At 43.5% G+C, this 576,716-nt stretch overlaps 1 protein-coding gene and 3 pseudogenes across 1 annotated transcript; 3 read left to right on the plus strand and 1 right to left on the minus strand.

Moving 5' to 3' along the window:
- Window positions 1–21,869: 21,869 nt before the first annotated feature.
- Window positions 21,870–391,633, minus strand: LOC124613308. The gene is made up of 6 exons (XM_047142004.1): window positions 391,608–391,633; window positions 390,832–391,493; window positions 304,332–304,523; window positions 148,442–148,515; window positions 54,729–54,941; window positions 21,870–28,059 (listed from the first exon to the last, which is right to left on the minus strand). The coding sequence occupies exons 1-6, from the start codon at window positions 391,631–391,633 to the stop codon at window positions 27,949–27,951; spliced, it is 1,278 nt and encodes a 425-aa protein (XP_046997960.1). The 3' UTR covers window positions 21,870–27,948.
- LOC124614198 lies at window positions 88,271–88,388 on the plus strand (annotated as a pseudogene).
- On the plus strand, window positions 320,065–320,182 carry LOC124614250 (annotated as a pseudogene).
- A 140,317-nt stretch (window positions 391,634–531,950) lies between the features above and the next one.
- Window positions 531,951–532,068, plus strand: LOC124614192 (annotated as a pseudogene).
- Window positions 532,069–576,716: the final 44,648 nt, after the last annotated feature.

The following is a 576,716-nucleotide window of genomic DNA, read 5'->3' on the forward strand; positions in this document are numbered from 1 at the left end:
CGAAAAAACTTCTTACCATCTATCTGGACTTCTTCTTCTTTCACTGGTTTGTCATCTTGCACGTGCAAAAACATTTCTGAAAAACTTACTGAAGAATAACGAGAGACTGGAAGCTGAAAGATAACGAGAAATTGGTAGATATTGTGGGGATAATATATGCAACGGAATGTATGTATACAACATCTTAATAATGTTATTTAAATATATAAAGCATGGATAACATTAAAAGAACATATTTTTAAATGAAATAAGTTTCATACCTCCCCGTGGCCTGGGCATCTGCAGCTGTGGTAGTACATTTTATAACAAGAACTCCCCAAATAGTTGTATTTGGAACCAATTTTATTAATGCACAACAAAGTAAGACTGGAGCCGTAAGCACCTAATTATGAGAATAGATTGTGCTGACTTGCTGGTAAGTCGTCTGCTTCTTGCCTAGACGCTGTGTTTCTTTTGGTCTAGTTTCCCACTTTCGCTCTTTGGTTATAGACTCGTCCTTGTTCCATGCCATTAGATGTTTCCCATCGCCCAACTTTTTATTCATCGACTACCCGTTCTACGGACATTATGGTTTTAATTAAGAAGCCTTCTGTATTCTTCACCGTGTTGTTTACCATGTTTGTAAGTACATTTGTGTTTTTATCTATACTCACAATTAGGTACTTATGGCTTTGGTGTTTCTTTGATGTATAGGGGTTCAATCACTATCATTGTTTATTTCTTGCTGTTTAGACATGCATCTGCTGATGTGGCACAAGCCACAAAACCGGTAGTGCCTTCATAAAACTAGTATAAAGTACTGCTGTTTCGAAGTTCTTGCCATTTTTTTAAAAAAAGAGTTTCTGGTTCTCAAATACAACTGTTTGCAGAATTCTGCTTTCTTTTTTTTTTAAAGGACTTTTTGTTTCTTTATTTTGGAAGGTCTCTCATCTGTAAATGCGTAAATGGTAACGAGCAGTTTTTCCGGGTTGCAACATTTCGTTACAAAAGATATCTTTCCTCTGAAAGGCTTTAGGAGCTCGAATCAACCAAGTCTTACGACCTTTGGGGAGCCAATGACGACTTGTTATAATATCTCAGGATTTCAGATACAATGACTGATCAGTTGTTAGCACACAAGCTTTCTGGTGCAGTACTTCAGTATCTTTCACCACTTACATAAAAGCGTGAAACGGTGTCGTAGTTACCAGAAGGATTGTACATAAATTGCTGGCAACGTACGTAAATTGATGAACCAAACCATTGTAACAGATTAATAGAGTGCTGGACCACCGTTAGGGAGTAATACGGAAGTGATTCTGCGTGTCATGGATTTGACAAGTCCTTGGTATGTTTGAAGAGGTATGCGGCATCAGATGTCCACTGCTGCACTGTTGCCGGCCAGAGTGGCCGAGCGGTTCTAGGCGCTTCAGTCTGGAACCGCGCGACCGCTACGGTCGCAGGTTAGAATCCTGCTTCGGGCATGGATGTGTGTGATGTCCTTAGGTTAGTTAGGTTTAAGTAGTTCTAAGTTCTAGGGGACTGATGACCTCAGATGTTAAGTCCCATAGTGCTCAGAGCAATTTGAATCATTTTTGCTGCACTGTTCAAGCCACCGTAGCACGATTTTGGCCTTGTAACATGGGTAGTTATCCTCATGGAAGATGTCACCCACGTCGGAGAAGACATCAAATGTGAAGGGACGATGCAAGGTGGTCTACAAACAATGTCACCGTTGTCAAGATGTGCTATGGCGCCTTCTATGACTATCATACGTCCTATGGAAGCATAGGTGAGTGCCCCCTGTAGTTAATATGACCGGCGTCAATGTCGCAGTGCATATTTCGACCAGCCATTCGTGTGGATAGCGGCTTATCGTGAAACGACCATCGAGCTGGTACAAGAAGAAACGTGGTTCATTCCGTTTACAGAGTACGACGTTATGTGTAGTTGTCATCTGGAGGTAATCAAGGTTACTTAACCTGAAAAGGTAATTATAATTGTTTCGCACAGAAAAAAATCACTTTAAGTGATTCAGAAAATCAGGTGACACGCTAGCATTAATCCACGGTCCAGTCACGATCATCCAGTGATCACTACAATCGTAAATCATATTATCATGGGAACATGTAGTGGTCGTCTGCTGCGGAGGCACATGGTCAACAATGTGCATCGAACAGTGTACTACGAAACACTTGCGTCTGTACCAGTGTTGTCCTTTGTGGCCAGATTTGTCACAGTACGTAGCCTATCTTCCCTTACAGACGGCTCAAGCCTCCTATCTCCAATTTCTGTGACGAGGCATGGACGTCCACTACCTTCTCCCCTACTGGTCGTTTCGCTGTTTTTCAAACACTTCCCACATATGCGAACAGCTGACCTGCTTCGACGTTTACGAGACGCTTGTTTCGAGGTGATGGGCCACAACAACTGCCCTATGTCAAGGCCGCTGACATCATTGGATTTCCCGGTCTGCTAACGGTACCGTCGCTAGAATGGTTACCCATTCGTTTCTATTCCGCTTATACGGGCTGGTCAGGAAGTAAGTATGTTACAGGTTAGGTTGAAACTTCTTTATTAAAATTCTTTTCTGCTTCTATTGCTGAATGAAATGGGAAGTTGAAGCTTCTGCGTTATTTAATTCTGAAACAGCTGAGTAAAACTGAACGTACTGAGCGTATTTTCTCTTTACTTATTTTTATCACGTCAACACTGACCCACAATATTCTAGCACAACGCAATCTGACTGCTCAAAGAAGGATAGCGTGACTTCAAATAATTAATTCAAAGGAATGGCCCTGACCCAAAAGAAATCCTAACAATAACCTATAAGTTCATTAAGCACTTACCTCACAAAAATCTTCATTACTGCAATACAGCGAGCGTCAATCCCGCCAGCTAAATAAAGGATTCTAACTACTAAAGCCACTAACTACTAATAGGCATGTGGTTAGCAAATGAAAGATTTTGTTGCAAACCAAATAATGTATTTTTTACCTTAATAATGTGACATCCAGTTCAGATACCAATATAAATGGTCACTGACATCTAGTAAAAAGTTATATAATCATGAATAATATTCAATCTCCAAGTCGAACATGTACAGATCGTTAGCCTGCGCTAACACTTCAGATCTCTACCTTCCATCAATGCTAACTTCTCACATCTAACATCCATCACTACTGGCTGTTCACCTCCAACTGCCCAACAGTACTTCCATCACTGCTGGTGACTAACTTCCAACAGCCCAACACTACTGGCGATTAACTTCCACCAACCAGTCAAACCAGCCACACAGTCTCTTACAAAGAAAGCGTAGTCAGAGATCCAATGCAAACCGCTACACGGCGCTGCCAACACAGAAGCAGCCCACTTACGAGGTTGTGCTGAGAAATCATTGTTAATAATAAAATTACGGTACTCTGCGCCTTGGCAATTTAATTAGCACTGAATTTAGCCAGCAGGTCGTTGCACACACAGATTCAAGTTTTCCGCCACATACAATTAGATCAGTTCTTCTAATACTTTAGATGACAGCAAAGACACTGCTCCGCCTTGGGCTCGGTTTCGATCCTTACTACCGTCACATGTCCAATTTTTGTCTCGCTCTCTTGTTCGGTTTTAGGAAACCTAGCGAAGAACACGTTCGGCAAGACCGCCTTGGCAGGCCGATTGAATATGCGCACGAAAAGAACTGACTTCCTAACTTCAATGATAATTAAATCAGAAAAGGCGCAACGCATCGGATTTTTTTCTTAGCATAACCTACCCTGCAACACCATTACAAGCTTTTCAGACTGTGTCTGACCAACCTATATACCTTTCTAACGAGCCAGCAAAGCCACCAGGAGGCATCGATTCTCGCGGTGGGCAGTGGTCACAATGTTTTGACTCATCAAAAAATGTTCAGTTGTGTGTGAAATCTTATGGGACTTAACTGCTAAGGTCATCAGTCCCTAAGCTTACACACTACTTAACCTAAATTATACTAAGGACAAACACACACACCCATGCCCGAGCGAGGACTCGAACCTCCGCCGGGACCAGCCGCACAGTCCATGACTGCAGCGCCTTAAACCGCTCGGCTAATCCCGCGTGGCTTTCACTCATCGGTGTGGGCTATTTGGAGACCTTAGGCGACTTGCACCAAGAATCCATTTCACCCTGAAACATCCGCTAAGGTCTTGCTTTCACTGGAATGCCACAGTAAGTCAGATACGCAAAAAAGAAAGAGCCTCTGCAAATGGATAAATGTTAAATATGTCTTTCATCTGAATCGCAGGTAACCCTGTAGCATTATAGCGCTGAAAAACTAATAGCTCTACAAGTGGCCCTAACTTACGCTGTTGGTGCCTTTTTTAATGTGTTATTTTGATCTGAAAAGAACATACACCATGTGCAAAGTGTTGTGTGTATTGATTGTCCGATCAAGTAATACATGTAAGTCAGTGAATAAAGAGAAGAATACGTGTCGATTAGCTTCAATACCCTGCGTTGCCCGGCCATGTATTTATTTCTGTTCTAATAGTCTATCTCCTCCATCACCCTTTCTTGGTGCATCTCCTCTGCTCCTCTCTCTGTCCATCCCCTTCTCCCTCTTCTCTACGTACTCCCTCCTCTCTGTCCGTCTCCTCTCTCCCCCCTCTCTATCTGTCCCCTTTTTTGTTACTATCTGCATCTCTTCTTCCCTTCTCTCCTTGCCCATCTCCTCCTCTCAGCTTTCTCTGTCCATCTCCCCCTCTCCCTCTCTCTGTGCCGTACAATGACACAAACTTTGCAGGTATATTCAGTGGCACATATGGACACTGTCTGCAAGATGTGTCGCAAATAAAGTTAGCAGTAAAGAAGTAATAAATTACAATACATACCCGATACGAAAATGAAGAGCGAAAAAGTAGGAAGCGATTAACCTTTTTCCTTTCACCATTGTGTGTGGGGTGTCAGCGAGAAGACGTTTCTTAAAGGTTTGAAATTACGTGTAAAGTTTGTAGCAAGTCACTAAGTGCTCTCATTCTGAAATGAATAACATCTGGGTGAAACTTCCTGGCAGATTAAAACTGTGTGCGGGACCGAGACTCGAACTCGGGACATTTGCCTTTTGCGGGCAAGTGCTCTACCAACTTTTTTTTTTAAATCTCATTTTGTTCGCTTTCGTTTGTTGTATTTACTTGTGGCGGACGTCGTACGACATCCCTTTAAGTTCGTTGTTGATCGATTAACTCAGTTTTTTTTATTACAGAGTGCAGCTAAGCCTCTGACCGAACACGCTGAGCTACCGTGCCGGCATACCAGCTGAGCTAACCAAGCACGACTCATGCCCCGTCCTCACAGCTTTACTTCTGCCAGTACCTCGTCTCCTCTCCACATCCTCTCGACCTCGTCCCCACTCGCTGCAGAGCGAAAATCTCATCCTGGAAACCTCTGGGTATTCGCTCGTCATTGCCTACACTTCTTATAGACCTCCACAACTCCCTCTTTGATAGATGGGTTGTTATTACATCCACAGCCATTCTTTCCAGACAGTATGTGATATGTGTACCGCATATGGTTGAAATCGGACCAGTGTTTTCGGAGGAGATGTTGAACATACATACACTGACGCGAGAGTCACAACACCAAGGAGTTGTGAGTCGTAAACTAAAGTTGATAGCCGTGGTTCTACATCTGAAAGAACACAATGCATGAACCCGCTGTAATGCGATTCATGAATGGCAGCATAAAGAACTTGCACGCGAAAGAACTTGCCCCCCTTCTAACAGCCGTGTTCCGCAAGTCTCTAGAGGAACGGAAGGTTCCAAATGATTGGAAAAGAGCACAGGTAGTCCCAGTCTTCAAGAAGGGTCGTCGAACAGATGCGCAAAACTATAGACCTATATCTCTGACGTCGATCTGTTGTAGAATTTTAGAACATGTTTTTTGCTCGAGTATCATGTCGTTTTTGGAAACCCAGAATCTACTCTGTACGAATCAACATGGATTCCGGAAACAGCGATCGTGTGAGACCCAACTCGCTTTATTTGTTCATGAGACCCAGAAAATATTAGATACAGGCTCCCAGGTAGATGCTATTTTTCTTGACTTCCGGAAGGCGTTCGATACAGTTCCGCACTGTCGCCTGATAAACAAAGTAAGAGCCTACGGAATATCAGACCAGCTGTGTGGCTCGATTGAAGAGTTTTTAGCAAACAGAACACAGCATGTTGTTCTCAATGGAGAGACGTCTACAGACGTTAAAGTAACCTCTGGCGTGCCACAGGGGAGTGTTATGGGACCATTGCTTTTCACAATATATATAAATGACGTAGTAGATAGTGTCGGAAGTCCCATGCGGCTTTTCGCGGATGATGCTGTAGTATACAGAGAAGTTGCAGCATTAGAAAATTGTAGCGAAATGCAGGAAGATCTGCAGCGGATAGACACTTGGTGCAGGGAGTGGCAACTGACCCTTAACATAGACAAATGTAATGTGTTGCGAATACATAGAAAGAAGGATCCTTTATTGTATGATTATATGATAGCGGAACAAACACTGGTAGCAGTTACTTCTGTAAAATATCTGGGAGTATGCGTGCGGAACGATTTGAAGTGGAATGATCATATAAAATTAATTGTTGATAAGGCGGGTACCAGGTTGAGATTCATTGGGAGAGTCCTTAGAAAACGTAGTCCATCAAGAAAGGAGATGGCTTACAAAACACTCGTTCGACCTATACTTGAGTATTGCTCATCAGTGTGGGATCCGTACCAGATCGGGTTGACGGAGGAGATAGAGAAGATCCAAAGAAGAGCGGCGAGTTTCGTCACAGGGTTATTTGGTAACCGTGATAGCGTTACGGAGATGTTTAACAAACTCAAATGGCAGACTCTGCAAGAGAGGCGCTCTGCATCGCGGTGTAGCTTGCTCGCCAGGTTTCGAGAGGGTGCGTTTCTGGATGAGGTACCGAATATATTGCTTGCCCCTACTTATACCTCCCGGGGAGATCACGAATGTAAAATTAGAGAGATTAGAGCTCGCACGGAGGCTTTCAGACAGTCGTTCTTCCCGCGAACCATACGCGACTGGAACAGGAAAGGGAGGTAATGACATTGGCACGTAAAGTGCCCTCCGCCACACACCGTTGGGTGGCTTGCGGAGTATAAATGTAGATGTAGATGTAGATGTAGAACAGGTCGAATCACCAGATGACGTACAGTTTTGAAGTTGGGGTTCATGGGATAACCAAGAGAGTGCTCCTACTGTCGTACGAAATCACACACTCCAGGAGTAGGTTTAGTGTGTCTAGCACGCAGACAGGCTAGGTGCAGCTCCTTCCTCTAACCAATACACGGCCATTACTGGCACCGAGTCAGAAACACGGTTCAGCAGAAAACGCACCAGAACTGCACCCTGCCCTCCAATGAGCTCTCTCTAGACACCTCTGAAGTCGCAAGTGGCGGCGGTTTGGGGTCAGTGGGATGCACGCTACAGGGCGTCTGGCTCGGAGCTGACGTTGAAGTAGCCGATTTGTGACAGTTCGTTGTGTCACTGTGGTGTCAACTGCTGCTCAAATTGCTGCTGCACGTGCATGATGCTCTGGAGCTGTACGCCGAACACGATGGTCCCCTCTCTCTCTAGTGCCATGTCGCCGTCCGGAGCCCGGTGTTCTTGCGACCGTACATTCCCCTGACCACCGCTACCAGCAGTCATGTACCTGCCAAGTCTTTCTACAGTATCTCAGAAGAACATCCAGTTTCTCCTAGCCGTATTATACGACCTTCTTCAAACTCATTGAGGTGTCGATAATGGCGTCTTTGTTGCCTTAAAGTGCGGCTGGTCCCGGCGGAGGTTCGACTCCTCCCTGGGGCATGGGTGTGTGTGGTATGTCCTTAGGATAATTTAGGTTAAGTAGTGTGTAAGCTTAGGGACTGATGATGTTAGTAGTGAAGTCCCATCAAATTTCGCAGACGTTTGAACATTTTTTTGTCTTGACTAACATCAACTGACCACGACCAATCATATTTGTAATAGCCTATCTCACGCTTACAATAACCTGTGATCTTGCAATATAAATCATTTACAAAAAAAATGTTCAAATGTGTGTGAAATCTTATGGGACTTAACTGCTAAGGTCATCAGTCCCTAAGTTTACACACTACTTAGCCTAAATTATCCTAAGGACAAACACACACACCCATGCCTGAGGGGCACTCGAACCTCCGCCGGGACCAGCCGCATAGTAAATATGTTACATAGAAATATTTATTCCCGAATTTCATTCCTCTCATTAACTGTTTTTTGGTGCTGCGATTTTTTCCCATTAGCATACATACATTCATTTTGCTAATCTTTTTTTCCTTAGCCAAGTTTGATGATTTATACGGTGATGCAAGCTAGGCTGAACTTACCTGCGAAAACCCCATGAAAATTCGTATAGTAGTTTTGGAGATTAGTGTATTCAAACACAGACAGACAGACACAATAAAAAAAACGGCTCTAGGCACCATGGTACTTAACATTTGAGGTGATCAGTCCCCTAGAACTTAGAACTACTTAAACCTAACTAACCTAAGGACATCACACACATCCATGCCCGAGGCAGGACTCGAACTTGCGACCATAGCAGCAGCACGGTTCTGGACTGAAGTGCCTAGAGCCGCTCGGCCACAACGGCCGGCACAGATACGACGGTTTACAGATTCATTATTAGTACAGACAAATCACTGTGTGGCAAAGACTTGGTACTATAAAATTACAACCAAAAAAGCTACTAAAGTACATCATCTATTTAAAATCATTTCTTTTTCCTGAGCTCACATCGCTTGTTTCATTTTGGGAGTCTCTCCCTTCTCTCTCTCGGCACTCGACTATTCGGCCATACGTGTCGTGTAAGGTACTTTGTGTTAGTAATAACTGTACTTTAAATGAAACGTGGTTACAGAGATTTATTTAGAAACTCATTTCCATTGCAATATTACAGATATCTATTCAATAGATTTGAAATTGACGGCCGTGTAAAAGGCTGGGACCGGGTTGTTTAGTGGTTAAATCGATCTTGCGCCAGCCGCGCACTATCGTTAATCATTTTCATACTTTTCACAAAGAACGTTGTTCTGATGCAAAACTGTCTGATTGTATTTCAATTAGCATTTCATTGCACGAGATTTTAAAAGACCTATAATATCAAACGCCATGAAGCAATGACGGGAACCGGCATTACACATTAGCCTGATTCGAAAAAGAATTTGCAATGGGAACATTTCTGAAAAGTCATTTTAAAGTTATTAATGCATATTTGTATTAATTTTCAGTTACATGACTTTTGAAGTATACCTACTCTATGCGACAATTTACAGCTACGATAATTTTAGGTAAATTTTTTGCTCTTTGCTGTCGCACACTTTAGACACCAATTCTGAAGTTACTAAAAAATATGAGCGAGAAGGTACGCTTCAACTCATATCCGCATTGTCATTAAAAATCGAGAAGAGAATTACCCGCGAACGTCAGACGAACATGGATGATGACTGATATATTAGAACGTAAGGTTTCTTGTCCAGTAGAACAAAATGCGAGGGACGACAATACATCACTTCCTGGCGCCATATCTTTTGTAGATGTATAATGTTTATCTGCAATGACGAACAAAAGGAATTTGGCATCACATCACGCATAATATTGTGTTAATTACTCCCGTTCGGCTAAGATTTTCTGTTATGCTGCACTTATGCCTTATATTTTGAGGAATATCAGAAACTGCTTTCCGTCACAAAACGTAATACTAGCCGAGTTGACAGTAAAATAAAAATCTTTGAGTAGTAACAGAATTTCACTGATGCATATTGAATGTTTAGTCACTCTTCAAGGAGAAGTTAATCCAAGTGAACTAAAAAAATGAGAGCTTCTGTTGCTAGAAACTTAGTGGGCCATTCTGTGGTACTTTACAGTTCTCTGCATTAGCAGGCCATATTTCAAAGGAAGAGCTAACAACATGTTGGTTCGTAAATAATGATGGTAAATCATACGAGACATGATTTAACGGAATAATGTGGAGTCTCTTTGAAGCAACATACAGTCAAGACGATGCAGTTCAGACAAATGTTGGAACCATGGCAACATTGAGTTTCAGTGGTAAGAAACAGTAGAACCCACCAAGACAAACTGGACTTCAGCTTTCATCTATAACTGCTCTAGATTTATTTCAGTACATTTCCTCCAAACAGTTAATTGACTGTCTCCTAATGAGTAGATTGTCAACAGTGTGTGCTGAAAATTTCTTTTCGCAAGTTAGAGAAACAGAAGACGTTTGTCATACGTATTGTATCAATTCATTCCCCACAACCTCCAGACAATCTTTCTCGTGAGTGGGCTACAGCAGTAAGTGAAGGTGTACTGATGCATCCAACAGAGGGTACCTTATTCTATACACCACACTGAAGAGGTCTTACAGAAATCCAGTTATCAATTCCTGAAGCGTGAGAAAGTACTGCTTCATTTGTTGAACACGTGTGTTAGTTGCGCTGAATGTGTGAGAAGTTCTTTTCATCTAGATTATGAGGTTGTGGAACTACTTTTGAAATTTTTTTCATCTGAGAGACTGCAAACATTTGCAAAGGATTTATACGGTATGTACGTTGTAATAATAATAAAACAAAAGTGTAAGTGGGTATAATTTCGTATATAAGGGTTAGTGCTGATATCCAAAAATAAATACTGTAATTTGGTCACAAAAATTGTTGCTTGTACTGCAGAAATTCGTCACGCTTTTGATGAAGGATGCACTTCAGACACTTATTTGTGGCCACCTCATTACTGTTTGGTTTATGTTATATTTGATGAATATATTAATAAATGGTCAACTACAAACTGTTAGGCTCTGTGGAGTAGTAAGATGAAATTCAACTGTGCTTACTACACGTTAAAATATTGCTATTACATGGTTATACAAAAACTAGTTCAATACTATTTTTATTTGTTATAGCTCACCTAGTCTCTTTTCTTGTGCTACAAAGATCATCAACTCATTTTATACACGCTATGCGGTCGAGAGTAGCCATTATGACACGTAATTGTCGTACAATTATAAGGTTTATAATTTCAAACAGCAACCAGCCAAAAGTGTGGTTAGAAATGTTTGTGTAAGTCAAACGTTACGGGTTAGATTTATTACAAATCCACTTTTCCGCATTTAACATTTGACGATGCCACTATGGCTGCAGTACTTTAGGACTTTGTTTATATGCAACAAATCTGATGATGGTCATTAAAGACCGAAACCGGTAATCTGTTAACAAAAAGTTTGTGACCATAGACGTAAATTAAAGGAAACTTATCACTTTCAGAACGTTCTTATAGATTTCCTTCCTTTCCTGCTGGGGACTCGACTTCTAGTCGTTATTGGCTTTGTGAGTAGCATATACAAAAAGGTTCTTCTTCCAAAATTCAGTAAACTTGCTAGAGATTTTTTCCATTCCGACCTCCACATTTACGTACATTATATAGGTTTAAAGTTAGTAAAACATAAAACGTGGTAAAAGTTACGCGATGTGTATTTCTGTGTGAGATATTCATCTTGAATTTGTGTTAAATATTTTATTTTGGCACAGACGCAATATGAGTGCTATCACATTCTTGGATAACTGGTTGAACACACACTGTATAAATGTTCATGTGTTTGAATTGCTAAGGGACCAAACTGCAGAGGTCATCGGTCCCTAGACTTACACACTACTTATAATAAATTAATCTAACTTACGATAAGGACAACACACACACCCATGCCCGAGGGAGGACTCGAACCTCCGGCGAAGTGGTCACGCAACCTGTGACATGGCGCCTCAAACAGCGCGGCCACTCTGCTCGGCCCACACTGTATATTCCAAAAACATCGACTACACACCGACCAGAGCAGCGCTGCGAAACGACATCAAGAAGACACTGACTCGCAACAGTGGAATGAACAGGCAGTGCCACACCTCAGGGAAACCAGATTTCAGCGCCACCTGTCAACATTGACGTAACCAGCCACCCATCGCTGGTCGACCCAGTTCGGTCGCAGACTTCGAGAGCATCAGTACGTAGTAACAGGAAGACGTTACTTAGGCCGGTATTACACTATCAAATTTCTTTGTCAAATATCTTTGTCCAGTATCTTTGTCAAAGATATTTAATGGTGTAATAGGGAACTTTGTCAAATGTCGTCCAATATTTGATCAAATCTAGGGCCTCGCTGTAGATTTGATCAAAGAAGTCGCTTGTCTTCTGTTCACTGCAATGTGACATGTTACCACATGGAGCGCTAGCATCGCTGCAGCATTCTGTCGTATGTAGTGTTTTTATAAACATTGCCGGTAAATACAATTGGTGTGTGCTGACAACTACAAAATTAATAGAGATGTATGAAGCTGATGAGGCGCTTTACAACGTGAAGTACGATGAATACAAAAATAGATTAAGGAGATTGGAGACGAGACGAGACCTGACCTGACCTGACCTAACCTAACCTAACCCAACCCTCTCCTATAGTAAGGAATCGGAGTGTTACAGTGAGACTGTCTTCTGCAGATCTAGCAGTTCTTAAGTGAATATTGTGCTTTGTGATATGAGGATACACTTCAGTGAGCACATACAGAAATGTATGCTCATCCATTCTTAAGTAATTGATGTACGACTTGGCGTCCTCCACCATAAGCTCATGTAAAAAGTTTTGTTGAATGCTTTTATCGTGTCGTCGTAAAACCCACGGCTTCACCCAGGTATGTTTCCCTTTTTCCCCCGCTTCTCTTCCGCATGTGCACACAGTACAATTGTGGTTCATGCAACTGCTGTGGTTAATAACAAGTTGTTGTTGTCAGCCACCTTGAACTTTGACGAAAAATATGATGACAGCGCTACGTCAAAGATCTTTGCCAAATATATTTGACTGAATATTTGATCACATCTTTGATCAAATATTTGACAGCCGGCCGCGGTGCCCGAGCGGTTCTAGGCGCTTCAGTCCGGAACCGCGCTGCTGCTACGGTCGCAGGTTCGAATCCTGCCTCGGACATGGATGTGTGTGATGTCCTTAGGTTAGTTAGGTTTAAGTAGTTCTAAGTCTAGGGGACTGATGACCTCAGATGTTAAGTCCCATAGTGCTTAGAGCCAAATATTTGACAAAGGAATTTGATAGTGTAATACCGGCCTTAGCCTACGTTCTGTGAGCAGTAATAGGGGCACAAAAGCACAGGATTTAAGAGACGATAAGTTTATTTTCTTTTCAGAAATAAAGAGTTACATTACTCTTGAAGTGTGTTGTACAGATGATTTGGAGCCTTGCAACCGACCATTGCAGCTTCTCTCTTTCCTTTTCTGTGTCAGTGGTGACTCCCACAGCAGCCGACACAACACACACCATCCTGTATGTTATGGCAGCACACCTGCTCAATATTTACAAAACGAGGCCGGCTTCATGTGAGTAACAAAAACGTTACTTTCAAACACGTTGGCGTAGTCAAGATGTTAAGTTACAGTCTAAAGCATACGAGGTATAAAGATGCGATATTTTTTAAAAGTATTTTGATCTTGCTGTCAAAGCAAAGTGTATGAGTGTAAATATAAGATAAAAATGCACATTGTTCGAAAGCCATCAGACCGATCACGTATCGCGTCTTGCTGTTTAAACGTTTCGTGTCAAATAGAAACTGCATCTTTTTAACACGAAGTCAGAATCACTATTAACACCTGTAATTAAGGCGGAAATTAAGGAAACACTTTTCGGGGTCAGTTCAGGTATCAAAAAATGGCACGTACAGCAACATCTGCGGCCTGATACATCCATCAATGAGACAAGCGGTGTCTATTTTATTTTTCTGGAAGGCAAGTCAGTAATTAAGAGAATAATTAAATATTTGATGCATGGATTCAAATTAATTACACCATGCCATCGCTTTTGTGATGTATCCTTTAGATGGCAAATCTTTACTTATGCACTGCATACTCTCGAACGGATTCAATTATCTTAATCATTTTTGTTTGCGCTTTGGTACCACGCAAAGGACACATTACAAGACAGAGGGGGAGTAAATTACGTATTTTGGGGGGCAATGAAATTAATTTATAAGTCAGGAATTTAGAAACTGAACTGTTATAACTGTCTTAAATTCTACGTTTTCGGAACAGGTAGAAGTTTTGTAACCGCCATTAAGGAACAACTTGACGTCTTATAAATAAATAAATCAGCTTCTGCCAACCATCTTGCAGAAAAGAATGGTACAGCAGATAAAATAGAAAACAAGCTGAAGATTTTATACCCTACAGATAGGGGTGGCACAACGAATATTCCAAAGGAGATTGATATCCATAAACATCTTCGGTGTTGTTTCATTTAAATTTTTACCTATTTTGTATGAAGACAATATAAATTACCTAACTCTTAGTGTAATATTAACTTTTATGATAGTCATTGTTAGATATATAAAATATTACAGCTTATTTGCAACTTAAAATCGGCAAACCAGTAAAATATATCATAATCGTATTTATAATGTAGAATACAACTTCAGATTCAACGTTCAAATTATCAATTTATCATTGTAACAAACGACATAGCTTGTTATTTTCTTATACTGCATACGTCGCAATCATCGAATTCTTATGTTCAATTCTGGTTCTATTTCAAGCAGGAACAATACAGCTTATTTCTCACGTTATAATTGGCTAATCAGTAAAATGTATCGAAACACTATTTGCAATGTAGAATACGACTTTAAATTTAGTTTTCAAACTCAACTTTATCAGCGTAGCAAAATAAAAAAATAAATAAAATTAAAATAGACAATATTTTCTTCTACTCATCCACTGCACACGCAGTGTCAGTCATATAGTGTCCATTATCAATGTAGAGGCTAATCAATAAAGAAATAGTTTATCTGATCACAATGTAACATACATAAGATCTGATTAAATATTTCCCACCTACAAACCTTTCATTGTATATACTTGTTATTGCGTATTGTTTATTGTACATGTTATTGTATTGTATGTGTTACTGTGGATATCTCGTTCCTTCCACTCAGACACTTGTAGAACAGATGTTTCAGGAAGGGTAATGTACGTTGTTCGAGAGGCATCAAACCGATCACGTATCATGCCTTGCTGTTTAAGCATTTCATGTCATATATATGCTATTTCGTGACTGTCGCTGTGAAGGTCAAAAAGAAAAAAAAATCTTTCGTAAGCTTACTGATTTTTGAAAGAAAAACCTTTTTGCTCACCTTGCTGCACAAAAAAACCATTACCAAACGAGATTCCAGCAGGAAAGCAGGGAAATCTGTTAGAACCGTCTGCAAATGGATTCTATTAATTATGAACCAGTAATGGTTTGATTTAATTAACTTTTTCAAACCATGTTGGTGGCTGGCTACTGTTTTAAACTGTACATTATCATTTGATATAAAGAATTCCTGATGTCTAAAACTGTTCTGTGCTTGGCGCTTGTTTTATCTTTTGTCTGTTTTTTTTCTTTCTTTTTGTTATCAGTGTAATTTCTCAACATGTTCTGGTATTTTAGTGTTTTGGGAATAAGTATTATCTTTGTCTGTCGCACTTTACTGTAGCATATTGACTTGCTTTTTTTAATGTTGATGTTTCTAGCTTTTTGTGACAAATATTTCCTTCAACTTCTTTGCGAATTATGTCACAAAGTATGGCACAGCACATTGGACCTCACCTGCTTCCAAGCGAACCAAGTCGTAATAACAAAGTGATAAACTGCTGTCTTGTTGCTTACTGTTAAAATGATAATAAATAAATGTCTTGTGACGAGGGCCTCCCGTGGGGTAGACCGTTCGCCGTGTGCAAGTCCTTCAATTTGACGCCACTTAGGCGGCTTGTGTGTCGATGGGGATGAAATGATGATGATTAGGACAACACAACAGCCAGTCTCTGAGCGGAGAAAATCTCTGACCCAGCCGGGAATCGAACGCGGCCCCTCAGGATTGACAGTCTGTCGCGCTGACCACTCAGCTACCACTGGCGGACAAAATGATAATTAGACTCTTTCATATCTATTAAAAAGCTCTGTTAAATGTTTTTATGTTATTTCGTACGTTTTGTTTGTAAATCTACAAATACAGTTGTTCTAAAAACAATACGCAGTGGAATGAAAATTTGTACCACTATATGTTTCCTCTGTCCGTTCCAAGTGACTGATTTATGTAAGTTGTCTGCTGTTTACAGAAATACCGTAGTGAGCTTTCACCCAGCGCAATGCCAGCTTCTGATTCTTAATTGCGAGCTCTAGTATCGGATTCATGACATCGAATGCCACTAGATGATTGCGTTGCCCACTGTAGAAGTACCTTAGTAATTCAAAGGCTGATCTGAAATCAAGAGAATAGGTATCTGATCTTTGCAACGCTTTTCGGCTTCTCGTAGAGCCGTAAATTGAGCTTTCATAATCGCCATTTCCTTACGCAGCTTGAACTGCTTAACACTGTAACCAAAATTATGTACTGTTCTGTAATCCGGATTTGTATCGTCATGCACCTAACTTTTGGTATACAGTAATTTGCAATGACACCCACATTATTGTTTCATTATTCACTGACGGTAGTGCTTTATTATAGGGTTTAGATACGTTTATGTAAACACCGCCAGAAATGCATGTTCGATCACAAATACGGTGAGTATCCAGGCCCGCGGGTTGCGCTGCTGTATTTGACCGCGGACGGCCCCTGTGAAATGTCGTTAATACTTTGCAAGTGTCGGTCGTGATGAGAACAGTGTTCTGTGCAGCTGCGAGTGCATTACGTCGGAGCTAAGTTGCCAAATTGTTGATGTTCGTATGCTGAGTGCTTCCGTAAACAACATAGCCGAAGTATTTGGTGTTCCAAGGGGCAACGTATCGAACATTTATACCGCATACAATTTGGCTTTCGGAAAAGTAAAGGGACGAGAGAGGCAATTCTGACGTTACGGCTAATAATGGAAGCAAGGTTAAAGAAAAATCAAGACACTTTCATGGGATTTGTCGACCTGGAAAAAGCGTTCGACAATATAAAATGGTGCAAGCTGTTCGAGATTCTGAAAAAAGTAGGGGTCAGCTATAGGGAGAGACGGGTCATATACAATATGTACAACAATCAAGAGGGAATAATAAGAGTGGACGATCAAGAACGAAGTGCTCGTATTAAGAAGGGTGTAAGACAAGGCTGTAGCCTTTCGCCCCTGCTCTTCAATCTGTACATCGAGGAAGCAATGATGGAAATAAAAGAAAGGTTCAGGAGTGGAATTAAAATACAAGGTGAAAGGATATCAATGGTACGATTCGCTGATGACATTGCTATCCTGAGTGAAAGTGCAGAAGAATTAAATGATCTGCTGAACGGAATGAACAGTCTAATGAGTACACAGTATGGTTTGAGAGGAAATCGGAGAAAGACGAAGGTAATGAGAAGTAGTAGAAATGAGAACAGCGAGAAACTTAACATCAGGATTGATGGTCAATGAAGTTAAGGAATTCTGCTACCTAGGCAGTAAAATAACCAATGACGGACGGAGCAAGGAGGACATCAAAAGCAGACTCGCTATGGCAAAAAAGGCATTTCTGGCCAAGAGAAGTCTACTAATATCAAATACCGGCCTTAATTTGAGGAAGAAATTTCTGAGGATGTACGTCTGGAGTACAGCATTGTGTGGTAGTGAAACATGGACTGTGGGAAAACCGGAACAGAAGAGAATCGAAGCATTTGAGATGTGGTGCTACAGACGAATGTTGAAAATTAGGTGGACTGATAAGGTAAGGAATGAAGAGGTTCTACACAGAATCGGAGAGGAAAGGAATATGTGGAAAACACTGATAAGGAGACGGGACAGGATGATAGGACATCTGCTAAGACATGAGGGAATGACTTCCATGGTACTAGAGGGAGCTGTAGAGGGCAAAAACTGTAGAGGAAGACAGAGATTGGAATACGTGAAGCAAATAATTGAGGACGTAGGTTGCAAGTGCTACTCTGAGATGAAGAGGTTAGCACAGGAAAGGAATTCGTGGCGGGCCGCATCAAACCAGTCAGTAGACTGATGACACAAAAAAAAAAAAAAAAAAAAAAAAAAACCAGGGAAAGCGGAAAAATACTATCCGCTAAGTCGCAACGTGGACGAATACGTGTAGTGAGTGATCGTGACACTCGTCTGGTATGAGACGTTCCCGGGTGGATCCACTGCGGGCCGAACCGCACAATAACCCTGAGTTCGGTGTGGGCGGCGGTGGGGTGGGTGGACTGCTGTGACTTGTTGTGGGGTTGTGAACCACTGAGGGCTACGGCGGGACGAAACCTCTCCTTCGTTTATAGGTCCCCAGTTTAATACACACGTATACATATATGAATTACGTTAAAATTCACACTAACTGCTTCTTGTTTGTAACTGCCCCAGCAGTCGCGTACATTCATACATCAAGTTCCGATGCAGAAACGCCTGCATTACAGCGGGAAGTTCGACTATGCCATGCGCACGGCGATAGAACAATTTATCTTGAGGAATGAAACTGCGCCGGCGGGGTGGCTGAGCGGTTCTACGCGCTACAATTTGGAACCGCGCGACCGCTGCGGTCGCAGGTTCGAATCCTGCCTCAGGCATGGATGTGTGTGATGTCCTTAGGTTACTTATGTTTAACTAGTTCCAAGTTCTAGGGGACTGATGACCTCAGAAGTTAAGTCCTATAGTGCTCAGAGCCATTTTGTTTTCTTGCCATGCAAAAGTTTGCCATTTCATTACGGGTAGAAATTGTTGCCTTGAAAGGATAATGTTGTAAAAGTTCGCAAGTCCTACCTGGCGAGCGTGTGTATTTGCCGTAAGTTAACTGGCAGAAATTTGTAAAGTTTGTTTTTTATATATTTTGGAAATGTTAATGTTATTAACTGTGAGTGTCCCCCCGAGTGCATGACTCATGGGTTTTGGTTTTTCTATTGTGAGAACTTTTGTAAACAGGATTGTCATTATATGTTTCTGCGCCATTTAATGAATGGAGTAAAATTTACCTGTAATTTAGCTGAGCCTGAAATATTATACATCGTCGCGTTGTATACGTTAAATTGCTTGCCTGTACTTGCCTTTTACTGGCGTGAAATTTTTTATAATAATTTAATAATTTAAAAGTCCTTTCCTATCGTAAATTGTGACATTTGTTAAATGATTGGTGTTTTTTTTTGAATATCGTAAAGTCTTGCACCAAATTTCAGTAAAGAATGTTACTGAAAATTGTGTGAAATTTCAGCAGTTATTCCTTGGCACCTACTTCCACTTTACATTTTGTGTATTGATTGAGATTAATAACCTTTCGTGAACCAGGAGTAATTTTACGGTTCAGAAACGATGTCAGATTAATATCTTTAATGTTGCACTAACAGAATTTCCTCAGTTTGTTCAACCCAGTTGACAGCAGTCTACCAGATTAATGGAACTCGCTGTTCTCAGCTAACTCCAAGTACACTCTAAGAGAGAGAGAGAGAGAAAAAAAAACCGACGCACCACGAAGGAATTATCTGAATGGGACGGAGATTGGTAGATGTTATGTACGTGTGCAGGCAAAACAATGGTTACAGTTTCACAAAAACTGGATGATTTATTTAAGAGGAAGAGCTTCACAATTGACAATGTCAATAACGCGTTGGTCCACATCTGGCCTACTGTCTCACTGTCTTCAGTGATAAAACCCGCTTTGAACTGAGCCGTGATGACCAGCGAAGACGTCTCTGGAGAAGCCCTTGACAGCGGTCGGATACCAACATGACTGTCGTCCACCAGATGGGCCGACAACCAGGAATGGTGGTCAGGGGTGCCATTTCTTTTTAAAGTAGGCCCTTTGGTTTTCATCAGCGGCACCCTTTCAGCAGAATGGTACGTCGACGATATTCTACGACTCATTTTGTTGCCCTTCAAGGGAAGCTACCCTGGACATACATTTCAGCAAGATAATACCCGCCCGCACACGACTAGCTTCGTGCTCGCCAAACCTGGCTTGCATAAAGGCCAGAGGTGGACTAACGCGTTATTGACTCACTCAATTTCTGAATCGCTTTCTGTTGAAAAAATTATCCAATTTTTCTGAAATGTGGTAATTTTTTTAACAACGAATTTTTTGAACAGACGGACGGAGTCGCCATGGGTAGTCCCTTATCCCCTCTGATGGCCACTTTATTTATGGAAGACTTCGAGGAGAAGGCGCTTGAATCTGCTGAATTGAAACCCACGGTATTCTGGAGGTATGTTGATGATACCTTTGTAGTTTGACCCCATGGTGAAGATAACTTGCAAGACTTCTTAAGACATCTGAACTCCCTCCACGATCAAATAAAGTTCACAATGGAAATTGTAAAGGAGGGATACCTTCCATTCTTGGATGTTCTGGTTCGGCGCAGAGAGGATGGCAATTTGGGGCATGAAGTGTACCGGAAGCCGACGCACACGGATCTGTATTTACGTGCAAATAGCTGCCACCATCCTGCCCAGACAATGAGTGTTCTCCGAACTTTGACCCATAGAGCGCATATTATTTCTGACGAAAGCAGTCTGCAAGGTGAAGTTTCCCACTTACAAACAGTGTTTGAAGAGAATGGGTACGCCCCAAAGCAAATACAGAAGGCACTGAGAATGAAACCGAAAGAGGCCACAAAGAAAGCAGAAGAAGACGAAGAAACCTTTAAATCGAATGCCTTCCTGCCATATGTGGGTAGTCTCTCATCAAAAATAGGACGGATTCTCAGCAGACACAAAGTAAAAGTGATTTTTCGTCCTCCGCCCAAGACAGCTGCACTCGTGGGCTCCGTCAAAGATGATTTGCTGCTCCGAAAATCTGGAGTTTACAAAATTCCATGTGAATGTGGCCTTTCTTACATTGGACAAACAACTCGAACTGTCCAAGAAAGATGTACAGAACACCGGAGGTACACACGACTTTTACAACCTAACAAGTCGGCAGAGGCAGAGCACTGTATTGACACTGGTCACTGTATGTTGTATGACAACGTAGAAATTTTGGCAACTACATAATCTTTTTGGGACTCGATGGTGAAGGAGGCAATTGAGATTCGCTTGACGACCAATTTAATTAATAGAGATAGTGGTTTCAACCTTGATAAATCATGGAATCCGGCACTTGGTGTAAAAAACTCACAAAGACATCGTCACAGTGCAGCTCACAATGATATATCGACATGCTAACGCAGACCGACTGCGAAGTCACAGATGTAACTCGCGCATTATGCACGTCTCTGCCGCCGACCAACGTCTCTGGCGCATTTGCATTTGTGGCCGCATGCGCAGTTGCGCGGTACAACAGTATAAAGGGACGAAGCGAGCACTGGACCGGCAGTCTTGCGACTCACTCTGAAGATGGCTGAACGTTATACAGTCGAAATATTTGAAGAAGAAGGAGAATTTTTGCGGCTTCACACCCGAAACTTAATGGAACAAGTGGTAATTCGTGTGTCTGCGCATGTACATCACGATTATCTATTTCAGTCCCATTATGACAATTCCTTCGTGGCGCGTCGTCTTGTTTTCTGTCTTAGTGTGTATTGCACTACGGTATTACCAAAGTTAAGACTGCTTTCGGTTGGATCATTACTGAAACTTTTCGTCCATTTAGCGACCAAAATACTTCTTTTAATCGAGACAGCCCTATGAAATTCTGATGTGATAATTTTACATATTACGAGTGAAAGAAAAGCAGTGATACCTCTGTAAATATTGGTCTGCATGGGAAATGGTACATAAAGTTTCGATTCCTGTTAGGATAGGGTGTAGGTTGTTTGGTTTTCTGTATACATCGACAAGTCAACCTATTTAGATCTTATTAATAACGTAAGGTGCCAACCGTGATGTTTTGTCGATACTTTTTATTAATTTTGCTTTACAACAATATAGCTAATTTCCCATGTATACATATATATATGCAATAAATTAATTTTCCACATTCATATATTTTAGTTACAACGTCAGTATGTTATGAATTTTCAACGACAATATATTGCCCTTTCGTATCTAAATGTATAATAAATATATTGTAAACTTACCTTCAGAAACAACACTATCTCATCCAGTAAATATATGAATAACACCAACAGATATATAACAGTTTAAATGTGAAGTATTTTATGTTCCGAAAGATTTGTGTTGCTCTTCATTTTTGAATCAGACTTCTATGTGTCGCCATATCACGCTCGGTGTGGCTTGAGTGAGGTGAAAACACGAACACTGTTAATGTACTGCTCAACACACTCACTTCTGATTTATGATTGTCCTCCGTAAACAAACACAATGTACACATGTTTGAGAGTGGTCCACATATGAACTGCACACAAAACTGGTAATACGTATCTCCTACGAAGAACACAGATAATCGTACACGTAAGACATTTAACACTTGTATGGGTATCTAGATTAACTTGGCAAGTAGCTTCTGAGTAGGTGCGAAGGTCCTTGAAGAGATGAAGTGACACAAACCAGTTTATTAATTGGTTAAGACCTTCGTACGGTAGGTTCACAGGGGATGTATGATCGGTGTTCTAGGAATGAGTGACACTGATTTTTAACTTGCAGAAGGAATTTGAATCAGTTCTATACGTGTCTCACAATGAAAAGTTCTTTTGGATATGTTGTGTACAGTGACCTATATCTGCTTTTCCTCCCTCAGGACTAGCTCCGGGACGCCAGAAGTTGCAGAGTGGTTGTCGTTCTGTGGGAAGTTAATTATTATTGGTTTACAGTGATTAAAGGACAAAGCCAACGCAGTAAAAGGTCAATGCCTACTACTGACATATTAACGGTATCCAGCCATGAATGTGTATATCGATGAAACTGAGGTGCATTAGGTTTCATTGGTTCTTCCATTGAAGATACAGCTGAGTGTGTACCGTTTTCCGACTGCCACAGACAATTCCTCTCATCAATTCACTTCACACTGCCATCTGCGCATACAGAGATCCTAGCATTCTAAATCCACATTGTTGCAGTATGTGGACATAATAAACGATTATTGAAGGAGTTTGGTGTGAAAGTAAAGCTGGTTTATTTCTAATTGTATTGACTTGCTCGATCCGCTACAATTTGTAACGATGGACGATGTTCGTAAATTTCTTGTTTAATGCTGTATGTGTGTGGTTCATGCACACGCCACCAGAAGCGCTGTTGCTCTTCTTTACAGAATGGTCGCCTTGAAGCAAGATAGGTGGGTTACATAAAAGAATTAGAATCACTCACATTGTCTATACAACGTTTGCCACCTACTCAAGCCAGTTCCAGCAAAATTCTGCATGCAGCACATCAGCAGCAGGATGATTGTAGACACCTCTCTAAAGTGAGTAACAGGTTTGGATCATTTTGTATTCCTCAGGGCCTGCAGCGTAGTAAATATCTTGTAAAGACATTTTATGTATATTACACCAGGACGTTGCTTTTTTTCTTATAGAATTAGACGATAAACTTATTTCGGTTGCATTGCCATTTTCAAGCGATCTGCAATTATATAGCGCTGTTAGTGTACATAATCTTTACGTTATCTATCTCAATGGTATTTAATCTCATATTTCATCGTTGACGTTCTAGCTGTCAAATATTTCTGAGTATTATATTTGTAGCGTAGATTGAGTTGTTTTTCTTTACATATATTTTTTCTCAACAGTAGATATTATCGTTGAGTAATTTTTGTTGAAAGTTTCTTTTTCTATAAATATGGCAGCTTTACTTGACAAAAGTCAACGATGTTATATGGTTACATACTTATCTTTTCCATCCATGGAATTGTGTTGAGGTTGTAGATTCATTGTGTAGCTTTGTGTCAGTAGTATTTGCTTATCGTGTTATCTGTTACCATGTTCTAAAATTTCGATGAAATTTTTAATAATTTTTTTATGCTTAAGTTCAGAATCCACTCCATAGATGAATACGATAAATGTGTAACCATAGAACTTCATTGAAGTCTTCTACATAAGGCTATTATATTTATAGAAAATGAGATTTTCAGCATGTATTACTTAACGACTACTGCCGAGAAAAAATATCTATAAACAAAAACAACTCAATCTACGCTACAAATACAACACGTAGAAATACTTGATAGCTACAACGTCAACAATGAGATATGGAAGAAAATACTGGATATACTGTTACAAAACCAATATTTATAGAAGTATTTGTAGAAATATTGTTACAAAACCAATATTTATAGAAAATGAGATTTTCAACATGTATTACTTAACGACTACTGCCGAGAAAAAATATCTATAAACAAAAACAACTCAATCTACTCTACAAATACAGCACGCAGAAATACTTGACAGCTACAACGTCAACAACGAGATATGGAAGTAAATACTGGACACACTGTTACAAAACCAATTAGATATTTAACGTAAAAACTGTATATACTAATAGCGCTATATAACTGCATATCGTTTGAAAACGACAATGTAGCCGAATTAAGCTTATCGCCTATTGTACAACTATTGAATAAAGCTTCAAAAATAGCAGCGTCCTGGTACAAATACATAAAATGGCTTTACAAGGTTTGTATCAAATCAAACTTCAAGAACAGAAGGGTGCTGAGAGTCCCTAGAGGTGGTAATACGTCAGAAAATCAGATGTGTGTAATTTTTGTTTCAGCTTAAATTTTATTGGAAAGTATCTTTAAAATAAATTCATTGATTGTTGCAGATGCCGAAGAAAATACGCATCTTCACCAGAGGCTGGCGGTCTCTTGAACAACAAAATGTGAGAGTGACGTACTAGTTGTGTATGGGTCAACATCTGTAGTAACATCATGCGTATGCAGAATATACTTCTTTTCCTTCATAACGTAATTTTTTCAGTGAATAATTACTGATTATGGCGTAACAGCACTGTAAAATACAGTTTACACTAATTCTGTTTTTTTAGAGTCTGAAGTTGCTGGTCTTGTTCACCTGTGCGTTTTTTACCCGTTATCTTGTATCTAGCTGGCCTATTTGGTGAACTGCATCACTCTTGCAGTGGGATGGATAACCGAATATGTATTGTGAAGCGACTTGGATGAATACACTGACGTCTAAACATCTGTGGTGTCACCTTTGGGTTCCCATGGAACCCACAACGTCAACCACATATACACTTGAAATCTGAAGAAAGCGAAATTATGAAATTGCTCTTCACTGCATAGGTTAGTGGATACCGTGTCATTCCGTAAAAGAATAAATCTTCTTTACTTTCACACGTTCATTTGTACATAATCCTGCATTATAATACCTTTTGGAAAATGAATGGCAAAAGAATCTCCGAAAACATTTGGAAAGAGAAATAGTTGAATCCCTAGCTGTAGCCATGACTTCAGTCCTATTATAACCCAGCAGTATGTCACAAGTCTTAGCCTGTGGCATCATATGACTGTATCTAAATACTCAGATTTGTAACGAAGTACCTCCTGCTTGTCTCATGGTGATAACTAGTTTAAGACGACACTACTAGTTTCGAGCGGCGACCACGTTCAGGTACAGTAAAAAACACAGGAGTTGTAGTTTCTGAATAGGTGGTTATTTTCTATAGGACCTGTCCGAGATTACTTTATAGTTTTATACCACTGAAAACTCTAATTTCTCTCCAAATTAACGCACCAAAAGAAACTCTTCACGAACAGTACTTTCATACCACCAATAAAAGTAAAAGATTACTAGTATTATAAGTAGCCTACCTTGTAATTTAAAATTTAATTTATTTTTTAAATCACTTAAATCAGTAACGCCCTTTCAGAAACTGTCTGAGAAGAAAAAACTGTCTCGCTGGTTTTCCGATAACCTATGAACATTACAAATAATTAGCAAATTAATAAAACCTTGAACATTATAATTTAATCGTAAAGAAATCACAAACTGTAATGTCTATCCATAATATTTATGATGTACTTGAAGCTGCATTGTCTCTCATGACGGCAGAGACTGGCGAAGATATTTATCTTTAAATTGAACTCTTAGAAAAAAAGTTTTAAGTCAGATTTCTGTTGAGCTCCGTTACTTTGGGGCCACAGAGACAAACGAAGTTTGACACTTTGTTACGTGTTATGCCGTTAAGTGATTAGCAACAAGTGCTTGTTATCTGTACTTCATTAAATTCTACATCAAAAACATATCGAGTATGTACGTAAATTAGTGTTATACTGGCTCTGCCTGGTGGCCCCTTAAAAATGATGCTTCGATGATAAAAATGCACATGACGAGATCTCAACAAACAAATCCCGTAGAACCTGTAGGAACATGGGTGCTCTTTGAATAAATTATTTATACCTTAATTGTGGCTGTTTGGTGTTTCTCGCGACATATTTACTGCAACCACGTTTTTACATGGCGTTAAAATTTGAAATTTATTGCAACTGTCTAGCTGCAGTTTGCGTACGTAACTTAATCTGCAAACTGAAAAATAGTGGTGTAGTGTTAAACTAGTTATCACTAATTCACCGGCAGCAGGTCGTATTCTACAAATCTGAACAGACAAATCCAAGACCCAGGTGACGGTCAGATGTGTCGGGTAGTAAACTCACTCGCATTTAGTGGGGTCATTCTAGTTATTCATCTGTTGGCTACCGCACGCCTGCTACGCTCCTCTGGGATGCCAATTACGATATGTGGTACTGCAATACAAAAATATATTTACTTCCTCGGAGCAGTGCTACTTCCTACTTGACTCTCGAGTAATTTAACAAATCTACTTAGGAAAATACGCAGTAGTTTTTACACGTCAGTGGTCGAAAAATAATGTATGTCATGTGCTGACCGACTCTTTGTATGATACGAAGAGAGGAATTCAAACCTCCAGTTACTGGTTTGATACAAGCACAAAAGGAGCGATTCGTTCGTGAGGTGTCTTTCTACTATGAAACTGTATAACCATAACACTCTACTTTGACGGACATTCGGCAAAAAGTAACACGAAATTCAAAATGATTACTCCATTTGCAGTTTCCGAGCATTTCAAATTCCCCCGAGAGAAATAAACATTCTTTAAAAATGCGTTTTGTTTGCTGACAGATGGCACCCTCGGCTTAATAAGAAGCCTTGGCGCTATTCCTTGTGCACCGTAGAACATAAAGCTGTTAAATGATTTTTGTGACGCCATAAAATCTCGATGAATTCATAAAGAATGTTGGGAAAGTACGACGATAACTGCGGACTAATGATGTACTAACGGGCAGATCCGTTTAACTACAAAAGTACAACTGTCGTTGTCCACCACACTGACCGTCCTAATACTGTGAGAAGAACATCAGATGCACATCGATCCTTGTTCTGGAGTTTCATACGCCGCACGTTGTACATTGGGAAACCAGATTGGGTGTGCGGGGCTTCGAAACCATCCTAAAGCTAAGTAACACTGAAATAGATTTCTTCCTAGAACTGTTTCATGGGACCAAATCTACCTGGGAAAATTAAGATCCGGGTGCATTTCTTCTCTGGCCACAAGCAAAAATAATTTTTTGCCATGAAATAAAAAATTTGGTGGAACAGTTAGACAAATGTATTGAATATGAGGATGTCTGCGTCACGAAATGACATATTTTTATCGTTTATAATCTAAATACGTATCTCAGGAGAGTTCAGTTTGGTACTTTCAAGTTACACAAAAGCAGGATAAACTTAGAGTTCAGAGGAGCAATTTTGCAAAATAAAAGAATACTGTAATTTGGTACACCAAGTACGAACAACATAAAAGTGAGCGATAATCAGAAAAAAAGTAATCAGCAGGTCCGAATTACGACAACTGCTTGGTGCAAGTGAGATTGTCGCTCCCATCGTGCCTGTAGAATACGTCAAAGAAAATATATCCCCGTCTCGTTCAAAAAGTGACGTTCCATTCCGAATCTATGGGGCTGCTATATTTTTGAACAGAGGTGCCTCTCAGATCCAAAAGAAAAAGCCGGTTCTTCGGAGTTCGGGATGAGGTGCTGCAGCCGCGGTGGCTGCGAAACTCGCTGCCGGCGGTGGCGATCAGAAGGCCGAATCGAAGACCGCCATCGAGCGTGAGATGTCCTCGTCTCGCGAGCAGCAGTCCAGGAACTCCTCCAGCGTCACCACGCCGTCCTTGTTGGCGTCCATCTTCTGCAACAGCAGAAATGTTGACAGAGCAGACGATTATTACCGAGGGAAAACATCGTTAATGGAGTTCTGTGGGGTACAATATTAGATCTGTAGTTCTTCCTTATACAGAACGTCTTAGGAGAAACGGTCAGGAAACGGGAAGATGGCAGTACTGCTCGCGTTTATGACTGGAGAAACATTAATGGAGTTCCACGACGAGCTATCTTAGGTCCATAGTTTTCTTTTTACACAGGATGCTCTAGGAAAAATGAAAAGAAATCAAGAAGCTGGAAATAATGTTCACTTTTATGACAGTGAGGAAATCATTAGCCGAATTCCATGAGGTACGATGTAATGTCAGTAGCTTTTTTTATATAGGCTGTATAAAATCGCAAATTAGAAAGCTGTCAGTGATATTCACTTCATGAGAGTAGGAAAATCATTACTTCACTAAGGTACAGATTCAGGTCACAGTTGTTTCCTGTACAGGATGCCCTAGGAGGAAAGGTCAGGACGCTTGCAGCAATGTTTACTTCTTTGACTCCAAACAAATTATTTAAAGAATTGCATGGAGTACTTTCCTAGCTACTTGCATGGCTGGGAGAATAGACATTGTTGAAAATCCACAGCTCTACGAAATATTTAGGCATATAGTAGTCTGTGACATATGGTGATCTGCGTCGGTCCGGGGAGCGCACGCTGGTAGATGAAGTCGTTAACGCGACGCCACGCGATAAGCTGGAAATACGGGTTCGACTCCCGGCCTGACACAAATTTTCGTATATCACTAACGTGTAGTGAATCTATACCTAACACAGCAGTAAAATCTTGGTTTAACAGTGTTTTCCTTTTATTTTAAATACAGGACGTGCAAGGACGTCAAGAGTCAGTAAGTTGGCGGGAATGTTAACATAAAAAAAATATCAAAAACATATATGCTCCATTGTGGATCATTCGCAACGCAAACGCTGGTAAAAGTATATTTTAATTACGATGTGATACTATTTTGCTGTCTGTTTTGTGTTATTTATTATCGTGTACTATACTATAGGCCGGCCGGAGTGGCCGAGCGGTTCTAGGCGCTCCAGTCTGGAACCGCGCGACCGCTACGGTCGCAGGTTTGAATCCTGCCTCGGGCATGGATGTGTGTGATGTCCTTAGGTTGGTTAGGTTTAAGTAGTTCTAAGTTCTAGGGGACTGATGACCTCAGCAGTTAAGTCCCATAGTGCTCAGAGCCATTTGAACCATTTTTACTATACTATACAGGTTACCACTCTACAACATTTTACGTTTCCTTCTTGACTATAAAAATCAAAATATAATTGTTCGTTTGTTGCAAATCGCAAATCTCCGAAAGTTCTCCACCAATTGATTTGAAATTTTGTCACAACTTTGCCTTCGAATACGCACATGTCTCTCGATATCTACTGGAGCGTCGGAAATGCTGTTACAAAAATTCTCACAAAGTTCATGGCCGATTTGCTTCAAATTTTCGCACGTTGCTCTAATGAACTTTCGAATGGACAATATTGTATAGCACGGAAACGTTGTTAGCATAAATCTCGAAACGTTTTTGACCAATTTATTTCAGATTTTTATAGGAGACTCTAATAAAGATTTATGTGGGCATTTGCTATGTATATGTTTTTTAAACAACAATCTGCAGTTTTTCTGTTAAAACCGACTGCTAGATAGAGAATACTGTGCTTTGTTCTGCTGTGAGTATGTGTAGTTTTGTTTTCTTTCTCGCAATCTGGCTTAACAACGATAGTAGCGTATTTAAACTACACATATTCTTTCTCATTATAAACATTTTTAAACAAAAATTATATTGTTTGCTTCCCCCAGTCGGCATTCACAGAAAATAGAAAAGTTGTATTTCTAGCTTATTAGCTATGATTTGAATATTGCTATGGAATCTGAATTTTCAATAGAAATAAACAAAGCTCAATGTCAGGGGGAGGGAGAAAAGAAGATGGACAAAGAGATTGGGGAGGAGATGGACAGAGACAGAGACAGAGACAGAGAGAGAGAGAGAGAGAGAGAGAGAGAGAGAGATGATGGTGGTGGAGGTGGTAAGTTCCTGTGGGACCAAACTGCTGAGGTCATCGGTCCCTAGGCTTACACACAACTTAATCTAATTTAAACTAGCTTACGCTAAAGACAACACACAAATCCATGCCCGACGGAGGACGCAAACCTCCGACGGCGGGGAGCCGCACGAACCGTGGCAAGGCGTCCCAGACCGCGCGGCTGCCCCGCACGGCCGAGAGAGAGAGAGAGAGAGAGGAGGAGGAGGTGATGGACAGACAGAGAGAGCGAGAGGATGAGGACATGTACAGAGAAGGAGGAGCGCAAATGGGACATACAGAAGGATATGGAAGAGATGGACAGACAGAGAGGGAGAAGGAGACGGAGACACATGGTTGGTGGAGGACAAAGCGAGGGGGGAGAACGAGATTATAACATACATCCTTTTTCCATACAGACTTAGCAATTGGGAAGCATTATCAGGTTTGCTAGTTTCATAATAAAAATGCAAAAACTGAATGCTTTATATCTGGTTACGAAAGTTGGCTACTAAGAGCTGGGAGAGGGCCAATTAATTATGAGGTTCATTCAAATGAAACCTGGTCAGTGCGTCTACCGTTGCCTTACACGTAATGCGGCAACACGTAACTGCGGGTATGGTGGCGCCATCCATTGGTAGAGAGACTGACGCATGAGCACTGTTTGATGTTGCATAGCGCCAGTGAGGTTTCACGCCGAAGAGATGGTGGTCAGACAAGTTATCGTCCACTACCGAACCACAAGGGTCCCACTGCTTGTCGAGTTTCTGGAACGGGAAACCACCATCAATGCCCAGCGTTATCAAGCCAATTTACACAACCTTAGAGGAGCCAACAAGTCGAAACGCCGAGGCATGTTGTCCAATGGCGTTATCCTCCTGCGTGATAATGCCGCCCACACACGACCAATGCGGTGTAGACGACATTGCAGCAGTTCCGGTGGGAAACGCTGGAACATCCACTGTATAGTCCCGACCTTTCAACGTTTGACTTTCATGTGTTTGGACCTCTAAAACAAGCTATTAACGGACTTCGATTCGCAACGGACGACGAAGTGTGTGACTGGATCCAGGCCTGGATCCGACAGCAGCCCACTAGCTTCTTCAAGGGTGGAATCGACCGGCTAGGGTCGCAATGGGATAAATGTGCCAACAGTTTTTGTGACTATTTTTGAGTATGTGTACTGTGTATAACTGCGTTTTTGAGTTAGTAAAATCGTTACCGTTACTTGACACTAGTGGCCGGGTTTCTTTTGAATGCCCCATATATATTTTGTTAGTGTCGATTAAGGGGCACATCCTGGGTACATCCCAGTGGCGTATCCAGAAGTTCATGCCACGCAGATGATACTACCCATGAGATAAAAATTTTGATAGATCACTTTATGGAGAACCGATACGGATTGACTGCTCACCAGCTGGATTTGCAGAACAGTGGCGCCTACTGTCTTGAACATAAATGTATTATGAGTTACACTTAGGCTGAAAACTGACAATATTGACAAGACAAGTGTTCTGGAAAGTGGAACGGTTGTGTTGATAACAGGCTTTGACATTTACACTGCCTGACAAAAAAAAAAAAAAAAAAATCAAGCTCCCAGAAGACATGGTCAATTAACTTCGTCCATGTACACACCATTGACGGATACGTAAATGATTAGACTTGCAGTTTTCTGTGATAAGTAATACGGCCACCAGAGGGTGCTAGCGTTGTTCGTAGTTACTGTAGTTACTAGGCCTGGTTGGGTACATAAGGGACGCGAACAGTGTCAGATGTTCAATGACCACTGTGAAAGACATAGAGAGGTCGCGTACTCATGTGAGGCAATGTTATCAGCACCTGACAGGTTGAAAGGGTCTCCATTTGGGCAGCTAATCGAATCGTGCGTTATCCAGATTTGTGGGGCATTCGAATGTGACAGCGGCCCGTGTTGGACGGCATGGGAATGTGAGGGCAGGCATTCCCGTCGCCAAAGTGCAGATCGGCCACGTCTCACCACGACAAGGGAGGATCGCTGTATTGTGCTCCAAGCACATCGTAACCCCTTCATATTTTCGACTGGCACCGAGAAACATCTCCCTTTAACATACTGTGTCATTCCGCACCATTGTTCAGAAACTGGCAGCAGCCGGAGTAGCGCATTACCGTGCCATGAGTAGGTTGTGGGTTACATCTGGAGTGGTGACGTCTCCGCGAAACATGGAATGCTGATCAATGGATTCACAATGTGTTGAGCGATGAATCGCGTAATACTACAGAACTGAACTTCTTATTAGTGTTAACAACTGATTTCGGTGTTTTGAGGCCATCCTCAGGTTATCTGTATCAAAAAAAGAAAGTGTTGCAAAATATGCGCTCAGTGACTGTTACTGCAGATTTTGATGAAACTGAGTCCCAATCGTTCTCAAAATCCACGCCGGACAATGTTATAATTCATAATACTGATCTGTTTTGTAATTTCGCTCTCGACGTTCTTGTTGCCAGTTGTGCTAATACCACATTTATAGCTTTGTTATCCCTTAACTTGACTGAAATTCAGTATTTCTTCTATGAGGAATTTTGGAGCATGTTTTAGGCTCGCATATGATGGCATTTCTTCAGAGTGAAAATCCCCTCTGTAGGAATCAACGTGGACTCCGAGAGCAACGATCTTGTGAAACCCACCTCGATCTGTTCGTCTAGAAAGCTGGATGCCATGTTCCTTGACTTCTAAAACGCTTCCGACACAGTTCCGCTCCGCAGTCTAATGAACAATATACGAGGGTGAAGACTGTCAGATTATCTGTTGAATAGGATTCACGAGTTTCTAGCAAACAGAACATCGTTCGAAACGTAGAGGAATCTACAGATGTAAAAGTAACTTCGGGCGGTGTTGTAGGAGCAATATTTTTTACAATACGTGTGAATGACCTTGTGGGTAGCGTCGGAAGTTCCATCTAACTTTTCGTGGATGATGCTGTTGTATACAGAGAAATCTCAACGCTAGAAAATTGTAGCCAAAATGCAGAAAAACCTGCAGAGTATCGACGCTTGATGGAAGAATTGGCAACTGTCCCTTGATATAAAAAATGTAACAAATTCTGCTTAAGTAAGCAGGAAGATTCATTATTAAACCATTACACTACTGCAGAACAGTCACTGGAAGCAGTTGTGGACGGAGCCATTTTAAGTGACTCGACCACATGATACGAAACGCAGTTAGATCGCAGGCTGAGATTCATTGAAGGATCCCCAGGAAGCTTACAAAACCACAATTAGACCAGTACCTGAATACCGTTCGTCAGTCTAGAATCCGAAGCAGACAGGGTTGATAGAGATCCGAAGAAGAGCAGCGCGTTTCGTTACAGTTTCAGACAGTGTCACGGAGATGCTAAGCCAACTCAAGCGGCAGACGCTGCAAGAGAGAGAACTCTGCATCGTGGTATGATCTACTGTTAACGTTCTGAGAACGTACGTTCTTAGAAGAATCAAACAATATATTGCTTCCTCTGCGTTCACCTCGCGAAACGATGATGAAAGAAAGAGAGATTCGAGACCAAACAGAGGCTTATCAGCAATCGCTCTTCCCGCGAACCTTTCGTGACTGGAACAGGAAAAATGGGGGAAGTGACAATGGTACACACAATAGCGTCCGCCGCACACCGTAAGATGCCTTGCGGAGGGCAGATGAAGATCATACATTTGGTGAAAATTTTACTGAATATCTTGTACATTAGGAAGAGGAAATTGATTGGTGTATAATTTTATTCGTACCCTTCTTTTTGTACCAGAACAATCACGAAATTCTTCCAGTTTTTTGGGAACTGTCTTCCTCCACAGGCATTCTGCAAATAAATTTGCAACTTACTCAGATATACCTTTGCACGCAACTTTAACCGTGTCTAATTAAATTCCATCATCACAAGTCGCTTTTCTTTTCTGCATTCCTCTAATGATTCCATGCATCTAACTCGAAATTATTTGTGAAATGTCACGGGAATAAAACTGACATTAGGGTGGTAGAACATAACACGTAAAGTATATCCACTCTTGTTCTGGACGGTTAAGCCTTCACTAGTTAATTGTTATCACTGTTTGGTTACTTTTCGGCAATACGAGGGTTTAATTAGTAGCAGAACTCACATTCGCTGGCCATATTCGTTTCTACCAACGGTCACGTGTCCCTGACCAATTTGACAACGCTTTGAGTCATTATTATGTGTACTATTAATGACTGAGAAACGACTGAATGATAACAGTTAAAGCTTCAAGACACTTTTGGAATTGATTATCAAGTACACTATGTGATCAAAAGTATCCAGACACCCCAAAAATATACGTTCATCATATTAGGTGCATTGTGCTGCCACCTACTGCCAGGTACTCCATAACAGCGACCTCAGTAGTCATTAGACATCGTGAGAGCGCACAATGGGGCGCTCCGCCGGAACTGACGGACTTCGAACGTGGTGAGGTGATTGGGTGTCACTTGTGTCATACGTCTGTACGCGACATTTCCACACTCCTAAACATCCCTAGGTCCACTGTTTCCGATGTGATAGCGAAGTGGAAACGTGAAGGGACACGTACAGCACAAAAGCGTACAGGCCGACCTCGTCTGTTGACTGACAGAGACTGCCGACAGTTGAAGAGGGTCGTAATGCGTAATAGGCAGACATCTATCCAGACCATCACACAGGAATTCCAGACTGCATCAGAATCCACTGCAAGTACTATGACAGTTAGGCGGGAGGTGAGAAAACTTGGATTTCACGGTCGAGCGGCTGCTCATCACTCCGGTAAATGCCAGACGACGCCTCGCTTGGTGCAAGGAGCGTAAACATTGCACGATTGAACAGTGGAAAAGCGTTGTGTGGAGTGACGAATCATGGTACACCATATGGCAATTCGATGACAGGGTGTGGATATGGCGAATGCCCGGTGAACTTTATCTGTCAGCGTGTATAATGACAAAGTAAAATTCGGAGGAGATGGTGTTATGGTGTGGTCGTGTTTTTCATGGAGGGGGCTTGCACCCCTTGTTGTTTTGCGTGGCACTATCACAGCACAGGCCTACATTGATGTTTTAAGCATCTTCTTGCTTCACACTGTTGAAAGCAATTCGAGGATGGCGATTCCATCTTTAAAGGCGATCGAGCACCTATTCATAATTCACGACCTGTGGCGCAGTGGTCACACGACAATAACATCCCTGTAATGGACTGTCCTGCACAGAGTCCTGACCTGAATCCTATGCAACACCTTTGGGATATTTTGGAACCCCGACCTCGTGCCAGGTCTCAACGACCGACATCGATACCTCTCCTCAGTGAAGAACTCTATAAAGAATGAGCTGCCATTCCCCAAGAAACTTTCCAGCACCTGATTGAACGTATGCCTGCGAGAGTGTAAGCAGTCATCAAGGCAAAGGGATGGCCAGCACGACATTGAATTCCAGCATTATCGATGAAGAGCGCCACGATCGTGTAAGTCATTTTCAGCCAGGTATCCGGATATTTTTGATCACATAGCGTATGTATACACTGCTGAAACAAAAAGTCTACGTTTCATACAGGTAAGTCCATTACCAGTAATAATTCGTCCAGTTATTTTTAATTATCAGTGTAAGATACATTCTGCGTAAATCATTCACCATATCACTTCGTGTCTCCCCTGCTATCTAGCTGCATTATATCCACTACGAGTTTCTCTGCCTCGTGATGACTGGGTGTTGTGTGATGTCCTTAGGTTAGTTAGGTTTAAGTAGTTCTAAGTTCTAGGGAACTGATGACCATAGCTGTTAAGTCCCATAGTGCTCAGAGCCACTTTTTTCCACTACGAGCTCTATGGTAACACGATTCAAAATGGTCCAAATGGCTCTAAGCACTATGGGACTTATCATCTGAGGTCGTCAGTCCCATAGACTTAGAACTAATTAAACCTAAGTAACCTAAGGACATCACACACATCCATGCCCCAGGCAGGATTTGAACCTGCGACCGTAGCGGTCGCTCGGTTCCAGACTGTAGCGCCTAGAACCACACGGCCACTCCGGCCGGCAAAGCTTCAAGCAGAGAAGAAGATTTTTATGAAAGATAACCAACACATTAGTCACACGCAACAAGACGTGTGCGCTGCTTTTGTTTGTGCTGACCCTAGCTGTATGATAAATACTGCCAACTCAGGATCCACACGACAAAACAGAGTCGAGAAAAGGCAGAGGGAGGCAATAATTTTTCAAATATGGTAGGCACCGTTTCCACAGCCATCCTTAAGTCGACGAACCGGACGTCAGTCTTTGGTGAACAACCCTAATAACTGTGGCAAACACTGGGAAATTTTTGAGAGTGGGAGAGGGCGCGTATGCGGTAAAATCAACTCGGCGTGTAGCCTCTCGTGGGACACCCGTGAACTGGTCTCCAGGATACGAAGAGCAGAAAGATTTAATGAACGGAAAATACCGATTATAACATACGCATAGTTCAGTTAAGAGTGGTGACCCGGAAGTCATTCACGAGGGATCTGCACACCAATACGCCAGGAATAGCTCTGTTGTGCCTCTCCAAACATCGGAAGAATGACACCTCTCTTCAGGTCGCCGCCATAAGCGCCAGCGATGGTCAGCCGTGGTGGGGCAGATCGGCTACCACGAAATACAGATGCTTCTGACAGAGTGCACTGCACGCGCGAAACACACGAGGCACTTGCCGCCTGGGGCAGACAGTCGACTGTGTTGGGCGCAACAGTTTCTCGGGGACTGCCAACCGCCCGGAACGCTTGCTGTGCGGTCCTGGACAGCGGGCGGCGGGGGAATTGACTGGCGCGCGTGTGCCCAGACTGCGGTCTGACCTCCTGGGAGGTGAGGCGAGGTGTCTGCTGGTCCAGACAGCGCCGGGCGCAGCAGCTGCGCCCCCAAACTGCCACTCACTCGGCGACCGCGGCCAAGCTGGTGGCTCCCGCTGGAGAGGCTGAGCCGTTTCCCAGTCGTGGGCAGTGTAGCGCCCGGAACAACGCAAACGTGGCCGTAAAGTATTTGTGAACGTAACTCGTTCACATTGCCCGTATTAGGAGTATCCGTATCTCTCTTCCTGAAAACAAATTTTCCAGATGTTGGTGATTTCCCTTTGTTACGTGGTGCTTTATGGACAAATTGTCACACGACGTATTTTGTATTGTAATGTGCACATTCTAATAGTCATGTTAGTCGATTTGTTAACGCTGCATCACAGCTGCAGATAATGTATACCTCTGCTAATGACAGGCACAACTAATTACACTACTGGCCATTAAAATTGCTACACCAAAAAGAAATGCAGATAATAAACAGGTATTCATTGGACAAATATATTATACTAGAACTGAAATGTGATTACATTTTCACGCAATTTGGGTGCATAGATCCTGAGAAATCAGTACCCAGAACAACCACCTCTGGCCGTAATAACGGCCTTGATACGCCTGGGTATTGAGTCAAACAGAGCTTGGATGGCGTTTACAGGTACAGCTGTGCGTGCAGCTTCAACACTATACCACAGTTCATCAAGAGTAGTGACTGGCGTATAGTGACGATCCAGTTACTCGGCCACCATTGACCTGACGTTTTCAATTGCTGAGAGATCTGGTGAATGTGCCGGCCAGGGCAGCAGTCGAACATTTTCCGTATTCAGAAAGGCCCGTACAGGACCTACAACATGCGGTCGTGCATTATCCTGCTGAAATGTAGGGTTCAGCAGGGATCGAATGAAGGGTAGAGCCGCGGGTCGTAACACATATGAAATGTAACGTCCACTGTTCGAAGTGCCGTCAATGCGAAGAAGAGGTGACCGACACGTGTAACCAATGGCACCCCATACCATCACGCCGGGTGATACGCCAGTATGACGATGACGAATACACACTTCCAATGTGCGGATGCGACCATCATGATGCTGTAAACAGGACCTCGATTCATCCGAAAAATTAAGTTTTGCCATTCGTGCACCCATGTTCGTCGTTGAGTACACAATCGCAGGCGTTCGTGTGATGCAGCGTCAAGAGTAACCGCTGCCGTGGTCTCCGAGCTGATAGTCCATGCTGCTGCAAACGTCGTCGAACTGTTCGTGCAGATGGTTGTTGTCTTGCAATCGTCCCCATCTGTTGACTCAGGGATCGAGACGTGGCTGCACGATCCGTTACAGCCATGCGGTTCAGATGCCTGTCATCTCGACTGCTAGTAATACGAGGCCGTTGGGATCCAGCACGACGTTCCGTAGTACCCTCCTGAACCCACCGATTTCATATTCTGCTAACAGTCATTGGATCTCGACCAACGCGACCAGCAATGTCGCGATACCATAAACCGAAATCGCCATAGGCTACAATCCGATCTTTATCAAAGTCGGAAACGTGATGGTACGCATTTCTCCTCCCTACACGAGGCATCATAACAACGTTTCACCAGGCAACGTGGGTCAACTGATGTTTGTGTATGAGAAATCGGTTGGAAACTTTCCTCATGTCAGCACGTTGTAGGTGTCGCCACCGGCGCCAACCTTGTGTGAATGATCTGAAAAGGTAATCATTTGCATATCACAGCATCTTCTTCCTGTCGGTTAAATTTCGCGTCTGTAGCACGTCATCTCGGTGTTGTAGCAATTTTAATGGCTAGTATTGTACTTCAATTTTCCTTTATTACGAGAAGCGTTCAGTAAGTAATGCAACACACTTTTTCTCGGCCAAATGCGGAATTTGTTGTGGAATATCGTGGAATATTCCCTCTTCGGCGGCGCTACATGTAGCCTCAAAATGCCGTTTGTAACTGAGAAGCATTCCAAGCAGACAGCTGTCATTGAGCTTCATATGACGGAAAACCAGTCTATCACAGATAGTCAGAAGCGCTGGCACAACGTTACAGGAGACCTGCCAGTGAACAAAAGCACGGTGAGTCGTTGGGCGTGGCGTCTGTCATCATCGCAACAAAGTCGCGCCAACCTGTCCGATCTCCCGCCTGCGCGCCGGCCGACCACATCTGCGACTGCCGTTCAAAATTAAATTTTCGTGTATTCTGTTTCCCTGCACTGAGATTTGCGTATTCTGATATCAAAGTAAGTTTTATGCATTTCTCAGATACCAACCAGATATAAACACGAGTTTAGAAGTTTAACATGAGAAATTTAAAGTTGTGATTCGAATCCTGGAGTTCATCCTTCTTAATCTGCAGCAAACTGTCTCTAGTGGCTGGTATGCTTATCGTTAACTTTATTCGTATTTTGTGTCCTTCCAACTCTTTATACCCTGGTCCACAGCAAGCAGTCCGGAATAGTGGACTGGCTAGTTAGCATCTATTTCAATGTGTTTCCGAGACTATATCTACTTTTCTATTAGCTGTCTGACACTACTTTGTAGTCTCCCACAGTTCTCTTTATTGACCAGTTAAATTCAATCAGCAATCGATGTCCTCGCAGTTCGTGAAGAAGAATCCGACGCCATCACGATCCAGAGAGCAGCAGGTCATCAGGTGAGGTACTTCTAGTCTGATAGTAGGGAAGACAGTGCCAGGCCGAACTTATTTATATCTTTCATTTCGATGCCTCCGAAGCCAAATGAAACGATCAAGTTTCAAGTTCCACTGCCTCCGTGGAACATTTTACCTACGGTTAATGAGAATGGGGTAAGATAAGGGTCTCAGGGAGACATACAGACTCTTTTCTGTCGTTCTGTAGACACAATAGAGAAGCGAGAGGCTTATAACGGTGAACAGCATTCTCCGGATGTGCTGTACAGAGGCTGGGACCCTGGTTCCTGTCATCTAGTCTAGTTCCTGTCATACGTCTTTATCATACACACATCAAAAAAAAGATTTGCATCACCCCGGTTTCCAGAACACCTGAAGATAGACGTTGACTGTGGATATTGTATCACAGACACAGTTCCTTTGACTGTTCAGAGATGTCACTAAACCTGCCCAAGGACGTAAACAACGATGTATGAGCAGTTCCTATTAGACGGAGTGGTCCGACAGCCCATCAGTTCCAGTCATTCCATCAGGAGGGAGGTACACGGCTCGTGTTGTCTGTAGTTCAACATTGCCTAGACGGTCAACGCCGCGGTTCGATCGCGTCCGCATTGTTACTTTTTGCCATGAAGGGGTCAGAACAAGGGAAGTGTCCAGGCGTCTCGGAGTGAACCAAAGTGATGTTGTTCGGACATGGACGAGATATAGAGAGACAGGAACTGTCGATGACATGCCTCGCTCAGGCCGCCCAAGGGCTACTACTGCAGTGGATGACCGCTACCTACGGATTATGGCTCGGAGGAACTCTGAAAGCAACGTTACCATGTTGAATAATGCGTTTCGTGCAGCCACAGGACGACGTGTTACTACTCCAACTGTGCGCAATAGGCTGCAAATGCGCAACTTCTCTCCCGACGTCCATGGTGAAGTCCATCTTCGCAACCACGACACCATGCAGCACGGTACAGATTGGCGGCCCAACAACATGCCGAATGGTCTGCTCACGACTGGCATAACATTCTCTTCACCGATGAGTGTCGCGTTTGCCTTCAACCAGACAATCGTCGAAGACGTGTTTGGAGGCAACCCGGCCAGGCTTAACGCCTTAGACACACTGTCCAGCGAGTGCAGCAAGGTGGAGGTTTCCTGATATTTTGGGGTGGCATTATGTGGGGCCGACGTACGCCGCTGGTGGTCATGGAAGGCGCCGTAACGGCTGTACGATAAGTGAATGCCACCCTCCGACCGATAGTGCAACCATATCGACAGCGAGATATTCGTCTTCACGGACGACAATTCGTGCCCTCATCGTGCACACCTTGGGGAATGACTTCCTTCAGGATAACGACATCGCTCTGAGGGATCTACGCCGAATCGCCGTTGAGGACAATCTGGACCAACAGTGCCTTGATGAACTTGTCAGTAATACGCTACGACGAATACAGGCATGCGTTAATGCAAGAGGACGTGCTACTGGGTATTAGAGGTACCGGTGTGTACAGCAATCTCGACCACCACTTCTGAAGGTCTCGCTGTATGGCGGTACAACACGCTATTTCTTGTTTTCATGAGCAATAAAAAGGGCGGAAATGATGTTTATGTTGACCTCTATTCCAATGTTCTGTATAGATTCCAGAACTCTCGGAACCGAGGTGATGCAAAACTTTTTTTGGTGTGTGCAGATTAGCCAAAGCAGTTCGTGAAACTTCAGTCATATGCTTTGTACACTTTTTTATGCTTCTTTACGTGTAAATTCAGCAATACGAAGTTTATGGTAGCTGTTCCTACTGAGTGGAATGTGTGGTTCTCCGACTTCACTACACTGGAGTATTTTGTACGAGATTAGTTTCACAAGACGCAAATGCGACGGGAAAAAATAGGTTACACGGTATTGATATTGCATATTACAAGATGTAGACAAGAAAATTAAATTCATCGATGTATAAACTGAGACTACATGTGAAATGACTTGAGCTACATAGGTAAATGAAAACAACAGTTGTTATGACACGATAGAAGACCACAGGTGCTGGAGGGCTGGGTTTTCACAGATGTTTTCAGCTACTTCAGCAGATGGCACCAGATCCATCTGCTAAAGTAAGCGAAAAAAGCAGTGAATACCCAGCTGTCCAGTAAATATGTTTCTCAATAGCACCAAAATAGCTGGACAAGGCTTTAACCACCTCAGAATACATTTCTAAAGTGGCTTACAAGTCACATCTTCCTGTGCAATCTTCCAGTGGAAATTATTAGGTTAAACTAGGTTGAATAAGTGACTAAATATGAAGTCTGGTTGTTGGACTAGGTGGCTGTTACACTGAGATCAATATCTTCGGCTGTCAGAGGGGGAAGGACAGAGTTATTTGAGTAGACTGGGCTGCAGACTATTCAGGTATTCTTGAGAGAGATTTGGTTTTACATGTGCCGAAATACGGAGGATGCCCTTCATTGCAGGCGTTACACTTGAGAGTGAATTTCAGATTGGGGCTGTCTCTGTGATAACGGGACCTTCAATGAGCTTAGTTCCGTGGGATTGTGCATGCAAGCGTTTTGTTGTCATTGTATTGGAGGGAGTAAAGATATCACGTGGCTTGTTAGGATCTGGAGGGTTCGCTCGAAATAAATAAAAGCTCTGTTGTCAATGAGATGGTCGACGTCAGAAGAACATTCGGTCAACCGGCGGCCAAACAAGGTGGGAGTATGGCTAAGGCGGATACTGATGGCACCGCCGATCTCCAAATCACGGTCGAATTGTACCTCTCCCACTACAACCTCCAAACCACGGTTGAATATTAAATCACCCACAGAAATCTCTTCATGATCTCACTCTCTTGATCACGGGAGTGAGGGTCGATAAGCGTCGGGTGGAAGATGGTTATCTGGAAATGATGAGGGCTGTAAGTGTAGTGTGGGTTGCAAATCGAGGCCGTCGGCTGGGTGAATGAGTGCGGAAGTCGAGAACTTCATCTACATCTGCACTCCGCAAGCAGCCTTGGAATATGTGGGGGACGGTATATTGCGGACCACTGTTACTCCCCCCCCCCCCCTCCCCCCATTTTCTATAGTTTCGCATGAAAAGTAGTTACTGGGCTCGAGAATCTCTCTGATTTTTTCTTCATGATCTTTTCACGAGATATACCTGGGACGAATCAGTATATTGGTTCACTCTAATAGGACCGTACGCTCTCGGAATTTTAAGAATTAACCAAATCGTGATGCAAAAACGCCTCTCTTTAAGCGTCTGCTATTGGAGATAGGCAGCATCTCCTTCTTTAAGTACTACGTGAACGAAACGCGTTGCTCTTCCTTGGATCTTCTCTGTTTCCTCTAGCAATTATGTCTGGTACGCACCCCAGACTGACTAGCAATATTCAAGTGTTTGTCGAATGAGAGTTTTGCAAACTGCTTCCTTTGTTGATGAACTACATTACCTGAGGATTCCTTCAATGAATCTCGGTCTGCCATCTGGCTGTCAGCGATTACCTTTACTTGGAGAAGTGCATAGTAAACACTGCGCTGTCTTACAAAATATGTATTCACAACCGGTTTCGATCATTGATCGTTTTCACAGTGCTGCCAGAAAAATGGAAACAAAATGAAAACTGTGAATATCAACACAAAACACATTTTCACTCAGACTTAGTAATCGGAAAAATTAAGTGTACGCACGAAAAATAGAGTGTACGATATGTGAAATTGTCACAATATTTTTCGTAAGCACACTTAATTTTTCCGACTAATAAGTCTCATGAAAAGTTAATTCGGGTTGATATTCACAGTCGTCACCTTATTTCCATTCTTTCGCCAGCACTGTGAAGATCATCAATGATCGAAACCGTTTGTGAACAAATATACTGTAAGACAGCATAGTGTTTACCATGCATTTCTTCAAGTTTATCGGTTCTGTTGACAGTCGGCTGAAAAAGAAAATTTTCAATTTGCTTTACGTCGTCGCTCCTCTTTAAATCGCTCCGTACAATACTGCTACGTATTTTACAGAAGTAACTGCTTCCAGTGATTGTTATATGATCGTGTAAACACGCAGTAATGGTTCTTTCTGTTTATGCGTACGCAAAACATTACATTTCTTTACGATGAGGATCAGTTCCCGAATCTGCACCAAGCTTCCATCCTCTGTAGGTCTTCCTGAATTCCGCCTAAATTTTCTAGCGTTGCTGCTTCTGTATATACAGTAACATCATCCCTGAAAAGCCTCATGGAACTTCAGACCTTACCCATCTGGCATTATATATATACTACTGGCCATTAAAATTGCTACACCACGAAGATGACGTGCTACAGACGCGAAATTTAACCGACAGGCAGAAGATGCTGTGATATGCAAAATGATTAGCTTTTCAGAGCATTCACACAAGGTCGGCGCCGGTGGCGACACCTACAACATGAAGACATGAGGAAAGTTTCCAACCGATTTCTCATACACAAACAGCAGTTGACCGGCGTTGCCTGGTGAAACGTTTTTGTGATGCCTCGTGTAAGGAGGAAAAATGCGTACCATCACATTTCCGACATTGATAAAGGTCCGATTGTAGCCTGTCGCGATTTCGGTTTATCGTATCGCGACATTGCTGCTCGAATTGCTCGAGATCTAATGACTGTTGGCAGAATATGGAATCGGTGCGTTCAGGAGCGTAATACGGAACGCCGTGCTGGATCCCAATGGCCTCGTATCACTAGCAGTCGAGATGACAGGATTCATATCCTCATGGCTGTTACGGATCGTGCAGCCACGTCTCGATCCCTGAATCAACAGAAGGGGACGTTTGCAAGACAAAAACCATCTACACGAACAGTTCGACGACGTTTGCAGCAGCATGGACTATCAGCTCGGAGACCATGGCTGCGGTTACCCTGGACACAGCATCACAGATAGGAGCGTCTGCGATGGTGTACTCAACGACGAACATGGGTGCACGAATGGCAAAACGTCATTTTTTCGGATGAATCCAGGCTCCGTTTACAGCATCACGATGGTTGCATCCGTGTTTGGCGACATCGCGGTGAACACACATCTGAAGCGAGTATTCGTCATCGCCATACTGGCGTACCACCCGGCGTGATGGTATGGGGTGCCATTGGTTACACGTCTCGGTCACCTCTTGTTCGCACTGACGGCACTTTGAACAGTGGACGTTACATTTCAGAAGTGTTACGACCCGTGGCTCTACCGTTCATTCGATCCCTGTGAAACGCTACATTTCAGCAGGATAATGCACGACCGCGTGTTGCAGGTCCTGTACGGCCCTTTCTGGATACAGAAAATGTTGTACTGCCGCCCTGGCGAGCACATTCTCTGGATCTCTCAGCAACTGAAAACGTCTGGTGAATGGTGGCCGAGCAACTCGCGCGTCACAATACGCCAGTCACTATTGTTGATGAACTGTGGTATCGTGTTGAAGCTGCATGGGCAGCTGCACCTGTACACGCCGTCCAAGATCTGTTTGACTCAATGCCCAGGCTTATCAAGGCAGTTATTACGGCCAGAGGTGGTTGTTCTGGGTACTGATTTCTCAGGATCTATGCACCCAAATTGCGTGAAAATACGAGGGATATCCACAAAGTACATTACGTTTTGGAATTAAAAATAAATAAAGTATTGGAAATTTTTTTATTATATACAGATGAAAGCCACACTTAAATACTACTTTTCTACATAGTTGCCATTTAAATTAAGGCACTTATCGTAGCGATGGACGAGCTTGGAAATTCCTTCGTCGTAAAATTCGGCCGCCTGCGCCTTCAACCACGTGGTTTATCAGTAACCCGGTAGAAATACGATTTTTGTGGATTTCCTGGAAAGGGGCACTACAATAAACTCTCAAAGGTATTTCCAAACTCTGCACAACCTCAGAAGAGCAATACAAAACAAGAGCAGGGGAAAGTTGGGCTCAAAGACCTTGCTGATTCACGGCAGCACCGGGCCCACACGGCAAATGCCACTCGTGAAGTTCTCGAATCTTTTAAGTGGGAGTTGTTTCCTCATCCGCCGTACAGTCCCGATCTGGCACCGAGTGACTTCCACTTATTCCTAGCAATGAAGAAGTGGTTGGCTATGCAGCGTTTTGATGACGACGCACAGCTTCAAGAAGAGGTAACCACGTGGTTGAAGGCGCAGGCGGCCGAATTTTACGACGAAGGAATTTCCAAGCTTGTCCATCGCTACGATAAGTGCCTTAATTTAAATGGCAACTATGTAGAAAAGTAGTATTGAAGTGTGGCTTTCATCTGTACATAACTAAAAAAAATTCCAATACTTTATTTATTTTTAATTCCAACACGTAATGTACTTTGTGGATAGCCCTCGTATAATCACATGTCAGTTCTAGTATAATATATTACCCGTTAATATATTACCCGTTTATCATCTGCATTTCTCCTTGGTGTAGCATTTTATAATGTCCAGTAATTATGTGTTACAAAAAGGTACGGCCAAACTTTCAGGAAACATTCCCCACACACAAAGAAAGAAATTATGTTATATGGACATGTGTCCGGAAACGCTTACTTTCCACGTTAGAGCTCATTTTATTACTTCTCTTCAAATCACATTAATCATGGAATGGAAACACACAGCAACAGAACTTACCAGCGTGACTTCAAACACTTTGTTACAGGAAATGTTCAAAATGTCCTCCGTTAGCGAGGATACATGCATCCACCCTCCGTCGCATGGAATCCCTGAAGCGCTGATCCAGCCCTGGAGAATGGCGTATTGTATCACAGCCGTCCACAATACGAGCACGAAGAGTCTCTACATTTGGTACGGGGGTTGCGTAGACAAGAGCTTTCAAATGCCCCCATAAATGAAAGTCAAGAGGGTTGAGGCCAGGAGAGCGTGAAGGCCATGGAATTGGTCTGCCTCTACCAATCCATCGGTCACCGAATCTGTTGTTGAGAAGCGTACGAACACTTCGACTGAAATGTGCAGGAGCTCCATCGTTCATGCACCACATGTTGTGTCGTACTTGTAAAGGCACATGTTCTAGCAGCACAGGTAGAGTATCCCGTATGAAATCATGATAACGTGCTCCATTGAGCGTCGGTGGAAGAACATGGGGCCCAATCAAGACATTACCAACAATGCCTGCCCAAACGTTCACAGAAAATCTGTGTTGATGACGTGATTGCACAATTGCGTGCGGATTCTCGGCAGCCCACACATGTTGATTGTGAAAATTTTCAATTTGATCACGTTGGAATGAAGCCTTATCCGTAAAGAGAACATTTGCACTGAAATGAGGATTGACACATTGTTGGATGAACCATTCGCAGAAGTGTACCCGTGGAGGCCAATCAGCTGCTGATAGTGCCTGCACACGCTGTACATGGTACGGAAACAACTGGTTCTCCCGTAGCACTCTCCATACAGTGACGTGGGCAACGTTACCGTGTACAGCAGCAACTTCTCTGACGCTGACATTAGGGTTATCGTCAATTGCACGAAGAATTGCCTCGTCCATTGCAGGTGTCCTCGTCGTTCTAGGTCTTCCCCAGTCGTGAGTCATAGGCTGGAATGTTCCGTGCTCCCTAAGACGCCGACCAATTGCTTCGAACGTCTTCCTGTCGGGACACCTTCGTTCTGGAAATCTGTCTCGATACAAACGTACCGCGCCACGGCTATTGCCCCGTGCTAATCCCCACATCAAATGGGCATCTGCCAACTCCGCATTTGTAAACATTGCACTGACTGCAAAACCACGTTCGTGATGAACAATAACCTGTTGATGCTACGTAGTGATGTTCTTGATGCTCGTACTGTAGAGCAATGAGTCGCATGTCAACACAAGCACCGAAGTCAACATTACCTTCCTTCAATTGGGCCAACTGGCGGTAAATCGAGGAAGTACAGTACATACTGACGAAACTAAAATGAGCTCTAACATGTATCAATGTAGGGCTGGGGCCCATGAATGTACATATTTGGAAACATTCTAAAACGAAAGCATATGTGTTTTTTAACACAAACTTATGTTTTTTCAAATGGACCTCCTATATTTTTTCTTCAGCAATCCATGGCATGACAAAGCACATACACAATGGTGTTGATTGCATCGCAATATTCCCATTACATCCCGAGATATTGAGACGCGAAGTTGACGCTTGAAACATCCGACATGCGCTGCTAGCGCACGTCCTGAGGCTCAGGCGTGAACCCCATGCTGCCCGTAATCGCGATGTGATTGACATGTGTAATCACACCTCCGTACTTATCAAGAGGTCCGAAACGAATAATACGGTCTGCTGCCATCAACTCTCATAAGCACATAATGGTTTCCCTCTTGCACGTTTTACGTATCTACGTACACAATATGAACCAGTACCGATCGGTGTACACCCGTCAGGTTGTCTTATTCATCCTGTACACCCAAAATAGGTTTATCTAATGCGTTATATGACCCATTGTGCCTGTCGCGCAGGGCCTGGCTCTACCTAGTCAAGTGTCCAACGTAGTTCCTACTACTGCCACAGTTACCACTTCGCCTTGTTTATGATTTGCGACCCATGCAAACTACTGTACTCCACCACCCTCCGAGCATCCCATTTGTGGTTCTTTGGCGTGCAGTACACCGCTTGCCAGTGTAGTCGTGCATCGGAGTAATCTAGTGACGGCACGGAGGTAGTACACATTGTGAACAAGCGTTGTGTTATGGAACTTATACTGTACAGTATAATGTACACACATGAAGATATGGTAGAAATGCTTCTGATCTATGGAGAATGTACGTTGACGGGAAATACGTTATGAGATTGCTTGTTTGTTGATAGTACTGTTAGCGAACATTATGATTATTAAGTTAATATGCTGTTTTCTACCCTACTCTACATACCTGTATTGTACCCTGTTGTAAGTGGACGAAATGCTGTGCAGGCAGAACGACTGTACAGAAGACGATTCCCTGACAAGCCATCGCCTTCGCGCCGGATGTTTGGTCGTCTCACATCTCGTCTACGTGAAACGGGAAGCTTAAATCCAAGACCTCGACATCGTCCTAGAACACGCACAGATGGACGTGCTGAAGTTGCTGTGCTCGCTACCATAGCTGTGAATCCTCAAATCAGCACACGTCAAATTGAACGTGAAGTTGGTGTGTCGAAATCAAGTGCGCGGCGTATTCTTAAACGTCATAAATTTCATCTTTACCATGTTCATTTACACCAGGATCTTCATGGAATTGACTTCCGCAATAGGGTAACATTTTGTCGGAGGGCTCAGCAAAAACTTCTGACTAATGCAAATTTTTTTGCAGTTGTGCTCTTTACCGACGAGGCATCATTCTCCAACAAAGGAATTGTCAATATGAGGAATATGCATTATTGGTCCGCAGACAATCCAAAATGGCTCCGTCAGGTAGAGCATCAACGTCCGTGGAAAGTTAATGTTTGGTGTGGGACTATTGGAGATACCATTATCGGACCTTTCTTTATAAATGGCATCCAAAATGGCAGACAATACTCCAGATTTATACGACACAATCTTCCTGTTCTCTTGGACACCGTACCTCTGAACCGGAGAATGGTCATGTGGTATCAGCATGACGGATGCCCTGCACATAACGCCTTACGAGCACGACGACTTCTGAACCGTAAGTTCCCTGGTAGGTGGATTGGACGAGGTGGCCCAGTTAGGTGGCCTGCCCGATCTCCGGACCTTACACCGCTGGATTATTTTCTTTGGGGAGCAGTGAAGAATGCTGTTTACCAACATGAACCAACAACACCAGAGGACATGAAGCAACGCATTATTGATGCTTGTACAACCATCAAAGAGGAAACAGTAGCACGAAGTAGGGCATCCTTCATCCGCAGAGTGACCCTATGTATGCAAGCCAATGGGCATCACTTTGAGTATGAGATGTGAACGCTATGTTTAGTATGTAGTGCTGGTATCACAGTGGAAGTTTCTACAAAGGACCATTTTACCCATTGATGTTAAGAAACATTTGCTTGCAACAATTTGTCATTTAACGCATTAGATAAACATAACATTGATTATTATGTGATAATAAAACTAATTGGTTAAACATGTTTACATTCATCTTCTATGTCCTACCTGAACTTCCCAAATCAAAACATTTTTACCTAAACAACGGTAAAACTTTTAGTCCACTTGCTCGTTTCACTAAAACCATCAACACGAATTGTACTATTACGAGTGAATGATTAACTGTCACTTGCGCTAGATCTACAGTAAAGTAAAGTTTCAACGTTGAACGGCATTACCTTTTTAGTAACGGATTAACGATAAGCGAAGCTAACTTTGTGACTAACGTTGCGGTACACAGATATGTTACAAAACCGCATCACCCCTAGCCTATGGGATAAATACCTGCTGGAATGTACGACGTTAATGCAGGATGGCAGCAGACCGTATTACTCGTTTCGGACCTCTTGATAAGTATGGAAGTGTGATTACGCATGTCAAACACATCGCGATTATGGGCAGCATGGGTTCACGCCTGAACCTCAGGACGTGCGATAGCAGCGCATGTCGGGTGTTTCAAGCGTCAACTTCGCGTCTTAATATCTCGGGATGTAATGGGAATATTGCGATGCAATCAACGCCATTGTGTGTGTGCTTTCTCGTGCTATGGATTGCTGAAGAAAAAATATAGGAGGTCCATTTAAAAAACATAAGTTTGTGTTAAAAAACACATATGCTTTCGTTTTAGAATGTTTCCAAATATGTACATTCATGGGCCCCAGCCCTACATTGATACCGGTGAAAGTCGTTTTCCAATAGCTGTTATTGTTCCAGAGATATTTTGGGTGGACAAGATAGCTGGGACACCCTGTATATATATACCAGGTGATCAAAAAGTCAGTATAAATTTGAAAACTGAATAAATCACGGAATAATGTAGATAGAGAGGTACAAATTGACACACATGCTTGGAATGACATGGGGTGTTATTAGAACAAAAAAAAATACAAACGTTCAAAAAATGTCCGTCAGATGGCGCTTCATATGATCAGAATAGCGATATTTAGCATAACAAAGTAAGACAAAGCACAAAGATGATGTTCTTTATAGGAAATCCTCAATATGTCCACCATCATTCCTCAACAATAGCTGTAGTCGAGGAATTATGTTGTGAACAGCACTGTAAAGCATGTCCGGAGTTATGGCGAGGCATTGGCGTCGGATGTTGTCTTTCAGCATTCCTAGAGATGTCGGTCGATCACGATACACTTTCATGACGAAAGTGGCGGCTGAGCACACGATCATCGCCAAACGACGCGCGCAAGAGATCTTTCACGTGTCTAGCAATACTTTTTTTTTTGTTCTAATAAAACTATAAAACTCCTCTGGGACAAGCCCGAAGTTACTTTTACGTCCGAGGATTTGTCTCCTTCCAAAAAGACATGCTGTGTTCTGTTTGCTAGAAACTCTTCAGTCCAATTAAAGAGCTGGTCTGATATTCCGCACGCTCGTGTCTTGTTCATCAGGGGCAGTGCGTAACTGTGTCGAACGGCCTCCGAGATCGAAGAACACGACATCAACCCATCTACTGATTTTTGGGTCTCGTGGAGCTGTGTTGCATACGATTTTTGTTTTCGCAACCAAATGTTGATTTCTACAGAGGACGTTTTCCGTCTCCCAAAACAACACAATAAGCGAGCGTGATCCATGGTCAAAAATTATACAAAAGACTGACGTCAGAGATATAGGCCTATAGTTTCATGCGTCTACGGGATGACCCTTCACGAAAAAGGGAATGGCCATCCCTACTTTGCAATCATTAGAAGCGGTTCGGTCGTCCAAAGACTTACGGTGCACCGCTGCTAGAAAAGGAGCAAGTTCTTGGGCGTATCGGTATCCTGTCAATTTCAGCGGCCTTTTCTCTGTTGAAAATTACATCTGCTTTTCTATCCAACGCCGACTCATTTCGATATTGTTCGTTTTCTAGAAAAAACGTTTAGTATTTCGGCCTTTTTTGTGTCATCCTCCATTTTAGCGTCGTTGTGATCACAGAGTGTCTGAAGGAATAGCTTCGATCCGCTTACTTATTTAATATTAGACCAAAACTCAAAATTTTCTGTCAAGATCTAGAATGAATTGTGGGTTTAAAAACTTGTAACTATCTCAAAAATAGCACAGAAATGAGACTCCATTGCAGGTTCACATACGTCAAAATCAAGCTGCGTTCTTCTCATATGGTATTTCCCGTGTTGTGTGCTGCGCCTAGTGTGAGGTCATCCACATGAGTGCTAAAAGGAACTCGTTAAACGTCGGTTACACGATAAATCAGTCTAATCTAAAAGCCATAAACAGAAATAAATACCTAGGCATTACAATTACGAACAACTTAACCCTTTGTTGCCTGACGGTACTTAAAAGTACCAGTAAGTTTTGACTCTAATTATTTTCTCGTGGTGCAGTTTCGTGATCTGAGAGCCTGTCGGTACGTAACAGTAACTCTGCTCTACTGTTTCATAGATGTTATTGTGCAATACATAGACCTCTCTGGCGGTCAGAGCTTGAAATTGTTTTTCGCGCGCTGCTGTGAAAACAGAAGATCGTATGTGCTTGTTTCCATGGTGTTGCCTGAATTTGTGCGCAATTTATTGAAACTTCCGTTGAGTTTTCCATTGTAAGTACTTACCTTCTTTGTTTTTTTATAACTGTTTGAAGCATTACGTTACAAGTGAGTGAGATAAAGTGGACAATATAAGGCGGACTTATTAGTACCGTCAGGTTGTGCGAACACTTTATTGTAGCAACAGTGCGTTACCTCTCAATAGTTGTTCTGTCCACTTTTTCTCACACAGAAATCGGTAAATACATATGCCTGTGGAACAATTAGAACAAACAGGAAAGGTTTGCCAGGGAATTTACCTAAAGAAAAATGTCTAAATCAAATCACAGAGAGTCATCTTTAGACCTAACCGTATTTCAATGGAAGGAAAATAAAGTAGTATATTTTGCGTCAAACTTCCATGGCATTGAACAGAGCGTAGTGACAAGAAAACAGAAAGATGGAACTAGTATGACTATACCATGTCCAGTTATTGTATGTGATTACAATAAAAACATGGGTGGTGTGGATCATGCAGACAGATTACATTCAACTTATGGTCTTGACAAGCGATCAAAGAAATGGTGGTACCGTCTCATCTGGGGAGCAATAGAAATTGCTTCTGTCAATGCTTACGTCATTTTCAGTTATCTAAGTTATCTACATGGGGCACTGCCACTGCTGGAATTCAGGTGTGCTGTGGCACTAGGGCTAATGAATGAACAGCAAGTGCCAAATCTCAAAAAGAGAAACTCTGGTAAAGATGAAATAACTCTCCCAAAGAGAAGGAAGGATAACTTTTCTGTTCCGAAGGCTGTGCGTCTTGGCAACCGAGGAAACCATTTTGTAGTGTTCAGTTGTAAAAGAGGACGATGCGAAATGTGTGCGAAAAATAAAATTCAGTCGAGACCACATTCAGAATGTAGTACATGTAAAGTGTATTTGTGCTGCAATGAGAAAAAGAACTGTTTCCTACTATTTCATGAGGTATCAGTAAATATGTGATATGTATATACTGTCAAAAATGTGTAGCTAAGTTACTATGTATTGTGAAGTTGCTCTAGAATAAATTTATGCCAAATTAAAAAAAAAATTCAGAAATATCATATTTCGGTTAATTAATTTTCTAATGTAAAAATATTTAATATTTATGTGGAATAAGGTACAAGTTATAAAAATTGGAGCATTTTTCTGCGCATGTTGTGATTCTGTACATGGAGTCTGACGGTACTTCTAAGTACCAGGAGAGAAAAAAGTTGTGAAAAATAAAATAAAATTTTACAAAAAATCCTACCGTCATTTGAGGCCACAATAGCATAAATTCTGCAAAGAAAATGTTAAAAAGTAAATTTTTTCTTATGTCAGGAAACAAAGGGTTAAATTGGAAGGAACACATAGAAAATATTGTGGGGAAGGCTAACCAAAGACTGCGTTTTATTGGCAGGACACTTAGAAACTGTAACAGACCTACTAAGAAGACTGCCTACACTACGCTTGTCCGTCCTCTTTTAGAATACTGCTGCGCGATGTGGGGTCCTTACCAGATAGTACGGACGGAGTACATCGAAAAAGTTCAAAGAAAGGCAGCACGTTTTGTATTATCGCGAAATATGAGAGTGTCACAGAAATGATACAGGATTTGGGCTGGACATCATTAAAAGAAAGGCGTTTTTCGTTCCGACGTTATCTTCTCACGAAATTCCAATCACCAACTTTCTCCTCCGAATGCGAAAATACGAGGCCTGTTCAGAAAGTAAGCTCCGATTGATTGCCAAATTGAAACCACAGTGAACATCAGAAATGTTTTACTTCTAACAATTAGCTACACCTTTCAGCTACTTCTCTACGTAGTCGCCGTTCTGACTTAGACTTTTGTCATAGCGTTGTACCAACTTTTCAATAGCCTCATCATAGAAGGCAGCCGCCACTGCTTTCCGCCAATTCTCCACGCTGGCCTACACCTCGTTGTCTGTGTCAAAATGTTGTCTTCAAAGACAGCGGTTCATGTGACCAGAGATGAAACTCAGGGAGAGACAATTGCGGACTGTATTGTGGGTAATCTCACATTTCCATTTGAAAACGATGCAGGAGCATCTTCATTGCCCCTGCAGAATGCGGCTGAGAATTGTCTTGAAGAAGAAACAGCACGACAGTTATGTAATGTTAGCTGCATAGCTTCAGGCGAAATTTCTCACCAGGCCCTCGTACTTGGCGGCAGACACTATTTTCTAGACATCTTTACGCACTCACTGCGAGCTCAGAAATGAGAAGAGCGACGTGATGCTAACTGGGGTTATACTAGAGACACTACCCAACACATCTGTGCAAAGCTTTATCGGATTTTCATAGTCGTTTCCATTTCGCGACCGATCGGAGCTTACTTTCTGAACGCCCCTCGTATTTTGTTGACACCTACCTATATAGGGAGGAACGATCACCACGATAAAATAAGGGAAAGATTTAGATGTTCATTCTTTCCGCGAGCTATACCGGATTGTAATAATACAGAAATGTGAAGGTGGTTCGATGAACCCTCTGCCAGGCACGTGAACGTGATTTGCAGAGTATCCATTTAGATGAAGATGTAGATATGGTTGGCCCAATACGCACCTGGAAGATGCGCTCGACCTTGTCGTTGACGGTGGCGTCGTCAGCCGAGGGCTCGACCAGGCGCCCCGTCAGCTCGTAGATGGCGGTGACGATGTCGGTCATCTCGTCGCGCGTGATGCAGCCGTCGCCGTTGATGTCGTACAGCGAGAACGTCCAGCGCAGCTTCTCGTCCAGCGTGCCGCGCGACAGAATGCTCAGCCCCACCACGAAGTCCTGCAGCCAGCAAACAGCGGAGTCACGCGTCTCGCACACACTGGCAATAGGCGAAAATAAAAGCGTGAAACTCAAAAATTTTGAAAGAAACGGTCAAATGTTTTGCGAAATGATTTGTCTAAAAGCACGAAATAAAATAAATTAGACAACATTTGACGCATCTCATTTGCTGTACATGATTACCACCATCTTTCAAAGGTACGTCAAATGTTTCTCTTATCTATTCTACTAACTACTTTTATACAAATCATTTCACAAAACATCGGACAGATTTTTTTTTATTTTTCGTTTCTTTCCAAGTTTTGTTCAGAACGCATGATCTAACTGATACTCCCTTAGTTTCCTAGCGTCTTCTCGAAATCCTAAATTTAGTGCTCGATTTCAAATAAACTATTTTGACAGTCAAACCAATGCAGATTTTTATGCACAATATAACTAGGCTTTGGAAAGAGAAACTTTTTTACACCTCATTTGTTTTCCCAGTGTCTGCTGTTCTCTAGATGTCCTAAATTTAATACGTGATTCGAAGGCTGCCATTTTAAAAATCAAGTATTTCACGTATTCAACTTTCTTTACGCAAAATAGATACATACTTGGAAAAATGTGTCGCATTGAAGGGTAAATCTGTAAACGAGGATTCAAATTGTCACAAAGCTTTTTGGATAGCATGACTACTTCGATGTGATAATTGAAATTTCAAGACCTTCCTCCGCACGCGGCAGTAAGTAACATGTTGGCTTACATGGGAACTGTCATTCTCGGATATATTAATAGTATGCCTCTCCACGAAGAAAGGCGACTCTCTTCTGTCACCTGTCACTAAAGTTGATAACATTTCACGACTCTCTGGCGCTGATTAAAAGACCCTGTCACGAAACGAGAAATCCTTCAGAAATGGCTCTGAGCACTATGGGACTTAACTTCTGAGGTCATCAGTCCCCTAGAACTTAGAACTACTTAAACCTAACTGACCTAAAGAAATTACACACATCCGTTCCCGAGGCACGGTTCGAACCTGCGACCGTAGCGGTCGCACGGTTCCAAACTGTAGGGCCTAGAACCGCTCGGCCACTCCGTCCGGCAGAAACCCTTCTCTCAACTTTTTCTTTATTGGATGTTTTTGGTTTGATGTACCTGTCACTGTTTCTTCGCCTGCATCGATCTCTTCATCCTAACGTACCAAACACACAAAACGTCCTCACTTACTTGTTGCGTTATCCCAGTCTCTGAGTCCGCAGCTCATGGTCGTACGGTAGCGTTCCCGCTTCCCGCGCCCGGGTTCCCGGGTTCGATTCCCGGCGGGGTCAGGGATTTTCTCTGCCTCGTGATGACTGGGTGTTGTGTGCTGTCCTTCGGTTAGTTAGGTTTAAGGAGTTCTAAGCTCTAGGGGACTGATGACCATAGATGTTAAGTCCCATAGTGCTCAGAGCCATTTGAACCCAGTCTCTGGCTTTCAGTACATTTTATGCGCTCTACGGCTCCATCCATAACTATTCTGTGCAACATAAATAAACCATCGCCTTTTTGAAGCCCTGTATATGTCAAATATGTCTTCTGTTCCGACGCATATGTTTGAAATTTGACTGAATGGTTCCTCCAGGGTTTTTCCCCCCCTCTGCGATGGTGCAAAGGCATGCGGCGTTCGCTTTAGCCTCAGCGATGCTGCCAGCAGCCAGGTGTCGACACATGCGAAAGAAAAGCTGGGGCTCAGAATCTCTTATGAGGTGCGAGATGGGTTAACGATGTCCCATTGGCACCAAATTTCACTACAATTCTGTCCAACACCACCGTGGACGTCTCGACCATGGGGAGGTCGCACCGCCGCTCAAATGTGTGTGAAATCTTATGGGACTTAACTGCTAAGGTCATCAGTCCCTAAGCTTACACATTACTTAACCTAAATTATCCTAAGGAGAAACACACACACCCATGCCCGAGGGAGGACTCGAACCTCCGCAGGGACAAGCCACACAGTCCATGACTGCAGCGCCCAAGACCGCTCGGGTAATCCCGCGCGGTGCACTGCCGCTCAGAATCGACAAGAAAGACCTCAGGAGGTGGCATAAACGGCGTCAATAAACCCACCCCTTCACCTAGGGCGTTGAAGCTCACTCATTTCGAGGTCGAAAGCAGGGATTGCAGTGCGATGAGCAATAGTACGACGTTGTTGACGACATTGTTGACACCACCCGCATGATTCAGCTCTTCTCTTAGGACACCGTGAGCCTGTAACGCCTCTGGTCGCACCCCTTTGGAGTGTAGAGCGGCCACAGTTATTGCTCTGGTGAACAGAGTGGAACCACTATGGACTGTACAAACCCATTCGACGAAAAATGAAATTGAGCCGTAGCAGCATAGTGTTTTATGCTTTCTCAGACCTCCTATTTCGCGCCCTTCTACGTGTTTAATGGGTAGAGGGGGAAGTGGGTGCGCCATTGACACACTCGTTAATGAAAGGGCAACGGCCATACCCTCGATGCCATCTGCACTCCTTTTTTTAGCACTTTAAAAATTGTTCCTGTACAGAGACAGCCACTGACTGATTCGTAGGCGCCACTGTGACAGGTATTACTTTCGACACCCCTTAGGTTCTACATGGGTCCAACAGGCCTTTGTTATACCACCCCCTGACGTCTCCCCTAGTCGATTCTAAGCGGTGGTATGTGTGCAATATTCTCCTAAGTCACTCATGAGAAAACCTCGTTATTTCAATGCTGGGCGTCACGGTTCCGACCTCCGTCGCAGAGGAGTCAAGAGAAGGGACGAAATGTTGGTAAGAAGGGATGTGACGACCTTTTCAGCGTTTGAGATGTCTTTGATAGCGTTGGGCAGAATTGTGGTGAAATTGGGTGCCAATGTGACATCACTGACCCACATGACAGCTCACGTGAACTTCTGAGCTGTGGTCTTCCTTTCGCATGCGTCGACACCTCGCTGACCCAAGCGTCGTCGAGTCCAACTATGACGTCAAGAGGCGCCACCCTTTTGCACCGTTATTGAGAAATACTATATTGCAGTGCCTGATTGCGTGCAAAGTGGATTGGACATGCATGTCCAAAGGAACAGGCACTGCGGCGACCATAGCAGTTACGAAACACACCAAATGCATTCACAATTACGGATAAGAACTACCATCAGCTGCAGAATGGAATGACGACAACGAAAATTTGTGTCGGACCGGGACTCGCACCAGGATTTCGCACTTATCGCGAGCGGTCGTCTTACCATTTGGCTATCCCTGTAGGACTTATGGCCAGACTCAAACTTCCATATGTCGTCAACCGTGCTCCTGCGACCTGTACCCGTACGTCCATTATGTATATTCCCGTACAGGTTAGGCCTTGTATTTGAAAGTTCCTTGCCCGGTATCGGAGGATCAATACGATACTGCAGTGCCTGTATAACACATCTTATTACGATGCAAAGTTCTTTGGACATCGGTGTCATTCCATTCTACGGCTGATGATAAGTCTTTATTCGCAATTGTGAATTCATTTCATGTATTATTGAGAAAGGTTGTAGGCACGTTTGGTCAACGGCCTTGCCGCTGTGGTTAACGATACCTGTCAGATCATCGAAGATAACCGCTGTCGGGCACCGGTCACCAAAACGGCCAGCAGAGCGGTGGGCTGACCACGTGCCCCTCCGTATCCGCATCCGATGGTGCCTAAGATCTGAGGATGGCACGGCGGCCGGTCAATACCGTTGGGCCTTCAGGGCCTGTTGTAATAATTCTGGCTTAGTCAGCCATCGTATTGGGCTCCAAGAAGCTGTTCCCAGAGCAGTGGAGGTGCAAGAAGTATATACGAGGGCTATCCACAAAGTACATTACGTTTTGGAATTAAAAATAAATAAAGTATTGAGAATTTTTTTATTATACACAGATGAAAGCCACACTTAAATACTACTTTTCTACATAGTTGCCATTTCAATTAAGGCACTTATCGTAGCGATGGACGAGCTTGGAAATTCCTTCGTCGTAAAATTCGGCCGCCTGCGCCTTCAACCACGTGACTCAGCATACAGGAAAGTCAAAACAACCTCTGGTGACGTTAAAAGCAACGGTGATAATATTAAGAGTACAACGGGAATTCCACTGTTAAATGCAGAGGAGAGAGCAGATAGGTGGAAAGAATACATTGAAAGCCTCTATGAGGGTGAAGATTTGTCTGATGTGATAGAAGAAGAAATAGGAGTCGATTTAGAAGAGATAGGGGATCCAGTATTAGAATCGGAATTTAAAAGAGCTTTGGAGGGCTTATGGTCAAATAAGGCAGAAGGGATAGATAACATTCCATCAGAATTTCTAAAATCATTAGGGGAAGTGGCAACAAAACGACTATTCACGTTGGTGTGTAGAATATATGAGTCTGGCGACATACCATCTGACTTTCGGAAAAGCATCATCCACACAATTCCGAAGACGACAAGAGCTGACAAGTGCGAGAATTATCGCACAATCAGCTTAACAACTCATGCATCGAAGCTGCTTACAAGAATAATATACAGAAGAATGGAAGAGAAAATTGAGAATGCGCTAGGTGACGATCAGTTTGGCTTTAGGAAAAGTAAAGGGACGAGAGAGGCAATTCTGACGTTACGGCTAATAATGGAAGCAAGGCTAAAGAAAAATCAAGACATTTTCATAGGATTTGTCGACATGGAAAAAGCGTTCGACAATATAAAATGGTGCAAGCTGTTCAAGATTCTGAAAAAGGTAGGGGTAAGCTATAGGGAGAGACGGGTCATATACAATATGTACAACAACCAAGTGGGAATAATAAGAGTGGGCGATCAAGAACGAAGTGCTCGTATTAAGAAGGGTGTAAGACAAGGCTGTAGCCTTTCGCCCCTACTCTTCAATCTGTACATCGAGGAAGCAATGATGGAAATAAAAGAAAGGTTCAGGAGTGGAATTAAAATACAAAGTGAAAGGATATCAGTGATACGATTCGCTGATGACATTGCTATCCTGAGTGAAAGTGAAGAAGAATTAAATGATCTGCTGAACGGAATGAACAGTCTAATGAGTACACAGTATGGTTTCAGAATAAATCGGAGAAAAACGAAGGTAATGAGAAGTAGTAGAAATGTGAACAGCGAGAAACTTAATATCAGGATTGATGGTCAATGAAGTTAAGGAATTCTGCTACCTAGGCAGTAAAATAACCAATGACGGACGGAGCAAGGAGGACATCAAAAGCAGACTCGCTATAGCAAAAAAGGCATTTCTGGCCAAGAGAAGTCTACTAATATCAAATACCGGCCTTAATTTGAGGAAGAAATTTCTGAGGATGTACGTCTGGAGTACAGCATTGTATGGTAGTGAAACATGGACTGTGGGAAAACCGGAACAGAAGAGAATCGAAGCATTTGAGATGTGGTGCTATAGACGAATGTTGAAAATTAGGAATGAGGAGATTCTACGCAGAATCGGAGATGAAAGGAATATGTGGAAAACACTGATAAGGAGAACGGACAGGATGATAGGACATCTGCTAAGACATGAGGGAATGACTTCCATGGTACTAGAGGGAGCTGTAGAGGGCAAAAACTGTAGAGGAAGACAGAGATTGGAATGTTGTTGTTGTTGTGGTCTTCAGTCCTGAGACTGGTTTGATGCAGCTCTCCATGCTACTCTATCCTGTGGAAGCTTCTTCATCTCCCAGTACCTACTGCAACCTACATCCTTCTGAATCTGCTTAGTGTATTGATCTCTTGGTCTCCCTCTACGATTTTTACCCTCCACGCTGCCCTCCAATGCTAAATTTGTGATCCCTTGATGCCTCAAAACATGTCCTACCAACCGATCCCTTCTTCTAGTCAAGTTGTGTCACAAACTTCTCTTCTCCCCAATCCTATTCAATACCTCCTCATTAGTTACGTGATCTACCCACCTTATCTTCAGCATTCTTCTGTAGCACCACATTTCGAAAGCTTCTATTATCTTCTTGTCCAAACTGGTTATCGTCCATGTTTCACTTCCATACATGGGTACACTCCATACAAATGCTTTCAGAAACGACTTCCTGACACTTAAATCTATACTCGATGTTAACAAATTTCTCTTCTTCAGAAACGATTTCCTTGCCATTGCCAGTCTACATTTTATATCCTCTCTACTTCGACCATCATCAGTTATTTTACCCCATAAATAGCAAAACTCCTTTACTACTTTAAGCGTCTCATTTCCTAATCTAATCCCCTCAGCATCACCCGATTTAATTTGACTACATTCCATTATCCTCGTTTTGCTTTTGTTGATGTTCATCTTATATCAGTTTAATAAGTCACAGCTGCAAAATACTAACGCGAATTCTTTACAGACGAATGGAAAAACTGGTAGAAGCGGACCTCGGGGAGGATCAGTTTGGATTCCGTAGAAATGTTGGAACACGTGAGGCAATACTAACCTTACGACTTATCTTAGAAGAAAGATTAAGAAAAGGCAAACCTACGTTTCTAGCATTTGTAGACTTAGAGAAAGCTTTTGACAACGTTAACTGGAATACTCTCTTTCAAATTCTGAAGATGGCAGGGGTAAAATACAGGGAGCGAAAGGCTATTTACAATTTGTACAGAAACCAGATGGCAGTTATAAGAGTCGAGGGGCATGAAAGGGAAGCAGTGGTTGGGAAAGGAGTGAGACAGGGTTGTAGCCTCTGCCTGATGTTATTCAATCTGTATATTGAGCAAGCAGTAAAGGAAACAAAAGAAAAATTCGGAGTAGGTATTAAAATTCATGGAGAAGTAAAAACTTTGAAGTTTGCCGATGACATTGTAATTCTGTAAGAGACAGCAAAGGACATGGAAGAGATTGGAATACGTCAAGCAAATAATTGAGGACGTAGGTTGCAAGTGTTACTCTGAGATGAAGAGGTTAGCACAGGAAAGGAATTCGTGGCGGGCCGCATCAAACCAGTCAGTAGACTGATGAAAAAAAAAAAAAAAAGTACATCAAGATAATGCATTGTTCGTGAATCAAAGGAAAGAATACATTGACCGTTGTAGGCGCTGGAAGCAAAATTATGTTCCTAAAACATTTCGATTTTCCCTCAAATAACAAAGTTTTTCTTAATTACCCTCATAACTTTCAAGTATTTGAACATGTTTTGCAAAACCAGACGTCACACAGGTCAATTTCATATTCCAGTTGTCCAAATTCAACTATTCGTTTGCCTATGAAAATTCGAACAAAAATTCATTGTTTAATTTCTAGTGAGTCACATATCGCGCCGCTCAAATGTTTGACAGAAAAAATATAAAACAAAATGCGGTGTTCATCCCCGAGTACGCCGAAGATACAGTCTCGGTAGATGTATGCTAATGTTTCCAGTAGACCCAACGATCCCTTCAACTCCATCTCAAATAGATTACTTCCTGATGTAGCCAGTGACTCCCCAAAACCATGCTTCGAAGACACGGAAAATAAATGCAGGACGAACCATACGCAACTTACGACATCTACGTAAGTAGGGACACGGAAAGTTTCCATATTTCTTGCTCTCGGCTACTTCCTTCTCGATAGCGACACTTATTTACTCGATCCATTTCATCTGATACTTTTACTCATGGTAGGTACCTCATCGAAAAACACTAGTAATGATGTGTCACAATTTTATTCTGTACCCAACGTCTAAAAAGTGAGATTGACAGAAAGTATAAAACGGCTAAGTAAGAATGGCTAGAGGATAAATGGAAGGATTTACAAGCATAGATAACTTGGAAAAAGATAGATGCCGCCTGCAGGAAAGTTGGAGAGACCTTTGGAGGAAATGGAACCATCTGTATGAATATAAAGAGCTCAGATGGAAAACCAGTCCTAAACAAAGAAGGGAAAACAGAAAGGTGGAGGAAGTATATAGAGGGTCTACACAGGAGAGATGCACTTTAGGGCAATACTATGGAAATCGAATTGGAGGTAAATGAAGATGAGATAGGAGATACGGTACTGCGTGAAGCATTTGAGAGAGCACTTCAAGACCCAAGTTGAAACAAGGCCCCGAGAGTAGACCACATTCCGTTAGCACTACTGATAGTCTTGGGGGGACAGCCATGACAGAGCTCTCCCATCTGGTGAGCACAATGTATGAGACAGGCGAAATACCCTCATTCTTCAAGAAGAATATAACAATTCCAATTCCACTGAAAGCAGGTGCTGACAGGTGCGAGATTTACCTAACTATCAGTTTAATAAGTCACGATGGCAAAACACTAACACGAATTCCTTACAGAAGAATGGAAAAACTTGTAGAAGCCAACCTCGGGGAAGCTCACTTTGGATTCCGGAGAAATGTAGGAACATGCGAGGCAATACTGACCCTACGACTGACCTTGTAAGATAGTTTAAGGAAAGGCAAACCTCTGTTTACAGCATTTGTAGACTTAGAGAAAGCTTTTGAGAATGTTGACTGGAATACTCTCTTTCTATTTCTAATTCTAGAGGTGGCAGGGGTAAAATACGGTAAGCTATTTATAATTTTTAGAGAGTCAGATAGCACTTATAAGAATCGAGGGGCGTGTAAGGGAAGCAGTGGTTGAGGAGCGAGTAGACATGGTTGAAACCTATATCGGATGTTATCCAATCTGCACATTGAAGAAGCAGTACAGAAAACCGAAGAAAAATTTGGAGTAGGAATTAGAGTTCGGCGAAAAGAAATAGAAACTTTGAGATTTACTGATGACATTGTAATGCTTTCAGAGACAGCGAATGACCTGGAAGAGCAGTTGAACGGAATTGTCAATGTCTTGAAAGGAGAACATAAGATGAAAATCAACAAAACCTAAACGAGGATAGTGGAATGTAGTCGAATTAAATCAGGCGATGCTAAGGGAATCAGATTAGGAAACGAAACACTTAAAGCAGTAGATGAGTTTTGCTATTTGGGCAGCAAAATAACAGATGATGGTCGAAGTAGAGAGGATATAACATGTAGACTGGTAATGGCAAGAAAAGCGTTTCTGAAGAAGAGAAATTTGTTAATATCGAGTACAGATTTACGTATCAGGAAATCTTTTCCGAAAGTATTTGTATGGAGCGAGGCCATGTATGGAAGCGAAGCTTTTGAAATGTAGCGCTACAGGAGAATGCTGGAGATTGGATCGGTAGATCACGTAATTAATGAGCACATACTCAAGATAATTTGGAAGAAGGGACATTTGTGGCACATTCTGATTAGAAGAATGGATCGGTTGGTAGGACAAATTCTGAGACATCAAGGGCTCACCAATTCAGTACTGAAAGGAAGCGTGGGAGGTAAGCATCACAGAGGGAGACCAAGACATGAATACCGTAAGCAGGTGCAGAAGGATGTAGGTTGCACTAGTTACTCGGAGATGAAGAAGCTTGCACAGGATACAGTAGCGTGGAGAGCTGCACGAAACGAGTGTTCGTTCTGAAGACCACAACAACAATCCAACATTTTGGCAGACAACTCAGTTCTAGCACTTAACGGTTGAACACACGCGAGCACCCAGGGGTCAACAATGGAACAAGAGGTGTGCGTGCGAGCGATAGAGAGAGAGAGTAAACGAAAACGTTTGGACGCTTCGACAACCTTGCCAATGTTTCGCCTGCAGCACGTTAATTCGGAAACCTCTTGTTGTCACGTTTCGATTTACATCTTTGTTTTTGTATTGTTGCATAACCCGTTTAAATGCCGGAATTACTGAATCAGCAGGTAGAATGGCGCCTACCAAAAGCGAAACTTGGCATCATTGCTAAAATCGCAGAACATATTGTGTGTTTTACGTGGAGAAATGACTCCTCAAAGTGAAATAGCAGGAAGTGACGTAACAAAACTCGTAGAGCGGCACGTCAACGTTACAAATCTCGTCCCGTGTGCCGACGGCTCCAACATCGTTTAGCTCCAGAATTATTGAGCCTTTTCTAAGTTCGATTGTAATAGGTTTCCTTGAGATAAAAGGCTTCTGCATGGCGGCAGCAGTCAGTGCTTGCTAGGGTGGTGCTGTCATTGATGTAGTACTGGTATTTCGGAAGATATCTACAGTTTCGGTTTTGCGAAGTGTGGCTGGAGTCAGCCCAAACAAATACTGCCCGTCACGTCCTTCATGCAACGCCCAACATCGACGAAAATCGTCGAATTGTTTTCCATTACATATAAAATTATTTTTAAATAGGAATTTTACGTGCTCGTTCCACAGAGGTGCTAAAGTAAACCAGTGTGATACTAGTTTAATCGACATTAAAACACAGGATGGTCCACTTAAACGTTTCAGTGCAAATATCTCTGGAACAAAAATAGATATTGAAAAACAACCTTTGCGGTTCTAGGCGCTTCAGTCTGGAACCGCGTGACCGCTACGGTTGCAGGTTCGAATCCTGCCTCGGGCATGGATGTGTGTGATGTCCTTAGGTTAGTTAGGTTTAAGTAGTTCTAAGTTCTAGGGGACTGATAACCACAGATGTTAAGTCCCATAGTGCTCAGAGCCATTTGAACCATTTTTTTGAAAAACAACTTTCACGTGTATGAGTGTAAGGCAGGGGCTCATAAAATTAAATGCTATGAGGCATTCTAAAACGTAAGCAAATAGAAGATTCAGCAAAAACGTACGTTTTATTAAGCAGACGTCCCGTATTATTTCTTATGCACTCACTAACATGAGAAATCATAAAAAAATGGCGTTGATGGCGTCGCAATACCTCAATTATATCACAAGAAGTTGCAAAGAGAAGTTGATGCTTGAAATAAACGAAACGCGCTGCTATTGCAATCCAGAGATGCAAGCGGAATCCCCATACGAGTATTCCAATGTTTGCGACAAGAAACTCTATTATTATTTTCGGCCCTCGTGACAACAGTGAAAGTAAGGTTAGTGCGCCAATCACATCGCGATTATGAGCAACGTGGGATTCAGGGTTGCCTCTCGAGACATGCAATAGCAGCACTTTTCGTTTATTTCAAGCGTCAGCTTCGCACTGCGATTTCTCGGGATGCAACCAACGCCACTCTTTTTATGATATTTCCTGTTATTGACTGCGTAAAGAGTGAGACGGAGTGTCCATTTAAAAAACGTAAGTTAGCGTTGAAACTAATATTTGGTTACGTTTTAGAATGTCGGATCGTATTTATTTTCACGAGTCCCTGTCTTACATTCTCACCAGTGAAAGTCGTTTTTAAATATTTATTTTTACGGGATGTTTCGCAGTCTTTACGATAAACGTCAAAGACTGATACAGCCTCATGGCGCACAACTTTTATTAGAGACAAAATGTTCATTGATGATTTCTCGTGACGCTAGACGTTCTTTGGCATTGGACGGCCGTCGAACAATGAGATTTTAGCGGACTAGCTTTGTCTACTAATCTGACGTACAGCATACCACCTACCCCAATAAATTGACAGAATAATTTCCTACAAGAAAACCTTAAAAATAAGTGTCGCTTAGCGGAGTAATATATTTCAGAAGCGAATCAGGCACTTCCAATTTTGCATACCATACTGTCTTCCAAGTGGAGGAGATGGCTGGATCATAGGTAACACGTATTACATATGAACACTGCAGAGTTCCACCCAAGCCATGCCACCTCTCAGGGGCATAACCAGTCTTAAACGACGCCTAGCATCACTCTTAAGTGTCAGACAACTTTTTTCTGTAACATAAGTTGTTCCCCATAACATGATCTATCTCTCCTAACGTTCGTTGCAAAGACTTTGAAAAACCCTGTGTACATATGGGGTGCAACGGGAGTAAGTACAGATGCTTTTATATGTGTTACCTTAACATGTGCACATCATCCACTCTGCATCGAATAGTCTTCCCACAAACACGTCAGAAACTATACCATCTGATGTTTTCTGCACAGCTGTAACTGTACCACTATGTGGACTACGCCTGTCGGTATAGACTAACCACATCCCCTCCATACTCACATAACTGCCCTGCTGTCCAGGGGAAAATAAGGATTGCCGCGTGCACTTGGTACTTGGAGGTACTAACCAACCCAAAAACATACGACTCGAAATAGTTATAATTATTACTATCCAAATGGCTTAAGTATTAATGTAATGTTGTCCTCTACACCATCCTCTGTCACCAGGTGATCAAAAAGTCAGTATAAATTTGAAAACTGAATAAATCACGGAATAATGTAGATAGAGAGGCACAAATTGACACACATGCTTAGAATGACACGGGGTTTTATTAGAACTTAAAAAATACAAAACTTCCAAAACTTTCCGACAGATGGCGCTTCATCTGATCAGATTAGCAATAATTAGCATAACGAAGTAAGACAAAGCAAAGATGATGTTCTTTACAGGAAATGCTCAATATGTCCACCATCATTCCTCAACAATAGCTGTAGTCGAGGAATAATGTTGTGAACAGCACTGTAAAGCATGTCCGGAGTAATGGTGAGGCATTGGCGTCGGATGTTGTCTTTCAGCATCACGATACACTTGCAACTTCAGGTAACCCGAAAGCCAATAATCGCACGGACTGAGGTCTGGGGACCTGGGAGGCCAAGCATGACGAAAGTGGCGGCTGAGCACACGATCATCACCAAACGACGCGCGGAAGAGATGTTTCACGCGTCTAGCGATATGGGGTGGTTCTAATAAAACCCCATGTCATTCCAAGCATGTGTGTCAATTTGTACCTCTCTATCTACATTATTCCGTGGTTTATTAAGTTTTCAAATTTATACTGACTTTTTGATCATCCGGTATTTGCACATTCACCAATTACAGCCTGTATATACAGGTGTAAGGTAGCAGAATAAATGGTCAATTTCACACCTTACATAAGAGTTTTATACATCATAACGGGAAGGTGAATATGACACCTAATTTACTTCAGCAGTAATGAGCGTATTTGCCTACAAGTATGTAATGCAAAAGGGATTACACTCAATCGACAGTATTAACAAACTGCTCCTATATAATGCATGTCAATGAGCAGAAGGTGAAACAAGCAGCGAGAGGAAACGTTTTGTGTGGAAGCAGGCGTGGGCAGAAGCAGAGGCCGCACCGAGGGAGTCACCATGAAAAGCTCTTAGAGGGCGTCCCACGGCGGGAGTCAATGACCGGACAGGTGACGCATACTGGAGAGCAAGTAACAGGCCACCAGAAGTAGGACAGAAAGAAGCTTTACAAAACTGTGCTTCGGAGTTCCAAATGGATACGAACAAAACCAGTGACGGAGTTGATCACGTAAACAGCGAGTGGTACACATGTGGTGTATGCTTGTAAGTTTAAGGCGTCTGGAGTGGGTAGAAAACGTCCGATTGGCAGAAACGAACTAGGAAGGAGTAAAGCGCCGATATTTCGATGCAGCTTAATGGTAGGACCCTCGCGATTGGCAGAAAGAGTTTCCAAAAAGTAAGAGAAAAACTGTGATGTGGAGAAAGAGAGATCCCAGGTGGGGAGACAGTTCGGCTATGAGAAAGACAAGAGCGAAATTTTCGAGGACTGTTCTCTGAACTAATGTCAAGTGCAGAGTAGGGCGCATAACGCTGAGTACGACGCAGAGGAGAAATTTGTGTGAACACTGTGTTCACAGCGGCTGACATTCACCTAGATATTAGCTGTAGCGTCGTTTTGCTCGAACTGTGGAGAAACAAACCAGCCAGTAAATTAATTATTCTTGCGAGGACTGAGAGAGCATTTTAATATGCACGCTGCTCCAGCCGTGCACGTGCATATCGCCATATTCCAAGACTAGGGATTAGTACATGTTTTCTCGCATAACGTGAAACATAGGGAGAGTTTCTGCTGGAAAAATCAGCAAAGGCTTAACCAGTTTTTGTAGGAATTTCAGAGGGCGAGAGCAGCCATGCAGACGACAGTTCATCACAGCTAAGGTAAATACAGCGAGCAGAGGCGTAAACATGTTGAATCATCAGCTTGTGTCCACTGTAAACTCGAGCGATCTTGGGTAATCTTTTGCTCGACTTGTCACAAAACTAACCATCCTCTGTAGACTTGATTGTCATCCTAAATAGTACCGAACTTTGAACCGGAATCGGATGACTTATCGTAGTACTGGCCAACATCATGACGTAGTCGTAAAAATAATTTTGTAAAGAAACTTCTAGTTAAAATTTACCGTGTTATGTTATGTTATGTTAACCGGGGACCTAGAAATGACGAAGAGGCTCCGTCCCCACCGCAGCCGCAGTGGTCCGCAACCCCACGACGACTACCGCAGTCCACTTCACCCGTCCACCACCCCACACCGAACCCAGGGTTATTGTGCTGTTCGGCCCCCGGTGGACCCCCCAGGGAACGTCTCACAGCAGACGAGTGTAGCCCCTATTTTTGTGTGGTAGAGTAATGGTGGTGTAGTGTACGTGGAGAACTTGGTTGTGCAGCAGTCGCCGACATATTGTAGCTGAGGCGGAATAAGGGGAGCAAGCCCGCATTCGCCGAGGCAGATGGAAAACCGCCTAAAAACCACCCACAGACTGGCTGGCTCACCGGACCTCGATGCAAATCCGCCGGGCGGATTCGTGCCAGGGACCGGCAAATTTACCGATGTTGTGGTTAGGATTATTTCTCTTTTTGAGGACGAGATGCTTTCGTTTGACAACTGTTGTAAAATTGTCGCATTGTAAACTGTGTAAATGCGTGTATTTTTGTGATAAGATTGCAACATTGAACCAAAAATATTTACAGCTTACACAGTTGTTGTTATGTCCTCAAAACCGTACACACAGTGTCCCATAAGTGTTGCAAAACGAGTTGAAGGTGGTATCTTGAGAAACAAATCTAGGGTAGGAACCTGAGTCCAGTCACATCGATTAACGACGCTACAGAGCGCGAAAGTTATAGGTGCCGGCGCTTTGCCACTATGCCACCCCTTCGGCAGAGAATGTGACTTTGTACGTTGACGTACCATTGGTGGAACGTCTCGCAATGCTTGTTATTCAGTTTTCGCGAGTGATTGCCGCGATCGGCAGCGGAGAAGACGGAATAGTTGCTGCGTAGAAAGACGTTGTCTCCTATCATTGCGATGCTCCGTTGCATTGTTGAAGGACAAGTTTCCACCTGCAGTTTATTTTTTCTCCCGATCACCGAAAAACACTGGAGATTTTAGAGGGTTCTAGGAGAAAAATCAGTTGCGGGCGAAAACTCGTGTTCAGTACCGGCATCAACAGAGGCAACAGAGCTTTTCATTCGCAGGTGAGAAGGCGTTTCTACGCAGCATATAGCTCCACCTTCTCTACTGGCGATCGTGGCAAACAGTTGCAGTCACTGAATAACAAACGACACGTGTCACCTGTAGTCGGCCAGCGCACAAAGTCACATTTTCTGCCGAAGGGATGGCAAAGCGGCAGGCCCTGATGCCTGCATCCTAGACGCCCTGTACCGTCGTTGGATGATTTTTCCAGACACAGGTTCCTATCCTCTATTTGTTCCTCAAGACACTCTCTACGACCCCTCGACATTTGTCGCAACACGACACCTTGTATATATCATAAGGCTGTCTGTATCAAGAGTCGTGACGTGCATTTTCTCTGGTGCTTCGGCAGATATTTGCAATTTCGTTTTTGCAATGTGTAGCTGGAGACAGCACACACACACACACACACACACACACACACACTGCTCATCAAGCCTTTCATGCGACGCCAATCGTCAACGGAAAGCGGCAGTTTGTTTCCCGTTAGAAACAAAATAGTTTTTAAAGCAGAAATTTACGTACAGTTCGATAGAGCGTTCCCAAATTAACCTAGTGCGATATTCGTTTTGTCGATATGTATTAACAGGGACAGTAAAACACCAAGAATAACCAGTCAGCTGCGACAGAATCGCGTTGGTCCACATTGACTGCAACCGCTATGCAGCGAGGCTGCTCAGCCGCTGCTGCAGTATTGATTATTCTTTGTGTTTTACTATCCATGTTAATACACAGCGATCAGACGAATATCATGCTAGACTAATTTGGGACCACTCTATCGAATGCGCACCTAAAATACCTATTTAAAAACCAGTTTGTTTTTATTTACTAATTCCCAGGATTCTGGAAGGCATGACGTCAGCATTTGCATCGTTTAACAAATTATCCAACAACTTGCAAAAAATCGTCGAAGTGCAATATTAATTTTCTTTATTGATGACTAGTTTCTCGCCCTAAGCTCGTCATCAAATCATCTACTAAGCTATGGAATACCACCCATTGCGAGAGCCACATGACTGTTCATTTTAGTTAAACATATTATTGTAAAGTAAAGCGGGACTGAACTCCACTCACCTAATTTGTTTATAACGGGAAACCAACAGACACTTTCCATCAACAATGCGCGTCGCGTGAAGGACGTGATCCGCAGCATTTATTTATATGGGCTGACTCTGCGTACACATTGTAAAAACGAAATTGTAAATGTCTGCCCTACGCCTGACGACTCTTAGGACAGACACCCTGTATGTATTGGGAGTTACAGGGATTGTGTATTGAGGTAGACACTGAGGTTGAGACACCAGTTTGCTTTTCGGTGGAGCCGGCCGGGGTGGCCGAGCGGTTCTAGCCGCTACAGTCTGGAACCGCGCGGCCGCTACGGTCGCAGGTTCGAATCCTGCCTCGGGCATGGATGTGTATGATGTCCTTAGGTTAGTTAGGTTTAACTAGTTCGAAGTTCTAGGGGACTAATGACCTCAGCAGTTGAGTCCCATAGTGCTCAGAGCCATTTGAACCAATTTTTTTTTCGGTGGAAGGGGACGTTAAAGAACAGCGAGTGTTTACGGGAAATGCACGCACACGGTCCGGTATCTGAGCATTACAAACTACTACCACCAATCACAGAAAAATTCTCTTCTGGTGCATCGAGCCTTTTCAGATCCTGAAAACCTTCCGAATCAACTGAGCGACTTATGAAAAGTATTCTAGGAAAACGGCTACAACAGTCGACAAATTTCGTAAGCCATTTCACCGAAGACACGCAAGCAGAAGGCTGCAACCTTTAATCCCCAGCTGAGTCTCTGAGAAGGTGAAGATGTGGAGCGCCATTTTGCTTTGGATCCTCCAGTGCCGTACTACGATACCAGGACTGCAGACTTGTCTCTGCAAATATACAAAAATTTAATTAGGTAACTTTATTTCTTTTAGGTGTTATTTAAAACTTTACGAATACCTCTCATAGACGACGGAGTGCCGTAGGTAGCCTTCGCAAAACAGACCACTCAGAGGAGAGTGCGGCAGTAGTACACTGGCGTGACAGAAGTCATCAGACAGCAACACACACGTATACAGATGGCAGTAGTATCGCATACACAAGGTATAAAAGGGCAGTGCATTGGCGGAGCTGTCATTTGTACTCAGGTGATTCATGTGAGACGTTGAACGCGGAATGGTAGTTGGAGCTAGTTGGATGGGACATTCTGGCGCGTCGCAAAAGTCGTCAATCGCCGACGCCACGCGGCAACAAACTGCCTTCCGGTTGGTTGACAGCTCAGCCCGTGGGACTGCACGATGTTCCGACTCTATCTTCTGCAGCGCGACATGCACAGGGCCTTCGCGTTCGCCGGACCGTAGTACAGAAGGCGTGTAAATCAGCAGGAGAGGTCGCTCCTGCCACGAAACGTTTGCTGCATCCGCCCATGTCACGGGTAGCCAATCAGGAGGAAGTGGACATCCAAAGTGGTTGGTATTTAGGACTGCGTCCAAGACGATTGTGGCAGCTACGGCGCAGCCATCCAAGAGACTGTTCTGGATCCAGCAGCGCCAACCGTACGCCGCCAAAGGACCTCCGAACCGGCTCCCAAACCTATTGGCAGGACTTTAGAAACTGAACTCGTACACACTATAACTTACGAAGTAATCTGTTCCAATGTGCTCCAATCAAGGAGAGAGAGGACTTACACATTTGATAGCAAACTACACTCATGTTCATAAATTAAGGATAATTGCAGAATGTGGTGCCACGTGGCACTACACAAAACTGGCGCTAATAGCATAGGCACATAGGGAACACACACGACACAGATCTGTAAGTTCACGGTATTGGTGACAAGTTGAGAAAATCGTCCCGAAACACATGTGCTACAAAACGCCACTGTTTCCTGCGCATGTACCCCGACATCAGTATGGGATATGATCACCATGCACACGTACACAGGTCGCACAACGGGTTTGCGTACTCTGGGTCAGATGGTAGAGCAGCTGCTGGGTTATAGCCTCCCATTCTTGCACCAGTGCCTGTCGGAGCTCCTGAAGTGTCGTAGGGGTTTGAAGACGTGCAGCGATACGTCGACCGAGAGCATCCCAGACGTGTTGATGGGGTTTATGTTTCGAGAACAGGCAGGCCACTCCATTCGCCTGATATGTTCCGATTCAAGGTACTACTTCATGGTGGGGTCGTGCGTTATCATGCATCAGGAAGATGGTGGGACCCACTGCACCCCTGAAAAGGCGGACATACTGGTGATAAATGACGTCCCGATACACCCAACCTGTTACAGTTCCTCTATCAAAGACATACAGGGGAGAACGTGCACCAATCATAATACCTCCCCGCACCATCAAGCCACGACCTCCATACAGGTCCCTTTCAAGGACATTAAGGGTTTGATACCTGGCTCCTGGTTCACGCCAGATGAAAACTCAGGGAGAATCGCTGTTCAGACTATACCTGGACTCGTCCGTGAACATAACCTGGGACCACCGTTCCAATGACCATGTACTGTGTTCTTGACACCAGGCTTTACGAGCTCTCCTGTGACCAGGGGTCAGTGGAATGCACCTTGCAGGTCTCCGGGCGAATAAACCATGTCTGTTCAGTCGTCTGTAGACTATGTGTCTCGAGACAACTGTTCCAGTGGCTGCAGTAAGGTCCCGAGCAAGGCTACCTGCAGTACTCCGTGGCCGTCTGCGGGCACTGATGGTGAGATATCGGTCTTCTTGTGGTGTTGTACACTGTCGACGTCCCGTACTGTAGCGCCTAGACACGTTTTCTGCTGCTGAAACCGTTGCCATAATCTTCAGATCACACTTTGTGGCACACGGAGGGCCCGTGCTACGACCTGCTGTGTTTGACCAGCCTCCAGTCGTCCTAGTATTCTACCCCTCATAACGTCATCAATACGTGTTCTTCGAGCCATTTTCAACACACAGTCACCATTAGCAAGTCTGAAAACATCTGCACACTTATTCGCTGCGCTGTACTCTGACACGCACCAACACACCTCTGTGTATGTGGACTGCTGCCAGCGCCACCGTGCAACGACCGCAGGTCAAATGCACCACATGGGCATACCCCGAGGTGATTTAAACCTGCAAACCTCCCACCAGAGCGTTGTATCACCATGTATCAGCATTATCCTTAATTTATGAGCATGAGTGTAGTAGAGAACGAACTTTCACTGTGCAAACCTTCCTTTTGTTGTTCTATGTACTTGTGTTTAGTTGTGAACTTACTCCCTTTTAGGAAAGAGGTACAAAGTTGATTGGGTGTTCTTTTGACGGTCAACGAAGACCATTTGTATTGAATTGATGATGTTATTAAATACAGAGGATGAACTTCATGCTCGGGTGTTTCTTGTAGAAGTGTTGAAAGTCAGGATACTTCAAGTTCCATTTCGGAAATCGTTAGGGAATTCAATATTACGAGATCCACGGTGTGAAGAGTGTGCATTACCTCTCACTAGGGACGACCGAGAGCAGCGGATTTTGCGAAAAGGTGTCAGTCCTAACAGAGAAGCAACACTGCGTGAAATAGCCGCTTAAGTCAATGTGGGACGTACCACGAACGTATCCGTTAGGACAGTGCGCCGAAATATGGAGTTAATTGGCAACAGACGATCGACGCGAGTGCCTTTACTAACAGCACGACATCGCCTGTAGCACCTCTCCTGGGCTCGTGACCACATCGGCGGGACCCTAGACGACTGGGAAACCATGGCCTGGTCAGATGAGTCCCGATTTCTGTTGGTAAGAGCTGATGGTAGGGTTCGCGTGTGGCGCAGACCTAATTCTTCTTCTTCTTCCGTGTCCGGATGCACCAATTATATCTTCCCTTCCCAGTAATTAGCAACGTAGATTGCTTTGACTTTCAAAATATCATCTTTAGTGCATGTTATAGGCATATATGGGCAGATCAGTAGGTGGTCCAAGTCCTGTATTGCTCCGTATTCACACCTATCGCTATCACTGTAACCCCATTTAAATACACTCCTGGAAATGGAAAAAAGAACACATTGACACCGGTGTGTCAGACCCACCATACTTGCTCCGGACACTGCGAGAGGGGTGTACAAGCAATGATCACACGCACGGCACAGCGGACACACCAGGAACCGCGGTGTTGGCCGTCGAATGGCGCTAGCTGCGCAGCATTTGTGCACCGCCGCCGTCAGTGTCAGGCAGTTTGCCGTGGCATACGGAGCTCCATCGCAGTCTTTAACACTGGTAGCATGCCGCGACAGCGTGGACGTGAACCGTATGTGCAGTTGACGGACTTTGAGCGAGGGCGTATAGTGGGCATGCGGGAGGCCGGGTGGACGTACCGCCGAATTGCTCAACACGTGGGGCGTGAGGTCTCCACAGTACATCGATGTTGTCGCCAGTGGTCGGCGGAAGGTGCACGTGCCCGTCGACCTGGGACCGGACCGCAGCGACGCACGGATGCACGCCAAGACCGTAGGATCCTACGCAGTGCCGTAGGGGACCGCACCGCCACTTCCCAGCAAATTAGGGACACTGTTGCTCCTGGGGTATCGGCGAGGACCATTCGCAACCGTCTCCATGAAGCTGGGCTACGGTCCCGCACACCGTTAGGCCGTCTTCCGCTCACGCCCCAACATCGTGCAGCCCGCCTCCAGTGGTGCCGCGACAGGCGTGAATGGAGGGACGAATGGAGACGTGTCGTCTTCAGCGATGAGAGTCGCTTCTGCCTTGGTGCCAATGATGGTCGTATGCGTGTTTGGCGCCGTGCAGGTGAGCGCCACAATCAGGACTGCATACGACCAAGGCACACAGGGCCAACACCCGGCATCATGGTGTGGGGAGCGATCTCCTACACTGGCCGTACAACACTGGTGATCGTCGAGGGGACACTGAATAGTGCACGGTACATCCAAACCGTCATCGAACCCATCGTTCTACCATTCCTAGACCGGCAAGGGAACTTGCTGTTCCAACAGGACAATGCACGTCCGCATGTATCCCGTGCCACCCAACGTGCTCTAGAAGGTGTAAGTCAACTACCCTGGCCAGCAAGATCTCCGGATCTGTCCCCCATTGAGCATGTTTGGGACTGGATGAAGCGTCGTCTCACGCGGTCTGCACGTCCAGCACGAACGCTGGTCCAACTGAGGCGCCAGGTGGAAATGGCATGGCAAGCCGTTCCACAGGACTACATCCAGCATCTCTACGATCGTCTCCATGGGAGAATAGCAGCCTGCATTGCTGCGAAAGGTGGATATACACTGTACTAGTGCCGACATTGTGCATGCTCTGTTGCCTGTGTCTATGTGCCTGTGGTTCTGTCAGTGTGATCATGTGATGTATCTGACCCCAGGAATGTGTCAATAAAGTTTCCCCTTCCTGGGGCAATGAATTCACGGTGTTCTTATTTCAATTTCCAGGAGTGTAGGTTTGATTTGCACCCAGTTACTCCAGTGCGCAGCCGGTTTAATGACCTCCAAGTTGTAAAAGGTAGTTGAAATCCTGCAGATCCCTCCTCAAGTAGTTCCATTGTGGAGTGTGGCACCATTTCTTCCCAGAGAGATAGCCGCCTTGCGACGGGCTTGGTGGCGAGCTCTTCAGTAGTTTCCATGAAACTCCTGCGGGATTTCAGCCGGACACGTTGTTTTCGGTGCATATACATCGGGTGTCGAGGATCATTCTTTTGTTTTGATCTTTCGATCTCGGCGGCTACTTGTCTGCGGATAGTGGGTGGTGCTATGCCTATGATGGGGTAAATGATGTCTGTGGGAGTTGGTTTGAGGCATACTGTGGCAATACGTACAGTTTCGTTTACGGCGACGTCAACTTGCTTAGCGTGGGCAGAGTTCCTCCAAACTGGCGCCGCATATTCCGCAGCTGGGATACTCAGCACCAGACCTGTGGTGCGCAAAACATGTGGTTGAGCTCCCCACGATGAACCTGTTAGCTTCCGCAGTATGTTGTTCCTGGCACAGACCTTTTTTTTTAGTGCTGCTTAAAAGTAAGTGCTCTGTCCAATGTTACTCCCAGGTATTTTGGGCTGTTTGTATGTTTCAGCTCTTCCCCTTGCCACATGACTCGGAGTTTCCGTTTGGCTTGTTTGCTCCTAAGATGGAAGCCGGATACTTGAGATTTACTGGGGTTTGGTTTGAGATTATTGCCGTCGTAATAGGTAGCAAGTTCTGTTAAGGCTCCTGTGAGATTCTCCTCCACTTGTTCAATCTTCAATCTTGACAGACCTAATGAAGCCATGGACCCATGTTGTCAACAGGGCACTGTGCAAGCTGGTGGTGGATCCCTGATGGTGAAGGCTGTGTTTACCAACTGGGTCCTCCGTTATGTTCTGCTGCCTCTAGATCTCTTGCAAGCATTCATGGACTTCACGTTCTCATACAATGATGGAACTTCTGTGGATGACAATGCGCCATGTCACAGAGTCACAATAGATCACGATTGGTTTGAAGAACATTCTGGACAATTGGAGCGAATAGTTTGGCCGCCCAGATCGACCGACATGAATCGCATCGAATATTTGTGGGACACAATCGAGAAATCAGTTCGTGGACAAAACACTGCACCGGCAGTACTTTCGCAATTGTAGAGAGCTATAGGGGCACCGTGGATAAATATTGCAGGGGACTTCCTACGAAGGAGTCCATGTCACGTCGAATTGTTGCACTACACCGGGAAAAAGGACGTCCGACACGATATTAGGAGGTACCCCATGATTTCTGTCATCTCATTCTAAGTTACCCTGACGAGAAGAAGATTTGAACGTATCCCGCGTTCTTTATCAGGTGGGGGACTACTATTCTTCCTCGCTCCTTAGGTTTACCGTGAGACAACGTGAAAATGCTGAAAGTATGAATACAACAACCGACTCCACAACTTCGATGCGGTCCCCGAAAGGTACACAAAAAAGGGTGTTCCGTCGGCATCATGAATTCGAGCCTTAGTGCCGGCCGCGCAACACGTGGCCACAGCAACAGGTGGTCCCGTGGATCTCTGCAGGCACGATACCAGAAATCAAGCACAGTCCGCGTACGTCTTAAAAGCAGTAGCGTCCTTTCAAGATCCCATATTCACGAGTTTTTTTGTACATTGATTCACCGTTCACTAGAGAGTTCTGCTCCAAGAAATCCTCTCTGTCCTTGAACAGGGTTTTGGAACATAAATTTTAAAACTCGTTCCCTCGCTGGTTAGCAAGGACGCACTTTCCGCGTGATGGAAATTACTGTCAACAGATATTCGGGACGGAAGTATGCTCGACTCTTATCACATATGGTGGCGAACCTCGTTAGAGAGGAAACTGACGTCGCACTGCGTACTTCACAACGAAGGCGCGCTGAAAAGTAATGCGTCCAAATTTTTTATGCGAATGCTAATAAAGTTAAGTCCTCGGAGGTGTTTTTTAAGTTTTGGTAACAGACATAAATCGGATTGGGCCAAGTTGCGGACTGTATGGAGCACAAGTGATGACAATGGACCGAAGGCGTCGGATTGTTGCAGATGTCGCAGCGTTCGTGTGTGGCCTGCATTGTAGAAGAGGATGCTCCACGCGTGGACGAGATCTTCTGAGGTCAGAAACTCATTACAGCACGCTGTTTCTTACGCACCGACATTGTTACATGCAGAGCGGGCAGAGGGCTGCAAACATGTAGACACGAAGAATAATGACGTAGAATGTTAATAATATTTGTTTTATTTAAAAAGCTGTAGGAGTTTTCACACAAAAATTCTGAGATATTACCTTTCAGCAAAGCATAGTATTTCTCCACCTGAGAAACTGAGAAACTATTTATTACAACAAGCTAAGTTGGTGAAAGAGTATGAAGCATGTTACAAATCTGCGATGAAACGTTTATTTTTCTAAACTACCTAGTATGGTAGTTTATTCAGTCATATACTGTATACAGAGTGTATCAAAAAGGATGGTGCGAACTTACACGGCTGAAAGTACACGATAATAGAAGCATAAATGTCAAGTAAACATGGGCTCTGAAACGCATACCTTAAGAGCTATGAGATGTTCTTGATTTTCAATATTATGAAACAAATCTCTTCTACTGCATGCTCTTTGCTTTCCATATTCTTGGAAGTGGCAGTATGGACCAAAACAAGAAAAAAATTCCAGTAAACATGTATTCTAAAATGACCTTAAAACTTATGAGCACTTGTTCATTAGAAGAGTTGTACTGCAAAGTGCCAAAGATGAACAAGTGCTCATAGCTGTTACGGTATGCATTTTAGAGCACATGTTTACTAGACATTTTCTTCTTGTTTGGGTCCATACTACCACTTCCAAGAATATGGAAAGCAAAGAGATTTGTTTCACAATATTGAAAATCAAGAACATCTCATAGCTCTTAAGGCATGCGTTTTAGATGGTTCAAATGGCTCTGAGCACTATGGGACTTAACTTCTGAGGTCATCAGTCCCCTAGAACTTAAAACTACTTAAACCTAACTAACATAAGGACATCACACACATCCATGCCCGAGGCAGGATTCGAACCTGCGACCGTAGGGGTTGCGCGGTTCCAGACTGTAGCGCCTAGAACCGCTCGGCCACTCCGGACGGCATGTGTTTTAGAGCCCATGTTTAGTTGACATTTGTGCTTCTATTATCGTGTAGTTTCAGCAGTGTCAGTTTGCGCCATCCTTTTTGATTCACCCTGGATATAACTGTTAAAGATTACTAAAGCTGTGATAATATTTCTGCAACTGTTCAGTTTCAGAGTGAGGAGTATTCAGAGGAAAAACTGCTGCATGTGAAGTGAGATCAGTTACCATCAATGATGTGCCAATGATCAATGTATTTGAAGAGAGAGAAGAAGATCGTGATAAAATCCGGACGTGTCCTCCTTGGTTTAGTAGTCCAGCCGCTTATTCAGAAGTAAGAGGAATTTAACTTTCAGTTCTCTTTTATCCCTGTTACAAAGTTTCCCGGAACCAGGAAACTTTGAAAGAAGAAAAAAATCCATTCTGCACCATTAGCTGATGACTCGCTGTGTCTTTTCCTTTCAGTAAGTTTTTCACTTCGATCCTGGGCCTGTAACGGCAGCAAACGAAAACGGCGAACAAAAGGCAGCTCTGTACTCAGTACATAGCAGACGGCAATAGCGTAGCGTTCGGCGCGTAGTTGCCAGCCTCCTAACGGACGAGTTCCAATATATCTCACGAATTTTCTCCATAGTGGGAAAATGCATCGCTCTCCTCAACGTAAAAAACAATTGCGATATGTTAGGAATATTTGGAGCGCAGCAACACATAACCTAAAACGCACCAAACGTAAGCTGGCCAGTGACTACATTGTTCATTGCAAACTTTTCAAAATTTTTGGCAGTTTTTTACTTCGCAACAAAGTATCTCAGCAACTATAGGCATTTATGAAAAGAAAACCAGTTCATTATCAAACTGTGATATCAGGCTATAACATGCGGAAAAATCTATTTTTTTTTTCACAGTGGTTGCCTCAAAAGTGAACGAGAACACTGCATAGAGGAGGACACAGGCAACTCCCAAACAGTGATTTTTAATGTTTTACGCGAAAAGTAAAAGTTGTACTGACAAAATAAAATCAGAGTCGAATGTGACTGTGCTTCATCTACATAAAACCATCTTTTTAGGCAGATCGGATGACTTAAAATTTCCCTTCCCTGTGGATAGTACGGCCCTAGTTGCGTGGAGCGACTAGCACTCCGTGACGCGCCGGGCGATACGACGGAGATGCGAGTACGTGCCGGTGTTGTACCGCTGTCGTCCCAGCGTGAACCAGTTTCTGTGCTCTGTGGATGTGCATCGTATTAACAGCGACATTATATTACGACTGGCCTGGTACGTAGACTGAAAACCGCATGTGACAATGGCAACCTACAGACGCAGGTGGATTGTTTGCTGCTCGATGAAGTCTTCTGGGATTACCAGCCGAGTAACTGCTTCGTTCTGCGGCAACGTTTCAACAAGTTTCCTACTTGTCATCTTCGGGTTCGGGTCCGGTTCGCTGGCGCTGCCGTTCCATTGGCAAGCTTTTCTTGCTTGGCATGTTGAGCAGTAAAAACTAAACTCCTCCCGAACAGGCCGTGAAGGCCTAAAGGTACCAACCGGCCGCCGTGTCATCCTCAGATCATAGGTGTCACTGGATGCGGATATGGATAGGCATGTGATCAGCATACCGCTCTCCAAGCCGTATGTCAGTTTACGAGACGGCAGCCGCTACTTCTCAATCAAGTAGCTCCTCAGTTTGCCTCACAAGGGCTTACTAACAGCGCCCAGGCCACGGACGAGCCTGTTGCTGGATGGTCCCGCCTTCTCATAGAAGGAATTCGCGACTCCCCCCTCCCCACAGGCCGCAACATCTCTTCCGGAAGCGTGTGACTGGCGCTGCCGACGCAGACGAGACAGAGGAGCCTGCGGTCCAATTGCTATAAAGAACCAGACAGGACACGAACACGACACTTCGCCTGAAGATGACAAGTAGGAAACGTGTTAAAATGTTGCCGCAGGACAACGCCTTGACTCAGCTGATAACCCGAGAAGACTTCATCATCGAGATTCGCCGAGAAAATCTAAATTCACATGCTTGTTGCTTCTCTGAAAACGCCTGCAGGAAGGTACACACTAAGAAGGTGCTTAGAGCATTTAGTAATTATGGCGGAAGTAAGGAAAGAGAAGATTACGTCCATATTATGTGCTGAAGCAGGCCCCGTAGGAATACACTGAAGTTTAGCCATGAAAAGAATCTAGTCCATCTAATGAAAAGTTGCAAAAATAAGAAAAAAATTTAAAAAAATTTTGCCTTTGTGAAAGGTAACAAAGAGTTTCACACACCTAATGTCTCTCGCATTTATTGCGAATGTGGAAAATCATACACAGGATAAACTATACGCTGGACAAATTATATACAACCTAAATTATTAAAGATATAGAGAATATGTAGGGAGTGAGAAATCAGAAAATATACACTAAAACGCCAAAGAAACTGATATGCGCATGCGTATTCAAATACAGAGCTATGTAAACAGGCAGAATACAGCTCTGCGCCGGCAAAGACTATATAAGACTACAAGTGTCTGGTGCAGTTGTTAGAGCGGTTACTGCTGCTACGACGGCAGGTTATCAAGGTTTAAGTGAGTTTGAACGTGTTTTATAGTCGGCGGACGAGGGATGGGGCACAGCATCTCCGAGGTACCGATGAAGTAGGCATTTTTCCGTACGACCGTTACACGAGTGTGCCGTGAATATCAGGAATCCGATAAAACATCAAATATCGTACAGTGCTACGATGGGAAAAAGATCCTGCAAGAACGGGACCAACGGCCACTGAAGAGCCTCGTTCAACGTGACAGAAGTGCAACCCTTCCACATATTGCTGCAGATTTCAATGTTGGATCATCAAAAAGTGTTGGGGGGGGGGGGGGGTAAATGATTTCATATTGATTCTCGTTTCATATAAAACAATAGCTGGTTTCGTGGCACGGTATTCTGTGGATTCTTGTCCATTTTTACTGCTTAGGAATCCACGTACGGTTTGCTCGATTTAAACTCATGGTAAGCATTGTGCGTTATATTTGTTCCCATCCGTTATTCGTACTATTGCGTTTAATGGATGCCACACATAGCTTCATTGACTTCTGACAAAATGTGCTGTTACTAACGTACGAAAACTTTTTCGCAAGTACTGCTGCATTTTTAGAATTTGCAAGAAAGAATGCGCTAGTCACTAAAACTACGAAATATACAGGTCTATATCTACATCCGTACTCTGCAACCCACTGTGAAATGCATCGCACTCAGTGGCAAGAATCAACAGCGTTCAAAGCAGAATTACATACTCATTCCGTGACAAGACGTACTAAAGATGAATATCGATATTGTCAAAACCTGCTGACATGTAGTTCTCAATTAAACGGGAGAAAGTACAGAAAACGGATGCAAACAAAAATAAAATAGAATAAACGCAATATGCTTACAATGTATTTAAATCGAGCAATTTGCAGACAGATTCGTAAGCAATAACAAAGACGCATAAGTCCACAGAACACCAGGAACGAAGGCAGCTTCTTTTTTATATGAAACGTGTATATACAATCATTTACCCCTCCAAATATAGCAGAATGAAATTGAAAGAGTGAAATACACACAATACGTCGTACTCAGAAGCACAATGTGGAGAAAGCAACTTCTGTAGCTCAGGACAATTTTAATGATATGAAGAAAGTGCTATTATCTTAATCAGGACTCATAAACAATCAAGATAAAATCACGATCCCCAACCTTAGCCCCGATCTGCAACATGTGGCCTTCAAGGCTCATGCATTTGTGATAAGAAGAGGCGAATGGAGCGGGAAAATAAGCAGTTGCGTTCAGCCCAATGCACGGACGTGATCAATTTAGGTGTGCTGCTACATACCACATCCTATGGAAGTAGTAAAAGTCCAACTTTTCTCCTTGACACACAGATGGTGTTACTTGGCGGGTTAAAGTACAGGACGGGGCAAACAGAAGTGACCCGGAGAACAGAGTTCTGGGGTACAAAAAAAAAACATAGCATAGGAAAAGAAATACAGTACTAACTTGACTATAGCAGATGCTGAAAGTGACCACCATTCATCTCTTCGCACTTTTGGGCACTGGTCAGCAAGATGCTGAAATGGATCGAAGCTGGACGGCTGGAATTGCTACAATCTCATCCGAATTGTTCTGCAGCAGTTCTTGAAGACTAGGAGGGTTGTTATGATACTCCTTAGACCTGAGGGCTCCCCACACAAAGTAGTCGCACACTGACAGGTCAGGTGACCTGGGTGGCCAGCTAGGGCCGCAACCAGACTGGCCTCTTCTAACATCTCTGTCAGGCGTGAAGATTGTGTAAATATGCTCCAAGGTTCGGCCGGCTATATGGGCAGTTGCTCCAGCCTTTTAGAAGTAGCTGTAGGTCTTTTCCTACTCCGTTAATGCTACCTGAGCAGTGCGTAGCTCATGTCCCCGCCATCATGTATTTTACACCCTGTTTTTAAGGTACTTCCACCTCACTACGTTAATTTAAATTACTGGTGTCTTCAACTTTTGTGGTCTTGTCCTCCTCAGTTGCGCGTAATACTACGGTATATTGATAATTTTCACTTATGGACCGTCTGACAGCAACTGAATAAAACACAATTTTAGTGCCATACGCGTTTCGCCTTTATTTTCTGCAAGGCATCATCAGTGGCAGGTTGCGTAGACAGTTTCTTACATATTACGCTCCTGTTGCATTTTTGGTGTTGTTCTTCTTCCTATGAGCGCCAATTTGCTGTGGCGCTCATAGGAAGAAGAACAACACCAAAAATGCAACAGGAGCGTACTATGTAAGAAATTGTCTACGCCACCTGCCACTGATGATGCCTTGCAGAAAATAAAGGCGAAACGCGTATGGCACTAAAATTGTGTTTTATTCAGTTGCTGTCAGACAGTCCATAAGTGAAAATTATCAATATACCGTAGTAAATTACTGGTGTCACTGTGTTGCTACTTTGCCTGACCGTGAGCAGCGCTAGCAGCGCGTATCAATATATCCCCTCTCGTAGTATCTTTGCTCGACTGCTATCACTTCCCGGTCGTTGTCTATCGTAAGCGAGTTCGGGTCGCAAGTTTGGGTCTGCCAGTCAGTTGGAACACGTCTGGAGCGCAGTCCGGACCCGACAGTCAGGGAGTTATAATGCGGCAATAGTGCAGGCGGGTTGGAGCAGCAGTGAGGTCTGCGTCGACATGGCTCGCCCGACCATTGACGCCACGCATCACTTGAGCCGGGCCACGGTCTTGGTCGATCGTCGGTCGGTCGTCCAACCGCACGTCGCGTTTTTTCTCGCCGATCGTTCGAGTCGGCTGTGTGTGTGTGTGTGTGTGTGTGTGTGTGTGTGTGTGTGTGTACATCGACTCCCGATTTGTCTTCGTGTGTGCTTAGTTACTGTTTGGTATCGTTCAGGTCTTCGTGCAAGTGTTTGTCAGGTTGTCTGTGTAGTTGGTATTATTTCCACTGAAGACGATTTTAGATGTTGTCGGCATTCTGCGGCTAATCGGTCGGTTCCTGCGGACCAGGGAAGTTATCTCCGCGCGGTGCAGTCGGCTGTGTCCGCTGGCGGTCCCTGCGCATTGTCGGAGCTTGTGTGGAGCTGTCCGATCGCTACGAGCTTCATGGTTCACCGACCCAGGACGTCAAAGTTGAGTGGTGTTTTAAGTACGCAAGCCACGTCCATTCATGTTGTGTGGCTCGTTTCGGTGGTTCGCTGTTGGAGAGATTTCCCTGTGAGCAACACCGAGTGTTTGTATTGCTGAAATTTAGGCGCCATGCGGTGGAATTAACTTTATTGGTTGACTACAATTCAAGTGCACCAGCGGGATTTTCTGCCTTGTGGCCGTTAGTGTTCCGGTTACCTGCCCTGGCCACTAACGTAATTTCAGGCAGTGTCCTTTCCTCACCTGTTGTCGCTGTCCTACACGGTGTGCAGTTTTGACAGTTTAATACATATGCATATTTGATTGTGGATAATCACGCCCGTAACATTCTGTGTTTGACTTCTCATGTGCAGATTGGTGGCAAGCAAGTCGTCTGTCGGTCGGTCTGTGGCCGTCCCTCGGTTAGGTTCCGACGGATCAAGTGTAGTTGGGCTCACCACCTGTTTCACCAAGTGAACGACGGCAGATCGACCACCTGGAGGCTTCTGAGTGCTGTTGTCTCTTCGTCTTTCTCACCGGTGTCTGTCTGTTTATAATCTATCAGAGCCAATGATAAAAGAAAAATCCTTGGTTTTATTGTGTTTTATGCAAGTTTAGCCGGCCGGTGTGGCCGAGCGGTTATGGGCGCTTTAGTCTGGAACCACGCGACCGCTACGGTCGCAGGTTCGAATCCTGCCTAGGGCATGGATGTGTCTGACGTCCTTAGGTTGGTTAGGTTTAAGTAGTTCTATGTTCTAGGGGACTTATGACCTCAGAAGTTAAGTCCCATAGTGCTCAGAGCCATTTGAACCATATTTGCAAGTAAGTTTGAATTCCGGCAAGTGGATATTTACTGAAAGGTTATTGCCGTAGTGTTGTCTTTCTTTTAGTCCGGTGTCATCTACTAAAAACTTAAGGTTTATGGTTATATATTTTTTTTTAATTTTGGAAAATTAATTTGGGCCTTCAGCCTTGGAACCTTATTCTTAAAATCACCTTTCAAGCTTAAACATTGCGGCCTTCTGACTTTGAAAGGTTATGGTAATTTATTTTAAAATCTTGAAAATTTTATTGTGGGCCTTCAACCGTCTGTATTGCATCTTGTTTATGTTTGTTTATCCACCCTTGCCTTGAGGTTTTCAAACTAGCTGATATATATAATTTCATTTGTAATTGTAACTGCCTGTTTTCAGTCACTTCAAATTTACGTTGTTGATTTTTAATATTTCTTGTTTGGAGGCCTTCAGCCGTGAAAGCTTTGCAGTTTGAAACTCGTAGTTGTAAAAGTTCAGCAATGTGCCGCTTTGGTTGTAAATGTGTTACTAAATTACAAGAAATTACAATTTTAAGATGAAACTGATTCCAACCTTATTTGGTGGGTTGGGTTGTTTGGGGAAGGAGACCAGACAGCGAGGTCATCGGTTTCATAACATTAAGGAGAGATGGGGAACGAAGTCGGCCGTGCCCTTTGAAAGGAACCATCCCGGAATTTGCCTGGAGCGATTTAGGGAAATCACGGAAAACCTAAATCAGGATGGCCGGACGCGGGATTGAACCGTCGTCCTCCCGCATGCGAGTCCAACCTTATTTGGTCCTTTCCACAATCCTAATCACTTGTTCTGCCCAGCGGGTTCAGCGGGCGTTTCACTACAGATCGTATCCACTCGTCCGGGCTTCTTTTATTTGCCCCACCCTGTATGTGATCTCCAAGTGGCGACCACGAGAGCTAATGGGTTAATAGCTACGAAAAGGTAACAGCATTATTTTAATAGTTACGTTAGATATCACCCATCCCCAAGATACAAGCACATGAATGTAAGGGTAATTAAGAACAGACAAAGTGAGCAGAAAATTAGATCTAATCTTGCTGCTAAATGACCATCTCCTTATTCAGCACCCTCAGCGAGATGAAGATTGGATTTTTCATCGGAGAAAGAGAAGGGAGGCTGAAACTTAGTGAGCCAGTGCTAGCGAGGCCAGGCAACGGCAAAGGGAGACACGGCTGTTGTCCCGGGGCAGATAGACCACGCCGGGAGCGGCCGTTCTTGGACCTCGCTCCCTCCCACCGCCCTGTCCACTTGGCCACGCCAGCAGCCGTGCATTATCTCTGGTGGCGGAGGGCGCGCGTTCTGCTCGCTTCGCTACGTCTCTACTCCTGAAAGGAGACACCTTGCAGCGCACGTAGGCGCTTGCAAACGGCCACTGGTTCGGCTGTTCTCAATGGGCAGAAAACGTCACACTTGGAGATGGCTTCGTGCGCGCCTAGACAGGCGCTCAGCGGCCAACGCGGCACTATGTTTTCGATTTTTTAAAAATTGTTGCATCCTTGAGCCCCCGTTCACCAGATGTACGTCTAGCGATTGGCGGCTGACGCTACAGATCAGACTTTATTAGTAATTATAGTACAGGGTTACATCACCAGTTACAGTTATGTATATAGTAATATGCCTTTTACATTGTATACCCGCTCCTGTCGTAAAGTTAGTAATGATGAAAATATACATGTATGGATGAAAGGACTTGGTGTACTTGCTGAGAATGTAACTGTAACTGGTGATGTAATTCTGTACTATAATTACTAATAAAGTCTGATCTGTAGCGTCAGCCGCCAATCGCCAGACGTACATCTGATAGACAGGGTTTATCATAAGTATTAGCGAAAACTGACACTGGTGAAAGCACAAGATAATACAAGTAAAAACGTTATAGGAGACATGGGTCTGCAAACGAACAGTTTTCGAAATAATCCACAATATGTGGTTAACAGCTGCCACTGGTAGGACTATGAGCTATAGTTCTAGTTAATATAATTGTTCTTGATTCTTGAAGTCACTCGGAACGATAGCTATCTTCTTACGTAGTACAAAAACCGTTAGTCTAGATACAAACTAGTGCTTAGTATTCTGGTAACTAGTTTCAGTCAGATAAGAAGGTCTTCCGACCATTAACTATGAAATTAACTCAGTGGGTCAAGAATGGTACAAACATTTATGCAGTGTAGTTACAAGATAGGGCAACGGCCTTGCCGCGGTGGATACACCGGTTCCCGTGAGATCACCGAAGTTAAGCGGTGTCGGGCGTGGTCGGCACTTGGATGGGAGACCATCCGGGAAGCCATGCGCTGTTGCCATTTTTCGGGGTGCACTCAGCCTCGTGATGCCAATTGAGGAGCTACTCGACCGAATGAATAGTAGTGGCTTCGGTGTACTGACCCCACGTCCCTCCTATCCGCATCCTCAACTGAGGATGACACGGCGGTCGGATGATCACGGTATGCCACTCGTGGCCTGAAGACGGAGTGTAGTTAGAAGATAAAATGCATATATACCCTTGGTAACCTGTGGCGCTGGAAAAGGAAGCTGCTACACGTAGCAAAAAGTATCAGTCGACGACTGCTGCAGTCATATAGATGCTAGGTGTCATAAGGGGAAAGCTCCCTCCACCGTTCCACATGTAGCTAGTAGAGTAAAACAATGAGCTAAAAAATTACCAAAAAAGGAAGTGTGTCCCGTCGTTCTGCTGGATAGCCGCAGGGGCGTGTTGTCGCTGGGACGTCAGGAGAAGCAGGTGTGCGTCCCTATGGCAACCGTGTGTCCTACTTTACCTATCTATGCTTCGAAATAAATGCGCTAAATGCGAACAACCTGGCTTTAGCTGTGTTAGGTATAAATGTACTACTTGTTGATGACATGTGAAAATTTATATCGGAACTCCAGCCTGGATTTCCCGCTTATCGCATGCAGTGGCCTTATCCGTGTACGCCATCCGAGCCCTTCATATGTCACCAGCAGGTAGTATATGTATACCAAACACAGGTGAAGACAAGTTATGTGCATTCAGCGAATTTATTTCGTAGTAATTACGGACGGCTGCCTATCTTCATCCAGACATGCAAGTAAATACTATGTATCTCTTCTTGGCTGTTTGTATCTCCTATGTTAGACTCTTTGGCAAGATGTACAGATGTAGTGTTCTGTGTAATGCACACAGAGGGCACATCCCTTACATTCGAGCCGCTACTACCGGTCTTTAAAGTTTTTAATGTTCTTTTAAATATTTCAAACGTGCTTCTATATCATAATCAACACTGTAGTACATTTGCAAATGTAACGTGTTTTTTCCTATAGTACAAAAGCGTTTTTGGTAAGTTTTTCTCTCATTGGCTTACTCTATCGGTCACGTGTGGAACGGTGGGTGGGTCTTTCCCCTTATAACCCACAGCATCCACATGCTCGTCAGCAGTTGTTGACTGGTACCTACAGCACCTCCGTGTTCCAGCGCCACATGTCATTGAGGGTACACACACATTTTATCTTGTAGCTACAATGTGTGAAAGAAAATGCAACAACCTCGCTTTATCTTGTAAGTAAAATCTGGGAAACAAAATGCAACACCCCAAGGACAAGGTCATTTTCAAAATGGTTCAAATGGCTCTGAGCACTATGGGACTTAACATCAGAGGTCATCAGTCCCCTAGAACTTAGAACTACTTAAACCAAACTAACCTAAGGACATCACACACATCCATGCCCGAGGCAGGATTCGAACCTGCGACCGTAGCGGTCGCGCGGTTCCAGACTGACGCGCCTAGAACCGCTTGGCCACACCGGCCGGCAAGGTCATTTTATTGACAAATGAGCTGACAAGTACTTAATCATTGTATAAATATATGATAAACACAGACCAAATTAAACACACATGTCACAGTAAAGGATGCTAACTAAAAGAGGCGCGTCATTACATATTGTACTCCTCTCAGATGGCAATGCAGCCGCGTATCCTCGCATGCAAACGATCGTAGAGATACATCTTATGGCATGCTGCAACTGATTGTCCCAAGCAACTTTTGCGCTTTTTGTTGCAATTAGACCGTGGTTCTCACAGGCCCAGGAGAATGAGTAAGTTCTCGCTTCATCATGTACCACGCGTGAACAGAGCAGTTGTTGGCGTCTCTCGGCTTCGCCTTCGATGCCGCCAACCCGCAACGCATCTGTACTGAGCGGGTTATCGTATCGGCTCAGCCTACAGAGGGCCTGCCAGCAACCAGCCAGAGGACGCAGAAGATAGAAGCAGAGGTCTCTCCAGAGATGCACCTCTTGCTGCATCCGCCGCAACTTCGGTAGCCAGTAGGAAAATGGTAACTTTCCGCCACGCGAGCATTTCTGGCCGCGCAGAGCCGGCTAGAGCCAGTTCCGCCATCGGTAGCCAGCGTCTGATGTACCATCACCGTTTGGATCGCACGTCGTCTTCGCCACCCGGACGGCTGCGCTCCTGCGACAGGTGCTCCGAACCTTGGTGTTACGCGCCATGGACAAGTCGTGCACTCGTGAGATAGGACTTTCAGTACGTACTTTGGTTTGAAGATAGACTTTTCGTAGGTCAAGAGAACGTAATCTACGCTCTCATAAACCTGTTATCGTTTCGTTGAAGAACAACTTCTTGTGACGTACTTTTCCTTCCTGTTACTGAGAAGGATTTCTGGAGAACGCTTGTTTTCTTTTGTTTTACTGCATCAGGAATATCTGACTGTTCTCTTAAGAAGTTTACTTGTTCAAATAATTAAAGTTTAATTGCGTCTACTTGCGATCTTGTGAAAGTACTCCGAGTGAGGAATACTTCAGTTGTATACCAGGAAGAGCAGCAGCGGTATGTGGATGAGCACTGTCCTGCTGAAAAAGCACACAACCTTCCCGTCGAAGAAATGCCAGTAGCAAGAGGATAACAGCCCGTGCAGAGTAGTGAGTACTGGTTACTTGGCCCTTCAGAAATACCAAATCTGACAGCGAGCTGTTACTGATGGTCTTCCAACAACGAAGCCTGGGAAGGAAGAAAGCACTCTAGAACAAGGAGCTCACCAGGTCTACCTCAATCTCGTGTACGTCCATCACTGGCATATACCCGGACCATACGGAACCTATTCTCATCACCAAAGTAAGAAAACGCCATTCCAATTTCCAGTCGCCGGCCGTAGTGGCCGAGCGGTTCTAGGCGCTACAGTCTGGAACCGCGCGACCGCTACGGTCGCAGGTTCGAATGCTGCCTCGGGCATGGATGTGTGTGATGTCCTTAGGATAGTTAGGCGACTGGTGACCTCAGATGTTAAGTCGCATAGTGCTCAGAGCCATTTGAACCATTTGAAGCCAATTTCCAGTCAACTCTTTAGAGACAGCAGAGTGGCCATGATTGGCGGTGTCGTGGTGTCAATGGTAGCCTGGCCAGATTCACGTGTGTTGTTAGTCCTGCTGCGAGCAGACGGTTCCATTGTCCCTGATAACACAGCAGCTGCAGCATATGTACAGATTTCGTCGCTGGATGACGTTCGGTCAGCCACCGCTGCTCGCACAAAGCATAAAAAGACAGTGCTTTGGTGGAACTGCCATTTGTACGCAGGTGATTCATGTGAAAAGGTTTCCGACGTGATTATGGACGTAGGTTGGGCATTAACAGACTTTGAATGCGGAATGGTAATTGAACCTAGACCCTTGGGACATTCCAGTTTGGGAATTGTTAGGGAATTCAACATTCAGAGGTCTACAGTATCACGAGTGCGCCGAGAATACCAAATTTCAGAAACTACCTCTCACCACGGACAACGCATTAGCCGATGGGCTCCACTTAGCGACTGAGAGCAACTAGGTTTGGGTAGTTGTCAGTTCTAACAGACAAGCAACGCCTCGTGAAATAACCGCAAAAATCAATGTGGAACATACGACGAACATATCCTTTAGAACAGTGTGGCGAAATTTGGTGTTAATGAACTATGTCAGCAGACGACCGACACGAGTGCATTTGATAACAGCACGATAATGCCTTCAGCGTCTTCCTGGGATTGAAACATTAGCGGTTGGACCCAAGACGACTGAAAAACCGTGGCCTACTCAGACGAGTCCCGATTTCAGGTGGTAAGAGCTGATGGTAGCGTTCGAGTGAAGCGCACACCACACGAAACCATAGACCCAAGTTGTTAATTAGGCACAGTGCAAGATGGTGGTAGCTCCATAAAGGTGTGGGCTGTGGTTACGTGGAGTGAACTGGGTCATCTGGTCCAACTTAACCAATCATTGACCGAAAAATGATTATGTTCGGCATTATGGAGACCATTTGCAGCATGGAATTTTTTTGATGACAACGCGCCATGTCACCGGACTACAATCCGCCGCCACTAGTTTGAAAAACATTCTGGCCAATTCGAGCGAATGATATGGCCACCAGTCGAACATTCACGGGACATAATCGAGAGGCCAATTCATGCACACAATCCTGCACCGGCAACACTTCCTCACTTATAGACGGCTATACAGGCAGCATAGCTCAGTATTTCTACAAAGGCCTTCCAACGACTTGTTGAGTCCATGCCGTGTCGAGTTGCGGCACTACGCCGGGCTAAACGAGGTCCGACACGACATTAGAGGGTATCGCATGACTTTTTTGACCGGAGTGTATAATTTGTATGACGGTTAGTTACACTACTGGCCATTAAAATTACTACACCACGAAGATGACGTGCTACAGACGCGAAATTTAACCGACAGCAAGAAGATGCTGTGATATGCAAATGATTAGCTTTTCAGAGCATTCACACAAGGTTCGCGCCGGTGGCGACACTCACAACGTGCTAACATGAGGAAAGTTTCCAACCGATTTCTCATACACAAACAACAGTTGCCTGGTGAAACGTTGTTGTGATGTCTCCTGTAAAGAGCAGAAATGCGTACCATCGCGTTTCCGACTTTGATAAAGGTCGGATTGTAGCCTATCGCGATTGCGGTTTATCGTATCGCGACATTGCTGCTCGAGTTGGTCGAGATCCAATGACTGTTAGGAGAATATGGAATCGGTGGGTTCAGGAGGGTAATACGGAACGCCGTGATGGATCCCAACGGCCTCGTATCACTAACAGTCGAGATGACAGGCATCTTATCCGCATGGCTGTAACGGATCGTGCAGCCACGTCTCGATCCCTCAGTCAACAGATGGGGACGTTTGCAAGACAACAACCATCTGCACGAACAGTTCGACGACGTTTGCAGAAGCATGGGCTATCAGCTCGGAGACCGTGGCTGCGGTTACCCTTGACGCTGCATAACAGACAGGAGCACCTGCGATGATGTACTCAACGACGAACCTGGGTACACGAATGGCAAAACGTCATTTTTTCGGATGAATCCAGTTTCTGTTTACAATATCATGATGGTCGCATCCGTGTTTGGTGACATCGCGGGTAACGCACACTGGAAGCGTGTATTCGACATCGCCATACTGGCGTATCACCCGGCGTGATGGTACGGGGTGCCATCGGTTACACGTCTCGGTCACCTCTTGTTCGCATTGACGGCAATTTGAACAGTGGACGTTACATTTCAGATGTGTTACGACCTGTGGCTCTACCCTTCATTCGATCCCTGCTAAACCCTACATTCCAGCAGGATAATGCACGACCGCATGTTGCAGGTCCTGTACGGGCCTTTTGGATACAGAAAATGTTCGACTGCTGCCCTGGCCAGCACATTCTCCAGATCTCTCACAAACTGAAAACGTCTGCTCAATGGTGGCCTAGCAAGTGGCTCGTCGCAATACGCCAGTCACTACTCTTGATAAACTGTGGTATCGTGTTGAAGCCGCATGCCCAGCTGTACCTGTAAAGCTCCATCCAAACACTGTTTGACTCAATACCCAGAGCGTATCAAGGCCGTTATTACGGCCGGATGTGGTTGTTCTGGGTACTGATTTCTCAGGATCTATGCACCCAAATTGCATGAAAATGTAATCACATGTCAGTTCTGGTATAATATATTTGTTCAATGAAAACCCGTTTATCATCTGCATTTCTTCTTGGTGTAGCAATTTTAATGGCCATTAGTGTATATCATACTTGACCCATTTCATTAGAGTTAGTGGTGTAAAGATGGCCATGTTTTACCGAAAGCAGTTACCAGAATAAATAAATATTAGCTGAGAGCCAGTCTCTTTCGGTTTTGTTAAATGTAAACTTTTCGATTAATTCCCGCTCTGTCTGGCCTCAGATTTCACCTGTGGTCCTTGGCTGGGAAATGTGGCATGTATATAGACACAGACACACTTTGCTGGTGATATAAGAGAACTGAGAGCCACTATCATCCAGGAAGGAAAAGACGGACGGTAAGTTAGCTTGTCAAGATCACCTCAATCCTCTGAAGTTTTCTATGTGCCCTCATCTCAAAAGAGAACTGTACAATACCTCATGCTGGTCACATATGGTAAAGTGAGGTCCAGATTTACAGTGATCCCGCGTCAGTGGTGTTGTGGTAGTAGTGAAAGACAGTTGTGGTGTTCATGTGTCGAGGTCCACCGTTCTTCGACGTGGTACATCGCAGAGCGTATTGCAACGTTGCAGCAACTTCTGTGTTTATTCACGTTTGAAATGTGATACAGTGGTCGCCCACTTGAACAGAAAAAAGATTGAAGTTTTCTTTTGATGGAAACCGTGCCTGATCCGAGCCACATGAAATTGAACATTGGTTAGACCAAGAAGTAAAACTTGAATTTGAGAACTTCATTGGAATTCGCTTTTCGACAGTGCAAAATTTGTTTTTATCATACTGAAGAACGTTGACTTAATGCGGAAAAGTAGTTGAGTCTTGCGGTGGAGTTATGAAGATTAAGCGATCTGACGGAAACGTAGGCTAAGTTACCGTTGCTCATGCAGGGTTTGAAATACGGTTGCTCAGGATATTCGAACCATCATTCGAAGTACGAGAGAAAGAGAAAAATGCAGTCACTGAACCGGACGGAAGTATTATCAGCAACTTTGCGGAATGGTTGTCTAATCCACGTAAAGGTCAATTGTTAAATGGAGAGAGACAATTAAAAGTCCATTTGCACAGGCACGTTTAACAGTGTTTCTGGTCATCTAAAGGTCGTTAAACAGTGTGAACAGGAACTTCACCCACAAACTTTCAGAGGTGGTAGTATGCACAAAAGTAAGGAAAAAAATTCTAATAAACAGTGCATACCTTATGAGTTATACGCTCTAGTTCATCTTTGCTAATGTGAATCCATCTCTTCATCGAATTACGGCTCATAGCTCTTAAGGTATGCACTTTACAGCCCAAGATCACTGGAACTTGTTCCTTGCCTTGGTCCATAGTACTTTCTCCAAAAACATGGAAAGCAAAGAACTTGCAGCAGAAGAGATGTGTTTTACAATATTGAATATGTGCGGTGTGCACTTCTCCCGGCTACTACAGCGCAGAGTATTTACGGAGGAGAGACCCCATGCTGTGGCTAAGCTGCTAGCTACCTACGCTGCAGCCGCCTGCGGACAACAAATCCCAGTCCAAAGCTGCAACACGAATGCGGACAACCAAACCAACCACGAAGAAGTACAAATAGCCAACACAAGACAAATGAGGCTACCTGAACCTATTGCCGTCAATAAACGGGACATGCATTCGATCGTCCACGTTGACAGCGCCGACTTTCTGACGTCATAGCGCACGGAAAAACCACGTGGGGAGTATTTCTGAACTTTTAGAGCAACATCAAGCATGGCAGAGATTGTGAACGCGCGTTTGAACGTAGATGAATCAGATGGAAGAACGCCATCTACGTCACATGTACGCTATCTCTTTTCAGTACGGAGTCGGGAGACGCCATACTGACATTCAATTGGAACTCGTATTTCGTAGGTTTTATAGTATAACTTATAGCCTATGAAGTTTTTGCTTTTCAGAGCACAAGAAGATTAATCTTTCAAAAACCTGTCGTTTATTGGTGTGTTTTGTTTTGATAAAATGACGGGAAAAGCCATATTGGTGGTTAAAGAATTTTCGGATTGTCTATTTCGTTTTTTTTAAAAGTATGCCGTTTCAAATCAAAACCACTTTGAAGATCCAAGAAAAGCACAGTTCCCTTGGTATGACTTGTTATGATTCAATATCAGTTAACAATATATCTGAGATTAAAGCGTCTAGAAAATAATAACATACACAACAAGGTGACATGTTATGCAAGTAGAGTATAGTGTAATAAAAAGAGATGCGGAATTATGAAGTGATGCGTGATGTATAAATTGGTTTCACTGAAACCAATTTTTTTACTCACCTTCTCGTTTTCTTATACCTTCTGAGACTTTTTTATTAGTTTAATACAAGTATATTCTATAAGACTCGATGTTATGTACGAGAGATGTTCAGTAAATAATGCAGCACATTTATTTCTGAAAGCAGGTTGGTTTTACTTAGCATTGCAATACACCATATTATTCTCCACTCTTTTGGCTAGAAAATCCTGTTTTCAACGAAATCTCCGTTCAGTGCGACGGCCGTACACCAACTTACTGGGAGGGCCTGTATGCCCGCATGGTACCAGTCTACTGCTCGATATCGGAGCCAACGTCTTCCTGGATCAGTAAACTCCCCATCAACCACGTACTCCTTCCCACAGAATGCATCCTTCGTTAATGAGAGTGTCCGCACGTTCCAACGTATTAGGTGTCAAAGCCCTGTGCGGCCGGTCCGCACGCCGGTAGATCGGACAAGTTTGCGCGATCTTGTTGCGATGATGACAGCCGCCTCTTCCAGCGACTCACCGTGCTTTTGTTCGCTGCCAGGCCTCCGCAGACGTTCTGCAAGTGCCTATGAATATCTGCGATGCTTTTTTTTTTTTGTCAAAGGAAACTCAATGACAGCTCGGTGCTCAGAGAACGCATCTCCATTACAGACGCCATTTTGAAAGCTATGGACAGTACCGCCACCTATAGGAGCTTCATGAAACTATAGGGGCTGTTCCATAACAAATTGCGCATTTCTTCAACCGAAATTGGCCAAGAAAGAAGTGTTGCATTACTTATTAAACACCCGTCGTAAATATAAGGGCGCTCTCTCTCAGGAATGTTCGTGTTCGATTGGCTTTACTTACAAGGGAAGTTACACTACTTGCAGTGACATCTTTTGTACGTTATTGCTTAGTCTTGTTTCTCAAACGATCTAAACTTTCTGCTACTGTATAGAAACAGCGACCAAATAAGAGTGATCTTAGGGTTTTACTGAAAAATGAGAAGATTAAATATTTTTTATATGGAAGAAAATTGGAAATTTGTGATAACGTCTTATGGCACCAAACTGCTGAGTTCATCGGTTCCTAAGCCTGCACACTATTTAATCTAACTGAAACTAACTTACGCTATGGACAACACACACACCAATGCCCGAGGAAGGACTCGAACCTCCGATGGGGGGAGCCGCACGGACCGTCACAAGACGCCCGAAACAGCGCGGTCTTATATGGAAGACTATTGTAAATTTGTATTGAACTGATTGTAATGGAAATCCTATAAAACGATCTCCTTACTGACTGTACACGGAACTTTCCTTTTTGCCTTGTAACATATTAGTGGATGTTGACTTTTTATTTACAAACAGAACAATTTGACTGGCTTAAGGACAAGCGAGGAAATGATCGTTTAATAGAGGCCATGTAGGAAACTTTCACTCATCTATTTCGTAAACAAACTTACGACATGCGAGCCATTTACTGCCGACAACTGCCGCTGGAGCGCGTTGCGATGGCGTATATAACATCGAGGCGCACGTGGTCTATGCAGAAGCCGCATTGTTTACGAACGCTCAGCGCCACGACGAACTTGTCACGCTCCACGTTGACTTTCGAATGCACGGTCCGTACACTGACGGCTTAAGGAAATCGTGATAGCCGTCACGGTTCCAGCAAAACAGTTGTCGAAAGACGACGACAAACTGGCCCAGTCTTCCGCTGATGAGACTAATGCTATGCACGAACCAACTCTGAATGAGCAACCTAAAAGAGAACCGACTTCTCTCATGCAAAAAACCTCCAGTCAAATCGAGAATGAAAACTCTATTCGAAATTACACTCTTTTACTAGAACTGTAGAATACCGAAAAAGACACCAACAGGACCAGCCATTGAAACCTAAACGGCAAACAGCTAAACACAGTCCTCAAGAGATTCAAGAACTAGAGTGTACACTCTCACGTATCAAGAAAATTCTCATAAAAAATCGAAGCGAAAGACGTGAAGTGTTAGACGCCGGAAAGAGAGACATCCAGAACCGGAATGAGGATGTACAAATGAACATAGATAAGCAACTGCCCTCCCGACTCAAAGAACCAATGGAAACAGGGGACATCCACGCTCCTGGCAAGGGGAATGCGTTGTCTGAAGACACTGAGTGTGATTAGTAGTTCCATTGAATGATGTAGACGTATCAAATTGCCAGGTCATTGTGAAAAGAATTGTTACATCGTTTAAAGGATTGCTGGAATGCTGCCGACAACGACAAAGCAAGAATACAAGACGTAGTTACGACGAAAATAGTTGACGCGTTCGGCTATGAGGCAGTCTCGAACAAAGGAGGTGACTGCGAGAAGCAGTATTGTTCAAACAAGGAATACCATGTGAAGCACATGCTATACTTGACTCCATTAGAGGAATAACCGCGACAATATACGGTTCGCTTCTTGTAAAAGTATATGCTCCTAACGAATCCAGCGGGAAATGTGAGAGAAGTGACCTGTTAGTAATGAACCTGTCAAGTTAATACTGGATGTTCATTTGAATAGCATTTCAGGTGGTTATTTTAATTGAGTATCACGTCATGAAGATCAGTTTTCGAAAGTTAAATATTGCGAGGATCTGTTGTTGTTAACTAATGGATTGATGTAAATGATGCTATCTCCATCCGCACACTCGAATATACACAATTTTATCCAGTTGATCAGCATGTATACTAGACAGGATACATGTAACGTACGGCTTTATACATTATGTAACTGACTTTGAAATTTGCCCCATTAACTTCTATTGTCATTGCTCGGTGCATGCACCTCCTCAGCGTACTACCATTCATCGGGAGGTGTGTGTGGCAATTAAACGTGTCACTTTTGGAGGACGATGAATTGCAGCAGGTGACTAAAGATACATTGCAACGATGCTGACGGTTACACTCCAGATATCCAACACGTATAGTTGCAGGGGGGTGGGATGGGAGGGGTGGCTATAGATTGCAAAGCAGCAGATAAAAAAACGTATCTTGCAACATGACTGCATGGAAGCGAATTGAAAACAATGTACGAACATTAGTAGAGTTTCTACGGCTCCACAATCTGTAGAATGACCACATGGGATTAATAGGAAGCACACTAAAGCAAAAAACAAACCATTAGTGCAAGAATCTCTATAGGGGTAAAAAGTTCGACCGCGTTCTCTGATTGAAATCGTACAGTAATATTCATCAGTATACCAAGTAATCAAGGAAGCTAAGAGAGGCAAAGAAAAATTACTCCACACTCCTAAAGACGAATGGAGACACTAATACGATCGCCGAGCTGCAACATTATACGGATTTTTACGCCGAGTCGGCAAATGATGCGACTGCCGGAGGGACCCTTTTATCATCTATTCAACACGGTCAATCTAAATGACAACTCCGACCTTGTAGCCACCATTACCCTCGAACAAATATATACGACGATTAAAGAATCACCTAGAAAGAAATCGGCTGATATAGATGGCCTCTGAATGGAATTTTATTCTTGCTTTTGGAATGCCGTAGGAACGAAGCCAACCTAAATGCACAATGAATGACTGGATGATGCGCAGCAAGCACCTCAGTTTACAGAAGGATTGGTTATCCTGATCCCGAAAAAGGGCACAGTACAAGACTGAAGATTTCCGACAAATAACTCTTCTCAACTCAACTCTCAACCCGAATTGTGTATAATACAGGGTGTATCAAAAAGAATCATCCGATTTAAAAGAATCATAACTATTAATGTCATTTGAGACATTTGCGCGAACGACATACTGCTGGAAAGAGCAAACTCTCGAGTTGTACACGGTTTCCGCAAGGTAGCAGCTGTGTGCGTGCACTTCAGTTCTAGTTCGGGACAACAGAAAGCGTTTCCTGTTCTACGTTTTGCACAGTGCGGGTCAATAATAACTGTTCAGCGTGACTTTCGTACTAGGTATGGTGAGGTTCCTCCTACAGCACAGAGCATCAGACGATGGCATGAACAATTCCGAGAAACAGGTTGTTTGTGTAAGGGCAAATCCCCTAATGTGTGACAAAGACGTCGAATGCATCCGCTGTAGTTTCACAAGGATTCCGCAGAGATCCGTTCACCGTGTAGCTTGACAGTTCAGCGTGACCCCGATGTCCGTCTGGCGTGGTTTGCTTCGACGTTTACACATGAGGGCATACAACATTCAGTTGCTGCAAACTCTTCGTGAAGTTGACAAACAACAACGTGTGGAGTTCTGTAATTTCGTTCTTGGCAAGATGGAGGATGACAGTTTTTCCTCTCTTGGTATTTAGTGACGAGGCAACATTCCATTTAAATGGAAAAGTGATCCGTCATAATGGGAGAATATGGGGTACGTAACAACCACATGAAGTTGTACAACATGAGAGGGACTCTCCAAAATTTAATGTGTTTTGAGCAGTTTCACGGGAAAAGGTGTGTGGTCCAGTTTTCTTTGCCGAAAACACTGTTACAGGAAGCACATATCTCGATATGCTTGAGAACTTTCTTTTTCCACAGTTGGAGACCGATTCAAACTACTTCATTTACCAACAGGATGGGCCACCGCCACACTGGCATCTGGAATTGCGGGGATTTTTAAATCAAAGGACTGCTGAATGGTGAATCGGTCGCACTGGACCAAATGATTCACCTTGCATTATTGGCCTCCAAGGTCATCGGACCTGACTGTATGTGATTATTTCTTGTGGGGGTTTATAAAAGACTCTGTTTATGTGCCTTCGTTAGCAACAACAATGAATGAACTACGACATCGCGTAACAGCAGCTGTGGAAGCTGTAACTCAAGACATAGTCGCTGCAGTGTGGGAACAATTTGAATACCGCAGTGAAATATGCGGTGCATCTCAAGGAGGGCATACTGAATATCTAAGAAAAGGTATGAAAAATAAAACTTTTTGAGTTTCCCGTTCATCAAAAAACAAAATTCATTGCACATCTTTATTAATTTCAGAAATGTAGTAGTGTGAAATCGGATGACTCTTTTTGATACACTGTGTAGAATGAAGTTAATACTTACTGAAGTAACTGGACGTTATGAAATGAGTGCTGTGCCAAGAAGATCTATGACAACTACCTTATGTGAATTCAGGGGTACTGTACATTTATTGTGGTTATGTAAATCAGTGTTGCTCTGATATCTTTCGACTTTGAAAATGAATTTGACTGCATAAACAGCCAAATTCTACCAACCGTAACGTGAAGAATGGGGTTCATTGGTCATTTTCTACTGCTGATGGTTAAATGTATTGTTGGAGCTTACAATGGAATAAAAATTCATGGCCAGCAAAGTTCACCCGTCCCGATTAAACAAGCTGTGAGACAGAATTGCCCCCTTTCTATTACACTATACGCAATCGCCAGGGAACCATTACTGTTCTATCTTCATCAAAGCGTGCAAAATGTACAGATATTCGTTACAAAAACTGTGTGTCATGCTTACGCTGATGACGTCTGCGTAGTAGTTAACGCAAAATCTGAAACTGAAACAGCGTAAAAGACAACCCATGCTTTCATCACTGCTTCTGGTCTGAAGCTCAGTGGATACAGATTGAACGTTTTACTCGCAGGACACCAAAATGCTGACATGAAAATTAGATGGCTATAAACAAGAGACAATACGAACCAGTTAAAAACGAATTTAATATCCAGTCCATGATAAATGAACACGGACCATAAACGTAGTATATTCAAAACTACATTCCACGGGCATGAAAACAGGACATTAAACCAGAGCGCTCTATTGATTAACAGTTACGCCCTCAGCAAAACGTATCACATCGCAGCAAAGCTACCAGTCCACAAGAGTACAGCGCACAAGATTATCACTGCAGCGAATTGGTTCGTATGCAGAGGTTATCTTTAATGTCACATTCCAACTATAATAATAACCCGAATTGATGGAGGTTTGGCTTTCGAAAATTTCCAGGAACAATGCACCATAAAATACTGCAGTCAATTCCTTCAACATTCACAAAAATTCTATTCAACAGCTTAGCCCCTACGAGCAAGACGACTACATTCGACATTGAACGCATAAACGCATCAACGGTCAACTCGAATACATCCAAAATTACTACATAGAAATGAGCTATATTAAAGCCATTCTACAGCAACTTAACAATATTTATTGTCATCTACACTATGTGATCAAAAGAATCCGGACACCGGGCTGAAAATAAGTTCGTGGTGCCCTCTGTCATTAATGCTGGAATTCAATATGATGTTGGCCCACCCTTAGTCTTGATGACAGGTTCCACTCTCGCAGGCATATGTTCAGTCTGGTGCTAGAAGGTTTCTTGGGGAATGACAGCCCATTCTTCACGGAGAGCTGCATGAGGAGAGGTATCGATGTCGGTCGGTGAGGCTGGGATCAAGTCGGCGTTCCAAAACATCCCAAAGGTGTTCTATAGGATTCAGGTCAGGACTCTGTGCAGGCCAGTCCATTACAGGGATGTTATTGTCTTGTAACTACTCCGCCACACGCCGTGCATTACGAACAGGTGCTCAATTGTGTTGAAAGATGGAATAGTCATCCTCGTACTGCTCTTCAACTGTGGGAAGCAAGTAGGTACTTAAAACATCAATGTAGGCCTGTGCTGTGATAGTGCCACGCAAAAAAAACAAGGGGTGCAAGACCCCTCCATGAAAAACACGACCATGCCGCCTACGAAGTTTACTGTTGGCATTATACACGCTGATGACGTTCACTGGGCATTCGCCATACCCACACCATGCCATCCGATCGCCACACTGTGTACCATCATTCGTCACTCCACACAAGTTTTTCCACTGTTCAATCGCCTAGTGCTTATGCTCCTTACATCAAGCGAGGCGTCGTTTGGTATTTATCGGCGCGAAGTGTGGCTTATGATCAGCCGCTCGACCACGAAATCGAAGTTTTCTCACCCCCCGCCTAACTGTCGTAGTGTTTGCAGCGTATTCTGATGCAGTTTGTAATTTCTGTTTGATGGTCTGGACAGATGTCTGCTTATTACACATTACGACCCTCTTCAACTGTCGGCGGTGTCTGTCAGTCAACAGACGAGGTCGGCCTGTACGCTTTTGAGCTGTAAGTGGCCCTTCACTTTTCCACTTCACTATCACATCGGATACAGTGGACCTAGGGACGGAAATCGCGCGTACAGATGTATGACACAAGTGACATCCTTCATCTGACCACATTCGAAGTCCGTGAGTTTCGCGGAGCGCTCCATTCTGCTCTCTCAAGATGTCTGATTATTGAGGTCGCTAATATGGAGTACGTAGCAGTAGGTGGCAGCACAATGCACCTGATGCGTATATTTTTGTGCGTGTCCGGATACTTTTGATCACATAGTGTATGCTGTTGTATCGTGCCTAGTCGTCAAAAAGGGGGTCTAGGAAACCTGTTTTCTCGGATCATTAGACAACAGTTCAAACAAATCGTATTAATGAGTCTTATAGCAAAAACGTGACTGACAATTCTTAACTCTGAAAAATACATAGTTGTGTCGTAAGCAAAGGGCGACATAAACAGTACGCAAGTTTCGACAGTATAGACAATGCTACATCGTACAAGCGAAATGACTAGTCTTGAAGCTATTCTTAAACTGGGCTGCTTCCAGTCGGGCGCGCCTCTTATATTCTCTTCGCATAGAGGGCGCTGTTGCCGCGTTGTCGTCTTGGAAGGGGTCGGTCAGCGTGCAGTTGGCTGACATCTTCTTCAACAGCCCTCCCTGGTCTCTCGTTCCCGACTGGCGGTCCGGTGCTTGACTTCACGCCGTAACATATGCAAACACATTTACGGCACCATACACCAAATTAAAAATAATATCTGCCTAGTATGACGTTGTAAACCGAAAGGTCTCCACGGACGAAAAAATGTCCACGCCTTGCTTTGGAAAGGAGGATTTGGAGGCACTTGGAAAAGTAAACGTACTTTGCTCTCATCAAATGGCGCAAGCCTTGCGTGCATGTCATGCCAAGTGTGTAGAGTTGTCTGTGAACAATAATTACATCAATACTGTCTGCAGAAAGTCCAAGGAATAATAGATTAAACCCAGCAATCCAGAGGCTTGCCGCTAAGAACCGGTCAAACAAGGTAAGAGAATTGCGAGCTCATAGGGAAGCATGTAGACAGTAAGTTTCCCATCGCTCCATTTGCCAGTGGAACAGGAAAGGCAAGGGCACAAGATATCCTCCGCCATGCTCTGTACGGTGGTTTGTGGGGTACAGTTGTAGATGTAGATGTGAAAACTACGCAGTCCTGCTACGCGATTCAATTACCTTACAGTATGGAAGGGATACATTTGACCACCGTATCCGAATCAACTTCGGTCACTAAAGTTAATGTGTCTCACTCCATCCGCCCATGGTGACGGTAAGCTAAGTTCTGTAGAGAGATATTTGGTACGAGACAACACATGTTTGGGGCTGCAGGAAATTTCAGCAGCTGTTGTTGTTGTTGTGGTCTTCAGTCCTGAGACTGGTTTGATGCAGCTCTCCATGCTACTCTATCCTGTGCAAGCTTTTTCATCTCCCAGTACCTACTGCAACCTACATCCTTCTGAATCTGCTTAGTGTATTTATCTCTTGGTCTCCCTCTACGATTTTTACCCTCCACGCTGCCCTCCAATACTAAATTGGTGATCCCTTGATGCCTCAGAACATGTCCTACCAACCGATCGCTTCTTCTGGTCAAGTTGTGCCACAAACTTCTCTTCTCCCCAATCCTATTCAATACTTCCTCATTAGTTATGTGATCTACCCATCTAATCTTCAGCATTCTTCTGTAGCACCACATTTCGAAAGCTTCTATTCTCTTCTTGTCCAAACTATTTATCGTCCATGTTTCACTTCCATACATGGCTACACTCCATACGAATACTTTCAGAAATGACTTCCTGACATTTAAATCAATACTGGATGTTAACAAATTTCTCTTCTTCAGAAACGCTTTCCTTGCCATTGCCAGCCTACATTTTATATCCTCTCTACTTCGACCATCATCAGTTATTTTGCTCCCCAAATAGCAAAACTCCTTTACTACTTTAAGTGCCTCATTTCCTAATCTAATTCCCTCAGCATCACCCGACTTAATTAGACTACATTCCATTATCCTTGTTTTGCTTTTGTTGATGTTCATCTTATATCCTCCTTTCAAGACACTGTCCATTCCATTCAACTGCTCTTCCAAGTCCTTTGCTGTCTCTGACAGAATTACAATGTCATCGGCGAACCTCAAAGTTTTTATTTCTTCTCCATGAATTTTAATACCTACTCCGAATTTTTCTTTTGTTTCCTTTACTGCTTGCTCAATATACGGATTGAACAACATCGGGGAGAGGCTACAACCCTGTCTTACTCCCTTCCCAACCACTGCTTCCCTTTCATGTCCCTCGACTCTTATAACTGCCATCTGCTTTCTGTACAAATTGTAAATAGCCTTTCGCTCCCTGTATTTTACCCCTGCCACCTTTAGAATTTGAAAGAGAGTATTCCAGTCAACATTGTCAAAAGCTTTCTCTAAGTCTACAAATGCTAGAAACGTAGGTTTGCCTTTCCTTAATCTTTCTTCTAAGATAAGTCGTAAGGTCAGTATTGCCTCACGTGTTCCAGTGTTTCTACGGAATCCAAACTGATCTTCCCCGAGGTTGGCTTCTACTAGTTTTTCCATTCGTCTGTAAAGAATTCGTGTTAGTATTTTGCAGCTGTGACTTATTAAGCTGATAGTTCGGTAATTTTCACATCTGTCAACACCTGCTTTCTTTGGGATTGGAATTATTATATTCTTCTTGAAGTCTGAGGGTATTTCGCCTGTTTCAGCAGCTGAATGCAACTTAATTTCCCTTTAGGAAACAGAGATACTAATAATACATTTATTGGATCTGAGGTTTCGGACCGTTCGCTGTGGGGCCGAGAGGTTCTAGGCGCTTCAGTCCGGAACCGCGCAGCTGCTACGGTCGCAGGTTCGAATCCTGCGTTGGCCATGGATGTGTGTGATGTCCTTAGGTTAGTTAGGTTTAGGCAGTTCTAAGTCTAGGGGACTGATGACCTCAGATGTTAAGTCCCACAGTGCTTAGAGCCATTTGAACCATTTTTTTCTGCTCTTGTCATGCCGATGAAAGACGCTGAACCAACGATGCTAGCACCCAGCGAATTGATACGGCGACAAGATGAGGCGGTTGCCGAATCATTGGATTTGTGTGTTTGCTAATTTAAAAGCCAGACCTGCTGATATTCTGACACACCTACATGTAAACCTACCCAAGGCTTACGACATACACTTCCATCTTGATCTACTTTGAGTATGTTGTAGTGTAGAGCAAAATAAGAAACATATATAATTTGTTTTTAATTTGGACATTTGACTAACAGCAAAACGTATAGTATTGTTAATACCAAATCAACCATATATGATGAAGCGTAACTAAGAACGACTCTTGTCATGAAACTGCAATTGTCCCATTTTTCCATTTAATGAGACGTGTGAAGTTTTCTATTTTTGAACAACTGTTTAATGTCAGGCTTGACAGAAAAGAGCCGCAGACGCAAGTCAGATTCAGCATCCAGTCTACTGCTGTACTTTGTCTTTGTAGCCGTTCATGCTGAGAATCCCGTTTCACGCAAGTACGTTGTTTGCATCAGGAGAAGATCAGCCAGAGGTTGTGTGGCAAGCTGTGGATTTCTTCACGAACTCTGCGCCAAAAATGTTCAAACTGAAGTTTTCTTGATCCATGATTCCATGTTCCAAACCGGTGTCATTTCTAAAATGAATATCGGTGTCATTTCTAAAATGAATTCATAGGGTTCATTTGACATTTTATGACTTCCGCAAATTCGGTACAAAAGGGTTCTGAACCCACGAACTCCTTTTCAGGCTCGTATTCTGCTCTTCGGGAAAATGTAACTCAAAAGATGCGTGCATGTCATGGAGACGTTGGACCAATTCCTCAAATATTTCATTTGATAGTTCTTCTGTCTCGCCAACGAACACTTTCAGTGTAAAAAAGCTTTCTTGTTCTGTCTTGCTAATACAGTCTAAAAAAATCAAAATTTTAAAGGCGATTATTTTGTTATTAGTATTGAAAATCGTTGTCTCTTTTCCTTGTAAATATAGAGTTAATTCATTAACTTTTCCAAATATATTTGCCAAAAAAGCTAGTCTGAACCACCAGGTCACATCCCGCAAACGACCTAATCTCGGGGTTGAGCAGTAGTGTTTTATGTCTGTTCTCATAATCTTCACACTATATCGAAAAAACTGACACTGGAGAGGAGGTGATTTAATGTAATTGATGATTTTAGATTTAGAGGCATCTTCTTTACTGTGAGTGCTTGTCTGTGCGGGATACAATTGCTTGAACTTAAGTTTGGTTTTTTACTTTTTACTAGTGATCTCGCTCCTGCTGTTTTACCAGTCATTTCCTTGGCCTCAAGCACACAAATATCGATACAGTCGTACCAATCTAGATGATGTATTTAGAAAAAAATGTTAATAGTGTTAAATTTCTTTTCCAGTGGTGTTGGTTAGAAGCGATTGGCACATAAGGAAGTGTCCTTCGAGTGAATGAATTATCAGCAAGGTGGCCCGGTCAGTACCATCAGCCGACTCATCCATTTGCTAGAAGAATTTGTTGTGTTGTAGGCGACCAGCTAGTTCTTGTTTGATATAGCCTCCGAGATCGTTAATTTGAAGCAAAACAGTGTTATTCGAAAGCGGAACTGTAGAAAGATTCTTTGTACATTTTTCGTCGAACATACATCGTGATATGTCTAGCACACAAGATTTTGTTAAATTTTCAGCAGTAGTGTGCATTTCGCCCTCTTGTGCACTGAAACAGCTGACAAAATACGATTGGCCCATGGCTTTTTCGTTGACAATGGTTCGCATACTTAATTGTTTTTTGATTTCTTTATCTTAGGTACAGAAACTGCTTCATTCTTGCCTTTGCAGTCAGGGTGTGCAGCTTCTAAATGTCAGCGCATCTTGGTAGATACCATGTAAACTACTCCGAAGTAGCTTACGTAACATGCAGAGATTCGAGCCGTTAGAATCAACAAATCTGAGATATATGTAAGATTCGTCACACTTTCTTTTTTCCCCCTTTAGTGAGTCGTTAGATATCTTCTTAAATCTCATAGTATTGATCGGAAATCTTTGAGGTTGATACCGCGTCTTCTGGGATTAAAATTAACAGTTTAATTTTACAATATTACAAACAAAGTACGGTGAGAGGAATAATGTTCCTATCGAAGCACTAACAATGTGAATATGTTCTAGTTTATTTAAAAGACTCTGACACAAAAGCGGGCTACCAACTGCCTCATTCTGCCTTTATCAACACCTTTAATTATTTTCTCATAAATTTTTGGCCGGCCGAAGTGGCCGTGCGGTTAAAGGCGCTGCAGTCTGGAACCGCACGACCGCTACGGTCGCAGGTTCGAATCCTGCCTCGGGCATGGATGTTTGTGATGTCCTTAGGTTAGTTGGTTTTAACTAGTTCTAAATTCTAGGGGACTAATGACCTCAGCAGTTGAGTCCCATAGTGCTCAGAGCCATTTGAACCATTTTGAAAAATTTTTGCATTGGAATATAATCACGCTTATTTTGACACGCAACTCACTTCAAACTCCCACAGGCTCCCCTTACTGTAACTCACTTACACTCCTTTGTTGTATGTCGCCCATACCCATTCACTGTCAGCTGCCGTTTCTCACTCACTCATTCAGTCAACTCACAGTCATTATCTCTTTGTGTGTCTCTGTGTCCTGTGTCACATCCGCAGTCCCCTCCGTTCTGTCCTACTACTACTGTCTCCTCTCATTGTCACTCCCTCCCACTTGCTATCTCTTGCTGCTAATATCTCATTTCTTCCTACCTACACCTGCTGTCTCTTCTCACTATCTCTCTGCCTCGTTGTCATTGTCATATACTCTCTTACTCATTATCCCTGGCTCTCATCCACTTCTACATTCTCTTTACTCTTTATTTCCCACCCCCGTCCGACCCCCACCCACAGTACCTGGCACTGTCTCCTTCACTTTTTTCCAAGTAATTTTTTGTCGCTGTCAGCTATCTTCTACTCCCATTTTGTCCTCTTTCTCTCATACATCCATCGCCTCCTTTGCTCTGTCTATAACACAATCACTGTCTACTATCTTCCAGTATTTATTACTTTTGCAACTCCTTTCCACTGCCACTATCTATTTCTTTTTCAGCATAAAAAAGAACGAGTATGTTTGCAGGCCAAAATTTTTAAAGATGCTGAGAAAAGTAGAATGAGGCAGCTTGAACGCTGCAGCAGGATATGTAACACATACGAATATATATATATATATATATATATATATATATATATATATATATATATATATATATGCTCTGGTGTGAATGGAAGACAGGCTAGAGCTGTGTGTGCCCGTAGTCCTGCTGCTAATAAACGGTTCGCAACAGTTCGTGTTGACCCTTCTGGGCTGGGCTCACACGCCGTCTTATCTGTGCTGTAGTAGCTCTACGATCTGCCACTGCTGCCCTAACAATACGACGATCCTGATGGGCGTGTATATAAGGCTCGCCGGCCATTTGACCATCTTCTTCTGTGCGGATGCACAAACAGTGCCCGAACTCTTTCGGAAATCGGCAAAAAGCCGTGAGTAACGAGTATAATGGACTGGGGCACTATGAATATAGTGCGGGACAGTAAGTTGGGAATATCTGCGTTCTCTGTGGCTCAGATGGATAGAGCGTCTGGCATGTAATCAGGAGATCCCGGTCGGGGCACAAATTTTCAACTGGCCCCGTTGACTTATATCAACGCCTGTATGCAGACAGGCATTTCATTGTAAAATTTAGATAGTTTACTTATGTGAAATTGGAACAACACAGAACAAATTTTACACTCAAAACGGGATTTTACGGCAAAAGATTCTGTATGTTCTGCAGTACTACAGCATGGTGTTTCCGGATGATAACGGAGACCTCAAACGGAAAGATATAAGCCTTCGTTTTTCGGTTGACCGCGATTGCTACGGTCGCAGGTTGGAATCCTACCTCGGGCATGGATGTGTGTTATGTCCTTAGGTTATTTAGGTTTAAGTAGTTCTAACGTCTAGGGAACTAATGACCTCAGATGCTAAGTCCCATAGTGCTCAGAGCCATTTTTTTTCGGTTGACCTCTTAGAATGTGGAGTGGTTCGAGACGCCTTTCCCGGGCACTTAACTATGAGTTGTGGAGCAACCATGTAGGTGTAGATGTAGGTATGGTTTTAAGTACATAACATGTAGATCACGTATTTGTTATTCACTTAACGACGCTGGTAATTTGTCGTCAGACTCGAAACCAGAGAACAGCTACGGGTGAACCTTTCTGCGTCGACGATTCAGGGGCTTTAGCTGTGGGCTGTACCGTTTGCCACTCAGTTTGACACAGTTGTAGATTTGACTGATGTTGCTTTGATATCCTCACTTCACCTCAGACAAATCCACCTGTTTACGATGCCGCCAAGGGGAGGTGCCTACACTCGAAATGGTTCGAAATGTGTCCTTGTCCAACGCTATTAACGGCACAGGAAGTGTCACTGCAGAGTCACTCTACTGAGAAACCTAAACGGGTATAAAATGCGACCTAGAATTAGAAATTCCCCTGAGGCAATTATCTAATCCTGAAAGGGGTGTATCTTGAGGCTCGGAAACGATATAGTGGAATGTGGTAACAATGACGCCTTGGTGACACGAGCATAAGAAAAGAACGAGAGGGGCGTAAATGTTGAAGGAAAGATGAGGGATGTGAAAAGAGGTTGGAAGGAGTTGGAGACTGTATCCTGTGTCGGTGGAGCGGGCAGCCGTGTTCCAGCAGCGCAGCGAGCTTTACTGCTGGTGGTTCGGGGAGAGGCAACGTAAGGGGGGCGGGCATAAACGGTACGAAGCGCCCGCGCCGTCTGGGGATGGTTACCGCGAGACACGGGGGCGGTGGGGGCGGAACGTAATTGCAGCACCAGAGATGCAGTAAATTCGCTCATAACCCTCCGCCTAACGATCATGCATACATAATTTACGAGTCCCGGACCCGTGCACCGGGAGATTTAATAAACGCGCGCGACGAATTTATAGCGCCTTGCTGGCTGGCGCTCGTGTCCTCGTCTGGGATGTGCGCTCCGCCCGGTCGCAGGATTAGGGCGCGTCTCGGGCGCAGCGCTCCGTCTGGAGCACAGCCGGCGGCGGCAGCGGTGTGGAGCGGACAGCGGCGCGTGGCCCGAGCAAGGCGCTGCAGTGGCGCCACCGAGGGCGGCGAGGCGGGCGTGGCACAGTAGCGCGGCAAACCGCAGGGTGACAATTATTGAATTGTATGAAATAAAATCGTTGTAACTTCTGAACGGTTTGCGTTGGGGCCTACATCTACATCTACATTTATATTCCGCAAGCCACCCAACGGTGTGTGACGGAGGGCACTTTACGTGCCACTGTCATTACCTCCCTTTCCTGTTCCAGTCGCTTATGGTTCGCGGGAAGAACGACTGCCGGAAATCCTCCGTGCGCGCTCGAGTGTCTCTAATTTTACATTCGTGATCTCCTCGGAAGGTGTAACTAGGGGGAAGCAACATATATGATACCTCATCCAGGAACGCACCCGCAAGAAACCTGGACAGGAAGCTACACCGCGAGGCAGAGCGCCTCTCTTGCAGACTCTGCCACTTGAGTTTGCTTAACATCTCCGTAACGCTATCACGCTTATCAAATAACTCTGTGACGAAAAGCGCCGCTCTTCTTTGGATCTTTTCTATCTCCTCTGTCAACCCGACCTGGTATGGATCCTACACTGATGAGCAATACTCAACTTTACAGTTGGCCGCGAGGCATGATGGAAATTAATATGGTTTGGTTTAGCGACGAAGCCCATTTTCATATGGATGGGTCCGCCAATAAGCGAAATTGGCGCATTTCGGGGACTGAGAGTCCGCATTTCGCGATCGAGAAGTCTCCTCACCATCAGTGGGTGACTGTGTGGTGTGCAGTGTCCAGTCACTGAATAATCAGTGCGATATTCCTTGATGGCACGGTGACTATCGAACGGAATATGAAGTTTTTGGAACATGATATCCATCTCCATTATCCAAAGTGACCGTTTCTTTTTTTAAAGTGAACATGAACAGTCGAGATCGGAATAATATTCGTTTGTTAACCGACTTCGGGTTATGTACAAGCCATCTTCAGAATTTTTGGTACTGCAATGGTAGGAACAGCAAAGTTGCAAACTGTACTAATACACTACTGGCCATTAAAATTGCTACACCAAGACGAAATGCAGATGATAAACGGGTATTCATTGGACAAATATATTTTACTAGAACTGACATGTGATTACATTTTCACGCAATTTGGGTGCATAGATCCTGAGAAATCAGTACCCAGAACAACCACTCCTGGCCGTAATAACGGCCTTGATACGCCTGCGCCTTCATTCAAACAGAGCTTGGATGGCGTGTAGATGTACAGCTGCCCATGCAGCTTCAACACGATACCACAGTTTATCAAGAGTAGTGACTGGCGTATTGTGACGAGCCAGTTGCTCGGCCACCATTCACCAGACGTTTTCAATTGGTGAGAGATCTGGAGAATGTGCTGGCCAGGGCAGCAGTCGAACATTTTCTGTATCCAGAAAGGACCGTACAGGACCTGCAACATGCGGTCCTGCTGAAATGTATAGTTTCGCAGGGATCGAATGAAGGATAGAGCCACGGGTAGTAACACATCTGAAATGTAACGTCCGCTGTTCAAAGTGCCGTCAATGCAAACAAGAGGTGACCTACACGTGTAACCGAAGGCACCCCATACCATTAAGCCGGGTGATACGTCAGTATGGCGATGACGAATACACGCTTCCAATGTGCGTTCACCGCAATGTCGCCAAACACGGATGCGACCATCATGATGCTATAAACAGACCCTGGATTCATCCGAAATAATGACGTTTTGCCATTCGTGCACCCAGGTTCATCGTTGAGTATACCATCGCAGGCGCTCATGTCTGTGATGCAGCGTCAAGGGTAACCGCAGCCGTGGTCTCCGAGCTGCTGCTGCAAACGTCGTCCAACTGTTCGTACAGATGGTTGTTGTCTTGCAAACGTCCCCATCTGTTGACTCGGGGATCGAGACGTGGCTGCACGATCCGTTACAGGCATGCGGATAAGATGCCTGTCATCTCGACTGCTAGTGATACGAGGCCGTTGGGATCCATCACGGCGTTCCGTGCTACCATCCTGAACCTACCGATTCCATACTCTGCTAAAAGTCATTGGATCTCGACCAACGCGACCAGCAATGTCGCGATACGATAAACCGCAATCGCGATAGTCTACAATCCGACCTTTATCAAAGTCGGAAACGTTATGGTACACATTTCTCCTCCTTACACGAGGCATCACAACAACGTTTCACCAGGCAACGCCGGTCAACTGCTGTTTGTGTATGAGAAATCGGTTGGAAACTTTCCTCATGTCAGCACGTTGTTGGTGTCGCCACCGGCGCCAACCTTGTGTGAATGCTCTGAAAAGCTAATCATTTGCATATCACTGCATCTTCTTACTGTCGGTTAAATTTCGCGTCTGTAGTACGTCATCCTCGTGTTGTAGCAATTTTAATGGCTAGAAGTGTACACATGGCCTTAAAATAAGATACAGAAAAGCTGTAGTAAAAGTTACAGACAGTGTTAATGTGTATGGCGTTAAAAAACTAGAGAAAGGTTATAACGTTTACCCCTGTGGCTTGTGATGGCGGCTCCTCGGATTTCTCGTGATACAACGATCGCCGACTATGGCTTGCGTCATCACCAGCCAATGCCAAACGCTTCACGAGAGCTGTATGCAATTTGCGCAGTAAGTTCACGTAGCCCACGTGCTAGTACGTAAGATGTTAAAAAATTATCGCCGCGAGGAGTCGCCGCGAGGTTAGAGGCGCCATGTCACAGATTTCGAGGTCCCTCCCGCTGGAGGTTCGAGCCATCCCTCGGGCATGGGTGTAGGTGTCGTTCTTAGCATAAGTTAGTTTAAGTAGTGTGTAAGTCTAGGGACCGATGACCTCAGCAGTTTGGTCCCTTAGGAATTCATACACATGTGAGCATTTAAAACATTGTCAACCATGAGGCAAGTAGTCATTTATGTTAAAATAAAATAAACAATCTTACAAAAGAAGAGAAGGAGCACTGTAATCTATTGACACTGGCGTCAAAGACAAACACATCATTCTTACTAATATTTTGTCGATAAATGAATAAACAAGAGAGTGGTAATTACATGCACATAGATATTACATAGAGAGGTAATGAGATGTAAAAAGACATTAAAAGATACAGCCATTAAAATATATTCAAGCCATGTTTATTTACCCTGGTAGGATTTTAAAATGACGCCGTTGCCTAGACAACGTGAAGGTTAAGATGGCCTCCGTGATACAGAAGTATGTACTGAAAAAGGACGCCGTTGTCATGGTAACGCAACGGCGAAGTGTCACTTGAGAAACCAAAGAAGTACGCCTGGGGACGCCGACTACAATCAAACTATCGATTCAGGTCGATATCATCAAAGACGTTTTTGCCGACGACTCACAAATAAACGCTGTAGGAAAGTTACTTAGTACTTTCCAGCAGCCGGCTGTTGTGGCCGAGCGGTTGTAGGCGCTTCAGTCCTGAACCACACTGCTACTAGGGCCGCAGGTACGAATCGTACCTCGGGCATGGACGTGTGTGATGTCCTTAGGATAGTTAGGTTTAAGTAGTTCTAAATCTAGGGGATTGATGAACTCTGATGTTAAGTCAGAGCCATTTGAAGCAATTGAACTTTCGAGCACCATTATTGAGACCATATTTGGTCACCTATCAACCACGAGGGCAGCTGCTGTTGTCAAGGTGCCATATTTGGTCTCACTAATGACGTTGGAAGATACTAAGTAACTTTGACTGCCACTTCGGCCGTTACGTTACCATGCCGACGGCGTCCTTTTATAGTACACACGTGTATGATATCATTGAAGTGTTGGCAGAAGAGCCAACACCGTGTTGCTAGAGGAGGCCGAAATGCACGCTTTTAAGCTCACGTAGATTGGCGTGAGGTCTGGAACAAGGTAAAGTAATTATCCTATAAAGAAAAGAACGTAGTTCTTGGAATACTTAACTTTAACCCACAATTGGAGAACATCGCTCTTGTTTAGACATTATTACAATCTTAACTGGTAATGGCGCCTTGCTAGGTCGTAGCAAATGACGTAGCTGAAGGCTAAGCTAACTACCGTCTCGGCAAATGAGAGCGTATGTGTCAGTGTAGCATCGCTAGCAAAGTCTGCTGTACAACTGGGGCGAGTGCTAGGAAGTCTCTCTAGACCTGCCGTGTGGTGGCGCTCGGTCTGCAATCACTGACAGTGGCGACACGCGGGTCCGACGTATACTAGCGGACCGCGGCCGATTTAAAGGCTACCACCTAGCAAGTGTGGTGTCTGGCGGTGACACCACAATCATGGTGGCCATCTTAACCTTCACGTTGTCTAGGCAACGGAGTCATTTTATTTCCTACCAAATGGAACTGTCTAGTAAATTTGCACGGCGTGTATATATTTTAATGGTTGTGTCGTTTAATGTATTTTTACCTCTCATTATCTCTTTATATAATAATCTGTGTGCATATAGTTACGACTCTCTTGTTTATTAGTTTATCCCAAAAACATTAATAAGTAACTTTGACTGCCACTTCGGCCGTTACGTTACCATGCCGACGGCGTCCTTTTATAGTATACACGTGTATGATATCCCAGAAGTGTTGGCAGAAGAGCCAACACCGTGTTGCTAGAGGAGGCCGAAATGTTTGTTTTTCCCACCAGTGTCAATAGATTACACTGCTTCTCCTCTTGTTTTGTAAGTTCGTTTATTTTATTTTAATTTAAATGACTATGTGCCTTATGCTTGATAATGTTTTAACATGTTATGCACTCGTATGTGTGCTACGCGCCCTTACTGTGCAAATTACATACAGCTCTTGTGAAGCGTTTGCCATTGGCTGCTGGTGACGCAAGCCATAGTCGGCGCGCGAATTGCACACTATTTAGCCCGTGGCTCCACAGCCCTCAGTCGATGTACGACCGTGGTATGACGGGAAATCCGAGGAGCCGCCAGCACCAGCAATACGGCTAAACGCTATAACCTTTCTCCATTTTAACGCCATACATATTAATACTGTCTGTAATTTTTACTACATCTTTTCTGCATCTTATTTTAAGGCCATATGTATTAGTATAGTTTGTAAATTTGTTGTTCCTACCCTTGCAGGGCCAAAATTCTCAAGATGTCTTGTACATAAGCCGAAAACGGTTAGTAAACAAATATTATTACGATCTCCACTGTTCAATTTAACTTAAATATAACACCAGGTTGTCCGCAGCTCGTGGTCGTGCGGTAGCGTTCTCGCTTCCCACGCCCGGGTTCCAGGGTTCGATCCCCGGCGGGGTCAGGGATTTTCTCTGTCTCGTGATGACTGGGTGTTGTGTGCTGTCCTTAGGTTAATTAGGTTTAAGTAGTTCTAAGTTCTAGGGGACTGATGACCACACATGTTAAGTCCCATAGAGCTCAAAGCCATTTGAACACCAGGTTGTTGTCAAAATTTATGGACAGACTGCCCTGATTTCGACAGGAAGTCGTTCATGCAAGACGGAGCTCGACACCATCGAAGCAGGAGAGTGTTTGATGTCCTGGAGGAGCACTTGGTAGACCGCATGCTGGCTCTGAGGTGCCCAGAGGTCACTGACATGGGCCTCGATCGGCTGCCATATTCTCCGAATCTGAACACATACGACTCCTTTTTGTGGGGCTATATTAAAGACAAGGTATACAGCAGTAACGACAAACCATTCCTAAACTGAAAATAACCATTCGGGAGGTCATCGACAACATCGATGTTCCAACACTTCAGCGGGTCATGCAGAATCTCGCTGTTCGTCTGCGCCACTTCATAGTCAATAGTGGCAGCCATATCGATCATGTCATAACCTAAATCTGAACATATGTAGCGACGTTTACATTTGAATGAAGTATGTGCACGTTGTAGTTTGTAACTAATTTATCTTTTTTTTCATGTAGTTCAATAATTGTCACCCTGTATCCCGGTTTCACCACATTAAGGCGCGATTCTCGCCGAAGCAAAGCACAATAATCATCTTGTGAATGTTGCAGTTGTTATTTCCGTGCTTGCTAAGAAAACTGGAGAGAAATTAAGCCTTATGCAAGACATCCTTTTAACTTTTTCACGGAGACATGATTCAGCACGTTTTGTGCTATCTTCATTGCGTTTCTTTGCTTATATTCCATCTGCAAAATTATTCTTACACGTTAACCTTTAAAGAAACTTTTGGTTACAGTTACGATTACATAGCTGGGTATTACAAAGGCCGTTCAAAAAGTTTTGCACAGTTGTCTCTAATATTTTTATTTTTTGCAGGAGGAGAATGAAATTTTTTATGAACGTGTTTGGAACATTTATCTATAAGGTGGTATATAAAAGTATTTTCTTTTGTTTACAGGTGAGCCATAATGGAGCGTGAAGTAGATGTCAGGTTGCTACAACGGTCGGTGGTGGAGTTCCTCTTCAAGACCGGCGGTGACTCTGCCACATCGATTCACAAGAAGTTGCTCCCTGTTTATGGGGAGGACAAAGTGGATCGTAGCAGTATCAAGCGGTGACTGTAGAGGTTTAAAGAAGGTGATCTCTCTCTACTGGATCCACGATGCGGTAGACCATCGACGGCACTGAGTGATGTGAATAAGGAGACCACTGATCAAATCATCCAAAATACAGATGTGTGACGACACGACAGCTTGCTGAAATGACTCGTTTGTCATTGGGTAGTGTGGTATCACTGGTACAGTCACTAGGGTACAGAAAAATCCGTGCACTTTGGGCGCTTAGATTATTGAGAAGAGAAATGAAAACGATGAGGAAGAATGTGTGCGTGGGTCTGATGAAGACCTTTACTGAAGAGTAGAAACAGTGTTTTGAAGGCGTCGTTACCCAGGATGGAACATGGTTGTTTTTGTCCGAACCTGAGAGCAAAACCCAATCCATGGAGTGGCGTCATCCGGATTCCCGTCGGAAGAACAAACCAAGACTTTCACGAACAGCAGGCCGAAAGGTGATGGCCTCCTTCTTCTTGGATCAGTGTGGTGTCATTTTCATAGACTTTTTGGAACCTGGCTCCACAATTAACCGCAACCGTTACTGATTGTCACTGGACAAGCTGCGACGTTGTAATGGTACTTTTGACTTCCGCGCCTCCGCCAATACAAAGATATAATTTACGATCGCGCACGCAGAAGAGCGCTGCGCCAGCGACCGATTTTTATAAATAATTTTGTTCGTCTTTTTAGTTTTGCGTAGGTTTTTGTTTTTAACAAATAATTGATGACACTCTCTCTCTTGTCTTCATACGAAAGACGTGTATTTTTCGGCGATGTGTTGAATGTGCTTTTGGGTGGAAATTAAAATTACATTACAAAGCGAGGTTGTTTCAATAGTGATTCGAGGTGGTTATCATCAAATTTGTAAACTGATCATGACAGTGGCAACTTGAAGAAGTTTTCAACAGACGGAGAAAAGTGAAAAACGGGTCGTCCTACAAGAGAAATTACGAGGACAGCCATGAAGACTACATTGTAATTAATAATGCGTATCTAACAAGATTATAAGGTAAGTTTCAATTAGTTTCTGATGCTATTTCCGTACAGTCGTTTTTTGTAGTGTTGCCGACCCGGCCTGCCATGCACGGTCAAATTACAGCACGATCTCAATCAATAATACGAAGTCCGCCTTATCCGTAACTGAAACCACCAAGATTCCAAACCCAATCAGATTTTTTATTTTATATTTTTCACGGCAGAACCCCGAGGAGAAGGGAACACTACAATTGGCGTCATGGTGACAGGACTTGCAATCTTCGGATTTGATACAAGTGCAATAATTATGAATTTTGGACATTTTATCTAATGTTAATCACTTAATAGCATCAGAAAATGAATTTGGACTAAGTCTCATTCATTTCAATTGTAATGTTACGTGCATGAAATTTACAACAATATTGTTTTCCCTGTTATTAATTCGTGTTAATTTTCATTTTCATGCTGAGGAAATTAATTTGTTAAAAAAAACGGAAAAGGATAACGTTCCATAAAATAATTTGCACGGACGCGAAAGAAAAATTTTGGATTCAAAACTGTATATCTGACGCTACATTTGCAACATAAGACTGAAAAAAAGAATTGTGAGTACAGAAATCTACATTTTTTCCAGTTTCAAGCAGCCATCTGTACTTCCTTTATTCCGATCCATTTATTTCGAAATTATTTTTTCAAATTGTAGTTAAAATTGATTTACTACTATTATTGCAAATGATAAGTGAAGAGCATATTCACAGTCATTTATTTGTGAGAGGGAAATTTCAGTACCAGTTTAATAATTCAATTTCTAATTAGAAATCATATAGAAATATCCATTTCCATAAGAGAAATTTCAGATTTCAACATATCATATTTAAAAAAAATTTTTTTTACCATTGGAAAATTTTATTTGCAATTACGAAAATCGCAAGATGGACGCTAGACGCGTAGAAATTGTTTCCGCGGACGAGCTTAGTGAAAGTGACACATTGCAAAACATGTCCGACAGTCAAATGAAAATTGAACTTAATTGTGAGGATGTTCAAGACATAATTTTACCGGATCGATTAAGACAACAACCCCTATATTTTAACAGATATACAGGCGAATGGAAAGTGAGTACTACGCGACAAAAAGTGACATTGACAACGTCAACTTCAAAACCAGACATCAATCAGACACGAAAAATGACGAAACTAAGACACAGGACTCTGACATGCTCAACCAGATTCTGAAGTTACTTGGTGACCAAAACAGAAAATTTGACACTTTAGACAAAAGATTTGACGCTTTAGACGACAATTTAAAACGTGACATTGGGAAATTTGACACTAAATTCGATGAACTGACACGGGACATAAAACAAAATTTTGAAAAACAATCGAGACAAATTGCCGACTTGACAGAAACCACCAGTAGTATTGGAAGGAAATTTACTGACTTATCAGACAAGGTTACGAGACAAGAAAAGGTATTTGTGGAATTCAGTGACGAGACAAAAACTGACTTAAAACGATGTAATGAGAAATTGTTAACAGTAGTTTTTGAATAACAGAAAACCAGTACCCAAGCTGACGAATTACGACAGTCACACAATTCCGTAAAAACAAACCAAGAACACTTAGACCTGACGATTACAGACCTCTCAGACGGATTAAATGATGTAACATTGGAGCAGAAATTCTTACAGGAAAAGTTAGAAAAACTTGAAGACAAAGCAGATGTAGCATCTTTAAAGAATGACACAACTCTAGCAGAGAAACTTGTACATGAATGCAAATTATGTGATGATTATTTAGATGAGAAGTTTGAGACAATGACACAGATCATTTTAGATAAGACAAAGGAACAAGTAAAGGCAGAAACAGATAATATTCAGAAAGAGGTACGTAGACTTAAAGAAAATGTAATACCAAGTTTGTCAGTGATACCAAAACCCATAATAGGCAACCAAAACACAAATGAGAATCCGAATAATGCTAGACCCAGCACACAGCAGAAAATAGAATTACCAATGAGTGATACAAATCCCAATGAACCATTTTCAATGCTACCACAAGATCAAAATTACTATCAGACATCACCACATACTATGCACAGTTTGACACAAAATGCAGGACCCATAATACCATCGGGAGTAGCTGATGAAACATTAGTACGACATGGATACTTTCAGACATTTTCATGTGATGAGAAAGACAAAGTGCATCCGATTGTTTTCATCCGCTCTTTTGATGGTATTTTCCCGAGACATTGGTTAGAAGCCGATAAAATTCGATATGTTACAAATTTGTTAGGTGGAAGAGCAGCTAAGTGAGGAGCAGCAATGAAAAAACGATGTTTAACATTTGAACAGTTTGAACAAGCATTTCTTGAGGAATTCTGGTCGATCACACAACAGCAAAGTTTAAAACGAGAAGTATACAATCCAGAAATTTACAACCCGAAGAAAGAGACTTTACGTCAATACTTTGAACGCTACCTAGACAAAACATTATATGGGACAAAACCAGCAGATTTACCAGACGTAATTAGAACACTTAAAAGCCACTTACCATTTCCTTACCGTGATAAATTAATAGGAGTGTCCGAGGACAACATAAAGAATTTTTTCAGTTATGTTGATGAGATAAATGTTGTTTACAGAGATGAGATCAGGAATTGCAATCAATTGTATCCGATCCATCCAAGCAATTCGCGTACGCACAACAGAAATGACAGAGGCTATTGGAATCCGCCTCCGACACTACTACAAAACTCTCAAAGAAACAATTCGCACTACACTGGGACAAATCCATACAATATTAGGAGAAACAACTCGCAGCATTGGCAAGGAAACAGTAATTATTACTATAATGGTTATCCGAACAGTAATTACAATCAGAACAATAACAGTTATATGCAAAATAACAACAACAGAAGAAGGAACCGAAATCATAGAGATCAAAGAAGAGAGGATAACAGGTACCATCCAGGATATTTTCAGAGAAACAACATCCAAACACGTGTTGCATGGAATAACAGTAATGGCAATACCAGTTACAGTCATGGGCGAAATAATGTATGGGGAAATCACAATGGACCACCGCCACGACACATGCAATACAGCAACCCTCAATTCCTACCTAACGGAACTCCCAATGCGACGCGAGGTAATGTCAACAAACAAACAGCTGATACTTGGGTGACGCGCGACAGAAATGTAAATATTATTGAGTTGGGAAATGAACCCAACCAGCAGCAACAACCGAATTTGCCGGAAAACGAACGACGACTGAGCTAAGCGCTCGAGTTACGGTCGATAGGGAGCAGAGCGCAACGGAACCGACGATTTGTTTTCTCCGATATGATGACAGTAAGAATATAGAAAAAGAATTGTATCAGGATGTAGATTTTAATAATACCAGTAAAACAAAGAAGATTATTCAGGCTATAACACGAGTTATGATTGGTAGTTATGAAGTGGAGGTAATGTTAGATACAGGAGCAGCAGCAAGTGTCATTTCAATGTCCTTATATAATGAACTCAAACAAATAATGAACATACAAACATTGCCAGTACAGAATTGTCACATTATAAGTGCCACCGGTAACATATCAAAGAACGTGAAATTTCAAGTGCTAATTAACTTCACACTTTCAAATATACCACTCAATTACAGTTTTCTGGTAGTAGACAAATTAGTTATGCATTGCATATTAGGAATTGACTTTTTGAATGAATATCAAGCAATCATAGATTTAGGAAAAGGGAAATGTCATTTAACCATAAACCAACAACAACTGACAATAGAGTTAACACAGGGTAAAAACTTAAACAGTAAACAAGGTAAATTTGAACAGTTACATTTTGTGTATCCACCAGCAACAAACATATGTGATTTAACTTTTAATGAAGCTGTATCTCAGGGAATTAAACCTAATGATTTATATGAGAAATGCACAGAATCTGAATATCTGACAAAGGAACAAAAACTTGAATTACTTGAAGTTTTGCAGCAATTTGCTGAGGTATTTGTGGAGAAACCTGGGATTATTAGAGGGAATACTTATGAGATGGATGTTAAACCACAAAAAGCATACTGTAGAACATATTATAATATTCCTTGGTCAAAGAAACCCGCAGTTTTGAAAGAGATTGAAAAAATGCAAGCTTGGGGTATCATTGAAAGGTCACATTCACCATATTGCAGTCCGATACTAGCAGTTAATAAAGAGGATGGTAGTGTAAGGTTAGTGCTGGACGCACGAGAAATTAACAAAGTTATAATCCCAATCAACACACGACCTATTAATTTGGAAGAACAACTTTTAAAATTTCATAATGTACAGTATTTAACCAAAATCGACCTCCGCTCATAATTTTGGCAGGTGAACCTCCATAAAAACAGTCGTAAATACACTGCATTTCTATGTGAGGGACGTAGTTATCAATTTTGTGTTCTACCCTTTGGTCTACGAGTGAGTGCTGGAGTATTTATTGAAGCCTTAGATGCTGTTCTTGGACCACAATTGTTATCGCAAATCACAGTTTATGTTGACGACATTGTCATTGCCACCACTACTTGGGAAGAACATGTAAATCTTTCGAAGCAACTTCTGACTAAGTTTTCTGACGCAGGTGTCACTATCAATTTATCAAAGACGAAATTAGGGTGGAGAGAAATCAAATTCCTTGGTCACATCATATCAACTGAAGGCATTTATCCAGACTCAAGAAAAATTGATACAATAAAGAATTTTCCATCCCCACAGAATCGTAAACAACTCAAAGCTTTTCTTGGTCTATCTTCATTCTTCAGGAAATTTGTACCCTACCACCTTCTTAACAGTCCACATCTTCTATCTTTACTCAAAAGAAATAATATTTGGAAATGGACAGAGTTCTGTCAGACAGATTTTGAAGCGATTAAGAATGCTTTAGTTAATGCACCGTTGTTTTGTCATCCTGACATGACGTCAGACTTTTGCCTAGTAACAGATGCAAGTTCCCATGGGCTCGGAGCATTTTTATTCCAAATTCATGTAGAAGATGAACAAACAGTCATCAAACCTATCAGTTTTGCTAGCCGCACGCTCACTGAATGCGAAAAGTCATATTCAGTGACCGAGCGCGAAACACTTGCCATAGTATGGGCATTTCGCAAGTTTCGCTACTTTCTATGGGGAAAACGTACTAAGCTTTATACTGATCATCAAGCTCTTTCTTTCCTGCTATCATGCAAGTTATTACATTCACGTCTTGCACGCTGGTGTGCATCACTACAAGAATATGATTTTGATATTATATATATATAAAAGGAGAATCCAATATTATAGCCGATGCTCTATCTCGTTTGCCACAAGGCCTACAAGAATTTTCAGTTGTGACAGAACAAACATCAGATTTCAAAATTTTACTCATGTATGATGGTACATTTGCACCTTACTACAAAAACATGTGCAGGAAGTTAGCCATATTGCAGGACAATGATCCCAGGTGGATCCAGATAAAGAATAAATTACGTGCAGGAACAGACCCACATCTTGAAAAATATTACACATTACACAAAGAAGTATTATTTCACCGACGAAACCCTGAATCACAGCATTGGTGTGTTTGCTTACCTTAAGCTCATGTTAATGATTTTATTTTATTTACACACAGAACTTGGGGACACTATGGTGTAACCAAATGTACAGATAAGATTATACAATATTGCTATTTTCAAATTTAAGGCGAAGAGTATTGAGTAATATTAGGAAATGCATCATATGTCAGAAAGCCAAATATTCTAATCGCACAAGCATGAATGAATTGCACCCAATCATACCTAAGAGGCCATTACAGCTAATTCCTTTAGATATTGCAGGACCCTATCCACAAGCACGTGGAGGAATGAAATACATCCTTGCTGTGTTAGATGTTTTCACAAAGTATTTAAAATTATATGCTTTACGTTCAGTTTCTACCACTGCTATTACCAGACGTTTATTGACAGATTATTTTGTAAGAATAGGAAAACCTGAAGTTATGATCACGGATAATGCAGCATATTTTACCAGTTTAAAATGGAAGACTTTTATTGAAGAACAGAATGTTAAACATATTTTAATTTCAAGATTTCACGCAGCAGGAAACCCAGTAGAAAGAACATTTCGAGAATTTGGACAGTTTATGAGAACACACACACCAGAGAAGCACACAAAATGGGTAGAATACCTAGCACCATTTGAACAAATAGTGAACAATTTAACTCACATTTCTACTGGATACACACCAACTGAATTAATTATGGATAAAACAGAAAGAAATCAATGGACAGACCCTCTACCTAAATTTACAGCAACAACAAATCATGTTAGTTTAGAAGAAAAGGTAAGACAAGCTTACACAACATTATGTGACAAAGCTAAGGAAAGAAAGCAGAAATATGACAGAGGTGTCAGGAAAGCACAAACATTTCAAGTTGATGAGTTAGTTTTACTAAGAACACATCCTAAACCCACAAAACTGAAACATGTAAACAGGAAATGGCAGATCTTATACTCTGGACCATACCGAATTGCAAATATTCCACACCCTGGCTGTTATTCATTAGAATATCCATTAACACATAAACCCAGAGGTCTACATCCACACAGACATTTGAAAAAATACATACAGTGAAATGTTAGCTAATGAGGAGAAGATAATTAATATGATATACAGTTATGATGAGCCAACATTTAAGTTATACAGATACTTAAAATCTAATGAATGCAGGTAAGTCTAGAAAGCAATGTGAACCATCCAATAGCTAATAAGATATTTGGTTATAAGAGGAGTTGCTATTGAGGCATATACACATTAGAGGTGGCATATACACATTAGAGGAGTCAGAGAACTGAACAGAATTATTTTCTTTAGGAGGCATGTGATAATACTAATGTTGATACGAGTGATGTGAGTGACTGAATGAGATGAGTGAATGTAATTGTAGTTTAATAAGAGGATAAATAGTAATATGGAAAGAGGTAAATGGCATATAAGATGAGAAAAGGGTATTATTATTATTATTATTATTATTATTATTGAAGTAAAAAAGTAAATGATGATGAATAAGAGGAAAATATATATATAATGCTGAGGAATAAGTATATGTTATTTTGTGAAGAATGAATAATGGATAGGTGAGAATGTTATGAGTAATTGAGAATATGTTGAGAGGAGAGAAACTTGATTTGAACGCTATATCACATGTACTCATGGAATACAGAATAAAGGTAGTGGAAAGAATATTATTTATTGAAAGATTGGTATGGCTGAGATAATAACTTATGTGATGTCTTATATATTCTTATAAGTAAAGGTGAAAGTATAGATTTATGTGGAAAGAATTATTTACAGCAGCCACTGTTGGAAATATACCAGAAGATTTAAATCTATAACACTTTACCACTAATCTAATGGGAACTTGTAATGAAATTTTTGGAGTTATGTAGGCTTGACACTTCAGATTGGAAGAATTATTTAAGAGAACATATTTAGCAGTCATTTAATGACATAATTAAAGCTCATCTACTGAACTGAACTAATGCACCATTAAATGGAAAGGAGAATAAGGAGAAAACAAAACGTCAGTCCTCTGTTGCGGCTCATACTCTCATCCCTCCCTTAGAAAAATTTATACATGTTGATGAAATATTTGACATTATATAATTCGTGATTATCTGACAGTATGGAGAGACATACACAAATATTTATTTATGAATAGAATTTTACGGGTACCACAAGGTAAATACAGAATGGATATACAGCATGGAACGCAGCAGCAATTATCTAAGAAGATTTATTTATTTATTAAGTAAAACATTTATTTATATTGCTCGATACTCATGAAAGAAAGGAGGTGAACTACACAAACTCTATAGGAACTTGATTGACTTGAACTATATATATATATATATATATATATACACACACTTACCACACTGATATACATACTTGTAGGATCCTAAGATATTTAGAGGGGCACCGCTCTTAGAAACGGCAATAGTGGGCACACCACACATAGAAACGGTATTAGGTATAGGAACTTTTACATTATATTAAGTTAACATGTATTTTATTTATCATATTTTATTTTGTGTAGTCCACTGTAGGAGATGACTTTACTAGTATTTATGAAGTAGTTAGCAACCATCCCATGAACCTATCCTCCTACAGAGGGCTGCCTTGAAGCTTGAAATATTTGTAAATTTTATTCCAGGAAGCAAGATGAATTTTAAGTTGAATATCTCAGCGAGTTGCCACAGTTATCTTCAAATGCTGCAAGTGTAACGAAAGGGAAAGGGAAAAAAAGGAAAGAAAAGAAAAAAAGAATGAGCTAACAAATAAAATAAATAAAATGTATATTTCAATCTGAATGTAATGTAATTCACATGTCAGCACAATGATATTGAATGTAATGTAAAAATTTACTATATTTTTTTCATTTAATTCTGTATATGTGCTATATGACAACAATGTAACTATCTCATGTAATGATTAATTGTAAATATTTGTATATTTATGTACTTACTATATCAAGAAATGTATTTTAAGGAGATGTTAATGAGCTGCAAAGGACTTGTGCATGTAGCACATGATTCATATAAATGGAACTGAAAATGCAAAGAAGAAACCAACGTGATGGAACACTGGTCAAGAAATATTTACGTAGTGTCAATATGCCTTGAAGTGTATGGTGTAGTGGAAGCCGGCAGATCTTCAGGTTGGTGTAAAAGACAAGCTCATCATCTGTCGTAGGCAGTGAGGTGTTTCCTGTGCCCTCATTGACCATTTATACCCCGGTAGACGCCACCAAAATTCGACTGCTGGAAATCACAATTTCGTGTTGACACATTGAACAAACTTTGGATTTTCTTCAAGTCACACGCAAGAGATCCAGGCAGTACACACACACTCTAGAATCCGATACTACGTTTAAAGACATTGGAGCAATATAATAGAAACATTTATTGTTCGAATTAATTCCATTGTAAACACGAATCATGTGAACTGAATTCAAACGCTGTGCTAAGCAACGATAATACGCTGCAATTCAAAGACATTAATGTTACGACTACTAAAGAAGATACACACCGAAAAGACTGTATACAAAGACTGATATGCAAAGAACATTGTGCTCAGAAATATTTTTTGTAATATGTAAATTTCTTATTTTCGAATATATATATGTATGTATTCAATGTAAATTTTCTATACTGCCACGCTCGCTTGCGGAGCGTGTCAGTAGAGGAAGCATTGTAATGGTACTTTGACTTCCGCGCCTCCGCCAATACAAAGATATAATTTACGATCGCGCACGCAGAAGAGCGCTGCGCCAGCTACCGATTTTTATAAATAATTTTGATCGTCTTTTTAGTTTTGCGTAGGTTTTTGTTTTTAACAACTAATTGATGACACTCTCTCTCATGTCTTCATACGAAAGACGTGTATTTTTCGGCGATGTGTTGAATGTGCTTTTGGGTGGAAATTAAAACTACATTACAAAGCGAGGTTGTTTCAATAGTGATTCGAGGTGGTTATCATCAAATTTGTAAACTGATCATGACAGTGGCAACTTGAAGAAGTTTTCAACAGACGGAGAAAAGTGAAAGACGGGTCGTCCTACAAGAGAAATTACGAGGACAGCCATGAAGACTACATTGTAATTAATAATGCGTATCTTACAAGATTATAAGATAAATTTCAATTAGTTTCTGATGCTATTTCCGTACAGTCGTTTTTTGTAGTGTTGCCGACCCGGTCTGCCATGCACGGTCAAATTACAGCACGATCTCAATCAATAATACGAAGTCCGCCTTATCCGTAACTGAAACCACCAAGATTCCAAACCCAATCAGATTTTTTATTTTATATTTTTCACGGCAGAACCCCGAGGAGAAGGGAACACTACAACGTGCCATCAAGACTCACAGACCACCGCTTCAGAGTCAGCTCATCAGATACACCATGACAATGCCAAACCCCACACAGCCCTTATCACGCAGGAGAAAGTCAGAAAAAATGGGTTGTAAAATTGTTCCTCGTCCTCCCTACAGTCCGTACTTGGGTCCGGCTGATTTTTATCTGTTTGGTCGTCTGAAGGCCCACCTGCGCTATAAAACATTTGATAGTGAGAAAGACCTTCTTTCCTGTGTCAAGTGATGGTGTAAAAATCAATCCCCAGAATTTTACCAAAGTGCATTTAAATCATGAAGAGAACGTAGGGCCAGATACGTCACAGCTGATGGAGGCTACATTGAGTAGGCTCAATGTATGGCTACATGTTCATAGTATGTTCACAAAAAATTTCATTCTCCCCCTGCAAAAAATAAGAAAATGAAGACGACTGTGCACAACTTTTTGAACGCCCTTTGTATTTTATAGACTAAAGGTAGCACAAAATGTGCTGAAACATGTATGGGTGAAAACTGCAAAGATGTCTTGCTTAAGGCGAAATTTCTCTCCAATTTTCCTAGCAGGTACGGAAATAAGAACTGCGACATTCACAGGATGATTATTTATTCGCCAAGGCAGGTGCAGGATCCAGAACACAACCATAAAACTTCAGAAAACGACACTTTACATAGAACTCGAAAAAGTATGTTTAGTCTATAAAATAATACCCAGCTATTTAATCTCTGCAACCAAAAGTTTATTTAAAGGTAAGCGTGTAAGAACAATTTTGCAGGAGGAAAATAAACAAATAAACCCAGTGAAGATAGCGCAAAAAGTGCTGAAACGTGTCTGGGTGAAAACAAAACTGCAAAGGTTTCTTGCATAATGCGGATTTGTTCTGCAGTATACGATGCGATGAGCGATGCATCTCGTGGTACGACGCAGTAGCCACCCGCATTGGTGGAGCGCATAGAAAAGTAGCTGAATTGACTTGAATAGTACACACTGGGACGACAGCGATACAACAAGGTCACGTTCCGCTATCGTGACTGCTGACACGACAGGGAACTACTTGTTACTCCACGTAACTTTGGCATATGATACAAATTTCGAGTCATCAGCTGTGCCTCGAAAAAAATTGTTCTTATCAATGGAGATGCAACGTCCCATCGCTCGTGCGCCGACTATAACACCACCCTCAAACGCGCTTAAATCTTGATAACCTGTCATTGTAGCAACAGTTACCAACCTAACAAGTGCGCCAGACACTTGTTGTCTTACAAAGTACAGGCATTCACGACCACAGCGCCGTATTGTTCAGATGGTTCAAATGGCTCTAAGCACTATGGGACCTAACATACGAAGTCATCAGTCTCCTAGAACTTAGAACTACTTAAACCTAACTGACCTAAGGACATCACACATCCATGCCCGAGGCAGGATTCGAACCTGCGAACGTAGCGGCCCGCGGTTCCAGACTGAAGCGCCTAGAACCGCTCGGCCACACCGGCCGGCTCTTATGAATGAAGTGAAGCTACATCCGTCTCTTAAAGAGTCGTCAAACTACCATAGGTTACTTTACGCTGTCACAAGTAAGCAAGACTACGGTAGATTTCCTAATATCTTTTGTCAATTAACATCGTAACCGCATTACCTACATGTTAGGTATGTTGCATACGTATTGGACGTTACCTCATTTTGATCGTTTTATTTGTGTACGCGATCAGTGTCTTAATAGTCCTCTAAAGACTCGAAAAGGTGAACTGTCTAGAAACTAAGCCAGGATATACAAAGGGCCGCATATGGAACATTTTTGGTCAACCTAGTTATCCTATCTTAAAAATAAACCTTAATTATAGCAAAACTGAAACTGTCAATGTTTAATTCAGGTTTTATTCGAAAATTGTTGATTGGTAACATGAAACAGAGGGATGTTGTAGTAGAAATAAAAAACAATACAGATATATCATGTGTCGCTAGAACACGCAATTTTTTCAAAAGAAAGGTAAAAATAACCGCAAAAGAAACACCTATCAAACATCGCTTTAATACTTCGTCGAGCTTATACAAATCATTCGCCGGCCGCGGTGGTCTCGCGGTTCTAGGCGCGCAGTCCGGAACCGTGCGACTGCTGCGGTCGCAGGTTCGAATCCTGCCTCGGACATGGATGTGTGTGATGTCCTTAGGTTAGTTACGTTTAAGTAGTTCTAAGTTCTAGGGGACTGATGACCACAGCAGTTGAGTCCCATAGTGCTCAGAGCCATTTGAACCATTTGAACAAATCATTCATAAACAACTTCAGCACTTATCAATAATAACTGGAAACTCTTCCCTTTGATCGTGACGACGAACGTTCTATTGCGTACAAAAAACAATAACAATAATATGAATTTTGTTCTGGCGTATCGACGAGCGCCGGCACGAAGATGGAGAACACAAGAGCAGAGAAGACTGTGAGACGACGTCAGCCAGTAGTACGCTGACTAGGACCAAACCACGACAGGAGCGACTCCTATACGAAGAGAATATAAGCGCCGCTCCTGCCAGCCTCAGCCAGGCAATTATTGTAGGCAAAACCACCCCTTCCTTCCGCCTCCTTGACTTTTATCTCACCATCTATGGCCGTCCTATTAATCTCACCCCCACCATCAAGTACCTTGGTGTCAACCTTGACCGTCGCCTTTCCTGGATCCCCTATGTCCAGACGATCCAAGCCAAGGCACACTTCGGACTCCGCCTCCTCAAACTCCTCTCTGGCCGCAACTGGGGTCTGCACCCCTCCACCATCCTCCACACATATAAATCCCTCATCCACCCCATCCTATGTTCTGCCCACCTGTTATGCCCACGTGGATCTCCACCCCTCCTACCTTCTACAAGTCCTTCAAATCCCGGAACGCCATGCGCTCCGCCTCGCCTATCGCATCCACCTTCCATCCCCATGAGGATCCTCTACGACTTAATTCCTTTCCCCCACCTCCTACTCTTCCTTGAATGGATTCGGATCCTTTACACCTCCCATAAACTTGATCCCCCTCACCTGCATGTCTCTCCAATCCTTTCCCAACCCCGTCTCCTGCCATGCCTGTACTACTGCATCCCATCCGCTCTCCATCTTACCACGGTCCATACGCTTGCCCAAGGTGGCTTCCGCCAACTCCCCCTCCCTGATGATGCCCTCGTCCCCTCCATCTACCCCTCCTACCAGCTTTGATCCTCCCCTTCTTCCTCCTGTGTTTTTCCCCCAGGGGTCCCTCTTTTCCTCTCACTCCCTCCTCGCTTCCTCTCCTCTCTCTCTCTCCTCGCCCCCTTCCCAGGCTTCCACACCCCCCATACCCTCTCCCCTCCCTCTCCCTTCTTCTCTCCCACTGGCGTCCCCTCCTCCCTCCTACCCTCCCCTCCTCCCTATGGCAGGCCCCCGACTTTTTCGTGCAAACTGTATGTTTTCGTGCACCGAAGTTCTTCGCCACTGTGTTAGTGTTTCTCTTCATCAGTGTCTCTCCTTCAGTGCTCTTACGTTCACGTGTGCAACTTTGTGTCTCCGTTTGTGTATAGTGCTGAACTTTTTTATACAACCAATGCGTCCATGTACGCCTTCCTTTATGTTTATGTGTATGTCTCCTGTTTTTATCCTCCATGTATGGTTGTTTTTAGGTCTTCCTGTTTAATGTATGTTTTTCTATGGCCGAAGAGCGTGTAGATAGGCTGCTGCCGACCTACCTTATGTAAAGGTTTGAAAATGATAAAGGAAAAAAAAAAAACAGTCTCAGCTGCACAGTAGTCCATGTCGCCCATCGCTTGCGACACCGTTGTAAATTCAAAGTACTGTCAGTCTTCTTTCTTGTAATAACAACTATTAATGTGACTTGCTTGAATTATTGTGTAGCACTCCGAGAACGCAGCATCCTTTAGGCACCATATACGAGAGGAGTGGACAGGACCCCAGAAATTTTTCATGTTTGTGCATGTAAACTCTACTTGCATCAAAAGAAATTGCTTTGCTTACATAAAAGCGCGGAAGTTACGCTGTCAACTAACTTTTATTGCTTATGAAAAGCAACTTATGTACAGAATGCACAATGGACGGGTACTGAACGATGTGCGGTTTTATTTGTGTGCAAGATAAACAAACAAGCAAAAAACATAGAGAAGTCGGCGATTCCGTTTCTCCTTCACACATATTCATTTACGTTTCTTTCCCTACCAGTGCTACCAATACTACCAGTAATCCTACCATATTCCTCGTCACTTACATGTTGTACTAACACGAGTGAACCGTAGTTTTGGTAGAACGCAGCTAAAGTCTCCCACTTAGTTTCAAACAACAGCTTTCGGTTTTTGAGTAAAAAAATGAAAAACCGCTGTTTTTAGATTCGCATGTGTTGTCCACTATGCAGTCTTCCTCATTCGATTCCGAGACAACCAGCGGGCAAAAAAAAAAAAAATTTTTTTCGCATCTTATAGTCCCATATCGCAGCTGGATTCCGAATGGTATTCTTTTCTCTACTCGCCATAGTTATTTTGATACTTGGAAAATAAGTAAAACACCGGGTAGAATTAGAAAAGTTTGCAGTGAAGAATGTCAACACCAGCTAGTCAAAGTTTGGTGCATTTTATGCAATACATTGCTGTATGCGAAATATAGCTAACATGTCAAAATTGTTTTCAACCCTGGAAGGACAGCGATAACTCTTTCCTTTGTCGAGAAAATACGTGAGATGTATTGGAATTTGTGTCCGATGAGATTGGTACTTATGTGCTGACTACTGCTCGGAGTGCGTGTTCCTCTTTTATGTATACTGCTCATAAAAGCAAAGCTGGAAATGAATAATCTTACTGGAACAAAAATACACCGGGAGTCAGCAGCTGATGACGCTGACTGGCTCTTCTTTTTTAGTCTGTGCTTCTTGATTTCAGTAAACTTTGCGAACAGGGCTAAAAGAGGTCTGAAGGCAAAATTGAATGAGCAGCTGGACAAAACCGAGAAGGATATGTTGGGATTGTCTTTATGATCATGGGCTTCCTCCATTTTCGCAGGCGTTGTCTACCGCTACACAGTGTTCAACACCCACTGCTACACCACCAATGGTGACTGATCTCACTTCAAATTAAGCAACATTTCTTCTGAATACTCTTCAAGCTGAATCATATGCTACTTCGCTAAAGTCAACAGTTGTAAAAATACTATGCTAGCTTTATTAATCTGTAAACATTATTTATATATGTGCCAAAATGAATAAAATACTGTACCAGGTGTTTTTATCAAAAATAAACTTTTTGTAGTGATGGTTTTAACGTCGCTAAAACATGCACCATTTTACTGGAGCCACGGCGGCTTCCTTTCACCTTTTCCTCCCCCTTCATTTGCTGGCGTCACGCTAGTTGGCATGAATTACCCCTAGCTTCCTGCGTATTATCACTGGTGCGCAATCTTGAAAACACGCCGGAGCGTGTGGAGTTGGGAGTATCTGGGTACGTGGCGAGAGGGGAAACACGAAAAGTGGTCGACCCATCGGCTGTGTGGGCCGTTGGCTCTATTTGTGCAGAGGCTGGTTAGCTGCAAGTGTACCGCTAGTGGCTGCATCGAAGTTTTCACCACGCCCTTCAGTGTGCCTCAACTGAATTGCCTTCCCCTGTGCCCATGCTGTGCTATTTTGGACGCTGGCGTTTTGCACTGAGCTGAAATTATAGCATAACGACTTCTTGGTGTAGCAATGACCGTTCTGAAATCTAAGTGCCATGGAAGAGAACCTTACTTGTAAGTGCTAGCAGTTAAGTACCATCTCCTAGAGCTGTTAGTTTTACGAGTTGCAGGTATTCTGTTTGGGGCGGCGCTTGGCCGCGGGGGAGCTGTAGCTGTTACACACCAGCGTGGTGGTTTCCGGGAGTGTTTGTGGCTGCCCGGCATACCTCAGTGGAATTTCTGGCGCTAACAGCGTATTTCTTAAGTGTGTTTAACCTACGCTCTTATTTATAATCTCTTATGTTAATATTTTCCGCCAAATGTTTTGCATCTCTCCTGAAGTGGATATTATTATTCGATTTATGGTTAACCTTCAGATTTTCCAAATCAGATTATAGCAGCCTGTACTAATTGTGCTAACATTTGGAAACTTTGAGCTTACTTTCTCTAGTTGTCAATGTCTGAGATGTTTTTCTAATGATGTCACAATCATTTCCGTATTGTATTCATTCAATGCATGTAAAGAACTATCTTGTCGGATAGTAACTGTTGGCAGTTAACATTCATGGTTAGTCTGCTCTGAAGACTTCTGATTTAGTAATCACCGCTGCAGATACCTCTTTCAATGGCTAGTCTGGTTAATACAGAAATTAATTTAAATTTCCTTTTTTAAAACCCTTTTATTAGCCAAAAGCGGTGATTTGTTCTTGAAGTTTTGGCAAAGTAATTCCTTTAATTTTTCTAAGACAAAATTGCTTTAATTAGGAAATGTGTTACCTTATTATCTTACAATTTCGTATTTATTGCTGATTTCTTGATTGTGGCTTGAAGCCTTTGGTCAGTGGCTTGTAAAATATAAAATGGAACAAAAACAAAATAAAATAGTCCTGTTCCTCATTAAATAAGAGGTGGAGCCCTTCCACATCCACACCGGCATGATGGCCACCTCAAAAGGTCTACTGCCATCTCTGCATAAGGGTTAGTTTTCACTAAAGTAGCTGTCGCAGGATGTCGGTACTGCGATGTTTGCGTACGTCTGGTTAAGGTTAACCATTAATACGCGCTCATCTGGAGATAGATTGGGTCGAAAGTGGAACGAAGGGTAGCTGGTTGAAGGTACTGTTGCTCATTCTTTGACACTGTATTCTATTTATTAGTGTAATGTGATCTTTAAATAAATGTGAAATATCGAAGGACTGCCCTTCCATGTGTCGTTTTCCTTTCCCATCTTATGTAAGGAGTTTCCTTATTGTAGTGAAAAGCTACTCAGTAGGGGAAACGGTAAGTCGAAAGTTTGTGTCCCGTTTTCTCAGAGTAGCTGATACCAGTAGCTCCAAAAACTGTCCGGACGTGTTCGGTAGAATACATGAAATCTGCGTTCATGTTGAGAGCTCACGAGAAACCGCAGCTGAACTATGTTTGATATTGCAGCAGTGTAATATTGTTTGATATTGTAGCTTTTTTCGGATCCACCGAATACTTCCTTTTCTTTTTCAGTTTTCTGAGCTTTAAATAATGATGAGCCACAATAGCGTCTTCTTCAGAAGAGGGTTCCCCATTGCAACTGAGGCAGAAACGTGATTTGTGCTGTCTTGTTGCTCGTTTTATTGCCCCAGTAAATAGACAACCGTTGCTTCGACAAGCGTCATGTCGGGCGAATTTTATTGCATCGTGTCTTGTCCCATATCGTATGGTCTCAAAGCGAACAGTGCATAAGAGACTGATGCACCGTACAGGGTGTCTCTAAAGTCACTATTCATTTCCATGAAAATGCAAATTTGTTTTTCTTTTCTCTGCAGATACTGGTACCTTCGTGCAGAAGAACGGGATGCCATTGTTTGTGCACGGGTACACGGATTGTCATATGAAGACGCCAGAGCCGTAAATTCCACAAACCAGCCCAATCAAGAACACACATTTGTCGGCTTGTGAACAAATTTAAGAGCCCCGGCTCTGTGGCCGGCCGTGGTGGCAGAGCGGTTCTAGGCGCTTCAGTCCTGAACTGCGCAACTGCTACGGTCGCAGGTTCGAATCCTGCCTGGGGCATGGACGTGTGTGATGTCCTTAGGTTAGTTATGTTTAAGTAGTTCTAAGTTCTAGGGGACTGATGACCTCAGATGTTAAGTCCCATAGTGCTCAGAGCCATTTGAACCATTTGAACTGGTTGTGTGTGTGGTGAGGCACGTCATGGACGACTGCAGCAGGTTGAAACTGCCAATGATGGGAGTCCTAATGCACCAACTCGACGCCTCAGTAGGGAACTAAATGTCCCTCGCAACACACTGTAGAAAATCCTACGTTTCACTCTACGAAAACGTCCTCATCACATTCAGGTACTGCACCATCTTGAGGACGATGATTTCGTCTGTTATCAGGAAATGTGCTACGACCTCATGCAATCTACAGAGAACGAGAATTTAATGGACAACATTTTATTCTCAGATGGAGCCACTTCCACCTTTCTGGGAAAGTGCATAGACACAACAGCTCAATATGGGCATATGAAGGACCACATGACATAACGGAGTAGGAACATGATATACCGATGGTCAATGTTTAGCAAAAGCTAAACTGTATGGCCCATTATTCTTTGCCGATAGGGGACTGCCAAGGGGGAGGTTACCATGAGAAAAAGACTGAATAATCAACGAAAGGATAACGTTCTACGAGTCGGGGCGTGGAATGTCAGAAGCTTGAACGTGGTAGGGAAACTAGAAAATCTGAAAAGGGAAATGCAAAGGCTCAATCTAGATATAATAGGGGTCAGTGAAGTGAAGTGGAAGGAAGACAAGGATTTCTGGTCAGATGAGTATCGGGTAATATCAACAACAGCAGAAAATATTATAACAGGTGTAGGATTCGTTATGAATAGGAAGGTAGGGTAGAGGGTGTGTTACTGTAAACAGTTCAGTGACCGGGTTGTTCTAATCAGAATCGACAGCAGACCAACACTGACAACGATAGTTCAGGTATACATGCCGACGTCGCAAGCTGAAGATGAACAGATAGAGAAAGCGTATGAGGATATTGAAAGGGTAATGCAGTATGTAAAGGGGGACGAAAATCTAATAGTCATGGGCGACTGGAATGCAGTTGTAGGGGAAGGAGTAGAAGAAAAGGTTACAGGAGAATATGGGCATGGGACGAGGAATGAAAGAGGAGAAAGACTAATTGAGTTCTCTAACAAGTTTCAGCTAGTAATAGCGAATACCCTGTTCAAGAATCACAAGAGGAGGAGGTAGACTTGGAAAAGGCCGGGAGATACGGGAAGATTTCAATTAGATTACATCATGGTCAGACAGAGATTCCGAAATCAGATACTGGATTGTAAGGCGTACCCAGGAGCAGATATAGACTCAGATCACAATATAGTAGTGATGAAGAGTAGGCTGAAGTTCAAGATATTAGTCAGGAAAAATCAATACGCAAAGAAGTGGGATACGGAAGTACTAAGGAATGACGAGATACGTTTGAAGTTCTCTAACGCTATAGATACAGCAATAAGGAATAGCGCAGTAGGCAGTACAGTTGAAGAGGAATGGACATCTCTAAAAAGGGCCATCACAGAAGTTGGGAAGGAAAACACAGGTAGAAAGAAGGTAGCTGCGAAGAAACCACGGGTAACAGAAGAAATACTTCAGTTGATTGATGAAAGGAGGAAGTACAAACATGTTCCGGGAAAATCAGGAATACAGAAACACAAGTCGCTGAGGAATGAAATAAATAGGAGGTGCAGGGAAGCTAAGACGAAATGGATGCAGGAAAAATGTGAAGACATCGAAAAAGATATGATTGTCAGAAGGACAGACTCAGCATACAGGAAAGTCAAAACAACCTTTGGTGACATTAAAAGCAACGGTGGTAACATTAAGAGTGCAACGGGAATTCCACTGTTAAATGCAGAGGAGAGAGAAGATAGGTGGAAAGAATACATTGAAAGCCTCTATGAGGGTGAAGATTTGTCTGGTGTGATAGAAGAAGAAACAGGAGTCGATTTAGAAGAGATAGGGGATCCAGTATTAGAATCGGAATTTAAAAGAGCTTTGGAGGACTTACGGTCAAATAAGGCAGAAGGGATAGATAACATTCCATCAGAATTTCTAAAATCATTAGGGGAAGTGGCAACAAAACGACTATTCACGTTGGTGTGTAGAATATATGAGTCTGGCGACATACCATCTGACTTTCGGAAAAGCATCATCCACACAATTCCGAAGACGGCAAGAGCTGACAAGTGCGAGAATTATCGCACAATCAGCTTAACAGCTCATGCATCGAAGCTGCTTACAAGAATAATATACAGAAGAATGGAAAAGAAAATTGAGAATGCGCTAGGTGACGATCAGTTTGGCTTTAGGAAAAGTAAAGGGACGAGAGAGGCAATTCTGACGTTACGGCTAATAATGGAAGCAAGGCTAAAGAAAAATCAAGACACTTTCATAGGATTTGTCGACCTGGAAAAAGCGTTCGACAATATAAAATGGTGCAAGCTGTTCGGGATTCTGAAAAAAGTAGGGGTAAGCTATAGGGAGAGACGGGTCATATACAATATGTACAACAACCAAGAGGGAATAATAAGAGTGGACGATCAAGAACGAAGTGCTCGTATTAAGAAGGGTGTAAGACAAGGCTGTAGCCTTTCGCCCCTACTCTTCAATCTGTACATCGAGGAAGCAATTATGGAAATAAAAGAAAGGATCAGGAGTGGAATTAAAATACAAGGTGAAAGGATATCAATGATACGATTTGCTGATGACATTGCTATCCTGAGTGAAAGTGAAGATGAATTAAATGATCTGCTGAACGGAATGAACAGTCTAATGAGTACACAGTAGGGTTTGAGAGTAAATCGGAGAAAGACGAAGGTAATGAGAAGTAGTAGAAATGAGAACAGCGAGAAACTTAACATCAGGATTGATGGTCACGAAGCCAATGAAGTTAAGGAATTCTGCTACCTAGGCAGTAAAATAACTAATGACGGACGGAGCAAGGAGGACATCAAAAGCAGACTCGCTATGGCTAAAAAGGCATTTCTGGCCAAGAGAAGTCTACTAATATCAAATACCGGCCTTAATTTGAGGAAGAAATTTCTGAGGATGTACGTCTGGAGTACACCATTGTATGGTAGTGAAACATGGACTGTGGGAAAACCGGAACAGAAGAGAATCGAAGCATTTGAGATGTGGTGGTATAGACGAATGTTGAAAATTAGGTGGACTGGTAAGGTAAGGAATGAGGAGGTTCTACGCAGAATCGGAGAGGAAAGAAATATGTGGAAAACACTGATAAGGAGAAGGGACAGGATGATAGGACATCTGCTAAGACATGAGGGAATGACTTCCATGGTACTAGAGGGAGCCGTAGAGGGCAAAGACTGTAGAGGAAGACAGAGATTGGAATACGTCAAGCAAATAATTGAGGACGTAGGTTGCAAGTGCTACTCTGAGATGAAGAGGTTAGCACAGGAAAGGAATTCGTGGCGGGCCGCATCAAACCAGTCAGTAGACTGAGTAGACTGATGACCAAAAAAAAAAAAGAAAAGAAAGGTCAATAACAGGTAACAGCTACCTCGACATGTTTCTTGAACCGCAGCTTTAGGATAATGGCACACGTGATACAGCTGTGTTTCAGCAAGATGATGCACCTCCACATTTGGCACACATCATCCGTGATTACCTGGACAGAATCTTTCCATGAAGGTGGATAGGCAGAGGGTCACCTCAGCTGTGGGCTCCCCACTCACCGGACCTTACTCCTTTAGACTTTTTTGCGTGGGGGTACATCAAGTCCAAAGTGTACACTAGCAAACGGAATAGTCAACCTGATCTGTGGTATCGTGTAAGGGAAGCAGCAGGCCATATTACGGTTGAAATGTTAAGGTCTACATTTCGTTCCCCTACTGAAAAATGGAGGGTGCGTTTCGACCAAGATGGCGGTCATGTAGAAGGGTAGTAGAATATGTGTAAAACTTCACAATAAATTCATTTTTCAATCATTGTTTTCCTTCATTGAAACGGATGGTGATTTTGGAGACACACTATATGTTGCAAAACTCGTAAATGTGCAGCAGCGAAGAAAAATTAAAGTGAATCCCTTGGCATTATGAGAGATCGGCTTGCGGAGGGAGAGGCAGTGATGAGTGTTCTGACAGATTGTGTCGGATAGCCGGCGAGCGAGGGCTGCGATGAATGCAGGCAACTCAGCATCGGATACTGGCTTTCCTCGAGGCCGTAGCGCGCTCGCTCGGCTGAAAAGGTGGAGACGACTCAATGGCGGCCAAGGTGATTGAAACGAAAGACGAATATTATACTTTCAGCAAATATACGTTTCAGACCCTACAAAAATGATACAGGGATACCAAGTTCACCAGAATAATCTTGGTCATGAGACTAGGTCATTGCAACTTCAAGCATAATTCTAGAACAAATATTAATAAAGGCGAAATTGTTTTAACTAAGATAAATTATAAAATTAATAACAACTGAAGCACTGGAGCAATATTATCATCTGATGCGTCATATGAAAGTTGACGACGTCATTAAACATCAAAACAAGGTACTTATCCAGTTGGGCATGTGTGTAAAGAAAATCAGACTCTTTTATGAAAAGTTGATATGCAAATCTTCCAATACTATAAACGCACTTGGTATGAAGGCATCACGAGCTTCCCAGATCATGACCTGATATTCCTAGTGGATGGGTAACCATAATTTACTCTCTAATACTTGTTTGTAATTTTACGTAAATTTTGTCACGTTGTAAAACTGGATGAAGACATGCTTCACGGACTCTGTTAACAACACGTTCAACACTGAATTGTTAATCTCAATAAGAGGTCGCAAAATGCCTGCAATGATTTTCCCTACTTTCTACTATCATACATATTAGCTTTAAATTTTAAAGTTGATCATTATTTAAGTGTCTAACTTGGATTCAGTAATGTGTGACAGTCACAGAAAACATTTAAGGACGAGCGGTCTAGCGCACGTATTCATTTGTCTGTAGTCTTTCTTGTCCGCGTCTTCGTGCGTTTGTTGTTAACTGGCGAGTTTGTCGCTCAGGCAGCTGGGTGGGATAAATACTTTCATTGGATTTAGATTATATGACTGTGTTTTCAGTCACTAATTTTACACGACTACACAATCTATAATTTGTGTGTGTGTAGAATCTGGGGCTCCTGTGAACTGTAATTATTTGTTGTAATTGATGTTTCAATTCCTTGTAGTCAAGATAACGAACTTTATTTTACATCACGTTTGACACAGGGGAACTCCACTTTCTGACTTTGAATGTTTGCTGTTGATTTCCGAGAATTAAATGCATTTCACTCATTCAGGCTTCTATATTCTATGCTCTGTTCACATTACATACATTACTTACTATTTAATAGTGCTTGTGTAGCTCAGTCGGTAGAGCAATTACCCGTGAAAGGCGAAGTTACGAGTTCGAGGCTTGGTCCTGTTTTAATCTGCCAGGAAGTTTCATACTATTTAACAGCTTTTTCTTTGGAATCTACGGTTTGAGTGTGGCCATCATGCACATATGTGGGAGAATTATTTAATAAACATTTATTTAGTTTAATCTATAAGACTCTGGTTCTGTCAACATTATTAATCCTACGGAATTTCTTCAATCACTTTACCTATTTTCGTAGTATTCTCTAACTCGTCCCGTTATTAGAAAAGGGTTTGAAGACTAGTTCCGTACTAGCCTTTTTCTGTGGCTTCGACCACACAAGTGTACAGTACATATAATGCTCAAATTCTCCTCCCGCTCTCTCTGTCCATCTCCTCCTGCTCCCCCTGTCTTTCCTTCTTCTCACGTCCCTCTGTCACTCCCTCCTCCTCACATCTCTTTCCATCTTCTTCTCTGTCCTGTCTCTGCCCTCTCCTCCTCGCCACTCTCTCTGTCCATCTCCCCTGTCTCTCTATCCATCTCCTCCTCCTCCCCTCTCTGTTCATCTCCTTTCTCTTTCCATCTCATGGTCCATCATCTCTATGTCCATCTCCTCTCCCACCTGTCTCTGACCGCTTCCTCCTTCCCCTGTCTCTGTCCCTATCCTTTTTTCCCTTTCTTTGTCCATCTCCTCTTCCCACTCTCTCCCTCCCTCTCCTCCTCCCACTCTCTTCTCTATATCTCTTCCTCAACTCTTTTTGTCCATCCTCTCCTGCCACTTCTCTCTGCCCATATTGTCGCCCCATCTCCTCCTTCTACTCTCTCCACTTTCTCATCCCCATCTCTGTTCTTCTCCTTCTCCCACTCTCTCTACCTCTTCCTCAACCTTCTCTGTCCACCTCCTTGCCCCCCCCCCCCGACCGCCACCCCTCTATCCACTGCATCCACTCACCTCTATCAGTCCATCTCCTGCTCCCATCTTTCTCCCCATCTCCTCTTTCCCTCTTCTCTCTCCATTCTATCATCCCACCTCTCACTCATCCTTCCCACAACCATGTCTACATTCCATCTTCTACACCCATATCTGTGGCAATCTCCTCCTCACACCTCTCTCTGTCCGTCTAATCCTCCTCCCTCTCAATATTCATCTCCTTCTGCACCCTTTCTCTGCCCATCCGCACGTTAGCTCTTGCAATGTGTGCCAATACCATGTGCACACTGCATCTGTTGTGAAGGACATCTTAGATATCAGGGGTTGAAAACACTTTTCACCCGTATCTCCGCTCCTATGGATCGCAGGTAGTTCTAATTGTGACGGTGTTATGGTGTTCTGATGGAAGTTGGAAAGTAAAGATGCCCTATAGAAGTGTTGTAGAGCCTATAACAAGATATGAATGGGAGTTCTGGGACCTTACTGGAAAAAATAATAACATATCGAGAGTTGTAGTAATGGACTGTCTCAGATAGCGAGACCACGTAAAATATGCAGCGATTAGGGAAATGACCAGACTCACAGATAGAACATCAGCTCGTGTGGTATGGGCATTCAATTAGAACGACAGATGACCAAAGAAGATCAACCTCAGGGAAGAAGGAGAAGACAGAAAGTTGCTTGATGAGATTGGGTAAAGGAGTCCACGAGAAAAAGAGGAATAGAAGAAGACAGGGAAGCATGAGAAGACAGAAACCGAGATATGTGGATTATGGCGACAGCTGTAGGAGCCCCACAGGAGAGACAGGATATAGTATTGGTTAAAAACAGTCTTGGTTGCAATTTCAGTTTTCAATGACGCGTTTCGCCTTATTTAGGCATCTTCAGGTTATCTTTTTCAGATGGACGCGAGAGGTACCAAGATCTGCATAACGCGTTCCCGTTCACAGGAGCGAGTAACAGAAAAGATAACCTGAAGGTGCCTAAATAAGGCGAAATGAGTCGTTGAAAAAAAAACTAAAATTGCAACCAAGACTGTTTTAAACCAATACTGTTAAGCACTGGTTTGCTGTATGCCACATATGGATTGTATGCCACTTAAAAATGACGTGGTGTGTTTTTGGTAGAATGAACTTTGCTTTCGAAACTAAGCTTCCGACATCTGTGGAATAGAAACTTCACAATCTACATTGCTGATCTACACTTACGGCAGAAAGACAAGGATAGTTCATGGGAAACTCATTAAAAAAAAAACTGAGTGACTCTCAGGTAATAATAATGGAGTGTGACGAGGGCCTCCAGTCGGGTAGACCGCTCGCCTGGTGCAAGTCTTTCGATTTGACGCCACTTCGGCGACTTGCGCGTCGATGGGGATGAAATGATGATGATTAGGACAACACAACACCCAGTCCCTGAGCTGAGAAAAGCTCCCACACAGCCGGGAATCGAACCCGGGCCCTTAGGACTGACAGTCCGTCGCGCTGACCACTCAGCTACCGGGGGCGGACAGTGAATCTCAGAGAGCAATGTAGAGATGCATGTCGGGAGGTTTTAGATGAGAAGGGGAAACAAACAAATGATCAGGGAAAAAGAGTTCTAGTGGAAGACGTTTTCATGTATGTAACTGGAATGAAGCTGAGGCGAAAGTGACGTGTATCAGGTGAACGGATGGCAGATGGTCTAAGCAAGTTCTTTGCTGGATTGGAAGAAATAAGAAAATACGCAGACGACAACCTATTGGAAAATGGGTAATTTACATTAGGAAAAATGCAGAACCAACATGGATGTATACAGCTAAAAAAATTGGAGAGGCCATCATCCGGCAGTGGTTGTGGAATCTCTGTTTACTTGCCTTACTACCCTTATGGCTTGAAAGGAGTTTTCAAATACAACAAATTTAATATACAGTCCAGAAACTTCCACCAGTTGTGAGATGTTTTTCTTCTTTACATAGATTGTCTAACAGTTTCCATAGCTGCACATTTTCTGTACTTTCGTAAACTGAAATGAAATGTCGTGTGGTGATTGTCTCCCGGTGGGTCGACCTGATCGCCTGGTGCAAGTCTTTTGAGGTGATGCCACTTCGGCGATTTGCGCGTCGATGAGGATGGAACGATGATGATGAAGATGACACAAACACCTAGTCCCTGAGCGGAGAAAATCCCCAACCCAGCCGGGAATCGAACCCAGGTCCCCCGGCATGACAAGGCGACGCGCTGTCCACTCAGCTACATTCGTAAATTGACACCCCGCCACAGTTTCACACGTGTAACACTAAGTATCTATGGCTGGATGACTTAGAAAATTACAAATATAAAACTTACTCTGGACAAGTTTGTCTGTTAATGAAAACCGTCCCAAAATACTTACAGTAGTCTTCACATACAGAGAAATATGGCCAGAGATCTTAATTTATAGTATTTAGTGGAGCTTGTGCATGTCGTTCTTTTTTCTTTCGGTATGATGTACACGAATGTTTGAGTTGTTCTGGATCTCATATACGTAGTTTGTCGAGAAAAAATTGTTTTTAGTTAATATTGCAAAATACTTAAACAGATGATTACAAGATTTGCGTCTATGAACAACACATATAATAATAAATTCCATCTTTTACGCTATGTATACACTTTGCTTAAGTGAGGAATTGCCCACAATACTATTTTGAAGTATATCATTAACAAAAATATAAAAATATGCTGTTTCTGGTTAATATGTCTCCTAAACGGAGTGTTTTTCACATGGCAAATACAACTGAAACTAAACGTTTTGGAAGGTCTATTATATGTTTTTTTTCCAGCTCAAGTTCTCATCAATATGCACAAACAAGAATTTTCTTAACTCCCGGTTATTTCTATTGGTACAGGGCAAGACCAGAGCAGTTGATTTGAACAAAGCTGTCAGCATATTTTAAAGGCATCATAAACTACTTTCTCCGTTGATGTTTACTTTCTAGGTTTGGCAACTTTACACGTATTATATGGAGAGTAAAGCAAGTCTTCTCGCTCGGGTTTGGGTTTGACCAGTTGGTAACGAGATTTCTTTATCCCGAGCACAACACCCTTAAGTGGGATGTTGCAACAATGCTGTTCAGTATACCCTTACCTCTGATTGTGTAGTCCGATAACGTGGTAAAATGTCTTATTATATAATGTTCTCCTGTATTATATGGCTATTGCTTTTAATTATAGCTAGCTTGAGTTTAATTTCATTGAATAATAAGTCAAAGGACTACCTTTTTACCATTGTGTGATCTGATGTGTGTTTGGTCACTAAATCTACGTTTGTCCACGTTGAGGGTTGTACTTTGTAAGTCCTCTTTTTATTCTTTCTAATACGGAACCAACGTTTGTTACATATTTTATGTTTTAACTATGTATCACAAATATTTATTTGAGACAAATATTTGAAAATGGAAATTTAAACAGTGAATTGATTCCACCAGGTTGTTAGGTCAAACGGGTACTACATTAAATGAAATCCTTAAGGAAATTACAAGAAACGTTTAACTTCAATTCAATGCCGTTAAAACAGAAATTACCTGATGATTAAGAATCTACATGAATCTCTGTTCCAATAGCAATATCTCGTTAATTTTTTAAAAATGATTTCTGTACTGTCATTTTTAACATCAAATTGTCACAGTCTCTCTCACGTAATACGAGGGGCGTTCAGAAAGTAAGCTCCGATCGGTCGCGAAATGGAAACGACTATGAAAATCCGATAAAGCTTTGCACAGATGTGTTGGGTAGTGTCTCTAGTATAACCCCAGTTAGCATCACGTCGCTCTTCTCATTTCTGAGCTCGCAGTGAGTGCGTAAAGATGTCTAGAAAATAGTGTCTGCCGCCAAGTACGAGGGCCTGGTGAGAAATTGCGCCTGAAGCTATGCAGCTAACATTACATAACTGTTGTGCTGTTTCGTCTTCACGACAATTCTCAGCCGCATTCTGCAGGGGCAATGAAGATGCTCCTACATCGTTTTCAAATGGAAATGTTAGATTACCCACAATACAGTCCGCAATTGTCTCCCCCTGAGTTTCATCTCTGGTCACATGAACCGCTGTCTTTGAAGACAACATTTTGACACAGACAACGAGGTGTAGGCCAGCGTGGAGAATTGGCGGAAAGCACTGGCGGCTGCCTTCTATGATGAGGCTATTGAAAAGTTGGTACAACGCTATGACAAAAGTCTAAGTCAGAACGGTGACTACGTAGAGAAGTAGCTGAAAGGTGTAGCTAATTGTTACAAGTAAAAAATTTCTGATGTTCACTGTGGTTTCAATTTGGCAATCAATCGGAGCTTACTTTCTAAACAGGCCTCGTATATTTCGTCGACCAAAGTCAGAGATACGACAGGAAGATATTCTGAGGACACAACACCAGGAAAGACTCATCAATAGTTAACTCGAAACAAGCCTTGTTTTGAGCGCCATTTTGTTTTTACTGCGCAGTAGAATTTATTGTGATGTGTTTTAAATGTCCAGTTTGCAAGTTTGTGAACGGTTAACATGATCAAAGGAGCGACAGCAATGGAAGTAACCGAACACACCAGGAGAGGACAGTCATTTCATGTGAAGAACGTGAACAGTTATTTAGAAATTTTTATCTGAACAGCAGACCAACAAACGAAGTGAATATTTTCTCACATTAAGTTTTCCTTCTGTTCCTCCGGGGGATGACCACAGCAGATGCCAAGACTGTAGAACAAATAAACGAGGAAACATCGTCTGAACAGGCCTTGCCCCATCGGTACCGACCGGCCGTCGTGTCATCCTCAGCCCTTAGGTGTCACCAGATGTGGGTACGGGGTACGGAAGAACATGTTGTCAGCACACTGCTCCCCCGGCAGTTATCAGTTTTCATGAAGTTTTCATATTGTCATTGTAGAGTGAATATGATATTTGTAACTCGAAACATGTCGCTTCATTGAATAATTTAAGTAAGGCAGCAAATTTTTTTATTGGTAGCGGTCTTTGAAAAACAATTTCATACATTAAGCTAGTTTTGAGCGTGTGTTCATCTGAGGTGAACAATGTGTGTGTGTGTGTGTGTGCAGACATTGGTGGACAAATCATTGAGATCTGTGTGCTCGTAAGGTTGCACGGCATGTGATTTCTGGTTGGTTGTGTCAGTATCTGTGCATTTGAGAATGAAGATAAGCTCGAAATTAGCTAGTAGTGAGCAATAAAGAACGCATTTGATCTAACAGCCTGGTGGAGTCCATGTCGTTCTCTAAATTTCTCGATGCTACGATGCCCACCCAGACGAAGTCCGTGGATATTCTAAACCATCGAGCGGTAGCCTGTGAGACATAAAGTTAGCATCCAGACACGGAGAGGTCTTACAGGATCGATGAAACTAGTTACATCAAAAGTGTTTGTATATCAGCACTACATCGCTACGTCACTGAAATGTTGCTGTAATCCGCTAAGAGTGAGGTAAATTTCACTGAGTAAGCAGTAGCAATAAATGTACATAGTAGTGCGAATCTGAGAAGTTCCCAGCTAGTCAGAATCGGCTTCGTGGCGCGCCTGGACTCACCTCGAAGCTGAGCAGGCCGCTGTGGTCCTGGTCCAGCGTGTTGAACACGTAGTGGGCGTAGTGGCCGGCGTTCGCTGCAACAGCACAGAAATCAGCGTCAGCAGGCGTCGTGCAAAGCGCCGCTATCAGCCGCGTTCTCACACAACTCACTGGAAAATGAACGCCTTCAACGGCCTCAGCTAAAAGGACTATATCTGCACATGATTAAAATTCTCTGTACGTTCATATTCAGCTCTCACAAAGGAACCCTTCGGAATGGCTGTGTACTGTTTCTCCTGGGTGGACTTGGGTTTAAAAAAATGTAAACTGGATATTACGATAAATTTTATAAATAATCGACAAGTACGCCAAAGAAGAAGAGACAGAACTACAATGGACTCGTTAGTCCATGGACTCTTGCGCTTCTATGCGTGAACTATCTTTCCTTTGTCTTTCATTTATCTTATCTGCTTGGATTCGGACCTAAAAGGACGTTCTTGTGAAAAGCTCATCTTGCTGTACCAGCTGACAATGTAAGTTGTACTTAAAACCCGAAAAATATAATGGTTATTTTGTCAAAAGAATTTGTGTATGTGGTCAATCTATTGTTAGTCTGATACCTGTATTCCCTTAAGTAGGTATGGGCCTTAACAAAGAATTTTCATTGTTAGGCGCCATCTTAGAAAAATCTTTAAAATTTTTCTTTTAGCTCATCTACGAGACGTGCCCTCGGTTACGACAATTAACTTTATTTCAGATACCACGAGAACCGAGGCAGCTACTAATAATTTAACAACTTTATTTACAGATTTTCTTTATATAACGAGATAACATCCGAGGCAGAAAAGGTCTGGTCACAGGATTCCAGTTCCATTATAGGATTTCATTTTTAGATGCTACTCTCGTTATGTTATAGTGGGGAATCGAGACGAAACCACGATTTTAAGTTACGTATTACAGTAGCGTACATCGAACAGACTTGGCAAATATTCTCTGGTGCAATAAGCACACGACTTCTCACGAGCCTGGAATAATATCTGTAGTGGTGGGTAAATAAGAAAAGGACAATTAATTATCGACGATTACATAACTACCCTGAGAAATGAGCTAGTTTACTGAGTGCTTATACACGTCAGGCTAAATTAAACAACATATTACACTGTTAATAATATTCCTACATTAGTTATTTCTCTTTTATGTTGAGCCATTGCATTAATGTGTGTTTCTTTTTTGTATAAGTCACGGCTCATATTCATTCTATTACATTACACTGATAGCAAAGAAAAGGAGTCACAAATAAAACAAAATTTATTTTATTACATTACAGCTGGCTGCAAATTTTCTTCATATTTGTAGTATATTTAACGAAAAATAGCAAAAAAAATCTGTCTTAAGGTAAAGTGGAATATTATCTGGAGCAAATTACACAGTAACGTTCTACCATTCAACATCAACGTCAACGAAAACATGGCAACCAACGAAAAATTACGCAACATTCACCTCAGCACACGTTTCATATTTGAAACATGTTGGCTCGTTGATACGTTACTTCACAGCGTTTCAAATGCGGAACCGAATCTGAGATATGGTCATACATCAGAAGGAGGCTGTGATAATAAATTCCATGATGTCATACTGTATCGGCATAAGGAAAAAGATAAGGCTGCAAAAGATGGGATACCTACGACCCAATAACAACGCAGGAATTTGAATGAGTCGGCATAAGGCCAGTTACATAATTCACAATCGACCAGCCGTATTGAACGATTATTACTTACACGTACAAAAAGAAAACCAAACAATAAATTTCCACAAGAAATAATGCTTTTATATAAATTGCACGTTTATGAACAAATGGAAACGTTAAATGACAAATATCTATTCATGATTTTTTAAATAAAAATGAGACTTTATTTTGAATTTATTGCACGTATGACAACAAATTAATATTTTATAAAGAAATAGGAAGTATTTCTTCGTTAAACTAAAAAAAAAAATTACCCCTCAGTAATGCTGTAAGGTTCAATATTTGTTAATTAACTTTTCTAACTATCGTTTAAGATGGAATTTAAATAAAAAGCAGTTGTTAGTAGCAAGATTCGAACCAGTGATTTCACAGCTGTACTCTTAGCACTCGCATGAAGACGAGTTCTTAAATAACAGAGTATAAAATTGCGCCTTACTGCTTTAGCAAACTACGTTCCGGGCACTGACTTTCATATGTTATAACTATGAAAAGATTCAAAGAGCCCCACTAGCTAATATCTCTTGAAACTTCCTGGCAGATTAAAACTGTGTGCCGGATCGAGACTCGCACTCGGGACCTTTGCCTTTCGCGGGCAAGTGCTCTACCAACTGAGCTACCCATGCACGACTCACGCCCCGTACTCACAGCTTTACTTCTGCCAGTACCTCGTCTCCTACCTTCCAAACTTTACAGAAGCTCTCCTGCGAAACTTGCAGAACTAGCACTCCTGAAAGAAAGGATATTGCGGAGATATGGCTTAGCCACAGCCTAGCGGATGTTTCCAGAATGAGATTTTCACTCTGCACCGGAGTGTGCGCTGATATAAAACTTCCTGGCAGATTAAAACTGTGTGCCGGACTGAGACTCGAACTCGGGACCTTTGGAAGGTAGGAGACGAGGTACTAGCAGAAGTAAAGCTGTGACGACGGGGCGTGAGTCGTGCTTGGGAAGCTCAGTTGGTAGAGCACTTGCCCGCGAAAGGCAAAGGTCCCGATTTCGAGTCTCGGACCGGCACACAGTTTTAATCTGCCAGGAAGTTTCATATCAGCGCACACTCCGCTGCAGAGTGAAAATCTCATTCAATATACCCTTGTTAGTTGTACTCGAGAAAGGTTTAAGTCACTACGTTATAGCTTCTTCTAAAAATCCTTATATATGACGCGTTTCAGTCATCGGCATCTTCAGGTTGGTGACATAAGCAAATGACATATTTCAGCCGCATGACGCTTTTCAGTCATCAGCATCTTCAGATTCGTGGCATAAACAAGTGACGTATTTCAGCCACCTACACAGTTTAACGTGAAATCAAGCAATTTAAATCAATACACGAGTTAATAAGGTATCTGCAGGCATAAAGTAGACAAATAACAGAAAGTCCAACAGCCAAATTCTTGGATTCGTGACCACTATGGAAACAGACTGGCAACTGACACGAGTATGATGGAAAGCACAAAGAAAAGAAAAGAAAAGTGTTTGACACTTGATGATGGAAGATTTACGTCTGAAGATGTTTTACACAAGTTGTGCGTTTACGAGATAAAGCTATTGTATGAAAGATTTTATGCCAAAGAAGAGTCAAAATAATATTTAATAACACCGTTGTCGAATGCATTTAAACAACTTACATTTTGTATTTTTACATGAAACAGAGCTTATAATACTCTTACTTCTTTTTTACTTAACAAAAAATTTCCATAAGAGTTTTTGTTCTTAAGTGTACCTGCAATTTTATTCAGACTTTCATATAACACGAGGAGGTTCTGCGCAGAAACGGCAGGGTGAGAAACGTGTGCAAAACGTTGACAGGAAGGAGGGGCAGGGAGATAGGACTTGTGTTAAGCATCAGGGAGTATCATCCATGGAGTTAGAGGAAGTTGTTGAGGGTAAAAATTGTGTGGAAAGAAACATATGCAACGAATAACTGAGGACGTAGGGTGCACGCGCTACTCTGAGATGAAGAGGTTGGCATAGGACAGTAAATCGTGACAAGTCGCAAACCAGTCAGAAGATTAATCAACCCAAAACAATATTAAGAGTTCTTGTATGGGGCGTACATAATCTCGTTTCTCAAACTAATTCTCTAGTGCCGAAAGAAATGCAGTTCAGCTTTCTTTTACATAAGAAAATATTGTGAAAATACGTTTAACTGCTCTTTCTTTTACGTCTCGGTCAAATAATATGATTACTTTGTTAAGGGAAGTATCTACATATCTGATAGCAATCTCTTTTCCTTTAAGATGTCGCAGGTTCGAATCCTGCCTCGGGCATGGATGTGTGTGATGTCCTTAGGTTAGTTAGGTTTAAGTAGTTCTAAGTTCTAAGGGACTGATGACCACAGCTGTTAAGTCCCATAGTGCTCAGAGCCATTTGAACCTTTAAGATGTCGGTCTGTCATTACAACCTGTAAGTAGGCTGTTTATGTTTTCTTATTGGCAACGTTACATAGTGCTCTGTGTGAGAATCACTGGCTGTGCTGTGTGCAGTCTGTGGCTGGTTTGCATTGTTGTCTGCCATTGTAGTGTTGGGCAGCGGCAGCTGGATGTGAACAGCGCGTAGCGTTGCGCAGTTGGAGGTGAGCCGCCAGCAGTGGTGGATGTGGGGAGAGAGATGGCGGAGATTTGTAATTTGTCATGAACTGCTATATTTATATATGATGATATCAAGGTAAATACATTGTTTGTTCTCTACTAATATCTTTCATTTGCTAACTATCCCTATCAGTAGTTAGTGCCTTCCATAGTTTGAATCTTTTATTTAGCTGGCAGTAGTGGCGCTCGCTGTATTGCAGTAGCTTGAGCGGCGAAGATTTTTGTAAGGTAAGTGATTTGTGAAAGGTATAGTTTAATGTTAGTCAGGGCCATTCTTTTGTAGGGATTTTTGAAAGTCAGATTGCGTTGCGCTAAAAATATTGTGTGTCAGTTTAAGCACAGTCCTGTATAAATTGTTCAAAGGGGACGTTTCATATGTCGACCCTTAGCCGAGGATACCTCACTGGAATCTTCTGATTTTTTCCTTGTAGTTTGTGTAATTAGTGTAGCTATTGTTTATTGCTAGCGCGTAATTGTAGAGAGAATCTCCTTTATAGTTGCAGCCTTTCATTGTTGTACAGTAAAATAGTTGTGGCATGCATGTAGATTTGCACCAAGTATTTCGCTATTGCGCTTGCAATTAGCTACATATTATTTTCAGTGCTATGTTAATGCGTTCTCTTATTTTTGCTCTTCAAATTGTGCTTTTCTGTGTTATCGTGTGAAAAATTGTGACAATAATGGCGTGTGAAAAACGTAACACTAGGCTCCAAAGTAAACTGAGAAATAATAGTGACGACGAGTGTAGCTTACCAGCACCGCTGTGTAATGAATTAACAGACATTCAAAGTAGTAATTTGGTAATTGTGCATAGGGAAATGGAGCGGGCGTCAGATAATGGTGTAGACAGTGAAACAGGTAGTGAACAGGGAAGCATTATCGTTCGATCGGTCGGCAACAGCTCGCCTCAGGAATCGGGAATGAAAGAACACAATATTGCAAATACTGTAGACTCAGTTTTTGGGTTCTCACCGTTTTCTCAAATGGGTCAAGAAACATTTTCTGCTTGTCAAAATGTGAATGTTGCCAGTGCAACTTCACTGCCGAAAAGCACTGAGGAACATGTTTCAGACACCAGTGCATTGTTATTACAGTTGATGCAACAAATGGGACAAAGGCTACAAAAATTAGACACAATGGAACAAAATCTTCAAAAGTTAGACACAATGGAAAAAAATCTTCAAAAGTTAGACACAATGGAACAAAATCAGAGACAAACACAGCAACAGTTAGACACAATGGAACAAAATCAGAGAGAAACACAGCAACAGCTTCAAAAGTTAGACTCATTGGAACAAACTCTTGAACAAACACGTGAAGATTTAACTACTGAGTTACATAACATTGAATCGAAATGTCAAAAAGTCTGTAATGACGTAAAAACTCAAATTTGTGAGCATTTTCAACCTATTTTTTCGCGGCATGAAAATGCATTACAGAATCACGAAGCAGCCATAAAAGAACTGCAAACTACTGTTCATGAAAATCATGAGACCTTGCAAGCTAAATTTGACTCAGTTGCATCTACCGATTCGGTTACGCAACTTGCAAAAACTCAGGAAAACTTAAAGGACACAGTAGAAAGACACATGGAGGAAATTAGTACTTTATCAGAGAAAGTAGTAGAACTTTCAGATCAGCTAAATAATTTATCTACGAAGGTAGATGATAATCTGAATGACACAAAACCGGTAGTCTTTAATGACACAGAAGAGTGCGAACAAATTAGGAAATTCAAACAAAATCAGAATCAAATTAATACGCAACACCAAACAGAAATCCGCGAAGTACAAGATCAGCTGACACAGGTAGTACAAGAATTACGTATTTCAGAGGACACTCGCACCCCAATACGGGAAGAGGGACATAGAAATACGGAACAGCCACAAAATAATAACACAGCGCATTTCGGAAATTATGAAAGAAATTGGCAAGGTGCACCGAATTTTGAAATGGAACCGACGAAACGACGTAACAATGACCGATATGCGACTCGCCGACATGATGATTTTAACTATAAGCTGTTCATTACTACACGTAAATTCAAAACATTTAAGAATTCTGGCAACGACATTCGTCCACAAGCATGGCTCCATCAATTCTCTCATTGTTTTCCTCCCAACTGGTCGTTAGAGCACAGATTAGAATTTATGTGTGGCTATTTAGAGAATGAACCAGCTGTAAGAATGCGATCAGTCATTCACGATTGCCACAGTGAAGGAGAATTTTACCATGCCTTCCTCTCAGCATATTGGTCTCAAGCCACACAAGACCGAGTAAAACATGGCATCATAATGATGAAACATTGCGAACAATCTGAATTCTCCAGTCTTGTGAAATATTTTGAAGGCATGTTGCACAAGAATCAGTACCTGTCAAACCCATACAGCCCCTCAGAACTCATCCGCATTTGCTTAATCAAACTGCCTGAACATTTACGACATATTATTTTAGCAGGACATTGCAAAGACGACATTGAAGCTTCTCAGGGACTGTTACAAGAACCGGAAATTGACACTGACAATCGCGGAACGCGAAAACAGGAGTACAACAATTACAGGTCACATCTGTCACAATTCCGCGATGACAGAAATAATAAATGGACACGACAAGGCTATTCTTACAACGTAAATCGTGACCAAAACAGACACCACCCGTATGACAACCGTTGGCAGAGTAGTAATAATTACAGGGAAAGATCACCTCTCCGCGGTAATGACTATCACAGAGACAATCAGAGAAACAGACAATATGGGAACCAAACTAATTATTATCAAGGGAGACAGAATAACTTTAGACGCAACGGTCCAGCGCGCAGTTACGACTCAGGGAGAAATTCTCCACCATGTGACCGACAATAAAGAAACTATGGAATCTACCGACATGACGACAGACGGTGTGATCGTAACGACAGACCTGAACTGCATCAGAACTGGCGGGATTTAAACAGGGCAGGGCCCTCTCGTCACGGTGAATTTGTAGAAGTTAGGTCTCCAAATCCCAATAACGACGCGCGCCAACAAAGAGACAATAGGCAATGACTTACACCGCTGGCAGCCACAAAAGGTACTTATGAAACTGACGACGCAGCTGCCGTAGCTAGTAATTACGTAAAAATGGAAGACATTAGGGACATCTTACTCCAGGAACACGACGTAAAACTTAACAACATTGCATATCCTGTGATTCACATTACTGTAAATGACGTAAAATTTACGACAGTACTTGACTCTGGCAGTCCCATTTCAGTAATTAGTGAAACAGCTTTTAGCAAGTGCAACAAATCGAACGATTGCCCCACACTTCCGTTACGTAAGATTAAATTACAAGGTGCAATCTTTGGAAAAAGTGCAGATGTACGCCAACAAACCAATTTAGAATTCTTTTGCTAAAGCCACAGCTTCTCTATGAACTTTCTTATTGTTCCATTATTGTCGACGGAAATTATATTGGGAGTAGACTTTTTGAATGAATACAAAGCAATCTTAAACTTTCAAGATGCTGAAATAAGTTTAGAGAATGAAGGTAAGTCAATAGCTTTGAAATTTGAAGATTGGCTCTCAAACCATGACGAAGAAATTAATCGGCTCTACCTTCTGTTGGACAACAGTTCGGAATTTTCTACGGAACTAGACACTAACAATCACTCTGCAAGTACTGACAGGGATGATATCGACGGAATATTTGAAATTAATGAGTTAATTCAGAATAAAATTCAAACAATTGAGAATTGTAATGACACTGATAGGCAGGACCTCTTTGAGATTTTACAAGAACATTCCACAGTTTTTACTCACAAAACAGGAACAATCAAGGGATTTCAATACCAATTTCGTGTTCGTGAGCATACTAAATTTTGTGTTAGACAATACGTAATTCCAGCACATTATAGGGACCGTGTTAGAACAGAAATACAATCTATGCTTGACGAGGGCATTATTGAGCCTGCAGTAAGCTCATACAACAATCCATTACATGTTGTTGAGAAGAAGAATGGATCGATCAGGCTTGTCTTAGATTCGAGACAAATCAATACTATCATTATTCCTGAAACAGACAGGCCGCAAACGTTGGAAGAACTTCTTCAAAATTTTAATGGTGTAAAAGTGTTGTCTTCCATTGATCTCAGATCCAGCTTTTATCAGATCGAACTTCATCCAGAATGTAGAAAATACACAGCTTTCCTTTGTTTCGGCGTTTGTTATCAGTTTCGGAAACTTCCTTTTGGTTTGAACATTGCTTCGGCAGCATTCATTCGCGGGCTAAATTCCATATTACCTGAGTTCTTAAAACGTCACATCACCTTATATGTGGACGATATTCTAATAGCAGAAGCTTCATGGGATCAACATAATCGCATCCTCAACAGTTTGTTACGTATTTTTGCAGAATCTGGAATTACAGTTAACTTGGAAAAGTCTGAATTCGGTAGGTCAAAGGTGAGGTTTTTGGGACATATTATTTCTTCTGAAGGTATTCAGCCGGATCCTGAAAAGTTAGAAGCAATCAGAGCCATTCCAGTTCCATCCACAAAAAGACAAGTCCGCAGTTTTCTAGGTCTCGTAAATTTTTACCGTCATTTTCTGATCATGCAAATTCTTGTTACACCAAAACTTTGTTCTCTCACTGGAAAAAATACTATTTGGAACTGGGACGAACAAGCACAGTTGGAATTCAATTCTTTGAAAGAATCGCTACTTAACGCGCCAATACTAGCTCATCCAGATCTGTAACAAGATTTCTGCCTTATCACGGATTCTTCTAAAGTCTTTCTTGGTGACCATTTATTTCAAGGAGCCATAGAAAATTACACTACCGTTCAGATAACCATTGCTTTTGCTAGCCGATTGCTAACAAAATCTGAAAAAAATTATTCCGTTACTGAATTAGAAGCTTTAGCTATCGTTTGGGCATTTAACAAGTTCCGTTACTTTCTTTCTGGTAAGCACGTAAAAGTATACAGTGATCATCGTGCATTACAATTTCTTATGTCTTCAAAATTAAATCATGACAGGTTAAAACGTTGGGCATTGTTTCTGCAAGAATTCCACTTCACAATAGTCTACATTCCCGGCAAGGAGAACATTGTTGCGGACGCACTGTCACGCGCACCGGCTGGGCTTGAGAAAAGTAACACAGAAGGCAACCTCGAGAAAAATTTCAGTATTCTTTACATTCAGAAAGTCGCCTTTGAAAACTTCATCACCACATCTTTAAAGGACATTGCTCATGAACAAGATAAAGATCCGATTTGGAAAGACATCAAAAGTAAATGGCATGAAAAGACACACACACAGATTCGGCATTATTATCTGGTTAGAAACAACATACTGTTCAAACGCTGCACTGTCGATGACAAGCTATGGGTACTTTGCATTCCTGACGATTTTGTTAATAAGCTCATTTGGTACATTCATTTCAGCTATGCACATTTTGGCCCACGAAAATGATATCATATTCTTCGAACGACTTGTTATTTTAACAATATGGAAAAGAGAATTCGAAGAGTCTTGTCTATTTGTAAACTTTGTCAAAAGGCGAAACCATCTACTATCTCCCATCGTGCTCCGCTGTTTCCTATCATTCCTTCTAAATTAAAAGAATTTGCTGCTGTTGATCTCTTGGGACCGCTTGTCAGAACATCTAATGGATTTTCGTACGTTCTAGTCGCTGTTGAACTTACTTCAAAATTTGTTTGTTTCACTCCATTACGTAAAGCCACTGGACGGTCTGTATCCAACGCCTTTGTTAAAAATTTCTTACGTGAAGTTGGACACGTTAGCAAAGTCATTTCAGATAACGGACCTCAATTCAGATCTGCTGTTTGGTCACGCATGCTTCGGAATCATAAAATCAAACCTGTTTTTATTTCATTGTACTCACCACATTGTAACCCGTCTGAACGGATTACGAAAGAAATCAATAATCTTTGCAGACTTTATTGTCACAGAAAGCATCAGCATTGGAACAGATATTTACACTTATTTCAAAATGTGCTGAATGAAATGCCTCATGATTCCACTGCTTTACCACCTACTCTTGTACTAAAGAATGAAGAACCACCGAACAGAATCAGAGAGCTTGTACCTTTCCCGAATACACGTAAACTTCGACACAAAGACATAATTGATTTGGCTCTTAAAAATATAAAATTTGCAGCAGACAAAAGGAGAAAACTACACGGTAAAGCAAATGCAAAGAAATTATATATTGGTCAGAAAGTTCTCATTAAAGCTCATTCATTGTCACATAAGAAGAAACACTTGAGTCACAAATTCTTTCTAGTTTACAATGGACCTTACAGAATCCGACGTATACCACATGATAATTGCGTTGAAGTTGAAACTCTGCGTACTAGGAAGAGTAAAGGATTGCACCACATTTCACATGTAAAACCGTTTATTGAAAGATAATCTGCTTTTTAACTTAGTCTTTGCCACAAAATTTTTCACTTTACATTACTAGTATGCTTTGTCAGACTTAGAATCTGTTAAATATCCAGTCAAGAACCAAGAGAACTTATTTAAACAGAAATTACGAATGCATTGTTATTGAGAACAGACGACACAGTGTTATTATGTGTGTACATTCTTGCTTGTTAGTTACACAATTACGTAACGACTATAAGACTTACATGCTTAGAACATATACTGGTACTGCTAATGAGATTTTTATGCAACATTTTTGTTTACTTGAAAATACATTCTGGATTTAAAGTACTTTATGTGAGATACCAGATGACACAGTGATTAGTTTATGTAACAGCTACACGATTTTATCACGATGCTACTAATGAGTGACAATTTACAATGTTGCTTTTGCGGTGTTTCTGTTTTATGTCTGCACAGTTTTATGTATTATTCTGGAAAGTAAAACATGTTTTAGTAGTAACTTTTGTGGTATAGCTACAATGAGACAGCCTGTTCTGTAGCACAACAATACGTTACATTATAGTACTTTCTTGATTACGGTCAGGTACGTAATAACTACGATATCTATACGCAAAGATTTTCACTTTCGTTTATGATGAGGTAAGTACATTGACTTCTGCAGAACTTAGCTTTCGGAGGACGATAACTACGACACTTCCACACAGATTATATTACAACAAGACGCACAGTTTAGCGCTACAGTACACGAATTTGAGTGATTAATTTTGTACTTAAAACATTTATTTTTTAAAGATATTTGAAGTACAATGATACAAAAGTTTTCTGTGACACATTTTATTCCATTGCAATAATCTGTAACACCTGAGGGTATAATTACATTAATCCTCAGGGGGGTACACGCTTACTTTGTGTACCATGTGTTTGGCAAGCACAAGGAGCCCTAGGTAATATGGTACTTGCTTATACAACTTTACACATCGGTACCATATTTCTCTAACACAGAATTACACAGCTATCTGATTATTTGACAGAGAAACAAACATAATTTTTACTACGTCAGTGACAGATGTTTATGCAATTACACAGTTGGATAACTTCACACTTATGAAACAGTATTTTGTCTGTACTTTGTAAACTGTTCATATTTTTTTGGAACCATTGTGATACTATGAGAGCTTTGAGATATTTGGTATGGGATCATGATTTTTAGAGTGCGTTTGAGGCAGATGACACTTTTGACATGAGCAGAGAATTTTTTTAGGTTTTGAAATTATTGGAAGAAGCTACGACGATTTTGAGATTGGACTGAGGTGTTATGATGTTATTTTTATGACGACGATGTGTATTATGCTGTTGAGGTATGTTTATGATCAATAAGCTGATGCTATATGAGGAATTTGATTATGCTATGTATTTATTATGATGAAATATTGAAGTGTTGTCACAAGATTGACGTGTCGACGAATATACATATGTGTAATAAGGTAAGGAGTAATGAATAGTGATTAGGGACTCTGACTTATGGAAAAGGATGTTGGAAACCAAGAATCATACTTTAGAATTATGAAATGTGTGTACATGTGTGAATCATGTGTGAATGTATCACAATGCCACTGAAAATTTTTTGGACACTGTTATATTCATAGGATTTTGTTTCTACACATTTGCAACGCAAATTCTTGACCTGTGAAATATTTTTATATGAGACTGTCACTGTAGCAGAAACTGGTGTCGTAAATATTTCGGTAAGAAAGTTAAGTGACCACCTGCACGTAATGCGTCGTGGGCACCCAGCTGGGTGACAGTAGCCTGGAAAAAAAAAGCCATTAGCGTGAGCCTTTCAGAGGTACAGGTGGAAAAACAAAGGGGAGGCCATTATCCTCGCTATTGACATTCCTTTGTAGAAAGCATCGCAAATACGACACGCTCATAACTTGGAAACATTCTTACATCTGCACACCTGATTAGGACAAGTGTCTATCTACGAGAATTGAGAGAATTTCTACTAACTTATGAAATGCCTCATGACTACTGAATGATTATTTTATGCTTTACTTTGTACATAGTTGCTTATTTCATTTGATATCTGGTTTCCAGCTGTCTTGCAGCATTGGTTTCATAAAATAAAATTAAATGCATTTGCTAATGTGAACACTTTCTGTCAACAGATCTATTAAATAATTATTTTATGACCCACATTCTTCGAAAAAGGAGCTCTTGGAATGGAAAGAACAATAAGAAGGGACTAATAACAGTAACTGCATATATCATTTTCTTTTCAAGTACTTGGTAATTTCTTTTGTAGAAATAGTTGTGGTGCACCACTTTAATTACATAGACATTAAGATGTGAATATACATTTCCCTTGTCTGCATTGTTGTCTTTAGTGTAATATTTTTTTCTGCTTGAGCTTTGTCATGTTTAGATATAATTTATTACCTTTGCTTCTGCTGTTTGCCAGGCATAGTGCTACTGAATTTTAATTTGTGTTACTCTGCTAAGCCAGTTTACTACTGATTTATTTTTCTTGTTTGCTGCTCATTGCCTTATATTAGTTGTAATTTATGCTGCTTGCTTCGCCATTTGTATTTTTGATCATTGCTGTTTGTGTTAATTGTTTTGTGCTGCTGCATTGCCTCGTCCCTTAGTTTAGCATCTGAGCTCAGTAGATTTAAGTTAGCTTAAGAGGGGTAGACTATATAAAAAACTGACTATGGAGAATAGTCCTTTCCTTGTGTTATCCCACTATGTGTTTGTGTACCCTTGCGTATTTGTCTTTTTCCTGTCTTTATGTGTTTAGCTGATGAGAGCTATGTTGTAGAATTTTTCTAATACTATGTTATTTACTTTGTAAAGATGTTGAGACATTATTTATTCTGTTTTGTCGCTCATATGTGAAGGTGATGTTTCAAAAGTTATTCTGATCTTTATGTACGTACTTAAGTCATAATTTTTGCAACACTGATGTATATGTCTATTTCTATTCTTTTGTAAAGCCTGTTTACTACAAATGTTATCTGTATTGTTATGTTCTTTAATGATGTATTTTGTACCTTTGTTATTGTATTCTCATGTTATAAAATTGAAATTGACACCAGTTCATCAAATTAAGCAACTTGTAAGTTACATTTCACTGCACACGTTTCTGTTGGTCATAGTATATGGACAATATGTGAGAAGAAGGGACTGTTAGTGTTTGCACGTGTGTTAATAATTCAGCAAGAGACTGGATAACAGCATTGCTGGTTCTAAGGACATTACAAACAAATTTTTTGTGAGTGGACATGTGGTGGTTTATGGACTTGCTATATTCTCCGCAAGACTCTTCGATGGTGATTGTGCACCTGCACATTTGCAACAGATGGCTGCTGGCCGTCTCTACAAGGACTGCAGTGGGTCTGCGCCTCTGGTGGCCCACTAATATCGTAATCTCTACCAGGACTACAGTGGGTCTGCTCTGTGATGACCTACCAATACTCTTCAAAACTTCGATTGACTCTGCTGTGGGTTTGCTCTGTTGTGGCCCATTACTTGTCTGCATGTCAAGAGTCAGCACTGTCTTTCCATTGGAAGGACAACACTACTTCTTCAAGACTGCATGGAAATCCACTACGTCTGTGTGCGTTTTATTTTACTGCTGAGACTTTGAGAAAAACACTGGAATTTTACTGTGATGAAAAATCTGGACTGTCTTTATGGACTGTGAGAAGATTTTAGCTTTTGACCAACATTGTATGAATAAGTGTGTGCATTTGATATCTTTGTTATTGTAATTATGAAAAATTTTATCAAATCATTGTTGGCCACTGCCCAAAACAATTTGTAAAATTTTTTGTGGGGAGCATGGGGGCTATGTAAGTAGGCTGTTTATGTTTTCTTATTGGCAACGTTACATAGCGCTCTGTGTGAGAATCACTGGCTGTGCTGTGTGCAGTCTGTGGCTGGTTTGCATTGTTGTCTGCCATTGTAGTGTTGGGCAGCGGCAGCTGGATGTGAACAGCGCGTAGTGTTGCGCAGTTGGAGGTGAGCCGCCAGCAGTGGTGGATGTGGGGAGAGAGATGGCGGAATTTTGTAATTTGTCATGAACTGCTATATATATTATGACTATTAAGGTAAATACATTGTTTGTTCTCTATTAATATCTTTCATTTGCTAACTATCCCTATCAGTAGTTAGTGCCTTCTGTAGTTTGAATCTTTTATTTAGCTGGCAGTAGTGGCGCTCGCTGTATTGCAGTAGTTCGAGTAATGAAGATTTTTGTGAGGTAAGTGATTTCTGAAAGGTATAGTTTAATGTTACTCAGGGCCATTCTTTTGCAGGGATCTTTGATAGTCAGATTGCGTTGCGCTAAAAATATTGTGTGTCAGTTTAAGCACAGTCTTGTATAATTGTTCAAAGGGGACGTTTCAAACCTTACTCTTGGTATCATGAAACATTAATTTTGCTGTAATTTTGTGTATATGATTTGCCATTATTTGGTTTTACGTGGGCTTTATTTTGTACACAGTACTCGTACTACTGAGGTATCATGATACTACAAAGTACCTTTGGACGTTATACTTCGGCCATCTCGTGACAAGTAATTTTTTCTGTACGTTTCCCAATATTTGGAACAGTTGCCACTGTCTTCACGTAGCTCACATATTCAACAGTTCTCGTTTCTTCACTATTTTGAGCTGATACCCTTTCTGCAAGTAGTTATTGATTTGGATATTTTGTTGATTTTTGTATTCATTTATAACCTGACTTTATTTTACTACTGGTGTTTCACGCCAGTTAGCTTGAAAGTGTGAAAACTACACAGCAAAAAAGATCGCGACGTCTGAATGTGTCGGATGCTTTATAAGTGAAGTGACTGTGCGATCTCTGACCTATGGCCACACGAGAGAGCGAGGTGGCGCTGTGGTAAGCACACCGGACACCCATTCGGGAGGACCACGGTTCAAACCCGCGTCCGGCCATACTGATTCCCAACCGTGATTACCCTAAATCGATTCGGGTAAACACCAGAATGGTTCCTTTGAAACGACGCGGTCGATTTCCTTCCCCATCCTTCCCTAATCCGGTTCAAATGGCTCTGAGCACTATGGGACTTAACATCTAAGGTCATCAGTCCCCTAGAACTTAGAACTACTTAAACCTAACTAACCTAAGGACAGCACACAACACCCAGTCATCACGAGGCAGAGAAAATCCCTGACCCCGCCGGGAATCGAACCCTAATCCGGTGGGACCGACGAACTAACTGTTCGGTTTGTTCTTCCAAATCAACCAACCAACCAACCAGAATAGAGATAAGCAGATTTAGGCCGGAAAAATGAATAACAGCAACCAGAAACTTATCTACGTAAAATTACTACGTGAACCGTTTTATAATCTATAAGTATCGCGAGTAAAAATAAAAATGTATTCATCTAGGTTAAATTCACTGACGATGCTGTAATGTAAATGGCGAACCACATCTGCAACACAAATAAACATTCTGCAGAAAAAAAGGCATTTGTATACTTGTTTTGCATAATGTTCACGAATACAAAAATGTCTTATTTTATGCCCACGATCCCTAATCGAGACAGGTGTTCGAGGCAGTAGAGCTATAGTACAGTACATTTCCAATATCGGACCTCCACATTTACCAAAAATGCTTCTAGTAGAACAACGCTACCTCACCTTTCTTCCAACAGTTTCTATTCCCTGTACATCTGTGCGACACATTCACACAGGCTACACAAACTTCTAAAGGTGGCAGGGGTAAAATACAGGGAGCGAAAGGCTATTTACAATTTGTACAGAAACCAGATAGCAGTTATAAGAGTCAAGGGACATGAAAGGGAAGCAGTGGTTGGGAAGGGAGTGAGACGGGGTTGTAGCCTCTCCCCAATGTTATTCAATCTGTATATTGAGCAAGCAATAAAGGAAACAAAAGAAAAATTCGGAGTAGGTATTACAATCCATGGAGAAGAAATAAAAACTTTGAGATTCGCCGATGACATTGTAATTCTGTCAGAGACAGCAAAGGACTTGGAAGAGCAGTTGAATGGAATGGACAGTGTCTTGAAAGGAGGATACAAGATGAACATCAACAAAAGCAAAACGAGGATAATGGAATGTAGTCGAATTAAGTCGGGTGATGCTGAGGGAATTAGATTAGGAAATGAGACACTTAAAGTAGTAAAGGAGTTTTGCTATTTGGGGAGCAAAATAACTGATGATGGTCGAAGTAGAGAGGATATAAAATGTAGATTGGCAATGGCAAGGAAAGCGTTTCTGAAGAGGAGAAATTTGTTAACATCGAGTATAGATTTAAGTGTCAGGAAGTCGTTTCTGAAAGTATTTGTATGGAGTGTAGCCATGTATGGAAGTGAAACATGGACGATAAATAATTTAGACAAGAAGATAATAGAAGCTTTCGAAATGTGGTGCTACAGAAGAATGCTGAAGATTAGATGGGTAGATCACATAACTAATGAGAAGGTATTGAATAGAACTGGGGAGAAGAGAAGTTTGTGGCACAACTTGACAAGAAGAAGAGACCGGTTGGTAGGACATGTTCTGAGGCATCAGGGGATCACAAATTTAACATTGGAGGGCAGTGTGGAGGGTAAAAATCATAGAGGGAGACCAAGAGATGAATACACTAAGCAGATTCGTAAGGACGTAGGTTGCAGTAAGTACTGGGAGATGAAGAAGCTTGCACAGGATAGAATAGCATGGAGAGCTGCATCAAACCAGTCTCAGGACTGAAGACCACAACAACAACAACAACACAAACTCCAGGTCCTCCATGAAACTCATTTTAGAACGATTCTTTTAGAGTCGTTTCTAGAAAAGGACGCACTGGCATCATCAGTATGCTTCATAAACAGGCTACATTTCCTTTGAGCCAATCTACACCTCATCTTCGCCTTCCATACTGATGATTTCTCCTGTTCGTTCCCTTTTACATGACTTGGTACATATGTAGACGACTTGACAGGCTCCAGACGTCTATCATTAATGCCACACTCTAACGGCTCTTCTATATGCACATTATTTTAGTGCATTTATTCACATTTAAAGATTGTTGACATTCAGAATACAAAGAGAAAAAATTGTGAAAGCTGATCTATATTATTAGAGTTAGGTACTGCAGTTCCCTACGGACAACTGTGTCGTTAGCAAACAGCTTGACAGTAGTGCTGACCTGTCTGATAACTCTATTACATGCGATGCACAAATGAAAAAATGTGGCGGCATTGATGCATTAGCTAAATTTCTTGAAAGGAGGAAGGATTAGATGATATATCCTCTGAAATAATTACACATTGCTTTCGGAACATAGTGTCACTATTACAAAGGTCAATGTAGAAAACAAAAACTCCAGCTTGTCTAAGAACAAGGGTAGGATGTTTGGTGTACAGAAAAACATAATAAATTATTGCATGCCAACTACACAGCCTTTAATGCTACATACATGCACTAAGAGCCGTGAACTAAAATAGAAACAATATAATCAGATTATGCTGACGACAACGCTTGCCAAGCTGTTTTATAATTATGTATAGTTAGCTGAGTGCCTGGCGTTGCCCGGAAACGTATTTATTCCTGTTTTCTATTCGTCCATCTCATCCTTCCCCCTCTCTTTGTCCATCTCCTGCACCCCCTCTCTCTGTCCACCTAGTCGACCCTCCCCCCACCCTTTGTCCATCTCCTCCTATCCCCTCTTACTGTCCATTCCCCGCTCCCACTGTCTTCATCTCCTCCTCCCCTCCTATCTTTGTCCTTCTCCATCACCTCCATCCCCATCGCTGTCTGTCTATGTCTATTTATTCCGCTCCACGTTATGACGCTCATCCCAATAGAAGGCTCGTTGTTCTTACCCCTAAAGTATTTCTTTCCAGGTCGTAACTAATTTGCATATCAAATTTGGTTGAAGTCGTCACAATGTTTTAGAATGAGCTTTTTACCTGTGGCTTAGGCTGCGTACGCCCATGTCAAAAATATTTCACACACATTTAACATACTTCATACGTATTTGTACCCATATTTCACCTGTACGCAGCTCAATGATTATGATGTCGGATCTCCGTAACTATGAGCCGCACACTTGCAGTTACATTCAGTAGTCTTATCGCAAAATAGGGGAGATATCCGGCCGCGGTGGCCGAGCGGTTCTAGGCGCTACAGTCTGGAACCGCGCGACCGCTACGGTCGCAGGTTCGAATCCTGCCCCGGGCATGGATGTGTGTGATGTTCTTAGGTTAGTTAGGTTTAAGTAGTTATAAGTTCTAGGGGACTGATGACCTCAGAAGTTAAGTCCCATAGTGCTCAGAGACATTTGAACCATAGTGTCACAGACATGATACGTGAATTGCAGTGGCGATCATTAAAACAAGGGCGTCTTTTGTTGCGACGGGATCTTCTCATGAAATTTCAATCACCAGTTTTCTCCTCCGATTGCGAAGACATTCTGTTGGCACCCATCTACATAGGAATAAGTGATCATCACGATAAAATAAGAGAAATCAGTTCTTGCACAGAAAAACTTAAGTGCTCGTTTTTCCCGCGTGCCGTTCGAGAGTGGAACGGTAGAGAGACAACATGAAGGTGGTTCAATGAACCCTCTGCCAGGTACTTTATTGTGAATAGCAGAGTAATCACGTAGATGTAGATGAACTCTCTGAGAAACGTGTAGTGAATCGAGTTAGCAGTAATAAAAAAGTACTACATTGACACGTTATGCATAATGCGACAATTCTTCACGCATCTCTGTGTTCATGACGTCTTCTCCTGAACTATGTGTCGTACAGTGCTGCATTTTTGTATGTACATTCAGCGACATATGTAGATACTGGGATGAGATTTTCACTGTGAAGTGGAGTGTGCGGTGATATGAAACTTCCTGGCAGGTTAAAAGTGTGTGCCGAACCGAGACTCGAACTCGGGACCTTTGCCTTTCGTAGGCAAGTGCTCTACCAACTGAGCTACCAAAGCACGACTCGCGACCCGCCCTCACAGCTTCAATTCCTCATTCTGAAAACATCCCCCAGGCTTTGGCAAAGCCACGTCTCTGCAATATCCTTTCCTCTAGGAGTGCTAGTTCTGCAATTTTCGCAGAAGAGCTTCTGTGAAGTCTGGAAGGTAGGAGACGAGGTTCTGGCAGAATAGATGCTGTGAGGGCGGGTCCTGAGTCGTACTTGGGTAGCTCAGTTGGTAGAGCACTTTCCCACGAAAGGCAAAAGTCCCGAGTTCGAGTCTCCGCCCGGCACACAGTTTTAATCTGCCAGGAAGTTTCATACGTGGATACTGTCTGCGAAAAGCGATGCTAGTAGAGCTAGTAACAGTGACGTAATAAATTTAAACGTCTAGTATGACGTGGCAGTTTCTCGCATATCTCAGTGTTGACGACATCATATATGTTGAACTATGTGCCGTACAATGGTGTTTTGTTGTTGGTACCTTCAGTGGTATATGTGAATACTGTCTGAAAAATGTGGTGCGAATACAGTTGGTAGTAAAGAAGTAATGAATTGAAACGTCGTGCACCATATGGCAATTTTACTACATGAACGGCGAAAAACATCTTTCCTGTCATCATTTTGTGGGGGTTGTCAGTGAGAAAAAGTGTCTTAAAGATTTTAAGCTATGTGTCACGTTTGTTGCAAATCTCAAAGTGCTCTCACTCTCAACTACTACCCCTACTTCGTTTGATAGATAGGGGGCTACACTGCTGTTTCTCTCCCACAGGTGGCTCCTAACTCCACAGCGATTCTTTCCAGACAGCAAGTGATATGTTTATCAAGTTTGGTTCAAATCGATCAAGTGATCTAGGAAGAGATAAGGGACATACATACATGTATATATACGTAAACATATCTGTACATACATTTTTATAATGTGTGTGAATACAGAGGACAGGGTGATTTTAATGAATTTAATGTTATGAAGCCACACCACATGTTTCAGTGCAGACGTATTACTACGAACGCCACTGTAAAGGACAAATTTGATTTACTGAAATGTTCTGAATGTCGCTCACAGTGACTGCTGATACTTCGGTTTCCATTTTCCACTTGTAACAATTATGCTTAATCTTTCCACACTAGGGTTCGTTATCTAGTGGCTCTGTTACTAACTTCCATGAGCTGTGTTTCAAATGATGAAAAAGTGAACCAATAATTTTAGACATAATTGCTGTGGAACTACTACGATTGCTATCGTTTTTTACAATCAACACTGTGGACTATTGGTTTAACATGCGCATGCTAAGTAGAAAAGGACGACTGTAAATACACTCCAGGAAATGGAAAAAAGAACACATTGACACCGGTGTGTCAGACCCACCATACTTGATCCGGACACTGCGAGAGGGCTGTACAAGCAGTGATCACACGCACGGCACAGCGGACACACCAGGAACCGCGGTGTTGGCCGTCGAATGGCGCTAGCTGCGCAGCATTTGTGCACCGCCGCCGTCAGTGTCAGCCAGTTTGCCGTGGCATACGGAGCTCCATCGCAGTCTTTAACACTGGTAGCATGCCGCGACAGCGTGGACGTGAACCGTATGTGCAGTTGACGGACTTTGAGCGAGGGCGTATAGTGGGCATGCGAGAGGCCGGGTGGACGTACCGCCGAATTGCTCAACACGTGGGGCGTGAGGTCTCCACAGTACATCAATGTTGTCGCCAGTGGTCGGCGGAAGGTGCACGTGCCCGTCGACCTGGGACCGGACCGCAGCGACGCACGGATGCACGCCAAGACCGTAGGATCCTACGCAGTGCCGTAGGGGACCGCACCGCCACTTCCCAGCAAATTAGGGACACTGTTGCTCCTGGGGTATCGGCGAGGACCATTCGCAACCGTCTCCATGAAGCTGGGCTACGGTGCCGCACACCGTTAGGCCGTCTTCCGCTCACGCCCCAACATCATGCAGCCCGCCTCCACTGGTGTCGCGACAGGCGTGAATGGAGGGACGAATGGAGACGTGTCGTCTTCAGCGATGAGAGTCGCTTCTGGCCTGGTGCCAATGATGGTCGTATGCGTGTTTGGCGCCGTGCAGGTGAGCGCCACAATCAGGACTGCATACGACCGAGGCACACAGGGCCAACACCCGGCATCATGGTGTGGGGAGCGATCTCCTACACTGGCCGTACACCACTGGTGATCGTCGAGGGGACACTGAATAGTGCACGGTACATCCAAACCGTCATCGAACCCATCGTTCTACCATTCCTAGATCGGCAAGGGAACTTGCTGTTCCAACAGGACAATGCACGTCCGCATGTATCCCGTGCCACCCAACGTGCTCTAGAAGGTGTAAGTCAACTACCCTGGCCAGCAAGATCTCCGGATCTGTCCCCCATTGAGCATGTTTGGGACTGGATGAAGCGTCGTCTCACGCGGTCTGCACGTCCAGCACGAACGCTGGTCCAACTGAGGCGCCAGGTGGAAATGGCATGGCAAGCCGTTCCACAGGACTACATCCAGCATCTCTACGATCGTCTCCATGGGAGAATAGCAGCCTGCATTGCTGCGAAAGGTGGATATATACTGTACTAGTGCCGACATTGTGCATGCTCTGTTGCCTGTGTCTATGTGCCTGTGGTTCTGTCAGTGTGATCATGTGATGTATCTGAGCCCAGGAATGTTTCAATAAAGTTTCCCCTTCCTGGGACAATGAATTCACGGTGTTCTTATTTCAATTTCCAGGAGTGTATTCAAGTTGAAGGAACGCAACTTCTCAGCCAAAATTTCATTTTTAAAATCTTAATTTACAATGACCGCTTTCGGTAAGACCGAGTTACCATCATCTGATCTCTGAAAAGTGTACATAAAGTACACTTCTATCAATCACTGACGTGTAATATGGGACGGTCGCACTTGGCGAAACATATTGGAAATACTGGTTTTTAAGTCTGACATGCCAATGGATCTTATGTAAACAATCCAGCTAATTAATATATGGAGTACATTTGTAGCCCTAATTGGGTACTTGCATTAACCTTTACCAAAGTACGTTTAATAATAATTCACTCTATGTATTATATTTATGATATGGTGCACTATTTCTCATGATTTAATTTTTCTTTTTTTTTTTTTTTACAGTATAGGTTTCAAAAATGCGATCTTGGCTGAGAACTTGTGTTCCTTCAAGTTGCTGTGGACTATTTTTACACACTTTCATCTTGTTTTCGTGTTATCGGGAGAAAACGAGACTATCAACAAAAAACATTTTTGTGATGTGACTAGAAGCAAGCGAATTATGGGAATGCGAAGATGAAGCATTACATTGAGACAGATGCAAAGAAGACACAAAGTTTTCCAATTACCGTCAAAACCTTGATTCAAAGCTTTTTTTTCCTTTTTTTCTTTGTAAGAACACCTGAAGAGCTGCCGACACTGGCTAGCGGGGCGCAAGGGCTTAATTAAGCGCGCGTCCCACCAAAGCAACAACTTTATCCCCTGTAATATGCGCTAATAGGGGCCAGAAGGAGTTGCAGCAGGGAGCTGAAGAGTCTTCCGACGGTGTAGGCATTAAGGAGTTTCAGCCCGCGGCAACAACTTTCAGTTTGTGCACTCACTGTGTACATCACTTAGCTTAGTACTGTTCTTACGTGCTTCAGAGCATAAGTGGATAGGAACTGTTTATTTATCAATTTTTGGGAGTGATATTTATTTTGTTGTAGGACTAGCGTATTTTTCGATCTTTTCTGTAGAGCGAGTTAAGTTCGTAGTGTAGTTTTCCGTCACAGTAGTCGCTAGTGGCGCTTTATTTACATGATGTCGGGAACTGTGAGGTGAGTTCAATAACTAATACGATACATGTTGTGTTGGCAGAAGAGCCAACGTCGTGTTACTAGAGGAGGCCGAAATGCACGCGTTTTAGCTCACGCAGGCTGGCGTGAGTAGGGAAGAACTATACTGACGTGATGTCTGGAACATGACAAGGAATTAGAATTCAGAAAGCGGACGTAATTAGTTTGATACTTAACTTTAATCCATTAATGATGAACGTCGCTCTTGACGGTACATGATTCACAATATTATCTGTTCAGAATATATCCTTGAAGTAATTTTAGTAACTGAATATAGCGCCTTGCTAGGTCGTAGCAAATGACGTAGCTGAAGGCTATGCTAAACTGTCATCTCGGCAAATGAGAGCGTATGTAGACAGTGAACCATCGCTAGCAAAGTCGGCTGTACAAGTGGGACGAGTGCTAGGGAGTCTCTCTAGACTAGACCTGCCGTGTGGCGGCGCTAGGTCTGCAATCACATAGTGGCGACACGCGGGTCCGACGTATACTAACGGACCGCGGCCGATTTAAAGGCTACGACCTAGCAAGTGTGGTGTCTGGCGGTGACACCACACTAGTCACTAGTGGCGCTTTATTTACAAGATACCGGGAACTGCGAGGGGAGTTCAATAAGTAATGTTGTTGTTGTGGTCTTCAGTCCTGTGACTGGTTTGATGCAGCTCTCCGTGCTACTCTATCCTGTGCCAGCTTCTTCATCTCCCAGTACCTACTGCAGCCTACATCCTTCTGAATCTGCTTAGTGTATTCATCTCTTGGTCTCCCTCTACGATTTTTACCCTCCACGCTGCCCTTCAATACTATATTGGTGATTCCTCGATGTCTCAGAACATGTCCTACCAACCGATCCCTTCTTCTAGTCTTGCCACAAGCTCCTCTTCTCCCCAATTCTATTCAATACCTCCTCATTAGTTATGTGATCTACCCATCTAACCTTCAGCATTCTTCTGTAGCACCACATTTCGAAAGCTTCTATTCTCTTTTTGTCTAAACTATTTATCGTCCACGTTTCACTTCCATGCATGGCTACACTACATACAAATACTTTCAGATACGACTTCCTGACATTTAAATCTATACTCGATGTTAACAAATTTTTCTTCTTCTGAAATACGATGCATTTTCTTCTGACAGCAGGTTGGTTTTGTTCAGGAGTACAAAGTACCATATTATTCCCCACTGTTTTGGCTACAAAACCCCGTTGATCAATGTAATCCCCGTTCAATGCGACGACCTTACGCCCCCTTACTGGGAGGGTCTGTGTGCCCGCATGGTACCACTCTACTAGCCGATGTCGGAGCCAGCGTCTTCCTGCATCGGTAACCTCCCAATCATCCAAGTGCAGCTTCCTGTGGAGTGCATCCTTCGTTGAACCAAACAGATGGAAGTCGGAAGGTGCGAGATCCGGGCTGCAGGGTGGACGAGGATGAATAGGACGCCAATTGGTGGACAAGTGTGTCAGCACTAACAACAGATCCATCCAATTGAGCAGCGAGGTGTTCCATTGTGATCCGTCGATCACCTCGAATGAGAGTTTCCGCACATTATGACATTACAATAGCAACACCTATGCCGGCCGGCACGCGGGACGTTGCTGTGATGATGGCAGACGCCTCGCCCAACGATTCACCGTGCTTTTGTTCACTGCCAGGACTCCGTAGACATTCTGCAAGCGCCTATGAATACCTGAGACTCTCTAGTTTTCCGCCAAAAGGAATTAAATGACAGCTATCTGCCTGGAAATCACTCCGCAACAGATGCCATTTTGAAGGCTTGATATAGCACCTATGGAATCTTCAAGAAACTATAGGGGCCGAAGTGGAATAGTCCATAATCTCCCACAACAAATTCCGCATTTTTTCAACCGTATTTGAACACCTCTCGTATTTGTCTTTCCTTGACTGTTAGCGAGCAGTGACTTAGTGTCAGCGACAGACTCAGTGACTTCTAACAGATTGAGTTTGTGTTTGAAACAAGTTTGGTAGTGCAACTACTTGTGTAAAAGACATCAGGGCTAGTTTTTATTAACTTTTTTCTTATTGTTTTCACCTGAATTTCAGTATTGGGGTAGTCAGGGAGTCTGCTTGCTGTGTGCGGATCCAGGAGGAGCTGGCTGCAGTTCGTAAACAGCTGAAGATTTGTCAGCCGTCTGCATGCTGCTAGCTCGGGGGTGTAGCACCGGCGGAGAAATCGGAGAGTTGCGTCGGATACACAAGGTGTCCTCTGCTACCGAGGCACCTTGCTGTGGGTCCAACGCGGCGATTCCGACACCACAGTAGAGTGAGTGGCGGATTGTAACACGTTCGCGTTGCTCGAGGCGGGAATTTAATGTGGGAAATGGCCGTCTGGCCTCCGTCATGCAGCCTGTGAGAGGACAAGTGCACATTCCTTTAGCAGGTCCGAGCATGCACACGGGGGGTGGGATTTGCTAGTTATCGGGAGCTGAAATGTTAGGTGCGTTATGGAGCTCATTGGGGAAACAGTGTACAGGGCTGTAAAGAAGCCCAATGCGCACTCAGTATGTCTCCAAGGAGTCCTAGTCCAAGATTAGAGAAGCCCATGCCTGCAGCTATCAACGATGCAGAGTGCACTCATTTTGTGGCTCAGTTGGCACCAGTGACGCGTGTCGGTTGCGTCCTGAGGCCATTCTCAGTTTGTATAGGTGGCTTAAGGAAGAGGCAAAGACTGCTGGCCTCATTCGGGAGTGAAAGCAGAGCTTACACTTGGCGGTGTCGTACCGAGAATTGATCGGGATTCTTTGATCTGGAACCTAGTGTAGGGTCTCAAACAGGGGCTCTGTCGATTCTGTGAGGTTCTTGGCTGCAGATATCTGGACCCGTGTCATGGGGTGGACAACTGTATGATTCCCATTGGTAAGTCAGTAGTGCATTATACAGAGGAAGCAGCTACCGGGGTAGTAGAATACTTGTGGAGTGTACATGTTCCTTCTTGCTTCTTTTTTTTTTTTTAGGTTTAGGCTTTTGAGGCTTGAGGTACCTACTCTGATGAACGCTGAACGATCGCCAGTCGATACGCAGAGAGTGAAATCTAATCGTATAGACACTTCGAATGTCAAAATTTTAACAGTAAATTGCCGAAACATTCGTAACTAAGTCTCTGATTTAGTGACCTCCTAGGAAACTGCCATGTTGAAAATGCACGCGGAACCAAGAGCTGGATGAAACTGGAAGTAGAAAGGGCCGAAGTATTTAAAATGGAACGTTTTCGAAAAAGACAGGTTAGGCACCACAGGTAAGGGAGTGGTCAATGCAATCGACAAAAATATAGTGTATATCGTGGTCGAAAGTGAGTCTGCGAAGTTATCTGGATACGAGTAATCGGCTTGAGTCAAGTTAATCGCCGGATGTTTTTATCGGCCAACCTATTCATCCGTGACAGTTCTAGAGTCCGTCAAAGAAAGTCTGCGCTCAGTACCGCTGAACACAGATCATGCAGTATTCGAGGCGACTTTAACCTACCGAGTATAGACTGGCCGTCTATGAATTCACTGTAGGTGGTACGGACAGACAGTCTTGTCAAGCAGGTGTGAACACATTTTCCGAAAACTGTCTTGAGCAGCTAGTTCAACAAAATACACGCAATGGAAATATTTCTGCCTTGTAGCTACAGACAAGTCTCAAGTTGTCTGTAGTGTCAGTACAGAGACAATTACTGATCGTGCTATTATAGCGACGATGATAAGTTAATAAATCTGTAAAGAAGGCTAGGAGAGTTTTTATGCTGGAAAGAGTAGAGAAGCAGCTGTTAGCACCCTACTTAGACAATTAACATTATTTAGTTCCAGTGGGAGAGGCGTAGAGGAATTATGGGCAAAGTTTAAATTATTGTAAATCGCGCCTTGGTAAAGTATGTGCCGAGTAAGTGGCTAAAGGAATGAAAAGACACCCAGTGCAAAATTCGAAAAATTCCGAGGAAACAGAGATTATTGTATTCTCCGTCCAAAGACAAACGTGAAAGTGTCGGCAGGCGTATCTTAGTAGAAATTTGTGCATGTATAAACAGATCGAGGCGCAAAGCACATGACGAGTGTGAAGGACCTTTCAGAGAACCCGAGAAAATTCTACTCCTACGTAAACTACTAAGCGGGCGAAGGCTTCTATTCAGTCAGCGTCGACAAGTCCGGTGTGGCAATAGAGGACAGTAATAACGTCTCTTAGAATCAACCGGAAGAGTTGAAGACAAATAAGTCACCAGGTGCAGATACAATCCTAATTCGAAACAAGCCCCTTACTTGGCTTGAAGCCGATATGTTTACCATGGGCTTGCTACAGTATTCTTGAGTATATTCTAAATTCGAACACAATAATTTTACTTGAGACAGAAAAGATTTCGTTCATAAATGTGTACGGACTTAGAAAGCATCACACATGTGAATTTCAGTTTGCCCTTTTCTCGCACGATATTCTGCGAACCGCAGAGGAAGGCAAGAGGCAGACTGTATATTTCTCGACTTCCGGAAACCGTTTAATTTAGTGCCTCACGGCAGAATGCTAACGCTGGTACGAGCTTATGGAAAAGGTTCCCAGACATGGGATTGGTCGAAGAATTGTTAAGTCCTGGATGATGAGTGTTCACCAGGGACAAGGATACCGTCAGGGCTGATCCGTGGAAGTTTGACAGGGCCGCTCTTGTTGCATATGCAGGGTAGCCCAGGAAGAACGGTCATTATTCAGGAATATGAAAGCAATGAACATTTGTAGCAAAAAGCTTCATATGTACATATGTGCTATTCAGAATGGTTCCCGGAAAAGAACACATTTAATCTACATTGTTAATTTTTTTCTATATTACATATTGCCAGGTTTACGCAAGCACAAAATGTTCAAGTGTGTGTGAATTCCTAAGGGAACAAACTGCTAAGGTCATTGGTCCCTAGACTTACACACTACTTAAACTAACTTATGCCAGGAACAAAACACACACACACACACACACACACACACACACACACACACACACACACACAGACACCCATGCCAGAGGGAGGGGCAACCCAATCCGTGACATGGCGCCCCTAAGCTAGTTAGAGAAAAGTAGGTATTTCTAGCGTATCCACCTCTAAGCATTATCGTGCACGTCACATTACAGCTGTTCTACAGTTCACGACAAATGTTCATATATTCCACAGTCAACTTTAGTGCATTTGTGCATGCTTGTTTGAGTGCCTCTGCTCGTTCCCTAACGAGGTCAGCAGCGTCCATTTAATCTCGCGCATTCACCTTTCGTTTGTACACCTCAAACTTCATGCAACCCCCTAATCAAAAACCTAATAACGTAAGGTCTGGTGATCTTGGTGGCCACTACTGTGACCAGTCCTGCAGTTAGGCTAAGTGCGGTTGAGATGTTCCCTCACACGTCTGGTAAAACGTGGAGAGGCTCCGTCATGCTGGATGTACATTCCCGTCTGCGGGGCCAAAACAACGCCCTCACTGTGTTCAACAAACGAATTTTCCAAAAAATGCACGTAGCTGAGTGGCTAAATAACATATCTGTGTGGCTCCATGTACATTAAATATATTCTACGTTGGGAAACATTCAGAATAGGCCAAATGTCAATATGAAATTTTTTGATTTATATGATCGTTCGAATCCTGCCTCGGACATGGATGTGTATGATGCCCTTAGGTTAGTTAGGTTAAAGTACTTCTAAGTTCTAGGAGACTGATGACCTCAGATGTTAAGTCCCATACTGCTCAGAGCCATTTGAACCATATGATTGTTCCTGTCACATCCCTGTATACTGACCATTCCTCCTCGAACCCTCTATACATACAAATTAGTCACATGGTGCATAGCGATCTCCACAAGAGGGCGCCATCAAGCAGACAATACTCAGTTTCGATCTGTCGCCGCCAAGATAGCGCTCATAAACGGGAACCAGTTTATGCTTCCGCCGCGATACCTTCAAATTGGTGGCTCCATCCGGTTACAGTAACGTCAGATGCCACAGACGGCGCTAATCGCTCCCGCAAAATGGAGCACAGCTGGCCAACACTGCGCGCTGGTCGTGGATAGAGAGTCACCACACACAGCCGAGCAGTTGCTGTTGCGGTCAGGCAGTTGCGGACAGCTGGCAGCTACAGTTTTAGTCTACAGCTACCGCCAGCTGACGCAAAGTATCAGCTGCCGCTGTTAAAATCAACCTGTATTAACGAGGGATCATCGGACAATAAATGCAGTGTATCTACGCCATATTCGAATTACAGTCAGGCTTATGAACAGTTAGACACAGGAATTCATACTGAAGTTCTATACAGGGTGAGTCACCTAACGTTACCGCTGGATATATTTCGTAAACCACATCAAATACTGACGAACCGATTCCACAGACCGAACGTGAGGAGAGGAGCTAGTGTAACTGGTTAATACAAACCATACAAAAATGCACGGAAGTATGTTTTTTAACATAAACCTACGTTTTTTTTAAATGGAACCACGATAGTTTTGTCAGCACATCTGAACATATAAACAAATACGTAATCAGTGCCGTTTGTTGCATTGTAAAATGTTAATTACATCCGGAGATATTGTAACCTAAAGTTGACGCTTGAAACCCCCGACGTTCAGTTGCGTGTTGTAACAAACACGGGCCACGGTCGGCGAGCAGCATCTGCAGGGACATGTTTACGATGACGACCGTGTTTACGAGTGTGGCTGTAGTGCACTGTTGTGGTTTGGTCTAGCTGTCGTAGTGTCCGCATGTAGCGCTTGCTGCTGTTGTTATTCTGCATTCGTCTCCGGGCGCAGACCAACTGTAGTAGACCGTGTTACCAGACGTCTGTGATAGTGTAGTGTTGTAGGAACTGTGACCATGGTGTATTCGAACTCTGAAAAGGCGGAGATGATACTCATCTATGGTGAGTGTCGACGAAATGCAGCTGAAGCCTGCAGGGTGTATGCAGAACGGTAACCGGACAGAGAGCATCCAACGTGCCGCACATTGCAAAACATCTACCGCCAACTGTATGCAACAGGTATGGTCGTAGCACGCAAACGGGTCCGTAACAGGCCCGTCACAGGAGAAGCGGGTGCAGTTGGTGTGTTAGCTGCTGTTGCCATGACCCCAAACATGAGTACACGGGACATTGCGAGAGCCGGTAGTGTCATGCGCATACTGCATCGTCACCGCTTTCACCCGTTTCGTGTGTCGCTACATCAGCAATTACATGGTGATGACTTTAATCATCGAGTGCAATTCTGTCAATGGGCATTAACAGAGAATGCGTTGCAGTTCTACCTGTTTACCGATGAAGCGGGTTTCACAAACCACGTGGCAGTGAATCTACGGGACATGCATTACTGGTCCGTGGACAATCCTCGCTGGCTCAGACAGGTAGAGCGACAGCGACCGTGGACTGTAAATGTATGGTGCGGAATCATTGGCGACCACCTCATTGGTCCTCACTTCATTGCAGGGGCCCGAACAGCTGCAACATACATCGCTTTTCTGCAGAATGATCTGCCAACGTTGCTCGAAATGTCCCACTGGAAACGCGTCGACGTATGTGGTATCAGCATGATGGTGCACCTGCACATTCCTCAATTAACACTAGGCTGACCCTTGACAGTATGATCGACGGGCGTTTCATAGGACGTGGAGGACGCATAAATTGGCCAGCCCGTTCTCCTGATCTTACGCCTCTGGACTTCTTTCTGTGGGGTACGTTAAAGGAGAATGTGTACCGTGATGTGCCTACAACCCCAGAGGATATGAAACAACGTATTGTGGCAGCCTGCGGCGACATTACACCAGATGTACTGCGGCGTGTACGACATTCATTACGTCAGAGATTGAAATTGTGTGCAGCAAATGATGGCCACCACATTGAACATCTATTGGCCTGACATGTCGGGACACACTCTATTCCACTCCGTAATTGATAACGGAAACCACGTGTGTACGTGTACCGCACCCCTCATGGTAATGTACATGTGCATCAGTGAAAAAGACCAATAAAAAGGTGTTAGCATGTGGACGCAATGTGCTGTTCCAGTCTCTTCTGTACCTGAGGTCCATCACCGTTCCCTTTGGATCCTTACGTAATTCGGTGCTCTCCGATACACACGATCGAACAGCGGAGGAGTGGTACTTAAGCGTCAACTTTAGGTTACAATATCTCCGGATGTAATTAACATTTTACAATGCAACAAACGGCACTGATTACGTATTTGTTTATATGTTCAGCTGTGCTAACAAAACTAACGGGGTTCCATTTTAAAAAAAACGTAGGTTTGTGTTAAAAAACATACTTCCGTGCATTTTTTTATGGTTTGTATTAACCAATTACACTAGCCCCTCTCCTCACGTTCGGTCTGTAGAAGTGATTCGTCAGTATTTGATGTGGTTTACGAAATATATCCAGCGGTAATGTTAGGTGACTCACCCTGTATATACTTCTGTTTCAGTGTGTTAGGATACAGTACTACAGGACACAGGATACACTACTACAGGATACAGTAATACGTGCTATGAAGGATTCCGGGGCCCGGTATCCATTCATATTTGCAGGTTGTGTGTCTAACGACTTCTAGGGAAAACAAAAATTTGATTTTCAGTGTTTCGCATAATGATTGGCTGAGTTGAAGAAGTTAAAATGTTGTCGTAATCTACTCATCAAGAGGTATAATCTTTTGTTAAAAATTATCACAATAAGAGAAGTGTTCGAGTTAGAAGCTATGTTTACGTCTCAAGACGATGTAACTGACGGCCCTCCGATGACTGTACTTTATTCTACATCTACATAGTTACTCTGCAGTTCACACAAGTGCTTGGCAGAGGGTTCCTCGAACCATTTTCATACTACTTCTCTACTATTCCACTCTCGAATGGCGCGTGGGAAAAAGGAACACCTAAATATTTTTGTTCGACCTCTGATTTCCCTAATTGTATTATGAGGATCATTCCTCCCTATGCAGGTGGGTGTCAACAAAATATTTTCGCGTTCCAGTATTCGAGAATGAGACCACATAGCGATTGTCAACAAACTTTACACTTCATTTCATACCTTTTCTAAACCATTTCTCGTTTACAACTCCCCCACCCCCCAATAGATGATGAAAGGAAAAAACTTTATCGCGTGCTACATTTCCGCTGTTCATGCATTTAGATGCAGGGAAGACTAGTTTCAGCTTAAAATGGCGCGCAATAGAACTCTAACATCAGACACGACGTTTTAATTTATTGATTCTTTGCAACTAACTCTATTTGCAACATGTTTTGCATACAGTACCCCCGCAATACCACTGAATGTACCTGCAAAATTATATTATTGTACTGTTTGTACAATGTTTATGAAGTCATCATAAACATTTAGATGCTTGAAAAAGAAGCGTTTGCTTGAAATGGTGCATACTAAAACTTCAACAACACACATAGCGTTTTAGTTTATCTCTTCTTTAGTATCAGCTCCACTGGTAACACATTTTGGAGACAGTATATAAATATACCACTGAATGTCTATGCATTGGTTTGGTTAAAATTGAGCGTAAATTATCCAGTTTATAGTATTGGTTAGAAACATTCTTTGTTGCAATTTTAGTTTTTTTATTTTTCATTGACGCGTTTCGCCTTGTTTAGGCATCTTCAGGTTATCTTTTCTAGATGGACGCGAGAGGCACCAATGATCTGCATAACACGTTCCCGTTAATAGGAGCGAGTAACAAACTGGCACACAACGCTGTGGCGCATTATGCTTACTACCTGAGCCCCCATCTTACTGTTACTCGCTCCTGTGAACGGGAACGTGTTAAGCAGATCTTGGAGCCTCTAGCGCCCATCTAGAAAAGATAACCTGAAGATGCCTAAATAAGGCGAAACGCATCGTTGGCAAATAAAAAAAACTAAAATTGCAACCAAGACTGTTTTTAACCAATACTGTTAAGCACTGGTTTGCTGTTATGCCACATATGGACTGGAAGAATTTTTATCCAGTTTATATTCATCCGCCGTTCCATAATGAGAGCACTTAGTGACTTCCAAATAACTTTAAGCATAATTTCAAACCTTCCTTAATTTTTTTCTCTCTTATATGCTTTAACGAAAACACTTATCACTTTCGGCCATTTGCAAAGTAATCAGACGTTTGAAGTTATTTTTACATGGAAATTGGTTTTCTAAAGAACATGGGGTTTACTGATTCAACACTAAAAGCTGATTATTCTGTATGAATTCTTTTTATAAGTATACTTATCATTCTGTGTTGCCTGTACTACTTGTTTTGGGTCACATCTGTTGCTAACGTGCAAGCTCCCAATCTTGTACACCAACAATTTTTCTGCGGTAGGGGCTTCCCTTACCTTGGATCTTGGGTATCAGACTATGTTAATGTACATAACAGTGCACGATCTTAAGGATATGGCAAGTAGCAGTCTCCGGTTATTGATGCTGTACTGTACGGAAAAGTGTCTTCATTGAGTGACTGTAGGAGAATACAGGATGACTTAGACAGAATTTCTGTTTCGTATGACCAAGGGCTCTTGCTCCAAACCCGGAAAAATGTGAGTTGATGTAGAGGAGTAGAAAATCAACCCTGTAATGTTGATATATAGTATTACAGTCACGTCGATTAAACACCTAGACGTAATGTTGCAAAGCGATATGAAATGGAACGAACACGTAGGGTCGGAAGGAAGGAGGATGAATAGTCGACTTCCATTTTATTGGGAGATTTCTAGGAACATGCAGCTTATGTGATATAAAGGAGACCGCGCACACGCCACTAGGGAAACCCCTTGTTGAGATTTCCGCCAAGTCGGATTAACCTTCAACTAACATGTGTAATATTTATGACGTAACGAATCTGCTGCTGTCCTTCAGACATTGGGAGTTTATTTTAATTAAATGCGAGCTGTCTTTGGAGAAAACAATTTTAACGCCAAAAATGGTTATTGTCGAGATTTAAATAATACTCACTGAGGAAGAACGGACACTTTAAGCTATACATTGAAGTCTGTCACTGTCCGAATAGAAACGCTCTTATTTTCGTTTCAAATCACATTTTACTCATTTTTCGTTCACATTCAAGACATACTGCACCTGCACATTCTTAACAAAGATAGTCTTCCGCTTCAGTTTCGGAAGTTACAGGTTTTTCTTTTTTCAAAAGTCTCCGCAAGAGACTGAAGTTGTGGATGTTCTTCATCTGTTATCTGCAGTGCAAGTCTGATTGAAACAGTTAGTATCCTTGGAAGACTTTTCATGTACAGTCGCCGTGTCGTAAGGAGATATGTTAGTGCCTTCGTGCTAGCTTGTGGAGTGCGGCCTTCCACTGCCTAAATTTTTTACTATCAGTTGTACATAAAAACTGAAATATATATAAGGAAACAGGGTTTATTAATGTTAATTGAGAAGACATCGCCTACTGTAAAAGCGAGGTGTTGAAATGAAACGTTTGTCGATAAGAAACATTGTGATCCGTGTGTCGCCACTGGCATCGAACGATATGGAACAACGTATGGGTAAGAACTCATCCTCTGTGCAATTTTCTGTACCTCACGACGTTCATTTGTTACAAAACTTAATTACTTAAAACTCGCCGTCCGCAGTTGCCGAGCGGTTCTAGGCACATCAGTCCGGAACCACGGGGCTGCTATGGTCGCAGGTTCGAATCCTGCCTCGGGCATGGATGTGTGTCATGTCCTTAGGTTAGTTAGGTTTAAGTAGTTCTAAGTCTAGGGGACTAACGACCTCAGATGTTAAGTCCCATAGTGCTTAGAGCCATTTGAAACATTTTGAACTTGAAACGCAAGTTGTTGACTGGAATTGAAAACTGACGTGAGTAGTGTTCAAGAGTTCAGACAGTGGCATAGTATTTGCGATGAGGCAACTGTAGTGCACCACGGGCCATAGATGACAAGGGCGAATGACGGCTGCGGAGATGCGCACGGGGAATTAAATGTGCAGCAGTTGAGCAACTGACCACCCACGTGAACCAAGGGGCTACCAACAGTTTCTTCTCAACGACCATTCAGCAAACGTTGCTGCGTATGGGCCTCACAGCAGGCGCCCGGTTCATGCACCCATTGTACATTTCATCGGCGACGATGGCTGGAATTTGCACCCCAGTACCACTACTGGACGTCCACTGACCGGTAACAGGCGGCCCTTTCAAATAAATCGCGTTTTATGCCCTGTCGAACAGACGGCCGTTGGCGTGCACGGTGTGAAGCGTCTGAAAGCAAACACTCTACAACAATCGTCGGAAGGGTTCAAGCTGGAGGGTATTCCGTGGGTGATCACGTCATTCTGGAAGGCACAATAGACCAACACAGATATGCATCTATCCTTTGAGACCATGTCCACCCCTACATGCAGCTTATTTTTCTTAGGCACGCTGGCATCTACCAGCAGGACAATGCAACGTGTCACACAGCTCGCAGTGTACATGAGCACCAGGATGCGTTTACCTTATTCCACTGGCCACCAGACTTACCGGATTTAAACCCAATCGAGAATCTGTGGGACACCGCCATTGGGCTGTTCGAGTCACGGATCCTCAAGCGAGAAACCTAGTTCAGTTGGCCACGGCATCGGAGTCGGCGTGGCTCCACATCCCTGTCGGTTATCTCCCAGGAACACACTGACTCTCTCCCTGAACGTCTAGCAGAGGTTTGCGCTGCAAAAGCTGGTGATTCAGCGTTGTGATAGGTGGTAATGTTAACGTGACTGGACAGTTTAGTAAATATTGAGCAGTAATTACATAAAATAAACTACAGTACGTATTACAGAATTCTATCTACGCATGCGCTCTTGTCCAGCATTGTGCGCGGGGTTGGCGTGGTTAATTCGGATTTGGCACGTTAATGTGAAGGGGTGGCAGGATTTTTGTATACTATTTGTCGTCCTTGCATTATTACATAAGGGCTGACGACGTAAACAGTCTTCGCAACTCACTAACAGATAGGTAATTAAAAGAGTGAACTTTATTTTATCTCACAGGGTAAAGAGAAAGTGAATAAAGAAATGCACTGGCAGAAATGTAAAATGTTGCACCAACCATATGTTTATAAACCATATGTAGATATGAAACCTCCTGGCAGATTAAAACTGTGTGCCGGACCGAGACTCGAACTCGGGACCTTTGCCTTTCGCGGGCAAGTACTCTACCAACTGAGCTACCCAATCACGACACACGCCCCGTCCTCACAGCTTTACTTCTGCCAGTACCTCGTCTCCTACCTTCCAAACTTTACAGAAGCTCTCCTGCGAAACTTGCATACTGGCATATGTAGATAATCATAAAACAGTGGGTATTAAATGATTAGACTTTCACTCCATTAGGAACTGATATCCATTTTTAGCATTCTTGGATCCGTTGCGTCACGAAATCAGGCAGCCTCCGAATGTTATTTCAAGAAACTTTTGCCATGCTTGAAACGCATGGAGTGTCAATACATGAAAAATACTGTCTGGAGGCTGGTATGAAAGCATACGTCTCCCCATCTCATCTCAGACGTACTCTGTGCAGGACAAATCAGAGACCAGGTAGACCAGTAAGGAACCCGAACCTTCTTCAAGGCCTTTGTGTTATGTAATTTCCGCACAGCTTAGAAGTCTATGCCGAATCAGGAGTCGAACCTGGGATCCTTTCCTTCCACGGGCAAGTGCTCTATCGTGTCTCCGCACTATCGCTTCTTCGAGGACTGCTACTCCTGCAAGGTAGGCGGAGAACTTGTCTGAAGTTTGGAAGGTAGGATAAGAGGAACTGGAGGAGATGTGGCTGTGAGGCGGGTCGTCAGTAGGACCTGGTTAGCTCAGCGGTGGAATACTTGATCGCGAAAGGTCAAGATCCCAGGTTCAAGACCCAGTCCGGCACCGAGGTTTATTCCGTCAGGAAGTTTCAAATCAACACACACACAGTTGCAGAGTGAAAATTCATTCTGTAGTATGGAGCCTTCGCTCTATACTGCTGGAATATGCCATTCCTTACCCTGGACATTACGAAGGAAGGAAGGAAGATTAGGGTTTAACGTCTCGTCAGCATCAAGATCATTAGAGACAGAACACAAGCTTGGAACATTTCAAAGATGGGGAAGAGAATCATCCATTCCGTTTCAAAGGAAGCAGCCAGCCCCTTCCCCGGAGGGATTAGACAAATCATGGTAAACCTAAATCTGCATGGCCAGACGCGGATTCGAACCTTCGTCCTCCCGAATGCAAGTCTAGTGTGGTAACTAGTGCGGCACCTCGCTCGGTTGTGCATTACTGGTCTCACAGAAGGGTTTATTATTCTCGACGTACTTTGTCGAGCATTCAGCCTCTTCCAGCAATTACCAAATCAGTTATGTTGTCACCAGCGGAAAAATTCTCCTACTCAAGCATAAAAGGACGAATATGTTTCTACACTCCTGGAAATGGAAAAAAGAACACATTGACACCGGTGTGTCAGACCCACCATACTTGCTCCGGACACTGCGAGAGGGCTGTACAAGCAATGATCACACGCACGGCACAGCGGACACACCAGGAACCGCGGTGTTGGCCGTCGAATGGCGCTAGCTGCGCAGCATTTGTGCACCGCCGCCGTCAGTGTCAGCCAGTTTGCCGGGGCATACAGAGCTCCATCGCAGTCTTTAACACTGATAGCATGCCGCGACATCGTGGACGTGAACCGTATGTGCAGTTGACGGACTTTGAGCGAGGGCGTATAGTGGGCATGCGGGAGGCCGGGTGGACGTACCGCCGAATTGCTCAACACGTGGGGCGTGAGGTCTCCACAGTACATCGATGTTGTCGCCATTGGTCGGCGGAAGGTGCACGTGCCCGTCGACCTGGGACCGGACCGCAGCGACGCACGGATGCACGCCAAGACCGTAGGATCCTACGCAGTGCCGTAGGGGACCGCACCGCCACTTTCCAGCAAATTAGGGACACTGTTCCTCCTGGGGTATCGGCGAGGACCATTCGCAACCGTCTCCATGAAGCTGGGCTACGGTCCCGCACAACGTTAGGCCGTCTTCCGCTCACGCCCCAACATCGTGCAGCCCGCCTCCAGTGGTGTCGCGACAGGCGTGAATGGAGGGACGAATGGAGACGTGTCGTCTTCAGCGATGAGAGTCGCTTCTGCCTTGGTGCCAATGATGGTCGTATGCGTGTTTGGCGCCGTGCAGGTGAGCGCCACAATCAGGACTGCATACGACCGAGGCACACAGGGCCAACACCCGGCATCATGGTGTGGGGAGCGATCTCCTACACTGGCCGTACACCACTGGTGATCGTCGAGGGGACACTGAATAGTGCACGGTACATCCAAACCGTCATCGAACCCATCGTTCTACCATTCCCAGACCGGCAAGGAACTTGCTGATCCAACAGGACAATGCACGTCCGCATGTATCCCGTGCCACCCAACGTGGTCTAGAAGGTGTAAGTCAACTACCCTGGCCAGCAAGATCTCCGGATCTGTCCCCCATTGAACATGTCTGGGACTGGATGAAGCGTCGTCTCACGCGGTCTGCACGTCCAGCACGAACGCTGGTCCAACTGAGGCGCCAGGTGGAAATGGCATGGCAAGCCGTTCCACAGGACTACATCCAGCATCTCTACGATCGTCTCCATGGGAGAATAGCAGCCTGCATTGCTGCGAAAGGTGGATATACACTGTACTAGTGCCGAAATTGTGCATGCTCTGTCGCCTGTGTCTATGTGCCTGTGGTTCTGTCAGTGTGATCATGTGATGTATCTGACCCCAGGAATGTGCCAATAAAGTTTCCCCTTCCTGGGACAATGAATTCACGGTGTTCTTATTTCATTTTCCAGGAGTGTATTTAAAAGACTCTGACTGAAAAGTGGGGCACCAGCTGGCTCATTCTACCTTTCCTAGCACCTAAGTTTTCCGAATAATTCTGGCATGCGAACATATTCGCGCTTTTTTTAACACGCAGCTCACAGCCGGAAGCTCACCCAGCTGTAAGTCGTTCACACCCACCAGTCCATCGCTGTAAGCCGCTCATACCCATCCACTCCCGCTTGCCCGTTCTCACTCAGTCATTCAGCCCACCTCAATGACATCATCTCTTTGTGTCCGTCTCGAACTGTCAGTGTTTTCTGTCTCACAACTACAGTTTCCTTCACTCTGTCCTACTTCGACTGTGTCATGTCAGTGTCAGTCTCTCCCTCTTTCTCTCTTTGACTGCCACTGTTTCATTCTTTCTTTCTCACCGCTGTTGTCTATTTTCACTCTCACTATCTCTCTCTTCCTCATTGCCATTATCATAGACTCTGGCTCTCACACACTTACACTTACACTTCTCCTTCTCTTTATTCCTCTCTCTCTCTAGTACTCTCTCCTTCATTCTTTTCCTGGCACTGTTCTGTCACTATCAACTACTTTCCTGTGCCACTGTGACCCTCTCTTTCTCTCACACTGCCATTGTCCTATCTTCTAGTATTTATTACTTTTCCCTCTGCCACAGTATCCTTCTCTCTCGGCATGAAAAAGCCCGATTATGTCTGCATGCCAAAATGTTTAGTAAAACTTTTAAAGGTGCTCAGGAAGAAAGAATGAGACAGGTGGAACCCTACTTTTCACTGGAAGTCTTTTAAATAAACAGGAATATACTCACAAAAAAATGGTTCAAATGGCTCTGAGCACTATGGGACTTAACATCTATGGTCATCAGTCCCCCAGAACTTAGAACTACTTAAACCCAACTAACCTAAGGACAGCACACAACACCCAGCCATCACGAGGCAGAGAAAATCCCTAACCCCGCCGGGAATCGAACCCGGGAACCCGGGCGTTGGAAGCGAGAACGCTACCGCACGACCACAAGATGCGGGCAATATACTCACATCTTTTGTGTTCCGATAGCAGCATTTTTCCATTTGTTTCCTTCTTTTCCGTGCTTCAGCAGGCCATGTTGCTCATATGAAAAGAAATGTATTGGTGACTAAGATTTAAACAGATTACTTACGTGAAACTAAAATAACGTAAAACTAATTTTATACCTCATGATTTTTACGCGCAAAAAAAAAAAAAAAAAAAAAAAAAACTGTGTTTCAGTACCACAACACGAGGTTCCCATATGATAACGAAGACACTTCACAGCGTATGTATCTGTATTACATCACTTTACAAGCTACGTTTTCGCCTCACACCGGATTTTATTTGCGTATTTTATGTGTACAAGTAGGATAACTTTGAACCTCTGTATCTCGGAGCAGGGGAAAGATATGAAGAAAACAAGATTGTTCGAGACCGGTATCTTAGGGATATGTCGTAAAAATTGCAGCCATTTCCGTGTATAGCTGTCTTGAAATCCTCGAATCGGTTTCAGTCCACTGGTAACGGCGAAAATATAGTAAAAAAACCTCTCCCGTGGCCTTTTCCGAGGAACCGCGCGTGAATTAATGATGCACCCATAATTTCCATCAGTCCCACCGTACACCACCTCAAATGCAAAAAGAACCAACCGATTGTCAATATTCATACTTTGATCCTGTGCTATAGGATAGTGACACTTAGACGATCCTTCTGCTGGGGATAGAAAGGATCTCTAGCTCAAGGGCTAACCGAGACACTTGATCACCAGTAGAACCCGAGGTATGAATACAGGAATATCCCGTTTTTTTGCACGGCGTTTTGGAAAATATTGGTAAGAATGCTGTCGCATGCATAGCGATAAAATATAATAACCTGAAAGTAATTGATATATTCCATGATGGTATGTTTCTGCAAGTACGGTAACCCAAAAAAAATTTTTCACGTCTAATATACCTCCACATGCGCACCATTAGTGATGCTACAGACATATAATCTGTACTGCACTTCTCTCCAAGTGTTTTGTAGCCTTGCTGGAGTAACATTTGCGATAGCTACACGAATATGATGGCGCACGTATGGTAGATCGTGAACTAGTGTCTAGTGTATTTGATTCTTGATAAACCTCTAAAGCAAAAAATCAAGTGGTGTAAGGTCTCCGCTTCCAGAGGGCCAAGAAATCGATACCTACCGCTCCCAGTCCAGCGATGTGGGAACTCGTGATCCAAGAAATCCCTTAGAATTTTCGCCAAATGGCATGGTGCGCCATCTTGTTGAAAGATCACGTCACGAGGAAGCTGTGGCACAGCATGAGAGCTCAAACATGTCCGCGTGCGTTGTTGCATTAACTGTAGCCTCCGCGAAGAAGAATGGACTTGTGACCCTGTTCTTCAACAGTCCACAGCACACATTCACTTTCGGAGAGTCACGTTCGTACTCTATCACTATCTTTGGCGTGGTTAGTTCCCCATAAGTTGCAATTTGCCTGTTTACTTTGGCGGAAGCGTGGAATTTAGCGACGTCCGAGGAGCAGGCGAAATCTACGAATGCCTTGCTTTCAACTATTTTTGCCAGAATTGTCTCCGCGAATGTCTTCCATCCTTGCCTGTTCTTGGGCTTGATTTTGTGACGAAGCTACAGTTTTGTACGCCAGTAGATACAGCGTTTTATGGACGACATCGTATACTATAGGAGGAGGTAACTGTAACTGCCTACTTGCTTGTCGGATTAACTTACGTCGGCTCCGATGGAAGAACGTACGGATTAATTAAACAGTAGCCACTGGAACTGCGTGCATGGCGTAGTGGCCCGACATCGAAAGCAAACTCCCAGTTTACCGACGTCTCTTGTCCCATTCCGTGACTAATACGTAAGCGGATCAGTTTGTCGCAGTCCGTACTCACGCAGAAAACAAAGTTGTACCAGTGTAACAGTCTTTAGCTTCGCGTGAGAAGGCACACAGAACACCTTCTTCTTTGGAGTCCGCATATCTACTGACGCGCATTTACGCGAACAAAGCAGTTAGACGCATGCACACGCGGTACCAACTGCCGCAAGCAAACACAGAAAACAGTTTGAGTTACTATACTTATGAAGGAAACCGCCAATACATGTCTCAATTACGTCTGAAGTTATAGCATTTTATATTATGATGTCTTTAACTCTGACACCGAGTATCTAAAATATACTATTAATTAAGAACTGATTATTTAGATTTGAATGAATCTTTATTTCTACTTTTCTTTTAGCAGTTTTGATATTTTGATTGGTTGCTACGTAGCTCTGATGTTACAGTTTGCACTTGATTGTACAGTTAACGGTTAGTGCGAATAAATTTTGAAATTGTCAGTAGTAATGACTGAAACAGACGCATCACCGAACTGCTTGTTCCATGGTTCCCAACCTAAAACTGCCAATATCCATCATAACACATAAAGAGCCTTTGAGGGGAAAAAACAGATAATCTTCCAATATGAGAATAACTGCTCGAACACGTAAGCAGAGGTTTAAGTCTTACTCTATGATGGAGACCTTTATTAGTATTTTCCCCAATAATCCACAAATATCGCTACAGTATTAGTAACAGGCAAATTGGCGATTTCAGTGCCGTAATTAGGTACACGTCTCGCCTCTCGATCAAACCACAGCAGAGTACATCACATTTCATTCACTAATCAGATAATGGGATCCGACCAAACGACGGGCAGCAGAGAGAACAATACGCGTTGAGCAGAAAAGACCTCTACCGCGCAGACAATACCTACTCTGGTGAATAGAACACTTGTAACACAAACACGATATACTATGACGAGCAAGCCCTCTGGGCATTCTGCGTTGCGATCAAGGGACGTTAGACGCAACCATAGCGACCATACACTGACACTAGCTATTACCTGAAAAAGAGGATATTTTCGTCTACCAAAAGTATTGAAAATAAGCTCGGGTCATGATGAAATTATGACAAACATGTCCTACAGACATCGGGATACTGGAGTATCACGGTGGTAGTGTTCAGCAAAAGTGTGCTGTTGGAACGCTTTCCACTTACGTCAGTGTATAACGACGTAAAAATCTAGGTTCGATAATCCCAGAAGATAACAGGACAGCAGCAGAAATTCAAGGACAGCAAGTGGAAATAGATGCTAATATACTTGCAAAATACAAGAGGCGATCAAAAACTTTCCCTTCGAAGGCCCTACAGTACAATCAGGCGAACTCACTGTGAGCATTGAGGCAATGCTTTCACCGATGCACCAAGTTGATGATACCAATTTAGTAAGACACCGTGTCCTGCTGCATGAAGAAGTCCATAACTGACTGCCGCACACTCTAGTCCGACAGGAACTGTCGACCCTTCAAGGCTTTCCGTAAGGGACCGAAGGCGTGAGAATCGCGTTGGGAGAGACCAGCACTAGGGACGGGTGCTCAACTGTCTCCCACTTGGGTAGTAATGGTTGAGGCGGGCTTGCCAGATCGATCAGCGTCTTGTGTCGAACCGCGACCAGCACGGAACTTGGCGCACAATTCCACAACCTTGACAGAGATGCTGCCCCACAAACATTCTTCATTTTCCCAGGAATATCCACCCGTTTTCGTCCCTCGACAGCCAAGAAATGAATAACACCACTTGGTCCTGCTCTGACGCATTTGGCCATATCTTCGTCATAGTTCACGTTTCCCTATACACGTCAGGAAGACACAAATGTCAGACTAATTCCTTGCATACATGTCGGAGGTTATACACCCCCATCAAAGTAGCGCTAATTGCATATAAATTGCAGCAATCCCTTCAAAGGGAAACCTTTTGATCACCGCTTATATATCCCACCCCATAAATGTTAGTAGGAATACAAAAATCCAAATCTATATGACAACATTAAGATCGCCCGCCCAGTTCGCCGTGCGGTCTAATGCACTGCTTTCCGGGCGGGAAGTCTTGTCAGTCCCCAGCACGAATCCGACTGGCAGATTAGTGTCGAAGTCCAGTGTGCCTGCCAGTCTGTGGATGGTTTTAAAGGCGGTTTTCCATCTGCCTCGGCGAATGCGGGCTGGTTCCCCTTATTCCGCCTCAGTGAAGTCGGCGATTGCTGCGCAAACACTTTCTCCTCTTACGCGTACACCATAATTACTCTACCACCAAAACTGGGGTTACACTTGTCTAGTGTGAGACGGCCGGGGGGGGGGGGGGGGCACTGGGGGCCGAACCGTACAATAATCCTGGGTTCGGTGTGGGGCGGCGATGGGTTGGGTCGATTGCTGTGGCCTGTTGTGGAGTTGTGTACCACTGTGGGCTACGGCGGGGACGAAGCCTCTTTGTCGTTTCTAGGTCTCCAGTTCCATACAATACAATATATTAAGATATATAGTAGTGAATGGATTAGAAGGCTGGATGATGACCACAAAGGAAGAAGGCTGGCTGCTGAGAACGCAAAGGAAGATTTTGGGAAAGATATCTGGGGAAGTCAGAGAGAAAAAAAGATGGAGAACACGGAAAAACGCAGAAGTAAAAATACTTCTTGGATAGGTGAACGTTGTTGTGAAAATCACGCAAGGGAGAATAAGCTGGTCATGTACAAAGAATGCCAGAAACTCGAAGGAAGTGTTTGTAGTGAAGCCTGAGGGGAACAAGAGAAGACGAAGATACGAGAAAAGGTGGCTTGAAGATATGGTAAAGGATCTCAAAGCAATGGGAAACAGTAACTGGAGCGGCAAAGCAATACACAGAGAAGTTTGGAGGCAGATGACAAAAGAAGCCGAAGTTTTACGAGGACCATGCCATGCCATAACCTCTTAACGTTTGGCGAAACTTAAATTCTCCATCACGACCATTTACAGGGACACAAAATCACCGTATGCAGTAAATTATAAGAGGAGTTTTAAATTCTGACATCCAGACTGATTGTAGAGTGAACATCAACGATGTAGTATTACAGTCGAACCACTTGAATCCACTGATTTTCGAGTGTCATGCTAGTTCACAATATTCGTCACTAATAAGTATCGAAACCGGGAATCACATATGGAGTTGGCAGCATCGTAATTACCGTTGCGCAGACTGGACCCATAGTGGGTAGTCCTGCACTAGTACTGCCTGCATTTCCTGTGGAAGGCATGGCTGCCGCCCCTGTTCAAAGAGAACTCTCCACACATCAGCGTAAGATGTGGCGGAAGCTTGCATCATTAGACATGTGCAGGCGGACGACTGATCTTAGAAATATTCGAAAACATTCCCGCCAAGTAAGGACTCCCGGCATTCGGTTTTGGCACTTAATACTGAACAGAAATTAAGGCAAGTCGAAATCAGAGAGTTGGGGATAAGTGAGAGAAAGTGATATATACGTGCGTATGATAGACCCCTTCCCTCAAAACATTTCTCCTCTTCATACCTCCTCTTTGTTACCACAGATGACGTGTCACTGATCTCATTGTACTAAGATTGCAGCACACGCGTGGTGCCTATTTGCTTCTACCGCCCAGAGCGGGATGCATAAGTTCTAATAAATGTTCACCAACCTGCAGTCTTCTATAGTTTTGTGCCCTGAGCAGAAAGGAGCGCGTAGATCGTGAATCCGTAACATGAGGTTGTAAGAAACTCTAAACGAGGAACTGTTATTTTAGAAATGATTAATTTCCAATCAGTTTGTTTCTATGGGATGTCACTCGCTTTTTATTAGCGGAACACCAGAAACTGCACAATTACATTCCTTTTTTGAGTAACAAATGATTTCTATTCTTCAACAAATTAATGACCTGCATATTTCCGTAATTAGCATCACACATCTTACAGCCGAACCGCTTAGCCCACCATCCAAGTAAGGCCCGATCCGAAGATCACCGAAGTGCTTCGTCTGCTTTTTGGTTTTGCGGTTGTTTATTATTCTGCCTGTTATTAATACTTGTGAAATAATGGAATCATAGGTCGCTTTTGAGAGACGCTTTAAATATGAAACGCAAGTAAAACTGTTTAGTTTGTCTAATATTAATAATAGAAGATTATCATTTTGGCGCAAAACTTCCGAATGCAGCAGCCAATCGCGGGGAAGGCCTACAATTTAGGCGGTCTTTCTCACGATACCCGTACGTATCAAACCATCTGTCATCGGGTAACTCACACCACTTTACGTCATCTTGCAACTACTGCCTTCCCAGCTGCTCTAAAGAGAGCGTCTTGTAGCCGAATATGATGGCTGCGAAGCCAGAAATATTACAAAATTATGAATAACTGATACGGCATTCACAAGGGGTATTCACATTTGGCATCGTGCTCTGGTACGAAAATACTTGATTGTTAATATGGTCGACGCAACAAAGGTACGGTGTTATGTAACTGGTTAAAATCATCTGGATATATCTGACTGGTTGGATGCGGCCCGCCACGAATTCGTCTCCTGTGCTAATCTCTTCATCTCAGAGTAGCACTTGCAACCTACCTCCTCAATTATTTGCTAGATGTATTCCAGTCTCTGTCTTCCCCTACAGCTCCCTCTAGTGCGATGGAAGTCATTCCCTCCTGTCAACCTGTCCCTTCTCCTTGTAGTTGTTTTCCACATATTCCTTTCCTCTCCGATTCTGCGCAGAACCTCTTCATTCTTCACCTTATCAGTCCACCTAATTTTCAACTTTCGTCTGTAGCACCACATCACAAATTCTTCTATTCTCTTCTGTTCCAGTTTTCCCACAGTCCGTGTTTCACTACCATACCAGAAGTACAGTCTGAGACATTTCTTCCTCTAATTAAGGCCGATATTTGATATTAGTAGACTTCTCTTGAGCAGGAATCCCCTTTTTGCCACTGCTAGTCTGCTTTTGATGTTCTCCTTGCTCCGTCCGTCATTGGTTATTTTACTGCCTAGGTAGCAGAATTCCTTAACTTCATCTACTTCGTGACCATCAATCCTGATGTTAAGTTTCTCGCTGTTCTCATTTCTACTACTTCTCATTACCTTCGACTTTCCTCGATTTACTCTCAACCCATACTCTGTACTCATTAGACTGTTCAGTCCGTTTGGCAGATCATGTAATTCTTCTTCACTTTCACTCAGGATAGCAAGGTCATCAGCGAATCGTATCATTGATATCCTTTTACCTTGGATTTTAATTCCATTCCTGAACCTATTTCCATCATTGATTCCTCGATGTACATATAACAGTATTGGCGAAAGGTAACATTCTTGTCTTACACCCCTTTTAATACGAGCACTTCTTTCTTGATCGTCCACTCTTATTATTCCCTCTTTGCTGTTGTACATATTGTATATAACCCGTCTCTCCCTTTAGTTTACCCCTACCTTTTTAAAAATTTCGAACATCTCGCACCATTTTACATTGTCGAAAGCTTTTTTTCTTTAGCCTTGCTTCCATTATTACCCGCAACGTCAGAATTGCCTCCCTCGTGCCTTTACATTTCCTAAAGCCAAACTGATCGTCATCTAGCGCATCCTCAATTTTTTTCCATTCTTCTGTATATTATTCTTGTAATGCATGAGGTGTTAAGCTGATTGTGCGATAATTCGCGAACTTGTCAGCTCTTTCCGTCTTCGGAATTGCTTGGATGATGCTTTTCCGAAAGTTATATGGTATGTCGCCAGACTCATACAATCTACACACCAACGTGAATAGTCATTTTGATACCAATTCTCCCAATGAATTTAGAAATTCTGATGGAATGTTATCTATCCCTTCTGCCTTTCTTAAGTCCTCCAAAGCTGTTCTAAATTCTGGTTCTAATACTGGATCCCCTATCTCTTCTAAATCGATTCCTGTTTCTTCTTCTGTCACATCAGGCAAATATTCCCGCTCACAGAGGCTTTCACTGTATTCTTTCCACCTATCCGCTCTCTCCTCTGCATTTAACAGTGGAATTCCCGTTACGCTCTTAATGTTATCACCCTTGGTTTTTGTTTGACATATATTAGTGGACACTACTATGGGGTGTGTCCACCCTTCCCATTTATGACGACTTGAACTCTGGTGGTGACAATGTTTAATGAAGTGTCTGAATGTCTGCTGAGGCTGGCAGACCATCCTTCCTCAAGAGCCGAAACCAGAGCAGAAAGTGACGCAGCAAGCCAGAACGCTGAGATCTGCAGTGAAGTCGACGTTCTAACTCATACCAATGGTGTTCCGTTGGATTCAGATCGGAAATGTGAGCAGGCCAGTCCATTTCAGGAATGTTATTGCCCACAAATCATTGTCTCACAGATGCTGCTTCATTAAAAAGTGCATTATTATGCCGAAACAGTCATTATCTCCGAAATGTTCCTCTACTGTACTCAGTTCAAAATGTTGTAACATCTTTTTATATCTTTTAGCATTTAGCAGTTTCTCAGGTAGAATAAGAATGTAGCGTTCTCCAGGCATTCGCTAAACCCTGAAGACTTCCATCGGATTGTCACGAGGTATAACATTCATCTCTCCAAATCACTCGTTTACAGTCACGTAGCGTCCAGTAGCATCGCTGTTTACACCCCTCAAGCGTCGCTAGACACAGACTACGGGAATGCGTGCCTCATGAGGAGCTTCTCGACCCAACGTTGTGTAACATTCTTTTTAACTTCTCGATTGGTTGGTTGATTTGGGGGAGGGAACTAAACAGCGATGTCATCGGTCCCATTTTTAACTCCTTACGCGTAGATACTGTGCCAGCTGCACTTTGGATCTCAAGAGCAATTCCTTCGGTTGTTTCCACGCGATGTTTTGCAGTCACACGCCGCACTATTCTACGGTCCCTGCCCGTCAGTATATGAGAGTTGCCTGGTCTTGGTGTAGGTGTGGTCGTTCCTTCGCGTCTCCATTTCACAGTCATATCGCTACCAATCGGCTTGGGCAGCTTTAGAAGGTTCGAAATGTCGCTGATGAATTTGTAACTCGGTGACATCCAAGGGCCAACCCACGTTCGAAGCCATTGAGCTCTGCTGGCCGACCCATTTAGTCCAGTAGGGTTAAACCTAAAACTTGGACAAACCGGAAATAATTGCTACAAAAGGTTTTATTATTTTCGTGGCTTCATTTGTGGCCCAGTATGACTATCCTAGGTTTTCCCCCTCGGCGGAGTTGTGGAAAAGTGGTGGGGGGCAAAAATGTACCCGAAAAAGGGGTATTTTTTCGGTTTTGTGATTATATCTCGTAAATGACTCATAATATCGAAAACATAGTACAAATACAAATTGTAGGGCATGAAATTCTGCATTGAATGAGACCATCCGCATATTTTTTGGACCACCCGTTTCCATGCTAGTGCTCTTCAAAATTGGACCAATTTTATGTGTTCCTGACAAATTTTCGTTTTAACTTCCGTTTTTTGGTAATAACGTTGAAACTAACCCATCTATAAATAGAGTGGTTCGTACAAACGATATAGAGAATAAATTCTGCGTCTGATGAGACCAAAATTGAAATGGACCACCCGTTTCTGGACGGCTAAGTTTGTACTTTCGTTGCTACGCATGTAGGTCTCTAGCTCAGTTTTATGCAGAGAACTCAAAAACAAAATTATCATGAGTAAAGATTGAAAAAAAATTAAAAAACTTTTTAAAGTCAGGGGTAAATTCCGTGACAAGAAATTTAAGGTCAACTTTGGCAGTCCGAAAGAAAAGGGTGATGACTATACAGGGATTTAAATCTAAGCTCACCATTCATGAAACCTGAAACCATATTCCACCAGATAGCACTTCTCAAGAAATCTGACGAACAGCTTAAAGAATTCTTCCGATATGATCTGGCACCCTATCCTCTCTCTCTTCGATGCATCTGGAATGAGGAAGACTCTCAAGTCAGTGTTATATGACTTGTTCACACCACTCAATGATGTAAACCTGGAAGAAGCAGCATTTGTCATCGATGGTGGATTTCTTCTCCACCGGGTTGTATGGAAGAATGGTGAAACATTCCAGTTGATGCTAACCAAATACGTTGAATATTTAAAAAGACACCACAGCGGACATGCGACAAGTGTGGTGTTTGATGGCTACCCAGAAGACCTGCCCACCAAGAGCTCCTCCGCCGAAGCAAAAGACACACTACTCCTGAGATCATCATTACCCGAGTTAATGATGGTGACCATGACTCCGGAGCAATTCCTATCCAATGACAGAAATAAAGCCCGTCTCATTGGCTTGCTTATTTTGAGACTTGAAGATGAAGGCTTCTCAGTAAAGCAAGCTAATGGAGACGCAGACCACCTAATTGTTGCCACAGCGCTTGAGGTATCACAGGAACATGAGAAGGCTGTGGTTGTTGGCGAGGATACGGAGCTTCTCATCATGCTCAATGCCCTAGCCACACTATCAGCAAATATATATTTCTTGAAAACTGGAAGAGGAAAACATCAAAAGTATTTGGTTCCAGCAGTTTCAAACTGGCAAACATCCGAAGGTCAATCATATTTCTCTGCGCCATAAGTGGATACGCCATTAGTGGATGTGACACAACTTCAGCACTCTTCGGTGCAGTTATAATTGACATAGTTTTCTTTAAGTAACGTAAGTCGCGAAACATGTGGTGTCTTCTGGCAGAGAAAATATCCAAGCACGAAAGCAACATTTGGAGAGCTATTCTTAAAATATAGAACGAAACATAAAACCAGTACCAATTCAGCATAAGAAATGTTATATATTAGTACGTCTGCATCCAATATATACTGTGCCTAATTGTTTAAAGCAGTGGTTACAATTTCCCGGTACATTAAAGACAGAATAATTCGAAGATGGCGAACGTCTAAGGATGTACCAAATACTTGTGCCCTACATACAGTCAGTGAAGTTCTCGTGAATGATCAGTATTATCAAATTAGTAACACAACGGTAGTGAACCGCCAAATTGTCAGAAAATGTTATCTGTAATCTATTAAGTCTGTTACGGACTACTAGAAATAAAAGTATGCCCAGAGTTAAAAGATTTCAGAGACTTTTCAAGTCACACGTGCGCATCTCGAGTAGTTGCGCAAGTGCAGTTATGGGTTTTAAGCCCTGTATTTTTCGATAAGTACAAATGAAACCGTGGTAAGAATGAAAACAGTAAAACACGTGATTCGCTTGTGTATCTTCCACCCTCTCTCCTAGTTACGTAAAATGTAGCATCATAATGCTCGATTATATACCAACAAATCTCATCCGTCACATGTGCCGAATTATTATTTGACTTTCCTTTACCATGCTTGAGTACAATCCAGTACAACATCGACGCTGTGAAATACAGTTCCACAAACTTTTCTACGACAAATAGGCCTTCAGATTCTTCACGGAGTCTTTTTTCCTAGTGAATTTGTACAAACGGTAAAAAAATAGAAACATTTACCTTTGAACTCGGCACCTCCAAGTTACCATTCCATTCTTCTATCCATTGCGTCAAAAGGAACGGATTTGACAGCAGTCTGACTGCATGACTCCATATGAAATTTTGTGACTTTATTCTTCGTTCTAAAACGTGATAATTTATAATTTCAAGTCGCAAAAGACGAATATGAGCGGCTTTAAAAATAAAAATGTCTTATTATTAAAAGTTCGTTTTGCACTCGCAGTTAACCTGCGCCCATATAAGCACTTCCTTAGACGTTTTATAGCCTCTGTGCTGTATATTTACTGGCACCAAGGTTCTTTCCCAGTCAGACAGGTCTACAACAGGCGTAAAATAAGTGAGCCTTAGCTCATGGCTAATAGATGTATACAGAATGAGCGTAGAACATCTCGCATTTACTGAATCAATGGCCCGCTTAGTCTCTGCGGTGACGCTGTGGACCAGGTTTAATCTGCTATTGCTAAATCATCCGATTTTTCTGCCGTTTTGTCTATAATGACTGATTCTTTTTGCTGTTGAGTGTTCATCCTACTCGGTAAAGCAAACTGCGCTCCTGACTGCTAACTTGGTCGCGTGACTGGACGCATTTGTATCCCGGTTAGAAATGGCGTATGTCTTTGTCTCGTAATGTTGGAGGGAAAGTGATAGCTTAAAATATCTTCGCAGTCAGGCGCGACAGCATGCTGTTAACGTTATTAAATGTACTGAGGTCGAGAAAGAGCAAAGAGTGACTCCGCCGACGTAGGAGACGGAAAGTGCGTCAACGATGTAAAAGGCTAGCAAGACGATGGCTAGCAAACTGTGCGATTTGGGGGAGGTGACTATTTCGATTCTCTGTCCAGAGAGGAAGAGACTAAGTACTCCCAAAAAGCATTCCTTTGAAGATAGGGGATGGTACGCAGCAGTTCTTAAATACTTCGAATAACATCAGAGAACTATAATTCTGCAAGAACTTAACAGTTCTTATCGGATAGAAGGGGACTTCGAAGATAGTGAAGAAACCCGCAGGAGCATTATTCGTTGTTCGGTAAACGCCAGTATAAAACAGGGATTGTGTGGCAATGACAAGAGGGAGTTGTACGAAGGTCACAGTGCATTAGGTTTTTGCGAGAAAATAGGAAATCAAAATTCACCTGGGACGAGATTATTTGAAACAGGCGAGGAATCCTGCATATGGCACAAGGAATAAAATATGGCGGTAAAGTGGCAGAGTATTAGATGTACTGCGAACAAATTGGCGATTGGCGTGCGTTAATTGTCACGCATGCTGGCGGGATATAGGTTTGTTTTAAAGTTCATTGCTCACACGAGACTCAACAGCCACAACACTGGATTCTTATTCCCGAAGGGACAGTAAGAAATTTTTAAAATAGTCTGTAGAGTCCCGGCTGTATTTTAAGATGTCCTGCAAGTACAAACATTGAAAACTCTGTTTGTTTAAATGATAAAAAGAGGAAGGAAATGAGTTTATTATGCTGCAATACTGTCCAGAACTAAATTCCAAAGAACAGATTGAAAGTGTTGCAAGGAGTAATACTCACAGTCATAATACGTCTAGCATCTTACTGCACGAACTGATAAAAAACTGGTACTCTTGTCGGTGTGACGTTATAAGGCTGGAGAAAATCTATGTGTCACGTGAAAAAATTTGTTGGGTAGTTGTTGAAGAAGAAATACTTTGATGGATGAGTAACTGAAACTACAATGACATCGGTAGTCACAGATTCAAGTAAAGTGTCACTAATGTTTGTGACTACAGCAGCAAACGATAATACCACAGACACAGCTGACAAAGCAGTTAGGTGCGTGGATAGTTCCACATAACAGCCGACGGCCGCTAAGGTCAGATAAACCAAGCCCTTTTATTGTTTTGTGCTATAATCGGACTACCAACCCAACGTGACTTCGGCGACTGTAGCTTAGGGAATTTGAATACCAAATTGAATAATACGCTACTGGCCATTAAAATTGCTACACCAAGAAGAAATGTAGATGATAAACCGGCATTCATTGGACAAATATATTATACTAGAACTGCGATTACATTTTCACACAATTTGGGTGCATAGATCCTGTGAAATCAGTACCCAGAACAACCGACCCTGGCCGTAATAACAGCCTTGATATGCCTGGGCATTGAGTCAAACAGAGATTGGATGGCGTGTACAGGTACAGCTGCCTATGCAGCTTCAACACAATACCACAGTTCATCCAGAGTAATGACTGGCGTATTGTGACGAGTCAGTAGCTCGTCCACCATTGACCAGACGTTTTCAATTGGTGAGAGATCTAGAGAAAGTGATGGCCAGGGCAGCAGTCGAACATTTTCTGTATCCAGAAAGGCCCGTACCGGACCTGAAACATGCGGTCGTGCATTATCCTACTGAAATGTAGTGTTTCGCAGAGCTCGAATGAAGGGTAGAGTCACGCGTCGTAACACATCTGAAATGTAACGTCCACTGTTCTAAGTGCCATCAATGCGAACAAGAGGTGACTGAGACGTGTAACAAATGGCACCCCACACCATCACGCCGGGTGATATGCCAGTATGGCGATGACGAATACATGCTTCCAATCTGCGCTCACCGCGATGACCCAAACACGGATGCGACCATCATGATGCTGTAAACAGAACCTGCATTCATCCGAAAAACCGACGGTTTGCCATTCGTGCTCCCAGGTTCGTCGTTGAGTACACCATCGCAGGCGCTCCTGTCTGTGATGCAGCGTCAAGGGTAACCACAGTCATGGTCTCCAAGCTGATAGTCCATGCTACTGCAAACGCCGTCTAACTGTTCGTGCAGATGGTTGTTGTCTTGCAGACGTCCCCGTCTTTGACTCAGAGATCGAGATGTGGCTGCACGATCCGTTACAGCCATGCGGATAAGATGCCTGTTATCTCGACTGCTAGTGATACGAGGCCGTTGGGATCCAGCACGGCGTTCCGTATTACCCTCCTGCACTCACCGATTCATATTCTGCTAACAGTCATTGTATCTCGACCAACCGCGAGCAACAATGTCTCGAAACGATAAACCGCAATCGCGATAGGCTACAATCCGTCCTTTATCAAAGTCGAAAACGTGATAGTACGCTTTTCTCCTCCTTACACGAGGCATCACAACAACGTTTCACCAGGCAACGCCGATCAACTGCTGTTTGTGTATGAGATATTGGTTGGAAATTTTCGCATGTCAGCACGTTGCAGGTGTCGCCACCGGCGCCAACCTTGTGTGAATGCTCTGAAAAGATAATCATTTGCATATCATGGCATCTTCTTCCAGTCGGTTAAATTTCACGTCTGTAGCACGTCATCTTCGTGGTGTAGCAATTTTAATGGCCAGTAGTGTAAAAGCAGTCCGAGGTGATGAGATTGTACCCGGTGCATATTTCGATGGTCTCTTCAACGACGATGTCCCAGTACTTCGAAATTTGTGATAAAATCTTGGTACGTTCGTATTCCATCGGATGAGTCGCGGACTAACACAGTTCTGCAACCGTCGATTAAGGTTCAAATAGCTCCAAGTATTATGGGACTTAACATCGGAAGTCATCTGTCCCCTAGACTTAGAACTACTTAAACCTAAGTAAGCTAAGGACTTCACACACATCCATGCGCGAGGCAGGATTCGAACCTGCGACCGTAGTAGCAGCGCGGTTCCGGATTGAAGTGCCAAGAACCGCTCGGCCATGCCGATTAAGGCGCGCTATTGTTCTTCTCTCCCACGAGGAGTACACTGAGAAAATGCAGAGCCTGCTATATAGGGAAATGCCCGCATCACTTTCACGATTCTGCAGATTTTGTGATGCACCTCAGCACTTCATGTTGAAGGACTCGAATATTATGATGAGATTTGATGTCATTTCCCTTTTCACCAGGCTGCCTCTACGGGAGTCACTTGGAGTCAGAGGCCAGCAATTTGGTTGGAAGACCATCGACCTTGCCAGGCGTGTCCTGTCCCCCATTTTGTGTCTATTCAATGTAAAGTACTATGAACAAACAGAGGGAGCCGCGATGGGCTGCCTGCTCCCGCCTGTGGTTGCGATTTTGTATATGGAGGACTTCGAAGAGAAAGGCCTGAAGTTATCCAAAATGAAACCCACTTGATTTTTCCGTTACGTGAACTATACGGTCGTCATATGGCCCCGTGAAAGGGAAAAACTACATTATTCCCCCACACATGTGAGCTCTGTTCGTTCCACATTAGATTCACTATGGAGACCGAGACAGAAGCAAGACCAGTACACAAGACACAAGAAAATGACGGGCATAAGCTGCTAGTGGACATTGATTTAAATCAATGGGGAAAGTTGAAACATTTTTGCCGGACTAGGATCTGAACCCAGGTGTCGTACTTACTAGGCACATAGGCTGACCACTGCGTCATCCAGAGACAATGGTCATCGTAACTGCACGGACTACCCAGCATGCCTACCGTCAGGCCCAAATCCTCAACCTGTCCACACACTACTGATGTACTGTCCCTTGTCCATTGTTGTCATAACTCGCGGCATCGCATTTCCCGTAAGATGTGGTGTGCATCTGCACTGAAGCAATCAGTTGATCGTCATCACTTTAATTATATATGTGGTGTCTTTTCTTTCGGACGTTCCGAAAGAAAAGACGCCACATATGCAAGACTACCATAACTTGTTGTCATGGTCAAGAGAAGAGCTGATGGCACCTTATGTCACTGTGTGTATTCGAAGAAACGGCAAGTAACCTGTCCTTGCACGCAGACACCTGCCACCACCCTGCACAGAGGAACGGGGTACTGAAACACTAGTACTCCGGGCACGCTCCATCTCAGATGCAGAGAGTCTTCCCTGGGAAATGGAACACCTCAGAACTGCGTTCCTAAAAATGGTTATCCAGAATCTCCGTCTACATATATACTCCGCTAGCCACCAGGCGGTGTGTGGCGGAGGGCACAATTCGTGCCAAAGTCATATTCCCCCCCCTCTGTTCCACTCGCGGATCGCAAGAGGGAAAAACGACTGAACGCCTCAGTACGAGCTCTAATTTCCCTTATCTTTGAATGGTGATCATTGCGCGATTTGAAAGTTAGTCGTAATAATATATGCTCTACATCCTCGGTGAAGATCGGATTTCGGAATTTAGTGCGCAGCCCCTTCCGTTTAGCGCGTCGTCTATCTCGAAGTGTATCCATTTCAAACTTTCTGTTAGATTTGTAACGTTCTCGCGATGGCTAAATGTGCAAGTCACGAATCTTGCTGCTCTTCTTTGGACCTTCTCAATCTCTTGAATCAGACCCAACTGGTAAGGGACTCACACAGACGAACAATACTCTAAAACTGGACGAACTAACGTCTTGTACGCAATTTCCTTTTGTTGAAGGACTGCTTCTACCAATAAGCCGCAATCTAGAGTTCGCCTTGCCCGTTACTTGTGTAACCTGACCATTTCATTTGAGATCATTTCGAACAGACACACCCAGATACTTGACGAATGTTACCGCTTCCAAAGACTGGGCATTTATTTTGTACTCGTACATTATGGGGATTTTCGCCTTGTTATACGCAGTAGGTTAGACTTATTAATATTGAGAGATAACTGCCAGTCATTACACCACGCTTTATTTTCTGTAAATCCTCATTGATTTGTTCACAACTTTCGTGTGATACTACTTTCCTGTAGGCTACAGCATCATCGGCAAACAGTCTAAGGCCGCTGACAATACCATCAACCAGATCGTTTATATAAATCGTAAAAAGCAGCGGACCTATTACGCTGCACTGGGGCACACCTGATGTAATGATTGTTTCTGTTGAAGTCTCCTCATTGAGGACGACATACTGCTTTCTGCCTATTAGAAAACTTTCTATCCAACCGCATATGTAATCGGATAGACCATATGCGCGCACTTCTTGTAGCAAGCGACAGTGCGGAACTGAGTCGAACGACTTTCGAAAGTCGAGAAATATGGCATCAACCTGGGAGCCGGTATCTAGAGCCTGTTGTATATCATGCACAAAGAGGGCCAGCTGTGTCTCGCATGACCGCTGTTTCCTAAAACCGAGCTGGTTTCTGCAGATGAGCTTCTCAGAGTCTAGAAAGGTCATTACGTCTGAACACAAAATATTTTACATGATTCTACAACAAATCGATGTCAGTGAAATTTGCTGGTGCTTATGTGCATCCGATTTTCTACCCTTTTTATAGATTGCTATGACCTGGGCCTTCTTCCAGTCCCGTGGAACTTTCCGCTGTTCCAGTGATCTCTGATAGATGATGGATGAGAATGGTGCTATATTTGTAGCATAGTCAACTTATTATCTTACGGGGATACCGTCTGGGCCAGATGCCTTCCTGGAGTTTAAGGATCTTAAGTGTTTTACAATTCCAGATACACTAAACACTATGTTAGCCATCCTTGCGTTTCTTCGATTGTTCGATAATTGAGAGGGGGAATTGTGCTGCAGTATTCTACCGTAAACGAGTTTTTGAAAGCAGAATGGTGGATGAGGCGAGCCCTGCACCTCTCTACTGCCGGCCGGTGTGGCCGAGCGGTTCTAGGCGCTATAGTCTGGAACCGCGCGACCGCTACGGTCGCAGGTTCGAATCCTGCCTCGGGCATGGATGTGTGTAATGCTCTTAGCTTAGTTACGTTTAAGTAGTTCTAAGTTCTAGGCGACTGATGACCTCAGATGTTAAGTCCCATAGTGCTCAGAGCCATTTGAACCACCTCTCTACCACAGTACAACCTGTGGGGACGGTCGAAGTCACGTAGAAAAAGATGCCACTGCCGTTATACCATATACCGGCATGCTATCACGAAAAATCGGGTGCGCACTGGAAGATCACCGTGTAAGAAGTGTCTCTTGTCCGCCCATTTAAACGTAGGCATTATATGGGAGCGTCAAAGATAACCTCAGTCTACTGAAAGCCGATACAGTGTCACTATCGAAGACTGCCGCCGAGAACACAACGGCACTCTCGACTATAGTGTACCTCAACAAGTCGGCGGTCTCAAGGCACTGTTTGTCCGAGTCTCGTGCGATGGAATACGAACGTACCAGGATTTTCGCACAGACTTTGAAGTACTGGGACAGTGTCGTTAGAGTAGCCACTGAAATGTGCACCAGGGAAAATCTCATGAACTGAGACTGCGGTTGTAATCTTAAGAAGGCTCGAGAACCAGCGCTGGGTCTAATTAAGAAGACACTCAGTAAACACAGCGTGCTGGCGCCCAGGGCGGACGGAGTAACTACACCCACGCTTCCGCAAACAGTGCGCAGCGCCGGGCGTCGGCCATAGACGCCGACGCAGCCGCCCCCACGGCCGCTGATGTGCCCTCGGCCGCTGACCGTGTACAGAGTGGCTGGCAGTGGGAGGAGGTATAGATAGGTTGGCCGTGCACCCCCAGAGGGACAGTTCGTCATCGTACTTGACGATGCCGACACGTTTGATCGTCGAAGTATTGTGAACGTCTGATTCATGCTGCTGCTATTTTCAGAAACATAACTGACTACCTACGACACATACTGGATAAAGCTGTTAGCCTAGAGTACTACCAATAATTTCTGACCCATCTGTGTTCTCAAAATTGTTGTAACAGTATTCTTAATTCATTTTACTGTTCCTTGGGTCTTTACTTCAGCAGAAAGTGGATGACCGCGTCATCTTTATCGGGTCTCTGTGGTAACAATGCGTGTATGTTACAGGAAGAAATAGCGTTGTTCGAACAGGGCTCGTTGAACTGCTCTAGGAAATGTCATCACAGAATACAAACCCCTACAGTTTTATCATCACTAGTGATACATAAGGAGTTCTTTCACGTCTAACTGTTGGTAATAGCCCATGATCTAAGACACTAGAAAGCTTCATGCTAGTTTCTAAACAATTCTACGGTTTATACTTACAATGGCAATAGTACATTACAGTGTTGTACGTTGTTTCAATTTGACAATTAATACAGTGCTATTTCTTAGTATATCTTAGTCGCGAGATCTCGACGATGAACTGGTAACGCAGGACTGGCGCCAAGTTAAAGTTCTAGTTTCCATGCGTATGGTAAAATTTATCCCTGGTTCCTATCTTGATTCGAGTAGGAACTGTATTCGTGTGAATTCGGACGTATCTTTCTTCAACGCCCTGTCTCAGTACGACAGGAAGAGGTTGCCCATTTGCTAAGATACTGGTCTCGCATTGCGGGACCGGTGGTTCACGTACTCCATTCACCCATATAAATTTAGGCTTTCGGTGGCTGTTCCAAATAGCAGAAAGAAAATTCCGGGATATATGTTGAGTAATGACGTAGCCATTACACTCTATCTGATGATAAGGATCGAGACACTTGCATGTAATCCGGAATTGACACGAGATGTCACGAGAGGTGGACCCGGCAGTACAAGAGGAGGGAGGGAGTATTTAGCGGTCGGCAGAGAAGCAGTAACAATAGAAATGCTAGGTCAGGAGAGCTCAGTGACTTCGGACGTGGTTAGTCATTGAATGTTATCTGAGTAACCAATCCGTTAGAGATATTTCAGCCATTCTGAAGCTACCCAAGTGGACTGATCGTGATTTAACTGTGATGTGCGGCCATGAAGGAAAAACCACAACTAAACCAAGACCAGGCAACCCTCTTGTGCCGACGAACAGTAATGTTCGATAACTGCGGAGGGTAGTTGTAAAAAATTGCATGAAATCAGTGGATGAAACTACTCGTGAGATACCAAGTGCTACCGGCAGTCCAGCTATTCTAATGATTGTGCGTAGGAAATCAAAGACAGTGGGGTCAAATGGTCGAGCACGTTCTCTTAAGTCGCACATTTCTGTAGTCAATGCTGCTTGACGCTTGCGGTGGCGTGAAGAGTGACGACAGTGAACAGTTGATGACTGGAAACAAATGTTAAGGAGTCGTGAACCACGGTATACTCCGATGGAAGGGTTTGAGTTTGGCAAATGTCTGGATAGGATAAGCGGCAGTACATCCGTGGACTGTTCCATTCACAATTACAGCGAGAGAAACTGAAGAACCTCTTTACAACATCTGATCCCAACAATAGAGTTGCGTAACAAACAGAGGTCAATAACGAGAGATATGTATTCATGAATTTAACATTGTTATCCTCTTCTAAAAATGTGCGCAGCTCCTGGTCTAGTGGCTAGCGTTGCGGTCTCTGGATCACGGGGTGCCGGGTTCGGTTCCCGGCCGGGTTGGGGATTTTCTCTGCCCGGAGACTGGGTGTTTGAGTTGTATTCATCTTTTCATCATCATCATCATTGGTGGCAGTGAATAGATTGGTCTGTGTAAGAAACAGGACTGTGAAAAAATTGGGGCTTTGTCTGGGCGCTGAGGAAGGCGCAGTTGAGCGCCCCACAAACCAACCATCATGATCATCGTTTAAAAATGTAAAGGAAATGAGAAATGCTTCTTGTTGACAGTAGTGCTATCTGTTAAATCATTACTGCTGTATTTCTGCATTTATATTGTCAGAAATAAAATGTAGCGCCTGTGTAGTCATGGCACTTAGAACAAAAACTTTCTTCTGTAAACTGAGAACCAGTCAATTTTCTGGTATGGCACTTAAGAACGTGCTTAATAAATTATTTCTGAACCACGGGCCTTGCCGTCGGGGGGAGGAGGGAGGGGGGGGGGCGCTTGCGTGCTTCAGCGATACAGATAGCCGTACTGTAGCTGCACCAACAACTGAAGGGTAACTGTTGAAAGGACAGACAAAAGTGTGTTTCCTAAAGAGGAACAGCAGCCTTTTCGGTAACTGCAGGGGCAACTATCTGGATGACTGACTGATCTGGCCTTGTAACACCATCCAAACCGGCTTTGCTATGTTGCTATTGTAAACGGCTGAAAGCAGGGGAAATTACAGCCTAGTTTTTTTCCGACGGCATGCAGCTCTACTATATGGTTAAATGGTGATGGCATCCTTTTGGGAAAATATTCCGAAGGTAAAATAATCCCCCACTGCGACCTTCTCAGGATGATGTCACCACCAGGACAAACAGAACTGGCGATCTGCGGATCGGAGAGTGGAATATTAGATCCTTTAACCGGGCACGTGGGTTAGAAAATTTGAAATGGGAAATGGATAGATTGAAGTTAGTGCCGGCCGTTGTGACCTAGCGGTTCTAGGCGCTTCAGTCTTGAACCGCGTTGCTGCTACGGTCGCAGGTTGGAATCCTGCCTCGGGCATGGATGTGTGTGATGTCCTAAGGTTAGTTAGGTTTAAGTAGTTCTAAGTTCTAGGGGACTGATGAGCTCTGATGTTAAATCCCATAGTGCTCAGAGCCATTTGAACCAATTATGAAGTTATAGTGCAAATTAGTGAAGTTAGGTGGCAAAATCAAATAGAGGTAATGAGGAGTGGGTTTATTACTGAATAAGAAAGTAGGAATGCGGGTAAGCTGCTACTACTATCATAATGAATGCCTTACAGTAGCCACAATAGGCACAAATCTCACACCTACCAACGTAGTACAAGTTTAAATAGCTCTGCAAATGATTAAGAGATTAAAGAAACGTTTGATGAGCTAAAAGAAATTCTTCAGATAGTTAAGGGAGACGAAAATTTAATTGTGATAGGGGACTGGAATTCCATAGCAGGCAAAGGGAGAGGAGGAAAAATATCAGGTGAATACGGACTAAGGGAAGGGGTGAAAGGGGAAGCGCCAGACAGAATTTTGCACAGTGCACGCTTTAATCATCGTTGACACTTGATTTAAGAATCATGAAAGAAGGTGGCATACGTGGAAGAGACCTCGAGACACTGCAAGTTTCAGATTGATTATACAGTGCTCAGACAGAGATTTCGGAACCAAATTTTAGACTGTAACACATTTCCAGGGGCAGATATGGACTCTGACCACATTCTATTGGTTATGAACAGTAGATTAAACTGAAGAAACTGCAGCAGGATTCTGGAACATATATATATTGTGTTAGAACGTAACGAATTACCTCGAAGAAAACAGTCTATTGCCACACAGTCAACATGTGTTTAGAAAGCGTCGTTCTTCTGAAACATAACTAGCCCTTTATTCGCATGAAGTGTTGAGTGCTATTGACAAGGGATTTCAGATCTATTCCGTATTTCTGGATCTCCGGAAGGCTTTTGACACTGTACCTCATAAGCGGCTCGTAGTGAAGTTGCGTGCTTGTGGAATATCGTCACACTTATGTGACTGGATTTGTGATTTTCTGTCAGAGAGGTCGCAGTTCGTAGTAATTGACGGAAAATCATCGAGTAAAACAGAAGTGATTTCTGGCGTTCCCCAAGGTAGTGTTATAGGCCCTTTGCTGTCCCTTATCTATACAAACGATTTGGGAGACAATCTGAGCAGCCGTCTTCGGTTGTTTGCAGACGACGCTGTCATTTATTGACTAATAAAGTCATCGGAAGATCAAAACAAATTGCAAAACGATTTAGAAAAGATATCTGAATGGTGCGAAAATTGGAAGTTGACCCTAAATAGCGAAAAATGAGAGGTCATTCATATGAGTGCAAAAAAAATCCGTTAGACTTCTGTTACATGATAAATCAGTCGGATCTAAACGCCGTAAATTCAACTAAATACCTAGGAATAACGCCGGCCGCGGTGGCCGTGCGGTTCTGGCGCTGCAGTCCGGAACCGCGGGACTGCTACGGTCGCAGGTTCGAATCCTGCCTCGGGCATGGGTGTGTGTGATGTCCTTAGGTTAGTTAGGTTTAAGTAGTTCTACGTTCTAGGGGACTTATGACCTAAGATGTTGAGTCCCATAGTGCTCAGAGCCATTTTTGAACCTAGGAATAACAATTACGAACAACTTAAACTGGAAGGAACACATAGAAAATGTTGTGGGGAAGGTTAACCAAAGACTGCGTTTTATTAGCAGTGAGAAAATGTGACAGATCAACTAAGAAGACTGCCTACACTACGCTTGTCCGTCCTCTTTTAGAATACTGCTGCGCGGTGTAGGATCCTTACCATATAGGACTGACGGAGTACATCGAAAAAGTTCAAAGAAGGACAGCACGTTTTGTATTATTGCGAAATATGAGAGAGAGTGCTCTGAAATGATACAGGATTTGCGCTGGACATCATTAAAAAAAGGCGTTTTTCGTTGTGACGAACTCTTGTCACGAAATTCCAATCACGAACTTTCTCCTCCGAATGCAAAAGTATTTTGTTGACACCGACCTACATAGGGAGAAACGATTACTACTATAAAATAAGGGAAATCAGTGCTCGTACGGAAAGATATAGGTGTTTATTCTTTCCGCGCGCTATACGAGATTGGAATAATAGAGAATTGTGAAGGTGGTTCGGTGAATCCTCTGTCAGGCACTTAAATGTAATTTGCGGAGTATCCGTGCAGATGTGAATGTAGAAGGTAGGATATTAAACAGATGGGATCTGGATACGTGGAAAGAAAGAGTTTATTGAGAGTGTCAGAGGAAGTTTTAGGCAACAATTGACGAGAAAAGGGGAAAGGAATAGAGTGGAATATGAATGGGTAGCTTCAAGAAATGAAGTAGTTAAGACAGCAGAGGATCAAATAGCCCTTGGATAACATAAGAGACACAGAGCGAGGTGGCGCGGTGGTTAGGACACTGGTCGGTGGACGACGATTCAATCCCGCGTCCGGCTATCCTGATTTAGATTTTCCGCGATTTCCCTTAATTTCTTCAGGCAAATGCTGGGATGGTTGCTCTGAAAGGGCACGGCCGATTTTCTTCCCCATACTTCCTTAACCCGAGCTTGTGCTTCGTCTCTAATGATCTCGTTGTCGACAGAACGTTGAACACTAATTTCTTTCCTGATTCTCCTCCAACATAGATGTCGAATTTAACAGATGAAAGGTGAAAATATAAAAATACGGCAAATGAATAAGACTAAAGCGAATACAAACGTTTAAAAAATGAGACTGGAAGCAAGTGAAAAATGGCTAAGCAGGAATGGCTTGGGGACATGCGTAAGGATTTAGAAGCTTATTTCACTAGAAGAAAGATAGATACCGCATACAGAAAAATCAAAGAGGCCTGTGGAGTAAAGAGAAGCATCTATATGAATATCAAGAGCTCAGGTGGAAAACTAGTCCCAAGCAAAAAGGGGAAGCTGAAAGGAGGAAGGAGTATATAGAGGCTCTATACAAGGGAGATGAACTTGAATGCAATATTGTAGAAATGGTTCAAATGGCTCTAATTACTATGGGACTTAACCTCTGGGGTCATCAGTCCCCTAGACTTAGAACTACTTAAACCTAACTAACCTAAGGACATCACACACATCCATGCCCGAGGCAGAATTCCAACCTGCGACCGTAGCAGCAGCGTGTAGAAATAGAAAAGGACGTATATGAAGATGAGACGGGGAATTTGGTATTGCGAGATGAATTTGACAGATCGCTGAAAGAGGTAAGTCAGAAAAAGGTCCCAGGGGTAGAAGGCATTCCGTCGGAGCTACTGATAACCACGGGAGAGCCAGCCATGACAGAGCTCTTGCATCTGTTGTGGAAAATGTACGAGACAGGCGAAATACACTTAGACTTCGAACACAATGTAATAATTCTAATTCCAAATAAAGCAGTTGTTGACATGTGTGAAAATTACCGAATTACCAGTTTAATAACTCATGGTTACAAAATGCTAAAGCGAATTCTTCACAGAAGAATGGGAAAACTTGTAGAAGATTAGTTCTCATTGTGCAGAAATGTAGAAGGCAATACTGACCCTATGACTTATCTTAGAAGATAGGTTAAAGAAAGGAAAGCCTACGTTTCTAGCGTTTGTAGACTTAGAGAAAGTTTTCGACAATGTTGACTGGAATACTCTTTTTCAAATTCTGAAGGAGACAGGGGTAAAGTACAGGGAGCGAAAGGCTATTTACAATTTGTACAGAAACCATATGGCAGTTATAAGAGTCGAGAGGAATGAAAGGGAAGCAGTAGTTGAGAAGGGACTGAGACAGGGTTTCAGCCTATTCCCTACGTTATTCAATCTGTATATTGGCCAAGCAATAAAGGAAACAAAAGAAAAATTCGGAGTACGAATTAAAATCCATGGAGAAGAAATAAAAACTTTCCGGTTTGCCAACGACACTGTAATTCTGTCAAAGACGGCAAAGAATCTGGAAGAGCAGCTATGGACAGTGTCTTGATAGGTGGATATAAGATGAACATCAAAAAAGCAAAACAAGGATAATGGAATGTAGTCGAATTACATCAGGTGATGCTGAGGGTATTAGATTAGGAAATGAGACACTTAAAGTAGTAATTGAGTTTTGCTATTTGGGGAACAAAATAAATGATTCCTGGTCGAAGTAGAAAGGATATAAAATGTAGACTGGCTATGGAAAGGTAAGCGTTTCTGAAGAAGATAAATTTGTTAACATCGAATATAGACTCATGAAAGTCTTTTCTGAAGATATCTGTCTGGAACGTAGCCATGTATGGAAGTGAGACATGGAAGGTAAATAGTTTAGACAAGAGGAGAATAGCAGCTTTTGAAATGTGGTGCTGCAGAAGAATGCCGAAGATTAGATAGGCAGATCATGTAACCAATGAGGAGCTGCTGAATAAAACTGGGGAGACAAGAAATTTGTGGCACAACTTTACTAGAAGAAGAGATCGACTGATAGAACACATTCTGAGACGTCAAGGGATGAACAATTTACCAATCGAGGGAAGTATGTGTGTGGGGGGGCGCCAAAATCTTAGAGACCAAGAGTCGAGCACAGTAAGCAGATTCAGAAGGATGTAGGTTGCAGTAGTTATTTGGAGATGAAGAGGCTTCCACAGGATTGAGTAACGTCAGACCTGCATCAAGCCAGTATCGAACTCAAGGCCAATACAAGGAGAACAATTTGGCACATTAATTGTTTTAGTGATGAGGTGGCCACCCTCTCAATTTTTTTGGATACAAGTAAGTTATTTACAGAAAGAGATGTATTGTTCTTTGATCCCGCTGATAACTCTGAGATCTGCATTTGAATGTTTTCCTTTTCCACTGTTCGACCCTGACATAAATTTGATCTCACCCATACGTGGCACTATTATATTATATCATAACCAGCTCTTCTAAAAGACTAGCCGGCCGGTGTGGCCGTGCGGTTAAAGGCGCTTCAGTCTGGAACCGCGTGACCGCTACGGTCGCAGGTTCGAATCCTGCCTCGGGCATGGATGTGTGTGATGTCCTTAGGTTAGTTAGGTTTAATTAGTTCTAAGTTCTAGGCGACTGATGACCTCAGCAGTTGAGTCGCATAGTGCTCAGAGCCATTTGAACCATCTAAAAGACTAGAGTGCTCATTTGGCATACAAGTTAAAACTTCGCTATTTTTGTATGAACCAACTCGAGGATAAAATCAATGTTCCGACCTCTGTTTGAAATGACTGTGCACATACTTAATATTACAGGTACTGATAGAACTAGCATATACCTTTTACTACTGCACTCGTGTTCCAAAATTTTTCAGATCTCATCGAGGTGGACAGATTGAAGGAAAATTAGGGTTTAACGTCCCTTCAACATAATCGGATCACCAGTTCTGTTGGAGAAAAACAGCGTATGGAAGGAAATGTTGCACGCTCTATGTGCCACCATGAGTTACTTCTGTACTGATAGATCGAGGTTTGGACACCGATTCTCAAGAATACTAACTGTAAATCGTAACTGACTGTAAATGTATTGTCGGTCTGGGATTCGAACCCGGAACCTTGGGAGGCCGCAGCTATAGCTAGACTGTGGCTAAGTCATTTCTCCGCGATACCCTTTCGTCCTAAAGTATCGGCCCAGATCGACACGCATGAAATCTTCAGAGAAGTTTGTATAGTAACAGGGAGGTACTGGCAGAATTCAACTTGTAACGGTAGGTTATGAACCGTGACTGGACAGGCTCACTCGAAGAGGCATTTCTCGTGAAAAAAATATCCAAGCTGAAGTCCAGGGAAGATTGTTGTTGTTGTTGTTGTTGTTGCTGCTGCTGCTGTTGTGGTCTTTAGTCCGATGACTGGTTTAATCCAGTTCTTCACGTTTGCCTAACCTGTGCAAGCCTCTTCACTTCTACATAACTACTGCAACATGCATCCACCAGAATCTGTTTACTGTATTCAAACTTTGATATCCCTCTATAATGTTTACTCCGCACGGCTAACTCCATATTTCCTGCAGTCACCAAACTGACAGATCCTAGATACCTCAGAATGTGTCCTATCAACCGAGAACTGTTTTTTATCCATAAGTTTCTTTTGTCCCCAATTAGATTCATTACCTCGTCATGTGCCATTCTGTCTACACAGTTGATCTTCGGAATTCTTCTGTAGCACCAAATTTCGAAAGCTTCTGTTTTCTTCTTGTTTGAACTGATTATCGTCTGTGTTTCAATTCCATACAAGGCTACACTGCAAACAAACACAATCAGAAAAGACTTCCTTTTCAATAAAGTTTTTCTTGCTACTGCCGTTTCGCATTGCATGTCTCTGCTTAGACTATCGTAATCTATTTTTCTGCCCAAATAGCAAAACTCATCTACCACTTTCAGTGTCTCATCTCCTAATGTAACTCCCTTAGCACCCCTGATTTAATTCGGCTGCATTTCATTACATCTGTTTTACTCTTCGTTATGTTTATCTTTCAGTCTCTTTCAAAGACACAATACATCCCGATTAACTGCAATTCCAGTCCTTTGCCGTCTCTAACAGAATTACAATCTCATCGACAAACGTCATTTTTATCTTTTTTTTCTCCTCGTACTTAAATTTCTTTTCCAAATTGCTCCTTCGTTTCCATCGGATCTTGCTAAGTGTGTATACTGAATAAGATCGCGGAGCCTAACCCAATTTCACTGCCTCTCAACTACTCCTTCCCTTTTATGTCTGTCGAATTTTATAACTGCAGTCTGGTTTATGTATGAGGTTTGCCCAGAAAGTAATGCAACACATTTTTTTCTCAGCTGAAAACAGTGTTACGAGTACGAAACGTTAAATATATATTATTTGAAGCCTACTGAGTGAGCGCGCCAAGTTTCCGTCACTTCCGACAGATAGCATAGTTGCAGGACAGTTTCAAAATGGCGTCGATAGGTGACGTACAGTACAAGCAACGTGTCGTCATTGAATTTCCCACTGCAGAGAAAGAGACTGTCGGGAGTATTCACAAACGCTTGAGCATAGTCTATGGATCATTTACTGTCGAGAGAAGTACAATTAATCACTGGGCACGGAGGTTCGGCGAAGCTCCACGATTTGCAGCGTTCAGGGAGACCATCCACGGCTGTCACACCTGACAGCTGACATAGCCCCCTCGGACTTCCACTTGTTTGGGCCATTAAAGGATGCTATTCATAGAAGACATTTTGAGGACAATGAAGAGTTGATTCACACAGTGAAGCACAGGTTCCGCCACCAGAACAATGATTGGTACCGACAGGGCATACACATCCTTCTTCGCGCTGGAGGAAGGCCATAGAACGGGATGGAAATTACGTGAAAAAACAGGGTGTGTAGATAAAACACCATTCTTTCGTGTGTGTAATTCTCATTATGTTCAATAAAGAATTGTTGAAGAAAAAAATGCGGTGCATTACTTTCTGGGCAACCATCGTACAAATTGTAATTAACCTTCCGCTCACTGTATTTCATCCCTTCTACCTTCAAAATTTCAGAGTATTGTCCAGGCAATGTTCTCGAAAGCTTTCTCAAAATATTGAGGTGTTATAAAAGTAGTTCTTCCTTTCTTCAACGTATCTTCTAGGATAACTCGTAGGGTCTGTATTGCACAGTCAGATACACCGTTTTAATCGAACCAAAAATTGCACTGTAATTCATTGTTTGTACCTGTGCTCTATCAGCAAGTAATACTAATTTACTTATGAGTAAAACTGCTTTTACTCTGTCCGCAACTTCATTTATTTTCGTTCCGTGATCGTATGTAGTATGGTATAAAAAGACAGACTGAACTCATAAAAAGCTGCAAGCAACGGTAAAAACTGCAGCGAAAAAGGCATAGACACGTGTGAACAGTAATAGGCACTTCAGGTTATACTTGACTTTTACTGTCGATCTAACTTTGTCGCTTTATGGCTTCTGAATTGCGGCTGTCGATTCGAGATGGCTTTGGGAGCGACCTGGTCACGGAAGGAGGTCATTGTGCTGTCGCCCTTGGCATACAGAAATTCGTTTGAATCTCAGACCTAAGATTTGTGTCAGTTTACTGGCAAGAACAGATTAGTTATAGGTCGTGGTATGTCTCACACTATCGACCCATCATTCTAGTAACGCAAGCGAGTTTTTCTTCTTTTATGCCATATGTGCCATGACGCGTGCCCCGGTAGTACGTAGGGGAACTACCGTCATGCAACTAACATTAATGAGAACGTTGTTCCACTGTGGAACCATTTCTCAGTGGCCTGTGGCTCATTGAGTAGTGTGTTAAAGTTATGAATTTATCCTTACAAGTACAATAAATGTGCTGTTGGGGGTACACTAAAAGTTTGTCAAAATTCCGACACCAAGAAAGATATATCGGATGACTTTTCGGTGTATACGGAAAACCAAATGGCATACGAGTAATGCTGAATGGAATGGAAAAATTATGAACCACATTTAACGTAAATTAGTACTTACATAGCTGTTCTTCTGTGCTGTTCACAAACGGCAGGTTTAAAGGATATAAAACTACTTTATACACTACTGGCTATTGAAATTGCTACACCACAAAGATGACGCGCTACAGATGCGAAATTTAACCGACAGGAAGAAGATGCTGTGATACGCAAATGATTAGCTTTTCAGGACGTTCACACAAGGTTGGCGCCGGTGGCGACAGCTTCAACGTGCTGACATGAGGAAAGTTTCCAACCGCTTTCTCATAGACAAACAGCAGTTGACCGGCGTTGCCTAGTGAAACGTTGTTGTGATGCCTAGTGTAAGGACGAGAAATGCGTACCATCACGTTTCCGACTTTGAGAAAGGTCGGATTGCATGCAGCCTATCGCGATTGCGGTTTATCGTATCGCGACATTGCTGCTCCCGTTGGTCGAGATCCAATGACTGTTAGCAGAATATGGAATCGGTGGGTTCAGGAGGGTAATACGGAACGCCGTGCTGGATCCTAACGGCCTCGTATGAGATGAGATGAGATGAGATGAGATGAGATGAGTGGCATCTTATCCGCATGGCTGTAACGGATCGTGCAGCCACGTCTCGATCCCTGAGTCAACAGATGGGGACGTTTGCAAGACAACAACCATCTGCACCAACAGTTCGACGACGTTTGCAGCAGCATGGACTATCAGCTCGGAGACCATGGCTGCGGTTACCCTTGACGCTTCATCACAGACAGGGGCACCTGCGATGGTGTACTCAACGACGAACCTGGATGCACGAACGGCAAAACGTCATTTTTTCAGATGAATCCAGGTTCTGTTTACAGCATCATGATGGTCGCATCCGTGTTTGGCGACATCGCGGTGAACGCACATTGGAATCGTGTATTCGTCTTCGCCATACTGGCGTATGACCGGGCGTGATAGTATGGGGTGCCATCGGTTACACGTCTCGGTCACCTGTTGTTTGCATTGACGGCACTTTGAACAGTGGACTTAACATTTCAGATGTGTTACGGCCCGTGGCTGTACCCTTCATTCGATCCCTGCGAAACCCTACAGTTCAGCAGGATGATGCACGACTGCATGTTGCAGGTTCTGTACGGGCCTTTCTGGATACAGAAAATGTTCGACTGCTGCCCTGGCCAGCACATTCTCCAGATCTCTCACCAATTGAAAACGTCTGGTCAATGGTGGCAGAGCAACTGGCTCGTCACAATACTCGTCACTACTCTTGATGAACTTTGGTATCATGTTGAAGCTGCATGGGCAGCTGTACTTGTACACGCCATCCAATCTCTGTTTCACTCAATGCCCAGGCCTACCAAGGCCGTTATTATGGCCAGAGGTGGTTGTTCTGGGTACTGATTTCTCAGGATCTAAGCACCCAAATTGCGTGAAAATGTAATCACATGTCAGTTCTAGTATAATATATTTGTCCAATGAATACCCGTTTATCATCTGCATTTCTTCTTGGTGTAACAATTTTAATGGCCAGTAGTGTATGTAAAATAATCATATCATAAATATTCCATGGAGCGGCTTCGTCTGAACGTAGCATGTTTCTCGCAAAATGCACGAAAAGGAGTGACTTTCGAAGCGCCGTACCTCTTCAGAGTCTGGTCGGCAGCACACTTAGCGTATGAGGTCAAACGAATGCCGCGTGGGGTCAGGGATTTTCTCTGCCTCGTGATGACTGGGTGTTGTGTGCTGTCCTTAGGTCAGTTAGGTTTACGTAGTTCTAAGTTCTAGGGGACTGATGACCATAGACGTTAAGTCCCATAGTGCTCAGAGCCATTTTGAATGCCGCGTACATTTCTTGAACGAGGGGCGTTCGATAAATAATACGACACATTTTTTTCTGAGAGGAGAGCGGGTTGGTGTTAAGAATTCCAATACACCATGTTACTCCCCACTCTCCTGGCTACAAATCCCTGTATTTTAAGGGGCTCCGGAAAGGCTCAAAATCATGAAAAGTTCAATTTTTACTTTTTTGCGTTTTCTGAATCTGCAGACGATTACCTTTTAATAGATATATTATTTATTCAATTCCGAAGACTACAACTATTTTTAAATTTTTTTTGAAATGTGTTCTACATGGGCGTGACCCACTGTGGCGCTGTTAAACTGCTGTCAAATGGTGTTATTATTAACGCCCGTGTTCATCAGGTACATTTTAGTGATGTGAGATAAAGTATGTGTTGTGGCTAACCTCTGATGGTTCAATATACACTCCTGGAAATTGAAATAAGAACACCGTGAATTCATTGTCCCAGGAAGGGGAAACTTTATTGACACATTCCTGGGGTCAGATACATCACATGATCACACTGACAGAACCACAGGCACATAGACACAGGCAACAGAGCATGCACAATGTCGGCACTAGTACAGTGTATATCCACCTTTCGCAGCAATGCAGGCTGCTATTCTCCCATGGAGACGATCGTAGAGATGCTGGATGTAGTCCTGTGGAACGGCTTGCCATGCCATTTCCACCTGGCGCCTCAGTTGGACCAGCGTTCGTGCTGGACGTGCAGACCGCGTGAGACGACGCTTCATACAGTCCCAAACATGCTCAATGGGGGACAGATCCGGAGATCTTGCTGGCCAGGGTAGTTGACTTACACCTTCTAGAGCACGTTGGGTGCCACGGGATACATGCGGACGTGCATTGTCCTGTTGGAACAGCAAGTTCCCTAGCCGGTCTAGGAATGGTAGAACGATGGGTTCGATGACGGTTTGGATGTACCGTGCACTATTGAGTGTCCCCTCGACGATCACCAGTGGTGTACGGCCAGTGTAGGAGATCGCTCCCCACACCATGATGCCGGGTGTTGGCCTTGTGTGCCTCGATCGTATGCAGTCCTGATTGTGGCGTTCACCTGCACGGCGCCAAACACGCATACGACCATCATTGGCACCAAGGCAGAAGCGACTCTCATCGCTGAAGACGACACGTCTCCATTCGTCCGTCCATTCACGCCTATCGCGACGCCATTGGAGGCGGGCTGCACGATGTTGGGGCGTGAGCGGAAGACGGCCTAACGGTGTGCGGGACCGTAGCCCAGCTTCATGGAGACGGTTGCGAATAGTCCTCGCCGATACCCCAGGAGCAACAGTGTCCCTAATTTGCTGGGAAGTGGCGGTGCGGTCCCCTACGGCACTGCGTAGGATCCTACGGTCTTGGCGTGCATCCGTGCGTCGCTGCGGTCCGGTCCCAGGTCGACGGGCACGTGCACCTTCCGCCGACCACTGGCGACAACATCGATGTACTGTGGAGACCTCACGCCCCACGTGGTGAGCAATTCGGCGGTACGTCCACCCGGCCTCCCGCATGCCCACTATATGCCCTCGCTCAAAGTCCGTCAACTGCACATACGGTTCACGTCCACGCTGTCGCGGCATGCTACCAGTGTTAAAGACTGCGATGGAGCTCCGTATGCCACGGCAAACTGGCTGACACTGACGGCGGCGGTACACAAATGCTGCGCAACTAGCGCCATTCGACGGCCAACACCGCGGTTCCTGGTGTGTCCGCTGTGCCGTGCGTGTGATCATTGCTTGTACAGCCCTCTCACAGTGTCCGGAGCAAGTATGGTGGGTCTGACACACCGGTGTCAATGTGTTCTTTTTTCCATTTCCAGGAGTGTATATCGCTGGTGTGATTGTCGATTGTTTCATGTTTATTTACCCTGTCGTTATCTCGAAAATATTCGTAATTAATTCTGTTTCTTGAGTCTCTGTTTTGTTGAAGTATAATAATGAGTAAAAGTAAAGTTATTAGAAATCCTCTGAAGGCTTTTAAGAAAAGGAGAAATGTTGGAAAGCCAAAGGTATGTGTTATTACTGTAAACAATAAAGACGATAACCAAGTGAGTGAACCTAACCTCTCAAGTACACCTGCCCATAGCAGTCAAAGTGGGAAAGAAAATACTTCACAGAAGAAGCTTTGTTCAATGAGTGAAAACTATGAATGTTTTATGGGCGAATCGGATGTGAATGAAATATTTGATATGTCGGTTCTCAAAGGAATTTTTTCAAACTGTGTAAGATGTATTCATTGTAGTGAAGTTGGTCTGGAACTCTCCATAATAAAGCACGTAGGACTTGCTAGTGAAATACAACTGAAATGTGATAAGTGTTCATACATGACCACCTTTTGAAACAGTGTTGCAGTAACTGCAAATGAAGAAAATGGTAGCAAAATCTACGAACACAACAACGAGCGATGCTTGCTTTAGATAAGGAACGCCTTCGGGCTGCAGACAGGGCTGTAAAGAGTCTAGAAATACAAGCAAGAGTAAACAGGAGGAGGAACAAGAGGAAGCTGGAGGAGGAGTTTGCAGAGGATGAAGATAATCCATCCTATGGACCTGGAATGCACTAAAAAGTTAATCCAATCTTTGTCGCTCGATTCCCAAAACTTTTATTTTCTCGTACTAATCACATGTTTTCTAAGGATCTTCCAAACATACTTGTTTCAAACTTTCAGTAAATGTTACACAGTACCTTCTGCATAATTTAACACAGCCTTTTTCCAAAAAACTGTATATTTTTTAATATATAAATAAAAAATTGCAAAAAAATGTTGTGAATTTTCATTACAATTGAAAAAAAAAATCATCTTTAGTAACTGAACTAAAATTTTGTAAAATCCCTGTGTTAAGTTGTAGCCCATATTCCAATACATAATCTGTAAAAAGTTCAACTTCCTACCTTAAATACTTTGTGAGGAAAGGTGTAATTTATAAGCGTTATTTTAACATTGCAAGTATAGGGCGTTCCGGAGCCCCTTAACATAATCTCCGTTCTTTTCGATGGCCTTCGCCACCTTATTGGGAGGACCTGGATGCCAGCGTAGTACCACCCTACTGCTCGACGTCGGATCCAACATCTTACTGCATCAATGACCTCGCCATCGACCACGTATTGCTTCGCGCGGAGTGCATCCTTCATCGGGCCTAACAGATGCAAGTAGGAAGGGGCCAAATCCGGTCTGTGGGGTGGACGATGAAGAACAGTCCAGTGAAGTTATGTGAGCTTCTGTTGTGTGCGCAGCCGGCCGCTGTGACCGAGCGGTTCTAGGCGCTTCAGTCTGGAACCGCGCGGCCGCTACGGTCGCAGGTTCGAATCCTGCCTCGGGCATGGATGTGTGTGATGTCCTTAGGTCAGTTAGGTTTAAGTAGTTCTAAGTTCTAGGGGACTGATGACCTCAGATGTTAAGTCCCATAGTGCTGAAAGCCATTTGAACCATTTTTTTTTTTTTTTTTTTTTTGTGCGCAGAGTTGAGTGACGCCTTGCTTTGTCATGGAGAAGGAGAATTTCGTTTGCATTTCTGTGGCGCCGTTTCAACATGGAAGGAGTCACAGCTGTACGCAACTGGCCGGCACGCAAGAGATCGGATAGATTTGCGCGACCTTATTGGGATGATAAAGATGCATCACCCCAAGACTCACCGTGCTTTTTGTTCACTTCCAAGTCTTTGTAGACACTCTGCAATCACCTGTGAGTATCTGACAATGGTCTGGTTTTCCGCCAAAGGAAAACGAATGACAGTTCTCTGCTTAGAACGCACCTCTGTTACAGACGCCATTTTGAAGACTACTATAGCGCCGTCACCTATCGGGACTTCTTGGAACGACAGGGGCTGAAGCGATATTCTACGATGTTCCACAACAAATTCCATATATTTTCAACTGAAATTGACTATGGAAAAAAGTGTTGCATTACTATTGAACGAGTGGAGCTTTTTTGGACTTTTTATATCTCCCCGTTCAATTTTACCTGTTAAGGATCCCATACGGCACGGCAATACCCTAGTAGAGGACGGAAAAGCTTAGTGTAGGGTGTCTGTTTAGTAGGCCGTTGCATCTTCTAAGTGTTCTGCCAATAAAACGCAGTCATTAGCTTGCCTTCCCCATAGCATTCTCTATGAGATCGTTCCAATTTAGTTTGTTCATAAATACTTAGCTGCATTGACAGACTTTAAATTTGTGTAAATTATCGTGTAAGCGAAACTGAATGGACTGCTTGTGGTAATCATGTGGATGACCTCATACTTTTCATTATTTAGTGTCTCAACTGCCACCTTTCGTACTATACCGATATTTCGTCTAAAGAATTTTACAATCGGTTATGATATTCTGCTGGCCTGAACACAGACGATAAATGACAGCAGCATCTGCAAACAATCTAAGAGGGGTGCTCAGATTGTCTCCTAAATCATTTGTGTATAAGTGACGTTCAAAAAGAAACGAGCCGAAGGCATAATTACAGAAACCAGTACATGTATGTTAGAAGTTCTGACCCTTGCTGTTGAGGCACTTGACCCAGCGTGACACAAGGCGGTGAATAGCTGTCTCGTAAAATTCCCGGGTCTGCGATGTTAGCCAGTTCCGCAAGTACAGCTGGACGTCGTCGTCCGAGGCGAATCGTTTGCCTCTCAGAGCCTTTTTAAGGGGACCATTAATGGTATAATCACAAGGAGAGAGGTCCGGACTGTATGGAGGATGGCCGAGAAGCTCCCATTTGAATTTCTGCAGGAGTGCCGAGACTGTATTGACAGTATGAGGGTTTGCATTATCATGGAGCAGAATGACCTCACGGATGAGATTGCCTAGTCGTTTTGATTTGATCGTTCCGCGAAGGGTGGTCAAGGTTTGCGAGTAATGCAGGGCATTCACTGTTGTCCCGTGCTGCAGAGGTGAATCAGAAGGAGGCCATCTTGGTCCCCTTAAAAAAGCTCTGAGGGGCAAACGATTCACCTAGGACGACGACGTCCAGCTGTACGTGCGGAACTGGTTAACATTGTAGCCCCGGAAATTTTATGAGACAGCCATTCATCGCCTTGTGTCACAGTGGGACAAGTGTCTCAACAGCCAGGGTCAATACTTCTAATATACAGGTACTGGTTTCTGTAATTATACCTGCGGCACTTTTTTTTTTTTTTTTTTTTTTTTTTTTTTTTTTTTTTTTTTTTTTTGAGCGCCCCTTACAGATTAGGAGCAGCAAACGGCCTGTAGGACTTCCTTGGGAACTCCAGATATCATTTCTGTTTTACTCGATGGCTCTTCATCAGTTACTATGAAGTGTGGCCTTTCTGACAGGAACTCACGAATCCTGTTGCATAACTGACACGATACTCCATAGATACGCAATTTAATTACAAATCACACCTGAGCAGCGTTATAAAAACTCTTCTGGAAATCTAGAAATGTAGAATCAATTTGAGACCCCCTGTCGACAGCACACATTATTTTATAAGAGTAAAGAGCTAGTAGTGTATCAAAAGAACGAAGACACTGAACGGCCAGTGTCGGTTGGTCACAGTCAGTGTGCTCCTTGCCGTCGTTGGATAAGCAGCTGCAGCAGCAAGTCGTATACTCCTAGCCCACTCATTTGCTACATAGATTAATTCTTAATTTCTTTGCGTGTTTTTGGTACTTGCATTGTCTAATTCATAAATTTCGGGCGTATTATAGTATTTGAGAGTTGTAGCACCGCGTTTTAGTACCTGAATAGTGTAAAATCGCGTAGTCCCCTTCCGCCGCCGAGCAGTATGTCAGCAGTGCGCAAGTAGCAGCATTACTGCATTTACTAGGCAATCTTGTATTTTAATAACCGTTTAAATTTTGTGTCGATTTGTTTGCGCTCTCTGTAGATTATTTCAGACGTTCTTTGCACAACAGTTTTTAGCATGGATAGGGACTGCAACTGCTGTGTTCGGATGCAGGGTGAGTTGGCATCCCTTCGCTCCCAGCTTCAGGCAGTGTTGGCTTCGGTCACGCAGCTTGAGGCTGTTGCCAATGGGCATCACTGTGGGGTTCCGGATGGGGGTTTGTCGGGGACGGCCAGCTCGTCCCACGCATCCCCCGATCGGACTACGACTGTGGTTGACCGGGATACTGCCCGCATTGAGGCTGATCCCTGTAGAGTGGTAGAGTGGGAGGTCGTCTCAAGGCGTGGCAGGGGGCGAAAGACATTCCGGAGGGCTGAACGGAAGGCCTCTCCAGTTTGTCTGACGAACCGGTTTCAGGCTCTGTCTCAGGCTGATACTGATCTTCGGCCTGACATGGCTGCTTGTCCTGTTCCAGAGGTTGCCCCTCAGTCTGCAAGATCCGGGTGGTCGCAGAGGGTGGGCTTACTGGTAGTTGGGAGCTCCAACGTCAGGCGCGTAATGGGGCCCCTTAGGGATATGGCAGCAAGAGAGGGGAAAAAAACCAATGTGCACTCCGTGTGCATACCGGGGGGAGTCATTCCAGATGTGGAAAGGGTCATTCCGGATGCCATGAAGGGTACAGGGTGCACCCATCTGCAGGTGGTCGCTCATGTCGGCACCAATGATGTGTGTCGCTATGGATCCGAGGAAATCCTCTCTGGCTTCCGGCGGCTATCTGATTTGGTGAAGACTGCCAGTCTCGCTAGCGGGATGAAAGCAGCACCGTCGACAGGACTGACTGCGGACCTTTCGTACAGAGCCGAGTGGAGGGTCTGAATCAGAGGCTGAGACGGTTCTGCGACCGTGTGGGCTGCAGATTCCTCGACTTGCGCCATAGGGTGGTGGGGTTTCGGGTTCCGCTGGATAGGTCAGGAGTCCACTACACGCAACAAGCGGCTACACGGGTAGCAGGGGTTGTGTGGCGTGGGCTGGGCGGTTTTTTAGGTTAGATGGCCTTGGGCAAGTACAGAAAGGGCAACAGCCTCAACGGGTGCAGGGCAAAGTCAGGACATGCGGGGACCAAGCAGCAATCGGTATTGTAATTGTAAACTGTCGAAGCTGCGTTGGTAAAGTACCGGAACTTCAAGCGCTGCTAGAAAGCACCGAAGCCGAAATCGTTATAGGTACAGAAAGCTGGTTGAAGCCAGAGATAAATTCTGCCGAAATTTTTACAAAGGTACCGACGGTGTTTAGAAAGGATAGATTGCATGCAACCGGTGGTGGCGTGTTTGTCGCTGTTAGTAGTAGTTTATCCTGTAGTGAAATAGAAGTGGATAGTTCCTGTGAATTATTATGGGTGGTGGTTACACTCAACAACCGAGCTAGGTTAATAATTGGCTCCTTTTACCGACCTCCCGACTCAGCAGCATTAGTGGCAGAACAACTGAGAGAAAATTTGGAATACATTTCACATAAATTTTCTCAGCATGTTATAGTCTTAGGTGGAGATTTCAATTTGCCAGATATAGACTGGGACATTCAGATGTTTAGGACGGGTGGTAGGGACAGAGCATCGAGTGACATTATACTGAGTGCACTATCCGAAAATTACCACGAGCAATTAAACAGAGAACCGACTCGTGGAGATAACATCTTGGACCTACTGATAACAAACAGACCCGAACTTTTCGACTCTGTATGTACAGAACAGGGAATCAGTGATCATAAGGCCGTTGCAGCATCCCTGAATATGGAAGTTAGTAGGAATAAAAAAAAGGGAGGAAGGTTTATCTGTTTAGCTAAAGTAATAGAAGGCAGATTTCAGACTACCTAACAGATCAAAACGAAAATTTCTGTTCCGACACTGACAATGTTGAGTGTTTATGGAAAAAGTTCAAGGCAATCGTAAAATGCGTTTTAGACAGGTACGTGCCGAGTAAAACTGTGAGGGACGGGAAAAACCCACCGTGGTACAACAACAAAGTTAGGAAACTACTGCGAAAGCAAAGAGAGCTTCACTCTAAGTTTAAACGCAGCCAAAACCTCTCAGACATACAGAAGCTAAACGATGTCAAAGTTAGCGTAAGGAGGGCTATGCGTGAAGCGTTCAGTGAATTCGAAAATAAAATTCTATGTACCGACTTGACAGAAAATCCTAGGAAGTTCTGGTCTTACGTTAAATCAGTAAGTGGCTCGAAACAGCATATCCAGACACTCCGGGATGATGATGGCATTGAAACAGAGGATGACACGCGTAAAGCTGAAATACTAAACACTTTTTTCCAAAGCTGTTTCACACAGGAAGACCGCACTGCAGTTCCTTCTCTAAATCCTCGCACAAACGAAAAAATGGCTGACATCTAAATAAGTGTCCAAGGAATAGAAAAGCAACTGAAATCACTCAACAGAGGAAAGTCCACTGGACCTGACGGGATACCAATTCGATTCTACACAGAGTACGCGAAAGAACTTGCCCCCCTTCTAACAGCCGTGTACCGCAAGTCTCTAGAGGAACGGAAGGTTCCAAATGATTGGAAAAGAGCATAGGTAGTCCCAGTCTTCAAGAAGGGTCGTCGAGCAGATGCGCAAAACTATAGACCTATCTCTGACGTCGATCTGTTGTAGAATCTTAGAACATGTTTTTTGCTCGAGTATCATGTCGTTTTTGGAAACCCAGAATCTACTATGTAGGAATCAACATGGATTCCGGAAACAGCGATCATGTGAGACCCAACTCGCTTTATTTGTTCATGAGACCCAGAAAATATTAGATACAGGCTCCCAGGTAGATGCTATTTTTCTTGACTTCCGGAAAGCGTTCGATACAGTTCCGCACTGTCGCCTGATAAACAAAGTAAGAGCCTACGGAATATCAGACCAGCTGTGTGGCTGGATTGAAGAGTATTTAGCAAACAGAACACAGCATGTTGTTATCAATGGAGAGACGTCTACAGACGTTAAAGTAACCTCTGGCGTGCCACAGGGGAGTGTTATGGGACCATTGCTTTTCACAATATATATAAATGACCTAGTAGATAGTGTCAGAAGTTCCATGCGGCTTTTCACGGATGATGCTGTAGTATACAGAGAAGTTGCAGCATTAGAAAATTGTAGCGAAATGCAGGAAGATCTGCAGCGGATAGGCACTTGGTGCAGGGAGTGGCAACTGACCCTTAACATAGACTAATGTAATGTATTGCGAATACAAAGAAAGAAGGATCCTTTATTGTATGATTATATGATAGCGGAAGAAACACTGGTAGCAGTTACTTCTGTAAAATATCTGGGAGTATGCGTGCGGAACGATTTGAAGTGGAATGATAATATAAAATTAATTATTGGTAAGGCGGGTACCAGGTTGAGATTCGTTGGGAGAGTCCTTAGAAAATGAAGTCCATCAACAAAGGAGGTGGCTTACAAAACACTCGTTCGACCTATACTTGAGTATTGCTCATCAGTGTGGGATCCATACCAGATCGGGTTGACGGAGGAGATAGAGAAGATCCAAAGAAGAGCGGCGCGTTTCGTCACAGGGTTATTTGGTAACCGTGATAGCGTTACGGAGATGTTTAACGAACTCAAATGGCAGACTGCAAGAGAGGCGCTCTGCATCGCGGTGTAGATTGCTCGCCAGATTTCGAGAGGGTGCGTTTCTGGATGAGTTATCGAATATATTGCTTCCCCCTACTTATACCTCCCGAGGAGATCACGAATGTAAAATTAGAGAGATTAGAGCGCGCACGGAGGCTTTCAGACAGTCGTTCTTCCCGCGAACCATACGCGACTGGAACAGGAAAGGGAGGTAATGACAGTGGCACGTAAAGTGCCCTCCGCCACACACCGTTGGGTGGTTTGCGGAGTATAAATGTAGATGTAGATGTAGAATCCGTGTTGATTGTGGATCGTTCTCTTCGACGTAATTCATAACATTCGAACACACGACAGTTATGTTCCAAAATCTACAGCGAATCGACGTCCTTGACATGGGTCTGCAATTCAGGGAATTACTCCTGTTTCCTTTCTTGAGAATTGGTGTGACCTATTCAAGTTTCCAGATTTTTGGTATGGATCTTTCGTCGAGCGGGCGATTGTATGTTACCGCTAAATATGGAGCCATTACATTAGCATACTGTGAAAGAAATCTATTTGGTATACAGTCTGTATCGGAAGACAGGCCTGTATTACGTGATTTGAATTGTTTCGCTAAGTTACTCATGTTGGCACCAGATCTTGGTTCGAATTCTTGTCTATTTACTTTTTCTTCTTTGGTGAAGGAATTCGGAAAACCAGATTTAGTAACTACATTCTTGTGGCATTGTCATCGTTAACATTACCACCTGCACCCTGTCCTAAGATGAAAAATCGTTATGCCTTATCACGTTAAAACTTCTTTGCTATTGTGTTACGTAATTCATGATATTACATAAGCTGTGATGAATACTCTGTTCTTTTAAAGTGTCCCTTACTTAGTGTACAGTTTGATAATGATCATGCATCTTCCACTTAGAAATAACGACAGTCGTATGTAGAATTATTCAGGAGTATTGCTCCTACACAATTCTCGCACCACTACAAAGAGAAATGATACAGAAATTAGTGTCAATGGTGTAAACAAGGGCTCAAACTGCTCCCAGTATGAATCCCTTGAGATGCTAACCCAGATTTCCATACGAGTTAAACTGATTTCAACTATAATCTATCGTACATCCCTCGAACAAAAAAAGGTGCCCAATGGTCGGAAGAAAGCACAGGTCACACCCACATACAAGAAGTGTATCAGAGGTGAACTATAATATTAGTGCCCAATATCCTTGACATCCATTCTTAGGACATATTCTGAGCTCAAGCGTGATGCGCTATCTCCTCCATGCCAAACAGCATGAATTCCGAAACAGTCGACCGTGCGAAACCCAACTCGCAGTTTTTTCACATTATGTCCTGAAAGCGATGGATCAAGTCAGTCGTTTAGACGCGGTATTTCTTGATTTCCGAAGAGAATTTGACTCCGTACCACATATACGCTTGTTATTATACGAACGATAGTATGGTGTATCAAGCGAAATTTGTGACTGCACTGAGATATTTTGGTACGGAGGACGCAGCAAGTTACCTTGGATGGGGAGTCATCAACGGATGTAGATGGAACTTCAGGTGTGCCCCAGTGAAGTGTGTTAGGACTCCTGTTGTTAATGTTGTAAAGTTGTGGACAATATTTTAGTAACCTCAAAATTTCCGCGGATGTTGTTGTTAGACGTTGGATCTTGATAAGATTTCAAAGTAGTAAAAAACTAACAATTTTGCTTTAAACGTCCAGAAATTAAAAACTGTGCACTTCACAAAAAGAAAACAACGTGATATCCTATGACTACCATGTCAGCGAGTTAGAATTGGAATCGGTCAACTGACACGAATACCTGGGCGTAAGACTTCGCAGGGGTATGAAGTGGTTCGATTGCATACGCATGTCGTAGGTAAACCAGGAGCAGAATTCGGTTCATTGGTAGGATACTACGGAAATACAATTAGTATACGAAGGAGACTTCTTACAAAACACTCGTACGACCCACCTTAGAACATTACTCTAGTATATGGGACCCATACAAAATAGGGGTGACGGGGGACATTCATCGAAAAAGAGAAATGCAGCTCTAATGGTCACAGGTTTGGTTACAAGAGGGATAGTGTCAGAGAGATGCTGATGAAGGTGTAGTGGGAGACGCTTGAAGATGGAGGCAAACTATCCTGAGAAAGCCTAGTTAGTAAGTTCCAAGAATCACTTTGAAAATATACACTCCTGGAAATGGAAAAAAGAACACATTGACACCGGTGTGTCAGACTGACCATACTTGCTCCGGACACTGCGAGAGGGCTGTACAAGCAATGATCACGGCACAGCGGACACACCAGGAACCGCGGTGTAGGCCGTCGAATGGCGCTAGCTGCGCAGCATTTGTGCACCGCCGCCGTCAGTGTCAGCCAGTTTGCCGTGGCATACGGAGCTCCATCGCAGTCTTTAACACTGGTAGCATGCCGCGACAGCGTGGACGTGAACCGTATGTGCAGTTGACGGACTTTGAGCGAGGGCGTATAGTGGGCATGCGGGAGGCCGGGTGGACGTACCGCCGAATTGCTCAACACGTGGGGCGTGAGGTCTCCACAGTACATCGATGTTGTCGCCAGTGGTCGGCGGAAGGTGCACGTGCCCGTCGACCTGGGACCGTACCGCAGCGACGCACGGATGCACGCCAAGACCGTAGGATCCTACGCAGTGCCGTAGGGGACCGCACCGCCACTTCCCAGCAAATTAGGGACACTGTTGCTCCTGGGGTATCGGCGAGGACCATTCGCAACCGTCTCCATGAAGCTGGGCTACGGTCCCGCACACCGTTAGGCCGTCTTCCGCTCACGCCCCAACATCGTGTAGCCCGCCTCCAGTGGTGTCGCGACAGGCGTGAATGGAGGGACGAATGGAGACGTGTCGTCTTCAGCGATGAGAGTCGCTTCTGCCTTGGTGCCAATGATGGTGGTATGCGTGTTTGGCGCCGTGCAGGTGAGCGCCACAATCAGGACTGCATGCGACCGAGGCACACAGGGCCAACACCCGGCATCATGGTGTGGGGAGCGATCTCCTACACTGGCCGTACACCACTGGTGATCGTCGAGGGGACACTCAATAGTGCACGGTACATCCAAACCGTCATCTAACCCATCGTTCTACCATTCCTAGACCGGCAAGGGGACTTGCTGTTCCAACAGGACAATGCACGTCCGCATGTATCCCGTGCCACCCAACGTGCTCTAGAAGGTGTAAGTCAACTACCCTGGCCAGCAAGATCTCCGGATCTGTCCCCCATTGAGCATGTTTGGGACTGGATGAAGCGTCGTCTCACGCGGTCTGCACGTCCAGCACGAACGCTGGTCCAACTGAGGCGCCAGGTGGAAATGGCATGGCAAGCCGTTCCACAGGACTACATCCAGCATCTCTACGATCGTCTCCATGGGAGAATAGCAGCCTGCATTGCTGCGAAAGGTGGATATACACTGTACTAGTGCCGACATTGTGCATGCTCTGTTGCCTGTGTCTATGTGCCTGTGGTTCTGTCAGTGTGATCATGTGATGTATCTGACCCCAGGAATGTGTCAATAAAGTTTCCCCTTCCTGGGACAATGAATTCACGGTGTTCTTATTTCAATTTCCAGGAGTGTAGATCTATGAATATACTGCAACCCGCTACGTATCGGTCCCGTAGGGTTAGCGAGGACAGTTTAGACAACTACAGCGGCCACTGATACGTTTCAGCAATCATTCTCTCTCTGCTCCATTCGTGACTGGAACAGTAAGAAATCTTAATACTGGCGAAATGGGAAGTACCCGCTGCCACACACTTCACAGTGGTTTGCACAGTATGGATGTAGATGCAGAGTTATTGTTATAAAGAAAATTATTTTCATGTTTTGCGTCACATAAAGAGCAGCACGCACGTATCGCTGGGAGTGGAAGAAGAAGCTACGTACAACTCATGTCATCTATAAAGTATGAAGCAGAAATCCACCGACAAAATTTAAGAGTTTGTTCAGGGATATCTTCTGATTATTTTGGTTTATGGAGCCGTGGTCTCCGGTGGCAATGTAATTATGATTTAACTGGCTTTGTTATGAGAATTATCTTTCTTTCTGTGAAAGTACTTTCACAATAGTGAAAGAAGCTGTAATGTCCATCTGCTCAGCTGGGTGGTAACGTGCTCGCCTCCCATGTAAGGTGGCCCGGCTTCGATTCCCGGACGGGATGGAGATTTTTTTCTCTGCTCGGGGACTGAGTCTTGTGTTGTCCTCATCACCATTTCATCCTCATCTCCGGCGCGCAAGTCACCCAATATGGCGTCGACTGAAATAAGACTTGCACTTGGCGGCCGAACTTCTCCGGATAGGGGCTTCCTGGCCAACGATACCATACGCTCATTTCCATTTTTACCAGAACGCAATAACACGAAAGGATCAGGTCATCGGTGGGTGCCTATTTACAGATGCAAAACTGCTGTTATGGGGTTGCCGTCGCTGCAGGAACAGGTGAGCATATTTTTTTGCTTTGCATTCAGTAAACCCATAGAAAAGATGCAAACTGGCTGATTTTCAGTCAGTAAACCTGCAGGCTTGAGGGCCAAGAGTAAAGCAGACCTTACTTTCTTCAAGTTAAGTACCGTGAGTGAATGGAAAAAGTTGTTTTCCAAACAAGACACAATGAACATCCCGTCGACATTTTCACTTCTCTGCAGATATTTTCGATGCAATACCGATTCAAGAGGTTATAAATCAAATGAAATGTAGTTACTCTTTGACGAGCCACCAGAGACCACGGGTCCCTTGTACCAAAATACTCGGAAAATGCCCTCAGCAACCTCCGAAACTTTGTCGGTGTAGTTCTGGTTCACGCTGTAGACACGCAGAATGGCATTTTCATTAGAATGACGAACCATCCTGTGAACATTACATGTACCATATGCTGATCCACGGGTATAGACCACATTTCATTTTAAAGTATGCTTTGTTGAATAGCACAAATTCGATTTTTAAAATCCGTGTTTTAAATTCGCTTTGTATGTTTTCCATTGTTTTTTAGGAAGATCTGTTCCTAAGTAAAAAAATCTTATCGTTTCTGACAGAAAAAAATTATAATCATTCCCTATTGTAAAAATTTAGGTATTACAGGTCTTTTCTGAAGATCTCCAGTCCTCTTCATCAGCACACCGTGTAAAGGTGCCCTTTCGCAGACTGACTGGTCCACCGACCCGCTCGCGATCCGTCCGATTGTGTGTGGCCAAAGGCGATCGCTTGGCGGACTCTACCTGGCTGCACTGAGGGATTGTGGGTTGGCAGGCAGCTGTCTCGGCTAGTGGGTAGAGACCTGCTGGTCGGTCCGACGCACCCGGACCGCGGACCCGACCGCGCTTCTGTCGCCCTACAAACAGGTGTACGTGTAGGGGCAGACCCGCTTCGTGGACGGATCGGTGGACCCGTCCGCTTCTGTATGTAAGCCATTAAGGGAGAGTCGGGGCAGGCCCTCAGCTGTTTTACCTCGCGGACAAGTCGTGGAGTTGGGACGGAACAATTTGTGGACCCTTGCTCAACCTTTGCTGGATGCAAATTTCACTGGGTGCAGATTTCGCTGGGTACAATTCACAGGACCCAGAGCGAATGATGGACAGACCACCAACAAACGAACTCCAGACTGGCGGCTAGCTGCTGGCGACTGCTGCTGACTGGACCCCCTTGGTAGGCGGTTCTGCTAGGTGACGGCAGAGCGGCATCGACCTGATAGCGGAAGCTGACACAATGTAGTCGACTACTCGATGACTCGCTGCTTCGACACGTCTTCATCCCGGGCAGACGGCCAGTATTCATTCACCCCAAAACGGGTTTGCTGTGGTGCTGGGTCTGCAGAAGTTACTTTTCAATTTATCTTAATTTTGTAACCTTGTATTCACAATGAGTCACTTTGTAAAATACGAATGTAATGTTACTAGGACCAGAATTAACCTAAGTTTGGAAAAAAAAAATTGATGTAGAATGTCAAAGCCTCTGAAGATGAACCCCCATCGTTCAAAATACATTGTACATTGAAATAAAACCACGAATGTGACTGAAGGCGGTTGTTCTTTATTTTACGAAAGTAATACAGTCACGGGAGAAACTCTGACAGCAATATATAAAATTAAGAACAAGATATGTCGTTCCTAATAGTGAACCGCATTGACTGTAAAAGTCGTTTCGGGCATTGACCAAGGTAGTATTGTAGGGCTATTGTTGTTCACAATGCATGTAATTTAACTACTGTAGTGGTGAACGTCGGAAGCTCCCCGAGGCGGATGACACTGTTGTACATAGAGAAATCGCAACCCTAGAAAATCGTTGCGAAATGCAGAAAGACCTGCAGAGCATCGATGCTTGGTGCAAGGAATGGTAGTAGACCCTCAATATAAACAACTGTAATGTATTGAGCATTAATCGACGGAAAGTCTGATTACTGCACGATTGCCGAACAACTATTGGAATTCTTAAAATCCGTTAAATATGAAGAAGTATCTGTGCAGAGCAATTCGTTCAGGAATTATGGCGTAAAAGATATCGCTGTAAAGCCTGACTGAGATTTATTAGAATAAGCGCTAAGAAATGTCATTCGTCAACGAATAAAGTAGCTTGCAAGATCCTCGTCCCACAGGTAGCTGAGTACCGCGAAACGTACAAGGCAGTGTTAATAGAGGGAATAGAGAAATACGTTTCGCCAGACGTTCGTTTAGTAACCTCGAAAGCATCACTGAGGTGTTCATCCAACTCTTGCGGCAGACACTACAAGAGAAGCGCGGTGCATCACGGTGAGGTTTACCGGTAACATTCCGAGAGCGTCAGTTCGTAGAAGAGTCAACCAACACTTTGTTCCTCGTGAAGGTAAAATAGAGACATTCCAGCTCACACGGAGTGTTACCAACAATTACTGTTCCCACACATAATCTCAGCTGAAACATGAAAAGGTGGAAGTGGCAATGGTATTTGAAGTATCCTCTGTCACACACAGTAAGAGAGCTTGCGCAGTATAGATGTAGATGTAGATATATGCGTGTGCCTAACAACGTTCTAAGGGATGAGAACCATCCGAATTGTTGCAACAGCCCTTTTAGAAAGTCGTTACGAAAGCAAAGGCAGCTCTATCACATATTTTGCGAAGTCATAACCTTGGCGATAAAAAAAACTGAATGAAACAAAAACGAGCGCAAGGACACCAGCCCGACAAGCATTCAATGAATTCGAAAGTAAAATTTTGCCAACTGGCATGAAAAAAAAATCTAAGATTGGTCTTACGTGAAGTCAGTAAATGGATCAAAATCATCAAAAAAAATGGTTCAAATGGCTCTGAGGACTATGGGACTTAACATCTGTGGTCATCAGTCCCCTACAACTTAGAACTAATTAAACCTAACTAAAGGACATCACACACATCCATGCCCGAGGCAGGATTCGAACCTGCGACCGTAGCAGTCGCCTAGAACCGCTAGACCACCGCGGCCGGCTCAAAATCATCTATCCACTCGCTAGGTGATCATACTGGAGATGAAGCAAATGTTACACAGATGATTAAAATAATGAATTCGATCTTCCTAATATTCTTCATTGTGGAAGATTGTAATATGACTCTATCTTTCTATTACTCCACCGACACCAAAATGACAGATGCCGGGATAAATGATCTATTCAGTACAGGAAAATGAAATACTTGCACGATCGTATAACAAATCATTCCAAAGAGACAGGAAATATCCTTTGTAAGAATCAAGTATTTTATGAACCCGAGTTCGTTATGTTTATTCAAGAGCTGTCCATCGTGCGTTGCTGGACCAACAAGGAGTTCCAAGTGACTGGAAGAAGACGAAGGTCAAACCTTTTTTTCAAGACGGATCGTCGGACACTTGCATATAATTAAACGTTTACATACAGACATCAATATGTTTTAGAATTATGGAAGACGTGTTATATTCTCGTGCTATGATGTCTTTGGAAAAATAAAATCTCCTCCACTAGAATCCACATAGATTCCGCAAGCAGAGATATTGTGAAAGCAGGGTCGGTTCTAGAACATTTTTCCACACAACCGACATGTTATTTGCGTTCCCCCCTCCCCTGGCCACTCGCATACTACCACCTAAGTGCCCTCGCTATTATGATACAACCCGTATTCAACTTTAACACTTGGGCGTCTCTGGCGCCGCCCGGAGCTCGGCACACGGAAGGCCACTTGTGCCGTCTGTGCATTAAACTGGCTCTGTGCGAAACTCTACTCTCTCTAACCACGCAAGAGATTCAGACGAGCGTAGGTAATGGCTCTCAGGTTCACGTCACGTTCCATGACTTGCGAAAGGTATTAGGTTCCGTACTGTAACCTAAACATAAACACCGTCCACAGGCCTAGAAGTTGTCAACAGATGTGGTGGAGGGGTGGCACACCCTGCCACAACAACCCCTTACCAATCGTGTGGTCAACACTGGAGTGCGTTGCAGAGCACGCACTGCCGTTCTTGGCGACCACACACCTTATTACGAACTATTTACCGCCGTTGGACAAGGGACAATCATGAATCACTCTGACTTCAGTGTAATTGGTGCCTCTGAATAAAACAGTCATTTCTATTCGTTTCATTGGGCGTTTCTTTCTGGTACCTTCTGCACTATAGCGTAGTATCTCTTTCTATGTGGTGTTCCAGGTTTTATCGAGCTATGTTACTCAACAGTGACAGTTCAAGCGAAACTTACTTTCGTCCTTAAGTACCACACGCCAATGTTTTAGTATACAAATGGAAACACCTTTGGATATTCATTGTCCTCATGGAAACACGTTAAAGGTTCCAAGCTCCGCTTATGGTCATCGGGTCATCGTCAACGTGAAGACTGGCTAAGTTTCACGGAAGCTCGAAATTTAGTGCGGACGTCAATGGGAGATGCTTTCCATAGTTTCCACAATGAAACATTGTCCCAAAATATGGTAGAAAACCCAAAGAGATTCTGGTCGTATGTAAAGTACACCAGTGGCAAAAAAAACAGTCAATACCGTCACTGCGCGATAGCGATGGAAATGTTCCCGATGATGGTGTCACTAAAGCGGAGTTACTAAACACAGTTTTCCGTAATTCCTTCACGAAATAAGTCGAAGTAAATATTCCAGAACTCGAAACCAGAACGGCTGTTAGCATAAGTGACATAAAAGTAGATAGCTTAGGTGCTGCGAAACAACTCAAATCACTTAAGAAAGACAAGTCTTCCGGTCCAGATGGTATACCAATCAGGTTCCTTTCAGAGTATGCAGACACAAGAGCGTCTTTCTTAGCAATCATATACAACCTCTCACTTGACGAAAGGTCTGTTCCAAAAGACTGGAAAGTAACACAGGTCACACCAATATTCAAGAAAGGAAATAGGAGTAACCCATTGAATTACAGACCCATATCACTGATCTCAATTTGCAGTAGGATTTTGGAGCATATACTGTACTCGAACATTTTGAATCACCTTGAAGAAAATGACTTATTGATACATAACCGACACGGATTCAGAAAATATCGTTCTTGTGCAACGAAGCTCTTTATCACCTTGAAGAAAATGACTTATTGATACATAACCGACACGGATTCAGAAAATATCGTTCTTATGCAACGAAGCTCTTTATTCCCATAAAGTAATGCGTGCTGTCGACAAGGGATCTCTGATTGATTCCATATTCCTAGATTTCCAGAAGGCTTTTGATACCGTTCCTCACAAGCGACTATTAATCAAATTGCGTGCATATGGAGTATCGTCTCCGTTGTCTGACTGGATTCATGATTTCCTCTCAGAGAGGTCACAGTTCGTAGTGATAGACGGTAAATCATCGAGTAGAACAGAAGTGATATCTGGCGTTCCGCAAGGTAGTGTCATAGGCCCTCTGCTGTTCCTGATTTACATAAATGATCTAGGTGATAATCTGAGCAGCCCCCATAGATTGCTTGCAGATGACGCTGTAATTTACCGTCTAGTAAAATCATCAGACGATCAATTCCAATTACAAAATGATCTAGAGAGAATTTCTGTGTGGTGTGAAAAGTGGCAACTGCCATTAAACAAAGAAAAGTGCGAGGTCATCCACATGGGTACTAAACGAAATCCGATAAATTTTGGGTATACGATAAATCGCACAAATCTAAGAGCTTTCAATTCGACTAAACACCTAGGAACTACAATTACGAGCAACTTAAATTGGAAAGGCCACATAGATAATATTGTGGGGAAGGCGAATCAAAGACTGCACTTTGTTGGCAGAACACTTAGAAGATGCGACAAACCCTCTAAAGAGAAAGCCTGCATTACACTTGTCCGTCCTCTGCTGGAATATTGCTGCGCGGTAAGGGATCCTTACCAGGTGGGATTGACCGAGGACATCGAAAAAGTGCAAAGAAGGGCAGCTCGTTTAGTGCTATCGCGCAATAGGGGTGAGAGTGTCACTGACATGATACGCGAATTGAGATGGCAGTCACTGAAACAAAGGCGGTTTTCTTTATGGCGAGATCTATTTACGAAATTTCAATCACCAACTTTCTCTTCCGAATGTGAAAATATTTTGTTAACACCCACCTACGTAGGGAGAAATGGTCATCATAATAAAATAAGAGAAATCGGAGCTCTAACGGAAAGATTTAGGTGTTCCTTTTTCCCACGCGCCATTCGAGAGTGGAATGGTAGAGAAGTAGTATGAAAATGGTTCGATGAACCCTCTGCCAGGCACTTAAGTGTGAATTGCAGAGTAACCATGTAGATGTAGATGTAGAAAGGTATAAATTACCTTCTAGGCCACAGGAGAATGAATATTTCTGAACAACATCTCCCTGCGATCTGAGCCACTCCCAGTACGATTAAAATTACTTGATAGTTAACACTTCCCACGTTGGAGATTGTTTCCTCCAATCAGAGCACTGAAGGTCACGCCCGAACAGTGCGCCGTTGCTAAACTGCCACAACAATTAGTCAGTTCACTTCCAATTCCTTGTACGGCTTTATTTCTTGATGTCTTCGGAACCCAAATCCTGGCTCTGGCCCTATTATTTCGTATTTCGCATCACACATAATAACCACACCAAAAGTAACACACACACACTCACACACATTGATGCTAACGAAATACACACATTTCATACATAGCACTAACCATACATTAGTGGATCCTTCCGCGCAAGACGCGATTTAGTGTCACATATACACTTAATTATTGTGATCGCAGAGACTGGATTACGTCAGATAAGCTTCGCATGGTATTGCATGAAGCCGAATTTTTGAAGGCTGAAATTAATCTTTGCAACTGGGTCAGCAGAGTCAGAAACACAACAACGTTTTCACAGCGTAATGCACAGCGCTGGGGCTAGTGTATAAACCTGACGAGTGGAAGGTCGTAGATTCGAATCTCATCAAACGCAGAGATTTTTTTCTATTTTTCTAAATATACTCAAAAGAATTCGATTATCAGGTTTAATATATTATATTACATTGAAGAATTGAAGAAACTGGTACATCTGCCTAAAATCTTGTAGGGCTCCCGCGAGCACGCAGAAGTGCGGTAACACGATGTGGCATGGAGTCGACTAACGTCTGAAGAAGCGCTAGCGGGAACTGACACCATTAATCCTGCAGGACTGTCCATAAATCCGTAAAAGTATGAGGGGGTGGAGATCTTTTCTGAACAGCACGTTGCATGGCATCCCAGATATGCTCAATAATGTTTATGACTGGAGAGTTTGGTGGCCAGAGGAAGTGTTTAAACTCATAAGAATGTTCCCGCAGCCACTCTGTAGCAATTCTCAACGTGTGGTGTGTCGTATTGCTCTGCTGCAATTGGCCAACTCCGTCGGAAAGAACATGGACAAGAATGGATACAGGTGATCAGCCAGGATACGTGTCACCTGTCGGAGTCGTATCAGTACCTATCACGGGTCCCATATCACTCGAGCTGCACACGTTACAGAGCCTCCACCAGCTTGAACAATCCGCTGTTGAGATCCAGTGTCCATGGAGGATCGATAAAATGTGAAACGAGCCTCGTCCGACCAGGCAACACGTTTCCAGTCATCCACAGCCCAATGTCAGTGTTTAAGGGGCCCAAGCGAGGCATGAACCTTTGTGTCGTGCAGTCATCAAGGGTACACGAGTGGGCCTTCGGCTCCGAAAGCCCATTGGTTGAAAAGTTGGAACACTGACACTTGTTGATGGCCAGCATTGAAATCTGTAGCAATCTGCGGAAGGACTGCACTTCCGTCACGCTGAACGATTCTCTTCAGTCGTCGTTGGTCCCGTTCTTGGAGGATCTCTTTCCGGCCGCAGCGATGTCGGAGATTTGATGTTATGCCGGATTCGTGATATTCACGGTACACTCGTGAAATGGTCGCAAAGGAAAATGCCCACTCATCGCTACCTCGGAGATGCTGTATCCCATCTCCCGTTCGGCGACCATGATCAAACTCACTTAAGTCTTGATAAGCTGCCATTGTAGCAGCAGTAACCGATCTTATACAGGCGTTGCGCCTCAGCAGTTGAGTCCCATAGTGCTCAGAGCCATTTTGAACAGGCGTTGCCGACCGCAGCGCCGTATTTTGCCTATTTACATATCTCTGTACCTGAATACTCACGCCTATACCAATTTCTTTGGCGCTTCAGTCTATATTACTATTATATTAATTCCTTTAATTTTTTTTCAATTTATAAGACTCTGCCATGTCATTTTCCTCGTCGCACTCATTTTCTTTGCTTTTATTTTTCTTCCTATCATTCTTTTTCCGTTTGGAACCCGCTTGTGTCGCCTACAGTCTACAACCAAGCGCCAACCAGGAGCGCTCATCGATTGGTAACGCCGCATCCCGTGTACCCATTGTGAGGACAGTTTTAGCTAACCAGTGAGAGCGAGTATTTACATTTTACTTATACCGCTGAAACTCAAAATTTTTCTGCTCTACGCCGTGAGCAAAGCGATCGTCATCTTAGTTCTGCCGCAGTTTGTTGAACGCCATTTTGTCGGATGCATTGCACATCACGAGGTTGCGGCTAGGTTAGGACAGGAGTTTACATTCAAGGTGCAAAATGTGTCCTCTGTCGCAGTCCAGTCATCGGTCACTTAAAATCAGCAGTTGACAGAGCATCTGCATTTCCGTCATAGCTCGCCACTGCTGCTTCCAGAATTGCTCCGCCTTACACACTAACAGCATTTGCGACATGACCTGCCGTGTTTGTGCGTCGCATATAACCGAGCAGCAGCCGGCAGCTGATGTGGCAACACTTAAGCGGCAAGAGACAGACGTCAACTGTCAAGTAATTTTAATGAGACTATAGTTACTGTTGGATCTATAGTCATGCTCATAAATTAAGGATAATGCTGATACAGCCCGCATCTCGTGGTCGTGCGGTAGCGTTCTCGCTTCCCACGCCCGGGTTCCCGGGTTCGATTCCCGGCGGGGTCAGGGATTTTCTCTGCCTCGTGATGGCTGGGTGTTGTGTGCTGTCCTTAGGTTAGTTAGGTTTAAGTAGTTCTAAGTTCTAGGGGACTGATTACCATAGATGTTAAGTCCCATAGTGCTCAGAGCCATTTGAACCATTTTTTTGATAATGCTGATACATGGTGAAACAACGCTCTGGTGGGCGGTTTCCGGGTAAAATCGTCTCGGGGTATGACCATGTGGTGCATTTGACCTGCGGTCGTCGCACGGTGGCGCTGGCAGCAGTCCACATACGCAGAGGTGTGTCGATGCATATCAGAGTACGGCGAAGCGAGTAAGTGTGCAGACGTTTTCAGACGTGATAATGGTGACTGTGTGTTGAAAATGTCTCAAAGAACACACATTGATGACGTTATGAGGGGTAGAATACTAGGGCGACTAGAGGCTGGTCAAACACAGCAGGTCTTAGCACGGGCCCTCCGTGTGCCACAAAGTGTGATCTAAAGATTATGGCAACGATTCCAGCAGACAGGAAACGTGCCCAGGCGCTACAGTACGGGACGTCCACAGTGTACAACACCACAAGAAGAGCGATATCTCACCATAAGTGCCCGCAGACGGCAACGGAGTACTGCAGGTAGCCTTGCTCGGGACCTTACCGCAGCCACTGGAACAGTTGTCTCCAGACACATAGTCTGCAGACGACTGAACAGACATGGTTCATTCGGACGGAGACCTGAAAGGTGCATTCCACTGACCCCTGGTCACAGGAGACCCCGTATAGCCTTGTATCAAGAACACAGTACATGGTCATTGGAAAAGTGGTCCCAGGTTATGTTCACGGACGAGTCCAGGTATAGTCTGAACAGTGATTCTCGCCGGGTTTTCATCTGACGTGAACCAGGAACCAGATACCACCCCTTAATGTCCTTGAAAGGGACCTGTGTGAAGGTCGTGGTTTGATGCTGTGGGGTGGGATTATGATTGGTGCGCGTATACCCCTGCATGTCTTCGACGGAGGAACTGTAACAGGTCAGATGTATCGGGACGTCATTTTGCGCCAGTCTGTCCGCCTCTTCAGGGGTTCAGTGGGTTCCACCTTCCTCCTGATGGATGATAATTCACGGTCCCACCGAGGTGCCATCGTGGAGTAGTACCTTGAAACAGAAGATATCAGGCCTAAACCCCATCGAGCACGTCTGGGATGCTCTCGCTCGACTCATCGCTCCACGTCTTCGAACCCCTAGGAGCTCCGACAGGCACTGGTGCAAGAATGGGAAGCTATACCCCAGCAGCTGCTCGACCACCTGATCCAGAGTATGCCAGCGCGTTGTGCGGCCTGTGTACGTGTGCATGGTGATCATATCCTATATTGATGTCGGGGTAGCCGGCCCCTGTGGCGGACCGGTTCTACGCGCTTCAGTCCAGAACCGCGCTGCTGCTATGGTCGCAGGTTCGAATCCTGCCTCAGGTATGGATCTGTGTGATGTCCTTAGGTTAGTTAGGTTTAAGAAGTTCTAAGCCTTGAGGACTGATGACCTCAGATGTCCCATTGTGCTTAGAGCCATTTGAACCATTGTGATGTCGGGGTACATGTGCAGGAAACATTGGCGTTTTGTGGCACATGTGTTTTGGGACGGTTTTCTCAACATCACCAATACCATGAACTTACACATCTGTGTCGTGTGTGTTCCCTATGTGCTTATGCTATTAGTTCTAGTTTTGTGCAGTGCCACGTTGTGTGGCACCACATTCTGCAATTATCCTTTATTTATGTGCATGAGTGATTATACACTCTCAGTTTCGGTTCATGTGGAACCCTCCTTGCGGTGCTACTTTTCCACAGAAGTTAGGGCATGAAAGGGAAGCATGAGGGGTATGAAAGGGAAGCAGTGGTTGGGAAGGGAGTGAGACAGGTTTGTAGCCTATCCCCGATGTTATTAAATCTGTATATTGAGCAAGCAATAAAGGAAACAAAAGAAAATTTCGGAGTAGGTATTAAAATCCACGGAGAAGAAATAAAAACTTTGAGGTTCGCCGGTGACATTGTAATTCTGTCAGAGACAGCAAAGAACCTGGAAGAGCAGTTGAACGGAATGGACACTGTCTTGAAAGGAGGGTGTAAGATGAACATCAACAAAATCAAAACGAGGATAATGGAATGCAGTCGAATTAAGTCGGGTGATGCTGAGGGAATTAGATTAGGAAATGAGACACTTAAAGTAGTAAAGGAGTTTTGCTATTTGGAGAGAAAAATAACTGATGATGGTCGAAGTAGAGAGGATATAAAATGTAGACTGGCAATGGCAAGGAAAGCGTTTATGAAGAAGAAAAATTTGTTAACATCGAGTATGGATTTAAATGTCAGGAAGTCGTTTCTGAAAGTATTTGTATGGAGTGTAGCCATGTATGGAAGTGAAACGTGGACGATAAATAGTTTAGACAAGAAGAGAATAGAAGCTTTCGAAATGTGGTGCTACAGAAAAATATGAAAATTAGATGGGTAGATCACATAACTAATGAGGAGATACTGAATACAATTGGGGAGAAGAGGAGCTTGCGGCACTACTTGACCAGAAGAAGGGATCGATTGGTAGGACATGTTCTGAGGCATCAAGGGATCACCAGTTTAGTATTGGAGGGCTGCGTGGAGGGTAAAAATCGTAGAGGGAGACCAAGAGATGAATACACTAAGCAGATTCAGAAGGATGTTGGCTGCAGTAAGTACTGGGAGATGAAGAGGCTTGCACAGGATAGAGTAGCATGGAGAGCTGCATCAAACCAGTCTCAGGACTGAAGACAACAACTACATATTGATATAATATTATTCTGCACTTTTAATTTGTAAGAGGTGATCCCGATTCCATGTCCGCCTTCCTTTAATTAACCTGCATTCGAGTAATTTACAGTGCAACAATCGCAGCTTCCGATGCACCCAACGACGCCATTACGTGGCGATATTAACTTACAAAATTTAGCGGAAGCGAAAAACTCTCCCGCTATTAATATGATATACATTTTTCGCCACAGCCGCCCGACGCTGCAGAAAACACGTAGCTTTAAGATTCTTATTTTCAGTACAACAGCCGAGAGCCAGAGCCAGGACTCCGACTACAATGCAATGGTTAAAGAAGGCAAGAAAAAATACTCTGGCGCTTGTCTGGGCCGCAATGGTAAATAATACCTAAAGATTTTTTGCTTTACAGCCCAGGAAATTGATATGAAGAGTTTATCCATTGTTCAACTTATATGCTCATGTTTTAAGATTCAGCGAGTGTAACATTCATTGATGTAACAAATAATTTAAGACTAATATTGTTAAAAAGAAGAACTTCACAAAAGCATTTAATTGTAAATCAAAATAAAATGGAATATCATTTTTATTAAGGCCCACCAAGTAAGTCGGCAACAATAAACATTACCAATAAATAATAAATTAAATCACGACGGCTGACAGACGAGAGATTAAGACTGTAGCGGCGAGTGCAGACGGCAACTGTCAAGTACTTTTAAACGCACTATAGCTAGTGCTGGGTGTACAGGGTGTTACAAAAAGGTACGGCCAAACTTTCACGAAACATTCCTCACACACAAATAAAGAAAAGATGTTATGTGGACATGTGTCCGGAAACGCGTAATTTCCATGTTAGAGCACATTTTAGTTTCGTCAGTATGTACTGTACTTCCTCGATTCACCGCCAGTTGGCCCAATTGAAGGAAGGTAATGTTGACTTCGGTGCTTGTGTTGACATGCGACTCATTGCTCGACAGTACTAGCATCAAGCACATCAGTACGTAGCATCAACAGGTTGGTGTTCATCACGAACGTGGTTTTGCAGCCAGTGCAATGTTTACAAATGCGGAGTTGGCAGATGCCCATTTGATGTATGGATTAGCACGGGGCAATAGCCGTGGCGCGGTAAGTTTGTATCGAGACAGATTTCCAGAACGAAGGTGTCCCGACAGGAAGACGTTCGAAGCAATTGATTGACGTCTTAGGGAGCACGGAACATTCCAGCCTATGACTCACGACTGGGGAAGACCTAGAACGACGAGGACACCTGCAATGGACGAGGCAATTCTTCGTGCAGTTGACGATAACCCTAATGTCAGCGTCATAGAAGTTACTGCTGTACAAGGTAACGTTGACCACGTCATTGTATGGAGAGTGCTACAGGAGAACTAGTTGTTTCTGTACCATGTATAGCGTGTGCAGGCACTATCAGCAGCTGATTGGCCTCCACGGGTACACTTCTGCGAATGGTTCATCCAACAATGTGTCAATCCTCATTTCAGTGCAAATGTTCTCTTTACGGATGAGGCTTCATTCCAACGTGATCAAATTGTAAATTTTCACAATCAACATGTGTGGGCTGACGAGAATCCGCACGCAGTTGTGCAATCACGTCATCAACACAGATTTTCTGTGAACGTTTAGGCAAGCATTGTTGGTGATGTCTTGATTGGGCCCCATGTTCTTCCACCTACGCTCAATGGAGCACGTTATCATGATTTCATACGGGATACTCTACCTGTGCTGCTAGAACATGTGCCTTTACAAGCACGACACAACATGTGGTTCAAGCACGATAGAGCTCCTGCACATTGCAGTCGAAGTGTTCGTACGCTTGTCAACAACAGAGTCGGTGACCGATGGATTGGTAGAGGCGGACCAATTCCATGGCCTCCATGCTCTCCTGTCCTCAACCCTCTTGACTTTCATTTATGGGGGCATTTGAAAGCTCTTGTCTACGCAACCCCGGTACCAAATGTAGAGACTCTTCGTGCTCGTATTGTGGACGGCTGTGATACAAAACGCCATTCTCCAGGGCTGCATCAGCGCATCAGGGATTCAATGCAACGGAGGGTGGATGCATGTATCCTCGCTAACGGAGGACATTTTGAACATTTCCTGTAACAAAGTGTTTGAAGTCACGCTGGTACGTTCTGTTGCTGTGTGTTTCCATTCCATGATTAATGTGATTTGAAGAGAAGTAACAAAATGAGCTCTAACGTGGAAAGTAAGCGTTTCCGGACACATGTCCACATAACATATTTTCTTTCTTTGTGTGTGAGGAATGTTTCCTGAAAGTTTGGCCGTACCTTTTTGTAACACCCTGTATACACACTCTCAGTTTCGATGCATTTGGAACCCTCCTTTCGGCGCCAACTTTTCACGTAAGTTAGGGCATTTACGGATTAGCACAGCGGCTCTCCTGAGTTAGCGCCCGAGACGACGCAGGAGGCTGGCTGGGAGCAATGAGCGGCGCTCTCTTCAGCCGGGCCGCCCGCCCCTTCCACACTGCAGATAACACCCCGCAGGCCGGACGGGACGTTAACCGGCGCCAGGAAGCCGCGCCTTGGGGGCTTTAGAGCTGGCGCAGACTTTAACGAAGCACAGCAGCGGCGCGGCGCGGCGCGGGTTTTATGGCTCCCAACCCGTTCCCCAGACTACCACCAGCTCGCTTTTCCTGCCCGCTGCTCGAGAACGCTGTACACTCTCCAGCAAATGGAATTAGCGCCCGCTATTCAGTTAGTGGGACTGCGAGCAAGTGTCAGCCGCCAACCCGATATCGAGGAGGTATCGTAACCAATACATGAGGCCTAAAAGTAGCTGAAATACAGCAGAATAATGAATCAGGTAAGGAAAAGTGTGAAGCGGCCATCACAGATGCATGAAGTAATTGAGATTGTTTGGCTCTTAAGGAGAATCACAAAATTACACTACTGGCCATTAAAATTGCTACACCACGATGTGCTAGACGCGAAATTTAACCGACAGGAAGAACATGCTGTGATATGCAAATGATTAGCTTTTCAGAGCATTCGCACAAGGCTGGCGCCGGTGTCGACACCTACAACGTGATGACATGAGAAAACTTTCCAACCGATTCCTCATACACAAACAGCAGTTGACCGGCGTTGCCCGGTGAAAAGTTGTTGTGATGCATCGTGTAAGGAGGAGAAATGCGTACCATCACGTTTCCGACTCTCATAAAGGTCGGATTGTAGCCTGTCGCGATTGCAGTTTATCGTATCGCGACATTGCTGCTCGCGTTCGTCGAGATCCAATGACTATTACCAGAACATGGAATCGGTGGGTTCAGGAGGGTAATACGGAACGCCGTGCTGGATCCCAACGGCCTCGTATCACTAGGAGTCGAGATGACAGGCATCTTATCCTCATGGCTGTAATGGATCGTGCAGCCACGTCTCGATCCCTGAGTCAACAGATGGCGACGTTTGCAAGACAACAACCATCTGCACGAACAGTTCGACGACGTTTGCAGCAGCATGGACTATCAGCTCGGAGACCATGGCTGCGGTTACCTTTGACGCAGCAGCACAGACAGGAGCGCTTACTATGCTGTACTCAACGACGAACCTGGGTGCACGAATGGCAAAACGTCACTTTTTCGGATGAATCCAGGTTCTGTTTACAGCATCATGATGGTCGCATCCGTGTTTGGCGACATCGCGGTGAACGAACATTGGCAGCGTGTATTCGTCATCGCCATACTCGCGTATCACCGGGCGTGATAGTATGGGGTGCCATTGGTTACACGTCTCGGTCACCTCTTGTTCGCATTGACGACACTTTTAACAGTGGACGTTACATTTCAAATGTGTTACGACCCGTGGCTCTACCATTCATTCGATCCCTGCAAACCCTACATTTCAGCGGGATAATGCACGGCTGCATGTTGCAGGTCCTATATGGGCATTTCTGGTTACAGAAAATGTTCGACTGCTGGCCTGGCCAGCACATTCTCCAGATCTCTCACCAACTGAAAACGTCTGGTGAATGGTGGCCGAGCAACTGGCTCGTCACAATACGCCAGTCACTACTCTTGATGAACTGTGGTATCGTCTTGAAGCTGCATGGGCAGCTGTACCTGTACACGCCATCCAAGCTCTGTTTGACTCAATGCCCAGGCGTATCATTGCCGTTATTACGGCCAGAGGTGCTTGTTCTGGGTGCTGATTCCTCAGGATCTATGCACTCAAATTGCGTGAAAATGTAATAATATGGCTGTTCTAGTATATTATATTTGTCCAATGAATACCCGTTTATCATCTGCGTTTCTTCCTGGTGTAGCAATTTTAATGGTCAGTAGTGTAGATTAACACATTTCCACAAAATGAAAAATGAGCGCCCACGATGACGTAAAACACGGCATTTGTAATGATCAACGACAAGAGAACTCAAGGAAACAGCTCAATAAGCCGAAACAGTACGACCAATGCCCACCGCGAGATCGAAAGTCGTGCGGTAAGGGAAGTACACTGTAACACAGAGAAACGACGCACCACGAAAGAATTATCCGAGTAGGACGGAATTCGGTAGCTGTAATGTGCATATACTGACAAACAAATGATTACAATTACCAAGTTGCTACTCCAGGTGGGTTTAAAACGAATGTGTGCAACGGAAACACTGAACGAGAATATAAAGATTTGGCCCTGTTTGACTATCCCATGTAGCAGATCTTGGGATCTGTTAATGGTGATTATCTTCTCCTTGCTCTTTAACATACAAATTACAACATAAATATAAATGAATGATTAAGGGAACTAGTAACTACCATATGATAAATGCTGTTTCCTCTTATACATTTATTGTAGATTAAAGCCCCTTTATATTACAAACGTTTTTACAGGATGGTCCATTGATAGTGACCGGGCCAAATATGTCACGAAATAAGCATCAAACGAAAAAGCTACAAAGAACGAAACTCGCCTAGCTTGAAGGGGGAAACCGGATGGCGCTATGGTTGGCCCGCTAGATGGCGCTGCCATAGATCAAACGGATATCAACTGCGTTATTTTAAACAGGAACCCCCGTTTTTTTATTACATATTCGTGTAGTACGTAAAGAAATATGAATGTTTTAGCTGGAACACTTTTTTCGCTTTGTAATAGATGGCACTGTAAGAGCAACAAACGTATAAGTACGTGGTATCACGTAACATTCCGCCAGTGTGGACGGTATTTGCTTCGTGATACATTACCCGTGTTAAAATGGACCGTTTACCAATGGCGGAAAAGGTCGATATCCTGTTGAAGTATGGCTATTGTGATCAAAATGCCCAACGGGCGTGTGCTATGTGTGCTGCTCGGTATCCTGGTTCAGATGGTTCAAATGGCTCTGAGCATTATGGGACTCATCAGTCCCCTAGAACTTAGAACTACTTAAACCTAACTAACGTAAGGACATCACACACATCCACGCCGGTGGCAGGATTCGAACCTGCGACCGTAGCAGTCGCGCGTTTCCGGACTGAAGCGCCTAGAACCGCTCGCCCACCGGGGCCGGCTCTGTATCCTGGACGACATCATCCAGGTAAGGATGTTACGTTACATTATTTAAGGAAACAGGAAGTGTCCAGCCACATGTGAAACGTCAACCACGACCTGCAACAAGTGATGATGCCCAAGCAGGTGTTTTAGCTACTGTCGCGACTAATCTGCACAATAGTAGCAAACAAATTGCGCGAGAATCGGGAATCTCAAAAACGTCGGTGTTGAGAATGCTACATCAACATCGATTGCACCCGTCCCATATTTCTATGCACCAGGAATTGCTTGGCGACGACTTTGAACGTCGTGTACAGTTCTGCCACTGGGCAGAAGAGAAATTACGGGACGATGACAGTTTTTTGCACGCGTTCTGTTTAGCGATGAAGCGTCATTCACCAACAGCGGTAACGTAAACCGGCATAATATGTACTACTGGGCAACGGAAAATTCACGATGGCTGCGACAAGTGGAACATCAGGGACCTTGCCGGGTAATGTAATATGTAATAAAAATGGGGGTTACTATTTTAAAAAAACGCTGTTGATATACGTTTGACCTATGGCAGCGCCATCTAGCGGGCCAACCATAGCGCCAACTGGTTTCCCCCTTCAAGCTAGACAAGTTTCGTTCTTTGCAGTTTTTTCGTTTGACGTTTATTTCGTGAGGTGTTTTAGCTGCTGTCGCGACTAATCTGCACAATAGTAGCAAACAAATTGCGCGAGAATCGGGAATCTCAAAAATGTCGGTGTTGAGAATGCTACATCAACATCGATTGTACCCGTCCCATATTTCTATGCACCAGGAATTGCTTGGCGACGACTTTGAACGTCGTGTGCAGTTCTGTCACTGGGCACAAGAGAAATTACGGGACGATGACAGTTTTTTGCACGCGTTCTGTTTAGCGATGAAGCGTCATTCACCAACAGCGGTAACGTAAACCGGCATAATATGTACTACTGGGCAACGGAAAATTCACGATGGCTGCGACAAGTGGAACATCAGGGACCTTGCCGGGTAATGTAATATATAATAAAAATGGGGGTTACTATTTTAAAAAAACGCTGTTGATATACGTTTGACCTATGGCAGCGCCATCTAGCGGGCCAACCATAGCGCCAACTGGTTTCCCCCTTCAAGCTAGACAAGTTTCGTTCTTTGCAGTTTTTTCGTTTGACGTTTATTTCGTCAGGTGTTTTAGCTGCTGTCGCGACTAATCTGCACAATAGTAGCAAACAAATTGCGCGAGAATCGGGAATCTCAAAAATGTCGGTGTTGAGAATGCTACATCAACATCGATTGCACCCGTCCCATATTTCTATGCACCAGGAATTGCTTGGCGACGACTTTGAACGTCGTGTGCAGTTCTGTCACTGGGCACAAGAGAAATTACGGGACGATGACAGTTTTTTGCACGCGTTCTGTTTAGCGATGAAGCGTCATTCACCAACAGCGGTAACGTAAACCGGCATAATATGTACTACTGGGCAACGGAAAATTCACGATGGCTGCGACAAGTGGAACATCAGGGACCTTGTGCCAACATGACGGATGTCCGGCACATAGCTCGCGTGCGATTGAAGCGGTATTGAATAGCATATTTCATGACAGGTGGACTGGTCGTCGAAGCACCATACCATGGCCCGCACGTTCACCGGATCTGACGTCCCCGGATATCTTTCTGTGGGGGATATTTGCTATCGCGATCCACCGACAACGCCTGACAACATGTGTCAGCGCATTGTCAATGCATGTGAGAACATTACGGAAGTCGAACTACTCGCTGTTGAGAGGAATGTCGTTACACGTATTTCTAAATGCATTGAGGTTGACGGAGATCATTTAGAGCATTTATTGCTTTAATGTGGTATTTACAGGTAATCACGCTGTAACAGCATGCGTTCTCAGAAATGATAAATTCACGAAGGTGTATGTATCACATTGGAACAACGGAAATAAAATGTTCAAACGTACCTACGTTCTGTATTTTAATTTAAAAAAACCTACCTGTTACCAAATGTTCGTCTAAAATTGTGAGCCATATGTTTGTGACTATTACACCGCCATCTACCACAAAGCGAAAAAAGCGGTCCAACTAAAACAGTCATATTTCCTTACGTACTACACGAATATGTAATAAAAATGGGGGTTCCTATTTTAAAAGAACGCAGTTGATATACGTTTGACCTATGGCAGCGCCATCTAGCGGGCCAACCATAGCGCCAACTGGTTTCCCCCTTCAAGCTAGACAAGTTTCGTTCCTTGCAGTTTTTTCGTTTGACGTTTATTTCGTGAGATATTTGGTCTGGTCACGATCAATGGAGCACCCTATACATCAATGTCCAGTGGACCTATATAGGTACAAATGAATTACTAACTAATACGATTGATCAGTTGCGCAAACCTGCCCCTTTTTATGGCTACGCGATCTAATATCAATAACGCGAGACGACTCACTTAATCTACTTACCAAACACTAGAAAACACTACTTTCAAAGATTATCGACAGTGGTGTGCAACCTCAGTAGGAATAAAATTTACGTGATCACAGCTGCTTAGATTTATAGCCCTAATAAGCCGAAGCAATACGCAGTATCACCGTAAGTACTGCGTCACGTGCGTCGGAGTGATGCTTCTCGTACACGTCTGCGACGATGGAAGGACCCCTGCCACAAAATAAAACTCTTTCAAACACTAGGACGGCAGAAGGCGGTCCTCCAACTATTATAATCTAACACTGTCTTGTCCTCTCTGTGTTCTACAGACAAGAAACGCGGACTCCCAGCCACAAGGATGGAATTTAGATAACATCTCTACGTCAGTATAGACATAAGAAGGGCTCTCAATCAATGAACCCTGCGTACTCAACTAATACCGTCAAAGCCGGGCGCTCAAAAAGGAAGGCTTCTTCTCTCCACCGCTGGCTTCCCAGCAAAGGGCGGCTCCCCTCCCTCGTAGCTCAGAAGGCGAATCATATCCTCGAAACCACGGAATATTCTCCCTCTCTACAGATTCTTCCGAACGCTGTCAACATACTTTAGTCTTTTGTCATCCAACACGGAAAGATTGCGAGGAAATACCAATACTCATACAATGGTACACTTCTCAGAGCAAAAATCCTCAGAAATAACCCAGCCTGCGATTTTCGATGTAACGCTTCCTCGTTCTTCTCTTCTGTTTCCAAGATTTTCAGAGTTTCCGAAGTATTATCCGGTTATCCTTCTGCCCCCCGCTACAGTATGGCCGGCCGCCGCTGTACTGTGCTTCCGCGCTCAGGTGCCCAGACCGTCCATCCTGGCACTTCCTGTGCGAAGCAGGACCAACACATCTGTGCGGGGTTTTTCCACTCAGGTCTTGAGTTACGCCTGCCGTTTCATTGCCACTGGCGTTCCAACCTCTGCTATTATGGGCAATCATTCATTACGCTGTTTTGATAATAAAGACACTCCGCCACTTTCATGCAATAAGTGTTTACAATTATTTACAAGGTGTACGTGACAATGTCAGTCTTCTTTAAATACTCATACATACGATGTACAACCTACCAAATGATACCTAATTCTGGTTGTAAATCACTGCAAACCATGTAGATGACTGCTTGTAAGGTGCGAAATTATAGCCACCGAACAAATTTCAGAAAAATTAGATAATTTGAAACGTCCCCTTAGCAAAATTAATGAATTACTGTGCTGGTAAACCCCTTACGTTATTTGAACGTACTCAGACATTTCGCTCTTTACTTATTCTGATCATCACTAGACTGACACATAATATTTTTTTAGCGCAACGCAATCAGACTTTCAATAGTCCCTACAAAAGAATGGCCCTGACTAACAATAACCTATACCTTTCATGAATCACTTACCTCACAGAAATCTTCGTTACTCAAACTACTGCAATACAGCGAGCGCCATTACTGCCAGCTAAATAAAAGATTCTAACTACTGAAGGCACTAACTACTGATAGACATAGTTACCAAATGAAAGATTTCGATAGGGAACGAACAATGTATTTACCTTAATAATGTTCAAAAGTCATCATATATATATATATCAGTTCATGATATCCAATATTACAAATCTACTCTTTCTAATGGTCACACGTCCAGATCGTCCGCTCTCAAAATTCTCTCCGCACGTCCACCACTGCTGGCGGCTCACCTCCAACTTCGCAATGCTACGCGCTGTTCACATCCAACTGCCCAACACTACAATAGCGCCCGCATCTCGTGGTCGTGCGGTAGCGTTCTCGCTTCCCACGCCCGGGTTCCCGGGTTCGATTCCCGGCGGGGTCAGGGATTTTCTCTGCCTCGTGATGGCTGGGTGTTGTGTGCTGTCCTTAGGTTAGTTAGGTTTAAGTAGTTCTAAGTTCTAGGGGACTTATGACTACAGCAGTTGAGTCCCATAGTGCTCAGAGCCATTTGAACTACAATAGCAAATATTCCATCAATGCAAACCAGCCACAGACTTCACACAGCACAGTCAGTGATTTTCATATAGAGCGCTACGTGGCGTTACCAACATAAAAACCTTAACAGCCTACTTACAAATTTAATGAAGAGAAAGAACTTCACAAATTGAGGAAGACAGTGACGCATTGGTTCACATCTGGCCCTTACGCAAAAAATTATTTGGCTTGGCGTTGACTGGCAGAGCTGTTGGATGTCCTCCTGATGGATACAAGCCTAACTCTGTCCTGCACATTATATCGTCAAAATTTGGAGCTGACTGGAGAGCCCTGCCCATAATGCTCCTAACGTTCTCATTTGGGGAACGATCCGGCGACCTTGCCGGGCCAGGTCCGGTTTGACGAGTACGAAGACAAGCAGTAGAAACTCCGAGCGTGTGCGGGCGGACATTATCTTGCTGAAATGTAAGCCCTGGATGGATTGCCATGAACAGCAACAAAACAGGCCGTACAATATCGTCAACGTACCGCTGCGCTGTAAGGATGCCGCAGATGATAAACAATGGGGTCCTGTTAGAAAAAGCAATGCCATCCCAGACCCCCACTACTGGTTGTCTGTCCATATGGCTGGCGGCAGTGAGATTGGTGTCCCAACGCTCTCCAGAGCGTATGCAGACACATCTTTGCTGATCATGGGGACACAGTTCGCAGCAGGAATCTTCACTGGAGACAATTCTACTCCATTCAATGACATTACAGGCCGAAGACGTGGTTGGAGACGCTCCAGACAGCGGTGAGGTTCGAACCTGACTGGCACCAACTGCAGCCCAACAGCCGGGAGTGATGGTTGGGGTCGCATTTCTTTTCATATAAGGACCCCTTTGGTAGTCTATATACTTACATGGATATGGTGTCCTTTCTTTCGGACATGTCCGAAAGAACAGATACCATTGATGACCTGCAGCCGCTTAGAATGAAATTGGAATTATATTAATACCTCCAGCTGCTGACGGGCGTTGATATATATCAACAGGGACAGGTGAAAATGTGTGCCCCAGCCGGGATCTCCTACTTACACGGCAGACGCTCTATCCATCTGAGCCATCGAGGGCACGGAGGATAGCACGGCTGCAGGGACTATCTTGCGCACGCCTCCCGCGAGACCCACATTCTCACCTTGTATGTCCACACACTACATTCATAGTGTCCCACCCTAACACAATTACTCGTGGAAAACATTCTTACCAAGCCCCATAAGAGTTCGGGGAATATGTGTGCATCCACACATAAGAAGAAGGTGCCCTCGGTGGCTCAGATGGATAAAGCGTCTGCCATGTAAGTAGGAGATCCCGGGTTCGAGTCCCGATCGGGGCACACATTTTCACTTGTCCCCGTTGATACATATCAACCCCCGTCAGCAGTTGGAGGTATTAATATAATTCTAATTCCTTTGGTAGTCATCCGCGGCACCCTTACAGCACAGAGGTACGTCGACGACATTCTACGTCCTGTTTTGTTCCTCTTCATGGTAAGCCATCCTCGGCTTATATTTGAGCAAGATAATGTCCGCCCATACACGACGAGAGTTTCTACTGCTTGTCTTCGCGCTTGCCGAACCCTACCTTGGCAAGAAAGGTAGCCGAATCTTTCCGCAAACGTTTGCAGCATTGCGGGCAGTGCCCTCCAACCAGATCGTGCTTTTGATTATCAGATGTCCCAGTTGGACAGAATTTGGCACGGTATCCTTCAGGAGAACATCAAACAACTCTGCCAAACAATGTGAAGCCGTATAACTGCTTGTACAAGGGCCAGAGGTGGATCAACGCGTTACTGACTTGCTCAGTTCGTGAATTTCTTTCTCGCTAATAATCCCAGCTCGCGCTCTTCGTCCACGAGACTCAGAGGGCCATAGACACGGGTTCCCAGGTAGATGCCGTGTTTCTTGACTTCCGCAAGGCGTTTGATACAGTTCCCCACAGTCGTTTAATGAACAAAGTAACAGCATATGGACTATCAGACCAATTGTGTGATTGGATTGAAGAGTTCCTAGATAACAGAACGCAGCATCTCATTCTCAATGGAAAGAAGTCTTCCGAAGTAAGAATGATTTCAGGGGTGCCGCAGGGGAGTGTAGTTGGACCGTTCCTATTCAAAATATATATAAATGACTTTGTAGATAACATCGGAAGTTCACTGAGGGTTTTTGTGGATGATGCTGTAGTATATCGAGAGGTTGTAACAATGGAAAATTGTACTGAAATGCAAGAGGATCTGCAACGAATTGACGCATGGTGCAGGGAATGGCAATTGAATCAATGTAGACAAGTGTAATGTGCTGCGAATACATAGAAAGAAAGATCCTTTATCATTTAGCTACAATATAGCAGGTCAGCAAATGGAAGCAGTTAATTCCATAAATTATCTGAGAGTAGGCATTAGGAGTGATTTAAAATGGAATGATCATATAAAATTAATCGTCGGTAAAGCATATGCCAGACTGAGATTCATTGGACGTATCCTAAGGAAATGCAGTCCGAAAACAAAGGAAGTAGGTTACAAAAAATGGCTCTGAGCACTATGGGACTCAACTTCTGAGGTCATTAGTCCTCTAGAACTTAGAACTACTTAAACCTAACTAACCAGAGGACATCACACACATCCATGCCCGAGGCAGGACTCGAACCTGCGAACGTAGCGGTCTCGCGGTTCCAGACTGCAGCGCCTAGAACCGCACGGCCACTTCGGCCGGCGAAGTAGGTTACCGTATACTTGTTCGATCACTGCTTGAATACTGCTCACCGGTGTGGGATCCGTACCAGGTTGGCTTGATAGAAGAGATAGAGAAGATCCAGCGGAGAGCAGCGCGCTGCGTTACAGGATCATTTAGTAATCGCGAAAGCCTTACGGAGATGACAGATAAACTCCACTGGAAGGCTCTGCAAGAGAGACGCTCAGTAGCTCGGTACGGGCTTTTGTTGAAGTTTCGAGAACATACCTTCACCGAAGAGTCAAGCAATATATTGCTCCCTCCTACGTATATCTCGCGAAGAGACCATAAGAATAAAATCAGAGAGATTAGAGCCTACATAGAGGAATACCGACAATCTTTCTTTCCACGAACAATACGAGACTGGAATATAATAGAGAATCGATAGAGGCACTCAAGGTACCCTCCGCCACACACCGTCAGGTGGCTTGCGGAGCATGGCTGCAAATGTAGATGTAGATGTATAACCGTTTGTTTGTCTGTACATGTACATCGCATGTACCGATTTCCGTCCCACTCAGATAGTTCCTTCGTATTGCGTTTCTTTCTCTTTTTGTCTTGCTTTTAGTGTATTTTGGCTCATGTTCCAAGCACGTACATATCTTGAGACCGATTGTTCTTAGCGTTTTACTGCACTAAAAATGGCTCTGAGCACTATGAGACTTAACTGCTGAGGTCGTCAGTCCCATAGGACTTAGAACTACTTAAACCTAACTAACCTAAGGACATCACACACATCCATGCCCGAGGCAGGATTCGAACCTGCGACCGTAGGCGTCGCGCGGTTCCAGACTGCAGCGCCTAGAACCTCTCGGACACTCCGGCCGGCTTTAGTGCACTAATACACGTTGTAGACATATACACCGATCAATCATGACATTTTACCACGTACCTAACAGGCAAGGATAACAGCGGCGACATGTCGTGGCATGGAAGCAGTGAGAGCTTGGTACGTCACTGGAGGCAGTTGGCACTACACCAGCATACGCAAGTCAAAAAAATGGTTCAAGTGGCTCTGAGTCCTATGGGACTTAACTGCGGAGGTCATCAGTCCCCTAGGACTTAGAACTACTTAAACCTAACTAACCTAAGGACATCACACACATCCATGCCCGAGGCAGGATTCGAACCTGCGACCGTAGCAGTCGCGCGGTACGCAAGTCACCTGATTCCCGTAAATTCCTGGGAGGGGGCGATGAGCTCTGACGCCACGTTCAATCACGTCGCAGATGTGTTCGATCCAGTCGAGATCCGGCAATTTGAGTGGTGAGCACATCAACTGGAACTCGCCACTGTCTTCCACGAACCACTCCTGACCTTGTGACATGGCGCATTATCTTATTGATAAATGCCACTGCCTATGAAGAAACATGACCAAAATGAACGGGTGTACGCGGTCTGCAACCATCGTACGATATACCTTGGCCGTGCACAAGCTCCATTGGACCCATGTATGCCCAAGTGAATGTTCCCCAGAGGACAATGGAGCCGCCGCCAGCGTGTCTCCGTCCGGCAGTACAGGTGTTAAATAACAGTTCTCCTGGAAGACGACGGATTCGCGACCTCCCATCTGCATGATGAAGAAGGTGCCCAGGATTCATCAGAACATGCTACACTCTGCCACTTCTCTAATGTCCAGTGCCGACGGCCATGTGCCCATTTCAGACATAGTTGCCGATGTGGTGTTAACGTTGGCAGCTGCATGAGCCATCGTTGGGAGTTTTTAGTGCGCTGTGTGTTAAGACATACTTGCACTCTGCGCAGCATTAAACACTGATGATACTTCCGACACAGTTCGCTGCCTGTCCTGTTTTACCAGTCTGCCCAGCTGACCACATCCCCCCAATTGTAATGAACGGTGGCCGCCCAACCCCACGACGTCTGGACGTAGTTTCAGCTTGGTTTCGTCAGGTGCTGAACACACTTACCACAGCACTCCCGGAACACCCGACAAGTCGTGCGGTTTCCGAAATGCTCCTCCCGAGCCTCCGGGCCATCACAATCTGACCTGTTTCAAACTCAGATCGATCGCACACGGAACGCGCACTCACTAATATACACTACTGGCCAATAATATTGCTACACAACGAAGATGACGTGCTACAGACGCGATATTTAACCGACACGAAGAAGATGCTGTGATATACAAATGATCAGCTTTACAGAGCATTCACACAAGGTTGGCGCCGGTGGCGACACCTACAACGTGTTGACATGAGGAAAGTTTCAAACCGATTTCTCATACACAAACAGCAGTTGACCGGCGTTGCCTGGTGAAACGTTGTTGTGATGTCTCGTGTAAGGAGGAGAAATGCGTACCATCACGTTTCCGACTTTGATAAATGCCGGATTGTAGCCTATCGTGATTGCGGTTTATCGCATAGCGACATTGCTGCTCGCGTTGGTCGAGATACAATGACTGTTAGCAGAATATGGAATCGGTGGGTTCAGGAAGGTAATATGGGACGCCGTGCTGGACCCCAACGGCCTCGTATCACTAGCTGTCGAGATGACAGGCATCTTATCCTCATGGCTGTAATGGATCGTGCAGCCACGTCTCGATCCCTGAGTTAACAGATGGCGACGTTTGCAAGACAACAACCATCTGCATGACCAGTTCGACGACGCTTGCAGGAGCATGGACTATCAGCTCGGACCATGGCTGCGGTTACCTTTGACGCAGCAGCACAGACAGGAGCGCTTACTATGGTGTACTCAACGACGATTCTGGGTGCACGAATGGCAAAACGTCACTTTTTCGGATGAATCCAGGTTCTGTTTACAGCATCATGATGGTCGCATCCGTGTTTGGCGACATCGCGGTGAACGAACATTGGCAGCGTGTATTCGTCATCGCCATACTCGCGTATCACCGGGCGTGATGGTATGGGGTGCCATTGGTTACACGTCTCGGTCACCTCTTGCTCGCATTTACGGCACTTTGAACAGTGGACGTTACATTTCAGATGTGTTACGACCCGTGCTCTACCGTTCATTCGATCCCTGCGAAACCCTACATTTCAGCGGGATAATGCACGACCGCATGTTTCAGGTGCTGTACGAGCCTTTCTGGATACAGAAAATGTTCGACAGCTGCCCTGGCCAGCACATTCTCCAGATCTCTCACCAACTGAAAACGTCTGGTGAATGGTGGCCGAACAACTGGCTCGTCACAATGCGCCAGTCACTATTCTTGACGAACTGTGGTATGGTGTTGAAGCTGCATGGGCAGCTGTACCTGTACACGCCATCCAAGCTCTGTTTGACTCAATGCCCAGGCGTATCAATGCCGCTATTACGGACAGAGGTGGTTGTTCAGGGTACTGATTTTTCAGGATCTATGCCCCCAAATTGTGTGAAAATGTAATCACATGTCAGTTCTAGTATAATATATTTGTCCAATGAATACCCGTTTATCATCTGCATTTGATCTTGGTGTAGCAAATTTATTGGCCAGTAGTGTAATATGCACAGCGTGTGTGTCTGACTAGCAGTCATTTTCGCCAGGCGACGCTGCTATCGCCTGGAATGGTTTATATCGGTAGTAGGTCGATGGTAATAACATCAGCCTGATCAATGTATGTATGGCAGTGGTGAACATAATTCGCGCGCTTATCAGAATTCAGCGAAGTCATGTTGTGGTATTGGAGCAGGCTGGATGCTCGTTCCAAAGAATCACCAAATTCCCCAACTCATTATTGTTGAATACAGCCTATGTGTATCACGTTGCTGATGACAATCTAAATTAAGATGCACACGAAGTTTATGGCAGCAGCTTACGGATTTATGCACACGAATGTTACTGTTAACATCAATATCTTCATCCAGCCCAGTCTGCCGCCGTTCCTACAGCGCCAGCGAGACGTTCTCATCTTGTAGGACAGTGCCCAAGCACACACTTCACTATCTGCATCACAGAACGCTCTCTTTCAGAAGTTCACCATCTACTGCAACCAGCACCATATTTGGCATGTTTACTGGTACTAATGGAGGAGTGTATGATCTGACCTAGATTACTGGTGACATGTCTTGCAAGATTGTGGTGAGTGAGAGCAGCTTGTAATACTGTCAACAAAGGCGACATCCAAACTTATTAACAACGTTTTTAGGCACCACTAAATATTTTCGTAGCTAGAGGGGAACATGTGCTACTGGATTTCTTGTTGAAGACATCTACATCTACATTTATACTCCGCAAGCCACCCAACGGTGTGTGGCGGAGGGCACTTTACGTGCCACTCTCATTACCTCCCTTTCCTGTTCCAGTCGCGTACGGTTCGCGGGAAGAACGACTGCCGGAAAGCCTCCGTGAGCGCTCGAATCTCTCTAATTTTACATTCGTGATCTCCTCGGGAGGTATAAGTACGGGGAAGCAGTATATTCGATACCTCATCCAGAAACACACCCTCTCGAAACCTGGACAGCAAGCTACATCGCGATGCAGAGCGCCTCTCTTGCAGAGTCTGCCACTTCAGTTTGCTAAACATCTCCGTAACGCTATCACGGTTACCAAATAACCCAGTGACGAAACGCGCCGCTCTTCTTTGGATCTTCTCTATCTCCTCCGTCAAACCGACCTGGTGCTGATCCCACACTGATGAGCAAGTATAGGCCGAACGAGTGTTTTGTAAGCCACCTCCTTTGTTGATGTACTACATTTTCTAAGGACTCTCCCAATGAATCTCAAACTGGCACCAGCCTTACCAACAATTAATTTTATATGATCATTCCACTTCAAATCGTTCGGCAAGCATACTCCCAGAGATTTTACAGAAGTAACTGCTACCAGTGTTTGTTCCGCTATCATATAATCATACAATAAAGGATCCTTCTTTCTATGTAGTCGCAATAAATTACATTTGTCTATGTTAAGGGACAGTTGCCACTCCGTGCACCAAGTGCCTATCCTCTGCAGACAAGCTGTTGATATGCAAATGACTCTGTAATTATGAAACGTCCACAGTGCAACTTGTATCATGTGTGGTAATAAAACTTGTTTGATATTGGATCATATATTCAGGAAACCTAATTTTCATTTTCTGTTACTTCATAATAAGTGTGACATTTGGATATGGGATTTCGGTATCGAAGATATGCAGACAACAGTGGCCTTGACAGGCCATGGATACTGTATTGATTTCATCATAGCGCACCACAAGTAACTCAAGTTTATGGTGGTGACCAGTACGTTCTCATAAAAAAAACTCAGGGCTGCACAAGATATTTTACCATGCCACCAACACTCATGACAGGTTCTTACAGACGAACATCCAGATGGACAGGGATGCGACACGAAGTCTGTGTGGGATACCATACAGACATGGCTGTCTTTTCCTAACCGCACCAAGACTGGTAATGTTTGTCCTATACACAGAAACGCACAAGCTGGATCAAAGAGGCTTTGGGTACCCGTGCCTTTCTCAGCAGCCATTTTTTAAAGTTAATGGCGCTGTTTGTAGACGCAATTTGTTACAGAAGAATTATGGAAGATATTGTACACTCGTGTGTTGATGACTTCTTTGGAGCCCAAAGAACTCCTCTGCAGAAATTAGTACACATTCCAAAATCAACTGTAACCTCCCCACCGCAATTTTTAAAAGAAAATATAGCAATACTTAATAGAAATGGGGGGCAAGTGTAACCTCCCCACAAAAATTTTAAAAGAAAATAACGATACTAATTAGAAATGCTGATGGACATGGCTCTATGCGTAACCTGCCCACAATGAAATGTACTGACAATGGCAACAAAATGTAAAATTCGCAATCTGACTCAAATATAAATTCTTCACAAAATTTAAAGTCCGTTCAGTGACAAGAAAATACAATTAAACCGAAATATCGGTCTTTGGCCCTGTGTAAAACAATCAGAATTAAAGTCTTACCTCAGAATAAATGGATGTCACATATCTGCTCTTGTTGTTGCGCACCGCTTGGAGGAACTGCATTGCAAATAATAATATTCTCTTTTTTTGTGATTTTAGTGGAATTTTTCTTCAAAAGAAGTGGAATGAAATGGGAAGTGCAACGAGATCTTTAGTTCAAAAAAATTAAACTTTTGAGAAAATGCTTTTGAAATAAAAAATTATTATTGGGAGACTTGTTGGAGAATAATTACAATAAATAAAATTTTTCATTATCTAATGATTATATTAATTAACAGTATACCTTATTCCTCATCTTGACCATTGTTGCCGACCGCCTACATCACACAACCGCACTGGGCTGCTACTACTGACCGACCGCTCTGCATGACGACTACAGACTGAGTACTGCTCTCAACTAGACAGAGCTACAGACTCGCAACGACTGACTGACTGCTACTCTGCATAGCGACAACTAACTCGCAAAGACTACTACTGACAGAGAACCGCTCGCAACACTCGCGCGGTCAAGCGCATACTCTCTGGTCACAGATGCTACAATGCCTCGCCATCGCTGCTGCGTTACATACGTGTTTCACAACGACAGTGTGAAACCCAGCCAGCTTTGATCATTTACAAGATCTAGAAGGCTGTGGGTAACGGGGCCCAGGCTCAAGTCATATCTCTTGAGTTCCGGTACGCCTTCGCTGCAGTTCTGCAGCATACGATAGAAGAAAAGGAAAAGGAAGGCATCGTTCTTACTCGTCAGGCGGGTAAGTTACACACCTAAACATAGTGTGGTGTTCGTTCATTAGATTTTCGTTCAGTCCTGGATACTTTTGTGTCTCTTTGTCACATCAACATCACTATCAAGTCTAACATTTTTCCTTTCTAAATACCTTGATGGATATCTTTCTTGTTTCTGCATTAAGCTAGTTGTCTGTTTACTCTTATTTCTGAAAGCATGTTCAGATACTGCAGTTCTTCTTTTAATAAAAATTATACTTCTGCCATCTCCTACTGTACTTCCCAAGTAGCAAAATTCATTTACTTGAATTGTATTTTATCTCCGATCTTAATGTTTTCCATTACCTCTCTGCTCAATTTATCTATCTCCATTATTTTAGTCTTGATTGCGTTTTATTTACAGTTTGTGGTTATCCAAGGCCTGCCGAGAGAATTCACTCTTATTTCTGAAGGCTTCTTCAGACACTGCAGTTCTCCTTTTAATAACCATTATACTTCTGCAACCATCTCTCTCTCTGTGCTTCCCTAGTAACAAAATTCATTTTATTGCCTTAGTATTATATTTCCTATATTAATATTTGCCATTACCTGTCTGTTCAGTTTATCGATCACCATTGTTTTAATCTTTATTACGTTTATTTTCAGTGTGAGTTGTCCAAGGCAACAGAAGAATTTTTTGGCATGTGGTTCATATCCTTTCCGCCGGCCGCGGTGGCCGAGCGATTCTAGGTGCTTCAGTCCGGAACCGCGCGACTGCTACGGTCGCAGGTTCAAATCCTGCCTCGGGCATGGATGTGTGTGATGTCCTTAGGTTAGTTGGGTTTAAGCAGTTCTAAGTTCTAGGGGACTGAAGACCTCAGACGTTAAGTCCCATAGTGCTCAGAGCTATTTGAACCATTTTGAACCATATCCTTTCCAGAATCTGAAAGGGCTGCTATATCTCTATCACAAATATTATTGGATTAATAACATACAGCTCAGGAGTAAGGAACGATGGGAGTTGACGTAGAGATGGTGGAACATGGCTTGCTAAAAGGGACGTAACCAGCTTTTCATGCAACTTGAAGGACGAGGGGGGAGAACGGAAAGGATTATTGATTGATATCACTGCATCAGGACTTTGTGCAGCATCAGCGGCGACGAGTGAATATGTGTGCTGAACCGGAATCCGAACCCGGGATCTCCTGCTTACTAGGTAGTTACGTTAACCATTGCACCACCCGGACGTAGTATCTACCAGCACTGCGCAGACTATCGGCCGAACAAGTTCCCACCTATCGCCACCTATCAGCAGTCCCTGTCCATGTGGTGCATGCACGCTTCTTAGAGATTCCCGCAGGATGTCGGACGTAGCTGCACATCTGTACTGAATGCGGTGGATCAATTGCCCATCAAGGCGAATCAGTTGCATGAATGCGTCGTACCCATTGATATACGAGGGTCACTCCAAAAGAAATGCACACTATTTTAAAAAAAAATCCATCTTTTATTCTACATGTTTGAAAGTTTTACAGTGTGTAGATACATCCTTTAGGAACAATATTTTCATTTCTCCACATAATTTCCATCCCTCTCAACTGTCTTACGCCATCTTGGAACCAGCGCCTGTATACCCGCACGGTAAAATTCTGGACCAACCTGTTGGAGCCGCTGTTTGGCAGCGTGCACAAGGGACTCATCATCTTCAAACCTTGTTCCACGAAGAGAGTCTTTCAGTTTCCCAAAGAGATGATAGTCACATGGAGCCAGGTCTGGACTGTAAGGCGGGTGTTTCAGTGCTGTCCATCCGAGTTTTGTGAACGCTTCCATGGTTTTCTGGACTGGCATGTGACCGTGCATTGTCGTGCAACAGCAAAACATCCTGCTTTTGCGGATGTGGTAGAACAAACTCAGCTGAAGTTTCTTCAGTGTCGTCACATATGCATCAGAATTTATGATGTGGTTCCACTTGTCATGATGTCCACAAGCAAGAGTCCATCGGAATCGAAAAACACCGTAGCCATAACTTTTCCAGCAGAAGGTATGGTTTTGAATTTTTTTTCTTGGGTGAATTTGCATGATGCCACTCCATTGATTGCCTCTTCGTCTCTGGTGAAAAATGAAGGAGCCATGTTTCACCACCTGTCACAATTCTTCCAAGAAATTCATCTCCACCATTCTTGTACTGTTCCAAAAGTTCGCTGCATACCGTTTTTCTTGTTTCTTTCTGAGCCACTGTCAACATCTTGGGAACCCACCTGGCACAAACCTTTTTTAACGCAAACACTTTCAGTATTCTGCAAACACTTCCTTCCCCTATCCCAACGTAGCGTGACAATTCGTTCACTGTGATGCGTCTGTCAGCAGTCACCAATTCGTTAACTCTCTGCACATTGTCTGGAATGTCTGCAGTACGAGGCCTGCCGCTGCGAGGACAATCCACAATATTGCCGTGCCCGCTTTCATCACGTAACCTGCTAACTGTATTGCAATCGACAGCGGCATCTCCATACACCTTTTTCAACCTCTTGTGGATGTTTCCCACTGTCTCATTTTCACAGCACAGGAATTCTATGACAGCACGTTGCTTCTGACGAACGTCAAGTGTAGCAGCCATCTTGAAGACATGCTGTGACGGCGCCACACTCACGGGAACGGGTTGAACTAAGTTTGAAAACGAGCGGGAAGGATGTATCTACACACTGTAAAACTTTCACACATGCAGAATGAAAACTGTATTTTTACAAAAATAGTGTGCATTTCTTTTGGTGTGACGCTCGTACTAGCTAACATTCGTTGACATCGTTTAAGAAAACCATGGAAAACAAAATCGAAATCGCTGGACCAGGTAAACAAACCTCTATATTCTCTATGTGAACAACTTTGTGTGCAAAACTCAGGGATTAAAGTGACTTGCGCAATACGTGTCGCCGCAAGTAACATAGCTCGAGGAAACCTGGACCGTGCATAAAAGGAACTGATACAGTATAGCACAGAAGTACTTGAAAGAAATACGCAGTGAGACAAACGGAAAAGACGCTTTTCTTCAAAGACTATAAATACACTGAAGTCACCACTTTCAAGATGGTCCCTTGGACCTGACAAAAGGCAGAGATAATTCTTAATGCCACATGTGATCATCACAGACGGCGATGCGTACTCTGCAAGGCACTCCAATGGCGGCCACACAGTTGGTCCAGGATTTCTAGTGGTAGGACGTTCTATTCCCCCAAAAGGAAATCCACTAAATTACAGGCCAATAACGTTGATATGCAGCAGGATTTTAGAACATATATTGTGTTCGAACATAATGAACTACCTTGAAGAAAACGATCTATTGACACACAGTCAACATGGGTTTAGAAAACATCGTTCTTGTGAAATACAACAAGCTCTTTATTCATATGAAGTGCTGACTGCTATTGACAGGGGATTTCAGTTCCATTCCGTATTTCTGGATTTCCGGGAGACTTTTGACACTATACCACACAAGCACCCGTAGTGAAATTGCATGCTTATGGAATACCGTCTCAGTTATGTGACTGGATCTGTGATTTCCTATCAGAGCGGTCACAGTTCGTAGTAATTGACGGAAAATCGTCAAGTAAAACAGAAGTGATTTCTGGCGTTCCCCAAGGTAGTATTATAGGGACTTCGCTGTTCCTTATCTATATAAACGATTTGGGAGACAATGGTTCAAATGGCTCTGAGCACTATGGGACTTAACTTCTAAGGTCATCAGTCCCCTAGAACTTAGAACTACTTAAACCTAACTAACCTAAGGAAATACACACATCCATGCCCGAGGCAGGATTCGAACCTGCGACCGTAGCGGTCGCGCGGTCCCAGACTGTAGCGCCTAGAACCGTGGGAGACAAACTGAGCAGCCGTCTTCGATTGTTTGCAGATGACGCTATCGTTTATCGACTAATAAAGTCATCAGAAGATCAAAATAAACTGAAAAATGATTTATAAGAAATATCGGAATGTTGCGAAAAGTGGCAGTTGACCTTAAATAACGAAAAGTATGAGGTCATCCACATTAGTGCTAAAAGGAACTCGTTAAACTTCGGTTACACGAAAAATCATTCTAATCTAAAAGCTGTAAATTCAACTAAATATCTCGGTATTACAATTACGAACAACTTAAATTGGAAGGAGCACACAAAAAATGTTGTGGGGAAGGCTAACCAAAGACCGCGTTTTATTGGCAGGACACTCGGAAAATGTAACAGACGTACTGAGGAGACTGCCTACACTACGCTTGTCCGTCCTCTTTTAGGATACTGCTGCACGGTGTGGGATCCTTACCAGATAGGACTGACGCAGTACATCGAAAAAGTTCAAAGAAAGGCAGCACGTTTTGTATTATCGCGAAATATGGAAGAGAGTGTCACTGAAATGATACAGGATTTGGGCTGGACATCATTAAAATAACGGCGTTTTTCGTTGCGACGGAATCTTCTCACGAAATTCCAATCACCAAATTGCTCCTCCGAATGCGAAAATATTTTGTTAGTACCGATATACATAGGGAGGAACGATCACCAAGATAAAATAAGGGAAATCAGAGCTCGTACGGAAAGATATAGGTGTTCATTCTTTCCGCGCGCTATACGAGATTGGAATAATAGAGAATTGTGAGGGTGGTTCGATGAACCCTCTGCCAGGCTCTTAAATATGATTTGCAGAGTATCCATGTAGATGTAGATGTAGAAGTTCGGTTAACAACTTCTGGATACACGTTAGTGCTTGTGGAAGTGCTTCAGTAAGTCTACCCAACGCATTCCATACGTGCTCGATGGGATTTAAGTAGGGGAACGGGCAGGCCAGTCTCTATGCCGAATGGACCCAGTCATTCTCTGCTACGTGCTTCGATAGTATTGTTTCATGCTCTGTCGAGCTGTTCGCATTTTGAAGTCTACAAGCTATGTTTTGTGTTATCTGCCATGCTAGCCATGGTTGTTCCGTGTGCCGTGCATGTCCTTATTTTCAAACCTTTGTTCTTGTTTGTTGGACAGTGGACTCGCCTGTACAAGGCAGTTATCAACACGTCACTTTAACACTAACACGACGTTGCAAGAGCTCTAATGAGATAAATTTATTTCCTGGGAATTATTTGTTTAGTTGTAATATCGGAGATACAAAATAAACCTCCAACTTGAATGGACGAAAAGAAATTGTAAGATAACCATAAAAGACAAAATAGACGTGCAAGGTACGTTTCACATCAAGATGCCATTTTCTGGCATGATATTACAACAAAGCGTAACCGAAACAAAGCATTTTTGAGAGGGATTTAATGCACCAGTTCCTGTGAAAAGCATATTCTCATACGATGCAACTCATAATAAAGAAACCACCAGACACGCAACTATAGCTTCAAACGATAAAATCCAATAAGGCATCTACTCGGTGCTGCCTGCGGAACAAAAAGTGTTCTTGCTTTGTGCAATATAACGCTCTGCTGAATTTTAGGAATTTACTTTTCTATTTAGCTTTGCAGCTTTGTAGCGGCTCCCTTTTCTAATAAGTTTCAGTAACGTTCGTAACCTGAGATCTAAATTAAGTTCTTTTCGTAGACGTTAGGGGACTGAAATGAAACCCCCAGAAAATATTAATTAACCAGCATAAAAACAAATACTGTGGCCACTCCAGACATGACTGAACGCCAAAGAATATTAACTGTTGAAACATGTTGCTGCATCTGACGGATCTAAAACGTTGTCCCGCCTCTTCATCAGCAACAAGGTCTGGAAACAGCCACCATCATCTGAAGCAAATTAAATTAGCTAATAACTTATCGCAAATGAACAGCTCAGAATGTACAGTTATAGGAACTACGTTCATAGCCATTTCATAAAAATACCAGATGTATAAAAAATGACCTGATTTTAAACGGTAATAATTTCTAACAGGAACCGTACCGGACGGAAAATGCGTGTTGATTTGAATGGGAGTGGCCTAAAGTTTTAAAGAATCGAAACTGGATGCCTGTCCATGTGTGTTCAGTCAATATGAAACAAGATACCGTCCACTACACAGAAAATTTTTGTGTACTACTGTTAAGCAAGATTGAATCAGTCAATACAGTCAAATTTGAGTTTTGTCGACGTTTCGGGATTGCCCCGTCTATGCCGCAAAATATTCGCAGTTGGTATTGTAGAGCACTAACAGTATTTGATCATAAACGCGCGAAGTTCAAAGGGCATTACAGCATTGCCAACACAGGCGAGTGACGATCTTGTGCTTCGCGAAGAACCGAGGCGAACCACCCTGGTACTGTGTGGATATAGTTAACAGCGTGGTACTCAAGCAGAAAAGTGTCACAAGCCTATCCACAGCGGAGCTGACGAATCATTTAATATACAAGCCAAAAGGGGTGCCACAAGCGAAACAGGCGCAGTTCAAATGAGATGACAAAAGTCATGGGATATCTCCTGATATCATGTTGGACCTCCCTTTGCCCGGCGGAGTGCAGTAGCTCGACGAGGCATGGAAGTCCCTTGCAGAAATATTGAACCATGCTGCCTCTATAGCCGTCCATAACTGCCAAAGTGTTGCCGGTGCAGGATTTTGTGCAGGAACTGACCTCTCGATTGTTGTTGTTGTTGTGGTCTTCAGTCCTGAGACTGGTTTGATGCAGCTCTCCATGCTACTCTATCCTGTGCAAGCTTCTTCATCTCCCAGTACCTAATGCAACCTACATCCTTCTGAATCTGCTTAGTGTATTCATCTCTTGGTCTCCCTCTACGATTTTTACCCTCCACGCTGCCCTCCAATACTAAACTGGTGATCCCTCGATGTCTCAGAACATGTCCTACCAACCGATCCCTTCTTCTAGTCAAGTTTTGCCACAAGCTCCTCTTCTCCACAATTCCATTCAATACCTCCTCATTAGTTATGTGATCAACCCATCTAATCTTCAGCATTCTTCTGTAGCACCACATTTCCAAAGCTTCTATTCTCTTTTTGTCTAAACTATTTATCGTCCACGTTTCACTTCCATACACGGCTACATTCCATACAAAAACTTTCGGAGAAGACTTCCTGACACTTAAATCTATACTCTTCTTCAGAAACGCTTTCCATGCCATTGCCAGTCTACATTTTATATCCTCTCTACTTCGACCATCATGTTATTTCGCTCACCAAATAGCAAAACTCATTTACTACTTTAAGCGTCTCATTTCCTAATCTAATACCCTCAAGCATCACCCGATTTAATTCGACTACATTCCATTATCCTCGTTTTGCTTTTGTTGATGTTCGTCTTATATCCTCCTTTCAAGGCACTGTCCATTACGTTCAACTGCTCTTCCAGGTCCTTTGCTGTCTCTGACATAATTACAATGTTATCGACGAACCTCCATGGATTTTAATTCCTACTCTGAATTTTTCTTTTGTTCCCTTTACTGCTTGCTCAATATGCAGATATAGGCTACAACCCTGTCTCACTCCCTTCCCAACCACTGCTTCCCTTTCATGTCCCTCGACTCTTATAACTGCCATCTGGTTTCTGTACAAATTGTAAATAGCCTTTCGCTCCCTGTATTTTACCCCTGCCACCTTCAGAATTTGAAAGAGAGTATTCCAGTTAACATTGTCAAAAGCTTTCTCTAAGTCTACAAATGCTAGAAACGTAGGTTTGCCTTTCCTTAATCTTCCTTCTAAGATAAGTCGTAAGGCTAGTATTGCCTCACGTGTTCCAACATTTCTACGGAATCCAAACTGATCTTCCCCGAGGTCCGCTTCTACCAGTTTTTCCATTCGTCTGTAAAGAACTCGTGTTAGTATTTTGCAGCTGTGACTTATTACACTGATAGTTCGGTAATTGTCACATCTGTCAACACCTACTTTCTTTGGGATTAGAATTATTGTATTCTTCTTGAAGTCTGAGGGTATTTCGCCTGTCTCATACATATTGCGCACCAGATGGTAGAGTTTTGTCAGGGCTGGCTCTCCCCAGGCTATCAGTAGCTCTAATGGAATTTTGTCTACTCCCGGGGCTTTTTTTCGACTTAGGTCTTTCAGTGCTCTGGCAAACTCTTCACGCAGTATCATATCTCCCCTTTTATATTCATCTACATTCTTCCATTTCCATAATATTGTCCTCCATAATATTGACCTCTCAATTATGCCCCATAAATGTTCGAGGAGATGCATGTCGGGAGACCTGGTTGGTGAAATCATTCGCTCGAAATGTAGAGAATGTTCTTCAAAAGCTAGTCACAAACAATTGTGGCTTGGTGACATGGTGCATTGTTATCTATAAAAATTCCATCGTTCTTTGGGAACAGAAGTCCATTAACGGCTGCAAATGGTCAATGATCGGTTCAGTTGGGTTCAGCCCACACCATTATGGAGCTACAACCACATTCCGTAGCTATCTGGTGCATAGATTCGAGGTGTCTTCGCCACATTCGAACCCTACCATCAGCACTTACCAACTGAAACGGGGACTAATCTGGCCTGCCACGGTTTTGCAGTCGTCAAGGATCCAAACGATACGGTTAAGACTACAGGAGAAGCGCTGCAGGTGATGTTGTGCTCTTAGCAAAGGCTCATTCTGGAAACATCCCCAGGCTGTGGCTAAACCATGTCTCCGCAATCCTTTCCTTCAGGAGTGTTAGTTCTGGAAGGTTCGCAGTAGAGCTTCTGTAAAGTCTGGAAGGTAGGAGACGAGATACTGGCAGAAGTAAGGCTGTGAGGACGGGGCGTGAGTCGTGCTCGGGTAGCTCAGATGATAGAGCACTTGCCCGCGAAAGGCAAATGTCCCGAGTTCGAGTCTCGGTCCGGCACACAGTTTTAATATGCCAGGAAGTTTCAAAGGCACTCGTGTTGGTTTTCTGCTGCCACAGCCCATTAACGCCAGATATCGCCGCTCTGTCCTAACGGATACATTCGTCGTACGTTCCACATTGATTTCCGCTGTTATTTCACGCAGTGTTGCTTGTCTGTTAGCACTGACAACTCTACGCAAAATGGCGCAGTTCTCGGTCGTTATGTGAAAACCATCGCCCACTGCGTTGTCCCTGCGTTGCCTGAAATTTGGTATTCTTAGCACACTCTAGACACTGTGGACCTCGCAATATTCAATTTCGTAACGATTTCCGAAATAGAATGTCCCATGAGTCTAGCACCAGTTACCATTCCGCGCTACAGTCATGGGCTGTGCGGCTGGTCCCGCCGGAGGTTCGAGTCCTCCCTCTGGCACGGGTGTGTGTGTTTGTCCTTAGCGTAATTTAGGTTAAGCAGTGTGTAAGCTTAGGGACTGATAACCTTAGCAGTTAAGTCCCATAGTATTTCACACACATTTGAATATTTTTGAACCATTCCGCGTTAAAACTCTCTTAATTCCCGTCGTGCGGCCGTAATCACGCCGGACACTTTTTCACATGAATCAGCTGAGTGCAAATGACAGTTCTGTCAACATACTACTGTTTTACATCTCGTGTTCGCGATACTACCCCTATCTGTGTATGTGCGTATCGTCATCCCACGACTTTTGTCACTTTATTGTTGTTAGCATATCAGAAGCAAAGCAACTACAGCTTTTCCACTCAGAGGGCCGCCGAAGTATTCAATGTATTTGCCAAAAGACATACCATGGGCCAAACACACGTAGCTCGGGAGAGTATACAGGGTGGTCCATTGATAGTGACCGGGCCAAATATCTCACGAAATAAGCATCATACGGAAAAACTACAAAGAACGAAACTAGCTTGAAGGGGAAAACCAGATGGCGCTATGGTTGGCCCGCTAGATGGCGCTGCCATATGTCAAACGGATATCAACTGCGTTTTTTAAAATAGGAACCCCCATTTTTTATTACATATTCGTGTAGTACGTAAGGAAATATGTTTTAGTTGGACCACTTTTTTCGCTATGTGATAGATGGCGCTGTCGAATAGTCACAAACGTATAAGTACGTGGTATCACGTAACATTCTGCCAGTGCGGACGGTACTTGGTTCGTGATACACTTCCCGTGTTCAAATGGACCGTTTACCAATTGCGGAAAAGGTCGATATCGTGTTGATGTATGGCCATCGTGATCAAAATGCCCAACGGTCGTGTGCTATGTATGCTGCTCAGTATCCTGGACGACATCATCCAAGCGTCCGGACCGTTCGCCGGATAGTTACGTTGTTTAAGGAAACAGGAAGTGTTCAGCCACATGTGAAACGTCAACCACGACCTGCAACAAATGATGATGCCCAAGTAGGTGTTTTAGCTGATGTCGCGGCTAATCCGCACATCAGTAGTAGACAAATTGCGCGTGATTCTGGAATCTCAGAAACGCCGGTGTTGAGAATGCTACATCAATATCGATTGCACCCGTCTCATATTTCTATGCACCAGGAATTGCATGGCGACAACTTTGAACGTCGTGTACAGTTCTGCCACTGGGCACAAGACAAATTACGGGACGATGACAGATTTTTTGCACGCGTTCTATTTAGCGACGAAGCGTCATTCACCAACAGCGGTAACGTAAACCGGCATAATATGCACTATTGGGTAATGGAAAACACACGATGGCTGCGACAAGTGGAACATCAGCGACCTTGGCGGGTTAATGTATGGTGCTGCATTATGAGAGGAAGGATAATTGTCCCCCATTTTATCGATGGCATTCTAAATGGTGCAATGTATGCTGATTTCCTACGTAATGTTCTACCGATGTTAGTACAAGGTGTACTTCCAACATGATGGATGTCCTGCACATAGCTCGTGTGCGGTTGAAGGGGTATTGAATAGCATATTTCACGACAGGTGGATTGGCTCGCACGTTCACCTGATCTGAAGTCCCCGATTTCTTTCGGTGGGGAAAGTTGGAGGGTATTTGCTGTCGTGATCCACCGACAACCCCTGTCAACATGCGTCAGCGCATTGTCAATGCATGTATGAACATTAAGGAAGGCGAACTACTCGCTGTTGAGAGGAATGTCGTTAAACTTATTGCCAAATGCACTGAGTTTGACGGACATCATTTTGTGCATTTATTGCATTAATATGGTATTTACAGGTAATCACGCTGTAACAGCATGCGTTCTCAGAAATGATAAGTTCAGAAAGGTACATGTACCACTTTGGAACAACCGAAATAAAATCTTCAAACGTACCTACTTTCTGTATTTTAGTTCAAAAAACCTACCTGTTACCAACTGTTTGTCTAAAATTTTGAGCCATATGTTTGTGACTATTACAGCGCGTACTATTAAATGCACCACAGTCCCTTGGCTGCATACTCTAAGCAATATCCCACCTCCACAATTGAGAAGGCAAGAAGCAGCAGCAATAGAGTGGTCAAAAAATAATGACTCAGAGTACCCACAAAATCTACCAATCCATGATGTTCTGCACGAAATACCATCGACCCGCTTGAAGTCACGGAAACCTACATGGGTTAATACACAAGAACATCAACCTGACATCAAGGAGCAATGGCGGCAGTTTTGGAATGATTCTGGAATTATTAAACAAGAATTCCAAGATCCTACTCTGGAATTACCGGGCTTTGACCTGAAGAGATGTACCTGGACTAAATTAAACCGTATCAGAACGGGCCATGCAAGATGCAATCCATATAAGTACAAGTGCGGACTATGCGACTCACAAGCCTGTGACTGTGGAGCACCAGAACAGAACGCCCGCCATATTATTGAGGAATGCCCTTTAAGAAGATACGCCGGACCAGTCTCTGAGGTTATATATGTGAAACCCTCTGCTTTGGATTGGCTGTGCAATCTAGATATTGAGCTTTAAATACATGAATGAGTTTCTAGTCAGGCTTCCCAAGCTTTTAACGTGTAGTTAGTTTGTCTTGAGTGTTTGTACTTTATCCTTTTGTGCTACTGCTTGTTTTGTACACATTTACTATTTACACATTGTTTTGTTTTATACATTTCGTTTACATATTGTTGTACTTACATAAAATATTGTCGCTGTATTGCTATACGCAAAATAAGTAAATAAACAGCGCCATCTATCGCAAAGCGAAAAAAGTGCTCCAACTAAAACATTCATATTTTTTTACGTACTACACGAATAGGCAATAAGAAATGGGGGCTCCTATTTAAAAAAACGCAATTGATATCCGTTGCTGGCCGGAGTGGCTGTGCGGTTCTAGGCGCTACAGTCTGGAGCTGCGTGGCCGCTACGCTCGCAGGTTGGAATCCTGCCTCGGGCATGGATGTGTGTGATGTCCTTAGGTTAGTTCGGTTTAACTAGTTCTAAGTTCTAGGGGACTAATGACCTCAGCAGTTGAGTCCCATAGTGCTCAGAGCCATTTGAACCATTTTTTTTTTTTTATATCCGTTTGACCTATGGCAGCGCCATCTAGCGGGCCAACCATAGCGCCATCTGCTTTCCGCCTTCAAGCTAGACGAGTTTCGTTCTTTGTAGTTTTTTCGTTTGACGCTTATTTCGTGAGATATTTGGTCCCATCACGATCAATGGACCAACCTGTATACGCACCCAAGTTATTTGTACTAAAATCACTTCTGTCAGTACCACAGTTGTAGCATCACAAGTGCTGTGTCGCCTGGCCACCGTATGGGATGCTGATTGAGGACCACAGTTCACATGTATGGCAGGGCAGTGCGCCTTGCAGCTGTTTGGTTCCGCCGCTATAGCGGGCCAAAGCCGGCCGGGGGTATCAGGTCGCCATTGCGTCACAGCCCTCTACGTCACCGGTAAGCCGCCTTCCGACAACGCGGGGAGACGGGACGAGGAATGCGATGCCATAGTTCGAGGGCCTTACGGAGAAGCGCCGCTGTCATGAAGGCCACGTCCGACCGACACCTCCGTCAGGGATGCTGGGCGTCAACAATACCGGAAGCAACGGAGTTCGTCGGCCAAGTCGCTGCCATCCTCCACTGAGCTGCGGCAAGGTGTTTGCAGACTGTCTCCCTGGCGCCGCCAGGCCCTGTCCAACAACACCCAGCTACCGACACCCTACAGTGGTGTCTACAACCGGTGCCAGTAGTCACCGACCTCCACATACCAATTAGTTTCCTTTCGGAGTATGCTGATGCGTTAGCTCCACCCTTAACAATCATATACAACCGTTCGCTCGAAGAAAGATCCGTACCCAAAGACTGGAAAGTTGCACAGGTCACACCAATATTAAAGAAAGCTTGCATGAGTAATCCACTAAATTACAGGCCCATATCGTTAACGGCGATATGTAGCTGGATTTTAGAACATATACTGTGTTCGAACATAATGAATTACCTCGAAGAAAACTGTCTATTGACAAACAGTCAACATGGGCTTAGAAAACATCGTTCCTGTGAAACATAACTAGCTCTTTATTCACATGAAGTGCTGAGTGGTATTGACAAGGGATTTCAGATCGATTCCGTTTCCTGGATTTCCGGAAGGCTTTTGACGCTGTACCACACAAGCTCGTAGTGAAATTGCGTGGTTATGGAATATCGCCTCATTTATGTGACTGGATTTGTGATTTCCTGCCAGATATGTCAGTTCGTAGTAATCGACGGAAAGTCATCGACTCAAACAGAAGTGATTTCTGGCGTTCCCCAAGGTAGTTTTACAGGCCCTTTGCTGTTCCTTATCTATATAAATGATTTGGGAGACAATATGAGCAGTCGTCTTCGGTTGTTTGCAGATGACGCTGTCGTTTATCAACCAATAAAGACATCAGAAAATCAAAACAAACTGCAAAACGATTTAGAAAAAATATCTGAATGGTGCGAAAAGTGGCAGTTGACGTTGAATAACGAAAAGTGTGAGGTCATCCACATGAGTGCTAAAAGTAACTCGTTAAGCTTCGGTTACACGATAAATCAGTCTAATCTAAAAGCCGTAAATTCAACTAAATGCCTAGGTATTACAATTACGAACAACTTAAATTGGAAAGAACACATAGAAAATGTTGTGGGGAAGGCTAACCAAAGACTGCGTTTTATTGGCAGGACACTTAGAAAATGTTACAGACCTACTAAAGAGACTGCCTACCCTACGCTTGTCCGTCCTCTTTTAGAATACTGCTAGGCGGTGTGGGATCCTTACTAGATAGGACTGACGGAGTACATCGAAAACGTTCAAAGAAAGGCAGCACGTTTCGTATTATCGCGAAATATGGGAGAGAGTGTCACAGAAATGATACTGGATTTGGGCTGGAAATCTTTAAAAGAAAGGCGTTTGTCGTTGCGACGGAATCTTCTCACGAAATTCCAATCACCAACTTTCTCCTCCGAATGCGATAATATTTTGTTGACGCCGACTTACATCGGGAGGAACGATCACCACGATAAAATAAGGGAAATCAGAGCTCGTACGGAAAGATATAGGTGGTCGTTCTTTCCGCGCGCCATACGAGATTGGAATAATAGAGAATTGTGAAGGTGGTTCGATGAACCCTCTGCCAGGCACTTAAATGTTATTTGCAGAGTATCCCTGTAGATGTAGATGTAGATGTAGACATTGTCAATTTCAAGAGAAAGAATGTTTAAGCAAAGGTGAGTGTCCAGGTGGACGCTGTATATCTAAACAGACGGTGAAAAGCATTCGGCAAACGCCTGGGCGGATTTAGTAAAGTCTACTCATTTCACAAGCTGCGAACTTGAAATGTTTCAGATGACTGCATGGCGAGTGCTACGCCGACTATGCAGACTACAGTTAGTGCAGGCTCCTGGGGTGGGTGATACAAGGAAACGTGTTGACTTTAGACATGTAAGACGATATATTTTTATCACTGTGACTTTTCAGTAATTAAGCTACATTTCACGTTAGCCATAAAGTGATCGACAGACATGCACAAATGGCGGCTTCAGAACCCTCACAGAATAGTTGAACGTTAAAGACACTCCCCTACAGTGAATGTATTTTGTGTTGTTCTGTGTAAAATATTTTGAGGAAAACACGGTGACTGGAATGATTCATCTTCGAATGCTGCAGACTTGGCTGAGAAGGACTCTTAAAGATTTCATATTCCAGCAGAGTGGAGCTCCATCGCAGTGGAACAACATTGTACGACAATTCCTCAGTGATATGGGTAGTGCACGGGACCCTGAGACACTGCTGGTAATTCTTGGCCTCCAAGATCTCCGAACACGACCCCGTGCTATCTTTTGTTGTGAGAATATGTGAAGGAAATTCATCTCCCATTTACCACGCGACATATATGAGCTGAAAAACAGAATAAGACCTTCATGACTTCTGTCAATGTAGGAATCTCATATAGAGTTTATGACAAATTTACGTACTGTCTAGATGTCGTCCGTGCTCCTGATGGTGGACTCCTCGGAGTATTTGTGATAACATGACTAAAACAAAGATTTTGTGAGTATTTTGTGATTTTTGACTGTTTCCTAATTTGGTAGGTAACTTCCTATGGGACCAAACTGCTGAGGTCATCGGTCTTTCTCTAGTATGTTTCCTTCAATAGATGTGAAACTTTTTAATGAAGTCATTCTTCTTTATATATTCTGTATGTACCTTACATATATAGCTATTTCAACTTAGGAGTTGATCGTTTGTATCTCTACTGTTTCTATTCTTTTCGTTATACATATTAAATTTCTGATGCCAGCACAATTAACTAAACTACAAAATTTCCACGAACCAAATCCCTTTCTTAAATGGCTAATTGTATATTTATTTATATTTGTGCCACATATCATTATTAATCGTTAATATTGTTATATTATTCTTCCGTATTTCCGAATAAATTACCAAAACCTATTATTTAATATTTTATATGCACGGAGATCAACAAGAAGCTTCTAAAGCCGTTGTTGAACTTATATCCGTATGGTTTCATATTATGTTATCGATTTATGGTTTATACTGTGCGTCAATTATTTCAGTTTTAAGTGACTAATGGAGATTAGCTGCTGAAAGCCAAATAAAAAAAACGCAAAATATTCTCCAACAAGAATAAAAACCTTTCCTCGTCATTTTCATACGAAATGTTTATATTGCTTAGTTTCATTTTTTTTCCTTTAAATGCAAGCATGAAACAAGGATTCATCACGGATTCAGCAGTCGTATAGAAATACAAATCACGACTATCAAGCTCGTGAAGTCATACATGTACGTATAGTGAATCAACAAATGTTGAAGGAAGTACATGGAAGCAACTGCCCGTTCGCACAGCATTTTTCTCTCCCCCCAACACTTTTAAGAAAGGATTCGCGCAGGAATACCGCCCAACATTCAATCGCTTGACCACCGCATAAATTTACCTATGGAGGACCTAGAAATAGGCATACCTGACGCTGAAAACCAACTGAAGACAAACAAGGCACCAGGTCAAAATGGACCCTTAGTTCGATTTTATACAGATAACTCTTCGGCAATGGTCCCAACTTAGCTTGCATTCATCGCGAAGATCACGTCCAGAGAAAAGTTCCGTGTGTGTGTGTGTGTGTGTGTGTGTGTGTGTGTGTATGTGTGTGTGTGTGAATGAATTCCTAAGGGACCAAACTACCAAGGTCATTGGTCCCTAGACTTACACATTACTTAAAGTAACTTAAGCTAACTTATGCTAAGAACAACACACACACCCATGCCCGAGGGAGGACTCGAACCTCCGGCAGGAGGGGTCACGCAATCCGTGACAAGGGGCCTTAAACCGCGCGGTCACTCCACGCGGCTAAAATTCCGAGTAATTGGAAGAAAGTGCAGGTCACTGCCACACATAAGAAAGTTAAAAGACGGACCCACAGAATTACAGACAATGTCCTTAAGGTCGTTTCGCTACTGAATTCTTTATCTTATTCCGCGGCATCAGTTGAAGGAGCACGCTGCTTGCAGCAACAGGACACTTTAAGCATTGCGAGGTGAGCTAGGCGAAGCACAGAAATCCTGCCGCGGCAGCGTTAAGACGGGGCTCTTGCAGCACGGGCCAAGCGGTTTCTACATTGCTGACGTGGTTGGAGGTAGCACGTCGGCACAACAGGTATCAGGGGTAAAACACAGGGAGTGAAAAGTTATCCACAACTTCTCCAGAAACCAGACAGCAGTTTCAAAAGTTGAAGGTCATCAAAGGGAAGCAGTAATTGAGGAGAGAGAGAAACAGGTTTTTAGTCTGTCACCAATGTAATTCAATCCGTTCATTGAGCGAGTTCTGAAAGCAACCAAGGAGAAATATGGAAAGGAAATTTAGGCTCATGACGATGTAATTAAAGCTTTGAGGTTTGTAGGTGACACTCAAATTCTATCAGAGACAGCAAAGGATGTGGAAGAGACTGACTGCGAAGTTATCCGAAAGAGAGTAACTTGTCTATGTGAACTCAAGGTAATCAATGGAGGTTTTTATCAGCCATCCAGTTCCACCACAATCATTAGCGCGGAAGTACCCCGGTCATGCAGTACAAGCTGGAGGCGACTTCAACTTACCGAGTATAGACTAGACCGTCTATGAATTCATTGCATGTGGTGAGGACAGGCACTTTTGTTAAGTACTTCCGATAACATTTCCGGAAACTAAGTTGAGCAGCTTGTTCGAAAAACCCGAACGCAATGGATTTATTATAGATCTTGTAGTTGTATACAGTCCTGACCTTATCCATGTGTTATTATAGAGACAGGGAGGAGTGATCGTGATGTCATCATAGCCACGATGCTTACTAAAGTTAATGTATGCGTCAAAAAGGTTAGGTGAGTATTTATTCTGGATAGGATCAGCTACGCAGTTGTTAGCAACCTACTAAGACCATGAGTGGACATCATTAAGTTGGCATACGATGAACGTAGAACGATTATCAGCAAAGTTAAAGCTAATTGAAAATCGCGCTCTGAAGAAATGTATGCCGAATACCTGGATTACGGACGGAAAAGATTCACCTTGGCTTAATAACAAAATTCGGAAAATACAGAAGGAACAATGAATGTTGCATTCTCGGTTCAAACGTCGACGGGGAAAACGTAGTAGAAATTCGTGACATCTGCGCGAGGCATACAACAACTTCCGCCGTCAAGCATTAGCGAAAGATGTTGCCGAGTACCCAAGGAAATTCTGAACCTACGTAAAATCATTAATGGTACGTTCCAAACGTATATGAAACGGAACGACCAAGTAAGATAGGTAGTAGAGAAGGCGAGTGGACGACTGCGGTTTATTGGGAGAATTCTAGTGAAATGTAGCTCACCTGTAAAGGGTTCCGTGTATAGAACACTTGTGCGACCCGTTGCTGAGCACTGCTAGCGTGTTTGGGACTCCCATAGGCCGGATTAAGGGGAGACATCAGAGCAGTTCAGAGGTGTGTTGGTAGCTTTGTTATCAGTAGGTTCCATCAATACGTATTACGAAAATGTTCCGTGAACACGAATGTGAATGTCTGGAAGGAAGATGACGTAGATTTCGCGAAAATTTTATTGCGAAAATTTAGACAAACGGCATTTGTCGCTGACTCCAGAACGTGTCCACATTCCAAACAACCTACGGTTTTGGATTCTGAACAGCGGCGCAGGCTAGAGTCAGGAAGTTAATTTCTAAGTTTGTAGGTGAACCGTAACGCAGATCTTTCGTAAACCCCGAACAGGAAACATAATGCAGTGAAACCGGGCTTCATAGTAACCGGTGATTGGGTCCTAGATGCCATTTCAGTTGACCATTTTCAGTGGCCACTTTTAAGATTCTTCCCTACCAGTGCGACCCAACTACGCTCCTTAAAAGTGATTGTGCTAGAATTCTGCATAAAATTAATAAGTGGTACAAACCTGTTACTCTCTGTAGATGGAGGTCTAGTAAACCAACAAGCGTATTGCGGTGTAATATGGGGCTTCGTTTCTACAATGAGCATTCGAAGCTGTCCGGCTTCATAATGCTTGTGACGCGTGTGTCGTCAGAGCATGCAACCGCAGGGTAAATATGACCCGGAGCGATGGCCACTATATCGCTGTGTGTCCTGTCAATGGAGAAGACTGATTGGCCTCGGACAGAGGATAATTGCAGCTCGGCATTAGATCAGAGGATGCGGGCGACATGTGCCCATATATGCATATTACTGTGCAGTGGAAACGCCAGGGAGCACAAGCCCTATGTTTTCTGTGGTGGCCCTAACAAATTAATTGATAGTGACAGCTAAACTCAGTTGTTCAAGCCAATCGTCAGACATTATTGTCAGCTCTTGCAGGGCACTACCCAGCAGCACACAAAATTGATTAAAAGAGCATTCTATGGACAGCATGACCCTGTTTTCATGGTTGTGCCGTTTTTCAAGAGACGCTGACAACATACTACGTGGAAACTCCGCTGGCATTCGTTCGTGGGTGGTGCAGCAACAGTTTATGGGGATATGAAGACGCACTCGGGTAGGAGTGTGTGAACTTGTCCAGAAGCTAACGATGCCGTCGTAGTGTGGTATCCAAAGGATGGTTTATATATTGTGATGTCGTCGTACAACTCTCTCATGAATCAGTACTGAGAATTTTACGCACCAGTTGTCAAAAGTTTGACATGTTTATCGCAACACATTTCGGAACTACGTTACCCCATTATCAAGTGCTATAAAACAGGGATCAAAAATGGTTCAAATGGCTCTAAGCACTATGGGACTTAATATCTTAGGTCATCAGTTCCCTAGACTTGGAAGTACTGAAATCTAAGTAACCTGAGGACACCACAGACATCCATGCCCGAGCCAGGATTCGAACCTGCAACCGTAGCAGCAGCGCGGTTCCGTACTGAAGCGCCTAGAGCCGCTCGGCCACAAGGCCAGCGTAAAACAGGGAAACAAATTAATACATTTCCATACTACACATACTAAGTACCATGTAAATATTTATATTGTCCTGCAGAATGCCACTTGGCCAGGTCTAAGAAAAAAGGCCAAAAGCAGACATGCATTATCGAACATAATGCTCTTCCTTGAACATCTCCTGTCAACACATTGCACTCTCGCTACACGATGTCTCTAGGATAATCTTCGAACGGTATATGTCAAGTCCCAAAAACCTCTGCTGCACCTGCGTTGCACTGTGTGTATCCATATAGAGTGACCAAGAAAAAATATCATACCTAAAGCAACTAATTAGAAAAAGTTGACGGCTGCTTCTTAAGAACGACATCGGTAAAGTGGGGCGAGAAATACCCCTCCCTCTCTTCTATCTTCTTATTTAACAAGTTGACGCATTTCTCTCTTAAAGTGCAAAAAATCTCAGCTTCCTCTAAATGTGACGACTCCCTCTTTACCCTCAAGGAACAGTAGCCTCACGCTCTCTGTGATCTTACCTATCGAATACTGCTCACTTTGGAGGTGCTTCGCACTGGCCGATGAGCCATTTTGTTTACGCTTCTTACGCTCTATATTCCTTTAAAATTTGCTAGGACTTGACAAGTTACGCTCAAAGAATTTACGACAGACAGCGGCGTCGTTGGGCGCTGTGATACATGCTTACTGGATAGTACCGCCTTTGGGAGATGAGGGCAGCAGCCTTTACTTTTCAACTGAACCTTGTGAGAGTATGATGCGCCAACATGAAATGTTCAAGAAAGGGTTTTATGAAACTTCCTGGCAGATTAAAACTGTGTGCCCGACCGAGACTCGAACCCGAGTTCGAGTCTTGGTCGGGCACACAGTTTTAATCTGCCAGGAAGTTTCATATCAGCGCACACTCCGCTGCAGAGTGAAAATCTCATTCTGGAAAGGGTTTTATGTTTGAAAAGTCATGTTTGTTGCTGGCATTCAACTTCCGACGATGCCAAACGGCATAGAAGTTTTATATTGTACTACTTGGAAATTTGTGGTAAGTTCTATGGGACCAAACCGCTGAGGTCATCTTTCCCTAAGCTTACACACTACTGAATCTAACTTACGCTAAGGACAACACACACACCCATGCCCAAGGGAGTATTATACTACAGGACGATATACATACATAGTTGTCAGTTATAGGTGTCTAGTTACATGGTTGTCAGTTTGTTTGTTTTATAGCACTTGATAAAGGGATAACGTAGCCCCGAAAAATGTCGTGGTAAATGCACCACACGTCTGACAACTGGTGCGTAACATTCTCAGTACTAATTAAAAGTACTGGAGATTTTAATATATTCGTATTGCAACATTCAATGATACTCGATTAAACTGAAGTGAGATATTTTATTTAGCGAATAACTAACGAAATTTCCATAGTGAATTTATGTTTGGTCCAAGCGCGAGAAAGTGATGGGAATTCGATAAAGTTATTCTTTCGTTACGCTAATATTTTTGGATGAATTTAATTTGGTGGTGACTCCATTCAAACTGATAATTATTAATTTTCACAGTAAGTGGGTAAATATTAAATAGGCTCCTTCGCAGGAAGTATTGCGACATGAGCTCAAGGATAGCTCTGCAGGGATGTTGTAGATGATTAGCAACAGCCATCTGAGACCAATCTAACAAATCTGCAAAGTTTCCTAAAAATTCGCTTCTAAAAGCGAACTAGCTTTTTTTTTAAAATGCATCCATTTAAGGAGGCAATAGACAGTAATGACAACAACAACAGTGTTTCCTTACCTAGTTACTTAAGACAGGGTCGAACAGGATCAGTCAGCCTCACTTTTGTTTGGCGACAACATCATAGCGAGAGCCCAAGCACGCAGAGAATTAGGAAAATGTGGGCTGCGCTGTTCACAGTCTACAGTCACCCCTCAGTTAACTTTAATTCTTGCCTTGTTCTAAGGACAATCATTATCCAGTAATCATCTTATCTAATGGTTACAGTTTTGCTTTACATCAGTTCATTTCGTCCAGATACGCACGTTTCACAGTACTATATAACTTGGCGGCACTCAGCTCTTGTTCACGACGGAGCGTACATTCCTCGCGACGCGAATGAATCTGGCACAAACTGCCTCAGAGACTGCTGCATAACAGACTATGTATCGAGATACTTCGAAAGAGTCATGTTCAACAGACCGTATTCCGGCCAAACCGTGTCTAGATAAAGTACATTCATTGGCAACTTTAACTGAAGCTGGCTTCCAAAGACAACTAAGTCCTCCTGCTGCATTTATTGACCAGTCTGCAGCTTATCATAACGTAAGGAGGCAGGGTATTGTCTATCAGCTGCTGCGTGTAACATGCTGCAGAAAAATAGCACAATCTCTTAACAATATGCTGACTGACATACCACTTCAAGCAATTACAGTTAATAGCAATAGTGACCAAAAGACCCTCAACTATGGCTTACCTCAAGGCTCAGCCCTAGTTCCGCTACTATTTAGCTTGTATATTACAGATCTGCCAGCCGCTCAGTCCAGGACGTTTGGTTATATTGTTGGATCATAGTAACACAGCTCGAAGATATTTTTACAAAATACTTTCTTAAATGTGGACTACAACCGAATCCTTACAAAATTGAGCCCGCTTGCTTTCATCTGAGTAATATCCTAGCCAACAGAGAACTGGACATGTATTGAGAGGATAATCGCCTGGTCTATAACAAATGTCCTCGATACCTTTGAGTTACACTTGACAGACTGCAGCTAAATTAAGATCAAGAAATAATACTCTGCAAAAACCATGTGGTGTAACATTCGGGATCAGCAGCTTCCACTTTACGATCATCTGCCCTCCGCCTTGTCTACTCAGCGGTAGAGTATTCCAGTCTTGTCCGGATAAACAGCAGACATAGGAATCAAGTAGATATACAACTAAATCAATGCGTATTGTTACAGTCACAATCAAATCCACTCCAGTGTTTGGCTACCTGTCCTGAGTGGAATTCCACCAGATAATCTGAGAAGAAAGTATAATCTTCTCAGAGAATATAAGAAAATCTGCAACAACCAGACGCTGCTAATTCATGAGGACATACCTGCTGTCCAAACCAACAGATTCCATAGAAGACATCCCCCAATCAGAACAGCTAGCAGCCTGGCGGACCATAACTTCAATCTCCACGAAGCTTGGAGGCAAGAGTGGGGTAGTAACACTCCAGCAGAGGTGCACAGATTTCTCCATACCAACAACAAACCATGGGAACTTTATCTGACACAGAAAACATGGAGTACATTTAACAGGATTTGGACCAACTGTTGGGTCTTGCCCACTCGCCTACGGGTACGGGATGCAGCGTTCTCGGAGTGCCATACAACAATTTCAAACAAATAACATTAGTAATTTTATTTCTAGAAAGCAATTGACAATACTTAACTTTGGAGATACATCAAATGTCGCTAGCGAGAGGCGACATGAAAACAGTAAAGTTCTTGCTGTACACAAAGTTCCTGGAGGTTGACACACGTCCCAGATAACTATCGTCCGCGATCCAGTGCTGATATGAGCGGCTGGGCCTAGCACGAGCGTCGCTTTTATTCACGTCTTGCAGGGGACGCGCCTGGCGCGGCGCAATCCATTTTTGTGTACCATTGGCCGCCGTTTCTGGGCCGTGCCGCGGCTCGCGTTGGTGCCGTTGGCATCGTTTAGTTGGTATAGTTACGACTGTCATCTTCTTCTTGTGTTCATTGGCGCCACTCCGTTTGCAAGCGTTATCTGTCCGCTAGTGGCAGCAGCGCCAGTTGTCGATATATACACTCCTGGAAATTGAAATAAGAACACCGTGAATTCATTGTCCCAGGAAGGGGAAACTTTATTGACACATTCCTGGGGTCAGATACATCACATGATCACACTGACAGAACCACAGGCACATAGACACAGGCAACAGAGCATGCACAATGTCGGCACTAGTACAGTGTATATCCACCTTTCGCAGCAATGCAGGCTGCTTTTCTCCCATGGAGACGATCGTAGAGATGCTGGATGTAGTCCTGTGGAACGGCTTGCCATGCCATTTCCACCTGGCGCCTCAGTTGGATCAGGGTTCGTGCTGGACGTGCAGACCGCGTGAGACGACGCTTCATCCAGTCCCAAACATGCTCAATGGGGGACAGATCCGGAGATCTTGCTGGCCAGGGTAGTTGCCTTACACCTTCTAGAGCACGTTGGGTGGCACGGGATACATGCGGACGTGCATTGTCCTGTTGGAACAGCAAGTTCCCTTACCGGTCTAGGAATGGTAGAACGATGGGTTCGATGACGGTTTGGATGTACCGTGCACTATTCAGTGTCCCCTCTACGATCACCAGTGGTGTACGGCCAGTGTAGGAGATCGCTCCCCACACCATGATGCCGGGTGTTGGCCCTGTGTGCCTCGGTCGTATGCAGTCCTGATTGTGGTGCTCACCTGCACGGCGCCAAACACGCATACGACCATCATTGGCACCAAGGCAGAAGCGACTCTCATCGCTGAAGACGACACGTCTCCATTCGTCCCTCCATTCATGCCTGTCGCGACACCACTGGAGGCGGGCTGCACGATGTTGGGGCGTGAGCGGAAGACGGCCTAACGGTGTGCGGGACCGTAGCCCAGCTTCATGGAGACGGTTGCGAATGGTCCTCGCCGATACCCCAGGAGCAACAGTGTCCCTAATTTGCTGGGAAGTGGCTGTGCGGTCCCCTACGGCACTGCGTAGGATCCTACGGTCTTGGCGTGCATCCGTGCGTCGCTGCGGTCCGGTCCCAGGTCGACGGGTACGTGCACCTTCCGCCGACCACTGGCGACAACATCGATGTACTGTGGAGACCTCACGCCCCACGTGTTGAGCAATTCGGCGGTACGTCCACCCGGCCTCCCGCATGCCCACTATACGCCCTCGCTCAAAGTCCGTCAACTGCACATACGGTTCACGTTCACGCTGTCGCGGCATGCTACCAGTGTTAAAGACTGCGATGGAGCTCCGTATGCCACGGCAAACTGGCTGACACTGACGGCGGCGGTGCACAAATGCTGCGCAGCTAGCGCCATTCGACGGCCAACACCGCGGTTCCTGGTGTGTCCGCTGTGCCGTGCGTGTGATCATTGCTTGTACAGCCCTCTCGCAGTGTCCGGAGCAAGTATGGTGGGTCTGACACACCGGTGTCAATGTGTTCTTTTTTCCATTTCCAGGAATGTAGTAACGGTCGTACTATCTTTGGGGCGACTTTGTGGTGTTTACGTGTCTTGTGAGTCGGCAGTTCGGTTGGGGACGGACAAGCAGCCAGGTCCGCGCAGCGCTAGAACACGCCGGGACCACTGGCGGCACTCATGCACTCTCGGATGGAAGGGCTGTGGTCGCGAGGTGTACAACCTTGTTGTCAACCAGACCCAGGAAGTTTACGTTGAGTGGGCCTTTATTCAAGAAGTTTAACCTCCACCATTGTGAGATCTCGCCATTTGCTTGCATGTTGCTGCTCGCAGTGTCGCCGAGATGAGCAGCAGCGAGTGGAGCATTTAGGGTTCAAATGGCTCTGAGCACTATGGGACTAAACATCTGTGGTCATCAGTCCCCTACAACTTAGAACTACTTAAACTTAACTAACCTAAGGACATCACACACATCCATGCCCGAGGCAGGATTCGAACCAGCGACCGTAGTAGTCGCACGGTTCCGGACTGAGCGCCTAGAACAGCATCTAGGGAAGGCGAACCTAATTAGCCTACACCACTACTTATTATTAATTGTTACATTCTATACGTTATTATTTGTGAAATTCAACCAGTAGTATTTTCCTGCCTAGTGGCCGCTAACGTCCCAATTAACTGCCCTGGAGTTTCGTGTATGTTACAGCAGTGTACTTTTTCTCGCCTTGCCGCTGCTGTCTGGTAAAGCTTGTCGTTAGACAGCTTCCTTGATTTGTGGGTCGAGTGGTGTTTTTCCTTTTTCTTCTCTGCGAGTTTTCTGCTTCTGGATGCTCTAAACACTGGAGTCTGAAGACGTAGTGCTGACTGCTAGTTCCGGCTTGAGTGTGTTATTCCATCGTTGCATTGGTCATCGCACGTTAGGTAGATTCAGCAAATGATTATTGGTCATGCGATTAAACTGCCACTAGACTGAGTTGCCACCTCGTGAAGTGAATGCAACTCTTGGCTGACTGTCATCGCTTGCGAAGGTTTGAGGGACTTTCCCAGGTCGATCCGTGGAGCAACGTCTTCTCCCCCCTCCCCCCTTCCCCCTTGGTTTGGTCAGATTTGATGATTGTTTTTTTTAATTTAATGACTGTAATTTCAAGTTTGAAGATGTTTAACTGGTTCTTAAAAGATAGCTATTTTGCCCTTCAGCCGTGAAACAGTTTTAAATTATCACTATCGACTCGTAAACGGCCAAACGCATAAAGTGATACCGAAAATGTATGCTTGTCCGTGATTTGAGACCTCCCTTATACCTACAAGGAGCCCGAAACGACTTGTAACCTCCTAAGTTTTGACCGGCACAGACGGCTTTCGAAAGATGTACAATTAATCGTCGCTTTCGACTTCACGGGTACAAGTTGGAGGATGGTATTTTTCGTAAAAACATGGAAAACGTGAAGTTAAACGGCACCAGCTGTATTGAATAAATGCTATGTTTCCTCATACGCAAGGTCTTTTGACGTTTTCCGTGGAAAAACAAACTTCGTAAACGTTTTCAAAAACTTCTCTTTCAGACGATAGTTTGGAATCAAACCATGCATAACGCAGTATTTCGTTAAATATCGGCGCTGATAATTCGTTATGTAGTATCGAGTGTATTTTAATAGCCTCTTCCAAGAAGCAATTTCTCGTTCTCTTTCGATTAAATTCGAACAGTTTTGAAGACACGGACAAGCATACATTTTCAGTATCACTTTATGCGTTTGGTCGTTTACTAGACGATAGTTATGAATAATATATTATTTGTGATAATAAAAATTAGTAGACTGCCAAATAACATTATAAATTTAATAAAAGTCCATCCGATTACAGGTATTTTTCTCATTATATCAATTGTAATATAAATAGTAAAGAAAATGACAGTGTTGCAAATAAATAAAAAAAACATTGACGAACGAAACTTGAGCACCACTCGGCTGCAGCCGCTTCTTGGTTAAAATGGCCACGCACAGGTATATATTTGACGACCGAAATTACCTTGTGATTTTCTCAGTAACGCTTGAGAGGGACGCGCTACTGCTTACACATTTTGTTGTCCTCATGGATTACTGCGAGTGTACGAAGTTTACAGTAAATCCGCGTTCCAAACGTCGTGGCCTCCCATTGTAAGATATGTACTACTAGAAGTAGATACACTGTCCAGCCACATTAACTTAACCACCGCCTACGTACGGCGTTAACGTGCAATAACCGCTCTCAGGCGGCAGGTGGCAGCAGTAGCCGTGGAGGTCATTCAAAGCGTGTCGGGAGCACGCGGAAGACATTGAGTCGTCGTCGTAATGTGCAAATGGAGCAATTTATCTAACGTACAAAGCGGCATGATCATTGGCTTTCGGACAAGTGTGGAAGCATGTCTGAAACGGCTAAGTTTGTACATGTACACCTACATCTACATGGTTACTCTGCAATTGACACTTAAGTACCAGGCAGAGGTTTCATCGAACCATTTTCATACTCCTTCTCTACCATTCCACTCTCGAATGGCGCGTGGGAAAAAGGAACACCTAAATCTTTCCGTTCGAGCTCTGAGTTCTCTTATTTTATTACCATGATCATTTCTCCCTACGTAGGTGGGTGTCAACAAAACGTTTTTCGCATACGGAAGAGAAAGCTGGTGATTGAAATTTCGTAAATAGATCTCGCCGGGAAGAAAACCGCCTTTGTTTCAGTGACTGCCATCATAACTCTCGTATCATATCGGTGACACTCTCACCCCTATTGCGCGATAACACGAAACGGGCTGCCCTTCTTTAGACTTTTTCGATGTCCTCCGTCAATCCTACCTGGTAAGGACCCCACACTGCGCAGCAATATTCCAGCAGAGGACGGACAAGTGCAATGTAGGCTGTTTCTTTAGTGGGTTCGTCGCCTCTTCTAGGTGTTCTGCCAGCAAAGCGCAGTCTTTGTTTCACCTTGCCCACAATATTATCTATGTGGTATTTCCAGTTCAAGTTGCTCGTAATTGTAATTTCTAGGTATTTAGTCGAATTGACAGATTTGTGCGATTTATCGTGTACCCAAAATTTATCGGATTTCGTTTAGTACCCATGTGGATGACCTCGTACTTTTCTTTGTTTAGTGCCAATTGCCACTTTTCACACCATACAGAAATTCTCATTAGATCATTTTGTAATTGGAATTGATCGTCTGATGATTTTACTAGACGGTAAACTGCGGTAAACTGTTCGCGTGCTGCCACTGTTAAAGTATACCGTGTATGGCAAAATAGCACTCCGTCTTCAGGCCACAAGTGGCCCATCGGGGCCATCCGACCGCCGTGTCATCCTCAGTTGAGGTTGCGGATAGGAGGGGCATGTGGTCAGCACACCGCTCTCCCGGTCGTTATGATGGTTTTCTCTGACCGGAGCCGCTACTATTCGGTCGAGTACCTCCTCAATTGGCATCACGAGGCTGAGTGCACCTCGAAAAATGGCAACAGTGCATGGCGGCCGGATGGTCACCCATCCAAGTGCCGGCCACGCCCGACAGCGCTTAACTTCGGTGATCTCACGGGAACCGGTGTATCCACTGCGCCAAGGCCGTTGCCACTGCATGGCAAAATGGCGCTGTCTAAAATCGGTGCCGTGGCAATTGTGGTGCACCACGGCCCATAAATGATAGGGGTGAACGACGGTAGCGATTAGAGTTGCAACTGGCCGCCCAGATGTAGCAAGGGGCTACCAATAGTGTCTCCTCAACGATTGTTCGGGGAACGTTGCCGCATATGGGCCTCCGCAGCAGGTGCCTCTTCCATGCAGGAATGCGAACTGCAACTCATCGGCGACGAAGGCTGGAAGTTGCCCTCCAATACCTCAACTGGACGTCCACTGAGCTGCGGCAGCTGGCCTTTTCAAATCAATCACATTTTGTGCTCCATCGGAGAGATGGCCGTTGGCGTGTGCGGTGCGAAACGTCTGGCAGTAAACACCTTGCAACAACCGTCGGTCTGGGGAATGTTTTCGTGTCATTCGCTAGGTGATCTCGTCATTCTAGAAGGCACCATGGATCAACACAAGTATACATCTATACTTGGGAACCATGTCCAACCCCACATGCAGTTTGTCATCTCTCGGCACGATGGTACTTACAAGCAGAACAGCGGAGTGCGCGTCCGTGGTTCGAAGAGCAGCATGATGGATTTACTGCCCTTCCTGGTCATCAAACTGGATTTAAACTCAATCGAGAATCTGTGTGACCATCTCGTTCGGGTTGTTGGCGCCATGGATCCTCAACCGAGAAACGTAGCACAGCTGGCCACGGTACTCTCGGTGCCTTCTACACTCAAGATCATAAATTATGGATAATGCTGATACATGGTGAAACAACGCTCTGGTGGGTGTGTAAGTAGGCTGTTTAGGTTTTTATGTTGGTAACGCCATGTAGCGCTCTGTATGAAAATCACTGACTGTGCTGTGTGCAGTCTGTGACTGGTTTGCATTGTTGGAATATTCGCTATTGTAGTGTCGGACAGTTGGATGTGAACAGCACGTAGCATTGCGCGGTTGGAGGTGAGCTGCCAGCAGTGGTGGATGTGGGGAGAGAGATGGCAGAATTTTGAGAGCGTACGATGTGGACGTGTGTCCATCAGAAAGAGTAAATTTGTAATACTCTATATCATGAACTGATATATATATATATATTCTTCTTCTTCTTCTGCTTTTACGGCCTCATTGGACCACTTCAGTCAATCATTTCTGGTCCTCTTCTTTGGTATTTTCCCCTTCCGAGTGGCCCAGTATCTCTTCATTCGTTCCGATGCTTTTCGTCGTTCCTTATCTGTAAATACCCTTTTCATTGTATGTCGTTTGTCAATTTTTGGTTTAAATCTTATTTCTGTGTCCCTCAACTTCTTTAAATTTGGCGTTTTGTTCTGCAAATCATCCAGAGTTATTTCCAGTTCTTCCATATCCTCTCTTATTTCCTTAAGCCATCCTCCTTGTTGTTTCAAATTCCAGAGTTTCTCAATAATTTTCCTTGATAATCTGGTTTCTGGTGTCCTCAGAATGTGACCACAAAAAGAGATCCTTTTCTTTCGTATAGTATCAGTGATGGGCTCCAGTTCTCTGTATACCACTTCATTTGGAACTATCCGCCATTGCCCAGCTTTTTGATATTTCTTATTTATGCATGTTCTAGCAATTCTTCTCTCTACTTTTAAAATTTTGTCAATTCTGTTTTTCTGGGTGAATTTAAAAAGAGTTTCGCTTCCGTATGTAACCTCTGGTTGAACCACCGTCTTGTAATGTTTTAATTTTGTTTTAATTGATAGACATTTTTTATTGTACATAGACCATGTTAGTTTTTGAGCTTTTATCATTTTATTAGTTCTTGCTCGCCATGCAGGTTTCTCGTCCAATTTATGTGTTATAATTTCACCCAGGTATTTAAATTGTTTCACTATTTTAATTTCCCTATTGTTCACTGTGATGTGATCTATTACAAGTGGATCCTTTACCATTATTTCAGTCTTTTCAAATGATATCTGGAGTCCTAATTTTTGTGCTATATTTTGTAAGCTTGTTATTTGTTTCGTGGCTTCCTGAATATACATATATATATATATATATATATATATATATATATATATATTTATATTTGTATATATATGATGACTTTTGAATATTATTAAGGTAAATAAATTGTTTGTTCTCTATTAAAAACCTTTCATTTGCTAACTAAGCCTATCGGTAGTTCGTGCCTTCAGTAGTTAGAATCTTTTATTTAGCTGGCAGTATTGGCGCTCGCTGTATTGCAGTAGTTCGAGTAACGAAGATTTTTGTGAGGTAAGTGATTCATGAAAGGTATAGGTTATTGTTAGTCAGGGCCATTCTTTTGTAGGGATTATAGAAAGTCAGATTGTGTTGCCCTAAAAATATTGTGTGTCAGTTTAGTGTTTGTGGTGTCACCGCCAGACACCACACTTGCTAGGTCGTAGCCATGGACTTAGCAGAAGGCTATTCTATCTGTCTCTCGGCAAATGAGAGGAAGGTTTCGTCCGTATTGTCGCTAGCAATGTCGTCGTACAACTGGGGCCAGTGCTATCTCGTATCTCGAGACCTGCCTTGTGGTGGCGCTAGGTCTGCGATCACACAGTGGCGACACGCGGGTCCGACATGTACTAAATGGACCGCGGCCGATTTAAGCTACCACCTAGCAAGTGTGGTGTCTGGCGGTGACACCACAGTGTTGATCAAAATAAGCAAAGAGAGAAATGTCTGAGTACGTTCAGTTCTGCTCAGCTGTTTGAAAATCAAATAACGTAAGAGGTTTATCAGCACAGTAATTCATAAATTTTCTAAGGTAAGGTTTCAGGTGGTTTGCGGGTTTAAATCACCTCGGGGTATGACGATGCGGTGCATTTGACTTACGGTCGTCGCACGGTGGCGCTGGCAGCAGTCACATACCTAGAGCTGTGTTGGTGCATGTCAGAGTACGGTGCAGCGAGTAAGTGTGCAGACGTTTTGAGACTTGCTAATGGTGACTGTGTGTTGAAAATGGCTCAAAGAACACATATTGATGACGGCTAAATGGCTCTGAGCACTTAGGTCATAAGTCCCCTAGAACTTAGAACTACTTAAACCTAACTAACCTAAGGATATCACACACACGCATGCCCGAGGTAGGATTCGAACCTGCGACCGTAGCAGTCCCGCGGTTCCGGACTGCAGCGCCAGAACCGCACGGCCACCGCGGCCGGCATATTGATGACGTTATGAGGGGTAGAATACTAGGGCGACTGGAGGATGGTCAAACACTGCAGGTCGTAGCACGGGCCCTCCGTGTGCCACAACGTGTGATTTCAAGATTATGCAACAGTTCCAGCAGACAGGAAACGACACAGTCTACAGACGAGTGAACAAACATGGTTTATTCGCCCTCAGACCTGCAAGGTATTCCACTGACCGGCACTGGTCACAGGAGAGTCCGTAAAGCCTGGTGTCAAGAACACAGTACATGGTCATTGGAACAGTGGTGTTGACGGACGTGTCCAGGTACCGTCTGATCAGTGATTCTCGCCGGGTTTTCATCTGGCGTGAGCCAGGAACCTGATACCAACCCCTTAATGTCCTTAAAGGGACCTGTATGGAGGTCGTGGTTTGATGGTGTGGGGTGGGATAATGATTGGTGCATGTACACCCCTGCATGTCTCTGACAAAGGAACTGTAACAGGTCAGATGTATCGGGACGTCACTTTGCACCAGTATGTCCGCCTTTTCAGGGGTGCATTGGGTCCCACCTTCCTTCTGATGGATGATAACGCACGGCCCCACCGAGCTGCCATCGTGGCGGAGTACCTTGAAACAGAAGATATCAGGCGAATGGAGTGGCCTGCCTGTTCTCCAGACCTAAACCCCATCGAGCACGTTGGGTTGCTCTCGGTCGACGTATCGCTGCACGTCTTCAACCCCATACGACACTTCAGGAGCTCCGACAGGCACTGGCGCAAGAATGGGAGGCTATACCCAGCAGCTGTTCGACCACCTGATCCAGAGTATGCCAACCCATTGTGCGGCCTGTGTACATGTGCGTGGTGATCATATCCCATATTGATGTCGGGGTACATGTGCAGGAAACAGTGGCGCTTTGTAGCACATGTGTTTCGGGACGGTTTTCTCAACTGATCACCAATACCGTGGACTTACAGGTCTGTGTCGTGTGTGTTCCCTATGTGCCTATGCTGTTAGTGCCAGTATTGTGTAGTGCGACGTTGTTTGGCACCACATTCTGTAATTATCCTTAATTTATGAGCGTGAGTGTAGAACCTTATTGACTTTCTTCCCGCACGTCTCGCAGCGGCCCTCGCTGCAGAAGATGCTTATGCAGGGATTTGGGAAGTGGTCACATTTAATGTAATTGGATAGTGTGTAAACATATGCTGACCCTTTGCTTACATAGCTGATATCGTATATGAGAGATATGTGACCTAAATGAGCTGCCAGCGACCCTACATACAGGCCTTCTTTTCACGAAAACACGTACTTATACGGTCCCAGTTTACCTCACGTCTCAAGCAGCTTACTCTACCTTCTAGCACTGAGGAAAAAAAACTTGAAAATTTCTGATCATCTCTGACTAGTGAGAATATAGCTCCATTCATCTGGACATACATTTAAAGGAAAAAGAAATGTATTTTATTCCAGTCTTTGATCACAATATCAATTCTTTTGACGATGACCAGATCAGTCCATAATGACCATCCTTAGATCTTTTCTACACCATATCCTAAAGTGTTTTTTATACTACTCTTTGATCACAATATCAATTCTTTTGACGATGACCGATTTTAGTCCGTAATGACCATCCTCAGATCTTTTCTACGCCATGTCCTAAAGTGATAAGGCCATAATGGCATCGTGAAAACATATAAATATAGTCAGCACAGCATCGTCACATAGATCTAAAATAAGGTGTAGAATAGGCCACATCGTCCACACAGTCGTTATTGCTACTGGCTACTACATCATAAAACTTACTTTACACGTAAGTTTAAGGTGGAGAGGGGAAGAAAGGAAAGAAAAACGGAGGGATCAGCGCTGTCAGCTGCATTGGGACATTACACGGAGTCGGCGGCGAAGAGTGAAAATGTGTACCGGGCCGGGATTCGAGCCCGGGATCTCCCGCTTACCAGGCAGGTGCGGTAACCACTGCACCATCCGGGAGACAGCATTGTCACATTTACACGGACTACCCCGGCTCACTTCACGGCCGCTCCACACTCCCATCGAGCGCCACCTAAACGCAGCCCTGTCCATTTCCTCCATATTCGCTCTTCCGAGATTCCCACAAGAGGTCGGAGTGTCTGTGCATCCGCACTGAAGTGGCGCAGTGGCTACTGCACCTGCTTAGTAGCAGGAGATCCCGGGTTCGAATCCCGATCCGATACACATTTTCACTCGTCGCCGCCGATTCCGTGTAATGTCCCAGTGCAGCTAACGGCAGTGATCTCTCCCCTTTCCTTTCATTTCTTACACTCTCCACCTTCAGTTTACATACACTACTGGCAATTAAAATTGCTACACCAAGAAGAAATGCAGATGATAAACGCGTATTCATTGAACAAATATATTATACTATACATGTGTTTACAGTTTCACGCAGTTTGGGTGCATAGATCCTGAGAAATCAGTACCCAGATCAACCACCTCTGGCCGTAATAACGGCCTTGATGCGCCTGAGCATTGACTCAAACAGAGCTTGGATGGCGTGTACAGGTACAGCTGCCCATGCAGCTTCATCACGATACCACAGTTCATCAAGAGTAGTGACTGGCGTATTGTGACGAGCCAGTTGCTGGGCCGCCATTGACCAGACGTTTTCAATTGGTGAGAGATCTGGAGAATGTGCTGGCCAGGCCAGCAGTAGAACATTTTCTGTATCTAGAAACGCCCGTACGGGACCTGCAACATGCGGTCGTGCATTATCCTGCTGAAATGTAGGATTTCGCAGGGATCGAACGAAGGGTAGAGCCACGGGTCGTAACACATCTGAAATGTAGCGTCCACTGTTCAAAGTGCCGTCAATGCGAACAAGAGGTGACTGAGACGTGTAACCAATGGTACCCCATACCATCACGCCGGGTGATACGCCAGTATGGCGATGACGAATACACGCTTCCAATGTGCGTTCACCGCGATGCTGCCAAACACGGATGCGACCTTCATGATGCCGTAAACAGAACCTGGATTCATCCGAAAAAATGACGTTCTGCCATTCGTGCACCCAGGTTCGTTGTTCAGTACACCATCGCAGGCGCTCCTGTCTGTGATATAGCGTCAAGGGTAACCGCAGCCATGGTCTCCGAGCTGATAGTCCATGCTGCTGCAAACGTCGTCGAACTGTTCGTACAGATGGTTGTTGTCTTGCAAACGTCCCCATCTGTTGACTCAGGGATCGAGACGTGGCTGCACGATCCGTTACACCCGCGCGGATAAGATGCCTGTCATCTCGACTGCTAGTGATACGAGGCCGTTTGGATACAGCACGGCGTTCCGTATTACCCTCCTGAACCCACCGATTCCATATTCTGCTAACAGTCATTGGATCTCGACCAACGCGAGCAGCAATGCCGCGATACGATAAACCGCAATCGCGATGGGCTACAATCCGACCTTTATCAAAGTCGGAAACGTGATGGTACGGATTTCTCCTCCTTACACGAGGCATCACAACAACGCTTCACCAGGCAACGCCAGTCAACTGCTGTTTGTGTATGATAAATCTGTTGGAAACTTTCCTCATGTCCACACCTTGTAGGTGTCGCCACCTGCACCGACCTTGTGTGAATGCTCTCAAAAGCTAATCATTTGCATATCACAGCTTCTTCTTCCTGTCGATTAAATTTAGCGTCTGTAGCACGTCATCTTCGGGGTGTAGCAATTTTAATGGCCAGTGGTGTATAATACAGTAACAGCTGCGGATACTGCGTGGTGTCCGTCCTTTCGGACATATCCGGAATAACAGACACCGCACATTCACATAATTTCATATAGAGCTTGAGCCGGTGGGTTTCTGGCGCCAGGCGATATCGATTCTTACTTCCATCTTTAATCGTTGTCCCTGTGCCTTGTTCTCTTTGCGTCTTTGAGGCAGGCTGTTTATGGTGGCGCGCGTGAGCAAGTCGAGGAGAGTGGGTGCGTGCATGAGCCGAGTCGGTCTGTGACGTGACGTGCTTTCTATGTTGTCGTTGTGGGGAGTTGACGACACCATGTCACGTGGCACGGCCGTATGACGTGAGAACCAGTTGAGTTGGAGCAACGAAAAAGCATGGGCCGCTGCCGGAAAGTATTGAAGTTGTATTGACACGGCTGGCCAGTGGCGACCAGGATTTGCTAAAACCTCGAGAGCTATGTGGATGGATGGTGTGTGAATTTCACATGAAGAAGAAAAAAATTAATCGCCAAGCTTTCGTGGTGGGTTCCTCCTTCTATATATGTTGAATATTATTGTGTACTTAAGGACTGTTGACCGTTGCAGTTGCTTGTGCTAGTGGGCAGCAAAACATTCACTGCAGCGGTGGCGAGGCGAGTTATATTCTGGAACGGCCATGAAATTATGTTAGGAAAGTTGCTAGAAATAGCGCCTCGCATTTGTAAGTTTGGATTTGGTGCTTAGTGGCACGCTGAAGGTAGGTGGTTCACTTGAACGTCATTTCTTAATTTAGTTATAGATTTAGAATTTTCTTTGTTTTACGAATTTGTTGTAGTTGTTGTTTCTTAATAATTTCTTGTATGGATTGTCACGTTAGGTACTTAGTATCTAGATTTTTTTAGGGGTCAAAGGAAACTAAGCTCCTTAATTCTGTTCATGGGTTAACTTGTAAAATGTTTATATTAAGGCATTGCTTTTCTATAAAAAATGGAAATGAGCGTTTGGCGTCATTGGCCGGAAGGCCCCTCGCGGGGCAGGTCCGGCCGCCATATCGCAGGTCTTATTACATTCGGCGCCACATTGGGCGACCTGCACGCCGGATGGGGATGAAATGATGATGAACACAACACAACACCCAGTCCCTGAGCGGAGAAAATCTCCGACCCAGCCGGGAAACGAACCCGGGCCCAGAGGACGGCAATCCGTCACGCTGACCACTCAGCTACTGGGGCGGACGCGTTTCTATATATATATTTGTGTAACTTGTATATACTACAGTGTGTCTGTCGCTCATGTTTTCCTGTTATCAGAAACGTTTATAGTGGTCGACGCGAACAAACCTCGCCCTGCGAGCTTGCAGTGTGACGGAAATCTCAGGATTTGAACTCAGGGCCGTCCGGACCCCGTCAGTGAGCGATTTCTCTATTCCATTCAACGAGAGGCTTGTTTTAGACAGAAGATTTTCTACTGCCCAAAGTTGAGTATAAGTTCACTCTTTGGATCGTGTGTTTGTGAAATCGTAATAGATTAACGTTTGCTTGCGTCCATCACATGTTCATCAAATTGACTTTTTGCCTTAAGCTTCGATAAGTGTAAAACTGAATTATAATAAAGAGGAGCGAGTAAATTTACAAACATAAACACTTACAAAGGGCAAATTGTACCCTGGTTGTGCCTATCCCTAAGTTGCATATTTAAAGTAGTTTAAGATTTGGTCATATTGCACTATGGCTGTGGCAAGACTGAAATACCTCCTTTTTGCAAGTTAATTTAAGTTACTGCTTCCATTACATCCAAAAGTTTCATTCCTGTATAACATTTTTAAATGACTAAATGTTGGAACACGTGAGGCAATACTGACCTTACGACTTATCTTAGAAGAAAGATTAAGGAAAGGCAAACCTACATTTCTAGCATTTGTAGACTTAGTGAAAGCTTTTGACAATGTTGACTGGAATACTCTCTTTCAAATTCTGAAGGTGGCAGGGGTAAAATACAGGGAGCGAAAGGCTATTTACAATTTGTACAGAAACCAGATGGCAGTTATAAGAGTCGAGGGAGATTAAAGGGAAGCAGTGGTTAGGAAGGGAGTGAGACAGGGTTGTAGCCTATCCCCGATGTTATTCAATCTGTATATTGAGCAAGCAATAAAGGAAACAAAAGAAAAGTTCGGAGTAGGTATTAAAATCTATGGAGAAGAAATAAAAACTTTGAGGTTCACCGATGACATTGTAATTATGTCAGGGACAGCAAAGGACTTGGAAGAGCGGTTGAAAGGAATGGACAGTGTCTTGAAAGGAGGGTATAAGATGAACATCAACAAAAGCAAAACGAGGATAATGGAATGTAGTCTAAGTAAGTCGGGTGATGCTGAGGGAATTAGATTAGGAAATGAGACACTTAAAGTAGTAAAGGAGTTTTGCTATTTGGGGAGCAAAATAACTGATGATGGTCGAAGTAGAGAGGATATAAAATGTAGACTGGCAATGGCAAGGAAAGCGTTTCTGAAGAAGAGAAATTTGTTAACATCGAGTACAGATTTAAATGTCAGGAAGTCGTTTCTGAAAGTATTTGTATGGAGTGTAGCCATGTACGGAAGTGAAAAGTGGACGATAAATAGTTTAGACAAAAAGAGAATAGAAGCTTTCGAAATGTGGTGCTACAGAAGAATGCTGAAGATAAGATGGGTAGATCATATAACTAATGGTTGGTTGGTTTTGGGGAAGGAGACCAGACAGCGAGGTCATCGGTCTCATCGGATTAGGAAAGGACGGGGAAGGAAGTTGGCTGTGCCCTTTGAAAGGAACCATCCCGGCATTTGCCTGGAGTGATTTAGGGAAATCACGGAAAACGTAAATCAGGATGGCCGGACGCGGGATTGAACCGTCGTCCTCCCGAATGCGAGTCCAGTGTTTAACCTATAACTAATGAGGAGGTATTGAATAGAATTGGGGGAAGAGGAGCTTGTGGCACAACTTGAGTAGAAGAAAGGATCGGTTGGTTGGACATGTTCTGAGACATCGAGAGATCACCAATTTAGTATTAGAGGGCAGCGTGGAGGGTAAAAATCGTAGAGGAAGACCAAGAGATGAATACACTAAGCAGATTCAGATGGATGTAGGCTGCAGTAGGTACTGGGAGACGAAGAAGCTTGCACAGGATAGAGTAGCATGGAGAGCTGCATCGAACCAGTCTCAGGACTGAAGACCACAACAACACATGTAGATGAAGCTGTTTCTGTGCTCTACAATTCTTTATACTCATTTTTTTGCATTTTTAAATACTAATTGTGGATAGGGCCTTGATATGCAAATGTTGTTAATTCATTATTACTGCTGACGAATTCATGTGTGTGTGTAATCAGTAAAGAAGTGTTGGAACTACAAACTGGTTGTGTTACTGGTATACAAGGTTAGAGTGTGCTAACGCCACACCAGAGCTTACTATTTTCTTTAAGCATTTAACAGGAAACTGTCGAGCCATCTACGGTCTGAAAATTCTGACTTCTTATTATTCCGTGAAAGTATAAGTGACTGAAAGCGTTTAAACGTGTTGGACAAATTTAAAGAGCTGACACATGAGGAATTTCTACTGCCTACGTCATACGTCTCGCGCAGACGTAAGAGAGGAAGCATACAGACACTCAGTTTCCCTCGCCCCACATGCTGATCGTATCCGACAAGGAGCAGGTAATTTCGGCATCCACGCAGCGTGCAGCGCTTTGCAGAGTGTGAGGGTAGAGGTGTGGACTCACCGCCCTGTGGGAAGAAGCGCGAGTAGATGCCCTTGAAGGTGTCCTCGCGCACGACGCCGGTGGGGCACTCGGCCTTGAAGCCGCGGTAGATGCGCTTCAGCTCGTCCTCGGTGAAGCGCGTGGCCTTGCACAGCGCCTCCAGGCTGTCCGGCCGGTAGCGCGGCGGCGTCTCCAGGTCCTCCAGCTCAGGGTCTGGAACAGCCGACGCCGCCCCAGCCGCTCAGCCACCCGTCTCACACTCCGAAACTCTACAAAACACTTGGTGGCCTTTCTGACACTCTGCGGGCCATCATGTACACTGACCGAAAAAAGACGCAACACCAAAAAATTGTAATTGTAGAGCAATGAAATTCCGGGACTACAGGGAAATTAAGCGTTTCCGGACACATGTCCACATAACATCTTTTCTTTATTTGTGTGTGAGGAATGTTTCCTGAAAGTTTGGCCGTACCTTTTTGTAACACCCTGTATATTTGTTTAGAAAACATATCTAGGTGATTAACGTTGCAAGATCACAGGTTAATGTAACAGCGAGATAAGTCATTGCAAATGTGAAACGCTGGTACATAAACCCTTTGTGAGTCACATTTAGAAAAAAATGTTGGGGAAAAGTTTTTTGTGATGAATATTTATTGTATATGTCGCACATATGCCATATCCATTGCAAAAGTTCTTTTGAAGCTATTGTTAATAAATAAAATAATGATTCCAAATGGCATCATTAGAAATTACAAAATAATTACTCAAAAAATGCATACATAACTGTATTGTAAACTTACCGTATTTCTTTCCCTTGCCCTTGAAGAACTACGTAAAGTTGGTTCAATAACCAAGAATTTCACTATACACAGAATAAAACTAAACACAACAGTTATTGTTCACTCACAAATGCAGTAGCACAACTCACGACATTTCTCTGTTCTGCACTTCAAACGAACGGCGAGTCACGAAAGCAAACGCCACTGTGATCAGTTGGCCAAACTTGGAACTACGTGAAGCGATACCAATCGGTATCATTGAAGCATTGGGAAACTCAAAAAAGCCAGGAATACTTAATGATCCCATTTGGAATCGCAGACGCAGAAATGGTTAATAACCGGTGTAACTGAAAGAATGTTGACTGTTGTATTGTACAGGTGCCGAATGTCAGGCTGTGGGATGGAGTTCCATGCCTGTTGCACTTGGTCAGAAATTTAGGGAGAGCTAATGCTCGTTGTGGATGATGCTGGAGTTGTCGTCCCATGGTCTCCAATGTGTGCTAGATTGGAGACAGTTCTAGCAGGCCAAAGCAACATGTCGACAGAGCATTTTGGGTTACAGCAGCGGTATGTGGGCGAGCGTTATCCTGTTGGAAATCACCCTCTGGAATGCTGTTTATGAATGGCAACACAACACGTCGAATCACCAGACTGACGTACAAGTTTGCAGTCAGGGAGTGTGGGATAACCACGAGAGTGCTCCTGCTTCTTGGACAACATGGTTGAGGACATGAAGCAGCGATTAGCATGATTAATCAATTATTCAGAAACAGTTTTAATCACATTTATTATTATTATACCGCGAACCGGTTTCAACCCGACGTAGGGGTCATCTTCTGGGCGTTTACACCATTGGTCAACTGCTGGTGGTGTCACTCCTGTCTACATAACGGCAGGAAACTAATCTGGTATAAACGCCCAGAAGATGACCCCTACGTCGGGTTGAAACCGGTTGGCGATATAATGATAATAAATGCGATTAAGACTGTTTTTGAATAACTGAGTGCTCCTGCTGTCACACGAACTCGCACCCCACACCATACGTGCAGGTGCACATCCAGTGTGTCTAGCACTCAGACAGGTTGGTTGTCGGCCCCCAACTGGCTTCCTTCTAATCAACACACGGCCATTACTGGCACCAGCTTTCATCAACATACACAACACACCTGCATCCTGACCTGCAATGAGCTCTCGCTTGACTCCTCTAAAGCCGAAAACGGTGGTGGTTTGGTGCCTGTGGAATGCACGCTACACGGCGTCTGGCTCGCAAGTGTCCTCGAAGTAACCGATTTGTAACAGTTCGTTGTGTCACGGTGGTGCCAACTGCTGCTCATATTGCTCCTGCAGATGCAGTACGACGCACCAGAGCCGTACGCCGAACACACGATGGTCTCCGTTCTCGCTAGTACGACGCGTCCGCCCAGAGCCCGGTCTTCTTGCGACCAAACACTTGCGTGACCGCCGCTGCCAGCAATGATGTACAGTGGCTACAGTCCTGCCAAGTCTTCCAAGTCTTTCTGCAATGTCATAGAAGGAACATCCAGCTTAGCGTACCATGTTACGCGACTTCGTCCAAACTCAGTGAGTTGCTGAAAATGACGGTTTTTTTTTGCTTGTTTGTTTGTAAAATTAAAAATTTTCCCGGCGAATCACCTGTTCGAAAAGATTTCGGGATTGCAGCTGGGCGTCGTAAACTTCATTCCACGATATTTCGGCTGGACAACAGCCAGCCATCTTCAGGTAAGCCGAACGACGACTGACGAAGACTTTTTTTTTCTTTATTGATTTTCAATTCCCCTCGAAGGGGGCGGGCTGCCAGCAGCTTACTACGCTCCTCTACAGCCTACAGACTTTTTTTAAATAAAGGAAGAAGAAAGAAACAAGGAAAAACAGGCGATAAAATGGTGATTTAAAGTGTAAAATGGCGTAAAATTGCGGAAAGTTAAAACAGAAAGCAAAAGGGGTTGGCAATGTAGATAAAATACACAGGAATCAGACAAGTAACATAGTAGACACACAATTAAAAAACATGGCGACAGTCTGGTGTCGGTTCGCAAGAGATAAAAGGCACACCCAGCGACAGTATGATGGCCGTTCGCAACAAGTCCCAAAAAACACAACACGGAACACTCACTGTAGAACACTGCACGAAAGTGGCAGCACAAAGACGACACTCCCGAGCCAAAGGCAGATGGGGGGGGGGGGGGACCTGCAGGAGGGGGAAAAACAAGGAGGGAGGAGAGGAAAAAACGAAAAGGGGGGAACCAAGGAGGGAGAGGACTAATAAAGGGGGAGAAGGGCAGATGCGAGAGGGAATGAGAGGAGGCAGAGGAGGGAAATGGAAAAGGACGCGGGGGAGAGAAGGGGGCAAAGGGAGGGAAGGTGGGGAAGAAAGAGGATGGAATGGGGAGGGAGAGGGAGCCCGGGAAAAGGACAGAGGAAAGGAGGGGGAGTGAGGATCAGAGTTGATAGGAGGGATAAATGGAGGGAGAGAGGGCATCATCTGGGAGGGGGAGTTGATGGAAGCCACCTTGGGAAAGGAGATGTAGGGTGTAGAGATGGAGGGTAGGGGGACTGACGAAGATGTTCTCCCCTCCGTCTTATATAGTGCGCTGATGATACTGCCGCGCATGCGTTGAAGTCGCGCAGACAGAAGGACCACACCGCCCAGCGGCAGCGCCCTCGCTGGTGGAACTGCAAGACTCACCTGCCGTCGGTATTGTCGCTGGCCGCGTTCTCCTCTTTATTCCTGACTTTCGTTAAGAAGGCCCTGTTAATTTGCTGGGTCGAGTATTCATTACATTATCAACTTCATGTGAAATTGATTTTTCGTCCACCTTCTAAGATTTCGGATCTGCTGGGATCGGTGAGGGATGATTTGTTACTGCGGAAGGCGGGAATTTGTAAAATATCGTGTCAATGTGGTATCGCCTATATAGGCGGACGACGCGTACAGTGGAAGAGCGTTGTACGGAACATCAACGTTGCACTCGCCTACTTCAACCTAGTAAGTCTGCAGTTGCGGAACATTGTATGAGGCGTGCTTTTTAAGTAAGTACCGTTTTGAAATTTTAAAAAAAGTGCTAAGATATCTCAATAATTTTATTTTTACATGAACGCCTGTACCTCAATCTAAGCACTGACGCCATTACAGTCTAGTTCTTCCTTGTTTACGTTGTGTAGTGAGTGTTTAAGATGTCTCCGATAATCGTAAGTCCCGCCGACTGTGAAGTACGGGCTGTTATAAGATTTCTTAGTGCTAAAGGCCTAAAAGCGATCGATATTCATCGTGAGATCTGTGCAGTTTACGGAGAAAACATTATGAGTGATGGAATGGTAAGAAAGTGGGTGAGAGCATTTAAAGATGGCCGCATAAATGTGCATGATGAACAACGGAGTGGGCGTCCTTCGGTCGTTAATAAAAGTTTGGTACAGGAAGTGGACTAAGGTGAGAGAAAACAGACGCCTTACGATTTCCTCCTTTCGGGATGACTTTCCGAATGTTTCTCGTAGTGTTTTGTATGTCATTGTGGCAGAGCACTTGAATTACCGAAAATTGTGCGCACGTTGGGTACCGAAAATGTTGACGTATGTGCACAAAACCAAACGTTTAGACAGCGCATTGACTTTCCTTGAGCGGTACCGCAACGACGGTGACGGTTTCTTAAGCCAAATTGTTACGGGCGATGAAACATGGGTGGCCTACGTCACACCAGAATCAAAGCAACAGTCCATGGAAGTTGAGCAAGGGCATCGTTTTGCTGCAAGACAATGGCCGTCCACATGTGTCGAATCAGACCAAAGAAGTCATCACATCTTTTCGATGGGAAACTCTACGTACAGCCCCGATCTTGCGCCCAGTGACTACCATCTGTTCCTGCACTTGAAGAAACACCTGGGCGGCCAGCGTCCTCAAGACGATGACGAAGTCAAAACAGTGGTGATGCAGTAGTTAACAAGTCAGGCGCAAACTTCTATGAGGAGGGTATTCAAAAACTGGTACAACGTTATGACAAGTGCCTCAGTGTTGACGGAAATTATGTAGGAAAGTAGATTAAGGTACAGGCTTTCATGTAAAAACAAAATTATTGAGGTATCTTAGCACGTCTTTTATTAATTTCAAAACGGTACTTACTTAAAAAACACCCTCATATTTCCAACGGACATTCAATGGAGTATGACCAAACTTCGATTTTGGCCACAGTAACAACCTTCTGTGACTCCATTATCAAAGAATCCGTTTAAATACCCATTGCAGAAAATCTAATGAACCGTCACAGTGGTTACCAACTGAATATCGTGTGGAATCCCGTCATCGAAATTTGCTCGAGACGAAGACGCCAGAAGACTTCGACAGCTGCGGCCAGCGACAATACCGACGGCAGGTTAATCTTAGAGTTCCACCAGCGAGGGCGCTGCCGCTGGGCGGTGTGGTCCTACTGTCTCCATAACTTCAACGCATACGCGGCAGTACTATCAGCGCACTATATAAGACGGAGCGGAGAACGTCTTCGTCTCCGTCCTATCCTCTGTTATGCCAGTCCCGTCTGGATATCCCCCCCCTCCACCCAAATTCTATAAGTCCTTTCAGATACTCGAGCGCCATGCCCTCCACCTCGCCTTCCGTATACGCCTCCCGTCCCTCACGCGGATCCTCTATGACCTCATTCCTTTCCCCCATCTCCTCCTATTCCTCGAACATATCCGCATACTCTAGATCTCCCGCCGCCTTGATCCCCCTCACCCCCCGGTTGCCCCTCTCATCGCTCTCTGCCACGCCTTCACTGTAGTGTCGCCCCTACCTTCCATCTCTACACCCTTCATCTCCTCTCACACATTGGCTTCCATCAACTCCCTTTCCTGGATGATGCCCTCTCTCCCCCCATTTATCCCTCCAATCAATTCTGATCCTCACCCCCCCTCCTTTCCTCCGTCCTTTCCCTAGGCTCCCTCTTCCCCCCCCCCCCTTCCATCCTTTTTTCTCCCCATCTAACCTCTCCCTGCCTCCCTTCTCCCCTCCTCCCAAGTTCTTTTGTATTCCCCTCCTCTGCCTTTCCCCACTCCCTGTCACATCTGCCCAGCACCCCTCCCCTTATGGGTCCTCGTCCTCCATCGGCTCCTTTCCCCCCTTCCCCTTCGATAAACCTCTCCTCCCCCCCTTTTTCTTTCCCATCATCTGTCCAGATTTCCCCCCCCCCCCTCCCATCTGCCCTCGGCTGTGGTATGTCATACTTTCGCCAAATTTTTAGAGCAGTGTTCAAGTGAATGTTCTGTGTTGTTCGTCTTTCCAAAGTGTTGCGAACAGAAATCATGCAGTCGCTGGGTGTGAATTTTATGCCTCTTGCAAACAGAAACCAGGATGTTAAATTGTCTATTATTTTACCTGTCTGCTTCATATGTATTTTATTAGCATCATCATCCCTTTGTTCTCCGATTTTATCGCCTGTTTTTATTGTTTATTATCTTCATCTTTTGAAAATAAATTCTGTAGACTGAAGAGCGGCATACTAAGCCGCTGCCAACCCGCCTCCTTCAGGGACGTCTTCGTCAGTCCTCGTTCGGCTCACCTGAAGATGGCTGGCCGTTGTCCAGCCGAAATATCGTGGAATGAAGTTTACAACGACCAGCTGCAATCCAGAAATCTCTTCGAACAACGACGGTTTTATCGCCTTAAAGGCGTTCTTGACTAACATCTGGTCACCATGTCTAATGTCAAAGATGGTTCAAATGGCCCCGAGCACTATGGGACTTAACATCTGAGGTCATCAGTCCCCTAGAACATAGAACTACTTAAACCTAACTAACCTAAGGACATCACACACAGCCATGCCCGAGGCAGAATTCGAACCTGCGACCGTAGCAGCAGCGCGGTTCAGGACTGAAGCGTCTAGAACCGCTCGTCCACACCGGCCGGCTGTCCAATCTGAAACCTAACTAATGCTCATGACCGTTAATAGCGTCTGTTGAAAGCAAACCAGCTAGCGCCACTCTTACGCGACTTGCGGAAATTCTGAACAGATATGATCTTTCAGATGTAGAAACACGTGTACCAACTATCGTCTATGTCGCGCATTGTAAGCGATTTTTTTGCGTCAGTGAATTACATTCTATGCAACTGCAAACGCTAGTGTAGCTATGAGAGCCGGTAGAAAGATACATGGTTTGGACAAAAATATGTGAGCCGTGCTGCAGCTCGCGTTGGTGCTGTTCATAGATTTCTGCCCTGTGTTGGAGGCCAGACCGTATCGTTTAGTTGGCATGATTGCGGTTGTTTGTCTTCTTCTCGTGTTGACTGGCGCCACTCGCGTTGCCTGTCCGCTAGTGCAGCAGCGGTAGTTATCGATATGTAGTAACTGTTGCTCTACCTTTGGTGCGACGTCGTTGTTTTTCCGGGTCGTGTGAGTGGGCCAGTTCGGTTGGGGACTCAGGAGGAGCCAGGTCCGCCCGGTGCTAGAACATGACGGGACCGCTAGTGGCACGCATGGACTGCCGGATGGAAGGGCTGTGGTCACGAGGGTGCACAATCTCGTCGTAAACCGGATCGAGGAAGCTTTAAGATGAGTGCGTGGTTCCTTTCTCGTTCCCGGAGCTCTAAACACAGTATTCTGGTGACGTAGTGCAGACCGCCGGCTCCGGCTTTGGCGTATTGTTCCATCGTTACATTTGGTTTATCGGACGTCAAGTAGCTTCAGCAAGATTATCATTTGTAATTCGTTAGACTGCCACTAGTGTGAGTTTCCATCTTGTGAAGTGAATGCAACTCTTGGCTGCCTGTCTCATCGCTTGCGAAAGTGCTTACTGCCGGACCTTCTCAGAGTTCCATTCGTGGAGCACCGTCTGTGACCCCTTGGTTCTTGTAAGACATGTGTGTTCTAAAAGGAGGTCTGATGGCCGGTAGTACAGTGTAACGCTCCTTCAGCCCACGCCCTCTGCGGGTATCATCTGCCTGAGGACCCTTTGAGGAACTTATGTACTGGTCCTTGTATTTTATTATTGTATTATTTATTACAATACCTTCTAATGGCTACATTAAGGGTTATATGTGTCTAGTTAATAGTTCCGGTCGCATTCTAGAATAAATCTAGCAGTGTAGTGTTCAGTAGATGTTAAGGGTTGTGTTACAAAGTTTACCATCATCTTATTTCATCCGTTTGGTGATCAGTTGCTTGTTTTTTAATTAACCTTTGCTACTGTATTTGCTGTTTTACAGCAGGTCTATAAAATTTTTATATTATTGCCGTTCCTGGCGTGTAAGGCCTTGAGCTGTGATTGTGGTCACTTGCCTTAAGATTCTAATTTGGTATTTGTATTTTAGCAGTAAGCCTTTAGAACGTTATTTACTACCATTCCTGGCGTCTGATGCCTTCTGCTGTGTTTGTGGGGACTTGCCTTTAATATTTCAATACCTGTAATTTGTAAGTTGCAGCGAGTTTTAAACAATTCTTAATTTATTGCCATTCCTGGCGTGTAAGGCCTTCTGCCCAGATCACAGTGGCTTGCTTTTAAAACATTATCTGCTGTATCTGTAATGGTAATTTGCTGAATAACTCACTGAAAACGCTATTATTTACACAGTTCTTTATTCCTTCATTAACAACGTTTGGTATTTTTTATTTACTGTTGAGTCTGGAATTACTGGTTTAAAGTAACTGTAAAAGGCAACCAATAGCGTCTGGTTACGGCCCCGTCCACAACTGTAACCGAATCCTGCCTTCCCTTGAGTACCAGGTTTCAATATGAAAACGCCAAGTACACAAACACTACCATGCCTGATGCAGTATAGGATACCCGTTGACAGTCGAAACATATTCCAGTCGTCTAGGAATGGATAAATACAGGGAATCTCATTCTATTCTTCTTGGTGTGGCCGTGCGGTTCTAAGCGCTTCAGTTTGGAACCGTGTGACCGCTACGGTCGCAGGTTCGAATCCTGCCTCGGGCATGGATGTATGTGATGTCCTTAGGTTAGTTAGGTTTAAGTAGTTCTAAGTTCTAGGGGACTAATGACCTCAGAAGTTAAGTCCCATAGTGCTCAGAGCCTATTCTTCTTGTAAAATAATGGGAAGTGCAGGTAACAATGACCGTGGTAGATAGGAATCACGCACCCTCCTCTCCAAAGTAGACTACAACAGCTCAATTATATTGAGATCTGGCGACCGCGGTGGCCAGGAGAGATGCAACAGTTCAAAGTCGTGCTCACAAAACCAGTGCTTGGCGGTGTGAGCCGTATGAAGAGTGGAACTCAGCAAATGTTGTGTCACGAGATGGACCTGGCCAGCCAAAATGGTCAGACGATGCTTGCCAGTCGACCGTGCAGAGTAACTATGGTGTCCATGGAGTACTTCGATATGGCTGCCGAAAGCAACACTGAGGCCACGAAATGTTTCACTCTTGCTCCGCAGACTCGGCCAGAAGTTCGAAACGGTGTGAAACAAGACTCATACAACCAACTGATATTCTTTCGTTACTCCAAAGTGCAGGTTTTATGGCTCGACACCACGTTTCCCTGTCACGGGCATTTGCATCACTAAAGAGTCGGTTTGGAATTCCAGCGAGCCCTGCAGTTCCCTGCGTATGGACCTGCTTTCGTATTGTTTTGGTGCTGTCATGGTTCACTATTGAGACATTCAGTTCTTTTCCAGCTGCTGCCCTTTTATTTTTCGTCCTCTTCAATGACCGTCTATCATGGTCAATCAGCACACACTTTCGTCCGCGTTGTGACTTAGTGCCTGATGTTTTTCTGCCTTACATCTTAGATGCGGTGCCTCTTGATACACAAAACACTTCGGCTCCCTTGGTTACGGAAGCGTCCACCATACGATCACTAGCAATTTGCCCGCGGTTCGAACTCGCTTGGTTGCGACATGATGCTCTCAGAACTATACTGAACACTCTTCTGACCACGATTAACACTTGGAACGTATTGAGAACGTTGCGCAGGCGATGCATTTATTGCGGTGTTTCCATATTTTCTTCCAACTGCTGTTGGTTACCGACTACAGAAGTGACAGCTGGACATGCCATATGGATCAAAAGTGTGGGTTCAAAAAATGGTTCAAATGGCTCTGAGCACTATGGGACTCAACATCTTAGGTCATAAGTCCCCTAGAACTTAGAACTACTCAAACCTAACTAACCTAAGGACATCACACACATCCATGTCCGAGGCAGGATTCGAACCTGCGACCGTAGCGGTCCCGCGGTTCCGGATTGCAGCGCCAGAACCGCACGGCCACCGCGGCCGGCAAGAGTGTGGGAAAGGAATGGGAATAGGCTGAGTTATCCTTGGGGGCCGACAGGTGGCAAGGAGTACCTTATCAATTTTGCCGCCAAAGACATTTCTTCTAGTACTAATGTTTAGTGTTTAAATTATTAAGAAACTAATCTGATAATGTTGAAGACATTACACATACTGATGTCTATATTATTAAAATTCATTTCTTAAAATTGATCTTCGTAGACTGACAAAGGAATCAGTTTAATGTTACGATGATCGGCGGACGTAGCCGACCAGTCAAAAAAGGCGCTCTGCTCGAGCAAGCGGAAAATACATTCATGTTCAGAAAAAGCAGAACACCTTGAACGACTAGAGACAGAACGTTCAGTTTCACAGGACATCTATGCCAGTATCTTCTGCAGAAATGATTAGCATTTGAACCATGTCGGCCCACCGGTTCAAGGTCTACATCGATATCGTGGCGCAACACTTAGGAGGGGTTTTTCAAAAGTCCATGCAAAGTCTGAAAGATGCCACCACCGGCGCGTATCGAGGTCATGTTTAGTTAGTAGCATCTTTGCAAAGTACGCACACTAAGTTTCAGCCATATTGGTCTATTTCCTTGTGTTTGGCACGCGTGTAAATCAAGGAAGTCAAGTGATTGTCCAAAAATGGATGAAAAAGAATTTTGTGTTGTGATTAATCATTACCTCAAGAGACTAAAGACAAGCTTGATAAACATTACAGTGACTCTCCACCTTCGATTAGAACAGTTTATAAGTGGTTTCAAAATTTTTGGAATGGCCATATTGGCACAGGGGATGCTGAACGTTCTGGACGCCTGTGGAGGTTACGACTCCAGAAATCATTGATAAAATCCATGATATGGCGATGGATGACACAAGAGTTAAGGTGTGTCAGGTTGGTAGTGCTGTGGGCATCTCGAATGAACGGGTACGTAATATTTTGCATAAACATTTGGACATGAGAAAGCTATCCGCAAGATGGGTTCCGCGATTGCTCACACTTGGCCAGAAACGGAATCGTGTGAAGTGTTGCAAGGATGGTTTGCAGCTGTTCAGGGAGAATGCACAGGACTTTAAACGTCGTTTCGTCACTGTGGATGAAACATGAATACACTACTACACTCCTGAGACCAAACAACAATCTAAACAATGGGTTACCAAGGGAGAATCTGCACCAAAAAAGGCGAAAATCATTTCTTCGGCTGGAAAGGTTATGGCGACTCTCTTTTGGGATTCGCAAGGGTTCAAATGGCTCTGAGCACTATGGGACTTAACATCTGAGGTCATCAGTCCCCTAGAACTTAGACCTACTTAAACTTAACTAACCTAAAGACATCACACACATCCGTGCCTGAGGCAGGATTCGAACCTGCGATCGTAGCGGTCACGCGGTTCCAGACTGAAGCGCCTAGAACTGCTCGGCCACTGCGGCCGGCAAGGGATAATTCTCACCGACTATCTGGAGAACGGTAAAACTATTACAGGTGCATACTATTCATCGTTATTGGACCGTTTGAAAACAGAGCTCCAAGAAAAACGACGGCGATAGGACTACAAAAAAGTCCTTTCCATCACAACTCTGCACCAGTATACACCTCAGCAGTTGTGGTCACAAAATTAATGGAAATGGGATTCCAGTTCGTTTCACATCCCCCCCTATTCTCCAGACTTGGTTCCCTCGGACTACTGTTTGTTCCCCAATTTGAAGAAATGGCTGGTGAGACAAAGATTTTATTCAAACGAGGAGGTGATTGCAGCAACTAATGGCTATTTTGCAGACTTGGACAATTCCTATTATTGGGAAGGGATCAACAAATTAGAACAGCGTTGGACGAAGTGGTATAGGTCTAAAAGGAGACTATGTCGAAAAATAAAAAAGGTTTACCCCAAACATGTAAGCAGTTTTTATTTTTGCACGAACTTTTCAACGCCCCTCGTAATAACCGGTAAGGTGTGCCTGCGGCTATGGTCGTCGCTATAAACCGAAGGTAATGGATTAGTGTGACTTGCGCAGACGTGCAGGATGCCTCGCAGACGTATCTACATCTACGTCTACATTTATACGCCGCAAGCCACCCAACGGTGTGTGGCGGAGGGCACTTTACGTGCCACTGTCACTACCTCCCTTTCCTGTTCCAGTCGCGTATGGTTCGCGGGAAGAAAGACTGTCTGAAAGCCTCCGTGCGCGCTCTAATCTCTCTAATTTTACATTCGTGATCTCCTCGGGAGGTATAAGTAGGGGGAAGCAATATATTCGATACCTCATCCAGAAACGCACCCTCTCGAAACCTGGCGAGCAAGCTACACCGCGATGCAGAGCGCCTCTCTTGCAGAGTCTGCCACTTGAGTTTATTAAACATTTCCGTAACGCTATCACGGTTACCAAATAACCCTGTGACGAAACGCGCCGCTCTTCTTTGGATCTTCTCTATCTCCTCCGTCAAACCGATCTGGTACGGATCCCACCCTGATGAGCAATACTCAAGTATAGGTCGAACGAGTGTTTTGTAAGCCACCTCCTTTGTTGATGGACTACATTTTCTAAGCACTCTCCCAATGAATCTCAACCTGGTACCCGCCTTACCAACAATTAATTTTATATGATCATTCCACTTCAAATCGTTCCGCACGCATACTCCCAGATATTTTACAGAAGTAACTGCTACCAGTGTTTGTTGCGCTATCATATAATCATACAATAAAGGATCCTTCTTTCTATGTATTCGCAATACATTACATTTGTCTATGTTAAGGGTCAGTTGCCACTCCCTGCACCAAGTGCCTATCCGCTGCAGATCTTCCTGCATTTCGCTACAATTTTCTAATGCTGCAACTTCTCTGTATACTACAGCATCATCCGCGAAAAGCCGCATGGGACTTCCGACACTATCTACTAGGTCATTTATATATATTGCGAAAAGTAATGGTCCCATAACACTCCCCTGTGGCACGCCAGAGGTTACTTTAATGTCTGTAGACGTCTCTCCATTGATAACAACATGCTGTGTTCTGTTTGCTAAAAACTCTTCAATCCAGCCACACAGCTGGTCTGATATTCCGTAGGCTCTTACTTTGGTTATCAGGCGACAGTGCGGAACTGTATCGAACGCCTTCCGGAAGTCAAGAAAAATAGCATCTACCTGGGAGCCTGTATCTAATATTTTCTGGGTCTCATGAACAAATAAAGCGAGTTGGGTCTCACACGATCGCTGTTTCCGGAATCCATGTTGATTCCTACATAGTAGATTCTGGGTTTCCAAAAACGACATGATACTCGAGCAAAAAACATGTTCTAAAATTCTACAAGAGATCGACGTCAGAGATATAGGTCTATAGTTTTGCGCATCTGCTCGACGACCCTTCTTGAAGACTGGGACTATCTGTGCTCTTTTCCAATCATTTGGAACCCTCCGTTCCTCTAGAGACTTCTGGTACACGGCTGTTAGAAGGGGGGCAAGTTCTTTCGCGTACCCTGTGTAGAATCGAATTGGTATCCCGTCAGGTCCAGTGGACTTTCCTCTATTGAGTGATTCCAGTTGCTTTTCTATTCCTTGGACACTTATTTCGATGTCAGCCATTTTTTCGTTTGTGCGAGGATTTAGAGAAGGAACTGCAGTGCGGTCTTCCTCTGTGAAACAGCTTTGGAAAAAGGTGTTTAGTATTTCAGCTTTACGCGTGTCATCCTCTGTTTCAATGCCATCATCATCCCGTAGTGTCTGGATATGCTGTTTCGAGCCACTTACTGATTTAACGTAAGACCAGAACTTCCTAGGATTTTCTGTCAAGTCGGTACATAGAATTTTACTTTCGAATTCACTGAACGCTTCACGCATAGCCCTCCTCACGCTAACTTTGACATCGTTTAGCTTCTGTTTGTCTGAGAGGTTTTGGCTGCGTTTAAACTTGGAGTGGAGCTCTCTTTGCTTTCGCACGTATGTGCGAACGTTACCGTCAAATCAGTGAGTTTGAAGGACGGCCCATTATTGGCATGAGAAAATATGATGCATCGAACCGACAAATTGTTGCTTGTGCAGACCGAAGTATTTCGGCAATACAGTGGGTGTGTGCAGACTGGTTCACGGAAGGCCGTACAACACGACGAGGTGCTCAGAGGAGATATACACCTCATCCGAACGGCATTGCGCGACATTCCTTCCCACGGCTCTTGCGCAACAGTGTAACTGTGTAACACATCGTACACTATCAGGGGTGACAGTCCGTCGCCGTTTATTACGGCACGGGTTACGTGCGCGTCTCAGCCTACCTTCGACGAATGTGCCGAAACATGACAGACGGCGGTGGCTTATGGATCGACGTCATTGGCCACAGACGAATCCACGACGTGTTTGTTTGAAAACGACGGCCGCATTTTGGTTCGCTGCAGACTGTATTCGGACAAGACACACAATGCCAACTCAAATCATTTTGATATTGAGTGCTATTGAGTACAACCACAAATCACAGCTGGTGCGAGTCCAGGGCACTGTGACCAGTGTTATCTACGTGAATGACATCCTGCGACCCATAGCCATACCCGTTCTGCACAACAACACCGCAGACACCATTTTTCAGCAAGGCAATGCGCGACCATATGCTGCTGAACGAACACGTGCCTTCTCGGTGTCACAGGATGTCAGCCTTTTGCCATGACCCGCCATAGCATCAGACTTGTCGCGAATCGGAAATGTGTGGGATGTGGTGAAACGAAGGGTGCAGCGCCGTGACCCAGTGCCAACCACCACAGGCGAACTTCCGGAACCAGGTGACTGCAGCATGGCCGGCTATACCACAGGACGCCATTCGCGCCTTATACATTTAGATATCATCACGCATAAAACAAGTTTTCAGTGAATATGGTGGACCCTGTGCTTAGTAGGCAACAGGTCACATGCTAAACTGAGGTGACTGAAATGCTGATCATTTCTGCAGAACCTACTAATGTACATGTCCTGTGAATATGAACTTCCTATCTGTAGTCATTCGAGGTTTTCTGTTTTTTCTGAACATGAATGCAGTAAGACACTGTCTAACGGTGTCTTAGACTACTAGTCTTCATACAGACAACAAGTGTTCACTACGTCGTAATTTCGTTTAATTAAAAAAGTTTCACTTTGCCTTCGGAAACATTCGTTAAGTCAAGTACTGCCATCGATCTGTGTTACACATCACTTAAGAAAATAACCCAAAATTGTAACAGTGCGGCCGGCCGGGTGGCCGAGCGGTTCTAGGCGCTAAAGTCTGGAACAACACGACCGCTACGGTCGTAGGTTCGAATCCTGCCTCGGGCATGGATGTGTGTGATGTCCTTAGCTTAGTTAGGTTTAAGTAGTTCTAAGTTCTAGGGGACTGATGACCGTAGAAGTTAAGTCCCATAGTACTCAGAGCCATTTGAACCATTTTGTAAGTGCGACGACTTGAACTGAAGAAATAGGGAAACACATACAGTGCATTTTTATGTTAATATTATGGTGCTCGAAGGGTGATAATCAGATTACGGGATAGCTACTGTTATTAATGAGTTGAGACCTGTTCTCACATAGGGTTGATTTTGAAGACGCAATTTCCTCATTTCGGTTTCAGTTAATAAAGGAGGTGGCAACCCATGTATCTGAACCTTATTGTAGCACTGTTGTTTTATCCTGGAAAGCAGCTCTAAAAGTCACTGTCTTTAAATCGTATTTTAGGGTTCGTGGTCTACGGAGAAGACAATCGATGGAGGGGTCGGGAAAGGTTGCCAACAGCCTTGCCGCAGTGGTAACACCAGTTCCCGTCAGATCACCGAAGTTAAGCGCTGTCGGGCTGGGATAGCACTTGCATGGGTGACCATCCGGTCTGCCGAGCGCTGTTGGCAAGCGGGGTGCACTCAGCCCTCGTGAGGCACACTGAGGAGCTAATTGAATGAAGTAGCGGCTCCTGTCTCGGAAACTGACATACGGCCGGGAGAGCGGTATGCTGACCACATGCCCCTCCGTATCCGCATCAAGTGACGCCTGTGGATGAGGATGACACGGCGGCCGGTCGGTACCGTTGGGCCCTCATGGCCTGTTCGGGAGGAGTTAAGTTTTAGTTTAGTGGGGGAAGCTTTGGACGATACGAGGTAAGCAAGCGTCCATGTGCTTATCTAGGGAAGAATTAAGTGCACTTTACTAGAATTTACCTTTTGCGGTTCATTCTCACAGAGCTCCACATAAAACCTTCCACAAACTACAGCTTGTCCGTTTAGTGTTTCCGGCGGAGTAACGTGTGACGGAAGGAATTTCTTCTCATTTAAAATGAACACATTTCGTACGCCGCGATCGCAGTATAGACGCTTTTATTGTTCCAAGATAACCAGTTTCAACAGTCCTATGCTGCCATTATCTGATTCCATGGGACTTGTAACACTGCAATTTTATAACAAGTTACATTGGATAATGACAGCATAAGATTGTTGAAACCAGCCATCTTGGGACAGTAAAAAATGTCTACACTGCGACCGTGGCGTACGAAGTGTGTTCAGTTTCAACCATACCAATCGCCCCACAGGATAGCATGGGTGTCTTCTAGCTTATTAAAGAACGGAATTGCTATAACTTTTCTGCGTTAGTCGTATTATACAACTGTTAAGAGTAGTACAGTCTGTGTTTTTCTATCGGAAAGCTGTTTCTCAATATCCTTTTCACTACGGGAAATCTCTGTGCGCAGTCACCTGTGTATTGGCCGTAAAAGTGAATGTACATTCTCGATGTAATTCAGTAGAGCGCACTGTGGGTGTAATCGATAATGGGACATGGAGGCTTGTATAGAACACGGTTCAGCTTGGCAGCATACGTACCTCGAAGGGTCCTGTCCACCTAAGACGGTGCTCGCGTTAGCACTTTACAGCGAGAAGTGTTGTCAGAATGGGAAGCTGCTCGGTGAACTGGCGTGCAGCAAATTGTAAATTATGATTTTAAGGTACCGCAAGAAGGGTACAACAGAAATGAGCAGTTTTTTTACCGCGGCAATTGGGAGCAATGTGACGATACGAGCCGTACACAAACGCCGCATAGTCAATATGGCCTATAAGCGTCCATTACTAAGGACAGTACAAAGCAATCCATCCCCCTTCCCACCCGAAACATGGTGGTGTGCAGGGAATGCGGGCAAAAGAACATCTACAATGGAACTTGGACCAATGGCGTCGTGTTCTATTCACCCACTAGTGCTGGATCTGTATGACGTCGAGTGATTATCGTAGAAATTTGTGGAAGAAGCCGGGTAACAATCCATGTCTCAAGTTTGCAGTCTCGCGAGCTCAGAAGGATAGTGGGTAAGTCAAGCAGGCTAGTAGGTAAGTCACGGTTTCGGGTGGTATCACGTATGTAGGCTACACACCTCTCGGCTATCGAGGCTAATTACGTTGCATCGTCCAGAGATCGCGGTGCCACACTATGTTGGCAATGAGAATCCATACCACAGACACTAGCAATGGCTCGCTGCAATCCGCAACGAGGTATCGAAGGCCCTACTGAAGATGATACCTCCCACTGAGGTCAATATAGAGCCCAGCAAGCAAGATACCATCCCAGTTTTTGACCACTCCTTCAGAAGTCAACATCATCTAGTAGGGCAGTGTTCGTCGAAGTCTCAATGGAACATGTAGTTGTGTTAAAGTTGGACATTGTACATCACGACAACAATGTGAGACCTGAGTTTCTCCTGGCGTATACAACTTTCAAATAACTTCCGGGAATTCACCCAGGTAACACTTTCAGCGACCGCCGATATTTCGGCCATTTTCAAGGCCATTTTCAAGGCAAACTGCAACGGACAGGCGGCGTACATGCAAATTTAATACCTCGGTTCTCGGAGAGAAGCAGGAAAGATAACACACACACACACACACACACACTGAACACTAGTGCCACCAAAGATGACCAAAGTCAGAGCTATCGATAGTGAGACTATGAATTCGCAGGTGAGGCAGCATTGACTCTGTTCCTCTGTTTTTTGACAAGGGAGAGAGCCGGATTCCAAACAGAGTTTAAACAGAAACCTCCATCCCTGTTAACGAGGTTGCTCGCTAATTTAATCTCAACTGCCTCCCTAATGACACTGTCCCAATAGCTGGACGTGCATGCCAATATCTCGGTGTTATTATATAACATGGGGTGACCAGTATCCAAGCAATGTTCGGCAATAGCAGATTTATTTGGCTGCTGTAATCGTGTGTGCCGTTTATGCTCAGTACATCTGTCCTCCACGGTCCTGATAGTTTGATCAATATATGCCATGCTGCAGCTACAAGGAATACGATATACACCCGCCTTACGCAGTCCAAGATCATCCTTAACGGAACACAAAAGTGCTCTAATTTTAGATGGAGGTCGGAAAACACATTTCACATCGTATTTCCGTAAAATACGACCGATCTTATTGGACGTGTTTCCTACGTAAGGCAAAAAGGCAGTAGACTTAGGTGTTGATAATTCGTGTGTGTGTGTTATCTTTCCTGCTTCTGTCGGAGAACCGAGGTATTAAATTTGCATGTACGCCGCATGTCCGTTGCAGTTTGCCTTGAAAATGGCGGGGTGTTCTCCCGCCGAAATATCGGCGGTCGCTGAAAGTGTTACCTCGCTGAATTCCCGGAAGTTATTTGAAAATCACGAGAACAGTTTGTGACTGTATGCATGAGGTGACGCTTTCTTAGCCATTACAGTTGTAAATGTTCTACGCTCTCCTGTGGCAAAGAACTGTCTCAAGTTAAGTAAATATTTTTCTTCATTTATAACAGAGTGAACTAGTGACTGTTGCTAAAAACGGACCATCTTCCAGAGCACTCAAGGAATCCACAGCGAGAAGATTATAGTTTCGTCTGGTCATAACAAATTAGATGGCTGTGCTATACGGGGACAGGCTCCTGAGACTTTTTTGATCAACCTTCAAGTCAATATTTCGCCTACGGGTTCGCCTTGCAGGACGGTTATGCAGGAATCAAAAAAATGGTTCAAATGGCTCTGAACACTATGGGAATTAACATGTGAGGTCATCAGTCCCCTAGAACTTAGAACTACTTAAACCTAACTAACCTAAGGACATCACACAACACCCAGTCATGCAGGAGTCAATGGCGCGGAGTGGCCTGCGGTATCTGATGACATGGCGGTTGAGGAGCGACACGTGATGACAGGGTGTTGTGTGATGTCCTTTGGTCAGTTAGGTTTAAGTATTTCTAAGTTCTAGGGGACTGATGACCATAGATGTTAAGTCCCTTAGTGCTCAGAGCCATTTCAACCATTTGAGGAGCGACAGTTGTGAGGAGACCCGGCCGAACAGGTAGTGGGCGGTCTACATGGACACCAAACAGGTAGCACACTGCAGTTTAGTATTGCATCGTCACATCACTGCCGTCACACAGGAGTGCAAAATGATCGCTGCAACGCATCAGGCAAAAAGCATGGGATCTACACAAGATCCGACCGATGGAGCATGAATATTTCTGCAAGAACATCATTTGCTAATGAATGATGGGAGCAAATTTTTACTTGCAGATGACGAAAGAGGACCAAATGATAGGATATTGGTGTTCGCCAGCGGAAAGGGAAAATCCTATTTAACAGACTGCAATTCGTTCTTTGTCGATGGAACGTTCAAAAGCTCCAGCAAACAGTTTGGACAGTTATTTATTGATCATGCCGATATTTCTAGTTCTGAGGAGGAAACAAACACAGTTCCAACCGTGTATGCCTTGCTACCCAATAAAAAGCGAGAAACGTACGATCGATTTTTCTCAGCTGTTGAGAGCAACGTACCTGGATGGAATCCTATAGCTATCATGATAGATTTCGAAGCTGCAATCACCCAGTCAGTAACACATTTTTTTCCTGATGCAAAGATTAATGACTGCAATACCATTTCAATCAGTGCTTGTGGAGGCAAGTGCACAATTGCGACCTTGTTGCTGCCTACACGGAAAACGAAGAAATTGGTTTTCACATAAGATTGTGTTCCGCTTTGGCTCTCATTCCCCTGGACATGTTAGATGATGGGTGGCTATGCATTCAGGAGAGCACGTCAGATAGTGAAAAACTGCAGGATTTTTACGACTGTCTTTTTCAATAATAGCTGGATAATGAAGACATGCCAAGAGATATATTGAACTGCGGAGTAAGGCGTCACCGCACCAACAACGTTTCAGAAGGATGGAATCGGAGGATAAATACATTAACTTCGAAGGTTCACCCAAATTTCCTTAGTATACATTCTCAGAGAAGCCGCAGAATATCATGCGCACCAATTTGACCGACTAGTTTTAAATCTAGGTGGAAAAAGAAGAAAGAAGTCCGCAATTAAGACAGATGAGATAGTTTCTAAGACCCTTACAAGACTCCAAGTTGACGGCAATATAAAATCATTTCTTAATTTCGTGGCCTATGCACAGAAATTACAATGAAAGGGAAACTGCTGAAGCTACAGCAACACTTGTAAATACTGGAAAGGGGTTCAGTTCACACCGATAGCCCTATTGTAAAAATTGTAAATAAATAATCATCCTGTAAATATTGTAAATAAATATAATGCGGGCCGAAGAGAGACTACCTCCTCGTTGTGTTCCCTGGAAACGACACAAAGTCGGCTAAATGTCTCTTGCAAATTGTAAAAGATTCACTAATGAAGTCTGAAAAGTCATAGCTTTTCTAACAATCGCAATCAGCTTTTTTCTGTAGAGAATTTTAGAAACAACGTGTGTATGAGTGGACGATGAATACATTTTTTTTCAATATATAAATTGCGTTCCTTAACGCTAATTGCTAGCAGGACTCACATTAGACCTCAGTACACTTCCCTGCGTGGTATGGGAAAATTGAGGTTTATTTCGAAATAATTAAAGAAAAAGTTTCTACCGAGAACCAAATTCTATAGTTGGCTCCTCTTAGTATATGGTAAAAGGTTGCCACTCCTATCATATCAAATTTTGGGTGAGGGGTTGAAAGATGGAAAACATTTTCGGTTGCTATAGTTTCTGTAAAATACATTGTTAAGTATGAGGTTGAGCGAAAATTATGCCCTATGTAAGATTGATCAGAACAAAAATTCTAATGAAAAAGGTCTTACGCATAACTGTGCTGCAGCTAATGGTTGACATGATATCGTGGGGGCAAAATCAGCTCATATTTCTAATTTGACTAAGGCTACTCTTCCTTGCCCAAAAAAATTCTGAAAAAATGTAACCTGGCTGCACTGGAGGAGTGTGAATGTCCCTCGGCAGCTGCCCGGGCCGGCACGGGCCGAGCGCTCAGTCACACCAAGCGGCAGCAGGTAGTGACCCAGCAGGTAGTGGCGCAGCATTTACGACACACCCTGTGCCGGTCCCTCAGCATCCCGAATTTCTCACAAGTGTCGCCACATTCCAGTTTCTCACAAGTGTCGCTTCTCACAAGTGTCTACAACTCATGACATGAACCCGACTGAGCCTGTTTGGGGCCAGTCGGAACTTACATTTCCCCACCGCAGGAAGCCTCTTCACACTATGGGTGATCCCAAGAGCGCTGAGCTTGTGCGCTGCTGGCGCCAGTCTCCATCGATTGCCATCTCGATCGTTGTGAGTCGATTTTCGATGCCTGCTTGTCTTGGCGGATGGGTATTTAACTGCGGCGCGTGCGCTCTGCAGGGCCTTGAGTTCGGGTATCAGCTGTCTGAGTGACAGTGACGTGTGGAGCTGGCGAGTGACCGAGTCGAAGGAGCGTGGGCAGCGGCTGCGGCTTGTTTCGCCGTTTGAATGCAGATCAGCTGCCGACGGTGATTGGGATTTCCTGGAGATCTGAAGGACAGATTTCCTTTGCGTCTGTTACTTGTTGCTCAAAGTGAACGAACTGGAGTCGTCGAATTGTTTCTTGTTGGGTTCTGTTCACGTTAATTTAATACCCGAGTCCACTGAAAACTATCTCGGTTGTTTCAGTTATTTGTCACGGTGCTTGGTCTGGGAGCGTGATATGTTGATGGTATTTAAGGGAGTACTAGCTACGCAAAACAAATAAACATGAAGCCGTGCTTAATGCGTAGCTAAAGGTCATGCCAAATAGTACGTAAGTCTAGGCCTGAAGTTCAAGAGCTGACAGAAATAATTTTCCTATTTCCTGTTCCTATGTTATTGATTTATTTCGTTATTCTAGAGAATTGGCCAATCAAATTTTAAAAGCCGTTACTGGGCAACTGGTCACTTAGGTTAGCCCGGCTCCATGATAAGACGATTTAATATCCTATGATATTCTGGCCATGAAATGTATGTGAACCTCGTACCTGTTAGTAATACTAAAGAGGAGCTTAGTCTAGTGCATTAATCTGATAATACTTTTAATTTGTTACAACTGATTAAAATCAGTCTGTGGAAGCAGTTTTAGAATCTGATATGGAAGCCAGTGCCTATGAAAGTCATGAAGCATTCAGTTACGTCACTCAAATTTTATTAATGAGGTTTCTTGAACATTGTTTCAATTAGTGAAAATTGCTTGAGTAAATTTTGCAAGATCTGGGTCTGTCACATTTAAATGCATTAATGGTCCAATCTTAGCACTGCTGCTGGTTCTTTAGGCCAGATATGTAATCGTGTTACTCTTGGTTTCATTATCAGCATGTGTTTGTAATAAAGAAGTGTTTGGCAACTACAAACTGGTTATGTGTTTAATTTCGATGTGCCGAAAGGAATGACGCATCAAGCGCCACCGCCGAGGAGTGAGACAGGCTATAATAGCAACGGGCCGACCATTCATAGTAAACAGTACATCAAGGAGGATCCAAGCATGTTACAATGTCCACCATTCTCTTTCACTCTTGAAGTTTCTCCAACATCTGAATTCTCTGCATCCTAACATCAAATTCACCACGGAGGTGGAAGAGAATGGTGAACTCCCGTTTCTGGACGTCCTAGTCAAGGCACCTTGGAATAGTGTACACTGGACATAAACCCACACTGATTTGTATCTCCACGCTACCAGCTGCCATCATCCTTCACAGCGTGAGGGTGTATTGCGAACACTGGTACATCCGATATTGCGCAATATCGGATGAGGAAAGCCTACGAGGAGAACTTAACCACCTTAAGGACGTTTTCAAGAAGAACGGATACAACGAGAGTCAAATTCGACGTGCTTTCAGGCAGAATGCACAAGCCCAGCAGAGAGAGAACGAAGAGGACGAGAAGACAATGGCATACCTGGCTTACGCCGGCAAAGTATCCAACAAAATCGGCAGTATCCTGGCTCGGAGTAACATCAAATGTGTCTTCCGCCCACCTCCGAAAACGCGTGCCCTGCTGGGTACAGTAAAACATGACCTGGGGCTCCGCATTGCGTGTAAATGCGGTAAGGCATACATCGGGCAAACTGTACGGACAATCGAAGAAAGATGCCAGGAACACAGAAGGCACACTGAACTGAAGCAGCCTGCAAAATCTGCGGTTGCGGAACATTACATGGATACTGGAGATACTATGGAGTACGCGAAAACGGAAGTTTTACGGCAGGCTCGTCTTTTTGGGATTGTGTTTTGAAGGAGGCGATTGAAATACGTGTAGCTGACGGGCTGATCAACAGAGACGCCGGGTTCAACCTCAGCAAAGCCTGGGACCCAGCACTCAGCCAATTAAAAGCACAGCGCCGACCCAAAGCGACTTCCGCGCCCGACGAAGGCCACAGGAAATCTGATGGTCCACGGTTTGCATCCAGCAGCCAGCAGCCCTCCCCTCCCCACCATCCCTCCACGCAGGGCCGCGTGCGGCATGACGCAGGGGAAGGAGTGGGGAGCGATCAGAGTATAAAGGGGAGGAGATTCAGCGGAGACGCTCAGTCTGCAGGTATCACCTGAAGATGACGGCAAGGAACGCTGTCGAAATATCGTGGTTTGAAAACGACTGCACTCGGCTGGAGGCCCGAGAACAGTACAAACAGTTAATTCGCCGGGAAAGCCTAGGATCGCACGACATTTTTATTAGTGTATACAGGATATTTCAAAATCAATATAGGCGTTTTAAGGCTTTGTAGCATTTGTTACATTCAACTTACTATTATAAATAACACATCAAACGAAAATGTAACTGAAACAGTTTCATTTGTATACGTGTGCTCAGAGGTAACAAACAAGAGTGACAGAAGGGCATGTTGTACGAGTGAGTCTGTTTCACGTGTAGCCCATAAGTTCGGAAGGCTAGTGGCGAAATAGTAGTTCTAGTGTGGAGACTTTTAAGAAGGCGCTTACAACTACGTCCTCATTGTTTTCAACTGTTACAAGTTCTAGGGCCTACAGACTATGGTTTACGTGCCAACTTTACCAACGAAACTATTTCTGCATGACGAAGATTTTCTGAATTGTGTCGTCTTCAATGATGAACCGTCATTTCAACTAAATGGAAATGTAAATACACATAATGCTCATGTCTGGGCTCAGCAAAGCCCCTTGAGATGGTACAGTTGCAACGAGACTACCCTCAATTGAATGTCTTTTGTGCCATATCTCGGCGGAAAGTTTATGGGCCTTTCTTTTTCGGTGAAGCAACTGTAACGGTGTTTGTTATCTTGACGCTTTAGAACTATAGCTCTTTCCTCAATCGCAAGAAGCTGAACCACAGAACTTCATTTCCCAGCAAGATGGTAATACTCCATCTGCCGTAACTCAGTATGCGATTAATTAAACGACGTTGTAGCCGATCGCTGGGTTGCATGCAATGGGCCAGATGACACAGATTGTCTTGCGTTACCTCCACGTTCGCACACGATCTGACGCGATTCGATTTTCAAGTTTATAACGTGTCATGTGTATGTGCCTCCGCTACCAGCTGATGTACCGGACTTTAGAAACAGCATTGTTGCAATAACTACTCCAGACACTGACCAAGGTTTGAGAAGAAGTCGCCTGTCTACTCGATGACTAATGTGGTGCTCACATTGCTCTTTCATATGGTATATTATTTACAATTTTAAGTTGAATGCAGTAAATTCTACAAAGCCTTAAAAACCCTTACATTTATTCTGAAACAGTCGGCATAATGACAAGGCTGCTTGCTATATATATATATATATATATATATATATATATATATATATATATATATATATATATATATATGTCAAGCAGCCGTTGCCGGACCGGCACCACTATTTTGGTAATGTTATTCTCTGTCACACGACCAGCTCTCTATTTGAAAACTGTGAGTTACATCCAATATGGCAGCTTCAAAAATGACTCTCCACCTTAGTGACGTAGTCCTGTCTCATACTATACTACTTGAATTTAAATTCCTGTTCATCTCTCTGTTTCTGTTTAAGAACAGTGCTTCCACACCTGTTGAGCAACCCGTATCGTTCACAGTACAGATAATAAACTCAGAACCTGTTACTTGAACAAAACGTTGTTCTGAATTTACATTATAGAAGTAACTGACCAGAAATTTGGTGTGTCGTGTTACCTGACGACATCTCTTCGCATAATTTCTATCCAAATATTATTGAAGGTTAACTTTATAATATAAGTACTTGTTTCTTCGATAGTTTGTTGATTTGCTCGAACTCATTAGTTTCAGATAATACATTTGGTCGTGTTAGAAATTTAGAACTAAGCATAACCGATTGGGCTCAAAAATGGTTCAAATGGCTCTGAGCACTATGGAACTTAACATCTTTCGTCATGAGTCCCCTAGAACTTAGAACTACTTAAACCTAACTAACCTAAGGACATCACACACATCCATGCCCGAGGCAGGATTCGAACCTGCGACCGTTGCGGTCGCGCGACTCCGGACTGAGCGCCTAGAACCGCGAGACCACCGCGGCCGGCAACCGATTGGGCATTACGTGCTTAATGAATATATGTTTCACTTGTAATATCATCGCGTCTCTACATCCTGTTTTTAGTGAGGTAGCCTTTTTATTTTTCAATGGAAACGGTAGAACCAAGGTATATGTAGGTAAGGTAGACGTCAAATCCACGTACACCTGTTTTAGTTTGAAGTCATAGTGGCATTAAACCATCCAAATGATTTTTTTACTGTAAGTGAATGTACCTTGCAGTAGACATTTTAGTTCATATTGATAACAACAATGTACTGTGTCCATCTCTGTGGCTGAATGGTCAGCGGGGCTGACTGAGATGCAAAGGATCCGGATTCTCAATTCCTGGTGCTACCAGAGATTTCTCCATGATTATAATTTATTGTGACTCAGTTTTGCGACTGCACGCGACTTCGGCGGCTTGCATGTCCCTAATTTATCCAAGCTATCCAACTGGGTGGTGCGATCTACAGTTTGATCACGTGTCGTTCCTGGCGACTCTTCTCATAGTTGGGATGTGACAGTTAGATTAAAACGAAACAAAATTTCCATGGTCCGACTGAAATTTAAACTTCAGCGACTTGCGTGTCCTCAATCAGCCCGTGTATTTGGGATACTGGGTCTACAGGTTAACGTGGAATCCAAGCCACGTGTGGAACGGGCTACACAATCTCGTTAAGCTAACTGAAGAGCTACTTGAATCAGATGTAGTGGCTCCATGGTTCTGAAAGCTGACAACGGCTGGAAGAGCCATCTGCTGACTCCATGTCGCTCCAGATGACGCCATAAGGCAGAGGGTGACACGGCAGCCTCTCACCATCCTAATCGTAGATGCAATTTTTATAGATTTATTGTGCCTCCAAACGCTAAACCACTTATACAGCCCATCATGAATCTATGACTCTGCTGACATTCCCCAAATGGAACACGTCAGTAGCTGCCATTTCAAACATTTTACATATCCAGATACATTTTTTCAAAAGTCCGAAATTTATCGCAACAGCCATTCGTTTTTATTTCAAGCACTTGTGGTACAAAAGTTTCCTCCTACTCTGCAGTTATTCTACCATGCTTTTCCTATTGGAACACGTCAGTAGCTGCCATTTCAAACATTTTACATATCCAGATACATTTTTTCAAAAGTCCGAAATTTATCGCAACAGCCATTCGTTTTTATTTCCAGCACTTGTGGTACAAAAGTTTCCTCCTACTTTGCAGTTATTCTACCATGCTTTTCCTATTGGAGTGAGACTTCCAGAGTGGACAAGGCTTTTCATGATTGTCTTAAGTAAATTTTTAGCGAATAATTGTAAAAAAAAGCAAAAAAAGGTCAATGAAAATGTAAGATACGCGAGCAAATGTATAATGTATCTGAACTGTCTTCTCGAGCCCAAGGTATTAAACAGACATTCTATAGAAATATGAATCTGGCCCTGTAAGGCAGCTAACATTAGGTGCAATCATAACAAATTAATTAGAAAAGCTGCTGTCACGTGACTAGAATGCATGAATTAATGAAAGTGAATGTTTTGGATCTATTCTAGAAAGACAAAACAGCTGTTCCCTTTTTCATTCTACACATAATTTATCAACTGTGCTTTCAGGGGTCAAGTGATACACAACAATCATGTTCAATTGCTTCCAACACTTAGTAACAAAATATTTAACTCTTGGACATATTGAATTGGCAATTATTAAATCGTTATCTCTACAAGTGAAAATGTTGTCCCAGGCAAGAATGATGAAAAATATTCATCTATTAAATTTACTTCTGGTCAGTGCACTAAATTGGCGGAGAATAAATGTACCTTTTAAACCAATGATAAAACTCTCATGTACTTAATGTGAGGGTAGGTTAGTATCCTAGCTCTTGATATTCAATGGTCAAAGCGTACACAGGCTGGAGTGAGCAAAATCTCGACTCATCATTTACTGTGGCCTAATGCACGATGGTACTTTACCAACCCGGATCTGCAACGGTGTTGTCTCTGTGCTGCATCTGAAACGCTAATTTCCTACTCTGGCCTTGACTGAATTCACTCAGTCTCAACTTTCCTGCCTTCCATAGAACGTAAATGTTTCCCTAGTCGAAATAATGGCTATTGCAGATTCGCTAAGGGTTGGAGCGACGTTCACAATATTGCTCGCAAAAATTCTCGCAGGAATAATTAACTACCTCTTTGCTATCTGTCGCCATGATACGTGAAGCATATCGTCCACACTTCACAGATGCAAAGCTCTCAACACCCTTGCTATTTTCCACATACTTGTGCGGTCTGCCGCGAGACGAGAGAGATCTAGCAATTCTAGTTCTCAAATTGATTTTATATAATGGAGATCGCTCCACCATGTCGCGTTTGCGTCGCCCAGTATGGCTTCAGGCAACCGCCGTCTCGTTAGAGGTGAATTTTTATTTTTCTTTCCGGGTCGCCGTTAGCCCTGTTAAAGCTGTGCAGCTGCTTATCCTCAGTCCCGGGAATATTTACGTTAAAAGGAATAATGTATTGTTCCGGCCTTATCCCTTTCTGCGCTGAAGTTTGGCATTCTCTTGTTAAGTGGAGTTTTCCAATGCCATTAACCACATGCTCGGTCGTCTCCAAAATGCCTTTCACTCTAACTTATTTATGCATGCCCCATTCCTTATATTGGTAGATATTCTTTTGTTAGTTTTCGGTAGATAAGATTACTGTAATTGCTTTTTGTTGATAATATACACTCCTGGAAATTGAAATAAGAACACCGTGAATTCATTGTCCCAGGAAGGGGAAACTTTATTGACACATTCCTGGGGTCAGATACATCACATAATCACACTGACAGAACCACAGGCACATAGACACAGGCAACAGAGCATGCACAATGTCGGCACTAGTACGGTGTATATCCACCTTTCGCAGCAATGCAGACTGCTATTCTCCCATGGAGACGTTCGTAGAGATGCTGGATGTAGTCCTGTGGAACGGCTTGCCATGCCATTTCCACCTGGCGCCTCAGTTGGACCAGCGTTCGCGCTGGACGTGCAGACCGCGTGAGACGACGCTTCATCCAGTCCCAAACATGCTCAATGGGGGACAGATCCGGAGATCTTGCTGGCCAGGGTAGTTGACTTACACCTTCTAGAGCACGTTGGGTGGCACGGCATACATGCGGACGTGCATTGTCCTGTTGGAACAGCAAGGTCCCTTGCCGGTCTAGGAATGGTAGAACGATGGGTTCGATGACGGTTTGGATGTACCGTGCACTATTCAGTGTCCCTCGACGATCACCAGTGGTGTACTGCCAGTGTAGGAGATCCCTCCCCACACAATGATGCCGGGTGTTGGCCCTGTGTGCCTCGGTCATATGCAGTCCTGATTGTGGCGCTCACCTGCACGGCGCCAAACACGCGTACGACCATCATTGGCACCAAGGCAGAAGCGACTCTCATCGCTGAAGACGACACGTCTCCATTCGTCCCTCCATTCACGCCTGTCGCGACACCACTGGAGGCGGGCTGCACGATGTTGGGGCGTGAGCGGAAGACGGCCTAACGGTGTGCGGGACCGTAGCCCAGCTTCATGGAGACGGTTGCGAATGGTCCTCGCCGATACCCCAGGAGCAACAGTGTCCCTAATTTGCTGGGAAGTGGCGGTGCGGTCCCCTACGGCACTGCGTAGGATCCTACGGTCTTGGCGTGCATCCGTGCGTCGCTGCGGTCCGGTCCCAGGTCGACGGGCACGTGCACCTTCCGCCGACCACTGGCGACAACATCGATGTACTGTGGAGACCTCACGCCCCACGTGTTGAGCAATTCGGCGGTACGTCCACCCGGCCTCCCGCATGCCCACTATACGCCCTCGCTCAAAGTCCGTCAACTGCACATACGGTTCACGTCCACGCTGTCGCGGCATGCTACCAGTGTTAAAGACTGCGATGGAGCTCCGTATGCCACGGCAAACTGGCTGACACTGACGGCGGCGGTGCACAAATGCTGCGCAGCTAGCGCCATTCGACGGCCAACACCGCGGTTCCTGGTGTGTCCGCTGTGCCGTGCGTGTGATCATTGCTTGTACAGCCCTCTCGCAGTGTCCGGAGCAAGTATGGTGGGTCTGACACACCGGTGTCAATGTGTTCTTTTTTCCATTTCCAGGAGTGTAGTTTTCTGAGGATCTCATACTGTATCATACTGTCGTTATGGACCGAGCTCATGTAAGGTCCGAAAAATCCGGACGCCTTACAAAATGGCAAGAAAAACAAAACCTGTCGATTACATCATCGACTATTCTTCGTTATGGGCCATAAAGAACCGAAAAACGCACAGAGGTCAGAACCGCCATACCGAATTTTGTAATGTTGACGTCACTTCAAGTACAGGATTACTCATAAGTTAGTAACACTGATGTCATAGCGGAACGACAGCGAGTGCATTTAACAGTACGGTGTAACAGAAAAGAGCAGTTCCAATCGCAATAATTATTTATTTAAGAACCTTCAACATCGCAGGGCGCCAGCAATCGTTGGTTAATATTTAAAAAAACTAAAAACCCGCCTCGATTGCGAAAATAGCACCTAGTGTTAAGTGTTAACCCAGGTTTCGGCGTAGATAACTACACCTTCTTCAGAACAACAATAAAACCCTCAAGTGCCTAATACGACCTTTGTCAATGATTAAAAGAACACCACAGCTATACATTTATAAACGAAAAAGAAAAGGAAAACACAAACAGTACATATGTACAAAGTCAAAACCACTGCTTAACTTAATGGTGTACACTCCACCTCACACCGGCCTATGTTCGATGGGCCATGACCTGCCATAAACTGCAGCTACAAATGGTCACTCACTTACAAGCCTGACCCGCTACCTATGCACATGCGCAAGACAAGGGAAGTTACTTGAATGCGCATGCGCATACGAATACGAGAAACTTTATACATGGGTCGGGGCTAAATAGCCCATATATTCCCAACCGTGGATCAACGTATATCAAAAAATGGAATGGATAGAACAAGAGACGAGCTAAATAGGAGATGAAACCTAAAAATAACCGCACACGGTTGCTTATGCTAGTAAAGAAACTTACATATGAAGCTACGTATGACAACATGAGGAACTCTTAAAAACTATACGTCAAGCCAGTAGTTAGCCTGGAGGGGAGGGGGCTATGGTGTTCTTAGGCACTTGTGGGTTTTATTGTTGTTCTGAAGGTGTAGTTATCTACGCCGAAACCTGGGTTAACACTTAACACTAGGTGCTTTTTTCGCAATCGAGGCGGGTCTTTAGTATTTTAATAAATTATTTATTTATTAATTCTGGTACCCGGTTTGAGTCTAGGTGACCACCTTCAGACCAAACGTTCATTGATGACCCGTGAAGCTGTTTCACTCAGCTGCTGTGAGTACCAATAGGTAGCAGTCGCCAACTTTCAAAAGACGACCGTGCAGAAACACAGACATACTGAAAATAGGTATATACCAGTGGATACAGCATTTCTCCAAGTTTTTAACTCACATTACAGTGACTTAATATAAGCACCGTTTGTGACGTACCAAATATCAGTATGGTAGTGAAACGCTTGCCTTACACCCCACAACACGTCCTAGTCAATATCAGAAACTGCATTAATTATCCTTTCTTGAAACTCTTCCAAACTGGCAGTGGAAGCAATAACACTTGGTCTTTGACACAACCTCGTAACAAGAAATCTCTGACACGTAACTGTGGGGGGCTCTGAAGAAGAGGTCACTCAAGCTGGGAAGTACGTCCAATCCAACGTTGGGACAGTTCGGCATTGAGATGACCATAAACGTCTGAAACAATGTGCAGTGGAACACCGTTCTGTTGTAAAATTAAGTCTCCACTGTCTTGTTGTAACTGTTGCATAAGTCCCTGCTGCAGTATGTCCAGGTACACGAAATCAGTTAGTGTTCTCCGCAAAGAAAATGATCCACAAACTTTTCAACAGGTCATAGCACAAAAAACGTTAACCTTTGCTGAATCACCAGTATCTTCCAGAATCTCGAGTGGATGCTCTGTGCTCCAGACACGCACGTTATGACGACTTACCTTTCCTGGCAACATGAAACGTGGTTTCGTCACTGAAAACCATCTTATGCGAAAAACCGTCTTCCTCCAGTAGTCGCTGCACGTCACTGAAAAAGTTAGCTAAGCTCATTGTCCGTAACAGTCAGCGCATGTAGCAACATCAGCCGGTATACGCAGAGGTTCGTGTAGAATGCACCAGACAGTTGACTGCGGCATCTGCAGTTCTCTGGTCGCACGTGTCGTCGATTTCTTCGGGATCCCGACGAATGACTCCCGCACACGCTCCTGTTTGCCGTTTTTTCGCAACATATAATCAGCCAGTCACACAGATTCTGTTATACACCCTGTAGGGAAGCAGCCTACTCACGCTGTAATAAATTCACATCAGTCTTTCCATTGTGTGCCAGCCAGTCCGCTGTAACTAGCTCTGACGTCATAAATGTTGCGCAATACTTTTAAAATCAAATAAATAACCTGAAACGATTCTAGCATGTCAGGAGTAGTACTAAATTAATATGTGTTGAATATCAGTTCGATAACTTTAACCATTTTCGAAATTTGGACATTTTTCTGTAAAAATCATTGGCGCAACAGAAAAGAGCTAGAGAATTACAAATTTATATTTAGATTCCTTTTTCATAAATATTTAATAGAAACAGTCTTCTGGATCTCACAAATTAAGATTTTAGTTGAAATTCATGATTTTCTGGTTTTTGTCTTAAAAATTAAGGAAGCAAGATAGATTAAGTAGGTTAATAAATAAGGCTAGGATGTTTATATTTAAGTAGTATGGAGATCCGCTATAATAATAAAGAGGTGAGAAGTTTCATTTGAATACCTGTAAAACTATAGCGATAGCGTATCTCCAAAGGGCCAGTTCAGAGCTCGTCTACTGCGTTCAGTGTAATTAAATTAATTCTCTCGCCCAAAATATTTAACTTAGCCACGTCAAACTTTTATTATGATTACTTACCTGTGTGCTGAATGCACATTTAAATTGAGAGCTTCATTTGCCATCAGCAAAAGAAGCTATGATTTATTCGGTAACTTAATGTGGTGCATTACTAGCCCAGCGAGTAGTCGGGAGAGCCGATTTGATCAGGCGTTCCCTTAGCCGTCCGCACCGCGGCTTTATATATAAGAACGCTGTACAAACAAAAAAAAAAAAAATTTGCACAAAGAGCCAAGCAGCACGACAAAACCAAGTCATTTTCTAGCCAAACCGTCATGACAGAAGGTGAAGCGCCTTGTTGCGCTAGTACTTCGCCCCCAGTCGAGGCAATCTTCCTCAGTCCATTGTGCAGGTGCAGGTTCGAGGAAGCAAGGCCCCAGTTCTCTCCAGACGCTGAATAGCACGTCATCTGTGTCGGGAGTCGCGTCGCGTCGGTATCATTGCTACTAACAGCCTCGGATGCCGTATTAAGTTACTCGGGATACGCGTAACCATGAAATCATTTTCGAGTGAAGTGTTAATTCTGGGATGACTTTAAGTATCGATCTTCAGTTTGCGTATTGTCGTATTTTCACGTGCCGCCGCGGGACAAACATTCTACCATTATTTAGCGTGGCGTTTGATGAACCTAATCATCAAATTATGGCGAACATTCATTTAAACATTTAATTTGGACATTTGTAGTTGCATCAGCGCATTAGACTCTGAACTGCTCTGTTAGTTAGATTGTGTGGATTCTTTTGTTTTCATCTGTGACTTTCAGAATACAGAACGTTTTTTCACGACCGTTTTTGATTATAAATCCCAGACAATCTCCCAGTTCATCAGAGCTATAAGCTGTAACTATAAGTGTATTCTCAGATGAAGTGGGCACTAGGAATTCTAATTACAAGCTTCACGTTTTGCTAATCACTTTCTGATTGCCAATATTGTAGTTAGAGACCCAGTGTTGAGAACGGCGAAAGACAGCATAAATAACCTTCTAAATAATAGGAACTGGTTTTACATTCTACAAACCTAACATTTATATAAACAACATAAAATTCACATAATATTCCACCCGCCGCCCCACAACCCCAAGGACAGTTCTGTCTGTTGCAACTTCTAGCTGATACTAGGTACGAAATGGTCGCTGAACCGTGACAACTGACTCACGTTTAATCAATTCAAGGACACAAAACGCACGCAGCGCTCCATTTAAGTCACGTTCTGATGCGCCTGCTCCGTACTGGCGCACCCTGCTACTACGCAACGACCCGTTTTACATTCGAAACTTTGGAGAGATGCTCAGTCCATTGATATGTCTCACTTCTTCGCATGTCTCGTAGTTTTCGCACGTCATCTTCTGAATCCCTGGAGGTACTTAGGAACAATACTGCACATAAGAGAGGTCAAACATTAGTTAGCTGGTAATGTGTAGCCCCATCTTCTTCCTTGTTAGAAAATGGCGAGGTCATAAACTGACGAACTCTATTTCCAATCGAGCATAGTGTTTTGATTTGCCATAAACAATCAAAACATCTTATATGTCTTACATCATCATCATCATCAGTGTTCTGCCAAAAGGCAGGTTTTCACATGGCAGTTCTCCAGGCTGTCCGGTCTTCCGCCATCCTCTTCAAGTCTGCATAATTTCCTCTTCTCTTTATGTCGTCTATCATCTTGTGTCTCCTTCTTCCTCTCAGTCTTCTCCCACAAACCAATCCTTCCAAAGCATCTGCTAGCAAGCACTCCCTTCTCCATGAACGTCCCAACCAGTTCTTTTTCCTTTCTCTTACAACCTTCAGCAGACATCTTCTCTCACCAACCCTTTCCAATACTCTTTCATTGCTCACTCTTTCCATCCAGCTTGTTCTCTCCATCCTCCTCCACATCCACATCTGAAATGCTTATAACCTTTTTTCATCCTCTCGTCTCAGCGTCCATGTTTCTGCCCCATATGCTTAAAAAACAAAATAATTCACCTAATTCACAAATTCAACCACAAAACAAAGAGCGACGAAAGATTGTAACAGCATAACGATATCTAGAGTCATAGCAAAAAATTCAGCTATATTTCTATCTGAAATACATGCAGCCGTTCCAAAACGATAAAGCTTCCTCATAAGCGTCAGATTTATCCTAGTTAAGCGAGCGTGACATTGTAACACCTAAAACACAGTATAGTTTTATCGTGGTTCCAGATTTAGATTATTTTAAACAAACACTTGTGAAAGTAGCGGCACAAATAAAACAATGGCACAAATCAAACCACACTCGATACATTTGCAGAACCGCGTAGAACGGTGAGCTGCCTTATGAACTCTTAAAAGTCGATATTACGTTTTGTGTAACACGACGTAATTGTCATTTTGGAGACTAATGTGAATGAAAAAAAGGCGTCCTTGCTACGCCACGCCAATACGTAACCTCAAAGTAAGTACGCTCATGAAAGTAAGTGATGGTATGATTTTCTTATAGCACTGTAATAAATTAATCTGTTTTGATAAGTAAGAGAGCCAGTTATACCTTCTGTCTCTGTCACTATATAAAACCGTTACTGTAATTTCGTTCTTTAACTGAAAAAATAATTGAGGGACGCATAGCCTCCTCCGTATCACCTCTTCTCTTCCGTCCTCCTTCAAGTAAGGACGCATTTATTTGTTACTTATAATTTTAGAAATAATAAAGACAATATTTAAATTCATTCATATTTTTATTTCGTAGTAATCTGGTAATAATGCTTTTACCAGCAATGTGTTTAGAATTTGTGTCTGTTTTAGTTTTTAATAACGATGGGATGCCATTGGTTTGTGACGTGTCGACTGCTACCTATTGGTACTCACAGCAGCTGAGTGAAACATTACTTGCACATTTGCATTTTTCGAGAGTGGAAACTTTCAATCTAACTTGCTTGTCAGATAATCTTATTACTGTTTTCTCTCTTCTTCGTGTAATGCACGTTATTCCGTTGCATTATGCACCATATTATCAGAGCCCGCCGTCACTAAGCTTTTCTACTCCCCAACAATGGCTGCACTTGAATACGAAGAAAATGGTTAACGCAGAAGTTTTACTTTGGTCTAGTGGGAGGTTTAAGTTTAATCAAAATTGAACTCCTGGCGTTAATTATTTCTTTACTATGCCCCGGACTGTGGTCACTGTGATGTATTCCGCTTCCGAACAATTAGATTTGGGAAGAATGAAGTACAAGCATTAGCAGTTCACGTTGTTTATCTTTTTATTTGTATAAGAGATACATTACAGCCCGTCTGCGGCAGCTAGTTTGTTGACATGTTCCTTGTCATTCCAAAGATAGCGATGGATTCCCTTTTGCCATTTAGTGAACAAAACAAAACTCGCAGAGTGTCGAACCAGCTTTGTGACTATCTACCAGGTAGAGCTCGGCGTAGTATTCTTGACTGGGATAGTCATATGGGGCGCCATTCCATGCACAGCACGATCATCTCTGCTTCACATGGCCGGTAATTTGGACTTCAGTATCTACAGGTCTGTCGAGGTGTATGTGACACCTATCGTTCAACAAGATAACGCAGGACTGCGTGTCGCCCATTCTGTTCTGACTTACCACGTTACAGAGGGTGGTCGACTGTTACCCCTCCCAGTGCGTTCTCCACATCTCTCACCCTGACGTACCACTAGTCATCAGCCACTATGGTTTATGAGCTCTGCCCTAGAGTTCACATAGCATGGGACGACATTCCCATACCTGTCATCCAAGCTAAATTTCAACTCGGTGTGCAACCAGGTTAGAGCCAATGACAATGCCAGTGCTGGTACCTCTGATCACTAAATTCCGCTCGTTGTATCACCTAAAATCAACTTCAAATGTAATCATGTTGAGTCGTGCATGGCTCGCTGTCCAACCATTTGGTATGTTACACCCTGTTTTAACGTATTTCCATCTCACCACGTTGATTTAAATTACTGGCGTTACTGAGTTGCTGTTTTGCCTGACCGTCATCGGCGCTAGTAGCCCGTATCGATATATCCCCTCTGATAGGATCTTTGTACGACTGCTATTACTTCCCGGTTGTGATCTGTCGTGGGGTCAGTTGGAACGCGCGAGGAGGAGAGTTCACGGCGGCAGTTCGGGTCGTGAGTTGGGCCCTGGCAGTCAGTTGCAGCCCGGGCCAGCCAGTCGCCGGCTTGCAGCAGCAGTGAGCCCTGCGTGGACATCGCCCGCCCGACCGTTGCCGCCACGCATCACTTATGCCGGGCCTGACTGTTGGTGGATTGTTGGTCGGTCGGTTGGTCCGAGGACATCTCCGTGCGGCGTAGTCGACTGGGCCGCTGGCGGTCTTTGCGCAGTCTCGGAATCTGTCTGGAGCTGTCCGATCGGTACGAGCATTGTCGTTCGACGTCCCAGGACGTGAAGGTTGAGTGGTTTTGAGCATTACGTTGTTGGTTCCGGCGTCGCTGTTGTGGAGGTTTTCCTGTGAGCAACAACGAGTGAAGTGTTCGAGATAGCCGCCGTCAGGTGGAATTGATCAAATTAATTTTTCCATAGTCAAGTGCACCAGCGGAATTTTCTGCCTTGTGGCCGTTAGTGTTCTGGTTACCTGCCCCGGCCGCTAACGTAGTTTTTAGACAGTGTCTTTTCCTCACCTGTTGTTGCTGCCCAACATGGTGTGTAGTTTTGGCAGCTCAGTTCACATACGCGTTGTTTGGGGATGGTGATACTTGTAATTTTTGTTTGGGGGCCTTGAATTCTCGTGTACTCCGTCGTGCCAAGCAAGCGGTTGGTCGGTCGGTCCGTGACTGTACCTTGGTTGGGTTCGCACGAATTAAGTGTTGTTGGACTCACCACGTGTCTCGCTTAAGTGAACGAGGGCAGACCGATCCACTGGAGACTCATGAGTGCCGTTCTCCTAATCATCCTTTTGGCAGTGTTAATGTTGTTGTAATTTAACTGTATTTTATATTTTTAATTTGGCAAGCTTAGTTATGGGTCTTCAGCCCTGGAAACATGTTTTCAGAGTTTTCTTCAAGATCAAACATTATCGCCTTCTGCTCTTGAAAGGTTATTGCAATTTCCTCTGAAAGATTTTATAAGTTGTTGTGGGCCTTCCGCCGTTGGTGTTGGAAAAGGAAATTTGTAAACTTAATGTATTTTTTTACCGATTCTTGCAATGTATATATTTACTTAATTTGTAGAATTTAACTTTGCGGCCTTCAGCCATCTTATTGCGTTTGTTTATCTCTTTCTGTGGACCTTGTGGGCTATCAGCACTGTTAGCATCTTAAAACATTGTGGCCTTCTGCCTTCAGTAATCATCATAGTATATTTGGAATTTTGAACATATGTATACGATTTATCTTATTCTAAATTTAAGTGTGTGTGTCATGTCTTTTCAAAATTGAACTTATTCTAAAGCATCTGTTTGGAGGCCTTCAACCGCGAAGCAAATTTAATTCTTTCAAAAGTGTGTTTGTGAACTGAATGATAACAAATTACAATTGTGAAATGAATCCGACTGCAACTCCCTTGGCCCTAATTACCTGTTAGCCCTGCGTGATTTAGCGGACGTTTCACATGTGTTCTTGTAATTGAACTGTAAGTTCAATTATTTGATGTTAATACTTGGTGTTGAAATTTTAATGCCCAGTTGTGTACGTAAGTGATCTGGATGATAAGAACGGTAACTCCGCGAGGCCGTGCTGTTGTGTACAGCTGATTCTTATTAACTTTTAAGAACCACTGACGCGACATAGAAGACGCTGAGACATGTAATTTAACATCAGCCACATGGGGTCGCAAATGTCGGGAAATACCCCAAAAGTGGATGAAAACTGTTGAACATGTGACGTCACCAGATGTGCCTCCCTCACACGCAGCGTGTGAGTCTATCTCTCTGTCACACCCGATAATTACAACCCAAGACAAGTGTATTCACGTCGGTGTGACCCCGGGCCAACGTGCATGACATTAAATCACGGGACTCAGTGTTCGAGTCTTGTGTCTGGCAGGCAGTTTTTTCCATTGCTTTAGTCAATAAAGTGTTTACCTCCAGGTAAGATTTATTATTTTATTTCCTGGTTTCGCTTCCGCTAGATTATTGCAAAGAACAGTACAAAAAAACCGTCCATATTGTGTCACAAGTAAATGACTATGAGGTTTCGAACTCTGTCACTACCAGTTAATGACACTCGTTTTCTTTACTGAATAATGTCTATAAACAAAAAGAAGAAGAGAGAAGAGGAAAGAAACACGAAATAAGAACAGCTTTTGCTTGGTTGCAATGAGGATAATAATTTTGTAACCTACGTCTACAGCAGGTTACACTGATAAATGGTTTTGGAAACTTGTACCGTTTGCTGGAATGCAAGTATTGCATCGCTCAGTGACGCACGCGCTCGAAAATACCCTCCGTATTTTGGATCTCCGCAGCAGCAACTAGCTCTTTCATACTACCAAAAAGAAAAAAAGAAAAAAAAATTCAGCAGTGCACATGCGGTAGGTTCGTCATGTGGTGATGTCACACGTTCAACATTTTTCATCCACCTTTGGCGTACTCCCGACATTTGCTTCCCCTGTGTCTCATATCAAATTATCTGCCTCAGCGTCATCTAGCTTGCTTCGGGGGATTTTAAATGTTAGTAATAATCAACCCGTGTGTGAAAGTTGGAATGCCAGAAAACTATAGCAGAATGTAGCGCGACCTGCAGAACAGTGACGTTTTGTACAGCGTCTAGAAGTTAACCGTTAACGTAAATAAATGTAACCTACTGCGTATAATTAACTGGAAAGAGCGGACCGGTTATTGTCTGATTTCGTTATTGGCTATGGATCACTGGAAACAGTAACCAAAGTAAAATACCTAGAAAGAACTGCCACGTAATCTAATCAATCGATAAATGTACAAGGATTTGTTTCGCTACTCCTTCGAATGAGACAATAAGTACCAAGAGAAAGTGTTGTTACGATTTTGTGGTCTTCAGTACTAACATTTTTTTGGTACAGCCTCCTACGCTACTTTATGCTGTGCAAACGTCTTTGTCTCTGCATAATTACTGCGACCTACATCCATCTGAAACTCTTTACTGTAGTCAAGCCCTGGTATCCCTCTAAAATTCCACAATTCCTTCCGTCACCAAATTGAAGTTCTTGATGCCTCACGATGTGTCATATCAACCATTCCCTTCGTTTAGTTAATTTGTGCCACAAATGTCTTTTTTCCCCAGTTCAGTTCAGTACCTCCACCAAATTTAGTTCAGCACCTCCTCAATAATTCAGTCTCCCACTCTAATCTTCAACATTCTTCTAGAGAATCACGTATCAAAAACTTACGCTTTTGTCTGGACTGTTTATCGTCCACGATCCACTTCCGTATAAGACTACACTCCAGACAAATATCTTCGGTAAACATTTTCTAATACCTGTTTGTTTCAGATGTTAACAGACGTCTCGTTTCAGAAACTCTTTTCTTGCTATTGCCATTCTGCATTTTATATCCTCTCTACTTCTGTCATCATCATTTATTTTGCTTCCCAATTAGCAAAACTTGTTGCTGAACTGTTGTTCATGTTGATCCTGTTTCCAAAACACTGTCCATTCTGTTCAGCTGCACTTCCAAGTCCATTTCCATCTGACAGAACTACAACGTCATTAGGCAACTACAAAATTTTTATTTCTTCACCCTGAAATTTTCATTCTCTTTCCAAGTACCTCCTAGGCTTTCTTTACAGCTTGCTTTATGTACAGATTCAGTAACATCGGGAACATGCCATAATCCTGTCTTGCTCCATCTCAACTTCTGCTTCCCATTGATGTTCTTCGACTGCTACACGAGAGAGCGTTCAGTAAACAACGCAACGCTTTCTTTCTCGGCCAATTTCGGTTGAAAAAAATGAGCAATATCTTGTGAGGCATCGTGCAATATTCCCTACTTAGCTCCTATAGTTTCACGAAGGCCCGATACCCGCCGGGGTAGCCCAGAGCGCTAACACGCTGCTTCCTGGACTCGAGTAAGCGAGTCGGCCCCGGATCGAATCTGCCCAGTGGATTAACGACGAGTGCCTGTGTGCCGGCCAGCCTGGATGTGGTTTTTAGGCGGTTTTCCACATCCCGCTAGGTGAATACCGGACTGGTCCCCACGTTCCGCCTCAGTTACACGCATCGCAGACATTTGAAACACGTCCGCACTATTTCACGATTTACACTAGACGCAGACAGTTGGGGTACACTGATTCTTTCCTGGGGGGTACGCGGTGGCGGCAGGAAGGGTATCCGGCCATCCCTAAAACTAAAATCGCCAAATCCGTTGTAATCACGCCGAGCCTGCGATCTTTGCGGGACTATGGCGTAAGTGAGAGACAGAAAGAAAGAAAGTTTCACGAAGGTCCAATACGTGGTGGCGCTGTACGTAGTCTTCGAAATGTAGTCTGTAACAGAGGTGTGTCTCAAGCAGAGAACTGTCATTGAGTTTCATTGAGTTTATTTTGGCGGGAAACCATAGCATCGCATACATTAGCAGGCGCTTGCAGAAGGTCCACGGTGAACAATAGCACGGTGAGTCGTTGGGCGAGCCGTCTGTCATCATCGCTATGAAGTCGCTCAATCCTGTCCGATCTCCCGCGTTCCGGACAGCCGCAAACAATCGCTCCTCAATTGGATGTTGGTAATGCTGAAACACTCGTCCACCAGCTGCAGTACTGTAAGAAAATGAAACGCCTACAGCCGTCGTTATGATCTTATTTATTCTGTAGATACCAGTTTCGGCGCTTCAATGCGCCACCTTCAGGACTTAGTTGATGCTGAAGAGGTTATCCCGATCCATATATACGATGCATCAGTGGCCAACATAACTGGTTTACGCAGACTATAACTGTGATGTTGTCCCTCCAACCATAAACTGTTGACATTTGATGGTTGGAGAGACGACATCACAATTACAGTCGCGTAAACCAGTTATGTTGCATCGTATAAGCAACGAAAAAAGCATGCCAAATTTAAAAGAATGCAAAATCCCCAAGATTGGCAAAGTTTTACAGAAGTTCGAAATACAGTGCGTACTTCAATGCGAGATGCTTTTAATAATTTCCACAACGAAATTCTGTCTCGAAATCTGGCAGAAAAGCCAAAGATATTCCGGTCATACGTAAAGAACACCAGTGACAATACGCAATCAATACCTTCACTGCGCGATAACAATGGTGAAGTCACTGATGACAGTGCCACTAAAGCAGCGTTATTAAACACGGTTTTCCGAAACTCCTTCACCAAAGAAGACGAAGTAAATGTTCCTGAATTCCAATCAAGAACAACTGCCAAGATGAGAAACATAGAAGTAGATATCCTCGGTGTAGCAAAGCAGCTTAAATCACTTAGTAAAGGCAAGGCCTCCGCTCCAGATTGTATACCAGTCAGGTTCCTCTCAGAGTATGCTCATAAAATAGCTCCATATTTAGCAATTATATACAACCACTCGCTCACAGAAAGATACGTACCTAAAGACTGGATAATTGCTCAAGTCACACCAATATCCAACAAGGGAAGTAGGAGTAATCCGCTGAATTACAGGCCTATATCACTAACGTCAATTTGCAGTAGGGTTCTGGAACATATACTGTATTCGATCATTATGAAGAAAATGATTTATTGACACATAGTCAGCACGGATTCAGGAAACATCGTTCTTGTGAAACGGAAGTAGCTCTTTATACTCATGAAGTAATGAGTGCTATCGACAGAGGATGTCAAATTGATTCCATATTTTTAGATTTCCAGAAGGTTTTCGACACCGTTCCTCACAAGCGTCTTCTAACCAAACTACGGAGCATCGCCTCAGTTGTGCGACTGGATTCGTGATTTCCTGTCAGGAAGGTTACAGTTCGTAGTAATAGACGGAAAGTCATCCAGTAAAACAAAAGTAATATCCGGCGTTCCCCAAGGAAGTGTTATAGGCCCTCTATTGTTCCTGATCTATCTTAACGACATAGGAGACAATCTGAGTAGCCGTCATAGATTGTCTGCAGATGATGCTGTCATTTACCGTCTTGTAAAGTCATCAGATGACCAAAACGAATTGCAAAATCATTTAGACAAGATATCTGTATGGTGCGAAAAGTGGCAATTGACCCTGAATAAAGAAAAGTGTGAAGTTATTCAGATGAGTACTAAAAGAAATCAGCTAAATTTCGATTACGCGATAAGTCACACAAATCCGAAGGCTGTAAATTCAACTAAATACTTAGGGATTACAATTACAAATGACAGATGTGAAAATTACCGAACTATCAGTTTAATAAGTCACGGCTGCAAAATACTAACGCGAATTCTTTACAGAAGAATGGAAAAACTAGTAGAAGCCGACCTCGGGGAAGACTTAGAGAAAGCTTTTGACAATGTTGACTGGAATACTCTCTTTCAAATTCTGAAGGTGGCAGGGGTAAAATACAAGGAGCGAAAGGCTATTTACAATTTGTACAGAAACCAGATGGCAATTATAAGAGTCGAGGGGCACGAAAGGGAAGCAGTGGTTGGGAAGGGAGTGAGACAGGGTTGTAGCCTCTCCCCAATGTTGTTCAATCTGGATATTGAGCAAGCAGTAAAGGTACAAAAGAAAAATTTGGAGTAGGCATTAAAAGCCATGGAGAAGAAATAAAAACTTTGAGGTTCGCCGATGACATTGTAATTATGTCAGACAACAAAGGACTTGGAAGAGCAGTTGACCGGAATGGATAGTATCTTGAAAAGAGGATATAAGATGAACATCGACAAAAGCAAAACGAGGATAATGGAATGTAGTCGAATTAAGTCGGGTGATGCTGAGGGAATTAGATTAGGAAATGAGACACTTAAAGTAGTAAAGTAGTTTTGCTATTTGGGCAGCAAAATAACTAATGATGGTCGAAGTAGAGGGGATATAAAATGTAGACTGTCAATGGCAAGGAAAGCGTTTCTGAAGAAGAGAAATTTGTTAATATCGAGTATAGATCTAAGTGTCAGGAAGTCGTTTCTGAAAGTATTTGTATGGAGTGTAGCCATGTATGGAAGTGAAACATGGACAGTAAATAGCTTATACAAGAAGAGAATAGAATCTTTCGAAATGTGGTGCTACAGAAGAATGCTGATGATTAAATGGGAAGATCACATAATTAATGAGGAGGTACTGAATAGGATTGGGGAGAAGAGAAGTTTGTGGCACAACTTGTCTAGAAGAAGGGATCGGTTGGTAGGACATGTTCTGAGGCATCAAGGGATCACCAATTTAGTGTAGGAGGGCAGCGGGGAGGGTAAAAATCGTAGAGGGAGACCAAGAGATGAATACACTAAGCCGATTCAGAAGGATGTAGGTTGCAGTAGGTACTGGGAGATGAAGAAGCTGGCACAGGATAGAGTAGCATGGAGAGCTGCATCAAACCTGTCTCATGACTGAAGACCACAACAACAACAATTACAAGTAACCTAAACTGGAGCGATCACATAGATAGTATTGTGGGTAGACCAAACGAAAAACTGCGATTCATTGGCAGAAAACTTAGAAGGTGCAACAGGTCTACCAAAGAGACTGCTTACACTACGCTTGTCCACCCTATTCTAGAGTATTGCTGTGTGGTGTGGGATCCGTATCAGGTGGGACTGTATTATCACGAAATAGGGGGGAGAGTGTCACAGACATGATACGTGAATTGGAGTGGCAGTCATTAAAACAAAGGCGTTTTTCGTTGCGACGTGATACGCTCATGAAATTTCAATCACCGTTTTTCTCCTCCGATTGCGAAAACATTCTGTTGGCACCCACCTACACAGGGAGAAATGATCATCACGACAAAATAAGAGAAATCAGAGTTCGCACAGAAAATTTTAAGTGCTCGTTTTTCCCGCGGGCCGTTCGAGAGTGGAACGATAGAGAGACAGTATGAAGGTGGTTCTTTGAACCCTCTGCCAGGCACTTTATTGGGAATAGCAGAGTAATCACGTAGATGTAGATGTCACGTAGATGTAGATCGTGATAACCCCTTCTGCATCAACTAATGCCTGAGGATGACACCCTGAAGTGCCGAAGCTGGTAGCTGTACCATAAATAAGATCATAACGACGGCTGTAGGTGTTTCATTTTCTTACAGTAGAGAAGTCCGAGATCCCCCAGACCTCCAGTCAAAAGGATGGGCGTGCAAGAAGTTGGAGTACTGTTCTTCTTCATCCACCCTACAGTCCGGATCTCACACATTCCGACTTCCATCGGGTTTGGGCCAAGGGAGGATGCACTCCGCAGGAAACAGTACATGGGGGAGGTTATTGATGCAGCAACATGATGCCTCCGACGTTGACCAGTAGAATGGTACCACGAAGGCATAAAGGCCCTCCAAGTTAGGTGATGTAAGGCCATCACATCAACCGGAGATAGGGTTTTGTAGCCAAAAGAGTGGGGAATAATATGGTGTAATGGAATCTACACTACTGGCCATTAAAATTGCTACACCAAGAATAAATGCAGATGATAAACGGGTATTCATTGGACAAATATATTATACTAGAACTGACATGTAATTACACTTCCACGCAGTTTGGGTGCGTAGATCCTGAGAAATCAGTACCCGGAACAACCACCTCTGCCGTAATAACGGCCCTGATATGCCTGGGCATTGAGTCAAACAGAGCTTGGATGGCGTGTACAGGTACAGCTGCCCATGCAGCTTCAACACGATACCCCAGTTCATCAAGAGTAGTGACTGGCATATTGTGACGAGCCAGTTGCTCGGCCACCATTGACCAGACCTTTTCAATTGGTGAGAGATCTGGAGAATGTGCTGGTCACGGCAGCAGTCGAACATTTTCTGTATTCAGAAAGGCCCGTACAGGACCTGCAACATGCGGTCGTGCATTATCCTGCTGAAATGTAGGGTTTCGCAGGGATCGAATGAGGGGTAGAGCCACGGGTCGTAACACATCTGAAAAGTAACGTCCACTGTTCAAAGTTCCGTCAATGTGAGCAAGAGGTGACCGAGACGTGTAACCAATGGCACCCCACACCATCACGCCGGGTGATACGCCAGTATGGCGATGACGAATACACGCTTCAGTGTGCGTTCACCGCGATGTCGCCAAACACGGATGTGACCATCATGATGCTGTAAACAAAACCTGGATTCATCCGAAAAAATGACGTTTTGCCATTCGAGCACCCAAGTTCGTAGTTGAGTACACCATCGCAGGCGCTCCTGTCTGTGATGCAGCGTCGAGGGTAACCGCAGCCATGGTCTTCGAGCTGATAGTCCATGCTGCTGCAAACGTCGTCGAACTGTTCGTGGAGATGGTTGTTGTCTTGCTAACGTCTCCATCTGTTGACTCAGGGATGGAGACGTGGCTGCAGGATCCTTTACAGCCATGCGGATAAGGTGCCTGTCATCTCGACTGTTAGTGATACGAGGCCGTTGGGATCCAGCACGGCGTTCCCTATTACCCTCCTGAACCCACCGATTCCATATTCTGCTAACAGTCATTGGATCTCGACCAACGCGAGCAGCAATGCCGCGACACGATAAACAGCAATAGCGATAGGCTACAATCCTACCTTTATCAAAGTCGGAAACGTGATGGTACGCATTTCTCCTCCTTACACGAGGCATCACAACAACGTTTCACCAGGCAACGCCAGTCAACTTCTGTTTGTGTATCAGAAATTGGTTGGAAACTCATTTCAGTATGTTGTAGGTGTCGCCACCGGCGCCAACCTTGTGTGAATGCTCTGAAAAGCTAATCATTTGCATGTCACAGCACATTCTTCCTGTCGGTTAAATTTCGCGTCTATAGCACGTCCTCTTCGTGGTGTAGCAGTTTTAATGGCGAGTAGTGTAGCTTTCAGAAAAAATGAGTTGCATTACTTATTGAACGCATCTTGTAACTGTAGTCCAGGTCCTGTACAAGTTGAAGACTACTTTTCGATCCCTGTATTTTTCTTATGCTGCCTTTAGAATTTCAAAGAACGTATTCCAGCCCAGAAGATTGGCATAAATCTCTGGTAACGTTAAGAGCCGTAAAATATCTTGTAGGGACTGTCGTATCATCAAATTGTACGGTAGTCTTACAAGAATTTGTTACTCTACTCGCCGCAGAGAGCTACCAAGCCACAGGAAATTGTCTTATGTACTTCAAATTTCACAAATAGGCTAGCAAGATCTGGGAAGACCTGGTGGTACGGCGAAGCTAGACTACCGGAGATGAGGGCACAGTATCCATCTCGACCAGGAACAACATTAAGAAGCGCATTTAGCCATAATCGAGTCAGCCGTGTCGCGGCGCGCGCAATTAGCTGAGGGCGGGTGTTAGCGAGTTTGCGGCTGCCGGATGGGCAGGAGCGCCCAGCGGAAGATGGGGCGGCTAACACGGTTAGCGGAGCCCGGGCCACGCCCCCGCCTCCAGCACTGGCCGGGTACCGCCACCAGGCTGCTGTACGTGTCGACGGTTTGTTTTTCTGGACGGGATCCTTCGCTTTTACCCTAAACTTTAATGTAACCGAGACAAGAGCAAAATGAAAACTGAAGAGCTGAGTAATCAAGTAATCAAGTCGGTTACGAAACGAGGGCTATTCCGAAAATAAGGAACGATAGGTCTCGAAATGGAAGCCACAGTGAAAATCAAAACTGTTTTATTTGGAACGGTTATCTACACCTTCCACTACTGATCTACACAGTCGCCGCTCAGACTTACACATCTCTCGTAGCTTTGTACCAACTTCTCAATTTCCTCATTATAGAAGACAGCCGCCAGTGCTTTTCGACAATGTTCTACTCTGGACTACAGCTCGTTGTCTGTGTCAAAATAAGCAGAGATAAACTTCAAGGGTAGCCAATTATGGTCTGTATTGTAGGTGATGAAACACTTCCCATCGAAAACGCTGCAGGATCATCTTCATTGTCGTGTAGAACGAACCGCATGACAGTCACGTTATGTGGATTGCATAGATTCAGGCGAAATATTTCACCAAGCCCTCATACTTGGTGGGAGACACTAATTTCCATCTTTACGTTCTCACTGTGAGCTCAGAACTGAAAAGAGCGACATGATGCGATCGACGGGCGTATTGGACACAGTGCCCAACGCATCCGTGCAAAGCTCCATCCGATTTTCACTGTATTTTCCATTCCACAACCGATCGTTCCTTACTTTCCACATAACCTTAGTAGCTTCTTACAAAGCGGTATATCCCTATACTCCAGCCTTCGAACAGGTATCCGATTTAAATGTGAAGGAATTTAGTGCAGTACACCTGTGATGTCTATGTCATTTTTGCACTCTGGGGGTGAACGGAGAGGACTATTTAAAATACTCGCATTGATCGGTAAAACAAATATTGTTATACTTCCACAATATTACTCACTTCTGAGTTCCTCTATCATTAGATCGTTAACATCAATACAGAGTATCTCGTCGAATTGTGATCAGAAGGGGTGCTATCGCCACGAGAGGATACGGAACCCAGCCTACACAGAAGAGCGACTCCGACTCAGGCGCAACGTAGTTAAGGTCACACTTCACAAAGGGTACACACAATAGGACTATGTTACGCATTCACCGTAAGTCACACAAGTAGTTCGCAAAGGGATATCCATCCACCAAACGTGACTTCGACCAGACACACGGCCCCCTTCCACAGGTAATTAGTTCGTCAGTACCTCAAATTACACTACTGGCCATTAAAACTGCTACACCACGAAGAGGACGTGCTATAGACGCGAAATTTACCGACAGGAAGAAGGTGCTGTGACATGCAAATGATTAGCTTTTCAGAGTATTCACACAAGGTTGGCGCCGGTGGCGACACCTACAACATACTGAAATGAGTTTCCAACCGATTTCTGATACACAAACAGAAGTTGACTGCCGTTGCCTGTTGAAACGTTGTTGTGATGCCTCGTGTAAGGAGGAGAAATGTGTACCATCACGTTTCCGACTTTGATAAAGGTAGGATTGTAGCCTATCGCTATTGCCGTTTATCGTGTCGCGGCACTGCTGCTCGCGTTGGTCGAGATCCGATGACTGTTAGCAGAATATGGAATCGGTGGATTCAGGAGGGTAATACGGAACGCCGTGCTGGATCCCAACGGCCTGGTATCGCTAGCAGTCGAGATGACAGGCATCTTATCCGCAAGGCTATAACGGTTCGTGCAGCCCCGTCTCGAGCCCTGAGTCAAAAGATGGGGACGTTAGCAAGACAACAATCATCTGCACGAACAGTTCGACGACTTTTGCAGCAGCATGGACTATCAGGTCGGACCTCGGCTGCGGTTACCCTTGACTCTGCATCACAGGCAGGAGCGCCTGCGATAGTGTACTCAACGACGAACCTGGGTGCACGAATGGCAAAACGTCATTTTTTCGGATGAACCCAGGTTCTGTTTACATCATTATGATGGTCGCATCTGTGTTTGGCGACATCGCGGTGAACGCACATTGGAAGCGTGTATTTTTCATCACCATACTGGCGTATCACCCGACGTGATGGCATTGGGTGCCATTGGTTACACGTCTCGGTCACCTCTTGCTCGCATTGTCGGCACGTTTTACAGTGGACGTTACATTTCAGATGTGTTACGACCCGTGGCTCTACCCTTCATTCTATCCCTGCGAAACACTACATTTCAGCAGGATAATGCATGACCGCATGTTGCAGGTCCTGTACGGGCCTTTGTGGATACAGAAAATGTTCGACTGCTACCCTGGCCAGCACATTCTCCAGATCTCTCACCAATTGAAAAGGTCTGGCCAATGGTGGCCGAGCAACTGGCTCGTCACAATATGCCAGTCACTACTCTTGATGAACTGTGGTATCGTGTTGAAGCTGCATGGGCAGCTGTACTTGTACACGCCATCCAAGCTCTGTTTGACTCAATGCCCAGGTGTATCAAGGCGGTTATTACGGCCAGAGGTGGTTGTTCTGGGTACTGATTTCTCAGGATCTATGCACCCAAATTGCGTGGAAATGTAATCACATGTCAGTTCTAGTATAATATATTTGTCCAATGAATACCCGTTTATCATCTGCATTTTTTCTTGGTGTAGCAACTTTAATGGCCAGTAGTGTATTTAACGTCACACTTCAGAGATGGTTCACACAATAGGACTATGTTATGCATCCACCTTACGTCACACAAGTAGTTCCCAAAGGGATATCGATCCGTCAAACGTGACTATGACCAGACACACGGCCCCATTCCCCAGCTAATTAGATCGTCAGTACTTCAAATTAGATGGAAGAGACAACTGGACATTATATGCAAGGCATTCAATAAGTAATGCAACACATTTGTTTTTTCTGAAATCAGGTTGGTTGTATTCAGGATTCCAATACACCATACTGTTACCCACTCTTTTGACCAACTATTTTTGAACGTAATCTACGTTCACGGAGACGGCCTTATGCACCATTACTGGGAAGGTCTGTACGCCCGCATGGCACCACTCTACTGGTCTACGTCTTGCTGCATTCATAAGTTCCCCTTCATTCACGTATTGCTTCCGGTGGAGAGCATCCTTCATTGGGCCAAAAAGATGGAAGCCGGTAGGTGCGAGATACGGGCTGAGAGTGGATGAATAAGAACATTCCAATGAAGTTTTGTGAGTTCCTGTCACTTGCGCAGATTTGCGTGATGCTTTGAAGCCTTACGTTGTAACGGAGAAGGAGAATATCGTTTGCATTTTTGTGGCGACGAACACACTGAAGTCGTTTCTTCATTTTCCTGAGGGTAGCACAGTACACTTCAGAATTGATCGTTGCGCCATGAGGGAGGACATCAAACAGAATAACCCCTTCATATTCCCACCGCCATCACTTTACCAGCTGAGGGACCGGCTTTGAACTTTTTCTTCGGAGAAGAGCTGGTGTGGCACCATTCTATGGAATGCCATGTTGTTTCCGGTTCGAAGTGATGAACCCATGTTTCATCGCCCGTGACGTTGTTCAACAAAGATTTATCACTGCATGATTACCCTCGTAACGCGCAAGCAATTCCGCGCAGATTGTCCGTCGTTGCTCTTGTGGTCTTCTGTTAGGCGGCGAGCAACCAGGAAGGTCGAATCTTGCAATATCTAGATTTGTGTTGCATTCTGGTGCAACACTGGTTCGATGATGAGATGCAAGGGAACGTCTGGCCGGGCACACTCGTCGTCAGGGTTCTCGTCGAAGGATAGCCTTACTGAGCGCCAACCACGTCACTACCCTTCACATTTGCGTTCTGCCGTCCGAGAACGATCAATGGACGTCCTGCAACATTCTGTGTCATCCAGCACCACTGGTCGGAGATAAGCCGTAGCCGGAGGACGGAATTACTGTCCCATACCCGTTAACACCACAACAGAAACGGTTCTGAGTTTGGAGTGATGCGGTCACTGGGAAGCATGGACTGACGAATGGTGCCGTATTGTGTTCAGCCATTAATCGTGATTATTTACCACCACGGATGACCATCGTCGGCGAGTAAGGTGGCGGCCTGAGAAAACGCCCATCCTTCCAATGTTTTGGAGAGGCACAGAGGTGTTACTTCTAGTGTCATGGTATGTGGAGACCTTGGATATGGTTTCAAGTTTCGGCTGGTGATGACTGAGGCATCTCTGACGGCACAGTGGTACGTTACGGACTTTCTCCTTCCTTATGTGTTACCTCTCAGGTAAGAGTATCGCGGTGGTATTTTTCAGCAGCATAATGCTCGTCGACACACGGCACGTATATCTTCGAAATATCTGTGTACCATGAGGTACTCGCGAGGCAGACCTCTCTCTGACAGAGCGTGTGTAGGACTGGCTCGGATGTCAACTGTATCCCAGTGGCGGTATCCAGAATATAAATGATTAGCTGCAACTATTGTGAGACAGCTTCTCAGGAGAGGATACTGTGGTTTTATGACACCCTTCCCGACCGAATCAGTGCATACATCCAGTCGACGACAGCCAGTGATAAAATATTGCCTCCTATTTTTTCTCCTTAAATAAAGTACGTTAAGTGAAAAATTTGAACTTGGCGCTATTCCGCAAAGCTTCTTTTCCAATCCACTGCGGTAGTAACTTTCTGCATCAACAGATGCCAATACTGCAGTCGCTTGCGAAATGGCCGACATTGATGTTCGTACTAATCAACACTCTGTGGTAGGAGCCTTCAATGCAGAAGGTGAGACGCCCGTTCGCATTCACGAAAGACTGAAAAGTGTGTACGGTGATGCAACAGCGGATATTAGCACTCTTAAGTGAGGGGTTCGTATCTGTAACGAAGTTGAAGGACAATCACCGTTGGCTGACGAAACGCGGGGTGGCAGACCGGTGACTGCAGGGAATCTACATGACGTTCAGCGACCGGATGTCATGATTCGTGGTGACAGCCCGGTGATTGTTCCTCAATAAAGGCAGCGTGAAGACGATTATTCGACAACTGGGATACTCAAAAGTCGGTGCAACTTGGGTACCAAGAATGTTAACCTACCAGAATAAAGAGACGTGAAAAACAATTGCCTCACAACTGTTGCGGCGCTTCCGTTTGGAAGTAGGGGAGTCTCTGAAAAAAAATTGTCATTGGAGACGAAACATGAATTCACTTCTTTGAGCCAGAAACAAAGAGGCAGTGAACGGAATGGCATCAGAGAAACTCATCGAAGAAGAAGAACTTCAAAGCTGTACGATCGACAGGGATAGTTATGGCTGTAGTGTTCTGGGATGCAGAGGGTGTGATTATTGCTGATTTTCTGGAGCGACGATGCACAATAAATTCCGTCCATTACTTCAGAACCCTCAAACAGCTTAAAACTCGTCTTCAGCGCGTTCGCCCAAAACAAGCTATGCCGGATGTTCTTCTTTTGCATGACAATACAAGACTACACCTTTATCGTCAGATCATTGAAGAGATTGTGAAAGCTGGATGCGAAGTCTTGCCTCCTCTCCATACAGTCCTGACCTGGCACCATCAGATTTCCATTCGCTGTTCGGGTCGCTAAAAGAACGTCATCGTGGGATTCACTTCGAAGATGAGGCTGCCGTGAAAACGTCCTTGCGCCAATGGCTTTGGAAGTGGGACCGTGCATTTTACCGCGCTGAAATACATACCATTGTTAAAAGATGGACCAAAAGTGTGAAAATGTACGAAGGTTATATTGAAAAGTCATAAATTAATCATCAATGTTGTGGTCTTCAACCTATGTAGTAGCACTTGAAATCCTTCACAAATAAAAAAAAAAAAAAGCATTACTTTCTGACTGACCCTCGTAGATTGGGTGCTATGTCATACTGATAAGTGGGGTCATACTGCCAAGTTATCTGTAAATTTGACTCGATTTTGCAATCACTGAAATAGCATGACAAACTCTGACAACCCGTGTAGTTTCATTTCGTTTCTTCCTCCCCTTCTAGGTACTTGATTTTTTTCTGTCAGGCAGTATGTTTCAGTAATAAGCTAGTCCTCAGTAAAAATCCCAATACAAAAACGAATGTTACAAACATGCCATCGTTTGACCATCACACAGAGTCCCGTCTGAATGATATATTAATAATCAACTGGAAGAGTCGAAACCAAATAAGTCGCCAGGTCGGGATGGAAACCCAATTCGGTATTACAAAGAGTACTCTACGGCATTCGGTCCTTATTTAGCTTTCATTTATCGCGAAACTCCTGCCCAGCGCAAAGTCCCAAGCGACTAAAAAAAAAAAAAAAAAAAAAAAAAAAAAAACCCGCAGGTGACGCCTGTTTATAAGAAAAGTAAAAGAACGGAGCTGTAAAATTACATACGAATATCCTTAACATCGATTAGCTGCAGAAATCTTGACCACACTCTGATTTTAAATATTATAATTTTTTTGAGACATAAAAGCTTCTATCCACAAATCAGAGGGATTTAGAAAGCATCATTCGTGCCAAACTCACCGTATCCTTTACTCACGTGACACACTGCGAACTATAGATGAAGGGCAAGAGGCACATTCCACATTTCTCGATTTCAGGAAAGCATTTGACTCGGTGCCCCACTGCATACTGTTAATGAAAGTATGAGCACATGTAACAGGTTCCCAGACGTATGAGCAGCTCGAAGACCTCTTAACACTGTGTTGCCTTCGGCAGCGAATGTTTATCAGAGACAAGTCAGGAGTGCCACAAGCAGGTATGATATACAGACACAGGGTGAGGCAGCTAAGTCATAACACCCTTTGTATCTCCCCAACCCTAAAAGATACAAAGATGCTGTCTGCACACTCATTTTCAGGGACAGCGGCTAAATTAATACATCACATTTCATGTCTGTGCTATTTTTTATTACAGAGATATGAGGCCATCTTTGTTCTTTTAAATGTAACCCTATGTTAAATTTTAGTGTAACGGGCTTAAAAAGACGGTTTCAAATATGTGTATATCATAACATTTAGGCGGACAGTTTTCGAGACATGGATATGTTCTAGTATCATGTTCGTCCTTCGAAGCACCGTTGTCCAATGCGACCTTTACTGTTGACCACTGAGGAACTTAACAGGGAAGGCGTCGTTTTCCTGCTTCTCGATAACGCCGCAAGGTGACGCACGAGGTAGCTGGAGAGAAGGGTATAAAATACTGCTGGGGTAATGAGATATCTCCTCTGTTACTCCCATCCTGCCTGGATCTCGGCCCCCCCCCCCTACCTTTTACAAGTCCCTTCAGATCCTTGAACGCCATGCTCTCCGCCTCACCTATCGCATCCGTCTCCCCTCCCCCACGCGGATCCTGTATGACCTCATTCCATTCCCACACCTCCTCCTTTTCTTTGAAAGGATACGGATCCTCTACACCTCCCGTAAACTTGATCCTCCTCACCCGCTTGTCTCCCCCATCCTCTCCCACCCCCGCCCGCTGCCGCGCCTGTATTCCCATGTCCCACCTGCTCTCCATCTCTCCACCCTCCTTACCCTCTCCCAAGGTGGCTTCCGCCAGTTCCCCCTCCCTGATGACGCCCCCGTCCCTTCCATCTACCCCTCCTAGCAACTTTGATCCTCCCTCCTTCTTCCTGTGTTTGCTCCTTTGGGCACCCTCCCTCCCATCTCTCCCCCTTCCCTCCCTCCTCCATTTCTACCCACTCCTCCCCTGGGCTTCCCCTCCCCTATCCCTCTACTCCTACTCCCATCTTCTCAAACATTGGCATCTTTGTTCTCCCCTCTCCCCCCCCCCCTCACCCTTCTTCCCCTCTTGGCAGGTCCCCAGACTCGTACACGCTAAGTGGACATTCGCGCGCCGGAGATCTTCGCCATCAGTGTCTCGTGTGTGCCGTCGTGTTTAGTGTTCAGTTTTCACCGTCACACTCCATCGTTCACCTGTGCCATCGACATCTTCAGTGTTTGTGCGTCGTGTCAACAGTTTGTAGTGTGGATTATCGTCGAGTGTGAACGGCTCCGTGTTTGTCTTTGTGTGTCTACTGTTTTATTACCCACTATTATGTAACGTATGTGTATTTTTTCTGTTGTTTCTTTGTCTATTCTATGGCTGAAGAGCAGCGTAACATGCTGCTGACAGCGTGCGTGTTGTACTGGTTTAAAAATAACAATAAAGAAAAAAAATGAGACATCGCATTTCCGTCACAGTTTCTTGGAACAGACATGTACATCAAAGAAGAAAAGTTAGATATGCTTCTAGTGTATGGTGAAAGCAGAAGAAATGGTGGTAGAGCAATAAAGCGACAAGGAGAGCTGTATCCTGATCTTGAGCGGCCTATGCGCCAGCTTCTTGCACGTATTTGCAAGAAACTACTTGAATCGGGATCATGGAACGCCATACAGAGGACAAGGCAGAAAGCTGCAACTGGCGAGGTACATGAAGAGGTCGTTCTAGCGTTGGCGCATAACGACCCTACTGTTTCGTCGCGACATATCGCCTCAGAATGTGGTATAAGTCAGAGAAGTGTTCTACGCATATTGCATCGGCATAGATTTGGCCCGTTTCGCCTCTCATTACATCAAGCACTCCTCGGGGTGGATTTCGAACGGCGCCAGGAATTTTGCTGGTTTACTCTGCAGCGCCTATAAGATGATCCAACTTTTTTCAACGGGTGCTTTTTACTGATGAAGAGACTTTAACCAACCACGTTAATGTGAATCTGCATAATATGCATTACTGGTCAATAGAGAACCCTCATTGGCTTCGACAGGTACAGCATCAGCAACCGTGGAGTATTAACGTGTGGTGCGGCATCGACGGAAATGTCATTGTGGGCAGTACGTCATTTCGGGAATAGTAAATGGCAATAACTATGCACTGTTCCTGCGAAACGTTCTGCCCGTTTTGCTGGAAGAGGTACCACTAACTATGCGTCAGTGCATGTGGTTCCAACATGACGACAGTCCTGCTCACTCTTCCCGTGTGGCTACAGAACTGTTAAATGAAAGGTTTCCGGATTGTTGGATAGGACGACGTGCTGAAGTGATGTGGCCAGCCCGGTCTCCTGATTTGACCCCTCTCCCCTTTTCTGTGGGGAGCAATCAAACATAAAATGTATGCTCAAATACCAACTACGGCAGATGATATGAAGCAACGTATCATCGAAGCGTGCGCTGGTATCTGACGTAACACTCTCGCAGCCGCTCACGAATCATTCGAACGGCGACTACAGATGTGCTTTGCAGCAGAGGGGAAGCATTTTGAGCACATACTTCAGTGAAGTTTTGTATAATGTAGGGTATGTATTTTGCATATTTGTGTATATTTGCTTCGTATTGTGATCAATAGTAAATATTTTCAAGTAAAAAACAAATACGTACGAAATAATTGTGACCAGTAATGGCCTCCTCATTTACATTTGTATTTATGTTACTTAAGATGAATTAACATTCTGTAGTATTTTAATACTGTATGTTGTCTACTATCTTGGTATCACAGTTGTCAAATAACTGAATAATATTTGCGCGACCAGTGAATTTTTGGGCAAAATATCGCAGTATTTATTACTATTGTCGGGTAGATGGATGTTTTTGTGTAAGGACGGACTCGCGACGTTTATCATGTACTCTACACAACAGGAAAGGTCGCACTGGAGAACGCCGCTTCGAAGGACGAACACGATACGAGAACATATCTGTGTCTCAAAAACTATTCGCCTAAATATTGCGATATACACACGCTAAAATCTAACATAGGGTTCCATTAAAAAAAACAAAGATGGCCTCATATCTCTGTAATAAAAAATAGCACAAACATGAAATGTGACGTATTCAAGTAGCCCCTGTCCCTGCAGTTCAGTGTCCAAACGGCACCTTTGTATCTATTACGGTTGGGGAGATACAAGGGGTGTTAGCTGCCTCACCCTGTATATATAAATGATCTGGTGGACAGAGTGGGTAGCAATCCGTGGGTTTTTGTTGATGATGCTGTAGTCTACGGGAATATGTCGAAGTCTAGCGACTGCAGGATGATACACGATGACGTAGAGAAAATTTCTATTTGGTGTGATGAGTGGCATTTGGCTTTAAATGTAGAAAAATGTAAGTTAAAGCGAATGATTGGTAGAACGAAACCCGTAACTTTCGGATACAGCATTAGTAGTGCCCTGCTTGACACAGTCACGTGGTCGTAAAGTTGCAAAGCGATATGAGTTGGAACGATGATGATGATGATGATGTTTGGTTTATGGGGTACTCAACTGCGCGGTTGTCAGCACCCATGCAAATTCCCAATCTTTACTCAGTCCAATCTCGCAACTTCGATAAATGATGATGATGAAATGGTGAGAACAATACAAACAGTTCCCGGGCGGAGAAAATCCCCAAGTTGGAACGAGCAGATAAGAATTGTGGTAGGGAAGACGAATAGTCCACTTAGTTCTATTGGGAGAATTTTAAGAAAGTGTGATTGATTTGTATGGAAGACCACTTGTAGGACGCTAGTGCAGCCTAGTCTTGACTTACAGTCGAGTGTTTGGGATGCGCACCAAGAAGGATTAAAGGAAGGCGCCGAAGCAATTCAGAGGCGGGATGCCAGATTTGTTATCGCTAGGTTCGAACGACACGCAAGCGTTACACAGATGTTTCGCGAGCTCAAATGGGAATGTCTTGAAGTGACATTCTTTTCGATGAAGACTATTGAGAACATTTAGAGAACCGGCATATGATGCTAATTGCAGAACGATCCTACTGCAGCCAGAACACATTTCACCTATGGACCACGAGGATAAGATATGAGAAATTAGTGTTTTTACGGACGAATACAGACAGTCGTTTTTTCCTCGCACTGTCTGCGAGTGTAATAGGAGAGCTAACGACTAGTTGTGGTGTAGGATGCACTCCGCGACGCACTGTACGGTGGCTTGCGCAGTATGTATGTAGCTGTAGCTGTAGACCGGAGAAAACGGATTCCTAAAATACGGAAGAAGTGAAATTCAGAACCGGATTTCGGTTGGGCTCATTCAGGGACAAATTGATAAGTTGCACAAAATGGCGGAGATCGTTAAAAGTTATTTAAAGTTCCAAATGGCTTCTTCTTCTTCTTCTCTTGGGAGGCGCAGGGACATAGTGAGAACAGCCTTTCAACAGCTGGACCTGAGGAAGAACGCAAAAAGCCGGCCGAAGTGGCCGTGCGGTTAAAGGCACTGCAGTCTGGAACCGCAAGACCGCTACGGTCGCAGGTTCGAATCCTGCCTCGGGCATGGATGTTTGTGATGTCCTTAGGTTAGTTAGGTTTAACTAGTTCTAAGTTCTAGGGGACTAATGACCTCAGCAGTTGAGTCCCATAGTGCTCAGAGCCATTTGAACCATTTTTTTTGAAGAACGCAAAATCTCTGTCAGTACAAGACACGGTCAGCTCCCTGCGTCACAGGGTGCGTGGCAATTGTACTATTTTTTTGCTTTGGGAGCTCATTGAAGTGTAGTGACTCTGAGAACATAAAAACACGGAACGCAGCGCCCACCAGCCCCGTTTGGTCATTCCTCATTCTGTTAGCTCGCAGCCGCACTGACAACTGCCACGAAACGCAGTCTCAGGAACGCACTTGGCTCTTGACACGTTTCGACTTGCAGCTACGTAGTCTCAGTTGGTCTGTCCTGTACTTCATTTGCCATAAAGTCATTCGCGCAGAGACGTCGCCGTTTCTACTTGGAGTGCGCAAGAACGTCGTGTGTCAGCCGAACACCGACGGCGCCAACCATGTGGTAAGAAACAGCCGCAACCAGCCCTATGTCACGTGGTTCACGATGACATGCGTTCACTACTCTCTCACTCTGGCATGACAGATCTATTCAAGCTTTCTCTCCGAAGCCCACCATAAGTGTAGATTTGTTTGCAAGGCGTTAATATACACTGCTGGCCACCGTAAATGCAACACCTAGAAAGACAAGAGGTAGCACAACAAAATTTATTTTGTAGATAACATGTTGACCAAGTATCAAATGATTACGTTTACAGACGTCTGTGACATGTGGTTCCTGCCAGAATCAGTAGCCAGAGTAGCCGCCATTGTTGGAGATCACCGCTGCCACACGTCTCGGCGTTGAGTCAAAGAGACGTTGGATGTGTTCCTGGGGTACAGCAGCCCAAGCAGCTTCCACACGTTGCCAAAGATCATCTGGTGTGGCAGCTGGGGATGTAATCTGGGTCACTCGTTGAGCAACCATGGACCACATGTTTTCTATCGGCGAAAGATCCTGAGAGCGAGCCGGCCAGGGAAGCACTTCAATCTGGTTATTGACGAAGAACCTTTGGACAATGCGTGCCACGTGTGGTCGCGCATTATCCTGTTGAAATATGGCTGTGGCCGAGCACTGAAGGTAAGGAAGAACAACTGGCTCCAGCACCTCGGATATGTAGCGCCGGCTATTTAAAGTACCGGCAATGCGTACTAGAGGCGTGCGAGAGTAATATCCAATACCGCCCCATACCATAATACCCGGTGCAAGACCAGTGTGGCGGTGCATAATGCAGCTGTCCAGCATCCTCTCTCCATGGTGTCTCCACACTCGAATCCGACCATCGTGGTGCTGCAGACAGAAGCGTGCCTCGTCAGTAAAGACAACGTCATTCCATTCTGCCGTCCACATCCGTCTGTCATCACATCATTGGCGACGGAGACGTCTGTGGTTCTGCGTCAATGGTAGACGAAGCAATGGACGTCTTGCAGACAGACCACTCTGCTGTAAACGGCGTCGAATGGTACGCGCAGACACTGGATGATGCATTACAGATGCAATGTGCTGTGCTATGGTTCGGGATGTCACTGAGCGATTCGTCACTGCCATGCGCACAATTTGCCTATCAGCACGTGCAGTGGTGCACCGAGGTGAATGCGATCGACCACGTCGGTCCGTCGTACCCTCCTGCATCCAACGGTCACATATCCGCATTACAGTTGTTTGGTTTCGTCCAACACGACTAGCGATTTCTCTGTATGATAATCCACAATCTCGGTAAGCCACTATCCTTCCTCTGTCGAACTCGGATACTTGATCAAACGATGTTCGCTGTTGTCTACGAGGCATAACTGATCGTCTTGTGAAACAACCACAGGGTAAACACACGCGCCGAACGTACACTCGTCGAAATCGCCAAGCCTTAAATGGCGCTATGAGGTGGCGCCACAGGCGCGCGTGATGTGTGTCTGCGCTGAAATTCTAATCAGTTGCATATCTCATCGCTGCAAACCCATGAGGTAAATTTCACTTGATTCGGATGCTTCCTTCAGGGTGTTGCATTTACGGTGGCCAGCAGTGTATTTTGAATTTATTTATTTTACACGTCTAGTTCCGTAGGAATAAATTGAGAAGCAAATCCCCATGGTCATGGAACTAGCCAGCAACAGGAAAGTTAATCGAAGAAAAAACAGAAGACAGAATTTACATGAATCCTACGCAGAAAATAAGCTGCTGAGTACATATTAGGATAATCAACAGAATAACGCAGGAATCTGCCTTTTTTTTCTCAGGAACTACCCGACAAAATAGAAGTGAGCCATGGAAAATGAAACTAGGATTACCGCTATTTTTTTTTTTTTTTTTTTTTGCGATAGCGTACTGAAAATTGATGGAGCACAATACTGCACGCCTTTCTGCACAATAGTCAAGGAGGTGCGGTTCAAATTCAGATTCGATTTCTACCTAGTATAAATGAGTCAAAGCCGGTAATTCTTGGAAATAAGCTCATACTGTCAAAAACAAACGACATTAAAGAAAGTATATATTTTAAGAGGCCAGTGTCAGAATTCCCAGGCTTCTGAACAGGGTCAAACAAGAGATTCGGAAACTTACACCACATACTGCTCGAACAGAACCAAAAATTCCCTTTCTCAGTTGGAAGACATAACTCGGAATATAATTACGTACGTCAAAAGAGAATGAAAATAAGCAAAGTAGACCAATTTTCGCTTTGGGCTGTCGGTTACTGCGGATGCTGCTCTAACGGTGAATACAGCAGTATTCAGTTTTTGAACAAGCTTCTAAGTATGGGCTTTTTATAACACCTTATTAGCTATCTGAAGACCAAGGAATTTGGATTGTTCATTTTCTCTAATCGTACCCTCATTCTGTGTAATCGAAATGTCAGTTTTAGTTGAATTCTGTGTAAGAAACTGTAAAGACTGAGTCTTACTGTGATTTACCGTCAATCTATTTCCTACAAGACATGAACTTATGTCTCGAACTGTACTACTTGATACAACGCTTCTATTGTCCTAGACATTCTTCCCTACCAAATTAGTGTCATCAGCAATGAGAAATATTTTAGCATTATCTGACACATGAGAAGGCACATCTATTATAGAATATATAAGAAAAACTAGGAGCCCCATCACTGACCCCTGATGCATCCCCTTCTTAACTATGCTCCAATTAGACTCGACTTGGTAGTGGTTCTCATTGCTGTGGAGAATGACCTTTTTCTGTCTGTTCTTCAAGTAAGAGAGGGACCAATTGTGAGCTACTCCTCTTATTCCACAACGGTGCAAATTCTGCGGTAATATCATGTGAGCAACACAATCAAACACCTTAGTTAAATTCAAGAAGATGCCTAGTTTTCGTAACTTTTTGTTTAATCCGTCCTGTGCCACACATAGCAAAAATATAGCATTTTCAGTTTTTAAATCACTCCTAAAATCATAATCAATTGCCCTTATATGTTTTAATGTAGATTTAGTCTCCGGTTCAGGCCTATTTCTTTGTTTTCTATAACGGCGGTGAACGTTGATCTCCAGTCATTTTTGTAACTCTCTTCTATCATAGTCTGTCTCATTGTTAATCTTTAACTTGTTTCTTTTTTTAATTCGAGTTGCAGCCCTTATCCATTTCCGCCCGTCTCCTAATTAACCAGGGACCACTTGCAGGCAGGTACCAAGCTGATGCTTTCCACGATGTAGCCTGAGTAGGAACTTAATTTAAATCGCAGCTGCGTACTAATTGTGGCTGCCCTGCAGACCAGGGCAAGCTCTTTATAAACTGCCGCCGGGGGTGGCTGCTGACAACGGGGGGTTGGTGTAGTCTGCCTCGGCCACTCTTTCAATTTGTTTCTGCTAAGGGGCAGATGCGACAGGCCACCTGCCGCTGTTCTCCCTCGTGCTGTTGCTTAGAATAATAATTCTGCTTTCGTTCTGGATTAATCACTGTTCCTTTCGAATACCTGTAGCTTCTGCCACCCGGCCATGTTTCTCACGAGATTGGCAATCAGTATAGTCCTGGAGGGTCCCACTGTAGGGCGTATCACTGCAATAAATACATACTTCTCTGACGGTACATATAACCCTCAGCCGCCCATGACTCAACCGTCCACTTTACTCTTTCGCCACCGGTATTTTATAGGCAAGGGGGGGAGAAGTGGTTCCTGGTCACCCGGTTTTGAATCTGTGATGTTACGGTTGAGCTTTAAGCACATCCCTAAACCCACTGACCTTTGAGTTGAAAAGATAGTTCTTCATAAGATCAAGTGAATAATTAAAAAAGTTGCACAATGAATATTTATGTGAGACATCAGAATTTAATCGTGAGTGGCCCAATAATACACGACATACGATAAGATAGATATAATGAGAAGGGTTTCGTCTAGCTATGGAAAAGGCCACAATGAAGTCCCTTTTGTTTGCTACAACGTATGGACTTGACTACTGGAAAAGTAACTATGTCTGTTACGTTCTCACAACAAAACCGCTCAACTAATCTTGATGAATTTTGGTAGTTAGTTAGATGGTTGCGTGTTCCACTGATCAATCACACGGTACGGTAGCCACTATGATGCGGAACGTGTCAGGTTCACAAGAAATGCACATATGAAACAAGATTTTTTAATTTATATACAGGGTGTTTCAAAAATGACCGGTATATTTGAAACGGCAATAAAAACTAAACGAGCAGCGATAGAAATACACCGTTTGTTGCAATATGCTTGGGACAACAGTACATTTTCAGGCAGACAAACTTTCGAAATTACAGTAGTTACAATTTTCAACAGCAGATGGCGCTGCGGTCTGGGAAACTCTATAGTACGATATTTTCCACATATCCACCATGCGTAGCAATAATATGGCGTAGTCTCTGAATGAAATTACCCGAAACCTTTGACAACGTGTCTGGTGGAATGGCTTCACATGCAGATGAGATGTACTGCTTCAGCTGTTCAATTGTTTCTGGATTCTGGCGGTACACCTGGTCTTTCAAGTGTCCCCACAGAAAGAAGTCACAGGGGTTCATGTCTGGCGAATAGGGAGGCCAATCCACGCCGCCTCCTGTATGTTTCGGATAGCCCAAAGCAATCACACGATCATCGAAATATTCATTCAGGAAATTAAAGACGTCGGCCGTGCGATGTGGCCGGGCACCATCTTGCATAAACCACGAGGTGTTCGCAGTGTCGTCTAAGGCAGTTTGTACCGCCTCAAATTCACGAAGAATGTCCAGATAGCGTGCTGCAGTAATCGTTTCGGATCTGAAAAATGGGCCAATGATTCCTTTGGAAGAAATGGCGGCCGAGACCAGTACTTTTTGAGGATGCAGGGACGATGGGACTGCAACATGGGGCTTTTCGGTTCCCCATATGCGCCAGTTCTGTTTATTGACGAAGCCGTCCAGGTAAAAATAAGCTTCGTCAGTAAACCAAATGCTGCCCACATGCATATCGCCGTCATCAATCCTGTGCACTATATCGTTAGCGAATGTCTCTCGTGCAGCAATGGTAACGGCGCTGAGGGGTTGCCGCGTTTGAATTTTGTATGGATAGAGGTGTAAACTCTGGCACATGAGACGATACGCGGACGTTGGCGTCATTTGGACCGCAGCTGCAACACGGCGAACGGAAACCCGAGGCCGCTGTTGGATCACCTGCTGCACTAGCTGCGCGTTGCCCTCTGTGGTTGCCGTACGCGGTCGCCCTACCTTTCCAGCACGTTCATCCGTCACGTTCCCAGTCCGTTGAAATTTTTCAAACAGATCCTTTATTGTATCGCTTTTCGGTCCTTTGGTTACATTAAACCTCCGTTGAAAACTTCGTCTTGTTGCAACAACACTGTGTTCTAGGCGGTGGAATTCCAACACCAGAGAAATCCTCTGTTCTAAGGAATAAACCATGTTGTCTACAGCACACTTGCACGTTGCGAACAGCACACGCTTACAGCAGAAAGACGACGTACAGAATGACGCACCCACAGACTGCGTTGTCTTCTATATCTTTCACATCACTTGCAGCGCCATCTCTTGTTGAAAATTGTAACTACTGTAATTTCGAAAGTTTGTCCGCCTGAAAAGGTACTGTTGTCCCAAGCATATTGCAACAAACGGTGTATTTCTATCGCTGCTCGTTTAATTTTTATTGCCGTTTCAAATATACCGGTCATTTTTGAAACACCCTGTATATTACAATACAGAGTAAAAGATTAATATTTCTGTTATTTACCCCATTCCCTTAAATGGCACAAAATGCGTATACTGTATGTATAGATTTATTTATTCCTATTCAAGAATTCATCTATGGTATAGAAGGAGTTGTCAAGGAGATACGATTTCAAATTATTTTTAAGCTATTACTGCTGTCTGTCAGACATTTTATTTCATCTGGTAATTTGTCGTAAATTTTTATAGGAGCATATTTTACCCCTTTCTGTGCCAAAGATACGTTGAGTAAAGGATAGTGTAAGTCTTTCTTTTTCCTGGTATTATAATCATGAATGTCACTGTTGTTTTTAGACTGGTCCATGTTGTTGAAAACAAATTTCATCAGTGAGGCCGTTGTAAGAATTCCCAATCAAGATGCCTACAAGATGTGCGACTATGAACCCCACATATTATTCTAACCACTTTCTTTTGAGCAGTGAATACTTTTTGTCTAAATGTTGAGTTATTCCAAAATATTATTCCGTGTGACATCAGAGAGTGAAAGTGCGCAAAGTATGTTAGCTTACTTATTTCTATATCCTCAAAATTGGAAATTATTCTGATTGCAAAAGTTGCTGAACCTAGTCGCTTTAGAAGATCTAAAATATGAATTTTCCAATTAAGATTCTCATTTATATGTATACCCAGAAACTTAGTATGCTCGACCCTGTCTACTGACTTCTGTTGATGTGTAATATTTATTGAAGGAACTGTACTTTTTGCAGCAGAAAATTGGATGTACTGTCTTTTTTCAAAGTTTAGAGCAAGCCCATTTGCAGAAAACCAATTAATGACTTTTCCAAAGACCTTATTTGTATCATTTTCAATTGGAGTTTCTTTTACTGGATTAACAATGATGCTTGTATCATCAGCAAATATGGTGATAGCTTGAAAGCTGAGGAAGAACATAAGCTACTTTAGAAAGTGTGTAGTAAAACATTTATTGATTTGAACAATATAACGGCAAATTTGGAATAATAATTACTCTCTGAAAACTATTTACTCTTTGGCTATTGAACATTATATTTGTGAAAGTGGTTTTATTGGTTCATGTGGTCCACGTAATATGATTCAACGTAATCAATACAACGCTTATACATTCTCACCGTGTTTAATCCATACTTCCTTATTAATACCAATATTACTAAATGCGAAAGTAACTCTGTCTGTTATGTTTCCAGGACTCTGCCGCTGAACCGATTCCGATCAAGTTTCGTATGGAGATGGCTTGAACCCCGAGGAAGATCATAGGCTACATTAGAAAGTTTTACTATCTTTTTGAGTGTTATTAACATTTTTAATTATGATATCAGTGAGCACGATGCAGATGACGCAGGTGCGATTGTCGAAGACTCTTTGTGTTTCTGTGACAGTGCGTATCCAACGTTACCGTGCGCGCGCTGGTTATGATACTGACTTGCTTCACATCCTGGCGTAGCTGGAGAGTTTTTGTGGAGATCCAACAATAAACTCCGACGATAGCCCCGAGAACCAAGCATAACACTACTACTGTATGCCTCGAAAACGTAAATCTGATTTAGTGCATGGAGCTGCGATAGTTACTCCAAAGCAACAAACGTCAAAGCAATCTCAGATCCGCCGGACCTAAGATGCAGGCCGTAAGGGCTACAGACACAGCAGAAGACTCACAAACCAGTCGCATTTTTTATGCTGAATGCGATGCATCTCTTATAGCTAGCGAGACGCTCTAAGACTCACAACGACCGCATCATTTAAAGGCTATACGACAAACCGAGAGACGCGTGGCTTTCGCTGCAGGACGTGGGAGGATTTTAGTGACGCTGCATTTCATTGTGATCAGTTAACAGACTATCTTAATCATCGATTTGTCATCTTAAAATAGATCAAAAATGTAGGCACTGTCATTAGTTGGAACTGACGGAAGAAACGGTAGTTATGTGTTTCTCTGGTGGCAAAATCTCACTTCCAGTACTAGGTGGCCCGGAAGAACCGCTATAAAATCTACTTATGTACGAATACAATGAATCGATGTTTTTTATTTTTAAATAGAAAATATAATGCATGCTTTCAAATGAATTTATTTGATTGGGATGCATAAGTCAACGCGCCAGTTTATTCAGCGACTTTTTGAATACAAGGTCAAATTTAACCTAGACTTCGCTCTTTCCTTCCACTAGATACTCACATCAAGGAAGTACGCTGTAGAGACAGTTTTGAATACTCAGAGAATTCATTCATTATGTACCTATCCACCAGCACTACAAACATACACTGAAGAGCCAGAGACACTGGTAAACCTGCCCAACATCGTGTAGGTCACACGTGAGTACGCGGGAGCGCCGCAGCACGACGTGGCATGGACTCGACTGATGTCTGAAGTAGTGCTCGAGGGAACTGAAATCACGAATCCACCAGGGCTGTCCACAATACGTAAGAGTACGAAGGGCTGGAGACCTCTTCTGAAGAGCACGTTGCAAGGCATCCCAGATTTGTTCAATAATGTTCATGTATGGGGAGTTCGGTGGCCAGCGGAAGTTCTTAAACTCAGAAGAGTGTTCCTGGAGCCACTCTTTAGCAATTCTAGGTGTGTGGGGTTTCGAATTGTCCTGCTGGAATTGTGCAAGTGTATCGGAATGCACAATGGACATGAATGGACGCAGGTGATCAGACAGGATGCTTACGTACGTGTCACCTGCCAGAGTCGTATCTAGGCGTATCAGGGATCCCATATCACTACAACTGCACACGCCTCACACCACTGCAGGGCCACTACCAGCTTGAAAGTCCCCTGCTGACATGCAGGGTCCATGCATTCATGAGGCTTTCTCCATACCCGTACACGTCCCTCTGCTCGATACAATTTGAAACGAAACTCGTCCGACCAAGCAACATATTTTCCAGTCATCAACAGTCCAATGTCGGTGTCGACAGGCCCAGGCGAAGCGTAAAGCTTTGTGTCGTGTAGTCATAAACAGTACACGAGTGGGCCTTCGGCCCCGGAAGCCCATGTCGATAATGTTTCGTTGAATGGCTCGCACCCTGACGCTTGTTGATGACCCAGCATTGAAATCTGCAGCAGTTTGCTGAAGGGTAGCACTTCTGTTACGTTGAACGATTTTCTTCAGTCATCGTTGGTCCCGTTCTTGCAGAATCTTATTCCGGCCGCAGCGATGTCGGGGATTTGACGTTTTACCGGATTCCTGATATTCACGGTACACTCGTGAAATGGTCCTACGGGAAAATCGCTACCTCGGAGATGCTGTGTCCCATCGCTCGTGCGCCGACTATAACTCCACGTACAAACTCACTTAAACCTTGATAACATGCCACTGTAGCAGAATTAACCGATCTAACAACTACGCCAGACACTTGTTGTCTTATATAAGCGCTGCACACCGCAGCAGATATCTTTTTATTTGAATACTCATGCTTATACTAGTTTCTTTGGTGTCTTAGTGTATATACATCACACACAGATATTTATACCAGTATACACCCAGTTATTTATAAATAACAAGCAAAACTACTGATAAGTGCGCAGCCACGGGTAACAGCTAGTATAATACCAGTAATTATTATGTGGACAGTGGTTCAAGTGGATACACAATAATACCTTCGCGCAGGTGGGCAGTATAGGAAACGAAATAACGATAATGATGTACAATTAGCTGCATCCACATAAACTGCCAGTCACTGCTGAATTATCCAACAGACTGCAGGAAGTACCCAGAAAAGTACTTACGAGCACCAGTTCTGTTGCATAAACGCATGTTGAGTTCAGCTAGCTAAGAGCCTCAATTAACTCAAAAATCAAAACTCAAACTCAAAACAAATGACTTCGAATCCACCTTGTCACATCGTGCACGACTGCTGCACATGCTTACCATCGTTCTAAAATTGAATTCCGAGAATGGCTGCAGAAAGCAGAAACTCCCTTGCATTTTGAGGTTAGCTTGACGTTCGCCCAATGATGCAGCTGCACATAAAGACTCGCGAGTTCTCATTCCTGCTGCACAAATAATTTTGGTGAGCCAGTCTCAGGATGCCTTGCGAAACTTTTACATCAGTTACTGCCAACCTCTTTTGAGTCTAGCACATTCTTCCTCCTCTGAGCGTCTCTTGTTTTCCCATCCCAGTGCAGATACCTATCTTTTTAGAATGCGCTCCTTTTTTCTGCTTCTCACAAGGCGAGTCTAAAACTTGCCGAGTTCAGTCACCTGTCCTCTGGCGCGGCTGTCACTGGGGCACCGATCACCGTCCCGAACAGCACTGTATAACTGTCAAGCACTCTGCCTTTTAGAGAAAAATTGTTTTATGACCCACTTGCTGTTCTGCCCCTGTGGCATTCTAACATTTAGTGAGTGGGTTCACCTCACAGAAAAATTACCTGTAGCTTTCACCACCATACAGAAATGAAGAAGGACTTACTAACTTCACAATCACTGGTATTTGTTTCAGTTACGTGCACACTTCCATGTGACACTTGTAATTTGAATTGACTTCGTAGTCTAAGCTGTTTTTTGGAAAACCGTCCCATAAAACATCGATGACCTGGATTAAATTCAAAATTTCTTTTCAGTGTCTCTTGACGTGAGGGTATATCAGAACACTGATTGTGATCCTTCCATCATATGGGGACGTTAAGCTCTGTGAGTCCCGTTCGTGCTATTCAAAGGGGGTGAGATACACTACTGGCCATTACAATTGCTACACCAAGAATAAATGCAGATGATAAACGGGTATTCATTGGACATATATATTATACTAGAACTGACATGTGATTACATTTTCACGCAGTTTCGCTGCATAGATCCGGAGAAATCAGTACCCAGAACAACCAACTAGGGCCGTAATAACGGCCTTCATACGCCTGGGCATTGAGTCAAACAGAGCTTCGATGGCTTGTACAGGTACAGCTGCCCATGCAGCTTCAACGCGATAGATACCACAATTCATCAAGAGTAGTGACTGGCGTATTGTGACGAGCCAGTTGCTCGGCCACCATTGACCAGACCTTTTCAGTTGGTGAGAGATCTGGAGAATGTGCTGGCCAGGGCAGCAGTCGAACATTTTCTGTGTTCAGAAAGGCCCGTACAGGACCTGCAACATGCGGTCGTGCATTATCCTGTTGAAATGTAGGGTTTCGCAGGGATGGAATGAAGGGTAGAGCCACGGGTCGTAACACATCTGAAATGTAACGTCCACTGTTCAAAGTGCCGTCAATGCGAACAAGAGGTGACCGAGACGAGTGACTAATGGCACCTCATACCATCACGCCGGGTGATACGCCAGTATGGCGATGACGAATACACGCTTCCAGTGTGCGTTCACCTCGATGTCGCCAAACACGGATGCGACCATCATGATGCTGTAATCAGAACCTGGATTCATCCGAAAAAATGACGTTTTGCCATTCGTGCACCCAGGTTCGTCGTTGAGTACATCATCGCAGGCACTCCTGTCTGTGATGCACCGTCAACTGCTGTTTGTGTATGAGAAATCGGTTGGAAACTTTTCTCATGTCAGAACTTTGTATGTGTCGCCACCGGCGCCAACCTTGTGTGAATGCTAATCATTTGCACATCACAGCATCTTCTTCCTGTCGGTTAAATTTCGCGCCTGTAGCACGTCATCTTCGTGGTGTAGCAATTTTAATGGCCAATAGTATAGATGCCAGCAACTCCATTCACCCTCTCCACTCTCTCAATACAAATATTACAATATGGGACAAACAGGCCAGCCGACCACTATGTTATCAGCCAATGGCGTTATGTGGATGCATTATGGAGGCATGGGAGGTCAGTACATTGCACTCCTGGCCGTTATTGGGTTAGCAAGCCTGGTGCCATTACTAATCGGTCAAGTAGCTCTACAGCTGGTACCAGGAGGTTGAGTGTATCCAGTTCCAGTCCTCCCACCAAAGAAAAATTCCAGGTGCGATGGAAGGCAGTCAGACATGCTAACCGCTCACATACTATACACTCTCCTGTTACAGTAACCTACACTCAACAAACATCTCTTATACACGGTGAGGACAGGGGCTATTGCGCTCAGGGGCAGGCAACCATTTCCTACTAGGCAGCTGAACAACTCCTCGTACCCTCTCTGCCAATAGTGCGATACGACTCGTCTTTTCTGAAACCAACTACATGACTAGGTTCTAAGACAATTTTTAAAGAGTGAAGGTGCGTTTTGAAACGGTAGAATTCAAGCCAAAGTTCAATTCGTGGGCCTCTGCGAAGCCAATATACAAGTTTTGATAAACATTGCAACATTTTGGCGAAAGGTTGGTGGCAAATTTATATTATTTTCACAAAAGGATTCAAATGTTCATCTCATTTGCTACAACCTACAGGTGTGGAAGGCAACGACAGCAATGGAAACAAAAGCGAGCAGTTCAACGAAATTCGAGCATTGACTTACAATGTGCATTTGTTGACAACGAATTGAATACAGAAAGGTTGTTAGATATAGGTAGTACCAACAGTTTTTTGATTAAACATTTCTCGGTTCGAAAATATATGAATTTTATTTGTCTCAATCTTAACTAATTGTTATTTGTCTTTACTCATTTTAAAAACAGGAATGTACAAAAATGCTTTTATTCAAGTGGCTCTGAGCACTATGGGACTTAATTGCTGTGGTCATCAGTCCCCTAGAACTTAGAACTACTTCAACCTAACTAATCTAAGGACATCACACACATCCATGCCCGAGGCAGGATTCGAACCTGCGACCGTTGCGGTCGCGTGGTTCCAAACTGTAGCGCCTAGAACCGCTCGGCCACCCCGGCCGGCTAAATGCTTTTATTAATCTAATGTTTATTTAGCAATACAGTTTGTTGGGAATCCTGGCTAACATCTGCTCTCTTTCAGAGGTAACGGCCTTAGAAAGGTAGGGATCACTGCTCCAGAACCACTGATGATTTGTGATCCCCAAGTAAACATTGATGAGACACTTCCCATGAGTTTTACTTGCAGCCTCAGTCGAATCTCTTCAACCATTTTTTTTTAAATTATTGATGGTTGTTTGCTGGGAAATGAACTCAATAAGGATTTTGAAACGACTGCTAGTTTGATTAGACGGACGTTTAGGAGAAACGTACATTTGGTATTCGTTTTTTGGCTCTATAGCCTACAGCACTTTGATACCCGTGCTCCAAAGTACTAAGGTCTTACAGCAAAATATGTTGTGTAGTCACCACACTTCTGTATCAAACTCGAGAGCAGAATCCTCAATTAAATCCAACACTTAAGTTCGGAATCGAGACTATTACATAAAAAAAACGATAATAATGACGAAAACTGAACACAGAGTACTCCTGTTTATAATAATTATAATTTTTCAGCGGTATATTATTATTTTAATAAGAAGAAAGTCCTATCATTTTCCAACAATCATAATAATACCGGGTGATCAAAAAGTCAGTATAAATTTGAAAACTGAAAAATCACGGAATAATGTAGATAGAGAGGTAAAAATTGACACACATTCTTGGAATGACATGGGGTTTTATTAGAACCAAACAAATGCAAAAGTTCAAAAAATGTCCGACAGATGGCGCTTCATCTGATCAGAATAGCAATAATTAGCATAACAAAGTAAGACAAAGCAAAGATGATGTTCTTCACAGGAAATGCTCAATATGCCGACTATCATTCCTCAACAATAGGTGTAGTCGAGGAATAATGTTGTGAACAGCACTGTAAAGCATGTCCGGAGTTATGTTGAGGCATTGGCGTCGGATGTTGTCTTTCAGCATCCCTATAGATTTCGGTCGATCACGATACACTTGCGACTTCAGGTAACCCCAAAGCCAATAATCGCACGGACTGAGGTCTGGGAACCTGGGAGGCCAAGCATGACAAAAGTGGCGGCTGAGCACACGACCACCACCAAACGACGCGCGCAAGATATCTTTCACGCGCCATCTGTCGGACAGTTTGTGAACTTGGTTTTGGTTCTAACAAAACCCCATGTCATTCCAAGCATGTGTGTCAATTTTTACCTCTCTATCTACATTATTCCGTGGTTTATTAAGTTTTCAAATTTATACTGACTTTTTGATCACCCTGTATATTACAAATATTGGAGAAAAGATATGATTCGAAAGTGAACATACATTTTGTCAGTCAGCAACAAGACAAAAGCATATACAACGATTCACCATACACTATGGAGTCGAAGTGACAACCACAGAGCTTTTACTGGTAATTAAAAATAAATATGAAAGATTACTGAAGATAATTTGATATATGAAACATGTAACCCATGGTGAACACTTGTAATAGCAAATGTCGACAATATTTACACGGAACTGTTCTGAAAAGATGAACTCTAGTACAGTTAAAACTTTTATCACCAGTCACTAATGGATGTAAACTTACAGAATTGTTCTCATATTCCTAGGAAACATCTTTATACCACTGGCTCGCTCAATAGTTGCACACAAAACACAGCTCTTGAAAAATTACATTTGTAACATATAAATCAATAGCCCCTCTGAACGCAGGTTCAAAAATGTTCAAATGTCTGTGTGAATTCCTGTGGGAGCAAACAGCCGAGCTCATCGGGCTCTAGACTTGCACACTACTTAAACTAACTTATGCCAAGAACAACACACACATCCAGGCCCGTGGGAGGACTCGAACCTCCGGCGGGAGGGGCCGCGCAATCCGTGACGTGGCGCCTCTAACCGCGCGGCCACTCCGCGCGGTGACGGTAGGTGATATTGTTTTGTCGAAGCTCTTCAGCCGTCAGAAGATGTTGTAGTTGAGAGATGAACGGAAAGGCAACTCCTGACAAATATTAATTAAAAATTTTACTTTTTGTGGACTGATAAGGCAAGTAAAAATAATTAATAATCTCAGTTCTAATTGTGACCTAGACACATGGGGTAATTTATCCTCCAGTGCTTCCGGAACCGTTTAACGTAACGTGTCAGTTTTCACTCTGATGAATTCTAAGAAAATCATCACCAAACGTCATGTAGCCTATTAATTTAAATATTAGAACACTACAACAGTAACGTCTTTACTTCTGCATAAAATGGCGTTTCGAGAATTTATTCTCATTATCAAATGCAGTACTGATATTGGTAATTTATATTATATATGTGTGCGTATTGTTCGACCTCTCTTGCCATGTTATCGTCATTTTTGGTTCTATTGCAATCAGAAAATCTAAACACAAATTTTGTGAGTTTTTACTTGCTAATGCTAGAAAATACATAAGTTTTCAATCACATTGATTTATTTATTTATTGTTCAGCTAATTCAATCTATACAAGATATAGCCTCTTTAAGTTATTAAATACATTTTTAAGAGGTTTTTTCATGCATCTCTGTCAGCTGCTGTCTTCTGCCGGTTGAAGTCCGCAACTTTCCTGAGTACCTTATCCCAGCGATCAGGTGGTCTCCCTGGTGGTCTTCGTTTTCCTCTGGGACTCCACTCTTCCGTCCTTCGTTCGTGCAATATGTCCTGCCCACTGCCATTTTAGAGTCTTAACCCGTTCTATAATATCTTTTACTCCTGTTATTGCTCGAATGTCTTCAATTTTCTGTCGATCTTTCTTAGTGAGATCTAACATTGACCTTTCCATAGCTCTCTGAGCAGTTCTAAGTTTCATTTTGAAAAATTCATTTAAAGTCCGAGTTTCACACCCATACGTTAAAACCAGCAGGACACATTGATCAAAAACTGTCTTCTTTAAGTAGACTGGCATGTTAGATTTGAAAACTGTTGCATTCCTTCCGCAGGCCCTCCAATCCAGTTGATTTCGACGAAAAATTTCAGGTTTCAAATCCCTTTTTCTGTCAATTAATTGCCCCAGATAAATGTATTCTGTAAAATTGTTTAGAATGTTGCCGTTCGGTGTTACTTGTCCTGCAGCTACCCACTTATTATGCATAACCTTAGGTTTAGAGTGATTTACTTTAATTCCAACGATCAACGATCTGTTAAGTCTTTTATAGAGGACTGCATTTCCATCTTACTGTGGATGAGCCTTTTACCATTTATCTTTATTCTTCTGTTCTTCCAAATAATTTTGGACATAGGGAACTCGAGAACTACTATAAATAACTTCGGAGATATAGGATCGCCCTGCTTTACTCCTTTTCCAATGGGAAATTCGCACTTGTTTTTTCCTATGTTGATAGATGCTACTGACGTGTCATAAATGTTGCACAATATGTTTATATATATTTTTTCCACTCCTTGCTCGGCCAGTGTTTGTATCACTGCAGTGTGGCTGAGAGAATCGAAGGCTTTCTCGAAATCAATGAAGGCTATTATGCATAGTGGCATTTCATACTTATTGGCTCGACTAATTACCTCACGCTTGTGTTTATATGGTCAATTGTATTGAAACCGCTTCGGAATCCAGCTTGTTCTATGAGCTGTATAATCTCCACTACCTTTTTAATGCGACTTACCAGCACTTTAGTGAACACTTTATATATAACGGTGAAAGGGTACAGTACCGCCCGACATTGAAAATAGGTACAACATTCTTCGTTATTCTTGTCAGAACAACATATTTTTTGTAGTAATAACTCAATTTCACTTAATACACCAAAGCCGGATACCAGTGTAGGAAGGAAGAACAATTTATTTATTTAATTGATCACATGTGCACTCCCACAAAATAAATCCCTATATCAAATTTGGTGAGATCTGCGAAATGAATGAATGTATGGTCGTCTGCTAACTGCAGATAGTGAATGTGCAATATATGATCATCTTTGAGACCGTCCTTTGATCACCTTTGGTGGAACCAAAGAGATGAAATTTACCTGAGCTTTGAGTGCCTGAAATGTGGCTGGCCAATACGGTAGCAAGGTGCTCCCCACCTTGACGGAGGTGCGAGCTGACCTGAAGAACGGCCATGTTTCAGCACTTTGGCCCTGGATCTTGTTTTGGGTAAGACCTGTTTTAGGTGTGCTCAGTAAAGACAAAAGAGTGGAGAAAATAGTATGCATATCAAATACTTAAGAGTAGTTTGGAATAATTATTTCTCTATTTCAGGAACTTTTGGGGGTAGAATTAAATGACAGGCAGGTAATATTAAGGGGATCATAGCAATCATAGGAAGTAACCAACGGTCACAGTGAAACCACGTGTAGCAATAAGTTGAAATACTTGCGAGTGCTTGTACTAAGTTGGAATACTTGCGAGTGCTAAAGTTAAGCTGAATTACTGGCGTGTGTACTATACGTTGGAAATATTTAAGAAATGGCGTATGCAGGACTTGAAATTAGAGACGAGTACTTCCAGTGGTGAGTAATGTGTGAGTCGCAATTTGTGTATGAGACAAAGGATAAAGAGAAGTACTCGTCCCTGGTATCAGTTGAGGACTCGCGTGTGTGACGAATATGTTCTTAATATTACTTTGCGTGTTATGTTTCCGTTTGACGCTGGATTCAAACTCTAATACTCTGAGAGAGAATCAAGGTGAGTCAGCCGTCTATCCAGCAACGCCACTTGGCTTGCATTGCACAGGAAGACGTGCATATAGCCTCCAGAGTTCTTAGTAGGAAAGAAAAGTTACGAAGTGGGGTAGTGTCGTGTGAAACTGGGATGAATACTAATTGAAGTGGGAAAGCTGAAAGTGAAGTGATTCTAACGTTGTGACTATTCTTTGTGATGTATGTTGCCAGTGCAATGTATTTCATGTAATTTACGTATATGTGGTTTGCATGGGAAAGTAGCAAGATAGGTTCAGAGGCAGTGGGTTATGCATGTTCCTTTTTGTACCGCTCGGTCTGGAGTAAATTTTCGTGATGATTGGTGTGAGAGTCGAAGTGTGAGATATAGAAAAAGATCCACCATCCTATCCAGAAAGTGCACTGCAGCGTTAGATAATTACGAGACCATAAGATAGAGAATCACCAATGTAAAGCCATGCCCACTCGGTGGAGTTTCTCATGTGTAATTATTGTAAAAAAATGTAATAATAGAATTTATTGGAATAAAAAAAGGGAGATAGTGAAAAGAAAAAGATTGGTGGCCTTGTTCTTCGAATAGTGTGTAGTCATGATATCCAGAATTTATAATGTGTGCACCATTGACATTCAGTGCGATGGCCACGTATTGATCAAAGCCGCTGAGTAAGAAAGAAAATGTGGTATTGCCAGTGCGTAGTGAACAATCAGAGTTGTGTAAATTACTAATAGTCAGTAGTGCGTTATCCGTTTCCGTAGCGTAATGTTCAAATATGAGAATAATTTGTAGCTTAATTGTGAGTACTAGAGCTCATAATCAGTCATTGATGTTTTGCGATAAATAAGAAGAAATCCACTCGCTTGGCAGACCACTCATCTTGCAGGCCTGACTGCTTGATGCCACAGTATGAGCAAGGCATGCGGGTGCCTCTCAACAGAAAGTAAGCTAACGGGGCGGTAGTTCTTCAGAAATGTATTCGCCAGTTGGGAACACTTTTGGCATCATCTGTATAGGATATGGAAATATTACCTACTGGTGACATGAAAATTTGGGCGGACAATGACTTGAACCCGGATTTCCAGCTTTCAGATATCTGAGCATGAGTTCGAGTCCCGGTCCGACACAAATTTTCATGTGTCACCAACAGGTGACACCTAACACAGCTGACGTCAAAAGAATTCGCAATTGGCGAATAAAATTCGTAATATTATTACAGCTGCAGAGGAATGTCGTAAAATGAGCAGAATCACACTGTTTAGGTGAAATCAAAATTTGGTACAAAAATTTTATGGCAATATGGGTTCCCATATTCATAAATATATTCATTGCTACATACATTGCACTCTATATTTGCAACGAATTTAAAGCATTATCTATCATTTAAATAGTCAGTAGTATTAGTAAGAGAAGTTGCGACACCTTGATATAGCATAAATAATGTAGCCCACAAAAAATAAAGCACCTCTGACTGTACGCAAAATCTTTGTTAAGCCACGCTGACGTAATACGAGGGTCACTCGAAAAGAAATGCACCCTATTTTTTGTAAAAATTCAGTTTTCATTCTGCATGTGTGAAAGTTTTACAGTGTGTAGATACATCCTTCCCGCTTGTTTTCAAACTTAGTTCAACCTGTTCCCGTGAGTGGCGCCGTCACAGCATGTCTTCAATATGGCTGCTACACTTGACGTTCGTCAGAAGCAACGTGCTGTCATAGAATTCCTGTGCTGTGAAAACATGACAGTGGGAAACATCCACAAGAGGTTGAAAAAGGTGTATGGAGATGCTGCTATCGATCGCAGTACAGTTAGTCGGTGGGCAAGCAGGTTACGTGTTGAAAGCGGGCACGGCAATATTGAGGATTGTTCTCGCAGCGGCTGGCCTCGTACTGCACACACTCCAGACAATGTCCAGAGAGTTAACGAATTAGTGACTGCTGACAGACGCATCACAGTGAACGAATTGTCACGCTACGTTCGGATAGGGGAAGGAAGTGTTTGCAGCATACTGAAAGTGTTTGCGTTAAAAAAGGTTAGTGCCAGGTGGGTTCCCAGGCTGTTGACAGTGACTCGCAAAAGAAACAAGAAAACCGGTATGCAGCGAACGTTTGGAACAGTACGAGAATGGTGCAGATGAATTTCTTGGAAGAATTGTGACAGGTGATGAAACATGGCTCCATCGTTTTTCACTAGAGACGTAGAGGCAATCAATGGAGTGGTATCATGCAAATTCACCCAAGAAAAAAAATCCAAAACCACACCTTCTGCTGGAAAAGTTATGGCTACGGTGATTTTCGATTCCGAAGGACTCTTGCTTGTTGGCATCATGCCAAGTGGAGCCACCATAAATTCTGATGCATATGTGACGACAATGAAGAAACTTCAAGCTCGACTGAGTCGTGTTCGACCACATCGGCAAAAGCACGATGTTTTGCTATTGCACGACAATGCACGGCTACATGTCAGTCGAAAAACCATGGAATCGATCACAAAACTCGGATGGACAACACTGAAACTCCCACCTTACAGTCCTGACCTGGCTCCATGTGACTATCATCTCTTTGGGAAACTGAAAGACACTCTTTGTGGAACAAGGTTTGAAGATGATGACTACCTTGTGCACACCGCCAAACAGTGGCTCCAACAGATTGGTCCAGAATTTTACCGTGCGGGTATACAGCCGCTGGTTCCAAGATGGCGTAAGGCAGTTGAGAGGGATGGAAATTATGTGGAGAAATGAAAATATTGCTCCTAAAGGATGTATCTACACACTGTAAAATTTACAAACATGTAGAATAAAAGATGGATTTTTTAAAAAATAGTGTGCATTTCTTTTGGAGTGACCCTCGTATCTTTGTAACAATTTTTGATTTCTCGGAATCATACAGTCTGATACAGATTAAAAACAATTACGCGTATATCGATGTCCTTGTCATTAGAATATTATGAGTATATTACAGAAGATATATAAGGTTACTTACATATTGTGTACCTCAGTATCAATTGACATGTGTCGAAAGTATGTAACATTTATTATGTTAAAACTGTTGTGGATTTAGAAAACATGAAAACCTCTGGATATTTAAAATCTAATTGTATCCATGTCTACGTGATCACAATAGGATCCATCACTTGTATTGCCTGTGTGGTACGCAGGTTGTCGTGTGTATGCGTTATAGCGATCACATGTTAAACAGCTGCACTTTGTAGGTGTATTGAATTTGTATTCCGGAGAAAGTCCTATATTGTAGAGGATTTGTTATATCTGAGCTCATAATTAGATACATGTGACATTCACTCAGTGTATCTACAGGGTGTTTGTTTTAACACGAGACACCTAAATATCTCGAGAACGACGCATCGTAAGAAAAAAATGTTCTAGGTGAAGAGTCAATATTAGCAAAGATGACATCTGCCTGTGGTAACCACCACTCCTCCATATTTTCAAATGGTGACCCACATATTATTGTACATTCGAAATACGAAAATACATACGGTTTATTCAAACCATTGTTTCCCATTTGTGGTAAATGGTGCTATAATCGAAAAATATCAAGAGTGCCTGTTTTTGCGATTAAGAACCGATACATTTGCTTCTACATTTCATTTAATATGTAAGTGTGAACCTTTGTGTGCTAAGTGTTGATACTGATGTTCAAAAGTTACCTGAGTATTGTACATGTGATTGAACAGTATAAATAATATGGATACACATTAATATTTCTAGCAAATAAGCTATTTGTATGGTATATAGTTTTTTGTTCCCTACGGGGTTGATCCTGGTGAGTCGCCAAACCACCGGAATTTCGGTGGCCCCCCTCGAACCCCGCCATCAGGGTGACTGATTTCGGTGTGTGTTTCCATCGAACCACCGTAACTTTCTCGCTGGCCGCTGCGCAGCTACCGGTAAGTACAAATCACAAACAGTGTAATAAGGTAAAATGTGCGTGAAGTGAGAGAAACTGGCGGATCAGCCGTACATACTCACCGAAATCAAGCACCGCTATGGTGAAAGGCGAGGGAGTCACCGATATCAAGAATCTCGATGGGAACAGAAAACTATTAGTTCCACGTCGTTGTTTCTGGATCACGCTAAACTTACTTGCTAACCAGACACTGAAACGGCTAACCGTAGTGTATGGTACAATCAAATTTGCGACATTAAAGTAAATTACGAACATAAATTTTAACCGTTGGAGGACAAAGGTTTACATTTACATTGTGAATGAAACGTAGAATCAAATGCGTCGTTTCTTTATTGCGAAAGCAGGCACACTTCCTATTTGTCGAATACACCGCCATTTCCAGGAATGGGAAAAAGGGTTCAAGCAAACCGAACATAGATGGTGACAATTATTGAGCTATATGAAACAAAATCGTCATGATTTCTGAACGGTTTGCGGTAGGACATTAAAACTGCGCGGTTGGCGGCGGGGTACGATGGAAATTAATATGGTTTGGTTTAGAGACAAATCCCATTTTCATTTGGATGGGTTCGTCAATAAGTGAAATTGGCGCATTTGGGGACTGAGAATCCGCATTTCGCAATCGAGAAGTCTCTTCGCCCTCAACGGGTGACTGTACGTTGTGACTATGTCCAGTCACGGAATAATCGGTGCGATATTGCTTGATGGCACGGTGACTATGAAGGTTGTGGAAGATGATTTCATCCCCATTATCCAAAATGTCCTTGATTTCGGCAAAATGTGGTTCATGTAAGACGGAGCTCGACTCCCTCGAAGCAGGAGAGTGTTTGATTCCCTGGAGGAGCACTTTGGGGACACTACTCTGGCTCTGGTGTACCCAGAGACCACTAGTATGGGACTCGGTTGGCCGCCATATTCTTCGGCTCTAAATACGTGCGACTTCTTTTTGTGGGGCTATACTGAATGCAACGTGTACAGTAATAACCCCAAAACCAATGCTGAACTGAAAACAGACATTCAGCAGGTCATCGACACAACCGGTGTTCCGACACTTTAGCGGGTCATGCAGAATTACGGTATTTCTCTGCGCTAGATCATTGCCAACGATGGCAGGCATATCGAACATGCCATAACCTAAACCCGAATATCTGTAGCGACGTTTACATGTTGAACAAAGTGTGTGCACGCTATAGTTTGTGACTAATTTATCTTTCTTTTCACTGTTGTTGTTGTTGTTGTGGTCTTCAGTCCTGAGACTGGTTGGATGCAGCTCTCCATGCTACTCTATCTTGTGCAAGCTACTTCATCTCTCAGTACGTGCTGCAGCCTACATCCTTCCACACTGCCCTCCAATACTAAATTGGTGTTCCCTTGAAGTCTCAGAACATGTCCTACCAACAGATACCTTCCTGCAGTCAAGTTGTGCCACAAGCTCCTCTTCTCCCCAATTCTATTCAATACCTCCTCATTAGTTATGTGACCTACCCATCTAATCTTCAGCATCCTTCTGTAGCACCACATTTTGAAAGCTTCTATTCTCTTCTTGTCCCAACTACTTATCGTCCATGTTTCACTTCCATACATGGCTACACTCCAAACAAATACTTTCAGAAACGACTTCCTGGCACTTAAATCTATACTCGATGTTAACGAAATTCTCTTCTTCAGAAACGCATTCCTTGCCACTGCCAGTCTACATTTTATATCCTCTCTACTTCGACCATCATCAGTTATTTTGCTCCCCAAACAGAAAACTCCTTTACTACTTTAAATGTTTCATTTCCTTATCTAATTCCCTCAGCATCACCCGATTTAATTTGACTACATTCCATTATCCTCGTTTTGCTTTTGTTGATGTTCATCTTATATCCTCCTTTCAAGACATTGTCCATTCTGTTCAGCTGCTCTTCCAGGTCCAGAAATACAATGTCATCAGCGAACCTCAAAGTTTTTATTTCTTCTCCACGGATTTTAATTCCAACTCCGCTTTTCTTTTGTTTCCTTTACTGCTTCCTCAGTATACAGATTGAATAACATCGGAGATAGTCTACAACCCTGTCTCACTCCCTTCCCATCCACTGCTTCCATTTCATGCCCCTCAACTCGTATAACTGCTACTGGTTTCTGTACAAATTGTAAATAGCCTTTCGCTCCCTGTATTTTACCCCTGCCACCTTCAGAATTTGAAAGAGAGTATTCCAGTCAACATTGTCAAAAGCTTTCTCCAAGTCTACAAATGCTAGAAACGTAGGTTTGCCTTTCCTTAATCTTTCTTCTAAGATACGTCGTAGGGTCAGTATTGCCCCATGTGTTCCAATATTTCTACGGAATCCAAACTGATCATCCCCGAGGTCGGCTTCTACCAGTTTTTCCATTCGCCTGTAAAGAATTCGCGTTAGTATTTTGCAGTCGTGATTTATTAAACTGATAGTTCGGTAATTTTCACATCTGTCAACACTTGCTTTCTTTGGGATTGGAATTATTATATTCTTCTAGAAGTCTGAGGGTGTTTCGCCTCTCTCATACATTTTGCTCACCAGATGGTAGAGTTTTGTTAGGCCTGGCTCTCCCAAGGCTGTCAGTAGTTCTAATGCAATGTTCTCTACTCCTGGGGCCTTGTTTGGACTTAGGTCTTTCAGTGCTCTGTCAACCTCTTCATGCAGTATCGTATGTCCCATTTCATCTTCATCGACATCCTCTTCCATTTTCATAATATTGTCCTCAAGACCATCGCCCTTGTATAGTCCCTCCATATACTCCTTCCACCTTTCTGCTTTCCCTTCTTTGCTTAGAACTAGGTTTCCATCTGAGCTCTTGATATTCATGGAAGTGATTATCTTTTCTCCAAAGGACTCTTTAATTTTCCTGTAGCCAGTATCTATCTTACCCATAGTGAGACAAGCCTCTACATCCTTACATTTGTCCTCTAGCCATCCCTGCTTAGCCATTTTGCGCTTCCTGCCGATCTCATTTTTGAGAAGTTTGTATTCCTTTTTGCCTGCTTCATTTACTGCATTCTTTTATTTTCTCCTTTCATCAATTAAATTCAATATCCCTTCTGTTACCCAAGGATTTCTACTAGCCCTCGTCTTTTTACCTAACTGATCTGCTGCCTTCACTACTTCATCCCTCAAAGCTACCCATTCTTCTTTCACTGTATTTCTTTCCCCCATTCTTGTCAATTGTTCCCTTATGCTCTCCCTGAAACTGTGTACAACCTCTGGCTTAGTCCGCTTATCCAGGTCTCATATCCTTAAATTCCCACCTTTTTGTAGTTTCTTTAGTTTTAATCTACAGTTCATAACCAATAGATTGTGGTCAGAGTCCACATCTGCCCCTGGAAATGTCTTACAATTTAAAACCTGGTTCCTAAATCTCTGTCTTACCATTATATCATCTGTCTGATACCTTCTAGTATCTCCAGGCTTCTTCCATGTATACAACCTTCTTTTATGATTCTTGAACCAAGTGTTAGCTATGATTAAGTTGTGCTCTGTGCAAAATTCTACCAGGCGGCTTACTCTTTCATTTCTTAGCCCCAATCCATATTCACCTACTACGTTTCCTTCTCTTCCTTTTCCTACTGTCGAATTCCAGTCACCAATGACTATTACATTTTCGTCTCCCTTCACTATCTGAATAATTTCTTTTATCTCATCATACATTTCATCAATCTCTTCGTCATCTGCGGAGTTAGTTGGCATATAAACTTGTACTACTGTGGTAGGCGTGAGCTTCGCGTTTATCTTGGCCACAATAATGCGTTCACTATGCTGTTTGTAGTAGCTTACTCCAGCATTACCCCTATTTGGTTTTGTATTTATAACCCTGTATTCACCTGACCAAAAGTTTTGTTCCTCCTGCCACCGAACTTCACTAATTCCCACTATATCTAACTTTAACCTATCCATTTCCCTTTTTCTAACCTACCTGCCCGATTAAGGGATCTGACATTCCACGCTCCGATCTGTAGAATGCTAGTTTTCTTTCTCCTGATAACGACGTCCTCCTCAGTAGTCCCCGCCTGGAGATCCGAATTGGGGACTATTTTACCTCCAGAATATTTTACCCAAGAGGATGCCATTATCATTTAACCATACAGTAAAGCTGCAGGCCCTCAGGAGAATTTACGCCTGTAGTTTCCCCTTGCTTTCAGCTGCACGCAGTACCAGCACAGCAAGGCCGTTTTGGTTAGTGTTACAAGGCCAGATCAGTCAATCATCCAGACTGTTGAGCCTGCAAGTACTGAAAAGGCTGCTGCCCCTCTTCAGGAACCACACGTTTGTCTGGCCTCTCAACAGATACCCCTCCGTTGTGGTTGCACCTACGGTACGGCCATCTGTATCGCTGAGGCAAGCAAGTCTCCCCACCAACGGCAAGGTCTATGGTTCATGGGGGGATTTCTTTTCATGTAGTTCAATAATTGTCACCCTGTATTTTTAGGAGTAGAATCCCAATATGGAATAGAAATGAAGGGGTTCGCATTTGAAAGTAGGAAGTAAACCACGCCAACGTAGAATGGGTGGTTACGAGTTGGACAGTTTTAGCACAGACAGATGTCCCCTTAGTACTGTTAACTATTCACCTAGAGCCAATTTTTTTTTCGAAAGAGAGGTCGATTTCGAGTTATCTGGTTGTCTCGAGATAAAACAGGCAACCTGTATTTTGAATACTTACTACGCTTGAACATGTTTATAATGGTGGCATATATAAAGAGGTGAAACTGATGTTAACTGTATGGTATGTTGTCTGGTAGACACAGGTTGTGTTGCATTGGGTTCATGTTGCTTGTTGTTCGTGACAGCTGCCGGTCCAGCAGTGTAGCGAGTCGACCGCCTGCTGCGCAGGAGCGGGGAGAGAATGTTTCGTCTGTACTGCCACCCAGCTGCCACTGAGTGCAGGCCCATTAGAGAATGAGGGGAAATTCTTCGCGCTTTTTCAGGCTCGCGCTCGGCTCAGCTGCGCAGATAATCTGCTGTCTTTCGTGTGCGCAACCCGATTGCCAAGTGACAACAGAAGCCGCGCCAAACTGAGGCAAGAACCGCATGCGGCTGACGAGCCGCACTGTGGCTAACCCTTGATTATACGAATAGTGAAAAGGACAATTCATCTACCTCGCTTACGAAAAAATGTTTATTTATTTACTGCAAATTTAGAGACCTTTCTGATATTTTAAAACATATACATATTACAATTTTCGTTTGTCATCTTTTCGTGGTTTTTGTTTTGTTTTTATCTGCAACATTTGACGCGGAATAAATGATTTTTAAAATAAAAAATAATTTGAGGCTGAAATACAAATAACATTTTGTTGTTTTAAGGAGAAAGTGAAAAGATGATAGGACAGAGCAGAGATTTGTTAGTGCCATAATCAGTTGTGACTGGCGGTGGACTCCTCGGTATGATTTGTTCAGCTGTCGACCCTCGGTCGCAGCAAAATTGTGCATAGTGAATGGTAGAGAAATGGTATTGCTGGTTCTACGCAATGACGTTAGCTATACATCCACGTACAACAAGGGCTGCTTTCTTGCCTAGATTGCCAACACCTTACATTTCATTTAGTCTAGTGTTCGCTATCCTTAACTGCTATTTGATTGATGTGTATAATTTGTCAGTGCATTTTGGCATGTTATGTCTGATTCATAATTATAGCTAGCTTATTTACTGATACATCTCATCTTCCTCCTCCTCCAGTTCCTCTTCAGTGTTGCTGTTGTCGCTGTTACTGTGGGTGTCACTGTCCACCCTCTTCAGATTGTTGTTACGTTGCATATATTCTTCATGTGTTCCTTCTTAAATACTGTCTGAAGATGTATTTAATTGCGGTCGTTGTTCTTGGTCTCTTGTTGCTGTGTATATACGCATTTCTGTTTCTCTGCAGTGTAAGTGTAGCGTATGTCTATTGTTAGCTTATTGCCCGTTTAACTTTGATTATCTTGAACTTCCTGGCACATTAAGACTGTGTGCCGGACCAAGACTCGAACTCGGGACCTTTGCCTTTCTCGGGCAAGTGCTCTATCATCTGAGCTACCCAAGCACGACTCACAGCCCTTCCTCACAGCTTTACTTCCGCCAGTACCTCGTCTCCTACTTTCCAAACTTCACAGAAGCTCTCTTGCGAACCTTGGAGAATAAGCACTCCTGGAAGAACGGATATTGCGGAGACATGGCTTAGCCACAGCCTGGGGGATGTTTCCAGAATGAGATTATCTTAACCACGTGGTTAGGTATTATTACTCATTTAAAATTTTACAGATACACCTGAAGATAGAACCCGTGTCCTGAAACTGGGTACTGTTGTCCTTTTTAGAAATAAATAATTTTACCCAGATTTTATCATTGGCAGTATTTTTTCTGCCTTGTCTGTTGTTAGCCTTATGTTTTCGTGGAAATTCAATATATTATCGTGTGTACCCCAAGAAAGGGTGTTACCTACGCTCGTTTGACGTTATTGTTCCCTATTTTAACTGAAGGAATCATTTACTGTGATCCTTAGAGTAATGTGTATGTTGTTTTGTTTTCGGCTCTCCTGAGTTTGTTGTTGTGACACCATTGGGTAATAAATCTTTCTTACGAAAGAGTAAGAAAAGACAGGAAATATGCTGGGTGAGAGTTACCTAGAGCGAATTTGACGCCGGTCCACGCCTGCTTTACGTAGCTGAGGAAGCGCCGGTAGAAGGGCCGGCGCACCTTCCTGGGAGGCGGATCGCCCTGCTCGCTGTCGGGCGGCGGAGACTGCGCGGGGGCGTGCGTGGCGTGGGCGGCGGTGGTGGCGGCGGCGGCGGCAGCGGTGGGCGCGATGCGAGGGGCGGCGGGGGCGGCGCGGGGGCAGGACGCGGGATCCCGGCCGCCGAGGCGGGGGCTGCCGCGCACGTCTCGCCCCAGGCCTCCGCGCCGCCGCTGCACGCGCGCCTGAGCCGCCGCCGACGCCGACGCCGCCCCCGCGGGGCTGGCGCCGGGGCCCGGCTTGAGCGGCGTCGCCAGGAAGGCGCCGTCTTCGGGCGGCGGGGGCCCGCCGGGCAGGTCAGCGACGCGCTGGCCGAAGCCGCCGCCGCCGCCGCCCCCGCCGCTCCCGGCGGGCGGCCGCAGGCAGAGCTGCAGCTTGGCCGTGGCGCTGGGGGCGGAGGGCTGGCCGCTAGCCGGGGGCCACCGCCAGCCGCCGTGGAGCCTCGCGGCCGCCGCCGCGCACAGCGGCTGCGGGGGCGGGGGCGGCGCCGGCGCCGGGCGCTCCTCGCACTCGCTAGCCACGGTCCCAGCCTCCCACTGGCGACGCGGCCTCCTAGTTCATCGGTCACTCCACGCGCCGAGCGCTCGACGGCGACCACTGCACCGCGGCGAGTCCGCTACTGCCCCCTTCATCGGTGTCCTCAACACTGCATCTCTTCTTCCTTACCTCACTGCTACGTGACCAACACTCATCGACGTCGCTTCCTTTCTAGCTCTTCGATACACTATGACAGTTACGATTTCTTCGTCGGCTCTGAAAGTTCCATGTCCTTTTGCTGAATAGCTCTTCTGTACACCTGCTGCAGTCGAGAGTCCCACAGGAGCACAGCAAGCGCGTATAGGAGCTGCTTCAAGATGGCGACGGAGGCGGCGGGGGCGACGGAGGCAGCGGAGGTGGCAGAGCGGTGCAGTCACTGGCGGTGGCGGTGGCGATGACGTCGGCGGTGGTTGACCTGTGGCCACAAACGGCGGAGTTATGGGATGGGCAGCTGAGGCGTTTGCAGCAGGCGGCTAAGGAATCTGTCATTCTCTACATAACGCGAAGGGAGTGTCTTAGTGTCTTGTAATTGTATAAAGGCGAGCAGAAAGAATGTGACCACATTGCAGATTAATACAATTGCTGAATTGGTCACTAAATAAAAAGCCACCAAGTGATAAATTAATGACTTTATTTGACGCGTTTCGGGTAGAACCCATCCTAAAATGGTCGTGAACACCGTGGTGATCAGATATATAGATAGCTTTGTTTGTTATATACTGTCTCCAGAATAGATTTTCACTCTGCAGCGGAGTGTGCGCTGATATGAAACTTCCTGGCAGATTAAAAATGTGTGCCGAGTCGAGACTCGAACTCTACCATCTGAGCTACCCAAGCACGACTCAAGACCCGTCCTCACAACTGTACTTCCGCCAGTACTTTGTCTCCTACCTTCCAACCTCCTGCAAGGTTCGCAGAAGAGCTTCTGTAAAGTCTGGAAGGTAGGAGACGAGGTACTGGCAGAATTGAATCTGTGAGTACGGGTGCTGAGTCTTGCTTGGGTAGCTGAGATGGTAGATCACTTGCCCGCGAAAGGCAAAGGCCCGAGTTCGAGTCTCAGTCGGCACACAGTTTTAATCTGCCAGGAACTTTCATATCAGGTCGCATTCCACTGCAGAGTGAAAATCTCATTCTGGAAACACCCGCCAGGCTGTGTCTAAGTCATGTCTCCGCAATATCCTTTCTTCCAGGAGTGCTAGTTCAGCATGGTTCGCAGAAGAGCTTCTATGAAGTTTGGAAGGTAGGAGACGAGATACTGGCAGAATTGAAGCTGTAAGGTCGTGAGTCGTGCTTGGGTAGCTCAGATGGTGGATCACTTGCCCGGGAAAGGCAAAGGTCCCGAGTTCGAGTCTCGGCCCAGCATACAGTTTTAATCTGCCAGGAAGTTTCATTTACTGTCTGTATAAATCTGATGACCAAAAAGTTAATGACTATCTGAGCATGGGTTCTACCCGAAAGGCATCAAATTAAAGTCATTCCTCTATCTTATTTAATGACCAGGACAGCAGTTGTGCAGTATTCCTGTAGAAGGAAGTGTACCTGATCTTCACTACTTTCATCATCGCTCTCACTATTCCATCATTCACAAACTGAATTTCTGTGAATTTCAACTTCTATAAGCTATGGACAATCAGATCATTGGCTGATTCGCGCACCAAATTTTTTTGATGTACGAGGCATTCGTGATAAGACTGCAGACGATATAGACCGCACATGACATCGTTACACTGAATCTAACATCGCAATCAGCTAACGGGGAGGCTTGCAAATCGTCTGCAGGCGACTTACTGTATAATCATTAATTTTCCTTAATTGCAGTACCTTTAGTAAAGGTTTTCTGAATGTGATGGCCAAGTTTGAATGCCTGGGAAAAATGTGTGAAGGGAAGCAAAATTTTGTGCGACAGGTAAGGCTGTTTCGAATTTTGTGAATTTACGTAAGAACTTTTCGAGACCAAGTCAGTGACTTCTTGGCTGAAGGCAAGGAGTTATATCATTATAAAGCAGATGCTAAGTGTCTTCTCTTTTTAGGGTGTTTATTTATGTACAAACACTATGACTCTGATGATAACACTCATTGTACACTGATCAGCCAGAAACATTATAACCTCGAATCTACTATCGATATAAACTCGTCCAGGCGGTAGCACTGTCACCTGACGAAGAATGACTGCTAGTCAGACACACGCACGGTGCATGTGGTATCACTGAGCGTGCTGCCTGTGTGTAGAATTGGGAAAGCGTGCGATCTGTCTGAATTTGATCGAGGGCTGATTGTGATGGCCCGGACGCTCGGCACGAAAATTTTGGAAACTGCACGAATTCTCGTGTGTTCGACGAGCACTGCGATGAGTGTCTTCAACATGTGGCGAATCCAAGGTCAAACCACGCCAAGACGTAGTGGGGTTGGGCCGCCACCCCTCATTACAGATGTCGGAGGCAATAGGCTGGGCAGACTGGCAAAACAGCAGGTAGCGAACTGTGGCGGAATTAACGTCATACTTCAATGCTGGGCAGAGTACAAGTGCGTCTGAACAGACAGTGCACCGAACACTCTTAGCAATGGGCCTCCGCAACCGACAACCCACGCATGTGGCAATGACATGGGCAACTACACTCATGCTCATAAATTGAGGCTAAATGCAGAATGTGGTGCCACACAACGTTGCACTGCAGAAAACTGGCGGTAATAGCATGGGCACATAGGAAACACACACGACACAGATCTGTAAGTCCACGGTATTGGTGATGAGCTGAGAAAACCGTCCCGAAACAGATGTGCTACAAAACGCCACTGTTTCCTGCCCATGTACCCCGACATCAGTATGGGATATGATCACCAAGCACACATACACAGGCCGCATAACGGGTTGGCATACTCTGGATCAGGTGGTCGAGCAGCTGCTGGGGTATAGCCTCCCACTCTTGCACCAGTGCCTGTCGGAGCTCCTGAAGTGTCGTAGGGGTTTGAAGAAGTGCAGCGATACGTCGACAGAGAGCATCCCAGATGTTCTTGATGGGATTTAGGTCTGAGGAACAGGCAGGCCACTCCATTCCCCTGATATCTTCTGTTTCAAGGTACTCCTCCACGATGGCAGCTCGGTGGGGCCGTGCGTTATCATCCATCAGGAGGAAGGTGGGACCCACTGCACCCCTGAAAAGGCGGACCTACTGGTGTAAAACGACGTCCCGATACACCGGACCAGTTATAGTTCTTCTGTCAAAGACATGCAGGGCTGTACGTGCACCAGTCATAATCGCACCCCACACTATCAAACCACGACCTCCATACAGGTCCCTTTCAAGGACATTAACGGGTTCCTGGTTCCTGGTTCACGCCAGATGAAAACCCGACGAGAATCGCTGTTCAGACTATACCTGGACTCGTCTGTGAACATAACCTGGGACCACTGTTCCAATGACCATGTACTGTGTTCTTAACACCAGACTTTACGGGCTCTCCTGTGACCAGGGGTCAATGGAATGCAACTTGCAGGTCTCAGGGCGAATAACCCATGTCTGTTCAGTCGTCTGTAGACTGTGTGTCTGGAGACAACTGTTCCATTGGCTGCGGTAAGGTCCCGAGTAAGGCTACTTGCAGTACTCTGTGGCCGTCTGCGGACACTGATAGTGAGATATCGGTCTTCTTGTGGTGTTTTACACTGTGGACGTCCCGTACTGGGGTTCCTGGACACGTTTCCTGTCTGATGGAATCGTTGCCATAATCTTTAGATCACACTTTGTGGCACACGGAGGGCCCGTGCTACGACCTGCTGCGTTTGACCAGCCTCCAGTCGCCCTAGTATTCTACCCCTCATAACGTCATCAAAACGTGTTCTTTGAGCCATTTTCATCACACAGTCACCATTAGCACGTCTGAAAACGCCTGCACACTTACTCGCTGCACCGTACTCTGACATGCACCAACACATCTCTGCGTATGTGGACTGCTGCCAACGCCACCGTGCGACGATCGCAGGTCAAATGTACCGTATGGTCATACCCAGAGGTGATTTAAACCCGCAAAGCGCCCACCAGAGCGTTGTTTCACCATGTATCAGCATTATCCTTAATTTATGAGCGTGAGTGTACAACTGAAATGGGTACGTGGTCATCGGTACTGGACGTTGGCGTAGTGGCAGAGCGTTGCATCATCTGATGAATCCCGATACCTTCTTCATCACGCCGATTGAAGGGCGGGGCAGGGACAGGTTCTTGCATACGTACTGCGGGACGGAGGCAAGCTGGCGGCGGCTCCACTATGCTCTGGGGAGCGTCCACGTGGGCATTCATGGATCCAGTGGAGCTGGTGCAGGGCACCATGACGGCCAACGAGTATCGTACACTGGTTGCACAACATGTGCACCCTTTGATGACTATCATGTTTCCCGATGGCAGTGATAGTTTTCAACAAGATAATGCGCCATGTTACAAGATCAGGAGTGTGATTAAGTGGTTCGAAGAACACAGGGGAGAGTTCCAATTGATGTGCTGACCGCAGTTCCAATTGATGTGCTGACCGCCCCCCCCCCCTCCCTCCCCATCCAAATCGCCAGATTTGAACCCAGTCGAACACATCTGAGATATGACTGAAAGTAGCGTCAGAGCTCATCACCCTCCCCGGCATTTACGAGAGTTAGGTGACTTCGTGCAGTTGTAGTGTCAACTTCCTCCAGGGACCTACCAAGGCTTCATTGCTTCCATGTTAAGGCGCGTCGGCGCTGTTATCCCTTCCAAAGGTGAACACACCGAGCGAGGTGGCGCAGTGGTTAGCACACTGGACTCGCATTCGGGAGGACGACGGTTCAATCCCGTCTCCGGCCATCCTGATTTAGGTTTTCCGTGATTTCCCTAAATCGCTTCAGGCAAATGCCGGGATGGTTCCTTTGAAAGGGCACGGCCGATTTCCTTCCCCATCCTTCCCTCACCCGAGCTTGCGCTCCGTCTCTAATGACCTCGTTGTCGACGGGACGTTAAACACTAATCTCCTCCTCCTCCAAAGGTGAACATGCCGGCTATTAGGTAGGTGCTCATAATGTTCTGGCTGATCAGCGTATATCGGCCTCATAAAAATAAGCGCGGAAATTTATGAAATATTTATTGCACGGTTTTTCTTCTTTCCTCTACACGATACAATCCTCGTAAGTTTCTTTTTTTTAGATAATCTCAGTCGTGGTAACAGTTTCCTCACTGACGTCATATGATGAAATTTTTAGTTTGACCGTTGGAGGAATTTTACGACAAACTGCCACACAGAGGTTTGGAGCAACATTTTTCACATGGAAGTTTGATTGCTTGAGGTTTTCGGCGTCTGAAGGAAATTAAAGCCATATGCTGTGCAATGTATTTTTATTTTCCTATGCGTTCTGAAGAAGAGAAATTTGTTAACATCGAGTATAGGTTTAAGTGTCAGGAAGTCGTTTCTGAAAGTATTTGTATGGAGTGTAGCCATGTATGGAAGAGAAACATGGACGATAAATAGTTTGGACAAGAAGAGAATAGAAGCTTTCGAAATGTGGTGCTACAGAAGAATGCTGAAGATTAGATGGGTAGATCACATAACTAATGAGGAAGTATTGAATAGGATAGGGGAGAAGAGAAGTTTGTGGCACAACTTGACTAGAAGAAGGGATCGGTTGGTAGGACATGTTCTGAGGCATCAAGGGATCACCAGTTTAGTATTGGAGGGCAGCGTGGAGGGTAAAAATCGTAGAGGGAGACCAAGAGATGAATACACTAAGCAGATTCAGAAGGATGTAGGTTGCAGTAGGTACTGGGAGATGAAGAAGCTTGCACAGTATAGAGTAGCATGGAGAACTGCATCAAACCAGTCTCAGGACTGAAGACCACAACAACAACAACAATGCGTTCAGACCGTAAAGATATAAATAAGTGTAGACCAGCAGTGCTGAGAAGTAAGTAAGAAGCGTGATGTGCATCGTAAAATGAAGTATAATATGCATTTATTATTACTTCTGTTGATATGACATGTTAACTACACTCGGATGCTCTTTGCTGGGGCAAGATTAAATATTTCACACGAAGTTTTGAGGAATCAGCTGAAAACTAATGCTTTCTCCTAAGCTGACGATTTACCCTCGAGCGTTATGAAAGCATTGAACCAAGTGACGCACAGTATAGCAAATGGAGGAATTCACCGAAGAAAAGGTAATCCTCAATGTTGTAAAACTTACAGAAGAATACAACGTTTCAAAAGTTGCTTGTTACACCTTCACCTGGAGGAAACATCACAATGATAATCAAAATTCTGCAGCCATCAGTTTACTTGTAGTACTACACATATAATGCTAATGCAGCAGCTGTTATTATCAAAGCTTAGTTTCAGCTATTAATGTCAAAGATCGTGGCAGCTCCACACAGCTCGGCGCGTAATAACAGTGACTAAGCTTCATCCATCCGTCACGTTACTTTCAATTAAATGTTGGTTACAAACCTTAACACGGCAGAGATAAAAGCGTATGTGGTCTACATGCATCTATGGTATAGGCATTGGAGGCGTGAAGCGATCTTCGGCCGTTGTACTTCTAGCGGTCAGCGCTTTGCTTAGCGTGACGTGGGAAGAAAGCGCGATGCAGCAGCGCTGAGTCTCTCATGCAGTTTCTGAAGGTGGCAGCTAATCGCAATATCTGCAGATTCTCAGTATTGGAGACGATCAAATTTAAGTTGCAAAACCATCACTGTGTATTTATAACATGAAAGGGATTCCTCATAATTTCTGAAGATTTGTATCGGTGATATACAGGCTACCAGAAATGTTCAGAAACCTCGCCTGCACGAATTATAGATAATTTGTACACGAAATTCTTCTTCTATTTTCTTTTTTTTTTTGCCAGACGTTGTATAAAGTCATAGTGTTCTATTTTGCGATAACGACTTTCGGTAAACAATTGTGGCCGGAACAGGCAACTTCATTTCAGTGTCTAACGCGACGCTATGCGGGAGACACTTTGGTTTGTGTTTACAGTATGCGTCGGGTACACACAGGGAAAAGTATGTTGCGTTCAGTCGACGGCATCACCAGTTATTCCTCCTGGCAAAGCCAGAAGGAAGTACAGTGCTTACGGTTATGATCCTCTTCCTCTTGGTTCTCTACTGAAACTTTTCGTGCATTTTGCGACGAACGTGAAACAGCTCCATGAAATTTTATAACGTGGTCATTTCACGTATGAATTACTTTTTTTTATTATGATGTGTCATTCGTGAGTTACAGAAAAGTAGCTGTAGCTCCGTAAATATTGGTTTTTATGAAAAAATGGAACTTTACTTCTGGATTCCTTCCAGGATTATCTGTTTGTCTGATTTACGGTACACATTTAAAAGTCGCCCTGTTTAACAGCTTTTCCAACTTACCGACTTCAATGGAGATACGGTGAGGTGGGCACCTTCTCAGTTGTAAACAGGAATGAGAGTAACATCGTGTGTGCCTATGGAAGTGCAATAAGACCGTCAATGTTCTCAGTATACATAAACTCTTCATCAGACTGCAGCAGAAATATTCTCAGATTCTTTACAAATGATGCTTTTGCGAACACGAAAGTAGCGTCGTTGGATGATTGTAAGGAAACGGGGTACGATTCGATTGTATTTCCACTTAATTTGCTCAGTGCAGCTTACTTTAAATGTGAATAAATGCACGATAATAGCCATAAACCAGTCATATGTCTCTTTCATTAAAAACTTCAAATTTCTCTGTAAAAATCCTTCTGCAGCAGCTGAAACAGCCAGTTGCAAGGAATGGCAAAAGCAACATACTAAAATAGGGTGTGGTACCTCTTCTTTCATAAATACTATGTTGTTTACTCCAACCACGACAGAGGCATTATCCGCAGCAATGGTCATTAAATTTTTCAAGTCGCAAACCGAATCGTTGAAGTGTCTTCTTTATAGCAGAGACAATAGCTTCAGCATTACACTCGTGCAGTTCGGCAAGGTCAAGGAATGTAGATACTACTTTTTGGTGTAATTGTCTGAAATAAACTATAATCAATCCTAAGCATTTATGTACAGCAATATCAGTAGATTCATGACTTAATAAGCTAAATGGTCGATCTTTGCAATCTAGTTTTAGAACGTCAGTGAAATGCGGTGCAGAAACGTTTTTTATAACTGAGGTGCACTTAGTTCGGTGCAGCTGAACTTTTTCAATGTCCTTTTCATGACTCTGATTAATTACCTCACCCAAACGGCCGACACACGTACAGTGTGTAAACTTTTAGATGGCAGATCTCTCCCTAGTCCTGAATCGGTAGAAGTCGGTAAACGTCGGGAGGCTTCGGTAGGCACGCAGTTTCGACTGCTGCCAACATTACGTAGCTGACTGTGTTGTACGAGGTAGCCATTGTCGTCTGCTTGGTTATTGTTTTGCGCTGTACTGTTCTGCGTGTTTTTGTTGTGCAGTTGCGCTAAACATTATCAAAATTAGTGAAGAGGCAGTTGCTGGCCCATCTCGGGAGTAGGTCAACAACCCCTATCGGTAGGCCTACGGTTAGAAGGAAACCAGTATGACGTAGCGATGCTCGCAAAATTATATTGCGTGTGATCAAAGGCTGCGAAAGGGAAAGGGAGCAGAAAAAATTGCTTCACCCCATTTACAAATCTTCAGTGAGAGCTGCTACATACACAGAACAAAGCATGCGTAGCATTGGAAGATTCAAACAGTTTTCCAAGAATCATCCTGGCGTATCACCACAAACGCCTGGCAAGAAAAGGTGAGTTTCCATTTCAGATATTTTGTTCGCGATCACTTTGAAGGAGCCCCCTATTTCGTCCGAATTACCTTATATTTCATTTTTCCTTGCTACTGTATTGCTTTGTATGGAAACATCACTGGTTACAGTATTATTTCGAAACACATTCATATTACAGTACATTTCCAAATAAAAAAAAAAAAAAATACATGCAGTGAAGGAAGGCATTTTCTTATAAATCTTTCTCTCTCTTTTAACTTAGGAAAAGAAGTGGAGAAATCGAAGTAATGATCGATGATTTCAACCAGCGTGTCATTCGCGACACGATAGCGGAATTTTATTCAGTGTGGAAAATTGTGCCGAGCCTGCGAACACTGCTTCCAGTTTTGCACGACAAAATAGGTTGGAAGTGGAGTATTGTCTCGCTGAGAAAAGAACTTTTGTCCATCGGCTTCATATGGCGTACGGTGGAAAACAAGAGGAATGTGTTGCTAGAACGTCCAGACATTGTGCACTGGCGATCTCGTCTCATTGTTGACATGACGAACTTCAGGGAAGCAGGCAGAGAAATATTTTATCTCGATGAATCGTGGATCGATAATAACTTAACGTTTAATAAATGTTGGCAGAGGAAGGGTGACTTACGTGAAGAGAGTGTCGTTGGTGTCACAACATGGGGGAGCTCATAGTAGACAAACATACATACACTCCTGGAAATGGAAAAAAGAACACATTGACACCGGTGTGTCAGACCCACCATACTTGCTCCGGACACTGCGAGAGGGCTGTACAAGCAATGATCACACGCACGGCACAGCGGACACACCAGGAACCGCGGTGTTGGCCGTCGAATGGCGCTAGCTGCGCAGCATTTGTGCACCGCCGCCGTCAGTGTCAGCCGGTTTGCCGTGGCATACGGAGCTCCATCGCAGTCTTTAACACTGGTAGCATGCCGCGACAGCGTGGACGTGAACCGTATGTGCAGTTGACGGACTTTGAGCGAGGGCGTATAGTGGGCATGCGGGAGGCCGGGTGGACGTACCGCCGAATTGCTCAACACGTGGGGCGTGGGGTCTCCACAGTACATCGATGTTGTCGCCAGTGGTCGGCGGAAGGTGCACGTGCCCGTCGACCTGGGACCGGACCGCAGCGACGCACGGATGCACGCCAAGACCGTAGGATCCTACGCAGTGCCGTAGGGGACCGCACCGCCACTTCCCAGCAAATTAGGGACACTGTTGCTCCTGGGGTATTGGCGAGGACCATTCGCAACCGTCTCCATGAAGCTGGGCTACGGTCCCGCACACCGTTAGGCCGTCTTCCGCTCACGCCCCAACATCGTGCAGCCCGCCTCCAGTGGTGTCGCGACAGGCGTGAATGGAGGGACGAATGGAGACGTGTCGTCTTCAGCGATGAGAGTCGCTTCTGCCTTGGTGCCAATGATGGTCGTATGCGTGTTTGGCGCCGTGCAGGTGAGCGCCACAATCAGGACTGCATACGACCGAGGCACACAGGGCCAACACCCGGCATCATGGTGTGGGGAGCGATCTCCTACACTGGCCGTACACCACTGGTGATCGTCGAGGGGACACTGAATAGTGCACGGTACATCCAAACCGTCATCGAACCCATCGTTCTACCATTCCTAGACCGGCAAGGGAACTTGCTGTTCCAACAGGACAATGCACGTCCGCGTGTATCCCGTGCCACCCAACGTGCTCTAGAAGGTGTAAGTCAACTAGCCTGGCCAGCAAGATCTCCGGATCTGTCCCCCATTGAGCATGTTTGGGACTGGATGAAGCGTCGTCTCACGCAGTCTGCACGTCCAGCACGAACGCTGGTCCAACTGAGGCGCCAGGTGGAAATGGCATGGGAAGCCGTTCCACAGGATTACATCCAGCATCTCTACGATCGTCTCCATGGGAGAATAGCAGCCTGCATTGCTGCGAAAGGTGGATATACACTGTACTAGTGCCGACATTGTGCATGCTCTGTTGCCTGTTTCTATGTGCCTGTGGTTCTGTCAGTGTGATCATGTGATGTATCTGACCCCAGGAATGTGTCAATAAAGTTTCCCCTTCCTGGGACAATGAATTCACGGTGTTCTTATTTCAATTTCCAGGAGTGTACATTCATTTTTATATATATATTTTAATGTACATGACGATTTCAGTTTCGTTTACGAACAACATTTAAAGCGAGTTTTACTTCCAAGCCTTTCGTCTGCTTTCGTGTAAGCAAGACGCGCAATTTGTAGTGCCAGCACTGCAACTGGTAGGCGTGCCTTGTCCCCTCCCCAACGGCTCCTCTCCCGTCGCCAGCCAATGCTTGCTTCCTCCTCTCCCCGCACAACTCAGCCGTCTGTATACTAGTATGCATGGCTGTGAATAATGCAAGACTTGCTTCTTCCTTTTTCTTTTTTATTCCAAAGGGGCGTTGACTTACAAGCAATTTTAGGCTGCATAATTAACAACATGCAACACTTTACGTAGTCAAAGACTTCGCTACCTGACCCGTAGTACATTCAGTAATCTTTTGCATATGTTGTGGTTTCGGCATTGTTATACACTTACGAAGTCGTAAAATAATGCCGTACAGTGAGAATCACAATTTTATAGTGTACACCACGAACGACAGTTGAGTTACTTTTCCTTGCGTCTGACGTGACGCACCCTGTCTGAGCCAACAAGCGCTCAGTGATTATTCGAGGCAACAATGAAATAAGTGAGCGCCCATTGTTTGAAACCGGTTGCTGCGTTCCCTGCACCTACGCTAGCCGCCTCCGCTCGTGAAATGAACCATTAACTAGGTGTTACTAAATACTGTTCATTCTACAGGTATCCCCGCATGTATCGAGTGTGATGGTTCGTTTGATGTCACATTGTAGTGCATCAGTGTAGTCTTCGCAGTGAAAGTTGAATACTCCTGAAATCAAATAAAGTACAAATAACGTATTTCGAAACATATAAATAGCATAGTGGTTGAGACATCGCACTTTCAGTAACTGAAACTGAATTCTACCAAACCACTATAAAATCCACCAGCCACCAGAAGCAATATTTCACCACTAAAACGGGGGTAGAAACCACCAGTTTTAGTGGAAAATCCACTAAGTGTGAAACACTAAAAATAACCTAGGAAGCGTGCTCGCAAATTATGATACACGTAACAGTTTCAATACTAACAAAATGCCACAATTATTTTTTTTTTTTTTTTTGCGAGTGTCTTCGCGTCATAGCAAAGGAAGATTAAAGCTACTGATTGCAGTGAATGAGGCGAACCCTTCGATGCCCATACTAACACCGAATGACTTAGCTTCCCTTTTAAATACACTCCTGGAAATTGAAATAAGAACACAGTGAATTCATTGTCCCAGGAAGGGGAAACTTTATTGACACATTCCTGGGGTCAGATACATCACATGATCACACTGACAGAACCACAGGCACATAGACACAGGCAACAGAGCATGCACAATGTCGGCACTAGTACAGTGTATATCCACCTTTCGCAGCAATGCAGGCTGCTATTCTCCCATGGAGACGATCGTAGAGATGCTGGATGTAGTCCTGTGGAACGGCTTGCCATGCCATTTCCACCTGGCGCCTCAGATGGACCAGCGTTCGTGCTGGACGTGCAGACCGCGTGAGACGACGCTTCATCCAGTCCCAAACATGCTCAATGGGGGACAGATCCGGAGATCTTGCTGGCCAGGGTAGTTGACTTACACCTTCTAGAGCACGTTGGGTGGCACGGCATACATGCGGACGTGCATTGTCCTGTTGGAACAGCAAGTTCCCTTGCCGGTCTAGGAATGGTAGAACGATGGGTTCGATGACGGTTTGGATGTACCGTGCACTATTCAGTGTCCCCTCGACGATCACCAGTGGTGTACGGCCAGTGTAGGAGATCGCTCCCCACACCATGATGCCGGGTGTTGGCCCTGTGTGCCTCGGTCGTATGCAGTCCTGATTGTGGCGCTCACCTGCACGGCGCCAAACACGCATACGACCATCATTGGCACCAAGGCAGAAGCGACTCTCATCGCTGAAGACGACACGTCTCCATTCGTCCCTCCATTCACGCCTGTCGCGACACCACTGGAGGCGGGCTGCACGATGTTGGGGCGTGAGCGGAAGACGGCCTAACGGTGTGCGGGACCGTAGCCCAGCTTCATGGAGACGGTTGCGAATGGTCCTCGCCGATATCCCAGGAGCAACAGTGTCCCTAATTTGCTGGGAAGTGGCGGTGTGGTCCCCTACGGCACTGCGTAGGATCCTACGGTCTTGGCGTGTATCCGTGCGTCGCTGCGGTCCGGTCCCAGGTCGACGGGCACGTGCACCTTCCGCCGACCACTGGCGACAACATCGATGTACTGTGGAGACCTCACGCCCCACGTGTTGAACAATTCGGCGGTACGTCCACCCGGCCTCCCGCATGCCCACTATACGCCCTCGCTCAAAGTCCGTCAACTGCACATACGGTTCACGTCCACGCTGTCGCGGCATGCTACCAGTGTTAAAGACTGCGATGGAGCTCCGTATGCCACGGCAAACTGGCTGACACTGACGGCGGCGGTGCACAAATGCTGCGCAGCTAGCGCCATTCGACGGCCAACACCGCGGTTCCTGGTGTGTCCGCTGTGCCGTGCATGTGATCATTGCTTGTACAGCCCTCTCGCAGTGTCCGGAGCAAGTATGGTGGGTCTGACACACCGGTGTCAATGTGTTCTTTTTTCCATTTCCAGGAGTGTATGTAGTTTCCAACAGTTATCTTTTATCCACTACATTAAGCCACATCAGTAAACTTCCTCTCTCTGTGAGATACGTCTTCAGCAGTCGTACCTTTCTGATCTGGACAGTTTGGATGGCTGAATCCGAAAAGTCTTCCGCACATCCTTTTTTTGCACTTCCAAATCAGTGGTCTGAATAAATTGTAGAATATTTATTTGAGGTAAATTCACAACTTATTTACGTACTGTAGTACATGACATATTGTTGATTAAACAAAGTAGTGTCTCGAAAAGTTGAATGACGAAACAATTACGGAAATAACTGACGAATCAGTTCGAATTATTGTGTGTTACGGAACATCTAAGTGCCCAATATTAACTGCGCAATAATATTGTCAACATATTGAGCGAAAGTGAGAGACCAAGAACGGCATAACGTTACTGCGCAATGTTTATGCCCGGGACGAATCAGTTCCAACACTGCCTTCGTAGCGAACTTGTCGGCGCTAGCACGCGCTGCGATTGCAATCGCTACGTGCTGCAAAACGGAAAAAAGACAAAACGGCGACGGGCGAAAAAGTAGTTTGAAAATCGTTCTACACGTAGCCATACTATACCTCATTACACCTCATATACACAGGAAAAATACTGTTCATATACTTGTCAGATTTCACTTTCCACAATGCTAGAAGCGACTAGTAAACCTCAGAAAGTGAGATAAATTACTGTAGAGGTTAGGTAAGTAGAGCTGTCATGATTTCTGGAATAAATAATTCAAACTTCTGACATGACGAATAAACAGTTACAGTGTATTCCCTTCTCTTGAACACCTTTCTCGAGTGTTAAACGTAAACACCACTCACGGTTAAACCTTTAACGACCGGCCGACTGCTGCCTACAAGGCAGTACGAAGGAGCGATCTATGATCGTGGGACGTGTGGTCCACATATCGCCAGCCTCTCCAGCCGTTATTGCCAGTAGATGAATCCTGATGATGCCACCGCTCGTTTATTCAAGCAGCCTCTAATCTGGTCTCACAAGGGTTGAGCAGATCGCGTAATAGACCTCCATTCTTCAGGAACATCCGAAGAGGTACTGGGAATCAAACTCGGGATCTTCTGCACCGAAGGCAGCGACGCTAACCATTCGGCTACGGATATTTACTGAAAAGTATTAAATACGCGACTGGCGTTCAGTAAGTGATGCAACACATTTTTTCATCGTCCAATTTCGGTTCAAAAATACGGAATTTGTTTAATGAGGTTCAAATGGCTGGTTCAAATGGCTCTGAGCACTGGGCCTTAACATCTTAGGTCATCAGTCCCCTAGAACTTAGAACTACTTAAACCTAACTAACCTAAGGACATCACACACATCCATGCCCGAGGCAGGATTCGAACCTGCGACCGTAGCAGTCCCACGGTTCCGGACCGCAGCGCCTCGACCGCAAGACCACCGCGGCCGGCTTTAATGAGGTTCCGGTAAGTAGGGTCGATATACGTAGCCTTCAAAATGGCGCCTGCACCGTTTCAAGCAGAGACCAGTCATTGAATTTCTTTTGGCGGAAAACCAGAGAAGTGCAGATATTCATAGGTGGGCGCAGAATGTCTACGGAGACCTGGTAGTGAACAAAAGCACGGTGAGTCGCTGGCAGGGGCGTCTGTCATCATCGAAACAAGGTCTACATCTACATCTACATCTACATGGTTACTCTGCAATTCACACTTAAGTGCCTGGCAGAGAGTTCATCGAACCACTTTCATATTACTTCTCTACCATTGCACTCTCGAATGGCGCTTGGGAAATGGCTCTGAGCACTATGGGACTTAACTTCTTTGGTCATCAGTCCCCTAGAACTTAGAACTAATTAAACCTAACTAACCTAAGGACGTCACACACATCCACGCCCGAGGCAGGATTCGAACCTGCGACCGTAGCGGTCGCGCGGTTCCAGACTGTAGCGCCTAGAACCGCTCGGCCACTCCGGCCGGCGCGCGTGGGAAAAAGGAACACCTAAGTCTTTCCGTTCGAGCTCTGATTTCTCTTATTTTATTATGATGATCATTTCTGCCTACGTACGTGGGTGTCAACAAAATATTTACGCATTCGGAAGAGAAAGCTGGTGATTGAAATTTCGTAAATAGATCTCGCGGCAAAGAAAACCGCCTTTGTTTCAGTGAGTGCCATCCCAACTCGCGTATCTTATCAGTGACAATCTAACCCCTACTGCGTGATAACACGAAATGAGTCGCCCTTCTCTGCACTTTTTCAATGGCCTCCGTCAATCCTACCTTGTAAGGATCCCACGCCGCGCAGCAATATTCCAGCAGAGGACGGACAAGTGTAATGTAGGCTGTCTCTTTAGTGGGTTTGTCGCATCTTCTAAGCAAACCTATCCGATCTTCCGACCGGCTCAGACAGCTTTGACTCCTACAGTGCTGGAACGTGCTGACACTCTCATTCCAGTTGATCGAAGGATCACAAACACGTCACTGCTCAACTGGACGTCTCTGTTGATGGTGCTGACATAATCGTCCACTATTTGAGGCGATCAAAGGTGTGTGCCCGCTGAGTACCACGCCGCCTAATATAAGACCATAAAGAGCAACGAAGGACCGTCTGTGCGTAATTGCTTGAGCGTGACAATTTTTTGTCGAACATCGTCACAGGCGATGAAACATGGGTTCATCACTTCGAACCGAAAAGAAAACGACAGTCCATGGAGTGACGCCACGCCACCTCTCCTCTGATGAAAAAATTCAAAGCTGCACCCTCTGTAGGTAAAAGTCATGGTCTTTTGGGGCTCTGAAGAGGTTTTCTATTTGATGTCCTTCTTCATGGTGCAACAATCTGCTCTGTAATGTATTCAGCTACCCTGAGGAAACTGAAGATACGACTTCAGCATGTTAGTTGCCACAAAATGGCTCTGAGCACTATGCGACTTAATCTAAGGTCATCAGTCGCCTAGAACTTAGAACTAATTAAACGTAAGGACATCACACACATCCATGCCCGAGGCAGGATTCGAACCTGCGACCGGAGCGGTCGCTCGGCTCCAGACTGTAGCGCCTAGAACCGCACGGCCACTCCGGCCTAGTTGCCACAGAAATACAAACGAACGTGCACTACATGACAACGCAAGCAATGCCCTACGCAAGTCTGCGCACCCGAAAGGAGCTCACAAAACTTCATTGGACCGTTCTCCCTCATCCGCCCAACAGTTCGGATCTCGCACCATCGGCTACCATCCGTTTGGCCAAATCAACGATTCACTCCGCAGGAAGCAGTACATGGATGATCTGAAGGTTACTGATGCAGGAAGACGCTGGCTCCGACGTCGACCAGTAGAGTGCTCCCATTCGGTCATACTGGCCCCTCCCCACACACGAAGATGGCCTTAGCTCCCGCATTGAAGCAGATTATGGAAAAAAATAGGATTTTGTAGCTAAAAGAGTGGGAATAATATGGTGTATTGGAATCCTAAATAAAACCAACCTGCAATCCGTCGTCAGGCCACTAGTGGCCCATCGGGACCATCCGACCGCCGTGTCATCCTCAATTGAGAATGCGGATAGGAGGGGCGTGTGGTCAGTATACCGCACTCCCGGTCGTTATGATGGTTTTCTGTGACCGGAGCCGCTACCAGTCGGTCGAGTAGCTCCCCAATTGGCATCACGAGGCTGAGTACACCGAAAAATGGCAACAGCGCATGGCGGCTGGATGGTCACCCATCCAAGTGCCAGCCCCGCCCGACAGCGCTTAACTTCGGTCATCTGACGGGAACAGGTGTACCCATAGCGGCAAGGCCGTTGCCTAAAACCAAACTGCTTTTAGAAAAAATATATTACATTACTTATTGAAAGCGTCTCGTATAATGAAACTTCTTCCCTCTTCCCCCCCCCCCCCCCCTCCCCTCTCCGCTGGCTCCACTTCAACAGATGACACCTTTCGTCTGTCTTTCCTGATGTATTTATATTCATTTATATTCATACGGCGTCGCTGCGTCGATTGTTTACACGGCCACAAATCACGAAGTCACGACAGAAAGTGCTTTGTACTGCTGAATACCACCCTTACATGGTATAATATATTATGCAATACATCGAGCGAGCGTCAATATTTTTAAAGCTATGCAGTCTCCTTCAAAATACTGAGCAAAACATCAATGCCGCTCTCACACAGCCAATGTTATTGCACAGTGCCCCGTATTGCGTATTAAATATTAAGAGCCTAGTAGGCCCTCTATAGACAGTCACTGACATAAATGGCCCCTAGACGGTCAATATTATTTCACAATAATATTGTGCAATATTGATGAAGTTTTTCCTACACTATTCAATAAAAATGTGCAATAATATTGTGCAATACTTACTCTGTTTCGAAATTTTGGAGGATCAAGGCGTTACTGATGTAATAATTACTCTATTTTGCAGTAAGCAGAAGAGAAAGGCATGTGGATAAAAAATCGGGAGAAGGGGCGTCTAACATTCACTCACGATCCTTGGTGCGAATCACTAAATTGTCAGAAGGATAATGGCAGTTCTATGCAAGATGGCCTGCGTGAAAAGAGTGTTCATTTATGGTCTGGCGCTAGAAGCAAATTGAGTGTCGATACGGCAAAAGCTGAATTACGAGTCGTTTTAATTTGAAGTTTGCAACATGCAACGCCTTTTACCAAAAACATTAATGTAACATTTTTTAAAGCTCTAACCAGCTATAATTAACTACAATTTTTAGTGATTACTGACAAGTAAGTGTTTTATTGTGTTCACTCTTAGCCCTCAGTTCAGAAAATCCTTTCGCCAGGCATTGTTCTGTAATTTTTTCGGTTTACTGTGGCAATCCTACTCACGAAACTTCTAGTTCAGAGACATGAGATTGAACGGGAAAAAGGATCATAGGATATTTTTAAGCGTTGATCGTCCAACATTTGATACATTCCTGGAAATTGTAGACCACATGATCAGAAAGTAAAACACTGCAATGACAGACGCATTTCCGTAAACCAACGCTTGCCTTAAACGCAACGATATCTTGGTACTAGCTGTTCTTGCGAAGACTTTACATTTACAAGTGCAGTGTCGTTTGAAAGAACTTGAGACGTAGGTTTATGGACGCATGTCATGCAATAATAATAGCTGCACTAAAAAATTATATTCGCATAAGTAATGTATACACACAAATAAACATCTAGACATAATTTTATTTATATTTTTGTTAAATTATGTTTCTTTGCAACGTCTGCCTTCGTGGCTATAGGATATCGTTCCCGTATTATGTGACCAAACAAAAACTCATACGATTCTTTCTTAGTATTTCTGAATTTGCACGCACCTGTCTTAACATCCCACAATGTCGGGAGTGACTGATAGATACATTTCGACGCCATTCAAAACACTCTTTCGTCTTATTTTGAAGTCATTTTCAGCACTGCAAAGACAAATAGAGAACAAAAATTTAGCTCAAGACTACAGTACGCGAGAGACTGGCAAGGATATTGTCAATACTGGGCAGAGACGGCACAACATTTCCAGGCAGTACAATATACTGTACAATGCGCAACGGAAGTAAAGGATCACTTTTTCGAAACCCCGGAACTGTCTTCCATTGTGACGCATAAGTTTGGAAGTTGGCTTCATGGTGCCTACAGCCTTCCTTTGTGGTGATGCAAAGGCGTGGTGGCCTATGAGGTTACCTTAGGGGTCGACGGCTCTTCAAACAGCAAACAGTCGCCACATGCGAGAAAAAAAGGCCGCAGCTCAGAAGTTGATCTGAAGGATAAGGTGGGTTAATGAGGTCACATTGGCACCAAACTTCACCACAATTCTATCGAACGCCACCGTGGACGTGTTACACGATGGGAAGGTCGTCACAGCCTCTCTTACTCATATTTGACTCCTACTAAAACACCTCTGCGCAGGAGGTCAGATGGGCGACTCCCAGAGTTGAAATCGCGAGTTTTTCTTATGGGTCGGCGAGGAAAAGATTTCAGACACACCGCCGCTCAAATGGTTCAAATGGTTCTGAGCATTATGGGACTTAACTTCTGAGGTCACCAGTCCCCTAGAACTTAGAACTGCTTAAACCTAACTAACCTAAGGAATCACACACACCCATGCCCGAGGCAGGATTCGAACCTGCGACCGTAGATGTCGCACGGTTCCACACTGAAGCGCCTAGAACCGCTCGGCCACACCGGCCGGCGCGACCGTAGCAGCAGCGCGGTTCCGGACTGAAGCGCCTAGAACCGCTCGGCCACACCGGCCGGCGGCTAAAAGGGAGTGTAACTATCTTCCCATAGCGTGACACGGCCACGGTGGTGCTGGGTAGAATTGTGGAGAAATTTGGCGACAACGTGACACCATTAACGCACCTTACACTTCAGATGAACTTCTAAGCTCTGGCTTTTTTCGCATTTGTCGATACTTTGCTGTTTGAAGAGCCTTCGAGTGAGGGGGCGACGTCGCAGAGCGCCACGCTTTTGCACCATTACAGAGGAAGACTGCAGGCACCTTGGAGCCAAATTTCAAACTTTACGCCTCGCAATGGGAAACAATGATGGGGTTTCGAAAAAATGATCACTTGAGACTGTTGCGCAGAGTATTTCAAAACTTTCTGGTGTGCTCAGTATTGTTGTACAACCTTTCAATATAAACCCTAAGTGTACAATAAATTGCACACCGGAAATATTGCGCAATAATTTTGACATTCTAGCAGCCACTGTAACCACAATGACAGTCGCTTCGATTAATCGAATGTATTAATATACGTGGGATTTATTCGATTTATCGCAATACTACTAAGGGCCTGAATAACTAGTTAGATTTATCGAAAAATTCGATTTATCATAATAGGAATTAGCAAGAATCCACTGTTGATGTAGACAGAAGAGGAAAGAGAAGAGAAAACAGAAACAGCAGACATACCGTCCACCACAGAGTGAGGTTGCTGGCGGAGTGAAGACGTCGACGTTCGGCCTCGTAGTATATCACAATTCGAGAACCTCGGTTCCGAATCTGGCAGTGTACGGAATGGTGTCGCGTTACGCGGGACGCGGCGCGTATCTGAAGGGCTTAACTTGACGGTAGAGTGGGGCGCGGCTGCTTTTGTGCCGGGGCCGCTACGGCCGGGCTGAGGAGAGGTACGCCGCCCCGCCGCTGCCGCTGCCGCTGCCGCCTCCTCCGCCCCCGCAGCAGGTTGTTAGCAGGCCGGCCGCTTGAGCACGTCCCGCCCCCGTCAGTGGCCACGCCGCCGGCCGCCGCGGGCGCACTCTGCCGGCGCGGCCCTGACACACAAACACCACGTGGCGTTACCACCACCAATCCAGGCCTTGCGCCTTCCTGTGCCCGTCTCTGTGGCAGAGTGACTCTCTGCTGATATCCTGGATGCCCGACTCCAAATGCCTCAACTTCACTGTTTTTCAGAATGCAAAGTAAAACGTTATTAGCGATCTGTACGCTTAACAAGTTAGTTCGTCATTCTGACCTTCACAGTTTCTTTGGAGTAGGGTGGATCCATCCTCTGCTATGCAAATGTGGCGTGGTCCTCCGAGCCTCCCTCCTTTTATCACGCCCTACAGATCCTCGAAGGCCATGCACCTCGGCTAGCCTTTGACATCCACTTAGCCTCCCCCACTGCATCCTTTACCAAATTATAAAATTCCCCTCTCCTCTTCCAGCTTCAACAACTCTGAATATCTCACGTTGCCCGTAAACTCGACACCACCCACCTCCTAGTTCCCTCCCTGCTCACTGCTCCTGGTAATCTGCCGCGACTTCAGAGTCATATTCCCTCAACGCTAAACCTCTGCTCTCTCCACATCCTCTCCCAAGGAAACTTCAACCGACTTCCCTTACCCGAGAATGAAATCCGCCCTGATATACACTCATCCTACCAGATCTAAAACACTCCGCTCCACGTGCAACGGTCAGGGCTCCCTTCCTTTCCACTTCTCTCCACCTAGATCCTTAGCCTTGGTCCAGGACGACATCCTTCTTCACTATCCCAAGTTCCTCCTCCAGACATCCGCTCTCACGTACAGCCTCTTTTGCACTACCTCAACTGCTACATACACATTATACCTCTTCCTGGCAGTCTAGGCCCATTCATGACTACAATCCTGTATGTACCTATATCAAGCAGTCAATACAATTGCTTTTTACTTTATTAACTTAGGTAACTGTCCCTTTGTCTTTCATCTTTTGTGAAACATCCGTTTACCATTTCATCTGTATCATCTTTTAATTAATCAACAAATCCACCTTTTATATTTTGAATTATGCAACTGAATCAATGTCTTTTTATTATGTCAAACAATAGTTTTGCCAACAGCTGTGTCCAATTTTAAAAATCTATTTTAAACTGTTTACTCTCATATGCCTCAAGAGCGGCGACTTGTACCCGCTGAGAGCCCACCTCACCCATATGGAGCGAGGGGAATGAAATGACAATAAAGGAGGAGAAATGGGGTAGGGCCATCCCAACAGGTACACATACTCCATATTCTATCCCAACGCAAGTTCATCCGACTCCCTTTCCCAGACAATTGGATCCGCCCCAATATTTATCCCACCTACCAACTTTAACTCTCCCCTGCTTATCCCAGTCCGTATCAAAGCTCCTCTCTCCTTTTCCCTCGCCATCCAGCTCTATCCCTTTCCTCTTGTAACCACTACCCTCCCAACACAACACACCACTCCTCACCCTCTGTCTTTCCCACTGTTAAAATCTTCACGTCGCTGTAATTCATGGAATGCCCTGTATCAATACAATGTTCGGCCACAGCTGACTGATTTTAACATCCGCCTCGTCCTTTTGGGAACCTGTCTTCAAGGAAGAATCCGGCTCTTGGTGTAATTAAACTGCAGAGAAATCGTCGTGGTATCACTGCCGACGAACATACATCGATAAGCGACTCGAATGTCTGTACGCCTTCGCCACAGGCGGCGCATGTGTGAGCGTATTTCCTTGCCGCCGACCAGCATCTGCGATCCGCATGCGTAGTACCGCCGCAGTGGAGCATATAAAGACGCGCTTTTGTCGTCAGTCTTGTGACTCACTCTGAGGATGGACGGACGATACGCGGCCGAAATGTGGAGGAAATTCTATTTGCGCGGGTGCATGCCCGAAATTTAATGGACTATTCTTTACGGCGCAAGAAGTTGAAAATGCACAACGAAATGCAGAATTTTTTAGAAAACAAAAGGAGAGGAAAAACTTTTAGAAAGAGGTGGATGTCAGCTTGCTACTTTTCGCTTCACAGTTCAGGATGCTATCAATTCAGGATGCTATCAACTTACTACAACTTTATGATGGCTACTGGAACTCCGTTTATGATATACACTGTCTAAAGACTGTACTTACAAATGTCATTATCTGATACTTAACAATGACAGGTTGCATGAAAACGACGCTCTTGTGCCACAGCATTGAAATGGTACACTGTCACAGCACACAAGTTGTAGCAGTAAAAACATCAAATACAGGCAGTTTTTTGCTACCGATCTGTAGTTTCCTGTTATTTTATTATAACAAATCGTAGCTAGAACGATACGTTTTCGAGAGATCCTCAATTTGCTAATTCTTTGAAACAGCTTATACTCATACCACGTACTCTGTGATAAAGAAAACCCACCCAATACGTAGTTTAAATCAATAAAGTATGGTGCCTCGTAACTTCCGCTTGTGACGTAAAACTATGTCTTATCTCATTGTCCACGTTTCTCTTCACGAGACAAAAATGTGACACGCCGGATCCTTCATCTCACACACTGCAGTGTAATGGAACGTCGAGTTCCACCGGGGCCAATGAGATATACGGGCCAAGCAACGAACTTGTGACGTCACACTAGTGGGCTTGTCAGCCACACTTTGCGAACGTGCGGCTCTGTGCAGGGCCCACGAGAAATCAACATTTAGTTGAAAGGTACCCACTAAAGGTATTAATTTTGTAGTGTGCTATCCACAACTTACATGCACTTAAACTCGCGGTAAGAATGATTAAACTCGTCTGAAATGGTCACTCGCTCTCCGCCTGAGACAGCTGCTTCCACTCGTCAGAGCCGCTGTGTAGCGTGCTGTGACGTACGCTCCACGGCCTGCCTTTTCCGTGGGCCTCGAATTCCAGGCCGTGACGTCACCAGCTCCTTGTCCACGTGCGTTTCTCGTCCCGTGAGAGGACGGTTTAGTTCACAGCTAGCACGATGGCGGTACTGGTTCACATTCTAGCCTTGAACATTTTTTCTCTTCAACGTCATCGTACAGAATATTATTAAATAGTAATTTCCACCGTAATAATGTCATTAATAAATCAATAATTACAGCGCACGTTCTTCAAATACATGTTCCGTTTGTAGCTTGTAGTTAAAACTGCCGGCCGAAGTGGCCGTGCGGTTCTAGGCGCTGCAGCCTGGAACCGCGAGACCGCTACGGTCGCAGGTTCGAATCCGGCCTCAGGCATGGATGTGTGTGCTGTTCTTAGGTTAGTTAGGTTTAAGTAGTTCTAAGTTCTAGGGGACTAATGGCCTCAGAAGTTGAGTCCCATAGTGCTCAGAGCCATTTGTAGTTAAAATTCCAAATATTTGGACAACGCTCGCTTCGTGAGTTCACCTCTCCCTCCCAGACCGTTACTGAACTGGCGGCCCCTATAAACCGCCGGCTGGCATTTGTCGTCAGCATCAGTTGCCCACAATGCGTCGTCAGTGTAGTTTGTGTGAAAAGAGTACAGTCAAACGAAAGATGCAAGTATTGCTACAAATGGACAAACAAAAGAAGATCCGTCAGAAACAGATGAGTGTGATCAGAAATCAAAGGGAGAACTCACTAGCGCCGTCAGATACACCGGAAGATCGCGTCACGATTTGAAGCTTCTTAGAAATACACCTGCCGAGCACGATTTCCGCTGATTCCATGACAACTGAAAACGTGATGTCCAGCGCAATACAAGACCAGCTGGCCGAAAAACGAATCATCATTTAATAAACGTTGATGATGCAGACCAACTGCAAGGATTTGAGGTGGTATGTTTTAGTTTTCTGTTTTTTTTTTCCACGGGCAAATAAAAAAAATCAATTAACTCCGCTGTGCACCGGGGCAGAGGAGGTTGACAGCTTCTTCCCCGAAAAATTCGTACCGGAATCGATGGATTATGTGCCTTTGTGATACAAAGAAACAGCAGTCGCTCTCGCAGCTGCTCATCAGAAATGGATCTTGAAGTGTTTGCAGCCACGTACAGTCTTGCTTGAAACTCAAAACAATAGTTACAAAGTTCCTTAAATGCAAGAACGGTTTTCACCAGTCTTCTAGAGTGTCAGCTATACGCTTAGTCCACATATTGCTCCGTACGAAATGGAGCGAACATACTGAATTCTTCTTTAAACTTAAGACGAGATCTGTATCTATCTCCAAACTCGAGAAAATGGATTGTATGCAGTGCACTCATTTGCGATCGTCTGCGCAAACGATGGTGAAAATGAAGCATCCGTATCTCCAGATCTCAAAAAAGCCCCCAGATACTGAAAGGAATTTTTTGAAAATGATGGCATGCAAAGCGGAGAGTATTTTGCCACATAGCTAACATGTGGGACTTATTTACTGCGATATATGTGCCACTATATATTTTTTCAATGAAATAATGTAATTTTTGAAAGGCTATCGATAGCTAATGAAATGAGAATTAGTATGATTTTTGTAACACCATAAATGAAGAATCACACTTTTAATTTTTTTTTATTGACCTCCACTTGCCCTCAGTTGTTTGATTAATGCTAGAATGTGTCAGGATTACGTCGCAGTTGCAAGCGTATTACCATTTAAGGTGGAACTGTAAACACCGCTGTGTTTTGGAAAAAGAAGGCAATTCTAGCATGATAGTAAGAGAAAGAAGAGAATTTCAGCGTAATCCTGTACACACTGTGTTTTTAAGAATATACGGTTCACTTATCGAATTATTTGTCGTACTGGTTCAAAATGGTTCAAATGGCTCTGAGCACTGTGGGACTTAACTTCTGAGGTGATCAGTCCCCTAGAACTTAGAACTACTTAAACCTAACTAACCTAACGACATCACACACATCCATGCCCGGGGCAGGATTCGAAATTGCGACCGAAGCGGTCGTGCGGTTCCAGACTGAAGCGCCTAGAACCGCTCTGTCACCACGGCCGGCTGTCGTACTGGCATAACCTTTTAATATAGTCTGCAGATTCACTAGCTGTACGTCATAAATCATGCAAGAAATGCGTTCGTGGGAAGACGTTTGCTGCAGAACAGTACCTTCCTTGCCACGCCGTCTCGCCAGCAAGGCAGCCCCCAACCATTACCGTTGTCCCCTCCCCTACTGCATATCCTGGGCAGCTGGCGGCCAAGTAATATTGCACGCTTTCTATAAGGTAGGTGTGTCGTGTAATACCGGCCTTTCGTCGCTGCGCAACGCTCCCTTCTTGAAAACACGAGTAGAGTTGCGGATATGAGAGATATGCATAAAACTTCAAAAACGATTGTCTCGGAAGAGTCTTCGCACGAAACGCAGCTAGCCACGTATTCAGGACAGGTCCCTCAACAACACACCTAAGACTCATCAAAATATGTCAGTAACAGATCAGCCGGTCCCCTCGTCAGCCTCCAGACTCTTTCGTACGCTCGCAGCCGTTGTGTCGCATAGTCACAGCTACCAGGAGCAGTGGGCCAGAATGTGGTGTCCTGCGAGCGGATCAGGATGGGAGCTGGCGCTGTCTCCAGTTGTGAAGTGGCTCGTCCAACTCGTAGACCTGGTGCCTGAGAATACAAACTGGAATGTTTTCAGATGAGGAGACTCGGCGGGAAAAGGACGGAGAACTCTGAATGATAACTGAGACTGAACAACAAAGTAGGACTGGAAACTATCGTCGAATCCTACGAGGCACTAACACATTGACTGCGTCTAACAATCTTGCGTGCAGCGTGTACTGCTAAGTGCCACGAGAAACTAAGTGGCAGAGTAACGCAGGTCGAGCGTCTGAGGCAGACTGAGATCAGAAGCGAAATCGGAATCCCCAGCAGCGCAGGCGGGGCCGCTTATACAGGATGAGTCACCTAACGTTACCGCTGGATATATTTCGTAAACCACATCAAATACTGACGAATCGATTCCACAGACCGAACGTGAGGAGAGGGGCTAGTGTAATTGTTTAATACAAACCATACAAAAATGCGCGGAAGTATGTTTTTTAACACAAACCTACGTTTTCTTAAATGGAACCACGTTAGTTTTGTTAGCACATCTGAACATATAAACATATACTTATTCAGTGCAGTTTGTTGCATTGTAAAATCTTAATTACATCCGGAGATATTGTAACCTAAAGTTGACGCTTGAAACCTCTGACAGCTGCAACATACATCGCGTTTCTACAGAATGATCTGCCAACGTTGTTCGGAAATGTCCCACTGGAAACGCGTCGACGTGTGTGGTATCAGCATGATGGTGCACTTGCACATTCCGCAATTAACACTAGGCTGACCCTTGACAGGATGTTCGACGGGCGTTTCATAGGACGTGGAGGACGCATAAATTGTGTAAGTAGGCTGTTTATGTTTTCTTATTGGCAACGTTACGTAGCGCTCTGTATGAAAATCACTGTTTGTGCTGTGTGCAGTCTGTGGCTAGTTTGCATTGTTGTCTGCCATTGTAGTGTTGTGCAGCTGGATGTGAACAGCGCGTGGCGTTGCGCAGTTGGAGGTGAGCCGCCAGCAGTGGTGGATGTGGAGAGAGAGATGGCGGAGTTTTGAAATTTGTAAGACTGGATGTCATGAACTGCTATATATATATTATGACTATTAAGGTAAATACATTGCTTGTTCTCTATTAAAATCTTTCATTTGATAACTATCCCTATCAGTAGTTAGTGCCTTCCGTAGTTTGAATCTTTTATTTAGCTGGCAGTAGTGGCGCTCGCTGTATTGCAGTAGTTCGAGTAATGAAGATTTTTGTGAGGTAAGTGATTTGTGAAAGGTATAGGTTAATGTTAGTCGGGGCCATTCTTTTGTAGGGATTTTTGAAAGTCAGATTGCGTTGCGCTAAAAAATATTGTGTGTCAATTTAAGCACAGTCATGTACAATTTTTCTAAGGGGACGTTTCAATTGGTCAGCCCGTTCTCCTGATCTTACACCTCTGGACTTCTTTCTGTGGGGTACGTTAAAGGAGAATGTGTACCGTGATGTGCCTACAACTCCAGAGGATATGAAACAACGTATTGTGACAGCCTGCGGCGACATTACACCAGATGTACTGCGGCGTGTACGACATTCATTACGCCAGAGATTGCAATTGTGTGCAGCAAATGATGGCCACCACATTGAACATCTATTGGCCTGACATGTCGGAACATACTCTATTCCACTCCTTAATTGAAAACGGAAACTACGTGTGTACGTGTACCTCACCCCTCATGGTAATGTACATGTGCGTCAGTGAAAAAGACCAATAAGAAGGTGTTAGCGTGTGGACGTAATGTGGTGTTCCAGTCTCTTCTGTACCTAAGGTCCATCGCCGTTCCCTTTGGATCCCTACGCAATTCGGTGCTCTCCGATACACACGATCGAATAGCGGAGGAGTGGTACTCAAGCGTCAACTTTAGGTTACAATATCTCCGGATGTAATTAACATTTTACAATGCAACAAACGGCACTGATTAAGTATTTGTTTATATGTTCAGATGTGCTAAGAAAACTAACGCGGTTCCATTAAAAAAACATAGGTTTGTGTTAAAAAACATACTTCCGTGCATTTTTTAATGGTTTGTATTAACCAATTACACTAGACGCTCTCCTCACGTTCGGTCTGTGGAATCGATTCGTCAGTATTTGATGTGGTTTACGAAATATATCCAGCGGTAATCTTAGGTGACTCACCCTGTATAGGATCGCATGACGCGCCTCCCACGCGATCACGCGCTGTCCTCCTGACCTCGGCTCCTTCCAGGAGCTTCTATGCTGCTGGTCATGCAGCTCACAATATTCTTACCACAGAAACACAGTTCCTCCTGCTTCCCAGCGTACCTGATGACGTTGGGTTACTCCTTTACTGGCACACCTTGTACAACATTATATCCACAGCTATAGACTTTCAGATGCTTCACGCTTCTCATTGGAGACATATGCTCGACAAGAAGTCATCGGGTGCGGCGAGCCTGCCAATCGCTGCCGCGTTCGTGACATTCGTTGACACTCGAGTGCCGTATATCGCTGTGCTATGACGACGAAGAAGCACCTTCCACTATGCTAATCTGATGGGACGTATTACGTCCTACTAGACCAGACAAGGCCAAACAATGCTCCGTGAGCGTGAGCGCGAGCGCTCCGGTCGCTCTCCTTCCCTGCCGGTCCGAGTGCAGTGGTGAATGGGATTAACGGGCGAGGTGGAACTGTCTTAAATTACATTCACGCTATGCATTCCCATGTTGTTGTTGTTGTGGTCTTCAGTCCAGAGACTGGTTTGATGCAGCTCTCCACGCTACTCTATCCTGTGCAAGCTTCTTCGTCTCCCAGTACCGACTGCAACCTACATCCTTCTGAATCTGCTTGGTGTATTCATCTCTTGGTTTCCCTCTACGATTTTTACCCTCCACGCTCCCCTCCAATACTAAATTGGTGATCCCTTGATGCCTCAGAACATGTCCTACCAAAAGATCCCTTCATCTAGTCAAACTCCTCTTCTCCCCAATTCTAGTCAATACCTCTTCATTAGTTATGTGATCCACCCATCTAATCTTCAGCATGCTTTTGTAGCACCACATTTCAAAAGCTTCTATTCTCTTCTTGTCCAAACTATTTATCGTCATGTTTCACTTCCGTACGTGGATACACTTCATACAAATACTTTCAGAAACGACTTCCTGACACTTAAATCTATACTCGATGTTAACAAATTTCTCTTCTTCAGAAACGCTTTCCTTGCCATTGCCAGTCTACATTTTATATCCTCTCTACTTCGACCATCATTAGTTATTTTGCTGCCCAAATAGCAAAACTCCTTTACTACTTTAAGTGTCTCATTTCCTAATCTAATTCCCTCATCATCACCCGACTTAATTCGACTACATTCCATTATCCTCGTTTTGCTTTTGTTGATGTTCATCTTATATCCTCCTTTTGAAGACACTGTCCATTCCATTCAACTGCTTCTCCAAGTCCTTTGTTGTCTCTGACACAATTACAATGTCATCGGCGAATCCCATATATTATAAAAATAGAAGGACGTAAATAAGTGTCTGTGTATGTATGTTCCACAACTTCTCCTTAACCACTGGTCCGATTTCGAACAAACTTGGTACAAATATCAATTACTGTCGGGAAATACCGCTGTGCGGGTAAGAACCACCTACATATCAAAGGGGTGGGAGGTGCGGGTGAAAAAGCGGTGTAGCCTATGACGCGCGAGTATCTGTACTTCAACCATCCGGTATTTAAGAACTTAGAAACTTGCAAGAAACTTTAGGCGTAATTCCAAACCTTTATGAAACTTTTTCTCACTGTCTAACTCCAGAAACTGATGAAAGGAAAAAAGTTTATTGCCTTTCACTGTTCATGCAGTAAAACTGCCATATGAAACACGACAGCCGGCCGGTGTGGCCGTGCGGTTAAAGGCGCTTCAGTCTGGAACCGCGTGACGCTACGGTCGCAGGTTCGAATCCTGCCTCGGGCGTGGATGTGTGTGATGTCCTTATGTTAGTTAGGTTTAATTAGTTCTAAGTTCTAGGCGACTGATGACCTCAGAAGTTAAGTCGCATAGTGCTCAGAGCCATTTTTTTGAAACACGACATTTCAACTTGTTACTTCTCTACCACTACCTGTGTTCGCGACACATTTTACAGACGGTGTTCACATATACCACTGGATGTATCATAAAAATTGTGTCATTGTGCGAAATATATTTCAGGAGATATGACGTCATAAACAATGAGATGCCTGAAAAGCAGCAGCGTCATGCAAGACGAATAAATTTATTACTTCGTTGCTACAATGTCTATCCGCCAAACATTTTGCAAACAGTATTCTCAACTGCCACTGAATGTATTTGCAAAATAATAACATTGTAGAGCACATAGATCATGAGATACAACGTCATAAACATTGAGCCGCATGAAAATAGAACTGTAGGGCGAAACTCACTAGAGATACAAGTGAAATACACTACTGTCCATTAAAATTGCTACACCACCAAGATGACGTGGTACAGACGCGAAATTTAACCGACAGGAAGAAGATGCTGTCATATGGAAATGATTAGCTTTTCAGAGCATTCACACAAGGTTGGCGCCGGTGGCGTCACCTACAACGTGCTGACATGATGAAAGTTTCCAACCGATTTCGCATACACAAACAGCAGTTGACCGGCGTTGCCTGGTGAAACGTTGTTGTGATGCCTCGTGTAAGGAAGAGAAATGCGTACCATCCCGTTTCCCACTTTGATAAAGGTCGGATTGTAGCCTATCGCGATTGCGGTTTATCGTATCAAGACATGGCTGCTCTCGTTGGTCGAGGACCAATGACTGTTAGCAGAGGATAGAATCGGTGGGTTCAGGAGGGTAATACGGAACGCCGTGCTGGATCCCAACGGCCTCGTATCACTAGCAGTCGAGATGACAGGTATCTTATCCGCATGGCTGTAACGGATCGTGCAGCCACATCTCGATCCCTGAGTCAACAGATGGGGACGTTTGCAAGACAACAGCCATCTACACGAACATTTCGACGACGTTTGCAGCAGCATGGACTATCAGCTCGGAGACCATGGCTGCCTCGGAGACCCTTGACGCTGCATCACAGACAGGAGCGCCTGCGATGGTGTACTCAACGACGAACCTGTGTGCACAAATGGCAAAACGTCATTTTTTCGGATGAATTCAGGTTCTGATTACAGCATCATGATGGTCGCATCCGTGTTTGGCGACATCGCGGTGAACGCACACTGGAAGCATGTATTCGTCATCGCCATACTGGCATATCACCCGGCGTGATGGTATGGGGTGCCATTGGTTACACGTCTCGGTCACCTCTTGTTCGCGTTGACTGCACTCTGAACAGTGGACGTTACAATTCAGATGTGTTACGACCCCTGGCTCTACCCTTCATTCGATCCCTGTGAAACCCTACATTTCAGCAGGATAATGCACGACCGCATGTTGCAGATCCCGTACGGGCCTTTCTGGATACAGACAATGTTCGACTGCTGCCCTGGCCAGCACATTCGCCAGATCTCTCACCAATTGAAAACGTCTGGTCAATGGTGGCCGAGCAACTGGCTCGTCACAATACGCCAGTCACTACTCTTGATGAACTGTGGTATCGTGTTGAAGCTGCATGGGCAGCTGTACCTAAACACGCCATCCAAGCTCTGTTTGGCTCAATGCCCAGGCGCATCAATGCCGTTATTACGGCCAGAGGTGATTGTTCTGGGTACTGATTTCTCGGGATCTACGCACCCAAATTGCGTGAAAATGTAATCACATGTAAGTTCTAGTATAATATATTTGTTCAATGAATACCCGTTTATCATCTGCATTTCTTCTTGGTGTAGCAATTTTAATGACCAGTAGTGTATGTGTACAAATACGTGTGAAATATGTTAAACATAGATGAAAGATATTTGACAAGTGCGTACGTGGACAAAGCACCGGGTTAAAAGCTCATTGAACACCCCGTGAACCATTTCAGTCAAATTCGCGTTGCACTCTGGAAAGATATACTCTGGGGGGGGGGGGGGGGGGGTGATAACCACCAGCCTCCTGTAAGGGTGAGCGTAATAACGTAGGGAGAGAATGGGGATGAGGAGATGGACAGGTAGTGAGAGGGAAGGAGGAGATAGGCACAGGGGGGAGGAAGAGGTGGACAGAGAGAAGGGGGATGGCAATGGACAGAGAGAGGGTGACAAACGGAGAGGCAGAGAGAGGGGAAGAGGGAATGGACAAACAAAGGGGAGGAGATAGACAGGGAGAGGAGAGAGGAGGAGATGGAGAGAGAAGGGAAAGAGTAGTAGATGAACAGGGAAGGGGGGAGGGGAAGAAGGTGGACAGAGAGACTGAGTGTACTAGATAGACAGAGAGGGGGTAAAGGAGGAGGTGGACAGTGAGATGGGGAACGAGCAAAAGGACTAATAGAAGCAGAAGATTGGAATAAATACATACCTCGGCAGTGCCGGGTACTCAGCTAGTTAGGAATACTGTGGCGTCTACACACTTGTCCAAAAAAAGGAAAAATTGAAGTAGACACATCATTCAGTGGTTAGTGGGAATTGCTTTACTTTTCGTATGAATGTCATGCAAAGTGATTAATACGCCATCGCACTATTACGAGCTGGAAAAACATTCATTGTAACATCATTACTACACTAGCCACAAAGATGGTATGGTGCACTTGCCTTCCAACAAACGAGATTGAATGCTGGCTGGACTTAAAGCGACAATTAGGGAAAAAGCTGAGCCAATGGTAAATAGAGTATCAACAAAATCTTTTACGGTCGGCGTCACCAGTTATTTGAATTCATTAAGTCTGTTAAGGCAAGGGGAGAATCGTTTGGTAACAGATGTGGCAGGCAAGATTGATGCTATCAAACAGGAAAAAATCAGCTTTAATATCGTAACATGGAACATTTCCCAGAAAGCAAGGCAGTAATTTGCGGACGCGACGTAACTGACTACCTCTGAATAATTCAACAATTTCATCATGAATTCTCAAAGAAGTTACAAGACTTTACACATTGAGGACTGATTTCGATTCATTTGTCAGACCGCTGTAGCTTTTGGCTGCTGATGTATCTCCTCATGACTTCCAAAAAATGGCTCTGAGCACTATGGGACTTAACTTCTGAGGTCATCAGTCCCCTAGAACTATTTAAACCTAACTAACCAAAGGACATCACACACATTCATGCCCGAGGCAGGATTCGAACCTGCGACCGTAGCGGTCGCGCTGTTCCAGACTATAGCGCCTAGAACCGCTCGGACACTCCGTCCGGCCATGACCTCCAACTTGAGCTGATGGACGTACAGTGTAGCATCTAGATCAATGATTGTTTGTCTAATCGAGGAATGTACAAGACAAGGTGCTAAAGCTATTCCAGTGTTTGGTTCAACGTATATGTCCGAACGCCTGTTTCTGTTACGAAATTGATAAAGTCCCGCCAACGTTCATCTTCAACAAGTTTTAATCTGCACAGATTTAAAAAAAACATATCCCGACGCTTTACGAAGGAATTATTCGAATGGGTCAGAAATCGGTAGATGTGACGTACACATAAAAAACAAAAACAAAAAGAAACAAATGATTACAATTTCAAAGAAGCTGGACAGTTAATTCAGGAGAAAGAGGACCACAAACTGAGGAAGTCAATAACGCATTAGTCAATCTCTGTTCTATATACAAGCTTGCCATTGATTGAAAGAGTTGTTGCATGCCCTCACTAGGGATTGTTGTTGTTGTGGTCTTCAGTCCAGATACTGGTTTGATGCAGCTCTCCATGCTACTCTATCCTGTGCAAGCTTCACCATCTCCCAGTACCTACTGCAAACCTGCATCCTTTTGAATCTACTTGGTGTATTCATCTCTGGGTCTCGTGCCAAATTCTGTCCAACCGGCGCATTAGATGGTCAAAATCCAGAGCTGGTTGTAGGGCACCAAACATTTCAATTTGGAGAGAGATCTGGTGACCTCATTAGTCAAGGTATGGTTTGGCAAGCACGAAGACAAGCAGCAGAAACTCTCGCCGTGTGCAGGCGGGCATTATCTTGCTGAAATGCAAGCCCAGTGTGTCGTGCCACGAAGGGCAACAAAACGGGACGTAGAATATCGTCAACGCTTGTTGTTGTTGTTTTTGGGGAAGGAGACCAGACAGCGAGGTCATCGGTCTCATCGGATAAGGGAAGGACGGGGAAGGAAGTCGTCCGTGCCCTTTGAAAGGAACCATCCCGGAATTTGCCTGGAGCGATTTAGGGAAATCACGGAAAACCTAAATCAGGATGGCCGGACGCGGGATTGAACCGTCGTCCTCCCGAATGCGAGTCCAGTGTCTAACCACTGCGCCACCTCGCTCGGTATCGTCAACGCACCGCTGTGTTGTAAGAGTACCGCGGATGACAACCAAAGCGGATCTGATGTGAAATGAAATGCAACCCCAGGTCATGACTCTTGGTTATCGGACCGTACAGCGGGCGACAGTCAAGTTGGTATCCCACTGCTGTCCAGAGCATCTCCAGACGGGTCCTCTCTGGTCATCAGGGCCTGGAATCTTATAGATTGCAGTATAATTGTCTTCAGTGATGAGTCTCCCTTCGAACTGAGTCCCGATGACCAGTGAAGACGTGTTTGAAGCGACCCGGGCAGCAGTGGCATAGCAATTGGACAACCAGGAGTCATGGTCTGGGGTGCCATTTCATTTCATAATAGGACTCCTTTGGTTGTCATCCGCGGCACCCTTACAGCAGGACAGTACGTCGGCGATATTCTATACCCCGTTTTGTTGTCTTTCACTGTAAGTCATCATTTTAGCGTAATAATGACCTCATGGCGAGAGTTTCTACTTATAATAATGACGTTCTGTACATGGCGAGAGTTTCTACTGCTTGTCTTCATGCTTGCAATAACCTGCCTTGGCCATGAAGGTCGCCGGATCTCTTCCCAAATGAAGACTTTTCGAGCATTGTGAACAGGGCCCTGCAATTGGCACGGGATTTTGATGTCCTAACGTGCCAGTTGGACAGAAATTGGCACGATATCCCTGAGGAGGACATCCACCAACAGCGTCAATCGATGTCAAGCCGAATGACTGCTTGCATAAGGGGCAGAGGTGACCAATACCTTACTGGCTTGCTCAATTTGTGAAACTCTTTCTCTTGAACAAATCATCCAATTTCTCTTGATACTCTAGGCGCTACAGTCTGGATCCGCGCGACCGCTATGGTCGCAGGTTCGATCCTGCCTCCGGCATGGATGTGTGTGATGTCCTTCGGTTAGATAGGTTTAAGTAGGTTTAAGTAGTTCTAAGTTCTAGGGGACTGATGACCACAGCAATAAAGTCCCACAGTGCTCAGAGCAATTTGAACCAATTTTTTTCTGATACTCTATTCATCTGTTTGCACATGTACGTCACTTCTACCAAAATCAACCGAAAATTTCTTCGTGGTGCACCGTTTCTTTTATTATATACATTTTCATGCGATTTGGGTGCATACATCCTGAGAAATCAATACCCAGAACAACCACCTCTCGCCGTAATAACGGCCTTGATACGCCTGGGCATTGAGTCAAACAGAGTTTGGATGGCGTGTACAGGTACAGCTGCCCATGCAGCTTCAACACGATACCACAGTTCATCGAATGAGCCCATTAGGACTACGCAAAATACGCAGTGGCGTGCATTTGCCTTTCTTTGTGCCCATACTTCTTTGATTCTTTTGCTGTGGGCTTCATTTCTTTCTTGAGACAACGTTGTTCCAGTCTTCTCCTTTGGTTTCTCCTCCTGGTCAACTTGCCACTAGTTTCAGATGTGTTTTGATTTCGTCAATCCATTTCATTGCGTCTGTTTTAGATTTACTCCTGTTTTCATATAATTCAACTACTTGCTTTGCAAGTCTGTCCGGATTCATTCTTTTGATGTGTCCATAGAATCTTAATCTGCGTTTTCAAATGTCACTGTGAATATTAGAGTATTGTTTGATTTCCTGTTTGCCTCTGAGCCGATACTGTTCATCTACAAGTTTTGGACCTAAAATTTTTCTTATCATCTTCCGTTACTTTTTCTGAATGTTTTCTATGTCTGTTTTCCTTTTTAAAATTAGTATCTGTAATCCATATAGGTATTCTGATTTTATTGTAATGTCGTAGATTTGTGCGCTCGGATACACATTTTATACTGTAGATATTCTGAGTGAGTCGATAAGCAGTGTGCATCTTTTGGCATGTGACTTCGTTGGCCTTCGCATACATTCCATTTTCCTGAATCATTTCACCAAGATATTTAAATTCTGGGACTCGTTTAATTTTGCCAGATTTTGGCTCCATGAATTTTGGTGCATGTTTGTTGTAAGTCATATATTCTGTCTTTTCAAAAGATACTTTCGGGCCGGCTTTTTCCGCACTCTCTTTCAGGAGTTCAATCTGTTTTTTCTCTGTTGAAACATTGCTAGTTAAGATGGCTAGATCGTCTGCAAATGCTAAGCAATCTACTGTTAATTTTCCTCTGCCGAGAGTAATTGGTTGGTCATTCTTGAGGACTGATTTCAGTTTGCGCCATTCTTGTATCACCTTTTCAAGAACGCAGTTGAACAGTAGTGGAGAGTGTCCATCTTCTTGTCTTACTTCTGTTTTGATCAGTAAAGGTTAAGAGATTTCTCCCATAAATTTGACTTTAGATTTTGTGTCTATCAATGTCTGTTGTGTGATTGCCAGTATTTTCACATGTAAAACCTGTTCTTTTAATATTTGGAATAATTTGGAATATTATTATTACTATTTGTCTTTAAGGGTATATACCATACTCTAAAATCGAAATGTGTATAAATTTATAATCATTACTATTTAATGTTGAATGCATGAACGCAATTTTTATGTAATTCTGCTCACTTTATTAACATTGTCTAATAAGCAGTAAGATTATTGGTTTGGTAGAAGAGTAAAAGGCTGATAATAAACATACATGATAAACACCTGCTTATGAAACTATGCTGCAGAATTCTTCCCTTAGAAGTAGTCGGGGTGTGTTCCAAATACGTCTCCTTAAGTTTCCTACGTGTGCAGCCTACGTCATATAGCCGTCTCACTCACACACCTTCTCGGAAATGCGCAGTGGTTTGGGGAAGCTCGAGTGCTGAGCAGACTCTGCAAACATTGGCCAGGCCTGTGCTAGACTGACCCGTAATAAGCCGGAATAGCTACAGGTGCAATAATTTCAAGCTACTAGGACTTTAATTTTATAAGCAACTTGCATCATTTCATGTGAGATGAACGAGGTGCCAACGGCAATGTTAACGGATTTTCGTGAAGTTGCTCTTTTAGTAATATTGTAGAGAACATGTGGTCAAGTAATATGAGAAGAAAACGGTGTATTGACACATAAACAGCACAGATTCAGAAAATATCTTTCGTGTGAAACGGCTGGCTGTCTACTAGCACAAAGTAATGGATGTAATCGAAAGGGAATGTCAGTTCGATTCCATATTCCTTGCTTTCCTGAAGTCTTCCGACACTGTTCCTCACAAATAGCTTCTAATAAAATTTTGTGCCTATGCAATATCGTCTCAGCTATGCGACTGTCGTCATTTTCTTTCAGAAAGGTTACACTTGGTCGTAACAGACGAGCAGAAGTTATGTACGTCGTTTTTCAAGGAAGTGTGATAGGCCTTTTGCTTTGTTGATCTATAAAAGTCAATTAAGAGGCAGTAAAAACTTTTCGGATTTGTGCCGCGCCAGTTCGCAGTACGTCTACAAAGAAGACAAGTCGATGCATGTTAACCTAAAACGCCTTCTCAGTTTGCGAACTCGCTGTTTAACTTATGGACCAAACAGATTGTAGCTGTTACCTTCAACAGCTGGTAAAACGACGGCATCATCTGTAAACAGCCTAAGAGGGCCGCAGATATTGTCTCTTGATTTGCGAATGAAGATGTGTCAACGCAATACGTCAGTGGAACAAAATCTCTTTGGCTGTCTTGCAGCGTCAAAAACGTTTCGGAAGGCGTATACTCTCCACACATGTAGAACGCTACCATTCCAGACTATATGACCAACTAGCTGAAAAGCATCTCAGCAGAAAAGAACTAGAGGAAGTAAGTAAGATTAGAGTTAAATTTGCATCGGCGACGTGGTTGTTAGGGACTTCTCAAGCGAAGGAAGAGTATTTGGGCAGAAGTTGTGATGAAGTGGAGAACTGAAATAAAACAAAAAAATTTTGTACGTCAACATGTTCGTTTTATTCAGTCATTCGGGGAATGTTCCAGGTAGACTATGCAATTATGACTGGTTCTATTGGAGACTTGTGGATAAGCGGCAGTTGTCACAAGCTTGACAAACCACAGGAGCAGCGGGCATCTCGCGGTCTGATGAAAGCCGCTGCTACCGAATACTTCACTCGCAGGGACGTCATATCGTGATGTAGAGATCTCCTGACGGCACGATCGCCACAGGAAAAGCAACACTGAATCCAATTAGTGGACAAGGCCAGCTGCAAAATTTTCTGGGTCTCCCAGCGATAAAACACGTACGGCGACACTTCTGTCTTCTCCGCTTCAAATTGGCTCGACTCCACTTCCGTTTCTTTTTACGATGCCCCAGTCGCTTCATCTTTGCTTACTCCATAAATTCAGCACCCAATATTTTCTCTTACACACACAAATGTTAGTGAAACTGAAAAACCGAGAGGTAAACATGACTAAAACGAACTTTATACCAGAGACTAAAAACATGACAACAGGCAAATTATTAAGATAACAGAATTGTACATGATCGCTGGCGTCAGAATTTGAACACAGACGAAGGCCCACAAGTGTTTTTGACAGAAAGGCGTCGTTTTCTCTTCCGCAAATCTATTCGCATGGTTTCTTTCCTTCCAAAGCTGACGTCATTACTAAGAACCTACGGAATGAAGGAGCTGGATTTGGCTGCTTATGATGATATAGATGACACCCTGCGACTGTAAATTCTTTCTTTCTTTCTGGCTGCAAGTGTGCAGCAAGTAGTAGTCGCTGACGGTAAGGAATCCTTTAAAGAGCCTAACTTGACCTTAATACGCTGAATACCCAGTACAGAATCAATAAATCAACGACCATGACCAAAGTTATGGCATGTAATGCACAGCATAGTATTGGTGTGTATTAAAAGGTTAAGAAAAAATACACCTGATAAATTCTTCAACTGTTTCAAATACATCTCATCACCATAAAAAAACAGATGTAGAGAATATGAAGATTCAAAAACAAAAGTGCTATTTCTCCAGAAATTTATAAAAATTGAGTAAGGAGACAGATCTTGATGAAATTTTACAAAATGCATTGCCGTACTTACTCCACTATATGGGAATAAGGTGTGAATTCTTACGAAAATGAATAGGAAAAGATCGTAGATGTCAGAAAGAAGGTTTTTGTGACGCTGATGTCATGGCTACATAGTTTAACTGAAACTAAAAAGATAAGAACCGAGCAGATGTACCCAAGTGCGTAATAGAGAATTTGCACCCACCGCAGTAAATTAACGATGCCTCGCAATATTTCAAACTGGAGATACGAACTTTATTCGCACTGGCAGTAAGGGAGAAAGAAGAACTGTTTGATAAGCTAATGCAAGTGAAGCCGGGTATAAAGACAGCCAATGAAGACAGCCAATAGCAGGGGACACAAATTCTAGCCAGTTTCAGACCACGAACTGTGTCCAGTGGTTGGAAGAAAGAACGTAGTGCTATATATTTTTGTGTAAGAAATCGCGTGTTTTTCGGTCTTTTGTGTTGAGTAAGTTTACTCCCAAGTGTAGTTTTCCGCCGCAGAAGTCGCTAGTGTTGCTTTATTTATTTGATTCCATTGCCTTTGCAAACAGTAAATATTCGGTAGACCTAGAGGCTCAGAGTTTAATCTCGCGTTTTGTAAGTCTATATTCAGTCAGTCAGTAGCGCAGTAGTTACTTAGCTGTTTGTTTTAGACTCGTGACCGTCCTAATGAGCGTAATTAGCCGCTCAGTTCGGTGCCAGTTGTCGCCTGTGATACATCTCCAGGGCATCAAGTTACGTATTTAGCCCTTTCTGTGTTTTCTTAATAGTATATATTTGTTCAACTGTTTGCGTGGTTTGGTATTTAAGAAGTTTAGTCTCGCGTCTTTTGTTAGCTGTAAGTGTAAATTTAGTCAGTCTGTAATTTCTTCTGACCTGCCAGCTACATAGTTCACTGAGCTATCAGCGTCCCTTGGATACAGGTCACGAGGTTAATAAGTTGCTTATCTAGGTGTCTGTCAGCTTTTACTGTTTATTCTTCAGTTAGCCTTGCTAGGATGGGTAGCATGTGTGCCTGCTGTGTTCGGACGCAGCAGGAGCTGGCCGCAATTCGTAAACAGTTGCGGCTGCGATCAATTGCCTTCATCCTACCGCCTCGGGGTGTAGCGGTGGCGAAGATTCTGGAGCGGCGCAGGGACGCCTTAGGTGTCGCTTGTTTCGCCCAAGGGCTCAACTGCCGAGGCATTCTCTAGTGTACACGACGCAATGGATCCGTTGGGTTAGTGGCGGGTGGTAAAGCGTTCGCGTCGCTCGAGACGAGGGCCAATGTGGAGGCTGGCCGTGTGGCCTCACCTTCTCACCCTGTGAGTCAACAGGTGACCGTTCCTTCAGCAGGATCCGAGCAGGAATACGTGGGCAGGGGTTTGCTAGTTATTGGGAGCTCCAATGTTATGCACGTTATGGAGCCCCTTAGGAAGATAGCGTTCAGGGCTGGAAAGAAAGCCAATGTACACTCGGTATGTCAGTCGGGAGCCTCATCCGAGATGTGGAGGCGGCCTTTCCCGCGGCTATCGAGCTTACAGGGTGTAGTCGTCTGCAAATTGTGGTTCACATCGGCACCAGCGACGCCTGTCGCATGGGTTCTGAGGCCATCCTCGGTTCTTACAGGCGGCTGACGGAGTTAGTGAAGATTGTTGACCTCGCGCGTGGAGTGCAAGCAGAGTTCACAGTTTGTAGCATCGTTCCCAGAGTCCACCGCGGTCCTTTGGTTTGGAGCCGAGTCGAGGGTCTCGACAAAGGTTCAACACAAAAGTTTTGTCTCAAGTACAGGTAGTGTTGAGTATCAGTGGACAAAGTTCAAAACCATCGTACAATATGCATTAGATGAGTATGTGCCAAGCTAGATCGTAATAGATGGAAAAGAGCCACCGTGGTACAACAACCGAGTTAGAAAACTGCTGCGGAAGCAAAGGGAACTTCACAGCAAACATAAGCATAGCCAAAGCCTTGCAGACAAACAAAAATTACGCGAAGCGAAATGTAGTGTGAGGAGGGCTATGCGAGAGGCGTTCAATGAATTCGAAAGTAAAGTTCTATGTACTGACTTGGCAGAAAATCATAAGAAATTTTGGTCTTATGTCAAAGCGGTAGATGGATCAAAACAAAATGTCCAGACACTCTGTGACCAGAATGGTACTGAAACAGAGGATGACAGACTAAAGGCCGAAATACTAAATCTCTTTTTCCAAAGCTGTTTCACAGAGGAAGACTGCACTGTAGTTCCTTCTCTAAATTGTCGCACAGATGACAAAATGGTTGATATCGAAATAGACAACAGAGGAACTGAGAAACAATTAAAATCGCTCGAAAGAGGAAAGGCCGCTGGACCTGATGGGATACCAGGTCGATTTTACATAGAGTACGCGAAGGAACTTGCCCCCCTCCTTGCAGCGGTGTACCGTAGGTCTCTAGAAGAGCGTAGCGTTCCAAAAGATTGGAAAAGGGCACAGGTCATCACCGTTTTCAAGAAGGAACGTCGAACAGATGTGCAGAACTATAGACCTATATCTCTGACGTATTATGTTCGAGTGTAATGACTTTTCTGGAGACTAGAAATCTACTGTGTAGGAATCAGCATGGGTTTCGGAAAAGACGATCGTGTGAAACCCAGCTCGCGCTATTCGTCCACAAGACTCAAATGGCCATAGACACGGAGAGCAGCGCGCTTCGTTACTGGATCATTTAGTAATCGCGAAAGCGTTACGGAGATGATAGATTAACTCCAGTGGAAGTCTCTGCAGGAGAGACGCTCAGTAGCTCGGTACAGGCTTTTGTTGAAGTTTCGAGAACGTACCTTCACCGAGGAGTCAAGCAATATATTGCTCCCTCCTACGTATATCCCGCGAAGAGGCCATGTGGATAAAATCAGAGAGGTTAGAGCCCACACAGAGGCATACCGACAATCTTTCTTTCCACGAACAATACGAGACTGGAATAGAAGGGGGAACCGATGGAGGTACTCAAGGTACCCTCCGCCACACGCCGTCAGGTGGCTTGCGGAGTATGGATGTAGATGTAGATGTAAAAAGGCTTAGTCGTCTCTGTACGGTCCCGGCAGCAGATTTCTCGAACCGCGTTACTGGTTAGGGATTTGCAGGACTCTCTTGATAGGTCAGGGGTGCACTACACAAAGGAAGCAGCTACTCGGGTGGAAGAGTACTTGTGGCGTGCACATAGTTTTTTTTAGGGTAGGCGATAGTTTGAGATACTCTCACGAACACTCGGCAGTCGCTACACATACGGTGTTCAGAGCAAAGAAAGTTCGACTACAAAGATTTTATCAGTAAAGTATTGATGCATTCGTAACAAACTTCCCAAATTTACTGCCCTCCAGGACAATTCTCAACCTCAATTTATTCTTGGGCCTGAGACCTGGCTAAAATCCGAAGTAAAAAGCTCTCAGATATTTTCTGTGTCTCGGAACGTTTATCGGAAAGACTGATTAGACGGAGTAGGAGGGGCAGTGTTCATTGCAGTCGACAAAAATATTGTCTCTATTGAGGTCGAAATTTACTATTATAGCAAAGTTCCGAAGGCTATTCAGAAAGTAGGGAACGTTTTGGCATTAAAAAAAACTAAGCACAAGAAATACCTTTTATTATATACACTCCTGGAAATTGAAATAAGAACACCGTGAATTCATTGTCCCAGGAAGGGGAAACTTTATTGACACATTCCTGGGGTCAGATACATCACATGATCACACTGACAGAACCACAGGCACATAGACACAGGCAACAGAACATGCACAATGTCGGCACTAGTACAGTGTATATCCACCTTTCGCAGCAATGCAGGCTGCTATTCTCCCATGGAGACGATCGTAGAGATGCTGGATGTAGTCCTGTGGAACGGCTTGCCATGCCATTTCCACCTGGCGCCTCAGTTGGACCAGCGTTCGTGCTGGACGTGCAGACCGCGTGAGACGACGCTTCATCCAGTCCCAAACATGCTCAATGGGGGACAGATCCGGAGATCTTGCTGGCCAGGGTAGTTGACTTACACCTTCTAGAGCACGTTGGGTGGCACGGGATACATGCGGACGTGCATTGTCATGTTGGAACAGCAAGTTCCCTTGCCGGTCTAGGAATGGTAGAACGTTGGGTTCGATGACGGTTTGGATGTACCGTGCACTATTCAGTGTCCCCTCGACGATCACCAGTGGTGTACGGCCAGTGTAGGAGATCGCTCCCCACACCATGATGCCGGGTGTTGGCCCTGTGTGCCTCGGTCGTATGCAGTCCTGATTGTGGCGCTCACCTGCACGGCACCAAACACGCATACGACCATCATTGGCACCAAGGCAGAAGCGACTCTCATCGCTGAAGACGACACGTCTCCATTCGTCCCTCCATTCACGCCTGTCGCGACACCACTGGAGGCGGGCTACGCGATGTTGGGGCGTGAGCGGAAGACGGCCTAACGGTGTGCGGGACCGTAGCCCAGCTGCATGGAGACGGTTGCGAATGGTCCTCGCCGATACCCCAGGAGCAACAGTGTCCCTAATTTGCTGGGAAGTGGCGGTGCGGTCCCCTACGGCACTGCGTAGAATCCTACGGTCTTAGCGTACATCCGTGCGTCGCTGCGGTCCGGTCCCAGGTCGACGGGCACGTGCCCCTTTGCCGACCACTGGCGACAACATCGATGTACTGTGGAGACCTCACGCCCCACGTGTTGAGCAATTCGGCGGTACGTCCACCCGGCCTCCCGCATGCCCACTATACGCCCTCGCTCAAAGTCCGTCAACTGCACATACGGTTCACGTCCACGCTGTCGCGGCATGCTACCAGTGTTAAAGACTGCGATGGAGCTCCGTATGCCACGGCAAACTGGCTGACACTGACGGCGGCGGTGCACAAATGCTGCGCAGCTAGCGCCATTCGACGGCCAACACCGCGGTTCCTGGTGTGTCCGCTGTGCCGTGCGTGTGATCATTGCTTGTACAGCCCTCTCGCAGTGTCCGGAGCAAGTATGGTGGGTCTGACACACCGGTGTCAATGTGTTCTTTTTTCCATTTCCAGGAGTGTACATCTGGAAGAGCGACTGACATACTACTTTTCCATATAGTTACCAAACACATTGAGGCACTTATCACAGCGGTGGACAAGCTTTGATAGACCTTCGTCGTAAAATTCTGCCGCCTGAGACTTCAGCCAGTGCGTCACGTCCGCCTGGAGTTCCACGTCGTCATCAAAGCGGTGTGTTACAAGCCAGTTCTTCATCTTGGGAAACAAGTGGAAATCGCTTGGTGCAAGGTCAGGGCTGTAGGGCGGATGAGATAAAATGTCCCATTTGAATGAATTAAGGAGTTCTTTAATGTAGTTTGCCGTGTGAAGTCGAGCATTGTCGTGAAAAACCAAAATTTTGGACGTCAGCTTTCCTCGGAGTTTGTTTTGAACTGCTCTTCTAAGGCCGTGCAAAGTTTGACACTACAGTACAGTACAGTACAGTATGGTTGCTCCACTTTCGAGAAAATTAATAAGAAGCATATCTTGCCTATCCCAAAACGCTGTCGCCATCAACTTCGCTTGCTGACAAGCCGGCCGGGGTGGCCGAGCGGTTCTAGGCGCTTTTACGGTCTGGAACAGCGCGACCGCTACGGTCGCAGGTTCGAAAAATGGCTCTGAGCTCTATGGGACTCAACTACTGAGGTCATCAGTCCCCCAGAACTTAGAACTACTTAAACCTAACTAACCTAACGACATGACACACATCCATGCCCGAGGCAGGATTCGAACCTGCGACCGTAGCGGTCTCGCGGCTCCAGACTGTAGCGCCTAGAACCGCACGGCTACTCCGGCCGGCTGGTCGCAGGTTCGAATCCTGTTTCGGGCATGGATGTGTGTGATGTCCTTAGGTTAGTTAGGTTTAAGTAGTTCTAAGTTCTAGGGTACTGATGACCTTAGAAGTTAAGTCCCATAATGCTCAGAGCCATTTGAACCTTGCTGACAAGGTTTGCAAACATTTTCTTGGTTTTTGCTGGGACCTTGTGTGCCCCTACGTCATAGACAGTAATTTTGTCTCGCAATTGACGTGTTTCGCCCAAGTCTCGTCACCGGTTACGATTCGATCCAGTAATGAATCACCATGTTTGTGGTAGGCCCCCAGAAATGCCAACATAGCCCCCATTTGCTGTTCTTTATGGTGCTTTGTAAACATTTTGGGCACCCATCGTGCACAAAATTTGTGGTAGCCTAGCTTTTGAGTGACAGTTTCAAACAACAATGTCCGTGTGACTTGTGGAAAAGAAAGTGAAATCTCCATTATTGTGAAACGACGGTTTTCACGAATCGTTTCATCAACTTTAGCGACGAGATCGTCAGTCACAGTGCTCGGGCGTCCACTCTTCTCTTCATCATGAACGTTGGTTCGGCCATTTTTAAACCGAATGCACCATTTCCGGACGTAACATTCACTCATTACGTTGTTTCCGTACACTTCGTACAGTTCACGATAAATTTCTATGGGTTTTAGGTTTTTTGCCAACAAAAACCGTATCACAAACCGCACCTCACAATTGGAAGGATTTTTGATTGCAGTGCACATGTCAAATTCGAATATCGAAAAAACCAGACGCTCAGAGACTTTTCCGCTGTCACGGATGGATGCCGACTGAGCTGCCGAGCACGCGTATACTCGATCAGCGCGCACCTAGCGGCGTCAGGCGGAAACGTTCCGTACTTTCCGAACAGCCGCGTATATGGTCGCGCATAACAGGTCTGGTTCAAATGGTTCAAATGGCTCGGAGCACTATGGGACTTAACATCTGTGGTCATCAGTCCCCTAGAACTTAGAACTACTTAAACCTAACTAACCTAAGGACATCACACACATCCATGCCCGAGGCAGGATTCGAATCTGCGACCGTAGCAGTCGCGCGGTTCCGGACTGCGCGCCTAGAACCGCTAGACCACCGCGGCCGGCATAACAGGTCTAGGTGAAACGGAGTTCGTTGTTGGATGTTTCCACCAATCAACCGACTTCGCTGTGACAGCCCTAGAGTCATTCAGAGAATGTCTATCGTCAGTTGTGCATAAATACCCAGATAATGCGATACTAGTTGGTGGTGACTAAACTACTGAGTATAGACTGGGACGTGTATGGATTCATTCCAGGGGGTACAGCCGGGCAGTCTTGTGAAGTACTTTTGAACACGTTTTCCGAAAAGTGTCTCGAGCAGCTAGTTCGGCAGTCCACACGCAATGGACCTTGCAGCTACAGACAGTCCACACTCTGTCGATGGCGTCAGTAGAGAGACGGGGATTAGTGACCATAGTGCCCTCATATCGACTATGGTTACATAAGTCAATAAATCAGTCAAGCCACTACGAGAGCGTTTCTGCTAGTAAGAGCAGATAAGCAGTTGTTAGCATCTCACTTAGACAATGAACTGCAATAATTTAATTCGAGAATGATGGACAAGAATTAATTACGGTCAAAGTTTAAACAGACTGCAAATCGTGCTCTGGACAAGTATGTACCTAGTAAGGATTCAGGACGGAAAAGACCCACCGTAGTTTAATATCGAAATTCGGAATTCTAATCAAGCTGCGGGCCTATGGGGTATCGTCTCAGTTGTGCGACTGGATTCGTGATTTCCTGTCAGGAAGGTCGCAGTTCGTAGTAATAGACGGCAAATCATCGAGTAAAACTGAAGTGATATCAGGTGTTCCCCAGGGAAGCGTCCTGAGACCTCTGGTGTTCCTGATCTATATAAATGACCTGGGTGACAATCTGAGCAGTTCTCTTAGGTTGTTCGCAGATGATGCTGTAATTTACCGTCTAGTAAGGTTATCCGAAGACCAGTACCAGTTGCAAAGCGATTTAGAAAAGATTGCTGTATGGTGTGGCAGGTGGCAGTTGACGTTAGATAACGATAAGTGTAAGGTGATCCACATGAGTTCCAAAAGAAATCCGTTGGAATTCGATTACTCCATAAATAGTACAATTCTCAAGGCTCTCAATTCAACTAAGTACCTGGGTGTTAAAATTATGAACAACCTCAGTTGGAAAGACCACATACATAATATTGTGGGGAAGGCGAGCCAAAGGTTGCGTTTCATTGGCAGGACACTTAGAAGATGCAACAAGTCCACTAAAGAGACAGCTTACACTACACTCGTTCGTCCTCTGTTTGAATATTGCTGCGCGGTGTGGGGTCCTTACCAGGTGGGATTGACGGAGGACATCGAAAGGGTGCAAAAAAGGGCAGCTCGTTTTGTATTATCACGTAATAGGGGAGAGAGTGTGGCAGATACGATACGCGAGTTGGGATGGAAGTCATTAAAGCAAAGACATTTTTCGATCTATTTACGAAATTTCAGTCACCAACTTTCTCTTCCGAATGCGAAAATATTTTCTTGAGCCCAACCTACATAGGTAGGAATGATCATCAAAATAAAATAAGAGAAATCAGAGCTCGAACAGAAAGGTTTAGGTGTTCGTTTTTCCCGCGCGCTGTCCGGGAGTGGAATGGTAGGCCGGCCGAAGTGGCCGTGCGGTTAAAGGCGCTGCAGTCTGGAACCGCAGGACCGCTACGGTCGCAGGTTCGAATCCTGCCTCGGGCATGGATGTTTGTGATGTCCTTAGGTTAGTTAGGTTTAACTAGTTCTAAGTTCTAGGGGACTAATGACCTCAGCAGTTGAGTCCCATAGTGGTCAGAGCCATTTGAACCATTTTTTTGGAATGGTAGAGAGATAGTATGATTGTGGTTCGACGAACCCTCTGCCAAGCACTTAAATGTGAATTGCAGAGTAATCATGTAGATGTAGATGTAGATTTTGCACTCTCGGCTCAAAAGAGGACGCGCAAATGACAACAGCCAAAGACTCGTAAAGATTCGTGCGTCGGTGAAAAGTTCTATGCGCGAAGCACACAACAGCTACCACCGTCAAACCTTAGGTAAAGATCTGGAGGAAAACCCGAAAAAATTCTGGTCCTATGTAAATTCGCTAATCGGGTCTAAGGCTTCCATACGATCACTCGTTCATCAGCCTGGTTTAGCGGTAGAAGATAGCAAAAAAAAGGCCGAAGTTTTAAATTCCACGTTTAAGAAATAGTCCATGCAGGAGAATCGTACAGATGTACCATCATTTGACCATCGCGCAGAGTCTCGTGTGGATGGCATAGTAATAAGTATTCCTGGCGCGGAGAAACAACTGGAAAAGTCGAAAATAAACAAGTCGCCATGTCCGGATGGAATCCCAGTTCGGTTTTATTATTCGCATTTATCGTGAACCTCTCCTTCAGTGCAAAATGCCAAGTGAATGGAAAAAAGCGCAGGTGACTCCTGTATGTAAAAAGGGTAACATAATGGACCCCCAAAATTACACTCCATTGTCCTTAACATCGGTGTTCTTCAGAATTATGGAACGTGTTCTGAGTTCGAATATTACACATTTCCTAGAGACCAAAAATCTCATGTCAACGAATCATCACGACTTTAGAAAGTATCGTCCGAGCGAAATCATTGCTTGCTCTTTTTTCACATGATATACTGCCAACTATGGATGAAGGGCAACAGGCAGATTCCATATTCCTAGATATCCGAAAAGCATTCGACACCATATCCCACTGCAGACTGTTAACGAAGGTACGAGCGGACGAAACAGGCCCCCAGATATATGGAGGATGTCTTACCTAATAGAACCCAGTTCTCGTCAGCGAGTGTTCATCGGAGACAGGGATAACATCAGGGGTTACCCAGGGAGGTGTGGTAGAACCGTTGCTATTTTCTGTATACATAAGTGATTTGGCGAACAAGGTTGGCAGCAATCTTCCGTTGTCCGCTGCTGATGCTGTGTTGTACAGGAAGCTGTCCAAGTTAAGTGACTGTAGGTTGATACAAGATGACCTAGACAAAATTTCTAGTTGATGTGATGAATGGCAGTTGGTAATAAATGTAGAAATGCGGATGAGTAAGTAGTATCCTGCTTGACACAGTCACGTCGTTAAATATCTGGGCGTAGCGTCGCGAATCGATTTGAAATGGAACGAGCACATGAGTATTGTGGTAGGGAAAGTGAATGATTGACTTCCTTCTTTTAGTGGAAGAATTTTAGAAAAGCGTGGTTCATCTGTGAAGGATACCGCATATAGGATGCTAGTGTGACAAATTCCTGAGTACTGCTCGAGTACGTAGCATCCGCACCAGCTCGGATTTAAAGAAGACTCCGAAGCAGTTCAGAGGCGAGCTGTTAACTTTGTTACCGGTAGGTTCGATCAGCATGGAAGTATTGCGGATATGCTTCGGGAACTCAAATGGGAGTCCCTGGAAGGTAGAAGACATTCATTCCGACGAACACTAGTGAGCAAGTTTAGAGAACCGACATTCGAAGCTGATTGCAAAACGATCCTATTGCCCCCAACATCATTTCGCTTAGGGACCACGAAGATAAGATACGAGAAATTAGGGCTCATCAACAGGCGTATAGCTAGTCGTTTTTCCCTCGCTCTATCTGTGAGTGGAACAGGAAAGGAAACGTCTAGGTATGGTACAGCGTACACTCCGCCCCGTGCGGTGGCTTGCGGTGTATGCATGTATATGTAGATCTCACGCCCGTCTACTTGACGGGTAGCAGAGGAGACATACAACACTGCCGTCCAATGTCCTTGATATCCATTTATTGCAGAAATTTAGGGCATGTTCTGAGCTCAATGGAGTATGTCAAACAGAATGAGCTCCATGACAACCGGCATGGATTCCGTAAACGTCGATAATGTAAAACCCAACTCCAACTTTTCTCTTTTGACATCCTGAAAGTCACGGGTCAAGACAGTCAGGCATATGAAGTATTTCTCGACTTCCGAAAGCAATTGACTCAGTACTACACCTAGGCTGATTAAGTACAATCTAATGATGTATCAAATGAAAATTTTGTGACTGGATTGAGGATTTCTTCGTTGCCAGGACGCATCATTTCATCTTGGATGGACAGTAGTTGTAAATACAGTTGCAACTTCTGGTGTCCCCCTGGGAAGTGTGTTAAAATCTAGCTTTAAATTATGAATCTACGAATATGCTACAACTCCCTACGTATCACTCCCACAGGGATCTCGAGGACAAGATTCGCTCAATTACAGCAAGCACAGAGGCGTTTAATCATTCTTTCCGCGCTCCACACGTAAATGAAACGTAAAGAAGCCCTAATAACTAGAACAGTGGGAAGTACCCTTAGCAGCGCACTTCATTTGCAGAGTGTAGCTATAATTGTAGATGTAGAAAGCGAAACAGATTGATGGTCTTTCCCTCATTTGTCTCCAAAATACTTGTAAAACCGAAAGTTGCATGTGTTACAGAACGACATTTTGCTAATAACATGTGAGATATTTCCTTCTAGTGGACAACACACACGACGGGTTTCATAGCCACCTTTCCGCCTCCCACCGTATACACTCCAACCCCCCCCCCCCTCAAAAAAAAAAATGTTTCCAAAATCTTAAAATCTTTGAACTGGTTTCCTGCTGTATCAGGTATATTTGCGGGCCATCAGTTAAAGGAAAGCAAATGATGCATATGTTTGAAATAAGTTTTCGATCGTTAAAAAGCACTTAGGCAATGAAACCGCGAATGTATGAGTGATTTTTCATCGCTGATGTCAAAGGTTCTCAAATGCCGTTCTCTTCGAATCTATTATCTTTGATGTTGCTGTTGGTCTGTTTTAGCCACTACAAGCTCACGAATGGCTGCAATTATTTCAAAAGAAGGAGTGCATAAAGGTGTAGCAGGAGTGGTGCTCCTAATTCCATGCTGAATGGAATGACGCGAATGCTGCAGCGAGGATGCACGACAATACCAAATAACACTTTGTACATTGTTGTGCTTGAGGCAGGCATGTTTCCGCTGTTGGCAGCGCAGGAAGGAACTGTGTCTGCGTTCCCTCATGGCGGCGGCGTGGATTTAATAGTTGAAGACGAACGGACATTTTGGCATCGATTTCAGTGCTGAGTAAGTTTCAATCTTTTTCGCTCCCAACACACAACAGGATAATCTCCGCCATTGCCGAGCTGTGCATGCTGTATTACGTAGCATTCTATTATTGAGTGTGGCCGTTCTGCCTGGCATCTTGTAACTAGATATGTGTGGTCTCGATGAAAATGTGAGTGAATGCAGATTTGAAGGCGACTGACAAAAATACATTAGATCTTGTAACTAGACATCTGCGGTCTCGTTGAAAATGTGTGAGTGAATGCAGATTTAAAGGCGACTGCCAAAAGTACATTAGATTTTTTGTATTTTCGAAATACTTAGTACTGAAAAGCTTTTTCACTTTTATTGAAAAAACCACCGTGGTGGTTATGCTGCAAACATTATTTTAGAAATTACTTACATCGTTATTTGTTCATTTCTACTTGCTGTGGCGAAATGTTTTTTCTTTTCTGTATCAGCAAAGTGTGGAGTCCATTTAGCACTGATGCATTTATTACCGGTGTTTATAACCTTTGATTTTTCGTAAGACATGCTGTGTAAAGATGACTAGTGAATGTGTGTGGCGCTTTTCGATCCCAGCCTCAGCTGACGACTTAACCAAAATCTGAATTCGTCAAAGGAATCAAAAAATCATTTAAGTAATTTGTAAAATAAGACAGTATTAATCATAGTTGTTTTTAATCAAAAGGAGTATTGCATATTTGTAATGTTTACAGCATAGCCACTGAGGACGCTTTTCAGATTGCATTTCCAAAAGAGCGTTTCAGTTTACAGTAGCTTAACACAGAAAAATGCGTAGCCGGTAATAATTACAACAGCCAGTGCCGAAGTTGTCGAATGAAATAAATGGTTCTATTAATTCTTTTTTTACTGGAACGCATAACGTGTTATTATGCGAGCAACTAACACATGATCATGCGCAGAAGAATTATGATTTTGACTCCACAAGAGTTACATTTACAAAATGCAAGTTCGCAGCAGACATTCTTTGATTTTCGTAAGTAGTATCAAGCTACATTTGTATTATGACTTCTTACTTAATACACCGTGTTAACATCGCTTTCGGCTCAAAATGTTCGCTTCGGTGGCGAGTTCAGTCTAAAATACACTTACATAAATGATTGCTGTGTAGCACTTCCGGAGTTAACAAGCGTGGGAAATATCATAAACGCGGATGTTTTTATATTTCGAGCATTTTAGACGTTTTACTGTCACATCATTATGATTTGTTATTACATACCGTTAATGATAACCACTCACGTGCATGTAACAAGAACCCGAAAGTTTATAGACGCATTAGAAATCGAAGAGGATTAAAATTTTTAAACTAAATTGTGAGAAATCGTGTGAACTACACCTGGCTCTACTATGTATACTCTCGTCATGAGATTCGACGAACTAAATTGAAATATTCTCCGCTATGTAACAGCACTGCTTCAAATTCTAAATGTTTAATATATTAATCAGTTGAAACGCTAATTGTTGTTGAGCAACGATGACAGGGTTGTCAGATGTACGATGATGATACCAACTGCGTTGTAATCTTATCGTTGATGTGATGCGCGAAAGCTGAAATCACATGCATGAAAAAGTAAAGGATTTGTTTATACTCCATGAATTGTAATTAGGTCTCAACGTAAGGCTTTCACCAGTGACGCTATCGTCATGGCTTGTGCGACGTTGGAGTCTTCGGCATGGGTAGAAAATTAAACGTTATTTACGTAGGTACAGTTCTCATTGAAAGTTGATGGTCTCTGACAACAACACACCAAAATTTCCGAACAAAAATGATAGTAAAAAGCTGAAACAATTTTTTAGTAGCGTTTATGGTATAGTAGTGCAATATAACTAAACTCAAGAACGCAGTCCGCCTCGGAACTTCTTCATCGACTATTCATACTTATGTTTCAATTTTTATTCGTCTACCACCAAGTAACCAGTGCAAAGATTAGTTTTACGAGCAGTTCTGTTATTGTGTTACGGTGTCTGTTCAAAAACTGAACCTGTTTGCTTTTACAATTTACAGATGAACAAGGAACCAAGGTTACCAAAAAAATTGTCCTGTATTTGTTAAATTAAAAAAGAAACATGTGGTAGTGTGTGCCGGTTATATACTATTTTTCAGTCGTGTGTAAGGTAAATTCTATGGATACGATGCAATGTGCGATGCTCGCGATGGTAGTGGCTGCTCCGATGTCACTTCGCGCGTATTTTGAATGTAATTTCTGTGTAGCACTATTGATTGCTATATTTGGTTGCTGACGAGAAAAGTTATTTTTTTAAATCTGTGCTGTGCATGAGAAAGAAAATACTGTCTCGTCCGTTTTTGTGGGAATTGTAAAGACATCGATCATTTACAGGCCTTTTTTCTTAATGGTATATCTTTTTAAAAAAAAAAAAAAAAATTCATACTGTGTATCGTAACGGCATACAACATTTTTACGATATTCAAGTCGTATTCTTTCCGATAAATAGTAAAGGTTCTTCTTGTGATTTTGACTCTGATATATGGGTATATTCCTAACTGCGTATCTCTACTTGAGCTACGTGGTCCCACTGCATTTTGTTATACTTCCTTTCATTTCACTGCTATAAACGTCTTATTTTTATTTAGTTATTTATTTGAAAAAGATCATGCTTTGCGTGAGGTATCTATTACAGATGTAGAGGTTCTTTTGCATTTCTGTACGTGTCTTCTTCCCGATAAATATTTCTCTTATTAATCTGTGATCGTACTTGTAACCCTGAAATAATTAATTTCCCGCTACAGTGATCTCATGCAGTCAAGCCTCTTCTGTTTGATTTACGCTTCTACTGTAGCCAAAGACACAACGTAGTAGTCGTCAAGTTGTTTACATCCCCTGACACTGCTCACTACATCAGTGATCAAATTCGACGGTTAGTATCAAAATTTCCACTCTATCTGTCTGAATCAACTGGAGCGTTTGATTTATGTCAGATGTTTCGTTTATTTACTACTAGACATGTGTTCGATGTTCTCGCCAAGATCGTATACGATCACCAACATCTGTTGTTTTTCTTTGTCCAGTGGAGATTTGCAGATAGCATAATTAATGTTTGTACCTGAAATTTTCAATTTTTGACACGCTGCTGTCTTTACTAAGTTTTTTTTTTTAGATTTCGGTGGGGTAGTCTAGTGTCTACAAATATTTAAAAAATGGTTCAAATGGCTCTGAGCACTATGGGACTCAACTGCTGAGGTCATTAGTCCGCTAGAACTTAGAACTAGTTAAACCTAACTAACCTAAGGACATCACAAACATCCAAGCCCGAGGCAGGATTCGAACCTGCGACCGTAGAGGTCTTGCGGTTCCAGACTGCAGCGCCTTTAACCGCACGGCCACTTCGGCCGGCTACAAATATTAGCTACATTGAGCTGCCTTGCACAGTGTACTGTAGTATGAGCCACAACATTCTCTCGCAGAATTTAACTACGTTATTGGTAGCATAATTATTATAAACTCTTGCATTTTTTTCCTGTATATACTGTACTCCGCGCTCCTTTGTTGTGATAATTATTTTCGTGTCGCAATTTTGATCCTGAGCTGTCAGCAGGACGTAACTTAGAATAAAGTGTCATATGTTACACTTTTTTTCCTGTTTCCACTCTACTCTACCCTACCGTACACCGCGAATATGTATCTCACGCTTGAAGTGAGACAAGGCGTTATGGATTTTTATAATACATGTTTTTACTCCTAACTGTAGGGCTCAAGCACAGTATGTATAACACGCCAGACTTTTCCTGCTCCAGTTTATTAAGGAGTAAATATTTATTTCATACTTTGTTGTCAGATCAGACAATGTAAATAACATCCAATATTGCAGAAAATACTTGTATTACATTCATAAGAAAGTAACAGAACGTGTTGAAGCTGATATGAAAAATGTTGCATGAAACGGGAAGCGAACCAACAACTTCTGACTGCAGAAACCATGACGTTATTCATTACTTCTCTATGTAATGTTTATCTCCTACCTTGAAGGGTTATATCGTTGATGCGTTATTAAGTGCTATTTAATGGTAATGGTGATGTGTATGTAGTAAATTTTCATTGTTACGTTACATTGAAACGGCGTACTGCAAATTATAAAAAAAAGTGGGTTTCATTTTTAATTTGTAAATTATTGACGATAATAACTCACTCCTAGTTATAGCACTCATGTACGAAGCCATTAACCGTCGATAAATCGCTAGGTGACATTATATTTAGCAATAATTGTAATAAATCATTCCAAGAACAACGCGTTTTTGTAAATCTCCAGCATGACATCTTGTGAGAGGCTCGTATGCTAACGAAAGTCGATGGCCGATCACAGACTACGCGTGACGTCGTTTTACTGAAACCAACATCTAAGTCACGTGACTTGGGGCACAAAGCCGAGCCTGTCATTGCGCATTTATGTTGCACAATTTGACATTTTTGTAACAGACCAAATTTTGCACTTTTTATTAGATGCAGAAGCAATAACCTTCACATACACTCAGATTAATCTGGTTTTGTATCCTACAGGTAAGGTAAAGTGGCGAAAATCTCAGTTGTGTCAGTGAATAACTTTAAAATACTTGCAGAGTTATTTCCCATAAGTTGAAAGTTAGGATGGATGTTGGTCCTTGGCTGTAAAACTTGGTGAGTGACTAAGATTTTGGGACGACATATCGGTAATTTCTAGCTCACTACACCAGTATAATAAACGTAATATATTACGCTTCCTATCTTGATATCGTATCGGAATCTGTACTGGGTTATAAAAAAGTATAAAATATTTTGTGTAAATACACAAAATGCACATATACGAATTTTCTTTCTTACAAAAGCTTACTAAAGTATTTCACACATATTCTTGTGGAATCGTTAGAAAACTAATGCTGCGTTCGAAATTGTTGTTTTGTCTTCCAATTCTGTGGAAGCGGCGAACTACGAGAATTCACAGTGCAGAAACAAAAGTAAGTAGTCACTAAAGAACAGTCATTCTGTCTCTTTTTTAAAGAACTGTCAATATGGTTCAACTTGACCACATGTAAAAACGATAACCACTGCTTTATTTTCAGGAATTTCAGAGAAACTAGGTTAACTGCACTACTACATGTGTAGGTGTAGTTCTTTGCATTGTCAAAATCAATGGTTGATTTCAGCTATAAATGAGAGAAACTGTAACAGTCAGCTCCACTTCACACAGCGGGTAATGACAGGGAACCCCGCTTTCTGTCGCGGCTCACTTGGCTTGGTTTCAAGGGTTAACACGGCAGAGATAGGGACATGAGAGTTCTATGTTATGTATGGTCTATGTACCCGATCATGTGGTTGTCGATATTGTGTGTGTGGTCAAAACGACGTCACGTTTGGGGAATTGTGAAACGAGCGTTACCCAAACCAAAGAGGTTTGACGTCAAAGAATATTTTGCATTCAATAAATAAGACAGAGGAAACTACTCCACGTAGAGGCAATGGCAAAAGCACCTCTGTGATTTTCTTCATAATAAGAACATTTGCCGACACGATAAAATTACGTGCTTTTCCCAACATTAGCGTTATTGTTTTAATCTTTGAAAACATTCTTTCATTTTTATTTCGAGCGCCATTCGCTACGGAAAAACATGCTAAAACGACACATTTTTGATAGATCTGTAATTCAGTACTGCCTTATAAACAATACGATCATTTTTTCGAGAGGCCGTGGGTATCATTGCTTAGATTACAGTGGAAATTTTATGTTTGTAACTCGCGTGGCTACGACACTGAAGAATTAGAATCTCTTCTATAACTACATATTTGTTCTGCGGATTAACGAAAATTTTGTGTTAGAGCGGCACATTCGATACCAAGTGGTTCCCACATGACAATTACGAATTTTGATGAAATGCTATATAAACACTCACACATGTTCCCAGCAATCATTTGTAAAGTTTCACGGTCACTTCTGGAGATGCGCCGTGGTCCCGTGGTTAGCGTGAGCAACTGCGGAGCTAGAGGTTCTTGGTTCAAATCTACCCGAGAGTGAAAAGTTTACTTTCTTTATTTTTGCAAAGTTATGATCTGTCCGTTCGTTCATTGACGTCTCTGTTCACTGTAACAAGTTTAGTGTCTGTGTTATGCGACCGCACCGCAAAACCGTGCGATTAGTAGACGAATAGACGTGCCTCTGCAATGGGAACCGAAAACATTTGATCCAGTAAAACACGTCTTATATATTCCATACGACACTGGTGACGGCATGTGCGTCACATGACAGAAATACGTTGTGGACCCACCTAACTTGCACACTTGGCGAATGGGTAAAAAGATTCTTCTACCTTGCCCGATTTAGGTTTTTTTGTGGATGTGATAATCACTCCCAAAAAAGTGATGAAAACATAAGAGTGTGTCACATAAACTGCAACAAATGAGTGCAACAGTTTCACAGTCGCACAGTTTCCTCTGCGCTCTCTCAAAACATATGTTTTTAACGTTTTCAAATTTTTCCGTATGTAGACCTGTATATGTCCAAGGAAATCTGAACATCTCCTGGAATTTTGGAGAGCGAAGTTGATTATGTTTGAGTGCCTGAACTCTGATAATTGCCTGAAAATAAAAATTTTCAGTTGATGGAAGACTAGAACAAAGGACGTGTCGATCCGCAGTTGCTCACGCTAACCACGGGACCACGGCGCTACTGAGCTCAGATCATTCAAAAAGTTGCCTATCTCGCACATGGACTACTCAGTTTGTATATTTTGATTATTTTTTCATAGTTACACACAACTTCTTCCTGTTTTCTCGACTGATCTGTGTTCAGTTTTTCAAGGCCTATCCACTGTGCCAACTTATAACCAAATCTGAGGGGGGTGCGATGGGGAGGTTCCCTTGTTAGAGCCAACCAGCTGTTTCTATAAAACAGCGCCCCTAAACTGTAGAATACTGCAGCTAGAGAATAAGCGTACAAAATTAGGTTTACTTCAGACAATAATGCGAAAAGGTATTCTGTGCATGAAATTTAAAAAGGAAGGAATCTCCTTCGAGAATTTCATAAATACTACCAACTACGAAGATCACCAGACAAATTCTTCGAATACACGTGTATGAGCAGAGGAGCAGCCGACTATCTCATCAATAAAGTAAATGCGAATGCTGTTTACATGATCCAGAACTTTTTATGCCAATAAAAGCGGAAAAACGACCGACTACATGACTAACTAGTCTAAATACACAAATAGGTCAACAACAACAAGTTGATTTCTTTTATCTTGGCGGCTCGCGCATGCCCGCCCAGTCGCGGGAGATTGCTGCGTTGCCAGTTGCACACGACGCACGCGCCAATAGAAGCAGCGCCGTACTATAGTATAGTTCGCAAACTTAACGTTTAGGAGGGAGCGCGCAGTTTATGAAGTAAAGCCTCCACGGCCGCATTAACCCTTTCGCTACTACAGAGACGTTCTCCCCGTATTCCGCGCTGTGCGCGATTTTGTCATCACTGCACTGCTCGCCTGTGCTGACACATGGTGTTCGACGGCTTTGACACATTTACCATTCGATTTCACAAAAACTCTTTGGCCCAAAAATTTGATTATTTTTACACATCTTCTTGACTGATACCTTCCCCCCTTAAATGACTTAATTTTGTTTCGATGTTCAACGCAGTTATTGTGCAGCATCAAATGTAGTAAACCATTGCACGAAATTTTGAAGAGTTTGCAGAGGTAAAAGTCCATATCGTATACTTTCCGTATGGTCGATTTTCGTTGCCACAATGTTGAGAATGAAATGTGGACAATATACCTAAATGTCATCTGAAATTTACTGTATAACATTATCTCATTTAGTTATCAGATAGGTGTCGTATGTAATATTGAAAAATATTCCGTCTTTCGCGACTGTAATAAAAGTTATTTGTACCATAGTCATTTCGTTTTTTTCTAAAAAGTTCTGATTAAAATTGCCTAAGTACACAAAACTGAATTGTGGACGTAATAAAACATAGAAACTAAAATATATTGTCAGTGAGGCGCAATGCACAAAAAATTTGTGTTTGTCACAACGGAGAGCAAATACTTGCCAAAACATAGATCAGTTGACGAAAACATTGAATATGATGACGTTGCCAAAGCAGCGAAGCGAAGAATTGCGTCAATCAAGTAGCTTGGCAACGTACGAGCCGAAATTCTGCTCTAAATATTACTTTTAATACTGTCGCAAAGGATATATTTCAATATGTACAGTAAAACAGCGACTGCGGAAGAGAAGATACACAAACAAAACAGATAACATGAATATTGTATGTGTGCCTTTTCATTGTTATTAATTGCTGTGAAAAGAAATATTGGAGGACAAAATTAGAAAAACCGAAAACTTATTATGATTATAATGAAGAGACAAAGAACTAGACATTTCAAAAAATTACATTCAAACGAATAAAATTCATTAAGTAAAACGCTTCGATATTGTATTTAAACAAACAAAATGTTAATCACAGAACAAAGTGTGAACTCAGAATCTTTCGCTCAGCAGCGAAACACCTTAACCATTACGCTAGCGCAGCTCGTCATTCAATCAGATTCCTGGAGGACTCTAAACATCACGCAAAATACCGACAGTGTTGGTTTGACTATCAATTATTCACGTTTCGTCGAAGTACAACAGGAAATAAACAATTACCGCTGTTCTTTATTGCGAAAAAGCGGTTCGTGAGAATGATACAAACACCTTTCCTTGCTATCACCTGAATTAGGAGGCTTATTGCTTGTTTGGTTTAATTAATTAATAGAATATGAAGCAGTTGGTTTAAAGAATGCAAGCAGTTGGTTTAAAGAATGCTTTTTTCCGAACTTTCTATAAAAGAAAGTCTGCTATCAAGATTTTGCTTTTGTTCAATTACTTTATTTATGACGGAACGTTTCTAAAACTGAAGCCACTCGTCCGTGGTCTGCACTGCAGTCCAGCTCTGGCAACGTCGTTCTCTGTTCATTGGCTGACTGTTTTTTGTGATTTCAGATGCGCAGAACAAACCTAAATTCGGCCGCCGTCGGAGAAGCTGCGCTCGTGAACTGTAGCGTAGTGGTAGCATTTGCAGTTCTTCTACACGTGTTTTGAAAAGGTCGTGGGTTCGATTCCAGGGTCTTCTCATTTTTTAACTGACTCAGTTACAATTCTGTATACTAAATTTTATGTGTAGTGTTTACACTGCATAGCTAAGTATATTTTTAAGGTATTGTCAAAGAACTTGATCTTTAAATGTATACACACTTATCCCAGTATACCACACACATTAAATTCCTAATAAATTACAAGGAACCATGAAATTTTACAGATATTTGATGTTGCTAACATAATTCATCACCAGTAAGTGTTAAGGTCAAGCGTTTTAATTAATTTCAATAGTTCGTAAAATTAAAGCATACAAAATTTTTGAAAAGAAAGTCGAACGTTTTGTGTAGTGATTTATCTAAAAGTATGAAATAAAAAATATTAGGGAAACGTTCGGTGCACCTCATTTTTGTTCACGATTTCGTGCATCATTCAAAGGCACGTAGAACGTTTCTCTGATCTACTTATTTCTTTTACACAAATCCTTTCATAAAATATTTGACTGATTTATTTCATTTTTTATTTTCAGTTTTTATTCGGAAAGCATGGTCTTACCGACTCTTCATTTGTCTTTGAAGGAAGCCTTTTTGACATTTAAATACTGCACCAGTGTATCTTTTTATGTGCAAAATAGCTAGGTCTTGAACAGATGAAATCTTTGACACTACATTTACGTAGCTTGGCAGCAGTTTTTCGTGAAATATTTCAATTTCTCCACAACTCATTAATTAAGGTTTCGTTAATTACCTTGATTACCTTCAAGCAGTCACATAATTTCATGCAAAAGTTAGACCTCACGCTTGTCGCTTTGATACCCCGTTTACCTTCATCCCTCCCTTTTTTGTTTGGCTATGAAGTTTCGGACAAAACCTCATGGTGTAATTTATAGGGAGTCTTGTTTTCGCTCTGCTCACGCGTTTACGAAAACGTGTCGTGTGTTAATCATATGAAAAATAGTCTTTTCTGCGTGCTGTCATTTCCAGAAAACGTCGTTTCGATATCTTGAAACGTGTATGAGATACGACGATTTATACGACCACGACCACTTGATTCCCGAAGTGCGGGAAAGGATTCGGGCGCACTGCGAGCGACCCGTCCGCGGATGTAACAACCAATATCTCAAGAATGAAAAGAGATATCATTCCGATCGCAACTTTAAATTCAATTTAGTTACATTTCATACGCGATAATGTGTTGTTTAAATGTTCAGTGTATGTCCATTCTCTCCTCCCGGCCCCCTTTCCCAGCACTTTTTTCGTGCGTTTTTCACCGTCATTAAGAGTGAGGTTAGTTTCGGCGAACTAATTTGCGTGCGTCTACTGAGATTTATAATAGTTTTCCGAAGTGATCCGCTACTTGTGAGTAAAAAAAAAAATCATAGTACGTACTTTCTTAATAGCAGGATACAGTTGCCGCTGATGCACCCCTGTTTGTGGGGGTAGGAAACAGGACATATGTAAGTACAAGGGTATATCAAAAAGATTCATGCGTTTTAAAGAAAATCATAACTATTATGTTGTATGAGATATATGCCTAACAATGTACTGTTGGAAAGAATAAACTAGCAAACTCTCTAGTTTTACATGGTTCCCTCTAGGTAGCTGCAGTGTGCGCTTACTTCAGGTCTAGTAAAAATGGTGTCGGGACAACAGAAAGCGTTTTGTGTTCTACGTTTTGCGCAGTACGGGTCAGTAATAACTGTTCACCGTGACTTCGTACCAGGTATCGTGTGGATCTTCCTACAGAGCAGAGAATTAGACGATGGCATGAACAACTGCGATAAACAGTTTGTTTGTGTAAAACAAATCTCCGGGCCATTCCTGAGTGTGTGACACAGACGTCGAACGCATCTACCGTATTTTCACACGGAGCCCACAGAAATCTGTTCGCCGTGCAGCTCGACAGCTCAGTTTGCCCCCTGTGCCCGTCTGGCGTGTTGCGCCAGCGTTTACACATGAAACCATACAAAATTCAGCTACTGCAAACTCTTCGTGAAGTTGACAAACAACAGCGTGTGGAGTTCTGTAATTTCGTTCATGGCAAGATGGAAGATGACAGTTTTTTCCACTCTTGGTGTTTACTGACAAGGCAACATTCCTTTTAAATGGAATTTTTTTTTTGTGCAGTTTCAGGGGGAAAAGGTGTATGGTCCATTTATCTTTGCCGAGAACACTGTTACAGGAAGCACATGTCCCGATATGCATGAGAACTATCTTTTCCCACGGTTGGAGACTGATTCGAACTCCGGCGGGGTCAGGGATTTTCTCTGCCTCGTGATGACTGGGTGTTGTGTGATGTCCTTAGGTTAGTTAGGTTTAAGTAGTTCTAGGGGACTGATGACCATAGATGTTAAGTCCCATAGTGCTCAGAGCCATTTGAACTGATTCGAACTACTTCGTTTACCAACAGGATGGGGCGCCGCTACACTGACATCTGGAAGTGCGGGAATTTTTAAATGAAAGGATTACTGAACGATGGATAGATCGCACCTGACCAAATGATTTAGCTTTACATTACTGTCTTCCAAGGTCTTCAGACCTGACTGTATGTGATTATTTGTTGTGGGGGTTTATAAAGTACTGTTTATGTGCCTGTCTTACCAATAACAATGAATGAACTGAGACATCGCATAATAGCAGCTGTGGAAGCTGTAACTCAAGACATGCTCGCTGCAGTGTGGGAAAAATTTGAATATCGCATTGACATATGCCGTGCATCTCAGGCGGAGCATATTGAACACCAGTGAAAAGGTGTGAAAAAGGGTTTGCGTTTCCCGTTCATCAGAAAACAAAGTTCAGTGTATGTGTTCATTAGTTTCAGAAATATAGACGTGCCAAATCGTATGATTATTTTTAATACACCCTGTATAACTCTGTAACGTGAGGAGCAGTTTCAGACAGTCTTGGTACGTATGTGATGTACTATTTGGAAGAAGTATACTGTTGTGGTAAGTAATTCCTAGTCCTCTGAGGGGTAGAGCTGAGCAAACTATACTTCCTTTCAAACGGACTTAAGATTTCTTGATATGCCGCATAGCTCGATGCGGTACCGAGTCTTCACGAACAATTACGTGACATTTGAATTGCGAGGCGAGAGTGTAAGCCATACCCGAGAAGGTATGCACAAGTCACAACAGTTCGCTATAGCAATGCTTAAAATTTTTCATTTCTGTGAAACACGGGAGGAAATAGTATTAAATCCTTCCTCTGTGTCAAACTCATCTGCATTTGAATAAATTTTGAATAAAAGTTTTCATATAATATTTATAGGTGTACAAAAAAATTATGTGATTTTTCAGTAAAAGTAACAGTCAAAGGCGTAAAATATAGTCCTTCAAAAATATTACTTGATTCTGAACCCATTTTATTTGGTTATTAGAGACTAAAGTGACTCACGAAGGGGATTGCAACTGAATATTTCCATCCCGTTCATGTATTAAAATAGCGGGTAAAAACGTTAATAGAGTTTAATTAGCCTATAAGCAAGATGGTAATACTGAGTTGAAACACGGAAGGAAATTAATCAAGAATTACAAAATAAATCATATTAAACTGAATTGCGATTGGGAGAATACATTACAGTTGTAAGACCCGTCGTGGATATAGTCACTAAATCGCGGGACGAGCGAAAGTTCAAGAATTGGACTTAATTGTGATTGCTATCATTTATTTGTTCATTAGTTTCTGTTGTTACAATTTGATTGCGCGGTGAAAGGATGCCGCATTCCGTGTAATTATTACTATCAACATCCGTGGTACATACTTAACGCTATGACTCGTCGTAGAAATAGCACCAACAAAAGCAGGGCGATCTAATGATCAAGGAGAACACGAAATTTCTCGAGGTATGACATAAACTTCTCAGCGCGTGGTCGGGCACACACTTATTAGGGGTGAAAAGAAAGAGGCATGTCAAACTAATGGAAAACTAACGAGTTAGTGTCAGATTTACAGTATTCATGGTGATCTGTGACAGTCCTTATGACAATTAACCAGTAGGGACTCTGATCCTACGGTATAAGAACTTGGTACAGCTACTCACAGCAGCAGCAGCAGACAGTGTGTGTGTGCGTGTGTGTGTGTGTAGTGCTTCATAATTTCTGTTTCGTATTTACGAGAACTAGACTCGCGTACTTGACGCAATAATGTATTGGACGCCACTATTGGCATCGCTGTAAACCGCTCGGACAGCCGCGCGTGTTAGCACGCCGCTTTCGGGTTTGTGGGAGGTGTACTAGCACGGATCTAATCCGCCCGGCAGATTAACAACGAGCGCTGGTGTGCTGGACAGACGGGATGTGGTTTTTAGGCGGTTTCCCACATCTGACTAGATGAATGCCAGGCTGGCAACACATGCAGCCTCGGTTGCACGGTTTTCAAACATTTCGTAACATTCTCATTTTTTTACATAGGATGACACTAGACGCAAACAGGTGGGGTGCACAATGATGAACGGAGGGAGGGGGCGGGGGAGGGGCGCCAGGAAGGAGAAGTGGCCACCATCCTCTACCATTAACACTGTAAATCCACATTAACTTGCCGACCACGTGAAAATATTGGATGAAGCTAGTAAAAAGGACAAAACAAGACTGCTGATAGAACTGTCGTCCATAGAGGAGGAATATATATACAGTGAGCAATCAAATGTGCAGAAGATATCCTTTTTCGCCAACATACATTGTTTCCAAAATTAAGTAATTATGGTACAGCGAAAAGTTTACCCGTTACTGCCTTGCAGATTTTGAATGTAATTACATCGGTAGTCTAGAGAAAGACACATTAGAAAGTATCACAGATACTGAACATGGCACTTACAGCCAGCTTAATAATTTTCATTCGATATCTGAAATGATCTTGGCTTAAATACTGAACAGATTGCACTAAGGGCATTTCGCCTATTTGCAACAAGCGTCAGCTCACTTTATTGGTCCCTAGGGCCGTGCCCATTCAGCCATCTCAATAGTAGTTTCTTTTATCGTATTGGCTAGTCCCCGTTTTAATACATTATGCTGCGGTGGCTTCGAAATGACTTCTTAGTACTCCAAAGTAAGAATGTCCCGAAAAATTTCTAATTTAGAGTTATTACATGTAGCAAATTAGCGATTTATCATACTTTGAAATATTTTTAGGGGGGAAGTTGTTTCGTATTTACTTTCTGGTATAATCTTTCTTATCTTTGCTCATGTATAGGAAAATTAATTATTAAATTAATAGCACTTAATCATTCACCACGCCATAGGAGCTTTAATAAAAGTGTAAAATCACTAACTGAGTAAAGCGGTGAAAATTAATCAATCATATATAAGCCTATATCCCACTTGAAACTGAACATTGTACCAAATATGTATAATTTCATCGCATTTGTGAAATCTTGAGTTTCTGACGGCATATAAAATGTTCAGATAACATAACATAAATGCAGCCGTGTGACGTGTTCGACAAACGCCGATATTTAGATAGGTGCATACCCTCCCTTTTCAAGTCATAAATGCAGCAACGAAGCTCGGTGCTAGGGAATTATGATGTGAAATGTGTTTTACGACCATCATACAAGATTAAGGCTCTTTCGGGTTCTGTAAATGATCGTCTTTGCTTGCGTGAGGCGTGTGTCTATAGCATTCCTTGCAGCTGTGGCATGTCGTATATTGGTCAGACCAGGACCAAGGAAGATCGGTGTACTCACCATAAGCGTCACACACGTTTACAATAGCCGAACAAGGCTACTACTGCAGAACATTGCCTTGGTATCGGTCGCACTATGGAATATAGCAGCATGGAATTCTAGGACGCACTTCCAGCTATTGGGATAACGTCGTTATGGAATCACTTGAAATTAAATTAGCAAGTTACCTTGTAGTGTTGGAGGTTTTTGCTTAAATTGTGCTTGAAACCCTGCTCTCTTCCTTGACAAAAACAGAGGGACAGAACTGATTCTATCTCACCCGTTGGTTATTAAAAAATCACTATCGATAACCTGTGAAATATGTCATATTTCGTTATTTGGTCGAGCTAGTGTGTACAGTGTGTATGTGTGTGTGTGTGTGTGTGTGTGTGTGTGCGTGTGTGTGTGTGTGTGTGTGTGTCCACGTTTGCTTTATCTTCAAGGCATTCTTGGCAGAACCGAGGTTTCAAATTCACTTGCACAGAGCTTCCTGCTGCGTTTGTGTCTTGAAAATGGCAGGGTGTGCAACTGTCGAAGTATCAACGGTTGTCGAAGACATCACCCGGCTGTTTTCCCGAAAGTTATTTCAACGGATTTACTTGTAGCACATTCCCCTTATACCGAATTTATTTTGCTATTTTAACCGTAGAGTCACATCCGTCAGTGCTAGTCTTTATTAGTCTGTGTTTCAAGATGATGGAGTCGGCGGAAGAAAGTGATAACCCTCAGTGCAGAAAGAATTTGTGTGAATCATTAACTTCTATATTGTTGACTGAACCACATGTTGGTACCACCTTTTTTTACATATGTACCATTAGAAAAAGCAGTCTACAATATATTTTTGTATTATTATGTTCTTGTGTTTGAATTTGACTAATCATGCAAGAAGCAGCACCTCAAAATGCGTTCTTGTGGGTTTTCACTTTTCTGTGAAAAGCAACTAGTCCTCCTTTGACGTAGGCCTACAGTGTATTGGTATCCATGCTTAACAGTAACAGTTTATCACCACTGCTGTTACTAATAAATAAATTTTTAAAAAGGGGATCAGTACCTGTTAAGTTTCGGTTTTAGCGACAAATTTAAATAACCATGTTGGCAGGGTTTGACGTTGACGATATGCGCAATAAACTACGCTCACTGCATAGATGTTCATATTTTATCGTTTAAACTATCGACCGTTAAATAATATCCAGGAGTGCCTCTGATCCCGTGATACCGGCACTAGGTACATCGATTCTGAACCCAGCAGGATCGATAAGTTCGTTCATTTCTCGTGGTTTAGCTTTTACATAAGCACAATCTAGTCTTGTACTTAATTCCTCTACATCTGTTTATCTTTGAAAAAGTTCACTTATAGATGTAGTTAGGGATTGCTGCTGCTGCAAGATCGTGATGGTGAAAATGACTGATGTCTGTGAACACCTGGAAGCTGGTCACTGTCAACCGGCTTCATTTGGCCGCTGCGAATTGGGCCTGTGTTGGAACGACAGGGCTCGTCGGCGTGGGCCTGAGAAAACCACAGTAACCTGACGACTGGAGTGACGTGCCCGTATGTACAGCTGTTTCCCAAGGATGGTTGTATCTTACCGAAAGGCTAGCCTCATAGATGTGACGAAAAGATTTAAGCTATTGCCTTCTGATGCTCATGAGAGAGAGCCAGTGGGCCTTGCTCCACCTTCAAGTGAATCGGCTTTCTACTGTCGCTGTTAGCGAGCATATGGTGGTATTCGTGACTTTAACGTGCACGGTATAAACTAGGAAAAGTACGCATACGTTACCGGCGATAATGACAGTCTTGCGAAGTAATATTGAATACATTGTCTAAGAACGCCTCGAACAACTAGTCCAGCTATCGAAGGGCGAAAGGACAGTCTTGCGAAATAATACTGAGTATGTAGTCTGACAATGGCGGAGTAGCTAGTCGGACAACCCGACGCAAAAGAAGTATTTTAGACATCCTGGTTACTGACAGACCAGTTCTTGTCGTGGGTGTCACTGATGGGGGAGGAATTAAATACCGTAATGTTGTTCCAGGAACGATGGTATCTCTCTCCCTCTCTCTCTCTGTCTCTGTCTCTCTCTCTCTCTCTCTCTCTCTCTCTCTCTCTCTCTCTCTCTCTTTCTCTCTCACTCTCACTTCCCCCCCCCCCCCCCCCCCACACACACACACCACACACGGTTTCCTTTGTTGCCAAATTAACAATTCAATGGTGCCCCAGAGGTTATTATTTTAATCTATCGCTTCTTTTGTCAAGCTCTTTTCTCAGCCATTCGATTCAGTATCTCTTCATCAGTTATCCTATATACCCATCAAATCGGCAGCTTCTCTCTGCTCTCGCCTGTTTGTTTATCTTCGACGTTTCGCTCGCCATATCCTGGATGATACTGTCATAAATTTGTATTCAGGGCAGATGTGGAGAGGTGTGGTTGTGGTGCCCGCAGGATGAACTCGCCGCCGTTCACGTGGCCCTACTCGGTTCCCGGGATGCCGGGGCCGCCGGTGGCCACGCCCCCTCCGCCGGAGGCCTTCCCTCCGCCTCAGCCTCCGCCTCAGATGGACGGCCAGCTCTCGTCGCCTCCCGACGTCGACCTGGACAGCCCGCAGTCAATCATGGCCGACGGCTCGGACCTTCCGCTCCACGGTAAGTTGCTCTTCTTAGGTCTCAGTTCACGCCTAAATCAGGGTTTACCTCGTAATAACTCCTAAGTAGCAATCGACTAGGTTCCTGAAAGCACTGATCGTCTGAGACCAAACTTGATTTGGCCTTCCACGATACATAGGACGCAGCAGCTAGGGGAACTTAGTTTGATGCTGTGTACCGTGGCGTACAGGTATATTTCAGTAAACTTCACCGAACAATACATGTTCCAACATATTATCGATTGCATTGATAATTTATTTTTCAATTTATTGGTCCTTCGGACCGTGCCTATTCAGCCATCTCAATAGTAATGTCACTTTAAACGATACGAAAGTAAGCACAATATCCAGTCCCCCAGTCGAGAAAATTTCCGTGCCAGCCCGGAATCAAACTCGGGCTCCTTCACTTGCCACACCGGTGCGCTGACCACGCACCTAGCGAGGCGCATAATTAAACTGATTACTTCCGAGGAAACGTAACTTAGTATGCTGTTCTTGATGGGGTATGGAGGTAGGGGATAGCGTTGTGCGCCAAGCATCTACAGTCGCAATACACAGGGTGACTTTCCGTGTGTACTCAAAATCAAACATCGTAGAGCAAATGCAGGCCGCAATTGATAATTGAAAAGATAGGTACCATTTTTTACGCAAACTACTATCTTCGTAGCTTTTGCTACTTTTCTGCCTCATACCAAATTCGTGGAGGAGCTTCCTTTAAATGGAGCAGTAATAGTTTCCTTAGTGAACCATTGTCGTGGCCAGCAGTACTATTTGGCGATTGTCGTCGAGCATATGTCCTTGTTTTTCCTCTTACATATGTGCCATGTATTGTCATTATGGCTGGTTGTTCCGACATCAACACGCGTCTACTGTCCCGGACACAAGCGGTTTCCGAAGGTCTTTCCAATAAATAAATAACCTTGATGGTAATTCTTAACTGAACCGTTGTCCCAACAAACAAATGAAAATAAAATTTTTCTCTGCAAATTATTAATAATTTTTTCATATGACGTTTCTGCGACCATCGAAAAGTCACCCTGTATATAGACCTGGCAAATATTGATAAGTGGCAGTCAAATGAAAATAGATGGAAAAAGTGAGTAAACTGTTTATTATTTCAAAAGTAATCGTCTTACATTTTGCCAGTTGTGAGGCAAGACGGTCATTGCCTTCAAGCAAAACTGTTTGCTGTTGCCTACGGAAACATTATTGCATTCAGGTATGCACCTCTTCGTTCGAAGCGAATAGACAGCCAAGAATGTCTTTCTTCAGGGCCCCAAAAACAAGGGGAATCGCATGGGGAGAGTTCAGGACTTGTGGACTTCTGCAGTCGGCCGGGCTCACATGTTGCCAAACTTGTTTCGACAACGCTACAGAAGTTTCTCTGGGAAGGCCTTACACATCCTCCAAACATTCACGATATATCCCGTGCTATTTCCATATGCTTGGACCCCTGAAGAAAGACATTCGTAACCAACAGTCTTCTTTGGTCGAATTGGTGTACACCCGGGTACACTCATGGTTCCGTAAGCAACCGCAAACATTTTCCCATGAAGGCATTGACAGTCTTGTCTCACAATGAGATAAATGTATTAACAGTTATTGCGATTTCTGCAGAAATAATAATCAGTTTACTTCCTTTTCCCATCTGGCTGGTTCACATTTGACTGCCAAATTTCTTTTGACTGCCCCTTACATAAATGGAATAACGAGTAAGGAAATTAACATCAAATCATTGTTAGCTACAGCTTTCTACAGTAATGTGAAAAGATGAACAGCGTTAGATTCGACGTGACGGGTATCCATATTAGCCGGTCTCTGTGGCCGTGTGGTTCTATGCGCTTCAGTCCGGAACCGCGCTGCTGCTACGGTCGCAGGTTCGAATCCTGCCTCGGTCATGGATGTGTGTGATGTCCCTAGGTTAGTTAGGTTTAAGTAGTTCTAAGTCTAGGGGACTGATGACCTCAGATGTTAAGTCTCATAGTGCTCAGAGCCATTTTGAACCAACCTGGCTTCGCACAGGTGGTTTGAAGTATCAACGGCGGGACGACGATAGCGTTAATAAATACGCGCACGCGGTCTCTGTGTCTCTCTCTCTCTCTCTCTCTCTCTCTCTCTCTCTCAAACACACACACACACACACACACACACACACACACACACACACACACACACCTCCCTCGCGAATCAGTCTGTCTAGCACTGAAAACCGTATCAAAATCCCTATACTAGTTCCTGACATTAGCCTTCAGCTACAAACCGAAAAACCAACCGAGGTACTTTAATTTAGTGATATCCATAGGTATTAAACGTAAATAAAAATTTTCGTTGGCGATGCATTTCTGTACATGAAGATGACATTATTAGGAACTTTTTATGAAATGCAATGATTTTGTAGATCATCAGTGCCTCGTGCACAGACTAGCTGGCGCTCAGCATATAAATAAACCTGGGGCGCGTAAATAGACGAAAAGATTCAGTAGTATTTGACGAAGCGATCGACTATAGGTCACAGGAATCAGTCACAACCTTTAAATGTCTGGCAATTTGTATCCAGAGTGATGGAAGGTACAATGATCAGATACATCTGAGAGTGGAGAAATAGAAAGATTCATTGGGAGAATCCTAAGAAATTGTCGTCACGAGCAAAAGAGGTATAAAAGATTCGAAGAAGTGCTTAGCGACTCGTCACGGGTTTGTTTAATTAGCGTGAGTGTATTGCAGAGATGCTCAGTATCTGCAATAGCAGACTACACACGCGGAGGGGTTACAAAGCTTCGAGAGCCCCCATTCCAAAATGTGTTAAGGAACATACATAGTACTTTCTTTAACATACAAGTCACATAATGACCAAGACACTAAAATTAGTGAAACGGGATAGCGCCAATCTTTCTTCCCGCGTACCATTTGCTAATTGGGAGGGGGGGGGGGGTTTATGACACTGGTATATGTATCTTGCGGCATACACCTACGTTATGCAGGTGCAGATATGTGTAATAACTCGTCATGTTACACATGCTCAGCTGGATCGGTTGTTAAGACCAGCTGATCGGGATATGATTTACTCACTTACGTTATTACACGAAGGAACTTCAGGAAGTAAGTGACGCATTATTATGGCAGGCCAAATAAATTTTATTTGCATGGGCAACGTCGTCTGTGGTCGACGTCAGTGATCAGCATCACCAATATCTGTGCGGCTTTGTTCAAATTTCTGGTACCATTTCACTACAGCTGGACGCGAGATTGTATTTGGTTCATGTAACGCCAAAATTACGTGTTGAATATGTATGAAATTTAGACGCTTTGCCCTAAATAATCATACTGTCGCCGCGTACTACAACTTAGGAATGAGTTAATGTCCAAGAATGGCAGGCAGAAAGTGAACATCAGGACTGATAGCAACAACATTATGACAAGCCTGAATCTCGTTGAAAAGTCGTTTCAATACGTCCATGTCACTCGGTTGTTAACTCGAGGAGGTCAGTAAAATTTATCGAGAAAGCTCGCGTGCTCATATAAAACGATATGTTTACCACAGGCGCTGTGTTTTATGCCATCTACAAACATAATGATCGAGCAGCTAGACTTCAGTTTCAAGTTAATCGAACAGCAAGAATAGCTTACTATAGAAACTACCCTAAATCTCACAATATCGCTAAACAAGGGGGCAGTAGTTGACACAACATTGTAATTACGCCTGAAGGGTTACATGTATTCCAAACATGATAATCTACAACAGTGTATTAACTAATGGTACAGAAACCCCAAGAACTTTTCGGCCCAGTCTGTCCAGAGGAAATTTGAATAACGGACGATCGATTAACCAATAGTCGAGGAAAATCTCTTGAGACTTTATATGAAGACCCGACTGAAGCTTTGATAGAGTGACTAAAAGAATTCTCAGATTTTGCTTTCAGTGGAGGGTAAGAACAACTGGCTGATTGAAGTGGAAAAATACAGAGCAATTTGAAATGATTCAAATGGTTCAAATGGTTCTGAGCACTATGGGACTGAGGTCATCAGTCCCCTAGTACTTAGAACAACTGAAACCTAACTAACCTAAGGACATCACACACATCCATGCCCAAGGCAGGATACGAACCTGCGACCGTAGCGGCCGCGCGGTTCTAGGCGCTACAGTCTGGCGTTTGAAGTGAATGTAGAACGATTTCAAAGAGGTGTAACGGTTGAATGAGTAGGGATTCATCGATAAGGATGACGAGAACACAATGAACAGCTCAAGATTTAAATCACTGAGCAAGCAAAGTGAATCGGATGTCGGGCAAAATGGTTCAAATGGCTCTGAGCACTATGGGACTTAACTTCTGTGGTCATCAGTCCCCTAGGACTTAGAACTACTTAAACCTAACTAACCTAAGGACGTCACACACATCCATGCCCGAGGCAGGATTCGAACCTGCGACCGTAGCAGTCGCGCGGTTCCGGACTGAGCGCCTTAACCGCGAGACCACCGCGGCCGGCGATGTCGGGCAAGCTACGCCCATCACCGTAAGCCTTGGAGGATGAAACAGTTGCTGCTGCACATCTCATTTTTAACTGAGAGGCAGCTTAAGTGGCAAGGTTAAATGCCACAGAGTTCAAATGTGGGATACAGAAATGCCTTCGTGTTTAATTGAAAATCAGACCGAAAGTTACTGTAAAAAGTTTTTGATGATGTAGAGCCACAGTCATTCAATATTTCTTAAACGAGTAAATCGCCATTTGACTGTGTATTACTACATATATCTTGTGTACTCTATAAATTTCGGCTTTTACTCCATTATCAAGTACAATGCTAAAAGTTGTTAGACCAGTGTTATGTCATATCTGTTGGGAGTCCAAAGCAGGTAAACAAGACTAACACATGTCTTTAATATATGTTTGTCTTATTTACCCGCTTTGGAGTGCCTTAACAGACATGCCATAATAATCGTCTAAGAACTTCTAGCATTGTAGTTGATAACGGGATAAAAGCCGAAATCTAGATACTACAGAAGATACTAATACACAGTCAAAATGCGATTTAGTCTTTTCGAAAGTTACTGTGTTCTGTGCGATGCCAGCACAAGAAATGTGTTGTCCGTTTTCCATTTTTGTGCCCTGTTCTAAGGAACATTTGCCTAGAGATGCTTGAGCAACGGCTGATGCAACAGCTTTCTACGGATTCCACGGATCACGTCTTTCATCAGGATGGGGCACCCGCACAATGGGGTATGGAGGTTTGTACATTTTTAAATCACCATATTCCGAACCATTGTATTAGTCTTTCTGGATATGATGACATTGTGTTCCCTTGTTCGCCACCTTCATTTTCGATCTAACACACATGGATTTCATTTTCTCCACTTTGTGAGTACCTCCTTTGGTGAAAACGATTTCAACAATCAAAACGCGCATTTCTAATCAGCTTGCTTCGTGGACTCCATGTATGCTTCAGTACGTTTGGCGTGATTATCAGCTCAGATATTGTCCTTGCGGCAAAGGGAGTCTTGTACCACACTCAAAAAGCGTGTAAAACATATTATGGATTTTATATTACATTCTCTGTAGTGATTATTATCGAATTATCATCATGCATAAATAGTTACGGCGATCTGTAATCTTTTTATTCGTTTTGAATTGCCCTTTAACTTAAGGAAACATGCATTTTAGAAGTTTTACCTCAGGACAGAACTAAACTTAAAATCCATATACGATAAATAAAAGAAGAAACTTTATAGAGCCTGGACAGATGGACGGAGGAAATAGCCGTACTTCAGAGAGAAAATTAAGCAGGGATTGTTCATGAGGAAAAAAAGAATTGCATCATCTAATGAAGTTCATTTGCTTTCCGAAGAGGATCTCAAACGTTTATAGTCCTATTGAAATTGTTTGGCATCTGTCAGCCGGCGGCTGGACTGCTCCCACCAGCAGTACAGCAATGGGAGCTGTATTGACATTGCCGACTTCCACGGTGTTGCCAACTGCCTTGCGTTAGAGTGTTATCCATGCAACTTGTCATACAAAAACTTTTCCGTATGCGAAAATTTGGCTTCATGTAGATAAAAAATAACTCATGTCCTAAATAAAATTAAGAACAGATTCTTGATTTTCTTAGCGACGCTCTAGACATATGCGTCGTATGTGAATTTCAGACTTTTTACGTGAATTTTGTACGAGATGGAGCCATTACAGTTGTTTGGGGTCCACATGGAAACCCGAGCGCTGTGACGGATGCCTGCAGACACTACCTATTGCTACAGTGTGAGATTTCAACTACTTTCCACATTAGCTAATAGTGCTTTCAGAAAGGAAATTAAAAGATTTTTTTCTGATGATAAACATGTGAAACTATGAAACCATTGTTGTCGACATTGTGGTATTCGGAGTAGTGAGCTGGTAAAGTATTGATACTTGTATCTGAGAATCGCTGGGGTGCAGTTTTTTGTTGGCTATTAGTAATACTAGTGAATACAAGTTATTGGACGATTGCATGAGCCTGTGTTTTCACGAGTATTGGACTTCCGTGTCAGATTATTTCTAACATAGTACAGTTCCGTCAGCAAACATTAATTAATTACGTTGTCGTACCTGGTGGACTAATGTAAAGCCTAGAAACTGAAAGGTCGCAGGATCGAATCCCAGTCGGACCACGACCGATCAATATTGCGAAGTTTCGCCAGGAAAGACACTTGGTTTGGATTCCACGTTATTCCTTTCATGAGCTCAATTTTCTGAAATTGTAACAGGTAACAGTTGGGGTTCCATAATTTACTATCAGACATCTAAGCCTTGACAGTGCAAAGACAAATATTTTTGGTTACTCATGCTTGTGAAAATTTATTTGGAATGATGGCTTCCGATAGACAGCTAGGTGATACTGCCAGTAGTTTTTAGGTATTCTTTCGTATGAAAATTGACACTGCAGCGAAAATAAAAATTGTAAATGGTTGGTAGATGATCTTTCATTCTCAAAATCCTATCACTGCTTGTTATGAAACAGTCTGAAACAAGGATCTACACACAAATCTACTTTGCCATTCGAGCAAATTACTCTAGTTCTTCCTTTCTTCTTTTCGTATACAGCACAAACAACAACGTCTGTACTTTGATATTTTCTGTGGCAGATGGTTCATTCACATTTTGAAGTACGATTTCATCAGAAGGAAGAATACATGTGGACCGCCACGTTGTTTCCTTTATGAGGATCCTGACAGCAATTCTGTTGCTAACTGTAAATGAAGTGTTAGCCATTCTCCATCTCCAGCTTCCTCTGCGTGCATTATGTACGCATACACTGTAACAGCATTAACCCGAAAACAAAAATTTATATGCCGCCATTTTAGAGATCGCCGTCTAACATCGTACTGTTCACGCTTCTGATCAAAGAGATCCACACCACCCACTGTACGGTTGAACAAAGTTACGGCACTTGGGCAAGCTATGCTGCACATGCAACCATCTTCCTATTCTGGAAACAAGTATTACGTCCCTAGGAGATGATACTGAGCCTTGAGCGTGATTCGCGAAAGTAGGCTCGTTTTTCTTCATCATTAATATTGAATGAAGTCTCTGACAGTACCTGAAGGATACACTGATCAGCCACAACATTGTGACCACGGACCTATTACCGATATAAAGCCGTCCTGACGATAACAGCGTCACCTGCTAGTAAGACACACACACGGTGCATGCAGTATCAGTGAGCGTGCTGCCCGTGCGTAGAATGGGAAGGTGCGCGATTATCTGAGTTTGAATAGGGAAGATTGTGATGGCCGGCAGCCTCGTCACAAATATATCGAAAACTGCACTACTTGTCGGGTAGTTGAGGAGTGCTGTGGTGAGAGTCTTGAAAATGTGGCGAAACCAAGGTGAAACCATGTTCAGGTGTCGTTGGATTTGGCAGCTACACCTCATCACAGATGTCGAAGTCGTAGGCTAGACAGACTGGCAAAACAGGATAGGCGGCGAACTGTGACGGAACTAACATCAGAGTACTGGGCAGAGTACAAGCGTGTCTGAACACACAGTGCACTCCCAAAGATGGGCCCCCTCAGCCGACGACCCATGCATTTGCCAGTGTTAACACTACGATATCGGCAACTACGGCTGAAATGGGCGCGTGACCATAAGCACTAGACGTTCGCTCAGCGGCACAGCGTTGCATGGTCTGATTAATCCCGATACCGTCTTCATCAAGGCGACGGGAGGGCGCGAATGCGTCGTCTTCCAGGGGAACAGCTCCTTGACACCTGTATGGCGGGATGGAGACAAGCTGCCGGCGATTTCAGTATGCTCTGGGAAATATTCGGGTGGTCATCCATGGGTCCACTGTGGCTTGTGCAAGGCACCATGATGGCCATGCAGTATTGCGCAATGGTTGCAGGCCACATAATCCCTTCATGAAGATGATGTGTCCTGACGGCAGTGGCATTTTTTAACAAGATAACGCTCCATGTCAAAAGGCCAGGAGTGTAATGGAGTGCCTCCTTTGGTGAAAAAGATTTCAGAAATCAAAACGCGCATTTCTAATCTGGCGTTGTGGACTCCACGTATGCTTCAGTATGTGTGGTGTGAAACGGATTATCAGCTCAGATATTGTTCTTGTGACAAAGGGAGTCATGTAGCACACTCACAAAGCGTGTAAAACAAATTATGGATTTTATTTTACATTCTCTGTGATGATTATTACCGAATTATTATTATGCATAAATAGTTACGGCGATTTGTTATCTTTTTATTAATTTTGAATAGCCCTTTAATGCAAGGAAACAGGCATTCTAGAAGTTTTTGCACAGGACAAAACTAAATTTAAAATTCGAGTTGACAGTTATCTAAATACGATAAAGAAAAGAAGAAGACTTTATAGAGCCTGGACAGATGGACAGAGGAAATATCCGTACTTCAGAGAGAAAATGAAGCAGGGATTGTTGTTGAGGAAAAACGGAATTGCGTCATCTAATGAAGTTCATTTGCTTTCCGAAGAAGAACTCAAACGTTTATAGTCCTGTTGAAATTGTTTGGCATCTGTCAGCTTGCAGCTGGACTGCTCCCACCAGCAATACACCAATGGGAGCTGTATTGACATTGCCAACTGCCTTGCGTCAGAGTGTTGTCCATGCTACTTGTCACGCAAAAACTTTTCCGTATGCGAAAATTTGGCTTCATGTAGATAAAACATAACTCCTGCCCTAAATAAAATTAAGAACAGATTCTTGGTTTTCTTAGTGGCACTCTAGACTGCCGTGGTCTTAGTTCACAACGACCCGAAATGCAGTTGATCACGTACGTATTTCCGTTCAGGACAACCCTGACGGACGTTAAGACGATGCTGCAGCAGAAACAACTCCTGAACGTCTGTCATATTACATACCAAACTCATACTGACTGCATCTCAGGCGGCATAAAAGCTTCAAACTTATGTATATCTTATTCTCTTCATTTAATCCATTACATAACTGGCAACGAAAAGGCTGCGACCATCAGATATACTGCCATTAAATGATCACAGTTTGCAGCACGAATTAAATTAAAGAAAAACTCTATGATCGAATGCGAATGAAAACAATGTCAGATGTAACTGATACAGACAGATAAAATACTAATCGCTAACCTCATAGTCAGTATTGTCTGCAACTCGTAACAGGAACCTTGAGCACGGAAAGATGACTTCCCACATATATTAATGTTCTCCAGAGGCCTAGTGACTCAACATTCTCACGACTAGGTGGTGCTGTCATCCGTACTTTCGAATGAGAAACGCGTGAAAGTTCTTGTCGCTGTTGGAAATCCCACTGGCAATAACTGACAGAACTTTACACGTCTTTGCGCTCGATGTGGGTCTATTTCATGATTCTTTCCTTATATATCTGCAAACAATGGCATTAAGACAGTAATGGAGGGTTTTTCTGGCTATTATAAAATTTATAAAGTGTGGCTACTAACTGATGTTCCAAAGATTAATTTCTTGGAGGCATATAATTATTCTCGCAGATTGTTTGCTTAAGAGGTTATGATGTTTATCAAGGGAAGGTCGAGAATAAAACAATACATGCCCAAGAAGCCCATAAAAAGAAGGTACCATATCTGGTGCTTGACTATGTTAAGACCGGTTATCAACTGAAGTTCCAGATTTACTGTGCAAATATAGCACTCGGTGAAAGGGTTGTACTCGAAGTGTGCTCATATATGAAATCTGTAAATGTATTACTACATTCGGCAACTAGTTCACTTCACACTCCCCAGTGAAACACTTCTGGATAAATGAGTAGACACTGGCTAGTTAGAACATTATCAGCACCTATCTAATAACCGGTATGTCCACCTCTGGCACGGGTAACAGCGGCGACGCGTCGTGGGTGTGTTCCGGTCGGATTCAGATCTGGCGAGTTTGGGGGCCTGGAATCGCCACTGTTATTTCTGCAGCTGTTAAAGTTTGGTCCGTATCACAGTTTTCCTCCTCAGCCACCTAGTAACATCTTCATCATCAATTTCTTCGCCTCCAGGAAGGTTGTGGAACACGTTAGTGTACAAAGTAATTGATAATTCCGAATTGACTGGATCATTGCTGTCACTCACTACACGGCATCAATGGATGGCAAGTTTTCTCCAGCTCTTCATTATGGTAGCGCTCTCCACTTTATCCCTTACTTCGGCTGCTTGGAAAACAATTATGTTAATTGCTTTCCACGTCTTCAGCGTAGTCTCGATAGAATCGTTTTCATTTTCGTTCAGCAAGGAGACGAGAAGTGAATATCGATAATGACGTTTAATTGATTCCAAAATTCCCTAGCCCATGGGCTGAATTAGGGCATTCACATTGTGTGGGAGAAAGAGTGCTTGTATGCCATCGGAATTTAAAGAAACATCTGAAGGATGATTGGAAGCATTGTCAATTATAAGGATAGCTTTCAGTGGAAGCTTTTTCTTCTTTAGCTCTTTTCTCGCTGGAACCACCGATAGAATATTTGTCTGCCCATCCACGCTTTCTTCTGAGCGCAATACTGCCCTGGTAGAGTATTTATGTCAGTGTGTTGAAAACAATGTGGATCTTGGGATTTACCAATCACCAAAAGCGGTAGTTTGTGACTCTCATTTGCATTGCAACACGCCATTAATGTTACGCGCTGTTTCTGTTGCTTGTAACCACGAGCTTTCTTCTCGTTCTTGGCAGCTAATGTTTTTGAAGGAAGCGTCTTGTATGAGTCCTGTTTCATCATCATTATACAAGGCATCAGCAGTTAAATCTTCTCCCTGTATTATCTTCCGTATGTTGCTTACAAACTCATCAGCATCCTTATCGTTAGCTGAGCGACTTTCCCCGGTGACTGTCAGCTGTCGAATGCCATCCCGTTTTTTCTAGTCCGATAGCCAACCTTCACTCGCTGCAAGCAAGTTACTAGCGCCAAGTTTTTTGTTAAATGCAGCTGCTTTTTCCTTTATAATCAGGCCAGTGACTGGAATTCCTGTACTGCGTTGTTCAAATGGCTCTGAGCACTATGCGACTTAACTTCTGAGGTCATCAGTCGCCTAGAACTTAGAACTAATTGAACCTAACTAACCTAAGAACATCACACACATCCATGCCCGAGGCAGGATTCGAACCTGCGACTGTAGCGGTCGCTCGGTTCCAGACTAGCGCCCAGAACCGCACAGCCACTCCGGCCGGCTACTGCGTTGTTATATGAACCATCTATACACAGCTACGTCCACTGATGAATTCTTCTCGAGTTATCAGCCGAGTGGTGGCGTCGTCTTGTCGCAACGTTTCAATGAGTTTCGTACCCATCATCTGGCGAAACGTCCAGTTCTTCATTCTCACTCTTTCGCATAACATTCCATTTTCCCAATTGTTTAACTATGCATTGTTGCGCACGATAATTCATTGTGCACGTGTTTTTGGATGTGCACCGGATTACTGAGAGAGCGAGAGTAGTAGACGCTATGACACTGTTGAAAGTGTTGTACAGTTACATCCAGGTGCGAGTATTATTTGTATTAATGCGCTACGAAAATATTGTTGCAATTTTTATTGCCTGTAACTGCCGACAATTCCATTAAATGTGCAGTGAAAGTTGTAATTCCATTAAATGTGCAGTGAAAGTTGTGAGCTATCTTCTCTTTTCACACAGAACGATCCAAAACAAGTTTGGGAAGGCAACATTATAGCATGTTTGTTTTCGGATCCTTCGAAGTTAGAGGTTTTTTTATTTCTTTTGTTAACAAGCCGTAGAGAATCACCCATTATCCGGCTCGGTTCTTTTCAGAAAATCCCAGTGGAGCTGAGAGCGGGAACTCAAAATCTCGCATCTTCCGTACAACATATGATTTACGTTGCTCCGGGAATGAAATAAACAGGCTATTTCCGAAAGCTGTGCATAGGCTAAATATGGAGGTTACGTAATATCTTGAGTATTTAACGTCGGTTCGTTTTCGGTTCTCGTTTGTCATTATGCTAAACTATAATCTGGGCTTAGGCATAGGGAATTGTCCGAGAAATGAATAAACGGCTAATTAAAACACATAAGCACACTTACAGACACGCTCACATAAATGCACATAGTTATTACTTAGTGCTATAATATTTATGGGTACCGCCACAGCTACAGTACTAACGAGAGGTTAACATTCTGAGAAATTCTTGTAATAATTTGCTGCCACACGAAGTGGATGTGAGACGCATGAACTTGAAAATCAATTCCTCTTCGAGAGCTGCCCATCCTGAGCATTAATAAATTACTTTTATAACAGCGCGCCATTTCCATTTGATGTTTTACTATTCTTTTGTTACAGTTCAATCTCCTCTCCTTAGTATGGGGAGTCCACGTGTCCTCCATGCCTTGTTAATAACTACATTCGTTGATTATGGCATATACTTATTACCATTTCCTTTTGTGTTTCCACAGACGTAACGACGTTGAGATTTTTCTACAACCTGGGCGTGAACGTGTTCAACACCGTTCGAAAGGTGAGTGTTCGTCTCTAGTCCAGGTATCTGGTGCCGAACGAAAAGTGGTGGCGGCTTAGAACTAGAAACAAGAGATTGGGGAGTGTGAGCCACTGACGTCAGATTGCTGGTTGCAGGCGACGCAGAGTCCTGTGCTGGCCATGCACGACAACTCCTCATCGCAAGCCGACGGCTCGCCCTTCTCTGGTAAGTTATGCAGTTCTTAAACCGACCGGTTGTACACAGGACGGTCAGAAACACTAAAAAGCTTGTACGGGTGTTGCAGAGTAGGTTGTGCATAGAAATAATGATAAAAAATTCGATACGTTCTGCCGTTTCCGAGTTCAGTTAACATTAAAGTTAGCGAGCCAGGTCGTTACTCGTGCAGATTTAAGCGGCCTGCAAGATACAATTTGTGTAAGTTGTTCTCATAGCTTAGATGATAGCGTGCAAGAGTGCTTCGGTCCTTAGTACCGTCTCACGTCCAATTTCTTTTATCTCTCTGTTATTCGGTTTTAGGAAACCAAACGAAGAATACGTTTGGCGACACGGTCTCTGACGGAACGCCGAAATGTGCTCGGCCTGATTGGCTAACTTTAATGCTAAATAAGTCGGAAACGACTCAACGCATCGAATTTTTTTCATAACAGTTATTTCTCAGCACAAACTGCCTGGCAACCCCGTAACAAATTTTGCAGTGCGTTTCTGACAACCCTGTATACCAATGTGAGCGTAGCATACTGTAGTCATTCCCACCAGTATTCCACGGTTCGGTACGTTTCTTGCTCTTGTAGTGTTAACCCCTGTTGCTCCTCTGTATGTGATTCGGTTGTGGATTATTTTTCAAAGAAGTGCTGTTCAAATGGTTCAAATGGCTCTGAGCACTATGCGACTTAACTTCTGAGGTCATCAGTCGCCTAGAACTTAGAACTAATTAAACCTAACGACATCACACACATCCATGCCCGAGGCAGGATTCGAACCTGCGACCGTAGCGGTCACGCGGTTGCAGACTGAAGCGCCTTTAACCGCACGGCCACACCGGCCGGCAAAGAAGTGCTGTGTTTATGAGATCACCATTTAATATTATTGGACGATTATTGGTATCAATCGTTTTTAGAAAGTTTTCGTCGTTTTCTGGATACGAGCCTATCTGTTTCACACGTACTGGCAGGTGGAATGACTAAATTCCAAAGCAGTAGGAGCACGGGGGCAGGGATTAAAAATAAAGTTATAGTTTGTAAGTCAGAGAATTAACGCGGTACCCCTATAGGCTTCTGTATGTTGTTCAGGACAAATGGACGTATAAGCAGCATACTTTGAAAGTACAGTATGAACTGAACAGTCAACGGGAAATACCAATACTTATTGCCAGGTGTGTATGGCAGTTTCAGCCATTTGGTAGCGCATTTGTGGCGTCTACATGTACCGAATATAACTTAAGATGTCATGAAATTCAGCGTGCTTAAATCGTGCAGTATGCTTTCTCAGTAAGATCGCTTCATTCTCTTTATTGAAGACGATCGCTTTCAGGAGCACTGCACTGCGATCTTCAGGCGTAATGGACAGAGATAAATAATCAGAAAAGGTCAGTGTGCCACGATTAAAATATCACACTGAACAAAATATACAATGTATACTGTATACTGTAACTCATCACAGGTCACTAGATCATAAATTGTCAAATGGTTCAAATGGCTCTGAGCACTATGGGACTCAACTGCTGAGGTCATTAGTCCCCTAGAACTTAGAACTAGTTAAACCTAACTAACATAAGGACATCACAAACATCCATGCCCGAGGCAGGATTCGAACCTGCGACCGTAGCGGTCTTGCGGCTCCAGACTGCAGCGCCTTTAACCGCACGGCCACTTCGGCCGGCCCATAAATTGTCATCGTGAATGCTGTACAAACCTTCCGCATTAATTTTCTAAAGTTTAGCGACGTACATCTACATCTACATGACTCCTCTGCAATCCACATCTAAGTACCTGGCAGAGGTTATTCGAACCACCTTCGAGGTATTTCTCTACCGACCCACTCTCGTTTAGTGACTGCCACTCCAATTCGCGTATCATATCCGTGGAACTCTCTCCCCTGTTTCACGATAATACAAACCAAGCTGCCCGTTTTTGAACTTTTTCGATGCCCTCCGTCAACGCTATCTGATGCGGATACCATCATTGCGCAGCTATACTCCAGAAGAGGATGCACAAGCGTGATGTAGGCAGTCTCTTTAGTAGACCTGTTGCATTTTCTGAGTGTTCAGTCAATAAATCGCCTCATTGGTTCACTTTCCTCACAACATTATTCATGTGATCGTTCCAACTTATGTTCTCCGTAATTGTAATCTCCTAAGTATTTAGTTGAATTCACAGCCATTAGATTTGTTTGATTTATCTTAACCGAAAATAAAGGAATTCTTTTTAATATCCATGTGGATGACTCCCACTTTTCATTATTTAGAGTCAGTTGCCATTTTTCACACCATACAGATATCTTGTCTAAATCATTTTGCAATTGATTTTGATCATCTGTTAACTTCACGAGACGGTAAATAAGAGAATCATCTGCAGGCAGTCTAAGAGGACTGTTCAGATTGTCTTCTAAGCCGTTTATATAGATTAGGAACAGCAGGAGTCTATAACACTTCCTTGTGGAACGCCAGGTATCACTTCTGTTTTACTCCATTGCTTTCCGTCAGTTACTACAAACTTAAACTTTTCAGACAGGAAATCTAGACGTAGTAATAAAACGTTTTATGCTTAAATTGAGATGGCTGTGGAATTAATTGATGGTAATGGCGCCAGAAAGCAGTGGCGTGCTAGATATACGTTAGGTCGAACAAACAGAGGTGTGCGTGGCTTCATAGTCAACTACCTGGGCTCAAGAAAGCTTAACAATGGGCACTTGCTGCACAAAATGATCTACTTGTATCCTGTTGCGTTCCATTCATCGCATACCGCTGCCGTCGGCGTGATTTTGTCCTGTCTTCGACCAGACACTATGCGATTGTAGCAAGGAATGCTAACGAAAGTGCACTGTCATTCTAACATGTACATTTTGTTGTTGTTGTGGTCTTCAGTCCTGAGACTGGATAGATGCAGCTTTCCATGCTACTCTATCCTGTGCAAGATTCTTCATCTCCCAGTACCTACTGCAACCTACATCCTTCTGTATCTGTTCAGCGTATTCATCTCTTGGTCTCCTCTACGATTTTTACCCTCCACGCTGCCCTCCAATGCTAAATTTGTGATCCCTTGACACGTCAGAACATGTCCTACCAACCGATCCCTTCTTCTAGTCAAGTTGTGCCACAAACTCCTCCCCAATCCTATTCAATAACTCCTCATTAGTTATATGATCTACCCATCTAATCTTCAGCATTCTTCCGTAGCACCACATTTCGAAAGCTTCTATTCTCTTCTTGTCCAAACTAGTTATCGTCCATGTTTCACTTCCACGCATGGCTACACTCCATACAAATATTTTCAGAAACGACTTCCTGGCACTTAAATCTATACTCGATGTTAACAAATTTCTCTTCTTCAGAAACGCTTTCCTTGCCATTGCCAATCTACATTTTATATCCTCTCTACTTCGACCGTCATCAGTTATTTTGCCCCCCAAATAGCAAACCTCCTTTACTACTTTAAGTGTCTCATTTCCTAATTTAATTCCCTCAGCATCACCCGACTTAATTCGACTACATTCCATTATCCTCGTTTTGCTTTTGTTGATGTTCATCTTATATCCTCCTTTCAAGACACTATCCATTCCATTCAACTGCTCTTCCAAGTCCTTTGCTGTGTCTGACAGAATAACAATGTCATCGGTGAACCTCAAAGTTTTTATTTCTTCTCCATGGATTTTAATACCTACTCCGAACTTTTCTTTTGTTTCCTTTACTGCTTGCTCAATATACAGATTGAATAATATCGGGGAGAGGCTACAACTCTGTCTCACCCCCTTCCCAACCACTGCTTCCCTTTCATGTCCCTCGACTCTTATAACTGGCAACTGGTTTCTGTACAAATTGTAAACAGCCTTTCGCTCCCTGTATTTTACCCCTGCCACCTTCAGAATTTGAAAGAGAGTATTCCAGTCAACATTGTCAAAAGCCTTCTCTAAGTCTACAAATGCTATAAACGTAGGTTTGCGTTTTCTTAATCTTTCTTCTAAGATAAGTCGTAGGGTCAGAATTGCCTCACATGTTCCCACATTTCTACGGAATCCAAACTGATCTTCCCCGATGTGGGCTTCTACCAGTTTTTCCATTCGTCTGTAAAGAATTCGCGTTAATATTTTGTATCCGTGACTTATTGAACTGATTGTTCGGTAATTTTCACATCTGTCAGCACCTGCTTTCTTTGGGATTGGAAGTATTATATTGTTCTTGAAGTCTGAGGGTATTTCGCCTGTCTCATATATCTTGCTCACCAGATGGTAGAGTTTTGTCAGGACTGGCTCTCCCGAGGCTGTCAGTAGTTCTAATGGAATGTTGTCTACTCCCGGGGCCTTGTTTCGACTCTGGTCTTTCAGTGCTCTGTCAAACTCTTTACGCAGTATCGGATCTCCCATTTCATCTTCATCTACCTCCTCTTCCATTTCCATAATATTGTCCTCAAGTACATCGCCCTTGTATAGACCCTCTATATACTCCTTCCACCTTTCTGCTTTCCCTTCTTTGCTTGGAACTGGGTTTCCATCTGAGCTCTTGATATTCATACAAGTCGTTCTCTTTTCTCCAAAGGTCTCTTTAATTTTCCTGTAGGCAGTATCTATCTTACCTCCAGTGAGATAAGCCTCTACATCCTTACATTTGTCCCCTAGTCATTCCTGCTTAGCCATTTTGCACTTCCTGTTGATCTCATTTTTGAGACGTTTGTATTGCTTTTTGCCTGCTTCATTTACTGCATTTTTATATTTTCTCCTTTCATCAATTAAATTCAATATTTCTTCTGTTACCCAAGGATTTCTACTAGCCCTCGTCTTTTTACCTACTTGATCTTCTGCTGCCTTCACTACTTCATCTCTCAAAGCTACCCATTCTTCTTCTACTGTATTTCTTTTCCTCATTCCAGTCAATTGTTCACTTATGCTCTCCCTGAAACTCTGTACAACCTCTGGTTTAGTCAGTTTATCCAGGTCCCATCTCCTTAAATTCTCACCTCTTTGCAGTTTCTTCAGTTTTAATCTACAGTTCATAACCAATAGATTGTGGTCAGAGTCCACATCTGCCCCTGGGAATGTCTTACAATTTAAAACCTGGTTCCTAAATCTCTGTCTTACCATTATATAATCTATCTGAAACCTGAAACCTGTCGGTATCTCCAGGCTTCTTCCATGTATACAACCTTGTTATATGATTCTTGAACCAAGTGTTAGCTATGATTAAGTTGTGCTCTATGCAAAATTCTACCAGGCGGCTTCCTCTTTCATTTCTTAGCCCCAATCCATATTCACCTACTACGTTTCCTTCTCTCCCTTTTCGTACTACCGAATTCCAGTCACCCAAGACTATTAAATTTTCGTCTCCCTTCACTATCTGAATAATTTCTTTTATTTCATCAGATATTTCTTCAATTTCTTCGTCATCTGCAGAGCTACGAGGGCAGTTCAATAAGTAATGCAAAACCGGAAATTTCTTGTGGAATATTTTCAAACATTCCCGCTTCGTCTCGTATAGTTTCATTGACCACCGACAGGTGGCAGCGCTGTACGGAGCTGTTAAAGTGGCGTCTGTAACGGATGTGCGTTGCAAACAACGGGCAGTGATCGAGTTTCTTTTGGCGGAAAACCAGGGCATCTCAGATATTCATAGGCTCTTGCAGAATGTCTACGGTGATCTGGCAGTGGACAAAAGCACGGTGAGTCGTTGGGCAAAGCGTGTGTCATCATCGCCACAAGGTCAAGCAAGACAGTCTGATCTCCCACGTGTGGGCCGGCCGTGCACAGCTGTGACTCCTGCAGTGGCGGAGCGTGCGAACACACTCGTTCGAGATGATCGACGGATCACCATCAAACAACTCAGTCCTCAACTTGACATCTCTGTTGGTACTGCTGTCACAATTGTTCACCAGTTGGGATATTCAAAGGTTTGTTCCCGCTGGGTCCCTCGTTGTCTAACCGAACACCATAAAGAGCAAAGGAGAACCATCTGTGCGGAATTGCTTGCTCGTCATGTGGGTGAGGGTGACAATTTCTTGTCAAAGATTGTTACAGGCGATGAAACATGGGTTCATCACTTCGAACCTGGCGCCACACCCACTCCCCTACCAAGAAAAAGTTTAAAGCCATACCCTCAGCCGGTAAAGTCATGGGTACAGTCTTCTGGGACGCGGAAGGGGTTATTCTGTTCGCTGTCCTTCTCCATGGTCAAACGATCAACTCTGAAGTGTATTGTGCTACTCTTCAGAAATTGAAGAAACGACTTCAGCGTGTTCGTAGGCACAAAAATCTGAACGAACTTCTCCTTCTTCATGACAACGCAAGACCTCACACAAGTCTTCGCACCCGAGAGGAGCTCACAAAACTTCAGTGGACTGTTCTTCCTCATGCTCCCTACAGCCCCGATCTCGCACCGTCGGATTTCCATATGTTTGGCCCAATGAAGGACGCAATCCGTGGGAGGCACTACGCGGATGATGAAGAAGTTATTGCTGCAGTACGACGTTGGATCCGACATCGACCAGTGGAATGGTACCGTGCAGGCATACGGGCCCTCATTTCAAGGTGGCATAAGGCCGTAGCATTGAATGGAGATTACGTTGAAAAATAGTGCTGTGTAGCTAAAAGATTGGGGAATAACCTGGTGTATTTCAATGCAGAATAACACAACCCCTGTTTCAGAAAAAAATGTGTTGCATTACTTATTGAACTGCCCTCGTAGTTGGCATATAAACTTGTACTACTGTAGTAGGCGTGGGCTTCGTGTCTATCTTGGCCACAATAACGCGTTCACTATGCTGTTTGTAGTAGCTTACCTGCACTCCAACTTTTTTATTCATTATTAAACCGACTCCTGCATTACCCCTATTTGATTCTGTATTCGCCTGTCGAAAAGTCTTGTTCCTCCTCCCACCGAACTTCACTAATTCCCACTATATCTAACTTTAACCTATCCATTTCCCTTTTTAAATTTTCTAACTTACCTGCACGGTTAAGGGATCTGACATTCCACGCTCCGATCCGTAGAACGCCAGTTTTCTTTTTCCTGACAACGATGTCCTCCTGAGTAGTCCCCGCCCGGAGATCCGAATGGGGGACTATTTTACCTCCGGAATATTTTACCCAAGAGGACGCCATCATCATTTAACCATACAGTAAAGCTGCAGGCCCTCGGGAAAAATTACGGCTGTAGTTTCCCCTTGATTCAGCCGTTCGCAGTACCAGCACAGCAAGGCCGTTTTGGTTAGTGTTACAAGGCCAGATCAGTCAATCATCTAGACTGTTGCCCCTTCAACTACTGAAAAGGCTGCTGCCCCTCTTCAGGAACCACACGTTTGTCTGGCCTCTCAACAGATACCCTTCCGTTGTGGTTGCACCTACAGTACGGCTACCTGTATCGCTGAGGCACGCAAGCCTCCCCTCCAACGACAAGGTCCATGGTTCATGGGGGGAAACATGTACATATGACCGCGAATATCCATTTGCCGCGAAAACATTTCACCTCAACATTATGCTGATTTAAATACACTGACCAAGAAGCGGTGTATAGTCTGAAATGTGAACTGTGCCACGTATGTCTTCCAACATGTCATACAAATAAGTGTGCAAAGAAGCCACTGAGGTTTCTACTACTGTGGTAGATGGAGAGATCAACTTTTCTTCCTGCCTCTGGTCCTGCTAGGCTGCAGATAAGGAAAATTTTGCAGTGTCGGGTATTTTTTTGCGTGATTGACAGGCTATCCAATCGGTTTAAACGGTAGAGTGTTCCTTGGCTAGTTACAAAGTAACTGGTGCGACTTCTGTGCCATATGGAAGTGCTGCTGTGTTTGTGGAAGTTATGTAGAGTCTGCAGAAATTCGCCCAAAACGTTCCTCAAGACCACATAGAATTTCGTGTTGTATCACCAAAATAGCTATTTTGTAATATACTTATTAATTCTCCTTTGTGTGAATGGGTCTGCACATAACGAGAGATAGTTGTCAAGACCATCAGGTTACACGATGAAAAAACAGACGTCATAGTCGCAACAAATGTGCGTCGCGAATTAGTTATCCAGACTAATGGTGGGATTCGGTAGAGTCATTAGTTTTGAAAATAGTGACATAATTATGTGCCGCCAATACATCCATGCGTGAAAACGCGAAACTCTTCTGTTATTTCTAATAAGACAATATCCACTGATCAGCCAGAGCATTATGACGCCGACCTACGAGTCGCTATAAATTCGTCCAGACCATAGCAGCATCATCTGGCTGCTAGTCAAACACATCCACGGTGTCTAGAATGGGGACGGCGCGCGATCTATCTGCGTTTGATTGAGGCCATATTGTGATGGCCCGGAGGCTCGGCACCCGCATTTCGGAAACCGCACGACTTGTCGGGTATTCGAGGTGTGCTGTGGTGAGTGTCCTCAACACGTGGCGATACCAAGGTGAACCCACGTGCAGACTCCCATAAAAGATCCCATTGGTCACTCTGTTCCTTCATCTGTTTCCTTTTTTCGCCGAAATAAATATTGCAGTAAGTATTGAGGGTATGTTTCACTCCTCATGATGTCAGACGTCGTAAGCTGGGCTGAATGGTAAACCAGCACAGGCGGCGAACTGTGGCGTAACTAACGTCAGACTTTAATGCTGGCAGAGTACAAGTGTGTCTGAACACACAGTGCACCGAACTCTCCTAAGGATGGGTCTCTGCCGCCAATGACCCGTGCATCTGCCAATGTTAACATTACGACATCGGCAACTACGACTGAAATGGGAACGTGATCATCGGCACTGTACGCTCGCGCAGTGGCAGAGCGCTGTATAGTCTGACGAATCTCGATAACTTCTTCATCAAGCCGGTGGGAGAGAGCGAATCCGTCGTTATCCGGGGGAACAGCTCCTTGACACCAGTACTGCGGGACGGGAAAAAACTGGACGGCCAAGGAGTATCGTACACTTGTTGCAGACTACGTACACCCCGTCGTGACGATCATGTTTCCCGATGGCAGTGACATTTTTCAGCAAGATAATACGCCATTTCACAAGACCAGGAGTGTGATGGAGTAGTTAGAGGTACACAGTGGCGAGTTCCAATTGATGTGCTGGGACTCCTAATTCGCCAGATCTGAAACCGATCAAACGCATCTGGAATGTGATTGAACGTGGCGTCAGTGCTCATCGACTCCCTCCCCTGAATGTACGGGGATCAGGTGACTTGCGTGTGCAGATGTAGTGCCAACTCCCTCGAGCGACTTACTGAGGCCCCACTGTTTCCATACCACGACGCGTCGCCGCTATTATCTGTGCCGAAAGTGGAAGTACCGTCTTTTAGATGAGTGTACCACATGGTATCTGATGGCAGAATAACTTCACTACTTGTGTAAGCCCCCCCCCCCCCCCCCCCATGAACCATGGACCTTGCCGTTGGTGGGGAGGCTTGCGTGCCTCAGCGATACAGATAGCCGTACCGTAGGTGCAACCACAACGGTGGGGTATCTGTTGAGAGGCCAGACAAACGTGTGGTTCCTGAAGAGGGGCAGTAGCCTTTTCAGTAGTTGCAAGGGCAACAGTCTGGATGATTGACTGATCTGGCCTTGTAACAATAACCAAAACGGCCTTGCTGTGCTGGTACTGCGAACGGCTGAAAGCAAGGGGAAACTACGGCCGTAATTTTTCCCGAGGGCATGCAGCTTTACTGTATGATTAAATGATGATGGCGTCCTCTTGGGTAAAATATTCCGGAGGTAAAATAGTCCCCCATTCGGATCTCCGGGCGGGGACTACTCAAGAGGATGTCGTTATCAGGAGAAAGAAAACTAGCGTTCTACGGATCGGAGCGTGGAATGTCAGATCCCTTAATCGGGCAGGTAGGTTCGAAAATTTAAAAAGGGAAATGGATAGGTTAAAGTTAGATATTGTGGGAATTAGTGAAGTTCGGTGGCAGGAGGAACAAGACTTTTGGTCAGGTGACTACAGGGTTATAAACACAAAGTCAAATAGGGGTAATGCAGGAGTAGGTTTAATAATGAATAGGAAAATAGGAATGCGGGTAAGCTACTACAAACAGCATAGTGAACGCATTATTGTGGCCAAGATAGATACGAAGCCCACACCTACTACAGTAGTACAAGTTTATATGCCAACTAGCCCTGCAGATGACGAAGAAATTGAAGAAATGTATGATGAAATAAAAGAAATTATTCAGATTGTGAAGGGAGACGAAAATTTAATAGTCATGGGTGACTGGAATTCGAGTGTAGGAAAAGGGAGAGAAGGAAACGTAGTAGATGAATATGGATTGGGGCTAAGAAATGAAAGAGGAAGCCGCCTGATAGAATTTTGCACAGAGCACATCTTAATTATAGCTAACACTTGGTTTAAGAATCATGATAGAAGGTTGTATACATGGAAGAACCCTGGAGATACTAAAAGGTATCAGATAGATTATATAATGGTAAGACAGAGATTTAGGAACCACATTTTAAATTGTAAGACATTTCCAGGTGCAGATGTGGACTCTAACCACAATCTATTGGTTATGACCTGTAGATTAAAACTGAAGAAACTGCAAAAAGGTGGGAATTTAAGGAGATGGGACCTTGATAAACTGAAAGAACCAGAGGTTGTACAGAGTTTCAGGGAGAGCATAAGGGAACAATTGAAAGGAATGGGGGAAAGAAATACAGTAGAAGAAGAATGGGTAGCTCTGAGGGATGAAGTAGTGAAGGCAGCAGACGATCAAGTAGGTAAAATTAAGAGGGTTAGTAGAAATCCTTGGGTAACAGAAGAAATATTGAATTTAATTGAAGAAAGGAGAAAATATAAAAATGCAGTAAATGAAGCAGGCAAAAAGCAATACAAACGTCTCAAAAATGAGATCAGCAGGAAGTGCAAAATGGCTAAGCAGGGATGACTAGGGGACAAATGTAAGGATGTAGAGGCTTATCTCACTAGAGGTAAGATAGATACTGCTTACAGGAAAATTAAAGAGACCTTTGGAGAAAAGAGAACGACTTGTATGAATATCAAGAGCTCAGATGGAAACCCAGTTCCAAGCAAAGAAGGGAAAGCAGAAAGGTGGAAGGAGTATATAGAGGGTCTATACAAGGGCGATGTACTTGAGGACAATATTATGGAAATGGAAGAGGAGGTAGATGAAGATGAAATGGGAGATCCGATACTGCGTAAAGAGTTTGACAGAGCACTGAAAGACCGGCGACGAAACAAGGCCCCGGGAGTAGACAACATTCCATTAGAACTACTGACAGCCTCGGGAGAGCCAGTCCTGACAAAACTCCACTATCTGGTGAGCAAGATATATGAGACAGGCGAAATACCCTCAGACTTCAAGAAGAATACAATAATTCCAATCCCAAAGAAAACAGGTGTTGACAGATGTGAAAATTACCGAACAATCAGTTTAATAAGCCACAGCTGCAAAGTACTAACACGAATTCTTTACAGACGAATGGAAAAACTAGTAGAAGCCGACCTCGGGGAAGATCAGTTTGGATTCCGTAGAAATACTGTAACACGTGAGGCAATACTGACCTTACGACTTATCTTAGAAGAAAGATTAAGGAAAGGCAAACCTACGTTTCTAGCATTTGTAGACTTAGAGAAAGATTTTGACAATGTTGACTGGAATATTGTCTTTCAAATTCTTAAGGTGGCAGGGGTAAAATACAGGGAGCGAAAGGCTATTTACAACTTGTACAGAAACCAGATGGCAGTTATAAGAGTTGAGGAACATGAAAGGGAAGCAGTGGTTGGGAAGGGAGTAAGAAAGGGTTGTAGCCTCTCCCCGATGTTATTCAATCTCTATATTGAGCAAGCAGTAAAGGAAACAAAAGAAAAATTTGGATTAGGTATTAAAATCCATGGAGAAGAAATAAAAACTTTGAGGTTCGCCGATGACATTGTAATTCTGTCAGAGACAGCAAAGGACTTGGAAGAGCAGTTGAACGGAATGGATGGTGTCTTGAAGGGAGGATATAAGATGAACGTCAACGAAAGCAAAACGAGGATAATGGAATGTAGTCGAGTTAAGTCGGGTGATGCTGAGGGTATTAGATTAGGAAATGAGATACTTAAAGTAGTAAAGGAGTTTTGCTATTTGGGGAGCAAAATAACTGATGATGGACGAAGTAGAGAGGATATAAAATGTAGACTGGCAATGGCAAGGAAAGCGTTTCTGAAGAAGAGAAATTTGTTAACATCGAGTATAGATTTAAGTGTCAGGAAGTTATTTCTGAAAGTATTTGTATGGAGTGTAGCCATGTATGGAAGTGAAACATGGACGGTAAATAGTTTGGACAAGAAGAGAATAGAAGCTGTTGAAATGTGGTGCTACAGAAGAATGCTGAAGATTAGATGGGTAGATCACATAACTAATCAGGAAGTATTGAATAGGATTGGGGAGAAGTTTGTGGCACAACTTGACCAGAAGAAGGGATCGGTTGGTAGGACATGTTCTGAGGCATCAATGGATCACCAATTTAGTATTGGAGGGCAGCGTGGAGGGTAAAAATCATAGGGGAGACCAAGAGATGAATACACTAAGCAGATTCAGAAGGACGTAGGTTGCAGTAGGTACTGGGAGATGAAGAAGCTTGCACAGGATAGAGTAGCATGGAGAGCTGCATCAAACCAGTCTCAGGACTGAAGACCACAACAACAACAACAACTTGTGTAAGCAATTCACGCCAAGTTTCGGCGCCTTTGTGACTGTATATACCAAAGCTATAAAATATAACGCCAGGAAGAACGCATGTCTACAAAATTAACTTGGCTATACCATAGTACACGAAGAGCTGTACATGAGCTCTGACTTCAAGAATTCAATACAATGTGGAAGTATTGCTGTCAGTGGCTCTTTACCTCGTGGCATAAAATCGAAGAGGCCTAAATATGTACAAGGCACATAAATTTCATTAAGGAATGATAGCAGTCCATAAAACATCGGCAGGAGCTGCCAGAAGACTCCGAGCGGTGTAAGGCGCTGCAGTCATGGACTGTGTGGCTGGTCCCGGCGGAGGTTCGAGTCCTCCTTCGGGCGTGGGTGTGTGTGCCCTTACGATAATTTAGGTTAAGTAGTGTGTAAGCTTAGGGACTGATGACCTTCGCAGTGAAGTCCCATAAGATTTCACACACATTTGAACATTTTGTTAGAAGACTAGGCGGACTGTGTTGGAAGAATGTGACGAACAACGTGCCGCAAAATCTTTTGCCAGATATACTTGATGGGCGAGTTGTTACGCGATTTAGCTGATCAACAAGAAATTGGTGCCAGAGCTAGATCGAAAAAGGCGTGTAAATTCCGCGTTAATGGTGGCCGAACTATCAGTTCACCAGACACAATCATGGTCTCCCCCTCCTTAAAATGCCCGCTGAACACTATCGAGCTCTGTAGATGCTGTGGAACTGTTAAGTTACCAGGCGGTCATGTGACCCTCTGCCACTGCCTTAAGGCATGATTGTGAAGTGGTGTGTTCCAGAATAAAAATAAATAAGAAAAAAAAGATGGCGACAGTTTTTTTTTTGGCAGCTGCAGTTCGGGGAAAGTAGCCTCCTGTTGGGAACAATGCTTACTTTGTTGAATGAAGATGATCTAAGATGGTTTCAGGGACGTTTCAGTATTAGTATTAGCTTTACTCAGTACACTACTGTACACCACGCAAACAATTACAGAACCTGCATCAGATTTCACAGGTGGAAGATTTATGGTTCAAATGGCTCTGAGCACTATGGGACTCAACTGCTGTGGTCATAAGTCCCCTAGAACTTAGAACTACTTAAACCTAACTAACCTAAGGACAGCACACAACACCCAGCCATCACGAGGCAGAGAAAATCCCTGACCCCGCCGGGAATCGAACCCGGGAACCCGGGCGTGGGAAGCGAGAACGCTACCGCACGACCACGAGATGCGGGCGAAGATTTATGCTATTGTATGCTATCACTGTGGTGTCCTCCATATGTAAACATCTCTCAGTGTAGTGGACAGCCAGGTAACTGTTCAATGGATCATATTAAAAGTTTACAATGGTCATCGGCGCAGAGTTCATGGCTCTTGCAGCACTTACGTACATCACCAGGTTTATACTGCATTGGTCATATTGTTTTCGTGATATGACAGTAGTTTTTTTCCTATAGATTTCTGTCTCTACCGGAATTTTTGTTTTCTTATAGTATTGCTTTTGAGATACTGCTTTCGATAAAGTGAAGCGGTGTGCTATGGTTGGTTGGAGACTCCGAGGCGCCACCTAATTGTAAAGGTTTTTCACGTTTCATGGACAACAGCACCTTTCTTTCACGAAGTGTGAGAGTCGAGAGTTACATGTGTTGAATGAGTGTAGGTGATTAAAATGTGTGTGTGTGTGTGTGTGTGTGTGTGTGTGTGATTGCGGTATGGTGCCATGATTGTGTTATATTGATGGTGAGAGAAAGAAGAGGCTGAAACATACTCTCAAAACTTACACTGCGATAAATTTATTTAGGCGAAAAAAGGTAACGGATGAAGGAACAAGTTTCAACTCTATATGTTTCGGACAGTCGATCGACACTTACCTAAACTATGCTTCTTTACGGTTCTTGAACAGTTGTTCACAAGTATATGACGCTCACATTCACAATAACAGATTTCAGTTCTTGTTTTAGAAAACGAGAACTTCCACTTTTACACTTCGTAATTGTGTCACTGCTACAGTCTATCGACTTGAAACTCGGGTTTTGCATTGTTTTCTGCTATGAAATAATAGGTTCTTGTGCTGAGTCCTGTTTTTCCACCCCTGTAAGTATATCCACCGATAAGTGGATTTATTCTTTTTATTTGAAATGTAGTTTTTGAAGGGGACATTCATGGAGAACATTTTCTCAGTTTTGTTGCGCGTCGAAAAGTGAGGTGGTGCAGAAGCGAAAACAGTGGACTCAAGCTCGATTGGGATATTGTTCAGTTTTTTTGTAATTCACTAGCGAAAACTGAACAGTGAACAATCTCACCCAGTCTTTCAGTGAATGAGAGGCAATGTAGGCCGGCCACTGTGGCGGTTCTAGGCGCTTCAGTCCGGAACCGCGCTGCTGCTACGATCGCAGGTTCGAATCCTGCCTCGGGCATGGATGTGTGTGATGTCCTTAGGTTAGTTAGGTTTAAGTAGTTCTAACTCTAGGTGACTGCTGACCTCAGATGTTAAGTCTCATGGCGCTTAGAGCCATTTGAACCATCTCGAAGCAATGTAATATTATTTGTTTGCTTTGCGTTTAACATTCCACGTGGACTAATACTGTTAGTTTTGCCATGTGTTATACCAATCTTTCAGCTGCAATTAGTGAACATCGTTCTTTATCTGCTACAAAAGATGTAATGCGGGCAATCAGTGAGACCGCCCAGGTGGTCTGTGCCCTCTGAATTCTGCTGAAGACTGAATATGGTTCAAATGGCTCTGAGCACTATGGGACAACACCTGAGGTCATCAGTCCCCTAGACTTAGAAATACGTGAACCTAACTAACCTAAGGACATTACACACACCCGTGCCCGGGTCAGGATTCGAACCTGCGACTGTAGCAGCCTGGCGACTGAATGCAATTTGCAAGATAAATCGATACAATATATCGAACTCGATAATCCAGATATGTAAATTTCTGGAGTAAATGAAGTGTAATGCCAACATTCCTTTACATTTAAATGAAGTTCAGGTAATTAATCAGTTGCTTTGTAGCCTAGGGTATCCTTCGACTATGCGTCTCTTCTACCCGCATCTCTCCATTTTGTTTAGTATAATTCTCATCGCTCTGCTAACTTGACATTAAATAAAATAATAGATACAGACTTCAGTAATTTGTTTTTTGTATGTCAGAATTCAAAACATGGAACAACACACAGTTCAAAGTACACTGTAAGAATAAAAAAAACCATGCACCAAAAAGGAATTATCCGAATGGGACGAAAATCGGTAAATATGAAGTACCATGCGTCCGCCAAGTTTCCCCTACAGGGTGCGTAAAGTTGGCAGCACATTCAAATCACGCCTGCACATGTTCCGTGGAGCTGCAGTGGCAGGATGGGGGTAGCAGTGTTGCGTGTGGGTTGTAGCTGTTAGTCGTGTTATCGTCTAGTTCTTGTGTAAGCCAAGTGTAGTGGGAATGCTTACTGCTGTAGAGAGAGCGAGAGCGTTTTTAGTGGAAGAGATTTCCCGTGCAGGCACGGAGCACGTGAGTCGGCAATTTCGATTGCGTTTTCCTGCATGGAGGTGTCCACATCGTGACACTGTACGTGATTTAATTCGCAAATTCCAGGCAACAGACTCAGTTCGTGATGCACCGCAAACTGTTAGGCCCATAATTTTAACAAAACGAAGGAAATGATTGGCTCAAATGGCTGTGAGCACTATGGGACTCAACATCTTAGGTCATAAGTCCCCTAGAACTTAGAACTACTTAACCCTAACTAACCTAAGGACATCACACACACCCATGCCCGAGGCAAGATTCGAATCTGCGACCGTAGCAGTCCCGCGGTTCCGGACTGCAGCGCCAGAACCGCGGTTCCGGACTGCAGCGCCAGAACCGCTAGACCACCGCGGCCGGCTAACAAAACGAAGGCTTGACGTCATTTCGGACATGTTGCGGAGTCCAACAAAATCTGCGGGGAGATTATCGCAAGAGGCTAAAGGCTCTCGTTGTAGCACACAAGGACGTAACCAAAGAACTGCGGATGTACTAAAGTACTGCTGCGCAACAATTACATTGTTTGGCCCACGCGAAACGAATAGCGGATTGTCAGTGGTTTCAGCAATTTGTTAACCGACATGGAGTTGGTGTTTCAGATCAAACCTTTTTCACTGACGGGGCTTGGTTTCATATATCAGCCTACATTGATTCCTAAAATTCACGAATTTGGTCATCAGAAAATCCATATGCCTTAAGAGAACCGCCATTGCAAGCAGAGAAAATCGGAGTGTGGATTGCCTTTAACAGGAGCGCGAATTATAGGACCGATCATTTTCGATACTACCGTCACTTCCGTTATTATTCCTAGATAATTTATCATTTACCGCTATGTTGAATGAAAACCAGATCAATCGTTCCGACAAGACAACTCTAATGCTTATACGGAACTTTTACGACTTTTACATGCAATCTTTGGAGACAGAGAAATTACGAAAGTCTCTGGCCCCGCGCTCACCGGATCTATCTCCGCCCGACTATTTCCTTCGGTGTTAGGTCAAAACATTTGTCTATCAAAATAACCAAAAGGCAGTAGATGAACTGGAGACTGCGACAATTGACTATCTGCATTCGATTACACATGAAACATTGGTAAAGATGTTCACAAATAAACGTAGACGTGTTGAACTTTGCCTACAGGAAAGAGAGAAAAACATTTCCAGCTTCTGCTGTGATACTGGTGAGAACGGTGTATTTAATGATAACTAATATAACTAATTAACTTAATTGTTAATGATACTGAATCCCAACTGCAGCCACTAGCAGTACTACCGTCCCAAGCTTATAAAGCGACATGAAAGTGCCGCCAACCTTACGTATCCCGCAAGACGAGATAGGCGTAACTTCCTGCTGCGGAGAGACTTTACGGACTCACTGTACATGTACTATCAAATGACTGCAGATTCAGAAAAATGAGATAGTCAATAACTTACGTCTTCGCTGATCATTGGGGCTCAGTTTGATGAGAGACTCATCACTGAAGACAATTATACTAGACTCAGCGAGGTTACAGGCCGTAGACGTATCTGGAGACAGCAACTGTGTACTAACCTGACTGTCGGCCGTCAACCGGGAGAGATGATCTGGAGTGTCATTTATTGCCCTAGCAAGCCCCTCTAGGTTGTCATTCGTCGCACCGTTTGACAAGCGGTACGTTGAAGATATTCCACGTCCCCTTTAGTTGTTCTTTATGGAAAGCCATCCTGGGCTTACATTTCAGCAAGATAATGCCTGCCCGCACGTGGGGAGAGTTTCTACTGCTCGTCTTCGTGATTTCCAAACCCTGCTTTGGCCAGCAGGGCCACCGGATCTCTCACAAGTTGAGAACGTCTGAACATTAAGGGCAGGGCCCTCAAATCATCTCGGGGTTTTGACGATCTAACGCACCAATTGGACAAAATTTGGCACGATGAGGAGAACATCCAACAGCTCTACCAATCAGTGCCAAGCCGAATAACTACTTGTATAAAAGCCAGAGTTTGACCAACGCCTTATTGACTTGCACAGTGGTGAAGCTATTGCTCTTCAATAAATCATCCACTTTTTCTGAAATTGTAATCATTTGTTTGTCTGTACGTGTAGAGCACATCTGCCGAATTCCGTTCCATTTGGATTATTCCTTCGTGACGCGTCGTTTTATTATTTTAGGCTATACATTATCTGTATCAGTAACGCGAATAGTATTTCATTTTTTCATCGCAATTCAAGGCAGATTAGTAGTAAATAACACAACATGTGCAGCAGACGTCTGTGCCAGGGAGAGATACGTCTTATGGAAGTATTGCCCACCATAGTCCAGTCTGACTCTCCTCTTGATTTTCTGTCACACATCTCCGCCATCTTCCCATTTTAGTGTCCACTGTTCCTGTCAATTCATCATCACCTTATTCTTCTTCGACTACTACTTCTTCGTCCCCCTCCCGCTTCGCCTTCCTTCTTCCTCGTTTCTTTGGCCCTTCCCGATTTTCTTTCCAATGTCATAGAGGTTTGCCTTCACAGGAACGACGCCAGAAGACGCTCCCCGGCTACCAACCACACCCTAGTCACGAAAATGTTGAGGAGAGGTGACAAAGTATGAGGGAAAAATGGACATGCTACTTGAAATCATAATTGGATAGGTTTTACTGTACCATAAGAAAGTTTGGGGAGAAGACATATTAGCTTCAGCACCTCTAGTAGACAAGTGACTACTGTCACGGATGCACCAACTAAGCGCGCATCGGTATCTGTTCTCGTTGAAAGCTGTAAATTGGATCAGTGCTAGACTGGAACGACCAAAGACTTAACTTTTACGGAAAGGTTATAACTCAAGAGGAAAACGACAGTGCGTTACAAATAATTTAGAAAAGTAATCTATTTTGTAACCATGTTAACAACTGGTTATTGCAATCTCACCGTACAAAATATTAGTCAACAAGGAGCAATTTTGTCCATGGTGCCTACAGGGAAAAACGTACCACTCGCAGATCATTTACCATGAGGTAATTGCAAAGGTAACTACATACAATGACCTACTGTCATGTTCCTCGAAAAAGGCCATTGCAGGACGCGACCACATAAAGCTGCGTGTCTTCATTGGGGCAAACAACAAAGAAACTCAGTAGCAGCTGATTAGGAGTGTGAAATGTTGTCGGAGAGTGGCAGTTTTGCCTCTCTGTCTGCGAGTACACCGCCGAGCCAATAATTTCTTTAATTCACACTGTGTGAAAGATGTAGTTCATGTGGAAGGTGGTTCCTTGACATTTTGGGAGTGTTTTCCGTAACATGTCTTGCGCCCACGCGTTCTGGTTATCGGATGCTTATTTCAACATTCTCGGTGGCCAAGTGTTTCCTCTTCTTCTACTTGTTCTTGATGAGGATGCTGAGGATACTGCAGCCATCTTTGTTGGTCTGCACGCGTTCGCTCTTGGTTTGACGAACACGTAGGCACCCTTTGGCACCACGACTGACCCGCTAAATCCACCGGTCTTAATTCTACGGAAAATGTCTGGGAGTGCTTGTAACTGCAGAAGTTAACATTTCCGGAGTTTGCTTGCTGTATGGGATCTAAGCATCTGTAAGTGACGTCAGTTGAGCGTGGCATGCAAGAAGAAAGATGAGGGTCTTCTTCCTCACCGAATGGAGCCCAATATCAGCCTAGAGGCGGTGGTGACTCCTGGGGGTGACTAATTGTTTGTCCAGTGTGGTAGGCTGAGACGGGTGTCTGTGACGCAGTGTAGGCGACGCGGCAGCCGAGCCGGCGGGCCGCGGTGTGTTGCAGGTGGACGCACCCGCGTGGCAGCCGCAGACCAGGAAGACGGAGCCTTCTGCGCATGCGCACGGGCTGGCGCCGGCGCATGCGTTGCCTTCCGGCGGGTACCTGCTGCCTCTGCCGCTGTCCACCTGGACCGCGCCCGGTGAGTAACAGCTGCGATTTTCTCCGATGAAGTTCAAAGATTTTTGTCGCGCCGGAAATGGAACTAACTAATCCAAACGGAAGGTGCAATACTCGGTCGAAATTGTCTCTCCGTGAAGTTTCCGACCGCAAATGTCGCTGTGGACTGGGCTTAACACTTTTAGTGGCAGTTGTCGTTTGCCTCACTGCCAAGGTCGACTTCGGTTTATTGAGAGAATTTCAGGAAAGTGTAACCCATCTAGGAGGGTTGGTGGTTTAATAGTGGCAACTATTTATTTACAACCTAAACAAAATGGATACATGCTTCAAAGTTTTAGTGTCCTTCAAACTAGTCACCAATATGCGGAGGTCGGAGGGATAGTTTGGGAGGAGCGGTCTTTTGCCCGACGTATCTCTCTAACAGTTCCGCAGCGAATGCAGTGAAGTCCTTCCTTCAATTTAATTATCAAGTTGAAGCCACAAGGGCTCAGTCCCGGGGATTGTGACGAGTGGTACAGTATTTCCCAGCCCCATCGAATGAAAAACTTGTGCCCAAGCATTGTCCTGCAAAATGATGGGAGGGTTCTTCAGGAATTGTCGTCGATTCTTTCTCAGAGTCTTTCAGTTTTGGAACACAGCCTGCAACCAGCTCTGAGAAAGGAGCTTCAGTATTTTCAGAATGATCCGCTCATTATTTAGCAGGACAACGCTCAGGCGCATAGGGCGCATGATGTGACCGATTCGTTCGATCTGTGGGGTTGGAGAGTACTGTACAACCCACCACACTCCCCAGATTTAAGCCCACATGACTTCAACTTGATTCTAAAATTGAAGGAATTACTTCATTACATTCGCTTCAGAATTGTTTCACACTTCCATATCGTTGGCAACGAGCTATACCCAATACTAGTGACTGCTTTGAAGGACTGAAAAACTTACTCGTATAAAGGAGACCTCATATAGAACATTCGTGCGGCCCACGAGTACTGCTCGAGTGTTTGGGATCCCCATCAGGTCGGAATAAAGGAAGACATCAAAGCAATTCACAGGCGTGCTGCTAGATTTGCTACTGGTATGTTCGACCAACTCGGGAGTATTACGGAGATGCCTCGTGAAATCAAAGGAAGCAGACGTCTTTTCACGGAACTCTACCGTGAAAATTTAGAGAACCTGCATTTGCTGCTGAATGCAAAGCGTATATTTCGCGTAATGACCGCGAAGGCGAGACAAGAGAAAATAGGACTCATACGCAGGCGTATAGACAGTCGTTTTTCTCCGGAACCATTTGCGAATGGAACAGGAAAGGAATGACTATTGCGGCACAAGGTACCCTCCGCTGGATGTAGACGTAGTTTTTCTCCCGAACCATTTGCGAACGAACAGGAAGAGAACGAATAGTATGATACATGGTACCCTCCGCCATCCACCATGCGGGGTCTGCTGATTACGTACGTATATGTACGAGGGGACATTAGAAACTAAGGTTACAAAGCCTGCAGTGAAACGTGTGGATTTCACTTCATATAACCAATCTGGGCAGCTGATAGTACATACAGTAGGTTATTTTGCGACGTATCTCCGTATCGTTTCGCGTCCTTGTCGCTTCGTGATATGAGTCCGAATATACTAATCTCGTAAAAATCCTGTCGTTGTGTGTTCAACCAAGCTGTCGCAAAGTGTTTCACCTCCACGTCTGAAGTGAATCGTCAGCCCCCTAGCTGTTCCTTCAAGTGAGGAAAATGCGAAAGTCACTTGGAGCGAGGTCCGGATTGTAAGGAGGATGGTCAAAGATGTCCGTGGGTGAAGATGTCGCAGCGAAACTGCTTCAGCAGCATGGTAGTATTCTTGGCTCTGTGAGGTCGTGCGTTGCCGTGAAGGAAGATGACGCCCTCGGTGAGAAGTCCTGGCCGTTTCCTCCTGACTGCTTCGCGCAATCACGCCGCAACGTCTGTCAGCGGTCACTGTCTTCCATGTTTCCAAAAACTCTACGACTATGACACACGCACTGTCCGAAAACATTACGGCCATCACGTTCCCGGCAGATGGCGTCACCTTAAACTTCCGTCACCCGTGAGGGTGGAGAACTGTTGCAAAAGTTGCAGACTTGTCTCATTGTTTTTCCTGGGACCCATCGGGGACATACTATCCGCTGCAGAATGTCGTGACCAATGTGATGAAAGCTACCGAACGACGTCCCAATTCCACCGTCATACGCCGTAACGTGATCATCCTATTGTCCTGAATCAGCTCCTCCATGCGAGCTGTATGCAGATCTGTTGAAGGCGTGCTGGGCTACCGGCCGCAAATTTTCGACACCATTTTGCGACAGGCTGACGAGACATACAGTCTTTCCGTAAACCTCTATCAGTACCCGATGAAGTTCAGCTGCGGTTACATGTTACGCCCACAGAAATCGAATTACTGAGCGGATTTCTTCGTGAGACCAGTTTTTAAAACGAGTGGCCGTTTATGCTTACCTAAAACTAGTGCCGTAGATGGCGGGTGGCTAACACTCAGCAAAGTTGCCAATCGCATGTATCAGAATTTGTCTGTAACAGGCGAAACTCCAGGAATATCGGCCTAGTAACCTTAGTTTATCATCTGCCCTCGTATATGTAGATGCCCTGTGACAGGGAACTAATAACAATCGAAATGGAGAAATATCCTTCTCTCTACAGTATAAAATTTCCAAATTATAAAGGTCATACATTGAACAGCGATGTACCGATGTATGGAAGAAGGTGCTTGAAAGAAACTTTATAAGGCTTTTGATACGTAGTGGTTCAAACTAGCGCTGTTCCACAGTAGAATTGTGATGAGTTGTTTTGCCTTACTTAAAAGAAATGAGTGCGACTATAAACTGCACTTCAAAAAATAAAAGCGTTACAATTAATAACATGTTAGTGCTGGAGGACTATTTACAGCAAAACTACTACTACTCCTTAAATACTGCTCCTTCGCCGGCGTTGACATCGACATCTACGCAAAGCCCAGCTGCTGAAAGTCCAATCTGGTAGTTTTCACCGACTACTGGAGCGGCTGATGAGGAACCGTTTTAAACAGTTAAGAATAATAGAAACGGCTAAATAATTAACATGATATTTTTAACTTTTTTATTACAACCTAGTTTATGTTTATGTTAATAAATTACTTGGTGTACTCGTATTTAATAACAAAACTTATTTTAATGTTACTGCATGTTTTATGCAGCACCAACACAATCACGTAATTTAGTTTCATCATTTTGTAGGTTATTTTTAACATTTAATAACAGTAAATCGAAAGATGCTACCAACATACGATAATAAACAAACAATTCCTCCAGATAATCCCTAAATTTCTTGTATAACAACAGAGACACTCCTTCAATTGGGCGATTTATAATAGCTGGATTAATCTCACCATCATTGTTGGTAGTCCTCTGCAACAACGAACAACATATGAGGGAGAATCAGAAGACAATGCCTCCTGTGTCAAGAAAAATTCAATAATGAACATATAACAGTGAAATTAATACAGATCATAACTTGAACTGTCATCTGCACAACTCTACAGATGAACAGTCACCAACCATTTGTACACATTTTCACCGTCGTTGAACCCAGACATCAAAGCCATTGATTCTGTATGAAACCGTTTGCCACTAGATGAGAAGAGGCAGTGGGCAATTACAAATTAGCCATGAGGTTGTTGTGAACCAGTACCAAATTTCTGATCCAGTAAATACAGGAGGAAAAATTTGAAAATTTAAGCTACTGGTTTTCTTGTTTGTGCAAACTGTAAAGTTTCTAAACTACTACTTCCCTCAGCTGCTACACACTTTTGGTAGTGCCGCTCCTTTCCCCTTCCTTGGTACTGAATGCAACTTCCAAATTTTGATGATACGGGGGCACTGTATTTCATACAGCAAAATCCACACATTGTATCTTCTGTTATTGTATTTTCCAGGCAGCAATCAGCGCAGCGGAAAGATTATAGAACGGTGAACAGAGGGTCGTGGAGTCCATTACATGTGTGGAATCTTTGCTTATCCTCAGTTTTTACGGTAATTATACTAAGAAAAAACGAAAAAAGCTCAATACATTGTGTTTTGAGCACTTTCATAAGAAGCATGAGAAGGAAATCCAAAGGAAATTTTGCGATTGCAAATAAATTTCAAGGAAAGGATTGTACTTAAAGTGTCGAGGACTTCATATTGAACTAGTTTCCATTTTGACCTAGGAGAAGACGGCATTAAAAAACATTCCATTGTACACATCCTCGTCAATGTTTGGCGAAATTTTGCGTTGTGCGTGGTTTGGTGCCAAACTGTGACATAAGGAGTAACCTTTTTTGAATGAAAACGAGGTTTGTTTTTCTATAGAAACTTTAAATCAATCATGTAATTGCAAATATGCGGCGTTTAAAACATATGCAAGATACGGAGAAAATTACTGCTTCCTCTGTAAATTATCAACCGTAAAATACACTGAAGAGCCAAAGAAACTGGTGCACCTGCCTAATACCGTATAGAGTCCCCGCGAGCACGCAGAATCGCCGCAACACGACGTGGTATGGGCTCGACCAAATCTATGAAGTATTGCTGGAGGGAATTGACACCATGAATCCTACAGGGCTGTCCATAAATCCGTAAGAGTACGAGGCGGTGTAGAGCTCTTCTGAACAGCACGTTGCAAGACGTCCCAGATATGCTCAAAAATGTTCATGTCTGGGGAGTTTGGTGGGCAGTGGAAGTGTTTACACTCAGAAGAGTGTTCCTGGGGACACTCTGTATCGTGTGTGGTGTCGCATTGTCCTGCTGGAATTGCCCAAGACCGTTAGAATGCACAATGGACATCAATGGATGCAGGTGATCAGACAGGATGCTTACGTACGTGTCACCTGTCAGAGTCGTATCTGGACATATCAAGGAGCCCATATTACTCCAAACTGCACGCGCCCCACAAAGTTACAAGCCTCCACTAGCTAGAACAGTCCCCTGCTGATATGCAGGGTCCATGGATTCATGAGGTTGTCTCCATACCCGTACACATCCATCCGCTCGATACAATTTGAAACGAGACTCGTCCGACTATGCAACATGTTTCTAGTCATCAACAGTTCAATGCCGGTGCTGACGGGCCCATGCGAGGAATAAAGCTTTGTGTTATGCAGTCTTCAAGTGCACGCGAGTGGGTCTTCGGCTCCGAAAGCCCATATAGATGATGTTCCGTTGAACGGTTCGCACGCTGACACTTGTTGGTGACCCAGCATTGAAATCTTCGGAAGAGTTGCACTTCTGTCACGTTGAACGATTCTCTTCAGTCGTCTTTGGTGCCGTTCTTGCAGGATCTGTTTTCGGCCGCAGCGATGTAGGAGATGTGATGTTTTACCGGATGCCTGATATTCACGGCCGGTCAGAGTGGCCGAGCGGTTCTAGGCGCTACAGTCTGGAACCGCGTGACCGCTACGGTCGCAGGTTCGAATCCTGCCTCGGGCATGGATGAGTGTGATGTCCTTAGGTTAGTTAGGTGTAACTAGTTCTACATTCTAGGGGACTGATGATCTCAGAAGTTAAGTCCTATAGTCCTCAGAGCCATTTGAACCTGATATTCACGATACACTCGTGAAATGGTCGTACGGGAAAATTTCCACTTCGTCGCTACTTCGAAGATGCTGTGTCCCATCGCCCGTGCGCCTACTATAACACCACGTTCAAACTCACTTAAATCTTGATAACCTGCCATTGTAGCAGCAGTAACAGATCAAACAACTGCGCCAGACGCATGTTGTCTTAATATAGGATTTGGCCGACCGCAGCGCCGTGTTCTGCCCATTTACATATCTCTGTATTTGAATACGCATGTGTATACCAGTTTCTTTGGCGCTTCGGTGTGATGAGAGTGTCTGATTTCAGTATTTTAAACATAGCTGCACAACAGCAACGGTTCCACGTAGTTCCACTCAGTCGGTTGTGAGCTCTGCAACATCCATGTACTAATTTATATTTACGTGACAAACCCTATTTCTAGGGATATATTTTAATTTTGACAAATGGATCTATGCCGACATTTGTAAAAACAGCGATGGTACATTAGTCCATACTAATGTAAAATTGCCACCTTCTGAAGAAGACAAATTTAAATTTGTTGAAACCTAGGTAAAGAATTCTTTATCCATTGCAACTGGTCGGCTGTTTATAATTTTATTATTAGTGTCTGATTTAATATAAAATGTTGTCGTTTATGCATTAAAATTCTTTCATGGAAATTTAATTGCAATCCTAGATTTTCCTCTGCCTTTTCTTTTCATGCCTATTATGAAAATTTTAATACATGAGATATTCCTAACGTTATTTCGGTTTATTTGCAGTGTAGGTAATGTAGAAATTGTGAATAGAAATGTTTCGGCCTATTCTTTCCGCTGCACTCACCACTCCATCGAGTAATCGAGTATTTATTCACATAAATGGGTCATGCCGCGCCCTGTCACATTCATTTCTGCTCAAGCCCTGGATACATCTTAAGTTTGGAAGAAATCGATGATGACGAGTAGGCGCGCTTCCCTTGCGAATTTCTGCTTCTACTGCTGTGTGTTCAAAAAGTGATGGAGTAACAAATGATAGTTAAGATGTTTTATGTATAATGCTGACGGTCTGCTGCCAATCACAGCACTTAGCATAGATAATCTGCAAGTCTTCTTGAATTTCGCTACAGTTTTCTAGTATTGCGATTTATCTGTATGCAATATCGCATCATCCAGGAACAACCTGATGAAGTTTTCGACGAACTACTTCAACCTACACCTTGCTGAAACTACTTACTGTTTCCTTTCGTTGGTCTTCCTCTGCAAATTTTAACCCCTCCACACTCCCCTACGCACACCCTTTCCTCCAGTACCAAATTAACAATTCCTTGATGTCTCAGAACAGGTCCTGTCAACCAATATCTTCTTAACTTTTGCAGTAAATTTTTTATCTCACCAGTCCGATTCAGTACCCATCTCATCTTCAACATTCTTCATGAGCACCCCGTGTCAAGAGCTCCTGTTCTCTTTCTATCTGAAGTGCTTATCTACATTGTTTCACTCTCGTAAAAAGCTGCACTCCGGACAGAAACTACCAGAAAAGACTTTGACACACGTAGCGCCTGAGGTGGTGCAGTGATTAGCACACTGAGCAGGACGACGGTTCAGTTCAATGTCGAGAGATGGTTCCTTCCCCATTCTATAGTAATCCGAGATTGTGTTCTGTCTGTAATAATCGCACTGTCGACGGAATCTTGAACTCTAATCCTCCCACTTCCTAACCCTTACATTTATATTCAGTGTCAACAAATTCCTCGTTTTCAGAAATATTTTTTTTGCTATACCTAGTCCGCATTTTATATCCTCCCTATTTCGATTACCATCAGTTATTTTGCTATCCAAGTAGCAAAGCTCATCTCCTACTTTCAGTATCTCAACACCCTAATCCAATTCCACCAGCATCACCTGATTTAATTCGATTACATTCTGTTACCCTTGTCTTACTTTTGTAGAAGTTAGTCTTAACTGCTTACTGTATAGATTGAATAACATTGGGGATAGGTTACAACCTTATCTTACTCTCTTACCAACTGCTGCTTATCTTCCATGTCCTTTGACTGTTATAACTGCAGTTTGGTTTCTGTATTTGCTGTATACAAAACACAGGCTGTTCAGGCTAGAGGTATACACATCCAAATCCTTATAACGAAAGAACTTCACATTTTGTGTTGTTGGTAAATACGCAGTCGACAGAGTCTCTCTCCAAGACGTGATCCTCAACATTTCATCCTCTGAGTCGCGTGGCACTGCACGTCAGTACAGGGCAAACCGATATTGGCTTGTTGGTGAACTGTGCAGTTCCACAGTGCCTCCCGACATTATTTTCCAGCACGGTGGTTCCTCCTCCCTCCCTCATCCCCCTGTCATAGAGGTGTTACCACATTTCTCCATGAGACGCTTCCTGAGCGTTGGATCGGAAGGGGGGTCCCATTGCCTGGTCACTCGGTCTCCTGATCTGACTCCGATGGATTTTAGTGCTTGGGGTTTATCAGGGACTTTGTTTACAGAAGAAGGGTCCGACATCTGGCGCATTTGAGACAATCTATCTTCGCCATACTAAAGGTCGTAATACCTGTCATGAATGTGATCATGTGGCTAGAAGTATAGTACCATTCCAGTATCTGTCGAGCTACAAACGGTAGCTACCTTGAATTGTAGAATATGAATAAAAATGTTTGAGCTCCTATGTACAGTGCTGGATAAATGAAGTTATAAACCTTAATAGGTTCTGATAAATAAACAAATATTTTATATACGCTAGCCCCAACATCCTGTATATAGTTGAGAGTAATGACCTTTACACTCTCTTGGCGTGCGTCTGAAGTTTTACGTCTGAAGATTTCTCTGCATGATGAGTGATGTCTAATGTTCTGTTTACTAGGAACTAGGTATTGGTAGCGCTGATAAGAATTAGTTTTGTCTTGTGTTGACAGGCATGGTGCCGGGCGGCAGAGAAGGGGAGTGTGGACAGGCAATGCGTGGTTCCATGTTGCCGTGCATGCCAGTGCAGCTGGTATGCTCGCCAGATGGCATGCCCTGCGCGCTCCCAGTCGTCTACATGCCGCCGCAGCCACGCAGCCACTAGTGACTGTCTACAAGAATCTTTGGTCTGCAAGTGCGGGATGCCTTTGGCGTTGAGCAGTGCGGTGTGTCTTGGATCATAAGTGGACTTCCGGTCAACTAAAAAGGGAGTTATTTGCCACATGGGAAGTCTTCCTCACGACAAGTGTTCTCTCAACTTCGTGGGCAAACAGTTTTGGGCACTCGTCAAGTGTAACAGACGTGCCTGAGGTTCTCAGGTGTGGCATCATATGGCCTCGTTTCACGTTGTGATTTTTATTGGTGTACCTGCTCGTCATCTTCGCCCAGCGTTACCAACAGTTGGATGTAAGACCATTGTGGGCTAACTTGCATGATGATCTACAATTTCTCACTTCTGATCAAAGATCTTTTAACTCAGTACTTCAATGACAGTGTGCAGAGTTGAAAGATGGTTAAAATAGGCCATCAGTAGGAAAGTGGTACTGTTTACGACATGCACATTTATGAATGAGAAAAAGCAGATAGCACTCATCAGACATGTTTTCGCCATCTTTTTGTAGAATGTGTTATTTTACAGACTGTTGGTTTGCACTGATACACACCTGTTCTCAGTGACAAATAAAGCTCTGCTCCAATGTACCACCAACATTCGAAATTAAAACCTGAAGATGACAAGCAGATTGTTTGTCAAAATAGTACTCACTTTTAGTGAAAGATTAGGATGCAGCAATTAAGTTGTTCAGTGATGTACACGTTTATTGATTTGTGCAACAGCTAGAAGACTGATTAGCATACATGTAATATGTATATTGCATGATTTGAAGAGATCTCATTGTCTGACTAGAAGATAAATTGTGTTAATGTAACATTTGTAATTTGTTAATTCACACTGTTTGCTATATTATTACTTCTAGAAGAGCTTACATATTCTATTATTTTTTTAGTGTTACTAGTACAGTGGTTTTGTATGGACTGCATGGAACTGTATCATTTCAATAATAATTTCATGCTTTCCTTCCTTGTCAGAACCACAGGTTGGATAGTGGTCACTATTTTAGAGTTGCATGCCATTGTCAGGCACTGCAATGCAATATTATTTACATGATTAATTCTATATAGAAGAAATACTTTTACTTAATTTATGGATGATTGTATTTTTTGCACTGTATTTCAGATTGATATTTCTCATCGCCCAGTTTCATTTTTCTAAGTTGTGCAGTGATGGTAATAAACAGTCCACATGCTGTGATACATCTAAATTATATTTTTTTGATTCCTGTTAGCCATCGAGAAGGCTTGAGTTGAGCCTGAATTGTACTGTAAAACTGTAAGAGAAATTGTGTGAGATTCTTTTTAATAACAGGTCAGAAGCCCTTTGAGCAAATTGTTTTTGTCGTACTGGATGGAAAGCTTAGTATGGATTGTATGGAATCTTGAGAAGGGCTTTTGGTGGTTAACATCAATATAATACAGAATGTACCAAAAGCAGTAAAAAGGACACAAAGACAGAACTCTGCATATAAACTCAGGAAGAAAAGTTTACATCAGCCTTTTTTTGTTTCTGGCTTGTCTTGATATTTGTGTTTTAATTTTTTGGACAAACTGTGTTCTTACCACAACTACATTTTATATAAATCAAAGTGAATTATTGATGGTCCATAACTGTATTATACACATAAACATCTTCAAATAGCTGTTTCATATAAACTGTCAGATATGTTTGTTGGTTCATAAGCATCTTGACTGCAAAAGGTTTTATGTGGGTTGTTAATTCCTGAGAACACTTTATTCATACATACTGTTTTTCTGAAAATCGTGCATGTCTAGTGGCAGCATTCATTTTTTTCTATTATTAAAGTTAGTCACAATTTGCCCACAGGACGAATCGCAAAGCCCAATGCAAAAAGTGTGCACTGTATGAAATTTGTCAGACGTTAGCTGATATGACCTTGTTCTGTTTTTGCCTTATAGTCACCAACGTTTCCATATCTGAGAATAATTAAGAGAGCAATAAAACAAAGTTAAAGCAGGGCACCTTTTTCAGAATTATTTATTTCCTCCCGGTTCTATGAAGTTTAGACGAGGGGAGAATGAAAAATTAAAAAAAAAAGAGCTGCATACGCAAAAGTTACTGCATTATCTCTGACATAATTCATCTGTTGATCAGCTGAGTTTTCGATCACACTGTTCGTTGGTATAATGATCAGTGAGCAACCACAGCATCAAGATGCTGAACTGTGAAAACCTCCGTCCCAAAGCCATTATGTGGGATTGGTGGCAAACAGTGCCCTCTGCTATACCAGTTGAATGATATGGAGTACTCGTCGTGGAATTCTCGTCTTTTCCTGGAAACGGCATCCCACTTAGCTGTGCGATGAACATTTGTCATATATATATCGCTAGATGCTACTGCATTAAAAGGCTAATCTGGGGCGATTAATGTACAATAAATCAGGCAAAGCAACGCTGTGATTACTGGTAAATTGTTTAAATGCCTTGTTAATTGGAAAGTAGAGATTAATAACGCTTACATTTACTTTAGTACATGTGATCCCCTATTAGATGCTTTTTCTTCATGTATTCTGTTCCTAGCTGTTGATTACAATAGTTATTGGTTTACTTTCTGACACCCAACAGTCATTAAAATGGCTGACAATGCAGGAAGATAACTACATAATTTAGCATCCAACCCAAGATCAGTAAATGTAACCACTAGAAACTCTGGGAAGGCAACAACTGAGTCTCTGCATCTATGAGCTTTTGAATATTGTGCTGTGTTTGTAGTAGTGGCTTTAATACTTACAGTCTTCAAATCTAGGAAAGCAGACGCAAGTTTTTTATTGCTTCCAGTTTTTATATCTTCCACAGACAGAACTAGTGAGGCTTCGACACGTAAAAAAAAAGAGAGATAACTCTTACAAACGGAACTCATATCAGACACATGTGTCACTTCATATCAGACTCTGCATCTATGAGCTTTTGAATATTGTGCTGTGTTTGTAGTAGTGGCTTTAATACTTACAGTCTTCAAATCTAGGAAAGCAGACGCAAGTTTTTTATTGCTTCCAGTTTTTATATCTTCCACAGACAGAACTAGTGAGGCTTCGACACGTAAAAAAAAAGAGAGATAACTCTTACAAACGGAACTCATATCAGACACATGTGTCACTTCATATCAGTCTGAAGAGAATCAGAACATGTAACAGATTAGTAACAAGTGTATTCTGAGCCATTTGTCATGAAGCCATTTGTTCACTGGCATATTCTTGATAATGAATCTTCCAGATTGTTCTAGAAGTCTGCAGTATTGTTGTAACTTCAATCTGCTGTGTTTTTTCCTTGCGTTATTAGATAATATAAATAATAACAAAAATGTGTAAATGATAAGTATTCGCATCTATCTGAACCTGACAGCAATATACTGTGTACAAAATTTATACAAATTATCCTTTCTCTGTTATGTGGAGATGAAAATAGTCCTGGCCGCAAAATGAAATTACTGTTCGTTTATTCATCAGTGACGTGCGTTTCGCCTAATTCAAGGCATCTTCACATCAGTCGATAAATGTTGATAAACAAGCTGTGGATACTGATGACAAAACATCAGCAAAAATAAATTGCTCTCTTCATGTGCAAGAAAAGATGTTGAGGCAAATACATGTTCTCGTCATGTATTAAAAGCATAACATCCTATAACATTTCTGGGACGTATAATGTGGTCCTGTAAATACAAGGTAGGATCAGGTCTGTACAGTCTGTAAGTGTTGAACAAACTGGAAACGTCGTTTACATCCAGCGACCATATACACAGTACTGTGTACATCGTTTGGATGAAAGAAACTGCTTGTATCGATATATTTCGAGCTCGTACATTGGTTGTAATACTTTAATTTATTTCCAAATGCATTTTAAGGAAACTGATCAATGCTGTCGTATCAAGTTTAATGCATGAGAGCTATCTCCCCTAAAACCTGTTACGTCACTGAGAATAACAGGTAGTTCTGACTTTCAATGTATGTTAGTAATACTGGGTATAGTTCCTAAAAAAGAAACGAAACATGAAAACTTGAATTACGCAGACAAATCTGAAAATTAAATACAAATAAAAAGTTGTTATGGTAAGAGAGAAATAATTCCAAGCAATTTTATGTGTCCCGAGTCCACCAGTTGTCTGGCCAATTTGTTTCATGTCATGATAAGTTCGGCAATCCACAAATGACAGAAACAATTGTAAGAGGTTAATAAGACATCATCTTACTCCCCGCATAACCTGCGTGTGAATCAATGGCTGATCAATTTTAGTAATTGTAAAAGTAATTAAGTTTTCGCCTCTTGTTCAATTTCTCGAATGAGTGCGCCCTGATCGTGGAGAGGCCCTCACGGCTCTGAAAAACTGGCTAAACACAGGTGGGGGCCCCATTTGTCGCTTGTTCACAAAAGATTAGTTACATATTAAAATGATGTGGACGTGCAGTCATTTAGAAATCGAGCACTTCGTCGCGGCCCATGCGTCGATCCAGCGGCTCAAGATGCTCTGGTGATACACGCCCGCTGTTTATCTACACGTGGACGAGGAGCTGGTGAGGTCACACGTGGAATTCCACCACACTGCTGAGAGTGAAATGAAGAATCTGGTGCATCAGATTTTTTCCTCGTGGAGAGGCACGTGACCAATGGGACGCGGCATCTTTCATTGCATTGAGTTAAACTACGTATCTGGTGGGTTTTCTTTGTCATAGAGTGTGTGAAATGAATGTAAGCTGTCTCAAAGCATCAGCAAATTGAGGTTTCCTCGAAAAAAACGCCAAATTAGCTGCGATTTGTTGTAATAAAATAAGAGGAAACTACTTATCAGTAAATAAAGGCTCCCCGTATTTGATGTTTTTACAGTTATAACATGTGTGCTATGGAAGTATACAATTCCAATGGTACAGCACAATGATGATCTGTCGGAAGCGCATAGTTTTGATGCGATGTGTCATAGTTAAATACCAAATGACGTCATTTGTATATACAGTCTTCAAACAGTGTACTTCATAAACGGAGTCCCAATTACCAACTTGAAGTAGTAGTTAAATTAATAGCGTCCTGAACTGCGAGACGAAAACTAGCAGGTTCGCTCCACCTCCATTGCAAGTTTTTTTCCTAAAAGAGCCTTTCTTGTTAATTTAAAAGAAGTATTACCTGCAGGAGACTATGTTTTTTTACCAAAAATAATTGTCTATGCTGTAATTTTCGTTGCAAAGACTAAACAACTACCCAGTGGCCAGAAATCTTAACGTAACTACAAGTCTTATGTCTGAAAGTAAACATTAGTTACACACTGGAAGTTTTTGTTGTTATGAAATTTTGTGTAGATATTCAGGGTGAGTCACTAACTATTGCCACCAATAGTAACTCCGCAAGTATGATAGGAGATGAAACGTTTATGGAACAAAAGTTGCATGGAACAACGAGGGTCGTAATACACTCCTGGAAATTGAAATAAGAACACCATGAATTCATTGTCCCAGGAAGGGGAAACTTTATTGACACATTCCTGGGGTCAGATACATCACATGATCACACTGACAGAACCACAGGCACATAGACACAGGCAACAGAGCATGCACAATGTCGGCACTAGTACAGTGTATATCCACCTTTCGCAGCAATGCAGGCTGCTATTCTCCCATGGAGACGATCGTATAGATGCTGGATGTAGTCCTGTGGAACGGCTTGCCATGCCATTTCCACCTGACGCCTCAGTTGGACCAGCGTTCGTGCTGGACGTGCAGACCGCGTGAGATGACGCTTCATCCAGTCCCAAACATGCTCAATGGGGGACAGATCCGGAGATCTTGCTGGCCAGGGTAGTTGACTTACACCTTCTAGAGCACGTTGGGTGGCACGGGATACATGCGGACGTGCATTGTCCTGTTGGAACAGCAAGTTCCCTTGCCGGTCTAGGAATGGTAGAACGATGGGTTCGATGACGGTTTGGATGCACCGTGCACTATTCAGCGTCCCCTCGACGATCACCAGTGGTGTACGGCCAGTGTAGGAGATCGCTCCCCACACCATGATGCCGGGTGTTGGCCCTGTGTGCCTCGGTCGTATGCAGTCCTGATTGTGGCGCTCACCTGCACGGCGCCAAACACGCATACGACCATCATTGGCACCAAGGCAGAAGCGACTCTCATCGCTGAAGACGACACGTCTCCATTCGTCCCTCCATTCACGCCTGTCGCGACACCACTGGAGGCGGGCTGCACGATGTTGGGGCGTGAGCGGAAGACGGCCTAACGGTGTGCGGGACCGTAGCCCAGCTTCATGGAGACGGTTGCGAATGGTCCTCGCCGATACCCCAGGAGCAACAGTGTCCCTAATTTGCTGGGAAGTGGCGGTGCGGTCCCCTACGGCACTGCGTAGGATCCTACGGTCTTGGCGTGCATCCGTGCGTCGCTGCGGTCCGGTCCCAGGTCGACGGGCACGTGCACCTTCCGCCGACCACTGGCGACAACATCGATGTACTGTGGAGACCTCACGCCCCACGTGTTGAGCAATTCGGCGGTACGTCCACCCGGCCTCCTGCATGCCCACTATACGCCCTCGCTCAAAGTCCGTCAACTGCACATACGGTTCACGTCCACGCTGTCGCGGCATGCTACCAGTGTTAAAGACTGCGATGGAGCTCCGTATGCCACGGCAAACTGGCTGACACTGACGGCGGCGGTGCACAAATGCTGCGCAGCTAGCGCCATTCGACGGCCAACACCGCGATTCCTGGTGTGTCCGCTGTGCCGTGCGTGTGATCATTGCTTGTACAGCCCTCTCGCAGTGTCCGGAGCAAGTATGGTGGGTCTGACACACCGGTGTCAATGTGTTCTTTTTTCCATTTCCAGGAGTGTATGATGTTGGTTTTTTGTTGCTAGGTGGGGGTCGCTTCAGAGATATGAAGATCAACTTTGTGTTTTAAAATGGGATGCTATAGTTCGGTAATTATTTTCTGATAGCGGCTATCAAGACGAATCCAGTGCTGTGTAACAGTAAAATTTTTGAAGTTCAATGAAGATCACAAAGGTGGCATGAACGTCCATTTACAGAAGTTCTTCGAAGGGATGCCCATTGGTATCAATGCAGTGCTGCAATCTTCTTATCATGGATTGAGTGGTATTCCTCATCACTTCGGCACTTATCGAAGCACATGTTCTGACATTTCTCTCTCGCACATCTTCAGGTGTAGTTGGAACGTCTTTATAAACAATGTCTTTTACGAAACCCACAATAAAAAAATCCAGAGGCGTGAAGTCTGTCGAACGAGCCGGCCACGACACATCTCTTCCGATTTGGGGATTGTCTCTGCAACTCATTTCTAGCAATCAGCGAAAAATGTGCCGGACACCCATCGTGTTGATATCACATTCTGTTCCTTGTTCCTAAAGGTATTTCTTCCAATAACAGACCTAATGTTTCTTGTAGGAATGCGGTATACTTGCTATCAAGATCCCCTTCGATGAAATGGGGGCCTATAATTCCGTCCTCCAGAATCCCACACCATGCATTCATCGACCACGGTTTTTGGTGTGCAACTTGCCGCAGCCAACACGGATTTTCGGTTGCCCACTAATGCATGTTATGCCAATAAACATTTCCATGGTTCGTGAATGTAGCCTCGTCAGTAAATAAAATCAAATTAATAAATTGTGTCATCCCTCTAAATCTGAAATAGAGCCCGTCGGCAGAATCCAATGCGACGCATGCAATCCATACCAGTGAATTCTTGGTGGAGACTGATATGGTTAGGATGTTATTTATGGCGATGCAGAACAGGAACAACACTACTCTAGCTCAAACCAGATTCCCTTGCGATCTGACGCAAACCAACACAAGGATTTCGAACCACAGTGGCAAGAGTACCAATTTTCATTTCCTCGTTAGTAACTTTCCTTTGCCGGATACGTTTCCGATGCGTTAAAGATGCAGTTGTTCTCAATTTATCATACAAATATTTAAATGTACGACGTGGAGGGTGAGTACGTAGAGGATATCTTTCAGCGTATAAGTCTCTAGCTCTCACTGAATTCCTTTGCTATTCTCCGTAAATGAGAAGCATACCGACTTGTTCTTCGAAGGAATACATCATTCACATTCGCCTGATTTGACGATACTAGTTTTACCGTTTCTGTCAGTGTTGTATTGCGAAACCGTCGAATGGTGTTTACATGTCAATGGCATGTTCGATGGATACTCCGTATTCGGCAAATATTTACTATTTGCACCATATACGAGAGAGAATTGTCAGAGCATGTGCTTCGGTAAGTGCCGAAGTGATAAGAAATACTATTCAGTCCATGATAAGAAGATTGCAGCACTGCACTGATACCATTGGTCATCACTTCGAACACCTACTGTAAATGGACGTTCATGCCATCTTTTTGACCTTCAAAGACCTTACTTTTACACATCATTTCATTCGTCTCGATAGCCGTTATCAGAAAATAAGTACCAAACTATAGCACCCCATTTAAAAAAAAAAAAACAAAGTTGATCTTCTTATCTATGACGCGACCCCAGCTAGCAACAAAAAACCAACGTCATATTATGGCCCTCCTTGTCCCATCCAACATTTACTCCAAAAACTTTTCAGCTACTGTCATACTTCTGAAGTTATTCTAGGTGGCATTAGTTAGTGACTCACACTGTATAAATCTGTTTCTTGTTTTCCTGGGCTGCCTAATGTTTGTATCTTACTGATAAACAACTTTTTCAACGATGGTGAGCAGCTTAGAAAAAAACCTCCACTTCCATTCTGTGCTGGCATAAGCTGGCACTAGCACAACACACGGCAAAGAGGTTGCGATAAGATCGATAGAGGCCAAAGACAGACTCGGAAGAAACGCTCCACCAACGTCCTTTATGTACCAGTATTTAGATCGCCGCCTTGGCCCAATTATTTCCAGTCAGTCATCGCATGAATCAAGGAGACGAGTCATCAGTCGCAGCCCAGTGGGAGCCTTAGTAGCCGTTAGCTCAGCCTGTAGCTGAGAGTCAGGCAAGACATAGCGACCAGAGTAGTGTGCATAACAGACTTCTACGTTACCTGCATGAGGCGAACGTGGTGTATTACGGCGAGCTTGTACCACAACAACTGCACTAACTTAAGTAATTTTCTATTCTAATGAATAAAGAACCCAGTTAATACAGGTGTGCAGTTTGTGTCCTAGAAAGAGGATACCGGTCACCAACCAACATTCTCTCCTTGCTTCGCGTGGTACAGCTCCACAGTGACAACGAAACGACACAAGACATTCAAATTAAAATATGAAACTAATCTCGGTAGTGGAATCGTTACTTCAGAGTAATGGTAGTCTATGCAACATCGAGAATACGGATATTATGGATCTACTAACTTACATTAAACAGTATACTTCAACTATATTCAATTTAAAGCCGATCATGGGATGAAGATTCAACTGAGTTAACGAATAACTTCTACTAGTAAGTAATATATGAGGTCATTATACAGCAGTCTTTGCTGTTCAAGCCATAGACGAGTCTAGAATCTCCTTCTCGATTTCCTCCGATTTTCTTCAGCAGTTGCTAACAGAGTTAACACAAGTGGTTTACGCGTGTCCAGTTCTGTAAAGAAACTGTGTGATTTATGCGCCGGATGTCGTAGACTGCGGCTGGGGAGCGCTGTGATCGCAAATCACGCTGAGGAGCAAGTGTGTCCTTTCAGATGCAGCAAGTCTTTTCATAGCGGGAAGCAAACACGTCTGGCGTGCTTTGCAATGAGAAACACGTTCTGTGTGAGTACAGCTTTACAACCGCTTGCGTAGCTCAGCGATGTTACCAGCCAACGCCGCAACAATGGTTACTGGCGATGTGTTTGCTCTTTTGCGGAAGCGCTCGCTTTGTCTTGCTGTAATAGGTGGAGTGGGGAATAAAGCCCTTGTTCTGGCCCAAGTTTTCTGTACAAACTGTTTCTCAAAGCATCCATTTTGGGCTGGTTCACCTGCGACCGCGCCCCCTGAGGCAACGACCGTGTGGCGAAGCAACACTAATTGTCGAATTCCTTTGTTGCTGAAATAAATTATTGTTACGACAGACTGATGCCACACAACTCGATCAACGACAATCTTTTCTCCTATGTGTGGTGACATCTGATTGGCCACTCTCAGCATTTCATGAGGAAGGTGACGGCAACTTCCGTGTTCCTTTCATCTGATTGGCGGAACCATCGCTACATTTAAGCAAGATCAGGCGCCTCTCGGGCCTCCCATCCCTCGGCCAGTCCCTGTTAGGTGCTTTTATTCTTCGTGTGTGCTCCGTCGGTTATAATGGTTTTTAAGCGTCTCTCGCTCAGTGTGTTTTTATACTGTGGCCGAATTTTAACTTGTGTATGTTACTTCAGTGTATTTTAATTGCCGCGCAAATCGCCAACTTAGTTATTTTAACTTTATGTCGACTTTTTTAACTGTTCCCAAATGTACGTCCCCATGTTAGTGTATATTTTAACTTCCATTATCTCCATTTACTGCATTTTTATATCTCCCATTCTCCGCCCTTTTTATGTATAAGTTCTCATTTTTATTTTTTTTTATAACGCCTCTCGGCTGAAGAGCGGTGGATTGTGCTGCTGCCAGCCCTCTCCTGCCCATGTGGGGCACCGAAATGAACTTACAATAACGAAAAAAAAAGATTAGGCTCCCTTTTTCTTACGGAGAAGCAAAGGAGAACTCAGAGGCGAAGTAAGGACTATTCTAGCGTTGGAGTGCAATGGGGGCAGATCCTGAGGTTAGCAGAGTTCCACGCTCCCACGCTAGCAGACACTCTGCCTTCACCCTACGATGGGGATTTTTTGATTTGGTAAGCGCTGCGTCGCTCGATATAATGCTAGGTCTGAGCATAACGTGTTAACTGTTACAGAAATTTACAGAGATGCCTGTTTTACTTAAAAGTTCCACCCCATTAGCTACACTAGATGCTTCTCTTTGACTCGTGGACGGATGACTGATTCGCAAGTCGAGGCCGCAAAGGCCTCACAGATTGCTTACCCAATGCCAAGCAGGTCTGGTTCAACCTCCTGAATGCCCCATTCACCTTCCTTTAGCGCAGAATGATGCGTGCACTTGTTTTTTACCATCGGAATACGCAAGTTTTGGCTTACAATTTGGGTGATGTCTACGATTCCGCGTTGCTCGTTCTTTTGTTGCAGTCCACCTACAAGTGTACTGTGTCTATGAATACTGTTTGTTTAAGATGTTTGTTAATATACCGGTGTTCTTTGTAAATAACTTGTAGAATTCTCATTGCTTTTGTGAGGTTCATGAGAAATATTAAATAATCTGGACCTATAGATTCCTTTCTGTAGACAGACAAAACACCAAACCCCTTTTCAAATGCAGTAGCCAAACGTGTCTGTTACGACACATCAGAACCAACGTTTATTAAACTAAAATTTAGGTTTGATGAACAGAGACCAGTCCTTCTGAAGCAAGAGATTAGGAACTGATCGAGTGGTCGCACTGGGAACTGTGATTTATGAAAACAGTGAATATTCAATGGGATTATATCACAACTTGTGACGGTTTAATTCATTGCACAGCTCCGGCTTGTGATACGTCGCTGTTGTTAAGTCGGCCAATACTGAGTGTGATGCTGAAATTCATTCGTTCCAAAACACGCTAGTATCTGCAGTCTGATGTTTTTTTTTTCAACTGATTAAATTGTTTTGGATTTAATGGTACTTTTAAAAAATTAGGAATTTGGAAAGCCGCTTCTCTTAACGACACTATAAAAGCAGTGCGGCATGGCGCTACATAAAGTGAATATGGCTCATTGGACAAGAAGAGAATAGAAGCTTTCGAAATGTGGTGCTACAGAAGAATGCTGAAGATTAGATGGGTAGATCACATAACTAATGAGGAAGTATTGAATAGGATTGGGGAGAAGAGAAGTTTGTGGCACAACTTGACCAGAAGAAGGGATCGGTTGGTAGGACATGTTCTGAGGCATCAAGGGATCACCAATTTAGTATTGGAGGGCAGCGTGGAGGGTAAAAATCGTAAAGGGAGACCAAGAGATGAATACACTAAGCAGATTCAGAAGGATGTAGGTTGCAGTAGGTACTGGGAGATGAAAAAGCTTGCACAGGATAGAGTAGCATGGAGAGCTGCATCAAACCAGTCTCAGGACTGAAGACCACAACAACAACAACATACGCTGATATAAAGCTCATGAACTATTTTGGCTCGATTTCGTGACTTGGACAAGCCTCGAATGACTTCATGAGACGGTGGCCGCTGAGTGTGTAAAAATAAGAGTTGAACGCTACCAATAAAGCGCTTGAAGTATTCTGTTGTATAAGTAAGTACATGCAAGTATTAAAAAATAATTTCACATTCACTTACATGACTACCGCAGTTGGAGACGCAGTAAATTATAAGTAAGACTGGCTTGGATCTCTAAAACTACTTGCTTCAGCAGTATTAAACACGGACCGTGAAGGCCCGCATCAATGAAGACTGTGTTCACGTGACGGAAATCTGAGGCGCGTTTTAGAATCGCGATTTCACGTATCTAACATTCAACTTAACAACCGATCATATGAGAGCGCGTTAACGCAGCGTTTGCGCAAAATGTCTCTAGACGCAAAAAAACCCGAGGTTCGAAAGATCGGTAGCTCCCGTATACTGTTCAGATGAAACGCGCGTACCCGACTTGACAAGAGTTATTTTTAATATGTTTCTGTTACTTTTGTTTGTTGGACGTTGCGAATAATGAGTGAAACTGAAGGGAAGAATGTTTACGTCGTGCTACTAAATGACCAAGTGGAAAAAAGGACAAGCAATTAGGAATATAGAGTTAGAAGCGGATAAAAATTAAATCTTGAGACGGCGAGCTTGGGAAGAATTGGTTTTCATCTTATGTGAGGGAAATGACTCAGGAAAAAAATATAGGTATCAAAAACTTTGTCATTAACCAGTACACTATCGTTCATATCATACGGTCTGCATATTAAAGTCTACCTTCATTAATTAAATAGGTGGTAAATTTGACTCGAACGTTATGTGCTGATGAAGTGGGCCATTAATTGTACTTGTCCTTGTGAGATATCCTTCTAAGATGCCTTCGTCTTTAAATCCATCGCTCATTCCAGCGTAGTTACGAAGTGCTGTAATGCCACTTACCACTCTGATAACTGAGGCGCAACATAGTATTCTCCACTTATTGCACACTATACCAAAATTACACTCAAAATACCCCTTTGCTTAAGTTTGCCGATAGTTAAATGGTAGTTGGCTCGTAAGCCAGCTGCTTTGCGCCGTATTCTCTTTAAATTTCTCATCAACGAAAATATTTCGTCAACTACGTAAGGAAGTTTTATGTTGTGATATGCTGTTAAATGTTTTTGTTTAGGTGTGAGTTTTAGGTATGAGTTTTTCATATAGAACGGCTGTATTTTCCACAAGCGAAAATGTCTACCCAGCTAAAGCGATGTAGTCACATTGCGCCAACAGCACTAGGGGGGAAATATTTGTAAGTGAATTACGAGAAGAATATTCTAGATTTTGTATTCTGACAGGTTGACAAGTGAAGTATAAGAAGAATGTCCTAGATTTTGTATTCTGACATACTGACCATGGAGAGCTCCGATGCAATTATGAGGATTGCGTATTGTTTAACTCCTTGAGATATATCAATCCATCTTTCTTCATCTGGTATTAGCACAGCAATCTCTTTTATTTGCCTCTAGATACTTTTGCATATTTTACGAATTGTCACAGGTGTAGTCGATTTCCCAATTCTTTGTGAATAATGTAGCCCCGCCACTGAACAAGCGCTTGCAAAATATCTGAAGTCGAAACAGATTACGCGAAACTACAGTCACTAACTCACTCTGCCACATGCCATCTAAACCCTCTTGACATTTGATCGCGCGTTCCTCTCACCGATCTGATACATGCTGACAGGGTATGTAGGGCACGACTAGGACTTCGGCTTATGAAAGACGAAGACGCAGCTCTCACCCGTTTTCGAGAAAATCGAGCTTGAACAGTTCACATCTCGTTGTATACTTTTCATGGTCGCTAGTATTCAAGGAGTTCGCAACCGAACGAGTAATCGCTAATTTCGTAAGCGCGATATCTGTGGATAGATTTCCGCTGGCACTGCCCCCGTTATTTTATGTTCCTTTTATCATTCCCACGTAATTCTAACAACAGACGTCACGAAATTGAGTGATGATGAAGAACCTTTTATAAATGTAAACCGAGTTTTTTTTTGCGATAAATACATTGAAAAAAATTACGCACATGCAAAAATTCGGCGTTCGTTATAAGTGCTGTACGCCGCAAAAATTATTGTTTTCAATGTTTCTACAATCAGTCTCATCCTGATTCATGTAGTGATACATAGCTTAAACATTGTAATAGTCACAAATGCAGATACAATAATATAAATAAAATGACTATACTGATTTGATTGAATGTTATGGTGTATCTTTTTTATTTCCATTGTCCATTTTTCAAGATAAAGATTATTAAAGTAATAGATGAATCATCAAATATTGATAATTTACATAGTCACTATAAATGTGCTGTTAGAATCACGTGGAAGTGAAAAGAAAGTACTGACGGGTGGAATCGATCCAAGGACTCTCGCTTTCGAAATAAGGTGCTTATTGGTTCGGCTACGGATTCCTTGGATACTAGCGGCCATGAAAAGTATATAAGGGCACGTGAAATTTTCAAAGTTGATTTTCTCGCAAACGGTTGAGACTTGCGTCTTCCTGTTTACATGCACTGAAATCCTAGTCGCGCTCTACATATCCTGTGAATACGAATCAAACTGGTGAGGGGAAGTTCTTACGGTGGCCTTGTTAGCCGAACAGTGAGCCAATATCGGTATTATCCCGCTCCGCTTGGTGGACGTTTGTCTGCTGAGCGCTATGCCGAAAGCGGACACTGCGAAGAAACATGGCGAAGGCTGGTGCTCTTCTCGCCGCCGGAAAATTGTCTGTGGGCGGCGTTGACGAGGTGAGAGCTCCCCAGGCCGGCGAGGCGTGGGTGAGGGACGGCCATTAGTGTGAGGTTGGAGTGGGCGCAATCAGAGCCCCGTGGCCAGAGAAGCTCCCGGCTCACAGGAAGTAAGGGCGCTGGGGCGCCTGGCTACGAGATGCGGAGTGCTCAGATCAACAGGGGTGGGGGTGGGGTCTGAGATATACAACTAATTCTATTAAAGTCGCCACCTTCAATCTGTCAAAGATTCATTACAAGCTCTTGGTCGACGTGTAATCGACTACTTCCGACTGTATGTTCCTTATAACCTCAGTTTTCACATAATAAAAGATGACTCTGGTGTAACATAATGGACTCGTTCAGCTACAATATAAAATTGCTTGCAGTGATCTGTCAGTATTAATAACAATTGTTTCATATGTACACGTCCGTGCAAAACGTTCCGAGACTGTTTTAATTCCTGGCGAATATGTGTCCTCAGCGCTGTAACTTAACTACGGTGACGGCTTCAGCTAACAACTGTAAACAACAGATGTGTATTCGACATTGGGAGCAGGCAGTTTTAAGTAGTGCATATACGGCCGTCGTGTATCATTGCTGTTGTGTCAGAAATTGCAATAACACTACATCAAGTATTCAATACATTTTCCAGAATGTTTTGAAGAAAAAAAAAGTGTGTGCAAATTTTGTCCTACACATTGACTCCCGAACAAAAACGTCTGGTGGGCGTTTGCCGCGTCGTGATCGAAATGCAAAAGCCGGACAATCACTATTTTCTGTATAAATATCAGCACGGGTGACGAGACTTGATGTTATCAATGTAAATCCACTACAAAATGCCAAAGTGCAGAAATTTACATCAAGTGTCAACGCTTTGACGATATAAACGACATTCAAGCCAATGTCGCGCGCGATATGAACAGTACACCAAAGAATGTCTTTTCAGGCAGTTTATGAATGTTCTATGCGTCGTACTCAAGTGGGCATAGACTGTGTAGAAGCATTAAAACCACCTCATTAATTGCCCTCCAGTTCCGATTAATCAAGCCTTGAAAGTTTTTGGACTGTCAGCCAATAAATCAGTGACTCACGTTTTTTGTTTTGCTCTCCTTTTTTAGAAGTTATGTGTAACATTGCTAACATTTAGTGAAGCCACCTGTCATTCGAAGTGAGATGATAGATTTTGTGGGGATATTTTGAAAGGTGTTTGTGTTAATTTTTGTAGAAATTTTTCTTGTTTTGGATGTCTCACGCTCGTAAGTTTTGCATTGCTTGTAATGGCTGCGCCACACAGAGCTGAGTCACAGAATATCTTTGCCCTGCGAAGATGAGCGCCAGGTTTATCTTTTGATCGCGACTTGAAGAGAGAAGACGAGACAGTGAATTGAGCTTTGGTGTTAGATGTGAACAGTGGAGTTTTGGTTTAGTAGTAGGAAGTAAGAAACAATGTAGATTTTTGGAGTTACATTATGAATCAGTAGAAGACTTATTCCGGAGAGAAAAGGAATTGCATTTTACGTTGGTGCGATAGTATTAGTGATGAATGGATTACAGATAATGATTAAGTATGTTTTATTTGCGGTAGCGGTTTTATAATGCAGTAGTCTTGGTTCATCTGACACCCAGATCAGGAATCTTTTTTGTTTTTTTTATTTTTTTGTTAGGGTTTAGTAGTCATTAAGAGAGCAATGGATTTAAGAATTAGATTTTGGAATTTTGTTTAAAGAGAGCTTTTACATGTGAAGTTAAATTTTTGTAAGTTTAATTTATGTAATTCTTGGATTATTGTTACGTGATTTCAGAGAAAGCTTAAGAATTTTTGAAGCTACATTAAATTTTATTACGTCTAAGGAAATGAAACCGGGAATGGGTTCATTTAAACCAAACTCATTGTCCACATCCCAAGAGTCAAATAAATTTCTATTATTTAAAAAGCATTATCAAAAAATTATGAACCAAGAATGATGGCAACATTTTTAGAGTACGAACTGCTCATCTGCGCATCTCAGTATTTAGATTTTTCAGCTCTTCTTATCGAGATGCGCTATAGGTACGAGAGCAGTTTGCACCCAGGTAAGACAAATTTCTGTAATGAATAGATTCTTTAATTAAATTTCACAGGGACCAACTGTTCATAGATTTTGTGATTACAGTAAGGTTGATACAGGGAATTTATTAAGATTCTTGCACTTCGATTTATGAGGGCATTCTCGCAGTTGAATTTAGTCAGTAAAAGTTAAAAAAGCGCTAAGTTACCGATATCCTTGGCTTCTCACTTAATCAATGTGATTATGATCAGACTGCTAACAGAAATTACGAACTGGAGTCATGGTCAGACTTCAATAAATAGATATACTGAATAAAAACGTCAATGACAGCTACAAGGGGTCTACTTAGCAAATAATTAATCTATTAAATGAAATGAGTGGAAAGACGAGCTTCATCTATTCAACTTTAACATGATATTGAACCTGCAATCACTGCTCGATCAACACAAGAAAACCACACACAGTATTGGAAATTACACAGGAAAATGAAAGCGACAGGGAAAGAGGTTTCGTCAGCCTACAATACGGCAGCAGCAGAAGATTTGGCGGTACCTGGGCGCCGCCGTAGATGGCTCCGTGGATCGGTTGTGGCAGTACTTTCAAGTTTTCATGGTAATCTCTACACGCAAAAAGTAAATGACTCATCATCGCCCGGTCCAAACCGCTAAGGATAGAAACGTGAAATTTCGAGATGGTGTGGAACTTACAATGCAGCCACCGTTTAAGAAGAGATTTTTCGAAATTCCAACTTTAAAGGGATGAAGGTTCGTTTTCTTTGAAAGGTGTCGCTATTAAGGCAATTTTGAAGCTTGAAAATTGGTATTTGGTTTCGCGGTCAGAAATAAAGAAATACATGTTTCAGCATTTTTGGAAATTCAACCTCTTGGGGCTGAAATTTTGGGTGAAAGCTTTTTTGATAATATGTCACCATTAATGAACTACTAAAGCTTCATCTATGAACATTGGCATCTGATTTCTCGGTTACAAATAAAAAAACAGTAGTTTCAGTGATTTTGGAAATTAAACCACTAAGGGGGTGAAATTGGGGATGAGATTTTTTTATCAAAATATTTTATTATTACAGAATTTTTAAAGCTAAATCTACGAAAATTTAAATTTGGTTTCTCAGTTAGAAATAAAAGTACGTGTTTCACTGTTTTTAGGGGTGAAATGGGCGATGAAATCTTTTATGAAAATATTTCACTGTGCAATCATTTTTGAAGATACATTTATGAAAATTTGTATTTGGCTTCTCTGTTAGAAATGAAACATACGCATATCACTGTTTTTGGAAATTCAACTCCTAAGGGGGGAAACGTTTTATGGAAATATTTTATTGCGAAAGCATTTTTAAAGCTGATTCTTTAAAAACTGGTGTTTGGCTTCTCGGTTAGAGATGAAAAAATATGTGTTTCATTGTTTTTGGAAATTCAACCGCTAAGAGGGTGAAATAGGCTCAAACTGATTCACTGACTCGACATCGCCCAAAACGCTAAGGATAGAAAGTTGATGTTTGCAGAGGTTGTGGATCTCATACCTTATGCTTTGTTTAACAAGGGATTGTCTGAAATTCTACTCCTAAAGGGATGAACAAGGGGAACATAGGCTGTTTGAAATTATGTCGCTATTAAGAGAATTTTGAAGGTAGAACTGGTATTTGGTTTCTCAGTCAGAAAATAAAAACTACTTGCTTCAGCATTTTTGAAAATTTAAACATAGTGCGTCAAAGTCTTTTCAAAAAATAAACAACTAGTAAAGGACTTTTAACGCAACGTTTGTGATAATTAATATTTGACTTTTCAGTTAGAAATAAAAAAAATTACGTGTTTCAGTGTTTCTGGAAATTCAAACCCTAAGAGAGTGAATTACGGGATGAAAATTTTTAAGAAAAAATTTCGTTACATTAAAAAGTTTTGAAGCTAAATTTGATTTCACTCTTAGCTACAAGGAAATATTTGTTAGTGGATGAAACTTGCTTTGGGAATATCTCTCCAAAAACGCAAAAGGCATGATTAACAAAAACGTTGGAGTCTATCCACCAGAACCGTTTTTTGATCAGAAGTACATTCGGAAAGGACCTTGCTTATATGGTCTTAATTGTCGTGAAAAGCGTAGAAGGTGTTACAATTTCTGAACAACATAAAAATGTGATTAAATAAAAAAAAAATCTCTGCAATCCATACAGTCTATGCGAGCGAAACAGCGAGACCTAAGTTAGTTCCTGTTAATCGTCGGGATTGATGAGCACAAATAAATTAAAATCGTTCGCTAGTCGAAAAGCGGCTCGTACTCTAAACTTCTGAGACTTAGTAATCGCTGCTATAACACCACGTGGTCCAGAGCGGACTGTAATATCGCAGAAGCGGGTTACAGCCTCTGTACGACGATACAAGAAATGAGAACCACTGCTGACCTGGGGTGTTACTACAAACAACTGTTGCACAATCTACTTGTAGCCAGCACAATTGAAATCTCTGTAATTAGTAACTTTCTAATGCAACTTGTTATCTACTAGCAAAAATGAGTGAAAATACCTGTATAAGTATCATCATTATCTCTCGGCCGTCCTCGCACCACGCACAAAATTGATCTGCAAATATGCACACTCATTAATTACCGAAGCTTCTTAATTAGCTTTTAGCCTCAAGTGTCTCACTTTCTTTAATGCAAGTAATTATAAATTTTAATGTGTTATTTAGTCGCTATTTATTTAACCAGACCAGATTGGGTCCTTAAGGCCTCTTTTACATCGGACCTAGAAAACGTTTACCACAAAATATTGCAAAACATTCTTAGTTGTTACGCGTACTTCCACCATAGTTTTCTCCAGATTTATTTGTGTTAACTGACAAGAGTGCCCTACTACTTGCTGTGTTGTTACTATAAATTTTCTACAAATGCCGTTCCACATAAATTTCTTTATTTACCCCAGCTGATATTCATATGCATGATCCATCGCATTGGTGACCATTCTCCACAGCTCCCACTGCTTGCGTCTGCTTGCCGTGAGCTCTCTTGAAACTCTCTACTTTACAAAAAAGGTGACTTGCCACGATGGTGTCAAAACAAAAGAAATATAACAAAGCGATTGATTTTTAGAATTTTTCAAGTTTTTATTATTTCTATAACTTTTAATCAGTTTTTAAATACTCATAACTATGAAAGCTGGCTTTTTACAGTTATTATAATTAATTTTCCAGTGGTAATCTCATAATTATTGAAAATTAATCAGACGCAATCGTACACGTTGGGAGCTAGTATCTGACGAAGCTGTTATCCAAAGCTTCCCAAAATGCCACGTAAGACGTAACATCTACTGTCGAAATGTTAAGTTTTGATAAAACTGACATAGGTTGCCACGCTCTTACATGAAATATGTGTTCCCTCGTTTCTTGAAAAGTATAAATTAACGGCTCAGTAGCCCGCGACTCGACAAACTACACTCTGGCTCTGAGCACTATGGGACTGAACATCTGAGGTTATCAGTCCCCTAGAACTTAGAACTACTTAAACCGAACTAACCTAAGGACATCACACACATCCAAGCCCGAGGCAGGATTCGAACCTGCGACCGTAGCGGTCGCGCGGTTCCAGACTGAAGCGCCTAAAAAATCGCAACAGAAAAAAACAATTAACGTAGAGTAATGAAATTTGGGGAATACATCTGTCTAGATAACATATTTAAGTATTAACATTGCAAGATCACAGGCTAATGTAAATGTGAGATGTTGTTACATGAATAACCGGTGTAACCGCCAGAAAGTAGAATGCAAACACGCAAACGACCAAGCATTGTGTTGTTCAGGTGCCGGATGTCAGTTTGTAGGATGGAGTTCCATGCCTGTAGCACTTGGTCGGTCAATACAAGGACAGTTAATGATGGCTGTACATGACGATGGAGTTGTCGTCCGATTATGTCGAATATGCGATCGATTGGAGAAAAATCTGGTGATCGAACAAGCCAAGGCAACATGTCGACATTCTGCAGAGCACGTTGGGCTTCAACAGCGATATGGGGGAGAGAGTTATCCTGTTCTAAAACACCCCATGGAATGCTGTCCACGAATGGCAGCACAACAGTCTGATCACCGGACTGACGTACAAATTTGCAGACAGGATGCTTGGGATAGCGCTCCTGCTATCAAACGAAATCGCACCACAGACCATAACTTCAGTGTGTCTAGCACGGAGACAGGTTGGTTGCACGCCCTCATCTGGCTTCCTTCTAACACACGCCCGTCACTGGCAAGAGGCAGAACCAGCATTTATCAGAAAGCACAATCAGCTCTCGCTTGATACCTCTGAAGTAGCAAATGGCGGTGGTTTGGAGTCAGCGGAATGGACGCTACAGGGAGTCTGGCTTTTAGCCGTCCTTGAAGTAACCGATTTGTAACAGTTCGCTATGTCATTGTGGTGCCAACTGCTGCTCAAATTGCTGCAGCAGATGCAATACGATGCGCCACGGGGCATACGCCGAACACGATGGTCTTCTCCCTCGGTGGTGCCACGTGGCGCCCTGATGTTCTTGACACCGACCGTACATTCTCGTGACCACCGCTGACATCAGCCAGTAGGGTGGGTACAATCTTGCTAAGTCTTTCTACAATATCGCAGAAGCAACATCTGGCTTCTCGTAACCTTATTACACTACCTCATTCAAACTTAGTGTGGTATTGATGATGGCGTCTTTGTTGCCTTAAAGACATTCTTGACCAACATCGCCTCACCACGTCGAATCTAAAAGATAATTGTCGCTCACAACCTTTACTGCGTGTATTTAATGCAAACCTGATTTGCATCCGGTTACGCGACTGGCGTGAAATCTGAATGGACGTCATGTTTCAGGTGTAAAAGCACGCCTCACGCTTGCGTTTATGTCGCGCAAGTCCTTCTTGGTGTTGCAATAATGAATAATGAGCGTATGGCATTGGTGGTCGGGAGACCCCTCGCGGTGCGGTTCGGCCGCCGCTCCACAAGTTCTTTAACGCCACTACGTCGACTTGCGAGTGAATGAGGATGAAATGATGATGAAAGACACACAACACGCCATTATCTCGAAGCGAGAAAATCCTTGACCCCGCCGGGAATCGAACCCGGGACCCAGTGCGCGGGAAGCGACAACGCTACGGCAGGACCACGAGCCGCGAACAATGCTTTTCTGTCAGTTTAGAGCCGGCCCGTGTGGCCGAGCTGTTGTAGAAGCTTCAGTCTGGAAACGCGCGACCGCTACGACCGCAGATTCGAATCCTGCCTCGGGCATGTGTGTGTGTCATGTCCTTAGGTTAGTTAGGTTTAAGTAGTTCTAACAAGGGAACCTCCCCATCGCACCCCCCTCAGATGTAGTTATAAGTTGGCACAGTGGATGGGTCTTGAAAAACTGAACACACATGAATCGAGAAAATAGGAAGAAGTTGTGTGGAACTATGAAAAAACTAAGCAAAATATACAAACTGAGTAGTCCATGTGCAAGATAGGCATCATCTAGGAGAGTTCGAGCTTAGGAGCGCCGTGGTCCCGCGGTTAGCGTGAGCAACTGCGGAGCTAGAGGTTCTTGGTTCAAATCTACCCTAGAGTGAAAAGTTTACTCTCTTTATTTTTGCAAAGTTATGATCTGTCCGTTCGTTCTTTGACGTCTCTGTTCAGTGTAATAAATTTAGTGTCTGTGTTTTGCGGCCGGACCGCAAAACCGTGCGATTAGTAGCCGAAAGGACGTGCCTGTCCAATGGAAACCGAAAACATTTGATTGTAAGGTCATAGGTCAACCGATTCCTCCACAGGAAAACACGTCTGATATATTCTATACGACACTGGTGACGGCATGTGCGCCACATGACAGGGATATGTTGTCGACCCACCTAACTTGTACACTTGGTGAATGGGTAAAAAGATTCTTCTACCTTGCCCAATTTAGGTTTTCTTGTGGATGTGATAATCACTCCCAAAAAAGTGTGAAAACATAAGAGTTTGTCACATAAACTGCAACAAATGAATGCAACAGTTTCACAGTCGCACAGTTTTGTCTGTGCTCTGTCAAAACATGTTTTTAACATTTTCAAATCTTTCCGTGTGTAGACCGTCAAATCCTGCATATGTCCAAGCAAATCTGAACATGTCCTGGAATTTTGGAGAGCGAAGTTGATTATATGTGAGTGCCCGAACTTTGATAATTGTCTGAAAATAAAAAATTAAAATTTTCTCCCGAGGGAAGATTTGAACCAAGAACCTGTCCTTCCGCAGCTGCACACGCTAACCACGGGACCACGGCGCTCATGCGTTTGCAATTACCTATATGTTGCTTATCTTACACATGGACTACTCAGTTTGTATATTTTGCTTATTTTTTCATAGTTCCACACAACTTCTTCCTGTTTTCTCGATTGATCTGTGTTCAGTTTTTCAAGGCCTATCCACTGTACCAACTTATAACTAATTCTGAGGGGGCCGCGATGGGGAGGTTCCCTTGTAAGTTCTAGGGGACTGATGACCTCTGATGTTAAGTCCCATAGTGCTCAGAGCCATTTGAACCATTTGTCAGTGTAGAAATGGACCTTCCGATAACCTGGTGACATTAACTAATCTGTCTCCGTTCGTGCACGTAAGACGCCACACACTACAACCCCCCCCCCCCCCCCTCTCCTCACCAGGGGCTGAAGCCGGTGTGGTATTGGCACGTTCGAGTGACCCGTGAACCATGAAAGAAATTAGGGGAGGAGTTTTGTTAAGGTTCTGACTGATTGCGGAGGGGAAGCAGCTGCTCGCGGCCTGCCTGGTGAGGACAGTAGGTGACCTCGACCGCAGCGTCTTGTACCCGCACCTGTGGATGCGGGGGCGTGCGTGCAACAGGTAGTGGGAGGGCCGGCGGCTGCCTTTTGAGGGTGGGGGAGGTGCGGTGCAGCAAGCGGCGGCGGACTCTGTGCAGCACCTCGCCTCCGTGACATGAAAGATGCACACCCGTGTTCTGATCAGATATTTTATGGAGAGGGTTGTTGACAAAGAGAAATCACTCGTCTCTGACACATTTTAAGACCGCGAGCGTCAGTAAGAAGATATGATCTTTTTCTCAAACTCAGACATTGTGTGTTAAAATCAAAGTGAATAAATTAGCTGAAACGAAACACACTGTAAAAACAACTGGGCTTACAAGTGGTTCAAATGGCTCTGAGCACTATGGGACTTACCATCTGAAGTCATCAGTCACCTAGACTTAGAACTACTTAAACCTAACTAACCTAAGGACATCACAAACATCCGTGCCCGAAGCAGGATTCGAACCTGCGACCGTAGCAGTCGCGCGGTTCCGGACTGAAGCGCCTAGAACCGCTCGGCCACCACGGCTGGCAACTGGGCTTGCACATACACAAATTAGTTGGTCTGCTTCTGTGACTGTTTAAAACACAAATAAAAAAGTACGTAAACAGTCACTAAACTTGCAATTTTTTGTGTTGAAGATGCTTTCCGGGGGCTTTGTTCCAACATCAGGTGGCAGTTCCGGTGCTTGAGATCAGTAGCATTGATCCTGGGAAGCCAACGATGTCGAGATATCTAAAAAGTTTTCAGGTTTATCACTTCGATAGCAGAACGCTTTTGGCAGATTAACAAGAAGACATATTTTAGAACTGATGCGACATATTTACAATCCTGTGCATCTCCGTTAAGTTCTTTCCTGAAGAGCACTCTTTTTACGGTTTACACGTGCGCAAGCTTTTCCAGCAATGTTACAAATATTTAGCGTCCGCTGGCTTAGAGAGATGTACGTGATCTCGTCGTTTGATGTGCAAAGATTAGTTATAAAATCAGTGGATATAGTTTTTTACACTTTTTTACATAATTTATGCTTCTTTAAATTTCTGCCTTGTTTATAAGTCACAATACATTTTACTTCATTCGAATTCTGAATTTTATTATTTAAATAAAAATTGATTGTCGTTTGATATGTTTTGAAAAACAATAGGTGCTAATGTATACACAAGAAGAGTAGCTGTAATAAATCAAATTCATGTGAGGTCTTTTAAAGAAAAAGTTTCTTACAAGTTTTATGGGTTCGTTTCAGTATTTTCATTCAGGATTGCATCTGTCTGTAGCTTTAGGTTTCTGGATATTTTTAATGCCTCTGTAATATGTAGCTTTGTGCCTTTTCATTGCGTACGCAAAATGGTCGGTGCTTTATTTCAACCGGGCTTATTACTCAACAATACTCGATACACTATCGAATGTAAATTTCACTCATTGTCAGTTAATGCGCTTTCAGCGTCAGATTGAATCCGGAGATAGCCATTGCATCGTTTGCAGTTCCGCGATTGGTGAGTGAAGTAATTTTCACAACGTTTCGACTAACGGGCATCGCAATAAATATGACTTCAAAATCACTGTACTTGCTACTACCAGAAACCTTGTACCAAGTAGTAACGAAATTGTCTGCTGAATTCCTGCGCCAGTTAATAGTGATGAACGCTGATTTTAACATTTCTCTGCTCCTACCATTGTCGGTTGGTGATCTGATCTGGGGTATTACTTAGAGAAAACGATCTCACTTTTTTACTACCCGAAAATAACAGTTTGCACCTCACCACCCGAAAACGTTTCCGCTGTTACAAGTGCTAGACTCTTGAACAAATGGATACCTACATTCGGCTCTTTTGTAGCTACGATTGTTGTTTGTTCTGCAAAAATGGGTACCTTATGAATTGGCGTGTCAAGATGATTGTGCATCCTGAACGTCTCATTCTCAGCCGCATTTTGTAATAATATGCATCTAGTAACTAACAGCCAAATCAAAAAACTTAAACTAACGTTAAGAGTTTCTTAGGAGTATAGCTTTTTAGCTCAATAACAAATAAATGATTCAAATGGCTCTGGGCACTATGGGACTTAAGATCTGAGTTCAGCAGTCCCCTAGAACTTAGAACTACTTAAACCTAAATAACCTAAGGACATCACACACATCCACGCCCGATGCAGGATTCGAATCTGCGACTGCAGCAGCCGCGTGGTTCAGGACTGAAGCGCCTAGAACCGCTCAATAACAGACAAAAATACTTTCAGAGACGGTAATATTGTAGGATGTGCTTTATTTGAATTGGTACTGTTGCTTTCGGTCGTCAGATAAGTAAAGTTGGCCGTTTATCTCAGGGACAGTGGAGTAAGCAGCGCCGGCCTCTGTGGCCGAGCGGTTTTAGGCGCCTCAGTCCGGAACCGCGCTGCTGCTGCGGTCGCAGGTTGGAATCCTCCCTCAGGCATGGATGTGTGTGATGTCCTTAGGTTAGTTAGGTTTAAGTAGTTCTAAGTCTTAGGGACTGATGACCTCAGATGTTAAGTCCCATAGTGCTTAGAGCCATTTGAACCATTTGATTTGAGTAAGCAGCGCGGTCGCTGCGGGGTTAGAGGATGTAAGTGGAGGAATATTTTATTGCCTGTCTTTTACAGTACTGATAGCTCACACGTGTGCGCGACTCTTATCGATCGGCTGCTGGAGCATAAATTTTGACACGAGGCAACATGAATTCATGAATGCGCTTTGCACAGTCATCTTGAAGTGCGGTACTTATTTCTAGCAAGGAATATGAAATTAAATTAAAGCTGTTGTAATGCAAGTGAATAAAAAAATGGCATTCAAAACATTTAGTAAACATTTGTGATCGTGCCTTACATTGCATAATGCATCTAAATACGTGATATTACTGTTATAAATGAACTAATCATCTGCTCACACAGACTACACAACAACAATTCAAAAAAATGGTTCAAATGGCTCTAAGCACTATGGTACTTAACATCAGTGGTCATCAGTCCCTTAGAACTTAGAACTACTTAAACCTAACTAACCTAAGGACATCACACACACCCATGCTCGAGGCAGGATTCGAACCTGCGACCGCAGCAGCAGCATGTTTCCGGACTGAAGCGACTAGAACGCTCGGCCACAGCGGCCGGCAACAACAATTCGTTAGATAGTAACGGCGTCATAACTTGGAGGTCGCTGAGTGTGTCAGGGGATATCGACACGAGATGTTTCGAGTGGTCAATACTTGGGCGCTGGCAGCCAGTTTCTTGCAACATTAGTATAGCTAGGTTATTGGGGGCTCATAACACACTAATTTATGTAAGTTTATGTAAGATTTATATTAATAAAAACTTCAGTACATATGGGTCCCGAAGTGCGGCCCTTCAATATCACTATTGGCTATTGAAAAAAAAAAAAGCATTTGACGTCCACTGCTTTAGTATGTTTGAATAGAATCCTTCTGAACCAATGTCTACGGTGATAAGTTTGTTGTGAGATATAACAAAAATAATTTAAAGTATGTTGTTCAGATAAGATTTAGATTGGACTTAGGAGCCTGCTGATTTGGAGAAAAGCTAAAAAGCATGGAAGAAGTCATCGAGCAATGGACTGTAAAATGTGACTGAAAGTCATTGAACTTTAGAAGGAACAATTGCTGATGGCCGGAAGGGAACTAGACAAGATCTCACTGACTGCAAGTGGATTAAGTTTCAAATCAGGGGAGAAACCGATGTACCGTTCAAATACGCAATGATTTAGATCTCCTTTTAAATGTGACGATGACAGAAGACCTACGCAAAATACTCCGAGACTGACGACCGCTAATGTGGAACAAAGATAAAAAATCTAAGACACATCAGTACCCATCAGATCAGAAAAATAGATGTCTAGTGATGAAAGAAACTGCACACCATCGAAAGAAGAGTGAAAGCGGATACCTAGGATATCAAGGCAGAGGCAAGTGTAGGGATTAGAAAAGCCAAAAAGTTTGTAAAGTAATGGTTGGATACTTGAATGCAAACATCATCCACAGAGGTGTTCGTGTGGCAAGGACGTCCGAGCAGCTAATACCGACAACTGTGTCGAAAGCAAAACAAACAGAATGCGTCCTTTTGGCGGACAGAGATTGCTTTTGCGGGATGAGCTAGAAAATGACTTAATCCAATAGGGTCCTTCAGGATGTGACAGGAGGCAAAAGATCCATTAAGACAGATAACAAGTTACAGTGCGTGTTCTCCATAGCCTGTGATCGCTGGAAGCTGCTGCTGTTGCTGCTGATAATGATATGAAACGCAGATGCATTACAACAGCTGCAGCTGACTTAAAAAATAGACCAGACAAATTTATCCCTTGAGGGACAGTACTTTTCCAGGAATGCTGTCCAAGTTAGTCTCAAATAAATTTTCATTTCTAAATTATCATAATCAATGGAAATGCACACAGACATTGATTGAGTAAAACATGTGGACACAGTACGAAAAAAATAAAAAATAAAAACGGCTCTAAGCACTATGGGACTCAACATCTGAGGTCATCAGTCCTCTAGAACTTAGAACTACTTAAACCTAACTAACCTAAGGACATCACACACATCCATGCCCGAGGCAGGAATCGAACCGGCGACCGTAGCAGCAGTGCGATTCCGGACTGAAGCGCGTAGAACCGCTCGGCCACAGCGGCCGGCATACGTAATACGAATCGTTTCTTATGAACTGTATTTTTAATTTGACGATGTCTTAAAGTTTCTAATTTTTATAATATGGAAGTTCTATTAGGAAAACAGCCAAATACTCCACTTGCAGGCTATATTCCAATGTGGCGTCTATTCAGTCCAGCCTATGGCGTAGAAAGCGATGTTAAAATATACACTGGAGGAAAAAAATTGCAACACCAAATATAATTAATCTGGAGTAAAGAAATTTCGGGAATAAATTTGTCTAAGTAACATATTTAAGTGATTAACGTTGCAAGATCACAGGTTAATATAAGCGCGAGATAAGTGATTGCAGATGTGAAATACTGGTATATTAATAATCGGCATAACTGCAAGAATATTGAATGAACATGCAAACGTGCATGCACTGAGTTGTACAGGTGACGGATGTCAGTTTTTGGGATGGAGCTCCATGCCTGTTGAGAGGTCAGTCAATACAGGGAAGGTTAATGCTGTTAGTGATTGACGCTGGAGTTATCGTCCTACGATATCCCAAATGTGCCACATTGGAGACAAATCTAGTGATTGAGCATGCGAAGGCATAATGTCGACACTCTGTAGAGCATATTGGGCTACAACAACGTTATGTGGGCGGGCGTTATCCTGTTGGAAAACCCCCTGGAATTCTCTTCAAGAATGGCAGCACAACAGGTGGAATCAGCTAACTGACGTAGAAATTTGCAGTCAGGATGCATGGGAAAACCACGAGAGAGCTCCCGTAGTCATACAAAATCGCACCACAGATCGTAACACCTGGTGCACGTCCAGGTTGTCTAGCACGCAGACAGGTTGGTTACAGGCCCGCAACTGTCCTGCTTCTAAGCTTCTAACCAACACGCGGCCATCGTTGGCACCGACACAAAAGCAGCTCATCAGAAAACACAACAGACCTCCACCCTGGAATCCAATGAGCTCTCGTTTGACGCCATTGACGTCACAAATCGCAACACCAATAAAAAGTTGTGCAACATAAACGAAAACTGGTAGGCGAATTCGTAAATCTGAAAGAAGATGTGTTTCCAAATTTCCCGCCAGTCGCATACGCTGCAACGGTCGCGAGCGTTAGTTACCTTTGAAATTCGACGTGGTGAGCTGATGTTAGTCAAGAATGCCTTTATGGCAATAAAGACACCGTTATCAACACCTCTAAGAATTTCAACGAGGTCACGTAATAATATTGAGAGAAGCCGGGTGTTCCTTCCGCGATTCAGCAGAAAAACTTAGCAGGTGCGCATATTTCTAGAACAAAAGCTTGTGGTTGAAATGACATGATTATAGTCTACTTTTCAGATAGACAATTTGTTAATGTGTACTTAACCTAAGTAAGTCAGCCAGAGCACAGATTCTATTTATGCATCGGCATATAAAAATGCAGGCAACGGCCTTATCGCAGTGGATACACCGGTTCCCGTCAGATCACCGAAGTTAAGCGCTGTCGGGCGTGAGCGGTACTTGGATGGGTGACCATCCGGCCCGTCATGCGCTGTTGCCATTTTTCGTGGTGCACTCAGCCGCGTGATACCAACTGAGCAGCTACTCGACCGAATAGTAGAGGCTCCGGTCAAAGAAAACCACCGTAACGACTGGGAGAGCGGTGTGCTGACCACTCGACCCTCCTATCCGCGTCCTCAACTGAGGCTGACACGGCAGTCGGATGGTCCCGATGGGCTACTTGTGGCCTGAAGACGGAGTGCTGTACAAAAATGTAATTTACTGATCTTCACGAAAAAATTGTTATAAAGTCAGTGTGATTAATTGTATATCAAAATGTTCAGCAAGAAATGCTTCTATTGTCCTGCAGTTTTCATCGTATTAAGAGTTCACGTTTTTTAGGTAGAGCAGTGGGATCTTTATGAAAATCGTCAGTCTTTTTCCAGTTGTTTACAGGCAAGTTACCTTAAATGTGCAATACATTTTATAAATTATTGTGTTTAACACTGTGTTTGTGTATATCATATCTATACAATCATTTCCTAACTGACTGAAGCAAGAACCTGAAAAAAAGTTTTAAAAATATGTAAGGCACTTGCCAATTATCTGCACTACACATCTGCAACAGTAGCCTGAAAACTACTGTCAAGCAAAGGGTAGTCTGCATTACACCACACACTTTATACGTATTGCTAAGGCTGTGTGACATCCTTCTCGTCTTTGAAGAAAACGGAGACGCTTTTAAGAAGCACAGCGATAGAATGGGTTACCAATGCTCTCCATACGAAAGGACGTGACTGAAAGCAAACCTAATTTCAGTTGAAAAGTTACTGACTAGCTCGCTCCAAAAATAGACAGAATGGACTTGTGTAGAAGTCCACCTCGTAGGCATATTTGTCGTCTACGAATAATACTAATGTTATTTTACGCCTATTTATTTCACTTACAGTAAAACTGTATGAAAGTGTCATGATTTGTAAATACGCGGACGATTCTGAATTCGTTTGTAAACTGTCAGTTACATTAGTCACGAGGCGTTACTGCGCTTGTTACCTCTGACGAACAAGGGCCTCACCGAAGGTGCGCTCTTCAGAAAGGGGGGCAGGAGAGGCTGCAGCCCGTCTTGTTTGGCTGCGCAAGAGCGGCGGTCGCGACTTGCGTCGCTCCTAAGCGGCCAAGTGCTGCCTCGTTTTCCAAGGTCGCGCCAGGGGGGTCGCAGACGGCGACTTGGAAGTTCGCAGGGCCGCTCTATTCGTGGAGCGCAAACACACGCCATGTTTGTCCTGCTAAGAGCACGCTGTGATGAAGCCCATTAAGATATAAATAAACACAGCGCCTGCGAGGGGGCTGATGGCAGAGGGCGTCTACGACCATCAGCCGGCAGCGGCAGCTCATTCGCGTGTTCTTCTCACAAGCTGCAATCCCACCAAAAATCAAGAGACTTCTTTTTTCCTGGGGATAAAGCTGTTTGCGGTGTGAAACTGAAAATCGTGGAGATTTTAATGGCATTAAAGGACCCAAAACCAAGGGCACTTACTTAAATTTCTGTGTGATGCTTTGTTCAGCAATTAAGCCACTAATTAAAATGTTAAAAAATCTGCACAACGATTTCCTAGGTGTTCCTGAGACGAGAGGGAACGGAAACAAATTTTTACTTTTTAGGTACGGAAGTATTTCTGTGTGGCTTTAATTTTAACGTAACTCTTCTCAGTTTATAATTATAAACTTGCACCAATTTAGTGGAAGATACGAGGGTGAGTCAAATGAAAACCATAAATATTTTTTTAAATTTTACTTATTGTGCAGAAATGGTACAAAGCTGTATCACTTTTCAACATAATCTCTCCCACGCTCAATGCAAGTCCTCCAGCGCTTACAAAGTGCATAACGTCCTTTAAAAAAAAAATTCTTTTGATAGTCCGCGCAACCACCCATGCACCGCGTGGCGTACCTCTTCATCAGAACGGATCTTCTTTCCTCCCATTGTGTCTTTAAGTGGTCCAAACATATGGAAATCCCTTGTTCTGTTCGAAACCTTTGGTTTTGGTGATGAGGAATGGCGCCATTCCTTGTTCGCTCTCTTCTTCACAAGCATCAACAGGTCGTTCTCTTATTTCAGGAGTCAGCTGCCTTGGCACCCACCTTGCAGACACTTTGTGAAACTGGAGCAGATCATGCACACGTCGTGTGCTGACCCATGACAAATCTGTCAACATGCTGCAACGTCATTTAGTGTCACTCGGCGGTTTCCTTCACTATGGCTTTAACTGCTGCAATGTTCTGTGGAGTCACAACTCGTTGTGCCTGACCTGGACGAGGAGCATCTTCCACTGAAGTCACACCATTTGCGACCTTCCTACTCCATTCGTACACTTGCTGCTGTGACAAACATGCATAACCGTGCTGAACGTTCATTCCCAGATGAATTTCAGTAGGTTTCACACCTTGACTACGCAAAAACCGAATAACAGAACGCTGTTCTTCCCTGGTGCAAGTCGCAAGTGGGGCGGCGATCTTTATACTGATACTGCGACGGTATGTGAGCATCTGCACTATGCTGCCACCTACAGGCCATTCTGAACGCTGTTTGTAGCACGCTTACCAACTTACAGCATAACAGCGCGAAAGTTCGATTTGTTATTACAAATTTAAGGTTTTCATTTGACTCACCCTCGAATATTTCTTTCCATGGAAGAGATTGCCATGGATACAAAAGTAACGTTGCTTGGAGACAGATATTAACCATACAGTTTGTCAAAACGCATGCTACCAACTGCCAAAAACTCGTTTCGATATCTCGAACCGTTTATGAAATATAACAGATTTTATGAATAGTTCACTCTTGTTGTGGCGTGGCACGCGCAGGCGGAAGCGGACGTTGTACAAACGTATGTCCTATTTGAGGCAGAAATAAATCTCCTCTCAATTTAATTTAAACTATACTTAAGTATGTCAGATACATTTGGTGAACAGAAATATATGTGTTAACATGCACCAAATGTAACTTCATACCGACTCCTATTTTTCACTACAGACTACTCAAATTTCGTAAGGTGGAGTCCTTAATTTCGAATTATCACAATATCTATGACCATCAATGACAAGATATACAGCATGCTGGCGTAAGCTGTCGCCAGCACGCCGGTCGGCAAAGACGTAGTGCGAAGATCGATTGTAGGTGCTGGATCAAGCGGCCTATCACAAGAGAGGCCAGAGACACACCGACAAGCAACAGGCCGCCTACGCCCTCTCGACAACAAGAATTTAGACCGCCGCCGCTGACCACAGGGCTCACTCAGTCTGTCAGTCACTTCGCAGGTTATGACGGTACATAGTGACCAGATTAGAATAACAGCAATATTACCGTGCAAGTTGACTATTACCGATAAGCTTGTACCATGAACATGGACTCTATTGAAGTTAAGTAGCGGCTTCTTGTAAATGAAGAACCTTCCTAACTCACTGTACATTTGTCTTGTAGAAAGAGGATACCAGCCACCCATAACAACATCCTCTCCATTGCTTCCTTGAGGTACAAGGCTCTACACATAGTTCAACATGGAGCTGCCATATGGGGCTTTAAGAGAAGAAAGAATGTTTCTCTATCGAATAGTTTCTTTATTATCGTTTGAGAAAGATTTAAGAGCAGCTGGCATGCATCTGCAACCCCTAGTCTACTACCACTGGTGGTTCTCTCCAGCTCCACTGTGCACTGCCCCATTAGGCTTTTTTTTTTGTTTTGGGTTACCAGTTCTGTGACTGCTCTGATGCAACCTAACATGATTTCCTCTCCTGTGTAGAGCTGTAAAACGACCATAGGCTACCTTAGACAACCATAACCAAGTGTAGACTATGGTAGTTTCCCCTAGTAGCTTTGGTCAGTTAAGGGCACCCACATTACCTGTACGTTAGGTGAGTCGCGTAGCGATAGTTTTCTGTAAGCATGCGATCAATGCCTTATGCTCTCTCTCCGTCCGAACAGGCCTTGGAAGGCCCAACGGTACCGACTGATCACTGTGTCATCCTCAGCCCACAGGCGTCACTGGATGCGGGTTGGAGGGGCATGTCCTCAGTACGCCGCTCTCCCGGCCGTATGTCGGTTTACGAGACCGGAGCCGCTACTTCTCAGTCAAGTAGCTCCTTAGTTTGTCTCACAATAGCTGAGTGCACCCCTCTTGCCAACAGCGCTCGGCAGACCGGATGGTCATCCATCCACAATGTCTTACTAGATCACTTTAAAAACTGAAGCAGTGAACCGCCTAGAATCTGAGTGAGGATATATAAAGGGGTGGGCAACTTAACAGAACATAACTATCCTCCAGCCTGTTACGTATGAATGAACGGTATTTATAGTGAAACAGGCACTGTCAATGTTTAATTCAGATTTTATTCGAAAATTATTGATATGTAACATGAAACAGAGAGATGTTGTAGAAAATATAAAGAAAACAATACAGCCTTATCATATAGAGCAAGAAAGAGCAATTTACTCAACAAAAAGGTAAAATAAAAAAACACGAAAACAAATATATTCAAACATTGCTTCAATACTTTGCCGAACTTATATAAAACAAGTTTCTGTTATTCATGAACAACTTTCGCACCTGGCAATAATAACAGGAACTTCTTGCCATTGACTATGACGAAGAACATTCTATTAAGTACAAAATAACAACAATAATTATATATTTTTATGTCTGTGTTTAAAATCTGTATGTGAATCAAAAGTAATCACTTAAAAAAAAAAAAAAAAAAAAAATTAAGTTTCTTTCCCTGCCAATGCTAACGGCACTACCGGTAAGCCTACGATTTACTACATTATTTACGTAGTGTACGAAAACAACTGAACCATAGTTTTGGTAGAGAGCAAACGTACTCCTGTGCCGTTCTCTTAAGCTTTTAGCAGCCTTTACATCCAACGTGCTCAATTATTTCCTTCCCCTACTGTTTTTAACTTCGAATGGTCCTATAGCGTCACGAAAGTTATCCCTTAATGGCTGTAAGGATACTGTAATCGATGTCCTACCCAACGATGGTGAGCCTTAGCTACTGGAACTTTCAGTCGTCTCCGGCCTTTCTCGCCAGATAGGGGATGGCCGACTTGCGCGGACAATGGCAGTTAATAGCGAGCGTCCGAGGTTGTACGCAGTAGTGGTGTGGGGTCGGTCGTGTGAACATGTAATTTTGTAATAAGAGTCGTGAGTGAAAAACACTCAGTATTGAATTATAAAGTGGTTTTCTTTAAAGTTAGTACTGCCATTAGATTGTTGTTTATTTACAGTGTTACATTTACACTTACCTGATGATGGCACTTTGAAGCCGGAATCATGATTGTGTAAGTGTAAATGTAACACTGTAAATAAACAACAGTCTAATAGCGATACTGACTTAAAAGAAATATATTATGACTGTGGTCCCGCATTATGAAAAAATTGTAAAGTGTTTAATAGTCAACCGAGAAAAACATTTCGTTGCAATAGGAATGTTGGCTTTTTTTAGAGCGAATGAATTTTTGAATTTGTCACTTCCATGAGTGCGATATACTTAGATGTGTTTTCTATTGTTTTGAAGTTGAATAAACTAGATTAAAGGATATTATCTTTTATTTCAGAAGAATCCTGAGGATAAATTTCGCAGTAAATGATCACATCATATACAGTTAGCCTACAGTTTAGTTTCACTCTGATAAAATATTTTCCTTTAATTCGTGAACTGAGTTTGCTTGTGTTATCTGGCTAGTGTACTTGTCGAAATGTGGCGAAGCCATCGGCACAAAGCCTTTTGCGTTGTGGGAGACACCCTGAGGGGCGGCTACTTGGAATCTTCCGAAAACTGTGAAGCGCAGGAAATTTTCGGGAGAATGTGGGCGGCGCTGCGGTCTGCAGGTAAGATCTTCCGGGGGTCGGAGGCATGCAATAACACACACATTAGGCCAGCTTTGGGAATTTCACAGTATCGCGCACAGCACCACTTCGTCGAGTAAAGAGGATGCGTCTGGATAATCTGGTCAGTCATTTCGGCTGCAGGCATAATCTTGCAGAGGACGCGGGAGCGTAGTCACACCAAATCGGACCCGCTTCGGTATTTCTCCACCCTGTCACATTGCGCCGAGACCTGGAGATTACTGACTCGAACTTTGATGCAGGAACAGAGCACACATTTGACTGGACAGTTCCTAAGAAATCAGCCAGAGTGGGAGAACGAGTGACGCCTTTCGTAGGGCAGGAAGCGAGAGTTATCTTGCATTGGGCCGAGCTACCACCTTTTCCAGGGTGGGGTTTGTCTATCATACTGCAGGAAATTTGTTTAAAGTGAAAAATTAAGAGATTGGTAAGAATAAAATTTTTGGAAAGGAGAAACTATGCTGGTAATTGTAACTTTCTCTCTGATCGAACAGCCAGCAATTATTGGCGGCTTCTCGGAGAGAAGTAAGAGGAGAGTCGTTGTTAACTTTACTGTTCATCTGGATGGCGACCAACGTGTATCTGAGTGGTAGTTTTGTAATGACGGGGACCGATGTGGAACGAGTTGCACTCATTTTCTTTTGGGGAGCGGCGCGCAAGATATGGGATTTCTGCATGAATCCATAGGCAGCACACGCAATACAGATCTCTCCTGCAGTGTCTCAGGTAGTCAGCCATTTCCTCGCAACTTAATACTGGTATGTTCAGGTAGCACCAAGACGTTACTGATTTTTTCTAAACATGGTCCAGATAAAGTCCTATCTCAAAAGTTTCTAAGCAGCCTGAAATACAGAAGTGTGAAAGTATTACAGAACTCTATGCTGTGCAGTTCTACACTATCAGATTATCGATTTAAAAAGATTACATGAAATGCCTCATTTTCAGAAAAGCTGTTACAAATTCGTTCCAAGCGGTAAATAACTACTAGGACGAAATCGTTAAGAGTTTCATCTTTTCTGTGAAGGATTGAGGTTAGAATAACTGCATACCCGCTTTGACCATCACATCACTTTGACCATCAGATAGTCAAGAGTGGGCTAGTAGAACGTGGAAGCTTGTTTCCGAAGCAAATGGAGCTTTACTTTATGAATCCTTTACTAACCAAAATCTGTGTTCCGTTTTTTGGGATCAGATTAAAGGGTGTATGCCAGACTTGTCAGTTGTAGCTCAAAAATATTTATCTTTGGTTGGAAGTTCTGTTGCTTCTGGAAGATTAGTATCGTCTTTCTATGATACTGTTTCTGAAGCAAGCAGTCGACTTACAGGTCAATACATTATAGAACGAGTATTTATGTACAGAATGATCAATACGTATTGGCCAATAGGTTAATTCATTATTAAAATTCTATTTCATGTAACTGTTCCTTGTAACTGTTACATTTTGCCTACTATATAAACTGTTCATTTGAATTTTTAAAGCGCATTTTTATTTTGTCAGCAAAGAATCAGTTGTATTCGAATTCCTATTAAAAATTAGATAAACATGTCTGATGACAAAATAGGTTTTTATCTATATAAATAAAAATGTACCAGTATTAGTTCATTTCTGCAAAATCGTAAATCTCCAAAGTTCGTGACCAACTATTTTGAAATTTTGACATAACGTTGCATTCGAATTCGCTCGTGTTTTTATGTACCTACTGTAGCGCAATTTCGAATATAAATGTATATATTATATATAATAAATAAAAATGTTTATTGAGTTTTCAAATTTATACTGACTTTTTGATCACCCGGTATATACCATATGACACTGCAGTTGGTACATAAAAACACGCGCGTGTTCGAATGCAACATTGTCTCAAAGTTCAAAGCAATCGAATGAAGAACTTCCGGAAATTTACGTTGTCTAAAGGAAACATTTATGTGGTGTCACAGCCAGACACCACACTTGCTAGGTGGTAGCTTTAAATCGGCCGCGGTCCATTAGTACATGTCGGACCCGCGTTTCGCCGCTGTCAGTGATCGCAGACCGCGCGCCACCACACGGCAGGTCACGAGAGACTGACTAGCACTCGCCCCAGTTGTACGGACGACTTTGCTAGCGACTACACTGACGAAGCCTCGCTCCTTTGCAGAGCAGATAGTTAGAATAGCCTTCAGCTAAGTCCATGGCTACGACCTAGCAAGGCGCCATTAGCCTTACATAGCAATTGATAGTTATCGTTGTAAGTAGGCTGTTTATGTTTAGGCTGTTTATGTTTTCTTATTGGCAATGTTACGTAGCGCTCAATATGAAAATCACTGGCTGTGCTGTGTGCAGTCTGTGGCTGCTTTGCATTGTTGTAATACTCGCCATTGTAGTGTTAGGCAGCTGGCTGTGAACAGCGCGTAGCGTTGCGCAGTTGGAGGTGAGCCGCCAGCAGTGGTGGATGTGGGGAGAGAGATGGCTGAGATTTGTAAATTGTCATGAACTGCTATATTTATATATGATGATATCAAGGTAAATACATTGTTTGTTCTCTACTAATATCTTTCATTTGCTAACTATCCCTATCAGTAGTTAGTGCCTTCCATAGTTTGAATCTTTTATTTAGCTGGCAGTAGTGGCGCTTGCTGTATTGCAGTAGCTTGAGCAGCGAAGATTTTTGTGAGGTAAGTGATTTGTGAAAGGTATAGTTTAATGTTAGTCAGGGCCATTCTTTTGTAGGGAATTTTGAAAGTCAGATTGCGTTGCGCTAACAAAGTATTGTGTGTCAGGTTAAGCACAGTCTCGTGTAGAATTGTTCAAAGGGGACGTTTCATATGTCGACCCTTAGCCGAGGATACCTCACTGGAATCTTCTGATTTTTCTTGTAGTTTGTGTAATTAGTGTAGATTTTGTTTATTGCTAGCGCGTAATTATAGAGAGAATTTCCTTTGTAGTTGCAGTCTTTCATTGTTGTATAGTAAAACAGTTGTGGCATGCATGTAGATTTGCACTAAGTATTTCGCAGCTGCGCTTGCAATTAACCAGATATTATTTTCAGTGCTATGTTAATGTGTTCTCTTATTTTTGATCTTCAAATTGTGTTTTTCTGTGTTGTCGTGTGAAATACTGTGACAATAATGGCGTGTGAAAAACGTAACACTAGGCTCCAAAGTAAACTGAGAAATGACAGTGAAAATGAAAGCAGTGTGTTAGCGCCACCGAGTAATGAATTAACTGATGTTCAAAGTAGTAATTTGGTAATCGTGCATAGGGAAATGGAGCGGGCGGCAAACAATGGCACGGACAGTGAAACAATTAGTGAAGAGGGAAGCATTATCGATCGATCGGTCGGCAACAGCTCGCCTCAGGAATCCGAAATGACAGGACACAATTTTGCAAATACTGTAGATTCAGGTTTTGCGTCCTCACCGTTTTCTCAAATGAGTCAAGACACATTTTCCGCTTGTCAAAATGTGAATGTTGCCGGTGCAAATTCACTGCCGAAAAGCACTGAGGAACATGTTTCAGACACCAGTGCATTGTTATTACAGTTAATGCAACAAATGGGACAAAAGCTTGAAAAGTTAGACACAATGGAACAAAATCTTCAAAAGTTAGACACAATGGAACAACACCAGAGACAAACACAGCAACAGTTAGACGCAATGGGACAAAATCTTCAAAAGTTAGACACTACACTTGAACAAACACGTGAAGATTTAACCACTGAGTTACATAACATCGAATCGAAATGTCAAAAGGTCTGTAATGACGTAAAAACTCAAATTTGTGAGCATTTTCAACCTATTTTTTCGCGGCATGAAAATGCATTACGGAATCACGAAGCAGCCATAAAAGAACTGCAAACTATTGTTCATGAAAATCATGAGACCTTGCAAGCTAAATTTGACTCAGTTGCATCTACCGATTCGGTTACGCAACTTGCAAAAACTCAGGAAAACTTAAAGGACACAGTAGATACTCTGAAACTTGGTTCAGAAAAACACACTGAGGAAATAAGTACACTATCGGATAAAGTAGCCGAACTTTCAGATCAGTTCACTAACTTATCTACAAAGGTAGATTATGATCTGAATGACACAACACCTGTAGCCTTCACTGACACAGAAGAGCATGAACAAATTAGGAAATTCAAACAAAATCAGAATCAAATTAATACGCAACACCAAAGAGAAATCCGGGAAGTACAAGATCAGCTGACACAGGTAATACAAGAATTACGTATTTCAGAGGACACTCGCGCCCCAACACGGGAAGAGGGACTTAGAAATACGGAAAAGACGCAAAATAATAACACAGGGCATTTCGGAAGTTATGAAAGAAACTGGCAATGTGCACCGAATTTCGAGATGGAACGGCCGACACGACCTAACAATGACCGATATGCGACTCGCCGACATGATGATTTTGACTATAAGCTGTTCATTACTACACGTAAATTCAAAACATTTAAGAATTCAGGCAACGACATTCATCCACAAGCATGGCTCCATCAATTCTCTCATTGTTTTCCTCCCAACTGGTCGTTAGAACACAGATTAGAATTTATGTGTGGCTACTTAGAGAATGAACCAGCTGTAAGAATGCGATCGGTCATTCACGATTGTCACAGTGAAGGAGAATTTTATCATGCCTTCCTCTCAGCATATTGGTCTCAAGCCACACAAGACCGCGTAAAACATGGCATCATAATGATGAAACATTTCGAACAATCTGAATTCTCCAGTCTTGTGAAATATTTTGAAGACATGTTGCACAAGAATCAATATCTTTCAAACCCATACAGCCCCTCAGAACTCATCCGCATTTGCTTACTCAAATTGCCTGAACATTTACGACATATTATTTTAGCAGGACGTTGCAAAGATGACATTGAAGCATTTCAGGGTCTGTTACAAGAATTGGAAATTGACACTGACAATCGGGGAACGCGGAAACAGGAGCACAACAATTACAGGTCACATCTGTCACAATTCCACGATGAAAGAAGTAATAACTGGACACGACAAGGCTATTCTCACAACACATATCGTGACCAAAACAGACACCACCCGTATGACAACCGTTGGCAGAGTAGTAATAACTACAGGGAAAGATCACCTCTCCGTGGTAATGACTATCACAGAGACAATCAGAGAAACAGACAATATGGGAACCAAAACAATCATTATCAAGGGAGACAGAATAACTTTAGACGCAACGGTCCAGCGCGCAGTTACGATTCAGGGAGAAATTCTCCACCACTTAACCGACAAGAAAGAAACTACAGGAACTATCGACATGACGACAGACGATGTGATCGTAACGACAGACCTGAATTGCATCAGAACTGGCGGGATTTAAACAGGGCAGGGCCCTCTCGTCACGGTGAATTTGTAGAAGTTAGGTCTCCAAATCCCAATAACGACGCTCGCCAACAAAGAGACAATAGGCAATGACTCACACCGCTGGGAGCCACAAAACGTTCTTATGACACTAACGACGCAGCTGCCGTAGCTAGTAATTACGTAAAAATGGAAGACATTAGGGACATCTTACTCCAAGAACACGACGTAAAACATAACAACATTGCATATCCTGTGATTCACATTACAGTAAATGACGTAAAATTTACGGCAGTACTTGACTCTGGCAGTCCCATTTCAGTAATCAGTGAAACAGCCTTTAGCAAATGCAACAAATCGAACGATTGCCCCACACTTCCGTTACGTAAGATTAAATTGCAAGGTGCAATCTTTGGAAAAAGTGTAAATGTACGCCAACAAACCAACCTAGAATTCTTTTGTCAAAGCCACAGCTTCTCTATGAACTTTCTTATTGTTCCATTATTGTCGACGGAAATTATACTGGGAGTAGACTTTTTAAATGAATACAAAGCAATCTTAAGCTTTCACGATGCTGAAATAAGTTTAGAAAAAGAAGGTAAGTCAGTAGCTTTGAAATTTGAAGATTGGCTCTCAAACCATGACGAGGAAATTAATCGGCTTTACCTTCTGTTAGACAACAGTTCGGAATTTTCGACGGAACTTGACACTAACAATCACTCTGCAAGTACTGACAGGGATGACATCGACAGCATATTTGAAATTAATGAGTTAATTCAGAATAAAATTCAAGCAATTGAGAATTGTAATGACACTGATAGGCAGGACCTTTTTGAAATTTTACAAGCACATTCCACAGTTTTTACTCACAAAACAGGAACAATCAAGGGATTTCAATACCAATTTCGTGTTCGTGAGCATACTAAATTTTGTGTTAGACCATACGTAATTCCGGCGCATTATAGGGACCGTGTTAGAACAGAAATACAATCTATGCTTGACGAGGGCATTATTGAGCCTGCAGTAAGCTCATACAACAATCCATTACATGTTGTTGAGAAGAAAAATGGATCGATCAGGCTTGTCTTAGATTCGAGACAAATCAATACGATCATTATTCCTGAAACAGACAGGCCGCAAACGTTGGAAGAACTTCTTCAAAATTTTAATGGTGTAAAAGTGTTGTCTTCCATTGATCTCAGATCCAGCTTTTATCAGATCGAACTTCATCCAGAATGTAGAAAATACACAGCTTTCCTTTGTTTCGGCGTTTGTTATCAGTTTCGGAAACTTCCCTTTGGTTTGAACATTTCTTCGGCAGCATTCATTCGTGGGTTAAATTCCATATTACCTGAGTTCTTAAAACGTCACATCACCTTATATGTGGACGATATTCTGATAGCAGAAGCTTCATGGGAACAACATAATCGCATTCTCAACAGTTTGTTACATATTTTTGCAGAATCTGGAATTACAGTTAACTTGGAAAAGTCTGAATTCGGTAGGTCAAAGGTGAGGTTTTTGGGACATATTATTTCTTCTGAAGGCATTCAGCCGGATGCTGAAAAGTTAGAAGCAATCAGAGCCATTCCAGTTCCATCCACAAAAAGACAAGTTCGCAGTTTTCTAGGTCTCGTAAATTTTTACCGTCGTTTTCTGAATATGCAAATTCTTGTTACACCAAAACTTTGTTCTCTCACTGGAAAAAACACTATTTGGAACTGGGACGAACAAGCACAGATGGAATTCAATTCTTTGAAAGAATCGCTACTTAACGCGCCAATACTAGCTCATCCAGATCTGTCACAAGATTTCTGCCTTAGCACGGATTCTTCTAAAGTCGGACTTGGTGCCCATTTATTTCAAGAAGCCACAGAAAATGACACTACTGTTCAGAAAACCATTGCTTTTGCTAGCCGAGTGCTAACCAAATCTGAAAAAAATTATTCCGTTACTGAATTAGAAGCTTTAGCTATCGTTTGGGCATTTAACAAATTCCGTTTGTTTCTTTCTGGTAAGCACGTAAAAGTATACAGTGATCATCGTGCATTACAATTTCTTATGTCCTCAAAATTAAATCATGACAGGTTAAAACGTTGGGCATTGTTTCTGCAAGAATTCCGCTTCACAATAGTCTACATTCCCGGCAAGGAGAACATTGTTGCGGACGCACTGTCACGCGCACCGGCTGGGCTTGAGAAAAGTAACACAGAAGGCAACCTCGAGAAAAATTTCAGTATTCTTTACATTCAGAAAGTCGCCTTTGAAAACTTCATCACCACATCTTTAAAGGACATTGCTCATGAACAAGATAAAGATCCGATTTGGAAAGACATCAAGAGCAAATGGCATGAAAAGACACACACTCAGATTCGGCATTATTACCTGGTTAGAAACAACATACTCTTCAAACGCTGCACTGTTGATGACAAGCTATGGGTACTTTGCATTCCTGACGATTTTGTTAATAAGCTCATTTGGTACATTCATTTCAGCTATGCACATTTTGGCCCAAGAAAATGTTATCATATTCTTCGAACGACTTGTTATTTTAACAATATGGAAAAGAGAATTCGAAGAGTCTTGTCTATTTGTAAACTTTGTCAAAAGGCGAAACCATCTACTATCTCCCATAGCGCTCCGCTGTTTCCTATCATTCCTTCTAAATTAAAAGAATTTGCTGCTGTTGATCTCTTGGGACCACTTGTCAGAACATCTAATGGATTTTCTTACGTTCTAGTCGCTGTTGAACTTACTTCAAAATTTGTTTCTTTCACACCGTTACGTAAAGCCACTGGACGGTCTGTATCCAACGCCTTTGTTAAAAATTTCTTATGTGAAGTTGGACACGTTAGTAAAGTCATTTCAGATAACGGACCGCAATTCAGATCTGCTGTTTGGTCACGCATGCTTCGCAACCATAAAATCAAACCTGTTTTTATTTCATTGTACTCACCACATTGTAACCCGTCTGAACGGATTATGAAAGAAATCAATAAGCTTTGCAGACTTTATTGTTACAGAAAGCATCAGCATTGGGACAGATATTTACACTTATTTCAAAACGTGCTGAATGAAATGCCTCATGATTCCACTGCTTTACCACCTACTCTTGTACTGAAGAATGAAGAACCACTGAACAGAATCAGAGAGCTTGTACCTTTCCCGAATACACGTAAACTTCGACACAAAGACATAATTGATTTGGCTCTTAAAAATATAAAATCTGCAGCAGACAAAAGGAGAAAACTACACGGTAAAGCAAATGCAAAGAAGTTGTATATTGGTCAGAAAGTTCTCATTAAAGCTCATTCATTGTCACATAAGAAGAAACACTTGAGTCACAAATTCTTTCTAGTTTACAATGGACCTTACAGAATCCGACGTATACCACATGATAATTGCGTTGAAGTTGAAACTCTGCGTACTAGGAAGAGTAAAGGTTTACACCACATTTCACATGTAAAACCGTTTATTGAAAGATAATCTGCTTTTTAACTTAGTCTTTGTCATAAAATTTTTCGCTTCACATTACTAATATGCTTTGTCAGATTTAGAATCTGTTAACATGTAACAATGTTTGAAGTGAAATATCCAGTCAAGAGCCAAGAGAACTTATTTAAACAGAAATGACGAATGCATTGTTATAGTGAACAGACGTCACAGTGTTATTGTGTGTGTACATTCTTGCTTGTTTGTTGCACGATTACGTAACGACTATAAGGCTCACATACTTAGAACATTTACCAGTACTGCTAATGAGATTTTAATGCAACATTTTGGTTTATTTGAAAATACATTCTGAATTTAAAGTGCTTTCTGAGAGATACCAGATGACACAGAGGTTAGTTTATGTGACAGCTACACGATTTTTATCACGACGCTACTAATGAGTGACAATTTACAATGTTGCTTTTGCGGTGTATCTGTTTTATATCTGCACAGTTTTCTGAATTCTTCTGGAAAGAAAAACATGTTTTAGTAGTAACTTTTGTGGTATAGCAACAATGAGACAGCCTTTTTCGTGGCACAACATTACGTTACAGTACAGTACTTTCTTCATCACGGCAATAAGCGTAATAACTAAGACATTTATACGCAAAGCATTTCACTTTTGTGTATTATGAGGTAAGTACATTGACTTCTGCAGAACTTAGCTTTCGGAGGACGATAACTACGACACTTCCACAGAGATTATGTTGCAACGAGACGCACATTTAGGGCTACATGACACGCATTTGAGTGATTAATTTTGTACTTTAAAAATTTATTTTTTAAGATATTTGAAGTACAATGATAAGAAGTTTTTCCATGATACATTTCATTCCATTGCTGTAATCTGTAACACCTGAGGGTACAATTACATTAATCCTCAGGGGGGTACACGCTTGCTTTGTGTTTGGCAAGCACAAGGAGCCCTAGCTAATATGGTATTTGCTTATACAACTTTACACATCGGTACCATATTTCTCTAACACACAATTACACAGCTATCTGATTATTTGACAGAGAAACAAACATTCTTTTTACTATGTCAGTGACACATGTTTACGCAATTACACAGTCGGATAACTTCACACTTATGAAATTGTACTTTGTCTGTACTTTGTGAAATGCTCATATTTTTTCGGAACCATTGTGATACTATGAGAGCTTTGAATGATGTATTTGGTATGGATTCATGATTTTTAAAGTACGTTTGAGGCAGATGACACTTTTGACATGAGCAGAGAATTTTTTTAATTATTGGAGGAAGCTATGACGATTTTGAGATTTGACTGAGGTGTTATGATATTTTTTACGACGACGATGTGTATTATGCTGCTGAGGTATGTTTATGATTACTAAGCTGGTGCTATATAAGGAATTTGGTTATGCTATGTATTTATTATGATGAAATATTGAAGTGTCATCGCAAGGTTGACGTGTCGACGAATATAAATATGTGTAATAACGTAAGGAGTAATGAATAGTGATTAGGGACTCTGACTTATGGAAAAGGATGTTGGAAACCAAGAATCGTACTTTAGAATTATGAAATGTGTGTACATGTGTGAATCATGTGTGAATGTATCACAATGCCACTGAAAATTTTTTTGGACACTGTTATATTCATAGGATTTTGTTTCTACACATTTGCAAAGTAAATTCTCGACCTGTGAAATTTTGTATATATGACTGTTACTGTAGCGGAAACTGCTGTCGTAAATATTTCCGTACGAAAGTTAAGTGACCACCTGCACATAATGCGTCGTGGGCACCCAGGTGTGTCAGACGCCTGGAGAACAAGCCATTAGTGTGAGTGCCTCGTCAGAAGCACAGGTAGAAAAAAAAAAGAAAGGGAAGGCCATTGTCCGCGCTACTGACATCTCCTTGTTGAAAGCATACTGTGGAGCTCGTAATTTATGATATTTACTGAAATGCCTAATGAAACGATGAGAAACATTTCACAGCTATTGCCTTGCTAGTTAAGAAAAATGCCATATGGCTTGCTTTGTGTATTTATTTACACATTTTGTTTAATATCAAGTTTCTAGCTGCACTGCAGCATTGGTTAAAATAAAATTTTATAGATGTACTAATATAAATATTTTCTGTCTACAGATCGAGTATATAATAATTTTTTTCAAAAAATGAGGGAGCACAAAGCGACATTTACCTTCACAGGAACTGCATTCATAATTTTCTTTTCAAGTACTTGGTAATTTCTTTTGTAGAATAAATTGTGATGCATCACTCTAATGTTAAGATGTGACATAGGTATTAGACATGGCCATTTTAGTGTAATATTTTTTCTGCTTGCGCTATGTCATGTTTAGGTATAAGTTGCTGCTGTTTGCCAGGCATAGTGTTATTGAATTTGACTTTTGCTAATTTATACTGTAGCTTGCTTTGCAATTTTCCATTTTTTTCATTGCTGTTTATAATAATTGTTTTACGTGCTGCTGCATTGCCTCATCCCTTAGTTTAGCATCTGAGCTCAGTAGATTTAAGTTAGCTTAAGAGGGGGTAGACTATATGAGAAACTGACTATGGAGAATAGGTAAAGAATGCATTGCGAAGTTATATAAAAAGGATTTGGGCCCAAATGAGTATTGTACAATCAGAAATAATTATTTTGAAAGAAATATGAACAGAATACAGAAAGCATGCTTGGATAAGATTTTTTTTGGTGGAAGCAAAGGTTGAAATAAGACGAAAGATCTATGGAATGAAGTTTTGGGATGGACTGCAGTACCAAATGTTACACTGAAAACGAACCCTGTCCTTTCCTTTTGTGTTATCCCAGTATGTGTTTGTGTACCCTTGTGTATTTGTTTTCTTCCTGTCTCTGTGTAGTTTCATAGAATTTTTTCTTCTTTTAATATTAAGCTACATTCACTATGATGAGGAATACTGTTATCCTCGAATATAATTGGCATTAATAATATGTTATTTACTTTGTAAAGATGTTAGACATTATTAATTCTGTTCTGTTCAATGCTCATGTGTGAAGTTGATGTTTCAAAAGTTATTGTGATCCTTTATGTATGTACTCATGTCATAATTCCACTGATGTATATGTTTATTTCTATTCTTTTGTAAAGCCTGTGTTACTACAAATGTTATCTGTATTGTTATGTTCTTTAATGATGTATTTTGTACCTTTGTAATTGTATTTTCATGTTGTAAATTTATAATTGTACAGACACCAGTTCTTCCAATTAAGTTACATTTCACTGCACACGTTTCTGTTGGTCATAGTATATGGACAATATGTGAGAAGTAGGGACTGTTAGTGTTTGCACGTGTGTTAATAACTCAGCAAGGGACTGGATAACAGCATTGCTGGTTCTAAGGACAATTTCAAAAACTTTGTGAGTGCACAAGTATTGGTTATGGACTTGCTACATTATCCGCAAGACTCTTCAATGGTGATTGTGCACCTGCACAGTCACAACAGATGGCTGCTGACCATCTCTACAAGGACTGCAGTGGGTCTGCATCTTTGATGACCCACCAGTACCATTATCTCTACAAGGACTACAGTGGGTCTACATCTTTGATGATCCATCAATACCATTATTTCTACAAGGACTGCAGTGGGTCTGCACCTCTGGTGGCCCACCAATATCGTAATCTCTACCAGGACTACGGTGGGTCTGCTCTGTGATGACCTACCTACCAATATTCATCAAAACTTCGACTGACTCTGCAGTGGGTTTGCTCTGTTGTGACCCAATACTTGTCTGCATGTCGAGAGTCAGCACTGTCTTTCCGTTGGAAGGACAACACTACTTCTTCAAGACTGCATGGAAATCCACTACTTCCGTGTGCATTTTCTTTTACTGCTCAGACTTTGAGAAAAACACTGATATTCTACTGTAATGAATGATCAGGACTATCTTTATGGACTGTGAGAAAATTTTAGCTTTTGACCAACATTGTATCAATAAGTGTGTGCATTTGATTTCTTTGTTATTGTAATTATGAAAAATTTTATCAAATCATTATTGGCCACTGCCCAAAAAAATTTTGTAAAATTTTTTGTGGGGAGCATGGGGGCTATGTAAGTAGGCTGTTTATGTTTAGGCTGTTTATGTTTTCTTATTGGCAATGTTACGTAGCGCTCAATATGAAAATCACTGGCTGTGCTGTGTGCAGTCTGTGGCTCCTTTGCATTGTTGTAATACTCGCCATTGTAGTGTTAGGCAGCTGGCTGTGAACAGCGCGTAGCGTTGCGCAGTTGGAGGTGAGCCGCCAGCAGTGGTGGATGTGGGGAGAGAGATGGCTGAGATTTGTAAATTGTCATGAACTGCTATATTTATATATGATGATATCAAGGTAAATACATTGTTTGTTCTCTACTAATATCTTTCATTTGCTAACTATCCCTATCAGTAGTTAGTGCCTTCCATAGTTTGAATCTTTTATTTAGCTGGCAGTAGTGGCGCTTGCTGTATTGCAGTAGCTTGAGCAGCGAAGATTTTTGTGAGGTAAGTGATTTGTGAAAGGTATAGTTTAATGTTAGTCAGGGCCATTCTTTTGTAGGGAATTTTGAAAGTCAGATTGCGTTGCGCTAACAAAGTATTGTGTGTCAGGTTAAGCACAGTCTCGTGTAGAATTGTTCAAAGGGGACGTTTCATATCGTATGAAGCATGTCTCATCAAGAACGATGTATACAACAAGGATGGATTAAAGTTAAATACTCCAGAAGCTACGTACTTTTCTTTATAGCATTCATTACGTATCCTGTTTCAGACCTCACGCCATCCTTCGTGTGTTTATAGCGTGCATAGCGGTCCCCTCAAATCACACTGTGTCGGCACTTCTGTCGACACATCAATTTACATCTACATAAAAAATGTAAATGTTCGTGTGTTCAAACAACAACAACAATAAATATGTAATTAGTATAATGGTGAACCATTGTAACGTCGTTAGCAAACAGTACAGTTGTCCTTCTGTCTTATCAGCTTACGATTAGAATACTACCACGGCATCTGAAAAAAATGGTTCAAATGGCTCTGAGCACTATGGGACTCAACTGCTGAGGTCATTAGTCCCCTAGAACTTAGAACTAGTTAAACCTAACTAACCTAAGGACATCACAAACATCCATGCCCGAGGCAGGATTCGAACCTGCGACCGTAGCGGTCTTGCGGTTCCAGACTGCAGCGCCTTTAACCGGACGGCCACTTCGGCCGGCTACGGCATCTGAGGCGTGCGGAGTGGCCGCGTGGTTAGAGGCGCCATTGCGCGGCCTCTCCCGCCGGAGGTTCGTGTCCTCCCTCGCGCATTGGTGCATGTGTGTGTTGTTCTTAGCGTAAGTTAATTTAAGTAGTTATAAGTCTAGTGACCGATGACATCAGCAGTTTGGTCCTTTAGGAATTCGCACAGGCTGGACTTGAACAGAATCTGAACTTGCAGTAACAGTAAACAAGGCCCATGGTCACAGTGATGGAGGAAGTGGAGATGAACAGATGGGTGGGATGAAATGGATAGAGAAAGCGGAATTGAGGAGATGGACAGAGAGAGGGGGCAGGAGAAGAGGGAATGAGAAGGGAGAGGAGAGGATGGACAGAGAGAGGGGACAGGAGAAGAGGGAATGAGAAGGGAGAGGAGAGGATGGACAGAGAGATGGGGCAGGAGAAGAGGGAATGAGAAGGGAGAGGAGAGGATGGACAGAGAGAGGGGGCAGGAGAAGAGGGAATGAGAAGGGAGAGGAGAGGATGGACAGAGAGAGGGGGCAGGAGAAGAGGGAATGAGAAGGGAGAGGAGAGGATGGACAGAGATAGGGGGCAGGAGAAGAGGGAATGAGAAGGGAGAGGAGAGGATGGACAGAGAGAGGGGTTAGGGCATGATGGGCAGAGGGTGCGGGAAGGATGAGGAGATGGTCAGAGAGAGGCTGAGCAGGAGATGCCCAGAGACAAGGGGCAGAAGGAGATTAGGGCAGATATACAGTTCCTGTACATGTAAGAAACGTGTGCTTTTTCTTTCCTTTCTTTTCCATTTAATCAGACTGAGACGCGGCAGCGTGTGGCTGGGGAACTTATTATTTGTCTGCCATTTTTATAAAATAATAAAAGAGAAAGGAAATTATGGCAACAGCAATAAATTAAAAACTTAACAATTCGTACATAGTTTATAATAAACTTAGGAAGTAGCTGATCAGGTGTCTGTCTTAATTATGTGCCTTTATGTGCTTGCAGTCCCTGAAAACGGACAACGTAACATGAAAAGTAGCTTTCTCTGACCTCAGTTTTCACCCTTTAGGACTGAATGTTCGTAATGCCCGAAACCAATAAGCGGTTGTTTCCACGATAACCACTACCCCTACAGCATCGCCCCGCCAATCAGTTGGACTGACTGTCCGTACACGGCTGTTGCGAAAGGTGCATCAACAGGCTGTTTTACATCCGCCGTTCAGTGTTATGTTATACAAGTGCCTTACTCCATATGTCTGCTAGCCACAGGGGAAACTGAGACAGAAATTTTAATAATAACCTGGGACATTGAGATAAATAATACGAAGATAGAAGCAAGAAAGCGTGATATTTGTTGTGAATTATTTCTACACGAGGCAAGGTATTCACGAGAAAATCTGTTGGTGAGAATTTCATCTTTTTAGTATTAACAATGCTTTATGTATCGGACTGCAGCAGAATTACCGATTTATTTCGCCAGTCGCCTTACACATTTTTATTTACTGAATTGTCATCAGAGACACTTTCTGGTAACCCATTACACATCTCTTATTTTTGACATATTACAACTTGCTTTTTAAAGCACAACATAGTAGTATTTACTCAACTGAACGTTACCACCACACTGATTCGGTCGTAATTGTGATGGGATCCGATAACGAAGTTATTTTTACCCAATAAGGAACATCAGATATTTACGCGTATTCTCAATGATTTGATTTCTAAGGCAGTTCCAGAGTGTCCGACAGATGGCTGGATACCAGAAAACATAACAACTTAAGAACTCATTGTTGGCAGAAAAATAAACATTATATTGTTATATACCAGCTGAGTACGTGACGTTCACAGGGTTTGTATTTATTCCAGTTATGTGTTAGTTCGTCTCCTTCTTTCCCTTCTCTATGTCCATCTCCTCTCTCTGTCCATCTTTTAATGGTTCTTATCCTTATGGTATTTCTTTTCAGATAGTAAATCGTGTACCAAGTTTCAATGAAATAGATCCAGGGGTTTAGGAGGAGCTTTTCCCCTGTGACTTCACCTGTGTACGCTGAAGAGCCAAACGAACTGGTATACCTGCCTAATATCGTGTAGGGCCCCCGCGAGCACGCAGAAGTGCCGTAACATGACGTGGCATGGACTCGACTACTGTCTGAAGTAGTGCTGGAGGGAATTGACACCATGAATCTTGCAGGGCTGTCCATAAATCCGTAAGAGTACAAGGGGGTGGAGATCTCTTTTGGACAGCACGTTGCAAGGCATTGCAGATATGCTCAATAACGTTCACGTCTGGGGAGTTTGGTGGCCATCAGAAGTGTTTAAACTCACAAGTGTGTTCCTGGAGCCATTATGTAGCAATTCTGGATGGGTGGGGTGTCGCATTGTCCTGCTGGAATTGCCCAAGTCCGTCAGAAAACACAATGGACATGAATGAATGCAACTGATCAGAGAGGATGCTTACGTACCTGTCAGAGTCGTATCTAGACATATCAGGGGTCCCATATCACTACAGCTGGACACGCCCCACAGCATTACAGAGCCTCTACCAGCTTGAACGGTCCCCTGCTTGCATGCAAAGCCCATGGATTCATGAGGTTGTCTCCATACCCGCTTGATACAATTTGAAATGAGACTCGTCCGACCAGGCACCACGATTCCAGTCGTCAGAAGTCCAATATCGCTGTTGACGGCCCCAGGCGAAGCGTAAAGCTCTGTGTCGTGCAGTCGTCAAGGGTACCCGAGTGGGCCTTCGGCTCCGAAAGCTCATACCGATGATGTTTCGTTGAATGGTTAGCACGCTGACACTTGTTGATGGACCATCCTTGAATTCTATAACAACTTGGGGAAGGATTGCACTTCTGTCACGTTGAACGGTTCTCTTCAGTCTTCGTTGGTCCCGTTCTTGCAGGATCTTTTTCCGGCCGCAGCGATGTCGGATATTTGATGTTCTACCGGATTCCTGATATTCACGATACACTCGCCAAATGGTCGTACGGGAGAATCCCCACTTCATCGCTACCTCGGAGATGCTGTGTCCCATCAACTGTAACACCACGTTCAAAATTAGTTAAATATTGATAATCTGCTATTGTAGCAGCAGTAACCGATCTAACAAATGCGCCCGACTCTTGTCTTACGTGGGCGTTGCCGACCGCAGCGCCTTATTCTGCCTGTTTAAATATCTCTGTATTTGAATACATACGCCTGTACCAGTTTCCTTGGCTCTTCGGTGTATATTTAATTTATTTTACACCGATTTCTACAGATATTTCACCTGTACCTTCAGCGAAATTTGCCCTAAAGTATCGTTTTCACACAGCTTAATCTTTATGACATCTTATCTCCTGAACTACTTATCATAAAAGGATACAATTTTGCATATGCATTCAGCGGCATATAGGAAAACTGTCTGCAAAATGTGTCACGAATACAGTACATAGTATGGAAGTAATAAATTAAAACAACATGCCTGATGCAGCAGTTTTACTGTATGAACATTGGAAAATATAGTAAGCGATAAACTTTTTTTCCTTTCATCCTTTTGTGGAAGGTGTCAGCGAGAAAAGTTTAGTGAAAGTTTGAAATTAGGTGTAAAGTTTTTTTCCAATAACTAAGTACTCTCAGTCTCAAATACTGAATGAACCAAGTGTGGTTATTCACATGCGAAGAGTTTGATGTGTGGATTGGTCTTACCACCATGGAGCTTCTTTCTAGACACTAAGTGATATGTGTGCCTCGTTTGGTTCAAATCGATCCAATAGTTTAGGGCATTTGGAACACACATACATCCATTTTGATAATATACGGGGTGGTCAGAAATAGTACAAATAGCTTACAATGGTGTTGCAAGGTAGGTTGTGCTGAGAAATAATTGTTAAGAAAACAATATGTTTGTTTACATGGGCATCTTCCGCAGCAACCAGTTATTACTGGTTTTCCGTCTTCAGTTTACTGCAATTTAATTAATGAGAATTACACCAGACGCGTTTTCCTTTTATTTACAAAGCATCTTCTATGGGTATTCAGCAAATTGGATGCATATGTTTGTACATTTTTGGTTGTTTTAGATTAAAAGCAGCGTTTTGTTTATAAAGTTGGAGTGCATGATACTTGCAGTGTTTCTTTACATATTCTCCAAACAACTGTCTCTTCTCTCCTTGGTAGCAGCGGCTGACGTCAAAAGACCTTGTTTCACATATGCACTTGGCAGTTTTTGCCATCCTGTAGTATTTCTTGCTCTACATTTGGGTCATTTACACGACACCTTTGTAAATTGAACTGAAGTTACGTGTGTTTCTCATTCTGCACAGTCATACACTCTTTATGCCTGTTTTCGTTCGTGTTGTGAGTGTTGTCAATCTGTGAAACTATATTTTTTCCATGTTTCTCTCTCTCTCTCTCTCTCTCTCTCTCTCTCTCTCTCTCTCTCCCTCCTTGTGTGTGTGTATGTGTGTGTGTGTATGTATGTATGTATGTGTATGTGTGTGTGTGTGTGTGTGTGTGTGTGTGTGTGTGTGAATCAGTTAAAATACCTTGTATGATGGCAGAGATGTGAGAGGAGGTCGGAGGGAGGGGGACTTATGCGAGCTATGTTGAAAATCTCATAACACAAAAAAATGAAAAAAACTCACAAAAGAAAGACTGAAAATTTAAAAGCTATGCGAACACCAAACACAGCCACACATTAATTCAGTCTAATGAAAAGCATCACTTCTATCCAAGACTGAGCAACCTTATGGACACTGTTTTGCATACAAAAGAAATAAAATTGCTCGAAAAAGGTCTGAAACACAACGTCAGCAAACAAATAGACGAAAATACATAGAAAACCTCACAACAGACTCAGAAGGCTTTGTCACGCAGGAAAACAAAAACGAAACAAATGAGGTAAACATTGATCTGATGAGAGAGTTAGTCAGCAATACAATCAAAGCCATAATAACTCAGATAAAAGGAAACAGATGAAACAAAAACAATACAGATTCCATAACACTGACAAAACTTAGAAAGAAACTACAGGAACACAACGCCATCATGACAAGGGCAGATAAAGGCAACTCTGATTCTCATGGATAAAGAGCAAAACTTCAATAAGACACAAGACTTCATCACAAAAAATAAAATTACCAAATAAAAATCAGATCCAACTAACAGATTCGAAACGAAGTTGAGAAACACTCTCAAAGACCATGAACATACAATATAAAACAAGGGAAAAAACTGCTACAAACAAATCCCAGTGCACATTCCCTCCGATGCCAACCACAGCTACACAAGAAAGACCTCCCTGTCAGAGTTACTGTGAGTTTAGAAACGCTCCCTCTTACCCACTTGCAAGGTGCATGTTGAAAATCTTATCAGAAAACTACAAGTTACAAGAGGATAGAACTATAAGAAACACCACACAACTGATACATAAAAGACGTACAGGCCCCACACACAGTCATCTTTCTGTCATTCAATATGGAGAATCTGTATTCCAACATACCAATAACTGAAACAATGTTCAAAATCTTAAGACACACAGTGCACTTCCACATGAATATATTACAAAAACAGTCAGGCAATTAGAGCTAATAACAGTACAGAACTATTTCCGTTAGATCCTATTTACAAAGTGAAGGATCACCAACGGGATCCCCAGAATCTGCAACCACAGAAAACATATTTATAAACCATACAGAAGATATTATATTTACAAAATAGTGCCAAATAGGTACAACATCCTATACAGTGTTAGATATATGGATGACATCTTGTGCCTGATAGATGAACCAAACAATAAAATTGACCTGTTACACACAGACAAAGTTATTTCCATGATAAGATACAGTTTTTAACAGAGAAAGAGCAAAACAGGCAGGTACATTTCTTTGAAATCACCATAAAGATTCAAAAGCAGCAACACACATTCAACATATACAGAAAACAGACAACAAAAGGCAGAGTTGTACTTGATACATCACAACAACCCAGTTCTCATAAGCAGGCAGCACGTAAGGTACATGCTCCAGAGACCAAACACACTACCATTAGAAACAGGCAATTACCAAAAAGAAATGTATACACAATGCAAATAGCCACAAACAGCAAACAAAACTTAGTAACAAAGCTGAAAAATAAAGTGAAGAAACAAAAAAGAGAAAACACCCAGGTGTCACCAACACACGAACAGAATCCTGCACAAACAATCACACAAAACACAAGAACAGGAACTACACAAACTGAGAAAAAAAACAGAAAACAAAAAATGGTAAACAATGACATACAACCACAAATAAACATACAGAATATCCAACATTTTCAAAAAAGGCATAAAAATACCCAACAAATCAACAGTTTAATTCAAAAATACTTCCCAAAAACAATAAGGAGAACAGATCTATATCAGAAATCTAGAGTACACCATATGAAATGCAATACATGTGATGGAAGATAGATAGGTCAAACCAGGAGGACATATGACACCAGATATGAAGAATATGTAAGAGCATGGAAATATGGGGCAAATCATTCAACTTTCTCGGAGCACTAACACTAACATAAAATTACCACCAGAGACGCGACATGGAAATCACAGGGGTTAAACAACAACAAAAAACACCCCTTAAGTTACGTTGTGCAAGACGCGACAGTTGGCTGCGACTGCGACGCTGCCCCCTCCTCTTTTCCCACCCTGGCAGACGGCGACACGGCCGCAACACGGCAGGAGTCGTCGCTGTTTCCCAAGCTCCGGTCGGCGGCGGCGGATTCAAATACATAAGAAAAATAAGAATTCCGATTTTCTTGCTGTAAAAAATACTGTATGTTAATGCAACAAAGTTACATCGGCTCCCAGAGTTAGTTTTTCGATACAGATTCTCCGTTTACTTTAAAAAATTGAAAAGTATCTCTTCCGGTTTTGCGTGTTTTTTTCGCTGTATGTTACTTCTCTATCAATTGTGAGGAAAGTAAAAGGCACAAAAAATTGATGTTTGCGTATCTTACAGTTTCACATCACAGCTTGATAATGAGGTGTCTATTTTTCCGATATTCGTCACAGTTATTCCGATACTTAATTTACAAGTAACCTACTGCATAAAATTTGAATTGTGTACAGTGAAAAATGTGGTCGCTGGCTACTTTACGTATGGTTCACGTTAGGTCATACATCGTTGCTGATGAAAAGAAGCTAACATATCGAAATTATTTTTAAAGTTGAGATCAGAATGATATCGATCTCCGTTTCCGTGATTTGGGCTCATATATCTCCGGGAGCGTCGCGACTAGCCGCCAGTTCTGTCGGTGCGCAACGAGAATCGTGTGGTCATCACACTATAGAGAATGCATTTGTTTTGTTTCGCTGACACATTTGGACCTAATGAAACCATTTTATGTCATATATTTCTCCGGTATGAGTTACCAATATTTCTCCATATGCTCTTGACAATTTCATTTAAAATGCCAGGAAATGTAGGTTTCTTAAAGCCAAGTGATAAAGCAGAACCCGTTTTCTTGGTTTTGCTGAGGCATCTGAACCTGTTCCAAGCTTTCTTTCTCGTTTATTTCTCTGATACGAGTCCCGAATATTCCTCCACCTGTTTTTGCACATTTCACCTAAAATTACAATGAGAGATAAGTTTATTAACAATAAGCGCACGCTAGCGTCATTGCATTGTTTCAAGTTCTTGACAACAAGATAGGGTTACACCTTAAACATCTCTAGAATTTTCATTCTGAACGTCTACAGTATACACTGACAGAAATGTGGAAGAAATAATGTCCGTGCTTGTTCACAAAATTTCTCCAAATTATACTTGTCAGTTTCTCCCATGCAGAAACTTTTGGAACAAGCTAAGGCAACTTTCATAGCCGACTGACTCTTTATTCCCATCCAAATGAACTTCCATATTCTTATATTCTGACAGCATACATCGTTATGGATGACATGAACATTTAATCTTGCCAAGTTGCACTCAAAAGATGGCTCCAGGATTTACAAAAGACGAATTTCAATTGTGAACTGCGTCAGACCAGAAGGGCCTTGTAAAATAGTAGTGCACTTCTGGCACAAGTTTTTTGAGCACCATCTTCTACCAATGATTTGAAGTGAATGTGACAAATTACTTATTGCAGCATACTGTTTGCGCAATCTGTTGAGAAACGCCTTCCTCAAAAACGAACATCTATTGATTACAGAAAGCTGTACAACAATCTGGTGGTGGTTTTTCACAACTAGAAGGTATCATCAAGACACCAATCTACCGTTTACTTTCAAAGTGAAGGTATTGTAAAATGTAACTTTCTCGTTGTACTTTAGATTGTTCATTTTATAATGTACTTTCCGTTTTCAATTTTTATCGTCACAAAAAAGAGTAATGCGAAAATTGACCTTCAAGTTCATTTTCATCATTCTAATTCCACATCTGCATGTATTATACTGATTTTCATAACAGGCCTGAAAAATTTGCATTAATGGGAAAATATATTTCACTCACCTGCCAGTTTCAACTGTGCACCAAATTCTTCCCAAATTCTGTCTCTGAACATAGTTTCTCTACATTTAGGGTTCTTCAAATCGTAAAGGCAAGGATGTTGCGAGACCAGTTCACAGACCATCACATCCTGTGAGTGGCTCATTTCAGTTTTCCTTGACTGGCTCGACATCTTTCTGGCAGCCGCACGTCTTTGTGTCGTCCGACTTCCGTCGCAACACTGCTCACTGGTGCAGTGCTGCGGCAGCTGCCGGAACAGTCGCGCGTCGCATCCCAAACTCGAACTGCGCATGCGCCAGCAGGCAACTTCTGACGTCACGTAGCGACCCGTCGCAGTCGCTAGTGTGCGTCGCGTCTTGGACAACGTACCTTTACCTCACAAGAAAACTACACATTCAAAAAAACATAACAGAAGAGAAACAACTCATAAATGATCAGACCAACACACTCTTTAAACTGACTGACTACTTAACATTAGATATTCATATATAACCACAGAATCCACTGACCAGTACCATCTCCTCCAAGATGCTGTCCAATAATCCCCTACAATCACCATGCAGGCCCATTTCCCCCACCCCTTCCAAAAAAAAAAAACTCGCAATAATCCCCTTCCACCCCCTCCCCCCGCCCCCCAATTTCCTCTCACATCACTGCCTCACATACAAGATATTTTCATTAATGTCCACTAACTCTCTTTCACAAAAACATGCGCTCGCACACACAGACACACACACAGACACGGAAAAAATTTAGTTTCACTCGTTGACATCACTCACAACATGAACGAAAACGAACAGACAGAAACACTGCAATACTGTGCAGAGTGGGAGCCACACGTAACTTCAGTTCAATTAACAAAGCTGAAGTGTAAATGATCCAAATGCAGTGCAAGAAATACTGCAGAATGGCAAAAACTACCAAGTGCATATATGAAACAGTCTTTTGACGTCAACCGCTGCTAGCAAGGAGAGAAGAGACAGTGGTTTGTAGAATATGTAAAGAAGCACCGTAAGTAACTTACAATCCAACTTTATAAACAAAAAGGCTGCTTTTAATCTAAAACAACAAAAATGTGCAAACGTATGTATCCAATTTGCAGAATAACCACAAAAGATGCTTTGTAAATAAAACCGAAACGCGTCTGGTATAATTTGCTTTAATTAAACCGCAGTACGGTCAAGACGGAAAACCAATAATAACTGAGGTTGAGCAAACAGTTCAATACTGGCGCCTTTTCGAGTTAATTTGCATTTAAGTTAGTCACTCAGGCCGCTGCGCGCGCAAATTCAAGCGGCCCAGCAGATACAGCGTCGCCAAGCATGTTCTTCGTTTGGTTTCCGGAAACCGAACAAGAGAGCGATACAAAAATTGGACATGGGACGCTTCTAAGGATCGAACCCGAGCCAAACGCTGGGCAGTGTCGTGCGCTATCATCTTCGCTACTGACACTGTATCTGTATCTGATGGGTCACTTGAATTTACGAGTGCAACGTTTTGATTGGCTAAATTCAATGCTTATTAACTCGGAAACGGGGCAAAACATAGAATTTTTTTCCCAACAATTATTTCTCATTACAACCTACCCTGCAACATTCTTTCAAGCTTTCCAAACTGTTTCTCACCACGCTGATTATGGATGTGCGCACCAAGCGACCGTCAATAATGAAACCATGTTGGCAGCACGCATTATAATATGTTACAAAGTGTGACAAAGATTCTGCTGCCATGTAGTCTCATGGAGAAGCAACGACTATGGCGTCAGTTCATTTGCATCACGAGAAAATTGAAAACGCCACCCACATAGTCGCCTTAGACAGTAATGTAATGTGAAGAGTGGTACTTACAGTGCTAAATGCAGAACATAAAACGAACCACATTCAGTAAGCATTGCTCTAAATCAAATTTCTGTATAATGTGAAAAGAATCTACAGCAGCAGGTTAGTTTATTATGTGTGACTTGAATTTGTAAGTACAGCTACTGAAAATAACAATCAAATGAACAAAATTGATCATGAAAGAGAAATGAGTGACAACTTACAATGCACACTTACGTTCAGTTTACCTGAGAGCATGCGAGGAATGGTAGTTTTAAATTCTTTCATAATGGATCGTTATTTTAGTAAGTTTTCTGAGAAACCATATGCTTCGAGACCTACAACCTGTGTCACAAAGCAGTTATTGCACGTCTCGTAAATGAAATTTCCATTGCAAACGAGATAAAATGGCGCATTCAGTATACACATGATTCTACTGATGTGAAACGGAACAGGTTCAAATGGTTCAAATGGCTCTGAGCACTATGGGACTTAACATCTGAGGTCATCAGTCCCCTAGAACTTAGAACTACTTAAACCTAACTAACGTAAGGACATCACACACATCCATGCCCAAGGCAGGATTCGAACCTGCAACCGCAGCAGTCGCGCGGTACGGAACAGGATGTTCGTACGTCGCGCGGTTATGTCCCATATTTGACGCTGGAAGGCAACACCGGACGACAAACTAAAAATGACTGGTATTTTACTAGTGAGAGGTGAAAATACATACTTTCCATTTACAAATGTTGACTGTACCTGATTCCTTCGTAGAATCAAAAATATACTGGAGGGATAGTAGCAGATGCACGAGAAGTTGGCCGATCAGCGCAGGGCGAAGCTTGGTATAGGGGGAGATACGTTTGTCTTAGGGGGTGAGGAGTTGTGACAGGGGGTGTTGTGACTTGGCAAGACAGCCAAGCCACATGGAGGTGAAGCCGAAAGGCACGCGTTTAAGCTCACGCAGGCTGGCGTGAGGTCTGGAACAGTTAAAGGAGTTGAGTCTAGTAAAATAAGTACGTAGCTTCTGGAATACTTAGCTTTAATCCATAATTGGTGAACATCGGTCTGACGGTACATGCATCACAAGATAAATAGCAAATGATAATGGCGCCTTGCTAGGTCGTAGCAAATGACGTAGCTGAAGGCTATGCTAACTATCGTCTCGGCAAATGAGAGCGTAATTTGTCAGTGAACCATCGCTAGCAAAGTCGGCTGTACAACTGGGGCGAGTGCTAGGAAGTCTCTCTAGACCTGCCGTGTGGCGGCGCTCGGTCTGCAATCACTGACAGTGGCGACACGCGGGTCCGACGTATACTACCGGACCGCGGCCGATTTAAAAGCTACCACCTAGCAAGTGTGGTGTCTGGCGGTGACACGACGGGGGGGGGGGGGGGGGGGGGGAATGGTTTCTTGTTTGTCTTCCAATGCTGGCAACTCATGGGCGTATGTTCCTCGTACCAGCCAGCAGCTACGGTATAAATTTTGATACAGAAATAACGTGGAATCATGAATGCGCATTGTAGAGACGGTCAAGTTCAAATGCGGTACATATTAGTAGCAAGCAGTATGAAATACAATTAAAGCCGCTGTAGTACAATGCAATGAGTAGACGAAAAATGACATTCAAAACGTTTAGTAAATATTTATGACAGTGTCTCATGTTGCAAAATCTAGGGTGCGTCACGTAAAACCGGCCTGTAAAGTCAACACGTGAACGTAAAATGAAATGCAATATACTGAACACGATTACTCATCTGCACAGTGGGTGCTGAAAGTGTCCTCCGTCCACTTCAGCACACATGTCGCCACGCTTGAGGAGGTTCTTATATACCCTTATCAGTTCTTGTATTCTGATGCTGTTGATAACATCTTGAATTCTTCAGTTGTGTGTGGATTTGTTTTGTATACTCTTCCCTTTAACAGTCCCCAAAAAGCGAAAGTCACAAGTGGACAAATCTGGTGAGAGAAGAGGCCACAAGCCTTTGCTGATTGCTAAACATCGCATGCACTCGGGACAACGATGCAGCTGATGAGTGTCATATTTCACCGTCCTTCTGAAAGTAACATAACTGACGCTCCTCTTCTGTCAGGTTTGAATAAAACTCCACCATGATTCCCAAATACACGTCAATGTTCACTGTCGTCTCAAAGAATATAAGACCCATAACGCGCATGGCGGAGTAGGCACACCAAACACCTATCTCCTCGTCATGCAAGTGTACCTGGTGGATAGCGAGTGGATTTTCTGTCGACCAATGCCGGTTGTTTTGAGAATTTATGTACCCAGATAGGTGGATCCTCTCCTCGTCACTCCTGTTGAGCCCTAGTGGGCCCAAGACATGATGGCAAGATTTCTCAACAGTCGCGATCACAAATGTACTCTTCCGCAGCTCAGATTGGAACTGAACATAACTATTGAGCTTTACTAACGACAAGACAAGACAGGAAAAAAAGGGCCGCCACGAAGGAGTTACCAAAATGGGATGGCAATCGGTAGGTTGGATGCCCATGTACAGAAAAACAAATGATTACAATTTCAGAAAAAAATGGACGGTTTATTCAAAAGAAAGAGCTTCACAAATTGAGCAAGTCAGTAATGTGTTGACCAACATCTGGCCCTTATGCAAACAGTTATTCGGCTTGACATTGATTATCAGAGTTAGTGGATGTCTTTCTGAGGGATATCGTACCAAATTCTGTCCAACTGACGCGTTAGATCGTCAAAGTCTCGAGCTGGTTGGCGGGCCCTGCCCATAGCAGACCAAACGTTCTCAATTGGGGACAGCTCCGGCGACCTTGCTGGAAACAGTAGGGTTTGGTAAACACGAAGACAGGGAGTAGAAACTCGTGTTGCGTGCCGTTTGGCGTTATCTTGCTGAAAGGTAAGCCCAGAATGGCTTGCCATGAGGGGCAACAAACAGGATGTACAATATTATCGACATACCAGTGTGCTATTACAGCACCACGGATGACAACCAAAGCGACCCTGCTATGAAATAAAATGGCACACCTGCTTCCTTGTTGTCGGCCTGTATGGGGGGGGGGGGGGGGGCGACAGTCCGGTTGGCTGTCCAAACGCTGTCTGGGGCGTCTCCAGATCGTCTCCGCTGATCATCGGGGCTCAGTTCGAAGTAGGTCTTGTCACTGGAGACAGTTCTATTCCAGTCAATGAGATTACAGGCCGAGTGTGCCGGACACCACTGCAGACCGGCCTGTTGGTGTACAGAGATCAGTTGCAGTCAGCGCAAGGGGTGCCGTGAGCTAAGCCCCCTTTCTATGAGCCACCTATTAATGGTCCTTGGGTGCCTCTTTGACGACTGCTCCGTCCTCACGTTCTCTCGCCTCTCTAGGTCGACCGCCTCCCCCTTGACGCTGTGTTCGGCCATGATCCATCCATTCCTGCCAACATCTTCAAATAGTGGCATCACTCCTATTCAAATGTCGAGCGATTCGCCGATTGCCCCAGCCAGCTTTTCAAGTCCAGCTGCACGTCCTCTCTCAAACGCTGACATCTGCGTACATTGTCCACGCGCCTGTCTGCGAGGCATGGTTACGGTCCAACTGAGCACACGAAATGGAATTCGAAAACACAGTATGCCCAGGTATCGACTTGTGGTTGTTGACTGTTCTTGTCAGCTGCGCCGCGAAACTACGCTGCAGCGTCGCACATTCATCCATCGACCACCAAAGTTTACAATTTACAGTTTTGCATTTTCCGTCGATACCTGCATGAATATGAATTTGTGGCCAATTTGCATAACTCCCCCGTACTGGGTCTTAGAGTGTATTTGTTGACGTTATATACTAACTAAGAATACGCAAATGCCGGCCGGGGTGGCCGAGCGTTTCTAGGCGCTACAGTCTCGAACCGCGCGACCGCTACGGTCGCAGGTTCGAATCCTGCCTCGGGCATGGATGTGTGTGATGTCCTTAGGTTAGTTAGGTTTAAGTAGTTCTAAGTTCTAGGGGACTCATGACCTCAGAAGTTAAGTCCCATAGTGCTCAGAGCCATTTCAACCAATAAGCAAATGAAAACAACTGTTGGCAGTGACGACTGGGGCAAATTTTTCTTTCTTTTGATAATCGGTATAAATCTAAAGTCAGTGTTACTTTACAAAAATAGTGAAAGTTTGTTATATCATTTTATTTTTTTCAGACACTTATTTATAATTAATAAATTTCCTGAACCTTACTGGTAACATAGAGTTAATAAACAGTTACTTTGAGGATCATGACCAGCAACTTATTGTAAGTAACAAACCTACTTAATATTTTCATTACCTTTGCATAGGAATTGATAAAAAAATAGAAACATTCAGGAAGTTAAGAGATTTTTGGGTAGTCGGTGATGTGTGTTGGTTATTGGTACACTTGCATGTATTATCATGTGAAATTTTCTGAAAGTTTTAAAGATAGTTTTGATTGAATGAAGTGTGTTGCATTTCAGTGTGTCTTCGTTATCAACTGACTGTTCGTCCCCAGTAGCCGAGTGGTGCCGGCACGGTAGCTCAGCCTGTTCGGTCAGAGGGCTGCTCGCCCTCTGCAATAAAAAAACTGATTAAAGGAATCAACGATCAACTTGAACGGATCTCTTGTGACGTCCGCCCAGACCAAACGCAACGAACAATACCGAACAAAATGAAAAAAAGTGGTCAGCGTGACAGAATGTCAATCCTATGGGCCCGGGTTCGATTCTCGGCTGGGTGGGAGATTTCCTCCGCTCAGGGACTGGCTGTTGTGTTGTCCTAATCATCATCATTTCATCCCCATCGACGCGCAAGTCGCCGAAGTGGCGTCAAATCGAAAGACATGCACCCGGCGAACGGTCTACCCGACGGGAGGCCCTAGTCACACATTTACATTTCTTAATCAATTGACTGTAGGAATATTGTGATTTTCGGACTGGCTGAAGTTGGTTTTCGTGTTGGGATAAGATGTAAATCAATTGAATTCCTTGATCACCGCCGACCGAACGCCAGTTACTCCGTTACAGTTGGATCTGCGATAGTATATCCCTAGTTTGAAAAGTAAAATAACTGCTAATGCAACGCTAACTTAGTGTGCGACTGTGGCTGACTTCATAAACCGCATATCTGCAGTGCCGTTTACTTCGAGAACATACCGCTCGTCTGGTCCCAGCCCAGAGGAAAGCGCTCTTTGCGCGTGCGCAACATCATAGGCGAAGTCTTTGTTGCAGACATCTATCTCGTCATTATTAGCTGTAAAATGGCCGTATTGGTAGAGCACAGGCTGAATCGTTGGCGCCAGCTGACATGCTATGACTTTTAGTGGGTGCTTCCTTTGTGTACGTAGTATAACATATCTATAGAGTACCCACAAAACTAGATTGAAAAACTGACCATGTTTTTGTGAGACGACCATTTAGCGCGTCAACTGAAAGCAGTGACAACTATAAACCAATATTTTTCTTACAGGGAGCCTGTCTTTAAACAGAACACAACAGCATCACATAGCTCAGTTTTTTGAAACAGTTGACACGTACCGTCTGTATTTTGTAGTCATAATTTTGTTGTCATCATCCGGCACAATGGACCTCGTGCTAGGTGCGATGTCAGTGAAAATGTTGCTCTAAGAGCACGTGCATCCAGAAAATAGTAAGGACCTCTGTTGTAGACTGTGATATTTACCGTTCGCAAAGTGTAAACTGTCTCCGTGATTTAGGCGTACGGAAGGTGAAGCGCCGTGCCGCATCGGAGCCTGCTGCTAAACGGTAATACACTGCCACCCACAGGCCAGGTGACATTGCTCCTCGACCTTTGGGCTAAGATCAAAGCGTAGGTCACCTGAGATCACGTTAAACGGTCAACCCTCATTGGTCGCATTCCTCGCACTCGTCGCAACCGCTAAGTGCAGTGGTCGTCAAAATTTTTCGCTCATGTGTCAATACTGGCATTGTGGGACGGCACCTAAGACCTCATATGTATCTGTCTTATCATCAACAGGTAACCTACATAAATTAATAAGTTATGGGTCCTAAATAGGCTAGCTATAGATAAGGGAGAGGTAGGTTTGCTGCTGACCTTCAAGCAGTATTCTGTGTTCATCGTAAGAATAAATTCCGCTTTTGCTGGAATCTCATTGGATTCCGTTCCAAGTGGAGCAGAAGCCAAACTGTCTCGAGTACAGTGAAGTAGTGTATCAAGTACAGTAGTAGGAATAGTTTTATGCTGTGCGTTGCGCTCACATCGACTGAGCGATAATACGGGACAACAGCATTACCGGCGCATTTAATATGGACAGAACTAGCCAGCAATGTAATCCAGCTAACCTGGAGTGTCGTGAACAGTTGCAGTTAAGACGTAAAAAAAGACGAGCGGAGAAACAATATAGCTTCGAATGTCACTTAATTTTTAAACAGAATGAAATAAAATTTGGCAAAATTCCAGCAATACCGGACGCTTCTTGGGAGACCAATCGGCAACTCTTAGCTGACGTAGTATCGTCATTAAAAACAAGAATAATGAAAATTCTCTACTTAAACACAAGGTAATTTTTCTACGCGAGCTGCGTGTGACTCAAAAGCATATTGCAGGTATTTCATGGTAGCCTATAGTTAAAAATTGAAACCATGGAAGGTATTACAGTCAGTCGTCTAACAGTTCTGAGCTATTTCCATATGCGAATCCGAGAAATACATTTCAGCACTGGAGCTGTCATCTGCCACGTCGATAACGAGTCGGTCAACGATATAATTCACGAAGCTAACCAAGCCTCACATTTTTTCCTCACTTTTATGACGTGCTATTCTAAATCCCGCCAGAGTTCGACAATGACGAGTGACAAAGATTCACACAATAGTTCTAGTATCTTTAGCAGCTTAAACGTCTCTCGTGACAAATCGTTTAACTGGGACCCATATCAGTTCTGTTGAGTGCATATTGCAGTGGTACCGATGGCAACTGTAAAAATGCAGCAACTCCTAGAAGCCGTGAAAATTATTTTCCATGTTTCTACGACGCTTATCACTCTGGGTCGTGTGAAACTGCATCTGTGGGATAAAACAGGCTATTCGATTTCTCATTTTTGTCGAAAAAATGCAATTTTTTAATATCAAACAATGTTGGATATCAAAAATTATCTGCAATGAAAATTGGAATTTTGCGTGCAATTGAGCATTCTATGAGGTCCATATTAACGCAAACGCTTTGTTGTGAATTGTTACTTTTACGAGGATAATTAATTTACTGAGCGGACAAGGGTACACAAGAACCCGTCACCATAGAGGTGGAACAACATTAATTATTTACTTCATGGCCAGTTGTTGCAATCAGCACATTACACTGCCACTACCGTAAGTAAAATTTTACTCAGTAAGTAATTAGAAACATGAATACGTTCATTTTCCATAAAATGATGATTAGATATGTGTGAAGTATCCTATATTTGATGAAGTATATATTTAATATGTGTAGATATTCAAAGTTAAACGACAAAGATACGAAGACTCAGACGCGATGTGGACCAACGACTTACAGAATTACACATTACGACTCTACAGCGCTACTGATTTGTTTACATCTCATTTTGTTCGTTATTGTTCGTTCCGTTTGCTCGGGATGGACGTCCCATGACGAAACACGCTGAGCTACCGTGCCGGCTGACACAGAATCACAGAAATTAAATTACACCCTTTAAAAGTAATGACGTTCAAAATTCTAAATGCCTAAACCAAGTACGTTCTCAAACATTACAGATTAGACATCGTTCGGAACACTTCGTGTTGATTGTTCTCTGTTTTAGATTCCTGCCTCCCTCATCGACGCTGTAATTGCCTGACAAAGGGTTGTTGTGTTGTCTTTGTGAGCGGATGATTAACTGATTAATAACTGTAACTGTGCTTATATTTAAATGCACAGGGTGCGACACGTAAAACCGGCCCGTCGTAAGCAACGATAATGTTCCAGTGCGCGCGCGCCCGTCGATAATAATGGAAAACGAGGTACGCCGACCAGACAGTCGCGCACTATCTAACCATTTTCTCTGATGTACCGACACTACGCGGAACGTTGTTGTTGCAACCGCAACTAGTGAAGCTTGTCGAAACCATATGAGAAAAAGACCTCGTTGTGTGGAGCCGGGTTAGTGTGATTGTGTGACAATGCCGTATTCGTTACCCGAGCGTGTTACCATTGTTGAAGCGTTCATTCGCATTGGATCTTGTGTGAAAACAAAGAATTTGTTTCAGGAGAGATTTCCAAAACGTTCTGTGCGAGCAAAAAGCACCATATAGGAATTGATTGAAAAATGGTGGCGTATAGGACGGGACCAAAACGATTGCAGGAACAGACGACCACCTGTCTGCACACCTGAATTAAAGATGATGATTATGTTTGGTTTCTGGGGCGCTCAACTGTGCATCTATCAGCGCCCGTACAAATTCCAATCTTTACTCAGCCCAATCTCGCCACTTGCATGAATGATGATGAAATGATGAGGACAACACAAACACCCAGTCCCCCGGCGGAGAAAATCTCCAACCCAGCCGGGAATCGATCCCTGGCCCCCCAGCATGATAAGCCGGCGCGCTGTCCACTCTGCCATGGTAGCGGACTTGGGGGCAGTGATATCGACCCTCTCTGCAATTGTTAACATCGTGGAACAGTTACGACGAGATGTGTACAGACCGAATCAATGAAGTAACATGCACAGCTTGATCACGGACTAAGCGCATGATCGCGCTCTGTGCTTCATTCGACTGTGGGAGTTGAGCATGATAGCATTATGAAAAATATCAAAAAAGTACTTCGACTGTCTTAATTGGATGTGTATTCGTTTGAGATAGTACCGTTTTGCAACAATTGTCACCTCATTTCCACGTTTGCCGATTACAGCGCCTCTATCATGAAACGAAAGAAATGTTTCTTAGAAAAGTTACATATTTTTTCACGGAGAATCCAAATGTGCAATAAAAAGTCGAGAGTTATGTTAATGGCTGTCCTTCAACGAGGTGAACAACGTTTATTAACATTTTTCTTAAATCCGATCTGTATTTCACACACACACACACACACACACACACACACACACACACATATACATATATATACACAAAGCCGGCCTGAGTGGCCGTGCGGTTCTAGGCGCTACAGTCTGGAACTGAGCGACCGCTACGGTCGCAGGTTCGAATCCTGCTCGGGCATGGATGTGTGTGATGTCCTTAGGTTAGTTATGTCTAATTAGTTCTAAGTTCTAGGCGACTGAGAACTCAGAAGTTAAGTCGCATGGTGTTCAGAATATATATATATATATATATATATACATATATATACATATATATATATATATATATATGTGTGTGTGTGTGTGTGTGTGTAATACACATAGGATTTAAAAAGTGAGATGTTTAGCCCGGTCACTATCAATGGACCACCCTGTGGCATCCAGCCACTAGCAGCTGAATCCTTCCCGCTCTATAACAAAGAAAAAAATGTGGAGATTCTCTAGAAACGAAAGTATTTCAGATTCCACTTTCAGCTGTAGGTCGCCTTTTCCTAGTTCGGTAACTGGAGAAAGTTGCACCAGGACATTTGGTCACGCGAAATTATTATTATTATCACGAAAGTCTATGCAAATACACAAATGGTCTTCTTCGACACATGTTATAAAGTGCAGTCCTCTGCCGCGTTTTTCTGTCTGTATGTATTTGGATTCGGCTTCTAGTTGCTATATGTGTCTCTTCTCTTCTCTCTATATGCAAATTGAAGATCCCTGCTCGCTCCTGTCTGTATGTACCGGCTAATCCAGGCAACTGCTTTAGGGATGTCGATACTCGTGGGCGACTGGCGAGAGTGTGCGGCTCTTTCCTCGGAAAAGTGAGTGGCGGGCCTTTCATCCACAGCCCGCAGTATTTTTTGCTGTCGCGTACTTCGCTCACTGCTGTACACGCTGCAGCATGCTGGCAAGTGGCGTTTGCTTCTTAACTTGTTTAGTTTGTATCGAAGTGATAGCACTCAGCTAGCTAATGGTCTTCACCGATTTTTAACTATAACTCTACCCAGCACCCTGCAATCAAAATTACCGCTACGGTAGAGAAGACGTCTGGCAATGGCTACTTAGCGCTACTCTCGCGAAGCCGCGGCGGATCGCTAGTATTACTATAAAATATGGCTGAGAATCGCGGGCAGCACGAATACTTACTTGGTTATAGCCGCTTGTTTGACGGCCACTGCGTTTGTGCCATTTTAGATGACAGAAAACATTTTTCTTCAGTTTATATTTTTATCACATTTAAATTATCGAGGCCAATTTGGGCTATTTTAGGGAAGACGGCGTATCCGAACACGATCATCGATGTGACGTGAAAAAGTAGATTCCACACAGAATAACATGGCCGGTAGATGCGGAGGAGGGAGAGCAGGCATGGGGAGATAAAAACCAGTGTAACCTCACTAACACATTGTGTAAGTCAATGCGAGAGAATTCTGAAACAGTGGTTTATTAAGTGAGGAAATGGGGAAAAGTAACAGTAGATCCTTACGAAAAAACATCCAAAAAACAAAATAAACGTGTAATGTCTTCACTGATACTGTTCCAAAACCCATACCATTTCTCGTTTCTCTAGCTGTGGATGATCCTCTCGTTTCTTCGGAAAAGTCTGTCCTTCGTGAAATAACATGGTAGATAATGAAGTTTTGTGTAGTAACAATATGACAAAATGCTCTCCTCTTTGTGTGCTATCATTTGCGAAAATCTTATTTCGATTGCTCAAACCGTTTATGAAATATGAGGAACATTGTGGATATTTTACTCTGGCTTTATCACTGGGCTGGCGCTGTCGCAAATGAGTGTGGTACATCAGATTGTTTGCGCGCGATGACGTCATACATGTAGCTCAACTTGATTCTCAGCGGCTGGGTACAAGTTAAAACTAGTACCCAGCCGCGTGTAGGCAACCCGCAACAACTCATTCAAGATCACAGAGGTGCCTCACACTGAGAGCATCCCAGAGTGCCCCAGAGGGCTACAACACTAAGAAGAATCGCTTCTCGGCTTTTGACTAGATCAATGTGTAGGATATCTTTAAATCAATGAACTAAAATGATATAATAAATTGTGATTTATTAAAGTCAAAGATTACAATAATAAAACATTACATCACCCTGAACTTGACAATCATTACCTAGTGAACCACCACTTTTACACCATACAAATACATGTTCAGAACTCTCAATTTTACGACATACACGGCTCCTTAAGACTAACGGTTCATCACTTGAAAGATAGCTTCCTCCATACGACGAATTGGACTGATGAATAACGTTGAATGTCTTCCAAGCAATAACATCTCTGGTTGGAAATGAATCCAAAGAACTCTTCTTCGCATCACTAGTACGTACAAACGCAATAGTAATCCAACCGTTACCAGTTCCCTGTACAGTCATACACAAAGAAAATCTGGCCACAAATCCCATCCATCTGTGCGCTCCTTGAAATAAAGAATATTACGTAATATGCACCAAACGCAAAATCGTAACGATCCCTATTTTTCATTGCAAACTTTTTCAAATTTCGCGCAGTGTCTTACTTACATGTAAATACCACAATAACTATGCTCTTTTTACGAAATGATGAGCGTATCATCATGAAGCTGACATGCAAAACTCAAATACAAAAATGAAATTTTTATACGTAACTATTTCTGTAAAATCGTTTGAGAAAGACTGCACGGCGTGCGCCTCGATTCTGTCGCTGACCGGCCTCCCCTTGTGAACAAACGAATGGACTCGCTCGGCGCTTTGGACGAAAATTTGTCACTGCGCAACGGCAACCGTACCCTTTGCAGACTGTAACGTTTTTCATCTAACCAGGCGACAAGTTTCCATTGATCCACGGTCCAGTCTCGACGATCCTGTGCATACTGCGGTCGTAATCGACAATGTCGTTGTGTGGAAACTGGAATATTTAGAGATTTTTTACTGCAGAGTCCCATGTGGAACAAAGCGTGCTGAGCGGTGTTCTTCCGCAGCAAATCTCTGCACCAGCAGCCATTGTACTTTGTTGTCAGATAAGCTGCAGATCGCCGCCTATCCTGCTTTAGAGAGCAGGAAAGCTTCCAAATTCCACCTTTTGTGATAAAGCGTAAACATCCAACACATTGTCGTCACCGCCTGCTGTCACCGTCCTTCAGCCAATTTGCATAGATGCTCCCTGCAATTGCAGGTGAGCAGCTTCTCAGTTTGCAAGATGCTGGGCCATAACACTCTGCCTTTAGCCAGAATCGCTAATGTCAGTGGATTTCTTCGTTTGCGACCCGAATCGTCGGTAGGATAATTCGCCATTGGTCTGTGCTTTCCTTATGACTTTCCTTCCTGCAACACCACGAGGCAGCGTTCACCTCGCGATGGGCTCTGGTCGTTATATTTTCACTCATCAGTCCACATCCCAATGGGTAATCTTCATTATTTATGTACCAACTGAGTGCTTGATTCACGCCTGTAAGTAAGATCGAGTACTGGTTGCTTTCGAGGCTACATGGAACGAAAAGTTTTACTTAAGCTAGGAACACAGGTGAGAGTTTACCACTCTCAGAGAGCTTCCGCGAGCAACACGTGTCGTGTAAACAGCGCCGAGTGTCAGCTCGCCGGCAGTGTCCCAGAGTGGGGAAACATCTCAGATAGTGTTACTTAAAATCCGTCTTGATTGCAATTTTTTTTTATTATTCATATGACCGGTTTCGGTTCATTCAGAACCACCTTCAGATCTGAAATATCAAATCTGAAGATGGTTCTGAATGAACCGAAACCGGTCATATGAATAATAAAAAAAAAATTTGCAATCAAGACGGATTTTAAGTAACATTATAAAATCACTGATTGCTGTTATCCCATAAGACATTATGTCTGTTTTTGCAAAATCTCAGATAGTCGCGCTCTGCGAATTTAACCCCTTGTGTAGAGGGCAACTTCCATCTCCCGAAAGTTTCTCGCCTCAGCTCTCAGACAAGAAAAGAGAGTGCTGAGCGGCCATATTGCGTTCCAGGTTTGGGCCGTATTGAACAGTTTGTACGCTACCACATCTTGGAATTATATTTTCCCGCACTCATGCACACATTAAATAAATGTACCCACGAAATTGCGTGTCCTGAGCCATAATATGTGGCCCCGACATGTTTCTGAGCGAAGAAACCGTCAGTTTTAATTCCTAAACGAACAGCACTTGCAATTAGCCAACTACTAAAGTTTTAGCAAATATATAAAATTGTCATAGACATATTGTATAGAATTAACAAATGAAAATAAAAAAAAATGTCACTGGAGAGATTCGATCCCACATTAATATGAAAATGTAAATGACAGATCCATGCCAGATAATCACTAAAAAATATCGGTTTCTAAATGTGTACTAGCATTATTGGAACAGCTACACTACTGACGCGATGGATACACACTGATTTAATTTGGCAAAAAAAGTAATGGAGAAAGGTGCCGGAAAGTGTACTCTGGACGAAGTTCTGCCTTTCCCAGGTTTACAGGCCAGTGTTATAGAATGTAGAGTTAGTGGACGGCAGGAACTGAGATAAGAAGTTTTTAACATCTCCACAGAAAAAAATTATCAGAACATCCACAATTCAAGGAATCAGGCAAAGCAGTTTTGTAACATAGATTAATCAACACACAGAAACAAGTGACGTTATTTTTCAAAGTAACAGTTTTGAAACTCAGAAAATTGCCATTTAACTCCAAGTAAAACAGATGCATCTAAAATATTATATGACATCCTGTTTACTGATTTATCAGAAGTGCAGTTGCAGCCCGACGCTCTTCCATGGCAACCACTTCCTTCACACGCAGAACCAACCCACCCCCTACAACCGCCCAACGTGCTATCGCACAATACAACATGCAGTTGCTAAATAGTCACCATAGCACTCAGTATAGTCGATTTTTATCCATTTGTTGCATCCTTGAGCCCCTGGTTCTCGATGTACATCTAGCGGTTGATGACGTCAGCGGTCGGAGATTAAGGCAGCAAAGTTAAAGATCTTATACATTGGAAGCCGTATGGGACGCAGAGAGTGATATCTCGGCTCTTACAGACACCCTCGCCCTGCTGTATGTCCAACGTCTGCTCTCGCAAACTCTCAGGCACTTACAGAAACTACTCGAATGAAACTATCCGACAGTAACTACACTCCTGGAAATTGAAATAAGAACACCGTGAATTCATTGTCCCAGGAAGGGGAAACTTTATTGACACATTCCTGGGGTCAGATACATCACATGATCACACTGACAGAACCACAGGCACATAGACACAGGCAACAGAGCATGCACAATGTCGGCACTAGTACAGTGTATATCCACCTTTCGCAGCGATGCAGGCTGCTATTCTCCCATGGAGACGATCGTAGAGATGCTGGATGTAGTCCTGTGGAACGGCTTGCCATGCCATTTCCACCTGGCGCCTCAGTTGGACCAGCGTTCGTGCTGGACGTGCAGACCGCGTGAGACGACGCTTCATCCAGTCCCAAACATGCTCAATGGGGGACAGA

This window comes from Schistocerca americana, chromosome 4 (assembly GCF_021461395.2).
Source record: "Schistocerca americana isolate TAMUIC-IGC-003095 chromosome 4, iqSchAmer2.1, whole genome shotgun sequence".
NCBI classification, from domain to species: Eukaryota; Metazoa; Arthropoda; class Insecta; order Orthoptera; family Acrididae; genus Schistocerca; species Schistocerca americana.

What these genes read in the sequence shown, in the direction of transcription:
- LOC124613308 (XM_047142004.1), bottom strand. Translation starts at nt 391,633, where the DNA reads ATGAGTGTTGGTCACGTAGCAGTGAG. An exon ending in GCGCTTCTTCCCACAGGGCG is followed by an intron (nt 148,516 to 304,331) that starts GTGAGTCCACAC and finishes GTGCTGTTGCAG; the next exon opens with CGAACGCCGGCCACTACGCC. An exon ending in AGGTCGAGCGCATCTTCCAG is followed by an intron (nt 28,060 to 54,728) that starts GTGCGTATTGGG and finishes CTGCTGTTGCAG; the next exon opens with AAGATGGACGCCAACAAGGA.